Here is a 487,587-nt window from a genome sequence, read left to right as displayed (position 1 = left end):
AACCTTGTTTCGTATGTTGTGATACGACCACTAGAGATTTTAAGGGTTCCGCGATGGCAAGATAGCATAGGAACTGAAATGCCTTTTGCTAATTTACCTTTTTGTGAAAAGGGACATACCATTTTAATAATTGAAAAATATAATATATCCCTAGTCGAATCGAATCACTACAATATATACTCCAATCAGACTTGAATACCCGTATTATTCTGCCTTGTGCCAGTTACGACACGTTAAAACAGTCGATACTTGTAGGCCTATAGATAACAATGGAGCGCGAAGTCAATCTTCATAAGTATTATGAGTTTGAGAGCCTTCTCGAGAATGCGTATCGTCAGTAATGAGGGAGATTTCCCATGGATGTAGAAGGCAGTGGCGGCTCGTCCTATTAGGCAACAGGGGCATTGCCCCACCTAAAATTCTGTTCAATAACAATTATTTACCATTTATAGACGCACAGTAGGGTTGTTCAGAATTGACCGACTTTCAAAAAGTCGTGGTTTTCAGTCCGATTCCCATGCCTTATACCATAAAAACATATTCTAGCTACTTTTTTTCGTAATTCATCCCTTGCATCCGTGTGCATTTTGAGCTGGAAAATTATCGGCTAAAAATAGGGGATTCCCCTAAAATTTGAGTGTCGCCATTCGGACTAGGCTAGTAAACGTCATATATAAGCTGGGTTTATGCAGCTATTGCGGTTTGGAGTGCTACATAACCTTATTAGAGAAAGTATTGCCGGTTCAGGACACCATTTTCATGTCCTACACTCCCTTAGAACTCCTCAAAACTGCCTAAGACTGATAGTCATGTTGTTGGATCACATATCCTACACTCCTCAACCCTACCTGAGATTGTCCATCAATTTCCGGGAACACCATGTGCAACAATACAACTGTGAATGTATCATTCACTCACAGCCACATTTTAAACATCACATTGTTCAAAGGAAACGAAACAATAAGGAAAAGAAATGGATCAACTTGGCAAACACTACTTGAATCAGGTGGATGAAATGGTTGCTTTAGAGAAATCGGCATATCTGTTCCCGTGATCTTCCACGGCTTGTAAGAGGCTCGTCCGCTGTTCTTAGTCATCTGTTTTTAAAGCATCAAAGTCGGTATTCAATTTTACCAAACGCTTTGCTGCGTCTTTAACTACTTCAACACTACTCACAAATTCTTGAGCAGTAACAAAATGCGGATCTGTATGCCATTCCGAAACTGGAAAACTCAACTGATCATGTTCGGCATGCATAGCATCGAATAGAAACCATGATTCCGGTCCAATTAAAGCAACCATACTCATTGACTCAGAGACAGAGTCAGAGATTAGACTCAGAGGTATACCTCTGCGAAATTGTTCAAGAATTGGCATTTGCAGCAATTTAGCAGCCATCGTTTGCTTCACTTTGTCAGGAATCTTTGGTTTAGCCGAAAACATTGTAGATACCACCGTTTCCTCGGTGAGATGCCAATGATGTTTTCACATCTTTTTATATGCCACATCAGCAACTGTGAAATCGCATGATGTAAAGTCTGTCATGTGATGAAGAAATTTGAGATCATTACTCTGTGCGTCACATGCAATATTAGTTTTAAGCTGGGACAGAAAACTGGGCAATATTTATTCGTACCAACTTTCTAATGAACTCTTCAGAATAGCCCATTTGCTCACTCCACATGAACATTTTTTGACAGTACAGCACTTGACTCGTCCATCCAGTGCTATAGTAGCACCAGGCTTGCGAAAACGATTATCAACATATTGGTCATCTAAAATCACCAAGGCGCCTGTTGCACAGTCTCTGTAGTCATCTCTTATCAATACTTCTTTCTGCTTTCCATTATATGGCTTAATCAGTGGAATTATTCTTGCTTTGCTTCATCAGCTTTCATCGCCAACCCGCTGCCTTCATCAAACTGAAGTGTTTTAGAGCTTCTTAATTGATCAATATCTTTCCACTTCTTGGAAGGTATTAAAATCTGTGTTTTCAGGGCCTGTGGTCGCCGATCCAAATAGACACTTCACTTCCAAATCTCCCGGATGACTAGTTCATCAATATGATGGCGACAAGACTGTAGAAAACTTTCCTGTTTATCAATTCTTCAAGTAACAGAACAATTTTTCCATTGTTTGAGGATGTTGTGTCAAACACAAGAGCTCTGACATTTTTTGTTAAATTATATAGTTCCAGCAGTTCAAATGACGGATCAGCCTGTGCTTTTCCGGTAGCACTCTCCAGAGTTCGAATGCCAAGAAGATTGCCCTTCTCAAATGCGTTACAACACGTAGACGATGCCAGCACTGCCAAGGCCTCAAATTGCTCTCCTAAACGACTCCCAGTGAGCTTTCCATTCCAGTGCAATGTGATGTGCTTTGGTGGATCGTTTGCTATTTTTTCAACAATAGACTCAGAAATTTTAAAACGATTTGCAATGCGTCGTCGATAGGTTCCAGATCTTGAAAGATGAAAGTCATTAGGGTCACCATCGCAAGCTTCAATCAGTGCTGCAGTTATCATGGTAGCAGCATTATTGCTGACTTTCAAGCGATCGGAAACCTGGCATATGTCTTTGTCGTTGAACAGGTTTACAGGCGCTTTTAGAGTCACAAATTTAAAGCAATGAAGCAATGTCGACTGCGCCACTTCAAAATCACTGCTGTGGGAAGTGTCATCTACCTGCGAAGATATAGATGAGCTCTCTGTAAATTCACCTTCGCTACTTGAAGCTGGTGCACTCTCTCGCACTCATGGTCCGTCTCTTTTGTTGCATGGTTTTCACTTTCAACACTGTATCTTTGCCACCAATCGTTGCTAATCACGGACCCCTTTGATCCTGATAAAATGTTTTGTATTCATGTTTCTTATCGCCGGAGAGAAGTGTACTTGCTTCAATTGTCGTCATCGCGTCAGGAGCTCCTCCATGCCCATAGCTTACTCAACTTGGCTTCAAAGTCACTTTGTTTTCTTGATACATATTGCTGGCCTTTAGTCCAGTGACAGCCATTTGGTTTCTGTTTTCACACTGTCTCTAATCTTTCAATGGCATTGACTTGTGTGATGGTCTTTGTGGCAGCCAGGAACCAAAAACGTATTACCGTACTTCATCTCCTACGTCCTGGATGTGTAACTTTACTGGTTCATTTTTCGCATATGAATGCTCTCTTAGGTGTAACACATACTGCATAACTTTCCCAAGAGTAAGCAGCTTCGATCTCGTAATGTTTCCTCAGAGGGCCCAGCTAGGAAATGATGTGTCTGCGACCGTGATCTTCTAGTTTTCTTTGATACTATATCACTAGATGGCAATTTTCTTTTTTTTTAAAGATATTTCGCACTAGAGCTAATCCTGGAAAAATAAATATACATCATCTCAGTCAAGCAACAAAGAATAGTTGGAAACATTTCAGTTCTCTAAGGTCAAACACATACTGCACAACTTGAGCAAGAATAGTCGGATTAGATCCAGTTATTGATTCTAGAAGATAATGATTCCTAAATTGGAAATACTCCGACCAGTATATTGCTATCTTAGGAAATAACATAAAATTCAGAGCAACCGATTGGCTGTTTTCCACAGTCACTGGAACAGACATTTACAAGCTTTGTTTTCTATCTCAGTAGACAAGAAAGAGTATCAGGTCCATTAGATCGAATAATTCAATACTGCTACAATACTATAATCACTAATCCTGCGCTAGACTCGCTAACAGCATGAGTTAAAAAGCTACCTGGTAAGTCCTGCACCTCAATCGTAAACACAGTTCTTCAACAACAAAGCAGCAAAACACCTGAGTAATCAATGATCCCCATTTCACTGCCGTGCCTAGCGCGTCATCAACGCTAGAACATCCGCTTCACGTCAATGAGAACACATGCGGTTGCTGTCGAATCACTCACAACGGGGGAATCCCCAAATTCCGAAGAATTTTTTTGGTGCATGAAAAAACGGCAAAATGCACACGGATGCAGGGGATGAAGTACAAAAAAAAGAAGCCAGAATTTGTTTTTAAGGTATAAGGCATGGGAAACGGACTGAAAACCTAGACTTTTTGAAAGTCGGTCAATTCTGAACAACCCTAACGCACAGCAATCAATATATACCGAAATCACAGCGAAACCCGCATTATTCTTATGCGTTCGCTTGTAAATGCTCATACCTAGCGAAGTCTTTGCGAAAATCGAATTCTCTTCTGTGTTTCGCTTTGAGAATGCCTAGCTGGGGCTTGCCCCGGGAGCGCTCATAACCAGTTTTCACTGTCTGTTCTCTCAAAGCCGCGCACAATAAAGAAACGGTGATTTACTCTCTCCTTTCCATGAAATTACCGAGCAAGTGGGGCAATCTACCTGGTTGCCCTTAAGGTGTGATGTAACAATCGTATCTATATCTGAACTCGGTTACCGTATTATGCGTTGAGTCGACCTTTGCTGGTATAGGTCGATTTTGACGATGTTTCGCTCCATGACAATTCTTGTAACTTGGTATGTTATATCGTGAAAGTTTCAGGGTTGCTACTTAAAGTGTACGGTAGTAATTTCGTTTCTAAAGTTGACTGTGTGCTTGCTGATCCGTCATGTATCGCAAAGATATTTTACTCAAAAGCGGGTATTGGTCTCCATTGATTTTGACGATGTTCCATACCGAGATCGGTCATGACTAGGGCAAATTTTTTTGACCTAAAAAACGGAAGATTTTGACCTAAAAAATCTAAATTTTGACCTTTTTTGACCTAAAAAAACTGAAATTTGACCAAATTTTGACCTCACGTATGCAAATTAGGAGTTTTCGCATATAATGTTAAAATTGTACTACTTATCTTCATTTCTGGTTGGAACTGTCTGTCCTTACAAAGTAGATTGGCCTGAAAAAACGTTTTTGGCTCAAAAACTGACAAATTTTTACATGAAAAACTAGTATTTTAACGAAATCTGGCCCTATGAAGAATTCCAGTAGTTACATTACGTATTCTAGAAAGTGTCTGTCCTTACTACGTAGCTTGCCAAGAACGGAGAAAGAACGTTTAACAGCAGCATTTGTTGGCTGACAAAACTCAAGTTGTGTGCACACTGCTGGTGACAAACCGTGTTGCTTCATTCTGACAATGTTGTCTATATCACAATTTTTCAGCCTGCGCTTCTTGATATAAGAACCATGCAATGTCCAAGCAGACTTGCTCCAGCTAGGATATTGCGGTACGTTGACCATAAAACCATGTCACTATTTGTTTCATTTGACCATTTATGATTCACAATGAGCAGACGATGGTCCGTTTACAACGGTAGGCCTATAAAGTAGGCTACAAGTTGTATAATATCAAATGATAAGTTCACCGACAGCGCAAAATCTACGATACAAACGAAATGCAGAGGTCAAAAAATGTTGGACTTTGTAAACAATTTTGACAAATTTTGACCTAATTTTGACTCTTTTTGACAAGTCAAAAAAAATTGCCCTAGTCATGACATTTGGCATAGTTGGTCTTAGTGTTAGTATCGATCGCCGTACCAAGTTTAAAGTTTATCACTGAACTATGTGGGTGGTAATTTCGTTTTCTAAGTCGAGTGAGAGCTGACCATTTATCACTAACAGATTTTACGCAATACCGGTATTGGTCTCTTTCGATTTTAACGATGCTCCATACCTATATCCGTCTTGAGCTTTTGGACGGTATATCTTGATTTCAGTATCGAACGCTGTGCCAAGTCCCGAGGTCGACACTCACTGATTAGGGCGATAATTTCATTATCGAGGTCGAGTATGGTGGGCCTAACGCTGACTACCGCATTGCGGATTTCACGCAAAAGCCGGCGTTGGTCGTTGCTAATTTTAACTGTGTTTCATACTGAGATAGGTGATGAGATGATGATTTCATGAAACAGTTTACTAAGATTCTCGGTTTGCATTCAAATATTTACTTTATTTTATATTCTCCAATGTCAATTTCACCGTGAAATTGTGGCCTTTAGGCCATTTGCCGACAACCCGATGTCAAGCGCGATAGCTAATAGTTCGTTTTCGATGACGGCTAACAGCTGATCAATTGATCAGCCTATTCCTCAATATATTTTACGCAAAATTCAGTGTTTTTAGGCAAGACTCGGCCCTTATCAGCCTGGAAATTGTCCATTCATCTAATAGTACACGGGAGGAAAGCGCACTCTTACCTTTTCCCAACGTATTGCGATAAAAAATGAAAGGCTGACGTATAAGCGAGGATAAGGACGCCTTGGTATACACTTTTACACTGCTGGTGCCAGGGGACAGTGTCTCTAGTTCGACCGAAATTGGGTATCGTGATCTGAAGCATGTGGTCTACTGCAAAGGGTGTCTCGATATTACCTGATAGTCGACATTACTCGGCTCGAGTTGACTTGTTTATATCCTAATACATCTTTTTCCGAAGTTAACCACTAGTGAACTTTTAAAATTCCTATAATTGATAAAATCGTTTTCTATCAACTTTGCTGCAGTAATTAGGCTCGATTGGTTATATGTGCTCCCGATTCTCAACGCTCTCATTCTGGGTATTCCATATTTCAATGAACTCGTCATTGAACAATGAACAATGAACATTTTACAACTATGAAATCACGCCGCGCGCAATAGGCCTGCTGATACAAACGTTAAAATATGCAGGTATGAACAACTGTACTTGATATTTTTTTTCGAATAATTTCAAATACGTAAGTCTTGTTCACCAAGCTTAATGTATATACCCCATACAAACTGTGTGTGACCACCACGAAGTCACATTTTCACGTCGGAATACACTATTGTGACGTCATTTAGACAATTAAAATCGCGTACACACCTTGCCCCACCACCCGATATTATCACGAGCCGCCACTGGTAGAATGAGATGCAGAACAAAGTAGTGATGCACTCAAAACACAGACAAGATCGACTTACTTGGTTTTGCCGAATGGTCGGGATTCGTAATGTCACATCGCTTTCGTTACAACGAGCGCGAACCCGAACTACCAGGTATCTCGGACTGTAGTAGTCTGGTTGCCATATGTTGAAACTAGAAATCAATTCTGAATACCCGAAAAAAGTCCTGAAAAACAAGCGCAAAGGTACGTTTGTAATGCGGTTTTATCTGTAACTGAAGAGAGATGGCTATATTTGTAGATGTTGGTGAGTAAGTTTGTAATCCACATATATTGTCACCGATATTCTGTTCTGTCACGAGTGGTCGGACAGATTGTTGACGCAGTTCCCCGAAGCGCGACCGCACCTTTCATACCCGGACAGCGTATGCCACCACGAAGTGAACGCTTCATAGTAGGGCTGATAAAGCCTAGCTATATCACTCAGACACTCGCATAAGTTTATTCATGTCTTCATCAGACCGAGTATATGGTAACGTATGCCATTTTCAAAGATATCACAAGATCGAATAAGCAGCCAACATAAAAACAGAGTGACAAGAAATGCACATTGCACAGGTTTTAGAATTAAATAGAACGAAACTGATAGTTTACGATTTATTTCTATATTTAGCAAAGGTGGATTTCACAAAGTTGTCCCATGTCCATTTCCGAAATTAAGTCGCATCAATTTGACGCAAACCCGTTTCAATGCCGTGACTTGTGGGAGTTCTCACTTGAAAAATTTGCAGTTCCACCCATGGAGCAGGTTGCTGTCGTCCACCATAGTTGCTTTGTAGTATGTACTGGTCAGAGCAGGGGCTCGCAACCGACGCTCCGCGAAATATTTTCAGGGGTTCCGCGAATTAGTAAAATGAACCTAATTTGTATTTTGTTTAATTAAGGAAAGCATGAGGCAGTTTCGCTTCATAATTGGTAAAACTTAGGACTCACGTCATTAAAATGGTCGTCAGAGATGAAATATCCGACTGTAAAAACTAATTTTTGCCAAATGTCTGCCGATGAAAACATATTGCTGTTTAGAGATGTTTTGTGGGGGATTGTGGAAAAATGAAATGTTTGAGATAGCAAGGTCAAACAGGGTGACTTCGAAATGATTTCAAAACATTTTGGATAGGAGTTGTCAGTTTCAGCAAATTAGTGAACAGTCATGAATTTTTTCCTAATCTGTTCTTATGGAGGAATTGAAACCTCGCCTTGAAATCCATTTTATCCTCTGATATGACCACTAAATAACTTCACGATGATATGCGTGATAGAAATGACTTGGCTGGATGTGATATGATCCTTGAAAACTCACACAAAAAGCTTTTGTCGGAAGCGTTGCGCCTTAATATTTTATTCGCCACTATCTATATTAGAATCGTCGTCAGAGATGAAATATCCGACTGTAGAAACTCATTTTAATTGCCAAATTGCCAATAGCCAGCCGATGTTTAGAGATGTTTTGTTGGGGTTTGTGGAAAAATTTTGAATGTTGAGGTAGCGAGGTGGAACAGGGTGACTTCGAAATGTTTGCAAAATATTTGTCTGTTTCAGCAAATTAGTCACTCGAGTCAGACTCCAGTCACCTTTTTCTCATGACTTGACTTGACTCGAGTCACTTTGCTAAAATGACTTGACATGACTCGGCGTATCAGAAATGTGGACTGACTCGTGACTCGGAGCAAAATTCACCAGTTCAATTTCAAGTCATCAATTAATCGGTGTCGATAAAAATCACTGTGTCTTGCATATGTTCGGATTGATCGCGAAACGCTCGTGTAACCCGTGACAGTGACCAATTATTCAATGATCGTGCGTTTTACTGAGCCTCCATTGTTCTCTCACATACAAATTGACCACAAACGAAGTGATCGAAGCTCACAGGTTACGTTGTCGTAAACTAGTTGTAAAGTAATATAATAGAAAATTATCTATCTTGTTTGTTTTGAAGCAAAATATTGCCTATTTATTGTAATAGCTAGTCAGTAGTCATTGATACATTGTAATGCAGGTGCACCCCATTCGAGTGGTTTGTTTGTTTGTTTTTGGGTATTCATAGTGTTTGTCGACTACTATGGTCATTTACACCAGGCCGAGATTCCTCATTATTTTGCGTAACTGCCGACTTATAGCACGGCCAACCTCTAGGCTTTTTGTAAGACACCGCTTACGCGAATGAAGGAGCCAGGAGGAGCCTCGGTAAACCTCCAACACTTGGATATCGGAATTCTGAAGTCGACCTCGGTCGGACTCGAACCCGCACCCATAGGTGTCGCAGCCGCGTATTAGACCACTGCGCTATCTCGCCTCAAATATCTACCTTAACTAAACCTCTTGTTTTATTGATTTTGATTTCGAATATAGTTTATATACTCCTCAACCATTGGAGTAGGCTCGAATTGTATGGTATCAATATGTAAATGGGTAAAGGGTAATGTATGGCATCTTTTCAATTCGTTTCCCTATTCTCTATTTTGGTTGGTAACTAAAACTGAGGCTACGTATATGTGAGCGACACAGCGCCTTCTTGGGTATATTTTCAACTCTATATTCGTTTATCGGTTCAAAATCAATAAACACTCAATCTGTATTTTTGATAGATAGCAAAATGTAATGACGTAATTATGCCTCATACTTCGAAAGGGCAACTTGACTTGAATTGTGACTTGACTCGTGACTTGACTTGACTGGCTCGACTTGACTCGAGTCACCTCCCAAAATCAAGTGACTTGGTTTGACTCGAGTCACCCTAAAAAATCGATTGACTTGACTTGACTCGAGTCAAAATGTGCAATGACTCGAAATGACTCATGACTCGAAGGAAGTGACTTGATCCCAACACTGCAATGATGAGCAGCAATAATTTTGTTGTTATCTATCGATTTTAGTATTGCTATTTTGATATTTCTACCCTGGATAGATTTCCTGTACTAACTGAAAATTGTAATTTGTGTCTCAAATAAGTTAAAACTTGGGCTATCAAAAGGTACGTATGGAACGCAGATATTCATTTGACAGTGAGATATAGCCTACCTCCCCTTGAGTTCGATGAGTTCCCGCTTTGCCTTTGCGATACGCGAGGCTCTCCTTATCAGCTAAATTCATACAAGGCTCTTATAAAAAAATATTCCATAACCTCGTTAACGTCATGGTTCCCTACTACATTTATCGGGGAATCAACAGCGTAAGTTTAAAGAATCGTTCTGCAATAAATCGGGAAAAATTGACGCCGTCCAACACCATACCATTCTGGGTAACGGACTTTCTCTTAATACCAACTCGGTCAACAACGTCATCATCAGAAAAACTATTCCATGCCTTGCCTTGTCTTTATAACAAGCCCTAGTCTACAATCAGTGCCCTTGATGAACCGTACGTGTACTGCGCGGCCATCAGATAAATGCGTACTAATTTCAATTCAACTCACATGATGACAAATCATGATCCATACTAGGCATGGGCGAACCTCTGATGGGTTATGTATGAACGCGAACGTGAACCTCGTGACGTCGTGTGACGTCATATTGCTAATTCCAACCCTACCTTTCAGGGAAGTGATATATTATAGTAGGCTACAGTACACGATACTTAGCGACGACTCAGGTCGCATTATGACACAATGCTGAACTTCAAAGTGAGTTTTTAAACGTCGTTAAATGTATCAACTGAGGCAATCAAATGATATACGAATCACGTAAAATCAATGTCTCCCGTCGCTTTGTCAACAATTTCGACGATCTAGGACAGGCCAGACAATGTATTCGGCGTCTGAGAATTGTTACGTTCATATTGAGCAGAGAGTAAAACAGGTTTTTATACTTGTTTCCACACCGATTTTGCACCATTAACAAGTTATACAGCCAGCAGCCTGCTAGATTTGTTTACATTAGACAACAATGTCAATTTCATTGATTGGTTGAATATGCATCTTTCCCTGACTACCTACACGCTGCGTATTCCAGTCTTGATGTTGTGTGATTGCGGGTCAAGCTCACAGCAGAGAATCACTAAATAATCACAAAGTGAAAGCTGGAAATTTTGAGCCAACTTTTGTAACAAAGCAAGTAAGATTTTTGAGATTGTCAAGTTGCATGCTCGTTTGTGTTGACTTTTTTATCCTGCTAGGGCACTGCATTGAGTGGCCCGCAGTTGAAATGCAATAAATTTTAAACAAAGATATCAAAATGACGTGAAAAATTGTAATATCTGAAAATGATCCCGGTGCAGAACATACCAAGGCTCGTTAGTGAACGTGAACTTCTAAATTGATCGTGAACGTGAAGCTCATGTTCCCAATGTCCTAATGAAATAACAACCTTCTTTATAAAAGATGCGACATTTTTTTGTTACGTCATAAAGTACCCATTGCCCATTTTATGTTGGACGATATATCGCACCCAACGATTTGCATTCTTGCAAGGTCCACAACTGTCGCACCCAAATTTCCTAATAGGGTGGGGAGCGAACTCGAAGGAGACTCAAAAGTATTTCGTAAACCAACACAAATTATACACTATTTTCGAGAGATTTCATGACCTTGAAAATTGTCTACGAGTATCGCGATTTAAATGTCTCTAGATAGCTTGATTTTGAAATTCATAGCCTACGTCTCCTCCCAAGAGAAAAAGCATTCATTGTATAATTTATAGTAACAGGCATTTAGATGCCAGTCAATACCGCGCCACGACACACGATGCAGTTTCGGCCAACATGCGAATCAACGAAGTGTGCTACTAATGAAAGACATTGACCCAAACTTGGGGTATGTGTGCATTGTCAATAGCCGCGTTGGTTGGGCGTGACTAATAGCCCGGTCCTTCCAATCTGAACCCACAATGTAAATGCCACCCGCGGGCACCCACAGAGCATTAAAGACGTGGCAATTTGTGAGTGCGTCTCACGCAAGTATTTATTTTAGTGCTACGTTTTGGTCACAACGATATCTTTTGACTATATAACAGACCGGAATTCACAAATTAAGGACATACTCCAAAGTAATTATGACAAGATGCCAGATGTTATAATTATGAATTACGTGCTTCAAGCTCTTCAGGTAAATCTGACTATCGGGGGCTGAGAGAGAGAGAGAGAGAGAGAGAGAGAGAGAGAGAGAGAGAGAGAGAGAGAGAGAGAGAGAGAGAGAGAGAGAGAGAGAGAGAGAGAGAGAGAGAGAGAGAGAGAGAGAGAGAGAGAGAGAGAGAGAGAGAGAGAGAGAGAGAGAGAGAGAGAGAGAGAGAGATGATGATATTCTTTTTCGGCTGCACCATCGAGAGGCTTTGACGAAGTTTCGATACGGCCGTGAGGTCATTTAGTCTGCGCCCCCGTTTTTTCTCCTCCATGCTATCCGTGATTGCTGAGTGCCTCGCAGGATAGCTGCCGACCCCAATTTTCGAGTCTTTGGTATGACCCGGCCGGGGATCGAACCCAACACCTACCGATCGAGAAGCCGGTCGCATAACCATTACACTATCTATTACACTGTCACTATAAATGAACAGTAATATAATGCAATTACCAATATTATTGACGAAATTAAATGTTCAAGTTGAAAATTGACCACCCTGTGGGGGCCCAAGACCAACGTTTGGAGTGGGGGACGATTTGCTGTTTTTGTCCTGATTCTAGCTACAAGTCACACTAACATTGTATTTTAGCTGAAGGCTATGGCGGCAGGTCCAAGTGTTGAGTAAAGAATTGTAAAATAGCGATTGGCGCCCGTTTTAAGTAGAATCATATGAGGATAAGAGAAAGTGAACATAAAATTCTGCCTTCAACTTAATACAGATAATGTAATGCAAGCGGCCATTACGAGAAACGGCTCGGTTATGATATATATCAGCAGCTCTTGATTTTTAATGCTTCGTCGTGGAAACCGTAATGTTTTATTTGACCAGTAGGCTACAAAATTTCAAACCTTTGTCCGGTGCACGTTCGTACTACATAGGCCTACTGCTCCCCAAGCAGGAACAGTCAAACTGCGTTTAACTAAGCATAACCAAACATCAATACTAAAGTCACTATTTTAAACTAGGCAGAGTGGTGATTAATTATCCTGTTTCGAGGTAGTGACGTCTGGAATGTATTGATAACCTGATATACAGCAGGTGAGTGTTCTTACAATTACACTAATGTACGTCGAATATCTATTCACTATGTGTGAATAGCTGGATACTTCTTACGCAATGACGATAAATGCTAATAGGCGACTTCTGACGCAATAATGAGCAGATGCATTTGAAAATCTGACGTTTGTGCTATCACTAACTGGTTTAATACCAATACCTCTTCATCGCTCACGAATGTTTAGTTTATGCCATATTCCTGTACAAATAAAAAGTAATCGTTCTTTCACAAAGAAATCGATTAAATATTGAAAGTATCCGATTACGATAACGATTACTTCGTAATTTTCTCGAATGTAATCGATTGCGATTACGATTACTTGAAAATGCTGTAATCGTCGTAATCGATTACGATTACTAATCGCGATTACCCCATGTCTACTCCATACATCTATGAAATAAGTCATATCATGTCAAAACCAAACTACATTCGATCCACGGGCCTCCAGGCGAGCTTGAGAACAAAAATAATTGTATGCCGCTCTAGCCATTTATAAATATCGCATGAACGTTAGGAATGGTGGCGTAATGATAGGCATCTCATCTGATGACTTACCCTAAAATAAGATATATATGCTTGGAGCGTTGGACTAATTGCGAACTTAGAGGCCCGCGTTTACTGGCAGCGGCGGTTCAGGTACATATAAGCACTCCGTTCAGATTACCAGTAACTACATTGCGACACACACTGGGAAAGTGGGCATGCAACTCGGAAAAACTCATAACTACGGACGTTGACGGTAGGCGAGAAAAACGTGTAGCCCTATACCAGTGGTGGGCAAACTTTGTCCCGCGGGCCGCATGCGGCCGCGACACCTCTTTGTGCAGCCCGCTAAAGGCTCAAGAATCGTATTTAAAACATTGAAAAAATGCTCAGTAGAAATCTAATTCCTGCGGGGACTCGATCGAGCATCTCTCATTATATTTCACCATTGTAATTATAAGTTATATTCCGACTAGTATTTGTTATTTCATTGCTGGTGCGATTGCCTGACCTCAAGGCCCTCGCATTTTAAAAGGTTTCAATTGCTAAACATTACAGAAAGTCAAAACGGTAATGACTTTCGGATCACGAGTGTAATTTAACGTTAGACATCTCCAATTAGTTTATTACTTTTAGTGCTGTACTTGGAAAAGCCGATTCGAGATTGTGGCAGGTAGATTCGTTCTCTGTATGTGCAGAAGTATTTATATTTATAAAATCTATATATAGCATATTTGAAGCTAACATGGTTATGACGCTGTTAGCATTGTGTGTCCTAGAGTTGAACCAAAATCAGAATCAGCAATCTACAAACAGATCACTGCCCACAGATTCAAGTCTCCATCCTGTTCTAAGAATCAACAACCGACTTTAATCCCTAGTTTAGAAAATTGGGTATATAGAGATTGACCAGCAGCTTATGAAATCTCGCCAATGTTGCTGACGCGTGTACCATATCCTCAAATGAATCGTTGGTTTGTTTTAAATAGAAATAGATATAATTTCCACATCTTCACTATATAATCAAATATCAATATTGCGTTTTGGTATGTAATGCCAATTTCATTTAGATGTGGATTTAGATATTGCATGCTCGGTCCACGAGTGTTTTTCCTTACATACTGGTTACTGATGACGACGATCCACTTATATATTATCTCCATATTTCTTCGGTCACTGTATAAACAGTGGTTCTCAAACTAGGGGGCGTGGAGGCATCTGAAAGGTGTCGCGAAGCCGCAGTAAACTGAAAAAAATTTCGCGCTCCGGGCGATTTGCCTCCAGTTCATGGTCATTGCTCTGGATATTGTCCATATTTCATATTTTATAATTCTCTCGTCAACAGCCATAATCTGCAAGGCCATCAAACTATCCATTAAGATTGCTAACATTTTGATTCCTCTCTTGGATGTTTAGTGATATCACGATAAAGGGGGCGTGTCTAATAAAGTTTAAAAACCACTGCTATACATACGATGGAATAACCATATTGTCTTTAGGCTAATACCCTCTATTTAATAGAGTGCGGCCCGCGAATGTATTTAGATGTTGAATGCGGCCCGCGAGCTCAAAAGTTTGCCCACCCCTGCTTTATAGTGTAGGGGCGTACAACGAGCGGGTGCGGGTTAGGGACTATGAATCAAAGTTATTTCAAGGGCAACTCCTTTCCGCGTCGGGAAATATGAAAACATAAAGTTTCGGCCAACATACGGCTGGGTAAAGTGCTTAGTCAAAAAGATATGCGACGATAAACCTCAGCTAGCGAGAACCTTCGACAATGTGATGTCCCAGCGTGGAAATTGTCAGAACCGAATAGTCCGTTCCTTGGAATATGAGTAAACTAGATAGAAGTCCGAATGCACTATAAATGCTACCCCTGAGGATAATAATGAATTTCGCGAGTCAGATACGTTTCATGGAGCTGTATTATGTACAATTGTTGTCTTCACGTTTTCCATGTCCTATATTCCCGTAAAAACGTATCGTACTAATATTACAATGATGTTTTTGAGGTTTGAGTCCCCAGATGCCATTTTAACTCAGACTTGGGTCGCGGTATAAAAAAGTTTAGGAACCACTGAGCTATAGACTGAGACATTAAAACCCAGATTTTTTGAGATTTTCCAAATGTTGGAAAAGTTATAAATATATGCCCCTGTGGCGGATGGGAAACATGCATTGAAGAATCACATGGTACATGTCACCTCCCTGAATCGTTAGGTTTGGATATGCAATTTTACATTTTGAAGAAAACCCTTACACATTGAAAAAATCTTGAATGCGGTCAACGTGTTCTCGCCACATCATGGGAGACCCACAATTGACTTGGCCGCTTGAAAGCTGTATGTGTACACTATATGACGTTGATTGTGGTAGCCTACCCACTTCTTGTCTTCATCTCGAATTGAATGTCAAACTAAAACTTGTTCCAAGAACACACATACACACCATCTCAGGCAGAATCTACATTTGAAATTCTCTGCTCAATATACCACTCATTCGGAGAAAATGTAGTAAAACAAAAATTAATTTCAAACAAACATGTTTAAAACGAGGCCCTTGTTTAAAACATGTATTTAATTGTAATCCATGACGTCACGAATATTCAATTGTGACGTCATAGTAGATTGGTATTGACAATTTAAAATATAGGATAAATATAGCTGGTTTAACGAAATATATACGTATTATAGCTGTTGCACCGACTATTTTGAAGGTCCCAACCATCCCACGTCGGCTATATCGGATGGTAATTGTCCGTGGGTTCGTACAACATGTACTCTGGAAAGTATTTACAGAATTATGGCATGATTTTACTATACAACTTAATAAAACACAATTTTGTTATTTTTAAAAAGGCTTTTGTTTGAAACGCGATGACTTCTACGCTAATTGACCGCATCATTAAAAGCTGTTACTGTAGCTTATTTAGATCTGCCCCAATACCTACATCGTTTTATATTACGAAGGCGTGCTGTAAGCGAGAGACCACACTTGTTCAATAATGTGATCGTGTTGGAAATAGTAGCAGAGCAAATGAGGATGTTGAATTGATATATTTTCTACTACCAGAACACCACGTACTAGCGATTGCTTGATTTTAGAGAAATCAGCGCTTGGGAGAATCATGTCAAAACCATATGGATCCATTCAACATGCATGTCAGAGGCGTGTTGGATTTTCTGCATTTTCGCACCGGCGATTAGGGACGATAGCAATTCGTACTCCGCCACGAGAAGGAAACCAGGGACATTGTAGATCATCCCATTCATGATCCGCCATACGGAGCTTTTGAAAACTCCCTGACTGGTCCCTATCAGCTTTCTTTCCCACTACATAAATATCTCCATTCAGAGGAAAGGCGTCATACGACAATAGAGGTGGCATAGTGACTACGGGATCCGACCAGTCTTCGTCAGCAATTGAATTGTTGCAAATCACGGTATGCTCTGCATCTCCTCCTACGGCATACATCCTGTCATTCACATGTACTAGAGCAAACGATTTCCGGCAAAATGTATGCATGTCTCGTGCGAATGTCCAACTAGAGCTCATAGTACTGAAAATCTCTACACACCGTACATAGGATTGGTCGATTCGACCTAACACGCCTCCTGCGACAATTATTTGATCCCCAACGACACAGGTTGCAAAATCGTATCTACGAAAAAACATTTTTGGACTATGGCGCCATCGTCCTCTAGCGTATACTTCGACACTCGTTTTACCTGAAAAAATAAACCCAAGGTAATAAGCGATTGCAGCGCGGGAGGAGACGGGAGGGTCATATCGATGTCGTGGGGTGATTGATACATGACCCGAAACACGGGTGAAAAATGACTTGGGCTATTACAATTACGGAAACATCAGGTGACGCTTTACGGTATATAATTGTATGGCAGTGGTCGGCAACCTGTATATGAAACGAGCCAAATCTGACAGCAAATTAATGTTATATCGATATGTCACTCCTGCATGGCTCTGTCAGCATGAAAAGAACTTCAGCACTAAAAGAGCATGCACTTGGCCAATATCAAAATCTATTTGGTCGAAAGTTTGCTCGGAATATTCTGTTCTCCGTTTGTAAATCTTTAGTGACTCTCTCCGGTGAGCTTTGCCCGCAATCACGCAATAACAATAATGAGATACCCTACGTGTAATAAGTCAGTGAAAGTCAGCGAATTGCGCTAAGTCAACTAATCCATATTTACATCAACGATATTGATATGAAAAATGGATCGATGTCTAATGTAAAAATTATGTAAAACATACGGGATCTATATTGATTTGATGTTTTACTGTACTTACGATAAAAACCAAAAATCCGTCCGTTTGGGATGTTTAACTGCTGTATAACTTGTTTTTGATATAATATCTGGCGCAAGTACAGAGACCGGAGTTTCAAAGGCTACATCTGTCCGGTCTCAGCCTTGTCCTCATCGAAATTGTGGGCAAAGCGACGGACAATATTGATTTAAGGAATTATTATAGCATTGGAATCTTCCAGCTGATACATTCGGTGATGCAAAGTCCGCATGTACTTCAGTATTGTGGTATAATGTGTCCCGAGTCGTCACTATAATCACCCTACATTAATATATTACTTTCGGAATCAGCACTATGACGTGGCGAGACGTCATAGGTCCACGTTCGCCTTCACACAGAACCTTTCAAAATGGTTCACGTTCACACCAAGCAGAACCTTACAGGAGATCGCACCATCGCACCGTTTATCTGCAAGCTTTCGCAGAATTTCGATCAGTTACGAATATAAAAGCGATTTCAATATCATTATTCAAAATGCATATGAAAGATGGGTAAATTCTTTGCTGCGTAACGATGAATATCAATCTAAGATTATATTATCGACACTGCGAATCGCCTGCCCGTCACGCATCGCATGATTATGACGCCAATAGCGCAATGACTTTGATTGGGTTAGGGATAGGCGAATACTTCCTCGAGGTTACCGTTCCAAGTCAATGTAATTCATTAGCCAAACTATATGAAATGTTGCTGTAACACAGAGTCTATCCGGGCAGGTCATATTGAAAAAAAGGATGCAGATCCACCAAACACTACATTCTACTCGATTAATGTCATTATTAAATAGCAGTATTAGTAGTGATTCTATATCTGTTGAAATGTAAGTGGAAATGGTGTGAAAAGATTCCCGCTTTAGTTTTGCAAGAACAAGATCCTGATTGACTTTACCCAAATGTCGCAAACAAAGTGTTCCCAACTACCTGAAGGGTGTCGGATATTTCTTCCACCAATTGCGTACAGTCTGCCACGGACAAAGGTAGCACAGAACTCCTGTTTTGGATATTTCATGCGTTTTTTTATGCTCCATTTATCGGTCTCGGTGTACATATGGACGTCTGTCAAGACCCGCTCATCATAATCGTCCATGCGACCACCTAATACCCAGATTTCTTGTCCACGAGTTGCAACGGCGAATCCCATTCTGAAAGAAGGAAGTGTGCTTGACGTTGCTGATGCTGACATATACCATATTCCAGTGATTTTGATAGGGTGCGCGAACGCGCTCGGTGATTTTAATTGTATTTCATAGTAGACCCGCTTATGGATTGACGTAGTCTGCCATTTTCTGTCCTCTGCAGTAGCTAAAGCCAGAGAACATAGCTTAAACGGTATATAAACATTTTGAATCACTCCAAATCGGGGCTCTGAAATCAGACTAGCTTATGTCCATTTTACCATCTCGAGAATATCAAGTTTCTTTTAGCCATATCTGCGCCATGGTTATGTTTGTTACATTGCGTCTGACGTCCCTTACGTTTGTCTCAAATCAGTCATATTTATTTATTGTTTGAAGGGTCAAATAACTTTACTTGTGGAGCTGGAAACGCACTGATCAGACAATAGCTTGAGACATGTATCAACATCCCATATCGAGTAACTACGAAGAAAATGATCAAGGAGGCCTGCTGCTGCTGCTGCAAGCCGATGTACCTAACAGAAAATATATTCAAATTGGCATTATTTGTATGCGAATGTCGTTTTTATCCCGGAGACGTAAACATCGTTCTCGCGGGGCATGCAAAATCACACTGTATCACGTAAATTGTCATGTTTCCAGATAATCTCAGTGCATCACAACGCGCCTTCTATTGTGTCACATGGATTCGTCCAGTTTTTGTTTTTGTGTAACCTGGGCTGTTCAGTTGCAGTCGTGGAGTCGGAGTTTCGCTAATTTTTATCCCTAACGGAGTCGGAGTCTCAAAAAAAAATTAGCACGCCTTAGAGTCGGAGTCGGAGTCTCAAAAAAATCACTGGCTACTGTCAGGGTGGTAGTTTGTGAAAATACTCCTGACTCCGATTCCGACTTCCTTACCATGAAAACAGGTGCTTTCAAAGGTTTCTCTTAAAATTACTAAAAATAAATAAAATAGGATTTGTAATGATGACTACCATCAATCACTGTTATTAGTTACAATATCGATGACATTCTACATTATTTGCAAAACGCGATTCAATTGCATGGAGGAAGGATATTGCAGGATCTTCGCGACCAGCACAAAATTACTGATGCAGTTGGAAATTGGTGCAAATGAGTGGCATGATATCATGATACTGTGAAAGAGTAAACGGGTCGTCTGGTTTTGTAAGTGACAAGATCACTTGTGAAATTGATGCAAATATAACCAAACGCTGCTTCCGACGAGACAAGATCAATATTATATCTAGTAAGTAGCTCAGCCGCTTAGGTCGAACAAATGTTTAGGAAATAGTGCAAATGTAGTTCTTGTCCTAGTCCATGAATAATAATCGACTAAGTATATGTATAGCCTACATACGCTATTTGAATCCCAAAATTTCGTTTCTGACCACCGTTTATTAGTACTGAGAGAGTGTCTACTTGATATCAGTAGGGACGATGTTGACCTAATAATCAAAACTTCTACATTTTTTGTATATTAAAAAACCTAATTTCCAGTATTTAAATCAGGTGTTTTCGCACGTAACCTTGGTGAACAAATTTCGAAAACAAATTTGCGCCAAAAATTGTAGCGATTGATTCAGGCTAATGATGGCTGAATCCGATTCCGTGCTCAGAATTTTTCTATCACGTCAGATATTATCCGAATGAATTTTCCTCATTTTCATTTTGATGGAGAATGCTTACTCACAGCTCAACACGAAACCAGAAGTAGGCTACATGTTACTTCACAATAGAAATAGGACAGTCGATCCGTCTCGCCATACGACAATCTGTGGCCAACACCAGATACCATGTTTCTATGCTGGAACAGAGCAAGAGATGAGCATTGGTCAATTTCTAGTATTGGTTTTATATGATTTCGAGACTTTTTGTTAGTGTCTTGCAAGATTGAACGCCAGTTCAAATACAAACACGCTTTACATTTTTGTCGGTTTCTGATTTACCGTAATATTTTGCCAAGAGCTCGAGTTGGTCGAAGTTATCGGCGTTGCTACTCAATTACAAGTAGAAGTAGTAATTTCTAAGGGATGTCAAAACTACTTCCAGGGGTATAAGAAATGAAAGGTATGAGAATTACTTAAAATTAATCAAATATCTAAGTATATTTGGATAGGTGTAAGGTGGTCGCATACTTTCAACATCTAGTCGGAGGTGGCTACATATCAAATCGCAAGATGTATCGTGTCGGCTAACGCAAAAATTCTATAATGACACTATCCATTGGTAGAATCTAGAAAATTCTATTGAGCTACCGTGCTTTAGGGGCTGTGTCACGCACTTATAATGATCATGTAACTCATTAAAGGTGTGCTGTCTTTTCCTTGAATTACTTTCTACCTATCCAACTTTCAAAAGTAAATGATTTATCCAAAATACCGTTTAGGTAGAAGCGGAAGTAGTCTGAAACATTAACTTCAGTAAGTACTGCAGGTACAATAAATATACTTGACTACCTCGAAAAAGTAGTAAAATCGACATATATAATATTTTCCAAACGTTACGTGATAGAACAAAAATAACGCCAGATTCATAATCGGCGCCCCTAAATTAGGTAAGAATGAAATAAAAGAATCCTGGCGCAAAAAAAACGTGTAGACAAGTGGTTCTCAATCTTTCTCACCTCGCGGACCGGCAAAATTTCAGATATTTGGCGAAACGCTGGACTTGAAAAAATTGAAATCAACCCAAAATGTAATGTATGCAGCCGTTTTCCGGCAAGTATGGTACTAGAGCATGGGTGGCAAACCTTTTTTCTATTCACGGCGCTCCATTCTGATTACGTTTTATCACCTACGGCCGCATTCGAGGACATAGTCTTAATGAACTAACTGGACGCGAAATACCAATGTTCATTAGGGGCGAACTCCGGACTAAACTACTTTTTGATATCGTCTTACTATACCCAGAAAAATCGCTCATGTTATGAATAGTTAGGCCAGTGGTTCTCAACCTTTTTGGCTTCGCGGACCCCTTTTGACCGTCACGGACCCGCGCGGACCCCCTAAAGTTTTAGCTCAATTTTAGCTCCATTATGGTGCAACCTTCATCTGTCTTGTGCAAATATGAACTGTAGGCTTGTGATAAACAGCAAAATAGTGATTTTTCTTGAAGATAACATCATACTATTTATGTAGAAATTAGTGGACTTTTATTATTTCAAAGCTAATTTTGCTGCTGTACTTCTTGAAGTACGTGGTCGTGTCTTGAAAATCCGCGTCTTCGTTTTGATATGAACGAGGAGTGCCGAAAACCATTTCCGCAAAGATAGATGGAAGCTAATGCAATATTTACGTATAACGCTTCCGACGATACTTTTGGTGTGATCGCAACATTTATGGCACCAAAATGAAGAAACACATATTTAATGAACATATCACGTCCAGCATCTAGGGCAGGGACGGGCAACATACGGACCGCGGGCCGGAATCGGCCCGTGACGGCATTTTGATCGACCCGCAGAGAGATTCTACCGTCAAAGTGAAATCCTAATCTAAAAGTATAGACAAATATTATGCTCCAGAGCATGGATCCAAGTTTTCCAACCAGAGACTGTCATGAAACGACTTGTTCTGTTCAGGTTAAATATATATTTACGAGCAAACATTTTCGACCATGAACAATTGAACATTAACAAGACAAGGCTGCATACCAATATAACTCGTGATATGAATTTCAGGGTTGGAGCGTAATGCTTTGATAGCAACGAAACACTCCTTGTACATCAAAAAATCAGCCTTGTCGATAGGGCATCCGCAATAAGAATGCGCCACATGTGATAGCCGAGCTTTAAGAGCAGGTATATCATTGTCCGATTAATGACGAGTGTCAGCCGAAAATATTCGGGTTCATTTCAATAGGAATATACTATTCAATTTTATATTAAAGCTCTGTACCTCCAAGAAGCTGTTCCCTGCATTGAGACAAATTATGGAAATACTTCTGATTTTTTTTATTTCAAACGACTGTTCACTAACTTGATGAGACTGACAACTTCAAATCGAGAAGGATTCGTAGACATTACGAAGTCACCCTGATTGACGCTACTATCTCCATATTTTTTTTTTTTTCCACAAACCCCTACAAAACGTCTCTAAAGAGCAATATGTTTGTATGAGCAGGTTATTGGAAAATTGGCAATGAAAATGAGTTTCCACACTACCATAGTCCATGTCAGACGATTAATACGATGATATGAGTCATGAGGTTTTAGCAGTTGTGGTGTGAAACTGCCTCATGCTTTTTCAAATTGAAAAATAAAATAAAAATCAGGTTATCAACCATTTTAAAAATTTAGAGGTCTCACCGACCCCCTGAAATTGCTTCGCGGACCCCTAGGGGTCCGCGGACCCCCGGTTGAGAACCACTGAGTTAGGCTATGGTCACACCAAGCGGGAAAATTTTTTTCAGATTCATGAACGAGTTTCGTCATTAATATTCTTGGTTTCACATATTGCTATCAATCATTTATCCTTTCTTAGCCAATGTGATCAGATTTATCAGTAGAGTTGTTGGACGGAGTGTTTTCGAAAATTTTGGGCAAGTTACAAATGATGATGTATTTTCGGGTGGGTCAATTGTTATTGTAGTCACTTTGTTGCGTGTTGTTAGTTCTTGACCTCCCATCAGGATTGTCGGTATAATGGGTAGATATTGGAATCTCCCAAACCTACCAGAAACAAATTTCTTCCGCGAGGAGCGTACGATTCCATGTTGGTATTTCAATATGGATCTCATAATTGTTCTCCTCTGTTCGCATCTGTACTATGGAAATCAGATTACAAAGGGCGCTACGACCACATTAAAATCGAAAAAGGAAGTCGCATTGAATCTCGTCTAGAGCGAAGGAAATTTCAAGAATGATTTAAATATCTTTCAAATTCGGGAGGCAATTCGTAAATTCAATTTTCCTGCTGACTGCCGCCAACATATACTAATTGAATTACGTGTCTACGGCCGCACAAATGCCCTTCTACGGCCGCAGCTTGGTCACCCGTGTACTGGAGAGCGAAATTCTGAGGATTTTGTAATTAAATATATTTATGATAGTACTCATGTGATTTTACGGTAGTGTTTGCTGAGTGCTGAGTAGAGGTAAAATTGACATGCCCAGATAAACATAGGCTAATTTCGTTCCGAATGTCATGAAATAACCGACCGCGCCAACTCGAATATTATTATTCTCTTCGACGTTATCCAGAGTTGATGCGTTTTCCAGAGTTGATGCGTTTTGAAGTAGGACCAAGCACCTGACAAAAGCGATGCCTGTCCAGTGTCCATCCACAGAATTAAAGAATCGAAAACGAATGATAATACGAATTGGGTGGTTTAGCTCGTCAGCTCGTCAACGGAAACAGCTTGGACTTCAAGTCGAATCGAACATGTTTCCGGGACTAATCTAATCTCACGAAGTTCCGCATCAGTTTAGAATCTACCGTTTTATTTATTTTTCCAATGGACAAGCCTTCAAATACTTGCATCTTGAAATTTAGGGATGAAATCATGTACCTCGCGGACCGGCAGGAAAGTCGTCGCGGACCGGCGTTTGAGAACCGCTGGTGTAGATCAGTGTAATCTTAGAAATATACTACTTGTCTTCATTTCTGGTTGGAACTGTCTGTCCTTACGAAGTAGTATGGCCTGGAAGAACTTTTCGACCTATAAACTGACAATTTTTTACATGAAAAAACTTTATTTGAACGAAATCTGGACCAATGAAGAATTTCAGTAGTTACATCACGCATTTTGGACGCAATAATTTAAATTTGTTGTAGTACAACGAAAGATACTTTCCTACATCCTCGGATAGACAGTCTCTGTACTTACTAAGAAGGTTGTCAAGAATGGAGAAAGAACGTTCAACAGTAGCAGTTGTTGGCTGGCAACACTGAAGATGTGCGTACACTGCTGATTAAACACCGTGTCGCTTCATTATGACAATGTTGTCTACAGCGCAATTTTTGATCAGGCGCTTCTTGATATAAGAACCAATGCCCACGAAGTCTTGCTTCAGTTAGGATATTGCGGTACGTTGAGCATAACATCACGTAAACCTATTTGTTTCATTTAACCGTGTTTGACACATTTAATAACGAGGAGACAATGGACCGTCTACAACGGTAGGCCTATAAAGTAGACTACAAGCTGTAAAATGTGAAACGATAAGTTCACCGACAGTGCAGGCATCTACGATACAAACGAAATGCAGGTGCGTTTAAGGACTCGGGAGTCGGAGTTGGAGTTGGAGACGATGGTAAAATATACCGACTCCACGGCCCTGATTGTAACGCAAATGCGTCGCTAATTGCCTTTACCGCAACGAATGAATAGTTAAGAGGTTTTAAATGCGTAAATATGCCTTAATATATCTTGCACACTTCTAAGGTTGCATTATACATGTTTGCCATATGCCCTGTAACCTTAACGGTAGTAGTAGAGAAATGGTGGATATAGCCGCATGCAAGCTTTTAACTTAAAGAAACTAACTTCTCCAATAAAATAAAGAAACAAAGGATAACGGACTTACGCATTTTGCAGAAATGCAGAGGGTAGTTCCCCTCGTGACGGATTGCTGCAAGCGATCTGATCGATATGTGGCTGTCTGATTCCCGATTTAAATGAGTTTGGTGTAGTGATATTTCTGGTGTTATTTTCGAGGCTGTAAAATTGCGTGACTCGCTATTTATGAGTGGATTGGTAACTTGTTCTGTCTGTTGATTTCAAAACTCGGCTGACCTATCGTGTCGCGATTTCCGGTTCAATTGAGTACGGTTGCTATCTGCGTGTCAAAACTCGTTTGTGGTGAATATGGTTTTATTATCAGGCGAGTAATATCAAGGTTATTGTATTCTTTGCTGTAATTTTCCACGTATGATCATCGAATCTTTCTGGATCTCTATGTTGTGTACCCCGACGGAACGGAAAAATTCGCCTGGCGTGACTCGTGGTGTAATAGCGGGTTGGTTGATTGATGTGTATATTCTGACAACGTATGATATGTTTCAAGCCTACGGTTAAGGTCACACGAATCGATGTAAAGCCCAGCTTGGTTGAATTGTCATACTTCGATGAGGGAGGGGGACGGGGGCTGCTACTTACGTAACCCGCTGTCAGTCAGACGCAGAGTCGAGTGGATGTAAAATTGGTATTCTGAAACCATGCTCTGGTTGAAATTTAAAAACTCAACTGGCGCATGATTTCTCTTGTATCTCTCAATCAATGATTTCCGGTTCAATCGAGTGTGACTGCAAACTATCTGTGTGGTGTACGCGTTACCAAATCAAACTCGTTTGTGTCATTACGTCCATGGTATATCACATTGATATGACTGTAAGCAGACAGTTTTGAATAACCATATGGGGTTCGATTGTTGCTACTTGCTAGCCGCCATTTTCAAGCGGTTGTTGACGACATCCAAAGCTACTTGCCGCAGCTCAGGACAGTAGATGACGTTTGTGCCAGCAGCGAGCCTCGGTACAAACGAGCGTGAATTTGGATGGAAAAGCAACGCATTGGAGGATCTTTACTGGATTACTTTTGGATTTACGTTTATCCGGACCCGGATTTGTAGATTTTACATGCTACTCGCCTAATAATTTCGCTGGCAAATGATGTCCATTGTCCATGAATCAGCAGTGGTCGATCAAGCGTGATGCGATGATGTCAGTCGGAGTTCAAAATACTCGTTTGTATTAATTGCATAAAAGTAGTCATTTTTCTTCTGACTCGTGACTCTTGCATCGATGTGGTTCCTATATCGAGAACTACGATACTCGATTCCATTGTACGCCGACGAATCGGGGCTCGTATACTGTGCATATAAGCGTGAATTTGGATGGGAGTATAGCGCATTGGATGATTTTTACTGGATTACATTTGGATTTACGCTCATCCGGACCCGGATTTTTTAGATTTTACATGCTACTCGCGGAATAATTGCGCTGGCAAGTGATGGCCATAAATCAGCCGTGATCGAGCGAGCGTGATATGATGATGTCAGTCGGGGTTTGAAATACACGTGTGGATTAATTACATCAATGTAGTCATTTTCTTCTGACTCGTGATCTTACATCGATGTGGTTCCTGTACTGAGAACTACGATACTCGATTCCATTGTACGCTGACGTATCGGGAAAGTTCGCCCCGTTTCGTAGGATACTGGTGGACTAATTTCGCTGAAACACCAGTTTAAGAATATTTGGCGTTATAATTGAGTAGTAGAAGACTTATCTATATGCAAGTAGACGTACTTGCTGAGTGATTCTAGCTTCCGACCCAAATTCCCAATATCTCTGTCCATAACCGATTGTGAAGTGGTGTAATGAATCGGTGATCCGAATCCAGTCTGGAGTTGCTCCTGCTTCTGGACCCGATCGTAATCACCTCCGCTCAGATGTGATCAACCTGTTGGCTGATATACAAACCTGCCATCGTTGCATGTTAAGTTGACGGAATAAGACTTGAGCAATCTGTAAGATCGATAGTAGCAACGTGTTTTCTGTTTCATGGGTATACAAATTGGGGTCCAGTTAAGATTAGCAAGAAATCGAGCAGTTTCATTCTCCTGGTACTGAGCCGAAACGCGATAACCACTGGTCAGGCGTAATCATCTGTCATCTACAAAGGATGTTTCATTTTGGTATGGCTGCATATCAATTGTGCATATAAACTTGTATTTCGGCAGTCGATGAAGAAAATACGTGACCCGTTCGGTAAATATATATGTTGTTTGTTTTAGGAACTCAAGAAGTGAAGTATACCAACAGTTTGATGTTGAAGAAAATATTGTCCATGACGCAGCGTGAATAATGAATTTACCCGCTGTGTGCCGAAATAGCGTAGTGGTCGATTCCGCAGCTACAACACCAATGGGTTGCTGGTTCGACTTCGACTTCAGAATTCCTACTCAAGTGTTGGAGGTTTATCTAGGCTACTATTTGTCATATAATCCGTGTAAGCGACGCCTTCTAGAAGCTCAGAAGTGGGTCGTGCTGCAAGTCGGCAGCGACGGAATACAAATGACGAAAATTGGTCTGGTGTAAATGACCGTAGTAGTCTACAAACACCATTAATACCACAAACAAAGAAACAAACTTATTTACCCGCTACAATATCAACTCCAGCAGGACATATATTCAATATATTTAGATATGTAAATTTCATTCCTAATATTTTCAATCTTAACCTCACGCAGTAAGTTTTTACAAGTGAACCATCTTTTAGGGGGGCGGTAATAATACAAGATTTTTCGTTATCAGCTAACGTTCTCAAGGGCGATTTGGTGTATGGAAATGTGAATATTGATTACGACGGTGCGATCTTAGACGGTTCGCTGTGGTAAGCAATCCTTCATATCAGTAAATAAATATGCGCAGTTTGAAAATAAAGTCGAACATTCGTACCCTGCTGCAATACCAAGCACAAAGCGTTATTGAAAAGGACATTGCGATGAAGCGGTAATCGATATGCACCGTACAAAGACGTTACAATGGTCACGCGCACACACACACATACACTAAAATACTAGTCAGATTACCGGACCACGACCTAACATATCGAGCTAGCCATCCGTCCCATGCCACCTCATTTTGTCGCTTGCCTTTGATATTCTCTGCTTTAGTTTTTCATTCAGTGTACATTCGTCTTCTCTACTTTACCTATGCCAAGATGGCTGTCCGATTTCAAAGACTACCCCAACTCGTTTCGACATCTTCCTGTCTTTCATTGCATCGCAGTTTTGTAGTGTTTTGAAATTATGAAAATATTAATAAACTGACACTGATACACTAAATTGTCCCAAGAACAGCTGCATTACAGTAACGTATGAGGTCTATATATTTGCGATTTCTTATTGCGTGCGAAGATTTTGAAAAAGGGACTAGTAGAATAGGTAGGAAAAGACTGGAAGAGCAAGCTCAGCACCTAATCGATATTTCGTCCATCAGTATTGGTGTTTGTAAGATAGGACTAGAATCTGTGTAAAATGAAGAAAAGTACTATATTATGAATGCGAGGTATTAAATACCACCCAAACAGAGTTCTGAAAAACGTGAGTTGAACTGATTGGACTCGAAAATGAACAATGAGCAGTGAGAACAATGACTCAGATCCGAGTCTCAACACTGTGATTCGGAGTTGAACATTCAAAACCTAAGTTGGACTCGGTGGTGAATGGAAAATGATTCGACTTGACTCGAGTCCTATCCAGTGTTGGGATCAAGTCACCACCTTCGAGTGACGAGTTGGGCTAGGCACTATCATTCGTGCACCCGAATCTGAGACGAGAAATAAATGTAAACGATTCTAGTCGAGTAGTAAAAGACGATTTTTTCGAGTAGGCCTACTGAAAATGCACGCTTCTCGCCACTAAAAGGTAATTCATCAACGAAAGTCATAGGTTCGATACTAGTTTCCAGTGTGGAATCTGTAAAACTTTGATTGGTCGTATCGTAGCATACGAAACCTACAGGACAATGCTACTAACGTTACTGAAAATAACAAATCGCTGGTTTGCCAGCTAGTTTTATGGCTCTGCAGCATCACCAGATTTTTATGACTTCATATAGCGGGTGATTTCAATCCGGATCCAAACATCTGGATAATAAGTAGCCTGTACACAATTAAGTAACTCCGTCGGTCGGAAGAAGCAGTAGTATCACGCAATATACTTTTCTCGTATCATTGATAATGATATCATGCAAATTCTGCACGCGATGTCTCTTGGAAGTGGCACGTGAAACGTTGTTGTTCCAGCACCAATATATCTTCTGTTGATGAGATGTCTTATTCGTTTTGATATCTGTCGCGTTTGTGGAAATCTTCAGCAACTATTACTGTTCTGGGGATCATTTTCGTTGAGCATTAAAATATGGTCTCTTGCAGAGAGTGACGGTCAAAAAATGTGTGTCTCAAATATTCAGCGGAAACCGCGGTAAATTATTATACGAGACTCCTATATATGACTTGGAATACAGCACCGATGCCTTGTAATTCAAAGGCTGCTGTATCGACAGCGTCCATGACAGTTGATCTAATAACCATGTGAGAAGATGGTCAAATTTGATTGTTTACCTCTCTATTATAAATATTCTATTTCGGAGTGTTTCCTTGTATATCCCCGAAAGCGACGACATAGAGTCGATTATTACTGATCTCCCGATGTGAGAATGAAACTCGTGAAAAGAAGCTAGTGATCTATAATGGATTACAGAATATTCCGATGTCAACGCTGACGTTCGTGAAAATGGTGCGATTCGTTATAGTTCTGATCTTGTGTGAATATCCCAAACAGTAGATTATCGACTATAAAACGTTTGTGTAGCTATAATTCGTATCCAAGTTGTTGAAGTAATACATATGACGGTAGAATCGAATGCCATACATAAAAACTTATTCAAATACCTACTAAGAGTGTACATTATAACGTCGAGTCACTTGAAAAGTTGTCGTGGTAGTAGAATATTGTTTGTGAATCGATATGGTTAGTAACAGTTGCATTGTTCGCACATTTAATGCTATTTATCGATATCGGATCGGCTTATGAAATATCAGTGTGGGAACCAAGTGCGTGCCAACTGCCCTTTGTCGACGGAAATAAACACCTGTCTCCCGTATTGCTGTCAGAAAACAATCTGTTTTCATGAAATACGCATATTTGCACCCCAAGTCTTGCTAATTTTGTTGCCCGTTCGTTTTTGTATTGACATTAAGTGTCCTGTATCGCTCCTTTGGCGATGGTAATTTGGCGGAAAAAGTCAGCACCTAAGATTAAAAATCAACCAGAGAACGAGCTGTTTCTCCGTGACCTTTCAATATTCACCTATGGTTTTGAATTCACAGCAAATGACATTATTGTTGACAATATGTGAATTGCTAGCGAAGATTCGTAGTAATGGTTTTGTCTGTTTTTAGGATGATATATTTCTCAAATAGTTTCCCAAAATGAGAGACTGTTATGGAAAGACACTTCGATCCGGATCCGCCAGTACAGGAATGTGTATATATCGCTTCGGGTTCTCACCGCTCCGAATTATATAGACTCGCAACGTTCGCCAGGTTTTCGAGACTGTCGTACGCAAAGCGTGCAGATTTAGCATCTGACGGATATTACTGGCTAGGGTTCGAAGACAAAATTAAATGTTTCGGATGCAGTATTTCACTCGAAAAATGGGTTGAAAAGGATTCGAATGTAAGTTGTCATGAAGCGAGTTGTGTTCGAGACGTATTCAACATTCCCGTTGAAAGATCGAATTTCAGGAGTCTATTACGGGAGTTTAAGGTCCAAATCGATACACCGCAAGTCAATAACAGCGACATAAAACTTGCGAATATCATTGACCGAGAACACGCGTGTTTGATTAAGAACCTCGACTTGAAAAGGGAATCGAAGCGACGCGAAACCTTCAAGAAATGGCCTAGCTATCCAATACCCCACGCAGTAGGCGAGTTGGCGAAACAAGGGTTTTTCTATCTTGGCAACTTAGACAGAACGCAGTGCTTTAGCTGCTTCGGTGTTCTTCGCAATTGGAAACCCATAGACGACGTATCGGAAATACACCTTACACATTTTCCAAAATGTACTTTCGCACGTGGTAGCTTTTCAGGAAATATCGCACTAGCTGAGCAAGACCGCAGTAATTTGGATGACTTACTTCACGAGAAAATACGACGGCTCACTATTATCAATGTGAAAGAACCAGATGAGCCCTCCGAGGATGAAAAACACTATCTTGCTGAACTATTCCCTTGCCTAAACCCCGTGAATCCTGTAATGTCGTCCTTGTCACGAAGAATAGCAACCTTCGACGAAGGTTGGGATCCCGCTAAAATCAATGCTAGCGTTGAGCAACTAGCAAATGCGGGGTTTTATTACATCGATTCGGACAAGACGAAATGTTTTTACTGCAATGGTGGACTTCGGTGGGACCGGACAGACCAGGTTTGGACGGAACATGCTAAATGGTTTCCGCAATGCGAGTACGTACTTCGTATGAAAGGTATCGAATTCGGGCGACGCATCGAAAGCACATATCCAAATCTCAATCGTCCGATTATTAGAAACCCCATCACGAAGTTGGAGTTGACTAAACGCCAAAATGTTCTGCGGAATCGTCAATCAAACGATGGATCATCGTTGAATTGCATCGAAAATGGGAGAGGCCGTGGCGTGTAAACGATGTGAAATAAACATAAATGAATATGACTATAGCATGTGGACATCTTTGCGTTGTTTCTAGACTTGTGGGACTGACGTAGAACGCAGTGGTGGTAGTCATGAAGTACTTCTATTTTTTTTTCTCAGAATTATGGTAGTTTTTATCTAATTACACTACATACTCAAGTACCTTGTATTGGACTACTTCTATTTCTATCAGTTGGATTAGACGGGTCATTCTAACTGGTTGTAAAACTGATAGAAGTAGTCCAACACAAGGCACTTGAGTATGTAGTGTAATTAGGTAAAACCTACCACAATTCTGAGGAAAAAAAATAGAAGTACTTCATATTTCTATCAGTTTTACAACCAGTTAGAATGACCCGTCTAATCCAACTGATAGAAATAGAAGTAGTCCAACACAAGGCACTTGAGTATGTAGTGTAATTAGGTAAAACCTACCACAATTCTGAGGAAAAAAAATAGAAGTACTTCATATTTCTATCAGTTTTACAACCAGTTAGAATGACCCGTCTAATCCAACTGATAGAAATAGAAGTAGTCCAATACAAGGTACTTGAGTATGTAGTGTAATTAGATAAAAACTACCATAATTCTGAGAAAAAAAAATAGAAGTACTTCATGACTACCACCACTGCGTTCTACGTCAGTCCCACAAGTCTAGAAACAACGCAAAGATGTCCACATGCTATAGTCATATTCATTTATGTTTATTTCACATCGTTTACACGCCACGGCCTCTCCCATTTTCGATGCAATTCAACGATGATCCATCGTTTGATTGACGATTCCGCAGAACATTTTGGCGTTTAGTCAACTCCAACTTCGTGATGGGGTTTCTAATAATCGGACGATTGAGATTTGGATATGTGCTTTCGATGCGTCGCCCGAATTCGATACCTTTCATACGAAGTACGTACTCGCATTGCGGAAACCATTTAGCATGTTCCGTCCAAACCTGGTCTGTCCGGTCCCACCGAAGTCCACCATTGCAGTAAAAACATTTCGTCTTGTCCGAATCGATGTAATAAAACCCCGCATTTGCTAGTTGCTCAACGCTAGCATTGATTTTAGCGGGATCCCAACCTTCGTCGAAGGTTGCTATTCTTCGTGACAAGGACGACATTACAGGATTCACGGGGTTTAGGCAAGGGAATAGTTCAGCAAGATAGTGTTTTTCATCCTCGGAGGGCTCATCTGGTTCTTTCACATTGATAATAGTGAGCCGTCGTATTTTCTCGTGAAGTAAGTCATCCAAATTACTGCGGTCTTGCTCAGCTAGTGCGATATTTCCTGAAAAGCTACCACGTGCGAAAGTACATTTTGGAAAATGTGTAAGGTGTATTTCCGATACGTCGTCTATGGGTTTCCAATTGCGAAGAACACCGAAGCAGCTAAAGCACTGCGTTCTGTCTAAGTTGCCAAGATAGAAAAACCCTTGTTTCGCCAACTCGCCTACTGCGTGGGGTATTGGATAGCTAGGCCATTTCTTGAAGGTTTCGCGTCGCTTCGATTCCCTTTTCAAGTCGAGGTTCTTAATCAAACACGCGTGTTCTCGGTCAATGATATTCGCAAGTTTTATGTCGCTGTTATTGACTTGCGGTGTATCGATTTGGACCTTAAACTCCCGTAATAGACTCCTGAAATTCGATCTTTCAACGGGAATGTTGAATACGTCTCGAACACAACTCGCTTCATGACAACTTACATTCGAATCCTTTTCAACCCATTTTTCGAGTGAAATACTGCATCCGAAACATTTAATTTTGTCTTCGAACCCTAGCCAGTAATATCCGTCAGATGCTAAATCTGCACGCTTTGCGTACGACAGTCTCGAAAACCTGGCGAACGTTGCGAGTCTATATAATTCGGAGCGGTGAGAACCCGAAGCGATATATACACATTCCTGTACTGGCGGATCCGGATCGAAGTGTCTTTCCATAACAGTCTCTCATTTTGGGAAACTATTTGAGAAATATATCATCCTAAAAACAGACAAAACCATTACTACGAATCTTCGCTAGCAATTCACATATTGTCAACAATAATGTCATTTGCTGTGAATTCAAAACCATAGGTGAATATTGAAAGGTCACGGAGAAACAGCTCGTTCTCTGGTTGATTTTTAATCTTAGGTGCTGACTTTTTCCGCCAAATTACCATCGCCAAAGGAGCGATACAGGACACTTAATGTCAATACAAAAACGAACGGGCAACAAAATTAGCAAGACTTGGGGTGCAAATATGCGTATTTCATGAAAACAGATTGTTTTCTGACAGCAATACGGGAGACAGGTGTTTATTTCCGTCGACAAAGGGCAGTTGGCACGCACTTGGTTCCCACACTGATATTTCATAAGCCGATCCGATATCGATAAATAGCATTAAATGTGCGAACAATGCAACTGTTACTAACCATATCGATTCACAAACAATATTCTACTACCACGACAACTTTTCAAGTGACTCGACGTTATAATGTACACTCTTAGTAGGTATTTGAATAAGTTTTTATGTATGGCATTCGATTCTACCGTCATATGTATTACTTCAACAACTTGGATACGAATTATAGCTACACAAACGTTTTATAGTCGATAATCTACTGTTTGGGATATTCACACAAGATCAGAACTATAACGAATCGCACCATTTTCACGAACGTCAGCGTTGACATCGGAATATTCTGTAATCCATTATAGATCACTAGCTTCTTTTCACGAGTTTCATTCTCACATCGGGAGATCAGTAATAATCGACTCTATGTCGTCGCTTTCGGGGATATACAAGGAAACACTCCGAAATAGAATATTTATAATAGAGAGGTAAACAATCAAATTTGACCATCTTCTCACATGGTTATTAGATCAACTGTCATGGACGCTCTCGATACAGCAGCCTTTGAATTACAAGGCATCGGTGCTGTATTCCAAGTCATATATAGGAGTCTCGTATAATAATTTACCGCGGTTTCCGCTGAATATTTGAGACACACATTTTTTGACCGTCACTCTCTGCAAGAGACCATATTTTAATGCTCAACGAAAATGATCCCCAGAACAGTAATAGTTGCTGAAGATTTCCACAAACGCGACAGATATCAAAACGAATAAGACATCTCATCAACAGAAGATATATTGGTGCTGGAACAACAACGTTTCACGTGCCACTTCCAAGAGACATCGCGTGCAGAATTTGCATGATATCATTATCAATGATACGAGAAAAGTATATTGCGTGATACTACTGCTTCTTCCGACCGACGGAGTTACTTAATTGTGTACAGGCTACTTATTATCCAGATGTTTGGATCCGGATTGAAATCACCCGCTATATGAAGTCATAAAAATCTGGTGATGCTGCAGAGCCATAAAACTAGCTGGCAAACCAGCGATTTGTTATTTTCAGTAACGTTAGTAGCATTGTCCTGTAGGTTTCGTATGCTACGATACGACCAATCAAAGTTTTACAGATTCCACACTGGAAACTAGTATCGAACCTATGACTTTCGTTGATGAATTACCTTTTAGTGGCGAGAAGCGTGCATTTTCAGTAGGCCTACTCGAAAAAATCGTCTTTTACTACTCGACTAGAATCGTTTACATTTATTTCTCGTCTCAGATTCGGGTGCACGAATGATAGTGCCTAGCCCAACTCGTCACTCGAAGGTGGTGACTTGATCCCAACACTGGATAGGACTCGAGTCAAGTCGAATCATTTTCCATTCACCACCGAGTCCAACTTAGGTTTTGAATGTTCAACTCCGAATCACAGTGTTGAGACTCGGATCTGAGTCATTGTTCTCACTGCTCATTGTTCATTTTCGAGTCCAATCAGTTCAACTCACGTTTTTCAGAACTCTGTTTGGGTGGTATTTAATACCTCGCATTCATAATATAGTACTTTTCTTCATTTTACACAGATTCTAGTCCTATCTTACAAACACCAATACTGATGGACGAAATATCGATTAGGTGCTGAGCTTGCTCTTCCAGTCTTTTCCTACCTATTCTACTAGTCCCTTTTTCAAAATCTTCGCACGCAATAAGAAATCGCAAATATATAGACCTCATACGTTACTGTAATGCAGCTGTTCTTGGGACAATTTAGTGTATCAGTGTCAGTTTATTAATATTTTCATAATTTCAAAACACTACAAAACTGCGATGCAATGAAAGACAGGAAGATGTCGAAACGAGTTGGGGTAGTCTTTGAAATCGGACAGCCATCTTGGCATAGGTAAAGTAGAGAAGACGAATGTACACTGAATGAAAAACTAAAGCAGAGAATATCAAAGGCAAGCGACAAAATGAGGTGGCATGGGACGGATGGCTAGCTCGATATGTTAGGTCGTGGTCCGGTAATCTGACTAGTATTTTAGTGTATGTGTGTGTGTGCGCGTGACCATTGTAACGTCTTTGTACGGTGCATATCGATTACCGCTTCATCGCAATGTCCTTTTCAATAACGCTTTGTGCTTGGTATTGCAGCAGGGTACGAATGTTCGACTTTATTTTCAAACTGCGCATATTTATTTACTGATATGAAGGATTGCTTACCACAGCGAACCGTCTAAGATCGCACCGTCGTAATCAATATTCACATTTCCATACACCAAATCGCCCTTGAGAACGTTAGCTGATAACGAAAAATCTTGTATTATTACCGCCCCCCTAAAAGATGGTTCACTTGTAAAAACTTACTGCGTGAGGTTAAGATTGAAAATATTAGGAATGAAATTTACATATCTAAATATATTGAATATATGTCCTGCTGGAGTTGATATTGTAGCGGGTAAATAAGTTTGTTTCTTTGTTTGTGGTATTAATGGTGTTTGTAGACTACTACGGTCATTTACACCAGACCAATTTTCGTCATTTGTATTCCGTCGCTGCCGACTTGCAGCACGACCCACTTCTGAGCTTCTAGAAGGCGTCGCTTACACGGATTATATGACAAATAGGAGCCTAGATAAACCTCCAACACTTGAGTAGGAATTCTGAAGTCGAAGTCGAACCAGCAACCCATTGGTGTTGTAGCTGCGGAATCGACCACTACGCTATTTCGGCACACAGCGGGTAAATTCATTATTCACGCTGCGTCATGGACAATATTTTCTTCAACATCAAACTGTTGGTATACTTCACTTCTTGTGTTCCTAAAACAAACAACATATATATTTACCGAACGGGTCACGTATTTTCTTCATCGACTGCCGAAATACAAGTTTATATGCACAATTGATATGCAGCCATACCAAAATGAAACATCCTTTGTAGATGACAGATGATTACGCCTGACCAGTGGTTATCGCGTTTCGGCTCAGTACCAGGAGAATGAAACTGCTCGATTTCTTGCTAATCTTAACTGGACCCCAATTTGTATACCCATGAAACAGAAAACACGTTGCTACTATCGATCTTACAGATTGCTCAAGTCTTATTCCGTCAACTTAACATGCAACGATGGCAGGTTTGTATATCAGCCAACAGGTTGATCACATCTGAGCGGAGGTGATTACGATCGGGTCCAGAAGCAGGAGCAACTCCAGACTGGATTCGGATCACCGATTCATTACACCACTTCACAATCGGTTATGGACAGAGATATTGGGAATTTGGGTCGGAAGCTAGAATCACTCAGCAAGTACGTCTACTTGCATATAGATAAGTCTTCTACTACTCAATTATAACGCCAAATATTCTTAAACTGGTGTTTCAGCGAAATTAGTCCACCAGTATCCTACGAAACGGGGCGAACTTTCCCGATACGTCAGCGTACAATGGAATCGAGTATCGTAGTTCTCAGTACAGGAACCACATCGATGTAAGATCACGAGTCAGAAGAAAATGACTACATTGATGTAATTAATCCACACGTGTATTTCAAACCCCGACTGACATCATCATATCACGCTCGCTCGATCACGGCTGATTTATGGCCATCACTTGCCAGCGCAATTATTCCGCGAGTAGCATGTAAAATCTAAAAAATCCGGGTCCGGATGAGCGTAAATCCAAATGTAATCCAGTAAAAATCATCCAATGCGCTATACTCCCATCCGAATTCACGCTTATATGCACAGTATACGAGCCCCGATTCGTCGGCGTACAATGGAATCGAGTATCGTAGTTCTCGATATAGGAACCACATCGGTGCAAGAGTCACGAGTCAGAAGAAAAATGACTACTTTTATGCAATTAATACAAACGAGTATTTTGAACTCCGACTGACATCATCGCATCACGCTTGATCGACCACTGCTGATTCATGGACAATGGACATCATTTGCCAGCGAAATTATTAGGCGAGTAGCATGTAAAATCTACAAATCCGGGTCCGGATAAACGTAAATCCAAAAGTAATCCAGTAAAGATCCTCCAATGCGTTGCTTTTCCATCCAAATTCACGCTCGTTTGTACCGAGGCTCGCTGCTGGCACAAACGTCATCTACTGTCCTGAGCTGCGGCAAGTAGCTTTGGATGTCGTCAACAACCGCTTGAAAATGGCGGCTAGCAAGTAGCAACAATCGAACCCCATATGGTTATTCAAAACTGTCTGCTTACAGTCATATCAATGTGATATACCATGGACGTAATGACACAAACGAGTTTGATTTGGTAACGCGTACACCACACAGATAGTTTGCAGTCACACTCGATTGAACCGGAAATCATTGATTGAGAGATACAAGAGAAATCATGCGCCAGTTGAGTTTTTAAATTTCAACCAGAGCATGGTTTCAGAATACCAATTTTACATCCACTCGACTCTGCGTCTGACTGACAGCGGGTTACGTAAGTAGCAGCCCCCGTCCCCCTCCCTCATCGAAGTATGACAATTCAACCAAGCTGGGCTTTACATCGATTCGTGTGACCTTAACCGTAGGCTTGAAACATATCATACGTTGTCAGAATATACACATCAATCAACCAACCCGCTATTACACCACGAGTCACGCCAGGCGAATTTTTCCGTTCCGTCGGGGTACACAACATAGAGATCCAGAAAGATTCGATGATCATACGTGGAAAATTACAGCAAAGAATACAATAACCTTGATATTACTCGCCTGATAATAAAACCATATTCACCACAAACGAGTTTTGACACGCAGATAGCAACCGTACTCAATTGAACCGGAAATCGCGACACGATAGGTCAGCCGAGTTTTGAAATCAACAGACAGAACAAGTTACCAATCCACTCATAAATAGCGAGTCACGCAATTTTACAGCCTCGAAAATAACACCAGAAATATCACTACACCAAACTCATTTAAATCGGGAATCAGACAGCCACATATCGATCAGATCGCTTGCAGCAATCCGTCACGAGGGGAACTACCCTCTGCATTTCTGCAAAATGCGTAAGTCCGTTATCCTTTGTTTCTTTATTTTATTGGAGAAGTTAGTTTCTTTAAGTTAAAAGCTTGCATGCGGCTATATCCACCATTTCTCTACTACTAACGGTAATCACCTTCTATATCCCTTAGTTGAGTTGACAAGTCGTGTCCAAGTATCCTGGACGAAATCATAGCGTTGAAATTCATTCGTGGGTGCTGAGCTCGGCAGCTCCGAGTATCCGATGGCTCCCAGCATGTATACGTCATAAGACTCGTCGCATTTGCATTCTGTATCGATAAGAGAGAAATCAGAAAGGTATTCTTCGCATCGCTCATACAGCATTGGACGCTGGGCAAGGAGTAGACTACATGTTCATTCTAATATCGATTCGATATATTATAATTCGGCTAGAAACAAATGAGTGTCCAACCGATTATTATATTTTCAATCAAATATTAGCAAATTGATAAACATATACCATCACAAACCTGTTTAAAACAAGTCCCTTGTTTAAAACATGTTTTTTGAGCCATGACGTCACGAATATTCAATTGTGACGTCATAATGGATCGACATTGACAATTGAAAATATAAGGTAAATATAGCTCCTTTGACGAAATATCTGTACTATTGCTGTTGAGCCGACTATTTTGAGGGTTCCAACCATCCCATACCTTTTTAAAGGCATTTGTATAAAACAAATCAATCGAGGATATTCCGAGAATTATCAATGAGAAATTCAAGTAACTCCGCTTGTACTAGTTGTAATTGAGTCAAATTTGTTTTGCATCTTCTTTAAAGACAACTCAACAATTTATGGGGTTGACAGAAAAATTTGAAACTTATATTGGATCTGCGGAAGCTTATACTTGTTAGAATTGAACCAAATTTGGTGTGCTGCGTTTTTTTTTATGGTAACCTGACAATTTATTCAGTGAATGGCTGCAATCGGAAGAAAAGTTATTTTTGAATAACCCTACTATTCAGTGTGGGGCTAGATGAGTGTACCTGAGTGATTAGATTTGGAATCGGATCTTATAAACGTGAAAAGAGTATGAATGATGTGGAAATTTCAATCGGCACCGCTGATTATAATGCCCGTGCTGCATCATATTACCGATCACTATATTGTTTTTCGATCACACCTATTTCATGGCAGATTGTGATAATGCTTAAGGTTGATCACGAACTCACACAAATGCCAATTCCCGTAACGTGTGTCGCTTATATCATGTTTCGCATGTTTTCTTAATACCAGTACAGATTTAAAGGCTTCCCCGAATGCAAGATAGTAGGGGGAATGTCATTCTATCTGATAATTCACCTCTTTGCATAAATGAACGTATCGTTCTAGTTCCAGAAAAATCATATCTTGCTTCACGCCTACAATATCTACTCGAATCGGATTCAAGTATTCGAATCAATCTGCTCAACCAGTTACGTTGTGAAACTTCCTCCTCAAAACCTCAAACTAGGGGAGATTGGATCTTCACCACTATTTCGAGTTTGGGATCCTTTTCGAAGACGCTTATTTTTTCATCCATTCAATATCGTTCGTAATGAACGACATTTCACAGGGATATAAAACGAATTACTTAATCCACAAAAGAGCGATGCACTCGACACACAGACAGGATCGACTTACTTGGTTTGGCCGAATCTCGCCCACGCGTCAACGAGCGGGAATCCGGACTGCTATTAGGTATCTTGGACTTTAGTAATCTGTTCGCCATGAGCTATAACTATAAATTAACTGTGTGTACCCGAAAAAAATCTGGAAAATAAGCACAAATGTACAGATGAAAAGCGGTTATATCTGTAACTGTAGAGTGATAGCTACATAGATGACGGAGATTAAGTTTTCAATCAATATCTTCATTTTACCGATATTCTGTTCTTTTACAAGTAGTCGGACAGATCGTTGCATCAGATCGTTTGCAGCGCGATCGCACCTTTTGCAGTAGAACAGGGTCTGCCGCAACCAATTGAACTCTTCGAGGTTGGGCTTTTTCATATCTCTATCATATCGAGCATATCGTAAGTTATGATATTTGCAAAGATATCGCAAGAAAGGTCGAACATTCATCCGACATCAAATAACACATTAAAAAGAATGGTATATAGAATTAACAAGTGCGAAACTGATACTTGACCATTCATTTCAAGATTTCGCGAAGATGGATTTCTAAAAGTTGACATATGTTCATTGTTCATTTTCGAGATTAGGTCGTTTTAATCTCGAACGTAACTCTCGAACGTAACTCTAGAACGTGGAACCTACGAACAACTTATGTTTTCAGTCGTGGTGTCAAAGTGGTTTGTAGTGCAGTCGATCATTTGAACAGGTTGTGAAAACTGTCTGCGGGACGCTCAAAATCCCTTCATGGACCGTATGATGCGCGCCTCTGGTAACATATTGTATAACGTATTGTATATACAATACGTATTATATAACGTATTGTATATGAACAAAGGTTCGGATTTACCAAGTTATCAATTCATTAGGGTTGAGTTCATGTTGTTGACGAACTTACGCGTAAGATCCACTCTCGCACACTATACACACTCGCACGCTAAAGTATAACCTACAGTCAGTCAAATTTGGCGTAAAGCAAGTAGTGAGGGATTGCAGCAGACTGGGGTTGAGGGTTACATTATTACGTACGACTGGAAACTGTCTGTGGGCCGCTCAAAATCACGTCGCGGGCCGTATGTTGCCTGTCCCTGCCATACTGGGTAACGGACTCACTCTGAATCTGAACTCGGCCAACAAAGTCATGATCAAATAAATTATGCTATTCCTGACCTAATCTACAATCAGTGTCACTGTACTGTACGTTCATCTGGCAAGTGCATACTAATTTCAATTCAATAAACATGACAACAAATCCTGCTCCATACATGTATACTAAACAGGTCGCATCTCGTCAGAATCTACCTATCTGAATTGAACGAAACTACGTTTCATCCACGGGCCTGCGGGCGAACAAAAGAAGGAAAAGAAATGCATGCCAACAGTGATTAGTCCCTTTTGTATACCGCTGTAGCCGCCATTTTTATGTATTGGAATAAAGGTACGGAACGGTCGGATTAAATAAGGAATAAAAGCTGAGAGTGTTTGACGAATTGCGAACTTCGAGGCCCGCGTATACTGGCAGAGACGGTTCAGGTCTATATCAGCACTCCGCTCACTTTACAAGTATCTAAATTACGAGACACGCTTGGAAAGTGGCATGAAACTCGGAACAACTAATAACTACGGATGTTAACGGTATGCGGGCAAAAGGTATTGCCCTGCTCATGTCCAATTTCTAGGTTTTGACATCGCAAGTTCATTTCCAATGCCGCAACTAATAGCCGCAGCGTCGTTACTTCGTACGTATCACGTTACTTCTTTCTCTCAGTAGGATTTCGCGTGCATTTAGGGATTTCGTCACTACCTCTATATTTGAGCGGTTCGTGCTTATCGTCATATACCACATAAAACACGACGGCGTGCACATTCATTGACCTGAACTTTTTCTACCCAATGAAAAGGTATTTGTTAAGAAAAACGTTTGCGAAGCATTCTTTTGCAGCAAGTACCTTCAGGTGATATTTTGTCACTGTTGTGAGGTGGCTGACCAACCTGCGGTTTTGAAATTACTGACTCAGCGATTCTCCGTGATACTCGGCCCGACTCGAAACTTAATATTGGCCTCCAAGACGATTCAGTCAGCCAGACTACTCGATATTGCCCAGCTCTCTCTATTAGTTCCTGGAGTCGAACACTCTGACTCTTGACTAAAATAAGGGTTATCAAAATATTTGAAAATATTTGCGACTTGGCTACGACAGTAAAGCCACCGGTACATTTTGTAGCAAGTCAGAAAAGTGAATCTTCATGCAGCTAAAAACACTATGCAAATAACATCCACTCTGACCTCAGGTTAAGATATCTGTAAAGGCTCCTAATTTCATTCCGCCAGCGCATAGTCGCATTGACAGTCCGGGTATTCTTAACACTAATGGTGCTTCTGCGCGCAGCGATGACGCTAATGATTGTTCGTAGCCGTTCATGTATATTGCCAATTACCGCTCCTACAGGAACACTGGAACAGTGAAAATTAAACCAGGCGGCATTTACATATGTCTGATTACTGATCAGATGTGGTAACAGCACTGAATATCACCGTTTCCATTCACCTCTCAAGGTTGTTTTGTCCGTTGCAAAACATTTGGGCGACTTTAAAGTCGAGGTGTTACGCATATACAGGAAATATGAAATATGGTTCCGATGTGACTGGCTTATTGATCGAACCATCGATAAGATTCCAAAGCAGTACAGCAATTGTTTTCTAGACGGGTTTAAGGGGTAACTCATAATATTGATTACCATAACAATATAGACATGAAAGTAACCACGAAGTTGCAAACGGATGCTAATGCTAATGCCCGTTTATCTCTTCTGTTGGGTAATCTGGCGCTATTTAGGGCTACGTCCGTCCCGATTATATCGATGACATCTGAATCATTTAACTTTATGTCCCCTTTTAATTTTCATTTTGACTGCATCCGGAAGTGATTGCGTACTGGATACGTAACTTCGTCGCAGAAATTTCAAATATCCACAAGGTTGCATGACGTAGGCCAGTGGTTCTCAAGCTTTTTGTCTTCGCGGACTCCTTTCGGACCGTCACGGATCCCCACGGACCCCACGAAGTTTTGTTCAAATTTAGCTCAATCGTGCAATCGTCAACTGTCTTTTGCAAATGATACCTGTAGGCTTAGTGGTAAACAGCAACAAAATGATTTTTCTTGAAAATATGATCATATACCATTCATGTGAAAATTGGGTTGAATATTATTTCAACGCGAATTCTGCAACTGCATTTCTTTAAATACGTGGTCGTGTCTTGGAAATCCGCCCCTCCGTTTTGATATGAACTAGTGCAGTGGTTCTCAACCTTTTTGTCTTCGCGGATCCCTTTCGCAACGTCACGGACCCCCGCGGACCCCCACGAAGTTTTAGCTCAAATTTAGTTCAATTATCGTGCAATCGTCATCTGTCTTGTGCAAATGATAACTGTAGGCTTAGTGATAAACAGCAACAAATATACTTTTTTTGAATATAATATCATACTATTCACGTAAAAATTAGGTTGACCTCTGTTATTTCGAAGCGAATTCTGCAACTGCATTTCATGAAATACGTGGCCGTGTCTTGAAAATTGACGCCTTCATTTTGATATAAACGAGTGCCGAAAATCTATTTCCTCAAATATAGGTGATGGCGAATAACGGATATGATCGGAACAAATAGCGCACCAAAATTGACAAAGAATTATCTTTAATGAACATATAACGTCAATCCTGTTCATTTCTAACTAGCTCGAGCAGATTGTCATGAAGCTATCATGGAAAATGGTTGTGCATATCACAGGAGAGAATGGATTTTTGTAAACATTTCAAAGTCACCGTGATTGACTTTGCTCATTCAAACATTTTTTCAACAATCCCAACAAAACATCTCTAAACAGCAAAATGTTTGTATCAGTAGGCTACATTGGAAATTTCACAATGAATATGAGTCTGCACAGTAGGATATTCCATCTCAGATGGCCATTCTGTTGATGTGAGCTCTGGAGTTTTACTAGTAATGAAGCGAACCAGCCTCGTGATTTTTCGAATTCAATGTAATACAAATTAGGTTATCAACTATCTTGAGACTTCGCGGACCCCTGAAAATGCTTCGCGGACCAACGGTTGAGAAGCACTGACGTAGGCTATACATCAATGTATTGCAGAATAGGCCCCGTATATTTTGTAAAATGTTCACTGTTGATTTAACATTAAATAAACAATAACCAATTTCGTGGCAAACTTTTAGCCAACTACACAATGTGCTGATTTTTGTCATATTCCTGAGAAACATCGGGCATACGAGTGCATACAGGTACGGTTGCCATTTAATTCCTCCTTACGGAGGATTTATCCTCCTTTCTCAGGAAATTGAGAATGTCCTCCGAAGACGCCCAATTGCCCTTTTTTTTGGCAATGCTCACTCATTTTACCGCTTTTACAGCTAGTGTAATGGACAGGGTCAACTGAAAATCAGCTTGAATTACAGGAAACAGGTAATGTGGACGTTTAAGCGGGTCATTCGGGAGTCGAACGACAGTGATGACCTTTTCTTGTTTTTAGTCAATACAACAAGATTTCCAGTAGATATTTCAAAATCAGCTGTTTCCATTCGGTCAAGTAACTTTTATGATTTGATAAAAGTGTGCTTCTTTCCCGATTCCAAAATATGTTAACCCTAATACATGTGTGTTTCGTATAGTGAGCGATATTTTGATTTATATTATAATTCCACCGCCACAGCAGTTGGTCGTATAATCTCGATGTAACACACGAAATGGCGTAAGTCAATCTACTTGACTACACAGGATCAAATGCAAAAATACCGCTATGGCAGTGTTTCCCAACAAGTTGGTCACGAATATTTTCTAAATGTTGCAGTTATCTATTCAATTCACGAGTATGTCAAACACCTTATCTTCTCACGATTAGGCGAGCAATTACCCGTTCTCCTCTAGTTTACATTGTTTTTGCGACCATGAGTACCGTAGCCACGTTCCCGTCTGAGTGTTCTTTTGATTGGAACGCGGAATTCGGCAGTTTTTGTGTATGTTTTAAATTTCCTTCTCTCAGAGGCCTTCCGAACGTTGATTGGCAATCGTAATTAAGTCAACACCTATTTTAGGCTGACAAAGTAAGAGTGGTTTTGAGGGTTGTGAAGGGCACTGATTCCGAATATGACCATAGTTTTTTGAAATTGGCTCTTGTTGCGGAGATAACCCATGGGACTATTTTGACCAAAATCCCCTATTTTCGCGCTAATGAATAGATATAAAATCGGCTCAGTCGTATTATAAAGTTTAGAAATTCAATATGTATGTTATTTTTACACACAGAAGACTCTTTTAAATCAAAATACAGCAAAAGCAGCATATTTAGGTGTAGTAGATTTATGAAAGTTACAGATTTTCCCGGATATCATGTACATAAAAAAAAACAGTCATGTACATAAGTATTGACCTAGATAATCAAATAACGTGGCATTAATTCAATAAGTTTTACGCCAACGACCCATTGTAAATTTGAAATAATCAGTTGGAATATAATACTATTGAAGTATTTTGAATCACAATTGTTTTTGTACGATTTTCGCCTGTAAGCTATTCAGTGCAGTTTTTCGAAAGGTTCCGGCAATGGTCTGACATAATATGTTGAATTGTTCATTTCATCTGCCCTGACATATATATTTCTTTTGTTGTTCTCATGTTTTGGTAAAGCCTCTACCCTTGCTAATCAACAAGGAAATCGGGAAATATATCAAGATGACTGTACACAGTGTACAGGAAGTGAACTTTATGCTCATGTTTGTGCTCAAGTTTTCGATATGAAGATGCGGATTTTAGGACCAACTGTTTGTAGTTGGGTGCTTTGTGATCGTCTAAAAAGTTTTATTTACTACATCTTTGGACAAATTACATGCAGTGAACTCCTTGCTAATGTGAAATTGGAATCTTTCATCGGTGTTCGAATAGGGTTACTACAGGGGCGGGCAACATACGGCCCGCGGACCGGATCCGGCCCGCGAAGGGATTTTGTCCGGCCCGTGGACAGTTTTCCGTCCTACATGATAATGTGACCCGCGACCCCAGTCTGCCTAGACTCCCCACTACTTGCTTACATACGTCGAATGTTAGTGACTGTATGTTATTATATACGGGTATTCGCATGCGCGCGTGTACCTTGTCCAAAATTTGGAAAATGTTACAAATCCGCCGTTGTAATGTCTTATTCTATAGATTATTGATAAAAAAAACGACACTGGGCCTAAAAGAAAGTCACAGGAAGGCCGTTAACATTTCGTGCAAAGCGTTTGAAAGTAGCTGCCGAAGAATGGGCGTGCCACCGACCATAGAACGGCGAGAAGACTAGTAATCACGAAACCACGGCTCTTGATTGGCTAATTGGCTATGCTTCAATGACCACGACTGCAGCAGCTTGATGATGAGGTGATCAAGGAGTCTGCTACCGGCGGCGATTCTGAAAGCGCATTGTATGTAGGTTGGCAGATATTGATTTAGGATTGATTCAGGGTATGTTGAGGTACGAAATACATGATGTACAAACAACAGCTGCTTCACAAAAACGTCCAAAGCATGACTGCTTTATTGTGAAGGAAACCGCCGTAGCCCATATGCCTTGTTTTCAACGAGGGAAAGCATAGACGCTTATGCGAGTGGCGACAGATTCCTAGTTTCAGAAAGGATCTATCATTATTGAATACAAATATAAAGCTTAACAATGACACTACTTTGCCTGTCTGAGCTTATTGGGCTCCGGTTGTAGTACATAGTTGAAGTTTTGAAAGCTCTAAGGATCGGCTGAATCAGCGGGTTAGCTTGGCCCTTATCAGATGCTTTTACATCAAATTGTATTCACTTGCAAGTGTTTTCAAAGTCCTTAATGCTGGCGCAGAAAAGAGGTGTAAAAGTAAGCACATACTATGCTGGATATGATATGCCAAAGTCCTTGATAATCGTGCAGAAAAGGGGTGTAAGGCAACGCACAGACAATGCTGCACAGTGCATATTGTTTATATCATATCAAGCATAGTCCGTGCTTACATTTACACCTCGTCTCTGCGGCATCATTAGGGACTCTGAAAACACTTACAAGTGAATTCAATTTGCTGTAAACATCTGATAAGTGCCAAGCCTAACCGATCCCTAGATCATTCAAAACTTCAACTATGTACTACAACCTGAGCCCAATAAGATGACACAAATTAAAGTGTCATTGTTAGGCTTTATATTTGTATTCAATAATGATATAGCCTTTCTGAAACTAGGAATCTGTCGCCACTAGCATGAGCGCCTATGCTTTCCCTGGTTGAAAACAAGGCATATAGGCTACGGCGGTTTCCTACACAATAAAGCAGTCATGCTTTAGACGTTTTTGTGAAGCAGCTGTTGTTTGTACATCATGTATTTCGTACCTCAACATACCCTGAATCAATCCTAAATCAGTATCTGTCAACCTACATACAATGCGCTTTCAGAATCGCCGCCGGTAGCAGACTCCTTGATCACCTCATCATCAAGCTGCTGCAGTCGTGGTCATTGAAGCATAGCCAATTAGCCAATCAAGAGCCGTGGTTTCGTGATTACAAGTCTTCTCGCCGTTCTATGGTCGGTGGCACGCCCATTCTTCGGCAGCTACTTTCAAACGCTTTGCACGAAATGTTAACGGCCTTCCTGTGAGTTTCTTTTAGGCCCAGTGTAGTTTTTTATCAATAATCTATAGAATAAGACATTACAACGGAGGATTTGTACGATTTTCCAAATTTTGGACAACCCTAGGTACACGCTGGTATAATCCACTACTACAACAGCAATGGGTTGTGGCTTCGATTTCGACCGAGGTCAACTCCAGAATCCCTACCTAAGTATTGGAAGTTTATCTAGGCTCCTCCTCGCCATATCATCCGCGTAAGCGGTGTCTTACAAAGAGCCTAGAAGTGGGCCGTGCTACAAGTCGGCAGTTATGGAATCAAAAACAAAGAATATCAGCCTGGTGTAAATGACCATAGTAATCGACAAACACCATGAATACCACAAACAACAACAACTTGCATTATCGGTATTTACGATATAATCAACCCTAATGTCGTTTGTGGTAATCGTGGTGTTTGTCGACTACAAAGAGCATTTAAACCAAGCTGATATTTCTTATCTTTGAATCAGTAACCGCCGACTTGTAGCACAGCACATTTCTATATGCTTTTATAAGACACCGCTTATGCCAGGGGTCGCCAACTCAAAACGGGTCGCGGGCCACTTTTCAAATTTCGTAGAGGACGCGGGCATGCATTCAATAGCGAGATTAATTAGGCCATACAGTTGAACAAGGACGCTATCTCGTCACCTACTCAACCTCATTTTCCTATATCCGGCTCGCTGACTGGAGAAGTTACCCGCCCCTGGGTTACTAGGTATACCCACTTTGTTGACTCAGCGGGAAATTATCCATTTACTAGTCAAAAGAAATGAGACACATATGAGTATTGTAGTTAAGCCTTTCAAGGCAAATTTTACAGCTTTATACTCCTCTTTAATCTTGGTAGGATGACCAATAGATACAGGAAAATTTGTATTTCCGTTGTGCAAAAGTACTATTTTTAGGCTTGACAAACTGCTTTCTTGACAAACAAATATTTCACATCATCTGTTAATATTGATAGAGTGACTGAGAATGACATGAGGGTTCTTCATAGTCAATTAGCTATTTATGCGCAGTATAAAATTAGAAAAACTACGATTTTCTTCCAACCAAGTATCAAGTGAAATATTTAAGGGTAAATACAGTAATTCGGGGCTGTTTAGGGGTATAAATATCTTCTTACAAAGAATATGACAACACTAATGTGATATTCGTAGTCAGCAACCTCGGAAACCGCTCTCAGATGGTCTGCCTAAATCTTTTTTCATTTTGTTGGCCAGTGTTATTACTGACGCGAAATATATTCGAGATGAGGCCTCAGCACAATGATTCGAGTGCTCGAATCTGAATGGAGTAATAATTCTAATGATTTAGGAGGAGTGGTGAAAGAGGAACTTTTCGAGTACTGAATCTTACGCGTTGTGCTGGTAAGAGTTTTTTATCAACGGAAATTTTAGCTTTGATACTATTTTCCACTAGGAAAGCCTTGAAACCTCGATTGGTCGTATTGCGGCATTGGAAACATGTAGTACAAAGCTCCTCATGTATCTGTGAAGCCGTGATCAGTCCATAGCATTGTCAGGTGCAGTAATGAAGTATGTATACTTGAAAGTACCAAATTATCGGTTATGTGATGTAGAACTGGCAGTTTGTTATTTGTTGCAGCTTGAAACGTAGGCCTACACATTTCATATTTCCACATCTTCTATACCAGTGGTTCTCAAACTAATAGCGTGGAGGCATCCGAGGAGGCGCAGAGCAGCTTGACAGAAATGACGTTTCTTAAAATCGGAATGTATTTTGTGCTGAAAATCCCAAGTTTCAAAATCGCCAATAATCTTAATTAGAAAACGATTTGATATGTTATAATGGCGTTGTACTAGGCACATACCATTGATAGGTAGACTGATGCTGGACCTTGCACCAATCTAAATATTTTTGATTTAGGATTAACTGGTGAATGCGTGTACGAAGTAGTGCGGAGCGGATCGACAAATTCTCTGGTCCGACTCCGATCCGGTTTTTCAATTCTCTAGTCCGGCTCCGATCCGTCTCCGGCCTTATCAGGAAAAAGTGCTGATCCGGCCCCGGCCAAAAGGGAAAAGTCCGGCCCTACACGGTACGGTGTTTCTGTGAATTTATAAATGTTGATTGTTTATTTTCGCATCTACTAGGCGGTTACTTGCATGTGGTTGGTTGGTTGGTAGTTATTTAGTTACAAAAGTCATGCTCATCCATAAAGATTCTGGCCTTATCAAAAATGTACTGATCCGGCTTCGGCCGTATCAGAAAAAGTACTGATCTGACTCCGATCCGAGCCGGCCTAAATTGAAAAAAAAAATCCGGCGGGATATCCGATCTGGATCCGGTACATGTTCCGCACTAGTACGCAGTGGTGTTAACTGATGATTTTATGGTCTGTCTGTCACGCATCTGTGCCGAGTGCTTAGAAAGACGAAATTACGGAGGAAATAGATATTTGCTGAAAAGGTCATGTCGTAAGCCGCAGGGCTGTGGAGTAGGGCTGTTCAAAAATAACTTTTTGTTCTGGATTCCAGCCATTCAGCCAATAAATTGTCAGGTTACCATTAAAAACGCTTCACACCAAATTTGGTTCAATTCTAACGAGTATAGGGCTCCGCAGATCCAATTAATTTTTTAAATTTAAACAGGAAAATTAAAAAAAATTCAAATGTTTCTGTCAACCCCGTGAAATTGTTGAGCTGTCTTCAGACACGATGCAAAACAAATTTGACTCAATTCCAACTAGTAGAAGCTGAGTTATTGGACTTTTTCGTTGATAATCCTCGGATTATCCACCAATCAAGGATAATACGAGAATTATCATCGAAAAACTCCAATCATCCAAAACTCCTTCGCAAGAACTGATACAACTCGACGGCGAGTTGGACTGAAGCATATGATGCGAGTATGACTTACTTCGGAGTATTAGTAACTGGCTGCTAAGTCCAGACACAGTAAATACCGTTGAGTGTATTACAGACTGATTATCAATCAATCGATAGTATAACATATCGTAAAAAATACGCTGGCAGATACTCTAATAATGAGAATACAATAATGACATTTAGAACCAGGACGCTGTTTACAATGCGGCGACTACGGGAAGACTGAGCATGTGCATTGTGCAACGACCAGCACCGTAACTGCCGCACCCCAAAACCCCCAATTGGGGGGTGGGGCCGAGCTCGATGAAGGGCCCAAAATTATTTCGTAAATTAGCATAAATCATAGAGTATTTTTTGAAAATTTATGCAATTTTTTCAAAATTCAAGTAGCCATTTATCTTTATTATTGGGTATTGGGCCATTACCGCGCCACGACCCACCAAGACATACAATCACGTTTTAGGCCATATAACATGCGACTCCAAGAAGTGTGCCGGAACGATTGGCAGTGAGAAAAGCTTGGCCGAAAAGGTCTATGCCCTTATGCAGATCAAAGACTACGCTATATATACAAAATACATATAGGTTTAATTGTCCATAGGCGCCTACATGACTGGCGCCGAATGTTCCTGTCTTTGCAATCTGAACCTCACAAGACAAATACTATCCCGATAGGAAAAATTTTATGCCAGGGAAGAATTACCAATTTGAAATCGTGTGCTTCTCTTAGTTTAGAAGCCTACGTTTGGGCGGTTCTATATTTTTTGTTATAGCAGACTGGAAGTCACTAAATAACATCATGTTACGAAATCGTATCAACGGTTCCGCCCGACCGAAGATGTTTAATCATTATTTACGGGCCCTCCCGTTTTCAAGACACTTCACTCAGCTCTACCGGTAAATCTAATTACGTGAGTAGAGAGGACAATAAATTGATAGCATATTATATATGCAGTCGCCGATCTGATTGATTTTATCATAAATTTTCGAAAATTTTCGCGCTTCGCGCTAGGTCACAATACAGTACGGGTAATTTCGTGATAAACGCGAACAACGTGATGGGGAGGTCGTTTTATCACCCTATGGGAGCCCAAGACCCACGTTTTTTGGGGCCTGACGAGGTGCTGTTTTGTTCCTGCCAACGGGTATACGCCCGAAGATGTTTAATTATTATTGAGTGGTCCTACCTTTTCAAACACACCTCACTCAGCTCTACCGGCAAATCTGATTACGTGAGCAGAGAGAAGATAAAACTTGATAAAAATGTATGCTATTCCCGATCATACTGACCGATGAAATCATGAATTCTAGAAATTTTGCGCGCTTTGCGCGCTTAGGCGACGAAAGCTGAGTCACTAAAGAAACTCCCAACGAACATGATGAATAGTGGTAAACAGCTAGTGTATCGCCGGAGGGGGGTCCGGGACGTTCGGTCAGACGTTCGATCTATAACCCTATGGGGGGCCCAAGACCAAAGTTTTTTGGGGGGGGCTGACGAAGTGCTGTTACGGCCCTGGCAACGACACTTGCCATGCCACACTGCCATGACGATGAAATGTCACTTACTGAACCTAATTGCAGAGGTGGTCAAAGTAGTCACCGTCGCTACTCAAGTAGAAGTAGAAGTAAAGCCGGAATTTCTACTCAAGTAGAAGTAGGAGTGGTGGTTCACAAGTAAGTAAGTAAGTAAGTAAGTAAGTAGGCCAGCGGTTCTCAACCGGGGGTCCGCGACGCATTTTCAGGGGGTCCGCGAAGCCTCAAAATAGTTGATAACCTAATTTGTATTTTTTTTAATTAGGAAAATCACGAGGCAGTTTCGATTCATTACTAGTACAACTCCAGAGCTAACATCAACAGATCGGACATCTGAGATGAAATATCCTACTGTGCATACTCTTTATGACTGCTAAATTGCCAATAGCCTACTGATACAAACATTTTGGTGTTTAGAGATGTTTTGTTGGGGATTGTGGAACAAATTGGGATGAATATTTACATGGTGACTTCGAAATGTTCACAAAAATTCATTTCTCCTGTGATATACATAACCATTTCCCATAATAACTTCAAGATAAGCTGCTAAATAGAAATGACCAGGCTTGACGTTATATGTTCATTAAAAAAATTATTAGTCAATTTTGGTGGCATATTTGTTGCGATCATACCCAGATGTGTCGTCGGAAGCGTTACGCGTGATTATTGCATTCGCCACCATCTGTATTTGTGGAAATGGATTTTCGGCACTCGTTCATATCAATCGCAGGATCGGATTTTCAAGACACGACCACGTATTTCAAGTAATGTAGTTGCAGAATTCGCTTTGAAATAATAGCAGTCAACTCAATTTTTACATGAATAGTATGATCTTATTTTCAAGAAAAGTCATTTTGTTGCTAGTTATCACTAAGCCTATAGTTATCATATGCACGAGACAGACGACGATTGTACGATAATTGAGCTAAATTTGACCTAAAACTTCCTGGGGGTCCGCGGAATCCGTGACGACCCGAAAGGGGTCCGCGAAGACAGAAAGGTTGTGAACCACTGAAGTAGGCATTCTACGCCTAATTTTGCCTACAAAACTGAAAACTGTTAAGTAGAAGTAGAAGGAGTCTAAAATCACAACTTCTTAAAAAGTAGTGTGAGTAGGCAAAGTCTACTTCCAGTACCTCAAACAGTAGAAGTACTTCGTTACTGACCACCTCTGCCTAATTGTGACTGCGCATCGGAATATGTGGGTAAATTCTCAATCGGAAAGCCTTCGTCCCATGGGTATTTCCTTGCCATAACTCAAAGATTCGATATTAAACTAAAAGAGACATTCGATCACAGAGATTTGCAGGCAGCGAGTTAATACCGAAAACACCGACCGCCACTGGCGAATATTTACCAGCGACGGAAATAATTCATATATTTGTAGAGTAAACCGGCCACACACCAATTATCACGTTTGAGCTGAGTGATCGCAGTTTGTCATGCTAATATTCGATGATCCTTATACAAGAAACTATGGCATTAGTGAACGTTTACACAAAATACTTATAGCTGGAAAGTCGCGTGGGCCTATTTATAATGTTTCCACCATGGCGTAGGGTCCAATTCCGGAAAACGGCGCTTGTTGGCACAAAAGCTTGCTTCCGAACCCATTCCAGTCGATGAAAACGAGTAAAATACACCACTTTTTATGAATATAGCTATCTCGAAGATGTAGTATTCTGCTTAAGTGTAATACCTTTTGGCGTCTTCTTGGAGTGGTACACGGAAACGGAACCTACTTCATACCTGGGATGTAACTCCATGAGAATTATTGCATCTGGCACATTCTCACCTGTTGGACTAAACACGAAAGCAATATTTTGTACTTGAAGGTGCTGCTTACCAGATTCGCATCCTGTTAAAATGAATGAAATCAACGATTCCCGTCGACAGTGCACCAGGGTGTTTCAATGGAGTATTATTAATCACCTTATATTTTTACCTGTCTTTCTCAAGTAAGTTTAGATAACGGAATAGAGCTGAACTCGGTACACATCTCAAGGTCTCTCCACCTGGCACCAGGCCGCGAGTGCAGATATGTGCCTGGAACCGTTAATTCTGCCCTCGCTTTATCCCTGCTACGTCGCTGTACGTGACAAGTTCCTGCAACTTTTCATCATGTCAAGGTAAATCGTCAGCATAGTCGAGACGGTATAGTGGAGCGCTGCAGCAAAGGCATTATCCCACGTTGTCTTATTGTATCTTAGACCAGTGCTCTTCAATCGGGGTTGTCGTACACCCTAGGACAGGGGTGGGCAAACTTTTGAGCTCGCGGGCCGCATTCAACATCTGGATCCATTCGCGGGCCGCACTATATAAAATTGGGATTATAAACCGAACGCAATATTGATATTTGATTATATAGTGAGGACATGGAGATAATATATGTGCTTATTTAAAACACGCCAAACATTGCTCTGATGATATCGTACGCACGTCAGAAACATATAGTGGCGAGATTTCATAGGCTGCCGTACCTCGATAACCAATTTGTAAAAACTATAGAGATGAAAGTCGGTTGGCCCGATTGTTATAACAGGATTGAAATTGAAATCTGTGAGCAGCGATCCACTTCTGGTTCAGTTCCCGGACACACAATGCTGGCAGCATCATAACCATGTTAGCTTCAAACACGCTTCTACTATGTGTAGATAAAATATAAATATCCCAATTCTACGCATACAGACAATGAATCTACCTAAGACACGCCCGAATCGTTTTTTTACAAGTACAACACTGAAATAATTAAAAATGGAGTGGCCAATCTGAAATCCCACTCGCGATCCAAATTATGTCAATTTCGTTGCAACTATCCCGCTGTGATATTAAGTATTTACCTTAGATCAGAGGTTCTCAAACTTATGATGGTGAAAGATTTTGCGCCCCCTTATCGTCATATGACAAAACGCAACCAGGATGCTAGCTAACTCAACGGGTTGTTTGATGGCATGGAAGGTTACGACGGTGGATGAGAGACTAAATACAGAGCAATAACTCTCAATCGAAAGTAAATCGCGCGAAGCGCGAAAAAATTTTTTAGTTGAGCTCAGCTTTGCGCCCCTTCAGATGCTTTCACGCCCCCCAGGGGGGCGCACCAACCAGTTTGAGAACCACTGCCGTAGAATTATCATGGTGAAGTATACTAAGAACAGTTAATCAAGTCCCTGCATTAATTCGATTTTTAGTACGCATTTTATCAATATTTTTTTAAAGTCTCTTCAGACTCTCGCGGGCCGCACAGAACGGTGTTGCGGGCCGCATGCGGCCCGCGGGCCGTAGTTTGCCCACCCCTGCCCTAGGATGTACCAGAATTTGCAAAGGGTGTACCACTCGGATGGGGTATACAGGGGTGTACCAGATCCGAATTACAATGAGCCGATGGCTAGCTATCGATAAGGCAGGTTTATGGGTCAGTACAGGTTGACGCACAGGTTAATGAGCAATATGGCACGATGTTATCTCAAGTGTAATACTGTACACCGATTGATTGTGATGTCATAAGCAAATATTCCTTCCATTCATTTAGCCGTCGGCAATAGACCAATGGTTCCGTTTGGTGTTGGAAAGTATGCAGTTAACAAACATGTGTTCAGCTAGTCCAGTGGTTCTTAACCTTGCCTCCAGCGCCCCCCAGGGGGCGCTGGCGATTTTGAAGGGGGGCGGAAACGCTCAGGGGGCGATATGGGGGGCTCTTGGCTCAGGGGGGGCGGTATGGGGGGCGCTGGAGAAAAATGACTTCGCAGTAGATGATGTGGTAGTAGGACATATCCTTAATGAGTATATTCAGAGCGAATTAACACCGAAAACTTCGTTATTAATAGCCTACAAAAGACATATAGGTTTAATTGTCCATAGGCGCCTATATGACTGGCACCGAATGTTCCTGTCTTGGCAATCTGAACCTCAGAAGACGAATTCCATCTGGCAGGGAAAAATAATATGCCAGTGAAGAAATACCAATTTGAAATCGTATGCGTCTTTTAGTTTAGTACGATTGGACGACAGGGATATAAAGAACTAGATATCCCCGTTGGGCGATATCCCTGTTGGGCGATTCTATATTTTTTGATATAGCAGACAGGAGGTCACGAAATAACATCATGCTACGAAGTCATATCAACGGGTCCGCCCGCCCGGCTATGTTTAATTATTACTTACGGGCCCTACAGTTTCCAAGACACCTCACAATGTTCCCTCTACGTTTTGACGAGTCTGCGCACACTCACAAACTCACTGCGCAGACCCTTGGACAACAGTGCGTAACGACTAAAATAAGGTCATAACTTCGGATTTGTTGTGCGCAACGTATATTTTTTGTGCGCAGAGACCGTGTCAGCACTGCGCACGTGCGCAGCTTAGAGGGAACATTGCACCTCACTCAGCTCTACCGGTAAATCTGGCAACGTGAGCGGAGAGGACAAGAAATTGATAGCAATATATATGCAATTCCCGATCTTATTGACCGATTTTATCGTGAATTATCGAAAATTTTCGCGCTTAGCACTGTCTCGCTAAACAGTACAGCTGATTTCGTGGCAAAAGCGAACAACGTGATGGGGGGCGGTCGGTTTATCACCCTATGGAAGCCCAAGACCCAAGTTTTTTCAGCGGGCCTGACGAAGTGTAAGATGTATAATTATTATTGAGGGGTCCTACCCTTTCAATCACACATCACTCAGCTCTACCGGTAAATCAGTTTACGTGAGCAGAGAAAGGATAAAAATTGATATTAATGTATATGCACTTCCCGATCATATTGACCAATTCAATCAATAATTATTGAAATTTTTCGCGCTTCGCGCGTCTAGGCGAGAATAGCTGGCTCAGTAAATGCACACCCAATGTAGATGACCAGTATCAATAAATAGCGGACAGCCGAAGGGGGCTCTGGGGGCGGAGCCCCCCGGAAGTTTGGTTTATCTCCCTTCGGAGAACTCAAGACCAACGTTTTTTTGGGGGCTGACGAAGTGCTGTTACGGCCCTGGTAACGAATTAATTGTACCTACGGGCACGCCCGAATATGATTATTATTAATTACGTGCCGTTTATTTTCCAATACAACAGCTCAGCGCTACTGGTAAATCTGATTACGTGGGCTGAGAGGATGAAAAGTTTATAGCGACATATATAGGCCTATGTCATTACCAACTATTCATTTATGCATTATAGAATATTTTGGCACCTAAAGCGACCAGGCCTAGGCCACACAAACTTTGCTGACCATCGAAATCACGCTACGGGGTTCTTGGGGCGATGCCTTCAGAAGTTTGGTTTATCACGCTATGGGTGCGCAAGGCAATCGTTTTTTAGGGGAGTTGACGAAGTTCTGTTACGGCCCTCCCTCTTACTCATTGTCTTTGGTACATTCCTTACAATATGAGGTTGGGGGGCGCTGGAGCCCGATAATCTTTGAAAGGGGGCGCTGGAGGAAAAAGGGTTAAGAACCACTGAGCTAGTCATTTGTCTTTTAGTGATTTTTGAGGAAACTGCCGCGATAGCTCAGACTTTTTGAATCTGCACTTCCTACCCGACGTTAATAAATACCGCAATGCACATAAATGAAGTGACGTAGCCAGCCAGGGTCAAAACAGCTTCCCTGTTGAAATCGGAACCCTTTTGTTTAAATGCTGATTGTATGTCCAATATTTCGCCATACATTTGCAATTTAGTATTTTGTTATTACTGATGTAAATTAGCGACAATAGACTGCGTATAGCGGCATACGATCTGAGGTTACTGACATCTCTTGCAGCCCATGTGCTACTATCGACTGTGTGTGGTGTGGAGCAGGCCTGATACGCAGTAGGCTGGTGCGCCTGCTATCATCGCTGATCTGAATTACCGCTTCTGCAGCAGTAGCTTTACCTACTCTCTCCCAAATCCTGTTACATTTAGGTTGATTATCGTTCGTAATGTCATGCTGTTTTTGCTCTGACACGAAATAAATTCCAATTTGCGTGGCGGGGGGCCTAACTGGCAGCGAATAGACTCTGTGACCAAATACTTTTTTTTTCAAATCCAATTTTTTTGACGGCAATAACTCCGCTTCTACCGGTCGAAATTGAACCAAATTTGAAAAACATCGTTTATATAGACAACCTAATACTTTCATGGGGTGAACAGAAAAATTTCAAATTTTTCGTTATTTATTTTTATATAATAAAGTAGTAAGGCGGCTACTGGTTGGAATTGAACCAAATTTGGTGTGTAGGCTTGTTAGGTAACCTAACAATTTTATCAAGTAGCCAGTACGATTTGAGAAAAAAATTCATTTTTGAAGACCGCTAATGAGCAGGGGTGTACGAGTTTTGAGCAAACGTTAAAAGGGTGTACCACGTCGAAAAAGGTTGAAGAGCACTGATCTAGATGAAGATTAACGAATCGGGACCTACTTGATATGTCGTGACTTATAATTGTAACATTGTGGGCGAATATCATATTTGTTTTTGCGGCAATTCCCTAAGTATATGCGGTAGTATATTTTTATGTATATAGCGGACTGCGCTCAGATGCAGAACATCCTTATCTTTGTCCAGAAAGAGTCGATGGCCTAAATAAAAACCTTCGCTATGGGGGAATTCGGGTGTACCCAGCTATATTTCCATCTTTGCTGTATTTACATTGGACGTGTAAAGTAGGCTAAGTTAAATTTTTCGCGATTCAATATGGAATGAAATGGCTAGCTGATGCTCTCATGTAGCATTAGCATTATGAACGATGCTGAAATAAAAATGATCGTCTGTCCCAGGGTTGTAACGACTCGACTCATGAGTCTACTCAGGCGTTGTTGTAAGTCGGTAAATGCGAAATAAAAATGAAGTGACCGATGTAGTCGAACCCCCATGAATATCAAACAAACCCCAAGATCCGCTGACTACTGCCCTGAAATTATGTAGATTGCGCTATCTATAAGCATGGCGCAGCAAGTAGGCTACCAATTCAAGATGTCTGAGCTATCTCACCGTATTTTTTCAGAATCATTATAGTCAGATATCATAAGCTTAACACAAGCAAACTGCACCCTGATCTACTACAAAACCAATAAGTTCATTACCAAGGGTTATTCGATGAGGAGAAACATTTGTTTATGACGTCGCAAAAGGAATGTAATTTACAAGCAGCGTACAGTTGATTGGAACATTGTGCGATATTGCAAATCTGGTCAAACTGTTTTGAAGCAAAATATTGCCTATTTATTGTAATAGCTAGTCAGTAGTCATTGATACATTGTAATGCAGGTGCACCCCATTCGAGTGGTTTGTTTGTTTGTTTTTGGGTATTCATGGTGTTTGTCGACTACTATGGTCATTTACACCAGGCCGATATTCTTCTTATTTCTCCGTAACTGCCGACTTACAGCACGGCCCACCTCTAGGCTTTTTGTAAGACACCGCTGACGCGGAAAAGGTGGCGAGGAGGAGGTAAACCTCCAACACTTAGGTATCGGAATTCGGAAGTCGACCTCGGTCGGACTCGAACCCGCACCCATTGGTGTTGCAGCCGCGGATTATACCACTGCGGTATCTCGCCACTCGCCATTCGAGTGGTGCAGCCTTCAAAAGTTTTGGTACACGATACGCCCGGTTGAAGAGCTCTGCAATAGCCTGCGCCATGTAACCGGTCCTATTGGACGGCTATACCCATGCAAACTAACACTGTAAAGATGTGTACTGTATAGCTATTGATTTCATGCTGTCGAAGAGCCAGGATTTTAAATACAATGAGGTTGTTAGTATGACGAATCGAATCAACCACTGTTGCGCGTATAATTACAACCTTGATCCAGATCTATAGACGACGGATGCTTTACCAATGGCCCTTCTTATTGGTAGCACATACAGCGCTTAGCTATAATTAAGATGCAATTCCAGTATGGATGCCCAAACTCACACTGATAAGATGTATAGCAATTGGTTTTATGGAAACGAAGAGAGAAGATTCTAAAGGCAGAAAGGGTGTTATTCCGACGAATTGAATCACCAGTCTTGCGTGTGTAAGAACTCAAACCCGGCCGTATAATTGTTGTAACTACCCAGAAAACACTCGATGTCCATTTGACTTCCGGTGGAATAGCTGGCAGGACATCCCGTTACTTCCGGCCGTTACCTCCCTGGAGTGGGTTTGTCGACAACTAGAGACGTCCTGTCCACTCGCTGAGTACGTCCGCAATGACGTGCTGTGGACATGGAGAGACTCGTCATGGACGCGTCTGACCTAGCCTGGACGTCGCGTGGTTCCCTATGGACGCGCCTGACGTACTATGGACATGACGCCACTCCCTATGGACACGCCTGACGTACTTTGGACCTGACGTCACTCCCTACGGACACGCCTGACGTACTGTGGACATGACGCCACTCCCTATGGACACGCCTGACGTACTGTGGACACGACGCCACTCCCTATGGAAGTGTCATTCGCCCCCTTTATCATCTCCACTCCATACCTGGTTCAACGCCTCACGACTAACAACATGGGATACAACATCATATCAGCTCACACACAGCGTATATTGGGTGAGTGGGGAATGAAACGGGCAAAATACAAATACAATATTGGTTATTATCAACGAAACTACAACTATCTAATTTACGAAACACAAAATGTGACATAAGGCTAGAACTACTACCACTTAACACAGTCAAGGCTGAAGTGAAAAATCATATTGCGACAAGCAATCACAGAAAATGTGTCACTGGAGTTTACCAAACAGCAACTGCTAATACCACTCAAACTAATGACTAACAGTGAAAGTAAAAAAGCATTAATTACATAAAAAAAGGTGTCACAGGTACATAAGACACTGCAACTGTTGGGACAACTCGAAGCTAATGGAACAGTCCATGTGCAAAAAATTGATTAAATTAAAGAATGGTATCACAGGAATAAAGAAACCGCAACAATTTAAAACGAGCATTACAAATAGCGTTCAGTAAAAATTCACTCTGCAAGAATTAAATCAATGCACCGTTTGCTGATGTTGAGTGCCTAATCTTTTTCTTCGTCAATCACAAGTGGTTGCACCAACACGTTTTTTCTCGGCGCTTGCGGCTGAAATATATACGGCAATGTCAGTGAATTCTGTATGTTGCCTATTTCCGCTCGAAGTAGTTCTACAACGCCTTGGAAAGTGCTACATATACTTCACTACAGATTTACGTTACTTACCAGTACATGTCTGCTTGAGAACTAACTCCTGTTTGACGGAGACCACTTCCACTTGAAATAATTTTGACATAACTTGAAAATTGCTACTTCTACTTCAGTTGAAATTTATGATGTTACTTCTACTTCAGCTCAAGTACCAAAAACGACTACTTTTACTTCGGCTAACCATGTTCGGACCATTACATGGTAAAATAATGAAACATTACAACCAAATCTACACTTTTCAAACTACTCTAGTATCTTTCAACTTCAATTTCAACTTGGGAGTAGTTTTAATATACTTCGTAAATCATTACATAATCCAGTATAAATTCCTGTTACTTCTACTTCCACTAGAGTCCCAACCAATGTTCCCTCTAAGCTGAGCACATGCGCAAATACGCAGTGCTTTCACGGTATCTGTGCACAGAAAATCCAAGTTGCGCGCACAAAAAATTCGAAGTGATGACCCTTTTTTTAGTCGTTACGCACTGTTTTTCAAGGGTCTGCGCAGTAAGTTGGTGAGTGTGCGCAGACCCGTCAAAAATTAGAGGGAACATTGGTCCCAACGTTGAATACTTCAATTTGTTAAATGCCACTTACGGTTATATGCTAAAATCAAGCGACACCTAGACCAAATTTACGACATCACACTAACTGCTTCCTTGAGGTAGGTTTAACATGTCTTGTAAACCACTACATATACTTCACTAGAAATTATGTATTACTTGAGCAGTACTGACTACTTTTACTTTGACTACCCATGTTGGCAAGAAGCCACATTCCATTACATCAGGGCTGTCAAACATACAGACCGCCCAGCAATTCTGCGTAGATTGAACAATGCTTGTTTGATGCAATGCAACGTTTGAAATTTCCGTAAGAAATACTTCCATTAAATAATCCCTCAACACTGCCAATATCGAGTGCGGAAAAAATGCATATTGCGTTCCGAGTTCTATGAAAAAATTACCAATAACAGAAGCACAAACGCCAAAACGGAACTGAAACATGCAAGTTACATGGTGAAGATAATAGTTTCACAAAAATATAATTACAATGTCTGTGGTCGCACTAGTGCATCACAAAAGACTCAAATGATCCCTGGCCTTGGGGGAAACTTGAATCGCTATCCAAGACGATGAAGAAAACTTCAACGTCCGCGTTTACAGTTACATACTTTGTCTACCTCAACGCATACCCAGGTTTGCCGCAGTGTTGAGTAAATTATAGGTGGCATAGAAAAATACCGACTTACATCATTGTTGGAAGAGCTACTGTTTCATTGATTTTAACTGTATTTTGCCGCCAAATCAATGCGTCGGAACTGATATTTTCGTCATCAACACCCCAAAGTTTGCGGTGAGGCTAATCAAATTTTCGGTGTGCCTTGCAAGCTCACAATAAATTACCTGCCTAATTTATTTTTTGATATTACAATTTAAATCGATAATCAACTCGCGGGCCATTGAAAACCTTCTTGCGAGCCACGGGTTGGCTACTCCTGACCGAGACCAAATCTACTTCATGAAACAAATTACAAGATTTCTTTCGAACTCAATTTTCTGCTTGTACTGGAAGCAGCTTTTACATGCCTTATAGATCTCTACACACACTTGATTAGAAATTTGATGCTTTGCTTGGGTTTCAATGCTGATCATCTTCAACATAAAGATACGCGCTAGTCAACATGGATATACGTTGACTGCCTATATTCAGAAATAGTCACGATTTCGTGGCAAGATGATGGTGAAACCTTGACCAAATTTACTTCTCAAAATTTCTTGAAGACTTATCAACGCAATTTTTTAATTCCGCTTGTAGTTTCAACAGAAATTCAGGATATCACTTCTACTGCTACTGGAGTACCAAGCAGGGCTTTGGAGCAGCCGTAAATTTAAACTGCTCCAGCTCCGGCGCTTTCTTCTATCATACATTAGCTCCAGCTCCAGCTCCAGAGCCGCATTATTACCACTGCTCCGGCTCCCGCTCTGAAATTATTGAATGGGCCTGTCTATGTCAGGGGTGGCCAACCCGCGGGCCAAATGTGGCCCGCGAGAGGGTTTTACGTGGCCCGCGAGGTTAATTTCCTATTATATTATTAAAAATGAATTGCTCAGATTGTGAACTTGCAACGCCGACCAAAAATTACAAGTCTGGCTGCGACACTTGGGATGTTGATGACTAAAATATCAGTTCCGACGCATTGTCAGATCCAGGGCCCAGTCACATTTTCAGTAAATCGTCGTACATTACAATAAACTAAAATAGAAGTGAAATTTTTCTTCACGCTTCGCGTGTTCAATTGTCACACGATTTCATGCTTGATAGCCTACCCCCTACTGAAAATGAAAAAGACGCCTAATTTACCCGATTGGGTCTAACTGTATTCGCAATTACGAGAGAAAGTCTTTTCGCGTTTGCGCTCGAATAAAGATCGTCTACGATGCAATTTAGGCACAAAATTATTGTCGCATATTATCGAAGACCTTCGATATCGATGTGGCCAGACGTCGAATAGTCGTATCCTTGCAAACTGAGCCTAGCGGGCGGTATACAGTAGACCCGCAATATACCCAAGTAATAATATTATTGACCTAGTTTATTTATAAACTTTGAAAATTTTACCCGCTTGGCGCGGCTAGTGGACCGCGCACTCGTTCGTTAATTGCATGTGCCCCTTTAGCCGAAAAGGTTGGCCATTCCTGGTCTATATAGATTAATAATCTACCCATGCTCGTGCAATTTTCTCAATATTCTACTTCCACTTGAGCACTCGCTCACTACTGCTACTTGAACTTGAGCAGAAATGTATGATATGATGCTACGACTGACTGAGTAGTGAGTACCAACCCTAAATTCTTTAACCACCTTCGGTTTTCGCAAATTGTATCGAAGCTATTTATTTTACCTTCGTTTGCTATCCAACTTTCATGCCGGGGCCTGACGCCACACTTCGCATTGTTGATGAATGGATTTCGCATCCGGTGCCTGAGAATAGATTCTGATTTTGAACATTGATTTTCGCTTATGATAGGTAGGCCTACCATTCAACTTACAGAAAATGAAATTATACAGGCACCACTTGTTCCGTGCTCTTTTTTGTCGAGTTGAAGCCCATGCTGTATTCTAGTACTTCCTTATGTTGACGGTACACTACACACTCTATAATGCATTCTTCGTGCAGTCTGCTTGACGTGGTCATCACCAATGGCGGACATTGCTGATATCTAGGTAAAAAATCAGAATGGTTGTATCAAAGTCATCTGACAGTATGCGAAACAAAAACAAACCGATGCGGGTGCAAGCATGCTGCCTATACTGCATTTACACACTAATCAGTTATCAGGTTATTGTTGGCGAGAATATCGGCTACTGTGAATCAGACATGGGGTGATTACATCACGAATGTAATCGATTGCGATTACGATTACTTGTGAATCCCGCGATTACGATTACGATTACGATTACAGTGAAATCAGGAAGTAGTCGATTACGATTACGATTACTTGTCAAAAGTAATCACGATTACTCACGATTACATTTGTTTTGCTTCTTAGAACTAATTTCAGAAGAGATATTTGAAGACAATATAAATAAGGCTTGCGATGAAAAGGTCTAATGAGATAACAACTTTCTTTATAAATCATACGTCATTTGCTTGTTACGTCATAATGCACCCATTGCCCACCTTTATGCAGGACTATTCGTCGCACCCAACGATTTGCATTCTTGCCAGGTCCGTAACTGCCACACCCCAAACTCCTCAATAGGACAGGGAGCGAGCTCTAAGGGGACTCAGAAGTATTTCGTAAATCAACGTATTTTGAAGAGGGGTAATTAACTTGAAAATTTTCTTCGAGCTTCGGGATTTAATGTCTCTAAATAGCTTGATTTTGAAATGCATACCTTTCCCCCTCAAGAAAAAAAACATACATAATTTATAGGAATAGGCATTTCGGTGGTGGTCATTACCCCGCCACGACACACCAAACGACGTATGCAATTTCGGCCAACATGCAACTCCACAAAGTGTGCTACCAAAGAATGACCTTGGCCAAAACGTTGGGTATGTGTCCATTGTTAGTAGCCGTGCTCTGTGGGCGTGACGAATAGTCCGGTCCTTCCAATCTGAGCCCCAACAATGCAAATGCCACCCGGGGCACTCACAGAGGAATGCAGACATGACAATTTGTGTGTGCGTCTCACGACAGTTTTTCCTTTAGTCTGCTACGTTTGGGCGACTACAGTATCTTTTGATTATATAAAAGACGGGAGGTCACGAATTAACAACATACAATAATGAAATTACAACAACATACCAGATGCTATAATTATGAATTACTTGCCACCAGCTCTACCGGTCAATCTGAATGAATAGCAAGATAATGCAATTACTATTGACGAAATTCAGTCATCAACTTGAAAACTGACCCCCCTATGAGGCCCCAATACCCAGGGTTGTAATGACTCGAGTCATGACTCGACTCTAGTCGCGATTTTTTGGTGACTAGACTTGACTCGAGTCATTTTTTGTATTGACTCGACTTGAACTCGAGTCATTTTGCATGACTCGAACCAAGTCATATGACTCGAGACTAGAACGGCCAAGACAGACATTCCATGTAACTTCGAAGAATAGTAAAGTTACCACATTATTTGTATTTCGTCTATCAGTCCTCATACTTGGAAATAGGGCTGTAAACTGTGAAAACTGATGAAATTTACTATATTATGAATACGAGCCATTCTATATCACTAGAGCAGAGTTGAAAAAAGTGGGTTGAACCGGATTGATCAGAAAACTGAACTGTGAACATAACGACTTGGACTCGTACTCGAGTAAAAAAATATGATTCGGACTCGACCCTATACCAGCTGACTTGGACTCGGACTTGACTCGGGGGTGAATTGAAAATGACTCGACTTGACTCGAGTCAAAACTATAAAAGTGAGATTGACTTGTGACTCGGAACATTGTAACTTGGTTATACAACCTTACCAATGCCAACGTTTGGAGTGGAGGATGAATTTCTGTTTTGGTCCTGATTGTACCTACAACCCACGCTAACATGGTGTATAAGCGGATGGCTATGGCGACAGGTATAAATGTCGAGTGAAGAATTGTGAAATAACGATTGGCGCCCGTTTCAAGTAGTGATATGAGAATAAGATAAAGTGAACTTAAAATTCTACCTTCCACTTAATACAGATACTGCAAGCTGCCGTTATGCCGTTACGAGAAGCGGCAAACACGGCTCGGTTATGATATATAAACGCAGATGTTGATTTTAACCATGGTAATGTTTTATTTGACGAGTACAAAACTTCAAATCTTTGTCCGGTGTACGTACAATAGATACGTATACTACATAGATGGGCCTACTGCTCGCCAAGCAGCGACGGTCAAGCTGCGTTTAACTATAAGCATAACCAAATATCAATATATAAGTTACTATTTGAAACTAGGCAGAGTGGTGATTATTATATTGCTGCGAGGTAGTGGCGTTTGGAGTTTATTGATAACCTGATACACAGCGTGGCTTACACTGTTCTAACAATCACACAACAATGTACATCGAATATATATTTACTACGTGTTGATACTTCTTACGCAAGGACGAGCAAAGCTAATACTTCTGACGTAATAATGAGTAGTGGCGTTCGAAAATCAACCGCTTGCGCCATCAATATCCTGGTATATTATCTCTTCCTTGTTCACGAATGTTCGGTTATGTCATATTCATTGTACAAATAAAAAGTAATCGTTCTTTCACAAAGAAATCGATTAGATATGTGAAGTAGTCGATTACGATTACGATTACTTTGGATTTTTTTCGAATGTAATCGATTGCGATTACGATTACTTGGAAATGCTGTAATCGTCGTAATCGATTACGATTACTAATCGCGATTACCCCATGTCTGCTGTGAATCACCCACAATATGATTACGTCATCAATGGTAATTCGATAATTCATTTTGATAGCCGAGATTCGCTGGGCGATATAGGCCAAACCGCTGCTCTGAGTTGAGGGTTTGATTGCGGCACATGCATCATAATCCTAAATAATGCCTTCTATCACGTTTAGACAATTTGCTTGTATATTAACATCAGTTGCCTTATCGTTATCGGTACTGGAAAATTTACACGGGTGCGGCTATATACAGGGTGAATTTGGCCACGGCAAGAGCGTATCATGTACTACAAAGGTGCATAGTCATTAACAATGAACTAGATCATGATCAATCATGTTATCCTACCAAAGTATGACTTGCACTTGTCCATAATAAATTACTCATATTGGTTGTATATGGGACGTACTATTCAGTAAATGTACTCATTTTATCAGGTTTTCGAAGGAAAAGTCAGCAGAATACTTTCAACAAGAGTTGGTAATTGGGAATAATCCACAATGGCGGCAATCAATCTCAGGCGCAACCAAACTAGTACAATCCATATAGAGTTAGCCAGTGATCAAGCAATATATAAATGCCTTATTACATAAATTATAAATTACTACGGTATGACCTCGCGAATACATAAGATATTTTTATCACTAACTTGAGGAACATTTAGTCTACCGACCAGCAAAACATTGCTATTGGAATGAATCAGCAAATAGGTGTTATGACGTTTCAATCATATTGCGGCGTGTTCACACTTCACAGTATGGCGTATCTGCATTCCAAGAAATAAGGAAGCGTAACAAACTATGAATGTTCTACCATATATCGATATTGAACACAAACTATCAACGAAAAAGGAGAATCTAAATTTCGATCACAAGAAGTGTATACGAAAGTTAAGTCTATTTACGCACCATTCTATATCAATATTAATTAGAACTCTTACCATTTAAATCTGTTTCACTGTTGGAGCGGTTCGAGCAGAGTTTCTGAATCAACAACACTAACAACAGACAGCAAGTCTTCAGCTTTCGCTTCGTACAGCTTCTCAATCTAATCAATGACTAATAACTGTTTTGTCAGCGTCCATTATCTTTAAGAAACTCGTCGCATCAGTCACACAGACATCAACTCAGATTCAAATGCCAGAAGCACGCGCCGTCGCGCTGCACTGAGCAGGTATCACGTGACGGAGAAGGAAGAAGGCTGTCTGGTTTTCACAATAGGGCCGCGATTGTAGAGATACCAGACTTGACGTGTTGAGTGCTACGAATGGTCATGGCGTATCATGCTTACTGAATCACGTTGTGATGCCGCCACATGCACCACAATTTCACTTTGATGCTCACATTTGTTCTTGTATTTCACTATATTGGGATACATATTCAGAACACGTATTTCGCCATGATGTGCATTGTGCAGTTGTAAAGGTGCAGGTGCACGCTTGGGTCCTGCTATATGCCTCTTCATAGTTCAGCTTATTAAAAATTTCATTAAATTAATACAACGCACGAATGCGATATATTTTTAAAAACCCAGTACACTAATAAATGGCTATATAGCCTATAAGTCTTACGATTTCGTCCACGATATGTGCATGTGCATCCCACGTGGGGATGAATAATAATAATATGCCATTTTGAACACACAGAGAGAGAGAGAGAGTCTTTATTTTGAACAAGCCAGCTTGACTCCATGAAAACGATATCCAAGTAGGGGCATCCTGATGAACTCCCATGTACGTGGCATCCAGGTGACTTACTACCATGACATCCTTTGGAATATTCATTGGTGACGGGAATAGGAATATTCTAAAAATTTCTTCCACTGGAAGTCACCGGGAGTTACATAACTGGACGTCCAATTTGTGACAAACTGAGCAAGTCCTCAGTAACTAACCTTGGGAGGTGGGACGAGTTGGAACAATTGTGGACATACCAGTAAATCCATGGGACATCGGGTGTTTGCTGGGTAATCAGTGACATGGATATTTATCTACTGTGCATACCTGCACTGATAATCAACTATATTGTCTCACTCTAAAAACTCCCGATTCCGGATTAAATCAATTTCAGCCGATTCCACTCAATTTGCAAACTTTGGTTCCACTCACTATTGATCAGAGTCCATGCTTTGTATGGATCTAGCGGAAAATCACTTCTTCGCTTTCTTCGTCATCGTCGTCATGGATAAAGGCAGTCAACGCATCACGAATATAAACTAATAATGCTGTTTATCGTATCACAATCTAACAGTAAGAATTGCGAGAATGTGTCCGTAGTTAACGGATAATAATTGTCTGAATTATCGGGAGTTTTTACCAGCAAATCTACTTTTTATGTTCCGTTATGAGGATGTCCAAATGTAGCGAGTTAGCATCAATTTACGCGTGTAAATGTCAAATAACGGTTGTGTCAGATAAACTTCCTGCTGTTGACGAAGTTATGAGTATGGTAGATCTTAGCCGCCACAAGCTACACTTTCCACGCCTCTGTAACTAGAAATAAATATGTCATTTCATCCGTAACGAGTTCGACTATGCTGTAAATTAGTGATTCCTCGACCTCCCGTGGACACGTATTCATATACATATGAACTCTTCCAAATCAGGTCGCTTTCCAGTCAATTCTGGCTAATTGGAGGCACTGGCACTGATAATACGAATAGCTGGATTCCAAATGAGCTAATATTCCCAACAAGAAACCCCTAAATTCGCCATCGGTCATAATGCTCAATTGTGGTATGCTAAGGTGACACAAGCTGAAGTGTCGTAATGCGCAATTGTTGTCAAATGTTCCCATGTGGATGTGTCCCCATGTTCATGTGTCTCCATGCTCATATGTCCCAATGTCGATGTGTCACCATGCCGATATATCCCCACGCTAATGTGTCTCCATGCTCAGGTGTCCCCATGCTGATATGGCACCATGCCGATATATATCCACGCTAATGTATCGTCATGCTATGTGTCCCCACGCTCATGTGTCCGCACGCTCATTTGTCCGCACGTTCATGTGTCCCCATGTTGTTGTGACGTGTGCTGAGCAGTCGTTTTTCATTTTCTCGCATGCTCAAATGTCGGGCAACCGGGCTCATCACAGAAAATGAGCTACACTTGTCCCATTGGCACCATAAATCAAACCTGTTTTTTTGTATTGAAATTGTGAGGGACCGTGAGTCAATTTTAAAAAATGACTAAGGACCGTTTCCTGAATTTCTTCGAAAAGTTTGAGGACCACTGATCTAGCTGAAAATGCTACTTGCGCAAAACACTATAGGGACGATAATTTTTTTATATTGAGGAGAGGTCGCACAATGTTCCACCTGTCTGCACTCGAATCGACTTATATTAAAATCCACCAACAGTGCTTGAACAAAAATTCCTTCTGCTGGCACAAGCTGAAAATTGGCTACTATACTTGCGCTCACTGTAGCCTGTATTTCATGTCGTGTTTGTTCGTGTGACGTCATACTTCGTGACATGCAATGTAGCTAGATGCAGGTCTTTGAAATTCCGTATTCGCTGACGATTGCCCATGATGTCAGCTGGAAAGGCTTCGGATTTAATATATTACGCAATGAATATATCATTAAAATCTAAATCAAAGCTCTGTACCCTAAAAGTATCTTAAAATGCACGGTACATGCAACGGTTACGGGCTTGTAAAATGCACTATTGTCATGATACATAATGTTTCCGAAAATATGATCTATAGCTGTTGTCTATCTGCTAAAGATGTACGGATCACGGTTTTCCGGGATTCGGATCCTGTTTTCGTCACAAATGTAAAAATTCGGATCCAAAAATATCCTCCACAAGACTGATGATCATTTTGCCCCTTACATCGAAATCTTTCTAATCACACTTCGGCGATGTATTGAAGTTTGATATTAAGGAATTTTCGAAATAATGGTGCAATGCAGGAGCCAGTTGCGTCCAAGTTTACACAAAATTTCGAAGTAAACAACAGAAAGTCACTTTTATGCTCTAGCAATTTAGAATCCTGTCCTGATCCGGATCCGGCTGCGAGCCAAAAATATGAATTCGGTTCCGTTCCCGGATTCCTGTCCGGTTATAATCCAAAATCCTGATCCTGTACACCTATCTAGTACCGTACCAGCCCAATTCCATCACATTTTGGTAAAATTACAAGTTCAAAGTATGCTTAGGGTTCATTTGTATGTTACTAGTCCTTATCATTAAAGCTACCCAAATAATTGCATTAGGAAGAATTACTACCACACTTGATGGTAAATGTGATGTTTGAAATGGCAGCAGCAGCAAACGTGGATCTTGAGTTGATGTCTATTCAAATACTACAGTCATCCACAGATTAGCGATTGCTTGCCTGCGTGTGCAGAAAACATGTCGCCACGTCGTCAAGGTACCAACGAAAGATATTAGGAATAATGTCAAAAACATATCCTTGGTAATATGAATCAATTCAACTTGCAAGCCGTAAACGCTTCGCATTTCCTGCATTGTCGCACTGCCGATTAGGGACGATAACCATTCGTACTCCCCCACGCCAAGGACTCGAGGGAAGTCGTAGGCCATGCCATTGATGATCCGCCAGACAGAGCTTGCGAAAACTTGTTATCCTGTTATCCTCAGTCTTTCCAGCTACATAAATCGCCCCATTCAGCGCCAAGCTGTCATACGACGAAAATTGCGGTATATCGGCTACGGAATCCGACCAGTTTTGGTCTATACTTGAATTGTTCCAAATCACGGTACGCTCTTCAACTCCACCCACAGCATATACCTTGTTATTTGCATGTACGAGTGCAAAAGCTCTCCGAGACAATGTCACCCCGCTTACCACTGTCCAACCATCGCTCAGAGCATTGTAAATCTCAATTTCGCGGACATAGGAATCGCCGGCTGCATCTGAAACGCCGCCCGCGACTAATATTTGACTTCCAATCACACAGGATGCAAAATCGTATCTACGAAATCTCATTGCTGGACTAGTGAGCCATCGATTTTCAGCGTATACCTCGACACCCGCATCACCTGACATATAAACGTGAATTAATAGGAGATTGCAACTTGGGATGCCACGGGATGGCAACATTTATTTCGTGGACTGCTTGATTCAGAATCCGTGTTACGGGTACAAAACGACACCACAAACATGCCACGTAAATCTCTTGCTACGGTATGGGTTGCAATAATCCTAAACCTGTAGAGTTGATTGATAATTTGTGTAGTCGCACAGCCATGATTCAGTGTTGGGATCAAGTCACTACCTTCGAGTCACAAGTCAAGTCAACTCAAGTTGAATTTTCAAAGTATGAGTCGTGATTTTAAAAGTCACTGTTTTTTGATATTACAGAGTTTCTGATACATCCAAAAAGACGCTGTATCGTTCACGCATACGTAACGTTGCTAAACTACACAAGTATAGAGGTATAGCCGCAGTCTAATAATTCATCAGCTAAATTACAGGATAACATATCCGAAACCCGAGAAGCTAAAAAAATCATATGGTGCAACACCCTACCCTCCTGAATAGTGCATATCTATAATATACAATTATAGACGTATGAGCAATGGTCTTTCGATTCAAATCATACAAGAGGATTGGTTAAGGCAGTGTTTCTTAACCTGGGGGTAATTACCCCCAAAGGGGCGATGTACCAATTTTCGGGGGGGGGGGGGGTAATTCAAATTGTCATTTCTTAATAACTTATAACGCTGCTCTGAAATATTTTCAAACGTAAATATGAATGTAGGCAAACATGTATTTTTGCGAGCTTGTAGGCTATATATTCAGTTTCCCTTAACACACCATGCCTGCTGTGATATCATAGTAACCATAACCAATAGTGATTATGAATAACAGGGTCGAATGTAGTTTAGTATATTGCTAGGTGAGTCCAATTTATTATGCAGTAGTGCAGGTCGTGTATTGTTACGCATGATGGCAAATTGAAAAACTACAAGGGGCGTCTAAGTTCAGCTTTACACCTATAATGCAGTAACAACATCGTAGAAATATAGTTGTTAGTATTGAAAAGTGTAGTGGTCTAGTCTAGTCCGAAAAATTAAGTCTGCCATCATCAAAATGCCTTCAAAGAAACGATGGGAAGACATTGGAACCTATTGGGTTCGCCTTCAATATGAATAACCAATCTTCGTCATAATAGCACTGAACTTTCTGATTAAATTTCCTTCAACTCTTGCTGTGAAATAGGATTTTCTGCAATGGTATTTATCAAAACGAAATATCGAAATAAGTTTGCGATTGACAATTGCATGAGATGCTGTCTATTATGCTCCCCTTTGCCTAGATGTGACCACTTGATAACACAAAACCAGCATCAGCCTTCCCACTGACTTCTTATTTTAACAGTCATTTCAGTGTAAATTATGACGTCACTTTGTGTTGTTTTACAATTAATTGAGTGTAGGCGGTTATTTTTTGAAAAGGGGTAGTTCCATCTAGGGTTAGTTCGGATATCAATAATTTTCACTATCCGGATAACGGATATATCCGGATATTTGGGAATTTATCTATCCGGTTAACCGGATAACAACTGCTAAGTGAGACAATCGATTTCATTAGGTCTGCATGTAAAACGGATCGCAAAATCATTACACAGTGTTATTGTAGAGTACCTATACCTACGCGCGCAGTATGAGCGAATACGAGTAAAACCACGCAAATTTAATGTTCACTGCTTCTGCAATGCCCTCTTTATAAAGCACAGATGCATCAATTGTGAGATCCTGTAGCCAGGACCGGAATTTTGTAACAAAGAGTCCACGTTCATTGAATGCCTTTTCAGCTTCCACAGAAGGGGGCTGAATAGAAAGCAGCGCTTCGTAGAGAGTCAAAAGGTTGGCCGGTCGTACGCCGGAAACTTCAACGGCTTTACATCCTTTTGACCATCCTTATGTTTAGGTTAGGCAGGAGTACTAGAAGGACGACTAGCTGATACTGGAATTGATGCCGACCAGACATGGGGTAATCGCGATTAGTAATCGTAATCGATTACGACGATTACAGCATTTTGTAGTATTCGTAATCGCAATCGATTACATTCGAAAAAAATCCAAAGTAATCGTAATCGTAATCGACTACTTGACATATCTAATCGATTTCTTTGTTAAATAGCGATTACTTTTGATTAGCACGAGGATTATGACATAAACTGAACATTCGTGAACAAGAAGGAGATATTATACCAGGTTTATTGATAACATCAACATCTGATCTTCAAATGCCACTGCTCATTATTACGTCAGAAGTATTAGCTTTGCCCGTCATTGCGTAAGAAGTATCCACTCTACACTTAGTAAGTCGATACTCGATGTACATTGTAGTGTATTTGCAATTTGTAGGAACACTCAGCCATACTGTATATCAGGTTGTCAATACACTCCAGAAGCCACTACCTCGCTGCAGGATAATAATCACCACTCTGCCTAGTTGCAAATAGTAACTCATGTACTGATGTTTGGTTATGCTTAGTTAAAAACGCAGTTGGACCGTTGTTGCTTGGCGAGCGGTAGGCCGTAATTACACCGGACAAAGATTTGAAATTTTGTACTCGTCAAATGAAACATTATGATTTCCACAAAGAAGGATTAACCAACAGCTGCTGATATATTTATCATGACCGAGCCATTCTTTGACGTTTCTCGTGCCGTCGGCTTCCTGTGTCTGTATTAAGTGGAAGGCAGAATTTTATGTTCACTTTATCTTTTACTCATACGACTGTACTTAAAACGGGCGCCAATCGCTATTTCGCAACTGTTTACTTAACATTGGAAACTGCCGCCATTGCCATCCCCTTATACAACTAGTTAGCGTGGGTTGTAGATAGAATCAAGACCATAACAGCAATTCTTCCCCAACACAAACTTTGGTCTTGGGCCCGATAGGGTGGTTAATTTTCAGGTTGATGACTGAATCTCTTCAGTAATATTGGTAATTGCATTATATTTCTATTCATTTATAATCCTCTCTCAGTCCCCGATGGTCACATTTACCGATAGAGCTGGAAGCACGTAATTCATACTTATAACATTTTATATGTTGTTATAATTACTTTATTGTATGTAGTTTCGTTACCTCCCGTCTGTTATATAATCAAAAGATATTGTATAGTCGCTTAAACGTATCAGACTAAAAATTTCGTGAGACGCACACACAAATTGCCATGTCTTCATTCCTCCGTGGAGGTCTCGGGTGGCATTTGTATTGTGGGGCTCCGATTGGAAGGACAGGACTATTGGTCACTCTCATCCAGCGTGGGCATTGACAATGGACACCTACCTAAAGTTTCGGCCTAGGTCTTTCGTTGGTAGCACACTTCGTGAAGTCGCATGCTGGTCGAAACTGCATATGTCTTTTGGAGTGTCGTGGCGCGGTAATGACAAGCACCGAAATGTCTATTCAAATGGACCACGCGTGCTTTTTCTTGTGGGGAGACCTATGCATTTCAAAATGTAGCTAACTATAGAGACATTAAATCGAGAACCTCGAAGAAAATTTTCAAGGTAATTAAATAATATCTCCAAAATACTTTATAGTTTATGTTGATCTACGAAATACTTTTTAGTAGGGATGATGTGAACGTGTGGTTCACGTTCGCGTATTGTGTGTGAACCTCAGAAATCTAGAGGTTCACGTTCACAAACGAACCCTCATAGGTTCTGCACCGTGATCCCTTTTCATGCAGCACAATTTTCCACGTCATTATTACATCTTTGGTTATAATTCTTTGCATTTCAACTTCAGGCCATGCACTCTATGCAAGACGCTGGCAGTATAAAAAAAATCAACACTAAACGATCATACAACTTGCCAATCTCTAAAATTTTCCCTGCTTTGTTACAATGGTTTTTTCGAAAAATAAGCTTTCCTATTGTGAATATTTATTAAATTTATGCCGTGAGCTTGTCCCACAATCACACAACATCACGAACGAAATACAGTACATGTTGGTAGTCAGCAAATTATGCTTATTCAACCAATATTGAAATCGATATAAAGAATACGTCGTTGTCTAATGTAAAAAATCCAGCAGGCGTACGGTCTCCATCTTGATTTAGTATGTTTATTGTATCACAAAAAACAAATCTGTGCGATTAGGGTGTTGGCTACTGTATAACTTGTTTATTTGGTGATATCGGTAGCAAGTAATAGAAACCAGTTTTTAGACTTTGCTCACTATCAATGTCGCAATAGTCAGACACCGAATACATTTTCCGGTCTGACCTCGTCCGTTAAGACGTACAGCTTATATTCCCTTGCAAGTCCCCATAAAAATTCTCGGCAAAGCGACGGAAGATATAATTTTTATGGGATTATTATAGCATTTGATAGCTTCAGTCCATACATTTTGTGACGTTTAAAAAGTCAGCATGTACTTATCAGTATTGTGGCATAATGTGGCCTGAGTCGTCGCTAGGTACAGTGGCGTAGCAGCCACCTGGCTGTTCTGGCTCTGCGCCAGGGGCGGCAGGCTCCAAGGGGGCGGCAAAATGAGGCTGTACAGTGCACAGTGCACACCAATTCTTTAATTATGTATTATAGTGGTCCCCACCGTCAATACTATTTTATTCAAATCCAAATTTTTCGACGGCAATAACTCCGCTTCCACTGTCTGGAATTTAACAAAATTTGGTGAACATCGTTTCTATAGACAACCTAACACTTTCATGGGGTGAACAGAAAATTTTCAAATTTTTTGTTATTTATTTTTATATAATGAATAGAAACTTTCTTCTCCTGTAGCAATGCGGCTACTGGTTGGAATTGTACCAAATTTGGTGTGTAGGCTTAAATTAAGCAACCTAACAATTTTATCAAGTAGCCAGTGCGATTGGAGAAAAAAAGTCATTTTTGAAGAGCCCTAGTGCACAGTGTACACTACACAGCCGGCTAAAAGCAGCGTAATTGGTAGTCCTATATAGCTGGCGTCCCGGGAGCTTAATCAGACTGGTCTCAATCGAAAGCTAGTGTCGAGCTGATTTGGAATATGTTAACATGACAATGGAACCACTCCTAACAATCGGAACACAATGACCAATCGACCATGATAATGGAAATTATATCGAGCGATTATTCGGAAAATTGCCGATTTTCAAACCAGGATTTAAATTGTATTTCCGGAATCAGGGCAACGATAGCTTTCGATTACGATCAGTATTGTTAAATTTGACCGCACGGAGGGCCTGGTCAACTATAGGATGACCATGACCAATTATGCTGCTTTTAACTGTCTCATCAGTAGTGTCTGGGTAGTGGGTATTCAAGTGTGACAACTAAGTTGCCCACCTATCCGTAGGTTAGTGATCTATACTTTGGGTTACGATTGGGGTTTGGCAAAATCGAGTACCTGAGTGATTCGATTCTGAATCACTTATTAATAATAATATGCTTCGAGTCGAGTCGAGTCGAGTCGAGTATTCCAATATCCCTCTATATGAGGTCAAAACAGAATGCCATATGTCACAGTTAAAATATGTACCTTTTATCCCACCACAAAGAATATAATGCCTGTTATACATCACATTAAAGATACTTTGGTATTTTTTCGACCATACTGATTTCGTTGCATTTTGTGACAATGTTGAGGGGTGATCATGACTTCTGAAATGTGGTATTTCCACTGAACTTAATAACTTTTGCACTACATGTTATGTATGCGGCGATACGGCCAATTAATGTTTCAAGGCTTCCACAGTGGAAAATAGTATCGAAACTATAATTATCGTTGATAAATTAACATCAATGGCGAGGAGCGTATAATTTCAGTACTCGAAAAAAATCGTCTTTTACTACTCGACTTGAATCATCAGATTGGAGTAGGCTAATCGAATCATTGTGCCCAGCCCTAGTTACGATTTGGTACAGCAGACCGAGATAGCTGTGAAGGTAAACCGGTCCTAGGAACTGTATAAGTTGGTTATAATTGTCAGATTGACAGATTGGGCTTAAATTTATACAAGTGTTAATTAAGACTCGAAAATGAAATACATTCGTTCGCTATTTCTTGTCTTTATTATTTTTGGCGTTATTAACATTGAGACGGTGAGGCTGAGACGCGGCATATTATTTGTAATATATTTTTTGAAAAGATTGCTTGAACATGAATCTATGAATAAATTTGCTGCGGTCTACTGAGGGGGCGGCATTTTAAGCGAGAGCCAGGGGCGGCAGCACATGCTGCTACGCCAGTGGCTAGGTATCGTTTACGTACAGTACATTTATATATCGCTTCACTGATATGTAGAGTTGGAATTACCAATATAACGACACCTGACGTCGTAAGGTTCACGGACGCGTTTACACAGAACCTTTCAAAAAGGTTCGCGTTCACACGAATCTGAACCTTTCAGGGGCTCGCACCATCCCTGCTTTCTAGTCCCCGTTGAGCTCGTTCCCCACCCGATTGGGGAGTTTGGGGTGCGGCAGTAACGGACGTGACAAGAATGCGAATCGGTGGATGCGATAAATCATCCTCTAAATTGGACAATGGACCCATTATGACGTAACAAGAAAATGACATACCATCTATAAAAAAGCTGTTATCAAATTTTAGGCCTTCTGTCACAATCCTCATATTGCCTTACAAATATCTTCTAAGATTGGTTCTAAGAAGCAAAATAAATGTAATCGTGAGTAATCGTGATTACTTTTTCAATGTAATCGTAATCGTAATCGATTACTTCCTGATTTTGCTGTAATCGTAATCGTAATCGTAATCGCGTGATTCAGAAGTAATCGTAATCGCAATCGATTACATTCATGAAGTAATCACCCCATGTCTGATGCCGACATGATACCTCGCTCTAATTCACGTGATCAGGCACGCAGCCTGCCGAAAATGTAGGGGGATTGAAATAAAATCAGGGGGTTTCGATTTATTTTTTTCGAATTAATCATCAGCGGAAATCAATTACGCTTGCACGCACGCACATTTTAGCGAACATTCGATGTCATTCAGTTTCGCGGTGTCACTCTCAGAATCACTAATTAGAATACACTTAACGGCATATCGTCAACAAGCCATCGAGAAATAGGAGCCAATGCATGCTGGGTCCGAGATGGTTAGGCCAGCGATTATATCGTTCGTAGGCCTATTGCAGATGCGATAGTGTAGGTCAACGATAATATCGTGAGCACCAAGCCAATGGAGAAGCGATTGTGCAGGCCAGCGATGGAATAGTGTGTACACTGCACATGGCCTATTGCAGATGCGATTCTTCAATCCAGTGGAACTATCGGCTTGTTGAAGACGCGATAAATCAGGCCAGAGACGATAGCCGAGCGCGCGGCAATCAATGACCTAATTTAACGATCTTCTCAGCAGGAGATCGCGTCACATTACATTGTGCAATGTGTACGGATGCATCTCGCTAATTGGCAACACGCTTCTCGTTAATCGGCCGCGCCAACACTGAATACGACTTATTGAAGCTTACTAAAACGTGTAAAATGCATTAGCAACGATTCTTTTTTATCCGGATAACCGGCAGAAAAATATCCGGCTATCAGATAGTGAAAATACCTGCGGTTAACCGGTTAACCGGTTAACCGTTATCCGGATAATTCAACCCTAGTTCCATCCTGTCATTTTCTTCTTAGCGGTAACGGTATGAAAAAGGTTAAGAAACACTGGGTTAAGGGGAACAAGTTTAAGACAACGTAAGCTGTAAGCTCCGATCAATGCGTTTGTGATCAATTTATTTGTGATATAACAATGGAGGCTCGGTAAAACGCACAATTAGGTGATTAGATAGCAATCCGAACTTACACAAAATACAGCGATATAGTCGAAATCGATTACTTGACGACTTGAAATTGACTCGTAGATATTTTCCGACTCACGAGTCAATCTGCATTTTGAAGCGTCGAGTCCACTCAAGTAATTTCTGCGAAGTGACTCGTGTTAAGTCATACGAAGAAGGTGACTCGAGTCATCCCAACACCGCCATGATTACAATGTTTCGCGGCTGAATAAATACCTTCAGCTGAATGTGTCCGTACCAATAGTCGGTAGGGGTCGGAAACCTATATATCGCAAATCATCTAAGGCTCTTTTGAAGAGACGTTACGTATATTTTATAACTTAGCAATTTGCCAAACTATTCGTATCTTATTCATCAATATTTCTGTCATTTTTTATAACTTTTCACGGCGACCACCAGAATGAATGTTCTTATGGTAGCTGAAAAACGTCTATGCGAGGTCAAGACAATGGTGCATCCAGGGGGTTTTATGGCTCGGAAACCCCTTTTCGAAAATTCTGTAATTTTTATGAAATATTGGCTGCTAGTGATTGCTTATTCCTCAATCCAATATAGCCAAACCGTCCATTTCTATAATAGAGCAAATATGGCAACTATTCTTGATCGGTGGATAATCCGAGAATTATCAACGAAAAACTCACATAACTCCGCTTCTACTGGTCGGAATTGAGTCAAATTTGTTTTGCATCGTCTTTGAAGACAGTTCAATAATTTGATCGGGTTGGCAATTTTTTTTTTTCAATTTTCCCTAATAAATTAAAATTTTTAATTGGATCTGCGGAGTCCTATACTTGTTAGAGTTGAACCAAATTTGGTGTGCAGCGTTTTTTAGGGTAACCTGACGATTTAATAAGTGGATGGCAGGAATCCAGAAGAAAAAGTAATTTTTGAACAGCCCTACCCTACATTTATATGTATATTTCAAGATGGTGGTCGGCAACCTTCTTATGAAAAGATTCTAATTTGCATTGCGCATGACTCGACCAAGTCCGACGACTCGAGAATCGGCGTTTCGTTGTAACTTCGGAGATATACGAAGCTACTTCATAATCGGTATTTCGTACTGGTGTTTTTGATATATCGTCAAAAAGAGCGTGACGTGAGGGAAGTTATTATGCGATGAGGGTGAAGCATTCAATAACACCGGAACAAGTAGTAAAAACGTCCATTGAACATGAATGAACTCGAAAACCAACAGTGAGCACCATTACTTGGCCTCAGACTCGAGTTTCAACATTGTGTCTCGGACTGGTACCGTTGAACCCTGGCTCGACAAGGTGGTGAATTGAAAATGACTTGATTTGACAAGAGCCAAAATTATAAAGGTAAGATTGACTGGAGACTCGGAAACTTGTGACTTGCTTACAACCCTACTAATTTGATAGAATATGAATCTCTTGTCCAGTTTCGTTCTCTGGATTGCGCAAGGATGTTTCTATAGTACTGCTCATACTTTTTACTCGGCCGTGGAAGGTGTCCAAATAGGATAGGCCTACATCTCTGTCGACCATTCATTGCAGTGGTAGCAAACTGGAATCATTTTAAACTCATTCGTTTTCCATGACTTCGCCACGAGACAAGTATTTGTCGTAAACACGGCAATTTTCGGGCATGGATTAAATTTATTCAGTTCGGATAATCGACTTTTGGGCCCATGAGAGCCACGGTTGCAGTGAACGCTACCTGACCAAACTGTTCAGTCAAAGTTAGAGCATATATTTGTTTAGAAAAAACAAATTCTTCACGCATGTCATAAACTCGATTTAAAGAGCTTCTTGGAGGTACAGAACTTCAATATACAATTGAGTAGTGTGTTCATATTGAAATAAACCCGAATATTTTCGGCTGACACTCGTCAGGGGTAATCGTCAGCAACTAGTAAAGAATTGGAGTTAACATTGTATATCCACAATCGTATCACAAAATTTCATGCTGGTGACGTCATATTTTTTGATGATTGATTTAGGCCAGTGGTTCTAAACCTTTTTGGCTTCGCGGACCCCTTTTGACCGTCATGGACCCACGCGGACCCCCTCAAGTTTTAGTTCAATTTTAGCTCTATTATGGGGCAACCTTCATCTGTCTTGTGCAAATGTGAACTGTAGGCTTGTGATAAACAGCAAAATAGTGAATTTTCTTGAAGATAACATCATACTATTTATGTAGAAATTGGTGGACTTTTATTATTTAAAAGCTAATTTTGCTGCTGTATTTCTTGAAGTACGTGGTCGTGTCTTGAAAATCCACGTCTTCGTTTTGATATGAACGAGGAGTGCCGAAAACCATTTCAGCAAAGATAGGTGGAAGCTAATGCAATATTAACACATAACGCTTCCGACGATACTTTTGGTGTGATCGCAACATTTATGGCACCAAAATGAAGAAACATATCACGTCCAGCATCTAGCGCAGGGGCGGGCAACATACGAACCGCTGGCCGGATTCGGCCCGCGACGGCATTTTGATCGGTCCGAAGAGAGTTTCTACCGTCAAAGTGAAATCCTAAGCTAAAAGTATGGACAAATTTTATGCTCCAAAGAACGGATCCAAGTTTTCCAACCAGAGAAAGACTGTCATGAAACGACTTGTTCTGTTCTGGTTTACATATATATTTACGAGCAAACATTTTCGACCACGAACAATTGAACATTAACAAGACAAGGCTTTATACCAATATAACTGGTGATATGAATTTCAGGGTTGGAGCGTAATGCCTTGATAGCAACGAAACACTCCTTGTTCATCAAAAAATCAGCCTCGTCGATACAGCATCCGCAATAAGAATGCGCAAAATCTGATAGCCGAGCTTTAAGAGCAGGTATATCATTGTACGATTTATGACGATTGTCAGCCGAAAATATTCGGGTTCATTTCAATATGAATATACTATTCAATTGCATAATAAAGTTCTGCACTTCCAAGAAGCTGTTTCCTGCATTGGGACAAATTATTGAAATGCTTCGGAAATTTTTATTTCAAACGACTGTTCACTAATTTAATGAGACTGTCAACTTCAAATCGAGAAGGTTTCGCAGACATTACGAAGTCACCCTGATCGACGTTACTATCCCAATATCTTAATTTTTTCCTCGAACCCCAATAAAACGTCTATAAACAGCAATATGTTTGTATCAGCGGGTTATTGGAAAACTGGCAATGGAAATTAGTTTCAACACTACTATAGTCCATGTCAGACGATTATTATGATGAAATGAGTCACGAGGTTTTAGCAGCTGCGGTGCGAAAAAATATAATAAAAATAAGGTTTTTAAAAATTTAGAGGTCTCGCGGACCCCCGGTTGAGAACCGCTGATTTAGGCTAATTCAAGGTTGCTGGATCCGAATCTGTGCTCCGAATTTCTCCGCCATACCAGCATACCACACCATAAGATCAAATATTTTTATTGAAATCATCTATAATGAAACCTGGGTTGTTGTAGTACAGAATGAGTGAGTTTTCGGTGAACTTGAATCCAGTAATTCTCTATCTTCGTTCAATCAGAAGATCTTTTGGACCCATTAAATTACACTGGTCTACAAATTTGAAAAAAAGAATTGCCCCAAAAATTTTAATGTTGACCTAGACTAACAGTAGGTTGTTGAATCCAATTCTTTCGTCAGAATTTCTCCATCACGTCAGATTGTTTCTGTATCTATTTTCTCATTTTTATAAATTAATAAAATTTCAGCTTTCGTTAGAGACATTACAGTCAGCGTAAAACAGCAACATATAATATATCGTTATTGAGATCATCCATAATGATGAAACCTGGGTTGTAGAAAAAAATAAACTTAGTTTTCGGGGAACTTGAATCCAGTGGTTCTCTATCTTCTTTCAATCAGGACCTCTGTTCGACTCATAAATTTATACGTGGATGCAAGTATTTTTTGTCGGTAGCAGGTATCATCTTTATATACCACTCTTCGTTCACAGATTGTGATTTTTAGCTCCGTACCTAATTTAGTTTCATACGTTATCTTTATACATTCGTCCGGCAGGCTTAATCGGTCAATGCATTTTGTGACAGCACACTGCTCTTTCGTAAAACGTAAAAGTGTGCAAACAATAAACATTGTATTGTTGGTATATTATGTAGAAGAGAATTGTTCACTCTGGTTGATGACCAGAATATGTGGCCCTTTAAGCTTGTTTTGAAACATTAAAAGAAACATGATGTCTGCTTTTCCAAAAAAACGTGCTTATCATGATAATTTGAAAGAATTTATCATCATTAATATCCGCATGTACATATGCTAATTCTTCTTCTCCAGTTTCCGTACTTCGTCATATTTTATCGGAATCGATGAAAGCTTGTTTCTGAACTGTTTTTGTTTGGTTTATTGCCAGGATATAAAAGGCTTCTCTTGCATGTCTATTATAGACAACCAGATCAATGAAAACTGCTTACTAACATCTAAGCATAAAACCTGAAGTACGTGTTACTTCACAATAGAAATAAATATGCATCGGTTCTAAGACGGTCGATCACCCTCGACATAGGACATTCTGTGGCCTACACCAAATACCACGGTTTCTATGCTGGAACAGAGCCAGAGATTAGCATTGGTTATTTCAAGACTATATTGTGAGTGTTTTGCATGATTAAACGCCAGTTCTAAATACAAAAACCTTCACATTTTTGGTGGATTCTGATTTGCCTCAATATTTTGGCACTTCTTCGATGGCAGGTAGAGATCGAAACGTGTTCACCATGATCACCAATGAATGTTTCCCATGAACACGAACAAAAATTTATAAACGTCAAAGTAATTGTTTTTTTGTGGCATTTGGAGAGGCGGGTATTAGGGTTGGGGGGGGCTAGGCTTTGGTTATGGGAGAGGGGGTATTAGAGTTGGGGGAAGGGGGATATTAGGGTTGGGGGAAAGGGGGATACTAGGGTTTGGGGAAAGGGAGATTGAATATGGGTCAGGGTCAAAGTTGGGGTTAGGGCATCCCAAGATTAGGGGTGGGGGATATTAGGGTTAGAGAAGGGGTATATTAGGGTTGGTGGAATGGGGGATATTAGGGTGGTGGGGCCAAATTAGGGTTGTGGAGGGGATATTAGTGTTAGGGTTGGTGGATGGGGATATTAGGGTTGGGGGAAGGGTGGCGTAGTGGTAACGATAAGCGCCCACCAATCTGGCAGACACGGTTCGATTTCCGTCGGTGGTTTATGTGGGCTCCTCTTCCCCCGCCGTTGCCGCTCTTAAGGTGACAAAAAACGCCCAGAAAAGGCCCGACGAAAAAAAGCACTGACAAGGAATGGAAGGAACTAGTAGAAAGGGCCACGGCTTCAACAAGATCAACATCGAAAAGAACTGCGACAGCGGGCACGCTAGACCGAGGTGGATATTGGATTAAAAGGATCGCAACTGCATGCCATGCTGCATTCATTGGTGATCATGGTTAACACTTTTCGATCTCAACCTGCCATCGAAGAAGTGCCACTATTTTGCTATAAACTAGAGTCGGTCGAAGTGATCAGCGTTGCTACTCAAGTAGCGCTAATAACGCCTTACATTTCTGCTCAATTACAAGTAAAAGTAGTCATTTTTAAGACATGTCAAAACTACTTCAATTGGGAGACGAAATGGAAGGTCTGAGAACTACTAAAAGTCAAAAAATATCCACGTATATTTGGTCGCATACTTTAAACAGTTAGTCGAAGGTGTCTACATATGAAATCGCAATATGTCTCGCCGCATATAACGCAAAATGTTTATAATGACACCACTCATGGGTGGAATCTTCGAAAAAATATACTCAGTTATCGCAGCTATTTTACTGTTTTTTAATGACAATTTACCTCATTGTAGTAGTGCAATATTATTCCTGAATTACTTTCTACGTTACAAAAGTAATTAGTTAGTCCGGAATGCTGTTCAGGCAGATGTTAAAGTAGTTGTAAAACATTACCTCTTCAGTAGGTAGAGATATAGAAATATTCAAAATATATATTATCTCAAAAACGTGACGTGATGGAGCAAAAATAACGCCAGATTCGTATTCAGCGCCACCAAATTAGGTATAGTTGACCCAATGATCCTGGCGCAAAAAAAGTGTAGACCAATGTTATTATCATTGTAACTGCGTGATATATTCCCTAAAGCAGTGGTTCCCAACCTTTTAGTCTTCATTCCCCACTTGAGATACTCTTCATTCCCCACTATACACAAAACTATTATTCATACGGAGCAGCTATTCGCTTGTTTGAGTACACAAGACACACAACCACACCAGTACTCAAGACAATCGCCGATAACTGTAACATAAAACGTGGTTTAAACCGATAGCGGTAACCTTCAAAATTTAACAAAAGCTTAATTTCACGTCATACGGATCGTGCTGGATGCGTTTGGGACGTCATAATTGGTTATCCAGAGTTAAAAATGGGTTTTGTGAAATACACGCAACATAATTTTCGGTACATACATTCCAGAGCAGTTAACTGGTAACGGTAATCGCGCATGTGTCTCCGTGAATATGTAGAGTAGACTGTCCTGTATATAATGTTTAACAAATACGTCAATTCCCCACCAGAAACCATTGAATGATGTATAACCATGACCTCTACCGACTAAAATGGTTGCGCCCACATATACTTTATGGGTCGAGAACAAGTCCTGATTAAAAGAGGATTGATAAGCACTGGATTAAGGTTCACCGAAAACTCTATCATTCTGTTCTGAAATAACCCAGGTTTCATTATAGATGATTTCAATAACAAAATGTGATCTGTTGCTGTTATAGGCTCGCCGTATTGTCACTTACAATAGCCGAAAAAAGATTTATTTATGAAAATGAGCAAGATTCATACCGAAAAAAATCTGACGTGATAGAGAAATACTGAGACATAATCGGATTCTGCAACCTAAAATTTGCCCCGATCAAACAGTAAAATTTTTGGTGATAAATTTATTTTGAAATTTGTTGACCAGTGCAATTTATATCCTTCAACTTCAACTCGGTGTGACATTATTCGAAAATCATTCCACGGCATTATCGCACATCTGCTAGTAGTTGAGTATCATCATTAAATACTCTGGATAACAATTAAACTCGCGAGAGTGATGCAATGTTTTCCTTAAACTACTTCTTTTCAAAATAGAAATTGCAAAAGTAAATGCTTGAACAAAAACACTATTCATGAAAAAGTGGAAATGGTCTGAAAACATATCAACTTCAGTACGTACTGCAAGTAGTTTATATCTACTTGGGTAACACAAAAAAGTAGTAAAAATCGACATGTATACAACGTTAGGTGATAGAACAAAATAACGGCCGATTCGGATTCAGAGCACCCAAATTAGGCGCAAATCCTGGAGCAAAATCCATGTAGATAAGTTTTATTTCTGAATACAATGTCATTTCTTAAACTAGATTGGAACGAGCCGTAGCCTACTAGACTCATGTTGTTTAATCACCAGCTGACACATTTGTCAACGTTGCAAGATGCATCATTCAAGTACCGAAGGATGGCCAAAGCCGGCATAAATAGTTGTGTTTTCGAAGCTATGAACTGTTACCGTAACATAAAGTCCACCCAGGTGGGACTTATTGACAAAAGGGATGCAGATCAACGCGAACATTTTATTCTGTTTTATTATTCTCATGATGTAAATAAAATTAGCAGCGTTCCGGAGCTTGATCAAATTTGAGTGGAAATGATGTTATCATATAACATTCCTAGTGGTGCAAGCAAAACACTCTGATCGAGTATATCGAGAAGTAGCACTGTGTTTGTGACTATACCTGTATGTCGTTGGCTACTTCTGCCACCAATTGCGAACAATCTTCCACTGACAAAAGCAGCGCAAAACCCCTCCCTCTCTCTATTCATGCGTCTTCTTATGCGCCATCGATTCCTATCGGTGTTGTACATAAGGACGTCTTTCACGGCCAGCTCAGAACCATCATCCTTGCGACCACCTAAAACCCAGATTTCTTGTTCCCGAGTTGCGACGGCGAATCCCGTCCTGAAAACAGGAAGTGGCTTTGACGTTGCTGAAGCTGACATACAGAATTGGTCAATAACGAAGTAGCCTATCTCTCATTTTTCGAAGCAAACGGAGTTTCCTTTACTTGTACTTACTCAATTAGGGTTACCACGCGTGCTCGTTAAAGATGAATTGTCCTTTTTATCAATAAATGGAAAGTGTCCTCGGAGGACGCCTAAATGTCCTGTTCATTGGGAATTTGTCCTCTTTACTTTCGAAAAAGCATTCAAGTATGATGAAAAATCGACCCCAACAGAACGAACGTGAGAGAACGGGTGAAACGATGGTCGTGACTTTTTTGCTAATTCAACACCACACATGATCGTGAAAAAGCGGATTTTCGGAGTCAAGCCGAAGGGGTGCCTTTTTATAGTCAACACGGTGCTACCAGTGAAAGTTTCAAAATCATCAGTTTTCTTCTCCGGTACTGGAGCTTTCAGAAATTTTGAGAAGTGTCCTCTTTTTCGAATCTCAACATATCGTAACTCTAACTCCAGTAAACCCAATTTTACGTAACTTCTACCACGCAATATTTTGAGATTTACTCTCTTCTCTCCATGTGCAGGTTATCAAGTACAAGTATTAATTTTTTCGATGAGAGAGGGAGATAGATAGATAGACAGAGTGAGACGGATAAACCTTAAGGATTTCTTTGCATGGTAGCAACAGGTCTGTTCTTTTAATAAGAGTGAAATAATGTCCAAAATATTCTTCGAATATTGCACGAAATATAAGTTCGTGACTTCTTAACGTTACACCTCGTTTTAGCAGACCCCAGTTGAAGTTTCTTCACAGAAAACGTGAATTATATGTGTAGCTTTTTAAAAAACGAATTTGTATTTCTTTTTACTCACGGTATCACTACTTTGAGAACTCCAGTTAATTTGAGTGCTTTTGCCTGGATCACGTCCATGTATAAATTGAAAACACACCGCGGAATTGCGTCTATTGCGGAAGTGAATTTCACCACCGCTGTTCCATGTAAAAACTATCATTTGCATCTAAAGGTGCGGTTGAATTCTTATGATGCGAGAAATCTATAACTCGTGGGATGTAGCAGCACGAATCGATCTATTTGTACAATCCGTATAGCTCAGTTGCTAGCTTCTAACAGTCCATGTAAGCGCATTTATGACTTCATGTTTCCATATAATCGCAGTGCGACCTTTTGAACCTCGCGGCATCGTTTCAGAAAGAAAATAGTTTGATCCACGCTAGCACAGTCGTTCTCGATTTTTTGGGCTTACGACACCTGCGCACTACACGAATACGTAGCAGCACCCACAGTCGCCCCAATGTGGTCTCTGACGAAGTACTTCCACCTCCGCGCAGCAACCAAGTAAACTTCGTTTAGATTAAATAAAATTACGGTATCTTCTATATCTGCGAACGTGTCACAAATACATCTACGAATGGCAATATTTGACATGGCAATCGTTTTAAATTCTTCCGCGGTTCTGATCCCATACTTTTTGTTACAATTCTAGTGCAAGCCAGAATAATAACTTTCTCCACTTCCATAGAAGTTTTCGCATTTGTAGCTGGTACTTGTGCTACCACGCAACTTGCCTGCTACGATCTCGTTGAAACTTCTGGCTGCGTTTAGATAGGCTACTATTTCATGAGATTGGTTTGACAATAAACTGTGCACACTACGGTATTGTCGATTCAAGTAACCATCGCATCGAACAGGCCAAGCACGATCGACACTAACGAATACAGAGGCGTAGAGAAGGGTTACCATACGTCCTCTTTTAAAAACACTTGCCCTCTCTCGTGAATTTTTTGAGAGTGTCCTATGAGGACGCTCAAATGTCCTCTTTTTTAAGATTTTGTTCTCGTTTTTTTGAGAATTTTGGTTAAATATAGGGCATGATTCCACCAAGATACAGTAAATGAGCTCTGAAGTAACGCTCCGACGGATATTCCGGGAGCTGAGCCGTAATGCTGACCTTTATTTCATAGTCAACCGACCACGAAGTGGGAAAATTTACCATTTTTCAGGATTTTCCTCCGGTTTGCAAGTCTGAAAATTTTAAAAAACATTTCCAACATATAGTAACCCTAGCGAAGGGGCGTTTACATATTAGGGCGGAGGATGGACCGGCTCCGGATTATATACCTGGCCGGATTTTCTGATTTTTGGCCAGAACCGGATCAGTACTTTTTCAGATACGGCTGGAGTCGGATCGGAGCAGGAGAAGTGCGTTTTACTAAGAATCAGTGTTGGGATGACTCGAGTCATGACTTGACTCGAGTCAGACTCGAGTCACCTTTTGTGCATGACTTGACTTGACTCGAGTCACTTGGCTAAAATGACTTGACTTGACTTGACTCGGCGTATTAGAAATGTGGATTGACTCGTGACTCGGACCAAAATTCACGAGTCAATTTCAAGTCATCAAGTAATCGGTGTGGATAAAAATCACTGTATCTTGCATATATTCGGATTGTTCTCGAAACGCTGGTGTAACCCGTGAGAGCGCATAATCATTAAAATATTGTGCATTTCACTGAATCTCGATTGTTGTCTCACAAATAAATTGACCGCAAACGAAGTGATCGAAGCTTACAGCTTACGTTGCCGTAACTCGAGTACTAAAGTAATAAAATAGCGAAATGTCTATTTCTGTTCTCTGTTCTTACCTTAACCAAACCTCTTGTCTTATTGAAATCGAATACAGTTTATATAGTTCTCAACCATTGGCGCAGGCTCGAATTGTATCATCAATTTGTAAATGGGTAATGTGTTGCATCTAATCAATTCGTTTGTCTATTCTCTATTTTGGCTGGCAACTATAAACTGAGGCTATGCAAATACGTAGTTTAACAGTTCTACGTATATGTGAGCGATGCAGCGTCTTCTTGCCAGTACATTTAACTCGTTTATCGGTGCGGGATTAATGAACACTCAATCAGTATTTCAGACAGCTAGCAAATTGCAATGACGTAATCATGCCTCATACTTCGAAAAGGCAACTTGACTTGACTTGAATCGAGTCAAAATGTGCAATGACTCGAAATGACTCGTGACTCGAAGACAGTGACTTGATCCCAACACTGCTAAGAATATGACAGCTTTACCTCTTCCACCCTCGAATCAATAGTTGAAGTCAAACTTTCTTGGAAACAAACCACGTGCTTAGTCGAAGTAGGCATAATTACTGCAGATATAGGTTTGGGTTTGGTTTGATCATTGAGTTTTTAATGTCCTGTTTGGATTGTTTCCTTCAATATTCAATACCATCCTGTGAGTAGATAATTATTATCGGAGTATTTCGGACCGGATCACGGTCATTTCGAAAATACGACCTAGGAGTCGGACCAGAGCGTTAAAACAGAATCAGAGTAATACCGGAGAATTTGTCGATCCGCTCCGCACTAATACATATTGATGTCAAATGCATTTCCACGCAGATCGTGTGAAGCACATGCCAGGATAGTAATACCTCAATAGCTTTACTGGCAGCCGCCCGCAGTTCAATTATTGCTCCAAAAAACATGCGTTCGGTAATTTTTTTAACTGATATCATTTAATCAACTTTACTTCTCAATCCACAAATTCGTTGCCTGTAATAGGCTATAACGTTGGGATCCGAGCCTAGATTGTACCGGCGGTGCCGGCACGCTACAATCGCAGTGTGGACGGCTATTGTTTGTAATTCGAATTTGTAAATACTGTAGTGTAAAACATGAGCATTACTTTCAAAGTAGTTCATTTCTAGCTGGTGATTAAGGAAGACCATGAGGGTTTGAAAAGTGCATTGTCATTGTCACACAGGAACCGCCATGTCTTCTCTTCTCTGCGATCAATCAACGCATTGTACAAAACTTAATCGACGGCACGCGATACATGTCGCGTAAAGCAAATTCGCGGGTGATATTGATTGCGGGCATGACAGCAATTTTGATTCGTTAACTGGACAAACTTCATATCTAGCCCGATTTAGATTATTGAACGTTTGCTATAGACTAGAGTTATTCTGCTCATACCTTCAAAATTTCGAAGAAATCTAACGCGGCATCCTATGCGAGACGTAAATGGCACACTAGTGTGCCGAAGTTCACCGGTGGAGAACCACTCTCGTAGTGTATCGCAATACGCCGACCATTGCGTCACAAAAACTTATCCAATTTTTTTTCGTAACCCAAAGAAGCCAATAAATAGCCTGTGCCACCACAAATGAAACGTACCTAAGGTTTTAAATACGTATTTACGCTTTCATACATACCTTATCCGCTTCTAGGGTGGTACAGAATATCTCGGTACGTACCTGAGACCGTGATGGCATTCTTTATATCCCACGACAATGTTGACCAGTGGTGTCCAATTATTCTGGACGAAATCATAGCGTTGAAAGTCATTCGTGGGTTCATATCCCGGCCACACCGAGTATTCGATGGCTCCAAGCATGTATAAGTCACAAGACTCGTAGCATTTGCATTCTGTATACATAAGAGAGAAATCGGAAATGTCTTCCTCGCATCGCTTATTCAATAATGAAAGACTGGGTAAAGTTGATTAGACTACCTGTCCAATTTAATATCGAAACGATATGCGCTCCGAGATGAGAAACAGTTAGAACGGGCCCGGGAAACATACGGCCCGATGGCCGGGCTCGGCCCGTGACGGTATTGGGAGAGGCGCGCGGACACTTTCCTGTCTTGCATGTTAACGGGGCACTGCACTCTAAAAATGATGATTTCTGTCTTAAAGAAATAGTGCTAGGCCCGATTTCAACATAAATCTCGTGACTGAAGATCTTCCGTCGAACGCGGTATCTAAACCACCTTGGCGTGTACGACATATTTCCATCACAACATTGGCTGACAACTATATACAGTTCGATCTCTGCATGACTACTGGAGCATGAAACACTTGGTGGAAATTTCAATAAATTGTAGTTCCATTACGGTGGCGTTCTGAAGAAAATGGCTGCGGCCAAAATTTTTAGTTCGTTCTGCCCTTCAAATTGAGACCACATCATTTTTAGAGTATACTGCCCCTTTAACGCGGCCCGCGACCCAAGTCTACCTAAACATATATTTGCAAGCAAACATTTTCAGTTAGGAACAAGACAAAGCTGGGTTCCGATTTAATTACGTCCACGTGCAAACTTTGCTATGGGTTTGTACATCCGTCATGCATCCAGAGTTGAAAGAACTTGTTGACAAATTTGATCGACATGAGATGTCTTGTAGGCTTCAACAGCTATTGAAATACATATCGTAAATATATTTATTAAATACTGTCAAAGCTTTAAACTTCAAGTTTATATCGAATACTATTTATGTTAGTGGGAAAATGCGCGCATCATGAATCCGACCCGCCCAACACTGCGTTTTTCCATATCTCGCCCGCCAACTGGAGAAGTTGCCCGCCTCTGACTTATTTCGTTGAAAAAGTACGAATGAAGAGGGAATTTTAAATGGGCACCGCATATTATTATGCCATGCTACACTATATTACAGATACTCATATTGTTTTTCGACTATACCTATTTAATTGCAAACTGTAAAAAAGCTGCGGGTTGATCTCGACCTCACAAAAATGTCACTTTCAGAAACGCGCGTGGCTCGAACCTATAGGTTCGTATGTTGTGATACGACCACTACGAGATTTTAAGGATTCCGCGACGGCAAGATAGTATGGGAAATGAAATGCCTGTTGCTAATTTACCTTTTTGTGAAAAGGTACGTACCATGTTAGTAATTGAAAAAGATGATATCTGCCTAGTCGAATCGAATCACTACAATATAGGCCTATACTCCAATCAGATTTGGATACCCGCATTATTCTGCCTAGTGCTAGCTACGTTTATTTAAAGCAGCCGATAATTTTGGGCATATACCAATGGGGCGCAAAGTCAATCTTGTCAAGTATTATGAGTTTGAGAGCCTTCTCGACAATGGGTATCGTCGACATTGAGCGAGATTTCACAGGGACGTAGAAGGAGATGCTGAACAAAGTAGTGATGCACTCGAAAAGTAGAAAGATCGACTTACTTGGTTTTGCCGAACGGTCTGGATTCGCAACGTCATCTCGCTTACGTTTCAACGAGTGCGAACCCGAACCACCAGGTGTCTCTGACTGTGGTAAACTGGTTGCCATAAGTTGAAACTAGAAATCAATTCTGAATACCCGAAAAAAAGTCCTGAAAAACAAGCGCAAAGCTACGGCTGTAAAGTGGTTCTATCTGTAGCTGAAGAGATATGGCTATATTTGTAGATGTTGGTAAGTAAGTTTTTAATCCGTATCCATTGTTACCAGAAGTGGTCAGTAACAAAGTACTTCTACTTTTTCGAAATACTTGAGTAGTTTTCCTCTACTTATGGTACTTACTCAAGTAGATATAGTTTTCACTACTTCTACTTCGTAATATTTTTGTTATCTACTTACCTACTTTTCCCTATTTTCAGTTCGTCAAGTAGTAGTGTAACCCATTAATTAGAAAGAAAAACTGGGGAATTCTCGGGCTGATTTCACGGAGTCTCAGTTATAGGAAAATTTAAGTCAAGCCCAGATTTTCCGTCGCGGTTCACACAAAGTAGATATGGAGCTACAAATATGTTTTCACGAAATTAAATTTGTTTTCACGAAACTGAATATTATTTAGGTAGCAAAAAAGGTTGCGTGGTTCGCTTCGCACCGCATTGTCGCCCATATGACATATTTCATCACAGTAAATATGACCCTTCATAGCGTTTGAAACTACTCTTTCGCAATCTAGCATTTACCCATCATATCTTAATCTAGCAGTCCATGACGTGTTCAAATTTGGAAAAGTGCCATCTGACTTTTTTGAGCGTTAGACCTGTTTTAGCAGACCACCGTAAAATTGTCCCGACAAAAGACATGAAATACATTTATTTCGACGCGACACTCCGATGTTAATGAGAGCCGATTCTTCAAGCGTCATGTCCTGTCTGCTCAACTGAATCTGCTTTTCGACTCTGCAAACCTTGCGTCTTGTATTCATTCATAATCAAACAACCCAAATCGAATAATAAATAATGTTTACTTAGGTTTTTATTTGAGAATACCAAGATGCAAGCGAGATTCGCAACAGTGTTTGCTCGTCCGTTGCTTGATGGAATGAAGAGCAAAACGATAGTGACGCGGGCAATTTATAGCACGAGCGAAATGACAATTTAACAGTAATCAAACAATCAAATCGACTATAAGCGTACAATTACAATGATTTGAAAAAGCGAATACAAAAATTACTAACTGATTCCTCTAAAAACGTCATCAAATAAAGGATAGAAAAAACATGCGGAATCGCAAACAGAATTTTTCCGCGTTTTTAAGTAGTATTGGTATTTCTCGTTCAATTCTCAGTATCATTACTGAGAGTTCTAATTAGTTTCAGTTTTTTTTTGTCTGGAGAGCATACATGTTGAAGTATAAAATCAAGTGTGGTAATAACTTTAATTTCCGGAAATAAAGATACACAATATGGCATTTTTACGATTCACCATATTTTTTAATAACTAATCGCGCAAAGTGTTACACCGCATATGATACAACTTCTTCGTATTGCTCTTCGACCAAACTACAGACCTTACCTCATGAAGTTCTGCATCAGTTTAAAAGTTGACGTTTTATATATTTTACCAATGGACAAGCCTTCAACATCTTGCATCTTGAAATTAAGATATAAAATCCTAAAATACTTCGCGGACCGGCAGAAAAGTAGTCGTGGACCGGCACCGGTCCACAAGCCGGCGGTTGAGAACCACTGCTCTAATACACATTACCCAGCTCTCTTGACTAAAAACACCGAGTGTCACTGACAATACCCAATGATGAGCAGCAATAATATTTGCTATAATCTATCGATTTTAGTATTGCTATTTTGATATTTCTACACTGGATAGATTTCCTTTACTTGCTGAAAATTGTAATTTGTGTCTCAAATAAGTTGATACTTGGGCTACCATAAGGTACGTATGGAACGCAGATAATCATTTGACAGTGAGATATAGCCTACACTCCTTTGAGTACGTTGGTGTTCCCCCTTTGCCTTTGCGAGACGCGAGGCTCTCCTTATCAGACAAATTCATACAAGGCTCTTATAAAAAGAAAAATATTCCATAACCTCGTTAACGTCATGCTTTCCTACAATATTTATCGGGGAATCAGCAGCGTAAGTTTGAAAATCGTTCTGTAATAAATCTAGCTCGTATCGGGAAAAATCGACGCAGTCCAACACTATACCATTCTAGGTAACGGACTCTCTCTTAATACGAACTCGGCCAACAACGTAATCATCAGACAAATTTTTCCAGCTTTGCCTTGTCTTTATAACAAGCCCTAGTCTACAGTCGGTGCCATTGGTAAACCGTACGCGTACTAATTTCAATTCGATTCAAATGATGACAAATCATGATCCATAATAGGGATGGTGTGAACCTCTGAAAGGTTCAGGTTCTTGTGAATGCGGATCTTTTTGAAAGGTTCTGTGTTAACGTGAACGTGAACCTCGTGACGCCACGTGACGTCATATTGCTAATTCCAACCCTACATTTCACTGAAGTGCTATATTATAGTACAGTACACGATACGCGATACATTATGCCACAATGCTGAAGTACATAGTGACTTTTTAAACGTCGTCTAATGTATCAACTGGGGTAATCAAATGATATAAAAATCCCGTAAAATCAACATCTTCCGCCGCTTTGTCAACAATTTTGACGGTATATAGGCCAGACCAGACATTGTATTCGGCGTCTAAGCATTGTTACGCTGATGTTGAGCAGAGTGTAAAACGGGTTTCTATACTTGTTATCGATATTACTCCATCAACAAGTTGTACATCCAGTACCCAGATAGATTTTTTATATTAGACAACGATGTCAATTTCATTGATTGGTTGAATAAGCATCATTCCCTGACTACCTACGTGTCGCGTATTTCGATCTTGATGATGTGTGACTGCGGGTCAAGTTCACAGCAGAGAATCACTAAATATTTACAAACGGAGAGCTGGATATTTCGAGCCCACTTTTGTAACAAAGCAAGCTCGTTTGTGTTGATTTTTTTGTGCCGCCAGGGCCATGCATTGACCATGCAGGGCCCGCAGTTGAAATGCAATAGATTTCAACCAAAATATTATAATGTCGTGTAAAATTGTAACATCTGAAAAAGGTTCACAGTGCAGAAACTACGAGGGTTCGTTTGTGAACGTGAACCTCTGAATTTTTGGGGTTCACACATGGAACGAGAACGTGAACCTCACGTTCATACTATCCCTACTCGATGCAGCTACGAAATAGATCATATCATGTCAAAACTACCATTTTTTAAATTTAACCAAACTACAGTCGATCCGTGGGCCTGCGGGCGAGCTAAAGAATAGAAATATTTTTAAGCCGCCAAAGCCATTTATAAGTATCGCGTGAACGTTAGGAATGGTTGAGTATGAGTATAGAGAGGCATCTCATCTAAGGACATATACCAATGCCTCAATTTTAGTTTCCACGATCGCCACTCTTAACGCCGAAAAAAAGTCGCGGATTCGGCATTCCTTACATTTTTCTGTTATTCTTTTCACACCCTAGTATGGAGTTTGTTGCGAAAAACGTCGGGGAAGCGATCTTTTCCAGCAACTATATGGATATGATATTTTCCCACTGCTGTGAAGTGGTTGACTAACCTGCAGTTTTGAAATTACTGATTAAGCGATTCTCCGTCATACTCGCCACGACTCTAAACTTAATATAGGACTTCCGACCGAGTCAGACAGCCTACCTAATATATCCGAGCTCTATTTAATAGTTCCTAGAAGTGGATCACTCTGGCTCTTGACTAAAACAGGGGTTATAAAAATCTTCAAATTTTCCCACGACTTGAATACGACACTAAGACAGCCGGTACGTTGTCAAAGAAAAGGGATATGTGATATTCCTGCAGTTAAGACACTACACAAATAAAACCTATCCTTGCCCCAGGTTAGGATATTTAGAATTGAAAACAAAACCTAATGTATCTCGATCAATGTAACGATCTCATTCTAAGAACAACTAATTCCATTCCTTCAGCTCAGCATCGCATGGTGACTACAAGGTTTCTTAACACGAATCGTGCTTGGCGCGCCGTGATGCCGCTAATTATTGTTCGTAGCCGTTTTTGTATATTGCAGATTTGCGACAGGAAATCAGAAATCGCGGACTATTGGAGCACTAATCAGACCGCCTCTACATATTCCTAATTTGCAGGGCAAATTTTTGTTGCATTCGAATCCGTAGAATGTTGCACTTATTTTTCACAAAGTGGCACTAAAAGTTGTATTTATGAAACTTGAAACTATTAGGGTATGAAATACACGAATCAATCCATATCCAAGGCACCGTAGCAAAACTCAGTGTTGGCGACAGTAGTATATACGATCGCTGGCACATTGGTGATTTTTGCATGGGGTAGTATAGGGCCCGCTCGACCGGTGCCGCGAAACTCGTCTTGAACCGGTGACCCTTTTGACCCCCCCTTCCGCTCGCATGCGGCTATTGCGTTTTATGGCATCTCTCGACCGGTGACCCTTTTCGGTATAGGCATCTCTCGACCGGTAACCCTTTTCGGTATAGGGATCGCTCAACCGGTGTCTCGAAACTCGTGTTGGCATGCGGCTCTTATTTCTTATGGGTGCGGTGACATGCGGCTCTTATTTCTTATGGGTGCGGTGACATGCGGCTATTGTGTCTTATGGCATCTCTCGACCGGTGACCCTTTTCGGTATAGGCATCTCTCGACCGGTGACCCTTTTCGGTATATGCATCACTCAACCGGTGCTAGTATAGCCATCTCTCGACCAGTAACCCTTTTCGGTATATGAACCGCTCAACCGGTGTCGCGGTGGTAATTCGTACTTTCGGGTATATGCATCTCTCGACCAGTGTTGAATATGTATTGTATCAAGTAAATAGTCATGTGAATGAATCTTTGTTAATGTGTATATCGTGAAAACTCGTGGTCGTGACTCGCCTTTTTTGCTATAGGTGGTGGCGGTGATTCGCCTGTCGTGTATTCTTACGGGATCTGTGGTGATTCGCCATGTGTTCTTATGGGTGCGGTCGTGATTCGCACTTTCAGGTATCTCTCGCGTGGTGTTGAATATGTACGAGTCACCAACAATAACCGCACAGACGGAAACGTGGCTTGTTGTGCAAGAGGATTACGCAGCGCGTGCGACCTATATTTCGAATGGCCTGCGCGCTGAATTGTTTCCCATGCAGCTGCGTGCTACTATATCGATTATTACACTAATCCAGTCAGTGCGAAATAGTTTGCTAAATCTAGGAATCAGTCGCATGGTATTACTTTAGTAATTAGTTTACCACAGAGCCGTCGCAGACGGTGATTCGAAAACCAACAATTTGGCACTTGCACGCGATCGCTATATGTTTTGACACTTCGGAACAGTGGCTGACTTTAGTTGTATGATAAGAATCATGAAAATATTCAAGCAATGTGTCAATTTGTCAACTTGAAATGAAACTTACTACACAACTCAAGTTGATTCGTATCTGAATGTGTTAAATCGGTACAACTCTGATTCTTTGACAAATCCCTTTAACGCGTTTTTGTTGAATCGAACGTAACCTGAATATTACTGACGCCAACATTCAGTCGCATCGGATTATTCGCACATTCCGCGCCGCTGTTTCACACCTATAGAATGAACTATAGCTCAATGAGAATCAAGAATCACAAGTATGCACATACAATAATTATATTCAATACTGAGAAATCAAACACTTAACAAAAACACGCAACTTAGCATTTACCAACTCTGGCATTACCAAAAAAATTCAGGCATTGTTGATTGAAAATCCTTGAATCCTTATTATCAAAAAATGTTATAGTGCGGTGTCGGAGTCCATTCGTGGGATGTACTAAAGGTAAATCCAAATAATCCAGAATGAAATATTTGGACTTTGACATTGTGTGAATTGAAATAGGTTTGACAATCATGACTACCAACTTTCACCCAGTCACATTTCGAGATTATACGCACATTGATTTGAAACAAGTAATGAAACATTACAACTCTATTCGCGACCTGTCTTTACGTTTGTCAAAGAGAGTTTCAGTAATTACTATAGCGATATTTTAATGTGTTACTACACACAATAGAATCAATCAATGAAATATCGCCCATTGTTGTAAACATTTCCAACTTGACAACCGCTTGCACATAACACGATCGAGTTGCAAGGCGATGAGTTGAGTCGGAATATTTCAACCTACTTTGTCATATCACGATTTGAAGTAGGATTGCCAGACAGGCTGGGTAAACTTTCATTTCACTGCGTTTCAGATTAATTTATTCACACGATCACCATGTCGCTGTCTTCACACTTACACAATCGCGTACTGTTCCCACTCGCAACTTCGGTACGATATTTCAACTTGTCACAATAACTGATTATTCACATGTTGATTTGGAACAAAAGAAGCCTTGAACAAGTTATCTGGGTATTTTTTTGTCACAATTGAGTTAATGGAAATAGTATTACACCTCGAAATTTTAACATCTTACCATACTCAAAAGAGTCAATCATGAAAACCTTGTCAAGTAAATCCGTTTGTAACTTACCAGACCAACTAGACAGTATCCGCACAGAAAGAAGACAAGATTACGCGAGTACATACAATCGCTACAATCTAAAATCCATAGCAAGTTCGGTTGTAGTCATATACCGCCAAATCGTCTTTTTTGTTCAACTGTAAAAGTCGTTACTATTCTGTAAGATAAAGTAATTACTACTCGGTATATTTTATAAACCAAAGTAAATACTACTCGGTGTGCGGTTTGAGATTAACATATTACATTTGAGTATACGAGATTTGAAAGTATGACCATCGTAGTTGAGAATTCATTTCTTACAATCGAACGCAGGTGTTATATCGAAAATTATCGTGATGTAAACATAAGGATTGTCTCATCGATTTAACATATGAGATTTTGTAATGGTCTATCATGACTTGATCATTAAATTATTCGCGTTAATTAGACCCGGCGTTGTGGTAAAGGTTATTATGACAGCAACAAACTTTTCAGTACCGTTGTTATTAACATATTGAGTTGTAAAACTATGCGTGTCTGAAATGTTCATGATTGAAAAATTATTCCACCTTGGTACATATCACTCTGCGCATCGCGGATATCAGAAAATATTTTACAAATGTAATTGTTTCCAGTAACCAAGACTAAAGATGAAACAACAATTTCGTTTGCTGATTAACAACCGGTGCAATACTTTATTGTCGGAATCTGCGACATCGAATTGAAACATACGCACATTACGCAGTACGAAAATATCACTTTGGGCTCCGGGGTCGTGTCATTTAATCTGTGTTAAACTCTGTTCACACTCTCTGTCGAAAATGCGAGAAATGTAAAAACATTACGAGGTCACACTCTAAGACTTTGATCATCAAAAAAGTAAATAGAGGTATCTTTACTAGATGGATTCTATTCAACAGACTTGATTGATACAAAACCCATAACAATAATATCGAAGTATGTGCTACACTGAAATCTACAAAAAGGTGTTTGTATTGCTGTTCATAGTAGCGATATCGATTTAAACCTCCAGAATAATTGTCATCATGTAACCAAACTAAGGAAAGTTGTTGTCAATTTGTATGATGTTCACTGAATGCATACTAGAACTAATTGTGTAACGCACACGATCAGAGAAATTGGAAATTTTCCCATTGTCATTCGTCACAATACTCGGCCACTAAAATACGTTACTTGGATGTGATTGAATCGCTGGTAGTTAACTGGATAAATCAAACCCCTAAGAAATTTCAGTCACCCATTGGATATTAAACAGTGTCGCCTAATCGGTGTGGGTCGCTTTTTCTAAATACAAATCATACCTGGCCATCGCTGATAATTAACTCGGTAAATCAAAACCTTAAGAAATTTCACTCACTCGTTGGATATTAAACAGTGTCACCTAATCGGTGTAGATCGTTTTTCTAAATGTAAAACATATAGGTTCAGCAGAAAAAATTTTCACCCACTCGGAAATGAAACCAATGTGTTGGTCTCCATTCGATATCTTGTTTGTGTCAAATACTTTGCAATGGACACATTTGAGTGGTTGAGCTTTACATCATCAAGCTGTCATTAGTAAATCAAGATTTCGGTAAACTTGTAAATGTATCATTTAACTAACCGACATTTAGTGATTCGTGAACATACCAAACGATACACATCCACCTACGATCTTAATTTCCATCATCGTGATAATCGAAGCACATTTCTTTCGAATTCGTAACATCCGGCTTTTCTGTGACATGATAAATTTTTGACAAGTTATGCTTGGAAGATTGGCTGCATATCTCGAAAAATAATATACCGCTCATATTGATACTCATATTTCTTGAGTTTCTCCGCTTAATGTAAATGTAAACTCAGCCGTCTTTTAACATCACAAAGACATTGATAAAAAGTAGGCAATCAAACGCTACAAGTTTAACTTTTGTAGGTAGTGTATGATTACCCCACGCAACTCCTTTCTTACCGAAGGCATATGAAATATATTCATGTTACACAAAAATACTCGATATTCCCATGCTACAAACCTGTACAATGATTGGAGGTGCTTTCAACTGTTTCGATACCTCCAAAACATTATTGTCTGAAGGGTTGTTCATGTATCTTAATAATCAAATAGTTCAACACGGAACTAGTATTAACAGAAACATCAGAGTTGTCTACACAAAAGTTCGTATGTGTACAGTATGCGAATACCATGTGTAAGTCCAGCACAACTGTGGTATCCATCCGGGTTTAGTTAACACAATTTACGACACCGAGGTCGCCTCATCTTTCGTAAGACAACAAACCAACCAAGGCTCAGGATATGTCCATGTCATAGCAATAAATCAGCTACTCCAACAACAGAGTACATATGTTTTCTAGTTACGGTGCTTACATCTTACACACAAATCAATCTACTTTGCGAACAAAAAGTGCTGAGTCATCAAGTGATTACCCTAGCAACAAACCTCCTAAACGTACTATCATACAAAATGGCCGTTATAGTCACCAACGGTACATCGTACAAGTAACAAGTCTCGAGAATCCAGTTATTCAAAAAACGTGAAAGTGTTTCTACGCCAAGTCGTTATGTTGACGAAAGCGTATATTGTAATATCATGATCGATTTGCATTCGTTGGTCACAAAATGTCACTACTCTAAATAATTATTTTTCACTCAAACACAAACGCATACTTGTCACCATTCGTTTTCATCAAGCACGAGTTCAAGAAACCTACTTACTACGACATGAATTGTTATTTTTATGTTGTGTAAATAGGTAATAATTCATTTTAGTAACACTATATCAACATCATCGAGTTGGGCGAATAGATTTACATGTGGTCTTGTGGTTTTAATCGAAGTACACAGCACGGTCTAATGTAGAGTCATCTCTATTGTACAGCAACTCGGTAATCGAAATGCATGCATTAAAATTTAAACAGCGATCTTGTTTCATCACGCGAAAAATATGTTCACTATCGCGATACTCTGCACAGGACGTGTAAATCCTTTTCACACTCGTAATAGTATCCCAACGGCTACCGGCGACAACGTTTAACAACACCAACGACACTAAACATACGATACCTACCCAAGTAAAATTTCCATTTTCACCTGGAGGTCAGCCGTTACCTGAGTAAAAATACCATTATTCTTTGGAGATTTATCGTTTAATCAGAGTGACAAAACATTTTCACTTGGGGGTCTATCGTTTCCAAAAGTAACAAACCCCCTTTCCTTTGGAAATCTATTTTTTCCCTGGGTAACAAACAATTTTCACTTGGAAATATATTTTTTCCCCGGGTAACAAACCTTTTTCGCTTGGAAATATATTTTTTCCTTGAGCAACAAACCTTTTTCACTTGGAAATATATTTTTTACCGGGTAACAAACCTTTTTCGCTTCGAAATATATTTTTTTCCTGAGCAACAAACCATTTTCACTTGGAAATATATTTTTTCCTTGAGCAACAAACCATTTTCACTTGGTGGTCCGTCGTTTACCTGAGTAAAAATATCATTTTTCTTTGGAGATCCGGCGTTTACCCATTGTAACAATACATTTTCACTTGGAAATCTGTCGTTTACCTGAGTACCAATACCGTTTTCACTTGGAAATCTATCTTTTCCCTGGGTAACAATACCATTTTCGTTTTGAAAACTGACCACCACACCGGCCAATTTGATATTTTTGTATATTGTTACAACGGACAGTGAAAAAATATACACCAACAACGACTCCGATACATTTGTGTAATCGCATACTCACTTGTTCTGGTGCATCCCATCAAAATCGACGGTTAGCCACACACACACATACAATAACAATGCGCTATTTCGATATGACTGCGATGTCCGGGTTCGTGCTTTAGATTTCCCAGAATCAATCCGTCTAAAGTTGTAATCCCCCGACTTTGTTAACTGGCTGATACACGGATAACAATCTCCGGAAAATGTAGGAACGCATGCTACCCATCGTGCTAACGATTCCAGGTTACTTGTGATTAATTTCCTTGCTCACCCTATACAGATTATACGTACAGGGATATGTAGCGGTAATCGGTTTGGTCAATACATATCGCCCCATTCAGTATGGAATTACAAACCCAATACAGGTCGGTTCATAACCGGATCCGGATATTCAATGCAAAGCGATAAAGCAGAACCAATGACCAAATGTAATTAAACATGTAGATTCACAACCCTTGATTTTTTTCGTGAAAAATGAAAATACATATCGAATATAAATTACGATTGTTCAACCCTACCAAGTATTCACGTAAATGTGGTTTATGACATTACATACAATGTGTCGGTGTACAAATGTTGGGTGTTTATGCACACATCGGTATGACCCATAGACAACATCATCATACCCTCCAGGATTTCGTTATTGCATCGCGAGGTCAATAAAATCAATTTTGTATATTCAATCGGTGGTATAGACGACGGAAGGCTTGGAGATCCAATGTAAAATTCAGACAAACAAACGGGTATATTTGTCCATCTTGGGTATTCACTCAACTACCAAATTTGATAGTGTGCATAAACATATATTTGACTATGAAGAACCCTCATGTCGTTCTCAGTCATGCTCTCAGTCACTCCATCAATATATACATGACCTGATACAAAATATTTGTTTGTCAAAAAGGTAGTTTTTGTTAAGCCTAAAAATTGTACTTTTGCACAAATTAAATGCATGTTCTCCCGTGTCAATTGGTAATTCTACCAACATTAAAGACAAGTATAAAGCTATAAAAGTTGTCATTGAATAGCTTAACTGCGAAACTCATATGCGTGCCATTTCTTTTGACTTGTAAATGGATAATTTCACGTTGAGTCAACAAAGTGGGTATACCTAGTAACCATGTCAAACGAGAAGCATAAATCTGGTATATTTGATTGATTTCAGATTCAAATGCCGATGAATGATTCCAATTTCATATTAGAAAGGAGTTCACTGCGTGGAAGTTCACCTTCGATGTAGTAATTAGAACTTTATAGTTGATCACAAAGCACCCAACTACAAACAGTTGATTCAAAAATTCGTATCTGCATCTGGAAAACTTGAAACAAACATGAGCATAAAAGTTCACTTCCTCTTCAGTCATCTTGATATATTTGCTGATCATCACGTTGATTAGCAAGGGCAGAGGTTCCACCAAGACATCAAAAAAACACAAGAAAGATATCACGGCAGATGAGATGAACATATTATGGCAGACCATTGCTGGTACATTTCAAAAGACTGCACAAAATTCCTCACAGGCGAAAATCGTATAAAAACAACTGTGTTTTAAAATAAATTGATAATATTATGTTGTAACTGATCATTTCAAATTTACAATAGGTGGTTGACGTAAAACTGATTGAATTAATGTCACGTTATTTCAGTATCAAGGTAGCCTAAATACTTAGATACACGAGTGGAGCTTATTTATGAACAGGATATCCGTGAAAGTCTATAACCATGATAAATCTTATACCCCGCAACATAGTTCTGTTGATGTATTTCGATTCAAAAGAGTCCAATGCGTGTAAAATAACAATTGGATTGAATTCCAGAACTTTATAGTACGACAGAGCCGATTTTGTATCTAGCCATTACAGCGAAAGTGGGAGATTTTGGTCGAAATAGCCCCATGGGTTATTTCCAAAACAAGAACCAATTTGAAAAAATAGGTCATATTCGGTATCAGTGCCTCCAGAACCCCCAAAACCACTCTTACTTGGTCTGCCTAAAAATATGTGTTGACCAGTGTAATATATTATTTTATTGGATTATAAATCGAAGCGCCCTTATATGCAGGAAATGTGTTGAGATGCATAAATTTTCTACATCATCAGAATCTCCAGGAAAAATAATTAACGTCTGATCTCTTTTGATCATAACTTGTTAGATGCTCAATCTTGAATGTTGTCACCACTCACCATATTTGTTTAGTAGAACATAATATACCGTCATTTTAGGGCGGCTCAAGTATTTAGTAGATCATATTGAAGGATTATATTATATAGAATTTCCATATATATCTATACTGAAGCAGATCCGTACTAGGCAGGTAGCAAATCACACAACTTACCTGGCAAAGACATTTCGCATTCAAACCATGCTTCGATCTCATTTTCCTATCTGTCAGAGCCTTCTGCAGTTCCAGCAGGATATTAATTTCATCGTCTTCATTTCTCTGCAAATAATTAGAATCATAAATAGATGGGCGAGGGACTAATTAGAATAATAATAGCTAGGTGAAGCACATTCCAGCAATTCGAAATCCTGCATTCTAGCCATCACATCCCGCTTCGGATGAAGGCAAGGTTTGCGCATTAGCAATGACTAGGCATTATGAAAACTTAACACAATACAAACTTGATCTGTCTACATTCCAAAAACTTTATCAGGAGTAAGATGCATTTCTCGCGCACATCTGCAACACTTTTATCAGCAAGCAGTTGAAACTCTTTTCTGATCTATTTAGAATAAAAGCGCCTCACTCAAAACGATTAGTCATGAAAATGCACATCACTTATTCAGGTTGGTCAGAGTTCGTAGATTCCATCCATATTATCCATTTTTAAATGCATAGTTATTCACAAACTTATCTTGATATCAACACAATTAGATTTGCTTCATCTAATTAGAAAATGATCAATTTTAGCCTATGGTATCACTATACAGTGCAAACTTGGACACATGAACAATTCTAGTAGTAAACTTCCACTCGCGTAGTGCGAAATATCAATCTAATACTATTTTTCAAGCGTTTCTATACTGTATTCTCAATTAAAATCTTGTTTATTGTTCTTCTGAATCAGAAAATGGCTCATCGTCCGCGGCATCTTGCAGTTAGGTAACAATAGTTTGTTGTACTTCTTTGTCATTCGGAATTTCTGTCAATTTCAAAGTTTTTGCAAATTGAGTAATTCTAATTCTAATATAATTTGGAGAAAAGCTGTGTTCTAATTCTAATCCAATTTGGGACAGCTGAAAATTTGCTAGTTGTCCAAGTTTGTTTGTTTGTGGTATTGACGGTGTTTGTCGACTACTATGGTCATTTACATCAGGCCAATAATTTTCATAAGTTCCGTAACTGCCGACTTATAGCACGGCCCCCCTCTAGGCTTTTTATAAGACACCGCTTACGTGGATGAGGTGGCGAGGAGGAGCCTAGGTACACCTTCAACACTTATGTATCAGAATTCCGACCTCGGTCGGACTCGAACCCGCAGCCACTGGTATTGCAGCCGCGAATTATACCACTGCGCTATCTCGCCAGTGTTGTCCAAGTCTGGCACAGTGTACATGCCATGTAATAGGAAAATAGATAGGAAACATATTCGCTCAATTTGCCGAGGTGCAGAAACAATTGCATTTTACTGATTTTCGAAGTTACGACTGCGAATCGAAGTCATCTGTAAGGAATATAAGAACTGACCAGTCTAATGTCGTGCACCATTGGAAAGCTCTTTAAAATTTCAGCAACGCCAGCAAATTCTAGCAACTTCAACTGATTACGAGAGCGATGACATGCGGCCAATTGGCGCCAGGTCTATTGAATTCTACTTTCAGCTGCACCTTGGCGTCTTCAATCGTTATATTAGGGTGACCTTTTGAATACCATGAAACTTATCAATGACGAATATAAATATAAATCATCCAAATCACTTGACGAGTCTACAAACAACGTTGGCGCTCTCCATGAAGACGTACCAGATGTCTATTCCTTTAGCGACAGATCTTTTGAGAAGTAATACTGAAAAGCTTTTGATCATAAATGCATTTGGAGGGCACAACCAACACTTTACATTGAACATTCTACCAAAATCAAAATATAAAGAATTGAAACAGAAACAGGGCAACTACAAAACGAGATGTAGCCTACATAACTTTATCTGCAAGAGAGGTTTCATTGCTAGGTCTATAAATCTATGATATCTCCGGATGAAAATACCATGTAGAATCGGCTCATATTCTGGTCTGCTCTTATACGGCACATCAAGTTGCTAGATCGTAAATAGGTAATCTATATCTACTCAGAAACTGGTCCAGTGGGAAACTTTACAACATAAACATTAGGGTGGTCCTTAAAAACGAATTTTGGAAAGTTGTTGGTCTGACCCTGCCAAAATGTTCTTTTTGGTTAAAAAAAAAAACACCATGTGTAAAATTTTATCGATATTCAATAATGTTTAGAGATGACTCAATTGATCCGAAATTCCACCCATATTGGGTATAGAACACATATAGTCACTTCATGTTTGTTATTGGGCCAACGCTTGAAAGCATGGGTAACCTCATCTGGGTATTAGCTGATCATTGACAGGGGTGCTATGAAGACCAATGTTATTTTATTTTGCCAAGTAAGCTCAGGTTGAGGATGTTAAGGCACATTTTTGCGGTCAGCAACAACTCCAAATGCAAACTATACACTTGCTGCGAGTTTTTTGTGAGATGGGCAGAAACATCCTCAATCATTCCTTGAAACGTTTTTTGTGGTTGTTTGAGACACATAATGTGGAAATGAAGCTTCTTGCATCAATAACACTATAGATTGCCCATTCCACTGAGCTGCCGGATATTCAAGAAGACCATCGGAAAGATGCAAGTTTTTTAAAATAAGTGTTGTATTTTTTGTCGATTGAATTGTCTTCTTGGGAATGTGTTTCAAGGTAATGTTTAAACACTGTAATGGTCACTCTTTCATGTCCTTCTCTTTTGTATCTATTGTAACTATCTTGTACTTTGTGCCCTTGTCGAGATCATCATCAAATAACACTAAGCCAATCACCCCTGCAGACGGCAACCACTGTTGCTCTACCTTCGTCCTCACTGTAGCTTTGGATGCGTTGACATTATTCGCATGATACTTCTGCAGCTGCATTAGAAGCTGAAATCCGTCACATTAATGTTGGCTGTTGCCCATGCTTCAACGTGGATACGAAATAGAATAGCCTATGTAGAGGTACCGCAATTCTCGATGCTAGCTCGATAACTATTTAAGCGGAACGAAACACCCAGACCGTGAAAGTCTATATCACTTTCGACATCCATAGCAGACATGAGGTGATTACTTCATGAATGTAATCGATTGCGATTGCGATTACTTCGGAATCACGCGATTACGATTACAGCAAAATCAGTGAGTAGTCGATTACGATTACGATTACATTGGAAAAGTAATCACGATTACTCGCGATTACATTTATTTTGCTTCTCAGAACTAATCTTGGCCGATATATTGGAAGACAATGTAAGGAATTACGGATTGCGATGAACAGGCCTAATGAGATAACAACTTTGTTTATAAATGATAGTCATTTGCTTGTTACATCGTAATGTACCCATTGCCCAACTTTATAGGGGACGATTTATCGCACGCATAGATGTTCATTCTTGCCAGGTTCGTAACTGTCGCACCCTAAACTCCCCAATAGGGTGGAAAGCGAGTTAGAAGGGGTCTCAAAAGTATTTAATACATCAACATAAATTAGAGTATTTTCAAGGGATTTAATCAACTTGGAAATTTTCTTCGAGTTTGGCGATTTAATGTAATTAGATCAGCAGTTCTCAACCTTTTTGGACATGCGCCCCCTATGGTAAAAAAATTGCGCCCCCTGACCCTACTGCACGTATCGTCATGTCAAAAAGAGCACATCACCTAAAACAGAGGTAGGCAACCTTTTTGCTAATCACGGCCGCATTTCGACTACTTGTGCACCAAAATCGCGAGTAGCAATGTTTTGAAGAGTTGCTGGGGCTGAATATTGTCGCGAAATTTTTCAGATTCACGAATGAATTCCGTAATTAATAGTAGCCTATAGCAGTATCACATATTACTATCAAATAGCCCATATTTATCCTTTCTCAGCCCATGTGATCAGATTCACCGGTAGAGTTTATGGAGGTAGTGCTTTCGAAAATTTAGGGCAAGGTATAAATGATAATGCATCTTCGGGTGGGTCGATTGGGATTAGTCACTTCGTTGCATGCTGTTATTTCGTGAGCCCCCATCAGGATTGTCGATTGTATCGGTAGTGGAAATGGTGGAAATATATTGAAATCGCCCAAATGTACCGTAAACAAATTTATTTAGTAAGGAGCACACGATTCCGATTCCGGCTCAGATTGAGAAGGGTGCTACTATATTAAAATCGATAAATAAAGTAATGTTGAGTTGCGCGGAGTGAGAAGAAAAATTCGAGATCAATTAAAATCTCTCTAAAATTCGGAAGAGAATTCGTAATTTCAATTTGCATGTCGACAGCCGCCAACACATACTAATTGAATTAATCGTCGACGGCCGTGCAATTTCCTTCTACAGTCGTAGGTTGCCAATCCCTGATCTAATAGTATAGATATGGTATGTCTTACGCCAAGTTTGAATCCGCATTCCAGTTGTTGAGTCTCTAACATTTCTGACTAATTCCCCTAAACTTATTTGAAAATAGCAAAAAACATTGAACAGGACATCAATTAATTTCAAGGTAGGTTGCACTGAGACTAATCCTAATGCTGGCAGTGACTACAGAGAGCACGGCGTCGTTCTGTACTGCCATGCTATAAGATTGATCAGTTTTGGAATTGAATTAAATTGTGCTGATTTAGGGTAGCCAAATTAAGGGTGAAACCGAGCAACCTATATGGCATCTAAGTCTGTCTTAGGCAGTGCAGTTCGCCAACCATTAACAACAGCTACCCAGCGCACCGAGCTTTAGGCTACTGCCAAAGCTATGAAGTAATAATTGACTTACACGTGGGGATTTCTCTAAATCTTCAAAGAATATCAAAAATTTGCTCAAACGAAGTTGAAATCATCCTATACTCCGTTGATCGCGACTGCTGGAGTTTGAATTTTGCGAGCTTTCTTAAATACGAAATAAGTTTCATCTTCAACAATCGTTTTCTCAGAATTGTTGTGAAACACATGTTTAGTCAGAATTCATACATACTTTGTCAATTTCCCGCGCCCCCCCCCCTGAGAGCCTCCCGCGTCCGCAGATTGAGAACCAATGTTCTAGATAGCCTGATTTTGTAATGCATACCTCTCCGCCTCAATAAAAAAGCATGCATGATTTATAGGAATAGACATTTCGGTGCCGGTCATTACCGCGCCACGACACACCAAAATACATATGCAGTTTTAGGGCCTTTTCATACTGGATTTACGAAACTCTTTCGGGAACACGTTCCGAAACAGGCGATGTTCACATAGAGAAAAAAATACCGAAACAGTTCCGGGAAAAGAGCGCGTTCATACCTATTTAGAGTTACTGCGAACTTATGTTCATACAAGTCGTTTTTTCGGTAAATTCGCGGGAAAATATGGCCAGTATGAACGCGATTCTCCGTAAGTGTTGATAGTTACGAAACCATGTCTGTGGGGTGTTCCAGTTGTAATATGCTTGTGGAAAACGATGAGGGATAGGCATATTCGTGAGATGGGGAGAAGTTGGCTCCAACGTTTAGCTATTGGATGTTGCGGATATGCCTTCTCGATGTGCATGGGGCTCTATATACTCAATATACCAGTATCAGTAATAGAGCCCGAGCATGTTTCTGGCTTGTATCTTATCAACCGAAGCTGAGAGCAGAAACTGAAATCCAGCAAAGAGGATAGAGTCCTGGAATGAAAGGAACCACCGATCACACCTGCGTATACAACAAAGTCAGTTTATCTTGGTGATTGCTGTATAATGGTTTGGGTAAATCTAATCGTATGTACACTGTACAGAGAAACCAGGGAATTCGAGAAATCCGTGAGAGAAACATTTGGTATACTCTGCGACGAGCTTTGAGACCATAACGAAAAGCAGCCAGCAAATTATACGAGCTCAATTTCTCTTGCTTGCTGAGTAGCTGTCGCTCTTTGGAGGCTAGCCAATGAAGCCAATCGTTTATAGATCCAGGTAAACATCAGATGTATTTTAAGAAGGCAACTGTCACAAGTTGATTTTAATAAAAATAATTCTGGTGCCTAGTAGGGCTAGACACAATGATTCGACTAGACTCGAATCTGAATCGCGGATTAACTTTATTGATTCGAGTCGAGTAGTAAAATACTACTTTTCGAGTACTGAAATTATACTGAAAGTTGGTTTACTAACGAGAATTATACTGTAGTTTTGATACTATTTTCAACTGAGTAAGCCTTGAAACCTTGATTGGCCGTGTCGCAACATACGAGATAGTACAAAGCTACGAACGTTGCTGGAAATAACACATTTCCGAAGTCATGATCATCACATAACCCTGTCATCTGTCAAGCAGTGCAATGAAAACGGTATGGTCGAAAAAACATTAAAGTATCTTTAATGTGACGGACAATAGGCGTTATGTTCTTGATGGTGGCATAAAATGTAGCCTACACATTTGAATTTTGGCATGGTACATTGTGTTGTGATGTCATCATTATGATACTCGACTCGAAGCGTAATAAGTGATTCAGAATCGAATCACTCAGGTACTCAATTTTGCCCAGCCCTAGTGCATAGTAATATTTCTATATTTGTCATGGCGGAATGTCAGCCAGTTTTTGTGTAGCATACCACTACAAAAAGGTCAGACAAATTTGGTCTTGAATCATGATGTTAGAAAAAGAAGTCTGAAAGACCAATTGTTCTTGCCAAGTAGGCTACTTTCTGTCTCAAAAGCAAGACCCAAATAGATGGAAAATATACTTAAACTGGAAACTGAGCAGTCAACACAATGACTTGGACTCGAGTCATAAAACCATGACTCGAACTGGACGCTCTGCTCGATGAGTTGGTAAATTGAAAATGACTCGACTTGAATCTAGTCAAAACTATTGAAGTGGGATGGACTTGTGACTTGGTTACAACCCTGCTCACTTATTAAGACTGAAATTGCTGAAAATGAGACAAAATTTGTATATTTTTCTAGTGTAGTCAGACATGCACATCAATCTACTCATTTAGTTACTAAAACTAAGTAGTTCTAGTTGTGGATTTGAAGAAGTGAATAGTTTCTGGTTCTAGTTGCGGATCTTTGAAAGTGAGTAGTTCTAGTTCTAATTGCAGATTTTGAAAAGTTGATGGTTCTAGTTCAGGGCCGGCCAACCCGTGACCCGCGAGTTAATTTCCGAAATTAGTAGTATTATCAAAAATGGATTGCACAGATTGTGAACTTGCAAAGCCAATCAAAAATTTGATTAGTCTGGCAGCAACACTTGAGATGTGATGACTGAAATATCAGTTTCGACGCATTGGCAGATCCATGAGCCAGTCACGCAAAAAGACCGTCGACTATGAAACCTAGGCACAAAATGATTGCCGCATGTTGGATGAAGCTTTCGATATCGATATGTCCGGGTGCCGAATAGTCCAGTCCTTGCAAACTGAGCCCAGCGATATACAGCAGGCTTGCAATATAGTCAAGTGACAATATTATTAATCTATCAACTTGAAAAAATTTGCGCGGCTAGTGGCCCGCAGAATAGTTCGTCAATCGAATGTGGCGATTTGGCTGAAAAGGTTGGCCACCCCTGTTCTAGTTGCTAGTTTGAAAATTTTTGTAGTTCTAGTTAAAGTTGCGCATTTTGAAATTCCAGTACTTTGTACAAGTATTGTGGGTGGTTAAAAAATTACCACAGCAACATTTGTACCAAACATGCATTTGCCGCATTCAAGTTTTTCAGGATGACTTCATGATTGGGAGCCTGATGGTTCCGTACTAGCATACATAACTGATGACGCAGCCTATCCCTTTCAGCCCTGGCTCATGAACCCTTTTTACCTGAAACACAGAGTATAAGCTAAAGCTAATTTCAAATATGTAATATAAATTTCCTTTCTGCTGCCCTTAAAATTCACAATTGCTTTTTCAGAAACTTAGCAAAGCACACATGAGGTTGAAAGATTTTTGTCGACTGAAGGTGCGGTGTTCGGCTTTTCTCAGAAACTGCAATCCGCTAAGGCCAGAATGATACAGAGGATGGTATACGCAATGAAGACAAAACCTGGTGGTGATCCAAGTATCGCTGGCCCAGACGTCGGAAATGCCCTGTGTGACTTTCTCAATAAACAATGCTCTTGCTTAACCAGATGTGTTTGTGCTGTTTCATTTTATTCATGACATTTTATTCATGAGAGAAACTATAGCTTGATGCACACTTGCACAGTTCCACCTTTTTCATCAGTATCCTCCATCTAGACCTGCGAAAAGATCAGATTAAGTTACACGTTGCCTAACATTGCATAACAAAGGAATGACTTGGTTGTAACAAGAAAATGAAGGCATAGGTGAAAACCAAATTATGGCTTGGATGATGTACGATGGCTCACCAGCCCGTTGGAACAATTTGAATTTTGGTTAGTGAGTCAGAGCTAAGGACATCATTCCCTGCTGTGCTGCCACTATCAAAGCAGATGTTACTAAATCCCCCTTTCAGTAGGTGTATGTATGACGGTGACTGACCTACGCACAGCATATCCGTGGTTAGAAACTTGCCTTTGATATAACAAATTTGGTAAGGGTAGAGATCACCTACCAAATTAGTGTTGAAGTCAGAAAGTTTTCAGGCAACTCACCCAATGCTGCATCATTTGGAGATGGTGTTGTACCTTTTTAGCTGTGCTCTGTTTACAAAACCACAGAAAAAAGAAGCTGACTAGTAGTCAGTGACTACGTATTGTGAGCATAGAGAGAGAGAGAAATATTTATTGATTCGTCCAACCGAAACGAAAATAACATTGGCGCATGAAATTATAACAAGATACTTAACGGTGTAGGACAGGGTGTAATCGATATGACTCTGGGTAGGGTCAACTAGTCTGATCACACCCTGCATTAACAGTGACAGATATTCTTTATAAATTTGGTTGCAGTTGGTTGGGATTATCTAATTCATCATAGCATAACATAAATACAGAATATATATCCAAGAATAATGCATTCCCAACACCATTACACAACAAGATCAAAATGCCGCAGATAGCTGACCTCGAAATACAAGCAGCCTGAATGAACAGCGCGTTACCGTAACTAAAAGTTTGATTGAAAGCGTTCCGGGAACCCAGCTGCGCCATTCGCGTTCATACTCAGTCGGTCCCGTAAAAATCTCCGAAAATAAGCGCGTTCATACCGCCCCGAAACACCAGTGTTATGTTCACATAGAGGGGTTCCGGTAAACATTTTCGAGAAATGTTATTCCCGGAACCCCGGTATGAAAAGGGCCTTAGACAACGTGCGACTCCACGAAGTGTGCTACCAAAGACCTTGGTCATGTCCAATGTAAATCGTCGCGCTGGGTGGGTGTGACGAATAGTCCTCTTCTTCCAATCTCAGCCCCACAGGACAAATGCCACCCGCGGTACCCACGGAAGAATGAAGATATGAAAATTTGTGTGTGCGTCTCACGAAGTTTTTTTAGTCTGCTGCGTTTGGGCGACTACAATATATTTTGATTATATAACAGACGAGAGGTAACGAATTAACAACGTACAATTAAATAATTATACCAACATACCGAATGTTATTATTATGAAGCACGTGCCCCCAGTTCAACCAGTAAAGCTGACCATTGGGGGCTGTGAGAGTAGTAATACAATGCAGTTACCAATATTATTCACAAAATTCAGTCATTACCTTGATAATTGACCAGGACCACCCTATGGTGGCCCACGACCAACGATAAGAGCGGGGGTCCTCTTTTGTCACTACAACCCACGCTTCAACATGGTGTATAAGCAAATGGCTATCGCGGTAGGATAGGAATGTTGAGTAAAGATTTGCGCAGGAACGATTGGCCCCGTTTCAAATACAGTCATATAAAGAATAAGATAATGTGAACATAAAATTCTGCCTTTCACTTAATACAGATGCTATACTAGCTGCCGTTACGAGTAATAGCTCGGTTATGATATATATCAGCAGCTGTTGATTTGATGCTTCGTTATGGAAATCGTAATGTTTCATTTGACGAGTACAAAATTTCAAATATTTGTCGGGTGTTCTTACGTACGTACATAGCCTACATATAAAATACACCAGCAGGTTGCACATCTGGTGATATCCAACCTTTCATGGTCACGACCTCATTTCTCACTTGAAAATGTTCCGTGGCAAAGCTCAAAACTTCATAAGCTGATTACTAAAAAAACTTACTCACGGCCTAGGAAGCTGATTACGTCCAACATCATCGCGATCACCAGATAAAGGCGAACTACGTCAAGATTTGGAACCACTGTCTGTGACTGAAGCATCCAATCTACCGTAACCATCTCTAGGAATATACCTTTAGCTTATAATGGTGATGACAATCAGACTTATTCAGTAAATAATGGGTATTTATATTTATTTTGATTGGATTTTGGCGAGGGTGGTGCCTGGTGCCCATACTAATATCATTATACGTTACAATAACTCGCGCGCGGCGCGAAGAACAATTTTGAATAGCATAAATCTGCTTGAAAATAATATTGTTTATGTTTATTTACGAAAAACATTTGAGCCTGCTTCAAGCCTTCAAAATTCCGGACATTTAGGCATATTTTAGAAATTCCTCCCGGACGCAGATTTTTCAGTGAAATTCCGGACATGTCCGTGAAATTCCGGACATATGGCAACCAGAGTTGGATCAATTGTAATTTGTAATTGATCTGATTGTAATTAATTACATTTTTTCATGTAATTGTAATTGTAATTGTAATTGGAGCATTTTTATTTTGTGTAATTTTAATTGTAATTGTAATTTGATCAAAATTTTGCTCAATTACAATCTAAATTACATTTTCATGGAAACCTGACAATCATAAAATAAAATAATAATTTAATCAATCATTTATTCGTCGCACTAGTGAAAATCCGGTACGAACCAGGATGATGACGAGGGACCTTAAGGCCTTAGTAAACAGTCACCTGATGTAATAATTAGCCTATTTACATCGGTGTTCTATGCGTGCTGCGTTGTTATAACTAGATAATTCAGTCACGCTAAACTGTTTCCCATACTTCAGTAACAACAGAAAACGTTGTGAAGTACAATATAGTGGTTCTCAAACTGGGGGCGTGCCCCCTTGGGCGGCATGAAAGCATCTGACCGAGGTGCGACGCTCCAGTGAACTGAAATCTTTTCCGCGCTTGGCCCGATTCAGCTATGTTTTATGGTTATTGCTCGGTTTATAGTCTGAATTTCGTATTGGAGAATTCTCTCATCAACAGTCATACCCTTCCATACCATCATACTATCTGTAAGTATCGCTAACTTTATGGTTTCATTGTGTGCTATGACGATAAGGGGGACACGAAATATTCACTGTCATAAAGGGGGGGGGGGGCGTGTCTATAAAAGTTTGAGAACCAATGGGCTAAACTAGATCTTAGTACCGGTATTCCAAAAATGGATGAGCAGCAAATACACTCTTCTATGCTGAACCATTTCCTACACCATACGGTCAAAGTTTTTTTTAAATCTCTGACCACCCAGCAAACACAAAACCGTAAAAGGATCATCCGGGATCATCTCGATTAGGTTCTGATTTTCTAAGTGTCGAGGGAATGTCTAAAATACGTAGTAGGATGGTCTTGTGGTAATATTCAATCAGAATAAATTCATACTCGGCGTTGTTCCATCTCATGCATTAGGCTTCGTTACATCCGGTAGTTAACCTAATAATGCAAATTTTCTATCTCTCGCTGGTATGACTAAAATACGTAGAAAGGATGACTTTGTCGGTACATTCAATCACGATGAATTCCCATCCGGTTTTGTTCGATCTCATGCAGTAGCTTCGTTCTATCCATTAGAAAACAATGTTCTCCCTTCGTTTTATTGCGTGAGGATGTCACCGGTGTTGTATATTCGTGTTGTTGCTCTAAGGTCGAACAGTTTTGTTTTCTTCTGATATATATGATCTTCATTATATATATATTCGCTCTTTCGGTAATCTCGCATGTTCAACGAGTATGGCTAATAGTTTTATTCAGAAAATAACTAAATAAAGTGAGATGTTGTACGTTTAGGAATATGATTATCGATGCGTGACTTCTAGAATATTTCGGCGATTCAAATTTTACGTCATCGCGCCGGACAAAGATTTGACGCGCAACAGGTCGCAGCCAGGCATAGTTCGCTCTTTCTGTATGGTAAATGCCGTAAATATATAGGAATTGTGACTGACTGAGGTAGCGGGTTAACGGTATATACGCAGTAGCATATAGCTTATGGGGTATTTCGAATTGCCTGTAGTATATGACGCCTAGAGCTGTTTGACTTTCTGCAAAACAGGTGTAGACAACTATAGAAAAGTTTCAGCTTTTCCAGGCTAGAATTAGAGCTAAACCGTTTTTTCCGAATTAGATTACAATTATATTGCTGGCATTTCGCTCTAATTTAGTGAAATTAGACCACTATAATTATCTAGTTGTCCAAGTCGCTTCAAACATCTGAATTACCGGTACCTATATACCTACGGTATATCATAATATTTATGCTTGAATTTTCTAGGTATATAAGTCATATAGATATATACCTGTAGAACACTGATTCGTCATTTTATAAAAGTTGGTGCAAGAATGGACATTTTCAACTTGATGTTGATTAATGGAGCAAAATTTGATATTTGAGTGCAATTATACCTCGAATCCAGTGACAAGATTATTAATCGTTGAAACCAAACGCAGCTTGTTTATGTTGGCCCAGAGAATTTGGCTAGCTATTGATAGAATATGGTCACAGTAAGATAATATTTTGGGCTAATTTACATGAACTTTCCAACATTTGATTTGATATGTCCGCTAAAACAGTTGTTTTTCTGCTTTCGAATAAGACCTAAATTGCTGATTTCAATGGTAACTGTGTTTGTCAAAGGCTGTAAAGGTAATTTCTTTTCCATGTTAGATGTTTGTTTGTGGTGTTCATGGTGGTGGTTCGGCTACACTGGTCATTTTACACCAGGCCGGTTCTTATTATTATCATTCCGTATCTGCCCGATTACCAGTGAACTCGGCACTTAGTGAATTCGGCCGCACAAACTCGGCACTTGGTGAATTCGGCCGTGGTAGATCTCGTAGCGGTACCGGTCGCCATGATTGGTTACTGGAATGTTTGCCGGTGAACTTGGCACTTTGAGTGGTTGTCAATGTTGTACGGGGGTCAGGGCATGCGTAGATCACACAGTCACGGCATGATTAGATCACAGATTGCGTAATCGCGGGAAATAACGCGACGCTCTTCACTTGGTGAACTCGGCCCTTGTAGGAATTGGCACTAGAACACCTTCGCATTAGAAATGCATTTAATATGAATGAACAGTATCAAAAAGGAAATTTAAACGTGTCGTGGCTCGCGGTAGATCTCGTAATCTTGGGATCCTTAAACCCTGTTATCGAGACACCCTAACCCCAGAGTGGAATCGTCTCTCCAAAGGCAAAAAATAATTTATTTTGACGTGATCATGCGAAACATTTGTTGATGAGGAACACTGGCTTGTCGTGATCGATAAACGAAGAAGCGCCGCTTGATCTTCCACATTTTCGATCTCACATACAACATCAAGATCCATCTTCTCAAAACTTACACGACACAGGCCCGTCACTCACGCCATCGATTCCAAGCAGACCGCGCGTGGTCGGTATATGAGCGCTGCGTTATTTCCCGCGGCTACGCAATCCGTGATCTAATCACGCCGTGACTGCGTGATCTACGGATGCCCTGACCTCCTTACAAGATTGACGAATCACTTGATAATACTATTATTAGTTTAATAATTCATAATAATAGCTGTTAATACACTTCATTACAAAATTTCCCGAGGGCCGAATTCACCAAGTGCCGAGTTCATCGGCAACCATCTGCCCCCTTATAGCACGGCCCACTCAAGGCTTTTTAAGACATGGCTATGCGGATCAGATGGCGAGGAGGAGCCAAGATAAACGGCCAACACTTCGGTAGGAATTATGGAGTCGACGTGTCAGGCTCGAACCCGCAATTCATTGGTGTTTAGCTATAATGGAGGGTACCAATACGTTACCTCGCCATACCTTGTAAAATGGGACCGTAGCATTTGGCATTTCGTGTGGCAATTGACTTTTGTGTGGAAAATTGTGTTCGTTTTAGAACTTATCCGAAACTTTTATTCCGCCATAGATTGTATATGATAAAACGAAGCGACTCACCACAAAGGAGGATTTAAAGAAGTTTGATGACATATTGAATGAAAGCAAAAGCCTTTGCAAGAGATGTGGTATGTTGAATCTGTTTTGTTATTTTCAAATGCTTGCCGATAGCAGACGGTATATATAAACGTAAGATGTGGAAGCTATCAAGGTGTTATGTTTATTATTTTAGAAATTCAGTCAGTCAAAGTGGACGATCGTATTGCTTGGATTATATTTAGGCTTATTTTAGCATCTTTGAGATGCAACTCTGAACCTGGACGGTCATGAACAGTCAACTAATTCTGTTCCTATATTGACATATCAGACATTTGCACTCGTACCGTTGGCGGCGACAATATTGGTCAGTCAGCAAAAAGCATCATGAAAAAGGTTGCCAGTCTGGTGAAATTAAAGCAGAGTCGGAAAGAATGGAAAATATGCTTTCATCAACCTCCATTTGAACAAGATCACATATAGTAAGAGACATTCATGATATGCTGCAAATGTCACTGTGTTCTTTGTCTAGTCACCCCACTCATGTAACTATTGAGGCTTCATGCCAGGGTTGTAACCAAGTCACAAGGCTCCGAGTCGCAAGTCAATCTCACTTTTATAGTTTTGACTCGAGTCATTTTCAATTCACCACCGAGTCAAGTCCGAGTCCGAGTTATGGTATTATGACTCGAGCCAGAGTCATTGTGTTAGCTGCTCAGTTTCCAATTTAAGTCTTGTTAAACGAACTTTTTATATATTTTTTGTGATATCGAGTGGGTCGCATTTATAATATACGAATTTTCCTTACTTTTAGCAGTTTCTGGTCGCATTTTCAAATAAGAGTATCAATAGACGAAATCCCAATAGCGATTTGCTGTACTATTCTTTGAAATAATCATGAAATGTCGGTCTTGGCCGTCTGAGTCTCAAGTCATGCGCAATGAGTCGAGTCATTTCAGTACTTTAAGATGACCTGAGTCAAGTCGAGTCAACAGAAAATCCTGACTCGAGTCTTACAACCCTGCTTCATGCAATGAGCATTTACTTTGAAGATAAATAGTAATTAAATAACTGGTTGGTGGTACAAAATTTTAATACTGCTTTCAAAAGTACCTTCATGATAAACGTTATTGAAACCCGAAAAACTTTTCGCGTGCCTATTAAAGAGCTACCGGCACCATAAAGGAAGCAAAACAGAGTTGAATTCAAAACCAGATGGAGAATTATGACGCATTAATGTCGAATTTAGAAATAACATCAATGGAGCCAGAACACAGCAACAATGCAGTGCATAACAACGGTTGCGTAAAACAGTATGACAGCGTGACACAGTTCTTAAATTATTTATTATAGTGGTGCCCACCGTAAATACTATTTTAATAAAATCCGAATTTTTCGATGTCAATAACTCCGCTTCCACTTGTTTGAATCGAACCAAATTTGATGAACATCGTTTCTATACATAACCTAACACTTTCATGGGGTGAACAGAAAATTTTAAAATTTTTTCTATTTATTTTTATATAATAAGTAGAAACTTTCTTTTCCTGTAGCAATGCGGCTACTGGTTGGAATTGAACCAAATTTGGTGTGTAGGCTTGAATTATGTAACCTAACAATTTTATCAAGTAGCAAGAACGATTTGAGAAAAAAAAAGTCATTTTTTAAGAGCCCTAATGTCCATGTCAGAGAAACGTTTTAGGGTAGGCCTACTGACATGTCTCGCAGCGTTCTCTACATAATTGTCAATTGCGATACAAACTGTTCGCTTGTATTGGTTAAGCCATCCAACTTCGAATTGTAAAATGTTGGGAGTCTTGATATCAAATTTTTGAAAGGTGCACTTTGAGAAGATTTCGGAATCTGTCAAATTATACAAAAAAATTTAGCAAATTCTTTGACATATTTCATCCATTTGGGACTCGATCAACGTAAAAGAATTAGTAATTATTTTATACAATATATTGTATTTGTAGTTGAAGTATAGTAATAATTCTTATGGTTACCGCACTTGTAACGATTCACGGCCATAACTGGAATAATTAGAATGATGTAACTTTCAAATTGTCATGCATTTTGCAACAACATTGTTCTCAATTTTCAAGGTGCTGACCATTGGAGGAAGAATCACCCTTAAGCCGGGAATTCACGATCCGTAAACGCGGCCGACTGTTTCCTCAAGAGGAAGGAAGAGAAAAAGGGAGCAGAAATAGCAAGAGTGTGACAAGTCGCGTCCATTCGCTTTAATGCGTATTTCCATCCGCGAAGCGCGAAGTAGTAGGTGGGAAAACTAATGGGCGTTTGGTTAGCGCTTTATAAGGTTGACTCCAGCGCTGTATTTGCTAAATGTTGCGGTGAAATAGGGGTGGTGTCATTTGGTATCAATATTGACTATTAAAAGACCATTTGTTAGTGGTCATGGATTTGTTCGGCCAGTATGCAGTAATTTCTGATGGTCACTTCCCGGGCTTCTGTTCTCTAACCCCTCATGATTGTTATTCTGCTTCTAGTAAGACTGTCGATTCTAATGTTTTATCGTATCATTTGTCGGAGGTTTCGCTCGCTTTTTTTACAACGTTTTGCTCTCTGCTAGGTCAATTACTGGCTGAGTATCACTACAGCCTAAGAAACTGCATAAATTCTCATTTTAATGTCTTGCTGGTTTATCTTGCTGTCAATTCTAATAATTTGTTAATGTCTATACCAGTGCCGCCACTCAAATGTTTTGTTCTCTGTACACAATATTATTAGGTCTTCAGCTTTCCAGGCAGAGTATCATTCCACTTTCTAGACTTGAGTATATATCTCTCCAACTAGCTGCCAAATAACTTATTCATTTGGATTGTTGAATTGATCATTTTTGACAGAATGTGAAGAAATTTTAGTCAAGAATTCTTTTTGTGTTGGTGGCTGTTTTCGAAGATTGCTGAAGTAGTCATCGTTGATCTTGATAATCAAGTAGAAGTGGCGATTGAAGTCAGTTCTCTAGTCATATAATAATAAAAAATATAATAATAAAAACTTGAAAACTTGAGTGGAAATAGTCCAGAATCAAATCCATTTTAGTAAGTATGGGTGAAAAAAATGTAGGAGTCATTCGTTACTCGCTACCTCTGCCATTTTCGCAGTACGAATGTCTTAGCTAATAATCGTCATTTTCATTTTATTTCTACAGGGTGTTGAAAAGAAAACGCCAGAGGGATTATCATCATCAGACGATGAAACCTGATTACTGACTGTTCTCATAGTTTCATTCATTGCTACTTGGCCCTACAAGTAATTTCGTTCGTTTCATTTTTTACACCGGCATTATTTACTTGCCAATTCTTTTTGAATTAAATTACCGCAAATGTGATTAATATGTAGTAGATAATGTGGTGTGTGTGTGTGAACGCAGCCGTGATCAGGTTATGCCCAGTGGTAGAAAACAGGTTATTGTATCAGGATATTCTTTTAATGTAGGATCTACATTCTACTCGCCATGTTTAAAGGCTGTAGCATCTGCATAATATTTACATTATTGAAGGACATGGAAAAGACATTGAATTGAGTCGACACAAAATCCCCCTTTCTACGACCTGCCGAGATCTAATATCTACTATATCGGGCTCGGCTTTCTACATCTTTGGTCTGTACGGCGTTTACTGGGCAGTACCGAGGCTTGTTGCATCAATAGCAAAAAACATCAAGTTTCCAACCAAGGCTTCATCAAACTTGATCACGCATTGGCAGAGATGTTATCCCAATCTTACCTCCAATCTTGGCCAAATTTACTTGGGCCAGAAACTTTTCGCACCCTAATGTTCATCAAATGCAATCTAACAGTTTCCGAGCAAGTGAAAATGTAAATACGAACCAAAATATTGTAACTCTTCGTTATCAGGAGGTTCTTTCCTTTTGCATTTATTTTAATTCTACGCACCTTATTGGTATCATACTTATCGCTGACGCTTTACCAATTACATTTCATTACGCTGACTCAGCTCTGAGTAGCCTAATCGTTTGATTGCATTCATTGACCTATTCCCTGTTAGTCGCTCAAACCTTTGGTTCTTAACAGTCGCTTGAAACATTTTTCTGTGCTTGTAGTTTTTAGTAGTCATGATTAGGAATAGTTCGAATACGTTCGAGTTTTTTAATTAAAGTGTATTCTACATATCAGGAATGAAACATGAATATCTTAGGGTTGCCATACGTCCGGAATTTTTCAGACATGTCCGGAATTTCACTGAAAAATTTGCGTCCGGGAGGAATTTATAAAATATGCCTAAATGTCCGGAATTGTGAAGGTCTGAAGTAGGCTCAAAAGTTTTTCGAAAATCAACAGAAACAATTATTTTCAAGCAGATTTATGCTATTCGAAATTCTTCTTCGCACTGCGCGAGTTAATGCAACGTATATTGGCATTAGTATGGACACCAGGCACCACCCTCGCCAAAAAATGCAATCAAAAATAAATATATATAAAATCATCAATTTACTGAAATAAGCCCAATTGTAATCGCAATTATAAGCTCACGGTATTCCTAGACTGGATGCCTCAGTCACTAACAGTGGTTTCGAATCTCGGGGTCGTTTGCCTTTATCTGGGGATCACGATGATGTTGGTTGTCATCAGCTTCCTATAGGCCGTGAGTAAGTTTGGACAAGCTGAATTTTTTTAGTAATCTGCTTATATTCAAGTTTGAGCTGGGCCACGGAACATTTTCAAGTTGGAAATGAGGTCGCGATCTTAAAAGGTTGGAAATCACCGGATGTGCAACCCGCTGGTGCATTTTATAGTAGCCAAATATATTGAAGAATTAATATTATAGTCAGAATTCATCCATAAAATTTAACAGCCATAAATGCATATAGTAATTGTCCAAAAGTTACTGCGATTACCCTATGGTTGGGTGGAAGGGGGTAGAAAAATGTTGTTTCGGATCTGATAAAAACACACAATCAGATAGCCGAACCGACCTAACAGTATCGGAGGGCTGTCAAACACAATCCCGACAGACCAGACACGGCCCGCCAGATGATTTCATCCGGCCCGTGGAGAAATCTACTTCAGGTACCCTAGCAAGTAGCAATCACCAGAGCTCACATTATAGATGATCCAATTCGTGACATATGTTCCACTCCATTCCTGTATAGCAGGGGCGGGCAACATACGGCCCGCGGGCGGGATCCGGCCCGCGACGGGATTTTGTCCGGCCAGCGGACAGTTTCCCGTCTTACATGATAATATGACCCGCGGCCCCAGTCTGCCGAGATTCCCCACTTCTTGCTTAAACGGGAAATTTTAGTGATTGTATGCAAGACCGTAACTGCCGTACCCCAAACCCTCTAATTTGGGGGAGCCGAGCTCGAAGGGGGCCATAAATATTTCGCGAATTTAAACGAATTATGAAGTATTTCTTTACAAAATTATGCAACTTTTTTAAACAAATTTTTCGCGCTGCGCAAGATTTAATAGTGACAAATTACCTTCATTTGTCATTACCTGCATTTGACATTACCGTCATTCATATTGGGTACCCGTCCCCAACAAAAATAGGCATGATTTATAGAAATGGAGACTTTGGCGTTGGCCGTTACCGCGCCACGACGCACCAAGACATTTGAAGTTATAGGCCATGCTGCAACATGCGACTCCGAGAAGTGTGCCGGACCGATCAGCAGCGGGAAGACCGTGGCCGAAAAGGACTGCCCTCGTGCTGACCGAAAACTTCGATATATATATATGCACCTATAAATTATATGTTTAAATGTTGGCGCCGAATGTTTCTGTCCTGGCGCTCTGACCCCCACAAGACAAATGCCATACCCCAGCTAGCACGCCCACTTGGTATCCAGGTGGAATTTAAGTGGTTAGGTGGGATGGATAAACGGAATGGGTTATAGTAACATGCTACCCACATCGAAACCAAGCGGGATTTCCATCCATAAAGATGCATGATTAAACCATACCAATCCCAGGTAGATTGCAATAAGTCTCTTCTCATTGTACCTATCAATTTGAACTCGGGGGAGTTTTACTTGTAGAGTATTTGTAATCAAATCATCTTGAAACATGAGAAATCTACTTATATAGGAGCTTAGATTTCCTATATATCACCCACACAGGAACCAACCTTATTTTCTATCAATGTTATTAGGTTTATTTCATCGAATAATAAAGGTGGTTCCGTATGTAGTAAAGTTTTCTAGCTATTATGCGATCCCTGTTGGTTGCTCGAACATTGAACATTAAAACCCCTGCCATGCTTGACGTCGTTAACGTGATTTGAACTATTTAAAATTTACCGTTAGTCACACTGAAGTGAACTTAAATTGCCGTTGGTAGAGTACTCAATTCCTCACAGCGTGCGTTATAATTTTCTAGCGTAGATCCCATTACCTTTATCCCTTATCTGTATCTACTATTTTTAACTCAGGATTAATTTTACACGTAAAATTTCTGTGATCAAATAATTGGAAGTTGTGATTTTCGAAAATGAAGACGGATCGATTTCCATACGACTCCCAAATGTGACCGAGTAGTTTTCCAAAATAGATGCTTCTTTTATATTTACCTACAGCAAGGTATGTTCTTCTATATAGTAAAGTCATATTATAATCGGTTTCCGATTTATTCATTTGCGATGATGGTCGCTAAGACATTTCCTAATTGAATTCCATCTCCATATGAATTGAATTCGGGTACCGGTGACGATAAGCGCCTAATAATCGGGCGGCCTCGGTTCGACTCCCGTCGGAGGTGTGTCCGGGCTCCTCTTCGCAATTATGGAAATCGCTAGCAAGGGCCGTGGCCTCGAAAATGATCAACATCGAGAGTAACTGTGACGGCGGGCACTCTAAGCCAAGGTAGATGTAAGTCTAAAAGACGGCAACTGGCGTCGGTCGGCATCCTCCTATCTGTTCATTACATCGCTTTGTGTCTTATCGCATTGAACATTGTGTGTGTCTTGTTCAGTTGAAAATATTACTCAACGATGACGGCCTCACTCACCCACCGTAAAGATTATTATATACCCAGATTGCCGTATATATTGGTTTGAGTGAGTAGTGGTAGCAGGTCGGGGTCGTAATATTGTCTTCGCTACCAGCTTAGTGGGTTACCCGCATGGTTCCCCATAAAATACCTCTGTAATATGGGGCCAAAATGGTACGGGTCCTGATTGGTTTCCCCACCCGGTTACCACAATTCATCTCACCTTGATACCTTGTGGTACCCAAGTAGGCGTAGGGAAATATTACATTAGCATTAGCCAGTAAAGAAATATCAATTTGAAATCGTGTGCGTCTTTTAGTTTAGTAAGTTTGAGCGATTTCAGTGTTTTTTGACATAGCAGATAGGGGGTCACGAAATAGCATCATTAAACGAAGTCATTATACCTACGGGTCCACCCGAGGACGTTCAATTATCATTTAGGGGCCCTACATTTTACAAGACACCTCACTCAGCTCTATATTAACGGTAAATATGAATACGTGAACAGAGAGAGGATAAAAAATGATAGCAATAAATATGCAATTCCCGATCATATTGACCGATTCAATCATGATTTATAGAGATATTTGCGCGCTTCGCTCGTTTAGCTTTTAGGGGGGTGGGGGTGGCAATATCAACGTTTTGAGGGGAAGGGCTGACGAAGTGCTGTTATGTATGTTATTATATACGTGTGTGCGCAGCGTACGAGAATAGAGCTCACGCGTAAGTTCGGCGAAGCGAGAAGACTTGCATACATTATCGGCATTTGCGCTGTACTCAACCCTAATGAATTCATTTCTTGGTAAATTTGGGGTGCCGGGCTTATCGAACGCATTGAAATCTTAATCAAGGATTGCACCGTGTGTTAATTGATCAGAGAGAAGCAGACATGGAGGCGGCTGTAGGACAATGCTGTTTTCAAATCCACATTGCCTTCGTCATTATCGGCGAGAAATGGCTTTGAAGTGACATTGCTGTCGTTTAAATACATTCATTACATACGATTTATTCCTTGTATATGTGGATAATGTATCGATTCAGCAATCCGGCCCGCCAAAGTACCTAATTTTCCCATATCCGGCCCGCCAACTGGAGAAGTTGCCCGCCCCTGCTGTATAGTGTATACAGTCGATTGACAATGCTTTGCTATTGTGACGTCATATTGACAAACAATGTGTTATTCCTCATTTTAATATCCGCTAGTGGGCGCAAAGAGTGTCCGGAATTTGCTTCGCAGAAATATGGTAACCCTAGAATATAGCTTGAGATTGTTGCTAATTACGTCGCTACGGTTGTCAAAGAACACCTCTTTACTGAATAAATTACCTGTTTAAAAGTAATTGTAATTGTAATTATAATTGTAATAATTACATATTTAACAGTAATTGTAATTGTAATTGTAATTTGATATTTTTAGAATTCAGTAATTGTAATGTAATTGAAACAAGCAAGGAAGTAATTGTAATTGTAATTGAATTAAAATATTGTAATTGATCCAACTTGGATGGCAACCCAGGTTTATAGGTTGACATGGTTTTATGGTCAACGCACTGCAATATCCTAACTGAAGCAAGACTGCTTCGGCATTGTATGGTTCTTATATCAAGAAGAACAAGCTGAAAAATTGTGATATAGACCAGTGGTTCTCAACCTTTTTCACCTCGCGGCCGGTAAAATTTCAAAACAATATCTGGCGGACCGGTGGACTTTCAAAAATTGATATGAAGCCAAAATGTAAAGTATGCAACCGTTTCTTGCAATTGTCTGGTGCTGGAGTGTGACATTTAGAGGGTTTTTATCGTAATTATATTATCTTCATGTTGGAATCAATGTGATTTTATGGTAGTGAGTCTGCTGAGTCGAGGTAAAATTGCCTTGTCCAGATAAACGTGCTACCGCCGAGAGTCGTTCACAGTCTTTCGCGCCGAAGGCCGTGGGTTAAAACGATCACGCCAACTCGAATAATATTCTTCTATTTGACAATATCGAACGAAGTATAGCGTTTCGGAGTCGAACCAAGCACCTTGTCGTGCTAGCCTGCTCATTGCGCACTACCACCAGACGCAGGCTACTCTGGCAAATGCGAATACAATGCGCCGCCCGAAAACACCTTACAGCAGCTATACTGGCCATCCGCAAATCCTGGCCGAAAAAGCACTTCGTCAGCCCACCCCTAAAAACGTTGGTCTTGCGCCCCCATAAGGTGATAAGCCAAACTTCCAGGGGCTTCGCTCCCAGAACCTACAGTTCGGTGGGTGTTTTCACCTATACTTGTGAGAAAATTCATTTTACTCCGTGTAAGCAGAGAGTTCATGTAGCTTAATCGTGCCAATAGCGTAGATTTTTCGCGTGCATCATTCATTACTGAATCGGTTTTCTCGCTACACAACTTTCGGAGTCCCATGTTAGCCTGAACTTCATTATATGTAGGTACATCTTGGCGCGGTAATGGCTGACGCCGAAATGCCTATTTCTAGAAATTATGCGTATTTCTTGGAGAAGGGCATCTAATAAGCAAGACATTTAGTGACACTAAATCGCGCAAAACTCGAAATAAAATTGAAAATGTCCCAGCAAACACTCGACGTCCAGTTGACTTCCGGTGGAATAGCAGGCCGGACATCCGGTAACTTCCTGCCGTTACTTCTCTGGATTGGATTTGTCGACAACTAGAGACGTTCTGTCTGCTCTCTGAGTACGTCCGCAATGACGTGCTGTGGACATAAAGCGACTCCTCACGGACGCGTCTGACCTAGCCTGGACGTCACGTGGTTCCATATGGACGCGCCTGACGTACTGTGGACGTGACGCCACTGCCTAATGGACGCGCCTGACGTACTGGGGACGTGACGCCACTCCCTAATGGATGCGCCTGACGTACTGTGGACATGACGCCACTCCCTATGGAAGTGTCATTCGCACTCTTTCTCATCTCCACTCCATACCTGGTTCAACGCCTCACGGCTAAAAACATGGGATACAACATCATATCAGCTCACACACAGCGTATATTGGGTGAGTGGGTAACGAAACTGGCAAAATACAAATACGATATTGGTTATTATACTACTATACTACTATTAACGAAACACAAAATGTGAAAGACGAGAACTACTACCACTTAACACAGTCAAGGCGGAAGTGAAAAATCATATTGCAACAAGTAATCACAGAAAATGTGTCACAGGGGTTTGATAAACAGCAGCTGCTAAAACCACTCAATGCTTTTTTACTTTGACTGTTTGTCATTAGTTCAAGTACATAAAAAGGTGACGCAGGAATATAAGACACAGCAACTGCTAGGACAGCTCGAAGCTAATGGAACAGTCCATGTAAAAAAAAACATTGATTAAATGAAAGAATGGCATCACAGGAATAAAGAAACAGCAGCAATTTAAAACGAGCATGACAAAACGGGTTCAGTAAAAATTCACAATGCAAGAATTAAATCAAAGCACCGTTCGCTGATGTTGAGTGCCTATTTTTTTCTTCGGCAATCACAAGTTGTTGCACCAAAACGTTTCTTCTCGGCGCTTGTGGCTGAAATATATACAGCAATGTCAGTGAATTCTTTACGTTGCCTACTTCCCCTCGAAGTAGTTGAACAACGCCTTATACGTCACTTGAGTAGTTTGAAAAAGTAGTCTTCGTCGAACAGGAGTAGTTATTTCTCAAGTAGACATTTAAGTAACGTGAATCTGTACTCCTGTTCGACGAAGACTACTTTTTCAAACTACTCGAGTACTTATCAACTTATATTTCTACTTCCACTTGAAATAATTGACATACCTTGAAAATCGCTACTTCTACTTCAATAGAAATTCATGATGTTACTTCTTACTTCAGCTTGAGTACCAAAAACGACCACTTCTACTTCGGCTACACATGTTCAAACCATTACATGGTAAAAGAATGAAACATTACAACCAAATCTATTATTTTCAAACTACTCGAGTACCTTTCAACTTCAATTTATACTGGAGTATACTGTGATTTACGAAGTATGTTAAAACTACTCCTACTAAGTTACTTCTACTTCCACTATAGTCCCAACGTTGAATACTTCAATTTGTTAATCGCCACTTACAGTTATATGCTAAAATCAACCGACACCTCGTCCAAGTTTACGACATCACCCTAACTGCTTCCTTGAGGTAGGTTTAACATGTCCTGTAAACCACTGCATATACTTCAATAGAAATGATGTAATACTTGAGCAGTACTGACTACTTTTACTTCGACTACCCAACCCATGTTCGGAAGAAGCCACATTCCATTACATCAGGGGTGTCAAACATACAGACCGCCCAGCAATTCTGCGTAGATTGAACAATGCGTGTATTATGCAGCACTTTTCTAATGTTTGAAATTTTCGTAAGAAATAATTCCATTAAATAATCCCTCAACACTGCAAATGTCGAGTACGGAAAAAATTGCATATTGTGCTCCAAGTTCTATGGAAAAATTCCCTAAAACAGAAGCAAAAACGCAAATACGGAACTGATACATGCAAGTTACATGGTGAATATAATAGTTTCACAAAATATAATTACAATATCTGTGGTCGCACTAGTGCAGGGGTCACCAACACGCGGCCCGCGAGGTCATATTTTGCGGCCCGCGACTTGATTTGAGATTTCGGAAGAAAGCTAAGAAAACATTTTGAAATGCTGAATTTGACTTGCGATGGCCGAAATACTGCCAAGACCGAGACGCTTAAAAAACGGCTTAGGGCAGTGGTTCTGAAACTGCGGGGTGCGCGTCCCCTTGTGGGGACGTGAAACCATCTGAAGGAGGCAAGGAGCTGCGGTCAACTGAAAAAATTTTCGCGCTCCGCGCGATTTACCTACTATTCAGAGGTGTAGTTATTGCTCTGTGTATAGTCCCGAACTCATATTATAGAATTCTCTCAATTTCAGTATCCTAAAGGGGGACATGTCTAAAAAGGTTTGAGAACCACTGGCTTAGGACTTCCTCACAAGATCAAGCTTTACGTGGAGATGGTCTCTCAGCTAGTAACGTATCTCGCTATTCCCAAAAAGCGTTTCCAGGTATCGTGCACAGCTCAGAGTTCAAAATAAAATGAAATTGATGACAGTGATCTTCTGTTGTACTTTTATTCCTTTAATAAAATATTACTTTTTGTATGATCACTAAACCCATCGGCTATGTTAGGTAGCACAGTGTTGTACTGACGTAGAGTTTTAAAGCGTGGTTGCCTACTTGAAATCGATATTGAATTCATGCGGGCCGCGGCCGCTACGAAATTTGAAAAGTGGCCCGCGACCCGTTTTGAGTTGGCGACCCCTGCACTAGTGCATCACGAAAGACTCAAATGGTCTCCGACCTTGAGGGGAGCCTGAATCGCTTTCTAAGACAATGAAGAAATTTCCAACGTCCGCATTTACAATTAAATACTTTGTTTACCTCAACGCATACCCAGGTTTGCCGCCATGTTCGAGTAAAACATCGGTAGCATAGAAAAAATACCGACTTGCATCATATTAGAAGAGCTACTGTTTCATTGATTTTCAACTGTATTCTGCCGCTTAATCAACATATTATTGACAATTTCGTTGTTTGCTAATATAGGTGCAACTATAATAGAACCCATATGATCCGAAATATAATTCATCTAGTACACTACTGTGTTGAAAGGCCTGATGATAAAGTTTCAAATGAAAAACCATTGCACGGATTTTCTGGTAATAGTTTGGAATCACTCCAGTGGTGGGGCCCGCGAGCGATCTGAAGCTTTTGAGTCCGGCCTGGCGAGTTTGTCGCCACTGCGTTTCATATTTAATGAATGCGATATTACGCCCAAATCGACTTTCATCAAACTACAGAGTACTTGTTAACTTCCACTTGAAATAGGTATGACATACCCTGTAAATCGCTATTCATACTTTCAGTACAGTTTTGATGTACAGTCGACTCTACTTTATTCACAGTGTTGTTCCGCCCACTTTGGCCGAATTAACCACAGAATCGGCGATGTCCGCATTAACCGGCCGGAGTATTTTAAATGCAATTTTACTTCTCTCCTGTACAAGCATTTTTCGCCGAATAAAGCGGTTACACGGTCTTTGAATTCAGCGGAGTCGACTTTACCTTGTAAATTGCTACTTATGCTTGTGAGGGAATCTATGACATTACTTCTACTTGGGTACCAACACCGACTACTTGGACCCCTCCCCGATTTCATATGAGCTCAACTGATAAATACCTTCAATTGCTGTTTTTTGACTTTTTCCGGGGCATAACGTAACAAAGAATTCACTGCTTCCTCGTAGTCCACTTGTGTTGCAGATGAATGGACTTTGCAGTAGGCAGCGGAGAAGTGATTACCTTTTCATTGATTTGCGGATTAGTTTGGTATATGGCGTACATGGATTACAAGAAATAATACATCATAGCATCGTAATGCCAGAATATACAGTACAGATGGCATCCTGGTTGGGAACAATTATGTATCCTCAAAGAAAGCGACACCAAGACCAGATCTACTTCTTTGAACGACTTACTTGACTAATTTTCAAGTTCATTTTCTATTTCCACTTGGAGTAGTCTTATCATGTCTTGTAAATCGATACATATACATAATATATTTATGATGTCACCTCTACTTCTACTTGGGTAACAACACTACTTTGATAACATGTAGCCTACTTGAAAACAGTTATTTACAATTACATGCTATGATAATGCAACACCTAGATCAGGGGTGGCCAAACTTTTCGGCCAAAGGGCCACGTGAGATTTGCGAACCACTGCACGGGCCACTTTAATGTTGATGTCCTTTTCTTTTAATCGTCCGGCAGGAGCGAACAGGATTAGGTAATGGTAAAAATAGGACATACATTAATATTACTATGCATCAAATTCGATAACAAACATGTCATGAAAACACTGTGTACAAGTCCTAGCCGGGCCAAGAGCGATTTTTTTTTAAAGTTAATGAATGAATTCGGGCAATATTAATGTTGCATGTATTGTGGGTCGCCTCTGTATACAGCTGGGCTCAATTGACCAGGACATGAATAGTCGGGGCTTGTATATATATATCAATATCAAAGATTTCAGTGAACATCTGTCTATCATTTTGCGCAAAGGTTTCACCAACGACTATCTTTCTGCGAGTACAGGCGCGAAGTCGCATGTAGGACAATACGTTCTCACATAATTGCGAATATAGTTGGGCTCAATTCTGTAGAATGGGCGCATATTTAATTTTCATGAGAGGGGAACAATACTATAAAAGCTAAAAATTGAGTGACAATGAATCACGCGAAGTGTCAAGAAAAATATCAAGTCAAATAAATCTGCGACGAAATATTCTACTTCATGTTCATATATATATACGAAAATGTGGATGGCCCTTGCCTCCGCCAATGAGTCGGAACATATATTTTCGTCATCAACATCATAAAGTTCGCGGTCAGGCTAATCATATTTTCGGTTGATCTTGCAAGCTCACAATAAGTTACCTGCCTATTTTATTTATTGACATTACAACCAATTTCGAAAATTAACTCGCGGGACACTGAAAACCTTCTCGCGAGCCACGGGTTGGCCACTTCTGACATAGACCAAAATCTACTCCATCAAATAAAAATTACTTGAGTTCTTCTAACTCCATTTCTGCTTGTACTAAAACACTCGGTCACTATTGCTACTTGAACTTGAGCAGGAATGTATGACGCTATGACTGATTGAGAACCAACCAAAAATTCTTCAGCCACTTTCGGTTTTTGCAAATTGTATCCAAGTTATTTATGTTACCTTTGTTTGCTCTCCAACTTTGATACCGGGGCTTGGCGCAACACTTGACATTGTTGATGAATGGATATCGCATCCAGTGCCTGAGAATATATTCTGATCTTGAACATTGATTTTCGGATAAGATAAGTAGGATTACCATGCAACTCAGAGAAAATGATATTATACAGGCACCGCTTGCTCCGTGCTCTTTTTATCGAGTGGAAGTACTTCATTATGTTGACGGTACACTGAGCAGTGAGCACTCTATAATGCATTCTTCGTACAGTCTGCTTGACTTGGTCATCACCAATGGCAGACATTGCTGATATCTAGGAAATCGAAATAATCAGAATGGTTGTATTAAAGTCATCTGACAGTACGCGAAACAGATACAAACCGATGCGGGTGCAAGCATGCTCCCAATAGTACATTTACACACTAATCAGTTATCAGGTTATTGTTGGCGAGAATATTGGCTACTGTGAAACACCCGGAATATGATTACATCATCAATGGTAATTCGATAATTCATTCCGATAGCTGCGATTTGCTGGGCATATAGGCCAAACCGTGGTTCTGAGTTGAGGGTTTGATTACGACACATGCATTTCCTTACCTTGCAGAGGGGTTCAACCCAATTTTAAAACAATACCTTCTATCACGTTCAAACAATATGCTTGTATTTCACATCAGTTACCTTGCCGTTGACGTTACTGGACAATTTACACCGGTGCGGCTATATATATACAGGGTGAATTTGGCCACGGCAAGAGCGTTTCATGTACGACAAAGGTGCATAGTCATCAACAATGAACTTGATAATAATCAATCATGGTATCCTATTAAAGTATATAACTTGCACTTGTTCATACTCAATTACTCATAGAGGTTGTATATGAGACATACCATTCAGTAAATGTACTCATTTTATAAGGTTTCCGAAGGAAAAGTCCGCAGAATATTTCCAAGTTCAACAAGAGTTGTAAATTGGTAATAATCCACAATGGCGGCAACCAGTCTCAGGCGCAACCAAATTAGTATAATTCATAGAGTTATAGCCAGTGATCAAGCAATATATAAATGCCTCATTACATAAATTACTATATGGCATTGCAAATACACATGATATTTTTATCACTATCTCGAGGAACATTCAGTCAACCGACCAGTAAAGTATTTCTATTGGAATGAATCAGCAAATCGGTGTTTATGGCGATTCAAACATATTACAGCGTATTCACACTTCAGAGTATGGCGTATCTGCATTCGAAGAAATAATGAGGCGTAGCAAACAATTATTGTTCTACCATATATCGATATTGAGCACAAACTATTAACGAAAAGGAGAAGCTAAATTACGCTCACAAGAAATGTATACGGTATAGTTAGGTCTATTTACGCATCATTCTAAAAATGAGAACTCTTACCGTTTCAAATTGTTTCTCTGTTGGAGCGGTTCAGGTAGAGTTTCTGAATCAACAACACTAACAACAGAAAGCAAGTCTTCTGTTTTTGCTTCGTACAGCTTCTCAATCTAATCAATGAACAATGACTGTTTTGTCTGCGTCCATTATCTCGTCGCCTCAGTCGCACAGACATCAACTCAGATTCAAATGTCAGATGCACGCGCCGTCGCGCTGGACTGCGCAGGTAACACGTAACGGAGAAGGAAGAAGGCTGTCTGGTTTGAAGATGTCTGTCTGGTTTTCACGATAGGGCCGCGATTGTGGAGACGTGCTGTGTGCTACGAATAGTCATGGCGTATCATCCTCAGTGAATCACGTTGTGATGCCGCCACATGCATCACAATTTCACATTGATGCACACATTTGTTCCAGTATTTCGCTATATCGGGATACATATTCAGAACACGTATTTCGCCATGATGTGCACAATTGTGCACGCTTATGGGTCCAGCTATATGCCTCTTTATAGTTCAGCTTATTATCAATTTCATCAAATCAATACAACGCAAGATTGCGATATATTTTCATAAAACCAGTACACTGATAAATGGCTATAAGCCTATACGTCTTACGATCTCGTCCGCGATATGTGCATCCAACATGGGGAAGAATAATGATAATATGCCATTTTCAACAAGGCTGCTGTTTCCAATGAAAGCGATATCCAAGTAGGGGCATCCTGATGAACTCCTATGTACGTGGCATCCAGGTGACATACTACTATGACATCCTCTGGAATATTCATTGGTGACGGGAATAGGAATATTGTAAAAATTTCTTCCACTGGAAGTCACCTAGAGTTACATAGTTGGACGTCCAGTTTGTGACAAACTGAGCAAGTCCTCAGTAACTAACCGTGGGAGGTGGGACGAGTTGGAACAATTGTGGACATACCAGTAAATGCATGGGATATCGGGTGTTTGCTGGGGTTGTATTGGCGAATATAGTTGAGCAAGCTTAGCTATAAAGGGAAAATTGATTATAATTTATTACAATAATCGATTATTAATCCAAGCGTTCAAGGAGCACTGCGCTACAAAAATGATGTCGTCTCAAATTGAAGAACAAAACGAAAAAAAAAATCGGCCGTAGCCGTTTTTATCAGAACCACACCAAATTATTGCGGCAATCAAATGGATTTTTCACAACACTCATTACGCTCCAGTTATCGCATTTCTCAACCCGTTGCGAAATTTCTGGCGCAACGTCTTCACAGACGCACTTACTCGACGCGACCTCCATATCTTAGCTTCATTTGTTTATGTAGTACGTGGAGCCGTGGACAACATATGCGTCACTCACTTTGTTTCCACAGTCCATATGATACCAGAGCACGGCAAATATCTACTGCGACACTGTGTTTGCTTCCAAATGATGCATCAGCACGGACTCGCAATACCACTTGAAACATATGAATGTATTTATTTGTATAATTACCATACTGACTTGGTTGTACGCCAGGGGCGGGCAACTTCTCCAGTCGGCGGGCCGGATATAGGAAAATTAAGTACTTGGCGGGCCGGATTGCTGAATCGATACATTGTTCGCCCATTTATCCACATATACAAGTAATAAATCGTATTTAAGGAATGTATTTTAACGACAGCAATGTCGCATCACAGTCATTTCTCGCCGATAATGACGAAGACAATTAGAATAGAGTTGTCATGCAGGCGCCACCTTGTCTGGTTCTCTCTGATCAATGAACAATTAATTAAGATTTCAAGGTGTTCGATAAGTCCAGTAACCCAAATTTACAAAGATATCAATTCATTAAGGTTGAGTAGGTGACGAGATAGCGTGGTTGTTCAACTGTATGGCCTATTTAATCTCGATATTGAATTCATGCGGCCTGCGTCCGCTACGAAATTTAAATAGTGGCCCGCGACCCGTTTTGAGTTGGCAACCACTGGCATAAGCGGTGTCTTACAAAAGCCCAGAAGTGTGCCGTGCTACATGTCAGCAGTTACGGAATCAAAAATAAGAAATGTCAGCCTGGTGTAAATGACCATTGTAGTCGTCAAACACCATGGTTACCACAAACGTCATTAAGGTTGAGTACATCGTAAATGCCAATAATGCAATAAGTCTTCTCGCTTCGACGACCTTACGCGTAAGCTCCACTCTCGCACGCTGCGGATAAACGTATATAATAACATACAGTCATCAAAATTGGACCTAGTAAGCAAGTAGTGGGAATCTCGTCAGACTGGGGCCGAGGGCCACATTATCATGCAAGACGGAAAACAGTTCGCGGGCCGGATCCGGCCCGCGGGCCGTATGTTGCCCTCCCCTGTTGTACGCTATAGGTACTGTGATGTGCTATGCCAGTGTCTTATGATCTGACACTCGTCAAGATTGAACAATGAACATTCCCAAGGACAGATTCAAATTCACTATAAATATTAGAACCAGCTGGCCTCTTACAGGGAATTATCCAAATGAAGTCACAGCCACCGAATACGTTCTTGGCCAATGGATATTGTCGCAGTACTTCACAACAAAAATGCTATCATTCCACATCAACAATAATGAAGCATAATCGGCATCACCTTCGTTATATCATTTTTGTGAATTGTGCGTTCATTAATATACAAATTATACGTCTATATTAATTCCCTATTCAATCAGACGGAATTTTCACAGCGGGATATCGGTAGTGTACAACGGAGCCTCCACGGTATGGTGAATATGCATATGTTGCAAGTGGGATTGAAAGCCCATGCTGATGTATCATTTGGAATCAAACACAGTGTCGTAGCAGATATTTGCCATATACTACATCAAAAATTGAGCTACGATATGGAGGTCGCGTCATGTAAGTGCGACGGTTAAGATATCGTGCCAGAAATGTCGCAACGGGTCAAGTTCAAGTATCAATGACGCGCAGTCACGTTAGTTGGTCTTACACAAAATTCATTTATTTGAAGCTCCAGTACATTGAGTTTCTGAAGAAAATGGCTGCGGTCAAAAATTAATTTTCGATATGCGCTTTAATCACAGACAACATCATTTTTAGAGCGCAATACTCTTTTAAATGATGTCGCCACTCACCATATTTGCTTAGTATAGCTTAATATACCTTCGTTTTCGGACGCCTCAAGTATTTTTGATCATGGGCCTATTGAATGATTCTATTACACAGAATTTCTCTATATATTTATACTGAAGCAGATCCATGCAAGGCATCAGTGTGCTGTAGCACTGTTACAGGGGCACTGCGCTCTAAAAATAATGTGGTCTCAAATTGAGGGGGAAAAACGAAAAAAAAATTTGGCCGCTGCCATTTCCTTCAGAACGCCACCGTAATGGAGCTGCAATTTATTGAAGTTTCCACAGGACCTTCACGCTCCAGCTGCCGCGGCTGCTTAACCCGTTACGTGGCACGATGTCTTCAACGTCGCACTTGCTCGACGTGATAGGCAGTACCTAAGTGGTGCTAAAACTGGGTGAGGCAAGCCCATCCCTTTGGGGGCCTGAAAGCATTTCAAGGAGGACGTGAAGCTGTGGGCAACTGAAATTTTTTCATGCTCCGAGTTACTAGCCTCTAATTCATGGTTATCGCTCTGTGCATAGTCCAAATTTCGTGTTCATGACTGCATATCAAAGTCATCCGTGAGAAATAAAAGAACTGACCAGTCCAATGTCGTGCAGCTCTTTAAAATTTCAGCAACGCCACCGAATTCCAGTAACTTTAACTGGTTACGTCTGTCATGATGAGTGGAGGCCTCCTTCATGACAGTGATGATATTCGGCCAATTGGCGCCACGTCTATTGAATTCTTCTCGCAACTGCACCTTGGCGTCTTCAATTGTTCTATTAGGGTGACCTTTTGAATAACATGAAACTTATAAACGATGAAAAAAGTAGTAATAATCATCCAAATCACCTGATGAGCCTTAACACGAAGTTGGTGTTCTCCTGAACAAACCAGATGCCTTTACCGTTGGCCAGAGATTTGACTTTTACGCAGCTTTTTCGAGAATACTAAAATTGAAAAGCATTTGATCCTATCTGCGCTCCATAAAAGAGCACAGCCAACAGTTTACATTAAACATTCTACCAAAATCAAATTTCCAAGTAATTGAAACCTAGGTCAAGTGCGAAACAAGACGTACACATTGCACAACTTTATCTGCAAGTGAGGTTTCATCACTAGATCTACAAATACATGATATCTTCAGATGAAATTGCCATAAAGAATTAGATCACATCCTCATGGTCTGATCCTACGGCACATCCAGTTGCTAGATCGACACTAGGTAATCTATATCTACTCACACCGCTGGTACTGTGGGAAACTTGACAGCATGAACATGACACAATTTAGAGATATGTTGAAAATATACATAAAAGAATTACCTTGCCGTAAATCAATGCGCTCCCTCTTAATTCCATTTTGCACCAGAAACATTTCCATGTCTCTTGCAATATGCTATTCAGATTCAAGTTACACAGACCGGCAGATTCACTGTAAATCTAACACTTCCTCAGACTGCGAGGCATCTCGACTCGGTCGATTGTCTAATGTCTGTATACGGCCCAGTTTACCGTAAGTCATGCGTAAATAGTAGGGATGGTGTGAACCTCTGAAAGGTTCAGGTTCGTGTGAACGCGAACCTTTTTGAAAGGTTCTGTGTGAACACGAACGTGAACCTCGTGACGTCACGTGACGTCATATTGCTAATTCCAACCCTATCTTCCAATGAAGTGATAGCCTATATTAATGTACACGATACCAAGCGAAGACTCAGTCCACATAATGCCACAATGCTGAAGTACATATCGGCGTTTTAAACGTCGCTAAATATATCAACAGCGGTAATCAAAGTATATATTAATTGCGTAAAATCAATACATTCCGTCGCTTTGCCAACAATTTCGACGAGGACTTACCAAGGAATATAAGCTTACGCCTTAACGGTCTTAGCCAGACCGGACAATGTGTTCGGAGTCTGAGTATTGCTACATTGATATTGAGCAGAGTGTACAACGGGTTTCAATATTCGCTACCGATACCACAAACAACAACAAGTTATGTAGCAGTAGCAAGCACCTTAATCGCACGGATTTGGTTTTAATGATACAGTAAAGATATGAAGTCAAGATGGACCCCCTACGCCCGTTCGATTTTTTACATCAGAAAACGATATCAATGTCATTGATTGGTTGAATAAGCATCATTCGCTGACTACGTATATCGCTCGTGATGTTGTGTGATTGCGGGTCAAGCTCACAGCAGATAGTCACTAAATATTCACAAGCGGAAAGCTGGTTATTCCGTGAAAATTTTTGCAACACAGCAACTAAAACTTTTAAGGTTGTCGAGGTGCATGGTGCATCCTCGTTAAGCGTTGATTTTTTATGCTGCCAGCACCATGCATGGAGTGGCCCGCAGTTGAAATGCAATAAATTTGAGCCAAAGATCTTATAATGGAGTGAAAATTACAATTTACCAAAAGGTTCACAGTGCAGAACCTACCAAGGTTCTGTTGTGAACACGAACCTCTAAATTTCCGAGGTTCACACACAGAACGCGAACGTGAACCTCACGTTCACACCATCCCTAGTAAATACATAAATGCATAAAATACAAAGGGCACTGAGCTAATTTCTGCATCAACAGTAACTTTCGAATCAGATCGAATTTATGTACTTTGCTGATCATCATTAAACTGTTCAGGGACATGCAAGCATATTGCGACTAGAGTTGTATACTACGTTGTAGCGGGACTTCTGGTCCTCCTAATGCCCCAGGGAACGTCAGGTATCTATTAGGAAGGAAATATACTGTGTCCGTAGCAATAAGATTACCAGCACGTGACCCGCATACAATTGTACCATATCGTGGCAACAATACTCAACGTCGGAATCTCTTTTCGCATATTGCGCAAGCTTCGCAATCCTTTGTCTTGTATTGCACGATTAGCATTGTAACGCTTTTATGCATTGCGCAAGATTAACTAGCCCTTGCACATTGCTCAACCTTCGCAATCCAATCCTTTAGCGTATTGGTCAAGCCCCCTTTTGGTATTACGCAAACCACACATTTTTAGTAAGGCCTATCATCTGTATCGCTCGAGTAAAAGCACGAATCTCTTTTGCTTGAGTAGACAAATTTTCATCACGCAACCTGACGCACTTTCTGCAATACATCCGTATTAAGGATTAGGAATTCGGCAACATCAAAACAGCGAGTCTCCAGTTATAAGTGTTGCTACTGCGCAATAACCAAAATATCTGGTCAGTGGTCAGCTGCCTATTGGTTTCAATCACGACACCGCCGACAGCTACAACGTAGGTTTAGTTATCTCTAATAAGGATAATTATTCAAACACTGCCGCCCGATGAAAAACCCATACCCCATACCGGTGAAGTCACAATTTGCGGGGCCTTTCGGCGTGTATCAATATTAAAGCTCTTGAAGTTGCCATAAGGTTTCAAAGGGAAGCTTGGCCGGCTACCTCTAAAACTCCATATCACCTGTTAGCCGGTATGAATGTTTGACACCGCATAAATTCGTCCGGAATGATTATATTGAGCTACTGATATGAATGTGAGCAAATATACACTTGTATATTGACTGAAACAGGTCGCTGATAATTTCAGATGAGCTCGAACCCACATCCTATTACCTTCTCTGATGATGTGTGGATTTGCACGCAATATGGCGGCTTCTCGATGCTACATTCAGCCAATGATATGTGTCAGCCAAATATTGTATATACCTATGCACAATATTGTGTCTCATTCTTCGCTTGAATTTAGAGTGTCACTGTATATACAGAAGTATACTTAATTTGACACATTTTGTATGCCACTCAACTACTGGGCGATTTCAAAAAATATTACTGCAATTTTCAAATTGATAAATTTCCTTAAGAACGGGCCGTGGCAGACCTTACAACTCTATTGTACATTACTGACGTCAATTGTTCCACGCGCTTTAATCTGATAAATCTCGTTAAAACGACTCACAAAAGAGACCCCTTCGACCTCACTCCAGATTTTGGGGTTTATGGTGCAATAATCTAATCCCCGCAGCCTCGAACTGAGTTCTCCTGATTAGGGTTTTAATTCTACTTTGGTAGGGAATGAATGAAAATGAGAGGCCGAAAAGTTTGTTTGGCCAGCTTCAAACTATTCCTAACGTGATTCGGCTGAATGGAATGCTATGGAGTGGAGAAACAATTATTTATGCAAGTTGTTCGAATGTCTTGTAAGTACTAAAGTTACGATGCCAGAACATTAAATTCTATGATGCAATCAATTCATGCGACTCTAACATTATGTACATTGTACACTGTACAATGATTGTTGGGCCTAGTATTTTTCGACAGACTTGTGCTGATCTGGATCATCAATTCATAACGATTCGTCGCGTTGCTGCCGAATACTTCCACAGGAATTGGATAATGGATAGCAAATTGCAATTACGACAATTTTTATGTCATAATAATGCGACTTTCCGAATCTACATCAAATACACTAAAGTCCGAGTTTAATGCACACCATTCTGATATGCTTACGACATATGACCCTGCCGGAATATTTGGTCACTTCAGCAGTAACTCCAGTCATTATAGCATCGATACTATTTTTGCTGCTGTTAGCTGTAGGTTGTCGCAGCCGTGGGACAAAAAGGGCCACTTCCTCTTTCCATCTTCGACTTGTATATTGTGGCTCCATACATGTCACTACGTCTCATCACAGCCGGTTGAAAAACCTAATGCATCTTATGTATATAATTAGGGAATATATTTTTCCAGCAAATAAAATACCGAATATAACTAAATTTACTCTAGATCGATAATTTTTTCTGCGTCTCATCTTTAAATGCTCCTGTGACTCACCAATCGGCCATGGCCCACTTGATATAAGGCTCTAGCCAGGCAAAAACCTGAGTACTTAGGAAAAGTAGTACTTCATTACCGAGCCCCTCCACATACAAGCTAGTTAGCTATAGAAACTTCGTAATTTTGAAGAATGATTTATCGATTAATGAAGCATCAGACGTTCTGTACAGAAGCAAATATTGTGTATTGGAAACAGTTGCAGCCAAAAATATTGGTGATTTTTATCTATTCCAGGAATACGATCAATGAACATGCTATGAATATCAACACGTAAACCGATACAATTTCGAGTCATAATTATGTGATCTATATACACAGAGGCTGCAGGAAACATGGTTTTGAGTAAGATTGAGATACTAATCCCGTCCATGACGAGGATTATCTATAAAACTTACAGAACGGGAGACCCTCGCATTTTGATCGTTTTCGCAAGGCCGATTTTTCAACAGAGAAACTCGAAATTCGCCATCGCAAGAAATCTTGGGTGCTCGCTTTACTATGTCCCAATCCGGCCTAGGATCTGTGGGTCGGATCTTGTAAAATCTTCCTTCGCCAGTTTCCGTCTTTCCAAGCACATAAATCGCCCCTCCCAGAGAAAAGACGTCATATGAACTCAATTCTTTCGGTAGATATATGATAGGACCCGAACACTGGTCTCCATCTTTGTCAATGCGTATCACGGAACCATTGCGATCTCCGCCAACGGCATACAACTGATCATTCACATATACCAATCCGAATGATTTACGCATATTTGGCAGGTCAATTTTCAGGCATGTCCATTCGTTACATCTAGTAGAGTAATACTCCACTGTGCTCTCATCTGGTTTCCACGTCACACCTCCGGCAACGTATATTTTTTCCCCGACCACGCAACTCGCAAATGATGATCTACTCATATTCATTGAGTTGACGGGGAACTGGCGATCTTTTGTAAACATCTCGACACTTGCATGTCCTGGAATACATATCGAAATGGTCAAGTTACTTTTTACAGTCGTTTCCTTTCGATTGGAGAATCTTGAAGAGAGGAGGAAGACGAACATGTCATTGGGGTTCGGGTCAGCTTCTAGCCTGGTTGAGTCTGGACTTTGAATACAAAATATTTCCATTGTAAATCACCACTAATCGGCCATGTAAATGTTGTACTTTATTTCGGTAACAATTCAATCTGTGGATTAAAGTTAGGCTCGCAGTCGGACCCATCATGATGCAACCTATGATTCGAAATGGTCAGCCACGTAAACCGAACATTTATCAGTCAATTATGACCGAATTGGGATTTGGACGTGGATTAGCCTATTGGAGTCTGAAATTCGGATCATGATTCGAATTTTAAAACGTCCGATCATCTGCAACTCTTCGACAGTATGGATTGACAAGCATCAATGATCGGTTGAAAACATCTCCTAGTCAAAGGAAACCCCCGCGTGGATCAATTGTCATTAGGGCAGCAATAATTAGGCCTACATTCTCGTGTCTCACTTGCGGTCTTCTTCTCCCTTCTATACCTTCCACCAATTGCGTACAAACTATCACCGACGACAGCAGCACAGAAATCCGCCCGTGGATATTTCATTCTTTCTTTCAAGGTCCATTTCTCGGACTTGATGCCGTACACGTACACATCCGATTTGAAAATTTCTTTTTTGTCTTCAAGCGTCACGCAACCGCCTAAAACCCAGATTTCGTCTTGAAGAGTGGCGACTGCGAATCCCGTTCTGAATTATAGGTGTTTTTAACATACCTACGCAACTTGAACATTGTCATAAGCGATAGCGGAGCTCACCTTCTTTGCTCATTTACGTCGTTGATGAGCACAGACCATGAATTCTTGTCGAAATCATAGCGTAGAAAGTCAGTCGTCGGCCCAGCTTGTGCACGAGGTAGGATTCCGACGGCTCCAATCACATACAAGTCATACGGACTCGCATCTGCATTCTGTATTTACTTGAAAAAAAAACACGCAGAATCGGCTTCAAGGCTCAATTTTAAGGTGGCAAAATAGATGTGTCGGTGAGTAATTGTGATTGCTTTCGAATGTATTCGAAATTGTAACCGATCGCTTCGATATTGTGTTGTAATCGAAGTCATAATCAGAATCGCACGATTCAAAATAGTTCTAATTGCAATCGATTACATTGATGTAGTGGTCGCCACATGTCTGATGTGAATTGAATCTCTAGTGCTAGTTTAACGTTAGTCCGCCTAAAAAGGTCGGCATGACCCGATGCGTGAAATGGTGAAAGTTTATGCGGATGGTATTTGATCGTACGGCGTACGCACCAATCTCTATAAGATCCGGTCGGTTTTCATTTTGGAAATGATGGAATATGTAAGTATGCAATGTTTCGCGCATTGCTCACCAGGACCGACTCCGAGTCCTTGTTCGACTGTATCAACAGAGCGTTCGGGCGACGGAACGTATCCAGGTCGATGTAAACCGACTGATTGCGTCGGTGCGCCGAACGTATTGACTGGACGTTGAACCGGAAGGACACCTCCCTGCTCGGAAAATCGATGATCATTGCCCGTAAATGATTAGTAATGTACCACAACTTACGGACGGTGACGGAAGCGAAAGCCCACTTCCCTGATAAGACGATGAAATGCCACGTTCTCTGTCTAATTGCGAACGCGTATGGGAATAAAAGGGGTAATCCCGACGGAGGAAGTGGTTGCTCCAGCGTGGCCAAGGGTTTGTCCAGGTCATAACTCAAATATTCAATTTTAAACTAAACAAAAAAAAACATTCGATCAAAGAGATTTGCAGGCATCGATTGAATGCCAATAATATCGACCGTCACTAGTGAATCATCACAATGCGCGAATATTTAACACCGAAGAATGTAATTCATATTTGTGGAGCGGACAGGCCGTCAACTATCAAGTTCAAATAGAGTAATGGCAGCTTGTCATGCATTGCCATAACACAGGAAACGATGGCATCAGTGAACGACATACACAAAAAGTCGGGTATCTACCATGTTTCTACCATAGCGTAGGGTCCAATTCCGGAACACGGGATAAATCTCCATGAGAATTATAATAACATGTGGCACACTCTCATCCGTTGAGAGAACGCGAAAGCAATATTCTGTAGTATACGTTGTCGTTTACCAGATTTGCAACCAGTCAATTCGGCGAAATCCACGATTCACGTCCAAAGTTCACAGCGGAGTCCCAATAGAGTAATATTTATCACCAATCCCTTTCTACATGTATGACTCAAATAAATACAATATGAAATAGTACCGCACTCTGTACACCTCTCAAGGTCGATCCGCCTGGCACCAAACCGAGAGCGCGGATATATGCCTGCAACCGCTATGTCTGCCCTCGCCAAGTTCCAGTAGCTTTTCCTCATTTTAATGTAAATCGTCAGTATAGTTGAGGCGTTAGGGGATAGCTGAAGCAAAGGCATTCGACAATTAGTTTCCACTGTGTCCTGCAAGGACTTCGGTGTACTGCGTATGCAACTAATCACGTGCGCAGACATCTCTGTATATTGCCTGAAAGGTGTAATTGAAATTCCAAGGGAACAATCCCACGCATTTATTGTGACAACTAGTAGTGCTGTCTTGGTGAAGACTGTGTAAATGTAACACAGTGGGGTGATATATCATTTGTTTGCTGCGGGAACTCCCTGAGTCTATATAGCGATATCCTTTATTTATAGCGGACTGCGGTGAGATACAGAACGTCCTTGCTTAGAAAGAGTAGATGGCTTGATTGACAACCTTCTCTTTCGGATTAATCGTGTGTACCCAGCTATTTCCACCCTTGCATTTACTGTGGAAGTATAAAGTAAGTGGCTTTTTCCGAGATTCAATATGTAATAAAATTGCTCCCCTCTTCAAGCACGGCTACAATAATACCTCTGAATGTTGCTGTATACCAGTGATTCCCAACAGCGGCCCGCAGAAGCCTTCTTGCGGCCCCCACAAAATATTAGGAAATCGAGTATTGACAAAAAATAAAATGTTACATTGATGAAATGCACGTACTTGACTTGGAGTCAGGAGATTTTAATTAGAATTGCAGGATAGTCGTAAGTAGACTGCTAACGTTACGTCGCTGCTGTTTCACTGCAATGTGCCCTAACTTTCCAGTTGAACGAGCATTAGCTATTGATGTAGGTATCAGTGTTGGGATGACTCGAGTCACCTTTTTTGCATGACTTGACTTGACTCGAGTCACTTCGCTAAAATGACTTGACTTGACTTGACTCGGCGTATCAGAAATGAGGATTGACTCGTGACTCGAAACAAAATTCACGAGTCAATTTCAAGTCATCAAGTAATCGGTGTCGATAAGAATCACTGTATCTTGGATATCTTCGGATTGTCCGCGAAACGCTTGTGTAACCCGTGCACTGTAAAAAATCTGGTAGATTTACTGGGAAATCTCTGTAAATTTTACCACGAATTACCGGTCGCAGCCAATTACTGCGCGTAGCTTGTCATTTTACATTTTGATATGTAATATTACCTTAATATAGCTGTAAAGTAAGTTACCAGAATTTCTTCGCAAAATTACTGACAGTTACTCGTTACTGCAGTTTACCGGGCTATTGGCAAAATTGATTAGCATCAAAATCGCTGCAGCCAGTGTATACGTAGAACTGAATGTTACTGATATATCATTCTAGAGGTGATTTGACCTGATTGAACCTCGTTTGCGACACTGGGGTCTGTCACACCGAAATTGTTGGCTCTAGTATCAATTTAAGCTTAGTAGGGTACAAGAAATAACTGACAATCGTAGCTAATGTGGTATACCGTAGCCATATTATATTATAAGGCGATGGCTGTACGGCTACTACGGCCAGTCTCGCTGGTTACATTCGTTGTCACGGATAAGGCCGATAAGTTAGAAAATTAGTTCAAAATGTATAATATTGCTCGGGGAAACTAGAAATATCAGCACCGCATGCTCAGCTGACCATTTGTTAATGGCGGACAAGGCGACCTGTAATAGGTTACATTAGGTGACTGCTTTTTCTGAGATTCGTAGTAAACAACCAACGCACAACTGTGACATCACAAGTAGCGTCTGGTTAGGTAAGTACAGTAAGTAGTGAACAACACATAGAATATATATATCAATTTATACGAAATTAGATGAAAAAGGGGACTATGTGCAATGCTAAATGTTTCTGTATGGAAAAAACGACCCAGATCAAACATTATAACGTGCCCAGTAAATATTATTGGTGTCATGTTTCAGCGGATGAATACCATTTATTTCGAAATCGTTCGAGTGTCGTCTGGCCAGTGGCCATTAGTGAGATTTGAGCAAAGGGTGGAGCGAAGCTTGTTGTGCTTGAAGAAAGTTGACGCGATCGTTGAAGATTCCTAGGAATGCTGAATGGAATACGCATCTTAAAAGGTAATACAGTACTACATAGTATTTGTTACCGTGAATATCTGACTCTGCACACCAGCCCTCGATGACTTAGATTTCATGATTGATATATTTCATTCGCCGCATTCTCTGTTCTGTTTTGGGATATTTGTCGACTTATATAGTGACCACATACTCCGCTGCGGAGGAGTTGAAACTGTTGGCTTGGTAATGTCATTTTCGGGCCATAGCATAGATATGTTTTCATCCACTGCTGGATTTGTTTGCCACACAAGCCACCTTAAATTAGGAACCTTTTGCTTCAATACAGAGATAAAGTCATGAATCTCTGCTATGTCATGTAAAAGGCGGAGCCGTCATCACACAATGTGCCAGTGCCGGTACTTCAAAACATGTTATATTTTTGTTAGCTCATTTGTCTTAGTCTTTATAATGTCATGTCCACTGTCCAGGTTAGGAACTTTGCTTTATATAGCGACTTACGCATGAATTCTTTTTAGTGGAACTGCAAGATACTACTTACACAGAAGGAATGAGAACGAGAAAAAGAAACAATTGGAAGTTTGGCCGGTGGTGGAATTAATTCACGTTTTCTTGAGACCACTCGTGTTACTGCATGTCTTCTAAAGAAGAATTAGACCTCCAACAGCAATATTTTTCCATCGATAACCACTTCATCGTGATATCATGAATGAATATACAGTTTGTTCCAATGTCGTTTTGGGGATGTGAAGAAAATGTTGCGATATTTTTGCATCGGGTTGCTTTGCGATAGGTATGGATGTACGTGAATTTACAAGCTGGTATGTAATCCTGATTTACAGGGACAGCATGTAGGTAGGTAGGCGGTAAAATGACAGTCTCGATCGCAAATGTACAGGAGAACATGTAGATTAGATATACCGGAGGTGACTGTAACATTACAGTCTGGCGTGTAAAGTGAGATTACCGGGCGAGTGTAAGTTAAATTTACATTGACTAACGGTAATGTTAGATTACCACGAAATGTCTGGCTACCGTGCTTCCAAACATTTCGCGGTAAATCGAGGTTTTTATTTTTTACAGTGTGAGAGCGACCAATCATTCAATGACCGTGCGTTTCACAGAGCCTGGATTGTTCTCTCACAAATAAATTGACCGCCAACGAGGTTATCGAAGCTTACAGCTTAAGTTGTCGTAACTAGTAGTAAAGTAATAGAATATCAAAATGTCTATTTCTGTTCTCTGTTAACCAAACCTCTTGTTTTATTGAAATTGAAGTCGAATATGGTTTATATAGTCTATTGGCGCAGGCTCGAATGGTAGCCTGTCATATCTATTTGTAAATGGGTAATGTATTGCATGTTATCAATTCGTTTCTATATTCTATATTTTGGCTGGTAACTATAAACTGAGGCTATTACGCAATTACGTATATGTGAGCGATACAGCGCATGCTTGTGTGTATATTTAACTTTATATTCGTTCATCGGTTCGGAATCAATGACCACTAAAACTGTATTTCAGACAGCTAGCAAATTGCAATGACGTAGGCTAACCATGCCTCATACATACTTCGAAAAGGCAACTTGACTTGAAATGTGACTTGACTCGTGACTTGACTTGACTTGACTCGACTTGACTCGAGTCACCTCCAAAAATCGAGTGACTTGACTTGACTCGAGTCACCTTTGAAAATTGATTGACTTGACTTGACTCGAGTCAAAATGTGCAATGACTCGAAATGACTCGTGACTCGAAGGTAGTGACTTGATCCCAACACTGGTAGGTATAGACAGGACCATAACTGCGGCACGACACACCCTCCAATTGGGGTGGGGGTTGCTCGATTGGGGCTCAAAATTATTTCGTGAATAAGTATAAATTATAGAGTATTTTTTGAAAACTTGTGCATCTTTTCACTGTAGGCGTGATTTCATGCTGCCAAATATCTTGACTTTTGGTACCCCCCCCCCCCCCCCCAAAAAAAAAATATACATATTTATCGAAATGGTCGTATCGGCGTAAGTCATTACCGCGCCACGACGCACCAAGACATATTAAGTTTTACGCCATGTAACATGCGACTCCAAGATGTGTGTCAGAACGATTGGCAGCGAGAAATCCTTGGCCGAAAAGGACTGCCCTCATGCTGACCGAAGCTTCGCTATATGTACAAAATACTGTCTTGGCAATCTGAGCCACACAAGACACATATCATGCCGCAGGGACAAATTATATTCCAGTGAAGAAATACCAATTTGAAATAGTGTGCGCCTCTTAGTTTAGTAGCATACGTTCGGGCTATTCTATATTTTTTGATATAGCAGACAGCAGGTTACGAAATAACATCATGTTACGTCATACCAACGGGTTCTGCAGTGTCCAAAACACCTCACTTAGCGGTACCGGTAAATATGATTACGTGAGCAGCGAGGACAAGAAATTAATCGCAATACATATGCAATTCCCAATAATATTGACCGATTTTATCATAAATCATTGAAAATTTCACGCCTGGCGCTGGGTCACTTAACGGTACAACTAATTTCGTGGTAAAAGCGAACAAGGTGGGAGCCCAAGACCAAAGTTTTTGGGAGAAGGGGGGCTCACAAAGTGCTCTTTCGTTCCTGCCAACGGATATACGCCCGGAGATGTTTAATTATTATTGGGGGGTCTTTTCAAACACACCTCCCTCGGCTCTACCTGTAAAACTGATTACGTGAGCAGAGAGAGGATAAACGTTGATAGCAATATACATGCGATTCCCGATCATGTTGACCGATTCAATTATGAATTACAGAAAATTTCCGCGCTTGGCGCGTTTAGGCAATAAAGGCTGACTCACTAAACGGCCCCGAAAGTAGCATAATTGGTAGTCCTACAGCTCCCGACCGAAGCGTCCGAATAATTTGAAAGCTACCTTCGTACTGATTCTACAAATACGAATTGAAATCTCGCCAGGGCAATAAAACTGCTCCGAAATGGCCACTAAAGGTCGATTGTTCTGAACAATGGGAGCGCAGCAACACAAAGACCATAACAATGGCAAATGGTTCGAGCGATTGATCGGAACAATGCCAATTTTCATATTTTGATGACTATTTTTGGTCCGTTTTATTGCCCTGCTATTCGTGCGGCCCCGACCGTACTCTGAAATTCTAAATTTGGCCCCGACACCCGAAAAGGTTGGGAACCACTGCTGTATACGCTTGGTGCAGAAAAATAAGGCCTAGTTGGCACTACTGGCAATGGTTGTAGGAAGCTTCAAGCTTTCCCAGGCCACGAAAGAAAATCAGCAGCCCCATGAAGCCACAATTTGTAAAATTACCACTATTTTTATGCTGCCAGCGCCATGCCTAGAGTGGCCCGCAGATGAAATACAATAACGTTCAACCAAAGATGTTATAATGACGTGGAAAATTGTATTATAATAAAATGATTCACAGTGCAGAACCTACCAAGGTTCGTTTGTAAACGTGAACCACTAAATTTCTGAGGTTCACACACAGAACGCGAACTTGAACCTCTCGTTCACACCATTCCTAATTATTACCACAACATAAACAATAATTTGTTGAAGAAATATAAATACAACGAACGATATCGAGACCATCACTTTCATTCTATTTTTAACTATGATCTGCACGCGATACCTGACAACACTCGTCAACAACTAAAGCAGGTGTTGCTTACCTTTTTGCTATTCACGACCGCATTTAGATTTCTTATGTAGCCTATCGCCGCATTCCGGTGCATAGTCGTAATGAACTAACTGGAGGCCACATACCCACGTTAAACCGTCTATGTCCAGTTGTCCATCGCCGATTAACTCCGGACTAATATCTGTACTCATTACGACTTACTATGCCCAGCGAAATCGTGAGCAGTCATATTATAAATAGCGACAAGGATTCGATTTCTGATCGCGTGAAGCTTCGCGTGAAGCGTCGCGCGTCACGTGAAGCTTCACGAGGCTTCGTATTCAATCCTCTATTGTTTTATTAGCAGTTCTACCTGTACGTGATCTATACAGCGCCATTATGCATGTATATTTAAGTCGATATTTGATTCAACATAATTGGCCAATCAATCTGTCTTTCACACTGCTAGCAAAATGTAATGACTTTGATTCGTCACTCATACTTCGAAAATTCAATTTGACTTGAATAATCTTGTCCCTGCTAAATTAGCCAAGTGGTATACAGAGACGACGCCTAATATATGCAAGTAACGTTTTTATTCATTGATTGAATTCATTCATTACCCTCAAAAAAATTTCGTGCTTGGCGCGACCAGGACATGAATGCACAGTGCACACTGCACAGTTGCACACACACTCACACAGGTTTCATGACATAATTGTTATCAATTTTAAAGCGTAATATTATAAGTCTTGTTATCAATGTTACCTAATTTAGTTCGCTCCTGTCGGACGACTAAAAATGGTCATGAACATTAAAGTGGCCCGGGCAATGGTTCGTAAATTTCATGCGACACTTTGGCCGAAAAGGTTGGCCACCCCTGCATTATACCGACAATCTTGATGGAAGGCCGCGGAGTAGTTGAAACTGTTGTCTTGTTAATGATATTTATCTAGCCATAGCTTAGATATGTTTTCATCCACTGCCCGATATGTTTGACACCTTTTGCTTCAATACATTAGATCAGTGCTCTTCAACCTTTTTCGACGTGGTGCACCCTTTTAACGTTTGCTCAAAACTCGTACACCCCTGTTCATCAGGGGTCTTCAAAAATGACTTTTTTTCTCAAATCGTACTGGCTACTTGATAAAATTGTTAGGTTACCTAACTTAAGCCTACACACCAAATTTGGTTCAATTCCAACTAGTAACCGCAAAGCTACGGGAGAAGAACGGTTCTATTCATTAAATAAAAATAAATCACGAAAAATTTGAAAATTTTCTGTTCACCCCATGAAAGTATTATGTTGTCTATAAAAACGATGTTCTTCAAATTTGGTTCAATTCCAACCTGTAGAAGAGGAGTTATTGCCGTCAAAAAATTTGGATTTGAATAAAATCGTATTCGGTCACAGAGTCTATTCGCTGCCAGTTAGGCCGCCCGCCACGCAAATTGGAATTTATTTCGTGTCAGCCCAAAAACCGCATGACATTACGAACGATAATCAACCTAAATGTAACAGTATTGGGGAGAGAGTAGGTAAAGCTACTGCTGCAGAAGCGGTAATTCAGATCAGCGGTGATAGCAGGCGCACCAGCCTATACTGCGTTTCAGGCCTGCCCCACACCACACACAGTCGATAGTAGCACATGGGCTGCAAGAGATGTCAGTAACCTCAGATCGCATGCCGCTATACACAGTCTATTGTCGCTAATTTGCATCACTAATAACAAAATACTAAATTGCAAATGTATCGCGAAATATTGGACATAAAATGGGCACATTAAAACAAAAGGGTTTCGATTTCAACATGGAAGCTGTTTTGACCCTGGCTGGCTACGTCACTTCATTTATGTGCATTGCAGTTTATTAACGTCGGGTAGGAAGTGCCGATTCAAGAAGTCTGAGCTATCGCGGCGGTTTCCTCAAAAATCACTAAAAGACAAATGACTTTAGCTGAACACATGTTTGTTAACTGCATACTTTCCAACACCAAACGGAACCATTAGTCTATTGCCGACGGCTAAATGAATAGGAGAAATATTTGCTTATGACATCACAATCAAGCGGTGTACAATATTACACTTGAGATAACATCGTACCATATTGCTCATTAACCCGTGCGTCAACCTGTGTACTGACCCATAAACCTGCCTTTGTAATAGCTAGCCATCGGCTCATTGTAATTCGGATCTGGTACACCCCTGTACACCCCAACCGAGTGGTACACCCTTTGCAAATTCTGGTACACCCTAGGGTCTACGAAAACCCCGGTTGAAGAGCACTGCATTAGATCAGTGGTTCCCAAATGTCGGGGAATTCCCCACTGGTGGGGGAATACAATGGTTTCTGGTGGGGAATAGACGCAATTGTTCAAAATTATATACAGGACAGTCTACATATTCACGGAGGCACATGCGCAATTACCAGTTAACAGCACTCTGGAATGTATGCATAGTAAATTATGTTGCGTGTTGTTCACAAAACCTCATTTTTAACTCTGCATTGGCAATGATGGCGTCACAAACGCATCCAGCACGACTAGTTTGACGTGAAATAACGCTTTCACGAAATTTTGAGCGTTCATTTTGCAGTTAAGTGTTGGATAGTGGGGAACAGGACCGTAACTGCCGCACCCCGAACCCCCCAATTCGTGGTGGGGCGAGCTCTAAGGGGCCCAAAATTATTTCGTGAATGAAGATAAATTATGGAGCATTTTTTGAAAATTCATGCCACTATTTCAAAAAATGTTTGCGCTGGGGGCGAAATTTTATATTGCCGAATATCTTGATTATTGGGTACCCTTTCCCACGAAGATACGTAGAATTTATAGAAATGGAGACTTCGTCATCGGCCATTACTGCGCCACGACGCATCAAGACATATGAAGTTATAGGCCATGTAACATGCGACTCCGTGAAGTGCGTCAGAACGATCAGCAGCGACAAGACTTTGGCCGAGAAGGAATGCCCTTGTGGTGACCGAAAATCTCGATATATCTACAATATACATATATGTTTAATTATCCTTAGGCGGATAAATCACTGGTGCCGAATGTTCCTGTCCTGGCGATTTGAACCCACAGGGAAAAATTATTTGCCAGTAAAGCAATACCAATTTGAAATTGCGTGTGCCTTTTAGTTTTGGCGACTTCCATATCTTTTGACAGAGCAGATATAGTAGGGTTACCATACGTCCTCTTTTAAGAGGATTTTTCGTCCTCCTTTTTGACTTTTTTGAAAGTGTCCTCGAAGGACGCCCTGTTGTCCTCTTTTATGAAAATTTAGGTCATATTTAGAGCAAAATGCGGGTGTTATGTCGTAAATAAGCACCGAAGTGACGCTTCGGCTGGGCGAAAAGTTGACCTTTTTTTATTTTATTTTCGTCAACCACCTAGCAATGTGGAGAGAAAAACGGTATTTTGAGCTCTGAGCGGAAAGTTGACCTTTTTTAGTCAACCGAAACCGATCACAAATTGGAAAAATTCACCGATTTTTGAGAATTCTTCTCCGGTTTTGCAAGTCTCAAATTTTTGAAAAAGTGTCCTCTTTTAGATTTCCAAAATATGGTAAGCCTAAGATATAGGAGGTCACGAAATAGCATAATGTAACGAAATCAATATACCAACGGGTTAGCCCGAAGATGTTTAATTCTCATTTAGGGGTCCCACCTTTTCCAACACACCTCACTCAGCTCTACCGGTAAATCTGATTTCGTGAGCAGAGAGCAGATAAAAATAATTGATAGCAAAATAGATGCAATTCCTGATCATATTGACCGATTTAGACATGAATTATATAAATTTGTCGCGCTTCGTGCGTTTAGTCGAAAATAGGCGGCGCACTAAACAGTAGACCCAATGTAGCTGATAAGTAGCGGGGAAAAGCGTACAGGCTCAGAGGGGCTGAGGTTGTTTATCACCCTGTGGGGTGCTCAAGACCAACGTTTTTTTTTTGAGGGCCTGACGAAGTGCTGTTACGGTCCTGGTGGTGAATGATGGTTCGGAATGAATCTGAAGTGGGGAATGAAGACAAAAAGGTTGGGAACCACTGCATTAGATAAATTCAGTCATGAATCTCTGCTATATCATGTAAAATGAGGAGCCGTCATCACACAATGTACCAGATGAACCGGTACTTCAAAACTTATTATATTTTTGTTAGCCTATTTGTCTTAGTCTTTATAATGTCATGTCAAGGTTAGGAACAACTTAGCCTAATATAGCGACTTACGTATGATTTCTTGTTAGTGTAACTGCAGGATACCAGATGGGGATGAGAAAAAGAAACATTTGGAAGATTACACGGCGGTGGAATTAATTCATCTTTTTTTGAGACCAATCGTGCTAATGCTTCCTAAAGAAGAATTAGATCTCCAGCAGCAATACTTTCCCATCGATAACTATTTCATCGTGAATCATGAATGAATATGCAGTTTGTTTCAATGTCGTTTTGAGATTGTGAAGAAACTTTTGCGATATATTAGAATAGCTTTGTTTTTGGATAGGTATGGATGGACTTTAACTTACAAGCTGGCATGTAATCCTGATTTACACGAACCCCAGTCAAGAAAATTGGAAGCCATCGCCGGCGGATCATACACTTTCGATGCCAAAACGATGCTTCAAAAGATATAGGCTACTTTTCGCAATTCAGCTGCACACTTGTTAACCCTTTCATTGCCGCGCATTAACCCTCTCGCTACTACAACTTACAACCGCTAATACCCCTATCGCTACCTGAATCGTTGTTGCTTTCTGACAGAGATATTGACTCTTGTCTTGCAAAACATCACAATTTGACAATAGGCTATGTTTTCTTGCCTGCCGTGTTAGTTATAATAAAATCCACCACGAACATGCATACAAATACCAGACAGACAGTCATATAAAATGCATGGAACGACACATTGATTTCAGTCGAACAGAGAGATCTTTCCGAGGCCAGTTTGACACAACTAATCCAGTTCTTGGGATGAGCATATCTTCTCTCTTGAATTGGAATAGGGGCGAAATATGGTTTATCAAACAAGTCCGTACCTTGTCGGGAAGAATAGGATCAAGACAACGCAGAGCTACCATCAGCAGCCTACATAATCTGTGGCAGTCTACTGTGGCACGCTAACGTTATTCAGAGCCCACTCGTGGATGATTTCGGCCAAGTTTAGACACGGTGTGGTCTCTGATATCTGGGTAATTCTGCTGGCCCCATATTCGTGTGATGAACTGTACTGTCAACCGGACAGCATTAGTAGTGATAGTCGGCTGATCAGTGATCAGCAGGCCGTGTTATTTTTGGCATATGCCAAAACTGCCAAAAATAACTTATTTTTGGCATTTTTCGATTTTTATTTTTGGCAGCGAATCTGGGAAATATCGGCTTCAACAGTAGCCGTTGAGGGAAAGAATGTTGCCAGTCATCCACAATAGGTTTTCAGAGCTTCAAAATCTTTGGAGGGCCGAACCGGCTTCCATGCATCATGAAAAGAGATCACTTCGCCAGTGCCATCGATCTCATCGCGGAAAGAATTTTCTTCCCGATCCTTTTCCAGGAGTTTCATGTGTTGTCTCTCAACACATTCTATTTAGTAGCCCGACTATCATTTCTCCTTCAGTCTACTGATATATTTTCGGAGGACTTTTGTCACTTCTGGTGGCTTTAATATTACCAACTCGCATGGAAGAGTCCTGGGAAGGTTAGCTTGTTTAAGAACATTGACGCAACAAGACTGTCTGGCAAAACGAGACTATGCAGCTCAGAAATAGCCAGACAGTTTGTTGCGTCACAATGTTCAACTCGATCACGATGCAAAAATTGTGGTTGATTTTGGGGCTTCCAGTTCCATGAGCAGAATATAATTTAGATTTTAATAATCAGTACTGCGGCAGCTTCTCATTGATACCCATTTTATTAAATTTAGTGCTCGACAAGCCGGTCAAAAATGGTTGTAAAATTGCCTTTGGACAAATGGAAAGTATGACGTAAACCAAATGCAGTCAGCCGTTCAATCTCGCTGTGCCCACACCATTTAGGACACCATGCTTTCACCCCTAATGGGTGGGCTGAACCCAGATTAAGAAACCTGCCTTTCACAAACGCTCTTCTCGCTTGTAATGAGGTCCTGCTAACCCAACACCATGAACAAAATACACTATTTGACAGGCCGTGTTATTTTTGGCATATGCCAAAAATTGCTTATTTTTGGCATTTTCAAATTTTTATTTTTGGCAGTTTTGGCATCTGGCTCCTGAAATGCCAAAAATAACACGGCCTGGTGATCAGTGATCATGGACATTGTCGCAGCAGGGTGAACCAATTCACGGGAGGACGATATTTTATAAACTGCTGCCTTAATTCGCCATCGCTGAATTCTTTTCAATTCACCATCAGATTTATACGGATATGTGGGCATAACGCAATCACTTCAGTGCTTCAGTCTCTGTCGTAAAGTACGGGCTAAATTTATCAACAAAATAACTCGTATATCAACTGATATGAGTACAACAAATATTAATCAGAATGATTACAAGATATAGTAATTGGCTGAACAGATAAAATGGGAACCGTTGTGTAACGACCATCAATGATTGTAAATTCAGTCGCAGACATTGTAGACACAGGCAATAATTGGTTTGAAAATAGCCCATGTTTCGTTACCAATGCATACATTAATGATTGTACTAACAGAAGATGTCAAAGCCATAACCACAACACGCCAAGATTTGGTAAGGAGTAACGACACACTTCTGCGGTTTAGCGTTACAAATATCAACGGACAGGTAGTAGGCTACGCATTACGTTCGGAGCTCAAATATCTTGGCGAGTATCACACTGTTCACTGCCGCCAATCTGACATTTAAGGCCACGGAAAAAGTAAAGTAAACATTAATATCAACTCCAATTTACAAGCCCACCACAAACTGATGAAATTCAGGATCTACTCCGTTCTACCTACGGCTTGAGATTCTTATTCCTTACACTGGACAAACACCAGTCCAACACACACAGCAGAGTATATTACAGCGGACCTGTTCACACAGCGAGCGACGTATCGTACTACTACGAGGTATGCCAGAATCAAACCAATTATACCCGAGTATCAAAACATTAACTCGAACGTACACGAGAAACCAGAACACTTTCAATATGAGTCATTCACACTCCTGCAGGGAGACTAGCGGTTAGCTAACAAAGTTCCAAAATATTTCAAACACTAGTACAGTATATACAACGAATATACAATATGTACAATATATGCAACAGTTTAACAATGTCTCATGTAACATGAAAATCATCATTTTCAACACTCCTTCTCTTGAGACATTTTTAAACGTTCAACACAACAGCAATGGTCTACACCAGTATTAACTCTCAAGTAACAGCAGGTTGTCGGCGTAACGGCTTTGTCAAAATGTCGGCAAATTCACCATAAGTTGACGCGTAACTAACTTCAATTCCATCTGCATCGACATGAGATTTAACCAACTCGCACACTTTCAAGTCACACATTGATTTCATTTCTTTTGATGCAGCTTTTCTCAATAAATCAGAATGGTCGGAGATCAATACATCTTTCTGACATTTTGGCTCTGCCACGTGCACATCAGTAGCAGGTACTGCATACGACAATAATGAGACTGAAGGTTCCGCTTCAACTCCAACTTCAACTTGTTCTACGGTCTGTCGCAAAATTTCATTGCATGTAAGTCTCGGAGGCGGCTGACCATCATTAAAATGTGTAGACCTCCGCAATTCTGCAATATCTTCTTCGTTTCCACTTCTCTCATCATCACTTAATTCCTGATCGTCATCCATTATAACAGGATAGATGAAACTCGACGCAGGCAATTCAGGCTGAGATTCAGCCACTTCTCCTTCTTGACCAAGTCGTGTTTCATCGACACAAACATCACGTTGTACAATCACTTCTCGTCTGACGTGGCCAATACGACGAGGCCACAACTCAGTTGAAGCGTCTCCAGCCAGACAATTTTCAGCAACATCCACAAATTCCCCAACAGTATCAAGCGGCAAAACATCCGCTTTATCGCCATTATTACACTTCGTGTCGACCATTGACAATTTGGAAGACACTCCTTCTGAACCACGCGGGATCGGGATCGGCTGACCCTGCATCACCGACTTCACTTTTCAATGTCATAACTCATGGTTTATCAACTTCGTTCGCATTATTATCAACTTCAAGAGAACGACGCTCCCTCTCGACGGGACGTAACAAAGGCTCCGACATATCTTCTTCGGTACAAGGACGAAAATCCAGCACATACACATTGTTCACGATCCTGCCAGTAGCCACATTGTGCCCAGCAACTCTATCAAAAATCCGAATACCATCCGAATTAAAAGCGACTGCATATTTCGGATTGGCAACAGCAGCTGTTACGGAAAACAGTGTTGTCGACAAGTCGGGAACATAAATTTCGTTTTGTAAATCGGCAATACCAGTTCTCTTTCCATTTTCACACATGACCATACGAAGGGTCCCAATGCCCTCAGCATAGATGACTTTACCATCACCCAATTCGATTTCCGCACGAAAAGGTCTCATTTCAATAAACATATCAGGATTGCAACTCATATGACTGGTTGCACCACTATCACAGATAACAGACAGTCTGTGTCGAGACAGGAAAACAGACGTAAGCATCAGATATTGCTTACTCACACGAAAACGATCGCCATTACCACGATGCGGAATACCCAGATTTCTACTTTCCACGGGTTATTATTATTATTATTATTATTAATGATGAGTTTTAAGTGGCGCGTGTCGCCGTTTCCGGCCTTGTGCACCACGGACAAAATATGTTATCAAGGATCGAGTTTTGGTGCTCTGGGACATGGGCTTATAATAAGTTTCAAACTATATAAACTTTCAAACTATACAAACTTTCAAACTATATATACAAGTTACATGCAATAATAAACTCGCCGACCGGCGTAAATAATTGCGGCATAGTAAGTAGATTGGTTAACGTAAGCGGTACATTGAGCGTGGTACAAGCGTAGGCAAGAAATGTTCGGTGAAAGTCATATTTTTCGCAATGCAAGAGTATGTGGTCAACCGTGTCGGGGACGTAACACACATTACAAAGGGGGGAGTCGGCGCAACCTATTTTGAATAGGTGAGCCGCCAGGCGACAGTGACCGGTTTGGAGACGAAACAGGATTCTTTCAAATAGGCGATTTCGGCAGGAATCTGGCGCCTCAGTTGCTATAGATGGTCGCAACATCCGGTAGTGGTGCCCTCTCTCCTCTGCAGTGAACTCGGCCTGCCATTGGTCTCTGCAGAGCTTTCGGGTGACCACTTTCGCCTCTGATAATGTTACGGTTGGGATATCGATACCGGGTTCCCGCGATTGACTTGATGCAGCCCGAGCTAGTTGGTCAGCCTTCTCGTTGCCCTCTATTCCGGCGTGACCTGGTATCCAGGCAAATGTTACCATGCCACCCGTGGTCTTTATCTGTGAAAGAATATCAAATGAGAGATATATTTCCTTATGCGGCTTACGGGTATGCGGGTATGACAACGCCCTCAGGGCCGCCAGGCAGTCGGAAAAGATTACATAGCGTCGATTCGTGGAGCTGCTGTGTTGTAGTATCCACATCAATGCGAAGACTATAGCTTTCAATTCGGCTGAGAATGAGGAAGATAGAGTCGGGCAAGCCCGATTATAGCAATACGAATATTCTGGGACGTATACCCCAAGTCCAGCACCATATTCAGTCTTTGAACCATCAGTAAATATATGGACGTGTTCGCCAAATCTTTCAAAGATAAAGTCGAGACATCTACATTGGATGTACTGGGGTACGTCCTGTTTCGAGACTAACCTAGATAGGTCGATATCAACGCATGGAATCGATAACTCCCACGGAGGGGAAGGGGAATCGAATCGCTCGATCACCATGTTTTCAAAACAAGCTGCCTTCGTTAGCGTGTTAAAAGTATTGAATCTCGGATTTATAACACGATATATTTCATGCCACGAGTCTTCGATAATGTGCCGAGATGAGTGGCTGCTCGCTGGATGACTAAGCAGAAGACATCGGTAGTTTAGGCTTAGGTATCTATGGCGAATGTGCGGAGGCATTTCGCAACAGGATGCTTGCAATGCGCAAATCGGTGTACTATGCATAGCTCCGCAGATAATTCGAAGTGCCTTGTTTTGGATTTTCTCCACCTTCACCAGGAGGGATTTCGGGGCGAAGAAGTATGCTGGCATTCCATAATCGGTAAGTGATCGTATCATTGTCCTATAGATTATCAGTAGCGAACTCTTGCCAGCGCCCCACGAGGTTCCAGTCAGACGACGCAAAGCGTTCAATCTGTTGCTACATTTCTTCTCGAGATACTCTATATGGCATTTATATGACAACAATTTATCAAAAACAACCCCAAGATATTTAAAATTGTCTACAAAGCTGAGTTGCGTGCCGCCGATACGTAGAGACACGGATGGCAGTGATCGCTTTCTTGTGAATAGCATCGCCACCGATTTCGTGTGCGATATTTTGAAACCCCACTGTTTACACCACAGTTGAATCGATGTTAGGGCTAACTGGACCGCAGAGATGTTGGATTCCACGGATAATCCACTTTCCCATATAGCACAATCGTCCGCGAATAATGCATGCTCACACTGAATAACTGTAGGAAGGTCATTAATCATCACGGAGAAGAGTAATGGCGAAATAACGCAACCTTGGGGTAAACCATTTTCTAGAATGTGATATCGCGACAACGAGCTACCCACGCGGACTTGGAAGGTTCTGTTTTTTAGAAATTCTGAGATCCACCTAAGCATGTTTCCTTTAACCCCCATTTGTGACAGCTTGTGGATGAGGCCAGTTCGCCAAACCATGTCGTATGCTCGTTCTATATCAAGAAAAACTGCCGCCACCGATCGTTTATTATGTAACGCTTTATAAACAGTGTCATGGACTCTCAGAATATGGTCGAGCGTGCTGCGACCATGGCGAAAACCCGATTGACATCTATTTAGCAGATTCTTGGATTCCAAGTACCATCGTAATCTGTTCGTGACCATAGTTTCCATAATTTTACAGATGTGACTTGTGAGTGAGATGGGGCGATAGGACTCCGGCCTAGTTGACTCCTTGCCTGTTTTCAAGATTGGGATGACGATGGAGTGTTTCCAGGCCCCCGGAACGCATCCTGTTCCCCAAGACCTATTTATAAGGGCAAGAAGCTTGACAACAGCAGCGGATGATAGACGTTTGATCATTGCATAGCAGATGGAGTCATCTCCGGGTGCCGTGCTTTTGCGTGATCGTAATGCAACATTAAATTCTTGTAGCGTGAATGGTCTATCGAGAGGACTATTTAGATTATTTTCATTAACCATGTCGCTGATGGGGTGTGATTTTTCGAAATCGGTTTTCGTGAGCAGGAAGTCAGGGTCGTAGTTTTCGGAGCTGCTGACGGAAACGAAAGTCGATGCCAGCATATTTGCCTTGCTCAAGTCGCCGATGGCGTTACTGTTATTCGAGATAAGAGATGGTATAGACATGGAGCTGTATTTACCCGAAATCGAACCAATCGTTTTCCAGACCTTCGCCATTCCCGAATGACTGTTGAGGGTATCGCAGAAACGTTCCCAACTTAAGCGTTTTGATCGCAATATAGTTCGGCGACATTCGGAGCGGCGTTTTTAATATTCTATGACGTCACGAGTGGTAAAACTACGTTTCATCATTTTGAAAGCTGCTCTTTTGCGGCGGATGGCGCGAGCGCATTCCGGTGTCCACCACGGTACTGGGATCTTGTCTGTGGATCTAGAGCGCGGAATGGTTTCGGTGGCTGCGCGATTTAAAGCGTCGACAAAAGTGGAATTTAATGTTTCCACATCATCCTCGAGTACACCCGCCAGCGAATCGTCGACACATATTGAGAACCTCTCCCAATCAGCTTTCCCAAGCAACCACTTCTGGGGTCTAGGCGAGGAGCGAGTTATTCTGTCATTGATTGTTGTAAAGATAACAAAATGATCGCTTCCTATGAGGGTGTCGGAAACGGAAGTGTTGCATCGCGCGGCAATATCACCAGAGGCTACGGTCAAGTCCAAAAGAGACCACCTGTTTACTGCCGTTGTGGAGATGTTCAGACGAGTGGGCTGGGATGAGTTCAGCAAAACCAGGTTGTGTTGGTCGAGGGAATCGTAGATCGCTTTGCCTCTGGCGTTCGAGCAGTGGCTCCACTGTAGGTGGTGGGCATTGAAATCGCCGCAAATGAGTGACCGAGAGGAAAAGTGACGTAGGCATGCAAGATCGTTGCTGCCGATAACAACGTCGGGCGCCATATAAACGTTACAAATGTTTATTCCGCTAACGTTGACGCATAACATTTCAAAACACGCCGATTGAAAACCATAGCCAATCGAGGATGACAATGACTCGTGCACAAATGTGGCGAGGCCACCGGAGTGTAATGTCTTATCTCGTCGATACAGATGGTAGCCCCGTAGCTTCGGGGAGTATTTCGCAACGAGGTGCGTCTCTTGAATGAGTATAACATCCGGTTTAATGGTTAGGGTGGATACAAATTGTTTGAACTCGTTCAATTTTCTATATATGCCGCGACAGTTCCATTGGAGAATAGATAGTGTTCTATTGAACTTTGCTGCCTTGCGAGACCGGAGAAGATTTATCGACGGAGGGATCTGATGTGTTTGATGCTTGCTGCAATAGATCGGATTCGACAGAGTAGCCGAAGTATTTACTCGATGCCTTAGCCACGATGTCGAAGATGTTGCTGTTTCCAGTTTTGTATGCTGATACCGTTAGCTGTACAACCTCCGCAACAAGCGCCAATAGCTGTATTGGGTTGATATTCAAGCTGGACATGGATGTGGTTTGTTTCTGTCGATCTTCACTAATTTGGCTGGGTACGACAGTTGAGTTTGACAGATATCTAAGGTCGCCGTCGTTTGGGGCGGGTGAAGTATAACAACTTGGTTTCTTATTGTTTGTTGAAGACCGGGCTGTAGTTTTACGACGATGATGCACTTCGGAATACAGTGTCTTAGCAGAGGTGGTCTGAGAGGTTTCAGAGGTTCGAGATCGTACGATTTCCTTCGCCTCTGTGAAAGACACGTTTGTGCGTTCTTTAACAATTTGAATTTTAGCTTCCTCTTTGTAGATGGGGCATCCTCCATACCCTGCGCTATGCGGTTGGTTACAATTAACGCATTTTTTCAAGTTAGGGCAATCCTTGTATTCGTGATCACGACTGCTGCATTTCGCGCAAGTAAGTTTACCGCGGCACGAATTCGCGGTGTGACCGAAGCGGTTACATTTAAAGCACCTAGTTGGGGGTGGATTATAATGTTTTGTCCTAAAGCGAAGATATCCGAATGAAATGAATTCTGGCACTTCCCTGGTACTAAAACAAAGTAACACCGAGAGACTGTCGGAGACTCCGTATTCTGGCCTTCTCTTCTTGAGTCGCTTGGCGTAAGTTACATGATAGGTGGCGAAGCTGTCCAATAACTCGGCGTCCGTTACGTCTAGTGGAACACCCGTAATTACAGCTCTGCTGGCGAACGGCCTCGGTGTAAATTTCGACGTTTCGATTGGGATATCGGTATGCGTCACTGGGTCGCTTAGACTACCGCATGACAACAACTGCGTAACCTGCTTGTGATTGTGACAGGTGATGAGCAAAGAACCGGATTTGTGAAGAGGTTTGATGTCTTGATAATTGGTGATCAACGCGGACAACGCCCTGTTCACCACTGTTGGGTGATAGCGCAGAATAGACCTTTGTTGTCCTGAAATCACCACTTTCCTATCTATGTTATTTTCGTTGTTATCGGGAACAATGCTGGTTTGTGCCGCTGGCGGAGAAACTGTGTTTGCAGGAGGTCGGGAGACACTCTCGGACGTGGGAGAACAAACAATATTTGCATTAACATTAGTAGTGCTAGTTTGTGATACAGAATTCTCATCCGCTACTGCATACTTTCGAGCGGGGATTTTGCTCCCACTCGGTTGAAGCCGGTCACTAACGCCATCACTAGGCTCGTCACTATCCGATGATATAGGATCGGTCGGTTTACGCTTTGCCCTCGTATGTTGTATGCCCTCCATTTACCACGCTGTGGTAGAGAGGGAGCTACCTCTTGAACCCTCTATGTATATTGACCTATCTATCTATTTGTTATACGTAACACCTGAATGAATAGCACTTTTCTACACTACACTGCGTACTAGGCTATAGTACCATGAAACGATCTCACCGCTGATTCTTCAAGTCGAGCGCCAACCCCGTGCATTAATCAGAGCTACCTCGAGACGTCCTCACTCGACGAAGGTCGGATCGGAATGACTTTCCACGGGTAAAACAGCAGACGAATAAAACAGCGAATGTCTCTCTCCTACACGAGTCGATTTATTTTCTCGAGAATTATCACTTCCACAATCAGCATAATGAGCAGTCCGACGCTCAAAACGTCCTCGGCCTTCACCAGAAACACTTCCACGCCCGTTACCACGAGGCTCAAATTCCCGATCACGTGGATTAACATCACTTTTCAAATCCCATGCAACACATGGACCTTTTATGACCAACTCTACCACAATGATCACACGTACCAGTAAATTTCGGCTTACCGTACACCCCCTTTGCCTGGTAGGCTTGAACACTTTGCGGTGGAGAATCATGTTTGCACTCTCAACAGCAAATCTTCCAACGAATAATCCGGTTTACTTTGCATTTCGTTCACAAGATACGAACGCGTCACTTCAAAACTGTACGGCAAATGCTTTATCACTTCGAAAACCTGATCACAACCACTGACGGCATGACCCATACAAGCCATTCTTTGAAACAGCAATTGACATTCTTGAATCTTCTCAATAATATTCGTATCCGTTAAAGTCGGCATCATTACAATCTGCCGTTTCAGTGATAGAAACATCATCGAATTCTTCGGCGCAAACTTATTCTCCAGATCCTCCCATATTTTCTTCGGATCACTATAGGCTTACCATATTTTGGAAATCAAAAAAGAGGACACTTTTACAGAAATTTGCAACTGGCAAATCAGGAATCAAATTCTCAAAAACCGGTTAATTTTTCCCACCTCGTGATCAGTTGACTAAAAAAAAAAAAGGTCATCTTTTCGCTCAGAGCTAAAATCACCGTTTTTAACTCCGAAATACCCGCCGGAGCTTCATTTCTGTGCTAATTTGCGGCATATCACTCACAATTTGCTCTAAATCTGCCTAAATTTTCAAAAAAGAGGACAAAATCTCAAAAAAGAGGACAAAAGGGCGTCCTCCGAGGACACTTTCAAAAAAGTCAAAAAAGAGGACGTATGGTAAGCCTAGATCACTATGATGGTCTTCCGGCACAGCCGGCAACACGGAACCATCAAGGCTACGCAATAACATACCAGCGGCCTCAGTCTTCTTAGACCTGGATGCATTCTGTACGTCTCCTTCTGCAACATATTCCCATAAATCGTTGGCCATTAATTCACCTTTAACTTGTATCTTCCACGTAGGCCAATTACAAATCCTACCGCACTTCAACTTTTCCATATTCCAGCAGATGACATCGTTGCTGTTGAGCAGATTAGCAAGGGCGCATAACCTTTGATGAAATTCAGGATCTAGTCCGTTCTACCTACGGCTTGAGATTCTTATTCCTTACACTGGACAAACACCAGTCCAACACACACAGCAGAGTATATTACAGCGGACCTATTCACGCAGCGAGCGACGTATCGTACTACTACGAGATAAGCCAGAATCAAACCAATTATACCCGAGTATCAAAACATTAACTCGAACGTACACGAGAAACCAGAACACTTTCAATATGAGTCATTCACCTTCCTGCAGGGAGACCAGCGGTTAGCTAACAAAGTTCCAGAATATTTCAAACACTAGTACAGTATACAACGAATATACAATATGTACAATATATGCAACAGTTTAACAATGTCTCATGTAACATGAAAATCATCATTTTCAACACAAACAAGCAGACTATATCAGTAGACATCTAAGCAAGCACGTATAAAATTTCATCATAGCCCGAACTATCTATTACTCAACTTATCTCAACGAAGGACCTCATTCATATTCGATTCCATCGCTATATATAATCTCGTAAATACACTTCGCCGGTACGGGGGAAATATAATTCAAACTCAAGTGTGCAGCCGTAAACAACATGAATATGACATTACTAGGGCAATTTTTTTTTGACATGTCAAAAAAAGTCCAAATTAGGTCAAAATTGTAGCGTTAGGTCAAAATTTGTCAAAATTGTTTACAAAGTCAAACATTTTTTGACCTCTGAATTTTGTTTGTATCGTAGATTTTGCGCTGTCGGTGAATTTATCACTTGATATTTTACAGCTTGTAGCCTACTTTATAGGCCTACTGTTGTAAATGACCCATCGTCTGCTCATTGTGAATCATAAACGATCAAATGAAACAAATAGTGACATGGTTTAATGGTCAACGTACCGCAATATCCTAACTGAAGCAAGACTGCTTGGACATTGCATGATTCTTATATCAAGAAGCGCAAGCTGAAAAATTGTGATATAGACAACATTGTCAGAATGAAGCAACACGGTGTGTCACCAGCAGTGTGCACACAACTTCAGTGTTCTCAGCCAACAACCGCTGCTGTTTAACGTTCTTTCTCCATTCTTGGAAAGCTACTTAGTAAGGACAAACACTTTCTACCCGAGAATGTAGGAAAGTAAGCTATCTTTCGTTCGTTGTACTACAACAAATTTAAATTATTTCCACCATAATACGTAATGTAGCTACTGGAATTCTTCATAGGGCCAGATTTCGTTAAAATACTACTTTTTTCATGGGCTTCTTGGAGGTACAGAACTTCAATATACAATTGAATAGTATATTCATATTGAAATGAACCCGTATATTTTCGGCTGACACTCGTCAGGGGTGTGGAGCCCTGGCTCCTTCTCTCTCATATATCTGTTATGGTATAATACTACATCACGTGACTTATCGCATAGTTATAACCCAGTGCATATCCAAGTTGACTCAGAGACTCATGTACGCTAACCTACTGTTTGTACCCGAATTGATATACCGTCCGTACAATATATCTGGAAAAGGCAATTGTTGGTGTCTATTGAACTACAGTCAAGAACTACACAGGACGTTCGTGTCAGCTACTGCCAGTTAAGTATATACTATTAGCTGCTATCCGTAGACCACGGACTTCCCGTATACAATCGCAGACTGACAGACCGCTCTTCATCCCCGCATGGCGCCCCGACGTTCGTGACTTAGTTCAAACGAAAAGACTCTTTGCCGCTCCATCATCGGACTATTAGCATTCGCTTGCAACGATACGAATATTCACGAAAACGCCAGGACTGCAAGACACATCCGGTATTTACCCGTTTTATACGATTTCTGGATTTGTTTGTCGGCTGGCAGTTCGTATATACATTTGACCGTAATTTTCCGTGTTATAAAATTTCGCTTTTTAATATTTCAATTATATTCGTAAATTTATTGCGGTTTTTGTGATTATGGCAACCAACAGCGAATCAGATACGGGTGTAGCTTATAAAATAGCGCATAACTTCGATCTTAGATACCGCGGTGATGAACCTTCTATTGGCTTCGGCATATCCAATGATAATCTTCAAACCGATATAGGCTTACATCATGAAAATCAAATTGTTGATCAGTCCGCTCATCTGGCAGACGCCGGAGATAACGATGTCGTTTCCCGCGGAGTGAATGGTGAATTTCCCCAGAATGCACAGCGTATATCCGTGATCCCATTCGTAACCTACTAATTTGAATGTTTGACTCGTTTTTAGTTATTTTAAAGACGCAACTTTTGATCGAAAATCGTCCACTTTATGCTTCATTAATTTGAATAGGTTGTTCGAAAATTTCAATATTACATCATAGTACGCACGCTAGATTACAATAATCTACTGCATTTTACTTGATAATTATTTTTGACTATGGTACTAAAGGAGTATTCCTAATTCATTCGGTAATTGAAACGAGCTTCATAATGGCTCTGAATGATTCGTTTGTTAATTACAACGTTGCGATCTGCTGCCAAAATTATACAATACTTCTCGGTAACGGTAAATCGGAATTGACGATGCAATTTATTAGTTCTTCGCTTGTATATAAATTCATTTTTGAGATCGCATCGCTACCCTATTGAATAATTGCCTCCGACTCCCTTTGTCGTTTTAAACGTTCGCGAGCGCACGATTAGAGATGAATACAATCAGATAACGATCTCAGCTCTTTCAGATGCCCATAATTCGATTTGCTATCTAACGTAACTTCAGATTGTATTAATTACCGTGCCGCGGCGTGCTATATCAAGCTACCAATAAGCGCTTTTTGACTCCGAACTGAGCATACCGCATTTGTATGTCTTCATTCATTTTTGCATAAAACTAGCTTATTTTTCATCTCATTTTTGCTTCGTTAACCCCGCGATGATCGTCTTGATTACGTCGCGTGGCCTTGGTTTCTTTCATTTCGTTGTTCCGACTCATTAGTCATTATTTGTTTGTTTATTTTGAGGTTTTCATGATGTTTGTCGGCTACTATAGTCATTTACACCAGGCCGATATTCTTCGTTTTTATCCCATGGCTGCCAGCTTCGAGCGCGGCCCACTTCTGAGCTTTTTGTAATACACCGCTTACGCAGATGACGTAGCGAGGAATATCCTAGTTATTCATTACTTATATTACTTACTTACTTACTTTCTTACTTACGTATTTACTTACTTACTTACCTATTACTGACATCTGGTCACCTAGATCCGTGAATCGTTTGTATAGTCACGAATCTGTTAATATTAAATACCACGTTGCCCATTTTAGAGCTACTTGGGGAACTCGTTAATTAGGTACACGGTTGGAGTACGGGGTCTGTATAGGTCTTCGCTTTCTGCCCGCGGGTCGTGTGTAATGCTGTGAGCAGGGAAATTACGTGTCCAAGTAATTGTTCTTGTGTTGGTTTTGACATCTCGCCAAACCGTTTTTAGATATGGGGACTGTTGGTGCGCAATTCGGCAATTCTAATGCGCATGGGATTTATGATTTGCAACTCTCCAGTTTAAAACTCATTCTATTTACTTTCACTCTATTGCATAACGAAGCAGAAGTAGAGTTCCGCTTACCCTGTCTCGCCCGTACGCCTTTTTATCGAAATGATCCACGACCGGACACTATATATAGTGTATATAATATTTAATACGGTTTTTGGATAAAGTATTATCCAGTGTTGGAGGAATTTGATCTAACACTTACTGTGTACGATGTATCTACCGGTCGATACGTCATTTTTATGTAAGTCTTCGAAGCAAATTATTGAAGTAGCGGGCGCACGTTTTTACACTTGCGATGTGTTAAGTGGCGTGCAGTGATGTTTAATTGCTATTGTCCCTTTCTTTCGATCCGTTAATAGACCAAATTATTGATTAAATCACGTCAATATTGCTAATCCCGTTGATTTTATATCGACACTAGATTTGACTTGCTACCACAATACACGTGTTTCAATGTACTTAACTGACCAGTTTGATATCTGCCATTCTTTTTCATTATTTTTACGAGTGGTTACCTACGTCACATAGATGACGTCACCCCCACCACTTGAGTTGATTGCCGCGGATATAATTACTTATTTCCTACCCAAAGGAAGGAGCCAATCATCATCTGTTTCGCTGCCTGCCACACGTTTCTTAATTGTTGCCTTATTATTGTTTCCATGCTTTTGTTATTATTATGTTCTTATTGTTACTCGTGTTTACTGCGCGAGCATGTATTGGTTTCATTGATACTGCTGCCGACTTTCTTTCTAGAAATCGTATTCACGCCCCGTAACCGCACCAAATTGCCGATCACCGAATGCTCACGAGAGACATTACCTGCCCGCGATGCCCAAAAAGCCGCGCTGAATCGCTTATCTCGAGAGGGACCTGCCTGAATGAATCGCATTCACGATTACAACGTCCGGTTCTAAGGATGCTGTTTCAACCGGAATCTTACCGCACCATTTACGCTTCGCGCTCGTGTCTCTCGCATCGAAATCTACAAACCTGGTTGGTCTTTAATGCCATATCGCGATTATATATGGTCATTACATTGGCAGGGTTATCAATACATGAAATGAGCATAGACTTCTGTAAATATTTCGGCAATTTGGCGGTTTTTTGCCACACGGCTAATTGTTAAATAACTTCGTTCTTTCGCTTAACATGACGGACTGACTTTCCCGTTCGCGCCATTAGCGGCACATGTGATCGTCACATCCCCTAATGGATGCCGGATGGCTGGACATTGATTTATCCCTCAGAGGACCAATTTTAATGTGTTTTATTATTCCTTTTTATGCTTGCATGTATTTTGCTTGGCGACCATAACCACCGCTCTTTTGTCGGCAACCCCGCGTCATTAATTGGATTTGGTTTCGGTTTTTTTTTAGTTATGACTAGACTCTGACACGGCTTTGTTCACGCCGCGTTCTCAAGCCCCCGGATTTTACCGTTAACGAGTTCTCACAACTCTGGCATAAAATTCGCATAATATGACTTCACCATGTATCATTCCACACTCAGATCTCCGAAAATTATTCCCCAGTAATCGTCGATTAACGACTTGAGTAATTCGGCTTTTCTAACTTCAAATCGTCCCAGACTCGCCGATACGGGATTTCCGATGACTCCTTAAAACCGTCTTTCCAATCTGCCACGCCGTACCCATTAACATTACGCACGCATGGCGCGGTGGTTATGACGCTACTCGCCCTTTACTTTATTGCTCTTTGTTTCTTATAATAATACAAAAAACCTTTTGCCTTTTCCAACCCATGCCGCTATCTAATGGTTTCTTGGACACGGGATTCGACCTCTCATGATGAACACGTGCTGCCTTTAAGCCGCTCATTGTACAGTTACTGTTTTGTAGTTATTGCACTTAACATTCGTGCCTCTGTCCTATTCAGTTTCCTGTATGTTTGGAATATCGTTATCACTCCATCTTTGATGGGACAGTGTGGAGCCCTGGCTCCTTCTCTCTCATATATCTGTTATGGTATAATACTACATCACGTGACTTATCGCATAGTTATAACCCAGTGCATATCCAAGTTGACTCAGAGACTCATGTACGCTAACCTACTGCTTGTACCCGAATTGATATACCGTCCGTACAATATATCTGGAAAAGGCAATTGTTGGTGTCTATTGAACTACAGTCAAGAACTACACAGGACGTTCGTGTCAGCTACTGCCAGTTAAGTATATACTATAAGCTGCTATCCGTAGACCACGGACTTCCCGTATACAATCGCAGACTGACAGACCGCTCTTCATCCCCGCAGGGGTAATCGTCAGCAACTAGTAGAGAATTGGAAAGAACATGGTATATCAACAATCGTATCACAAAATATGACGTCACCAACATGAAAGAGAGAGCGTTCAATGTGCTATTTTTAGGTGGTACACGAACTCCTTTTGTTGACAGAGTTTTGGTTGGTGTATTTTGATAAAAGTCGACTTCAAGTCACACAAATGACGTCATAGTTTGAGATACGATTGTTGATATACCATGTTCTTTCCAATTCTCTACTAGTTGCTGACGATTACCCCTGACGAGTGTCAGCCGAAAATATTCCGGTTCATTTCAATATGAATATACTATTCGATAGTTTTTTCATGTAAAAATTTGCTAGTTTTTGTGCCCAAAACGTTTTTTCAGGCCGATCTACTTTCCAAGGACAGACAGTTCCAACCAGAAATGAAGATAAGTAGTACAATTTTGACATTATGTGCGGAAACACCTAATTTGCATACGTAAGGTCAAAATTTGGTCAAATTTCAATTTTTTTTAGGTCAAAAAAAGTCAAAATTTAGATTTTTTAGGTCAAAATCTTCCGTTTTTTTAGGTCAAAAAAAAATTGCCCTAGACATTACAATTACTCCACGCTCAAGTGGTCACAAACCTGGCGAAGCTATGCAGAAGGAACGTCACGATGATGCCGCGTGATAATCATCGCAATTTGATTGGTTAATAACGTTGACACCAATCTACCCGGCCGTCGATGGAAAGAAGAATAATCGATCTTTTGAGTTCGAGAGCGATCCGTTTTAGTAAATCATAGTATAGTAAGGAAACGGCTGTGATCCCTTCCCTCCTTCACCAACTTCGCCTGGTTCGGCATTGAATATCCACGCTTTTGTTGACTGGGGCGGCATGTAGATGGGCGGTAAAATTACTGTCTCGGTCGTAAATACACACTGTACAGTAGAACATGTAGATTGGATATTCCGGAGTCGACTGTGACATTACAGTCTGGCGTGTACAGTTAGAATACCGGACGGGTGTAAGTTAAATTTGCATTGAGTGACGGTAATGTTATATTACTGACAAGTGGCTGGCCACCCTGCTTCCAGACATCTCGAGGTAAATCGAGGTTATTTTTTTACATTGTAGTGTTAGTGCACGAACGATCGTGGGGATCACCAACTGGCAGGTTCTGACCGCTAGCGTTCTCCAGCGGGGCCATCTGATGCAGTGTTCATTCACCAGCGGGCTGCTTCATAACTAATGGCATTAAACAACATGTTCCGCGTGGTATTAGATCGCAATCATTAAATTCAGAGGGAAATGCAAGTGTGACTAGTATACGCCGATTTCTTGCAGGCCGTGGCTATGAACTCTTACATTCACAAGCATTTCGCTCAGTGGTCCGCAAACTATAGGTCCTTTATGTGTTCGCGAAACAATTTTTGGGAACCGCGAGGCACATTGTAATAGCATTCAAACGATCCCGGAAAAAACAAATTTCGGGCACATTGAGCATTCCACACAACTTAATTTCTGAACCAAACTCGATGGTGGCCCGAAATTATATTGATAATGAACATAAAGTATATAGTATTTCGTTGCGGAGCTATTTCAAATCTGAGTCGCGCTCTTTAGTGTCACTATGCATATTTAAAATTTTGTTGTGCATAGTCTACCGCAGGGGTCTCAAACCCGCGCCCCACGGGCCGCATACGGCCATTGGTTTGTCCAATGCGACTTCATGAGAAGTGCGCTGCCAAATAGATCACTGGCGATAAAGCCGTGACCCAAAACCATCGGAAGCTTCGATATTGATTCAATCACTGAAGTTCTAATAAAAGCGCCGTGAGGCACGAATGAGAGCCGTAGACCAAATGCGAATAGAAATGGGAATGTTTTCTCTAGTTTCATTTGGTATGGGTGAGCGATTTCAATATCATCCGAGGACCGACAATCATTGCCCGAGATCACGTAATGACAACATGCTTCAACAAATTAATTTTGTCAATATTAATAGTTGATGGATAATAATATTGATTTCTTAACTCAAAAAAACTGCGTGCAAGTAAATAACTTCACTTTGATTTTTATAACACTGGTTGGAGCTTACTAAGTCGATAGAAACAAATTATCAAATCTTGGCTTTTCTGTTAGCTTATTCATGTTAGTCCAACATTTTTTAAGCTGTTTGGATGATACCTTTCGAGCATCAGGGACGGAGTTGTATTGAACAGCAAGATCTTCCCATGCACCATTTTTCCTTAGGATAGAAATAGAAATATTCCTGTTGATATCCAACAAGTCTTCTTCAACCTGAACATTATCATGTGACAGACACATCGTGTAACTTTTTCCCTTTATTTATCAATACATACATTACCTGTCTATTATTATACAAACGAAAATATTTCAAGGAAACCTCAGCTGGAGTCAATATTGAAACCAATTGATAACCTGAATAATAAGAGTGGATATCATGACTTTTTCTGCTCCTTAAATATACTCCTGATATTAATGCTTTGATAGCCGCGCCAGTGGCTAGATGTACTGTATCACTAAATAACTTGTTCTGATTGCCCTATATCAGGGGTTCTTAGCACGTTCTTGGCCGTGGGCCAGTTTCCGGTTTAAAAATGTGCTGTGGCCCACCTCTCATCTTAGAGTCCTAATCCTGTTCAATGCGTGGCTGTCGACTCGACGGCCCGATATGCCTATTTATCCTGAATATGCGCATTTTCTCTAAATACTGACGATAGTTCAATCTAGACCTCTAGGTCTAGGGACATGAAATCGCGCGAAGCGCGACGAAAATTTTCGAGTTTAATAAATATCCTCCAACAAACAACCAACTTAATTATCTTGGGCCCCTTCGAGCTCTCGAATTAGGGGTTTGGGTGCGGCAGTTACGGCCCAGATAGATCATCGGCTAAAACTCTTGTGTATATTATGATCGTCTGCTGCTCCATCCGCGTCGCGAAACGTAATGATCAGATTCCCACATCCACTCCACAGTGTTATTAGGGTTTTTGTTCCACTATTGTAGGGAATAATATAATCATTCTGGGCCAGTTTCGAACAATTCATTAATGAATTGGGTGCTAGTACTACAGAGAAGTGAAGAAAGAGTTTTTTTAATATGCATGCTGTACAATGTATACTGTATGTCTTGTACCAAACTAAGTGAAGTTGCGATGTCAGAATCTTCAATCCAATGATTCAATACTCAATTCATGTGACTCTTACATTATGTTCAATGATTTCCAAGCGGGACATTTTAAACCGTCTCCAAAGATTATTGCGCTTCGCTAAATCCTCAATCCATTACGTTTCGTTACGGTGGTGTAGTATACCTTCACCAGAAGTTGCGAATAATTTGTAATTATGGCTGTTTTTGTCTTACAATAATACGACCTGCCGAAGTACAGTAAATCTATACATCAATTACACTTAATTCCGACTTTATTGCACCCCCTTTCAACGGCATACGATATATGACCCTGCCGGAATACTTGGTTACTTTAGCATTACCTGACAAGTATCATATACTCGAAATTACTTTAGTTGCTGTTAGCCGTAGGTTGTCGATAGTCAGTGGAAAAGGCCGTCGTTTGTCCCTCCCGTTTTCGACTTGTACATGCTGACTCCATACGCGTCACTACGTCTCATCAGAGTCGGATGAAAAGTTTATGAATATATATTCCTAACATTTAACATAACAAATATAACTAAACTTACATCAATTCTAAAATTTTCTAAATAGCTTTGTGGCCCACCTCGAAATGCTCTGTGGCCCACCCTTTGAGAACCCCTGCCCTATATCCTATCCACACCAAGCATACCTGCAGATTTAACAGTCAATCTGGCCAAAAACCAGCCTTTTCATGCTATGAAACGACAACAAATCTGCCGACCATCGAATCTCTGGTCCGAGAATCACGTGTTGCCCATCTATCCATAAGTTAGATATCTGTAGTTTGTTCATATGACGTCATAACACTGGTCGACATTTTTCAACTTTTTTTTCTTTTTTTAGGACGAATAATTGTGTTTAGTTTGACGATGCTGATTTCGAATTTGCCATCAGAATTCACTCATCGCATCACAATTTTTCGCAAAAATCGATTGAAAATTTTACTAAAAAACGTATTGTTTGCTGCAATATTGAAGGTATGTACTTCGAAAAACCTAAACATTTTACAAAGTTCTCGAATTACTTTATTGGATTTGGGGTTTTACGTTCTTAAACTAAATCCTCCAAATAAAAAAGGATCCTTAGTATTTTCAAGAAATTTAGATGCAACTTCAATGAGGGAGAGTCGTGTATTTTTTCCAAATCCTACTTCCCAATAAGAAATAGGGTGGTTTGGTGAGTATTCTGATTTGAGATCCAACAAATATACACCCTCTTTAACGGTAACGACACTCGAGTGAGGAAACGTTTCGTGAATGTATTTAGAACGTGCATTCTTTTTGATCAGAACTTTTAAAAAACTTTTTCATGAGATACAGTTTAATGTATAATGGTGGAAATACAACATTCGATCTGTGGATAAGTGCAGGCTCTAAAACATTTTAAAGCCTGGTGTAAGGTAATCTTTTATCGGCGACTTACTTTTGATTCAATAATTTTTACTGTCCCATTCACACATTCATTGTGGTTCTAGACCGTTGAACCAGTATCATATTTATGAGTTCAAAATCAACGGAAACTTTACACGTTTGAGTACTATATTCAAAATTCGAAATCAGAAGTTTTATATTCTCGTAAGACCCCTTGATGCCAGTTGTACCAGTTACAGGGATAAAGGCACATTGATTTGTATTGTGCGACAAAACAGCTTTTAGACCTGATGCATAAATAAAGAGGCGCAATTCACGCCTCCCAATGTCTCTTGAACATCGGCACAATATAGATTAAAGAGGGTTCGCCGGCAAAGAAGAGTGTGTATTCACTATCACGATCCATATACAAAGCAAAAGTGGTATCAGTGCCAAGTAGGCTATATGTTTGTCTTCTAATCTGGAACCTACAATAAGAGCAGATTCATTTGGTAAATTAAAATCTATGACACAGTTATTTAGTTCAGCTTGATTCAACTTTATATAGCTGCTGATCAACATCACACCCATGCTGAGAACATTCTTCAGACAATGACTCTTCACCAAGAGAATCTTCAACTACTGGTCGTATTGCGCAAGTCAAATTGGATATTGAATTTAATGCTGATTTTTGACATTAAATTTAAAAATAAAACACGAGAAAAAGTAACAATCGTTTCCATGTCCACGTGGCTCTCTCCAAACCCTATCGGCACACCAAATGGTAAGTATTTTTGTTTTCAAATGCTTCACAGCCTCATTGTCGCTTTGTTTTTCATTCATTGTGATGTGCATACCTGTTCTTTACATCGCCTATAGGCCCAGGTCTGATTTCAGATGTCTGATTTCAAAGACTACTCCAAGTCGTTTCGACGCCTTACTATCTTTTCATTGTATCGCAGTCTTGTGGTGTTTTGAAAGGAAGAAAATATTAATAAATTGATACTGATATAAAAAATAGGCCTAGATAATGACTTTTTTACATACATATAAAAAGTTACTTTTACTTCTACTTGAGTACACATTGACGCCGTTACTTCTACTTTTACTTGAGTAGAAAATGACGCCGTTACTTCTAACTCTACTTGAGTACCTATGGTGAGTAATTTGACCACCTCTGATGACGTCACAGTGGTGATAGCTATGACCAAACAGCAAGGAATACGTCACAAAACAGGCTGTTTTAGCACTGAAATGCAAAATTTTAAATTACAGATTATAAAAAATCTTGACGTGAGAGAGAAAAAGCGACTTCATATTCGTAATCAGCGTATGAAAATTGATTTGACTGTCATGATTTTGGCCAGAAAGAAACATCATGTCGACCAGTGATAAATCGTTATATGCAATGTAGGTCGACGCAGATTTCTGAAATTCAGTATTGGCTGACGATTTTCCGTGATGAGTGTCAGCTCGAAATTCTTCGGGTTTTAATATATTACGCGAAGAATATATTATGAAAATGTAAATTAAAGCTCTGTACCCTTGAAAGTATCGTTAAATGCATGGTACCAACCAAGTGGCACTTGAGTATGCAACACGGATTATAGCGATTAATGCTGGTTGAAAACGACTTCCACCAGAACTGCGATACGGGCTTGTAAAATACAATATTGTAATGGTATTTAAAATCTCCGGTAATATATGCTATAGCTGTTGTCTATCTGCTAACCCTAGGCCACTAAGGTTTGGGTCGAATTGACCCCAGGCGAACAAATATGTGAGCCATATTTTCCTGTGCGGTCGGATTGTTCTTGCCAGCCATGTAATCCTAAATGGTTATATACACTATCAATGGGAATAAAGCATTAGCTGATTATCGCTGATACCTCGCCGCTCTGAGCTATTGATTGAGCATGGGTCAGATTTTGAAAGTATATTGGTCGGACAAACTGTTTTTCTCGTCATTGTAATCGGATCGATTCCGACTGTTTATCAGTAGGGCAAGTTTTTGCAACTTTTGCAACTTTATTTTACAGCTTCCGGCAGCTTCCTAAATACTCGTAAGATATGTAGCATGCTGCTTTAAGCTGTTTGAAGGAATCTTATAGTCAGGGTTGCCATACCGTCCTTATTTCTAAGATTTGTCCTTATTTTGAAGGGCCACGTCTTAGAAAGCTCAACTGTCCTTATTTCTAAGAAATGTCCTTATTTTCGACTTGCGTCCTTATTTTGTCTTATTTTCAACCGCTACAGAACTTCGATCATTTTCCTCTGATATCTGTGTTGCATTATATTCTACAATTATGCTTTTTCGCCGAGATTTTATGACATCATAAATGAAAGAAACTCTTGTGACGTACACACCACAAGATTTGACTTCCAAGTGGTGAGATAGCTAGGAGAATGAGTGGTGGTATCGCAGTTTCGTTTGCACCAAGCTACCGCAGCTGACGTCATTTTAGCACTAAACAGCAGTACCAGGTTCCTGCTATTTCGTCTACAGCAGAATAAGCTCAAGCTGCAGCATTTATTGTGTGGTGAAAAAAGGCACAGTGCAGTCGACACATTGGTTAAAAAGTGGTAACGCTATAAATCATTGATAAATTTTTTAAATCATATTGCACTATAGTTTTTGCTACTAGGCTAAATCTGATTAGTTTAAATCAGTGGTTCTTGACCTTTTTCCTCCAGCGCCCCCTTTCAAAAATTATCGTGCTCCAGCGCCCCCCAACCCCATATTGTAAGGAATGTAATAAAGACAATGATAAACCAAACTTCTGAGGGCTTCGCCCCCAAGAACGCCGTAGCGTGATTTCGATGGTAGGTAAAGTTTGTGCGGCCTGGTCGCCATAAGGTACCAAAATTTTCTATAATGCCTGAATGAATAGGTGGTAATTACATGTACAAGTCGCTATAAACTTTTTATCCTCTCAGCCCACGTAATCAGATTTACCAGTAGCGCTGAGTGAGCTGTTGTATGGGTAAATAAAGGGCACGTAATTATTAATTAAACATATTCGGGCGTGCCCGTAGGTACAATTAATTCGTTACCAGGGCCGTAACAGCACTTCGTCAGCCCCCACCCCCAAAAAACGTTGGTCTTGCCCCCCCCCATTGGGTGATAAGCCAGACTTCCGGGGGGCTTCGCCCCCAGACCCTCCTTCGGCTATCCGCTATTTGCTGATACTAGTCATCTACACTGGGTGTCCGTTTACTGAGCCAGCTATTCTCGCCTGGACGCACGATGCGCGAAAAATTTCAATAAATAATGATTGAATTGGTCAATATGATCGGGAATTGCATGTATATTGATATCAACTTTTGTCCTCTCTCTGCTCACGTAAACAGATTTACCGGTAGAGCTGAGTGATGTGTGATTGAAAAGGTAGGACCCCTCAATAATAATTATACATCTTCGGGCGTATACCCGTTGGCAGGAACGAAACGGCACTTCGTCAGCCCCCCCCCCCCGAAAACACTTGGGTCTTGGGGCTCCCATAGGGTGATAAACCGACCGCCCCCATCACGTTGTTCGCTTTAGCCACGAAATCAGCTGTACTGTTTAGCGAGCCAGTGCGAAGCGCGAAAACTTTCGATAATTCATGATAAAATCGGTCAGTAAGATCGGGAATTGCATATATATTGCAATCCATTTCTTGTCCTCTCTGCTCACGTTACCAGATTTACCGTTAGAGCTGAGTGAGGTGCAATGTTCCCTCTAAGCTGTGCACGTGCGCAGTGCTGACACGGTCTCTGCGCACAGAAAATCTACGTTGCGCACAACAAATCCGAAGTTATGACCTTTTTTTAGTCGTTACGCACTGTTATCCAAGGGTCTGCGCAGTGAGTTGTTGAGTGTGCGCAGACTCGTCAAAACGTAGAGCGAACATTGTGAGGTGTCTTGGAAACTGTAGTGCCCGTAACTAATAATTAAACATATTCGGCGGGCGAACCCATTGGTATGACTTCGTTGCATGATGTTATTTCGTGACCTCCTGTCTGCTATATCTAAAATATAGGATCGCACTATTCGCACAACAGGGATATCGCCCAACAGGAATATCTAGCTTTAGATATCCCTTTCGCCCAATCGTACTAACCTAAAAGACGCACACGATTTCAAATTGGGATTTCTTCACTGGCATGTAATTATTCCCTTGAGGTGTCTTGGAAACTGTAGGGCCCGTAACTAATAATTAAACATATTCGGCGGGCGAACCCATTGGTATGACTTCGTTGCATGATGTTATTTCGTGACCTCCTGTCTGCTATATCTAAAATATAGAATCGCACAACAGGGATATCGCCCAACAGGAATATCTAGCTTTAGATATCCGTTTCGCCCAATCGTACTAACCTAAAAGACGCACACGATTTCAAATTGGTATTTCTTCACTGGCATGTAATTTTTCCCTGCCAGAGGGAATTCGTCTTCTGGGGTTCAGATTGCGAAGACAGGAACATTCGGTGCCAGTCATTTAGGCGCCCATGGACAATTAAACCAATATGACGAAGTTTTCGGTGGTAATTTGCTCTGAATACTCATTAGGGATATGTCCCACCAGCACATCATCTACTGCGAAGCCATTTTTCTCCAGCGCCCCCCATACCGCCCCCCTGAGCCCAGCGCCCCCCATATCGCCCCCTGAGCGTTTCCGCCCCCTTCAAAATCGCCAGCACCGCTTGGGGGGCGCTGGAGACAAGGTTAAGAACCACTGGTTTAAATGAACAGGCGTAAAAACGTTTTTCGTGACGATTATGAGAGAGAATCCAGGGGTTTCTAACGAAACTTGAAGGGCGAGTGTTTTGCACTTAACATTATCTGCAATTGTGACATTAACCTGGATGGAGGCAATAGGAAAGACTGCTATTTCAACTCACATTGATACACCGAAACACAAGAAGTGTGTCATGATGGTTAATTTGAGCCAGTCGATGAATAATTTTGTCCACAAGTCGATCAGCACCAACGACCACAGACTACAAGGCAGCTGCTGCTGAGGGTACGTCACGTACCTGGGCATTCCATACTGTCAAACACCAGCAATCATTCATCACCATCGATTGCATATCGTAATTGTTCAAAGCAATATTCCCCGATGTCAACATTGCAAATAAGTTTTCTTCGGTCAGGACCAAGACTATACAAGCATTGTTACTGGAATTTTTGCTCCATCCGCTCAAATACGATTTCGTCTAAAACCCGGTGTACGGTTTTTTTCCATCTTGGTTGACGCCTCTAACGAGGTGGAGAAATTTGGTTTATCACCGTAGGGGGAGGGGAGGCAAGCCCAACGTTTTTTTTGGGGGGGGGGCTGACGAAGTACTGTTTCGGATCTGAATAAAGGTAGACCTACACCTGAGCTGTCGCGAGAGCCATGACGCACTTTCTAATAAAAAGGAGTTGCTAAAGCAGAATATTTCTGGTGAAAAGTATGGAATGTCATATGCCATGGCTCGTATAGATACAAAGTATGTACAAAAACACTTTTTCGTGCTAATCTAATTTTTTGACTGTCCTTATTTTTGGGCCAATGTCGATGGTAACCCTGCTTATAGTGCAACTTTTTGCAACTTTTGTCGATTTATTTTCATGCAACTTTGTGCAACATTTTGCAACTTTTTCGATTTTTCATGAAAGTATTACTGATCTTGGTAAAATACACGACCACATTCGACTGAATTACCGTAAATCAGCACTGAAGTAACGCTCTTACGGGTATTTCGGGAGCTGAGTCGGAAAGTTCCCCTTTTTTAGTCAATCAATAGAGAATGCGGATGGAAAACTGTATTTCAGGAGTGGATTTGTGAAGTTGAACTTTTTTGTTTTTAGTCAACCGAGCAAAATGTGGTCTCTTAGTGCAACTTTTGTCAAAAATAAATGCAACTTTCCACGGATTAATCACTTTTTCGCATTGTTTATGTCACGCGGAGTCAACTAAGCATAACGACAAGCTTTCAGATCTCTGTGCTGGTCAGAGAAAGTTAGTTTTAGGTGGATTGAATGCGTGAATAATATTCAGGCTTATTGCGGAAGATGCATCACATGTCAAACATGCATTGGACCCGATATAGATTCTGATTCAATTTACTTTCTTGTAATAATTAACTGTTGTACTGTTGTATTATTGTATCGTATTGTATTGTTGTATTGTATTGTTACATTGTAATACCTGTTGTAATAATAATCGATGAGGTCACTTTGACGTTGACCCCACCTCGACATTCGTGTTATGATGTTACGCCTTATACGGGGGGTATCTTGAAAAGGGTAGACAGTAGGGTTCAATAGAGGAAGATTCCTCCTTATAACGTCCTGCAGGAGGTTATTAGACAGCTGTATAGCGAAATTGATAAGACAAAAATCATATTAACTGATGGGGTCAATTTGATTCCACCTTGCCATTCGTGTATCGGTTTCCCACCTTAGGGGCCTAGGGATGTACGGATCATGGTTTTCCGGGATCTGGACTCAATATTGTTCGATAAAGTGGAATCCTGATCCAATCCGTATCCTGTTTCAGTCTTAAATGTAAAAATTCGTATCCAAAAACAACCTCCACGATGCTGATCATCAATCTTTCCAATTGCACTACGGCAATGCATTGAAGTTTGATATTAGGGATTTTTCGAAATAGTTGTGCAATGCCGAAGCCAGCTGAGTCCAATTTTATATAAGATATCGAAGTAAGCAGCAGAAAGTCACTTTCACCGAGCGAGATAGCGCAATGGTGATGCGTCCAGCTTCTTGATCGGTAGGTCGTGGGTTTGCTCCCCGGCGGCGTCAGACCAAAGACTCCCAAACTGGTATCCGCGGCTATCCTGCTAGGCGCTCAGCAATCACGGATAGCATGGAGGAGAAAAAATAGGGGTGCAGACTAGATGACCTTGCTCAAAAGGCAGTATCGCATCTCCGTCATCGAAGCACCTCGATGATGAAGGCGAAAAAATTCCGTATCTCTCTCTCTCTCTCTCTCACTGATGCTCTAGCCAGGGGCGGGAAATATACGGCCCACGAAGGGATTTTGTCCGGCTCGCGGACTGCTTTCCGTCTTACATGATAATTTTGCCGAGATTCCCCACTACTTGCTTACTACGTTAAATTTTAGTGACTGTATGTTATTATATACGTGTGCGCGCACTATGCGCAGCGTGCGAGAGTGGAGCTTACGCGTAAGTACGTCGAAGAGAGAAGACTTGCACTATCGGCATATCAGACATGGGGTGATTACTTTATGAATGTAATCGATTGCGATTACGATTACTTCGGAATCACGCGATTACGATTACGATTACGATTACAGCAAAATCAGGAAGTAGTCGATTACGATTACGATTACATTGAAAAAGTAATCACGATTACTCACGATTACATTTGTTTTGCTTGGGACTATAATCTTAAATGATATATGGGAAGACAATACAAGGATTGCGATGAAAAGGCTTAATGAGATATCAACTTTCTTCATCATGCGTCATTTGCTTATTACGTCATAATATATCAATTGCCCAACTTAATAGTGGATAATTTATCTCATCCAACGATTTGCATTATTGCCAGGTCTTTACCTGCCGCGCCCCAAATTCCTTCATAGAGTGGGGAGCGTGCTCGAAGGGGACTCAAAAGTATTTCGTAAACCAACATATATTATAGAGCATTTTCGAGAATTTAATTAATTCTTGTAAATGTTTTTCGAGCTTTGCGATTCAAATATCTCTAGTACAGGGGTCACCAACGCGGACCAAATGAGTCGACCGCGGTCGCTGTAGTAGTGGGGGCTTTTGGGGTGGGCGAGGTGGGCGGTCGCCAGGGGGGCTGGCCGAAGGGCTCCCTTATTGGGATTATGTGCTTTTTTCAAGGATAATGACCAATAAACATGGAAATCCGTGTAAGGCAAGAATAGGATTCCGTACAGATGTGTCAATCATCATCAAATCTCTGCATTTGTTAGAGAAGTACCATATCCCGATAATCATCACGTCTCTGCATGCGGTAAAATTACTTAGTTTTAATGTCGTGTATCTTTGCACACATGAAAAAATAGACATGGCCGAATCCAGCACCTGGCCAAACCTTGATAGATAGATAATAATAACAGATGCAAAAGAGGGGTCTAGGGGCGAAGCCCCCCATAAGATACGGATAGATACTTATAGGGGGGGCGGTAAGTCTCGCCAAGGCTTCCCCCGTTCGTATGGCCACCACTGCGCTGTAGCAAATATCCAAATGAGAGATTTGATAGTTGGAGCTCGTTTCATATGAGCAGCAGTTGAACATGGGTCGGCCGACGCCAAGGAACATACGAACGCAGTCGCTGGGGGCATTGCTTGTCTTCGCCCACGCGGCGGCTCAACGGGAATCTATATAGTTAATATTCCCGAGTCTAGACGCGGAGATCGGCGCTTCTGCGCGCACTGCAGCAACGCAACTGAGCTTGGAGGAGCTGGTGTGAGTCCCTGCGAGTGAGCGTTTTTTTTCTTGGTAAGGGGCGGAAACCCGGCCCAGTGCTTTGATTGTCTTACTCTAAGTGAAGAAATCCAACTGAACATGGATAAACGACGGGAGTACGAGGTAACCCGTCAGTCGTCGCAATAATCAGCACACACTACACAAGAAGTAGCTTTTTGTTTCAAAACAGTTGGTGACCCCTGCTCCAGTAGATAGCTGGGTTAGAAATGCATACATCTTCCCCTCAAGAAAAAACATACATATAGGCTATATTTTATGGGAACAGGCATTTCGTAGCCGGTCATTACCGCATCACGATCCCACAACACACCAAAACACATATGCAGTTTCGGCCAACACGCAACTCCCAGGGATGTGATACCAAAGAAACACCTTGGCCGAAACTTAGGGTAGGCTATTCGTCCATTGTCAATAGCCGCGCTGAGTCGGCGGGACTAATAACTCCTGTCCTTCCAATCTGGGCCCACAATGCAAATGTCACCCGGCGCATCCACAAAAGAATAAAGCCATGACAATTTGTGTGGGCGTCTCACAAAAGATATTCTTTTAGTCTGCTACGTTAGGGCGAGTACAATATCTTGTGATTATACAACGGACTGGAGGTCGCGAATTAACAACATACAGTAAATATAACAACATACCAGATGCTATCAATATGAATTACGTGCCCCAGCTTTACAGGTAAATCTGACACTCGGGGCTCATAGAGGTTATAAATGAATAGTAATATATATGCAATTACCAATATTATTGACGAAATTCACTTTTGAAAATTGACCAACGGTTGGACAGGGGAATTGCTGTTTTGGCTGAATTGCTGATTCTAGCTACAACCCACGCTAACATGTCAGGCTATATAAGCGGATGGTTATGGCGATAGGTCTAAACTAAATGCTAAGTAACGAACTGTGAAATAACGATTGACGCCCGTTTCAAGTAGTTATATGAGAATAAGATATGGTTAACATAAAAATTCTGCCTTCAACTTAATACATATACAGCGAGCTGCTGTTACGAGAAACGGCTAAGCACGGCTCGGTTATGATATATACTAGCAGCTGTTTATTTGTAATGCTTCGTTGTGGAAACTGCAATGTCTTATTCGACGAGTACAAAATTACGAATCTTCTTCAGGTGCACGTGCGTACGTAGGCTTCATGTTCGCCAAGCAGCAATGGTAAACGGCGTTTAACTAAGCACAACCAAACATTATTACATAAGTTACTATTTGAAACTATAGGCAGAGTGGTGATCAATATTCTGCTGCGAGGTAGCGGCTTCTGTAGTGTATTGTTAACCTGATATACACCACGGGAGGTGTTCTTACAATCATACTACAATGTCCATCGAATGTCTGTTTACTATGTGTGGATACTTGTTACGCAATTACGAGCGGAGCTAATACTTCTGACGTAATAATGAGTCAGTGGCGTTTGAAAATAGACGTTTGTGCTAACGCTAACGTGATATATTATCTCATTCTTGTTCACGAATATTCAGTTTATGTCATAGTCCTTGTACAAACAAAAAGTAATCGTTCTTTCACAAACAAATCGATTAGATATGGGAAGTAGTCGATTACGATTACGATTACTTCGGATTTTTTTCGAATGTAATCGATTACGATTACGATTACTTCAAAATGCTGTAATCGTCGTAATCGATTACGATTACTAATCGCGATTACCCCATGTCTGCGGCATATACGATGTACTCAACCCTAATGTCGTTTGTGGTAATCATGGTGTTTGTCGACCACATTGGTTATTCACACCAGGGTGATATTTCTTATTTTTTGATCCGTAACCGCCGACTTGTAGCTTGGCACACTTCTAGGCTTTTGTAAGACACCGCTTATGCCAGGGGGCGCCAACTCAAAACGGGTCGCGGGCCACTTTTAAAATTTCGTATAAGACGCGGGTCGCATGAATTCAATATCGAGATTAATTAGGCCATACAGTTGAACAACGACGCTATCTATTCACCTGTTCAACCCTAATGAATTGTATCTTGGTAAATTAGGGGTACCGGGGTTATCGACCGCCTTAAAATCTTAATTAAGGATTGCACCGCTGATTGATCAGAGAGAATCAGATATGGCGGCGCCTGTGTGACAATGCTATTCTCAAATCCACATTGTCTTTCTCATTATCGACGAGAAATGACTTTGAAGCGACATTGTCGTTAAAATACATAGCCTACCTTTACTACGATTTATTCCTTACCTAAGTGGATAAATGGACGAATAATGTATCGATTCAACAATCCGGCCCGCTAAGTACTTAATTCTTACTTAATTTTCCTATATCCGGCCGCCGATTGGAGAAGTTGCCCGCCCCTGCTCTAGACCAATGTCTCCCATGTTTTTCCAGCTACCGCCCCCCTGGACAACGAATAAAGTGCCAGCGCATATTGTTCTGCACTACAATGTAATCAGCTCCTCATGCTCCAGAACTTCACAGAATGGATTGATTATCCGGGAATGAATCTCTAATTGAAATATGTCCTGGAATCTAATTATGCTATCCTCGTGCAATTTTCTGTTTCTCCATCAAAATCGGGCATGCGCTGTACTGGTAGCTCATGCAAGCTTGAAAATAGAAGCAGTTTACGTGTCGCGAAATTCCGGTGAAATATATATATGAATCCGGACAGCGCCATTTACACCTTCATCTTGTATCAATGATACTAAGAACGGGTATACTCTACTAATAAATTTTCAAGATATGCCGGTCAAGTAAACGCGATATCGCTCCCGCACCCAGAACGCCATGTCGAAGATAACGGTCGCAGCACTGTGGAAAATCCACGATCGTTTGAAACGTAACAACTTGCATTGTGCAATAACTGCTCAAATACTTCGTAGTTCTCACAGTAAACAATGAACCACGCTTCTCAGGGATACTGCCAACAGCTAAATTAGTCCATTGTTGGGTCGGTTCAACATTGGAAAGTAACATTGGAATTTTCCCGTACAGCTGAATAAATAGACAGACGACCCTAAATTACCCTGACTGAATCGATTCTGCATTTTACTGCGAATTTAGTTGCTTTATTTATCAATCGTTTCAACACTACGGAACAGTGCCTTCTGAACCTACTACGACCCCATTTGTTCTCAGCGCCCCCTACCGCCCAATTTTAAAACCATCGCCCCCCAATCGCCCATTTCATGGTTAGCGCCCCCTTTACGCTCGCGAACGCGCCCAGGGGGCGCTTGCGCTGCCCTAGACATTTGGAATCCTGTCCTGATCCGGATCCGGCTGTCACGTAAAATGTGAATCCGTATTCGATCCTGTTTGAGAAAACATTGTCGGATTCCTGTCGGTTATAATCCAAAATTCTGATCCTACAAATCTCTACTACCTGCCCCATTTCGTTACATTTTGGTTATATTTCAAATCAAAAGTATGCTCATGCCTAAGGATCACTTGTCCGCTACTAGACCTTGACAATAAAGCTATAGCGTATCTATACCTGCCTTATTACCTGAATCAGGAAATATTACTTCCACGCTTGATGTTAAATGATTTGATGATGTTTGCAATGACAGCAGTAGCAAATGAGGATGTTGAATTGGATGTCGATTCCCATACTAAGTAACCCACAGATTAGCGATTGCTTGATTGCGTGAACAGAAAACATGTCGCAACGTCGCCAAGTTATCAACGAAAGAAGTCAGCTCTTATAGGAATAGTGTCAAAAACATATCCTGGGTAATATCAATCAATTCAACTTGCAGATCGGAGACGCTTCGCATTTTCTGCATTTTCGCGCTGCCGATTAGGGACGATAGCCATTCGTACTCCGCCACGCCAAGGAATGGAGGGAAGTTGTAGGTCACGCCATTGATTATCCGCCAGACAGTGCTTTTGAAAACTTCTGATATCCTCCGTCTTTCCAACGACATAAATCGCTTCATTCAGAGCCACGCTGTCATACGACGACAATCTCGGCGTATTGGCTACGGAATCGGACCAGTTTTGGCCTGCACTTGAATTGTTCCAAACCACGGTACGCTCGTCATCTCCCCCTACTGCATATATCCTGTCATTCACATGAACCAGTACAAACGCTCTCCGAGACAATGTCATCCCGCTTGCCATTGTCCAATTACTGCTCAGAGTGTCGTAAATCTCTATTTCGCGGACATAGGAATCGCCAGCTGCATCTAAAACACCGCCCGCGACTAATATTTTACTTCCGACCACACAGGTTGCAAAATCATATCTGGGAAATCTCATTCCTGAACTGAAGCGCCATCGATTTCCAGCGCATACCTCGACAGTCTCGTCACCTGACAAATAAACGTGAATTAATAAACGATTACAACTTGGGAGGCAACGAGATCGTGACAAGTACTTCGTGGGAGTGCCTGATTGCTAACTCGTGATACCGGTCCAAAACGACATAATAAAATTGCCAAGTATAACTCTTGTCAACGGTATGAGTTTGACTAATCAGAAACCTGTATTTTCTCTTGATCATTAGTGTAGTCGCGCAGCCATGATTCAGTGTTAGTTAGGATCAAGTCAACTCTAGTCATTGCTCATTTTAATTCGAGTCAAGTCAAGTCACTGGATTTTTGGAGGTTACTCGAGTCAAATCGAGTAATGTCAATTCAAGTCACAAGTCAAGTCACTAGTCAAGTCAAGTTGAAGTTTCAAAGTTTGAGTCATGATTCAAAGTCATTGTATTTTGCTAACTGTTTTAAATTCAGATGGACTCCGCATTTGTTCTGAATCGAGAAACGCATAAGAAGTTGATTATACACGCAAAAAGGCACTGTATCGTTCGCGCATACGTAGAAGAGCTAAACTGTACACATGTATAGCGGTATAGCCTGAGTCTGTAATTATCAGCCTAAATCAGGATAACATGCGAAACCTCAGAAATTCTAAAAATTGATATGGTGCAATACCCTGCCCACCTATATATCCACGATAAACAATTATAAACGTATAAACTATATTCTTTAGATTCAAATGATACTAGAGCAGGGGTTCTCAACCTGATGGGCGCGCCCCCCTTGGGGGCGCGGGAAGCTCTCATGGGGGGCGCGAAAAATGGACGAAGTCAGTATAGGGGGGGGGGGGGGGTGCGAGAAATTGACAAAGTCGGTATAAATTGTCCGTGTCTGAACATGTGTTTCACATCCATTATGAGAAGACGATTAATGAAGATGAAATTTATTCCATATTCAAGAAAGTTTGCAAATACAAACTCTAGCAACCGCGCTCAACGGAGTATAGTCTGATTTCAACTTCATTTGAGCAAATTTTTGAAATTCTTTGAAGATTTAGAGCAATTCCCACGTGTAAGTCATTCATTGCTTCATAGCTTTGACAGTAGCCTAAAGCTTGTCGCGCCGGGCAGCTCTTGTTAGTAGCTTGCGAACTGCACTGCCTAAGACAGACTTAGATGCAACATAGGTTGCCCGGTTTCGCCCTCAATTAGGCTATAAATCAACACAATTTCATTAATTTCCAAAACTGATCAAATTTAGCCTGGCAGGACAGAACGACGCCTTGCTCTCTGTACTCACTACCAGCATCAGGATTAGTCTCAGGGTGACCTACCTTGATATTAATTAATGGATGTCTTGTTCAATGTTTTTTTGTAATTTTCAAACAAGTTTGGAGAAATTTGCCAGCAATGTAAAAGACTCAACAACTGGAATGCAGATTCAAAATTGGCGTAAGATAGACCTTATGTATACTATTAGATCAGGGGTGGGCAGCCTGCGGCCGTAGAAGGGAATTGGAGCGGCCGTCGACGCCTCATTCAATTAGTATGTGTTGGCGGCCGTAGACATGCAAATTGCAATTACGAATTCACTCTCGCATTTTCGAGAGATTTTAATTAATCTTAAAATTTTCTTCGCCCTCTGCGCAATTCAACAAGACTTCATTTTTCGATTTTAATGCAGTAGCGCCCTTCTTAATCTGAGCCGAAATGGAAATTGGCAAGAAATAACAATTCGTTTGCGGCCCTGAAAAATTTTCGCGCTCCGCGCGACAATATGCACCTCCCGGCAACTATTCATAACATTGCCACTCGCGATTTCGGTGCGTACAATAGGCCATTGTGAAAAGTAGAAGTCCGGAGTTCACCGGGAATGGATATGGACAGTTTACCATAGGTATTTTGCGTCCAGATCGTTCATTGCGGCTATGCCCTGGAATGCGGCCTTACGCTACATAAGCAATCGAAATGCGGCCATGATTATCAAAAACGTTGCCCACCTCTGTATTAGATGATGTGCTCTTTTTGACATGACGATAAATGCAAAGGGCGTCACGGGGGCGCGATTTTTTTGACCATCTTCAAGGGGGGCGCGTGTCAAAAAAGGTTGAGAACCACTGTACTAGAGGGTTGATTACGGGAAGCAAGTTTACGACAACGTAAGCTGCAAGCCCCCATCACTGCGTTTGCGATCCCTTCATTGTGATATAACAATGGAGGCTCGGTAAAACTTATAATTCAATGATTGGTTACCAATCCGAACTTATACAAGATACAACGATATAGTCGGCATCGAATACTTGAAAATTTGAAATTCTCCCGTATATTTATCTGCGAGTTACGAGTCAATCTGCATTTCTGAAGCGTCGAGTCAAAGTCAAGTCAAGGCAAGTCATCTTGCAAATTGACTCGAGTCAAGTCAAGTCACACGAATACCGTGACCCGTCTCATCCTAACACTGCCATGGTTAAGATGTGTCGCGGCTGAGTAAATGACTTCAGCAATTATGATTACGTGACTATCTGACTGTGTTCGTGACCATTTTCGGTAGGCGTCGAGGACCTATTGTCCACAAACCATACATGGCTCTTTTGAAGATAAGTTACGGATGATTTATAACTTAGCAATCTGCCGAACTTAATTCACATCTTATTAGCGTTATTTCTGTCACTTTTTATAACTTTTCATAGTGACCAGAATAAATATTCTTATGGTAACTGAGACACGTCAATGCGAGGTCAAGACAACGGTGTATTCAGGGGGTTTTGTGGGTCGGAAACCCCCTTTAAAAATTTTAAATTTTTGTCACATATTGCTTGCTTGTAATTGTTTATTCGACAATCTAATAGGGCAAATATGGTACCTTCACACTCTTTTGTAGTATACACCGGAAAATCTAATATATCAAGTCGATAAGAATTTCGCATGCAAAAACAATGATGCGGTCGCGCTCGTTAGCCAACATCACTTGCTAATTCGCAGTACCAGACGTCACATGCCTGTTAGTCTTGAATTGAAACATGTCAATGCAAGGTCAAGACAATGGTGCATCCATGGGATTTTATGGCTCGGAAACCCCGTTTTAAAAATTGTGAATTATTATCAAATATGATCCGCTAGTAATTGCTTAATCGTCAGTCCAATATAACCGTTTTTCTCTATAATAGGTCAAATATGGTACCTTCACCCTGTTTAGTAATATTGACCGGAAAAATCTAATTTATCGAGTCGATAAGAAGTTCGTAGGCAAAAATAATGATGCGGTCGCGCCCGTCAGCCAACATCACTTGCTAATTCGCAGTACCAGACGTCACATGCCTGTTGGTCTTGAATTGAACGATGCGTTGATTGATCACAGAAAAACACACATGGCTACGTGAGTATAAAATGCAGTTTTCAAATCCACGTTACCTCCTTTGATAGGGAAATACCTTAATAGAAATTCAAATCACTTGTCACGGTGGTTTTACGCCTGTATCTATGATACTGTCACACATGACTGCCTCGCAGCACGAGGGCAAGTGTCCTAGTACATGCTCAGTCTTTCCGTAGTCTTCGCAGTGTAAACAGGGATGTGTAGCGCTGTTAGTTTTAACTGGTATTAATGTAATTTCTCATTTAGAGTATATGCCAGCGTATTTTTCAACTTATGTCCTTGTTATTGACACATTCAGTCCTTCACAGAACTGTTACAACTCGGGTACGCCAGCCACATTAGCTTTCTGGCACTGTCTTTATAATGTAGGCTTGTAGCCTAACGTTTTGATATCGCCGAATATGTTGAGAATTGATTAGTGCAGTGGTTTTCAACCTTTTTGACTGCTGTGAAAAATCAGTATACCTAAATTTACTAGTTGCCTAAATGGTTATTTACGTTTACGTATGAATTTGGTCGATAATATTGGAACTTCCATAATCTATATATAGCATAAACGTGATCGGATTTTATGCAGGACCTGATGGATATGGCGTCTTCGCAAATTTAGGTTTTCAAGGTTGCTGATTACGAATATCACATTGGTTTTGCCACATTTGCTCCAGAAAAGAAGATATTTATACTCCTAAAGAAGCTTAAAATCACCGTATCTACCCTTGAATATTTTACTTGGTGGGAAGTAAATCTAAGATTTTTCTACTATTATACTGCGCACAAATATATAATTGACAATGGTGAACACTCATGGCGTTCCCAGTTGTTCCATCAATATTAACATGACCTGATGCGAGAACTTGTTTTGTTAAAAAAGGAGATTGTCAAGCCTAAAAATTGTAATTTTGCACAATGGAAATATATTTTCTCCTGTGCCAATTGGTCATTCTACCAATATGAAAGAGGAGTATAAAGTTATCAATTTTGTCCCTGGAAAGCCTAACTAAAATACTCATATGCGTCTAATCTCTGTTCACTTGTAAATGGAAAATTTTCTGCAAAGCCAACAAAGTTGGTATACCTTGTATAGCCTACATATCAAACGAGAAGGTTGAATCACGAATTTTTGATGAATCTCAGATTCGAATACGGACTAAGGATTGCAATTTCTTAACCCTAGACTGCTCAGGCGGGATATCGTCACACGCTTGGTCAGGTGGGGTCAAATTGACCCCATCTGTTAATATGCCTATTTTCTCACCAATTTCGCTATAGATCTGTCTAATAACCTCCTGCGGGACGTTACAACAATGCATCTACCTTTTCGGTACATGGTACCCTACTCCCTACCCATCCGAGACCACTGAGGTGGGATATCGTTACACGATGGGTCAGGTGGGGTCAATTTGACGCCATCAGTTAATATGCTTTTTTGCTTAACAATTTCGCTATACAGCTGTCTAATAACCTCCGCGGGACGTTACAACGATGCATCTACCTTTTTGGAACATTGCACCCTACTCTCTACCCATTTCGAAGTTCCCGCTGAGGCCTAATACCATTACACGAATGGCGAGCTGTGGTCAAACACCCCCCATAAGTTATTTATTACAAAAATTATTACAATACAACAATCGGGAAGCTATCCGTCATGTCTCGTTGACTCCACGTGACCTAAACAATGCGAAAGAATCATATAAACAGCCGGAATCGGTCCGATTACAAAGAGGAGAACAATACTTAGTCTGGCCACTATACATTCAGAATCTGACCCATGCTAAATCAATAGCTCATAGCGGTGAGGAAATAGAGATAACCAGCTAATGCTTTATTCCAATTGATAGTGCATATGACCATTTAGGATTACATGGCTGTCAATAACAATCTGACCGCACATGAAAATATGACTCATATATTTGCTCGCCTGGGGTCAAATTGACCCCAACCTGAGCTGTCTAGGGTTAATAATAAAGGTGCTCATGCTCAGTGCGTAGAATCCCTTCTAGGATGTAGTAAATAAAACTTTTTGGAAGATCACCAAGCATCCAACTACAAACCGTTGGTCCGAGAAATGATATCTGTATATGGAAACCTTGGAGCAAACATGAGAATTAAATCTCACTTACTGTTCAGTCATCGCGATATGTTTTCTGATAATACTGTTGATTAGAGGGAACAGAAAGGGGAAGGGTTCCACCTATACATCAAAACAACAAGCAAGATATCAGTGCAGATACGGCGAACATATTATGGCAGACTATTGCTGGAACCTTTCGAAAAACTGCACTAAATTGTTTACTACCGAAAATAGTACAACAACCAATTTTGCTTCCAGATACGTTAATAATATTATATTCTAACTGATTATTTTGAATTTAACATAGGTGGTTGAAATGAAACTGATTCAATTAATGCAACGCTATTTAAGTATTTAGGTAAATACTTATATACATGATTTAAGTTTATTTATGGTAGGGTTGCCATACGTTCGTAATTTCCCGGACATGTCCGGAATTTCATTGTAAAAATTGCTTGAGGGAGGAAATTCTAAAATATGCCTAAATGTCTGGAATTTTGGAGGCTTGAAGTAGGCTCAAATTTTTTTCGCAAATCAAAATAAACAATAATATTAAGGCCGTTTGGATGCTTTAGTCCACCGCTTCTCAAGCGGAGGGTCGCGAAGCCATTTCAGGTGGGCCGCGAAGCATATTTAACTGTTACAGTTTCGAAATTAGTTCCCTAATATTCCAAACAGCTCATCTTAACAGGATTTTACGAGCTAATATACGTTCTCCTTTAAATTATTTTTGCGTCCATGACCGCCACAAGCAAATTTCCCAGGAGCCAGGTTTTCGTGACAGACATTTTGATTAGAGTGTGAAAGTGGACGGTACGATATTCGGTACGAATGGGAATTGGAATTCATTCTTTCCTCCAATGGCTTTGCGAACGTTGATCGGCAATTGCTGCAATCCAGCCTGGTTTGCCGTTTTAATCAGGAAACAATTGCCTCAACTCAAGCTACTCACAACTCCTTTGTGTTCGACGTAAAAGACGAATTATTCATTGGACATGCGTTTTCTCCTTTGCTGTTATATGAATTATACCCATGATGTTTTTCGACTACAATGGTAAGTTACACCAGGTTGGTAATATTTATTATGATTCCCCATCTGCAGACTTGAAGCACGACCCACTTCCAGGCATCCAGACATCACTTTCGCAGATCGGGTGGCAAGGAGAAGTCTAGATAATCCTTTTACGTTTGTAATCATCTGTTACATGCAGGACCATAACTGCCGTACCCAAACCCCTCGATAGGGCGGGGGTGCTCGTCGGGGCCAGGCAAAAATAGCTCATGAATCAACGTGATCCATCATCAATTACGGAGTATTTGTTTGGTAATGCATTCAACTTTTTTTCCAATTTTCTTCGCGCCTTGCGCGATTTAACATCTTTAGATGTCTAGATTTCAATATACGTACCTCTACCCTACCAGAAGTACGCATAATGTATAGAAATTGGCGTTTCGGTGTCGGCCATAACAGCGCCACAACACACGTGAAGTCTCGGCAAAGACACTATTGCGCAAGAGCAAACTGCCAAAGAGATAGACATCGGGAATACCTTGGCTGAAAAGAACCGAAACCTTCGATATATATATGTAGATATCGAGTTGTATATTGACCACATAGGCGCCTAATTGGATGTTGCCAAATATTGCTGTCCTGACAATCTGACACTCACTGAACAAATGTTACCCCCTGAGAAAAATCATTCGCCTCGTGTTAAAATGCAAATTTCGAATCTGTGTCGCATGGAAGAATTCCATCTTTGATTTTAGTCATGAAACGTTTCTGTGATTCCAATATATTTGGACTATACAGACACGAGATCACGAAATAAAAACATGAAAGAAAGTGATAACCTGCTAACAAAGCAACGGGGCCGTCCGAAGATATAATTAGTATTAATTAATAATTAATTGGACACCACCTTCGTAAGCGCTCTCTCTATATATAGGCTTACTGGTAAATCTGATCCGACAAGAGGACAAAACAACATGGAATCGCCCATATCATTGACCGAATTCCAGGAAATGTTCTCGCTAGGCGCGGCCAAATAATTATATTACGCTGGCAACATGAAAACTGGCGTACATGAGCAGTGGTTAAAACGTTAGTCGCGGAATGGTGTCTGGTGGGTCGCGCAATGAAATTTGGATGAAAAGCTGGTCACGAACTGAAAAAGGTTCAGAAGCACTGCTTTAGTCAGAGACAGTTGTTCTAAAGCCATAAACACATCTCTGTCGACAATTTATTCTAGTAGTAGCCAAATGAAAACATTTTAAACTCATTCCTTTTCCGTGACTTCGCCACGAGACAAGTAGTTGTGGCAAACGCGGTAATTTTCGTGCATGGATTGATTTTATTCAGTTCGGAGAATCAACTTTTTGGGCCCATGTGAGCCTCATTTGCAGTGAACGCTACCTGACCAAACTGTTCAGTCAATGTTAGAGGCCACATTTGTTCAGAAAAAATAAAATTTATTCACGCATGTAATAAACACGATTAAGTACTATGCCACAGGAAAACCACGCTTCTGTGATTTGCAAGCACATAGTCAAGTTATTGACCGATTATGCGTCATAAACTGGTTTACTATGCCTGCAAATGGTTGAATACGACAAGAGCAAGTGCCCCACGTTGTTTCATGCCATTAACTAGGCGGTAGGGGTTCGATGCGATATTGATCTTGAACTTGACCATTATGACCACTCACTGAGCACGCCCATATGTAAATTTTTCATGTATTTTTGATTTTTCGATATCTGGCGAGCCTCGCGGTTTACGGCCTTGGGTGACGGCTTGTTCGAAACCAGGCAACGGTGGCTACTCACTGATGCATCATTATTGACTCTCTGACGCTATCCTGGAGGGCCAGTCTTGAAAGAGAGAGAGAGAGAGAGAACGTTGTTTATTTTGTCTTATAAAAAACCTAGACATGTCTTGGGGTGTCGATGGGAGGTGGAAACGGTAGGGAGATATAGTCCGCCCACTTTTAAACTGAAACAGCCCAGCTTTAAGTCTTGCTGTGGTCACGGTATGAATTTAAAAAGTGATGGTCAGTTTCGCGAAAACTGATCCGATTTTAAAAGGGTTAACCAGCCACATTTCAATGAAATGTACTCTCAACTCTATAACAGAATACAGAATTCAAAGTATGGTCACAACTATTAGGTCGATTGGGGTTTTGAATGTTACACGAAAATGGTTTAATTTTGAGACGATACAACATGACGCCAATTGTGTATGTATTTTGATGAGATTTCTTAATTGTTTCGCGGATAATATAGGATTTGCTCAATCTGTATTCGGTCGTTTTCCCTAAAGCCAGGAAACTGAATATTCGTCTTCCAATTTCGTGATTAGCCACCTCTGAGTAACTGTTGAAAGTATGCGACCAAACAAACTTGTATACTTACTGACTTATAGTACTTATGGGTCCATTCATGTCGTTCGGACATGTCTTGGAGATTAGTACTTCTACCTATAATTGAGTAGAAATGTAAGGCGTTACCTGTTCTACTTGAGTAGCAACGCTCATCATTTCGACCAACTCAGGTTCATGATAAGATATTACGCCAAATCAGAAACATCCAAAAATGTGAAGCTTATTCTAAAATATCGGTAGAAATTGTCCAATACTCATCTCTGACTCTGTTCCAGCATAAAAATTGCATTGAACGACTAAGTCTGCACGGCCGATGTATAAATATAACGTTGGGAAATAAATTGAATCTGGAGCTACTTAAAACAATCCTTACACGTAGAGTGATGTATAACGATGATAAACGTTACCGACTAAAATGGTTGCGTCCACATATACTTTATGGGTCGAGAATAGGTCCTTATTAAAAGAAGATTGAGAACTACTGGATTGAAGTTCACCAAAAACTGACTCATTTCAACAACCCGGGATTCATCATAGATGATTTCAATAACAATATGTGATCTGTTGCTGTTATACGTTCGCCGTCATTTCACTTACAATAGCCTAAATTTGATTAATTTATGAAAATGAGAATAATTCATACCGACAAAATCTGACGTGATAGAGAAATTCTGAGCTCAGAAGAATCGGATTCAGCAACCTAAAATAAGCCTATATCAATCATTAAAATTTTAGGTGCAAAATTTCTTTTTAAATTTGTAGGGCAGTGAAATTTATCCTTCTACTTCAACTCGGTGTGACATTACTGGGAAATGGTTCCGCGGTATTATTACGCATCTACTAGTAGTTGGGTATCAAAATTAAAGTCTTTGGTGATAATGAAACTCACGAGAGTGATGCAATTTCTACTTCCCAAAATAGAAATTGCAAAAGTAGATAGCTGATCCAAAATACTGTTCAGGTAGAAGTGGAAGTTATCCAAAAACGTATCAACTTCAGTATGTACTGCAAGTAGATTATATCTAGTTGAGTAAGCGGCAAAAGTAGTAAAAATCGGCATATACAAAACGTGACTTTATAGAACAAAAATAACGCCAGATTCGTTTTTAGCGCTCACAAATTAGGTGCAAATCCTGGCGCAAAATTCGTGTAGACAAGTGTTATTCATGAATACTCCGTAATTCGACGATCTAGATTGGAACGAGCCGTAGCCTAGCAGACTCATGTGGTTTAATCACCAGCTGACACAGCTTTCAACCCTGCAAGCTTCATCTTTTCAAATAACGAAGGATTACCAAAATCGGCATAAATAGTTATGATTTAGTAGCTATGAACGGTTACCGTAACACAAAGTCCACACTGACAGGTCTTATTGGCAAAAGCGATGCAGATTCACCCAAAGATTTCATTCTGCTTCAATATTCTCATTATGTAAATAGAATTATTAGCGGTTCGAAGCCTGTTCAAGTTTATGTGGAAATGTTGTTATCATATACACTGTAAAAATTATTGTTGTAAATTTACAGCAAAAAGCCTGGTGACTTCCAATACAACCTTACAACCATAAGCTTGTAAACTCGTTACAGCCTTACAACCATAAGCTTGCAAACTCATTACAACAATAAGCTTGCAATCTCATTACAACCTTACAACCATAAGCCTGTAAGCTCACTACAGGCACAAGCTTGTAACTCTCTCTCTTTCTCATACCTAATCTTGTACCTGTACTGGCATTACTCATCAGTACAAATAGCCTAATGCATATATGGTGGACATGATTGTTCACAAATCAGAAGCGCGCATTTATTTATACAGCAACACGTCAGCGCAATATATCCACCAGGCATATTCCATAACTATGCAAGCAGTTTCTTTCATCAGCTCTTTTTTGGCAGGGTAAGATGAAATTGATTTCGGTGATAAGGATGTTACAGTTTATAGATCACGTCAAGCTTTTTCCATTCTTCATAGATTCTCCGATCTGAAATTTCAAATTGGTCATATAAATAGAGATTCTTTTAGAAAAGTGTTTTTAAAGTGGGCTGCAGTCCCACCTGGGGCCTTTACAACTCTGAAGGGGGCGCTAGCTTTCAATTTGGTGATTGGGGGGGGGGGGTGGCTGAGAGCAGGGAGCGACATAAACTATGGATCACTGTTTGGGAAAATACGTAAATTAATACGAACCAAAGTATGATTTATAAATATATGGTCACCTCATCCGTAGTCGTAAAAGGCGCATTCAATCGGACAACGTCGCCACCACCAATGTTCCCTCTCATTTTTGACGAGTCTTCGCACACTTGCCAAGTCGCTGCGCAGACCCTTGGACAACAGTGCATAACGAGTAAATAAGGTCATCAGTTCGGATTTTTTGTGCGCAGAGACTGTGTCAGCACTGCACATTTGCGCACATGCGCAGCTTAGAGGTAACATTGGCCACCACCCCATTGATGTGAAACATTGAGTTTTCTTACAACCCAACAACAAATAGAATTATTATTCAGTGAGTTATTGACCGCTAGTTAGGAGCACACATTCAAACAAGCTAGTTAGGAGCACACATTCAAACATATGCACGATGATGAAGTTTTGAGCGTTTATCGGACTCTGGTGTGTACAAAAGTTTGGGAAATACTGTTTTAGATGGACAAGAAAATAGCTATTTCTTACTTAGTCAGCGAAGCAGGGTTTCCTGCTTCATGCAATGTCTGTGGACGATTCCGCTGCTTGTATAGGCTGTCTTTGTACATCATGACTTCTAAACATATTTCTTTGCAATGGAAACTGGATCGACTGGTTCTTCTGATTCGTGATGTAAAGCGTGCAAATGTTGTACCGAGTTTCACATTCCAAGAGTTCTAAAATATGCAGGCTTTGAAATAGTGCAATACATCCATACTTCAACACTTGAATCTTACGTAGGTTTATGGTTGTCACAAGTCACAATGAGCCGAATGTGCTTCGGGAAATAGTACCCAATAACACTGATGGGTAGTGAGTAATGAAATACTTCTAATCTTTCAAATAAGTTGAGGTAGCATTGGTAGGCTAGATATAACTTTGCGTCACTTTACGCGCGAAAATGTCATAAGAACCGCATGAAATAACCATCACAGTCACAATAAATTTTCAAGGATTTCAACTTATTTGTAGCGTCATTATGGGTCATTTTCCATTAGTCGTGAAGATGCATCTTGCAATTTCGAAAGCAGTCATTATCAATTGACTGCTAAAATCTTTTGCAACCTTGACTAAATTTATATCTTACAAAATAACTTACTCGACTACAACCGATTATTTTCTTCCGGAGTATAGAGGCTACGAGATAAGTCATGATCGATGGAATATTGTTGCGTTGATCTGACTTTTGCAGACCACAGGGTACATCTCCTGCACTTTGAAATATCACCTGCAATGCAAGACAAAATTGTGCTGAATACTACACCATCAAGTATATCCGATGGCCCGGAGTGGAATTGGTGGCAACGTCACGCAGGATTTTCTGTTTAATTCCTTAATTATTCTATATAGAAAAGCTCTCATCACGCAGGATTTATTTCAAAAAATGGACAGAGATTCCATATAGGCCGATGGCAGAGTATCTTACCAATCTTGTGTCATTAATAGATACACAATGCTGGCACTTCAATTGGAATTACACAGACCATATACCAAGCAAATCTGACACTTTTGAAGCACCTGTAACACAAATATGTCAAGTAATTAATAAACTAGAACTGTGAGGCCGAAATTTACCTGAATTTATTTTCAAATTCAAACTTAACTGGCAGTCAGTGGAATCAGCCATCCCAAACAACATCTCAGTAACAGTCATCAACGCTGACATCGTTTACTCGATGGAATACGTCCGTTAGCAAACAGGACTAATTCTATATTCTGCAAAGTCACCAAATCACATATAATTTTCTACGTACCAATCTCATGGATGTAGTAGTCAATTGAGCACGACTACACAAGAATATATAGCTATCGCAGCGGTGGAATCCCTTTCAATAAGACAATACTGACTGAAAAACTAGCAAACTTTCTCGGCTCCGCTCCACTCTCACAACATATTCGCGCCATATACTACACAAAATGAATTAAGCCGGATATGACGTCAAATGGTACTAACTAAAGGTGAATGATGCACAACTTCACAATCTGCACATAGATACTACGTCTCTAACACTTCCTATCTAAAAATGACGCCACACATAGCAGCCCTCAATGTGATTCGACAAGAATATGATTTCGACTCAAGCTACAACAAACGCTACAGCTGACGCCAAAGCTTCTGCTGCCCAGTGAAGCAGAAATGAAAGACTCGGCAGCCAACATTTTGGCGGACTTTTACCGAACCGTTCAACCGCGGCCGTGCCTTTATTTTGTACAATATGCATTGACGATTTGTGATTGAAGTAATAATGATGAAAAATAATGACCATAATACTTCTGTTGTCTTGAGTATGCCTGCGGTATGTATGGAGTGTTATGGACGACATCAAATCTGGGGCGTATCTAGGGTGTGCTCGGATTATGTTTTCACTCGGAAACCATGTCTGCGGTACATCTGGGGTGCGTTTGGACTGTGTTATTTCCACTCGAACATCAAGACTAGAGTGTGGCCTACGTATCCACTTAATCATCTTCATGTCTGCGGTATGGCTGATGTATGTTGGGACTGCGTTGGCCCCCGGAGATCAGATTTGGGTCATGTCTGGGGTGTGTTTGGACTGCTTCGACACTCAGACATCATGTATGGGGCATGTCTGGGGTGAGTTTGCAATGCGCTAACACTCTGACATCGTGTCTGGGGCATGTCTGTGGTGTCTTATAACTGTGTTGTCACTCGGACATCATGTCTGGGACGTGTTCGTTCTCTGTTGACACCCAGAGATCATGTCTGGGCCATGTCGGGGGGGGGGGGAATGTGTTCGGACTGCGTTGACACTCTGACGTTATGTCTGAGGCATGTCTGGAGTAGGCTCCGACTTCGTTGCCAATCGAACAAATTATCAGGGGTGTTTTAGGACTGCTCTGACACTCAGACATCATGTCTGGGACATGTCTGGGGAATGTCTGGGACTTTTCTGGGGTGAGTTTGAACTGCGTTGACACTCTGACATCATGTCTGAGGCATGTCTGGAGTATACGTTCAAACTGCGTTGTTCATTATTGGACATCATTTCTGAAGCCTGTTAATTTACAAGCACGACAGCTTGTTATGTGCCTGCATTTGGCGTTTACAACCTCAACAAGCTTGCAGTCCGCCATTACAAGCTGGTTACAGGGTACTTTACAACAATAATTTTTACAGTGTACCCACTTTAGCTGTGCAAGCACAAGACCCTGATCGAGAATACTTAAAAGTAGTAATCTGTTGGTATCTGTACCTGTACCTGTATGTCGAAGAAATCATTTCTGGCGAATAGTAGCTTGAAGTTCTCAACTGTCATTGCTGCTCGTTCTTTAGAGCATATAGGAATAGTCAGAGTCTTGAATTGCTGTTTTCTGTCAAGACTCCTCCAGCTCTTCTTAAGGTGGGCAAACCATGTGTTCTCTGGTCCGGTCGTTGCTTTTCCAAATAAACATTTCCAGACGTCTTTGACTACTAGCTCATACACATGGTGCCGACACGCATGGTAAAAAACCTTCTTTCCTAGAAGGTCCTCAAGGATCTTCGCTGCACCCTTCTTCCAGCCGCTGTTGCTTGCTGTGGTGTCAAAAACCAAAGCTGTTACAGCATCTTGTATATCCCAATTTTCAATTATGTCGAAAGTAGTTTCAGCTTGTCTGACCTGCCGCATTTTGTATCTTCTGAATTCCAAGGGTTTTTAAGTGATCGCACTGCATTGTCGCAATTCTCGCCATTTTCCCCACTGTCATTACATCATCCACCACCACAGTACATAGTTCGTGAGTAGGGGTTGGCTGAGGACAATGCTCTTTCAGATGCAGCAAGTAACTCATTACTTCTCGTATAGTAGGTAATCTCGAGCCACAGATGTAATCGCAAGTATATCCGACCAAGTACTGCTCAGATTTGGATCTTGTTCTTCGCTGCGGCATGTGTGCAATCTTTCGCCGTTTTGCCTCTGCCATGAGTGCACTATTGTTGCTCCAAATCATAAACTACTGCTATCGACTCTGAAGCATTCAAAGAACACGTGTTACAGTACTACTAATGACTCATCAACCCACAACGCGCTTGTACAGAACCACAACCGCTACTAACAGACTCTACCTCAGCAAAACAGACTTTCAATTTAGTAAAGCGAAGCTCCCGAATCCGAGTCAGCTGTTGCAGTAATCAGTGAAGCTTAGCCGATTACCCAATCAAGAACCGTGGTTTCGTGATTGCCCGCCTCTGCTGTCGGTTGCCCGCCCACTCTTCAACAGCGACTTTCAAACGCATTTAGACAAACGTTAGCGGCTTTCCTGGGAGCTTCTTTCAACCCCGTTATTGTTTTTTAACAATAATCTACAGAATAAGCGATGGACACGCATAATTCCAAACATTTTCCAAATTTTGAACAACCCTAATGGGCATTTACAAGCGAAAGGACAAGAAGTATACGATTTTCGCTAGGATTTCGGTACATTTAGATTGCTGTGCGTCTATAAATGGTAAAGAATTGTTATTGACAGAATTTTAGGTGGGGCAATGCCCCAGTTGCCCTATAGGACGAGCCGCTACTGCCGTAATGGCATCTTCTATATCCCTCGACAGTGTTGGCCAGTTGTCTCCAAGCATTCTAGACGAAATCATAGCGTTGAAAGTCATTGCTTGGTTCATATCTCGGCCACACCGTGTATTGGATGGCTCCAAGCATGTATAAGTCGTAAGACTCGTAGCATTTGCATTCTGTATCCATATGAGAGAAATTAGAGCGGTCTTCCTCGCATCAGCCATACACTAATAAAAGGCCGGGCAAAGTTAATTGGACTACCTGTTTAGTTTGATGTTGAAACGATATGCGCTCCAAGCCGCGAATCACTTTTAACAGGGGCGGGCAACATACGGCCCGATGCAGGACCTGGCCCGTGACGGTATTGGAAGCGGCGGGCAAACACCTTCAGGTCTTATATGTTAATGTGGCACACGGCCTGGGTCTACCTACATATATTCGCCACCAAACATTTTCTGCAATGAACAATAACAAGACAAAGCTGCGTTTCTATCTAATAATGTTCATGTGCAATCTTTACGAAGGGTTTGGAAATCCGTCATGCACACACAGTTCAAAGATCTTGTCGACTACTTTGATGGATAAAAGATGTCCCATTACGTTAATAAATTTATTTATCACTGTTTTGAACTAAATGGTTTAGACTTCAAGTTTACATCGAATACGATTTATTATAGTATGCAGGAGGATAAATACGCGATTAATGGATCGATCCAGGAAATACGACCCAGCAAGTATTTCATTTTGCAATATCCGGCCCGCCAACTAGAGAAGTTGCACGCATCTGACTTATAACGCCATAAGAGTATGAATGAAGAGAGAATTTTGAAGGGGCACCTCCTATTATAATGCCCTTGCTGCACTATATTAAAGATAAATATATTGTTTTTGACCGTACCTATTTTATTGCACATTGTGAAAATATTGTGGTTTAATCCACTCGAACGTTGTTTCGTATGTTGTAATACGACTAGAGTTGCATTTAAAACAAATGGTGGTTTAAAACACTTTGTTTAAAACATGTTCTAAACAGTGTTTTAAACAAAGGCCTTTTAAAAAATGTATTTTTTCAATTGTCAAATCATGCCATAATTGTGTAAATAATTACCAAAAAACATGTTGTATGAGCCTACGGACAATCACCACCCGATATAGTCAAGTCGGTTCAACAGTTCTGGTACAGATATTTCAAACAAAAAGCAATAAAACATGTTTTAAACGAAGGCCTTGTTTTAAACACTTTCGTTTTAAATTGATTTTTGTTTTAAATGTAAGTCATTAAACATATTAAGACTTCTGCGGTGGCAAGAGAGCTTGGGAAATGCAATTCCCGCTGCTAATTTACCTCTTTGTGGAAATGAACGTATCTAATCAGTAATTGAAAAAAGAAATATATCTCTATTCGACTCGAATCAGTACAATATATATTGGAATCGGATTAGAACACCAACTCATTCTGCCTTAGCGATTATTACGTCACGTTGAAATAGTCGTGAGAGGTATACCAATCGGGGACAAATTCAATCTTTGCCACTATTATTAGTATGAAAACGTTTTTGAGAATGGGTATCGTCAGTAATGAGCGACATTTCACAGGGATGTAGAAGGAAATGCAGAACGTAATAGTGATGCACTCGAAACACATACAATATCGACTTACTTGTTTTCGCCGAATGGACGGGCTTCGCGACGTCATCTCGCTTACGCTTCAACGATTGCGAACCCGAACTACTAGGCATCTTTGACTGTAATCTGGTTGCCATTAAGTTAAAACTAGAAATCAATTGCAAATACCCGAAAAAAGATCTGAAACACAAGCGCAGAGGTAGGGTTGTATAGCGGTATTTCCTGTAACTGAAGAGAGATCGTTATATTTGTGGATGTTGGGGAGTAAGTTTTTAATCCATATCTATTTTTACCGATATTCTGCTCTACCACGAGTATTCGGACATATCGTTGAATCAGTTTGCTCGCAGCCCGATCGCACCTTTTACACCCAGACAGCGTGTGCCGCCTCGAAGTGAACGCTTCAGAGTAGGACTGATAATATTGCCTTGCCATATCACTCACCATAGGCGCTGAACTATGCTTTCCCGTAGGTATGTGATGTCATAATACGTCAGAAGAGACGTAAAAGCCGCCTCACCGGAGTTCAATATCACCTGTCGCTTTTAAATGGTGACAAAATTACTATACTATGAACCAGGCGCGGAACCAGCTGGCCGCCTGCTGAATTGATTGAATTGATTTCAAATTTACCAAGGTAGCATCAATTTAATAGGGTTAAGCACATGCATCAATGCCAATAATACATTGATCGGATCAGCTTCCTCGCGTTTACTAACTCGCAAGTATGATGATATATACTGGACAACTCACGCTACTATAAGATTACTACCGAGTCCGACTGAGCAGTCAATTAGTGAGCTCGCAATCTTCCGTCAATATGCAGCATACTCGCCAATACGCGCGCCGACAGTCACGAGATTTCTATCACTCTCTCAATAACAACTGGACACGCGAGGCTCCAGTTTGTCGAATGGATGAAAAACCCACATGTTTGTGTTGAGGCTTCTGCCTTATGTATTTGGAACATAAGGTGCAAAACGATCAAGGAGAGTAGGCACATTAGAGCTCGCTATCTGCTGATACGTTGTTCCAACTTCTGTCTCGCAAGTTTGTGAAAAGAGCAAATAACTCACGGTACTGTGTGTTCTACTCTTTAGCTCAATCTAACTTGAGAATGCAGGACAGTATAATAACGGCAAAGCTGCTTTTTGAGTATAACACCAAAATCTGAGTTTTTGTGGTATCCATCGCGACCCGAGCCTCACCCATGAAACGGAATATATTTTTATTATTACAGTTGTATGCTACGATTTTACGGGCATGAATGACATACAGAACCCGAACACCACAATTTTACCCAACACAGCTCTACAAAACATCTCTGACGCACGCGATTTCAAATTAGGGTGAATTAAATTCCTCTGCGTATCGCAGTTGTACTACTGTCTACTCAGATTGCAAGAACGGGACTATTCCGTGCCGACAACGGAGCATATCCAATCCATCTCGAAAGGTTTGGCCATCCAGCATCAGTCATTTTTAGAGCAAGGTTTTGTCGATGCTTTTGTTTTTTGCACCGCATTTCATCAGCGGTTTGTTCGCCAAAACTTTACGTATTTATGTGCCCCGACGCAGAAGGGGTTGGCCTCGAAATGAATGAGTCTCATAGGCCTGAACTCGCTCGTCGCACACCCCTAAACTCGTTCATCCCAACGGTCTTCGACCATGTTTTCCAGAAATAAAAACAGTGTCGGACAAATCTTATCATGAATTCTCATGATAAAGCCACATTTAATGCGTGTCTCGCTTATTGGCGACAGTACCCTACAGTGACCTTGGATATGTGAAAACGATCACAGGATTTTTTGCAATAATTTCAATAAATATTACATAAATATTAACATATAGCTCTGGCAGGGTGCCGACCCAAAATTATACCATTTGCGGTCCACACTTTAATAACCCTTGAAGGGGTAAAAATTTGCGCTACAGTAACTTGCAAATGTGAGTTTGTCGCGATGGTATATACTACTATACTCGTGTCTCGTGCCAATCGAACAGTTATTACGAAAATATGATGATTGTTTAGCGAAAGACAGGAGAAAGTCAATTTGACGTCATTTTTACAGCCTGTCGCAGGCTCAGGTTGGCCGACATACTGTATGTCTGCCATCACTATAGAGCAGGGGTTCTCAACCTGGGGGGCGTGAAACATCTAAAGGGGGCGCGAAAAAGCGGTCACTTGAAATAATTTTTGGCGCTCCGCGCGATTTACCTCCAATGCACGCGTGTTTCTCTCTATACGGCTTGAAACCGGAAGTTCGTGAGCTTGCTTCTGATTGGTCAGAATTTGTTGTTCTTGGTGATGACTGACAGCGTCGTCGTCAAGGGCATGCTGACTGCGCTAGTCCAAAGGGAGTGTAGACAAAAACACTGGAACAGTGTTTTGCAACCGTTTCAAAGTTCTAGGCCTTGTCAGGATGAGTCTGTTTGGTTATAACCTGAGATATAACATTCTATCGGTTGCAGTAACGTCACCCCAGCACTAGAAATACCATAATTTTCAGGAATTTCCATAGTTATGAATGTTACCTTTATCGTAAATAGTGATATTATTGATAAGACACTTATAATTTGTTGTTATCCACTATGTAGCTCTTGGAGGTACAGAACTTCAATTCACAATTTAATGGTATATTCTTATTGAAATATACCTGAATATTTTAGTTATTCACTCTTCAGGGGTAATTGTCAGCAAAAAGAAGAGTACTGTAGAACCGTGAGAAAACTCCAGGCATTGTAAGGATGAATTTGTTAGGTTATTCGTCGTGATATTACCTAATATACAGTATAATATTATTTCGATTGCAGTAATATTGGAAGCTATTCGTAATTCATGGATTCAGAGGTAGTCACCCTAGCAGGAGCGTTATCATTCTTTTCTGAAGACCTGGCTGTAATTGGAAAAGCAGAGTTGAAAATCAAATCCAATCATGTTATCTCTTTGAAAATAGAAGACTTTCAGATTATTGCAAAGATCAGAGCATCTTGGAAAGACTGTGTTTACAAAGTCACCATCAATTTAGACGGAACTGGGGGCATCAGAAGTGCAACGTGTGAATGCCCGCGGGGCAAATGGATTTGCAGCCACATGGCCACAGTTGCGATCTATGTTAACAAAAATGGAATGTCTAAAACCGATCTGCCGAATTCGTGGATTACACACCCAAGAAGGGCATGTAAAGAAAACGTACAGCCGATGAAAGAGTTATTTCCTTCATCCAAAAAATGTTACAGTGCCTTGCCAAGAAAGTTTGACGTTGAAGATAGAAAATCCTTCCAAACACATATAATGAAAGCTGACACTACGTGCCCAATAAAATGGATTACAGGTCCGGAGCCACCATCACGTGTATCTTCATTTATCAGCATAACAGAAAATGTATCTGATCTCTTCGCACTATTCAAAACTGACAAGAATGAATTTTTGAATAAGTGCCGTGTAGACCCGGATCAAATTACCGTCGTTGCTGAAAAGACAAAGCTACAATCTCGATCACAATTATGGGGTCGAATGCGCAGTTACAGACTGACTGGAAGCAACTTTGGACGGGTGATAAAAGCTTTCGACAGACATGGTTGCTCTGGTGTCTACCCCGAGTCCATATTCAAAACGCTTTGTGGTGAATATAATTTATCTTGCAAAAGTGCAATAATGTGGGGTCAGATGCATGAGGATGTTGCGATAAAAGCATATGAAAACTACACCGGCAACTCTATTATGAAGGTTGGATTGCTTCTATTCCCTTGTGGTTATCTTGGGTGCAGCCCAGATGGAGGTATAAGCACTTCTAGTGGCGAAAGACGGCTATTAGAAATCAAGTGTCCATGGATTCACCGCAATAAAACTTTTAATGATATAATGTTTGAGAAACGTGGAAGAGATACTTCTCCATATTTGGATCAATGTGGTTCATTGAAAATCAACCATGAATATTGGCATCAAATCCAGGCCGGAATGGAAGCAGCCAAGACGTCATGGGGTCATTTTGTATTATGGACCACAAAAGATATCCACATCATAAAGGTGGCAAAGGACAATTGTTGGGGCGAAACCAACTTCCCTAAGTTGACTGATTTTTATTTGAATTCGTTTCTGCCTCATGTTACTGCAAAATAAGTTTTATATAAACATCCATTGCAGGAATACGTATAATATATTTTGGGTGCTTCTTATCAAGAGTAATCGGCACATTGAAGGGATTCAAACATATTCAAAAAGTAAAGTATGTAACAACAAAATTACACATCATGAAGTTCACACTGTAACAATGGTAACAACAAACTTCGAAGTAGCATATAGGCCTACGGTAGAATAATGACAACGCATTCAAGAAAGAAAAACTGCAGTGTCTCAATCCTTTCCAAATCCAAGCACTATGATTATTTTGAATTAAAAAAATCTATACCTGCGCTGGCTCATTCGATTTTAGGTATCGATCAAATACGCCATCAATAGTTGGAGACTGAAAATTTACTAAAGCTCCACATAATTGTACTAGCTGATCGACAAATGGTCTCTTCTTACTAGTGATTGTAGCTAAAATTTTGTAATTACGGATTCTTTCTATTGCTCTCTCCACGTGTATTCGACAACTTGCTATCTTTTTGCAGAACCTCGCCTCAGTCTCAGTAAATTGCTTTTTTCCAGCTAGAAATGGTGGAAGATTCAAGGACACTCCACTTGGCATCAATTCATGAATAAGAAATCCTTTGTCTGCCAGAACTAAATCCCCAGCCTGTTATAAAGAAGTATAATATAATCCAGGGTTGTAAGTATCAAAGTCACAAGAAGTGCTATCACACCATGGGACTTCGATCGGGTCATGTCTAATTTCTTGATCTATAATACTTGGTCCAAGTCGAGTCAATGAAAACAATGACGAAAGTCTATTCACTAGAAAAATTGTTACTCATGTCATTACAAGCATGATACGACTGATTCTAATGCTGATACAGACCTGAAAATGCTGTAAAACCCCTGACAGCTTGGTAATCATTTTATCACTGGTACTGCCAGGGTATCCATCACTGATGTATGTTATTGCTCCATTCGGAGCTACTCCAATAAGGTATTTAGCTGTCAGTCGCTTTTTGTAGTTGCTAAAACTTGAACAAGCTGCTTCAAGATCTTGTCTTGGAGTCTCTATAAAGAATTCTGTGCAATCTATGATCATGCGGCAATTTGGAATATCTTGGAACTTTTGTGGAGTAGAGCACAAATGCTTCGCAACCGATGGAACTTGGTTCAAAAATTGCTTGAAGAATATTTCATGCATGGCGTGCAAGTAGGTTAAAAATATATTGTTGATTGACGTATGACTTAGATTGAACTGCTTGGCTAAAAACACATTCGGTAGGTCGAATTTCAATTTCATGAGGAGTATCAGCAGCTGTTCAGAAGTGTTCACAGAATGTGCACTTTTGCCAGTCCAATAATTCAATGGCTGAAATCGGTCAATCTCCAGCACAATAATATCAAATATCTCTCTATTCAGTCCGGTGAAATTGTGAAGTTCAGCATCAGTCATATTTGCCGCTATGAATATCTGTGAAGATTGTCCAAGCATAGAAAGAAGTTTAGCTTCATTGTCACTCTCGAGCTGAGCAATTTGTTGCTCTTGGTTTCTGGTCTTATCAACAAGAGCAGCAATTACACTACGAGCAACAGCTACTTCACCTCTCAGCTTTTCAAGCTCTCCTCCTTGGGGGTGAGTATCTGAGCTACTGCAACATTGTTCTGAAGACGATGACATGGCTTTTGTGCTGCCATTTACAGAGCAATCAGAAGAGTTGGTGGATACTGAGCTAGATGAATTATGACAATTTTTATCTGCATCCAAAGTGGTGTCACTAGCACGCTGAGCTGTACACGTTTTACGTTTGTTATTCCGTGTATCCTCTTTCTCGCCTCGAAGATTGCAGCTCGGCACGGCATCCATTCTTAACCTTTTTTTCTGGAACCCAACTGGCACATCTGACACCCTCTTACGGCTGTAATCTTCTGTTCTGAAGTGATAAGAGCACACTCCGGAGCCAGTACTGGGCGACCAATCTTTCCTGCTAATTCTGTTTATCCACGTCTTTTTAAGCTTTTCATCACTTGGAAATTGGTGGAAAGATCGATCAGGATTTGTTTTTTGTGTAGCTGCACATCCAAACACCGCACAATGGACCATAGTGGATAACAACAAACTATAAATGTCTTACCAATAATATACCCATTTACGACAAAGAGAACATTTAGAATTAAAAATGACTATGGAAATTCTTGAAAATTATGGCATTTCTCCTGCTGGGGTGATGTTACTGCAGCCGATAGAATGTTACATCTTAGGTTATAACCAAACAGACTCATCCTGACAAGGCCTGCAACTTTGAAACGGTTGCAAAATACTGTTCCAATATGTTTGTTTACATTCCTTATGGACTGGCGCAGTCGGCAGACACTTCACGACGACGCTGTCAGTCATCAACAAGGACAACAAATTCTGACCAATCAGAAGCAAGATCACGAACTTCCGGTTTCAAGCCGTATATAGACCCAATTTCATATTTTTTTTATTCTCTATCAATATTTATAACCGGCCATACCACCGAACAATCTGTTGCGGTTGCTAGCATCCCAGTTGGATTTTGTGATATGACGATTAGGGGGGCGCGCAATTTTTCACTATCAAAAAGGGGGGCGTGTATAAAAAAAGGTTGAGAACCACTGCTATAGAGATTGTAGAGATCTCGATACTGCCACTATACTAGGCTCACCATATTTTGGAAATCTAAAAAGAGGACACTTTTTCAGAAATTTGAGACTTGCGAGGAGAAGAGTTCTCAAAAACCGGTGAATTTTTCCCACTTTGTGATCGGTTGACTAAAAAAAAAGGTCATCTTTTCGCTCAGAGCTCAAAATACCGTTTTTCTCCCCACATTGCTAGGTGGATGATTAAAAAAAATATATAAAGGTCATCCTATCCTATCCAGAAATACCCGCCGAAGCGTCACTGACTAAAAACACCGCGTGTCACCGACAATACTCAATTACGATCAGCCATAACTGTTGCTATAAACCAGTGCTTCCCCACCTTTTTTGTGCTACCGCGCCCTGGACAGCTAATAAAGGGCCAGTGCTTCTCGACACCCTGTCTCCACGTCTAAATAATATAACGATACTTGTTCAGCAATTAATATAGCTATTATGGAAACGGATGACGTTGGTGTATTATTATCGTAATCTTGGTCATATTAGGTTTAAGCTTGGATAAAAAAAATGTCATTTTGAAATCTCCAGTTTCCACGTTCCGTACTGTCGACTCTATTTCTGCTGTGATTCAGAAACTTTGTCACCGCATCGAAAACACGTTCCATCAAATATGAGGGGGAAGGCAATGATTTAAAAGTCTACCCGTCTCCATTGAGAGTATTTCTATTTGATTAAATTGTGTATCCAGAACGATTCGTTAGAGATAATAAAGTGTCGTTTGAACTCAAAATTCTTCTATAATGTAACCAGCACCTCATTTCATACTCGAAAACTTTACATAATGGATTGATTATCCGGTAAGGAATTTCCAATTGTAATATATCCTTGAATCAAATCACCATATACTTGTGCAGTTTTCCGAAATGATTGATTTATGCTTCTCCATCAAATTCGTCTTTCGGTCCAATTTCATAGCTATCGCCCCCAATCGCCCATTGCAGGGACCGCGCCCTCTTTGCACTCGCGAACGCCCCCAGGAGGGTGCTGGTGCGTATTTTGAAAACCACTGCTGTAATCTATCAATTTCAGTATTGCTATTTTGATATTTATACCCTGGAAAGATTTCGTTTACTAGCTGAAAATGTACTTTGTGTCTCAAGTACGTTTAAACTTGGGCTATCATAAGGCCTGTCCACACGATTTTTGAGCCAGGTTTTCGTTTGGTAACTTTTAACTAATGTGGGGGGGGGGGGGGGGGGGCGGTAAATCCGAATCTGGCGTTATTTTCGTTCTATCGCGTCAAGTTTGTGAGGGAATACATATATGTCGATCATGACTACCTTTTCGGCATACTCTCTAGTAGATTATACATATTTGTAGTACTTACTGATGTGAACATGTTTTCTGACTACTTCCACTTCTACCTGAACAGTATTTTTAATAAACTGTTTAATTTTGCAATTTTAATTTTGAGAAGTAGAAAGTAGTTTAACGAGAAGATTGCACCACTCACGTGAGTTAAATTATCATTAGAACTGTATGACGTAGCAGAGTAACAGATAATATATCCAGATATTCTACCAATAGGTAGTGTCAGTATAGATATTTTGCATAGCCGAGGAGATACATCTGCGATTTCGTATGGAGCCACCTCTGCGTAACTGCTCAAAGTATTCGACCTTCTCCGATTCCGAACCTAGATGCTCACACGCATACCTTTCATTTCGTGTTCAACTGGAATTAGCTTTGACATGTCTTAAAAATTACAGCTACTATTTGTAATTGAATAGAAATGTAAGGCTTTATTTCTTCTGCTTCAGTAGCAATGCTGATCACTTTAACCAGTGGTTCCCAACCTTTTTCGTCTCCTCGCCGTCTTTTGCAGCTCCACACCGATCATCGCTCCCAAAATATTAGGAACCAAGAATGGGGATACAAACTGGGATCATCAGCGAGTTGACAAATAAAAAAAAGGTCAACTTTTCGGCTCGACCACTTTTACAGCTAAATTTTCGTGAGTTGACTGAAGGAAGATCATTTTTCCGACTTGACCCTAATCAGGACCATAACAGCACTTCGTCAGGCCCTCTCAGAATAACGTTGGTCTTGCCCCCCCCCATAGGGTGATAAACCAAACCCCAGACCCCCCCTCAGCCAGAGGGATTTTTTGTCGCTACGTATCAGCTATACCTATTTCATGTACTGACTGGTGATTCACCGTATTTCGACTAAACGCGCGAAGCGAGACAAATTTATATAATTCATGATTAAATCGGTAAATGTGGCCGGGAATTGCATGTATATTAGTATCAATTTTTATCCTCTCTCTGCTCACGTAATCAGATTTACCGGTAGAGCTGAGTGTTGTGTGTTGAAAAAGGTCGGATCCCTAAATAATAATTAAACATCTTCGGGCGGACCCGTTGTTATATCGACTTCGTTACATGATGCTATTTCGTGACCTCCTATATCTGCCATGTCAGAAGATATGGAAATCGCCAAAACATACCAAACTAAAAGACGCACATGATTTCAAATTGGTATATCTTTACTCGCAAATAAGTTTTCTCGGCGGGATGGCATTTGTCCTGTAGGGTTCGGAACGTCAGGACAGGAACATTCAACGCCAGCCATTGAGGCGCCTATGGACAATTAAACATATATGTATAATTGTATATATTTCGAAGTTTTCGGTCAGCACAAGGACATTCCTTTTCGGCCAAGGTCTTCTCGCTGCTGATCGTTCTGGCACACTTCTCGGAGTCACGTGTTACATGGCCTATAACTTCATATATCGTGGTGCGTCGTGGCGCGGTAATGGCCGACGCCGAAGTCTCTCATTTCCATAAATCATGCGTGTTGGGTGACGGGTACCCCAAAATTAAGATACATGACAATATTAAATCGCGCGCAGCGCGACAAATTTATGAAAAAGTGCGTGAATTTCTAAAAAATTACTCTATAATTCTTGTTATTTCACGAAAAACTTTTGGGCTCCCTTCGAGTTCGCCCCCCTGGGGTGCGGCTGTTACGGTCCTGACTCCAATATAGCCGTTTTAGTGCGCCATCGCCCCCTATCGCCCCTCGTTGTTTTCGCCCTCTATCGCCCCTCGTTGTTTTCGCCCCCTATCCCCCTTCGTCCGTTTTCGATACCCTCTCCCCTTTGTTATTTTCTTCCTCCTAGACCGTCTATTCCCCCCTCCCCCCAGGGGACGATATCGCCCACATTGGGAACCACTGACTTAAACCAACCATGGTTCATAGTAAAATATTACAACAAATCAGAAACCGCCATGAAAATGCGAGGGTGATTATATAATAGGAGCTGCTGTAACTGGCGTATAATCATACATAACACAAACACAAATCCTCGAAACCATTTTAAATATCGATATACATTAACCGACTCTGATCTTTGGTCCTGTTCTAGCAAATAAAACGAGGTATTTGATGCGCGCCTAACCACATTGCTGTCCCAACAGAGAGTTCGTTATTTGTAAGTCCGCACGTTAGAATCCGACATTTAAAGCAAATTCAAAATCGGGATTCAGTCCGGCTACATTGATAATCAATGAAATCTTTCTCCTACTATGGTCCTGAACCGGATCCTGACCACCTTCGTTCACCCCACATCAATCAGTCCATCTTTGTGGAAACGGATTTAAGGCACTCGTACATTTCAAATCGAAGGCACGAATTCCAAGTCACGACCACGTATTTGAAGAAATCTTAATGTCGAATTATTGGAAGTCTGCCCAATTTCTACATTAATAGTATGATATAATTTTCAGGAAAAGTCATTTTGTTGCTGTTCATGACTAGCCTACACTTAAAAAAATTGCACAGGACAGATGACGATTGCACAATGTTTGAGCTATATTTGAACTAAACAGTGAGGGGTCCGCGTTGGTCGGTGACGGTCCAAAATGGTTCCGCGACGACAAAATGTTTGAGAATCAATGCCGTAATGTCTACAGATAAAGCCAAAATTTGGGCAATTGATGAATCTGAGCAAAATTCATAGCTAATACCTTTGACGTGATACAGCATCTTCAAGCTCCGAATCGAATTCAGCAACCTAAAATTAGCCCGAATCAATCGTCAAATAATTTTGGTGCAGATATCTATTTTTTCATTTGTAGACCAGTGCAATTTGACAGTGAAATAGACCTCCGTTTTTGTATGTTGGGGATTTCCCCTTTCCCTTTGTGATACGCGAGGCTCTCCTTATCAGCCAGATCAGTACATGGCTCTTATAAAAGAAATATTCCATAACCTCGTTACGGTCTTGGTTCCCTGCTATATTCATCGGGGAATCAACAGAGTAAGTTAAAACAATTCTTCTGGAACAAATCGAGTTCGTATTTGGAAAAATTGACGCTGTCCATCACCATACCATACTGTGTAACGGACATACTCTTAATCCGAACTCAGACAACCACGTCAACATTAAATGAATTTTTCCATTCTTGCCGTCGTCTTTCCAACAACACATTTACAATTATTGCCGGGTATGGGACGTGTACCGTGCGGTCGTCATGCAAACGGGTACTAATTTTAATTTGAAAACATGATAACAAATCCTGCTAAACACATCTACGGCATCGGTCGCATCTCGTTAAAAACTACGCTTCTACGATCAACCAAAGTACGTTCCATCCATAGGCCCGCGGGCGAACTATACATGAAAAAGAATTCTGCGCCAACACTACAGTGATTAGTCCGGTTTGTATATCGCTGTAGCCATGCATTTATATATTTTGAAAAACGGTACGGAATGGCGGAGTTGGCACTTTTAGAAGCCGGTAATCTGAGGACTTATCCTAAAATAGGGAATAAATGCATAGAATTGCGAACTTCGAGGCCGGCGTATACTGGTCCGGTCCATATCTGAACTCCATATATGTCGAAACACATTGGGGAAATGGATCTGCCAATCGGAACAACTAATAATCATGGACGTCGTCAACAGGGCTGGTTACGAGTATCGAGTATCAATTGTAACGATTCGAGTGCAGTAGTATAATAGGATACTATTATTTTTTCCGGTCTGAAATTATACGCTGCTCGCTACTGAAAGTTGCAAGTAGAATTTTAGTTTCAATATTTTTATCGACTGTGGATGCCTTGAAACCTCCATTAGCCGTATCGCTTCACACGAAATAGTGTACAAAGTTACTAGTATTACGGGAAATAACATATTCATGAAGTCAAGATTAACCCACAGCATTCTCACAAAGTGCAATGAAATCGGTATATGGTCGAATAAAATAATAGAGCGTATTCAATGTGATGGAGAACAGGCATTTTATTCTTTGTGAAGGCATCTAAGGTACAAATTTAAACTTTGACATTTTACATACTGGTACTATACGTCATAATGAGTGGTACTCGAATACTCGACTCGACTGGAAGCTAAATACCAGATTCAGACTCGAATCAATCAGGTACTCGAGTTTGCCGAAATCTAGTTATCAGTAGGCGAGCAAATGGAAAAAGCCTACTCATGCACTTTATCTATGTCCTATCGCAAGTTAATTTCCAACGCCGCCACAAGCCGCAGAGTCGTTACTCCTTACATCTTCCGTGATACTCGGCCCGACTCGAAACTTAAATATAGGACTCCGAATCGATACTGTTAGTTGGCCTACTCGATATAGCCCAGCTCTATTTATTAGTTCTCGCAAATGGATCACTAAAACTCTGACTAAAACAGGTGCTATCAAAATCTTCGAAATTCCTCGCGACTTGACTATGACTAAAAACTGCCGGTGCATTTTTAGCAAGAAGGGAGAGTGGATCTTCATTCAGTTAAAAACACTGCAAATAAATTTTATCCTGAATTCAGGTTGATACCTCGAATTCAAAACATTACTGAATGTATATCGATCAATGCAATGATCGGTGTCTGACATGACGGCTACTAACTCCCTTTCTGCAACGCAGTCTTCCATTCAGATTACAAGTACTCTCAACATGAACAGTTCTTGGGTTGCAGCAATGCCTCTACTGATTGTTCGTAGCCGCTCATGTATATTGCCAATTTGCGAGAGGAATACTGAAGTCGCGGACTAGTGAAGCAGTAACCAGGCGGCCTACACGTATTTCTAATTAGTGATCAGTAGGGCGGTTTTTTTTTTACCTAAAAAAAGTAAATTTTGACCTAAAAAATCTAAATTTTGACTTTTTTTGACCTAAAAAAACTTAACCCTAGACCACTCAGGTTGGGGTCAATTTGACAACAGGCGAGCAAATATATGAGTCATATTTTCATGTGCGGTCAGATTGTTCTTGCCAGCCATGTAATCCTAAATGGTCATATGCACTATCAATTGGAATAAAGCATTAGCTGGTTATCTCTCATTCCTCGCCGCTATGAGCCATTGATTTAGCATGGGACAGATTTTGAAGGTATAGTGGCCAGACTAAGTATTTTTCTCCTCTTTGTAATCGGACCGATTCCCGCTGTTTATATGATTCTTTCGCATTGTTTATGTCACGTGGAATTAACGAGACATGACGAATAGCTTTCCGATGGTTGTATTGTAATAATTGTTGTAATAAATAACTGATGGGGGGTGTTTGACCACAGCTCGCCATTCGTGTAATGGTGTTAGGCCTCAGCGGGAACTTTGAAATGGGTAGAGAGTAGGGTTCAATGTTCCAAAAAGGTAGATGCATCGTTATAACGTCCCGCATGAGGTTATTAGACAACTGTATAGCGAAATTGGTAAGAAAAAAAGCATATTAACTGATAGGGTCAATTTGACCCCACATGAGCCATCGGGTAACGATATCCCGCCTGAGCAGTCTAGGGTTAATTTTGACCAAATTTTGACTTAAGATATGCCAATTAGGTGTTTTCCCACATAATGTTAAAATTGTACCACTTATCTGCATTTCTGGTTGGAACTGACTGTCCTAACGAAGTAGTTTGGCCTAAAAAAACGTTTTTGGCTTAGAAACAGGCAACTTTTTACATGAAAAAAAAACAATATTTTAACGAAATCTGGCCCTATGAAGAATTCCAGTGGTTACAATATGTATTATGGTAGAAATAATTAAAAGATTTTGTAGTACAACGAGAGATACTTTCCTACATTCTTGGGTAGAAAGTGCACGGACTGCACGTCCTTACTAAGAAGCTTGCCAAGAACGTTCAACAGCAGCAGTTGTTCGCTGACAACACTCAAGTTGTGCGTACACTGCTGGTGCTGGTGACACACCGTGTTGCTTCATTCTAACAATGTTGTCTACATCACAATTTTTCATCATGCGCTTCTTGATATGAGAATGATGCAACGCACAAGAAAACTTTCTTCAGTTAGGATATTGCGGTACATTGACCATAACACCATGTCTACCTACTATTTGTTTTATTTGACCGTTTATGATTCACAATGAGCAGACGATTAGCCGTTTACAACGGTAGGCCTATAAAATAGGTTAAAAGAGGTAAAATATCACATTATATGTTCACCGATAGTGCAAAATCTACGATACAAACAAAATGCAGACGTCAAAAATTTTTTGACTTTATGAAAAAATTTGACAAATTTTGACCTAACGCTACAATTTTGACAAAATTTAGACAAATTTTGACATGTAAAAAAACGCCCTAGTGATCAGATATGGTTACACCACGGAATATGACTGTTTCCAATTTTCTACAATGGTTGTTTGCGTCCGTTGCAACACTTTAAGGCGATTGTAATGTCGGGATGATACACACAAACAACAAAATATGAAGAAGTGTTGTGATATGAATGACTTGAGTCCTATTGATCAAACCATATTTATATTATATAATTATCCTCCTCAAAGAAAAGAAAATACGAATAATTTATATAAATAGGCATTTTGGTGCCGGCCATTATCGCGCCACGATACACCAAGACATATGCAGTTTCGTTCGACATGGGAGTTCACGCTACCACAGAAAGACCTTGGCCGAAACTTCGAGTATGTATCCATTGTCCATATAACCGTACTGGATGGGCGCAACGAATAATCCTGTCCTCCCAATCTGAGCCCCACAATACCAATGTCACCAGCGGCACCCACAGAGGAAAATGTGCCCGTGAAGAAATAATTTGTGTGTACGTCTCACGAAAGATTTTCTTTGGTTTTGTTATAGTCTGCTACGTTTTGGGTGACTCATTATGTAGGCACTTCTTCGATGGCAGTCAGAGATCGAAAAGTGTTCACCATTATCACCAATGAATGTTTTCCATGAACACGAATGAAAATTTATAAACGTCAAAATATATTGTTTTTGCGTTTGGAGAGGCTTAGGGTCAAAGTTGGGTTTTGGGTATCCCAAGATTAGGGTTGGAGTATTAGGGTGAGGTAGGGATAAATCAGAGTTGTGGGATACCCTACCCCAACTTTGACCCTAGCCCACCTCAAATCCCCCTAACCACCATCCTAATATCCTGCTAACTCCCAACCCTGATACCCTGCCTCTCCCAGCCCTAATCTTGGGAAACCCTAACACCAACTTTGACCGTAACCCACCTTCAATCCCCCTTTCCCCCAACCCTAATGTCCCCCTTCCCTAACATACCCAACCCTAATCTTGGGATACCTAACCCCAACTTTGACCCTAACCTATTTCCTATCTCCCTTTCACCCACCCTAATATCCGTCTCTCCAAAGGCACAAAAAAAAACAATTTATTTTGACGTTTGTAAATTTTTATTCGTGTTCATGGAAAACATTCATTGGTGATCATGGTGAACACTTTTCGATCTCTGACTGCCATCGAAGAAGTGCCAATATCTTTTGACTAATGCAGAGGGGAAGTCACGACTTGGGTTCGCCCGAAGATGTTATAATTATGAATTGCGTGCCCTAAATTTTCAAAGACGTCTACCCCGGCTCGTCCGGTATATCAGACCACGGTGCTGAGAGAGGATCAAAAATGAATAGTGATATATGCAATTACCAATAATATAGAAGAAATTAAGTCATGAACTTGTAATATTTTTCGCACTTGGTGCGAATTGAAAGCAAATGCACAGCGTATCCACATCTCATCAAAGCGTGTTGTCTAGTTGCGGCTAAAAGCCTGGTCGCTAAAGGGGGTCGGGGGGACTTCGCCTGCCAGAAGTTTGAATAATCATCCTGTGGCGGCTCGAAATCGACGTTTTGAATACGAATTGCTTTTTTGGTCCTGATTCTAGCAGCAACCCACGCTAGCATGATGTATAAGCGGATGGCTATGATGGCAGATCCAAAAGCTGAGTAACGAATTGCGAAATAACGATTGGTGCCCGTTTCAAGTAGTGCCATATGAGAATAAGATAAAGCGATCATAAAATTCGTCCTGCAATACAGATAACGACTCGCCAAATAACGACTTTGTTATGATTTTAATCAGCAGTCGTTGATATTTAATTCTTCGATGTGGAAATCGTCATGTTCAATTTGACGAGTGCTAAATTTCAAATCTTTGTACGGTTAACGGAACTAGGGTTACCATATCTTCGTTGCCCGATTTCTGGACACTGTTTAGCGCCCCATAGTGGGGTTTTGAATGCGGCATGAACACATATGACGTCACACTGGTAATGTTTTGCATATCGATTGCCTCAAAATTTGGTAAGCTAATCACTAAAATAATAGTCTGCACCTTTGCTAAGACTTACTCGCGGCCTATTTTTGACACTGATCAAGTTCAACATTTTCGCGATGCCCAGAAAAGGGCAACGACTCCAAGCCTGAGAACCACTATAATTAGTAGAGCAGGGGTCAGCAATCTTTCATATGCGGCGGGTCAAAATGTCGAAAAGTATCAAAATGTCACTAACTGGCGTGCCAAACATTTTAAATTTTATAATATTTTGCGTTTCAAGCAAGGAATCCCATGCACCAACAAATCTGGAGCTGACAATGGCATAAGTTACGCAAGTGATTCTTAGAGTATTAGTCGCGAAGGATATAAATTCCGGACGCTATACCGCACTTGACTACAGCTCCACTGTGTTCGGTGGAATATAGCCAATAAGTGACTGGCCCATCAATGTTGTTACGATGATATGACCTGATGATGAAAAATGTGTCGATCCTTGTTGTTGCGATGTCTCATTAAGGTTGTTCTGACACTAGATTTGTCTGCAAAGCTCCAAAGGTCGCGATAAAGCGGCAAAGGTTGTCGTTGGTCCACCTGATATATTGGAATCGCTTATACGTACCAGACGTAACTAAGAGAATAACTCTTTTCGTGAGACAAAAGCACACAAGTACAGCACATGCGCGCCAACGAAGAACAACTACCATATGATAAGGACTGAATACAAGAAAACGCATTGCTCTATCAAGTATGCCGGACCCCAATTGTGGAACAGCATATCGCCGGCTATCCGACAGTCGACGAGCATGTCCGCATTCTAGTCGAAATACAAGCAATTTCTTCTAAATCAATACTAGCCAGTCTTCAAGATTACCGGACCACGACTTAACATCGACCTCGCCCTCCGTCACATGCCACCTCATTTTGTCGCTTGCGTCTTATATTCTCTGCATTACTTCTCATTCAGTGTGCATGCCTCTTATTTACTTCGCCTAGGCTAAGGTGGTTGTCTGATCTTAATGGCTACTCCAAGTTGTTTCGACACCTTCCTATCTTTTCATTGTATCGCAGTCTTGTGATGCTTTGAAACGATGAAAATATTAATAAACCTGATTGATTGATTGATACGAATATGATTCCAAATTCTCATATCGACACCGGCTCTTTATTTTCCTCTACGCGTCTCATTCGTTACGTGCGTATAAATGACTAGCGCCGAAATGCCGGTTCATATAATAGTCGCGCTCCCGAAGGCTACATAGCGCACACTCCTAGACAAAAGCATCCAAACGATATTCATACGATATTAGGTTGCCGTTCTTTGATAGCACTAATGGGCAACAATTTCGAACGAAAAATTTGTTGACTTTGATTTTGCACCTGATATAGGTGAATTTTGGTGTGCTGATTCCGAAAATGCCGGTGGTTTTCTTCCATCACGTCTAGTTTTTGCGCTACGGCATATGAGCGAAATTTGGAAACGATATGTTCAGATGTTCGGCTCATGGCGGAAATTGATAAAATCAAATCCATCTTGATCGGCAATGGATATCCTGATTACGTAATTGAATCTGCCATGAAAAAGACAATGTGGCAATTCAAACAGCCGCTGATTCATCGACCAGACAAATAGCATGTATACATACATCTCCCTTGGCTTGGGTCAGTGTCAGACCGCTTTTCTAATCATATTCGGTCATCAGTGCAATCTTGCTATTTTATGTTGAATACCCCAGTGGTGTTCATGACTAGACTGCTCAGTGCTCATGCCTCAAACCCACAAGGATGTACATGAGCACCCTGCTTTACAAACAAGTAATATTGTATATAAATTCCAATGCCACTGTGATAGTCGGTATGAGGGTCGCACATATTTGCGGTTGGCTGAACTAGTGAACCAACATGTGCCTAAATCGGTTAGGTCAGTAAACAAACAGATCGATCGTTCTGCCCTTGTTCGTCGGTGTATGGACGCAGTTGACTCTACTTCCTATAACCCGGTCTCTGCGTTAAACTCAGCAATCGGTCAACATCTAATGAATTATCCGGTGTGTGCCAGTCATCACAATGACAGTATCTGTTTACTGTGATTGCTAAATGTTGTTCTGCCTTCCATCTTTCTGTCTTGGAGTCAACTATAATAAAATTGACCAATCCGGATTTATATCGGCAGAAAGAGTTTCTATACAATCTTAAAATTTTCCCCTCATATATACCGCTATTTGTCTGTGTCAGTTCAAGACTTCAAGACTTTTACGGATATCATATACATATATAAACTCCATTCATGTATATAAGTATTTTCCTAGATACTGGAATAACGTTGAACGGATTTACGCAGAGATGGTCAAAGTAGTCAAGAATGCTACTCAAGTAGAAGTAAAAGTAGCGACGAAAAAATCTACTCAAGTACGAGTAGAAGTACTTCTTCAATAAGTCAACTAAAACTACTTGAAGTAAAAGTAGAATTGACCGACTTTAAATCTACTCAAGTAAGTAAGTAGTTTTGAAAACGCAGTCTTAATTCGTGCGCATGGATTGTCAAACGCTGCGAATTGAGCTATGCGGCAGGTTCAGAGAGCTTGATTCGTATTGATGCATCCCTCGCGGTATCAATTTTCGACAGAATAAGCATTGTTTCGCATCATGGGATAAAATTATAATATTGATATACGAATGCGATACTAACCCTTTGTTTACTAGGAAACCCCGTTTTTAGAGAATATCATGACATGGCGCCCTACCCCATATTATAAGGCCCCAAGTTTAGACGAAGAGCAATACGTAGAAGTTGTATCGGATACGGTTTCATCACTTTGCGCGATTAGTAAACGTTAATAACAAATATTTTGGATCGTAAAAGTTATATTTAGTGTAGCTTGGTTTCCGGAAATTAGAGGCATAATTACTCCACTTGCTTTTACGCTTCAACGCGTATGTTCTGCAGACAAAAGAACTGAAAGTAATTAGAACTCAAGGTATGATACTCGCACTCGAAAGTGAAATACAAATATCATTTCAAAAATGCCGAAATATATTTCATGTCTTTTGTCCATAAAGCTTCAATGGTGAACTGCTAAAACAGATGTCACGTTCAAGAAAGAGGGATTTTCAAAATTAGCAAGACACGCATGGGCTGCAAGATCACGATATGATAGGTAATTGCTAGATTGCGAAACGGTAATGCTAGATTGCGAAACGGTAATTTCAAATCTTATGGTTGGCCATATTTACTGTGATGAAATATTTGATATGGGCGACAATGCGTTGTGAGAGGAACCAAGCAATCCGGTATCCAAATTATATTCACTGATACTTTTATGAAAACCTATTAGTCACTCCATCACTAGGGTACTATACGCGAAGCGAAACAAAATTTCTGGGCTTTACTGGACTTTTTCGAATATTAAATGTTGGTACTCCGTGAAAACGGCTCCGAAATTCATCAGGCTATCTTTCGTATTGGGGGATTAAACTACTACTTGACATACTGAAAATAGCAAAGAGTAAGTAAGTAGATCACAAAATATTACGAAGTAGAAGTAGAGAAAATCAGATATACTTGAGTAAGTACCTGAAGTAGATTGAAACTACTTGAGTACTTTCAAATAGTGGAAGTACTTAGTTACTGACCACCTCTGGATTCACGTCAACCACCTATTATAAATTCAAAATAATCAGTAGAAATATATTAATAATAACTTATCCTAAAGCCAACCGTACGATTTTCTCTTGATAGCAATTTTTACCGCACAGTCTCTCGAAAGGACCAAGCAAATATTCTGCCATAATATATGTTGATCTCATCTGCACTGATATTTTCCATTTGTTGTATCGATTTCTCGGTTCAACCTTTCTTGTTTTCATCCACTCTCGAATCAACAAGACTAACAGGAAATATCAAGATGACAGAACAGGGAGTGATGTTTCCTTCAAGGTTTCCATATGAAGATACCAATTTTCGGACCAACTGTTTGTAGTTTTATTTACTTCATCATAGAAAGAACTCCATGTATTGAGTTCGCGCCCCATCACAGTCGGACGAAAAGGTTATCGCAGCCTACCTTGAGCCTACCTAAATTGAGAATATGAATAGGGCTGTGGAGTCGGGGTCGGTGGAGTCAGAATCGGAGTCTGGGTAATTTTCGCTTGATGGAGTCGGAGTCGGAGTCGGAGTCGGAGTAATTTTCGCCTGATGGAGTCGGAGTCGTGAAAACTATAACAGCTAGAGTCGGAGTCGGGGGAAAATACTGAGTGGAGTCGGAGTCGTGAAAACTATAACAGCTAGAGTACGTGGTACGCAGGCCAAATTTGGCACACGAGAAGGTTAGGTGTGGCCTGCGAGGTAATTCTCGAAATTATTTATGACATCAGGTACAATTGCAAGGCCAACCAAAATTTGATTAGCATGACCGCGAAATTTGATGATGACTAAAACAACAGTTCTGACGCATTGACGTTTCCAGGGGCCAGCCACATTTATCCCAAATATTCGTATACTATCATAAAGTAGAATATTTCATAGCAGATTTATTTGAGTTGAAATTTTTCTCGCTACTTCGCATGATTCATCGTCACTAGATTTCCTAGTATTTGAGCCCCCTTCTGAAAATTATAAATACATATTATTCACAGAATTGAGAGATAACGTGTCGTCCAACATGCGGCTTCGCTTGTGCACTCGCAGCGAGATCGTCGACAAAACATTTGCACAAAATGATTGAGGCATGTCCACTGATACCGTCGATTTGCTATGTCTAAACGTCGAATAATCCTGTCCTTGCCAAATGAGCCCAGTGGTACACAGATGCGACCCCAATGTATGTTAGCAACATATTTATTGATATAATTCAGTTATTAACTTGCAAATAAATTTCGCGCTTCGCGCGACCAGGGCCTGATTGCGCACTGCATAGTTGCATGACACATTGTTATCAATTTTAGAACGTAATATTATAAGTCTTGTTTGCAATTTTACCTAATTCAGTTCGCTCATATCCGAAGATTAAAAAAGGTTATCAACATTCCAGTTGCCCGCGCAATGGTTCGTAAATCTCATGTGTCCCTTTGACCGAAAAAGTTGCGTACCCCTGGTATAGATCAAATTAAACATTACTTGCAAATTACAACTCAGTTGCACAGGGGAAGAAAATCGCAATATGCGTTTTCGAGATGCAGTCAAAATGGATGCAATTTTTGGAATTATACCATGGTACCGTGACAGAGCAAATGCATCGGCTGATTTTGTAAAATTGTAAAAATGATGTAAATATGACCAAACTAAGCTTCCCACTTGACAAGATTAAAAATATTTGTTATGTAGCTTAGCTGTTTGGGTAGAACAAATGATGAAGAAAGACTGCAAGTCACAATCCTTGAATACTTGATTAAGTACATGTAGACTAGACATAGGCTATGGTCTTTGACTACTTAACTAAATTCCATTTATGACCAATGAATATTAGTAGTAAGAGTGTGTGTGCTTGTAATCAGTATAATGTGCAATGACAAAATTAGTACGTTCAATCTCTTTATTAGTTGCTGACCCATAAACAAGAGCTACACTTGGATTTTTATCTACATTTTTATTATACGGGATTGCATATCTGCCATATTTGATTGATTCATACATTTCAGGATATTAGAGAGTCCATGTTATAAAAACTTGAAAAAGGAAGGATATTTTGCAAATCTTTCTTTCGTGTTAATTGCAGAGTGGATAATTCGAGCTGTGCCACAATGAAACGATTTAGCATGCCACCGTTAATCATATGTTTGCATATGTTTAATGGTTGTATGATAGTCATTCAACCGACAATGTGGCATATAATTTTCGAAGTAAAATGGTGATACTGCTGGAGTCGGAGTCGGGAGTCGGAGTCGGTACGTTTATGGACTCAGGAGTCGGGGTTGGAGTCGGAATATTGAAAATGTGTGGAGTCGGAGTCGGAGCCGGAGCGGTAGTAAAATTTACCGACTCCACAGCCCTGAATATGAATATATTTAGTCGAAGTAAATAACAAATATAATTAAATTTTCATTAAATCTACAAAATTTCGAAATACCTCTGTGCTAAATGCTCCTGTAGCACACCAGTTGACCATGGCCGATTGGTTGAAAATCCCTGAAGTATCCGAAAAATTATTCACGTGCTTTGAAAAATTAGCATCAGCAGACGGTCTGCACAGCAACAAGTATCGCGTATTGGACACAGTCTCAGCAATTAATTGATGGTGATTTTGATACATATTTTAAGAATACGGACAATGAACATGGTACAAAATGTTACATAAACAAACATTATTTCAACGGAATTTGGCCCTGTGAAGGATTCCAGTAGTTACATCACGTACTATGGTAGAAGTGATTAAAATTTGTCGTAGTACAACAACGAAAGATTTTTACATACATTCTCGGATAGAAAGTGTCTATCCGTACTAAGTAGCTTGCCAAGAATGGATGAAGAACGTTCAACAATAGCAGTTGTTGGTTGGCAACACTAAAGAAGCGCATACACTGCTTGTCACTCACCGTGTTGCTCCATTCTGACAATGGTGTCTACATCACAATTTTTCTTCATGCGCTTCCTGTTACAAGGACTATGCGATGACCACGAAGTCAAGCTATTTGTTTCATTTGAATGTTTATGATTCACAATGAACAGACAGTGACCTAACACTACAATTTTGACAAAATGTTTACTTTGTTTATACATTTCAAAAAACTCGCCCTACTTATGAGATATATACACGGAGGCAACAGGAAACTTAATATAGCATCAGACTTCGATACGAATCCTGCCCTTGACGAGGATCATCTTTCAACTTGCGAAACGGAGAACCTCGCATTTTGATTGATTTCGCTGGACCGATTTTTGAACAGAGTGACTCGAGTTCCACCATCCCGAGGATTCCACGGTACTTGATGTAGCACGACCCACACGGGTCTAGAACCTGTGGGTCGGAACTTCCAAAATCTTTCTTGGCCCGTTTCCGTCTTTCCAAGAACATAAATATCCCCTCCCAGAGAAAATACGTCATACGAGTGCAATCTTTCCGGTAGATATGTGATAGTATCCGACCACTGTCCTCCATATTTATCTCTGCGTATGACTGAACCGTCGCTATCCCCGCCAACAGCATACAATTGGTCATTCACGTACACCAGTCCAAATGATTTACGCGTATTTGGCAAGTTAATTACCAATTTTGTCCATTGGTTACAGCTTGTAGTGTAAAACTCCACCGTGCTTTTATCTGGATGCCTCGTCACACCACCCGCAACATATATTTTCTCCCCGACCACGCAACTCGCAAATAATGATCTGGCCAAGTACATTGATTGAACTGGAACTTGCCTTTCTTTTTAAAGCCCTCGACAGTTGTATATCCTGGAATGTGTAGAGAAATGGTTAAGTTACTATTTACAATCGTTCATATGCATAACATGTAACAAAACAAGTAGGCTACACCATAAACATCAAAACAAAATTCTGAATGGAGTATCGCAAACATATTACAAAGAGGTACAGTGCATTAGGGTTTCGGTCGGGTTTGGGCCGGGTTTCCACCCGGTTTCGTCTAGACTTCGAATAAAAAATATTAAGGGTGTAAATCGTTACTACTCAGCGATGTAAATTTTGTACTGTCGGTAGCAAATCAGTCTGTGGGTTCCAGTTGGGCTCGACTCGAGCACATGATTCAACCTCTGATTCAAAACGGCCAGCGACAAAAAAAACACGAACATTCATCAGTCCAGTTTGATCGGAGCTGTATCGCATTTGGATTTATAAATATGCAAGTAGAATTTTGATCTGGATTTGGACGCGGAATTTCATATTTTTCAATTTTCAAGCGACTCCCTAAAATAATAATTCGAGCCATTATATGATTGCGACGGGACACGAAATCGTCGCCTCATTAGGGTTTGGACTTTGATTAGACCAAAGGTCTCAAACTCAAATGTGCTAGCGGGCCAATTTCGTAGTTTTTGATGATGCCGCGGGCCGCAGCATCGATAGTATGGATATGCAATGTATTATTTCCAAGTAGGCATTATTTGATGGGAGCTTGCAGACAGGCATTCCACGAACATCGTGAAAATGCTATTTGCCATTGTACTTAGGGTTACATTTATAACAAAAATCAATCTAAATCAAACATGTTCACAGCATGGACTTAATTTAAAACAGTATGTTTTAAATTAAGTCACGACGTCAGGAATATTCAATCGTGACGTCATAGTGGATTGACATTGACAATTGCAAATGTCACAGTGCCGAAACTACGAAGGTTAGCTTTCGAAGGTGAACCTCTAAATTTCTGAGGTTCGCACACAGAACGCGAACGTGAACCTCACGTTCACACACCACCTCTAGTTCCACCCATCCCATATCGATATACGTCGGCTAAATCTGGTGGTAATTGTCCGTAGGCTCATAAAACATGGTTTTTGTCAAATATTTACACAATTATGGCATGATTTTACAACTTGAAAAAATCAATTTTGTTTTTTCTTAAAAAAACTTTTTTTTAAATACTGTTTAAAACATAAAACATGTTTTAAACAAAGTGTTTTAAAACGCCGTTTGTTTTAAATAAAACCATTTGTACTATTCACGTTTGATACGGAAAAATCACTTTTTCAAATATTTGAATAAAATTGTTTTTGTGCCGGACATAATATGTTAAAATAACGAGTTATAAACATCATGCGAGAAGATGCATCATGCCATCGTCAAACAGTCGGGTTATAATATTGCAGCGAGTGACGTGCAACAATTTTGTGGAGAATATTTCAAAATCTAATGAAGATTGATCAGATAATCAAAGCATTTGAGCGGTGTACCCTAATCCGGGTTTTGGTATAGTCGTGAAAGGTACGCTATTGTTACTATCATTGCCAAAGTCAAATTAAATCAGCGTTAAATTTGTCTTCGATTGGGAACATATCAATAACAGCTTAAATATAATCATTATTTAGCCATAGTAATGGCATTGTTCCTTAAATATACCGATCGTGCACCTCGTGCTTCCAATAAGATTTCTCGTAGCCCCTGTTCATTTTCAACACAATTTCTGAAGGTAGCTATATCAAAATGAGACAGCCCATTTTCATAAAATCGCTCGTAGCGCGAACACCATTTCTAAGTTGAATCAATTGGCCAAGACAATTTTACTCAACATATAGGCCCAATTCCACAATGCATCTCGTACCCCTAATGTGGTGCTTTTTACCCCGAATGGGTCTACGGAACCTGGGTAAGAACCCTGGAATAGAAATATCCAATCATTGATGAATTCATTGGTGTTGAGGGTGTGGAGCGCACTAGAATACCTTACTCGCCATTCACCACTAGGGATGGGCATAATGATTCGACTACTCGAATCTGATTCGAGTAATAATTTTAATGATTCGAGTCGAGTAGTAAAAGAAGGTTTTTCGAGTTCTGAAATGATACGCTTCTCGCAACTGAAAGGTAATTTACCAACGAGAATTATGGTTTTGATACTATTTTCCATTGAGGAGGCCTTGAAACTTTGATTGGCCGTGTCGCAGAAAACGAGACACAGTACAAAGTAACACATTTCCGAAGTCATGATCATCCCACAACATTGTCAAGAAGTACAATGAAGTCGGTATGGTCAAAAAAATATTAAAGTATCTTTAATATGACGGAAAACAGGAATTATGTTCTTCGTCGTGGCATAAAATGTTCATATTAGAACTATGACGACGTATATTCTGCTGTGACGTCATAATGAGTGATATTCGAATGCTCGACTCGACTCGAAGCGTAATACGTAATTCAGAATCGAATCACTCAGGTACTCGATTTTGCCCAGCCCACACTCCACCGATAGTAACATGTATAAAGAGAACAAACAACCCCCAGCATGTAGCCATCTATACTTTACGGGGGATACATGATGCCGAAGGTTGCTATACTGACTTGATTAGAAAACTATATACCCTACGCAACGCAGGCTACGACCTTTTTATATATGACTATTCCCCATGACAGTTTCATAGATTGATGCGTCCTTACGATTACCAAGTCAACGTTCCGAGTCGCAAGTCCTTCTCTGATTTTAACGTTTGACCCGGCACAACTGAGAGTCATCTCTATCTAATCCAGAGGTCTCAGACTCAAATGTGCTCGCGGGCCAATTTCCTACTTTTGATGGCGCCGCGGGCCGCAGCATCAATAATAGGGGAATTCAATGTATTTCCAAGTAGGCCTTATTTGACGGGACCTTGCAGACTGACATTCCACACGCATCGTAAAAATGTGATTTACTATTGTTAATCACGCCTGTCACAAAATAAATAACATTTTTAGATATCTGAATGAAATTGTTGCTGTATTTGGCATAGTTTGTCAACATAATTAGTTGTAGACATCATGCGAGAGTACAAATGCGTCAGGACATTGTAACAGCTGTAGCGTTATAATTTTGCAGCTAGCGGAAATTTGACGTGCCGCAATTATAGGTAGAATTTTAGAATTTTACAAAGATTGATCTGATCAGAGCATTGGAGTAGTACAGACTATAATCCGGGTCTCGGGTACACATAACTAGGCTATTGATCATGTCATTGCCAAAGTCAAATTAAATCAACGTTAGGTTTACCTTCGAATATTAGAAGAGATCAATAATAAGTTGAAGATAATGATTACTGTGCAATATCAATAGAAATGTCCGATCGCCGAAGAATCCATTTGTGTTACAGCTGAGAAGCGTAGGCTCCGACTACTTTATACTCCCCACATTTAATTGGCGATGATAACATGGATACCCAAGATGACACAGGATGTAAGCAACCAGTGGCGTAGCAGGCACCTGGCGGTTCTGGCTCTGCGCCAGGGACGGCAGGCTCCATGGGGGCGGTAAATGAGGCTGCGCAGTGCACAGTGTACACAGCCGGCTAAAATCAGCGTCATTAGTAGTCCTATAACTGGCATCCCGTGAGGTAAAATTTAATCAAACTGGTCTCCATCAAAAGCTAGTGTCGCGCTGATTCCGAAAACACGAATTAATATGTTTACATGGCAATGGAACCACTCAAAAATAGCCATCAAGGCCGATTGTTCCTTACAATCGGAGCGCCGCAACACACTGACTAATTGACCATGATAATGGAAATTATATCGAGCGATCATTTGGAGCAATGCCGATTTTCAGACCAGTATTTAAATTGTATTTCCGGAATCAGGTCAACAATAGCTTTCGATTAAGATCAGTATTGTTAAATTTGAGCGCTCGGGGGGCCTGGCCAACTATAGGATGACCATGACCAATTATGCTGCTTTTAGCTAGCTCAGCAGTAGGCCTGTCTGGGTATTCAAGTGTGACAAGTAAACTTGAAGCTCAAACCAGGTTTACCGGCATAGCCTAAGCCACTTGAAGATATGTTTGGATTTTTTAATCCCCACGCGCTGCTGCAAAGTGAAAGTCACAATTTATTCACCAGCGCTTTTAAAAGCACCTATGACGACGAGGTTGACTTTTTGGAGTTAACTGTGTAAATTGACAGATTTAAGAGGCTGGTATGAAGCAGTGGCTAGTTAATGCAAAACTACTTGATTCGGCACCATATTTATGCTCGTGGCTGAAACTTCATCTGACCATTGGTGTTTCAATTGCAAGCTGTGAGAGGAGCTTCTCAAAGCTCAAACTGATTAAGTCTTATTTACGTTCTACCATGAATGATGATCGGCTATCAGCTCTATCCATTCTGTCTATAGAAAGACTGAAAGAGACTATACGTTCAAAAACTTGAATTTTAAGTTATTATCGCTGATTTTGCTTCAGTCACAGCCCGACAAGTTAAGTTTTGAGGCGGCTATTGATTTCTATTTGCACAATACGTTCGTTCCCTATTTCTTGTCTGTATTATTTTTAGCCTTATTAACGCTGAGACGGTGAGGCTGACATGCGGCATATTATTTGTAATTATTTGCATTGACACGTTTGCTTGAAAATCAATTTATGTCGAAATTTGCTGCTGTCTTCTTAGGGGGCGGCATTTTAAGCGAGAGCGAGGGGCGGCAGCACATGCTGCTACGCCAGTGTAAGCAACTATAGGCCTACACATCAATAGGGCAAAATAATTATAATGGTTGCCATACCGACCTGCATCTAAATGAGCTACGAAGCGCAAGCTAGGACCTTTTGAACCGCATATTGCTCATACCATAACACAGCTTTCTAGATGTGTAGGTGTAATGACAAAACTCAAGCACATAGTTCCTAGATCTGTGCTTAGGACAATTTACTTTTCGCTTTTTTACTCGTATGTACAGTATGGCATAATTGTATGGGGGAATGCTTGTACTTCACATTGTTCTAAAATTCGTACCCTGCAAAACCGAGCCATGCGTTTGATGGCTGGCTTGCCCCATCGAACAAGATTATCCCAGTACTACCGCAAATACAATATTCTGAAATTTGACGATATTTTTACATTTGAAGTAGCTAAATTTATGCATCAATATTTTTCAAATGATTTCTTCGTCCTTGCTCAAACTGTTCACTCACACAATCCCAGATTTTCTTCCCAGGGCAACATCTATTTTCATCGACCCACCAGTAGCCTCACAAAGAAATCGATCGACTATGCCGGTCCTGTCATATGGAATGCTATACCCTCCTCAATACGGGACCTCCGATACCACTCCTTCAAAAAGGAATTATTCAGTCACCTCATCTCCCATTACCAATGATCCGCTTGTCTCCCACCAAATTTGTAGTTTCTTTAGTATTTTATTTTTATGCTGAGCTGAATTGATTGATCCCAACCAATGCATCCAAATTTATAACACAATATCTGTATTTGTTAATGCAGGGTGTGATCAGACTAGTTGACCCTACCCAGAGTCATATCGGTCACACCCTGCCCTATACCGTAAGTTCATTTATTGTTGTTACATGTGTCAATGATGTTTTCTTTACGGTTGGACAAATCAATAAATATCTCTCTCTCTCTCTCTTTTACTATTTTCAATAACAGTTGGATAGTTTGTTGCATCCGTGGTTGTACCAAATCACGGCGTTCCGCGTCACAAAAGTCCTTCTCTGATTGTACTTTTGATGCGACTCAACTCGAGTAATTTTTATTTAATCACCCATTGAGTCCGAATTCGATTAATACTACAAAACGTCGCGCCCAAGTCCAAATAACTATTTTTAGTACGAATCATCAACGGGTCATGTTTATGTTTAACACTATAAACAAGTAATGTCACGTAATAGGTAATCTTACACTACGTCGAAACTTTTTAAAGTGATGTAATAGTGAAGTTTGATGAGTATAGTTCTGGCTTCTGGAGTAGTTTTAGAGCGAGTTTTGAGTTCTCAAATTAAAAAAAAAATTGGTAGTAAAATATTGTCCAATACTTCGAAATCCAACATGCCGTCGCGGGCCGCACGAAATGGTCTCGCGGGCCGCATGCGGCCCGCGGGCCGCGTGTTTGAGACCTCTGATCTAATCACTAGGTCATTTAAAGTCATTAAAGTCATATTATTTTCTATGCATCAGTAGGGCGCTAAATCAATTTTAACGCAAAAACCGCACCCTTATAAGGTAGGCTTACCATATTTTGGAAATCTAAAAAGAGGACACATTTTCAGAAATATGCCAAAAAAAGAGAGAATTCTCAAAAACCGGTGAATTTTTCCCACTTTGTGATCGGTTGACTAAAAAAAAGGTCATCTTTTCCGCTCAGAGCTCAAAATACCGTTTTTCTCTCCACATTGCCAGGTGGTTGACTAAAAAAAAAGGTCATCTTTTCCGCTCAGAGCTCAAAATACCTTTTTTCTCTCCACATTGCCAGGTGGATGACTAAAAAAAAGGTCATATTTTCCGCTCAGAGCTCAAAATACCGTATTTCTCTCCACATTGCCAGGTGGATGACTAAAAAAAAAGGTCATCTTTTCGCTTAAATCACCGTTTTCCACTCCGAAATACCCGCCGGAGCTTCACTTCTGTGCTAATGTGCGGCATATCACTCGCAATTTGCTCTAAATCTGACCTAAATTTTCAAAAAAGAGGACAAAATCTCAAAAAAGAGGACAAAAGGCCGTCCTCCGAGGACACTTTCAAAAAAGTCAAAAAAGAGGACAAATCCTCTTAAAAGAGGACGTATGGTAAGCCTATTATAAAGTATATTAAGACAGTTATAAAGTCATAGAAAGTCATATATTCCTGGTTTAATCATAAATCAGCTTTTTAAGTTATATAGTCGTATTTTCTAGTTAGAAAGTCATAACGTTGTACACTTTGAATATCAAATAACAATTTAAGCGGTGGAGCAACTAAGCACTAAGAAAGTACGGCAGTTACTCGTTGGGGTAGCTGGTTGAATGCTGCTCAATATGATGCCGAGACACGTCCACAAGTTGAAGAAATAGTCAATGCATAGCAAGATAAAGGAGTTATTGTAAAGAGCTTCAAAAATTCAGTCAAAGATCCGACGTTGACTAGTCAGATAACAGAAATAGGCCTCCACCATAACAATATTTCAAACTTAATACTCAAAATGTAAAGTTGCAAGTACACCATCAAATAGGCGCATGCTGATCTAAATGCCCTTGATTTCGGAAAAGATTCGCTTGAGCTCAGAAATTACATTAAGAAGCGATTGAAAAAAAACGATGTGAAACAAATTATGAAGCTACAGAGACAAGTGATTTCACCACTGCTTCGTGCAAAACTGCAGAAGTGTCAACCCACATCAGCTTCTGTGGAGCGCTCATTTTCCTTACTCAAGTCATTTTACGTTCAAATCGTAACTTGAAAGACTCTAACATTCCACACTACATGAAACTGTACTACAACAGTGGTTGAAAATAAAAATAGATGTGTATTACTGTTGTGTTGAGTATGTTTTACTATTGTATTACTGTTGTGTTGAGTATGTTTTACTATTAAGTTCCGTGAGTGACGTTGTTCGCAAGTAAAAATACAAAATTTTCACATCAAGTCATATAAAGTCATATTTCCCAAAACATAAAGTCATATTATTGATTTTTTAAGGTCAAATAAAAATGGCCCGCTAATCACCCAGTCAGTCCGACAACGAGTAACTTTACAAAAGGTCGCACCAAATAAAATCACAATTTTTAGTCATGACTCATCAACAGGTCATGTTTCATCATCATGTACGAGAAATGTGACGAAATAGCTGATCTTGTACTGCATGGTAGCATTTAAAAGTGACGTGATAGTGTAGTTGGTTGAGATTTCACTGAATTTTAGAGTATGTTTATGTTGAATTTTAAGTTCTTATCTCAAAAAGATATGTGGCTCTCGAATATTTTGTCGAATACTTGAAATTCCAAAATGGCTTCGCGGACCGCACAAAATGTTCTCGCGGGCCGCGTGTTTGACACCTCTGGATTAGACCATATTAGTCTGAAATTGGGATCGCGATTCGAATTAGAAAATAATGTCCGATCATCTCTAACTCTGTGACAATGTGGATCGACTCGCATCCCTGATCGGCTGAAAACAATCACATGTTGAAGGACCCCCCTCCCCGACGAACTATATCGTTCATGGGCTGCAATATTTACATACTCTTATCTCACTTGCGGTGCCGTCCGTTTCTGACCGTGTATGTCTTCCATCAATTGCGTACAGATTATCACCGACGACAGCAGCACAGAAATCCGCCCTCGGTTGATCCATTTTTTCTCCTGCGGCCCATTCCCCGGACCTGATGCAGTACACGAACACATCTCTCTTGAAAATTTCCTTGTCTTCAAGCGTAACGCAACCGCCTAAAACCCAGATTTCGTTTTGCAGAGTGGCCACTGCAAAGCCAGTTCTGAAACATGGGTGTTTTCTAACATACTTACGCAACTTGAACATTCACATTGGCGATAGCCGCGCTCACCTTCTTTGTTCGACTACGTCGTTGTTGAGCATACACCATTCTGTCGTATCGAAATCATAGCGTTGAAAGTCAGTCGTGAGCCCATCTTGCGGGCGGGAATGGTTTCCGATGGCTCCAATCATATATAAGTCATACGCCTCGCATCTGCATTCTGTATTTAGGATAAAAAACGGACAATCGGCTTCAAGGTGCAATTTTAGGAGAGCAAAATGAATCTGACAGTTAGTAATTGTGATTACTTTTTAATGAATTCGTTATTGTATTCGTTCGATATTGTGCTGTGATCGTAATCATAATCATCATCACACGATTCCGAACTAGCTCTAAGCAGAAGTCATCGCGATTCATTGCGTATTTTGACTCGAGTCAAGTCAAGTCAATTGATTTTCGAACTTGACTTGAGACAAGTCATGTCACTCGATATTTTGATGTGACTCGAGTCAAGTCGATTCATTTCAAGTCAAGTCAGGTGTCAAGTTGAATTTTCGAAGTTCGATGCATGACTAAAAGTCATTTTATATTGCTAGCAGTTTCAAACACAGATTGAACCCCCATTTAATCTGAATCGAGAACTAATATAGAGTTGAATATACACGCAAAATGCTTCGTATCGCTCACGTATACGTATCACTGCTAAGCTACACATGAAACGGTTTATCACCGGTCTGTTAATATCGGCCAGTGGTGGGCAACCTTTCTGCTATTCACGGCCGCATTTCGATTACTTATGTGTCCTACGGCCGCATTCCAATGCATAAGCCGTAATGAAGTAACTCGGCGCCAAATACCTATGTTAAACCGTCCATGCCCATTTCTGGTGATCTCCGGACTAATTTGCTTTCTCATATCAGATTACTATATGCACCGAAATCGCGAGTGACCATGTCCTGAATAATGACGATGGACGCCAAGCGCGAAATTTTTTTCAGATTTACAGATTGAATTTCGTCATTATGATCAAGTATATTCACATATTACCATCTAATATTTATCCTTTAGCCCATGTGATCAGATTCAGGGCAAGTTACACATGATGATGCATCTTCGGGTGGGCCAATGGTTATTAGTCACTTTGTCGCATGTTGTTATTTGTTGACCTACCATCAGGATTATCGTTAGGCTGTAGTACAGTGGTTCTGAAGCGGGGGTCCTCGGACACCTAGGGCTCCGCGAAGCAATTTCAGTGGGCTCGCGATACCTCCAGATTAGGAAAAATGTCCGGTAAACTAATTTTCGTTTTTTCTAAATTAGAGAAATCGCAAAGCAGATTTCGATTCATAATTGGTAAAACTCAAAGGACTCACATAAACGGATCGAATGGCAGTCTGAGACAGCGTTGGGATCAAGTCACTACACTGTAAATCCGCAAGGTCGTATTGAACACTTCATAACACTTTTTTCTGCGTACGGACACACTTTTTGGGCATATAAACGCATTGGGCCATTATCGTCGCAACGCTTCTGCGTATTTCTCCGTTTATATGTAACACTTCGCCACTGCGGCTTATTTTCAGAAAATTTATACTTGGTAATTTATCATCAATTTCGCATTCATAAACTATCGGTAGGATTGGAGATCACATAAAATCATGTTATATGTAAAACAATGTTATTCAACTGACCAAACCACTAATATAACAATAAAATATACATATTTCCCGGTGACACAGAGGGGTCACCACCTTCGTTACGGTAGAGCGCGCTCGATTTCAGTTTCGAATTTGAATTGGTGGTTCGTCAGGCTTCAAGCAGAGAGTAGGGTACACGAAAAGACTTGGCAGAATGGATATATTGAAGCAGTTTCTGCTACCTGATGACGTAAAGGATCATAACGTCCATGTACTGTAAGGTATGGAAATGCGGTAAATGTTATTGAATATATGTAACGTGAGAATAGTCGTAAATTGAGCTCGTTTTGACATTGCAGTAAGGTCGTTTGTTTTAGATGTTTTAGTAGGCTACTGATATCCCTTATTCATTTGAATGTTCTTTAGATGTTTTGTAGTATATGATTCGTCTGATCTTATTGCTGTAGGGTCGAGCTTCGAATCTGATTACATACCAGGCTGCGACCAGGTACAAGGTACTGATGGGAAGCTGCTATCGAACTAACTTTTTTGATATATAGATAAAGGGATGTTCTCTCCATCCACACTGAAATAACCCTATGTAGGCGATATTGTGGTCCATTGTGGACAAGTACTGCAATGTCAGCAATTGAATGCCGGTATGACAGTCATGCAACGGTATTGATTGTTTTTCAACTGCAACACATTTTACACTGTACCGGTACTGCTTACTGAAGCGATTTTTTTGACATGTCAAAATAGGTCAAAATTTTGTCAAAATTGTACCGTCAGGTCAAAAATTGCCAAAATTGTTTACAAAATCAAAATGTTTTTGGCAAACTTGCATTTCGTTTGTATCATAGATGATTGCACTGTCGGTGAACTTATCATTTTACAATTTACATCTTGTAGCCTACTTTTTAGTCCTACCGTTGTAGACGGACCATCGCCTGATCATTGTGAATCATAGACTGTCAAATTAAGCAAATGCTCAACGTAGCCTACTGCACTATCCTAACTGAAGCAACACTGCGTGGGCATTGGTTTTTCCATTAGAAACCGAATGATGAAAAATTGCGATGTAGACAACTTTCTCATAATGAGAGAGAGGGCAGTGAACCCACAACTTCAGTGTAGCCGGCCAACAGCTGCCGCTGGTGAACTTTCTTTTTTCATTCTTGCCAAGCTACTTAGTTAGGACAGGCACTTTCTACCCGAAAATGTAGGAAAGTATCTTTCGTTGTACTACAAAGTTTTAATTATTTCTACCATAATACGAAATGTAATCAATACTAGAATTCTCCAAGGGTCCAGATTTCGATAAAATAAGTTTTTTTCATGTAAAAATTTGTCAGTTTTCATGCTAAAAGATTTTTTCAGGTCAAACTACTTCGGAAGAACAGACAGCCCCATCCAGAAATAAAGAGAAGTACCGGTAATACAATTCTAACATTATGTGAGAAACACCGAATTTAAGTACATGGGGTCAAAATTAAGTTTTTCATCATCAAAATATGTGTGAACTTGAATTTTTCAGTCAAATTTCCCTTTTTAGGTCCAAAAAATCGCCCTAATAATAGCACAACAAAACAAACAATCTTTTCAACAAACCATGGGATCACAAGGGGTAGTATTTGCTTCGCCCAATCCCCAAATTTGACTTTTCTGAGTTTATATTATGATACGGTAACTGAACTAAACTCTATGCCGCAGGTACTATGTATTGAAATTGGCACCTTTTTGAAATGCATCAGCTGTATGGAATCATGGTAAGCATCACGGTGATTTGTAAGTGAACTGGAATATCCGTAAAAAATGAATTTGATTCTGTTGCATTCGGTTATATTCGTAATAAAGATTTTTATGAGTGTCTGCTGATAACATTTCACTAAAATTGTTAACAATCCAGGAAGTATACTACCTGTGCCAGAGTAAAATTGGTGGTAACGTCGTGTGCAACTTTCCATTCCATTACCTAATTATTCTATGAAAGACACCCTTCTGTCATGCACAACTTATCGCAGAAAATAACAACTGTATCCAGTATGATATCTGCGTGATTACTGAGCAGTTCATTTGTATTGCGAATTTTCGCAAAATATATTTTCTTTTCAATAGTCTTGGATTGATCCTCAAATTCATCCAACTGATGTCGACTCTTTAAAAAGAGCCCCCTGGGTCTACCGTGCCTGCGCTATCGAACAATGTTGACAGTGACGTGAGGAGTCGTTCGTAACGGGTTTTGTGCCAGCACAGTCATCTTATGCGATGCAGACCTTTGTCTCAAGAACCCATGGATACATGTGATTATGTAAGCCTATTTATTCATTTTATGTATCACCATTGATTATGTAATTTGCTGGTTTTTGCAGCCCTACTTTTCTCACAAACTATCTCGCAGAGTAGCTTACGGACTATTCGATATGCGCTGGAAAAGGTTTCATCTGTGTACACAGTACAGTGTACACTGAACTGTATACACTGAACACTGAACAGAGATGTAGTTGAACGTAATGAGCTCGTGTAACTTGTACTTTAACTATTGCTTACTGAGCTATAATGGATTAGGTCAGTGGTTCTCAACCTGGGGGGCTGAGCACCTATCCTGCGCTTCTGTAACCTACCTGTGTGAAATATTTATATTTACTTCTGCATGAAATTTACAATTTTCCTTTGGTATTTATTGTATTTTCTAGGAGCAGCATTTGGATTTGACCAGTAAAAAAGAGCCGCCATGGCATGCCACGAATCAGGGACTCATCAAGCCTGGGTTGCAGCTGATGGAAAGAATATGAAAAATGCCCTAATGTGCAGGTAGTATGTATTGCAATTGCCACCTTTTTGAAATGCATTTGTTGTTTAAGATACTGGTAAGCATCGCCATGTTTCGTAAGTAAACTCGTATATCCTTAGATAATGAATTTGATTCTGCTGCATTCGGTTATTTTTATGAATGTTTGCTGGTAAAATTTCACTAAAATGATTAACAATCCAGGAAAGTATGGTACCTGGGCTGGAGTAAAATTGGTGGTAAGGTCACATGCAACTTTCCATTACAATAATTAATTGTTCTATGAAAGACACCCTTTTGTCACATACAATACATCCAGTCTGATATCTGCGTTAATACTGAACGCTGGTGACGTCATATTTTGTGATACGATTGTTGATGTACAACGTTCTTTCGAGTTCTCCACTAGTTGCTGACGATTCCCCCTGACGAGTCTCAGCTGAAAATATTCGGGCTCATTTCAACATGCATATACTATTCAATTTTATATTGAAGTTTTGTACCTCGAAGAAGCTGTTCGAATATTGAATAGTTACCCTGCATTGCACATTTTTAAAACAAGTATTTTCTTTTTAACAGTCTTAGATTGATCCTCAAATTCATCCAACTGATGTCGACTCTTCGAAAAGAGCCCCTGATTCCGCCGTGCCTCTGCTAGCAGAAAATGTTGATAGTGCCGTTAGCAGTCATCTGATTGGATTTTGTACCGGTGCAGTCATCTTTTGCGATACATACTTTCGCCTCAAGAACCCATGGAAACATGTGATTATGTAAGTATATTTATTCATTTCATATATCACCATTGATTATGTAATGTGCTGGTTTTTGCAGTCCCAATTTTCTCAAAAACTATCTATATATGCTATATGAGCTGAAGAGAGGCTTGATCTGTGTAAATTGAACAGGGGTGTTGTTGAATGTAAAGAGCTGGTGTAACTTGTATTTAAACTACTGCTTACTGAACTATACTTGGAACATCAAATGGAGATCATTTCCCATGTCGTGCTAATTCCAATTAATTTCGTTAGTTAAATTTAATCAGGAATGAAGGATTTCGAAAGATTGAGAACAGTTACAATTACTGCAATGAAGGAAAAGTATTCAACACCTTCGATAAGATGTCACAAAGTTTTTATACTTAAGACAATCAATGTGTCCTTTGTCTGGTATATTTTCTCGTCTCAATTCAAAGCGGCTATAAAATCTTGGAATCAAAGTTATATGTAAAGCCTACCGTATTTCAATTATTATAATGGAACTCCGAACCCATAGGGATAACAATTCTACTATATTTATTGTCGGATCTTGTTTGCAATCAATTACATTTTCAGCAAAACGAGGTCGATGAAGTCAACTGTCTTCTTCTCAAAGCCAAATTGAGAGATAAACAAATATAATCCAAGACCCAAGCGCATGTCTTATTGAAACAGGTACCGTATTCTTTCTTTTTTGTGGACCATACAAATTTACATAGACCTGCGAAGTTCTGCTATAACTGTCATTCTGAGTTACAGCTCTGCATTCTCACTGTTGCCTGTGCGTCTGAATGTCAATGTAAATGTCAAAATGGCCGAATTGAAAAAAAAAAACGCAGACCTGATTCAAGATATTTTTATTAGTCGTTACGCTAATTTTAGTCCTTCTCAGTGATAGGATTTTACATGTATCCGAGCGCCTTTCCTAAGCTTGAGTAACATGCATGTGTGAAACATTTATATTTATTTCTGCATAAATTTAGAATTTTCATTGACATATTCAAAACTTTGGAATTTAATCACATTTTCAAGGAGCACAACATGGAGTCGACCAGTAGAAAAGAACAAATACCATGGAACACCACGAATCAGAGATTGACCGAGCCTGGATTGCAGCTGATGGCAAGAATATAAAACTGCTTCAGTGAAAATGGAGTATTCAGAAACATTCTTGACGATTTGTGCTGCTATGCATTGGATTGTGATACCCTAAAGGAGTGGTTCTCAAACAGGAGAACGCATTTGAAGCGGCGTGAAGCCGCTGTCAACTAAAATCTTTTTCGCACATGCTTTTTTAAATTCTATTATACGACAATAAGGAGTGTGTGAAATTTTGTGCTATCACATGGGAGCGTGTCCAAAAATGTTTAAGAACCACTGCCCAGATGTCATATTTTGCAGCAGACTGGTAAATAACAACAAAATCTTTTCTGTAAATCTGCAAAATTCGTATGGACTCAAAGTAACGATTTCTTTGTTATTTAAACAAAAGTGATTGGCATTAAGCTGATATAAATACTTCTAATGCAAGCCCTAGGATATTTTTAGCAGGCCAAATTTAAGAGTAAAAAAAATACTTATGGTTGTTTATCGTGGTAGTGGTAGTGATACTGATACATTCATTGTTTGTTTGTTTACAATAAAATTAGAAATTTACAAGCCGTAATTTGATCAGTTTTAAATAAGTTGTAATGATTTGTGTTGATCATGTTTTCCGCTAACCGACGTAACCAACGAATTTGATTCCATGCCCCTGTCACGAAAGTTTAGGATTCTAAATCATATTTTGTTATCACTATCCCTAATTCCCTATGCAATCATTTTCATGATTGAGCGAGTTGCATGATATTTGTAGTGAGTTTGCTCTTAATCATTTGTGACGTTCGTGATTTCATCGACTCTTCCGGGAACGGTTTCAACTGCTGATCTATATTTATGAAACCCTGTCACAGCAGCTATTGGAAATTTCAATGTTTGCATGTATTTAATCACCCAGGTTGGGTATTATAAGCGTCATTTATTCATGAATCAATAAAATCTGATTTAATTTTGAGCCCTGCGTTCCGGTGACTAGTCAACCAGCCACTTTGAGACTGAACACTTTTTAGGTAAACACCTTTAATTTGAACACTTCGAAACACTTTTAGGCGTTCAATTTTTGGATCACGTTTCGTGTTCAATTTTCCGGGTTGAGCAACACTTCAAAATTTACAGTGTACCTTCGAGTCACGAGTCATCTCGAGTCATTACACATTTTGACTCGAGTCAAGTCAAGTCAATCGATTTTCGAAGGTGACTCGAGTCAAGTCAAGTCACTCGTTTTTTGGAGGTGACTCGAGTCAAGTCGAGTCAAGTCAAGTCAAGTCACGAGTCAAGTCACAATTCAAGTCAAATTGAATTTTCGAAGTATGAGGATGATTCAAAGTCATTACATTTTGCTAGCTGTGTGAATGACAGATTGATTGGTGATATATCTTGAATCAATTACCGAGTATTAGGTTAATTATACGTGCAAAAAGGCGTTGTATCGCTCACGCACGCTTAGAGCTGCTAATAAAATACGTGAGCCAAAATAGAGAATCGAATACGAAGCGCCGAGAAGTTTGAACAAATTGATACGGTACAATACACTACCCATCCAGGGCCGTCCACACATCCGTGAGATTATAAACGCATAAACTATATTCGTTCGATTCAAATCATACAAGAGGGTCGGCTTAGGTGGGCACTTCGCGATGTAAGCACTGAGCCGTTTAACAAACAGAGATACGTTGCTATTAGATGATTCTACAGCTAGTACATAAAGGTAAGCTGTGATCATTTCGTTTTCGGTCAATTTATTTGTGATGTAACAATGGAGGATCAGTGAAAAGTACAATCAGTGAAAGACTGATTGCTCTCACAAGTCACACCGGCGTATCGCGAACAATCCGAATATATAAAAGATGCAGCGATTTAATCGACATCGTTTACTAGATGACTTGAAATTGACTCGTAAATTTTGCTCCGAGTCACGAGTCAATCCACATTTCTGAAGCGACGAGTCAAGTCAAGTCAAGTCATTTTTGCAAAGTGACTCGAGTCAAGTCAAGTCATGCCAAAAAGGTGACTCGAGTCATCCCAACACTGGTCTGAGATGAAATTGTCTGCAGTGTAAACTCATTTTAATTGCTAAATTGCCAATAGCCTACTGATACAAACATATTGCTGTTTAGAGATGTTTTGCTTTAGGAATAAATTCGCTTGCAAAAAATCCATTTTCTCCTGTGATATACATAACCGCTATTCCTGAATACCTCCAATATGAGCTGCTATAAAAAAATGACTAGCCTGGACATTGTATTGGTTCCATTTATGTGGCGATCAGACCCAAAGGTGTCGTCGGAAACGTTAGGCGTTATTATTACATTCCCCACCACCTATATTTGCGCAAGTTAATGGATTTATTGCACTCGTTCATTTCAAATCGACGGCGTTCATTTTCGAGACACGGCAGTGTATTTCAAGAAATGCAGCCCCAGAATTTGCTTGGAAATAATAAACGACTTCCTAATTTTTACATAAATAGTATGATGTTAATTTCAAGAAATGTTCATCACTAGCCCACAGCTAACATTTCCATAGGATATTTGAACTAAAACTTGGGGGTCCCGGCGGTCAAAAGGGGGTTCGCGCAGCCAAGAATATCGAGAACTACTGCTATACCGGAAATATATTGGAATCGCCTAAACGCACCAGAAGCAAATTCATTTCGTGAGAAGCACACGATTCCAAGTTGGTATTGCTACATGCGGCGCATTTTCCTCTGCTGTTCGTATCTGTACTGTGGGACTCAGATTGCAAAGAGCGCTACTATATTGAAATGAAGTATAGCTTTGAATCGCGCATAGCGCGAATAAAATTTCCAGATAAAGTAAAATATCTGAAAAATTCAGGAGTCGATTCGTAAATTCAATTTGCTTGTCGACAGGCGCCAACGCATACTAATTAAATGACGACTCACTGCCGCACAAATTCCCTTCTACGGCCGCATGCGGCTGTACGGTAACATCGGCAAAGCACAGGCTAGAATACGAAACCTCACTATGTTGAGATAAATGAATAACAATGATGATATGCAATACACTACCCTACTACACATTCATGATATGCAATTTGTGCCTGTTCCAACTGTTTATGAGCAATATAAACGTATAAACGATATTCGTTCGATTTAAATCAGTGTTTGAGCTTTTTTCAGCTACCGCTCCCTGAACAAGTACCATGATAATTTCAATGCAGTGGTTCTCAATATGGGGGCTCACCCCTCTTGGGGGGCGTGAAAGCATCTGAAGGAGGCTTGGAGCTGTTCTCAACTGATTCGCGCTCGGCGCGATTTACATCTCGTTCATAATTATTGCTCTGTGGTTTGTCTGCATTTCTTATTTAAAAAGCTCTCATCCACAGTTGTAACCTTCTATGGCTATGCCATAAAACTATCCGTTAGGTTTGCTAGCATCATGATTGCGTTTTGTGAGGTTTGTTAGCATCATGATTGCGTTTTGTGATATGACGATAAGGGGGGCGCGAAATCTTTTACCACCATAAGAGGGGCGTGTCTTGAAAAGTTTGAAGACCTCTGTTCTAAGGTAAATACTTTCTATATTATTATTTTTGGTTTAATTTCTGGTGCGACAGCCCGATCTCAAGGCCCATGCAGTTTGAAAGGTTTCAACTGCTAAACATCACAGAAATTCTGAACGAGATTGGCATAATTCGGATCACGAGTGTGATTTCAGATAGGCCACACCGGTTTTGATTGTTTCAGTGCGTGTCTTAGGTAGATTCGTTCTCTGTATATTCGTAGAATTGGGGTAACTATATTTCATCTACACACAGTAGGAGCGTGTCTGAAGCTAACATGGTTATGATGCTGTCAGCATTGTGTGTCCTGGAACTGAACCAAAAGTGGAATTAGTAAATATATGAACAGATCGCTGCTCACCCCTTACAGATTTAAATTTCTCTCCTGTTCTAAGTATCGGGACAACCGACTTTCATCTCTAGTTTTGACGAATTGGTTATTGAGGTCGACCAGCCTATGAAATCTCGCCACTGTTTCTGACGCGTGTACGATATCACCAAAGCAATCTCTGGATTGTTTTAATCAAGCATATATATTATCTCCATGTCCTCACTATATAATCAAATACCAATTTTGCGTCTTGGTTTATAATCCCAATTTTATATAGTGCGGCCCGCGAATGGATTCAGATGTGGAATGCGGCCCGCGAGCTTAAAAGCTTGCCCACCCCGGGTCTAGCTGAAGCATGAACATTTCTCATCTTGTCGAAAGCCACTGTCGCAGCACTGTGGGAATTCCACGATTGCTTGAAACGGACATTCAAATCACGCAAGGCAGTTTCTCTTAAAAAATCATCGCACCACGCAGCAGAACAATAACTGCAACTACTTCGTAATTTTCACAGTCACACAATCAACCAAGCTTTCTGAGGATTCTGCAGACTGCTAAATTAGTCCATTGATAGGGTGAATCAACATTGTATAGCAACAATAGACTTTGTCGGTACAGCTGATCAAATAGACCTGGGGTGGTGAGATTTTTCGGCTAGAGGGCCATACGAGATTTACGAATCATTGCGGGGGCCACTTGAATGTTGAATGTCCTTTTTCAGTCGTCAGATAGGGGCGAATACAATTCGATAACGGAAAAAATAGGACTGATATCACTACGCATCACAAATGATAACAGTTATGCCATGGAATCTATGTGTAGGCTACACTGTAGAAGTGTAGCCTACATGTCCTTGCCGCGCCAAGCGCGAATTTTTTTCCAAATGAACGAATGAAGACGGTCAATAGTATTGTTAGTGGCAGATATTGTAGATCGCCTGTGTATATGGCTTGAACCGAAGTTCGTGACCTTGCTTCCGATCAGAAATTGTTGTTCTTGGCGACGAATGACTGCGTCGTCGTGAAGGGTATGGTGATTGCGTTAGTCCACAGAGAATGTTAAGAAAAACATTGGGTGGAGTCGCTCTTGAAGGTTTAAAACTTCAATGCAAAATTGAATGATATATTCATATTGAAAGACACCGAACCTTCAGTCAGACACTCGTCTGGGGTAATCGTCAGCTAAAAATAATGTTTTAGAACCGTGAGAAAGTTCAGTGATACATTGCTAAAATTACATTACTAGGCCTACTAGTTTACGACAACTTAAGGTGTAAGCTATGGTCGCTGCGCTTGCGGTCAATTAAATTGAGGATAACAATGGAGGCTCGGTAAAACACTCAATAACTGAGTAATTGGTTGCTCCCAGCGGAGTGTCGTTACAATCCGAATGTATACAAAAGGAAGCGGTTTAGTCAACACCAATAAAGCGACGACTTGAAATTGACTCGTAAATTTTGCTCCGAGTGGCGAGTCAATCCGCATTTCAGAAACGTCGACTCAAGTCAAGCCATTTTTGAAAAGTGGATCGAGTCAAGTCATACGGAAAAATGGGACTCGAGTGTGACTCGATTCAAGTCATAACTCGAGTAATTCCAACACTATTTCCGGATGCAATCGACGATATTGATTGACTAATCGCCATATGTCCGATGTTGAATCGCCAGCGCTATAGATTAGCGTTAGTCCGCCTGAAGAAGTTAGCCTTACCAAATGCGTTTACGCCGTGAATTGGTGAAATATTATGCGAATGTGAATCGATCATCCGCACCAATCTTTATAAGATCAGAACGGTTTAATTTTGAAAATCATATACAATGTTTTACGCTTTGGTCCACATTCCGACGCGGAAATTCATAAACTCGTAATAATTTCCCCGCCTTACCAGGACCGGCTCCGAGTTCTTCTTCGGGCGACATAAAGTATCCCTGCTGGTTAGATCCAAACCCACTGCGAGTGACTGATTGTGATGGTCCACCGAACCGATTGAACAATTGTTGAAGCGGACAATAGGCATCTCCCTGCTCGGAGATTTGAGATTCCACGGCCGGAAATGAATGTGGTGATAAACCGAGACTGTTGAATTGTTCATTCGAGAGGAAGCCCGCTCGCCGTGGGTCTTGAAATACCCGTGCAGTAGATGATGGCAACGGCGTATCACAGCTTCCGTGAGGCTGTTCACTCGAAAATTCACTTCCCTGTCCAGACAATAAAATTATACTTGTAATACCTGATTGGGACTGCCTATTGGACCATTCCAACAAATATTAGAAACACAATGGTCATTTCCGTGTCATGAAGCAGACATTTGAATTCAAGCCACAAACTGATGTTCGATCAGGTAAGAATATTCACGCGCCGACCTTAACTCACTTGGCAACCATCACAATTCTGGAATATTTAACGACGCACAGACCACAAATAAATGATCGCGTTCAAACTACAAGCAGTCACAACGTGATATGCTAGTATAGGATTATTACAGTGTTATACATAAAAAGTGGCATTAATGAACGGGTGTAAGGTAGCAATGACTCCGGTCCGACTTGATTCGCAAATTTTCGGTGACTCGACTCGTCTTAGAGTCTTAAAGTCTTAGACGTTAATATTGAAAATTACTCGACTCGACTTGGAGGTACTACAGGTATTGATTCGACACGTATTCGAGTCATTTTGCAAAGCTGGACCAAGCCATGACTCAAGATTATGTACGACTCGATCCAAGTGATATATTTTGATAGCCTTTATAGCAGTGATTCCCAGCCGCGGCCCCGAGGGCAGCATGCGGCCCCCAGCTAGGCTTTCTGCGGCCCCCACAGAAATATTGAGAAATCGATTTGTGAAAAGAAATAATATTTATAAAATATTCTTGCTTGGCTTGGATTCCGGAGTTTTCAATTAGGATTGCAGGAACGTTGTGAGTAGACTGCTAAGATTATGTCACTGCTGTCTCAATGCAATGTGCCCTAACTTTCCAGTTGAACGAGCAGTACCTATAGATATAGGTATTGACAGGACCGTAACTGTCGCACCCCAAGTCCCCAAATTGGGGGGAACGAGCTCGAAGGGGGTCAAAAATTATTTGGTGAATTAGCATGAACTATAGATTATTTTATGCAACGTTTTCAAATTTTTTTCGCGCCGTGCGCGATTTCAAGTTTCCAAGTAGACACCTTCATTATTGGATACTATTCCACCAAGATAAAACACGCAAGATTTATAGAAGTGGGCATATCGGCGTTGGCCATTACCGCGTCACGACGCACGAAGACATATAAAGTTTTAGGCCATATAACATGCGACTCCAAGCAGTGTGCCAGAACGATCGACAGCGAGAAAACCTTGGCCGAAAATGACTGCCCTTACGGCTTACGCTGACCGGAAACTTCGTTATGTATATACAAAATACATATAGGTATAATCGACCATAGGCGCCTAAATGACTGGTGCCGAATATTCCTGTCTTGGCAATCTGAACCTCACGAGACAAATAGGCTACCATCCCGCAGGGAAGAATTATATGCCAGTGAAGAACTACCAATTTGAAATCGTGTGCATCTTTAAGTTTAGTACGTTTGGGCGATTCTATATTTTTTGATATAGCAGACTGGAGGTCACGAAATAACATCATGTAACGAAGTCGTACCACCGGGTCCGCCCGTCCAAATATGTTTAATTAATTTTTACGGGCCCTACAGTTTCCAAGACACCTCACTCAGCTCTACCGGTAAATCTAATTACGTGAGCAGAGAGGACAAGTAATTGATAGCAATATACATGCAATTCCCGTTTTTATTGACCTATTTTATTTTGAATTATCGAAAATTCTCGCTCTCCACGCTGGCTCACTAAACGGTGATCCTGATTTCGTGGCAGAAGCGAACAACGGGACGGGGGGTCGGTTTATCACCCTATGGGAGCTCCAGACCTAAGTATTTCGAGGGGCCTGACGAAGTGCTGTTTCGTTCCTGCCAACGGGTATACGCCCGAAGATGTTTAATTATTATTGAGTGGTCCTACCTTTTCAAACACAACTCACTCGGCTTAACCGGTCAATCTGATTACGCGAGGAGAGAGAGGATAAAAATTGAGTACCAATATATTTTCAATTCCCGATTATATTGACCGATGCAATCATGAATTATATCGAATTAATCGAGAGATGCTGCCAAAAATGGACACCCAATTTAGATGATAAATAGCGTTAAACAGCCATCTAGCCTGAGGGAGCCAAGAGAAAAGTTGGGGGGGGGGGGCTGACGAAGTGCTGTTACGGCCCTGGGTATTGATAACTAATTTACGGACGTATGTGCAACAAGTGACTCACGATTAAATACGCCGAGATGCGTACTGCTTAGCCGGCAAAAAATAGCATAATTGGTAGTCCTATAGCTCGAGACCCTAGCGTCCGAATAATTTGATATGACGGTAGTAGTAAGGGTACCTGAAATTGTTACGCACCAATCACAGAAGGCCACGTCGCCTTAATTGCCACGCCTACATTGCCACATCATCCGCCCATTGCCACGTCAAAACTTACCTTAGCTAGAATCGAACCTGGTTTGGTTGGGTATAATGTCACGTCGTGCTGTTTTGAGAATTTAACCGCCGATTCTCTCTTAAATTCCGAGACAACACCTTTTTCGAGTTATTACACATAAATGTAAAACTATGTTCGTGTGTCATCTGTGTCATCATTAATTAGTCAATGATTTTGTGGAATTCTTCAAATGCAAATTGATAATACAGATATCGCAACCATAAAGGCCTACGATCACGCAAAGCTCATGCGCCGCGCATATTGCCGAATACTATTCCAAGAAATTGACGCGTGTAAATGTGCCACGAATACAGTTGCTTACGATTCCAAGAAGTCGCGCCACATCGACATAGTGAATTAGAACATTCTAATTAAAGTTGCGTTTCCAAGAAAATGCCGCGTTGGCGATACGAATTAGAATGTTTAGTTCCAACGTAAAGCAATTCGCATTCTGAAAACTTCACAGTTCTGTTACAAGTATTGTCATGTGCGCAGCGAGGCAGGCAAGGTAAGATCAATGTATTTTTCTGTCAATTTAAACTAAATTTAGCTATAATTTCTCGATGCAGCATTAGCTTACGCGGATTGTGCAGGCAGATTGAATTACGTTGAGATTTCTCCAATAGCTAACGTAATAATGAGTTCTGTGCGCGCCTATAATGTTAGCTGACAATATAGCCGAAGTCGCACAAATTCGAATGCATATGCGAGTTCTCTGTTAAGGGTAGACTATCTAGCCTCGCTTATTACTCGAATCTCGCTGTGGTTACAATTTAGGCATGCTAATGCGTCGAGTTTGAAGCTAAAACATCCTATTTCATGCAGCCAAGAAGACTAGCGCCGCAAGCTCGGAACAAGCATATAATGACAAACCAGATTACGCAACACTAAAGGTGGGCTATTTCTTGTCTATATTGAAAAATCGACAGTGTACCGCGTATAGCTATAATTTTTCGATGCAGCAATGCACTTCGGATTAAGATATATATATATATATATATATATAGCAACGTAGATGTTTTATAGAATATATTAGATCCAATACCTATACTAAAGCCGCAAAACGCATTGGAGCATACATGGATAATACGCACAGATTGAATTACACCGAGATTTCGCCTATATCGCATCATTTTAAATAGCTAATAACGTAATAATGAGTTCTGTGCACGGCTATAATGTTAAGCGAGGATATGACCGAATTCGGATAAATTCGTATGTACATGCAAGTTCCCTAGTCCCACTTATTACTCGTTTCGGGCAGTGTGCTTACAATATTATGAATTAATTAATTAGCTAGAGCAACAGTATATATATTATTTATCGCCTATATTTAAATTCGCTCATTTCATTTCAGATCAAAACGCCGACATTGCATACGCAATTTACGCTCGGAAAATTTCACATTTCTGTCACAACTATCGCGCTATGCACTTCACCTGATGATGCAGGTGAGTTAGGTTACATTTCCGTATAGATTTGCATTATGCCGATTTTACAAGTCCATAAGCTGCTTTTAGATATGTGATTTTAATAGCTAGTGCACTGATGCTTTTCCGATAGTGAATTAAATCTATAGCTAAACCTATGTCTATGCTATAATTTATCTCCCATTTTAAAACGCTATGCCACTGCGGGTTGAAGCTATAACATTTCAGATCACTGACATCACATCTGTTCCAGACGCTAGCGTTCAAGGCTACATCTTTGCGCAGCTATATCTATATCGAAGAAGTGTACCGAGGTCGTATCATTTCAACTCGCTCAACTATAGCATAGATTGTGCCCACAAAATACAAATTCGTATTAAGTGTAGCCTGGCTAGCACCGCTTATTACTCGATGTTCAGTAACGCCGTATTAATGTAAGCTGCGTTTGCCGGGGCTATAGGAACGAAGTCACTCAATACAAATGACTAAATTTGGTTATAATTACTCCGCGTGGGTATGCACTTGGATTTGAGATGGATGTTAGTCTATGAATTCTAGCTTTACTCACGACCTAAGGTCGGTAAATTGCAAGCTGTAGCAAGCATTTAACTACTGAGATTATTCTGATTTTACAACCCCATAAGCCGCTGCTTTTAGATACGTAATGGAGCTGATTTAATAGCTATTGCAGTGATGCTTTATCTTACCATTTCTGATAGTGAATAAAATATATATATATATAGCCAATATAAACCTATGCTTATAGCGGCACGAATAGCATAGCTATATAATTTATCGACTATTCTAAGATGCGCTACGCCGCCGCGGATGGAAGCTAAATTTTTTCATTTCAGATCAAAACACCGACATCGCACAAGCAAAGTTTGTGGTATTTGCGCAACATCGAAATTTGTACACTTCACGCGGGGCCTACGATACTTACGGCCTAATATGGCACATTACACTTGCTGGATATAAGAGGCCGACACTCCCAACCAGACATCACGACTGACTCAATGATTGCTTGCGATCTCACTTCTCGATACCAGACGCCTCGCCATACACGTCTAATAAAGTATTATAACAGAAAAAATTAGCTCTTTCAGATGAAACAACCCAATTAAGAGCCAAGTGACATCGTCGCAATGTATTTAATCGTTCAGGTAGACTTGAATCGTGATCCGGATCTCGTAACATAGTAAAATCGAGGTATGTAGTTTAATTACTCACTCACTACTCTATATGTTGGTGGTGGTCATACCCTGCAAACTTTTTTGCTGCGAACGTAGTGTTTCACCTTACATCAGTTGGTTCAATGTATGTACCGGGTTGTGAAAACTGTCGCTGTTTCGACTATGTGTCACAATCAATACTAAATACGAGAATTCGTTACTCGTCGAAACGCCGCAGTCAGACATCGTTAACAGCGATTCCGTGTATGGCAATCTTGAGTTCAATTGCGGTTTTGTGATGTTAACCAAGCGGCTGTGTTTCTGCGGTGTGAAGACTGAATTCGTGTTGTTTCCCCGCAAGAGTGCGATGTCTATTTCACACCTAGAGCAATTATAAAACGCATCTTCGAAACTTTTGGTCTAGTTCATCCGCTTGCATTTCGAAACGGACCATCACGACAAGACTCTAACCCACCACATCCGAGGTTTCAGTTGATCATATCGAAGAATATCATGTCCATCCGTGTTACCACCCACAGATTTCGCCATCCTCACACGGTAGTGCTAAGACACAGACAAGATGCGGTGGTGGAAATATTGAAAATGAGAAAGCAGACCTTGGTGTCATTTGATTTGGATTTTACACCCGATGAACCCACCATTCGTACTGCGCATTGGGATGAGGATTCTATCATTGATGTCGAGGGAAAGGAGATGTACAGATTTGTTGGTGTCGTGAATATTCAACGAAAGTCGGGGTATATGCTTGTGCATGGTTCGCGTATTTGACTGTGAAGATATCTCTATACATAACGTGCTGTTCACCGTATCGATAGCACCAACGAATATCCGTGAAAGGGTTGTAATCTCGGTGAAATAGTGTGCGACACATTTTTCCACAATTCGAATGCATGTCGGTTCATACTAAGACCATGATACGGTCAAATATGTGTGTTTTTCTGTCTCCAAGTCAGCTACCCCCACATTGAATGTACAGAGTCGGTGCATGTATGAGACTTCAGAACATGAATTTGTAATCCATGATGCTTGTAATGCCGGCCATGATGTTATCCATGATGTATGTAATGTCACACACCTCGTTTACGCGAATACTTGGTATCTATGAACAATCGTGAAGTATACTGGATGTGTAATGTCTTGTTATTTTCATGGAAACACGGGGATGTAACATGTTTGAATATTGTTCATTGGTTTGTCGATTCAGAGTTGATATCCGGATCCGGTTATTTGTAAAGTGGATAGAAAACTACACTATTCCGATGCAGTAAAGACTCTTACACTCTGGATTTTGTGCAGTATATACTAATTTTACATTGCGGAGTATTCCATAAACGTTAATCCAGTGATCCTCCTTCTATTTTCAATCACGATCCGCTTATTATTCTAGGCTTCGAACCCCACACCCAGTACGTTTTATGAGGATTAATATTTTTAGATTAAATATAGCGTATCGAGACTCCGTGAAACTTACTTGGAAATAGTTATTTCTACCCTAATTTAATAGATTTCTCAGATATCGTAGCAACGGAACTGGCTTGAGCGAGCGGTTAAGGCGTTGGACTTAAGTTTCAATGAACAAGTGTTCTAAGTTACTCATGTTTTCAACACAACCTAAACGCAAAGTGCACTAATTTCCATATTGATCAAATACCACAAAGTTTGCTGGCTTTCAGAGTTAGTAACTAAGCTCGTAATAACAGAATTTACCTAAAAAAGTCAGTACTCCGAAAATTTTGTAAAGTATAGCTTTTTGGCGTTGGACTTAAGTTCCAATGAACAAGTGTTCACATAGGTTCGAATCCCACACCCACTACGTTTTACGAGAATTAATATTTTTAGATTCAAATTTAGCGTATTGAGTACTTTTTCTGCCTTTTTCAGCGCATTAGAGACGTTTACACTATGGATTTCGTGAGCTTTACTTGAGTTTTATAAATTAACGTAAAAGTAGTCATTTCCGAGTAAGTAAAACGTTCGTATTGTAGGTTCATTTTTGCCTAATACTATAATTATCATGGAGTTGGAGCAGTCCAATATCAAAAACACCCGAAAGTATTTGTTGCATATAGCTAAAAACCTAATTGAGTACCCTGAAGAAGTGCAAGTAGCACAGGCTGTGGTATTTCTATGACATCGAAATTTAGCTAACCAGAACTTATACTTGAGTACTCCGAAATGTACAAGTACTTTACCTTTACACGACGTTTCTGTAAAATGAATACTGATTTTATTAAAAAATAAAAAAGCACGAAAAATTACATTTTATCCCAAACCATCAGAATACTAAAGTAGCTTATTGCGTATATGGACCTAATACTAAAGTGTTTATGATTTCAGTTCGCTTCAACTTCATGACATTTTCAGTATTAAACAGAAGTATAGGCCTAGAATGCTAACTTTCTTCGTAAATTGCTACTTCTGCCTTAATTTAACGGATTTATCTGAGATCATTGCTTTACTTAATCTCTCCGAAATGTGCATTATACTAGTACGTCACCATTGATACGCAGATGTAGGGCATTATGGCAATGCACCATGCTAAATTTCATCACACATCTAATGATGGAACACCTTTAAAACTAACGCAGTCGAATACCGACTTTTACGCATATCTGTTTTGCGTTTAACATAGCATATACCTATACATAGTCAATTTTAATAGCAGAATTACCGTGTTAAACATTGAATTCCCACCTTGAAAGTTGGTACGCGGTTATAGGACATTACAAAAATGCACGATACCAAATCCCATCACACATTTCATGATGAAACAACTTTAAAACTAACGCGGCTCTACATCGACTTTTTGCGTACATCTGTTTTGCGGGAGCGTATAGCACGTACCCATACATAGCCAACTTTAATAACGGAATTACCATGCTTAACATTGAATCCCAACTCTAAACTTGATACGTAGTTGTAGGGCATTATGGCAATGCACCATGCTAAATTTCATCACACATCTAATGATGGAACACCTTTGAAACTATCGCAGTCGAATACCGACTTTTACGCATATCTGCTTTTCGTGAACATAGCATATAGGCCTAACCATACATAGTCAATTTTAATAACAGAAGTAGCATGCTAAACATTAAATTCTCACCTTGAACGTTGGTACGCAGTTGTAGGACATAATAACAATGCACCATACCAAATTTCGTCACACATTTCCTGATGTAACACCTTTAAAACCAATACAGTTCTATACAGACTTTTGGCTAAATCTGTTTTTCCGTAGCGTAGCACGTACCTATACATAGTAAACTTTAATAACGGAATTACCATGCTAATATTCGACTCGCCACCTTGAAACTCGGTACGCAGTTGTAAGACATTATGACAATGCACCATGTCAAATTTTGTTACGCATTTCATGATTGAACAAATTATAAACTAACGCAGTTCTATACCGACTTTTGCGGGAGCGTAGCACGTACCTATGCATACTTAACTTTAATAACGGAATTACCAAGCTAAACATTGAATGCGCAACTTGAAGATTGGTTCACAGGTGTAGGACATTATGACAATGGAACATATCAAATTTCATCACACATTTCATGATGGAACACCTTTAAAACTAACGCAGTTCTATACCAACTTAGCGTGAATCTGTTCGCAGGAGCGTAGCACGTAGGCTACCTATGCCCGATCAACTTTAGTGATGGAATTACATATGTAGGCCTAATTAAGTTGCAACACTTTTACAATGATTCGTCTTGCTTCCTATAACATCCCACTCGATTCCCGCGCGTTATTAGGCTGTAATCTCTGCCTGAGCTATGTCTTGACGCCTACGGGACTCTGCAAATTGTTTCGATTTATTCTGTCCGTTTCAATTTAAGATAAGGAAGCCCATTTCACTTAATGAATCGATGCCTACGGTACTCTACAAAATTTTCTGATTAATTCTCCCTAAGCTTATCAATCATAAGAAAGATGATTTGACACCTAAAGTACGAAATACTTGTTCGCTTGAGCTAAGCCACAGCGCTTGGAGCGGAATTTTACGGGGTATGTGGACTCATTTCGTAGGGCTCTATGCCACAGGAGCATACTTTACGCTCCAATTCGATTCCCACACATTCCATATAATTACTAACAGAACCATTGAGTACCAGCCTTGACCCCACAGTACGACGGAGACTATCAAAATATCGAGAGAAGCCCTCTATTCTTTTCTGAAATAATCAAGGTTTTATCAGGACTTCCCTTCATATAAACTCCAGCAGAATCACCAATAACCTCTCAAGTTTACTCAATTTACTTTAATCTGATACTCGTGTACCAAATCTTTATTTTCCGCAAGTATGATAGAGGCTATCGCTCGGCACTCAACGATTCGTAATTTTGCTGGAATACAAGTACAATTAGGGATTGAAAAGTAATTGACATAGGTGGTTATGTTCGTAGGTTATTTACACTTCTACTTACTGGTTTTTCAGGAGAAACTACCCACTTTTAGGACTTTATATTTCAAAGTAGTTTGAGGTTACGTTTGTATCACCTTGATATGTGCTATTATCAAAAACTGCTTAGCTTACGTTTTTATTACCTTGACATGGCATTATCAGACATGAAAATAATATTATCACCTAATACCAGAAGTTAACACACGTCAATGTGGTTCAGAATTCACGAGAAATTGGTTACTAAGAGAAGTATATTCTTGTATACACAATTGCGGAGATAATCTCTAAAATGTAGTAAGCAGGCCGATGGGTATTCGTTGAGTTGTACAAGCATAAAGAACATTCCCGCACGCGTCTTAGGATTAGGTGGTAGGGTTAGGAAAAATGCTGCCGTCCGACACTGCGATCCGAGTTCTTGCGTTCGATCTGACCGTTTTGTTTGATGTAGCGATCACTGGCTTGTAGTATATACGATACGAGCGGAAGGTCGGGATTAGGAACAACTACGCTGGGCGAATAGATGACGAATTCATCAGCTCGCAGTATAACCGCTACCTGTATAATGTTTGCATGTCGAGTATAAGGGTATTTAACTCAGCACTAAAATGCCAACGGCTAGCCGCAGGGGTCCGGTTCTCGTTGCTATAATTAAACGAACACCTTCGCCGCAGGTACGCGATCACCGACGTTATAATGATAAGGACAAATTAGCCGCATGAAAGCGAGTCTAATGAATATAACGACAAACAAGTTAGTTGAAAAGTAAAACTAATCGTGACCGATGCAAGACGGCGTGAAACAGCGCTTTCGCTCGATTCTTGTAGTGACCACATTTCATACGATTCAGTCCTTTTCATGTCACTAGAATAAGGGTGATTAAACCGACAGTGAAACGCCGCCGGCGTCTTATAACGTAATAATGTAAGCTGCGTCGGGTGCTGCTATAATGTTCGGAGCGAATATAGTAGAAAGTCCACGTCTGGACACCTGTATGCAGATGCGCATACTACCGTAGTAAAACGCACAACAGAATGCAGGCAAAATTCGATATTGCTTTGTGATGATTTTGATGTTCTTCCATAGCGATTGGGAAGATAGGACTCCTAATTTCCTAACTAACTACAAAATCCCTAGTAACATAGTCGGACGCATAACGGAATTTACGCAAAATCGGTATTGCTCTGCGATAATTTTGACCACTATGTTTTGATAATAACTTGCTTCCGAGAAATAAATAACATTCATTATACGTTAGATGATACTTTTCCTTGATATTCTATTATGTGTATTTAGGGCTTATGCGACATCACTATGTTGGCGACAGGCCTGATTTGAACACACTAATTTTGCGAATTAAACTTATCGCTCAACACGGACACTCAATGAAGAGCACCCTGGAGACCCACATAAATGCTCCACAATTCTTGACATATAATATACTGAGCATATAATAAGATGACAAAACCTATACTTGAGTACTCCGAAATGTACAAGTACTTTACCTTTTCACGACGTTTTTGTAAGATGAATACTAATTTTATTGAAAAATGAAATTTATGTTCCCAAGTAGGTTTTTGTCTACACGCACCAACAACTCAAGTATTTATGACACAGGAGTGATTCATTAAGTATAGCGCAAGCAGGCCAAACCTATAATTGAGTGCTCCAAAATGTACTAATACTTCGCTATGTACTCCCTCCACGTAAAAAGTGACAGATTTAGGCAAAAATTGCTATAGAACTGCGTTAGTTTTAAAGTTGTTCCATCATGCAATGTGGGATGAAATTTGGCATGCTGCATAATCAGAATGCACTGGAGCTCATTTAGATACGTTTTTTAATGTAGTTACACATTCTAGTTGTTTTGATGTAAGGAAAAAATCATTCGATAACTCGATAGTTAACACGCGTTGATGTAACTTTCCTCATTTGTATGCATAGCCTACGCGAAATTATTATTATGTCATGAATAAGTAGTTTACAAATTCATACGATTTTTCTTGTTGCGCTCCGGGATGAAATGTAATTTTTCGCTCTTTTTTATTTTTTCAATAAAATTAGTATTCATTTTACAAAAAACGTCGTGTAAAGATAAAGTACTTGTACATTTCGTAGTGCTCAAGTATAAGTTTTCAAACCATTACCGTGACAAAATTTTCAGAATAGCAACTTTTGCGTAAAGTCTCTGTCTTGCATTTAGTTGCCGGCTCTGAAAGCAAGCAAAGTTTGTGGTATTTGCGCAACATCGAAATTTGTACACTTCACGCGGGGCCTACGATACTTACGGCCTAATATGGCACATTACACTTGCTGGATATAAGAGGCCGACACTCCCAACCAGACATCACGACTGACTCAATGATTGCTTGCGATCTCACTTCTCGATACCAGACGCCTCGCCATACACGTCTAATAAAGTATTATAACAGAAAAAATTAGCTCTTTCAGATGAAACAACCCAATTAAGAGCCAAGTGACATCGTCGCAATGTATTTAATCGTTCAGGTAGACTTGAATCGTGATCCGGATCTCGTAACATAGTAAAATCGAGGTATGTAGTTTAATTACTCACTCACTACTCTATATGTTGGTGGTGGTCATACCCTGCAAACTTTTTTGCTGCGAACGTAGTGTTTCACCTTACATCAGTTGGTTCAATGTATGTACCGGGTTGTGAAAACTGTCGCTGTTTTGATTATGTGTCACAATCAATACTAAATACGAGAATTCGTTACTCGTCGAAACGCCGCAGTCAGACATCGTTAACAGCGATTCCGTGTATGGCAATCTTGAGTTCAATTGCAGTTTTGTGATGTTAACCAAGCGGCTGTGTTTCTGCGGTGTGAAGACTGAATTCGTGTTGTTTCCCCGCAAGAGTGCGATGTCTATTTCACACCTAGAGCAATTATAAAACGCATCTTCGAAACTTTTGGTCTAGTTCATCCGCTTGCATTTCGAAACGGACCATCACGACAAGACTCTAACCCACCACATCCGAGGTTTCAGTTGATCATATCGAAGAATATCATGTCCATCCGTGTTACCACCCACAGATTTCGCCATCCTCACACGGTAGTGCTAAGACACAGACAAGATGCGGTGGTGGAAATATTGAAAATGAGAAAGCAGACCTTGGTGTCATTTGATTTGGATTTTACACCCGATGAACCCACCATTCGTACTGCGCATTGGGATGAGGATTCTATCATTGATGTCGAGGGAAAGGAGATGTACAGATTTGTTGGTGTCGTGAATATTCAACGAAAGTCGGGGTATATGCTTGTGCATGGTTCGCGTATTTGACTGTGAAGATATCTCTATACATAACGTGCTGTTCACCGTATCGATAGCACCAACGAATATCCGTGAAAGGGTTCTAATCTCGGTGAAATAGTGTGCGACACATTTTTCCACAATTCGAATGCATGTCGGTTCATACTAAGACCATGATACGGTCAAATATGTGTGTTTTTCTGTCTCCAAGTCAGCTACCCCCACATTGAATGTACAGAGTCGGTGCATGTATGAGACTTCAGAACATGAATTTGTAATCCATGATGCTTGTAATGCCGGCCATGATGTTATCCATGATGTAATGCAGACTGTGGATTGTTCTATTTGGGCTATAAGGATCATTTAAAGTGTTTCTCATGCGGAGGGTTGTTTCAAAATTGGTTGCCGTGCGATGATCCATGGCTCGAGCATGCAAAGTTTTATCCTACGTGTCCTTTTCTCATAAAGCGCAAGGGGTTGCAATATATTCGTAATGTCTGTTATGCAACACCTAATATAAGAAGAGGGTCGACTAAATTTGATGGCGAGGTGGAATTGCGCGATGACTGTTGTACTTATGTTTGATATTTCTTTTCAAAGAATGAGTCTAGCAATCCGTGGAGATACTATTCTGCCCCAAGGGCCCTATAGAAAAGACTTGTATCTTTTTAATGACATCACAAAATTACGTATCGAAGCTTCGAATGGAGCAGAATTGACCTCGGATCAACTCTTTGTACATTCCACAAACGGGACCATTCAGAAATATCGAGCCACTCTGAAGCATGAAGGAGGTCTGGTCGTTACGTATACTCGCGACGGGATCGAGCATTATCAACCTCTGAATCCGGCTGACGAATTCGTCATCTATTCGCCCAGCGTAGTTGTTCCTAATCCCGACCTTCCGCTCGTATCGTATATACTACAAGCCAGTGATCGCTACATCAAACAAAACGGTCAGATCGAACGCAAGAACTCGGATCGCAGCGTCGGATGGCAGCAAAGCGGTGTACCTCGAAACATCAACCGATCTGGAGGATTTCAGCACGCGAATCGACGCAATAACGATCAACGATATCATTGATATGCTGTTTTTTCGAAATAAAATCGTACACTATACAATGCTATTTCAATGAGACTGAGTAAAGTGTTAGAAGATATGAAAAGCGTCGTATGAAATGCGGTGACTACAAGGATCGAGCCTACAACCTAGAGCTAGATAGTTGACTGATTCCTCTGTGATGACGTTATCAAATCTAGTTCAACGTTTAGTGTAGCGAGAATTCATATTCTCAAAAAACAGCTCAGTACGCATAATCATGATGATGTAGCAATGGACGTTATATAGGCGAATCATGTGGCAATGGGTGTGGCTGATGACGTAGCAGATGATGTGACACAGATGAATGTGACAGGTGATGTGGCAATGGACGGATGATGTGGCAATGGGTGTGCTATAGGTGCGGCAATGGGCGGATGATGTGGCAATGTAGGCGTGGCAATTAAGGCGACGTGGCCTTCTGTGATTGGACGGTACCAAACGATTCAACCTTCACTACTGACGGTGTTTATCGAAAGAAGGTGTCGCACTGATTCCAAAAATACGAATTGAAATCTCGCCAGGGCAATCAAACTACTCCGAAATACCCAGCAAATGTCGATTGTTCTGAACAACGGGAGCGCGGCAACACAATGGCCAATGGCGTCAAGCGAATGATCGGAACAATGCGAATTTTCATATGTTGGTGACTATTTTGGGTTCCTTTCATTGCCCTGGTATTCGTGCGGCCCCGACCGTACTGTGAAATTCTAAATTTGGCCCTGCCACCGAAAAAGGTTTGGAACCACTGCTTAGAGTATTATAACCATTTGAATATACATATTGAGAGTTGAGAAAAATGAATATCATATAAATACGAGTACTTGGATATCACACAAGATTAGGAAAAAAGTGAGGTTAACACGAGTTGAGCGCGAGACTGAACACTGAACCATATATGACGCGGACTCAACCGCAACACTAGCAATAACATGGACCTAGGATGCGACTCGAGATGAAATTTTATAATTGGTTATTGACTTGTAGACTCATAACCTTACAACTTCGTACAACCCTGAAATTATTACACAAAACATATATTACAGAAATGGGTGTATTCACTAGGTTTCTACCGTAGCGATCGGTCGGAATCCGATCAACATCATTGCACAAAATCTCGCGTGTAAAAGACTTAACCACGCCAATCGTTTCAGGTGTCCTTGGGATACACTATATTCTGCTTATGTGAACCACCCTTTCGCGCATTTGGGCGATAGCCAACATGAACACAGAACTAACTTGCACGTGGCATCCATTAAAGTAGCCTAATGTATTTAACATATTCTTATCCATTGAAAAGGAATGCCAAAGCAAGATTCTTCTTAAAGAATAAAGCGAGTTCACCTGATTTGTATCCGATGGAAATGATCATATCCCATCTAGTCGACTCGTCTTTCCCAAATAAATTGTGTTTATAATTTGATTTACGAAAATTTGTATACATTCATACCGGTTTTCATTTTACAAATGCTGACATAGAACCTAATGCTTCCCTCAAGATTAGGACGCTGCAATAGAATATTCTCGCCTTACCAGGAACGGCTCCGACTGCATGCCGAACTGCATTACCGGATCATTCTGGGGAACGAAAGTATTGTCACCAGGCTGATTAAAACCGACTGGTTGCGCCGGTTCATCGAACGTATTGATCGGACGTTGAAGAGGAAGGACGCCTACCTGCTATATTGAAAATCATTGGCAGTAAATTATTGTGCAGATGTACCATAACTTACCAACGGTGCTGACACCGGAAGACCACTTTCCTGCCATGACGATGAAACGCCACTTGCTGAACCTAATTGTGACTGCGTATCAGAATATGCGGGGAAATCTCGAAGCGGAAAGCCTTCGTCCCATGGGAATTCCCTTTCCATAACTCAAAGATTAGATATCAAACTAAAAAACACATTCGATCACAATATTTGAAGGCACCGTCAGGTACCGACAACACCGACCGCTACATGCGAATCTTCTCCACCGACCAAAGTAATTCATATATTTGTGGAGCGGACAGGCCAGACATCAACTATCACGTTTAAACTAAGTAATCGCTGTTTGTCATGCTAATATTCGATTATCATAACCCAAGAAACATTGACATTAGTGGACGTTTACACAAAATACTTGTAGCTGGAAAGTTGTGGAGGCCTATTTGTAATGTTTTCGCCATAGCGTAGGGTCAAATTCCGGAAAACAGCCCTTGCTGGCACAAAAGCTTACTTCCGCACCCATTCCAGTCGATGGAAACGAGTCAAATACACCATTTTTATGAATATAGATATATCGGGGATGTAGTATTCTGGTTACGTGTGAAACCTTTTTTGCGTCTTCTTGGAGTGGCACACGAAAACGAAACCTACTCCATAACCGGGATGTGACTCCATGAGAATGATTGCATCTGGCACGTTCTCACATGTTGGAGGGGACCCGAAAGCAATACTCTGTACAAGAAGGTGCCGTTCACCAGATTAGCACCCGGTTCAAATGGGTGGAATCCACGATTCCCGTCGACAATGCAACAGGGTTTGTCAAATAGAGTAATATTTATCACCTTATCTTTTCACCTGTCTTTCTTAAGTAAGTTCAGATATCGGAATAGAGGCGAACTCTGTATACTTCTCAAGGTCTCACCGCCTGTCACCAGATATGTGCCTGCAACCGCTAAGACTACCCTTGCTTTATCTCTGTTACGTCGCTATAGGCCTACGTGACAAGTTCCTGTTACTTTTCCTCACATCAGGGTAAATCATCAGCATAGTCGAGGCGTTATTGCAGAGCTGCAGCAAAGGCATTCTCCCATGTTTTCATATTGTATCTACGACAACTGGTTTGCGCTGTGTCCTACAAGGGCCTTAGTATATCACGTGCGCAGACATCTCTGTGTATTAAGCAAAGGTATAATTGAAATTCGAAGGGAGCAATCCCACACATTCATGGTGACGATTAGCAATGTGTGATGAGGAATCGGGACCAGAGTTGGATCAATTGTAATTTGTAATTGTAATTGAATGTAATCAATTACATTTTTCAATGTAATTGTAATGTAATTGTAATTGAAGCATTTTTATTTTGTGTAATTGTAATTGTAATTGTAATTTGACCAAAATTTTGCTCAATTACAATTTCAATTACATTAAATTGCTATTGAGACCTGACAAGCACAACATAAAATAATTGACTTATAATGCATTCTCTTTAAATGTCGACAAGGAATTTGATAGATCCATTCGCGGAAGCCCTTGACTGCGCCCTTGCAGGTGAAGTTTTTTATTCTTACCGCTATGCTGGCCTCGGCTGCCATTGTATACAATTATTAGATTACTAACCAACGGATGGATTCGCAACACGTGTCTCACGATTGAATACGCCGAGAAGCGAGCTGCTGAGCCGGCTAAAAGCAGCAGAATTGATAGTCCAATTGCTGGCGATCCAAGCGTCAAAATTTGATATGTATGGTCCTAATCGCACTGATCCCGCAATAAAGGTATATTTCCAGGCAATGGTACCATCCCAAAATAGTCGTGAAAGTCTGGGAATCGGCAATGTTCTGAACAATCGCTGGGCGTAATTGGTCATTGTTGTGGTCATGCTGCTGCGGCGCTCTCACTTTTCAGAACAGTCGGCCATAAACGGCTATTTTGGAGCAGTTACATTGCCCTGACGAGATTTTAATTTGTATTTTCGGAATTAGTGCATCAATAGCTTACGACAAAGACCAGATGCATCAAATTTGGACGCTTGGATCGCCAGCTCTAGGACTACAAAGTTTGCTGCTTTCAGCCGGCTCTGCAGTACGTTTGTCGGTGCATTCATCCGTGACTCACATCTTTCGCATCTATCCGTGGATTTGCAATCTACAATACGATTTCAGATCACGATGCTGCATCGTTACTTCGTCTGGCTAACTAACCAGACCACTGGATATTATATAACGTCTTATCTGACAAAGCACGGTTTTGTTTTTACTCCTCATCCTAATTCCTACGTCCCTCGATAAAAATAATAATATTTCTTTAATTATATACTATATACGCAAATCCAACACGTGCATATATTATAATACTATTTTCAACGACATACTGCATACTGGAATAGTTCGAAAACGTTTTTTCTTTTTATTAATTACCGGGTATATGCGCATCATGAATGAAACATGAATACTTGAATTGTTGTTAATTACGACGAGCATGTCCACATTCAAGTCGAAATACAAGCAATTACTACTAAATAAATACAGTCCATCCTCAAGATTACCGGACCACGACTGACCTATCGATCTCGCTTCCCATGACATGCCGCCCTATTTCTTGTCGCATTCTTTTTCTATACTATCTTCTTTACTTCCATTCAGTGTGCATGCCTCCTCTTTACATCGCCTAGGCCAAGGTGGGTGTCAGATTCCATAGACTACTCCTTGTCGCTTCGACATCTTCCTGTCTTTTCATTGTATCGCATTTTTGTGGTGTAGTGAACTGATAAAATTGCTAATAAACCAATGATGAACGACGCTACGGTTGTCAAGGAGAACGGTTGAATTTATGATTATTCAATTACATGTTCAACAGCAGCAATTGTAATTGTAATTGTAATGTAATTGAAGCATGCAAGGAGTAATTGTAATTGTAATTTGATATTTTTAGCATGGAGTAATTGTAATTGTAATGTAATTGAAACATGCATGAAAGTAATTGTAATTGTAATTGTAATTGAACTGAAATAATGTAATTGATCCCACTCTGATCGGGACACACTTGAAACGGCGGGCCTCATAAATCTAACATTGTGGACGGATCTCATATTTGTTTGCTGCGGCAATTCCCTGACTATATACAGCGGTATATTTTTATGTATAGCGGACTGCGTTGCGATACAGAACGCTCCTGCCCTTTTCCAGGACGAGTCAATGGCGTGGTTACCAATCTTTGCTACGCAGTAAATCTGGTGTACACAGGCTATTATTATTATTATTGAGGGGAGTGGGAGGGGAGGGGAGTGACGCTGCTCCTTCCTGTATGGCCAGGTGCGTCACAAACTAGAATGTACGGGCGGTATACCAAATTAGGGATAATTACTTTTATAAAAGTAGTTTCGAGAACTTATCAGCCGGGCTGCGGAAATATTGAGACGCTATGTAGCCAGCTACAGATTTTAAAATATGTACCACGCGGCAGAACGAACTCGGCAACATGGGATAACATTTCGGGGATGATCAGTAAATTTTCTAGTGTTGCGAAGATTTTGAGCTCACACACCCTGTCGAATAAAGAGATTCAATGTAAATCATATCGATCCCAGTGCTGCAATAATTACTTTACTGTTTCAGGTACTGTGCAATGTTAGCATAAATCAGTATCGCTACAACCACTTGGGTGTACGCAGTAGGGCTCTTCAAAAATGACTTTTTTTCTCAAATCGTACCGGCTACTTGATATAATTGTTAGGTTACCAAATTTAAGCCTACACACAAAATTTGGTTCTATTCTAGCCAGTAACAGCTTTGCTACAGGAGAAGAAAATTTCTATTTATTATATGAAAATAAATAATAAAAAAATTGAAAATTTTCTGCTCACCCCATGAAAGGGTTAGGCTGTCTATAAAAACGATACTCACCAAATTTGGTTCAATTCCAACCAGTGGAAGCGGAGTTATTGCCGTCGAAAAATTTGGATTTGAATAAAATAGTATTTACGGTGACCGATTCTTTGTTTATTTATTAAAGTTGTGCTCACCGTAAATACTATTTTATTCAAATCCAAATTTTCCGACGACAATAACTCCGCTTCCACTGGTTGTAATTGAACCAATACTTGAATCTTAAAGGCAGTATTGATTTTAATGAGTCATTAAGTAGTGAAAGAGGGTTTCTTGGATTTCCGAAATGATGTGTTCATTATTAATAATAGTTAACTTATCAACGAGAATTAGAGTCTCGATACTATTTTCAACGGTGGAAAGCTGTTAACTAAGTTTGGCATGAAGTAGGCGACGTATACCTAGTACCGAAATTCATAATCAACCCAGTGCGTTGTTACAAAGTACAAACAATGAAATAGGCAGGTTCGGAAAAAAAAACAGATGATCTATTTTTATGTGTTGCAGAACTGCCATTATATATTTTATGTGCATTGTGTATATATGAAATCTCCACGTCCTTTTTAATGTTGTGATGTCATAATGTGTAATACTCGAATACTAGACTCGATACAAATTTCAATCACTCAGGAACTCAATTTTGCTTGGCCATAGATTTTTTTCGAATTGTCGAAAACGAAGGAAGAATAATTAGTTACAATAAAAGTTACAAAGCTGTACTCGACACGACTCAAAGCGTATACTAGGTCTGAGGCAGAGCGTAGTATACAAAATTCAGAATCGAGTCACTCGGGTATGTGATTTCGCCCAGTCTTAATACGAAGTCAAAGGAGAATCATCCATAACACTTGCATCCTCATTTGATGTAGGCTATCACGCGTACCGTTGGTCACCTCTGGATGTTATTATTATTATTATTATTATTAATTCAAAGCATTTCAGTGGCGCTTATAGCCTTTTTAGGCCTTGTGCACCACGGTATGGATATTGTACAGTTCAGTGACATTGTCTTTTCAGTATCTTCGACTTTTTTCATTTTGCATCGTTCTTCAATTGCTTCGTAATCGTTTACTTTTCATTTCACTCTTCACACTTCATCGCATCCTCCCATGCATTCAACCTCGGATCTCGGATGCCGACTTTTTGCAGCGTGGCATACTGTGTTTCTGGGCTTTTCAAGACGGTGTTAGTACAGCGGGATTTGGATATGAAAACGATGTGCAGTTCTTGAGCAGTGTGCCTGCGTAGTTGTCCAGTACGCTGGTAAGTGGTAACTTCCGTAGTCACGGTGTACTATAACAGCCGTTCCGCATTCTTCCAATTGACGGCAGGGCTCAAGGTTGTTGGGTCCGGAAATTTGTTGGTGGAGAAAAATAAAATAGAGTTTATTCGGGTACATCTCTTCATTTTGAATTTCCACCTCATCGACCTCTAGCTAGGATTAACGTTTTTCGCCATTTTATCGCCCCGAGAAAAACACGCACGATAGCAGATGACGAGTAAAATAATTAGGCCACAATATATCCATTACACTGGTCGACATGATTTTTGTTTTTTGGCTAAAATGATATCTATTATGTAAATTTTCTTACGCTGATTACGAACATGAAGTCACTTTTATCCATCACGTCAAGATTCTTTATAGACTGTGATTTAATATTTTGCATTTCAGTGCTAAAAATAGCCTGTTATGTGACGTATTCCTTGCTGTTGGGTCATAGCTATAACCACTGTGACGTGATGAGAAAATTATGACGATAAATTCGGAATCAGCATCGTCAAATTAGGTAAACTCAATAAATCGTTCTATAAAAACAAAAAAAAGTTGAAAAATGTCGACCAGTATCCATCCGATAGCGGTGCTGTGGTTTCCAGTGTTGGGATGCCTCGAGCCATTACCTGACTCGAGTCATATTTGAGTCACCTTTTTCGCATGACTTGATTTGACTCGACTCACTTTGGAAAAATGACTTGACGTGACTTGACTCAGCGTATCAGAAATGTGGATTGACTCGTGACTCGGAGCAAAATTTTTCGAGTCAATTTCAAGTCATCATGTGATCGGTGTCGAAGAAAATCGGTGTTGTATATGTTCGGATTGTTCGCGAAACGCTGGTGTATCCTGTGAAAGCAACCAATCATTCCATGATCGTGCGTGTTGTTGCGCCTCCGTTCTTCTATCACAAATAAATCGACCAACCGGAGTTTCCAGCTTAAGCTTAAGCTGATTCTGGATTATTTACCGGACATCTTGTTGTGTTAAATAAATAAAAAGGTCATCACTTTGACGCGACTCCCGAATGACCCGTTCGAACGTACGCATTACCTATTTTGCGTTATTTAAGCCGATTTCGAGTTTGCTGTGTCCCTTAGCCTAGCCGTAAAAGCTGTAAAGGAGTACGAATTGCCTAAAAATGACATTTTCAATTTCCTGAAGACGGAGGACTAATCGTCCTAAAGGAGGACGTATGGTAACCCCAATTTCAATATATTACTAGTCAACTATTGACACTGGTGACTTGAATTCTATCTCATGGATCTGTAAGTGGGTAGTGTATTGCATCATATCAATTCGTTTATACTTTCGGAGGTCTCCTATTCTATTTTATATTTTGGCTGATAATTATATAGACTGACGCTGTACAGTTATTTATGTAGTTTAGCAGTTTTACGTATGTGTGAGCTATACAACGCCTTTTTGCATATATAAAAAACTCTATGATCGTTCCCCGATTCAAAATTTATATCAAACAGCTAGCAAAATGCAATGGCTTAATCATGCTCCGTACTTCGAAAAGGCACCATCACTTGAATAGTGATTTGACTCGTGACTTGACTCGAATCGACTCGACTTAGCTTGACTGCTTTTGGTGTCCACGACACAATTTTTCAGGAACGCCAAGCGTGTTGCAAAAGAATTCAAACAATCCAGAAAAACAAATTTTTGGAATATTGGGAATTTCATGCAACTAAATTTTAAACCAAACTCGATGGTGGCCCGACATGATATTGTTAACCACCATAAAGTATAGTATCTCATTGCGGGGCTATGTAATTTTAAATTTGAGTCGCCAGCTTTAGTAGGACTTGACTCGACTTTAATTGACTCGAGTCACCTCCAAAATTGATTGACTACACCTGACTCGAGTCACCTTTGAAAATCGATCGACTTGACTTGACTGGTGTCAAAATGTGCAATGACTCGAGATGACTTGTGACTTGAAGGCAGTGACTTGATCGCAACACCTGAGGTTGCACTCGAGTTCCCCGATGAGACAAGTGCACACAGCCGATAAGAAACCGTTATATGCATATGTACGTTACATTAGGGCTGTTTAAAAATAACCTTTTTTCCTGAATCTTGCTGGTTACGTGATTAAATCGTTAGGTTGCCTTAAAAAACGAGGCACACCAAATTTGAATTCGTTCCAACCAATATTCGCGCATTTCGTATAGCTTGAAAATTTTGAATTTGCCTAAAACTGCAAAAAATGTTTTTTTCAAATTTGTCTGCCAACCCCATGAAATTGTTGCGCTGTCTTCAAAAACGATACAAAACAAATTTGACTCAATTCGAAGCCGTAGAAGTGGAGTTATTTCAGTTTTTATTTGATAATTCTGGGATTATCCTTGATTGGAGGATCTACCCAGAATTATCATCAAAAACTTGAATGACCCCGCTTCTACAGCTTGAGTCAAATTTGTTTTCCATCGTTTTTGAAGAGAGCGCAGCAATTTCATGAGGTAGGAAGGAAAATTTGAAAAAAATTTTTTTTTGCATTTTTAGGCAAATTCAAAATTTACAAACTGTTCGAAATCCGCGAATATTGGTTGGAACGAATTCAAATTTGGTGTGAGTCGTTTTTTTAAAGCAACCTAACGATTTAATCACGTAACCAGCAAGATTCAGGAATAAAGGTTATTTTTGAACAGCCCTAACATTACATAGATAACTTAGGGTTGACTTCAAACCAAGCGGTGTTTTAAAACACTTCGTTTATAACACATGCTAAACATATTTTATCCAATTTATTTAAAAAAAAATTGTATAATATGTCATAGTTTTCTAAATGTTGAAAAAAATTGCATGAAACTTTTGACGACTTGCATTGCATATTTTCATATATAGAATAGTCAAGACTGAAATCTTCGACATCTTCGTGGTGTGACGAACGCCAAAATATTTGATCGGTTCAAATAACCGAATTACAGCTGTTTTCTTGACGTCAAAGATCTGCGAGCGTAAATTAATTTTTGGCTACTGGCGATTGTAACTACATTCGGAACGATAACTGGGATTGCAACAATCATATTGCCCAATCTGAAGCTTTTCGACTGACTCTCAGTAGGAGCGAACTTCAGAAAATGCAGTAACCAGATTCGAAATATAGTTGTGACTTAATACTGACAAGTTCCCGAACGGCAGATAACAACGCACGGTTACGGTACAACAGCCATAAGTTCAGCTATAGAATACCCGAAACACAACACAATTCAAATGAAATATTCTCGGGCCGTCTACAATAGTATACCTATAAAGTAGGCTACAAGATGTAAAATGTAAGATGATAAGTTCATCGACAGTGCAATCATCTATACCAGTGGTTCTTAACCTTTTTTCCTCCAGCGCCCGTAACCTCATATTGTAAGGAATGTAATAAAGACAATGAGTAAGAGGAAGGGCCGTAACAGCACTTCGTCAACCCCCCTAAAAACGATTGCCTTGATTACCCATAGCGTGATAAACCAAAATTCTGAGGGCTTCGCCCCCAAGAACCCCGTAGCGTGATTTCGATGGTCACCAAAGTTTGTGTGGCCACTGGCCTGGTCGCCCTAGGTGCCATAACTTTCTATAATGCATGACTGAATAGGTGGTAATTACATATATATGTCGCTATAAACTTGTTGTCCTCTCAGCCCACGTAATTAGATTTACCAGTAGCGCTGAGCGAGCCGTTGTATTGGAAAACAAAGGGCACGAAATTCCTAATTGAACATATTCGGGCGTGCCCGTAGGTACAATTAATTCGTTACCAGGGCCGTAACAGCACTTCGTCAAACCCCCCAAAAAACGTTGGTCTTGGGCCCCCCATAGGGTGATAAACCAAACTTCCTGGTGGCTTCGCCTCAAGACCCCCCTTCGGCTATCCGCTATTTGCTGATACTGGTCATCTACATTGGGTGTCTATTTACTGAGCCAGCTATTCTCGCCTAGATTTCACTAATTATTGATTGAATTGGTCAATATGATCGGGAATTGCATATATGTTGATATCAATTTTTATCCTCTCTCTGCTCACGTAAACAGATTTACCGGTAGAGCTGAGTGAGGTGCAATGTCCCCTCTAAGCTGCGCACGTGCACAGTGCTGACACGGTCTCTGTGCACAGAAAATCTACGTTGCGCACAACAAATCCGAAGTTATGACCTTTTTTTAGTCGTTACGCACTGTTGTCCAAGGGTCTGCGCAGTGAGTTGGTGAGTGTGCGCAGACTCGTCAAAACGTAGAGGGAACATTGTGATGTGTCGTGGAAACTGCAGGGCCCGTAACTAATAATTAAACATATTCGGGCGGGCGGGCCCGTTGATATGACTTCGTTGCATGATGTTATTTCGTGACCTCCTGTTTGCTATATCAAAAAATATAGAATCGCCCAACAGGGATATCTAGTTCTATATATCCCTGTCGCCCAATCGTACTAACTAAACTAAAAGACGCACACGATTTGAAATTGGTATTTCTTCACTGGCATATAATTTTTCCCAGCCAGATGGAATTCGTCTTCTGAGGTTCAGATTGCCAAGACAGGAACATTCGTTGCCAGTCATTTAGGCGCCTATGGACAATTAAACCTATATGTCTTCTGCAGGCTATATATAACGAAGTTTTCGGTGTTAATTCGCTCTGAATACGCATTAAGGATATGTCCTACTACCACATCATCTACTGCGAAGCCATTTTTCTCCAACGCCCCCCATATCGCCCCCCCTGAGCCCAGCGCCCCCCATATCGCCCCCTGAGCCTTCCCGCTCCCTTCAAAATCGCCAGCGCCCCCTGGGGGGCGCTGGAGGCAAGGTTAAGAACCACTGCCCTACAGCATACACTCTGTCATTCGCATGTACGAGTGCAAACGATCTCCGACTCAATGACACCCCGCTTGCGATTGTCCAAGCATCGCTCAGAGTATTGTAAATCTCTATTTCGCGGACAAAGGAATCGCCAGCTGCATCTGATACGCCACCCGCAACTAATATTTGACTTCCAACGACACAGGTTGCAAAATCGTATCTACGAAATTTCATTGCTGGACCATAGCGCCACCGATCATCAGCGTATACCTGGACACCCGCATCACCTGACAAATAAACGTGAATTAATAGGCGATTGCAACTTGGGAGTTAACGGGATGGTAACATCTATTTCGTGGATTGCTTGATCGACATACTATCCATGATACGGGTCCAAAACTACACCATAAACTTGCCAGGTAAATCTCTTTCTAACGGTACGAGTTGGACTAATCCCTAACCTGTATCGTCGCTCGATTATTGGTGTAGTCGCACAGCTATGATTCAAGTGTTGGGATCAAGTCACCAAACTTCGAGTCACAAGTTATCTCGAGTCATTGCACATTTTGTCTCGAGTCAAGTCAGGTCACTCGATTTTTGAAGGTGAATCTAGTCTTCAAAAGAGCCATATATGGTAGGTGGGCAATAGGTCTCCGGCCCCTACAGAGAATGGTTACGGACACGTTCAGCTGAAGTTGACAATGGTGTATCTAGGGCAGTGGTTCTCAACCTTTTCGTAGACACGCCACCCTTTTTGATGGTGAAAAATTTCGCGCCCCCCCTTATCGTCATATCACAAAATCCCACTGGGATGCTAGCAACCTCAACAGATTGTTTGGTGGTATGGAAAGTTATGAATGTTTATGAGAGAATAAAAAATATGAAATTGGGTCTATATAGATAGAAACATGCGTGCATTGGAGGTAAATCGCGCGAAGCGCGAAATATTTTTTCAGGTGACTGATTCTTCGCGCCCCCTTTCACATGTTTCACGCCCCCCTAAGTGGGGCGCGCCCCCCAGGTTGAGAACCCCTGATCTAGGGGGTTTAATGGCTCGGAAACACCCATTTTGAAAATTCAAAATTTTTAGTCAAATAATGCCTGGTAATAATTGTTTATATTCATCAGTCCAATATAAACTAACAGTTCGTTTCTACAGTAGCGCAAATATGGTACCTCCACACTGTTTAGTACTAGACACCGGACAAATCTAATCTATCGAGTCGATAAGAAGCTCGTATGCATAAACAAAGTTGCTGTCGCGCCCGGCAGTTAAACATCACTTGCTTATTAACGGTTCCAGATGTCGCAATTGTCACATGCCTGTTAATCTTGGATTGAACGATGCTTTAATTGATCGCAGAAAACCAGACATGGCTACGGGTGTATGATAGGGTTACCATATTTCTGCAACCTTAATTCCGGACACTCATTAGCGCCCACTAGTGGATTTCAAAATGAGTTATGACGTCACACTAGCAAAGCTTTGCTCATAGACCAAAGGTGGTCACGATCCGGTTCAGGAGTATGTGGATGTGCGTTGTGTAACCGGGACCGAAGGCCCATGTTTTCAGCCCCTTCCCGCCCAAATAAACAATGATTTTGAGCCCACACTATAGGGCAATCGATTCAACTTCTGGGTGGGAGGTGCTTGCTATATGAATCCGGTTTCTATATACAATATGCATCTGGTCTTTAACTTATTTGAATTAATTCTGTCAGTAATATTGGTTGTTCCACATATTACTATTTAGATACTACTCTCCGACCTCATGATCAGAGTTAGCGGTAGAGCTGGTGGATGATGATGAGTTGGAAAATACGGGGAGCGTAATTGCACAATGCACATCGTTAAGTCATGTTCATGTCCTACCGATAAGATTGTTCATCAGCCATATGCCGGTGCTCACCACGGAGCTTTATAAACACCCCACATCCAGTGGTATCCAACCTTTTATGATCGCGACTCAATCTCCAATTTGAAAATGTTCCGTGGCCCAGATCAAAATTTGACGAGCTGATTACTAAAAGAAGTCAGCACCTTTGCCCAGACTTCCTCACGGGCTATTTTGGAAGCTGATTACGTTCAACATATTCGCAAACCCCAGAATAAAGGCAAACGACCCCCCATTTGCAACCACTATCTTTGAATAAAGCATTTAAATGGCCTTGACGATCTCTAGGAATATACCATTCTCCTATAATTGCGATTACAATTAGGCTTATTCCAGTAAACGAAGGTTGTTTTTATTTATATTTTATTGCAGTTTTTGCGAGGGTGGTAGTCTCCATATTAAAATCAATAAATGTGATGGTAAATCGCGCGCAGCGCGAAGAAAAATATCATGCATCAGCATAAATATTCCCAAAAAATATTGTTTTTATGCTGATTAACGAAAAGTCTTCAAAATCCCGGACATTTGGCATATTTTTTAAATTCCTCCCGCACGCTAGTTTGAACAGTGAAATTCCGGACATGTCCGGGAAATTCCGGACGTATGGCAACCCTAGGTATGACAAAGCAGATTGGAAATACATATCGTCTACTTCAGGGGTCGGCAACCTTTTGGTAGTCACGGGCCAAATTTCGAGTGTACAACTTTCTCGCGGGCCGGAATTTTTCATAATACTATATTTTATACTCATTTCGGTATATTATCCTACATTGCTGCAATCTCAATCATACCATTAGTAAAACACATTTATTTACACTTGAACAACGCAGAATAAATGTGACAATTGACGCAGCTTGCTTTGTGAAAGGTTTTCAACTTCTGGTAACAAGTCAGATGAAGCAAGAATCTGACCATATTTTAAATGGGCGTCCGAAATAGTGATCTTAGCTTGCTCTTCGTGAATTTCATTGTTGAAAACTATTGTTTACATTCGTACGTGCTACCAAATATCGATGCAATTTCTTTTGCATTGTTGATCAAGCTGGATAAAGACTAATTTCAAGAAGGTCCTCTTTGTAAAGTCATGCAGCGATATGCCCTTTGTATCAAATTTGTCACTCAATTCAACTGCATGGCATTTCAAAACGGCCCCATTTGAAATTTTCAGGAAATGGTATTGGCGTCCACATTAAACGGAGTGCTGTATAGTGGGAATTTATTTTGTAGATAAGGAATTTAGGAAAAGCGGCTGAATATTCAGTAATTAAATTTCGTATCTCAGTTACAAATGTAGTGTTGGTACTAGGTTTTCTCTCCTCAAGTATAAGAACGTGAGCATAATTTCTTTGTATTGTTGACATTCCCAGGGTCGTATATTTGTTTCGAATGCGCCTCAACATCTCATGTATTCAGCTGTTTTCCCCCGAAGTTGCAAATTCAATTTGTTCAGATGTGGCGTTAAATTTATATTTATATTTTCGAGGAGAGTTGCTTTTTCATTTCTCGGTTCGTAGACTCGTGCAAGCATAGCTGCTCGACTTAATGCGCCAACATAGCAGATATACAGGGCATCGCCATATTAATTCTCTGCTTCTAATATTATCTGGCGTAAATGTTGGTGATTCAGTTTGTGAGACCAAATCATATAAACAGTTTCCATCATTGTGGCCAAAACACTATTCGCCTTCTGGTGAATTTAACTATAAATAACTAACCTACGGAGGCTAGTTATCTATAATTAAACAGTGTAAGTTTTGAGATTTTGTCATTGCGTCTGAGATATTCCAAGCGTTTTTGGCGGGGGGCATATCGTATAGTGGTGACGATAAGCGCCTACCAATCTGGCGGCCCGGCCCGGTTTATCTGGGCTCCTCTTCCCCCACCGTCGTCGTTCTTACGACAACAAAAAAAGCCCAGTAAAAGACCCGAGAGAAAAAAGAAAGCACTCACTAGGTATGGAAAGAACTAGTAGAAAGGGCCGCGGCTTCAACAAGATCAACATCGAAAAGAAATGTGACATCGGGCACTCTAGGCCGAGGTGGATGTTAGAATGATAGGATCGCAACTCCGTGTCGTTCGACATCCTCCTATCTGTTCATGACATCGCATTGTGTCTTATCGCGTTGCACATTGTGTATGACTTGTCCAGATGAAAAATATAACTCAACGATTGATTGATTCCAGCAAGCAGAGGAAGGACACCTTTATTGTCACACCCCATCAGAGTGGTAAACCCTTTAAAAAGTATGGTAGCCTACACCTTCGGTTGCGAGATACACCCGATTGATAAGTAGCCTACTGATGTAGTCTACTCTATAGACAATCTCCATCTCCTACTTCAACCACCTTCGTTTTATGGCGTAGCAATAGACTAATACCATGTAGGCTACTTATATCGTAGCAATGCCGCATTCTTTCCAAGCAGTGCTGCACTGCAGATTGAAACTCATTATGAAACGGCGGGCCGTATTCTTGTGATAACTAATTATGATGTCGCGGGCCGGACGATTTCGCTTGGCGGGCCGGATCCGGCCCGCGGGCCGTAGGTTGCCGACCCTTGGTCTACTTGATCACCGACGATAAATGACCTACTTTGATAGTGACATCACATAACCCAATACAAATTCAAATTACTAACATAATCGGGCAGTCGGACACATTAGCTTTCTGGAGCTGCCGTTAAAATGTGGGCTTCTAGCCTAGCCGTTTTGCCATCGTCGGAGACGTTGATAAGTGATCATTGAATTTAACTAAATTATACCAGTTAACAATATTACTATCCAGGTTTGTGAGAACTGACTGAACTGCTGCCTGTAGAACAATTGAGGTATTCCTCCCCTCTCGCATGCGGCACAGTGCATATATTTCGTGAAAATCCGAAAAACTGTGAACACGTCAGCTCTCAATGAAATACAGGAATATTATCCGTCTTGTAACAGTTGCCAACCCATACAGCTGTACCAAAGTGTTCGCATGGTCAGATGTTGGACAATCAGCATGACTAGCGCTGGTGTTTGGTGTTATAATAACACCTGACGAATCCGATATAGTAAAGCTCGATTACGAGCCAACATGGCGTCACCAATTATTAATTGAGACGTAACAGTCGATTGACATCGTAACGCCCTTTGGGTATTACACTTAAATATATAGGGCCAATATGGTTGTTTTACCGATAAAGGTTCCCGGTCCCTGCATTTAGGTGTATATTTTAAGATGGTATTAGGCAACCTTTTTATGAAACGATTCTAATTTGCATTGCGCATGATTCGACTTGATAAATCGGCGAGGCGAAACAGGCGTTTCGTTGTAACTTCAGAGATTAGTAAGCTACTACATAATTGGTATTCCGCACTGGTGTTTGTAAAACATCGCCAAAAAGTGCGTAAAGTGAGGGAAAGTACTATATTATGAGTGTGAGGCATTCAATATCACCGGAACAAGTGGTCAAAAAGGGTCTTGAACCGGAATGAACTCGATAACTAACAGTGAACACCATTCCTTGACATCAGACTCGAGTTTCAACATTGTGACTCGGACTGGTACCGTTTGGTCTTGAACTCGACCCTGCGGTGAATTGAAATTGACTTCACTTGACTAGAGTCGAGCTACAACCCTGCTGATCTGACAAAAAATATATCTTTTATCCAGTCTTGTTCCCTGGCTTACGCTAGGCTGCTCCTATAGAAGGCCCTACTGCTCATTTTTTTAATACGTTGCTGAAGGTGCCCAAGTATGATATTTTACATAGACACATCTTTGTCTACAATTTACTGTTGTAGTGGCCAACTGCAAACATTTTAGATTCAATCCTTTTTCGTAAAGGCGAGTTCAGAGAATAGACTTTTTAGGCCCATGTAAGCCACATTTGCAGTGAACGCTACCCGACCAAACTGTTAGACGTCATATTTGAGAAATGCAATGAAATAGGTAGGGTCGAGAAATATCTAAGTAACTTTATTGTGACGGATAACAGGCAGTAAGGTAATTGTGGTGGCATAAAAAGTATATATTAGAACTTCGACACAGTGCATTCATTTGTGACGTCATAATGGGTGATACTCGAATACTCGACTTGAAGCGTAATACGTGATTCGGAATCGAATCACTTCGGTATTCGATTTTGCCCAGCCCTATTCATACTCCCATGAACGGAATGGCCGTCGGAGACGAAATATTCTACTGTGCAGACTCATTGTAATTGATAAATTGTCAATAGCCTACTGATACAAACGTATGGCTCTTCAGATATGTTTTGTTGGGGATTTGGAAAATAATTATTTGCAAAAATGCATTTTCTCCTGTGATATTCGTAACCGAAATTCCACAGGAACTTCGAGATTAGCTGGTCGATAGAAATGCATATGCTGGACGTTATATGTTCAATTGCATAGTATATTCAATTATTCATTTAAATTTTAAATGAAGCTTGATATTTTCGGCTGACAATCGTCAGGATTGACCGTCAGCAACTAGTAGAAAATTGGGAAGAACATTGTATATCAACAATAGTATCACAAAATATTACGTCACCAGCATGAAATTTCGATTAAGAGAGCGTTCAATATACTATTTTTAGATGCTACACTAACTCCTTTTAATGACATAGCCGTGGCTGGTGTATTATGGTCAAAGTCGACTGCAAAACACACAAATAAAAGTGTGAACTGCCCCTCCCGACGACACGAAATATGTCGTTGCGGTAATTTTTTGAACCAACAGATGCAGACAGCTTGGCAATGTTATATGTTCACCAAAATCTGTTTCTCACTTTTGATGTCGCATCATACCCAAAGGTAGCGTCGAAAGCGTTACGTGTTATTATTACATTCGTCATCACCTATCTTTGTGGAATTGGATTTTCGGCAATAGCTGATATCGAATAGACGGTGTGGATTTTCAAGAATTTTAGCTACATAATTCGCGTTAAAATAATAAAATTATTCCTAACTTCTACATACAGAGGATGCGATGATGTTATTTTCAAAAAATGGTCATTTTGTTACGGTTAATCACTAGCCTGCGGTTGATATTTGTTCAGGACAGATGGCGGTTGCACGATATTAGAGCATCTGGTTATTACGATATTATGCATCTGGTCGTTAAATTTTTTGAATTAATTCTCTGTATAATATTGGTTCTTTCATATTACTATACAGTTTGATCCTCTCTCCGCCCACATGATCAGAGTTAGCGGTAGAGCTGGTGGAGGAGAATGACTTCGAAAATACAGGGAGCGTAATGGTACATCGTTAAGTCATGTTGATGTCACACCGATACGATTGTTTATCAGCCGTATGCCGGTGCGCACCACGGAGCTTTATAAACACCCCATAAGTAGTGTTTTCCAACCGTTTATGGTCGCAAATCAATCTCCAATTTGAAAATGTTCCTTGGCCCAGATCAAAATTTGACGAGCTGATTACTAAAAGAAGTCAGCAACTTTGCCCAGATTTACTCACTTTTGGAAGCTGATTAGGATCAACGTCTTCGCGAGCCCCAGAATAAAGGCAAACGACCCCCACTATCTTTGAATAAAGAATTTATACGACCATAACCATCTCTAGGAATAACCTTTCTTCTGTACTTGCGATTACAATTAATCTTATTTCAGTAAATGAAGGTTATTTTTCATTATATTTTACTGCAGTTTTTGCGAGGGTGTTGGCCCATATAAAAATCAAAAAATGTGATAGTAAATCGCGCGCAGCGCGAAGAAAAATATCATGTAGCATAAATATTCCGAAAAATTATGTTATTATGTTGATTTACGAAAAAATTATGAGCCTACGTCAAGCCTCCAAAATTCCGGACATTTAGGCCTATTTTAGAATTTCCTCCCGGACGCAAGTTTGGACAGTGAAATTCCGGACATGTCCGGGAAATTCCGGACGTATGGCAACCCTATATTACGCCAAATCAGAAGCCTATAAAAATGTGAAGCTTATTCTAAAGTATCGCGAAATTAACCAATTCTCATCTCAGGCTCTGTTCCAGCATAAAAATTGCATTGACCGATTAAGTTTGAAGGACCGATTTATAATTATAATGTTCGGAACTAAATTGAATATGAAGCTACTAAGCACAATCTTTAAACTTAGAGTGATGTATAACGATGATAACCGCTACCGACTAAAATGGCTGCGTCCACATATATTTTATGGGTTGATAATTATCATTATTATTATAATAGGTCTTGAATAAAAGAAGATTGAGAACCACTGGATTAAATTTCACCGAAAACCCAGGATTCATCAGAGATTATTTCAATACCAAAATGTGACCCGTTGCTGTTATAGGCTCTCCGTATTGTAACTTAAAATAGCATACATTTGATTAATGTATGACAATGAGCAAAATTCATACTGAAAAAATCTGACGTGATACAGAAAAGCTGAATACAGAATTGGATTCAGCAACCTAAAATCAGCCTAAATCAATAGTTAAAATTTTCAGCGCAAAATTTATTTTGAAATTTGTAGACCAGTGTAATTTATCTTTCTACATCGAGTAGGCGTGACATTGCTGGAAAATCGTTCCACGGTATTGTTCACGAGAGTGATGTAATATTTCTCTTAAACTACTTTTTAATTTTCAAAATGGAAATAGCAAAAGTGAATAGCTGATCAAAAATACTTTTCAGGTAGAAGTACAAGTAGTCCGAAAAGATGTCAATTTCAGTAAGTACTGCAAGTAGATTACATCTAGTTGTGTAACCCGAAAAAATAAAGAAAAAAGACGTAGATAGAACGTGACGTGATAGAAGAAAAATACCGCCAGATTCGGATACAGCGCCTTCAAATTGGGCGCATATTCTGGCGCAAAAGTCGTGTGAGGAAGTGTTATTTATGAATATTCCATAATTTGACGAATTAGGTTGGGACGCATGTTGTTTAATCACCAGCTGACACAGCTTTCAACCTTGCAAGCAATGTTCCCTCTAAGCTGCGCACGTGCGCAAATGCACAGTGCTGAAACGGTCTCTGCGCACAGAAAATCTAAGCTGCGCACAAAAAATCAGAAGTGATGTTGTTTAGTCGTTGCGCACTGTTGTCGAATGAACCACGCAGGCACGCAGACTCGTGAAAAATTAGATGGAACATTGCCAGGGCCATATAGTTTTATCACTGAAGTCTGAAATCGAGGTACAAGTGCGGCCCGCAAAGGTAAATATTGTGCTCCGCGAAAAAATGAGAATTTACTATCACCTGCGCCTTACGGAAGATATTTTATTTAGTATTGTCTCGTACGCGTGAGCGTGAGCGATACTGATATCATATCAATAGCGTATTATTTTCTGGGAATAGCGAATTAACCGGGTTTAAAAAAGTTATAAATAAAAACGGGCTAGCTCGAAGTTAATCTGCGAGAAGCTAACGAATAGTCTTCTCCGCGTGGCATGAACATTGCGTAAGATTTACTCAGGTCCGTAACAGTCGCAGCCCAAACCCCCCAATTGGAGGGGCCAAGCTCGACGGGGGCCCAAAATTATTTCGTGAATTACTTTAAATCGTGGTGCATTTTTTTGGATTTTTCAAGAATTTATTTTTAGCGCGACGCGCGATTTAATATTGTCGGATATCTTGATTATTGGGTACTTTTCCCCGACAAAAAATACGCATGATTTATAGAAATCGGCATTTGGGCGTCGGTCATTACTGCACCATGACGCGCCAAGACATATGAAGTTGAAGGCTGTGTAACATGCGACTCCGAGAAGTGTGTCAGAACGATCAGCAGCGAGAAAACCGTGGCCGAAAACGACTACCCTTGTGCTGACCGAAAACTTTGATATATATTGGCTATACATATATGCTTAATTGTCTATGTCCATAGGCGCCTAATGGCTGGCGCCGAATATTCCTGTCCCGGCGATCTGATTCCCACAAAAAGACAAATGCCATATAGAGGGAACATTATTTTCCGGTAAAGAAATGCCAATTTGAAATGGTGTACGTCTTTGAGTTTAGAACGTTTGGGCGATTTCAATATCTTTTGACATAGCAGATAGGTCACGAACTAGCATCATGTAACGAAGTCATTATACCAACGGGTACGTCTGAAGATGTTTTATTATTATTTAGAGGGCCTATCTATTCCAACACACCTCACTCGATCAGCTCTACCGGTAAATCTGATTATGTGAGCTGGGAGAGGATAAAAATTGATAGCAATATATATGCAGTTCCCGATCATATTGACCAATGCAATCATAAATTATATAAATTTTTCGCGCTTCGCGTGTTTAGGCGACACAACCACTAAACGGGCACCCAATGGAAATGATAAGCACCGAAAAAAAGCCTATAGCCCTGGGGGTCTGGGGGTGAAGCCCCCAGAAGTTATTTTTATCACCCTATGGGGGTTGCGCACTGTTTTCCTAGGGCCTGCGCAGTGAGTTAGCGTGTTTGCGCAGACTCGTGGAAAATTAGAGGGAACATTGCTTGCAAGATTCATCTTTTCGGGTAACGAAGAATGACCAAAGCTGGTCTAAATAGTTATGATTTCGTAACTATGACCTGTTACCGTAACACAAAGTCCCCCCGGGCGGGACTTATTGACGAAAGGGATGCAGATCCATCCAAACATTGTATTCTGCCTCAATATTATCATTATTTAAATACAATTAATAGTGTTTCAAGGCTGATCAGATTTAAGTGGAAATGTTGTTTTCATGTACAACACTCCGATCGAGTATACCAAAAAATAGAAGTAGTACTATGTTTGTAACTATACCTGAATGTCGTTGGCTGTATCTTCCACCAATTGCGAACAATTTTCTACTGACAAAAGCAGCGCAAAACCCCTCTCTTTCGTTAGGCATGCTTTTTTTATGCGCCATTGATTCGTCTCGGTGTTATACATAAAAACGTCTCTCAGGGCCAGCCCGGGACCATCATCCTTGCGACCACCTAATACCCAGATTTCTCGTTCCCGAGTTGCGACGGCGAATCCCGTTCTGAAAACAGGAAGTGCGTTTAACGTTGCTGAAGATGACATACAGAAGTGGTTAGTAACGAAGTACCTCTACTTTGCCGTAGCACACGGTTAGTTTCCTCTACTTCTAGTAGCCTACTTAAGTAGGGTTACCACGCGTCCTCGTTCAAGATGAGTTGTCCTCTTTTTTAATAAATAAAAAGTGTCCTCGGAGATCGCCTAAATGTCCTGTTTATAGGAAATTTGTCCTCTTTTTCTCGAAAAAGCATTCAAATGCGTTCAGAAACTCGACCCACCCCAATGCAGCGAACGTGAGAGTTTTGTAAAAAAAAAAAAAAACGGGTAAAACGATAGTCGTGACCTTTTCCCAGTCAACACCGCACATTATCGTGAAAAAGCGGGATTCGGGAGTGAAGACATTTTTAGTCAACACAGTACTATTAGTAAAAAGTTTTCAAAATCACCAGTTTTTTTTCTCCAGTGGTGGAGCTTTCATAATTTTTGAAAAGTGTCCTCCTTTTTTCCTTTGCCTGGAGCACGTACATGAAGAAATTGAAAACACACCGTGGAATTGCATTTATATTCCGGAATTAAATTTCGGCAACGCTGTTCCATAGAAAAAAAATCATTTGCATCTCATGCCGAGGTCGAATTCTTATGACGCGAGAAACCTATAGATCGTGGGATGTAGCAGCACGAATCAATCTCTCCGTCAAATCGTTATAGCTCAGTTTCCTGCTTCTAACAGTCCATTAGAGCGCATTTAAGACCCTTTAATCGTAGTGCATCACAGTGTGTCACAATGATTTATCCAATTTGTGTTTTGTCGTAATCCGAAGAAGTCGATAATAGCATGTACCCCCACGAATGCAAGGTACCAAGGTTTTAAATACGTAGTTACGCTTTGCTTCTATGCATATCTTACCCGCTTCTAAGGTTGTACAGAACATCCTCAACAATACCTGAAACCGGAATGGCGCCTTTTAGATCCCACGACAGTGCTGACCAGTGGTGTCCAATTATTATGGACGAAATCATAGCGTTGAAAATCATTCATGGGATCATATCTCGGCCACGCAGAGTATCTGATGGCTCCAAGCATGTATAAGTCATGTGAATCGTAGCATTTGCATTCTGTATCCATAAGAGAGAAATCAGAAAGGCCTTCCTCGCACCGCTTATACACTAATGAAAGGCCGGGCAAAGTTGATTGGACTACCTGTTAATTTAAATACCGAAACTACATGCGCTCCGAGCAGAGAATCACTTATAACAGAAGCGGGTAGCGTACGGCTTTATGACCGCCCCCGGCGTGGGACGGTATTGGGATCGGCCAGCAGACAGTTTCCGGTCTTACATGTTAATGTGGCCCGCTGCCCGGGTGAACCCACATATATTTGCGAGCAACGGTTTGTACAGCCGTCATACAGTTACTGTACACATAACTTACAGACAACTTTATTCGACAAAAGATGTCTCATTGAGTTCAAGGGCTATTGAAGCACATTACGTAATAAATTTATAAAACACTGTTTTGGACTCTACTTAATTTAACTTAAAGGTTACATCGAATATGAGTTATTTTAGTGGATAGGTGGATAAATACGCGATTAATGTATACGACCAGCCAAGTACTTCATTTTGCTATATCCGGCCCGACAACTGGAGAAGTTGCCCCACTCTTACTATAACGTCATAAGATTATGAACGAAGAGGGAATTTTAAAGGGGCACCGCCTATTATCGTACACTATATTACAGGTATTTATATTGTTTTTCGACTATGCCTATTTCATTGCACATTGTGAAAATGTTGTGAGTTGACCTCGACCTCGCAGAAATGTTACTTCTATGAACGTGCGTCGCTTGAACCTAGTTTCTTATGATGTGATGCAACTACACTTTGTGGATATGAATGTATCATTTTAGTACTTGAAAAAATAATCTCCACTCGACACGAATCACTACAATATATACTCGATTCGGATCAGAATACCCGAATACTTTTGCCTTGCGCTAGTTACAACTCGTTAAAACAGTCGGGAATCGTACAACAATGGGAGACATGAATCTTTGCCACTATTGTTAGTTGAAAAACCTTTTCGAGAATGGGTATCGTTAATAATGAGTGACATTTCAAAGGGATGTATAATGAAATTGCTTGATCGACAAAGGAGTGATGCACTCGAAACACAGATAAGATCGACATACTTGGTTTCGCTGAATGGTCAGGATTCGTAACGTCATCTCGCTTGCGTTTCAACGAGCGCGAACCCGAAGTACTAGGTATATCAGACTGTAGTACTCTGGTTGCCATAAGTTAGGACTAGAAATCAATTGTGAACATTCGAAAAGAAATCTGAAAAACAAGCGCAAAGGTACGGCTATAAAAAGGTTTCCCCTGTAACCGTAGAGAAATCGCTATATTTGTAGATTTTGGAAAGTATGTATATAATCCATATATCCATACCGATATTCTGTTCTATCACGAGTGGTTAAAGAGATCGTTGAATCAGTTCGCCCGCAGCCCAATCGCACCTTTTATACCAGGACAGCGTGTGCCGCCATGAAGTGAATGCTTCAGATCATGGCTGATAAAGCCTATCTATATCCAGTGACGGCTCGTGATAATATCGGGTGGTGGGGCAAGAGGTGCAAGCGATTTTAATAGTCTAAATGACATCACGATAGTGTATTCCGACGTGAAATGTGACTTCGTGGTGGTCACACACAGTTTGTATGGGCTATATACATTAGGCATGTTTAACTAGGCTTACGCATTTCAAATTATTTGAAATACAATATGAAGCACAGTATTCATACCTGCATATTATAACGTTTGTATCGGTAGGCCTATTGCGCGTGGCGTGATTTCATAGTTACAAAATGTCCAATGAAGAGTTCATTGAAATCTGGAATAACCAGAATGACGGCGTTGAGAATCGTGAGCACATCGAGCCGATCTTTACACATCCCGATTCTTAAAAAGTCTCGATGCGTTTTAATGTGCTGAAACCTCGCTCGGATTCTACGTATGAAATGGGGGTGGTCAATATAATTTTAAAAAAGCTAGTTACTGCAGCACAGTTCAGAGAAAGCGATTTTGCAACTATAGGTAACTAGTGGTTACTACCTCGGAAAAAGATGTATTGTAATATAAAGTAGTCAATTCGAGCCGGGCGATGTCGACCATCGGCTAATATCGAATCACCGATTGCAGTAGATCACATGCTTCAGATCACGATACCCAATTACGTTTCAACTAGAGACACTGCCTGTGGCACCAGCGGTGAAGTAACAGTGTATAACAGCAGTGTAAAACAAGGCGTTCTTATCCTCGCTTGTACGTCAGCTATTCATTTTTATCGCAATACGTTGGGGGGAAAGGCAAGAGTGAGCTTTCCTCCTGCGTACGATTAGATATACATCGACAAGTTCTAGGCTGATAAAGACCGATTCTCTTTACCTCTAATCATTCCTCTAAACAAAATTGCATAATTGGCGTACGGAGCAAAAATTCAACTCGATTCATGTTCGCACATGACCAAACTAACAATCAGCAGATGTGACTATAACTCGAGATATTGTGTAGCATTTAGCCCAGGGGTCGCAAACTCAAGAGGGGTCGCGGGCCACTTCAAATTTCCTACAGCCCGCCGGCCGCAAGCATGCTATATGGAGACAAAATAGGCCATTCACTTTAGCAGCCATGTTTTCAAAGCTTACGTCAGTACAACGCTGTGCTCTGTAACTTCGGCGACGGGCATAGTTACCACAAAAGAAGTAATATTTAGTAAAGAAATACAAATACAGCATAAAGTATCATGATCTTCAATGCTTTTCAGCGACTGAGGAATCGATATTGGCGCTAGCGGGAGACGGTACTATAGCTGAAAGGCTATCCCCCGTAAAATTTGATATTGCGGGGAAGGAATAAGCCTTTTTCTGAGAGTCTTGGGTGTTGGGATTGTCTTTGCCATTGCACGTCAATGCAATATGCCCATTGATATCATCTGATTCTCCCTCGATGGAACGCTGTTGACATCGCCGAAGCCGTTTCATCTAGGGAGGAATAGTGATGTTGGGCTCTGGAGAATAGCTTGTTTTGAAACAACAATAACACCAAACGCTTTAGTTTTCGCTCTTCCGAAATCTCAAATCCTATCGCAGATCGCAAAGTATGACCTTGAGGGCTGCTTGTGGCCCGCGGGCCATGTGTTAGTGAGCCCTGCTTTAGTCTAACTCCTAACAGGAAATGACAACGAGTTCAGACATATACGCCATTGTTATCTCATATATTGGGCCTGTCATATTGGATCCAACATAGCATTTTGAATGATCTTTGAAGAACTAAGACGGAAGCAGCCTGGGAATTTCGGATTCGAAACAACATGGGAGATTTTGGCCTTGAAACTGGAGACTGTGCCATAACACAAACAGCTTACTGTCTAGAAGTCTGCCGCGAAATCGAGATCGGAAAATATATTACCGAATAAATACGTGAATGAAAGCCGTAAACACTGTTGCATGACATCATCGAGAAGTAGGTACACTGTCAAAATCAATACGGTCAGACCAACATCGAATTTTGCGTACAATATGATGAGGAATAGGCTGATCAAGTGATCAGCTGTTAGATGTCATCGAAAACGAACTAGCTATCGTGTTTGACAGGGGGTTGTACGCAAATGGCCTGAAGGCCACAATTTCACATTGAAATTGACATTGGAGAATACAAAATAAAATATTTGAATGCAAATGAAGAATCTTATTAAACTGTTTCATGATATCATCATCACATCACCTATCTCAGCATGGAACACAGTTAACATTAGCACATACCAACACCGGCTTTTGCGTGAAATCCGCAATGCGGTGTAGGTAAGTGTCAGATCAGCGTACACCTCTACCATACTCGACCTCAACCTCTCTGGATTCCAAAGCAACCCTACGGGACCGCAAATTTCGGTCATGTGCCAGAGTGCACAATTCTCTTCTACATATATATATACGAGCAATGTAATGTTTATTGTTTACAACATTTTACTTTTTAACGAGGAAGAAAGGTCCTGTCACAATATGCACTGACCGATTAAGTCTGCAGGGTAGATTTACAGAGATAACGGTTGTAGGTGCGCCAAGTTTGTAGCTACTAAACACAATCTTTGAACAAGAGCGATGTATAAACGTGATAACAGCTACCGACAAAATGGTGGAGTCCGCATATATTCTAAAGAGTCGAAAAGAGGTTTTGATTGAAAGGACCACTTGATCAAAGTACAGACGTTTTGTTCCACAACAGTCCAGGTTTCAAAATAGATAAGTTCAATAACAATGTTTGAACTGTTACTGCTACATGATCGCTGTAATATCTCCAGCGAAATTCGAAATGTGGTCAATCTATGATATTGAGCAAAACTTAAAGCGAAAACTTCTAAAGAGGTAGAGCAAATCTGAGTTGAGCTTAGAATTCAGCAACCTAAAATTGACATAAATCAATCATCAAAGTTTTTGGCCAAGCATTATTTTTTAAATTTGTAGACTAGTGTATTTTGACAATGAGATATAGCTTACCTCCCTCTGAGTATGTTTGGGTTTCCTTATTTCCCTTTGCTATATGCGATCCTCCCCTTAATCAGCCAAATTCATACAATAAGGCTCTTATAAAAGAAATATTCCATAACCTCGTTAACGTCATGGCTCCCTACTTTCTTTTTCGGGGAATCAACAGTGCAAGTATATAAAATCCTTCTGGAATAAATCTAGCTCGTATCGGGAAAAATCGACGTCGTCCACCACCATACCATTCTGGGTAACGGACTTACTCTTAATACGAACTCGATCAACAACGTCATCATAAGAAAAATTATTCCATGCCTTGCCTTGTCTTTATAACAAGCCCTAGTCAGCAATCACTGACATTGCCATTGGTAAACCGAACGTGTATTGCGCGGTCATCAGCCAAATGCCGTACCAATTTCAATTAGACTCGCATGATGACAAATCATGCTGCATACATCAATAAAATAGGTCATATCGTGTCAAAAACGAACCAAACTACATTCCATCCATGAGACTGCAGGCGAGCTAAAGAATAAAAAGAATTGTAAGCCGCCCCAGCCATTTATAAGTATCGCGTGAACGTTAGGGAAGGGCGGAGTTTTCAGAGGCATCTCATCTGAGGACTTACCCTAAAATAAGAGATAAATGCTGGGATCGTTGGGTGAATTGCGAACTTCTAGGCTCGCGTATACTGGTAGCGGCGGTTTAGGTTTTTATCGTAAGTCCGTTCAGATTACCAGTAACTACATTGCGACACAGACCGGAAAGTGGTTATGCAACTAGGAACAACTCTATAACCACGGATTTTGACAATAGGCGAGCGAAGCGTGTAGCCCTATGCCTCTCTTCTAGTTTTCAACATCGAAACTCTAACGCCGCAAAAAGCCGCGGATTCGCCGCTCTTTACATTTTTGTGTTATTCTTTTCACTCCTCAGTGTGATCAGGGGTATATTTCGGAATCCCGTCCCTTCCTCTATATTTTTAACGGTATTCTCGTGCTTCTTATCATATACGATATATAACTCGAAGGTAAATTCATTGAACGGAAACTTTTCTAACGAATCAAAGGGCGTTTGTTACGGAAAACGTCTGCGAGCGATCTTTTCCAGCAAGTAATGTAATATTTTCTCACTGCTGTGATGTGGTTGACTAACCTGCAGTTTTGAAATTACTGATTCAGCGATTCTAGGACAAACTCGACACGACTCTAAACCTAATATTGGGCTCCAAATCGAATCAGTCAGCCTGCTCAATTCAGCCCAGCATTATTTATAATATCCTAGAAGTGGATCACCGTGGCTCTCGACTAAGACAGCGATTATCAAAATCTTCAAATTTCCCCACAACTACGACACTAAATCAGCCGTTAGATTTTGTAGGAAAAGGTAAATGTGATCTTCATGCCAGTTTAAAATACTATACAAATAAAATCTATCCTGACCTCAGGTTAAGATAGTTAGAATTGAAAACATAACCGAATGTATCTCGATGAATGCAATGATCTGCTTCTCATGACTACTAATTCCATTCCTTCCGCTCAGCATCGCATGGAGAGTACATGGATTCTTAACACGAATAGTACTTAGCGCGCACTGATGCCGCTAATGATTGCCTGTAGCCGTTTTTGTATATTGCCAATTTGTGAGAGGAATGCTGACTTCGCGGACCATTGAAGCAATAATCAGTCAGCCTATAAATATTTTTAATTAGTAGGATATGTTTCAGTTGCAGTCAGTAGGATATGTTTCAGTTGCACTAATTTTCACAAAAGTTGCATTTATTTTTCACAAAAGTTGTATTTTCGGACACGTTTTTTAAAATTATCAGGGTATGAGATACTTGAATCGATCCGTATCCACGGCTCTGTAGCAAAACACAGTGTTGCCGACTTCAAGAAAATCAATAGCCTGGAAAAATTGACCCAGTGAAAATATAATTTTCGCCGGTCCGCCTGAATGTACGTCACATCAGAAAGGAACTTCAATTTAAACGACAATGAAATAATCAAGCGATCTATTTACATATACTGCCAAATATTTTTATTCCAAGTTAGTTGCATGGAAAATCGAAAAAACTAGCAGAGTGGCATGGAAAATCGATAAAGTTGCAAAAAGTTTCATGAAAAAAATGGAGAAAAGTCGCAATATAAGATTCCTTCAAACTGCTCAAAACACCATACTACATAACTTCCGATTATTTAGGAAGCGACCGGAAGCTGTAAAAAAGTTGCAAAAGATGCAAAAACTTGTCCTACTGCTTATTGGTCGGATATGTTTACACCATGGAATAAGACAGTTTTTAATTTCCTTACAAGGTTGTGATGTGTGTTGCAGCACTTTTGAGCGACTATAATTTCTAGGTGTTACAAATAAACAATGAAGAAATGTGGCGATGTGAATGGCGTATTTCTTATTATTCGAACCATCGATAAGATTCCAAAGTAATATAGATATTGTTTTCTATGGCTTGAGGTGTAACTAAGGCTGCGGAGTCGGTTCCTTTTACCACTCACTCCAACTCCGACTTCAGACGGATTGAATACCCCGACTTCGACTCCGGAATTTTAAATTCACCGACTTCGACTCCAGTTCCGACTCCGATATTCCTGTAAATCTACACGAAAATTATACCTCTGATACATTCTTATGCATGTATCGTTCACAGAAACTATGAAAGCTGTACTAACAGAAATAAATTAAGTTTGTGATCGTTCGAAAACGAAAAACTGGATGACTCCTGTAACTGCAACGGGACTTTTTGGTAACATTTCGTTCGATTTCAAAGTATACATGGAGTCGGAGTAGGAGTCAGCGCATTTCAACAAACTCTTACACCGACTTCAGCCAGTATGTGCTTCCCCAACTTCAACTCCAAGAAGTGCTACATATTTTCTATAGCTCCGACAGGAACAAAAGTAAATTTAACGAAGCTCCGACTTCACGACTTCGACTCCGCGGCCCTGGGTGTCACTTATAATATTGGTTACCTTAACAATTTGGATATGGAAGTAACCAGGAACGTGTAGACGGGTGCTATTGCCACTTCATATATTATGATGAGCAAGACTGGCGCTATTTCGGGCTATGTTCGCCCAGGTCAATGACGTAATATAATGTCTCCTTTTAAATTCTATTCTGGCTACGACCGCAAGGGATTGCATAATGTCTACGCAACTTCGTCGCTGAAAATAAACCGCTTACAGTATCGTCAATTCCAAATATCTCCATACTTGCATGACGGAGGTTATTATACACTAATGTCTTGAGGAATAGGCCCTGTATATTTTGTTCAGCGTACTGTACACCAGAACTGGGCATTTTTCGGTCCGCGAAGATTTGCTCGCAGTTTTGACCATAAAATCTAATTAATAATGTTAATGCGTGGACAAAAATTACAGCCTGTATAAAGTGAACCGGAAATGCGTTTACTTTGAAGTCCAGCTTATTTATGTTACTACGTAACCTACGTATGTCGTATGAAAATTCCAGAATTAAAATCAAGCGTATACAGCAAAGTATGCCGCAGCAATTGCAGTTACCAGACAATGCTTCCCTAGTCAAGTTCGACTCTTCTTTGTTGCCATTGATAATTACGAGTGCTGTACTTTAAACTGTTGCGTCAAACGTTTTCAAATCCTAATTCGTAAAATAATTCAATTAGTGCACCCGTACACTTGCTTAGCAGTGATCCTCAGTCACAAACGTAGTTATGTCAAACAGTACAATGAGTATGATGAATGCCGACATTTCAGCAAGTTATGGAGCACTACATATTTATTTACTGACGTCAGCTATGAACCCGTATTTTTAGTTCATGATGAGCACCGAGCATTTATATGTGTATAAATAATATAATTTAAGTCGACATGATGAGAAAAATCATTCATACTCGGCCGAGTGGGAGAACCTGCTAGCGAAGCTAGCAAAACAGCATGGCTACTTCACCAAGTCACGTGAGCATCTTTTAGTCAAGTAGGCCTACGTTTGGGCGATTTCAATATCTTTTGACCTAAAGCAGACAGGAGGTCACGAAATAACATCACGTACCGAAGTCATTATACCAAAGGGTCTGCCAGAATATTTTTAATTGTTATTTACGAGCCCCACATATTCCCAAACAGGTCACTTAGCTCTACCGGTAAATCTGATTACGTGTGCAGGGATAGGATAAAAATATATAGCAATATATATGCAATTCCCGATAATATTGACCGATTCAATCATGAATTATGGAAAATTTTAGTTAGGTGATGCAGGCAGTCTCAGTAAACATTACAACAGATCTTGCTGATAAGTAGCGGTAAAACATATCGGCCGAAGGGAAATTGATCACCCTGTGGGGGTCAAGACCAACGTTCTTTTTTTGGGAGGGGGGTGCTGACGAAGTGCTGTTTCGGTCCTGTAGTCCACACGTGCTTGTTTATCAGATATGGAGTGGTTAGAGTGCCTTTTCAGCATGCGCTTGCCTGCGTGTCGAAGTAAACTTACAGCAAATTTATGACAAAAATTGGGATTTATTTGAATTTTTAAATTTCGAAATGAAATTTCTCCAAGATGGGTATTACATAGTCCTTAAAATTTTAGCATAGCACAGCACTGTTCTCGCTCTTCCTAAAGAAGGCGTTAGATTGAAAAAAGAGCTTAAAATTTTTGAGATTTTGTGTTCCCCGTGTCGGTGCATTTTTCTCCTTAAAATCCAAAAAATCCACAATCTGCAGGGTAGAACGAAAATGTTTGCTTTTTCGCTTATAGCATAGCGACATCTAACAACTGTGAAAATTTCATGTTGATGGGGGTCCCATCCGAAAATTAGGTTTTTGGGTTGCTAGTCCCCTTTAATAAATTACAAATATATCCGCGCCACACCTGAGAATCTGTGGCGGCATACGGTTCGGGAATCACTGTAATAGATGCTCGGAAAACCGGATTCCCGTCTTCACGTTCATTTTTTGACCATGGTAATTAAATATATCCCACTGGACGTTCTAACATTTTCGCCCCCAGTCGCTTCCCTTGTTTCTTAAAATCGCATCCTAGGGGCGATATCGCCCATGTTGGGATCCCCTGGTCTACACAATACAATCAATTCCACAACCGCATTTCGCGTCACCAGGAGAGACCGTTCACAATTTTATTTGTGTGCCTTTGAGTCGACTTTTATCAAAATACGCCAACCAAGTTTGTGCCAACAGAAGGAGTTCATGTACCATCTAACCTATTACATCGAGCTTAAGCGTTCTCTTCCTCCCAATATTCGAAATTGCATGCCGGTGACGCCAAATTTGGTGATATGATTGTTGATATTATTTCCAATTCTTTACTCTTGCTTACGATTACCTTTGGCGAGTTTCAATTCAATGTGAATATACTCTTCAATTGTATAGAAGTTCTGTACCTTCAAGAGTCTCATCGAATCTGTGATTTACGTCGACTCAGAATACTGTGAAATGCATGGATTCGTCTTACCTTTCAGGATTTGGGACATCAAATTCCGACTTCAGTAAACAAATATCTGGTGCTCCAAATCTTCTCGACGTTTCAGCGTTCAGCTCTCACCTTTCTAGTTTGACATGCCCATTCATCGTTTATAGGTGAGTATTACCTTTAACAAGTGCACTGATTGACTTGTATTAAGAATGAATAATTTGTAAACGTATTTCAAGCAAAGACCGCGTAATGTGTTGTAAAAAAATGGTACCAAACGAGGTTGGAACTATACTACATGGAAATAGTACCTTGCGGTTTTAATTGTTGTGGAATAGTTTGCTATATTGACTTGCAATATGACTATGGATTGACAGTTTTGTGACAATTTGACTCAGTGATGGAAAGTTATATACTTACCAGAGGTGGTCAGTAACGAAGTACTTCTACTTTTTCGAAGTACTCAAGTAGTTTTCCTCTACTTCTGGTACGTACTCAAGTAGATATAATCTTCGCTACTTCTACTTCTACTTCGTCATATTTTGTGATCTACTTACTTACTTTTCGCAATTTTCAGTTTGTCAAGTAGAAGTAGTGTAACCCTCCAATTAGAAAGAGAAACCAGGGAATTCTCACGCTGTTTTCACGGAGTTTTACCTTTCAATTTCAAGAAAATTCAAGTCAAAATTTCCGTCGCGCTTCACATCAAGTACATAGAGTTACAAATATGTTTTCACGAAAGTAAATATTATTTAGGTTGCAGGTTGCATTGCACCGCATTGTCGCCCATATGACATATTTCATCACAGTAAATATGACCAATCATAACTTTTGAAACTACCGTTTGGCAATCTAGCATTTACCCATCATATTTTAATCTAGAAGCCCATGGCGTGTCCTAATCTGGAAAAGTGGGCTCTGACTTTTTGAGCGTCAGGTATGTTTTAGCGGCCGTAATTAGCGTGAGGGAACGTGCCATGACATTTTATAAAACGGGATGATCCAGTAAACAAAAGATTATAGTATCTCATTTCCATAGCAAAACTATCATTTGCATCTCATGATGCGGTCGAATGCTCATGCTGTCGGAAATTTATACTTTCTGGGATGCATCAATATGCATTGTACATGAAGCTCTCTGCACCATCCGCATAGCTCAATTTGCGGCTTTTGGAAGTCCATGCGAACGTATTATGATCGTTTTCAAAACTACTTACTTACTTGAGTAGATTTAAAGCCAGCAAATTCTTCTTCAAGTAGTTTTATGTTGCCTATGGAAAAAGTACTTCTACTCGTACTTGAGTAGATTTTTACTTCGCTACTTCTACTCCTACTTGAGTATCTTTCTTGACTACTTTGACCGCCTCTGATACTTACTACTTTTCAAAGTATAAATTGAAAAAGAAAGTAGTATCAGAAGTAGAAATGATAGTAATTTAAAAAAGAAACGATTGATCAAATTGTGCAAGTGCGCAATACCCAGACAAAAGGTCCTTGAATACTTCGAAAACACTTTATTGCTCACCACCTCTTAGCTCAGATATATGTGCTATAGATACATATTAGTGGCTTCTAAAAAACGCGAGGACTTGTCTGTTTCTCGTAGAGTTGAACATTTCTTCAATACCAATGACGATCCTAATCTAGTGCTACCATATTTTTTGGAATCTTAAAAATGACACTTTCTCAAAATTTTCAGACTTACAATGCCGGAGAAAAATCCGGAAAAAGTGGTAAATTTACTCCGAGTTTGTAGTTGGTTGACTAAAAAAAGGTCATCTCTCCGGCTCATCTGCCGAAAGACCCGCCGGACCGTTACTTGAGCGCGGTTTCCTATATCTCAGTCCGATTTTCACATACATTTAAACAAAATTTTCAAAATAGAGGACAAATTCTCAAAAACGATGACGTTTGGGGGGCCTCCGAGCAATCTTCCGTCTAAGTTGCGCACGTGCGCAATTGCGCAGTGCTGACACGGTTTCTGCGCACAGAAAATCTAAGCTGCACACAAACAATCCGAAGTGATGGCCGGCTATTTTTATTCGTTAAGCACTGTTGTGAGTAAGTTGGTAAGTGTACGCAGAATCGTCAAAAATGGAAGGGAAGATTGCCTCCGAGGACACTTTCAAAAATGTCAGAGAAGAGGACAAATCCTCTTAAAAGAGCCAATGCCGGCTCGTGACAATATCGGGTGGTGGGGCAAGGGATGTACGCTACTTTATTTGTCTAAATGACGTCACAATCGTGAATTCCGACGTGAAAATGTGACTTCATGTAGTCACACACAGCTTGTATGGGGTATGGCATTATTCATGGCTTACGTATTTCAAAATATTTGAAAGAAAATTTGAAGTACAGTAGTTCATACCTGCATATTTTAACGTTTATATTAGTAGGCTATTGCGCGAGGCGTGATTTCATAGTTGCAATATGTTCAATGACGAGTTCAATAAAATCTGAAATACTCAGAATGAGAGCGTTTAGAATCGTGAGCGATTTTTCAACTATAGGAATTTTGAAAGTTCACCAGTGGTTACTATACTTCGGAAAAAGATGTATTGGAATATAAACAAGTCAACTCGAGTCGAGCAACGACGACCATAGGGCAATTTCGAGACACCGTTTGCAGTACACCACATGCTTCAGATCACGATACCCAATTTCGGTCGTACTAGAGACACAGCCTCTGGTACCAGCGGTGGTAAAGTGTATAACAAGGCGTACTTATCCTCGCTTATACGTCAACTTTTCATTTTTATCGAAATACGCTGGGAAAAAGGTTAGGTTGCGCTTTCGTCCCTACGACTAGATCAATGGACAATTTTCAGGCCGATAAGGGCAGAGTCTTGTGTAAAACACCGAATTTTTCGTAAAATATATTGAGGAATAAGCTGATCAAGTGATAAGCTGTTAGTCGTCGTCGAAAACGAACTATAGCTATCGCGTTTGACATGGTGTTGTAAACAAATGACTTGGAGGCCTAATTTCACGGTGAAATTGACATTGGAGAACATCAAATAAAGTAAATATTTGAATGCAAACCGAGAATCTTAGTAAACTGTTTCAAGAGATTATCATCTCAACACCTATCTCAGTATGAAACACAATTAAAATTAGCACAGACCAACACCGGCTTTGTGTGAAATCCGCGATGCGGTAGTAAGGCCTATGTGTCAGATCAGCGTAGGCCTACATCTCTACCGTACTCGACCTCGATAACGAAATTACTGCCCTAATCATTCAGTATCAACCTCGGGACTTGTCACAGCGTTCGATACTAAAATCAAGAAGATACCTTCCAAAAGTTCATGACCAATCTAGGTATGGATCATCGTTAAAATCAATAGAAACCAATACCAGTTTTACGTAAAATACGTTGGCGATAAATGGCGAGTCAGCTGTCACTCGACTTAGGAAACGAAATTCGCACCCATACAGTTCAGTGATAAACTTAAAACTTGGCACAACGTTCGATACTGACATTAAGACTTACTATGCCAAATGCCAGCACCGATCCCGGTATGGAACATCTTAAAAATCAATGGAGACCAATACCCGCTTTTGAGTAATATCTGTTGGCGATACACGACGGGTCAACACACATTCAACTTTGGAAACGAAATTACTACCCTAAACTGTAAGTAGCAACCCTGAACTTGGACCAGTGTTGAATACCACCATTACGACATAACATACCAAGTTTCAAGAATCATAATGTTGCGAAACACCGTCCAAATCGACTTACACCAACAAAGGTCGACTCAACGCATTGGACGGTAACAAAGTTCAGGTATATATACCCTTGTTACATCACACTGGCAGAGCGACTCGCCAATTCCCCGGTTGCTCGGTAATTTGATGAATAGGAGAGACCAGTTCACCGTTTCTTTACTGTGAGCGACGTTGAGAGAACACACAGTGAAAGCTTGTTATGAGCGCTACCGGGGCAAGCCCCGGCTAGGCATTTACAAAGTGAAAATGCAGACGATAATTCGATTTTCGGAGAGACTTCGCTATATATGAACATTTACAAGCGAAAGCACAAAAAGAATGCGATTTTCGCCGGGATTTCGGTACATATTGATTGCTGAGCGTCTATAAATTATAAATCATTGTTATTGATCATAATGTTAGGTGGGGCAATGCCCCAGTTGCCCTATAGGACGAGACGCCACTGGAACGTATGGTAACCCTATCCTAAACCTCAACGTTTATAAGTAGTCAAGAAAAACCGAATATCGTACTGATCTTCTTTAGACGTTACGTTTCATGAGATCACGATGTGGAAATCGAGAATTGGCTTCATGCTTACCTTCTGTAGGCTATTCCAATCGTCAATGACCATGACCATAATGGTTAGCCTATGTCGGCATAGTGGTAACATACACCAGACAGACTATATTCTACTGATAGGACGGTAATTCACCAATATATACTATTATTTGACACTTTGCTGCGCATATAATCTTCATTATATCCGGTCGCATCAAAGCCTATCAAATAAAGTTCCCAGTTAAGCTGCGGTTCCCATTTCCCACTTCGTCATTCCGTAATTTTCTACCAATACATATAAATGGCTACGGCGGAGTGCAAATTAGGTGAGTTGATTTGACTTAACAATTATTCAGCGGTAGTCTGCCGGATGGCCTACGGCTACTATATGGTTGACTAAAAGTGGCAGTGATGTTCGACGAGGGGGCTATTTGTTAGATGTCTATGGTAACGGGCAACTATAAAATAGAATGTGATGTTCACGGAATTTAAATAAGTAGCCAAGACGCTTTATCTGTAGGCAGTAGTCCTGTACGATTTACGAATTACAAGCGACTGACAACTCACCAGCCTTAAATGTTAGATGTGCCGATGCATCCTATTACTATTGCTATTTTCGAAATACCGGATTAGTGTTCAATAGCTGTCCAGTGTCCAGTGTTCATTGAAGTAGAGAGGATAGCTATCAAATCATAATCTATCACGAGGCTTACAATTAAGACTACCAATGTAATATTTTCAAGATGTAAGAGGGAATGTTGAAGTTTGATATAAACACTTTTGACTCCTGAACTATAGCAAGTGGAGGACAGATGGCTCCAATAAGGCGGCACCTTAATATATCAAAGGATAAGGATTATTCTACTGGACGGAAGTGGCGAGCCCAGTCAGCACACGGTAGGTAATAGGGATGATGTGAAGCTGAGGTTCACGTTCGCGCTCTGTGTGTGAACCTCATAAATTTGGGGGTACACATTAATGAACTAACTTTGGTAGGTACTGCACTGTGAGCCTTTTTCATGTAATTAATTTTTCACAACGTTTCCATGCTTTTCAACTTCGGACCACTATCCGCCAGGCGCTGGCAGCATGAAAAGAAACTCAGCACTAGAATGCACCTACCAATTTCAAAAGTTTTTTGCTTGAGAGTTCGTTCGGAATATTCAGCTTTCCATTTGTGTCTTTAGTAATTCGCTGCTGTGAGCTTTGCGAGCAATCACACAATAGCAATAACGAAGCACACTATGTAAGAAGTCAGCGTATTGTGCCTAATCAACCAAACAATTATATTTACACCAACGAGATGGATATAAAGAATGCATTGATGTCTAATACAACAATCTGTCAGGAGATATATCTTTATTTTAAATCCTTATAGGAAACCCGATTAGGGTGTTGGCTATACTCTATAACTTGTTCTTGAGATTATATTCGGCGCAAGAATAGAAACCTAAGTTTCACTGGAAAACATGTATGTGTTGTCTATCCGAGTCATCGTTGACATGGTTGGCAAAGTGACGGTAAATGTTGATTTTGTAGAATTAATTTCGCATTTCATTTTTCCAGTGGATATATTAGGCGACGCAAAGTGAGAATGTAATTCCGCATTGTGGCATAATGTGGCCAGAGTCGTCGCTAGTTATACATATATATAGTAATATACACCTTTCAGGGGTTCGCACCATACCTGATGTATGTGAATTGCCGATCATCCACCGCATTCGGCACGTTACCGACATGTATATTAGACGTCGTGAGCATTGGTGCTAGTATAGGCATTACGAGGTTTCAGAAATTGAACGTATAAAAACTCGGATTTTTTCGGGATGTTCAATATGCGAGTCTTGTTATTTCTACGGATCGTGTTAGCATAACAGGCTCAATTGATTCGCCTCTGTAAAGTGTAAGTCTTTTTGAAATAGGTTGGCTCCTTGCTAATGATTGATGTAACCTAAATTTTGTTGGCAACACTGTCTCATATTCATATATCCATACTTTACCGTACCGTTATCGTTCGATAATCTTTATGATGAAATGATAACTGTAGGGCTAGTGATAAACAGCAACCAAATGACTTTTCTTCAAAATGACATACTATTCATGTAGAAATTGGGTTGACTTTTATTATTTCAAAGCGAATTCTACTACTGAATTTCTTGAAATACGTAGTCGTGCCTTCAAAATCCGCGCCTTCGATTTGATATGAACGAATGCTGAAAATTCATTTAGACCATGTGGTTTTCATACTTTTTGTAAACATATCCAAATAACAGTGATTGACCTCACTAATGCATCCATTTATTTTTACACAATCCCCAACAAAACAGCAAAATATTTGTATCAGTAGGATATTGGCAATTATAGCAGCTAAAATGAGTCTGCGCAGCACGATATTTCGTCTTTGACGGACATTCTGTTGATGTGAGTTCTACAGCTAATGAAGAAAAATTGCCTCGCGATGTTCCTAATTTAAAAAATACACAAAATTATTTAAGAACGATCTTGCAAATTCAGCGGCTTCGCGGACCCCTGGTTGGGAACCGCTGTTTTAGAATTTATTATAACTGATATTTAATACAATGTAATTGTCACACTGATTGCGATTCAACTTCTCAATTCTCAAAGTAACATAACGTTGGGCCACACGCCTGCATTGTGACAGCGACTATGCAAAGCTACGTTATAAATCAAGAACGTGGATAGCTCTGACGTTGTTTGTAATTTGCATTTACGATTTTGAATGTCACTTCCACGGCAGTTCATTTCTCGTCGTAGATCAGAAAGACAATGTGTATTTGAAACTGCATTGTGATACAGGCGCCGCCATGTCTCCAAGACTCTTTGGTCAATCAACGTATCGTGCAATCCAAGATTTCTTGGCAGACAACTACCACAAGGATAATTATACTGGTCGTTTTGAAGGTTTAGTAACAAGTTACTGCAATAATGATAAATTGGGCACAAAAATAAAAATAAATCGCAAAAAGTCATATGTTATGCCCAAAAGAGCCATATGTTCTTGACCACTGCTATAGGTTGACTATCTTGAAATGTTCCTGTCGAAGTTATTTCCAGCAATTAGTCGAGTAGCTAGACTGCTTACACTATATCGATCTCGGACGAAAAATTCCTTTCATTTTGTCCGTGAGAATAAATGTATTCTTTCCAGGATGCAATTGCGACTCCTATGGCATATATATGATAGGTAGCAGCTTTCACCCGCACGAGGAGGTTGTTAACGGCCCCATGCATTGTTATGATGTCGGTGATGGAAAATGGAAAGTGGTTAATAATCCGATACCAGGGGAAAAAAGGTAAATATATACCAGAACTTCGTATATTCCCCCAATTAATGTTCATGTTTCCAGATTCAACTTTGCAGTTACGACAGTGGCGAATACCATCTGGATTTTGGGCGGCAGAAGTGCTTCCGATGAGCGTATCTTGAATAGCGTTGTCGTGTATGACCCCCTGTATGGTCATTGGACTGCGGAAACTTCCATGCAGCACCATAGGGTCCAATTGGACGCCGCTGTTATCGGAAATCGGGTGTACGCCATTGGAGGGGAATCTCATACGACGGGTGTGTTCGAGTTTATTACAGCGATCATGTAAACGTCAGAAATCAATTCTTCAATCCCGACCGACGGAAAAGTGTATTAGAGTAATAACGTTTCGTGATTCATCATCATTCTGCCGGTAGGGAGACCTTATATGAGTATAATATATATTAATATATATGATATATATCAATATATTATACTCCTATAACAATGCAATCACACCCTAATTCGCTACAATCCAACTGACTGCATAAAATGGTTATTGGCTACATTCAATATCATAGGCCCCGGCTTACATCATGATATGTAGTCAACTTATTTTGTAGCCTACTGATGTGACAAGCAAATGCATAACCGAAATCCCCATAGCGTAAAAGATTGAGATCAGATGCAAGTCTGTTTCGGAACAACATATCATACAATACTTTGTTTTTAAAGCAGTTTTACGAGATTATAATTCGGCAACCAGACGTTTAGTTTGGAAAATAGAAACTAAATGACGATGACGCGAAATCTGTCGCCTCGATAATATTATGAAAAAACTGTGTTATCCAACAGATGATTGCCAATAACAGAGTTTGAGCGGATGAGTCAAGGGCGGGCTTTTCACCGAGCGTGATGCAAGTGCAAAAAATTATCGAGACGACATATTTCGCGTCATCGGAAGGGGCCGCTAACACTTTCATCTGTGTGCCTTGGAGTCGACCTTTATTAAAATACATCAGCCCAAGCTTTGTCTATAGAATGAATTCGTGTACCATCTTCAAATAGTACATTGAACGCTCTCTTATTTGAGATTTCATTCCATTCTCGTGACGTCATATTTTGTGATACGATTGTTGATATACAATGTTCTTTCCAATTCTCTACAAGTTGCTGACGATTACCCCTGACGAGTGTCAGCCGAAAATATTCGGGTTCATTTCAATATGAAAATACTGTACAGTCTACCTAAAACGAAAATTGCAAAACGAAATATGCCAATGGAGATATTTATAGCAATTCTATAAATTTTGATCTGTGACTATGATACAGAGAAGAGAATGCTTCGCCTAGATGCCCTGATATTTTGGCTCACGCAATCGATGTGAATTATATATCTGTATACTTGGAGTTCAAAATATAAAATATATAAAAAGAAAGTGGTCTGGCTAAAAAATGTGTACGAGTAGACGAAGAACAAGACCTTGATTAAGTTTTGAAAACTTGTAATACTTCGAAAAAGCAGATTACATATTTTACTACTATCCATCGCCGGTTGTTTATCGTTATTGTGTCTCCTTTGAAAATATAGCTGGAAATACTGTGGAGTTCTACATCAACGGGACATGGCTACCGCGCAGTTCAATGAGAAACAGCAGGCACTCTTTCGCTACTTGCGTGGTCGCAGATCGGATATATGCTGCTGGGGGAATCTGTGGTAGTCAAAAGTTGTCATCGGTGGAGTATTACAGTGAAGGGTCTGGTGACTGGACAGAGGTGATGGACATGCCAGCTCCCCGCTCCCATTTTCAACTAGCTGTTGTCGGCGACAGGATGTATGCAGTTGCCGGTGATGAAGATTCAACCGTAAAGTCGATCGATATCTTGTATAGCGATAATCAATGGTCGGATGATTTGCTACATCTTCCGCCTTATTTGCGGTACACGGCCTGCGTAGCGTCGCAGGAAAACATGTACGTGGTTGGATGGTGCTTCGGTCACCACGATGAAGGACGATTCGGGCGATTGAGACCTGAAAATAGTGCATGTGCGTTTGCGAGCTTACCGCAAGGTGCCCGTTTTAGCAGGGCGCGTCTTGCTGTCTTGAAAATGTGACCATATGTCAAGCGATGTGTTCGCGCAATATCTTATAGCTTAACATCGGTATCCATGTCGTTAAAGATCGGAATGTCAACTCGCAATGTTCATCGACTTTTCTCTTTCACGTACAAGTTTGAATACAGCGTCATATCGCCACAAGATCACACTGCGATACTAGATAGTTTGTTTTTTTGTATCTGTAAATACGCCGTCTTCTGCACCAAATTAGTCATGAACTCTTCTATTAATGATAGATTACATGCGTATAAGATACTTACAATACGTTGTATAGAGAGGCCCTATGGGGATTTTTGTTTTCCTGTTACACTCGCCATTTACACTTTTGTCAAGTTCGTAAAATGACTCGTCTCGACTCGAATCATTGTTCATGACTCGAACCAAGTCATATGAATCAATACGAGGACGGCGAAGGCAGACATTGGACTGTAAGACACGCAGGCGGTGACTTACGAAAAGCCTAAAAGTTGGCCTAGCTATAAGTCGGCAGTTACGAAATAAAAATGAAGAATATCGGCCCACATGTGTAAAGGGCCATAGTAATCGACAGACACCATGAATACTATGAAAAAACATTTCATAACTTCGAAGAATTGTTAAAGTCACCACATTGTGTCTCGTAACCTTGTGCAATGGTTACAACCCTGCTACAGAATATTTGTTAATTTACGCTATGAACAGGTGTGAGGTGCACTAGCTGATGTACGGGCACAGTGGATTGTGGTCGACGGGTCAACTTACTGGAGAATGACGCTGCGGGCAAGATGTTTTTAAGGATGTTGAATCTCATCGAAAATAGTTTTGTGTAAATGTTACCGTATATATTCATTATTCAGAAGGAACATTTACCCAGTGGTGGTCAAAAGTATTCACCGTCGCTACTCAAGTAGAAGTAGAAATAACGCCGGAACTTCTACTCAAGTAGAAGTAGGAGCGGTGGTTCACAAGTAAGCAAGTGGGTATTCTACGCTTATTTTTGCCTGAAAAACTGAAAACTGTCAAGTAGAAGTAGTCTAAAATCATAACTACCTAAAACGTAGTGTGAGTAGGCGAAATCTACTTCAAGTAGAAGTACTTCGTTACTGACCACCTCTGCATTTTCCCCACATCAGTCTTCATTTCTAGCACTGCGTTCAGGTTGTCAGCGTCTGAATATTGAGATAGGTGGATTATATTGAATTCGATAATAATCAATGAGTTTTCGGGAGAAATGTAACACAAAGAAAGTAAAAATACAACCTATTAGTCGAAAAAATTTCTAAGAGTCTTCAGGTGATTCAAATTTATAAATGTTGTTATCAACACAGCTTTGCTAAGGAACACCTCAGACGGACAATAAGAAATTTGGCATATTAAGAATATCTGCGGCCATATTACCACATGGGCTGATACCGCATGGAACAGACCTTGGCAAAGTGCGACCCGCGAAAGGTAGCTTGTAATTCAAAATATAAAACTTGCTTTTTAAATGACTAAAACCATCGGCTGTATCAAATAAACAGGAAATTCGTTTACTTCGAAGCCTGTTCGTTAATATGCCACCATTACGCTGCCCACGTAATCATCATGTGTAATCCAGATACCTTATAAAGTAAATGTGGCAAAGTAGGAGTAGCAATTGAAGTCACAAGAAATCACTCTTTCCATATAGTTTAGTTCAAACCTTCCTTGTTGACATTGTCACATTACGCATTATACGGTATGTGTTTCAATATGTGACGTGATGTTTCCAAATCCCTAATCGTAAAACAAGTCAATCAATGCTCGCGATTGCTATATGACTCACCATATTTATCACCCATAAAGGATTACCGGGCATGCCAAAAAAAAGAAAGCCGAAAACTGAAATTCAATGAAGGTTTAGGTTTACAATTTAGAGCACTACATATTCGCATATTGGAGTCAGGGGTAAACCCATCTTTTCAATTTTTGCCGATCATGTCGCCGACATTAATGATTTTAATTAAAGTCGGTCTTATGACAAAAACACGAAACACTCGGTCAAGGGAGGGCGAAGTTCAGAAAAACTGCAAGCTTCGCTCTACATCAGGGGCGGGCAACTTCTCCAGTCGGCGGGCTGGATATAGGAAAATTAGGTACTTGGCGGGCCGGATTGCTGGATCGATACATTATTCGCCCATTTATCCACATCTGCAAGGAATAAATTGTATTTAATGAATGCATTTTAACGACAGCACTGTCGCTTCAAATCCATTTCTCGTCGATAATGACGAAGACAATGTGGATTTGAGAATAGCATTGTCATACAGGCTCCGCCATGTCTGCTTCTATCTTATCAATCAACACACGGAGCAATCCTTAATTAAGATTTCAATTCGTTAGATAACCCCGGTACACCTAATTTACCAAGATATCAATTCATTAGGGTTGAGTAGGTGACGAGTTAGCGTCGTTGTTCACCAATCTCGATATTGAATTAAAGCGGTCCGCGTCCTCTACGAAATTTTAAAAGTGGCCCGCGACCCGTTTTGAGTTGGCGACCGCTGGTATAAGCGGTGTCTTACTATAGGGTCACCGTACGTCCTCTTTTAAGGTGATTTGTCCTCTTTTTTGACTTTTCTTAAAGTGTCCTCGGAGGACGCCCAAATGTCCTCTTTTTGGGATTTTGTCCTCTTTTTTGAGAATATTAGTTAAATCTATGGCAAAATCGATTGAGATACAATAATTTAGCACCGAAGTAACGCACCAGCGGCTATTTCGGGAGATGGGCCGGAAAGTTGACCCTTTTTTAGTCAACCTACTGATACTGTGAAAGGGAAAACTGTATTTTGGGTGCTGAGCGACAAAGTAGACCTCTCTTTATTTTAGTCAATCGACCACGAAGTGGGAAAAAATTTACCATTTTTCAGGATTTTCCTCTGGTTTTGCAAGTCTGAAAATTTTGAAAAAATGTCCTCTTTTCAGGTTTTCAAAATATGGTAACCCTACGTCTTACAAAAGCCTAGAAGTGTGCCGTGCTACATGTCGGCGGTCACGGAATTAAAAATAAGAAATATCAGTCTGGTGTAAATGACCGTTGTAGTCGGCAAACATCATGATCACCACAAACGACATTAGGGCTGACTACTTCGTAAATGCCCTAAATGTCTTCTCGCTTCGACGTACTTATGCGTAAGCTCCACTCTCGCACGCTGCGCATGCACGTATTTCATAACATATACAGTAGGGCTCTTCAAAAATGACTTTTTTTCTCAAATCGTACTGGCTACTTGATAAAATTGTTAGGTTACCTAATTTAAGCCTACACACAAAATTTGGTTCAATTCCAGCCAGTAACCGCTTTGCTACAGGAGAAGAAACTTTCTATTTATTATGTAAAAATTAATGATAAAAATTTGAAAATTTTCTGTTTACCCCCATGAAAGTGTTAGGTAGTCTAGAGAAACGAAGCTCACCAAATTTGGTTCAATCTCAACCAGTGGAAGCGGAGTTATTGCCGTCGAAAAATTTGGATTTGAATAAAATAGTATTTACGGTGAGCACAACTATAATAAATAAACAAAGAATCGGTCACCGTAAATACTATTTTATTCAAATCCAAATTTTTCGACGGCAATAACTCCGCTTCTACTGGTTGGAATTGAACCAAATTTGGTGAGCATCGTTTCTATAGACAGCCTAACACTTTCATGAGGTAAACAGAAAAATTTCAAATTTTTTATTATTTATTTTTGTAAAATAAATAGAAACTTTCTTATCATGTAGCAAAGCGGTTACAGGCTGGAATTGAACCAAATTTTGTGTGTAGGCTTGAATGAGGTAACTTAACAATTTTATCAAGTAGCCAGTACGATTTGAGAAAAAAAGTCATTTTTGAAGAGCCCTAATATACAGTCACTAAAATTGGACGTAGTAAGCATGTAGCGAGAAATCTCGGCAGACTGGGGCCACGGGCCACACTATCATGTAAGACGGAAAACTCTCCGCGGGCTGGACAAAATCCCTTCGCGGGCCGGATCAGGTCCGCGGGCCGTATGTTGCCCGCCCCTGTTCTACATAAAGGTTATTTAACCTGCATACTGCTCGGAAGGCGGCGACCAAGAAAATAGGCTTTGTACTATTGCATATGGGCCTATATTTCAGTGCAGTGGTTCTCGAACCGGGAGACATGAAAGCATCAGAAGGAAGTTTATTCAAAAAGAATTTCGCGTTCTGCGCGATATACCCTCAGATTAGAGTTGTCGCTCTGTGTATTGTCTGACTTTGATATTTCACAATTCTCTCATCAACAGCCATTCTTCCATGCCATCAAACTATCCGTTGGGATTGCCAGCATTCTGGTTGCACCTGTTATTATTTTGCGATAAGTGGGCGCAAAATTGTTTACTATCATAAAGAAAGGCGTTCCTAGAAAAGTTTCAGAACCATTGTTAGAGAGTCTTGATAAAAGAACGTGGATAGGGGTTTAAAAAGAGATAAAATGTATCATGTCTAACATTGTTTCGAATCATGGACAGCAAATGGATATTTTTCAAAATAAATGTCACTTTCTAGTTACCTAATATCAGCACATTCACTGAGCAGCATTTATTAACCGTGCAATTTAGAAATAAATTAAAAATACGCTGGAGAAAATAGCTCAAATTTTTTACTCGGCCCGCCAACTGATTTATATTTCTTATTTAGCCCGCGGCAGAAAATAATTGCCTATTCCTGGCATAGAAAGTCAGAATCTGGCGCACAAAAATGTTTTGAAGCGAGAAGTAAAATCATATCCATCAATACTTGCATTTGAATTAAAAAGCAAGTATGCTGAGTTCTTCCACAACGTTAAAGACAATTCGTAATCCATGTGGAGTTACCCGCATATCGGTAAAAATATGTGCCTTGCTTGACACCCCAATATCTCTGGTTACAGTAATCACAGAATCTCCCTTATCTAACGAAGTCGAGTCATGATGTTTTACCGTTTGTACTTTCTTTCGAACCATTCTAGTTTTTGATTGAATTTTGAAAACTGTCATAATTTTGTGAAAATTACCTATATTGTTCGATTTAATAGACCTTACTATTTAGGAATCTGTAAAGCAGCAGAAGGCAGGCAAAGCAATGGCCTTGCAGTAAAGTGTAGCCACACGGTAGCTTTTAACGTATAAGTGTTGTGCTGTCAGAACCGTAACTGCCGCACCCGTCCCCACCCAATTTGGGGGGGGGCGAGATCGAAGAGAGCCCTAAATTATTTCGTTATTTATTGGGTATTTTTTGTAAATTTATGTAAAAATACGCAAAAGTACGTATTATTTATGGAAATGGGCATTTCGGCGTCGGCCATCACTGCGCCACGATGCACCAAGACATATGAAGTTATAAGCCATGTAACACACGAAAAGTGTGCTGGAACGATCAGCATCGAGATGACCTTGTCCTTGTGCTGATCGAAAACGTCGATATATATTATATATACATATACGTTTAATTCTGCATATGTGCCTTAATGACATTCACCGAATGCTCCTGTCCTGGCGATCTGAACCCCACAGGCAAAATTGATTTGCCAGTAAAGAAATACTAATTTCAAATCGCGTGCGTCTTTTGGGTTAGCACGTTTTGGCAAGTTCAATATCGTTTGACATAGCAGATATAGGAGTTCACAAAATAGCATCATGTAACGAAGTCATCATACCACCGGGCCCACCCGAAGATGTTCAATTATTATTATTTAAGGGTCCTACCCTTTCCAACACACCCCACTCCTCTCTACCGCTAAATTGAATTACATGAGCAGAGAAAATAGAAAAATTGATAGCAATATATTTGCAATTTCCGATCATATTGACCGATTCAATCACGAATTATTTAAAATTTAATTTAACTGATGGAACTGCTTTCCCTATATACGCAAGCTCGTCCATCTCGTGCTAAATGTATGTCATATTACTCGGAGCACATCTGAGATTATGATCTGGCTCAATTACATGATTCCGGCTATGGAGCAGAACGGCCAGGAATACTGAGAGCCCGTGATCACACTTCAATGTTGTTCTTTTATGCATGGTTCGAATGATGGTACCGTTTTGACAGAGTGGGCTTCATGAATTTCGTACAAACTACTTTTAGTGACAATCATTCTTTACGAATTCGATTTGGAATAATCCATACTGTATGTATTCTGGACGATACTCTCATTTCGTCAAGGTTATAATTTATGCTATTCGCCATACTGATGAATTTGGCATAGTAGCATAGTTACCCATTATAACCAGTTGCGTATTGGTCTTCGTTGATATAAATCTGTTGTGACACAACAATAAAAATGTGAAATTGCTGCATAAATTAAATAATTGTTACATCGTTTATTTATGACATTTTTTGCTACTACAATGCAAACCGTAGACTAATACAGTTGAAGACAACTGCGTACCACTGGCAAAGGTATTGAGTCCACGCTTTAGTGGTATAAGTAGCCTATATGCGACGGCGCGACGCATCGATCAAGTCTACTTTTAGAAACTACTCCACTATTTTCGTTCTTCAACTCCTATTTATACTTCTACTTCTACTTGCAAATGGAAAGAACTTGACGATGTTACTTCTTTACTTTTATGCTGTTACGTACCAAGATGGGTGGGAAGATTTCGAAAATGTATCTCAATGATGTCATTTAACAAAAGTTTTAAGGTTACCACTCACTGATCGTTCCAGATACCAGAGTCCAATACCGGGTTTTGCGTGAAATCACTGCTGCAGACGATTTACAAAAGCAAATCGACCAAAATCAATCAAATGTGAGCGATGTCTTTTATCCCCACCATTGAGTATACGCTCATTTCACGGCCTCGATAACGGTGATAACCTCTTTATTTATCAGTTTCCCGAATGCTACTCAAAATTTGGATGTGCCTAATATTTATTACATGTCAACGGAACCCTGTTTACTTCATTGTCTCGCCTTTGTCTACTAGAAGCTGAGCAATATCGCAATAAAATTCCAGTGCCTGTGCATCCCCTGCGCAAGGATGTCACGCAAAATCGATGGAACGTCCAATGAAATTACAATGAAATAAATGCCTCCTGAACTTAATACCTCGTTGGATGATATCAGAAATTTAATGAACTACGCGATACCATATTCTCATGGAATCTCGCGGGTCCAAGACAGACAAGAAAGCAGAAAATGAAACACGTTTATTATACTATATTAGGGTTACCACACGTCAGTAGTTATATAGATCGGTCGCACGCGGCTATGGGGTTCTTATGGGCGGGGTGGCATGCTAACGAGAAACCGGGGGTGGCATGCTAACGTTTTCGTCTTATGGCGGGGGTGGCATGCTAACGTTTTCGTCTTATGGTGGGGGTGGCATGCTAACGTTTTCGTCTTATGGCGGGGGTGACATGCTAACGTTTTCGTCTTATGGGTGCAGTCGCATGATAACGCGAAACTCGTGGTGACATGCTAATGTTTTTGGTATACGTGCGGCGACATGCTAACGACGATAAATGTGTCTGTCGTGTATTCTTACGGTATCTGTGGTGATTCACCATGTGTTCTTATGGGTGCGGTCGTGATTCGCACTTTCAGACATCTCTCGCGTGGTGTTGAATATGTACGAGTCACCAACAATAACCGCACAAACGGAAACGCGGTTTGTTGTGAGGATTAAGCAGTGCGACCTATATTTCGAATGACCTGCGTGCGGAATTGTTTCTCGTCCAGCCGCTACTATCGATGATTACACTATAGACCGGTCAGTGTGAAATAATTTGATCGTAAATTATAATATATGATGTAGTTTAGTCGTGTCAAATGACCGATCGTGTTCTCTTTCCTCGCTATTGATTGCCACCTGAATAATACTTTCGACTTATTCGCTGTTTCGCGCCTATAGAATAGTCTGCTGTTCACAGTCGCAACAAGAATCACAAGTATACACATTTACACATTCGTTTATTACTCTGAAATCAAACTCTTCACAAAAGCACGTACAATCGTATCATTCACTTTTTTATCATCACCAAAATTATCCAAGTATTCCTCGGTTGAAAACCCTTGAGCTCTTTTTATCAAGAATGCGATAGCATGATCTCCACACACATCCGAAGTTTTACTCTGTAGCTGTTTCCCAGTCACAGAAAATTCATCCGACTCCAGGAATTGGAATATCCGAGGTTTTAGTGGTCCGAAACCTAGCGAATCATGAAAATGAGTATCGTCATCTCGGTATATAGACACCCAGTGAGACCCAGGCAAACTCGACTCATCGTAATTAATGACGATAGCGAATTTTCCGCTAATTGGTTTCTTCGGTAACTGGTCTACTGGATAAGTTCCTAGATATAGACTTCGTGTGTCAGGATGGTTATAGAGAATATCATTGATCTCAGACGTATTCATATTTCGACGACTTGTCTTTTTTGATTCAGTTGTAGAAGATGTTGAAACTCCTTCAAACATAACAAGGTTACGGAGGTTGGTAACGGCTTCGATGTAGTCAAAACCAGATGCACAGTTCCTGTCTTATGAAGTTGATAACATCCCAAACTATTATCGGGCGTCAAATCAAACACAAAAAGAGTGTATCCATTGACATAATCTTTGCGTGAAATATTTAAAGGTGCCTCGGATTCCCAGCGACCTGTCTGAGAGAATAGTGCCATATATCCTTCGAGTCCGCCATGTTTATCAAAATCGAAATGAAATTCGCGTCCGTTAATTTGACGCCCATCCACACTTAACGAAAGATTTTGAACATCAAAGTGTTTAAAGTTGAATGGGTTTTTGGTCCGAACACCGTTAAATGTCGTGGTCTCAACTAAACCAATTACGATCTTCTTTGGCATGGTGCCGCTAACTAACTCTCTATCAATTTTCGACAAGCCCGCCGCGAATGTATGAGTCGACATTTGTAAGCGTATCCAGGGATACTTTGCAGTATTCTTCTGTAATACAGACTTGTGTGCCAAGCTTACACTTTCAGCGATCTTCATCTGTTTGACATACACCTCCATTTCGAGTAAAACAATTTGTACATCTTCCGCATCACCGAGCAGACAGAAATTATCTTCGTTACGTGTAAATTTTAATTTCATGTCGACATTATCCAACATACATCTAGACTGTTCAAAAAGACCCATTCGAATTTTTCCGATCAACTCTAACGGAGTGCTGTTTTTTGTAAGGTCTTTTCGTTTAACATATCCAGTATTCGCTGCACCAAGAACATCCATAGATCCAGCGACATCTTTATAAAAACCTTGTCCTTGCACAAAACTCTCCGAGGCCTCGTGAGTATCATTCAACAACCGAGAGATATAAGCTTTGTACGCATGACAATTATCCGAATTTGTGATAACCTCATTTGAAATAGTTACATCGATTTGTTTGAAAAGAGAATCCAACATGTTATTGACCAGGCCCACTTGTGTATCGTTTGCTAAATCAGTTCCATCGCGTTTAGTGAGCTTCAAACGTAATCTCAAGAACGTGTTTTGTAGATCCATATATCGATCCGTCCTTGGTAATTGTACTTCCATGACATTACCTAAACTATGGGGTTTGACGACGACATATTGCGATTCCTCAATACTGGTTTGTGTGTGGGGTATACTAAATATGTTTAATCCCGAGTTATGACATTCTCTGGAACCCGCGTGCATCAACATAGTTCTTAGTCGAATATATCCTGTTGTTTACGACGACGTTTGGATGAAGTGTTCTTTGACTTTGTTTTTTTCCTTTTTATAGCTTTTGGGGTTAAAATTTTATCAATCACTCGACCGCCAGCTTGTTTACTTCTCTTGACAACACTAGACTTGATCGAGTTACCCCGTAATAGATCTCTCGCTATTTCACCTCCAGTCCGTAACAATTGACCGCCGGCGTATTTCGCAATAGGTGTCACTAAACGACCGAGTGATTTAAACAAACTCCCAATACCGGAACCGGCTTGAACTCCACCACTAAAATATCCATAACCATCACCTGTCTGGTTATAATGACGATGGACAGAATGATGATCACACGTGAAAACAACTTTCATATTCGCTTCCTAATGTTAAATGTAGCTTGCAATGAACGACTTATTATATTTATAGGTTCCCCAAACTCATCCCTGAGGTAAAGACATACAGAATCTACAACATCTTTTGAAACAGGGAAATAATACGGATTTGTCGCTACCCAATTATGCGTGACATCACCAGGTGTCAGCGGTATAACTCGTAATAAACGCGCTAACACATCTCCAAGTAAGTGAGGGTGAATAATATCACAATACACAAACAAATATTGACCAATCGCCGGTTCGGTTAAAGTGAAATCGATCTCCATGAGGGCTAATTCGCAATATCTCGTCGGGATGTTGTTGATGGTGAGTAGTCTGTGTTCAAAATCAACACCAAGCATAGAGGTGGTTAACGTCACTATTTTCATCGTGCGTGGAGTGTCAATGTGGTCTCTATATCATGTACTAACTGACCGTATTGATCCCGGATGGTGATTTTTATATCGCGGATGTGGTTAATCGATACTGGGAAATAAAACGGTTTTTCATATACAACTTCTTGTCTCATACACGTCTCGTTATTTACTTGGATCACACGAAGCAATTGACTCATGTAATCACCCACCGGATGATGTCGTAGTACATTGATATACACAAAAAGATATCTGAGGTGGGGTTGAGTTGGTTTAGGTTTGATCGACGTGACATTACATACTGGTGTCGACACTTGATCAACTACACTGAAATAATTCGTGAATATATCCGTGGGGTGGAGTGTGATACGTTTCGAGTAACGAATTCGGAAAAGTTCATCGTTGATTCTTTCGGTGAAACAGTGTTTGAAACTGTCAGATAATATTCTTCGCGTCAACTCGAGGTTGTTTGCATAATTCCCAAGTGGTGTTAGGTACGCTTCTACTATTCGATCTTTCTCATTATGTAGCTCCCAGAGTGCTTGATCACGATTGATTATAATTCGATCAAGAGATTCACTGACAAAACTCATATCCATCAACGCGAGTTCATTACAAATAATTTCATTCGGTAACACCACTGAGAATTCACCTTGGGTGCCAGACAACGTGATGTAACTCATATCGAATCAACAGCTCTACGACGGAAGCGTAGGGTTACTGTCACTGGTGCTTTTCGAAATTTAATAGGGTTGCCAGCTGCATCACGTAGATAAATTCGTATCGTTCTAAAATTGTTTCTCGCTAAAGCAAAGAAGTATGGTTTTGGGAATATGTTGATTTGGTTTTCATTCGGTTTAGCGGTTACAGTAACCACCCGTAAAAGTTGTTGCAGCTTGTCACCGTGTGGTCTTGGTTGTATCAGATCGCAATACACATAAACCTTATCAATCCGTTCCAACTTTATCGCGGGTGTAAAGATAAATTCTACCACTCCACGGCGACGAGATACAACGCGTCTAAATGTTATTGTGTCCAACACAGAACCAAGCGGTATCAGTCCGTAAGGCTCGGGTGAATCATGCGTGGTACGGGGTATGTGTTTGACGCTAGAGTCTGCGGTATCGGTATTTATGGGTACACCCCGCTTGTGTCTTTTTTTACTCGTGACTAATCTTCTGAATGTGATTCTAAAGTCACCGAATCCTTGTAAAATGAAAATGTCCCCCATGTAATATTTCTCGTACGATTCTAACATTTCACCGATGCTGTAATACGAACCTTCGGGAATATAATACCGATCGGTGTATCCATTCGCATCGACAAACCCAAAACCGATACTTTTCGCTGTCACTTCAATTCGCGGTTGGAAATCATGGGGGAAGGTCAGCTCACATAATCCTAGCTCATGGCGATTCATTTCTAATTCTTTGTAAAGTTCCGTTTGAAAATCTGTGCTAGTATTCGGAAATTTATCCAAACTCGCATTCGAAGGTAGAGTCAACAACATTTTATTGTTTCTTTCAACATATACGGCGAGGTGATGGATTCGGTAATAAATACCCAAGTGAAGAAGACAGTAGCGTTAAATATATCTCACGATCCACCCCGACAGAAATTTGATATAATGAAAACACGATTACACACACTAACATACAAATCTGTACAATAAACACAATCTGGTTTTTCAGACTGTTCGAGACTTGACCCATGCGAGATGAGACGGGATCAGAATCCATAGTTTGGTTGAACAACATTTTCAGCGTCTATTTATACAAATCCGATACCCAGGAATTAAATTTAGACGGGTAACCCAACCATTTTACAAAATATTGCGTTTTCTGTCCTTTCTTGCGAGTAGACAGGATTTTCTCGATATTGTAAATATTATTATTTTTAGTTATTGGTTGTAATTCTTCACGTTGGAATCTACCGTCTATAACTTCGCCGTGGTAGTCTTTCAACTGATAAGTAGGAGGGTCACCTTTACGACATTGAGATACGAAAAAGATTTCTTCCAACTCGCCAAGGCACATTTTACAAAATTACCACGTGATTTCGAAATCCTGACGGGTGTGCCGATAGTTAGTTTGGGTTTTTTAGGGGTCATGTCGCCGTATAACCTATGGAAAATTTGTTCTTGATTTGAATAATCAACATCCGCTGGAGGACACCCTATAGCCACGTGAAAAGTAGTGTTATACCCTCGACATATCTCGGACAGGACATCGACATAATTCAAAGTCTTATTATGCGTGAAATAACGGTATAACACTTGCTTAACAGTACGAATAACACGCTCACATATCGATGCTTTCAGTTCACTATTTGTATGAAAATGTCGCACATTGTTATCTTTCAAGAAAGTCTGAAACGCACGGTTAGTAAACTCAGAACCCTGATCACTTTGAATAACATGAGGTATACGATCCTTAAATATTTCCTTGAATCCACGAATAATACCTTGCGCGGTTTTGTTCTTGAGCGGATACAGATATAAAAATCGGCTGAAACAATCGATCGTCACCAACACATATTTAAAATTATCGTTTTCTTTTGAAAGGTTTTGCATATGCATGAGATCGGTTTGATACTGAACACCAAGACCGGACGTAATCACTCTAGGTCTCTTAAATTTCTTTCGATATGGAAAATGTTTTGTGTACGCGTCCTTGCTCGAAAGAAACTCCTTGACTTTGGCTCTATTCCGCCCTCTAGAGAATACGTATGCACCGCGGTAACTACCAGGGAGCCCTGGTGTGAAATACTTAGTATGGCTCCCATCCGTATCGTCTCGGGGTCTTGGGTGTACGACCGCTTTTCGTCGGGGCATGCTGAGTCTTTACTTTGCTTCGTTGGCGACTCGGCGATGGTATAGGAATCCTTGATAGTTCACCCTTGATCAGGCGTCGCAGTGCATCCAACTCACTAGCCGAAAATAGATTCCTTTGTTCTGATATATCGATTTTCATCGGTTGATTCAGTGTGTCGTGTTTTGTTTGATAACGATTTAGTGCGTCGTTATATAAGGCTAATTTTCGTTCTTGGGGTATGTTCATCTGTAATATGTCGCTCATACATTTGTCGATATCCAAATTCAATTTCTGAACGTCAGCTCCGTTGATCGGACTCGGATTTATGAAGATTTTTTTAAAAGAAGTCATTTTTTGAAAAGATTACCGAGTAAACCAGTGACGACGGGTAGGATGCTTGATAATAGAGTCATAAACATACCCCCATTCTGGTTGACCATACGTTTTTTATGTCGAATAGGGATGTCTTTCCTGACAAGTCGACGTAAACTACATTTATGAGCTGATAGTCGCTTTCTTTTATACTTTGAAAGAGGGATGTTGCCGTTTAAAATGTTCTTTGTACAATCGCATATACACTCGATCAATTCTTTGCTGGCCCCCGATATAATTTGCTTGCGTATCTCGGGTTTACTTTTATGTAGGAACTCTAGTGTGGGAATATGCCGCCGTGTCCGAGCTGGTACCTTGGTCATTTTGAGTTTAAAGTCGGCTCTGCGTCTGGCTATTTATACCATCGGGCTATAAACCACCATGGTTTCACCAGGGAATATATTGGTCATAACGCGTCGATTTTCAGGTGCTTCTTGCGTGAGATCGAGGAATAAATAACTATGAGGTTGTCTAGCAGCGTCACGATAAGCCTCTGTTAAAAATCTAGAGTTTGGATACATTTGTCGACCAAGAAAACTGATCTGCTGTTGGTCGCGCGGATTCTTGAAAATCACCATATACGAGCTCGAGAGACTCAAGTCACGTGCTCCTTTACCCTTGTGATACAGGTTCTGTGTGATATAGCAAATTGACTTGGCTGAATGATGAGAAAATCTTGTAAAGTAGTCTGCAATTTTCGCTGTCTCAGTCATGAAATCATCCACTATAATCAAGGTGTCTTCAGAGCAAACCTTCAACTCTTCTAAAATATCTAGACCAGCGTGGAATTCTACGTTATGCATCGTCTTGAAAACCTCCTGATAATTATTGTAACAATATACGACCCTGGACACACTAGGTTTAATCATTGATGTCGCATGTCTAATCAGCTTGGCAACGAAAGTAGTCTTCCCACTTCTTGAAGGACCACTCACAATACACGCGAATGGGTGGATCAATTCCATCGTTTGTTGTTTATTGAAACTCGATAAAGTGCATGTGTTTATATATCAACAAGGTTGGGAATATCCACTGTTGTAGTCATCTTGTTCTAGCGGAATATATAAACCCAGTAAAGTTCGATTTAGCAATTTTCGCCGGGTTATGAAATCTTCATCTGTTTCTCATCGTCAGTGGAAGTTGTAGCGTTACGAATGCTTCAGGTCGTCAAGCAGCTGATCCCAATCTGTAAAATAATAAATCACATAAGAGGATTCATAATACGTTCATAGCGCTTTAAAATCTAACAGTGTTACTATACCAAACTATAGACCTTACCACGATCACAAGTTTTGGTGGTCTGCTTTTCATCAATCGGGTATCATCGACATTGGGGGTTGTTTGGTAGAACCAAGAATCGTGAACTGTGGTAATTCCCGCTCCAAGGTAATCATCTCTACATGTAAACCATTAAAATCTAACGACATGACAGACTTTAGATAGGTAATAGTGTTATCCATCTGGAAAACAAATGATACATGAACACACAATACAAATAAATCACATCAAACATACAGTATATACAAATAAATTAAAGTCACACAAAATATATACAAGTACACCACAATAACATTCAACGCCGTGATTTATTTTATCTTGGGTCACTGTGAAAGCGATTGAGAGCGTGGAAAGATGCATCGGCGTCGTATCTCACTTCCATCAAACCAGGTTGATGAAGATAATGAGCATACGCATCTTTACAGCATTGTCTCGAGCGGTCAAAAGAAATCGGATCAGTCAAGAATTCGTTTCGATGCTCATCACAAAAATAACGCGGAAACCAATTCTCGTAATCACAGTAAAATTCGTTCCTTTTCTCGGAAATGAGAATATCATCGAGCGGTGCTGAATGCGCGATGAAAAACGAGTTGATATCCATCGAAAGTAGCATGAAGCAGTCGGCTCGAAAATATTTGCATAAACAATCATAAAAAAACGACAACATCCGTAATTTGACATTATTATACAACCAGAACGATACTTGAATGCAGTTATCTTGCTCGATCTTTTGAGGATGCTTCGTTATTTCAAATAGATCTGTGTTTAATTGTTCACACTTGATGAAAAAGCGATCCTCCACATTTGCGTCCAATTCACTTTTATCACAGAACGTGGTTTGTTTGAGTTTACGCGGATTCATTAACTCGCAATCATAACAAGAATTCGCAGCGAGTTTTTGCGTTAGCTCAATTATATCCATGTTAGGCTCGCGATCCCCAGCGCGTCGACAGTCTGAGACATTTTTCGCAAAGTTGTCAAAACATGTCTTTTTTGTGAATTCGACAGCCTCATGAATTTTTGATACCACCAACCCGTGATCTACATACCATTTGATCAAGTCGGAGGTTAGCAAGATTTTCTTACCGCAGTACGACGCAACCAACATGTCAGTGGGTTTACTGGGTGATTTCCGATCTACAGCAAGCTGATTCATGTCACTTTTCACGGTATCGCGAGACACCGTGGTATTTTTGAATATCGGGCGGAGTTGAGCGAATCGCTTTTTCGACCGTGGTCGAGTACAAATATCAACCAACAAACAACCAAAGAAAGTACCATTCATCACCATCTCCATCAATTTCTGTGGGGTGACAGACTTGGCACGAGTCAGTTGCGGTTGAATGCCATCGAGATATCGCACAATATGAGGATTTCTCTTCTCGATATTCCACTCGCATTCCCATTTACATACAACTCGATAATTTAGACTTTCGTAATAATCATGAATGCGTTTAGCTCGCTCTCGACGTACTGGGTCGTCACATCCGAATCTGCAATCGTGGGCGTGAAAATCGCATCTAAGGAACAATAAGATTATCCCTTGTCCGCCCGAATTACGATAAAACCCATCAGGTCGATAATTGCGTATCCCCACGTGAATTTCAGACCCGTTAAAAGCGTGGTGAACATGCACCTTATGAATATGAGAATACCAATTCATCCACTGGGTTACAGTCTCTGAGCATTTCGGCGCGGTCTTGACAGGTTTGAATTTAGTACACTCGGCGTCGGTTGGTTGCCAACGTACCGCAAATCCGGTTGGACTTGGTCGACTTAAAGCATACAGATAGAGTGAGTCGCTGGTCAAACTTGTTATATGTCGCGCAATCTGTGCATTTCCCTTATAGAAATGTTCTTTTATTCGAGTTACACCTGGTTTTGGGTATCGATGGAAAATGATCGATGGTCCACCCACTAAATTGTCTCTGAATAGCGAAAACAGATCCCGGTGTTTATCATTGAACAAGGTGAAATCACGTGGGATGCTATTAAAAAGATGTCTCGATACAACCCCGAGCAGACAGACCGCATCCTTGAATATATCAACATTGAATTGACTTTTGAAAGATTGGAATTGTTTTTCTAAAGCCTCTATGAGGTAGCGAGTATCGTTCGCGTTGCACCATCCGAGATAATCACGCAGAGAGGTCATTTTGTTGTCGTTCCAAACCTTCAAACAGTTTTCATATTCCGATGTTGATATATTGTAACCTTTTAGTGGGTTATAAAACTCGTCGTGGTTAGGAAGCCTCGAGTTATCCAACTTTTCCAAACTAGTCAGAAACTGGTGCGGGAAGTGAGCTTTAGTGGTGCTACATTTGAAGGCTTCCAAATATGAATCATACGAGAACCCGGGTGCCAAGTAATTCACAATATCCAAGAATTTGAGTCTGTTGGTCGTCATTGAGAGAAATTTGTTACCGCGTTTCCATACACTGAGATTGTCGTCAACGAGAAAACCAAACAAATACGCTTTGAGCCAGTTCAAGTCATACCGATCACCATTGAACGACAAAACAGGAATTTGACGTAAATAACACATAAACTCCTCCTGTAAACGCTCAAGGGGTATTGGGTGTTTTGAAGGATCAAGCGCTTTCATTTCGGTAATTTTTGATTTGAGCATCTCCAAGTAGGGTTGATATTCTGTGAGTGACAGTCTGAATGATTCGCTTTGAATATCATGAAAATGATCAATCATTTGTGCGCACAAATCGTTTGTGTCACCGCTCGAGGCAATCACATGCGACTCCGAGTAACCTTCCACATTAGACGATATGCTAACAGAGATGGGGATGTTCTGGTGCTCTCGCAAAGTTTTTGAGGTATCGTACAAGCTCTCTATACTGAACGCGATACGGTATTTGAAATAACGAAGTTCGTGAGGAACGAACACCCCTTCTAGATCAAGTTTTTCAAAGATGTTCAGAGGAGGGCTATAAACCCAGCCGGGGAACACTTCAACAGGACCCGTTACACATTTGTGTCTGGTCAAATCATATTGTTCATCAAATAATCGTTGGCAAACATCACATTTATAGGTCTGTATATATCGCCTCATATCAGTAATGAGACAGAAGTGTGCATGTTCTAAATGTAAATACACAGGTTTCGCTTCAAAGGTACTACGACGTAGTGCGACAGCTTTACCCTCGGTCTTGGTGTACACGAATATGGCCACATTAAACAAGACCTCGATATCATGTAACATGTCAAGTGTCACACCAGATTCTACACTGACGCCATATACCGAAGTAAATTGTTGAGCCAAATCTTTGGTATCTTTTCCTAGTGAGTGCGCGATACAGCGAAAAGCACAGAGATTATCGTTGTACTTCGTGTTATTTTTTCGACGCGTAAATGTCGAGATACATCTTGATTGTGCGAGTCCTGGGGGTATTTTAATACCGACACAACCAATCAACACACCGTCGGTAGGATATACATAAAACTGCGGGTTGATCAGACATATCGATTGGGTATCTTGGAAAACATCCGATCGCTTACGATCGATGACTCGAATATTATACACACGGCTACTGTTCACTACATACGATTTCACCGCTTGCCAGTTCTGAGATGTAATTTGTTGGTGTTGGTTGTCAATCTCTGGTGGCTCATTCTCGTCCTCGTGATTTCCCCGTCGTCGACTCATCTGTAGAAGCGATAACACACAGTCAAATTCAGAACTTGGGGAACATTAAACTAGTCTTACTTACAATCTATTTTCTTTGTCGGTGTCTTCCTTGACTCTTTATGCTTAATAAAATCAGCGACGTATTAAACTACGCTCGCTAACGTTGTGTTATAGCGGATAACTTACCGGTAGACTTGCGTGTTGTTATTAATCCTTGAGTTTACTCTGCCTGTTCAACAACAAAAATCGTTACATCACACTCACTAGTTCTGAATAGTAATAACTCACCAATCCAATTCTTTGCTCAAATTTCGATGATTGTTTTGTCTGTAGTATAAACAAATATTAAATTATGTTCATAAATCAAAGTACTCGTACCGAATAACTTACTCATTAAACCCTTGATCCCTGCGTCGATGTAATCTCTATATGTAAACTATTTAAATCTAATTACATAACCGACTTGAGATATGAAATAATGCTATCCACCTGAAACAAATGATACATTAACAAACAATACAAAAAAATTCATATTGAACAAAGATAATGTACAAATAAACCCCAATAACACCACACACATTATATACAAGTAAATCTCAATAAAATTCAATGACAGGATTATTTTCTTTGATCGCTATGAAAATGATTGAGATCATGAAAAGACACATCGGCGTCGTAGTTTTTTTTTTTTAACCGTATAAATGGTGTGGCACATCTTGATTGTGCAAGTCCTGGCGGTATTTCGATATCAGCTCAACCAATCAACATACCATCGGTAGGATATACATAAAACTGTACATTAGTCAGACAGACCGGCAGTGACTTTGTATCTGCTCGAGAGTTTTGTAACAAATCAAGTGCGGTTTCCAAGCGAATAGATTCAACAAATTCATCGAATTCAGGTAATGTTGAAATTAGCGCTGGTGTTTCTAATACACTATCGACATTCGCCGACGCATGAAAATAACGAAATCTCAGAGTCTCAGTGTGATATAAAATGAAGGCCAGTGCGTAGTTCACTTTAAAGGTGTGTGACTCGGAGAAAAATATCGCTTGGATATCGCGGTAAACATCTGTTAGCTCACGATCGATAACTCGAATATTATACACATGACTGGTCTTTTTCACTACATACGATTTTATCGCTTGCCAGTTCTGATTTACAACTTCTTGGCGTTCGTCGCCTGTCTCTGGTGGTGTGTCTTCTTCCTCGCGAACACGATTCCGTCTGCGTCGACTCACCGACTTCAGCGACGCCTGGCGCGCTATATCTGCGTGGTTTGGCCGCATTTCGATCGTTGTCGTAAGGTCGCGTTCTGCGGATTCAACTCTTAAATCAGGCGTCGTCAGATCACCAGGATTAATCACGTCAAAGATATCCGCATTCTCTTCAAATTGCGATTCGAATGCATTTGGTTCATAACCAAATGTATCAATATTGTCTATCTGAACCTCGGCCATTGTACAATCTAACTGCTCCAACCAACGTTTATGTCTGCGACAGCAAAGTATAACAATCGGATCGTGGTGTTGGCTATTTATAGATTTATTTCGATAGTAGCATGCGGCTGGCCGGGAAATAATTCAGCGTGCAGGTCATTCGAAATATAGGTCGCGCACGCACTGCGTAATCCTCAGAACGGACCGTGTTTCCTAATTTCAGAACCGGACGTGTTTAGCGTGTCACACAGATCAAAACGCCACCACGGACATCTGTTTTTTCAAAATCGCACAGCCCACTGCGCTTTAGTGAATTTCCTGTTTAGCGAAACGGGCGATTTTATTGTGTCGCACATGTCAAACGCACCCACCGACATCTGTTTTTTCGAAATCTGAGTGGTGTATTTCACCATTTTAACACATTGTGGTGTCATTCTCATGGTTTACTTTTTCAGGTGATAGTTACATATACTCGTTATGGCAACTAGCGCGATTATTGAGAATTACCTTCTCTATTATCATAACTTGACAACCCCCACATTGAGCGAGACGGAAAAATTCATCCACGGAGTACTAGATTTCTATGTACATGGACAAAACGTGAGCCGTGTTCGAAAGTGTGATTTTACCGCATTGGTTAACTCGATTCGATCATACGGCATCGACTGGAATGGGGTTTTTAGTGTCATAAGCATTGCGGCGATGAAAAGTGACATACGTACCCTAGCGGCGTACAGAGATTTAGCAACAGACGTCTTGAATACTCACTACAGTACATTGATAAGTGACTGGGTAAGAAGAAAATTCATTCGTGCCGTTTGTCACTTGTGAACGACATCCTTTCTTACAGAACTCCTGTAAATTTTATTTCAATCCAAGTCTATTCACGCGGGTCATCAGGATTATACAAAGACTGTTAACTCACTCAATATCACGCACGTAATTCTATAAATGTCGGCGGGTTTGCTGATGACTCTCACTTTACCAAACGATATGGCATCGAACAGCATCATTAACACTATGCGAGTCGGAGCAACTTCAAATTTTCACGTCGGCGTCAAATTCGTCTCATCACCCAAAAGAGGTGGCGTTAGCCAATATCTCAAAGGTATATTCATCGACGGCAATAACGAAGAGATATCTTTCACGTGTTTCAATCGTGATTTGTTCGGGGTCATTGAGAAAGCATTCGCCAAACGAAAAAAACTCATGGTCAAATCCGGTTGGGTCCAAATTGACAAATTTACTGGAAAACCTGCTGTATTACTGGGACGGGCTTCGTCAGTAACTCTGCATGGAAAATCGAGACATACGACCGAAGAATACCCATTATTGACCTGTGAATCGGTATACGGAAATAAAGATGAATACGTCTCGATCGCTGCTACTTGTGTTTCTCGAGAGGAGAAGACGGTCAATTCTGGTGCCGGAAAGGAGTTGAAATTATACAGTTTTACATTGAAGGATGATACTGGCGAGGTGGTTTTGGATCAATGGAACAAAGCCTCGCTCGTACCTGGGAAGAGATATCAACTCACTCGTGTTAAAAACTGTGACGGTAGCTTGAAAATCGATTCGTTAACTAGACTTGTTGAATTGAAAGAATAGTTTGCATATTTGTATACCGCAATACAATATTTCATTTCGCGTAAAATGTATGACCTATGTGATTCGACAACTGGGTTAGTGCGGTGTTGTTCTACTGATCGAGGTGTGAAAATTGTGCTATCGCGATGAAGTTGCGACGGTGAACAGCAGACTATTCTATAGGTGCGAAACAGCGAATAAGTCGAAAGTATTATTCAGGTGGCAATCAATAGCGAGGAAAGAGAACACGATCGGTCATTTGACACGACTAAACTACATCATATATTATAATTTACGATCAAATTATTTCACACTGACCGGTCTATAGTGTAATCATCGATAGTAGCGGCTGGACGAGAAACAATTCCGCACGCAGGTCATTCGAAATATAGGTCGCACTGCTTAATCCTCACAACAAACCGCGTTTCCGTTTGTGCGGTTATTGTTGGTGACTCGTACATATTCAACACCACGCGAGAGATGTCTGAAAGTGCGAATCACGACCGCACCCATAAGAACACATGGTGAATCACCACAGATACCGTAAGAATACACGACAGACACATTTATCGTCGTTAGCATGTCGCCGCACGTATACCAAAAACATTAGCATGTCACCACGAGTTTCGCGTTATCATGCGACTGCACCCATAAGACGAAAACGTTAGCATGTCACCACGAGTTTCGCGTTATCATGCGACCGCACCCATAAGACGAAAACGTTAGCATGACACCCCCGCCATAAGACGAAAACGTTAGCATGCCACCCCCACCATAAGACGAAAACGTTAGCATGCCACCCCCACCATAAGACGAAAACGTTAGCATGCCACCCCCGCCATAAGACGAAAACGTTAGCATGCCACCCCCGGTTTCTCGTTAGCATGCCACCCCGCCCATAAGAACCCCATAGCCGCGTGCGACCGATCTATATAACTACTCACGTCCTCCTCTAGGAGGATTTGTCTTCCTTTTTCAGGTTTTTGAAAATGTCCTCCGAGGACGCCTAAATGTCCTCCATTTTAGATTCTGTCCTCTTTTTTGAGAATTTTGGTTAAATATAGGGCACAATTCGACTGGGATACAGAAAATCATCACTGAAGTAACGCTGCGGCGGCTATTTCGGGAGCTGAGCCGGAAAATTGATCTTTTCGTTTTAGTCAATCAACTGTTAATGTGAATGAAAAACTGTATTTTGGGCGCTGAGCGAGAAAGTTGATCTTTTCTTAGTCAGCTGACCACGAAGTAGGAAAATATTACCATTTTTTCAACATTTTACTCCGGTATTCTAATTTGGAAATTTTGAAAAAGTGTCCTTTCCTTTCCCGATTTCAAAATATGGTATATGGATATTTCATGAATATAAGAATAATATGTATGCTATATGAATATAAGACACAATGCATGAATATCTGTAGAACGCGTAACATCGCAAACAATTAGCCACTCATAGTAATTATGTGAGTTAAGATCAACTTTCCGGTCAACTGCCCGTGTCGCTCCACAGAAATGGCGCCGATTCAGACGAAAATCTGCGATCGGTTGCGCGCTACCGTGAGGTTGGTCTCTTGCAATTACTAATACACCGGGCATGAATTTGACTTCATCTTAAATATAGTTGATCGGCGAGCTGATAGTAACGATAATGATAACATTGGAAATTATTTGCAAATTGCAACTCAGTTACAAAGAGTAAAAAATCGTAATATGCATCTTCGCCCTTCGAATTATACCATGTACTGTGACAAAGTAAACACATCGTCAGGTTTTGTAAAATTGTATAATTTATACAAAGGTAACCAAACGCTGCTTCCCACTGCTGGGAAAAATTGAAAATATTTGTAGAGTAACTCAGCGGCTGGGGTCGAAAAAGTGAGTGCATGTAGACTAGACATGTGCTATTTGACTACTTCCTAAATTCCTTTTCTGACTAATGTTTATTGGTATTGAGACTGTTATCACTTTTAAGGCAAAAGCAGTCTTAGAATATTCATTTTTGGAATTTGTCACTTCGCATTCTACTTGGGTACCACCGATACTGCTGAACACGAAATTAAGCGTATTGAAAATATGCTCTTGTAACACGCTTAGCAGCTCACCCGCGACAATTCCATTCAAGTCGACTAATGAGTTATTCACAAATCAAGCGGCGTGAAAGTCAGGTATTGTAGAGCACGAGTCAAATTATCGATTTTGTAACGAATTCCAGTCACAGAGCTTAACTCTCGCTTTTATCTCAGTCAGTCTGATTTTAATGCGATTTTCGTGAAAATAAAAACCACAAGATTGCTATATAATGAAAGGATAAGCAAATGTAGAAGTGATTTCAACAATAATATTCTATGGCAGTGCTCTTCAACCTTTTTCGACGTGGTACACCCTTTTAACGTTCGCTCAAAACTCGTACACCCCTGTTCATTAGGGGTCTTCAAAAATGACTTTTTTTCTCAAATCGTACTGGCTACTTGATAAAATTGTTAGGATATCTAACTTAAGCCTACATACCAAATTTGGTTCAATTCCAACCAGTAGCCGCGTTGCTACGGGGGAAGAAAGTTTCTATTTATCTATTAAAATAAATAACGAAAAATTTGAAATTTTTCTGTTCACCCCATGAAAGTATCAGGTTGTCTATAAAAACGATTTTCTTCAAATTTGATTCAATTCCAACCAGCAGAAGCGGAGTTATTGCCGTCAAAAAATTTGGATTTGAATAAAATAGTATCTGGTCACAGAGTCTATTCGCAGCCAGTTAGGCCGCCCGCCACGCAAATTGGAATTTATTTAGTGTCAGCCCAAAAACAGCATGGCATTACGAACGATAATCAACCTAAATGTAACAGTATTGGGGAGAGAGTAGGTAAAGCTACTGCTGCAGAAGCGGTAATTGAGATCAGCGATGATAGCAGGCGCACCAGCCTACTGCGTATCAGGCCTGCCCCACACCAGACACATTCGATAGTAGCACGTCTGCTGCTAGGTGGCGAGATAGCGCAGTGGTATAATCCGCGGCTGCAACACCAATGGGTGCGGGTTCGAGTCCGACGGAGGTCGACTTCCGAATTCCGATACCTAAGGTTTACCTAGGGTCCTCCTCGCCACTTCATCCGCGTCAGCGGTGTCTTACAAAAGCCTAGAGGTGGGCCGTGCTATAAGTCGGCAGTTACGGAAAATAAGAAGAATATCGGCCTGGTGTAGATGACCATAGTAGTCGACAATCACCCCACAACAAACAACAAACATGGGCTGCAAGAGATGTCAGCAACCTCAGATCGTATGCCGATATGTGCAGTCTATTGTCACTAATTTGCATCACTAATAACAAAATACTAAATTACAAATGTAGGCCTATGGCGAAATATTGGACATAAAATCGGCATTTTAAAACAGAAGGGTTTCGATTTCAACGTGGAAGCTGTTTCGACCCTGGTTGGTTACGTCACTTCATTTATGTGCATTGTGGTATTTATTAACGTCGGGTAGGAAGTACCGTTCAAGAAGTCTGAGCTATCACGGCGGTTTTCTCAAAAATCAACAAAAGACAAATGACTAGCTGAACTTTCCAACACCACACGGAACCATTGGTTTATTGCCGACGGCTAAATGAATAGGAGAAATATTTTCTTATGACATCACAATCAAGCGGCGTACAGTATTACACTTGAGATAACATCGCACTATATTGCTCATTAACATGTGCGTCAACCTGTACTGACCCATAAACCTGCCTTTGTGATAGCTAGCCATCGGCTCATTTTGATTCGGATCTGGTACACCCCTGTACACCCCATCCGAGTGGTACACCCTTTGCAAATTCTGGTACACCCTAGGGTGTACGACCACCCCGGTTGAAGAGCACTGTTCTATGGTATATGATCTATTATACACATATACATATATATATTTACATATTGTATGCAATGCATTTTGAAGTCCGTCCTTCCTTCCATAATCGTCGGCGAAACTTCATATGCGAGAAGCGCAGAACGCTGGAGGGTGAAAAGCACCAAATTTGCATGTAGTTTGTTTTGTTGAAGTCTCCAGTCAGATTTGGGTGACAGCAATTTAGATAATAGCTGCCTCATTCTCATCCTGAGGCACAATTATATATCCAATAATCTTGATCTGCGTCTTTCGTTAATAATTGCCGATTGTGGTGACACGCGATACCGTTGTTATTGAACCGATTACAAGTTCGTATGTGCGCAACATTCTGGCTGGCATACCGCATGTACATTGCTTATATAACATATTTTATCATTGAATTTGTAGCGTATTTTGAGGTCTATCCTTCATTTCACAAACGTCTGCGAAATTTCATCTCTGTGAAGCGCATCAGTCTGTAGGCGGGCGGATAATCTTCATACCACCAAATTCCCTTTGGATATATTTCATTGAAGTTTCCGTTCAGATTGGTGTAGCCGCAACTTTCATGCCACCAGCCCGATTCGTAGTAAGAATCACAATGATCTTTCCAACCATCGTGATCTGCTCCTTTCGTTGAGAATTGTCGATTGTTGTTGAGGCTGAGATAATCGCTGGTTCCATTCCCGGAGAATCCTGATACGTGCAAAGTGTAGTTGTCGGATCCAGGTCCGATGCTGAAATTGCTGGAAAATGCAATTTGTTATGATCTCATTTTTATTGAGATAAAGGCATTTAGCGTAACGAAAACGACACGGCTCATACATTCTACGTCGTATTCTTCCGTCATATATTCGCGTGAATAATGTTAAATTGGGATTCAATTAGGAAATATTATTAGTAAGGCGTACTATTCGTCTTATGGTGTGGGTACTTGTATTCGTTTTATTACTCGTTTCACTCCACAAATCGCTTTTTCAAATTTCCTAAATTGTCTGGTAACTGAAGCATCGAAATCAAGCTCACCTGTATTTAGCCACACGAAGAGCTCCTGTATCTTTCGTGATCATGTTGATTTCTAATTCCATGCTTCCTTCCGTTGTCCTTTCATGCAATTTCTCGAGTCCTGCAGAAAATGTTACGAGAAGGGGTAGGTTTCGAAACGATCGAATTACTTTCCTTGTGGAAATACCATAAATCTAAAATCTCAATTCGTGACATATAAAATTGCATTCCTTGCAGAATGAGCTTTATTGCCCATAATGAAAACAATTTGTGATCGACAGATTCCTTGAAGGGCTTAGATGAAATTCAAAACTATCCTACCCAGCCAGAAATCTCCATCACAATTACCAAATCCTTTCTCGTAATCGGTACAATTGCGGTAAAAATCCACGTCTCCGTTCACTCTTCTCTGAAAAACCTGCAACGGAATTCAGCAAACGATCAATGTTTCCCATATCTCATGAACTCTATTCTGACCGCGTTCAAGGCTATGATTCAGAATTTGATGCCCCGTTCTCATCTAGAAATTTTGCTTATCTTAAAAGGACATTGCATGAGCTATGTATTTGAAAGATAATAATTTTCACTCACAGTCCATTCCTTGTCTGGAACGCGTTTCTTCTCATTTTCTGCTTTCAGTTGAAGGCCATTCTGCATCACCGACATTTTCCTCGGACCCTTCATGAAACGTACACAGGATAGAAATTTCAGTAGGAACATAACACTACTTGCATACCAACCCCGCAATCTCCCTTTGAGATCCATTCACCGTTGACATATCGTCTCACACAAAATTTTGCTGGAAAAGAGACATTTACAGCGTATTCAAGATATAACATGAATTTTTCATACCAGACGAACGGAGGTAGATCACGAATCCGCACATCAAAAGAATCTAATTCTTGAGCGACATTTCAAGAAGCAATTTAACGATGTCCTATCAAACTTAATAACATAGTTACTGTTGGTTGGATGAATGTGTGGGTGCAAGATAATAATGTGACCAACCTTAACCAAGCCAAAAACGCAAATGCCTTTCTTAGTTGTGTGTTCACTAACTTATCGCGATTAGCTTTGTTTGCTACACAAGCATCATCTGCAATACGTTTGCACCGACGATAGACCGCAATACTGCGATAATACTGTTTAGAGGAAGTCATCTCATTGGTATCGTTTATGAAATACTCGGAACCGTGTTTGACAAGAGAGCCCATTCGATTAAGCATTAGTTCCAATATTTGAAGCAAACAAGGAAACGATGACAATAAAACAGACTATGGAGTATATCATAAAGCACAAATGACTGTGTTGGGATCAAGTCACTGCCTTCGAGTCACAAGTCATCTTGAGTCAATGCACATCTTGACTCAAGTCAAGTCAAGTCACTCGTTTTTTTAAGGTGACTCGATTCAAGTCAAGTCGCGAGTTAAGTCACAATTAAAGTTCATTTGTCTTTTCGAAGTACGAGGCAGGATTAAGTCATTGCATTTGCTACCTGTTTGAAATGGAGATTTAGTCGCCATTTATTTTAAATCGAAGAACGAATAAAGAGTTGACATCATGCAAAAGGGCATTTTATAGCTGACGCATGCGTAGAACTATATACACGCTCCGTATATAATCATACGCCACAAATTGAGAATAGAATAAACGAATTGTTGCGATGCATTATCCAACAATATATCCATGGGATACAATTTAAACTGCGCCAATTCCATTTAAATCATACAAGAAGTTTGGTCAAGGTGAGCACCAAGCACAAATCACCAGTCAATATAGAACTGAGATGGATATTTTGCTAAATGTTATAATATCACAAGTTAGTAGCAATGTACGCCGTATGCTCCGATCACTTCGTTTGCGGTCAATTTTTTTGCGACAGAACATTGAAGGTTCCGTAGAATGCAAAATCATTGAATGAATGAAATTGGACGCTCTCACAGGTCACGCCAGCGTATCGAAAACAATCCGAGCAAATGCAAGATACAGCGATTTTTATCGACACCGATCAGTTGTTGACTTGCAATTGACTCGTCAATTTTGGTTCGAGTCTCGACTTGATCCACATTTTTGAAACGCGGAGTCAAGTCATTTTTGCAAAGTGACTCGAGTCACGTCAAGTCATGCGAAAAAAGTGACTCGAGTCATCCCAACATTGCAAATGAAATGCATTGATTAAGACCAATAAGTTTACGAGAAGACTATATAGGCAAATGACAAAAATTCATGCATTCTACAATATTTTCACAGCATCATACAATATCGCTCACAATTTCATTTGTCCACAACGTCAGCATAGAATTGAATGAGTCGACCGAACGCCACAATCTCACATAACAGCCATCAATGCAGTGCCGATATACTGTAGTACCGCGTCCGCGGTAACTTCCAGGAAATCAGCTGATCGATATCGTTTATGAAATACGAAGAATCACGTTTGCCAGGAAGTTGACTCGATCCTGTATCAAATCTCATACTTTGACATATACAAGTAAACGTCGACCTTCTACCAAAATAGGAATTAAGCGAGATGGCATTTTCACGACTATCAACAAAACACTGACAACAATCAATTCTATCATTATTCTAGGGCAGTGCTTTTCCACCTTTTTAAAAGCCATCCGCACTTCTGCAAAATAAATTTCATTCTCTCAAACCAACCGAAAATTGTTATTCAAAATTTAGATGAAGATACTTAACATTCTGTTCCGATATGCAACAAGTAAGCTACTATGGCTTACGCCAGTGCTTTTCAACCCGTGGATGGTACAAAAATTTGGATGAAAATCCTAAGTAATTGTTACGCTTTTTGGTGGGGAATATTCCAAATAAACCTAATAAGAAATTCAAGTGCAGTGGCTCCCTAACTTCTGTATTTGCGACGCAATTGCAAAAAATTGTTTGTTTTATGACGCACCACTAATCTAGGGTTGCCATATGTCCGGAATTTCCCGGACATGTCCTGAATATCACTGTAAAAACTGCGTCCGGGAGGAAATTATAATATAAGCTTAGATGTCCGGAATTTTGAAGTCTTAAAGTAGGCTCAAAATATTTTCGTAAATCAATCCAAACAATCTTATTATCAAGCAGATTTATGTTACTTGAAATTTTGTCTACGCGCTGCGTGCGATATAGTGTATCATATATGGATTTTAATATGGGGACCCCCACCCTAGCGAAAATGCCATCATTTCCTAAAATAAGTTATTATATTGTAATAATGATTGTACTCGCCATTCTGGGATAACGGTATGTTCCTAAAGTTGATTGAGGTCGTTTAGATGCTATAGTCCAGGGCTCTTCAACCGGGTGCATCGTACACCCTGGGGTGTACCACTCATATAGGGTGTACTGACGTGTTCCTGATTCGCATTAAAATATGCCAATGACTATTGACTACAGACATCACAATAAACACTCAAGTTCATGCATCTGAACATTGGCTGGGTGTGCGATGTTGTGCAATCTTCATATACACTGTACGTAGCTTGTAAGTAACATTCCTTTTGTGATGTCAAAAACAATAGTGCTTTTCCACATGATTAATTTTTTTAGAGGTTAGTAATGAACTTATTGGTTCCTTTTGGAGTAGAACAGGGTTGAGTTGACATCTGTTCATTGATCAGCTTGCGATATCTGTCTATAATGATTCTCCAGGAAACCGTCGCGACAGCTCAGAAACTTTGAATTAGTAGTTTCAGAGAGATGCTTATAAATGACACAGTGTACATAATTGCAGGGGCGTAGGCAGGGTGTCTCAGCGGCGTCGAGTTTGTAAACCACTGAGCTAGATGGTGGTCAGTGGTGGCTTTTGGAGTAGGCGAGGTATAGGCGGCCGCCTAGGGCCCTCCTTTGTTGATATACGCACTTTCGGTCCCCCCTCCTCGGTTTAAGCGCTTTTTACATCTATTTGTCCGGTTTATACGCGCTTTTTTTCAAGTAATACCATTTTCTAAATAACCGCAGAAATCCTTGTATCCACAAAGAATATGGAATTGTACCGTAAAGAGGGGTCAATCACTAATTCTCATATTTTAGGTATCATTTTACAAATAACCGTTGAAATCCATGCACCAATGTACAATATGGTACCGTGAGCAGTAGTCGATCATTAAATTTTTGCACCAATTACAATGGCTTACTTTGATTTTATGAGTCCCCGCTGCTAAATGTATGCGAATTCTAGTAATCATTTTGTGAATAATCGTAACAATAGATGTAGCCATTTAGAATATGGTACCGTAGACAGTGGTCGATCATCAAATTTCTGGTATCGCGAACTCTCTCCCCAGAATTCTCTCGATCTTCTCAGTGGAGCTCATTGCAATCAAAAGTGCGCTACTATGGGTGCGGCAGAGTCAGGTAAAGAAATTTTCAATATTCAGCGATTCCTTGAGTACATTGGACGCGATCAAACATTCTGTACTATACCACACGGGCACTGGTGAATGAAATTATTGAGCTTAATCATAAGAAATCATAAGGCATAAGAAATCACTATATCGTTTGTATGGGTACTCAGTAGAGGTCTCAGCTTTCCCGTGGCCACTTACTGGCCACAGATTTTTCTGTGGCCGGCCGCGAGATATTAATTTCATGGCGGGCCATACGAATTCATCGTGGCCGGCCACGAGTTCATGGCCAGTTCGTCATTTTGTCACATCTAGTTCGATCGAAATTCGCGCTTTGTATCCACGTTGACTATACTTCAATAGATCCTCTTCTTTTGCACTACGAACTTGCTGGCAGTTAGGTTTGTAGACGACTTTCACTAATATTGCATGTACTTAAGTTACATTACCGCTTTATTGAGTAGTTCGGGGATGGGTTGAAAATTACCACGGCTTGACACATGTTTGTCGTATGTGTTCGCTGTAGAAATGAATTTAATTCCCTCTGACTATTGAACAGTTGATCTGAGGCAGTCCGATGTAAAGTAACACCGAAACATATGTGTTTCTTAAACTTCCTATTAGATAGTTAATAGATTAATATTGGAGCGTACATCTTAGACAAACGAGTTTACATTAAAACTGGTGTACACAGCTTCCACACCAGGCGCTCAACGCACTGGGATTGTGTGGAGAGATTAAGGCCCTTTTCATACCGGATTTACGAAACTCTTTCGGGAACAAGTTCCGAAACAGGCGATGTTTACATAGAGAAAAAATTACCGAAACAGTTCCGGGAAAAGAGCACGTTCATACCTATTTAGAGTTACCGCGAACTTATGTTCATACAGGTAGTTTTTTCGGTAAATTTGCGGGAAATTATGGCCAGTATGAACGCGATTCTCCGTAAGTGTTGATAGTTACGAAACCATGTCTGTGCAGAAGTGTTGAAAGGGACATGAACAACCATTTTACAGACTTGGAAACGGTCCTATTCTGTAGTGCAGCGACCTCTTTTCAAATCAGAAATAAATATTGGCCGCCTGATTGGTTCTTTACTAGTCCGCGTTTTCAGTATTCCTCTCGCGAATTGGCAATATACATAAACGGATATACGAACAATCATAAGAGGCATCGCTACGTGCCCAAGATCTATTCATGTAGGCATGAAGGTTTGCGTTCACACGAACCTGAAGCCTTCAGGGGTGCACACCATCCCTACTATATGTGTTTCATATGCTGCGATACGGCCAATGGTGTTTTCAAGGTTTCCACAGTCGGTAAAAAGATCGAAGCGATCATTCTAATTGATAAATTATTTTTCGGTGGCGAGCAGCGTATAATTTTAATACCGGCTAAAATATTATTTTGCTACTCCACTTAAATCCATACAATTGATACTCGATGCTCGTAATCATCCCTACCGACAACATCCATGATTACGAGTTGTTCCGAGTGGCAGGTCCATTTCCCCAGTGTGTCTCGACATCACCCAGCAAACACTCGATTTATAATGTATAAATTTATAACATTACATCTACTTCAGTACAAAAGATGATTATTTCCACCGCCTCTGGTTTTCATGCAGTGTATTCAATGTTTTATACCTTGAATAGCTTTCTGACTTTTTCCTGAGCATGACGCAGCACCGATTTTGCAACAACGCTTGTTCCATGTGGCAGTAGTTCTTCTGAACGTTTTCAGTTCCAGTCAACAAGGCACTCTTCGTACAGTGTTCTTGACGTTGTTGAGCACTATCAATTAAAGACATTGCCGATCTAAATAATTGAAATTATTCGAATGTTTGTAGTGAAGCCATTTGTCAAGAAGTCAAGCCAGGAATCTATGACATCCTGTAAAAAAGGCATTGGAGTTCAAGCTGGACTATTCCCACATTCTACTCACTAATGACTAATCCAGTGGTTCTCAACCGATGTGCCGCGGCAAACTACTGTGCAATTTATGTCTCGCAAGGGTGCCGCGAGAGATTCCTACGAAATTTTGAAATTATGCGCAAAATTATTCTAGTCTATAGCAAACGATTAATAACCGAAATCGGGCTCGACGTGAAAGTTTGTACATTTGACAACTCAAAATGGTTGTCGTGACCGCCATCAATACCCCATGCAAATTCGCTCTATCCGACATATCGCGTGCCCGGAAGGCTGGATTCAGTTTTGCACAATATGTTTTTTGATGGCAGAGAAGAGTAGACATGGTGGCGCCTGTGTGACAATACACTTTTCAAATCCTCATCGTCTTCTTAATCATCAGCGAGAAATTAACTCATTTGGAAGTGATGTTTACGTTTGCAAATTTGAATTACCAACATAGCCATCTACACTACGATTGTTAGGTAGCGTGCCGGCACTGCCGTTAATATGTAGGCTCGGAGCACAACGTTATGTTACAGGCGACGAATGGGAGAATTGAGAAGTAAAGTTGATCAAATTATGTCAGTTAACAAATCTAACCGCCGCTGACGTTATTAATCCAGCGTTGTGGAACAAAAATTGAACTGCGGGTGGCTGCTAGTAGAACTATTGTGTTTGCTGTTGTTTATAGTAATCATAGTGTTTGTCGACTACTACGGTCATTTACACCAGGTCAATTTTATTCATTTCTTTCATTTCGTAGCAGCCAACTTGTAGCACGGCCAACTTCTAGGCTTTTATAAGACACCGCTTACACGGATGAGATGGCGAGGAGGAGCCTAGATAAACCTCCAACACTTGGGTAGAAACTATTGAGGTATTACTATTCTCACGCGTGCTACACGATCTGCGTGTAAATGCGTTTGGCATCATTGTACAATGCATATGTACAGTACACACGTCTCTACTCCTCGGTATTCGTGAGTGGTGGTCATACTTGGCCTCTTCGATGCGATGGTTAATTACATCGACAATGCGGCAGGGGGCAGAGTGTATTGTCAAACAAATCCTATGAAATAGTATCCAAGCGCAGCCTGAAGTTGCAACGAAATCGCAGCAGGCCGATTATGTGGTAGTAGTGGTAGCTAAAAATTCAAAACCTCACACGGAATTGCAAAGAAAATTGTTTGCGACCAAAGCTGCTGAAGAATTGAAAACGGTTACCATGTCAAATGATACCATTCGTACATGTATTTGTGACATGTCCGCTGATATAGAAGATACCGTAATTCTTCTTGGAATCAGATCAATGCCTATACTTGAGTGCTCCGAAAAGGTAGCGTACTGCGTCAGAGACCACCTCTGTACGACTGTGGGTGCTGCCGAGTATTCTGGTAGTTTGCAGGTTCCGTAAGCCAAAGAAGTTGGGAACCACTGTGCTAGTGTGCCGCGAACTATTTGTCATTTTCAAAGGGTGTCGCGAGTTCAAAAAGGTTGAGAACCACTGGACTAATCAGTAGGGCTGAGCACATTGGTTTGGATACTCGCACCTGAATCGAGTATTAATTCTTATGATTCGAGCCAAGTATATGACCGTTTTCAAGTAGGCCTACTGAAATTACACGATCTTTGCCACTATAAGAATGCAGATAATAATAAAAGTATAGTTTCAGAAAGCACTTTTGAGCTGCCCGATTGCGAACCACCGACAATAGTCTATTTCCGCATCATTGATGACACTTTTTTCAAGGTAATAAATTGCTAATTAATAAACAATCATAAATCATCATACATAGTTCGTTACTCCAACTTACATGATTCAACATATTGATCCATGAACAATGAACCATTGCGACGCCTTCCTCTGCAGTTAAGAACTACATAACATTGCCTGTTCAATATCTATATAGACTCCTGGTAGAAATGAAATAACTTTGTCTACACAAACACATATATGTCCCATCCATATAGTAAGAATCCATTGATAATAACGGTGTACTTTCTTGTCCACGACAAGATGACCATCAGCAATCAGCCTTCCTACGGCTCATCGATATAGCCTACTTTGTTAATACTGCCGTAATGTAGGCAATGTTTCCGTGTAATATACTAATATTGAAAGTTATAATTAAACATTAAAAGTATGTACGGCGACCATGCCAACATGGCGGTAACATTGCCGACGACCCGTCTGCCCCAGGCCATGAACATGTTAAGTTTACGGAGTTCATAACTAGTTTAGTGTTGGGGTATCCTTTGAATGAAACGAGGTTAAAGATTGGCCAACTATATTGTTGTTCCTACAATACCATAACTGAAGAGCTTCTTGGAGATACCGAACTTCAATATACAATTGGTTGGTATATATTCATATTGAAATGAACCCGAATATTTTCGGCTGACACTCGTCAGAGGTCAAGCGCTTGCAGGAACGAATAAATCAGCATGTCCCAAGATTCATTAGAACACGCTCGGCGAAAAGCTCACCCTTAACTCATCCGCTCAAGATTGATGCAGATCAATCAAAGGCCATAAATTCTGCATTTGGCAAACACTTGTTGGATAATCCCGCATGTGCAAAAAATTATCGAGACGACAGATTTCGCATACTCGGAAAGGGTCGCTCACACTTTCATTTGTGTGCCTTGGAATCGACTCTTATCAAAATACTGTAGCCAAGGCTATGTCAACAAAAAGAGTTCGTGTATCATCTAAAAATAGTACATTGAACGCTCTCGTATTCGACATTTCGTGTTAGTGACGTCATATTTTGCGTTACGACTGTTGATATACGCTGTTTTTTTTAATTCTCTACTAGTTGCTGACGATTACCCTTGACGAGTGTCAGCCGACAATATTCGGGTTCATTTCAATATGAATATACTATTCTATTGAATACCATAACTATAAACCAATAATAAAGGCCATAAATTTTGACATGTTCACTGAAATCCTCGATTATTTTATTATCGGTTATCGCTATCGATGGTTATACTGTTGTGGACACAAAAATACGAAAATGAATATGTTAATGTGATGCGAATATTCATAAGAAAATAGCTGCAGCCTATCTTCAGCTCCAAAGTCAGCAATCTCACATTCCATAAAGGAACATTCCGAATTTCTAATAGCCTACATTTCAAAAGTCAGTAGATACCGATATGCTATAGTACCTGTACATTACTTTATGCTGCATCTGGTTTGCTGCATGGATCTTGCAGTCGTAGGAAATCCTTGTCAAACTGTTCACAGGATGCACACTAACTGTTAAGTTATTGCTTGTGGGACATTATGAACATGAAACCCACAGCACAATAAATTTGACTTCAATGATCAATACTTTATCATCATTTCTATAGTATTAAATGTACTACAAGAATTATCGGCTTACATGAGTTCACGATTAGCAGCGGGTCGATCAATTTCGTCTGTAGGTGATATTACAGACGTGCCACTAGAATCATATACTCAAATTCATTATATATTGCAGGGCCGGCAAACCCAAGGCCCGCGGGCCACATGTGGCCCGCGAGAAGGTTTTGAGTGGCCCACGACCTAATTTCCGAATTTTTGAAATGTTCCCAAAATTGGATTGCACAAATTGTGAACTTGCAAGGCCAACCAAAAATCTGATTAGTTTGACCGCAACAATTGAAATGTGATGATTAGAATATAAGTTCTGACGCTTTTGCAGATCCATGAGTCAGTCACATTTTGGTAGATCTTCGAACATTACAATAAAGCAAAATAATTTGCGATAGATTTATACAAAATAAAAGTTTTCTTCACGCTTCGCGTTCCATATGTCGTCACTCGATTTCTTGCTTTTAATATTGTTACCCCTTATGTACCAGACTGGGTCTAACTATATTCGCAAGTACGAGACAAAAGTGCCGTTTGCGCTCGCAGAAAAACCGTCGACGATAGGCACAAAATGATTGACGCATGTTGACCGAAGCTTTCGATATCGATATGTCCAGGCGCCGAAGAATTCGGTCCTTGTAAACTGAGAGCCTAGCGATATACAGCAGACCCGCAATATACTCAAGTAATAATATTATTGACCGGTTAACTTCGACAATTTTTCGCGCTTCGCGCGGCTAGTGGCCCGCGAAATGGTTCGTCCAGTGCATGTGACCCTTTGGCCGAAAAGGTTGGCCACCCTTCGTATAAGGCATGGGAATCGGACTGAAAACCTGAATAACCCTACTGTATATATATGCGGCATAATTGTAGCTGAAATATGCGCATTGCGCAATCTAACCTAGGGGTCAACAACCCGCCGGTCACATGCGGTCCATGAGCTGATATTTTGCGGCCCGGAACATGATTTTAAATCTTTAAAAACTGATGCTGAAGTAGATTTCGGTATAAAAATATTGATGAAGTTGTTCAAAAAAGGTATGTCATTTGCTGATCATTACTATTCCTCGCTAGCTGATACGGCATCGGCGATGGTAATAGCATTCGGTAGAGGAAGGAGTAGCGAATATGGATGGGCAAATTGCCTTGACGTGCAATGTCCCAGACAATGCCAAGACACAGACGCTAAGAAAACGAATTGGTGTTTCCCACAAAATCAAGCTTTACGAGGACATTGTTTTCCAGCAAGTACCGTGGAGACACGAGCTATAATCTCAATATCGATTCTTTAGTCGCTGAAAAGTGTGTCAGATATCGTGCGCAGCTTACACTTCAAACCGTGTTTGTTTGTTTGTTTTGGGGTATTCATGGTGTTTGTCGACTGCTATGGTCATTTACACCAGGCCGATATTCTTCATATTTTCCGTAACTGCCGACTTATAGCACGGCCCACCTCTAGGCTTTTGTAAGACACCGCTGACGCGTGTTATTGCTTATTGTATTTGTATTTAATAAAATATCATTTATTTTGTAGTAACTATGCCCGTCTCCCATGTTGGAGAACACGGCATTGTACTGCTGTAAAACTTTAAAAATGTGATTGTTAAACTGTGTTGCCTATTTTGTATCGATATTGAATTCATGCGGCCCGCGGCTTCTACGAAAGTTGGAAAGTGACCCGTGACCCGTTTTGAGTTGGCGACCCATGATATATCGCATCAGCAGTTCATGATGATCGAGGCTGTTGCTGTTTAATAAATATAGCACTCAAATACCTTTCCAGTACTCATGATAGTGGCATCTCACAATCCACGCTGTTAATGTTTCCAATTCTAAACTAAACCATTACTGTGATAAATTCGTCACTCCTCCATTACTACATACGCTGAGTCGCTGATCAAATTGAATCACGCGCGCATGCACGATACTCGCCAAATAGAAGAAGGCAGGTTTCTGGTTTTATGGTTCACTGAATTTTATTCAACAGGCGTGTTCGACTATAGATAACTAACCTACGTTAGTTATCTATTGTTCGGCTCGACACGCGACAGGTATTGGAATGCATCATACATCCTGGTCTCCTGCGCGGTGCGGTATCCATTATCGATAATAGCCGGGAGGATTGCGTAGTTCCGTGATTGGAATAGTCATCACAATCCCATCATGACGATTATCAAGTTCTGGTGTCGGAAATTTCACATGCATTACGAGTATATATAGAAACATATTTGCCCTGATGTGGACATTTTCGACCCAGTAATGTCTCGATAAAATAGCTGAATTTTCTTTATATCGCACTTTATATCCGGCCTCTTTAACACTATGCGACCGCAATGATCGATAGCCGGGCTTGAAAAAGGACTATTTTCAATTAAATTACAATATTTATAGGGTGTGGGACCTATGGTACCATAGCCAAATCAAGCAAAATAGTTGGACCAACTAAGCACTTAATAACAGAAATACGCCCACATATATAGAGGCTGTAAATTATTGTTACCTGTGCTGTTTTATCGCTATTACGAGGTATTTGAAAGTCAAAATGTCGATTTGCGGATAATATCTATGTGGCATTAATTTTGAAAGTTTCGACGGAAATCAAAACGTGATTTTAACCCAACGTTTGAGTTGATATAATCTATTTTATTAGTGAAGGTGGCGACGGAACATTCTTCATTGACTTGCTGTAGCCTAGATTATAGTAATCAACAAAACAAGTTAAAAATTTTGAGTTTTGAGCGTATGTCTCATAGGTCCCACGGTCATGTGCCGTTGGACCCACCGATGATATAGGTTCGAGCAACAAATTTTAAAAGTTTATAAATGTTTTTTTGAGAAGAAGGATATCCATGTAAATGTCCGCGATAGGCAGAGCTCGTATCAAAATGTTGAGACAACAGAAGATCTGCTATTCTCGGCTGAATATTTGAGGGCCAGAGATCATTTTGCAATTTATGATCCATCGGTACCACATATCCCCTTTATGAAAAAAGGTTCGCATCATATCTCGGTCATACCATCTCTAATATAGAGGATAACGGTATCTTGCAGGCAAGAATCTGCTGTCTAGACATAGACAAGTGACTATGCAGGTAAGGACATTAGCATAAGATTTTAGCAGTTATTGAACCTGATAAGGCTAGCATCCATTTTTCTTGAAATATTTCGTACGATCGGGAAATTAAATGCAAACTAAAATTAATAAATTCCTTTTCGTGTTTATTCAAATTCAATATATATATGTATATTATATTTGAGTTTTTATTCTATGATATTTTGTATCGCAATTTCCTAACAAAATTTCACTGCAAGCACACCCCCTGCGCACATCCAGTAAACTAACGACGGTCTTGGACGCCACAGCTTAGAGGTCATCTTTATACTAACAATTCACCCTCAGACAATACTTTCTTATAATAATATTAGTAAGAAATCAGTAAGCGAAAGTTTTACAAAGTAAGAGAATGAATTTGTTCAATACTATTGTTGCTTGCATAAGGAATATACGTTATCCGATTTACCGGTAGAATGGATAGATGTAGTGTTTCCAAAGATTGTGATCACTTAATTATTCGTATGTATTTGTATGCGTATGTTCATTCCACACGGTAAGGTTAATCATGAGTTTCTCAAGAGATACTGGAATGGCTCACACGAACCACAACAAACTAAAAGAAAAACTGGATTGGCGAGAACCATGTGATTCACAATTCGAATTATTCACGGGTCGCGATATTTTCCTCTTTTAATCGTACGGTGGGACTAGGATTACAAGAACAGGACTACCCGCCGCTGGATAAATATCGAAGGTTCAGGCCAACATCCATCCATGATCATCGACCAAGGATTTTTTTGGATGCGCATTTATTGCTGACTGTAGCTTTGCATGCTTTTGGTGTCTTTACGCCAAAATGCATGTGCCTAATAGTCCCGTTACCGAAGGCCGCACATACGAATTCAGACAGATTTAATTATGTATATTATGCGGAATTTAATTTTGGCGTAATTTCTCATTTTTATTTATGGAGAAGACGAACTAAATAGTAAGATGAGCGAAGAAAATTTTCAAGTTGAAATTACCTCCAAAATACCCTACATCAGGGGGGTAACATACGGCCTGCGACGGGATTTTAAGCGGCCCGTAGAGAGTTTCCGGCAGGATATGATAATGTGACCCGCGGCCAACGTGTGACGCAATCCCGCACTACTTGATTATTACGCCAAATGATAGTGACTGTAGGTTTATTCTTTGGCGCAGTGGTTCTCAACCTTTTTGTCTTCGCGGACCCGTTTTGAACCGTCACGGACTCCGCGGAACCCCTTAAGTTTTCGTTCAACATTAGCCCAATTATTGTGCAGCCGTCATCTGTCTTGTGCAAATATCAATTGTAGGCTACTGATAAACAGCCTCGAAGACGTTTCTTGAAAATAACACCACACTATATGAAGAAATAGGGTAGATTTTTATTATTTACAAGCGAATTTTGCAGCTGTATTTATTGCCTTGGAAATACGCATCTTCGATTTGATATGAACGAGTCCCGGAAATCCATTACACAAAGATAGGTGGTGGCGAATGTAATATTGACGCGTAACGCTTCCGACGACACATTTTGGTGTGTTTCTAATGAACATATTACGTCCAACCTAGTCAATTATATCTAGAATCTTATCCTGAAGTTATTTAGTGGTTATACCACAGGAGAAAGTGGATTTCGTAGTGAGTTTTTAATTCCTTCATTGGGACAGATTAGGTAAAAAAAATCAGGAATTTCTATTTCAAACGAGTGTTTACTAATTTGGTGAGACTGACAACTCCAAATCCAAAATGTTTTGCAATCATTTCGAAGTCACCCTGTTTGACCTTGCTTTCTATCCAACATTTCATTTTTCCCCAAACCCAAACAAAACAGGTCTAAACAGCAATATGTTTGCATTGACATCAGGCAATTGGCAGTTTGACAATTAAAATGAGTTTGCACAGTCGGATATTTCATCTCAGACGACCATTTTAAGGATGTGAGTCCTAAAGTTTTCGCAATTATGAAGCGGAACTGTCTCATATGCTCTCCCTGAATAATAAATACAAATTAGGTTATCAATCATTTTACAACTTTAGAGGTTTCGCGGAGCCCCTGAAAATGCTCCGTGGACCCCCGGTTGAGAACCATCACTGCTTTAGAGTGTGTGTGTGTGTGTGTGTGATTGGAGTGCGAGAGTGGAGCTCACGCGTAAGTTGGTCGACACGAAAATGATTGCATTGCTGGCATTTACGCATGTACTCAACCGTTCTGAGTTGATATCTTGGTAATTTTGTAAAAATCCTGAGCCTTCATTCGTATATACATTATACCAGGGGCGCGCAACATACGGCCTCGAGGTCACAATCTGTCGCATAATTCTCCACTACTGGCTCAATACGTCAAATTATAGTGACTGTTCCTTAGTTCTTTGTTTTCTTTGTGTGCGACATGCAGCCGGAGTTCAAAGAACCTGTTCTCAACTTTGATGGACCACATGTATCTCATTGATTTCAGTGGCTATTGAAATACATTACATCAGGATTCACCAACCTGGTGCCCGCGGGCCCCAGGTAGCCCGCGAGGTGCAGATGAGTAGCCCTCGAGCCTGTTCTAAAAATAGCTCAAATAGCAGCATTTGCCAATATTCGTCAGATCATTACCAGTGAACTTTTAAATAGTACCATTTTTTTCAACTTTTTGTAATCGATGCTGCGGTCAGGTATATTGAAATATGTCATGTCTGGATGCTGCACAGTTAGAGATTGAAATTGTACCACTGCAAAGTCACCTACACCAGAAAGCCCACAAGTCTGCAGCAAACTTTTGGTGCCTTGTTGACACGGAAAAGTACAGTATTGAATGCGCAGCAGCTATGAAGGTTGCAAGCGTGTTTAGTTCAACCAATCGTTGTGAATCAGCCTTTGCGGACACGACAGTCATCAAAAACCAAACTCAGAACACGCCTCACTAATGCACATCTGAAACACTCACTCAGAGTTGCAGTGTCAAGTTACATAAAAGAATACAGCGCACTAGCTGAAAGCATGCAATGCCAGGCCTCCCACTGACCGGCATAGAAACAGATAACACGATTTCCAGTCTAACGTAGGACATGATTTATTTTAAAATTTGAGCAGACATTTCACAGTTGTTGTATAATTTATATAAACATGGTGCGAAGTAATTCGTGATTTCTTAAAAAGTGTTAGTGGCTAGCTAGTTGAAATGAGATGTTTTGATTTAAAAGACTCTCTTAGAAGTCTTACCGCTATGCCATTCCTGCACACAGTGCACAGTGCTATGAATATCGAAGCAGAAATTCCGTCTGGTGCGGGTAAACGATTGCAGTAAATGGTAGCCCGTCGCTTCAATCGGTACCCAAAAGTAGCCATTGGTTGCAAAAAGGTTGGTGACCCCTGCATTACATCAATAAATTCATTGAATTCTGTTTTGGTTTTTAAGCTGCAAACGTAAAATTTACATTAAATACGATTAATCCTTGTATATAGGTGGATAAATACGCATTTAATGTATCGATTCAGGAATCCGGTCCGCCAAGTACTTCAATTCCCCATACCCGGCCCGACGACTGGAGAAGTTTCCCGCCCCTGCCCTACATTATGTTTAGTTACGAAATTTTCAAAATGTTGGGTGCGCAAGGGGTCATGGACTCATGGGTACGCCTATCTAGACGCCTATGGCGCCAGCATGACACGCAAAGTCGTGAACGTAATGTAAAATTCCAGTGAACTAAATATCGTTTGAACTGAATATTCCTCGTTAGATGCACTCTTAAATTTAATAAAATGAGCAGTGCGCTATTCTTATAGAAAACTGAACCATCCAAGGCAGGCAAGTCGAATCGATACACCAAACATCAATCAGAAAAGAAAACATGTTTAATAGACAATATGCATATTAAAGAAAGGAAATGGACATTTTTCGAAAGCGGTTCGCGCCAAAAATAATTAGCTGCTTTTGTGCATTCAATGATTTGAGGTCCAATCCCCAGTTATAGGCGTGTCGCTCCGCAGAAATGGCGCCGATACTTACAAGAAAATCGGCCATTGGTGGCGTGCTGACGCGAGGTTGATCACTTGCCATTGATCTCATTGAACGGGCATGGATCTGTGTTCACCTTCAGTAAGGTTAACTGGGGAGTTGTTAGCTCTGCGAGAACGATTGTTGCTCAAGTCGAATTCATATAGCAGGCATCGACGCACTCTTTTCACTGGCAGTCTTTTGGACATTACATTCTGGGTCATTTTGCTTCGATCTTCTCGCATGTTGTTGCGAAAGCACAGCGAAGTATTCTTAAAACTGTCCATTGAATCAACTATAGATATCCCGTCGCTGAACTTAGTAACAATAATGGCAACTGCCGTGTGAAACAATGATCTCTGATATATGTGTTCGTTATCACTTAGCGAGACATTGAGAGCTTTCTGTGTAGATTGTAGACTTCTTCATGGTTGGAGTCGATATCACATACTCCGGAAATGAGTCTATGTATTATCGCAACCAACGATTATTATTATTATTATTATTATTACAAATGTGAGTGGTGCTTTTCACCATTTATGGCCTTGTGCGCCACGGTCGTCAGGAAATTCAAATCAAGCAGAATTTAAATGAACGTATTGCAACTTATCACACACTCAGCTAACGCAACCAACGATCATAAATAACAAAGAATGAAATGATAACCACAGACTGATTGCAACAATATCCTGTCTCTCTGCTGATAAAGTATGAAGGGTTGATACTATGCTAACGAATGTTCATTATCCTGAATAACTGCATATTGTTCCACACTTTCTATAAAACTCTTAACTCAATGTGCACTTTTTACCTTCTCGAATTGGTTGTCAATGTGACCTACTTGTTCTTAGTGATGAACAGAACTAGATTGAAACCACAACGCCACAGTCGGGTGGTTATAATGTGGCTTATGAACATTTGCTTTCTTGAGAGATTATTTATTGGAAGGGTTTCTTTCAGAACATCTCAACATTTGTAACGAAGGTGCTGGCTAATTTAAGCAATTTTCAATCTACTCAGAATTGTTCGCGGGCCGGATGAAATCGTCTGGCTAGCCGGATTCGGCCCGCGGGCTGTATGTTTGACTCCCCTGAATTAGACAATATAGGCATAGCAGCCCTAGTCAAACCAACAACATTCCGGAAGAGATTCTGGAGTGGACCTTGGTCGGACTCGAATCCGCAACCTATTGCATGCCATTAGTAGCTTCTAGATCAGGGGTCGTCTACTCAAAATGGGTCGCGTGTAACTTTTGAGAATTCGTCGAGGCCGCCGGCCGCATGACATCAATATTGAGATGAAAATAGGCAACGCAGTTTAACAACCCCTTTTTGGTAGTTCAGTTCAACGCTTTGCTCTCTAACATTATGACGGGCATAGTTAGCACAAAAGAATTATTATTTTATTGAAGAAATAATACAAATACAACAGAAAATATCGTGGTCGTGAAATGCATTCTATTTTGAAATATGAGCCGCGCACGATACCTGACAACACTCTTCAGCAACTACAACACAGGTGACCAAACATTTGGTATTCACGGCCGCATGTTCATTACTAATATATCCTACGGCCACGTTCCACTGCATGCAAAGTAGTAATAAACCAACTGGAGGCCAAATACCCACGTTAAACTGTCAATGTCCATTGCCGGTCGATTCCAGACTAATCTATTCACTTGAATGGGCTTACTATGCGCCCCGAAATCGTTAGTAGTCGTGTTACGAACAGGAACAGGGATTCGTTCCGTAGTCGCGCGAAAACTTGTTCCTATTTTTGAGTGAATTCGTCATTAGTATTAGTATATTTTCACATATTACAATAGAATATTTGTCATTTCTCTACCCATGTAATCAGATTCACCGGTAGCGTCGATGCATGGGATTCCTGCGAAAATACAGGGAACTTATTGATACTGCGCTGCCTTTCAAAATGTTGGGTGCGGAAGGGGTCATGGACTCATGGGTACGCCTGGCTAGAAGCCTATGGCGACGGGATGACACACAAAATCGCGGAGCGTAATGTAAAGTTCCACTGAACTAAATATCGTTTGAACTAAATATACCTCGTTAGAAGGACTCTTAAATTTAATAAACCGAGCAGTGCACAATTCTCATAGAAAACTGAACCATTCCAGGCAGGCAAGTCGAATCGAAACACCAAACACCAATCAGAAACGAAAACAGGTTTATTAAACAATATGCATGTTAAACAAAAGAAATGGACATATTTCGTAAGCGTATAATGTCCAAAATAATTAGCTGCTTTTGTGCATTCAATGAGTTAATGTCTAATCCTCAATTAACTATGGACGTATCGCTCCGCGGAAATGGCGCCGATACTTAGAAGAAAATCGGCCATTGGTGGCGCGGTGACGCGAGGTTGGTCACTTGCCATTGATCTTACACCGGGCATTGATCTGTCTCCAACTTCAGTAAGGTTAACTGACGATCTGTTAGCTCTGTGATAACGATTGTTGCTCGAGTCGAATTCATATAGCAGGCATCGACGCACTCTTTTCACCGGCAGTCTTTGGGACATTACATCCTGAGTCATTTTGCTCCGATCTTCCCGCATGTTGTCGCGACAGCAAAGCGAAGTATTCTTAAAACTGTCCATTGAATCAACTATAGATATCCCGTCGCTGTACTTACTAACAATAATGGCAACTGTCGTGTGAAACAATGATCTCTGATATATGTGTTCGTTATCACATCGCGATACATTGAGCGCTTTCTGTGTAGATTGTAGACTTCTTCGTGGTTGGAATCGATATCACATACCCTTGAAATGAGTCTATGTATTGTCACAACCAACGATCATAAATAACAAAGAATGTAATGATAACCACAGACGAATTGTAACAATATCCTGTCTATCTGCTGATAAAGTAGGTAGCATTGACACTATATGCTGACGAATGTTCATTATTCTGGCTGCAGATAAGAGAAAATCTTTATTTGTATTATTGTCGAAAACAAAAGAAGAAAATATAGTGAAACAATGCTTTATCTGTAAAATTTATCCCATCTCGGCGCAAGAAACGTCCACGATGCTGAAGTACATGCTGACTTTTAAAACGTCACTAATCAACTGGAACAACAAATGCTATAATAATTCCACAAAATCAACATCTCCCGTCGCGTTGCCAGCAATGTCGACGAGGACTCCGATAGGCAAAACATATGCATTCTTAAGAGTGAAATACCGGTTTCTATACTTGCGTCAGATACTATCTCAAAAACAAGTTTACCGTTCCCAAAACCCCAATCAGGCGGATTTGATTTATATGGTACAATAAGGTTATCAAATCAACATAGATCTCGCACGCCCTAGATCATGCGTCGGGAACCTTTTTCGTCCGAAGAGCCATATTGGCCCTATTTTTTCCATTTTAATTCTCGAAGAGCCATACATGTCAATCACCTGTTACGTCACAATTGAAATTTCGTGACGTCATGGCAGCACCATTCCGAACTCACTATATAGGATTCGTCGTGTTCGCCACATTTTATCTGTAAAATCTCGTACTAATCATGCGAGCTGCCTTATTCAAGCCAGCAAAACTTGCGTTACGAGAACGCAGGTTCGTCGTAATCCTCCTTTTAAATACGAGAACCCATGATCACATGCGTAGGTGGACACTGGCGTAGCAGCATGTTCTGCCGCCTCTGGCTCTCGCTTAAAATGCCCCCCCCTCCCTAAGTAGACCGCAGCAAATTTCGAGATAGCTTCACGTTCAAGCAATCTTGCCAATAAAAATAATTGCAAGTAATATGCTGCGTCTCAGCCTCACTGTCCCAAGGTTAAGAGGCCAAAAATAATAAAGACAAGAATAGCGAACCAATGTATTGTGCAAATAGAAAATCAATAGCCGCCTCAAAGCAAAATCAGCGATAATATACTCAAATTCAAGTGTTTTAACGTAGTCTCTTTCTATAGACACAATAGGTAGAGCTGATAGCCGATTATCATTCATGGTAGAACGTAAATAAGACTTAATCAGTATGAGCTTTGAGAAGCTCCTCAAACAGCTCGCAATTGAAACACCAATGGTCAGATAAAGTTTCAGACACGAGCATAAATGGTGTCGAGTTAAGTAACTTTGCATTAACTAACCACTGTAAACCATCAAACGCTGTTGCACTATACCAGTGGTTCTTAACCTTTTTTCCTCCACCACCCCAGTAGTTAGTATGATCGGTCTGGGGGTGCCTGGGGTTCTTATGGGTGCGGTCGCATGCTAACGCGAAACTCGTGGTGGCATGCTAACCTTTTTGACCCCCCCCTCTCGGTCGCATGCTAACGTTTTCAGGTATAGGCTCCGGTCGCATGCTAACGTTTTCGGCTATAGGCGGCGGCGGCATGCTAACGTGAAAACTCGTGGTGGCATGCTAATGTTTTTTGGTATACGTGCGGCGACATGCTAACGACGATGTGTCCGTCATGTATTCTTACGGGATCTCTGGTGACCTGCCATTGTGTCTTATGGCGGAGGTCGCATGCTAACGTTTCAGGTATAGGCGGCGGCGGCATGCTAACGTGAAAACTCGTGGCGGCGTGGTTGGTCCTTAGTTAATGTGTATATCGTAAATTATTATATATGATGTAGTTTAGTCGTGACAAATGACCGATCGTGTTCTAAGTCTTTCCTCGCTATTGATCGCTAGCTGAATAGTACTTTCAGATCGGATTATTCGCACCTTGTATACCGCTGTTTCGCACCTACAGAATAGTCTGCTGTTCACAGTCGTGACTTCACCGCGATAGCGCAATTTTCGAATCAGTCGCATGGTAATGTTTTGCTATTTAGTTTACCACAGAGCCGGTGTAGACGACGATTCGAATACCAACAATAGCCGCGTTCACATACTAACACTCCAAAAAGGTGTGAAATATTTCCTACGACCACTCACAAGATAGCACATCAGAATAGTCATCTCTCGTGGTTTGATGTTACAAAGATAGGGATCACGCACAAGTAATATTTTGGTAATAAGTTTGTCACATAACCGGCGCTTCCAATACCAACAATAGCCGCGTTCACATATTAACACTCCAAATAGGTGTGAAATAGTTTGCAAACCCGGCGATCGCTGACAAGATAATGTCTCAGACATACGCGACTCGATGTTACAGGCATATCGATCGCTCACGCGGTGAAATTTTCGTAAGCAGTTTGTCACAGAACTCGTAAAGATTTAATAAGTAACGAATAACAGACCGCCAGTGTCGGTAACTTGAATAGCGACAAATTGTCACTTATTTCTACTCTAACCCTAATCCTTTGTGAAGTGTACGCTTATTCAAAAAAGTGCGAAATAATTCTAAAATCCTACGATCGCTCACAAGATAACACCTATAAGACATAACCATCTCTCGTGACTTGTGGTTACATACATTGCAATCGCTACAATGTAATATGTTGGTAGTTTGGTGCAGAACTGGATTTCACGAGTCTGATATAATATGAATATTACCTATTAAGTAATAAGCACCGAATAACAGAACCGTCGCAGACGGTGACTTGAATATCCAAGATTTGATACTTTCCGCGATCGCTATATGTTTCACGTTCACTTTAGTTGTATGACAAGAATCATGCGAATATTCAAGCAATGTATCAATTTGACAACTTGAAATGAAACTTACTACACAGCTCAAGTTGATTCGTATCTGAATGTGTTAATCCGGTACAATTCTAATTAATTTGAGAAATCTTTTTAACGTGATCTTTTGATTCGATCGTAACCTGAATATTACTGACGCCGACTTTCAGTCACATTGAATTATTCACACATTCGCGCCGCTGTTTTCACGCCTATAGAATCAATACCAACTATAACTCTACAAGAATCAAGAATCACAAGTATGTGCATTATACAGTTATTGTCGTTGTCAACTTCAAATCAAACTCTTAATACAAACACGCATCTTATCACTTGTCAACTCTATCATGAAAATCCTCGAACCTGTATTATTAAGAATGTTATAGTACGGCGTCGGAATCCACTCGCGAGATGTACTAAAGGTAAATTGAGATCACCCAAAATGAAATATTTGGACTTTGACATAGTCTGAATTGCAATAGATTGACAAACATGACTACCAACTTTCAACCCATACATATTTAGAGATTATGCGCATGTTGATTTGAAACAAGTAATGACCATACAACTTTATTCACGACTGAGTTTTCCGTTTGTCAAATAGAGTTTCAGTAAATAATTTCACTATACTATCATGATATTCAAATGTGTTACTACACACAATATAATAAATCAATGAAATAGCACCTGTTGTAAATATTTCTTACTTGACAACCACTTGTACATACCGCGATCGAGTTGCGACACGATGAGTTAAATCGGAATATTACCATCTATTTGTCGAAACCTTGTACAAGCTATCTGGTTATTTTTTCGTTGCAATTGAGGTAACGGAAATAGTATTACGTCTCGACATCTTACCATCTTACCATACTCCAAAAAGCCAACAAGGAAAAACCTAGTCAAGTAAATCGTTTGTAACTCACCCAATCAACTCAAACAGTATCAGTATGAAAACAGTCAAGCATACACGAGTCCATACAATCGCCACAATCTAAAATCCATAGCAAGTTCAGTTTTAGGCATATACCGTCAACTCGTCTTTTTTGTTCAACTGTAAAAGTCGTTACTATTCTGCGAGACAAAGAAATTACTATGCGGTATATTTTGTAAGATAAAAGTAATTACTTCTCGGTGCCGGCGACTTGAGATTAACATAATATGTTTGAGTATGCGAGATTTGAAAGTCTGCCCAACATGTTGAGAATTCATTTCTTACAATCGAACGCAGGTGTTATATTGAAAATTATCATGATGTAAAGATAAGGATTGACACATTGATTTGACGTATGTAATAGTTGATCACGACTTGATTATTAAATTATTCGCGTTAATTAGACCCGCGTTGTGTTGAAAGTTATGACAGCAACAAACTTTTCGGAAACATTGTTATTAACATATTGATTTGTAAAACTATACTTGTCTGAAATGTTCTTGATTTGGAAGATATTCCGTGTTGGTACAAATCACTCTGCGTATTGCGGATATCAGCAAATATTTTACAAATGTAATTGTTTCCACTACCCAAGACTAAAGATGAAACAACAATTTAGTTTGCTGATAAACAACCGGTACAATACTTTATCATCATAATCCGCGGTGAGAATTGAAACACTTTCGCGCATTACACGGTGTCAAGATATCACACTAGGTGAATTGGCATACCGCCGCTTGAATAATACCTAATCCGTTCGCACCATTTCACATATTTTGATCATTACAAAAGTAAATTGTGATATGTTTGTTAGATGCATCCAATTCAGTTAGAAATGTCTGGTGCACAACAATCGTAATATCAAAAAAGTACTTGCTACACTGTTATTTGCTAAACGTGTTTTGCATTGTTGTTCATTTGTAGTATTGATTGAAATTGTTCTTGAACCCTCAAATAATAATTCCTGACATGAAACCAAGCCGCTGAAAGTCGTTACCATCACGAAGATACAATGTGTACGATGTTTGTCAAATGAGTCCTACCTGGCCAACAGAAAACAATTTTCACTCACTCGAAATGAAACCAATGTGATGGTCTCCAAACGATATTTTGTTTGTGTCAAATACTTTGCAATGAACACATTTGCGTGGTTGAGCTTTACATCATCAAGCTGTTATTTGTAAATCAAGATTTCGGTAAACTTGTAAATGTATCGTTTAACTAACCGACATTTAGTGATTGGGGAACATACCAGACGATACACACCCATCTCCGAAATACTGCATTGATCTTAATTTCCATCATCGTGATAATCGAAGTACATTTCTTTCGAATTCGTAACAACCGACTATGACATGATAAATTTTTGACAAGTTATGCTTGGAAGATTGGTTGCATATCGCGAAAAAAATAATATACCACTCATATTGATACTGTTACTCCATTGATCGATATTTTCAAACGAGTAAAATTTATTACTTGAGTGTCCCCGCTTAATGTAAATGAAAACTCAGCCGTCTTTTAACATCACAAAGACATTGATAAAAAGTAGGCAATCAAACACAACACTTTGTACGACACTAATTATTGTTCCACACATCTCATTTCATACTAAATGTATACGAAAGATATTCATGACACATGAAAATATTCCCATGCTACAAACCTGTACAATGATCGGTGGTGCTTTCAAACTGTTTCGATATCACAAGAACTTTATTGTCTGAATGGGTGTTCATGTATCTTAATAATCAAATAGTTCAACACAGAACTAGTATTAACAGAAACATCAGAGTTGTCTACACAAAAGTTTGTATGTGTACAGTATGCGAATACCATGTGTAAGTCCAGCACAATTGTGGTATACATCCGAGTTTAGTCTCGAGAACCAGTTATTCAAAAAACGTGAAAGTGTTTCTACGCCAAGTCGTTATGTTGACGAAAGCGTATATTGTAATATCATGATCGATTTGCATTCGTTGGTCACAAAATGTCACTACTCTAAATAATTATTTTTTCACCCAAACACAAACGCATACTTGTCACCATTCTTTTTCATCAGCACGAGTTCAAGAAACCTACTTACTACGACATGAATTGTTATTTTTATGTTGTGTAAATGGGTAATAATTCATTTTAGTAACACTATATCAACATCATCGAGTTGCGCGAATAGATTTACATGTGGTCTTGTGGTTTTAATCGAAGTACACAGCACGGTCTAATGTAGAGTCATCTCTGTTGTACAGCAACTCGGTAATCGAAATGCATGCATTAAAATTTAAACAGCGATCTTCTTTCGTCACGCGAAAAATATGTTCACTATCGCGATACTCTGCACAGGGCGTGTAAATCCTTTTCACACTCGTAATAGTATACCAACGGCTACCGGCGACAACGTTTAACAACACCAACGACACTAAACATACGATACCTACCCAAGTAAAATTTCCATTTTCACCTGGAGGTCAGCCGTTACCTGAGTAAAAATACCATTATTCTTTGGAGATTTATCGTTTAATCAGAGCAACAATACATTTTCACTTGAGGGTCTATCGTTTCCAAGAGTAACGAACCCCTTTTCCTTTGGAAATATATTTTTCCCCATGGTAACAAACCTTTTTCACTTGGAAATATATTTTTCCCCGGGTAACAAACCTTTTTCGCTTGGCGTTCCGTCGTTTACCTGAGTAAAAATATCATTTTCCTTTGGAGATCGGGTGTTGACCCATTGTAACAATACATTTTCACTTGGAAATCTGTCGTTTACCTGAGTACCAATACCGTTTTCACTTGGAAATCCATCTTTTCCTTGGGTAACAATACCATTTTCGTTTTGAAAACTGACCACCACACCGGCCAATTTGATATTTTTGTATATTGTTACAACGAACAGTGACAAAATACACACCAACAACGACTCCGATACATTTGTGTAATCGCATACTCACTCGTTCTGGTGCATCCCATCAAAATCGGCGGTTAGCCACACACACACACACACACACACACACACACAATAACAATGCGCTATTTCGATATGACTGCGATGTCCGGGTTCGTGCTTTAGATTCTCCAGAATCAATCCGTCTAAAGTTGTAATCCCCCGACTTTGTTAACTGGTTGATACACGATTAACAATCTTCGGAAAATGTAGGAACGCATGCTACCCGTCGTGCTAACGATTCCGGGTTACTTGTGATTAATTTCCTTGCTCACCCTATACAGATTATACGGACAGGGATATGTAGCGGTAATCGGTTTGGTCAATACATATCGCCCCAATCAGTATGGAATTACAAACCCAATACAGGTCAATTCATAACCGGATCCGGATATTCAATGCAAAGCGATAAAGCAGAACCAATGACCAAATGTAATTAAACATGTAGATTCACAACCCTTGATTTTTTTTCGTGAAAAATGACAATACATATCGAATATATTTTACGATTGTTCAACCCTACCAAGTATTCACGTAAATGTGGTTTATGACATTACATACAATGTGTCGGTGTACAAATGTTGGGTGTTTATGCACACATCAGTATGACCCATAGACAACATCATCATACCCTCCAGGACTTCGGCATTGCATCGCGAGGTCAATAAAATCAATTTTGTATATTCAATCGGTGGCATAGACGACGGAAGGCTTGGAGATCCAATGTAAAATTCAGACAAACAAACGGGTATATTTGTCCATCTTGGTTATTCACTCAACTACCATTGATGCTCTCGATACAGCGAACGGTACAGTATGCAACGCATATCATTAGAGTGATATAACCACAGGTAAATATGGGACCTGGCCACAATAATTGTATGGAGATTTAACCGAGATTACTATCCGTTCACTGATTCACTCGATCGTTTTAGCAACTTGTAACATCACAAGATAGACACGACTCGAATTACTAATATTCATAATGTTTACGATAAGTGTCGTTGCCGATTGTTCACTAAGTCGATATGAATATTCGAAAAATCGGATATCACTACTCTCAACACCAGTGATTCGGTTTAAGTTTGAAATCGATTTGGTAATGTAATCCAAGGTGTGTTTCTGCGGGCTCTGCTGACCTTTACGAGAGAGTGATGTCTCTTTGACACATGAAACAATTATTATCGACCACATCTTGTGTGCATCGATTTGTCGGCGTCGTACAATTATTGTGGCCAGGCCCCATATTTACCTGTGGTTATATCACTCTAATGATATGCGTTGCATACTGTACCGTTCGCTGTATCGAGAGCATCAATGGTAGTTGATTGAATAACCAAGATGGACAAATATACCCGTTTGTTTGTCTGAATTTTACATTGGATCTCCAAGCCTTCCGTCGTCTATGCCACCGATTGAATATACAAATTGATTTTATTGACCTCGCGATGCAATGCCGAAGTCCTGGAGGGTATGATGATGTTGTCTATGGGTCATACTGATGTGTGCATAAACACCCAACATTTGTACACCGACACATTGTATGTAATGTCATAAACCACATTTACGTGAATACTTGGTAGGGTTGAACAATCGTAAAATATATTCGATATGTATTGTCATTTTTCACGAAAAAAAATCAAGGGTTGTGAATCTACATGTTTAATTACATTTGGTCATTGGTTCTGCTTTATCGCTTTGCATTGAATATCCGGATCCGGTTATGAATTGACCTGTATTGGGTTTGTAATTCCATACTGATTGGGGCGATATGTATTGACCAAACCGATTACCGCTACATATCCCTGTCCGTATAATCTGTATAGGGTGAGCAAGGAAATTAATCACAAGTAACCCGGAATCGTTAGCACGACGGGTAGCATGCGTTCCTACATTTTCCGAAGATTGTTAATCGTGTATCAACCAGTTAACAAAGTCGGGGGATTACAACTTTAGACGGATTGATTCTGGAGAATCTAAAGCACGAACCCGGACATCGCAGTCATATCGAAATAGCGCATTGTTATTGTGTGTGTGTGTGTGTGTGTGTGTGTGTGTGTGGCTAACCGCCGATTTTGATGGGATGCACCAGAACGAGTGAGTATGCGATTACACAAATGTATCGGAGTCGTTGTTGGTGTGTATTTTGTCACTGTTCGTTGTAACAATATACAAAAATATCAAATTGGCCGGTGTGGTGGTCAGTTTTCAAAACGAAAATGGTATTGTTACCCAAGGAAAAGATGGATTTCCAAGTGAAAACGGTATTGGTACTCAGGTAAACGACAGATTTCCAAGTGAAAATGTATTGTTACAATGGGTCAACACCCGATCTCCAAAGGAAAATGATATTTTTACTCAGGTAAACGACGGAACGCCAAGCGAAAAAGGTTTGTTACCCGGGGAAAAATATATTTCCAAGTGAAAAAGGTTTGTTACCATGGGGAAAAATATATTTCCAAAGGAAAAGGGGTTCGTTACTCTTGGAAACGATAGACCCTCAAGTGAAAATGTATTGTTACTCTGATTAAACGATAAATCTCCAAAGAATAATGGTATTTTTACTCAGGTAACGGCTGACCTCCAGGTGAAAATGGAAATTTTACTTGGGTAGGTATCGTATGTTTAGTGTCGTTGGTGTTGTTAAACGTTGTCGCCGGTAGCCGTTGGTATACTATTACGAGTGTGAAAAGGATTTACACGCCCTGTGCAGAGTATCGCGATAGTGAACATATTTTTCGCGTGACGAAAGAAGATCGCTGTTTAAATTTTAATGCATGCATTTCGATTACCGAGTTGCTGTACAACAGAGATGACTCTACATTAGACCGTGCTGAGTACTTCGATTAAAACCACAAGACCACATGTAAATCTATTCGCGCAACTCGATGATGTTGATATAGTGTTACTAAAATGAATTATTACCCATTTACACAACATAAAAATAACAATTCATGTCGTAGTAAGTAGGTTTCTTGAACTCGTGCTGATGAAAAAGAATGGTGACAAGTATGCGTTTGTGTTTGGGTGAAAAAATAATTATTTAGAGTAGTGACATTTTGTGACCAACGAATGCAAATCGATCATGATATTACAATATACGCTTTCGTCAACATAACGACTTGGCGTAGAAACACTTTCACGTTTTTTGAATAACTGGTTCTCGAGACTAAACTCGGATGTATACCACAATTGTGCTGGACTTACACATGGTATTCGCATACTGTACACATACAAACTTTTGTGTAGACAACTCTGATGTTTCTGTTAATACTAGTTCTGTGTTGAACTATTTGATTATTAAGATACATGAACACCCATTCAGACAATAAAGTTCTTGTGATATCGAAACAGTTTGAAAGCACCACCGATCATTGTACAGGTTTGTAGCATGGGAATATTTTCATGTGTCATGAATATCTTTCGTATACATTTAGTATGAAATGAGATGTGTGGAGCAATAATTAGTGTCGTACAAAGTGTTGTGTTTGATTGCCTACTTTTTATCAATGTCTTTGTGATGTTAAAAGACGGCTGAGTTTTCATTTACATTAAGCGGGGACACTCAAGTAATAAATTTTACTCGTTTGAAAATATCGATCAATGGAGTAACAGTATCAATATGAGTGGTATATTATTTTTTTCGCGATATGCAACCAATCTTCCAAGCATAACTTGTCAAAAATTTATCATGTCATAGTCGGTTGTTACGAATTCGAAAGAAATGTACTTCGATTATCACGATGATGGAAATTAAGATCAATGCAGTATTTCGGAGATGGGTGTGTATCGTCTGGTATGTTCCCCAATCACTAAATGTCGGTTAGTTAAACGATACATTTACAAGTTTACCGAAATCTTGATTTACAAATAACAGCTTGATGATGTAAAGCTCAACCACGCAAATGTGTTCATTGCAAAGTATTTGACACAAACAAAATATCGTTTGGAGACCATCACATTGGTTTCATTTCGAGTGAGTGAAAATTGTTTTCTGTTGGCCAGGTAGGACTCATTTGACAAACATCGTACACATTGTATCTTCGTGATGGTAACGACTTTCAGCGGCTTGGTTTCATGTCAGGAATTATTATTTGAGGGTTCAAGAACAATTTCAATCAATACTACAAATGAACAACAATGCAAAACACGTTTAGCAAATAACAGTGTAGCAAGTACTTTTTTGATATTACGATTGTTGTGCACCAGACATTTCTAACTGAATTGGATGCATCTAACAAACATATCACAATTTACTTTTGTAATGATCAAAATATGTGAAATGGTGCGAACGGATTAGGTATTATTCAAGCGGCGGTATGCCAATTCACCTAGTGTGATATCTTGACACCGTGTAATGCGCGAAAGTGTTTCAATTCTCACCGCGGATTATGATGATAAAGTATTGTACCGGTTGTTTATCAGCAAACTAAATTGTTGTTTCATCTTTAGTCTTGGGTAGTGGAAACAATTACATTTGTAAAATATTTGCTGATATCCGCAATACGCAGAGTGATTTGTACCAACACGGAATATCTTCCAAATCAAGAACATTTCAGACAAGTATAGTTTTACAAATCAATATGTTAATAACAATGTTTCCGAAAAGTTTGTTGCTGTCATAACTTTCAACACAACGCGGGTCTAATTAACGCGAATAATTTAATAATCAAGTCGTGATCAACTATTACATACGTCAAATCAATGTGTCAATCCTTATGTTTACATCATGATAATTTTCAATATAACACCTGCGTTCGATTGTAAGAAATGAATTCTCAACATGTTGGGCAGACTTTCAAATCTCGCATACTCAAACATATTATGTTAATCTCAAGTCGCCGGCACCGAGAAGTAATTACTTTTATCTTACAAAATATACCGCATAGTAATTTCTTTGTCTCGCAGAATAGTAACGACTTTTACAGTTGAACAAAAAAGACGAGTTGACGGTATATGCCTAAAACTGAACTTGCTATGGATTTTAGATTGTGGCGATTGTATGGACTCGTGTATGCTTGACTGTTTTCATACTGATACTGTTTGAGTTGATTGGGTGAGTTACAAACGATTTACTTGACTAGGTTTTTCCTTGTTGGCTTTTTGGAGTATGGTAAGATGGTAAGATGTCGAGACGTAATACTATTTCCGTTACCTCAATTGCAACGAAAAAATAACCAGATAGCTTGTACAAGGTTTCGACAAATAGATGGTAATATTCCGATTTAACTCATCGTGTCGCAACTCGATCGCGGTATGTACAAGTGGTTGTCAAGTAAGAAATATTTACAACAGGTGCTATTTCATTGATTTATTATATTGTGTGTAGTAACACATTTGAATATCATGATAGTATAGTGAAATTATTTACTGAAACTCTATTTGACAAACGGAAAACTCAGTCGTGAATAGAGTTGTATGGTCATTACTTGTTTCAAATCAACATGCGCATAATCTCTAAATATGTATGGGTTGAAAGTTGGTAGTCATGTTTGTCAATCTATTGCAATTCAGACTATGTCAAAGTCCAAATATTTCATTTTGGGTGATCTCAATTTACCTTTAGTACATCTCGCGAGTGGATTCCGACGCCGTACTATAACATTCTTAATAATACAGGTTCGAGGATTTTCATGATAGAGTTGACAAGTGATAAGATGCGTGTTTGTATTAAGAGTTTGATTTGAAGTTGACAACGACAATAACTGTATATTGCTCATACTTGTGATTCTTGATTCTTGTAGAGTTATAGTTGGTATTGATTCTATAGGCGTGAAAACAGCGGCGCGAATGTGTGAATAATTCAATGTGACTGAAAGTCGGCGTCAGTAATATTCAGGTTACGATCGAATCAAAAGATCACGTTAAAAAGATTTCTCAAATTAATTAGAATTGTACCGGATTAACACATTCAGATACGAATCAACTTGAGCTGTGTAGTAAGTTTCATTTCAAGTTGTCAAATTGATACATTGCTTGAATATTCGCATGATTCTTGTCATACAACTAAAGTGAACGTGAAACATATAGCGATCGCGGAAAGTATCAAATCTTGGATATTCAAGTCACCGTCTGCGACGGTTCTGTTATTCGGTGCTTATTACTTAATAGGTAATATTCATATTATATCAGACTCGTGAAATCCAGTTCTGCACCAAACTACCAACATATTACATTGTAGCGATTGCAATGTATGTAACCACACGTCACGAGAGATGGTTATGTCTTATAGGTGTTATCTTGTGAGCGATCGTAGGATTTTAGAATTATTTCGCACCTTTTTGAATAAGCGTACACTTCACAAAGGATTAGGGTTAGAGTAGAAATAAGTGACAATTTGTCGCTATTCAAGTTACCGACACTGGCGGTCTGTTATTCGTTACTTATTAAATCTTTACGAGTTCTGTGACAAACTGCTTACGAAAATTTCACCGCGTGAGCGATCGATATGCCTGTAACATCAAGTCGCGTATGTCTGAGACATTATCTTGTCAGCGATCGCCGGGTTTGCAAACTATTTCACACCTATTTGGAGTGTTAATATGTGAACGCGGCTATTGTTGGTATTGGAAGCGCCGGTTATGTGACAAACTTATTACCAAAATATTACTTGTGCGTGATCCCTATCTTTGTAACATCAAACCACGAGAGATGACTATTCTGATGTGCTATCTTGTGAGTGGTCGTAGGAAATATTTCACACCTTTTTGGAGTGTTAGTATGTGAACGCGGCTATTGTTGGTATTCGAATCGTCGTCTACACCGGCTCTGTGGTAAACTAAATAGCAAAACATTACCATGCGACTGATTCGAAAATTGCGCTATCGCGGTGAAGTCACGACTGTGAACAGCAGACTATTCTGTAGGTGCGAAACAGCGGTATACAAGGTGCGAATAATCCGATCTGAAAGTACTATTCAGCTAGCGATCAATAGCGAGGAAAGACTTAGAACACGATCGGTCATTTGTCACGACTAAACTACATCATATATAATAATTTACGATATACACATTAACTAAGGACCAACCACGCCGCCACGAGTTTTCACGTTAGCATGCCGCCGCCGCCTATACCTGAAACGTTAGCATGCGACCTCCGCCATAAGACACAACGGCAGGTCACCAGAGATCCCGTAAGAATACATGACAGACACATCGTCGTTAGCATGTCGCCGCACGTATACCAAAAAACATTAGCATGCCACCACGAGTTTTCACGTTAGCATGCCGCCGCCGCCTATAGCCGAAAACGTTAGCATGCGACCGGAGCCTATACCTGAAAACGTTAGCATGCGACCGAGAGGGGGGGTCAAAAAGGTTAGCATGCCACCACGAGTTTCGCGTTAGCATGCGACCGCACCCATAAGAACCCCAGGCACCCCCAGACCGATCATACTAACTACTCACCCCCACCTCATATTGTAAGAACTGTAATAAAGACAATGGGCAAGAGGGCACCAGCATTCCGTCAGCCTCCTAAAATCGATTGTTTTGCACATCCATAGCGTGATAAACCAAACTTCTGAGGGCTTCGCCCCCAAGAACCCCGTCGCGGGATTTCGATGATCAGCAAAGTTTGTTTGGCCTAGGCGCCGAATTTTTCTACAATGCATGAATTAATAGGTGGTAATTACATAAATATGTCGCTAAAAACTTTGTCTTTTAAGCCCACGTAATCAGATTTAATAGTAGCGCTGAGTGATCTGTTGTATTGGAAAATGAAGGACACGTATTCGGGCTTGCCGGTTGGTACAATTAATTCGTTACAAGTGGGTATTTTGTTACCTGTCCGTTATATAGTCAAAAGATATTTAACAGCATAAACGTATTAAACTAAAGTGAGCGCACTATTGAAAAAATTGGCATTTCTTCACTAACAAATAATTTTCTCTGACGGATGTTATTTGTCCTGTGGGGTGCAGATTACGACGACATGATAATGCGGCACGAGCGATGTAAGCACCTATGGACAATTAGACTTATATAGATCGAAGTTTACGGTCAACATAAGGGCAATCCTTTTCGGCTAAAGTTTTCTCGCTGATGATCTTTTTGACACACTTCTCGGAGTCTCATATTGACCGGAACTTCATATGTCGTCGTGCATCGTGGCGTGGTAATGGCCGACGCCGAAATGCCTATTTCTATTTTCTATAATTATGCGTATTCTTCCGTGGGGAAGTCGTCAAAACATGATGTGTAATTTATGTTCATTCACCAAAATAATTTAGGGCACCCTTCGAGCTCACCGATGGAGGGTTTGGGTTGCAGCAGTTTCGGTCCTACCAAGAGGTCAAAGACCAGTCGGTCTCTTTGGGACTTTGGTATTGAAAATATATTTCGCGCTTTAGTCGCGCTCGAGGACTATTTGAGTATAATAAACCATATAATAATTGTATGTGGTATATTCAGGGTCAAATCAAGGTTGTTATAACAACAATCAGGCACGGTCTCATACCCTGTGGTTCGAACTAGCCCGAATTCAAATCTGCAATTGGCAATACGTGGAAATTAACGGTATCGGATTTATCTTAGTGATTTGTGTAACAATAAGTAAGTCAGCTAAGAATGGGATGCATATATCTGCTCACATTGAATTTAGTACCGTACCCAGTTACTAATTTTAACATGAATGTATTCCAAACAAAGCAACTCATATTATATATTAAAACGTTCATGTTAGGTTGTGAACCACAGCACTAGATAGTATCATCCTTCATGATATGATAAAGTAATTAAAGAAATATTCTGACGATGTAATTTTGTAGCTACCAAATACATGTATATTTAGGTATTAATTTCGTGCACAATGCTTCAAAACTTGTTTTATGTACAAGGGGGCTCTAAAAGTATCCGCAATACGTTTTACATGAATTATAATAACCCACTACATTTCTGAAAACATATGTAGCAAACATCGTCGCGTAGCGTGACCAAAAAGTTCGGGATTTGACATGTTCTGTGGAATGTTAATTGGCTCTGAATATAGGCTACTCATTAAGGATATGTCTTACCACCACATCATATACTACGAAGCCATTTTTCTTCAGCGCCCCTCATATCGCTCGCATGAGCCCACCGCCCCCAATATCGCCCTCTGAGCGTTACCGCCCCATTCAAAATCGCCAGCGCCCCTTGGGTGGCGCTGGGGGCAAGGTTAAGAACCACTGCACTATACGATCAAACGTGGTTTCACTTCTCCGCACCAGCCTCTTAACCCTTTTAAAATCTCAAGTTGAACAACTTCATATGATCATATCTTAATTTGTGTTCGTCGCAGAGGCCTCGTATTGAGTTGTACGAAACGCTAGCAACCTTGTGATTTATTTGATACCAAATTCGAAGGTATATGGCATGCCAATTTTCGCAGCTAACTTCAAAAAGTCCACCTCGACGTCATAAGTGCTTCTAACCGCTGGTGAATAAATTGTGACTTTCGCTTTGGAGTAGAGCGTGGGAATTCAAAAATCCAAACATATCATTTAAGTGGTGTATGCCGGTAAACCTGGTTTCAGCTTCAAGTTTAAATCTGTCCAAAGCTTGAAACATGCATGGTCTAACTTCTTCAACAACACTGAGGCCAGCATCTTCTGATTGTTTGCCAGGCATTCTCTTTTTTCTGCGAACTCTCCGAACAATCTGCCTTGACGGCTATTTCTGAGTGGTTCCATCGCCCTGTCAACATATTAATTCGTGGGTCGTGGGTTCGATCCCCGTCTGGGTCAGATCAAAGTCTCTAAAACTGGTATCCGTGGTTATCCCGCTAGGCGCTCAGCTAGCACGGAGAAGAAAAAAAACGGGGGTGCAGGCTAGATGACCTTACTATAAAATCCGTATCGCATCTCCGTCGACAAAGCATCTCGATGGTGCAGGCGAAAAAGATTACCATATTGTGGTATTATGATATGCTTGAGGGTTCAAGATCAGGGGCAGAATAATCCCCTAACCTGTTGTACACCTTGGGAGTAGTCTACCTCCCTGGTGACTCTGTCTGTTAAGTTTAAATGCCCTGCTCTTGCTAACCTTGCAGGGGTAGTGTCACCTTGTATATATTTTTATCGCTGCTGTATTGTCAATTGTATATAATGTAAGTAGTGTCGATGTCTCTTCCACTAAAAAAGGGAGATGTGGTATTATGATATGCTTGATTGAGCATAGCGATGGGTTCCGTATTGTTTTGATGACAGACAAGCATGTGGTCTGCTGGTAATACACTTGGAGTTCAGCTTGTAAAGGTATCAGTCTAAGTAGTCAGTCTTACAACTAGAAGCTCGGTGATAATACTACACATATCTCTCCCTGTGCAGCCTCATTTTGCTACCCCTTGGAGCCTGCCGCCCCTGGCGCAGAGCCAGATCCGCCAAGTGGCTGCTACGCTACTGTAGGTGGAGCCAAATAAGGTCACTACAGCCGTAAATATGCCTACCCACTCTAAGCTGTGACATATCAATGATGTCGAGTCAGGGAAGGCAACTGCCTGACCTGTCGTCAGGATGAGTCAACGAAGATTGTGAAACCTTCAATTGCAATTGGTATTTTCTATTGATGTTCATGAATGACAAGAATTTGAATGTTTTACTCCCAGAATCACACAATTTGCGTATTTATTGCTCGGAAATATGGCGTGAAACGAGAGGTACGGTGCAGACGTAAATAGCTTAGAATTTATTAAGACTGATAATAATCGAATCCAACTGTCGCACTGATTCCGAAAATCTAAATACTGGTCTAATTCTCCATCCTCAAAGTATTCGGCGGTAGCACATAACGTTGCGGTAGACGCCTACGCTTTACCGCCGGTACTACAAAGCTACTAACCCAGTGGTTCCCAACGTGGGCGATATCGCCCCCCAGGGGGCGATTTGGCGGCCTAGGGGGGCGAAAATGACGAAGGGGGCGATAGGGGGGCGAAAATGGACAAAGGGGGCGACAGGGGGCGAAAATAGCGAAGGGGGCGATAGGGGGGCGATGACGCGTTAAAACGGCTATTTTGGAGTCAATTCGGAGAAATGACCTTTTTTTTTTTTTTTTTTTTTGGTCAACCCACGGAAATTTGGTTGCAAAAGTGTAAAATTCGACAACGTTCCGCAAAGTTGACCTTTTTTTTTTTTTTTTTTTAGTCAACCCGCTGATGACTGCAGATTGTATACCGATTTTTTGGTTCACAAAATCTGGGGGGCGATGATCGGCCTTGAGCTTGAAAAGGGGGCGATGAGTCGAAAAAGGTTGGGAACCACTGTACTAACCAATCAAGAACGTGGATACCGGATAGCTATGACAGTGTTTATAATTCTAGTTTGTAATTGTGAATGTAACGTCCACAGCAGGTAATTTCACGGGGTAGATCAGGAAGATAGAGTGTATTTGAAAACTGTGTAGTCATATGGACGTCGCCATGACTGCTATTCTCTTCTATCAATCAACTTATCGTTCAATCCAAGATTTCGAGTCGGGTACATCGAATTCGCCGGCGCGACATTAACTTGAATTTGAGGATATTTAAAAGAGGGCTATCGAGCCGCTAAAAGACGGCATTATCTTTACCTCTCAAAGACATGTTTATACTGCCACGAGAGTAAGTATTCCGGCCGTGATGAAAATTTACTAATAAGTTGCTGCAATATCGATTGATTCAGTACAAAATTAGGTATTTGGCAAAGAGCCATGTCTTATACCCAAAAGAGCGATATATGAATCTCGAGCCATTGGTTTCTGACCAATGCCCTAAATATTTCTCATATTGGACATCGATGGACTCTTATGTCAATTTTGTTTTTGTAAATAATTGATTGGTTGAAGTATTGAGCGCTATTCACCGACTTCCCACATGTGCTGTGATTCGTTCTTGCTATTGTGCGATTGCGGGCAAAGCTCACAGCAGAGAGTCACTAAAGATTCACAAACGAAAAGCTAGATATCCCGATCAAACTTTCGAACACATAATTTCTGAAAATGACAGGTGCGTGCTCGTTTAGTGCTGAATATATTTTAATGCTGGGAGTGCCATGCTGGTAGTGGTCCGAAGTTGTAATGTAAAAAATGCAACCAAAGACGTTATAATGACTTGAAAATTTGTAATACATGAAAAAGTTCGCACCATCTCACGGTCACACCATCTCTAATATAGAGGATACCGGTATCTTTACGCCCGAAGAGACAATGACTGCCAGTGCGGTGACCTTTTCTAAATTCATGCAATGTGCTACATACAATATATTAAATACCCAATGCTATTGTATGACTTCTCAGTTAAGCTTTGTTCCTATATTGCAAGCTATTGATCATTCTCGCATTGTTGATGCCAAGTGCCACTACCCGAAGAAGACTGAGCATCAGCTCCAAGTGATATGGTGTAACAAAATGTCCCAAAACCTGGATTACGTGATTGATTGCCTGGATAGGATTACTTTACTGTTTCGCACATGGCAAACATCTTGGGTTTCAAGACATGGCTTTACCACATATACATAGGAATTATTGATACGATGGAATATACGAAGGGAGCAGAACTTAGGAAACATATGAGAAAATAGCGATTCCCTAGTCATGAAAATTCAGCCTGGAGCCAATTATGATCACCGCATAAAATGACTGCTCCTGAACTTCTTTCCCAATACTGATGCCTACTTCGAAAACGGTATTTCATTTTTTCTACAAGATATGCGCACTTTCTTGCAGGCAATGAATCTGCTGTATAGACATAGACACGTGACTATGCAGGAAAGGACATGGGCATAAGATGTCAGCAGTTATTGAACCTGATAAGGCTGCGATCCATTTTTCTTGAAATATTTTCAACGATCTGGAAATTGAATGCAAAATAAAATTATTAAACTCCTTTTCATGTTTATTTGTAAATTCAATACATATATATATTCATTTGGGTTTCTATTCTGTGATATTTCATATCGCAATTTTCTAATAAAATTCCAGAGCCAGAACTCTTCCGGCGCACAGTAAACTAACGACGGTCTTCGACGCCACAGCTTCTAGGTCAGTGGTTCCCAACCTGTGGTACGCGCAGGTCTTCCAGGTGGTACGCGAGTAGATGCTGTTTTGTTTCGGCCGAAGGGTGGTGTTAGTTAAGGTGGGGTTGACTTTAAGTTTTTTGAAGCCGTCGTCGTCGTGGGTAGGGACAATCCCACCAATGATGGCCTACGGCATGGGTGGCCACTCTGCGGCCGCATGCGGCCATAGAAGGTAATTTGTGCGGCTTTGGACTCGTAATTTAATTCGCATGTGTGAGCGGCCGTCGACATGCAATTTGAATTTACGAATTGACTCCCGATTTATTGATAGATTTCAATTAATCTTGAAATTCTCTTCACGCTGCGCGCGATTCAATGTGTCTTTATTTTTCGATTTTGATGTAGTAGGACTCTTCGGAATAAGAGCCCTACATTTCAGATTCGAAGAGTAGAGGAAAATGATGTGCTTCATATTACTATGCCGCAATTATTTACGCCGGTCGCCGACTTTATTATTTCATGTAACTTGTATATATAGTTTAAAAGTTTATATAGTTTGAAAGTTATTATAAGCCTCAAGTTATTATCGTTGCGAAGCTTTAATTACTTATGACCTGTGAACTCTCATTTAGTATTTCTGTTTCTCTCATTTGATTAGGTCAATGATTGTTTGATTGATTGTTTGGTTAAGACGTGGTGTATAAATGCGTTTGTGTGTTCGCTAGTACCTGCTGTTAATTTGCCTGTGTTGTCTACGCTGGATGCTACTAGCTGCTGTAAGAACAGATTATCTGCTTCTGTAAAATAAATTTAATTCGATTGAAGATATATCTCAAGCCTCGACGGATCAGGTCAAGATAGATCGTTCATCAAAGGTTATGCGCCCTTGTTAATCTCGTGTCTACAGCTACAATGTCAGCAATTTCAAGCCTAGATAAACTGAAATGCGGTAAAAACAGTAATTGGACGTCATGGAGAGTCCAAGTGAAAGGCCTCCTCATGGCGAATGAGTTGTGGAATAATGTTATGGGCAATGACACCGCAGAAGGAGCTGCCTCTAGAAAAATGAAAGCCGCAGGAATTCTGCTCTGTAACTTGAGTGGATCCGTGTTACCAACTATACCTGAAGATCACCACGATGATCCCAAAGAAATTTGGAATGACTTGAAAGCGAAGTTTGAACCACAGAATGCTACGCTTTATCTCACATTGAAAATGGAGATCGATATGCTGCCGACATTCACGGAAAAGAACGTCCTTGAGAAAATTGAGGAATGTCAAATGCTATTTCAAAGGATGGCGAGCTTGGGTCGCGCCGTTGCCGAGACCGACCAAGTTTTCGAAGTGATCAAGCACTTGCCTCCTAGTCTTGATGTAACTCGAAGCTATATTCTGAATGAGATACAGAACAAGCCGAGATTCTCGTTGAATGATTTGTTACTACGCGTACAAACTGATCTATCGATTCGACCGAAAGAATCTGTACAGGCGTACCACGCAAGAAACAATGCAAGACGAAAGAGTGGAAAACCGAAATTTAATGGAAATTGTGATCATTGCGGAAAGTATGGTCATAAAATGTCGGATTGTTGGAACCGTCCTGAAAATAATGAAGAACGTGAAGAAAAACGCGTGTCTTGTGAACGTGGAAAAGAAAGCGATTTCAGGAAACACCGAGAAAATCGACAACGTCAAAGTGCTAACTATGTCGACGACGAAAACGGCAATAGTCGCGCACAAGCATCTCGTACTAAGAAATCATCGAAGCATGCGATGTTTTATTCATCTGACGTCGTGCGTTCCAAGAATCTTAGATCGAAGAATTACATGCCACGTGTTGAATCAATCTCTGGAGTCAAAAGACATTACTTGCTTCACACGTCAGCATTTTTGTCTCGAAATCGACAATTTGTAATATGTGATAGTGGTGCAACTAGTCACATGAGTTGCAAGAAAGAATTGTTCATCGACCTGAAACATTGCCACGAAGAAATTGAATTAGGCGATGGAAACCTGATTTACTCTGAAGGGATCGGAACTCTTCGAATAATTATCTTCCGAGATGGCGAAGAATATGGCATTGCAGATTTGCAGAATGCGCTTTATGTGCCAGACCTATCGACAACATTATTCTCGATCCGAGCTGCTGTTGCCAGGCATCAGTATGAAGTTACTTTCAACTCGAAGAAGCTTCGAATTCTGGATCGATACGAGGGTCATATTGTTGCAACTGGATCGCTGAGAAATGGTCTCTACATGTTAGATTATCGACCTTGTAACAAAGAAGAAATGAAGATACCGTTGAAAACCAATGAGAACAGCGGAATTCAGGATCTTTCTGATGATGATCATGACGAATTGAATCGTGATATCAATTGTTTTCGTACTGGTGCAACTGGTACAGACACTGAAGAATCTGACACCGATGATGCAGAGCTAGATCGGAAAGCCTCTCAAATCATGCGCTGTGCAGAAGGAGTTTTATCCGGACGTGGAAGCTTCAAGAAAAAATTTGAAGACACCAGTAATCCTGTTGATGATTATGAACAAAACGAAAAGTGCTTTGGTGGTACCGCATCAGCTGATGTATGGCATCAACGTTTTGGTCACATTGGCGAGGACAATCTTCGTAAAATGGTTGCGAAGAATATGGTTAACGACTTGAAGTTGAACGAGTCGAAGAACATGAAGTTCTGTGAACCGTGTGCTTTGGGGAAATCAACGAAGTTACCGTTCTCGAAACGATCTGAACGCCGTGCAACAAGGACGTTGGAATTGATTCACTCAGATGTTTGTGGACCCATTTCACCAGAGTCACAAGGTGGTTCAAGATACTTTCTAACGTTTACTGACGATTACAGTCGAATGTCGTGGGTGATACCTCTGAAACGGAAGTCCGATGTGTTCTTTGAACTGAAATTCTTCGTTTTAAACCAAGAAAAAGTTCGACGTCAGTCAGTTGGATGTATACGCACGGACAATGGCGGAGAATACGTGAGCAATGAATGCGAATCATGGTTGAAAGAAAAAGGCATCAGACATGAGAAGTCTGTACGGTCATGTCCTTCGCAAAATGGAGTTGCGGAACGCTTGAACCGAGTTCTCTGTTAGAGAGCTTCTGCGATGCTTCATGGAGCAAAATTACCTGATTTCTTGTGGGCAGAAGCAATATTGACAGCCGCTTATCTGAAGAACAGAAGTCCAACCGTTGCTCTCAACAACAAAACTCCATTTGAAGCTTATCATGGGACTAAGCCGAATGTAAGACACTTGAGAATATTTGGATGTAAAGCCTATGCCTTCATAGAGAAAAGTGAAAGGAAGAAAAAGCTTGATCCGAAAGCTGAAGTGTGCAATTTAATCGGTTAGGATTTATTATCCAAAGGTTACCGTCTGTGGTCCGAAGACAGGAAAGAAGTTCTGATTCGGCGACACGTGAAATTTGATGAATCCCGATTTGGCTAGGAAGGAGAATCGACTGAAGTTCAGCCTGAGTGTCCTACATCGTCATTCATCTATCCTTCATTAAACAGTGACGAACAGCAATCAGCGGATAACCGATTGGTAGAAACGCCGACGAATGAACAAGTGCAAGGAGTGCGTCGATCATCGCGACGGAATGCAGGAAATCCTCTACCAAGACTTGCTTACAATGAGAATTTCGAGCAAACCGAAGACACAGAAGTGCTGACTTATGCGATACCCGCAGCAGTTCATCAGTTGAATGAACCGAAAAACTTGAAAGAAGCCTTCCAGTCAGACCACTCTGATATGTGGAAAGAGGCTGCAAATGAAGAAATCACATCGATGAAAGATTTAAAAGTGTGGGATCTTGTTAATCCTCCAACCGATGCGAAGGTTTTAGGGAATAAATGGGTTCTCAAGTATAAATACGACGGAAATGGAAACGCGACGCGTGCCAAAGCAAGACTTGTAGCACTTGGAAATACCCAGAGATACGGAAAAGACTACGAACAAACCTTTTCGCCTGTGGTTTATGCAAGTTCATTTCGAGCGTATATTGCATTAGCAGTCGAAGAAAATATGGAAATACATCAGATGGACGTCAAAACCGCTTTCCTACATGGTAGATTGGACGAGATCATCTATATGAAACAGCCCGAAGGCTTTGTACAGAAAGGACAAGCGGATAAGGTGTGTCTCTTGAGAAAGTCCATATACGGTTTGAAGCAATCACCGCGATGCTGGAATCAAGCTCTGCACGAGGAGTTGATTAAGGTGGGCTTTAAACAAACGAAATCTGATCCTTGTATTTACAGTGGCGTTTACGACGATGGAGTCGTACAATTGGCAGTTGACGATATACTCTTAGCGGGAAAAACGAATAAAGTAATTGCGAAGACGAAGTCTACTTTGCAAAAGATGTTCAATGTCAAAGATATGGGTATGTTACACCACTTTCTTGGTATGCGTGTCAAGCAGACAGATGATTGTATTTGGATCGGACAAGATTGTTATGCAAAAAGTGTGCTGGAACGCTTCGGAATGTCCGAGTGTAAGCCTGTGTCCACTCCAATGGATTCGGGAGCGGTGCTGGAGAAAGCAAAACCGACAGACAGAAGGTTCGATTCGTCTACATATCAAGCTGCTGTTGGGAGTCTACTTTATCTGGCGATGTATACTCGACCGTACATTGCGTTCGCAGTTGCGAAATTAGCACAGTACAACAGTGATCCGACCGTATATCATTGGCAAATGATTAAACATTTATTGCGTTACATTCGAGGAACTGTTGATTACGGTATAACTTATAAGAGTGGTTTTAACACTGTTACAGCGTTTGCAGATGCTGATTTCGGTGGTGACCGTGACGACAGGAAATCGACGTCGGGGTACATTATTTTGATGGGAAGTGCTCCAATTTGTTGGTGATCGAAGAAACAATCAGTAACGGCGCAGTCCACAGCTGAAGCAGAGTTTATCGCACTCAATCTCGCCGCTCGTGAGACCGCATGGCTTCGTCAGTTATTTGAAGAGATGGGAAAAAGCGTCAAATTGCCGATCACCATCTTTGAAGACAACCAAAGCGCGATCGCGATGTGCCGAAACCCGGTTAATCACCAAGCAACGAAACATATATCCGTGAAATTTGGATATATCCGAGACGAGCTCGATGCGAACAAGATTGACATCGAATACGTTCCGACTGAAAAGCAGCTTGCCGACATATTTACAAAGCCGCTACGTCGACAGTCTTTCTGCAATTTGAGGGAGCAAATCGGAATTTCTCGTATTCCTGAATGAGAGATAACGCATGTCATAAGAGAAGGAGTGTTGCGAAGCTTTAATTACATATGACCTGTGAACTCTCATTTAGTATTTCTGTTTCTCTCATTTGATTAGGTCAATGATTGTTTGATTGATTGTTTGGTTAAGACGTGGTGTATAAATGCGTTTGTGTGTTCGCTAGTACCTGCTGTTAATTTGCCTGTGTTGTCTACGCTGGATGCTACTAGCTGCTGTAAGAACAGATTATCTGCTTCTGTAAAATAAATTTAATTCGATTGAAGATATATCTCAAGCCTCGACGGATCAGGTCAAGATAGATCGTTCATCAATTATAAGCCTATGTCCCAGAGCATGAAAACTCGATCCTTGATAACATATTTTGTCCGTGGTGCACAAGGCCGGAAACGGCGACACGCGCCACTTGAAACTCCTCATTGTTAGTAATAATAATGTGCTCCATATAGAAATACCAACTCGGAATCGTGTACACCTCACTATACCAACAATCCTGATGGAAGGTCAAGAAATAACAGCATGCAGCAAAGTGCTAATAACAATTGGCCCACCCGAAGATGTATCATCATTTATAACTTGCCCTACATTTTCGAAAACACCCCTCCATCAACTCTGCCGGTGAATGTGACCACCTCCATGGGTGAGAAGGTAAAATGTTTGATAGTAATATGTAAGACTTCTAATATTAATCACGAAATTCAATAGTATATCTGAAAAAAATTTCGCGCGTGGCGCGGCGACGCCTGCCGTCCCATAACACCACCAGTGATCACTAGGGCTGTTCAAAAATAACTTTTTTTTTCTATATTTCAGCCATTCAGTCATTAAATTGTTAGGTTGCCCTAAATAACGCTGCACACCAAATTTGGTTCAATTCTAACAAGCATAGGACTCCGCAGATCCAATTAAAATTTTTATTTCAAACAGGAAAATTAAAAATAAAATTCAAATTTTTCTGTCAACCCCATGAAATTGTTGAGCTGTCTTCAGAGACGATGCAGAACAAATTTGATTCAATTCCAACTAGTAGAAGCGGACTTCTTTGAGTTTTTTGTTGATAATCCTCGGATCCACCAATCAAGGATAATCCGAGAAATATCAACAAAAAACTCCAATCGCTGTATCGCTGACATTTTTTTTATGTCTGAATACAAAAAGAGCGACCTCATCCAGAAAGACAACCTACTCGGAAAACTTGGCTCGGCGAATGTCGAAGTAACTAATGTCACATCTTGCTGAAATTCATTTATAGGAGCAGAGCGAAGTTCAGTGTTCAGGTACGATATTGAATGTACCATAAATTTATTTGCCGATCACCAATCACAGCGAGATTTGCGTGAATTAGTGAAACAAATTTCGACAAACGAAGCCAAAAATATGATACTCCACAAGGAGAAAAAAATAACGCAATTGGTACTGGAAAGTAAGGAATACGAAATTTCACTGCCATCGGACGCAACAGCTAGAAGCAATGAATCAGATATAGCCGTTGCTAACCTGTCTAGCAAAACTCTCACGCAATCACAAATCGATGTTCTTAGTCTTAATTTGAAATTCCGCTTTACCCAAAAACTCGATCCTTACGTGCTAGCCGAAGATGCCGATGAATTTGACAGGAGAATGAGAAACGAGTTCCATTTTTATGACATCAATTCCAAAAATGAAGTATCCAGAATGGGGACGAGACAATTGAGCAAATTAGCAAAAAAAAAGCAAAACATGAAATAAAGGGCACCTCACGGTGAAAACTATAATTTGGACAGATATCTAGAAAGTTTCCACAATCAAATTAACTCTACATTCATCAGTAAGTCAAAACACCTGAACAGCAACTACAACGACAATCTTACGAAGGAGCAGATAAGGGGAATCACAGAACTCAAACACGATGAGAACATCGTAATCAAGCCAGCCAATAAAGAAGAGAAGGTGGTCATTTGTTACTTAAAAGACTATATAACAGACGGTTACAGACAGCTGAACGACTCCAATTGATATCAGAAATTATGTAACGACCCGACGAAGGAACATACAAAACAGTTGAAGGAAATTATATAATCCTTGGATATGAAGGAAGATGAGAAATCAAACATTAATATCGCTTCAGTTCCTTCTCTCGGCCCTTCTATCTCCTACCGGAGTCACACAAACCAAATGTTCCTGGACGTCCCATCGTATCGTGCAACAAAACCCTAACGGAAAACATATCCGGATACGTGGAAAAACATCTTAAACCGATGGTGAAAGCCACCAAGTTTTTGTCGGGATACCACGGACTTCTTAAACAAGCTCAAGAACATCAATCACCTGAAACCAGGAACGATGATAGTCACCATGGACGTATCATCCTTGTATACGAGTATTCCGCATAAAGATGGCATGGAAGCTGACGAAGGATCTCTTGCAGAAAATGGACATCCATTGAAGAAAAGCATCATGGAACTAATCAGCTTCAGGCTGACGCACAACACGTTCAAATTTAACCAAGACATCTTTCTACAGCTGCAAGGCACGGCAATGGGCACAAAATTTGCTCCGCAATACGCGAGCGTTTTCACGCACCATTTTGAAAAGGATTTCATGGAGTCTCAAACTTAAGCCTATGTTTTACACGTGGTATATTTACGACATATTCATGATATGGATCCATGGCGAACGGTCTCCACAAAAGTTTCACAAGTCCATAAACCAATTTCACCCTAATATTCGCCTAACCATGGAAAACTCAATGACTGCAGTTCCTTTCCTCGGCACGCTCGTCAACATTGAAGAAGGCTGTGTTTCACGTCACTCTATCGCAAACTCTGATAAGATTTTAAACTACCATAGTTTCCATCCGTTACACTGCAAAAAAGGAATAGTCTATAGCAAAGCCCTTCAAATTCAGAAAATCTGCTCGAAGTAAGAGGATAAAGATGATAATTTGGACGTTTTGAGACACGAACTAACCAAATCTGGCTATGACCAACATCTAATAAAGACTCAAATAAAAAAGGCCTTCAATGTGCCACGCGACGAACTCCTTGATTGCAGTCGGAATAACAATGAGGAAACACGAGATCGCAGAGTGCCCTTGGTCACGACTTATTTTCCGGGAGCAGAAAATATCCGTAAGATTTTGCGAAAACATCAGCGAATACTTAATAATGATCCAAAATGCAATGAAGTATACCCGAGAAGGCCTATTCAGCCATTCGGCAACCACGCAACTTGCGTAATATTTTGGTAAATAGCAAACTACCTCGGTCAAGCCAAAACAACAGCGTGGAAAATTGCGGACAATCGTCATGCAAGACGTGTGATATTCTAGATAATAATCCAGTGATCACAAGAGGACATACCAAGGACAACATCAAATGCCATTTCACTTGCAAATCAAGTCATTTGATATACTTGATTCGCTGCCGAAAAGAATGTATCAATGCATGGTACGTCGGAGAGACCAGCCAACCTCTCCACAAGAGAGAAGGAGAAAGAGAATGGACATCGACATGATATATCGAAAGTCAACAAATCGAAGCCTATCGTTGAACATTTTCCTTCGGCTTAACACTCGGAGAAGGACATAATAATCAACGTATTGGTCGGGAACATTGAAGACTCTACCCTACGCAAGGCTACTGAACAAAAATATATTGACAAAATTGATACATTCCGACAAGGGCTGAATATAGATAGTGGGTGCATGTCTCACTACACAATGTAACACTTCACTTTACACCTTTCTGCATGTGTATTATACTGCAAACACTTTTTATCGTATCCAATTTTTAGGAGCACAACTCACTTTATGCGCTTCTAATATATACCATACTCTAAATCAAACCCACCTGAAATAATAACTGCCTTCGGTCGAAAAAAACAGAATCTACTCGCGTACCACCTGGAAGACCTTCGCGTACCACAAGTTGGGACCACTAGTCTAGGCAAGACGCAGAGTGTAAAACGGATATTACCCCATTAACAAGATATACAGCAGTAGCCAACACCTCATTCGCACGGATTTGGTTTTTCTGATACAACAAACATATGAAATCGAGATGGAACACGCACGCTTGTTAGATTTTTTTTTACATCAGACAACGCGATATCAATTTCATTGGTTGATAGAATAAGCATCATTCGCTGACTACCTACATGTAACGTATTTCGCTCTTGATGTTTTGTGATTGCGGGTCAATCTTACAGCAGAGAGTCTCTAAATATCCACAAACAGAAAGTTGGGTATTTCGAGCAAACTTTTGTAACAAAGTAGGGAAAATTTTTGTGATTGTCAAGTTGCATGCTCGTTTAGTGTTGAGTTTTATGCTGCCAGCGCCATATGCATAGAGTGACCCCGCAGTTGAATGCAGTGAATTTCAACCTAAGACGATAGAATGACGTGAAAATTGCAAAATATGAAAAAGGTTCACAGTGCAGAACCTAACAAGGTTCGTTTGTGAACTTGAACCTCTAAATTTCCGAGGCTCACACACAGAACGTGAACGCGAACCTCACATTCACACCATCCCTACTAGGAGACCGATCAGATCATTGAAGAAACAGGACCGAGGTCGGGCCAGAGAGTTTGTGGTTTCGCGTCCCACTGACGTCTACATTCAATTCATAATGCAACCAGACTCTATTGAAGAAATACCATATAGTCAGAGTTCGTGACTACCGGACCACTATCTGATATATCCACGTCGCCATCTGTCACACGCCACCTCCCACCAGATTTTTCACTTCTCCTCTCATGTTATCTTCTATTACTTAACATTCAGTGTGCGTGCATCCTCTTTAGATCGCCCAGACCCAGGCGATTGTTTGATTTCAACGACTACTCCAAGTGCTTTCAATACTTTCCGATTTTTTCACTATATCGCAATCTTGTGATGTAGGGACCTGATAAATGGTGATAATATACTGAACTGAATACACATTTCTGTGAAACCATGATTGATATCTAATTTGAGTCTGGTTTGTATCATAACTTGACTATTTATTATGATAGTTCCAGTGATCGGTCCATTGTAATGCGGATCTGATGCACCCCCATACACCCCATCCGGGCGTTACACCCTACAATAATTATGGCACACCCTATGGCAGGGCTTCTCAACTTCCCATGTATAACGGGCCGCATTGTAACATGAAAGAGTGCTACGGGTGGTTGCATTTAAAACAAACATGTTTAACACAAGGCCCTTGTTTAAAACAAGTTTATTTGTTTTTTGGAAGTCATGACGTCACGTATTCAATTTTCACGTCATAGTGGATTGACATTGACAATTGAAAATATAAGGGTAATATAGCTCCTATGAAGAAATATTTACGTACTATAGCTGTTGAACCAAATATTTTGAGGGTTCAAACCATCCCATATCGGAGACATCGGCTAGATAAGGTGGTAATTGTCCGCAGGCTCATACAACATGTTTTTTGGAAAGTATTGACACAATTATGGCATAATTTGCCAACTTGAAAAAAACACAATTTTGTTATTTTTAAAAGGGGCTTTGTTCAAAACATTGTTTAAAACATGTTTACAAAGTGTTTTACAAACATTTCATTCAATGCAATTTGATTCTGGTTTGTATCATAACATGGCACACAGAATCAATCAATCAAGTCTAGTTCAGTAGGTTAATTTGCAGGGATTCAATCCAGAAACTGCTGCTCATTTTCTAAATAAGGCTATCAAAAATATTATAGGATATCACCCCAAGTAGGCCTACATACTGCCCCGTATGCGTATAAAAGACACCAGCTTTTTTCAGATATCCATTCTAGATCTCTAGTATGACCTCGAGATTAAATTGACCTTTATTCGTTCAGAGCTCTGCTGGTGGTAGACACCGTCTACTAGACGGTCTGTATGGCTACCTGTACTTGAAGACGGGGTCAAAGTGCTGAGCGTCTGTACAGCTTAGCAGAATTAATATGGTAAATGTACACTCGAGTGCAAGTAGAAATGGTGTTTTCTGAGTGAGTAAAAGTGAGGATTTTATAGACCAGTAGTAGAAACGGAAGTAGACTCAAATCACACCCACTTGGGTAGGTTGCACCAGTAAGCAAAACCAACTTCAGTACCATGAAAATGTAGGACTAAGTTGCCTAGGTATTATGTACTGCGCATCATTTATGTAGTCACATCCTGGCAGAGGTGTTCAGAGTAGTCCATAGAGCTACTCAAGTAGAAGTCAAGTAACGACGAAATAATCTACTCAACCAGGAGTAGTCGTCGTCGTTTTAAAGAGAGCCTAAAATTACTTGGAGTCGAAGTAAAATGGACTGGATTTAAATCTACTGAAGTCAGTAAGTATTTTAAAAATCATACACAACTACGCTTTCATGTTCTGTCAAAAGCTGTAAACCGAGCTGCCATGAATGTGTTGAGAGCTGGATTCCTGCTGAAGAATCGTAAGAGGTATACATTTTTAACGGCATAAGAATTCGTCCGCACCATGGGATGGGAATGATAGATTTGCGATCGAACTGTGGTTCTTATTCTTACCTTTGTTCAACTGTGGACCCCGTTTCAGAAAATGGGCCCGTTGTTACGAGGAATAGCACCACGGAGAAGTTGTATTGCATACCGCATTAACCATTTCCACGACTAGCCCGTTAACTAAAAATATTGTAGATCGTGAAAATGCCTGCAAAATAGAGGCAATACTGCATCTAATTAAAAACTACAACGTGCATGTGCTTCTTACAAAAGAAATCGCATTAATTAAAAGATCTCAAAAGTATAATAATGCCGTTTATAAAAAGAATCTAAAATACAATTTTGGAAAAGCGAGAAATCAATTTTATGTCTTTTTAGCCCAAGCTTCCACGGTGATCTGCTAGAACAGGGTAAGGAGATCTAGAGTTAAGTATTGCTTTATCCATGGTAGGACAAGCCAAGTGCTGTTAATATAGATAGATAGATAGATAGTCTTTTATTCGTCACATCAATAAATATAGAAGTATACGAAACAAATATTGCGGAATAGACTGGGAGACGACGAGTGGCCGTTAGGCCTTCAGAGTCAGTCGCCACCCGTTTGGAGTGTTTGATGCATATATAAATAATTACGTGAAACATATATATATTAAATCACACACATATACGTAGAGTCAACATCCAGTAAATATATGACTAACGACACGATATTAAGCTTTAATAAAGGTGTAATAAAGGATAACATTAGAACAAGCATTGCATAAAAGAAAAGAAAAAATCAACAGTACGTTTGGAGTAGACAATTTTTATATTTTTTTTAAACTGCCATGGCGGTAGTGGTATCAGCTCTGCAGGGATATCATTCCAAGTTTTCGCACCGACAAAATGTAAACTATTGCGGGATGAAGATCGGGACAGGAGAGGCAGCGAAATAGAATTTCTCGATACCTGTCTAGTTTCATAACCATGAGTTTTCCCAAAAGTTGTGAAATGCGAATTAAAGTATGACCTGTTCGTGTGGAAGATGGTGTGCATCATCTCTGCCGTCTCGTACTGAATTAGGTCGGCAACTCTGAGTATACCATGACTTCGATATTCCGGGAGAATTCGTTGCCTGGGAGGTAATTTACTAATGACACGAAGAGCCTGGTTCTGGAGAGTTTTGATTTTTGTAAGGTTTGTTACATTTGTATGTCCCCATATATTTATTGCATATTGAAGCTGAGATTGAAAAATAGCAAAATACACTGCGCACAGTACTTTTTGTGGCATTAGATATTTCAATCGTTGTAGCATGCCCGTTGCCCTTGACAATTTCGAGGTGACTGAGTCGATCTGAGGTTTCCATGACAATTTCGAATCGACAAGAATTCCAAGATAGCGAACGTGATCAGCTGGGTTAATGATAGTTTGATTGATTCTTACAGAAAATGGATTGTTTTTTTGTGAATTGGAATTGTTAAATAAGAGAAGTTGGGTTTTACTGGGGTTGATGGGAAGTTGATTACTTCTCATCCAATTACAGATCTTTGTCATTTCATTAGATGTCAATTCTTGCAAGGTCTGCAAGGATGTTGAGGATGCCGAGAAACAGGCATCATCAGCGAATAGTACGGTTTTCAGAGAGGAGACCTTGCTAACATCATTGATATATATAAGAAATAATAAAGGCCCCAATACAGACCTCTGAGGGACGCCACAAGTTATAGTTTGTGGAGCGGAGATAGTACTATTGACATACACACATTGTCGTCGGTTTTTCAAGTAGTCAGATATAAGTTTCGAGGCAATACCACGTATGCCAAACTGAACAAGTTTTCTAATCAGTATCTGGTGGTTAACAGAATCAAATGCTTTGCTGATGTTCAAAAAAACACAGCATGATGGTTTTTTGTTATCAAGTGACTTGAAGTGTCTGGATGTCATGTCAGCTAGGGCCTGCGTAGTGCTTCTATTGGCTAAAAAACCGAATTGCTCATCGGATAATTGTGAATTTTTCATAACAAAGTCAATGATTCTACGGTAGAGTAGTCTTTCAAATGTAATGGCAATTGAGTTCAAAACTGAAATTGGTCTGTAGTTTCCAATTTCTAGCCTGTCATTCTTTTTGTAAACTGGTACAACCTTGGCTTGTTTGAGATGGTCTGGAAATATTCCATGATTGATTGAAAAGTTGAAAAATGTGCATAGATGTCTGGCAATAGCAGGTGCAATGAATTTGAGCAGTTTTGCCGGGTTCGTATCAACGCCAGAGGATTTGCCGTTTTTAAGCGAGTGTATACTACACATCATTTCTGACTCATTGCAATCTTCTAAAAAGATAGAGTTGGGACAGGAGAAGGTATAGGAACTTTGTGTCGTTGGATTGAAAATAGGAGATGGGAGTTGTGCAGCTAGTACGGAACCAATTGAGGTGAAGTAATTATTAAAGCAGTTGGATATCTTGGTGGGGTCAGAGGTCAAACTACCGTCACCGAGACGAATCTGAGTTGGATAGGTTGCTGAAGTATCGCCCCTATTTATCATACCATTTATTGCCTTCCAGGCGGATTTTGGGTCACCCTTCAACCGAGTGAAGATGGACATGTAGTATGTTTGCTTAGCTTTAGTGATAGTTCGCGAAAGGTTGTTTGCATATGATTTATAGACTATTTTGTCATCAGGGCTCCCCTTTAGGAATAATGTACGATACATCTTATTCTTTATACGAATGGATCGGAGGATAGATGGAATTATCCATGGCTTACGTTTCAATTTACACTGTTTGCGAGATAAACCTGTCAATGGTGAGTATACATTAACTATTTCTAATATTGAATTGACAAACATATTGAATCGCTGATTAAAATTCAATTCAGTCAGAGGTATTGGTTCATACTTTTCAAAATAGTCCCAGACGTGATTGTAGATATCAGTCATGCTTTCTGGAGTCAGATTCCTGGAGAGTGTCGTATAAGCCAATGGTCTATGCATACGGCGCTTGAATTGAACTATTATTGGGTAATGATCAGTAGTGTCATCAATCAGGACATATGGTTTAATTGAACCTTGTGCTATATTAGTGTAGCAATGGTCAATAATAGTTGCAGTGGTGTCACAGTATCTGGTAGGATTAGTAATGATTTGTGTTGCACCAGTAGCCCTGATGTTTTCAAGATGACTTGATGTATTTTTGCTTTTCTTGGATGCCATGTCAATATTGATGTCTCCGACAACGAAAAATGGTAACTTCGAGTTAGATATTTCAACAATGGCGTGGGATAGCTCAGAGCTGAAGTCAGAGGTGTTTGGCACGGGGTGTCTGTAGATAACACCGACAATAATGGAAGGTACACTGGCTATGCCAACTTGAACCTCTACCCATTTTTCTTCAATTGTATCCAGATTCAGGCAATACTTATCAACAAGGGAATAGGGAATGTCGTCTCTGATATACATACCAACTCCGCCACATTTGGTATCTGTGGTGGTGTGGATGAAAGTATAACCATGTAAATTGATATTCAATAAGGGGTCGTCACGCAGGGCAGTTTCAGACAAAGCAATTATACTAGGAGCAATATTCATGTCTCTAATAATTTGATGAAGGGATAAATAGTGTTTTTGCAAAGATCTAATATTGAAGTGGCGGATAACAAAGTCTTGAAAAGCGGTAGATAAGTTGTAGGATAAATCATCCAAAGTAACACTTTCGCATATCTCAATATTGTTGTAAAGCAACTCAGAATTTTTCACATATGCATTTGTATGGTCTTCGCAGGAAGCCATTTTGAGCAATGACAAAGTGACTTACATACTCGAGATGATCACCATGTCTTTCACAGCTGGTTCAGCTTTTCTGGAGAATCAATGAGGATTGTGCGTGTATTATTGTCTCGCTTCATGAATACCTTCCCATTTGCAGTCCAGCAGAAATCGTACTTCAACGTTTTAGCAGTTTGTCGTGCTTTTGCATATAGGATCCTGTGGAATTTTGTCAGGTTTTTATTGATGTATATATTTTTGTATTCAGGATGTTCCGTGACTTTCCGAAGATCTCCTCGCTTCTGGAGAAAAAGTCCCCTGATCTTTAAGCGGTGGAATTTTGCAATTATCAAAGGTGGACGATCACTCATAGCTGCATTTTGAGATCGAATCCTGAAGACAGAGTTCAAGTCATCTGATGTTAGTGAGATACCAAGAGCTGTACCAATTTTAGTGACTTCTTCGTCTAATCTTTCATTTTCTTTAACAGGTACGCCATGGAGTTCCAGGGTATCGCTCCGTTGGATTTGGTCGAGGTCGTCAATTTGTCTTTCTTTATTTGAGATAGCTTGTTGCAATTTCTTATTTTCCATCTGGAGGATGCAATACTGTGCTTCGAGGTCCTTGAATTGTTGTTTTTGGGCTTCGAAGGCGGAACTGATGAAGTCTTGAGATGCCTTGATTTCTTAAAGTTCTTTGTCTCTTTTCTTGTTTTGATCAATAATATAATCAATTTTTGTATCCATCTGTGTGGATTTGGCAATTAGGTCTTTAAAATCACTTTCTTTCAATAGCTGTGCCATTACTTGGCTGACTGCTACATTGACAACGCTTTTTAGTTCATCTCTCATTTTTTTCATGACACGAGACTCGCTCGCCTCAATCTTGGAGGTAAGCTTCCTTGTGGCATCTTTCAATTCAGCTTCAGTAGCTGTCATCGTGATATAGAGTCGCAGTTCAGTGTGTAAATTAGATATAAGTATCGATATATCTTAACATCTTAACACAATCATTTTATATATATAGTTATATGCTAGAATACCATTACGATGCGATATGTCCAACCGTTTTTGTGAGCCATATTCACTGTGATGAAGCATAAAACACGGGTGACCATACGGTACCGGCAAAAGAATCTTTACATTCAGTCGGCAAAAACCTTCACATCCAAATTATGAATAATTTTTAGTTCAGCGGTTCTCAACCGGGAGTCCGCGTACCACTAGGGGTCAGCGAAACATCTAAATTTGCAAAATAATTGATAAACTGGGTAATATATTCTGAAATAGGAAAATCACGAGACTTCATAACTGCTAAAACTTCAGCACTCACATCAACAGCATGACCGTTGAGATGAGACATTCTACTGTGCAAAATCATTTTAAATGCCAAATTCCTAATCGCCTACTGATACAAACATAATGTTTTGTTGTAGTTAGTGGAAGAAATATTAAAAGTAGTGGTAGTAAGGTCAACCAGAGTGACTTCGAAATATTTGCAAAAAATTTTAGAGTTGAAGTTGTCAGTCTCGTCAGCAAATTAGTGAACAGTCGTTTTAAATAAAAATTCATTTAGTTTATTTCCTAATCCGTCTTAATAACGGTATTGAAACTTCGCCACGGAATCCATTTTCTCCTGTGACATATATAAACACTATTTCTGAATACGTTCAAGGTGAGCTGCTACATCGAAATGACTATAGGCTGGACGTTCATTGGAAAATCGGATCCTTAATTTTGGTGCCATATATGCTGCGATCATACACAAAGACGTCGTCGGAAGCATTACCCGCTAATATTACATTCGCTACCTATCTGGATAGATTTTCGGAACTGGTTTATATCAGTTAAATTGAAGGTGCGTATATTCGAGTCAGCACCGTGTATATTCGTACCCAATTTAATTTCTTCTGTACGGTGTTACTTACCGATGGCTTTTCCGGTAATTTGCATACTTTTCTCTTACTGGACAAATATAATACTTCTACTTGACAAACCGCAAATAGCGAACGGGAAGTAAGTAAATCACAATATATTACGAAGTATAAGTAGAGGAATGTTCGAATTACTTTAGTGAGTATTCCAGGTTGAAGAAAACTACTCGAGTATACATCGAAAAAGTACAAGTACTTCGATACCGACCAAATCTCCGTCTGAGCTAAATAGTTCAGTGCACCAGCGCTGTGACATTGTGCTAATAACCACCCGGCCTATATCCGCATCAATTCTTACTCCTGGTATAGCGTTTCGTGAGTGTTTTGTGCGAGTTTCAGAATGAATAATTGCTACACTCCATAGTTACGTGACCATATACTAAAAATATCTCCGGGAAATAACGATGTCGACTTTAATGCCCATTTCACAAACGCATATCCATTGAATAGCAAGCGATTGCAAGATATGCAATGTTTATGTAGATCAAGAACATATTCGCATTGCAAGGATAATCCTTTCAGCTTGTAGAACGTAAACGACTTTCATTTTCGCACGGTCGATTCTTGATCAGAGCAACTCGCACCACGGTGCTAAGCCAAGGAAACCCGGGCGCCGGCTCTACATCCTCCCATACAAAATCTTGAACCCGAAGCTTTTGAAATACTGCATCAAGGTCTCCTTGGCCCACCACATAAATCTCTCCACCCATAACAAAGACGTCATACGATGACAATTCAGTTGTCAATTGAGTTGGTAGAGTTGCCACGGATCTCGACCAGGAATTGCGGGTACACATTGAATCTATCCATACCACGGAACCAGCGTCATCTCCACCAACGGCGTACATCCTGTCATTTACGAGTGCCAATCCAAACGATTTACGGCCAACCGTCATGCCCGTCACAATTGTCCACAAATTTTGCAATGTACTGTAATACTCAACTGCACCCGTACAATAGTCATCATCGTCTGGATATATCAAGCCGCCCGCGATATATATTCGATCTCCCATCACACAACTCGCGAAGCAAGCTGTGGAACGACTCAATGGTGCGCACGGTCGCCATTCATCTCCTTGTAACTGCTCGACTGCTTTTCTCACTGAAATTCGAAGAAGAATTATGAACAAAACTACGAATGCGCCGCGAACTGGAGATAATCTAGCTTTTGAAAAATGCCCTTTTTCAATCCGGACAAAGATTTCGTGTTGCGGCTGCCGTCAAAAAACCTCGACATTGCTACCGGCACAAGGACTGTATTCTTTGTAATGGGTGGGAGATTTCAACTATTTACCGGTCAAGTCGAAAGGCATCCGAACAGTTGGTCCCATTTATACATTATTGTTGTAAACTGGGTTTAAACGATCCGTTGAGCCAGTCTCAGACGTTAACCAGAGGTAAAGACACACACCCGACTACCATGATTCGTGATCATCATTGACTGCAAGGAATTATCGCGATCAGTTGTCGAATTATTGTGATTGTTTTTGCGGTAGGCCTTCAGCTATAGGGTTGCGTTTAAAACAAATGGCTTGAACAGTGTTTACAAAAAATACTCTTAAAATATTTCAAACGTTGTATAATTTTCCCATTGTTGTGTAAATACTTTTGAAATAAATGTAGCATGAGCTCACGGATGATTTGCACCCGATATAATCGACGTACACGACGTGGGGTTGCAAGAACCCTAGAAATCGTAGTAGGTTCAACAGTAAGTTCAGCATGTAGATATAGACGATCAAATGCAACATTACGGTTTCGTCGCGGCAAAATATATTATTTTTAGTCTGTTCATGACAGTGGTCGGGAACCTTTTTCGTTGCAGGAGCCATGTTTACTCTATATTAACAATGGTCAATGCCAATCCAGTGTGATGCCACCATTAGGTATTGGTGACCTCATGACTAAATAAAGAAAAAAACCAATCTTATACAATACCCATGTTTTAAACATTTTTGCTACAAATAGAAATTAAACTACGCATTTTAAGGCGCAGTATATGATTTCTGTAGTGGATCCATTTGGAATTCTTGTGGTCAAATATAGTAAAACCGAATTTGGTTAGGTAAGAATCCTAATGCTTTACGACTAGATCTCTTCCCCGTAGGCCGTCATTGGCGGGGATTGACCCCTCCCACGGAAGTAAATGGATTGTGTGGTTTCGGTTGTTATTATGTAACAAGAAATTTAGTAGTCGAAACGATAGGTATACTTCTAATAAATATATATATGTAACAAAGCAGAGGATAGTAATAATGTATCAAGAATATGACTCAGTCCAAAGCAACTCTACCATAGCATCTCACGTCGTCAGGGGTGGTAAAGATGTAGGTAGGGCGTATTAGCCTCTCCTTTTCTGTAGTAAATACCGGTAATGCTTACGACCCGAAGGAGTAGTTGCGATTTTTTTTTGTTTTGGAGTCATTTCTTAATACTATATTACGAAGATGAGAATAAAATCATAAGATAGTACAGGAGTAAAGAGCGCAAATTAAAGTATAGGTAATTACACAAAAAAAACGAAAGTAATGAAAGTGTGAACCATCAAGGAGTATAGCTGATACGAACCTTATCCATTCGATGGTGTTACAGCGGAAGAAACAACGAAATAACTGACAATTCGTGGCCTGAATACATTCCTATGCAAGTAAAGGTAGTTCGAAATATCAAAGTGTTTTGTTTATAGCAGTCGCTAGCGACAAGTCCAGTTCATATTGTGACGTAATATATGCGTTGTTTGGTAGATGCTATAATTTATGGCTCATGTAATTTTAAAATACGAAATGTCAGGTATCTATGGGATAGGGTTACGGTCTGGGTGCAGTATATAGTAAAAGAAAGCATGGGGGGGGGGGGGGGGATACAGAAATAATAACATGAATCATTGGACTAGTGTTTGAATATAGTAATAGTAAAAGAAGAAGTAATAAAGTAACTTAATAGGTTAAGGTTAGGGTATAGTGAATAGGTTTATTTAAAAAAGAAAAAAAAGGAATGGTGTTCTATTATCTATGGGATGGTGTTAGGGTTTGGGTGTATTAAATAGTTTAAAGAAACGTAGACTGATAATCAATTATATCAATGGGTTAGGGTTACGATTTGGGTTAGGGTATAGTATGTATATAGTTTAAGCAACAAAATAATAACATTATATCTAAGTATCAAAGTGAAAGTGGAGATTTGCGAAGTTAAATTTAATGTTATATAATAACAGGATCTCAATCCGAATCATACAATCCGAAAACTGTACAGACAAGGTTGTGACTTGACTCCTATATAGCAGTTTTAACGCGTCATCGCCCCCCTATCGCCCCCTTCGCTATTTTCGCCCTCTGTCGCCCCCTTCGTCATTTTCGTCCCCCTAGACCGCCAAATCGCCTCCTGGGGGGCGATATCGCCCACGTTGGGAACCACTGTTCTAGATCTAGATCCGACTTTTGAAAATTGACTAGTTCAGGAACTTGTTGTGCATTTAAAAAACGGTTGCATAACAACTTGCAGAAACGCCTGTCATCGTTTTCAGTAAGTCATGATACCGATGTTCTTTCTGTTGTGATGTTCTCAGGGTTGTAATGACTCGAGTCACGATTTTCTGATGACTCGACTTGACTTGAGTCATTTTCTCAAAATACGGAAATGACTCGACTCGACTCGAGTCAATCTGTGTATTGACTCGACTTGGACTCGAGTTATTGCACATGACTCGAGCCAAGTCATATGACTCGAGACGCAGACGGCCAAGACCAACATTTCATTGTAATTTCGAAGAATAGTAAAGTAAACACACTATTGGGATTTCGCCCATTGGTCGTCTATTGGTACTGGTACTTGAAAATGCGACCACAAACTGCTAAAAGTGATGAAAATTAGTATATTATAAATGCGAGCCATTCGATATCACCAAACAGAGTTGTAAAAGGTGGGTTTAACAATACTACGTGACTACGTGATCTACGCATGCCCCAACCTCCGCACAAAATTGGTAAATCACTTGATAATAATATTATTAGTTCAATAGTTCGTATTAATAGTTGTTAATACGCTTCAATACGAAATTTCCCGGGGACCGAATTTACCGAGGGCCGAAGTCCTCGAGGGCCGAATTCACCAATGGCCGAGTTTGTGAGGCCGAATTCATCGAGGGCCGAGTTCACCGGTAACCACTCTCACATCATTAGTAGTGTGAGAGTGTGTGTGCTTGTAGTCAGTACAGTGTGTAATGAGAAAATTAGTATGATGCATCTCTGTAATAGCTGCCGACTCTGTATAAGAGCAACACTTCGATTGTTTTATCTACATTTTGATTATACAGAATGGGCTATCGCTATAAGTCGTGTTTGAATGATACATACATATTATGTTATTAGAGAGTCCATGATATAGAAACTGATAAAATATGAAAAAGGAAGGATAGCCGATTTAGAAAGGCAATCTTTCATACATAGTGAATAATTCGAGCTGTGCCACAATGAAACAATTTTGCATGCCGTCGTTGATCACATGTTTGTAAAAGTTTAATGGTTATATGATAGTCATTTAACCGTCACTGTGGCATTTAATTTGCAAAGTAAATAGGAAATATTGTTGGAGTCGAAGTCGGTAGGTTTGAAGACTCACGAGTCGGAGCCGGAGTCGGATTCGGTATATTTAAAGCCTCAGGAGTCGGAGTCGGTCCATTGAAAATGTGTGGAGTTAGAGTAGGTAGTAAAATTGACCGACTCAACAGCCCTGGTCATTGCCGTCTACAGAAAACAAACGCAAGCGTTTACAGCGGTGAGAACTCACTTCCTTTCACAGCAGTTCCGTCTGCACGTGTCCGCATGCATTTACCGCCAATCGCGTACAAACTGCCTTCAACGACAACAGCGCAGAAATCTGCCCGGCTGTTACTCATGGACTTTTCCTTGGTCCATAACCGCGAGTCTTTATTGAACGAATGCACTCCCACGTGGTATATCCGCGCATCACCGTTCGGCCTGCAGCCGCCCAAAAGCCAGAGTCGTCCTCTGAACTCGGCGACCGCAAAGCCTGATCTGTAAACAGGGATTTTGGACTTTCACGTGGCTACGTATACTCGAAACGATAATGACCTACCTTCGATCGCAGTCAAAGAAGTCGTCTACCTGGGACCAGTGTGGCTCGCGGAAGTCATAGCTTTGGAAATCATCCGTTCTACTTATGCAAGGCCGTCCGAGCAATCCAAGCACGTATAAGTCATAAGACTCACAGCTGCATTCTGTTTAGATGGAAGATAACAATACTGAATCGGCATTATTTCAGACATGAATAAATTCACACCCGATTAAAATCGAAGCCATTGAAAGTCAGGAAAAATTGTAGACAATCACGTTCCGTCTAAAAGAGTTTTGCATATTTTGCACGATTATAGCTACTAATTGCTCATTTAACCGCTACTGATGAATATTACCAGTATAGCCTACCCATATTTCTATCCGTCGGGTCAAGGGCAAGAGAGTTTTGGGGCCAGCAGCATGACCTGAGTATTAAAACGTGACCCCTTCACGCAATAATTGATAATATGTAACTCATATGCTGATCGCTGAACGACCTGTATCAGAGTCTTCACCCTTTTTGGTCGTGGTACACCCTTTTCACGTTTATCCAAAACTCATAAACCTCTGACCACATAATACACCGAATCCGTCGTAAGCCTAATCTAGGGCTGCTCAAAATGATTCGTGGCCACATTTCGGTTACTAGTACATAATATAGCGTAAGGCAACATTCCAATGGAGAGTCGTCACGGTCGATCTCGACCACAAATACTCATGTTAAGTTAGGTAGGCCTACTGTGAACTTTGCACCGCCGAGAGCCAGTGTGGTGTTCTGTGTCATATCACTGTTTTCTTGATATATCCCATACGTATGAAAATATACAAATTGTAGACGCGGAATACCTCCGTCAAGTCACTATAGATCAGACCTATAGGCAAAGTGCGGCCCGCGGAGCTATTCTGTGCGGCCCGCGAGAGGATGCTTGGTATTCAAAACATAAAACCTCATTTTTGAATGGGGAAGTTGATGCGTGGACTAAAACTGCATGCTGTATCAACTGGACAGAAAATTCGCCCAATTTGAAGCCTGTTCATCAGTGCGCAACAATTACGCTGCCTGCGTACCTAGCATGCGTAATCCAGATTCAACATAAAGTCAATGTAGCAAATTATGAGTAGCAAGTCACCCTGAATCTCATCAAGGGCGGAGATCATAAAATTAGCTGCTCCGGGACAATGCTAACCATGCGATTAAAGAGAAGTTATCGTGGTCATATTATGCGGATATCATAAAGTTAACTGATCCGGAAGAATGCTTATCATGTGATTAAAAACTGCTAATCCGGACTCATAAAGTTGGATAAGATTACGCGAGACGATTATCCTGACGTGGTACTGGTAATCAAGTGGTGTCTCTTGCATTACAATTTGAAAACGCATTATTGGCTGTCAAGTGACATAACGAAACGGCAGTCTGCTCATAAAATATACTGCGAGTATACTGTAATAGGGAGATCATCATCGCGACACCAGAGCCGCGTGTAATCAGTACGGTACAGCGAAGAAACGAATTATGGAATAGTCATATATATTACATCGCTCTGCAATGATGCGTACATTAAAGCCATTGCCTAGGAGAAAACCATAACGGTCAATATCGGAAATATTTTTGTCCAAAATTTTACGCCGTGTATTGTAAAGTTTGTTCTGCTTTACCAAAGTATGAGATTAAAAACTCAACTTAACTAGCTGCGATTATCCGGTTTCCCTCATCCTGGATTTTCAAATCCTGATGAACGCGATAACCTACTTTTTAATCAATCCAACTTAAGCCCTGAGCGTGAAATTTATTTTCAATTTGAATTGAAATCTGTCAAAGATTAGGGTACCAATTCCATAACTAAAATTGAACACGAACGGCCTTCAAGACACTTCGATTTAATTATTTTTAGACTCACACATAGTTATTGCTTTACGGCTACATGTGACCATACGTCCGCAGGTTGGCCACCCCTCGCCTATTCAAAGGATGAGCGAGGCTGCAACGGATAGGAAATGCTAAATATCAATCAGGTCTCGAGGTTACCGGACCTCCATCTAACACACGCAGTGGTTCTCAAACTGAAACTCAACCCCACAGGCTACGCCCGTGCAATTATGTACTACGCGCTATTTATAAGCAGTGGCCGGTTTTTAAAATGTCTGAGCTATTCGGGCGGTTTTCTTTAAAATTATGATACACAGATATCGCAAGCTGAGAGCAAGCTTACTCCATACTGTTCTACTCCAGAAGAAACCTATAAATATATTACGCACTGTTAAATATTGGAGAAACATTTGCTCATGACATCACTAAGGAATGTATATCAATTTAATAATTTGCGTACAGTTGATATATGAACATTGCACCATATTGCAGATCCGGTCAACCTGTTCTGAAGCATAAACTTGACTATTTATTATGATAGTTCCAGTGATCGGTCCATTGTAATGCGGATCTGATGCACCCCCATACACCCCATCCGGGCGTTACACCCTACAATAATTATGGCACACCCTATGGCAGGGCTTCTCAACTTCCCATGTATAACGGGCCGCATTGTAACATGAAAGAGTGCTACGGGTGGTTGCATTTAAAACAAACATGTTTAACACAAGGCCCTTGTTTAAAACAAGTTTATTTGTTTTTTGGAAGTCATGACGTCACGTATTCAATTTTCACGTCATAGTGGATTGACATTGACAATTGAAAATATAAGGTTAATATAGCTCCTATGACGAAATATTTACGTACTATAGCTGTTGAACCAAATATTTTGAGGGTTCAAACCATCCCATATCGGAGACATCGGCTAGATAAGGTGGTAATTGTCCGCAGGCTCATACAACATGTTTTTTGGAATGTATTGACACAATTATGGCATAATTTTCCAACTTGAAAAAAACACAATTTTGTTATTTTTAAAAGGGGCTTTGTTCAAAACATTGTTTAAAACATGTTTACAAAGTGTTTTACAAACATTTCATTCAAATGCAACTCTAGCTGCGGTACGCAGAACATTGCTATGATGTAATCGTGGGCTACTATTAAATTCACTGTCTTTACCAGTCGTATATACGGACGTTTAATACATGTTTATGCATTCAAAAGCCCTAATGGACAGCGTTCGCAAGTTTGCAGTGGCTTTTATTGTGTGAATAATGTTCTTTTCCAGTTGCGTAAGTAAATGACGCCGATTTTCCTCTTAAAAATATATTTACTATCGGTAGCAACAAGTAGGTATATGCACCTTCCAACCCACCACCACGGAGCTCTGTTTCAATGCGTGAGCGAGGAAGTATCCAATTTCGGAAACTATGTTTTCGTCACAGAGGCCATTGTCACTCTGAGCTCTCCGCCTCTCATGCAAAATACAGTGATATGACAAGAAGTCTTGGGTTTCGGGATCTCATTTGAGTAAACCAGTCAACCCTTTTTCTTTCTTACGATGTCTGGAGCTTCATAATTAATTACAGAAGTCAGTTTTGTCAAGTTTTGGGGTCATTGACAGGCCGATTTAATATATTGCAATTGGCTCAATATATCGCAATGAGATATATAAAGCCTCGAAAAGTGCGATATAATAATCTGCCATACGGCAGACCGTGGGGCGCTTCCTAGGCCTTGAGCAGCTCCTAGCACTTGTCTTTCCTTATTTACCAGGTTCAACATGCCTCCTATAAGCGCAAGTATCCATTTCAGAAGGCCTACATTGAGAGATTCGGCATAGGCGTTGCATTCCAAATGTTACCCTGCGATCACCGAATTATATACCGCCGCAAAATTGAATTATATTAGAGTACCTGCTTCTCTACGTGAAATTAAAGACAACATCCAGTCTAAAACAATGAAGAATGGCCACGAATAAAGTTATTTCGTATAAGTCCTAGGAGCAGAAAAATCAACCTCATAGACACTATCGTGCATAGAGCATTGATGATCTGTTCGGGCAACAAACTGAAGTTACAGCTTGACAACATCCGCAAAATCTTAGTTGATAACGGTTACCCTGAATACGTCATCAACAATTGCATATATAGCAAATTAAAGCAATTCAACGCAAAAAGATCAACAGCCGAACGAACGAACAACAAACCAAACATGTATATATCCATCTGCCATGGATTGGTCCTATTTCCACCCGCTTTGAAAAACGATTGGTTTCTGCGGTCGGTAAGTGTTATGACTTATGACACTATAAAGAACAAAGCAATGCAATCTATGAATATTAGTGCCACTGTGATTGTGACTACGTGGAAAGAACGACACCACGTCTGCAGGTTCGCATATAACAACATGCCTCCTAAACGCAATTTAAGTATCCATTTCAGAATGCCTAAGGTAAGCGATTCGGCATACGCGTTACAAGCCGTGATGTCAGAGGCGTCGTTGATTCCGCTGTGTGTTCTTTCTGCCAAGTGGTTGGTCGTGGAACCCATCCAACTGATGCAGCGATTCGGAAACCCGAAAAGACCAATGCGTTCCAAACGTTCACGAAGGACAAGTTCAATCCAGGAAACATTCTCAAGCATATGCAACAACAGCATCCGAATAAGCGGAAGGAGTAGCCTACATTCAAGCAAGAGATAATCAGGAAGCAGCGCTGGACGCTTTCAAAGAGTTCTTCTCTCAGGCTCAGTTGCCAGCGTTCTTTTTCAAGAAGGAAGACTAGAACGGCAAGCTGTCCTACTCCATTGACAAGAAGATTGTCGAGGTCATCGTCAAAGAAATGTTGTTTGTTGAGTTCGTGCATCTCGTGAGAAAGCACAAGCCTCGCATCAAGCATAGTTTTGATGGCAACTTTCTTAAGAGGATCACAGATGAGCATCTTCTGATGCAAGAGGCCGTTGCCAAAGAGCCCAGATTCAAGGCTTCGTTGCTGAAGGTTGGCACAGTGCGTCCTTCGAGAAGGTCTGGGCTACCGCTGGACAACGTTTTGCATCGTTACGTCAGTTTGCTGCCGGTTTAGCAACGGTCATGCCTAACACATCTCGTGTGGAAGCAGACTTCTCCTTCATCAACTACCTCAAAGACGAGTTCAACTCTGCACTCTCTGATTTTTCTCTTGAAGGAGTGTTGTTTGCTCGACAAAGAAAAAGCCTCGGTTCGTTGTTGGCGTGTTTACACTAGTATAGTGCATCTTACGATATTTTTCCTTATAAAACCAGTGCTTTCAATGCTTTTGAATGGGTTTATATGAGGTGCGATATTTGCGATATATTAAGGGCTCCAATCTGCGATATTTTAAGTAATATATCGCAATATTGCATTGCGATATATTAAATCGGCCTGGATTGATAAAGGTTCGTCATTGCAGGACAACTGGCGTCTCCCCACGTTTGCCCTGCCAGCATTCACGCTGTAAATGTGTCCATTGAAAGAATATCCATCCAGATAGCCACGCAAGGTCCGTGGAGTCAGTGGATTCGTCCGTTGCTAGACTAAGGTAGTCTTCGCGGCAACATGTTTCAAAAACTGCGACAAAAGATCAACTGAGAGTGCTGTTACTCACAGGGCCGTAACAGCACATCATCAGCTCCCCCCCCCCAAAAAAAACGTTGGTCTTGGGCCCCACATAGGGTGATAAACCGGACTTCTGGTGGGATTCGCCCCCAAGCCCCCTCTCAGCTTCTACGTTGTTTACCGCTACTTATCATCTATATTGGGTCTCCGTTTATTTAGTAAGCTTTTCTCGACTAACCGCGCGAAGCGCGAATTTTTTTGTTGAATCGGTCAATATGATCGATAATTGCATATATATTGCAATCAATTTTTATCCTTTCTCTGCTCACGTAATCAGATTTACCGGTAGACCGTAATGAGGTGTGTTTGAAAAGTCAGGACCACTCAATAATAATTAACTATCTTTGGGCGTATATCTCTTGGCAGGAACAAAACAACACTTCGTCAGGCCCCGCAAAAAATAGGTTCTTGGGCTCCTATAGGGTGATAAACCGACCCTCCCCGTTCACGTTGTTCACTTTTACCACTAATTTAGTTGTACTACGTAGTGAGCTCGCGCCAAGCGCGAAAATTTTCAATAATTCATAATAAAATCGGACAATAAGATCGGGAATTGCAAATATATTGCTTTCAATTTCTAGTCCTCTCTGCTCGCGTTATCAGATTTACCGGTAGAGCTGAGTGAGGTGTCTTGAAAACTGTAGTGCCCATAAATAATAGGCTAATTAAACATCTTCAGGCGGACGGACCCGTTGGTATGACTTTGTTGCATGATGTTATTTCGTGACCTCCACTATATCAAAAATATATAATCGCATAAATGTACTAAACTAAAAGACGCACACGATTTCAAATTGGTATTTCTTCACTGGCATATAATATCTCCCTGCGGGATGGTATTTGTCTTGTGAGGTTCAGATTGCTAAGACAGGAACATCCGGCGTCAGTCATTTAGGCGCCTATGGACAATTAAACCTATAGGCTACGTATCAGCATAAGCGCAGTTCTTTTCGGTCAAGGTTTTCTCGCTGCCGATCATTCTGGCACATGTCTTGGAGTCGAATGTTACATGGCCTAAAACTTTATATCTTGGTGCGTCGTGGCGCGGTAATGGCCAATGCCGATATGCCCATTTCTATAAATCTTGCGTATTTTTTCTTGGGTGAAGAGTACCCAAAAATCAAGAAATTTGACAACCCGATATCACGCGGAGCGTACAAAATTTTTGAACAAGCTGCATGAATATTCAAAAAATACTTCATAATTCGTCGTGGTTGGATCTCTAGCTTCAAGATTTTCCAGGTGATGTGGCCGGTGTTGCTAAATTCCGGAAACAGGGAATTCGTACGGTCTGCTAAAGTTCTCTCTAACCCATCTCGCCAAGCTGACTTCTTGGCTTTAGTAATATTCCAACAAATTTTTAAATATACCTCTGACATTGTTGGCAATTTTAACAATGCCTCACAATATGGATGGCTGGACTTGACACTCGACTTGGCACATAATTTTATCCTGAGAAGAGGTAGATATGTGTATGTAAACTCCTAATGAAAATGTCAATGATGTCGTTTTAAACTTCCTCGCTTCGTAACGACAACTATTCTTCGCCAAATAAGACACATCGGGTTTCCATTTATCCCTGCGAAAGCTTTTTATAGTTCCACGTTGAGTTGAAAACTCAGTTTGGGTGGTTTAATTACTCTTTCCTTGTCGTTATGTTCATGTCAGTGGTGGCGAGTGTAACATTCCATAAAAGTGTAGGGGAGATGTGGTACCGAGGGATCATTGGGACCGAAAATACTTTAAAAATTCTCCATGATAATTCTATGATTACACTCCGTGAATTTGTCTACAAAATCTTTCCTCACATGCAAAAAAAATCGACCTGCATGAGTTATGGGGTCTGTGACGAAGGATTTACGTTTTAGGGGGTGTTAAGTAAATTTGGATCGACATTTGCATTTTTCTATATCACCTTTCAGACTAACAAACCCGCCATAATTTTGGATGTGAAGTATAGGGCTTGTATCAGGGTATATAATGGCACATATTTTTTGAATCAATACCATCCTCGAGTGGTATATTTTCAAGTCAATTACAATATTTATGGGGTGGGGGACCTATGGTACCATAGCCAAATCAAGCAAAATAGATAGACCAACTAATCACTCAACAACAGAAACTCGCCTACATATATATAGGCTGTAAATCATAGTTACATGCGGTGTTTTATCGCTATTACGAGGTATTTGAAAGTCAAAATGTCGATTTGCGGGTAATATGTATGTGGCATTAATTTTGTAAGTTTAGGCAAAAATCAAAACATGATTTTTTGCTGTCATTTGAGTTGATATAATATATTTGATTCTTGAAAGTCGCGACGGAGCATTTTTCATTGGCTTGCTGTAGCTTAGTTTGCAGTACACAACAAAACAAGTCAACGAATTTGAGTTTTTGAGCGTATGTCTCATAGGTCCCAAGGTCGTGTGCCTTTGGACCCACCGGGTGGGGAACGATGACACGTTCGAGCAACAAATTTTAAACGTTTATAAATATTTCATGAAAAGGCGGATATTCATGTAAATGTCCGCGATAGGTAGAGCTTGTATCGAAGTGTTGAGACAGCAAAAGATCTGCTATTCTCGGCTGAAGATTTAAGGGCCAGAGATCATTTTGTAATTTTTGATCCATCGGTACCACATCTCCCCTACTACCCAGTGGAATTCTCTAAACCAGAGTCCAGACGAATACCGATTTTTAAGACATTACCAATTTAAATTCGACCATATCAAGAAACTATAATCAGTCACCAATAAATAAAATAGAGATGGTGCGATGAGAGTGCAAAGTAGCTAAATTAATATGCAGCAATACTATATCATTAGTAATTGCTTTCATAATCGAATATGATGTGGGCGGCAAAATAAGCGTCTGCGGGCCGCCAGTTGATAACCCTGGGGTGTACGATACAACCGGTGGGAAAGCTCTGACCTATATGTCGCTATATTCCTAGTCATTTTCACATACCCTCTCAGAGATCTCGCTTGGAAGTGCCAAATTAATAGGACTTACATTTTGTACATAGGAAAGTAGTAGGTTATATCGAACAAGATCGTTGAAGACTACTCAACATCGGTGGATACAGTGGGGAAGGTCCTATGGGTCTATGACTACTGATAAACTGACAGAGAGCGAGAGAGAGAGAGTGAGAGAAAGCAATGTAGAAAGTTGATTTTAGACCTGGTGAACGTTAACCGAATATATTCTCACGATTGCCAATAAACTTGAAGCTGTTTTCACGAGATTAATTTGCAAACATAACGCGGTATATAAGCCCCTATGCTTAGAAAGTAATGTCGGTGGTGTTATCCGTCAGAGTGGGTAAGACAAAAAATATCACATGTATAGAAATTACATTAATCTCCGCTTCAAATCTACAAGGTTTAATAAGGAGACTTTAGGTACCAACCAGTCGCAGGCTTAGTTGACTTCTCCCTTTTTGCGGAAGATTCCCCTTCATCAGATGTCGGTAGGTGGCCCCTCTTGCGAAGTAGCAATGGAATTGACATAATCCAAGCATGGGCATACGGTTTTTGAATACTATCGACTTGAATTTAGTTTTCGAATAGAAGATGGCTGTTCAATGAGAAATAATGATTACAAAACCATCCTCTAATCAGCAATTCATAGCTACCAATTTTCAAGTGATCATGTTACGCCATAAATATAACGATGTAATACATCGAAAGATTCCAAAGGTATTCGATAACAGTTTCAAATAACCCCCGTAATCTCAAACGAAGTCGAATCCGCTCCCTTCGGACACCGGATAACCCGGACAACCACTTATCACTTTAAATGCCAGGAACGGAACAAAATCAAAATTACACGTTAAAGACTTTCGTTAAATCCGCTTCATTCGCAAATGGGTTCAATACCCCCAAATCTTCAGGTTGTGCCACAGTAAACAACATACGTTCGTTTTGATAAACAGATAAGTGATAGCGGCGAAACAAAGACGATTCATACAGTAACAATCGACAGTGGATTCATAAAAGACTTGTCGGGTTTAGACCCTTCTACTTCGGTACAATCGCAATGGCATAAAAATATATCGTTCACGCCGTGCAGCATGCGGGGCTTGGTGCTGAATTTGAAGAATTACTGCAAGATGTTAGCCCTGTGTGTGTCACACAGTAATACAACATTGCGACAGTAATATACCCAGTATTTGTTGAATGGTTTCCTATCGAAGTACGTTACAATACAACTATTCTGACCGTATAGGCTAACTCTAGTGCGACCTTGGTATCGTACTTTCAAACCGTTCGTAACTTTATTCATACGCATGAAACGAAGAATTGAGTGCTTTCTTACTTCGGACTAGAGTGAACGGAACCAAAGTGTCACGATAAGGCGGAGTGGACTGTAGCCTACAACGCAAAACACTAAACATTTGAGCAATGCACACACTGCACAGTGTAGCGGATTATAAAAAGTCGCAGGAAGCAGGCCGTGTAAAATAATCTTGCCTGAAATGTCGCACATGATAGACATGATAGACACGATTAGGTAAATATGTTCGGACCATCCGTTATTATACGTTACCTCGCGATAGCGGCATGATTCGAAAAGAATACAAGAAAACAATGATAAACGTTACACAGATTCTATCATATAAAGATCATATTGCACGTACGGTTTATGATCAATGTTCGACTAAATTTCCAACATCCCTCTGATTTACTCTGACTGTCAACATCATTTGGATCGTGAGCCATACTACGACTATTTCGTAACTCCACAATTACGACAAAGTATTAGCAAAATACCATCTCCTTCACGTCTTCGTTGTTACATAGCATCAGCTACACCTCGTCAGTATTCCAATTAGGCAAGTCTTTGGTGCTCTCAGACACAAAAGAGAATAATAATCATCACGCGACCCCTCAATAATCATGATTTTACTTCGCCGTAGAAATTTGTGTGTATTGGGAGAAATCTAGGAAATCGAGAAATCGCAGTAACACCACTAAATGCTTCATTAATTCATTTTCGATTGCAGGCTGTAAAATACGTTATCATCCAGTTACGCTCGCTGATAAATTCAATGTTCGCAGGTTCAGGGCTTTAACATTTGTGCTTGAAACCGCTCGATTTGGTTGTCAACACTCCACAGGGCCCTTCAGTAGACTGACATAATATAGAATATTTTAGAGTAGATATCTATTAAGCATTTTCTTCGGGTAGATTAGTAATCTTGTATTAATCGGTCACGAGTTCGGGTTTCTGAGCTGATGATTATTCAAATGATCGTTATGCAGTTGGCGTAAGAAACGAGAGAATTTCGCTAAAGCAATCTTTTAAAATTTTGTCAGCCCACGCATCCTTGAGTGTGGCGGAATTATCTCGCAACCCATTTCTACAATGACAGAAGGAAGTCAATATAATAATAGTAATGTCAGTTCCACTTGATGTACAGTGCCGACAATATTATCTTTACATTCATTCCGTATAAGCTCGTAGTTGATTATTTTCGACTAGCATTCACTGTAAGTTTTTTCATGTCATTGAAATCAGAAAAGACAACACTTTTTTCGTCAAAAAAGATCCCACGAAAAATGTCCTAGATGATGTCGATTGTGCTTTATATTTAAGTGTTTCCATATATAGGTGTTTCCGTATTTAGGTGTTTCCGATCTAGGTGATACCTCAATGCGGCCTGATATAGAATACTAAATAATCTGGCGTACATGTCAAGTCGACCTGTCCTCGAAATAACACTAAAACCACCTGGTGTACTCGACGACATCTAAAACTGTTCGAATCCCGCATGGAACATTTTATTATAAACGGAAAAATGAACGTGCAAAGAAATCAACAAGTAAACGCAATGAAATTGTAGGCAAGAAATAGGACTTGCATCACCATAAATCAGAGCCGAATTTTTTAATTTAGAATTATAAAAAAACTAATTACAGAATTTGGATCATGTAACATACCAGCATAAATCAGAGCCGAATTTTTCAATTTAGAATCACAAAAAAACTAATTACAGAATTTGGATCATGTAACATACCAGCATAAATCAGAGCCGAATTTTTCAATCAAGAATTACAAAAAATAACTAATTACAGAATTTGGATTATGTAACATAATTAGTACAAGTACTAAAACGTACTCCAAAGTACTATACTCAATAAACGAATGCGGAGAGGAACTTAACCTCACAGGATTTGTACGATCTAACGTACTTGTGAAGTACTACTCAAAGAACGATAGTGAGAAACCCGGAAAAAGTCTTATTCTGGAGCAGATTGTTGAAATCTTAAAAAGAAATCAGCCAATCTGGTAGACACATATTGAGCACTTTTGTCACCTATTATCACATGTTGAACGAAAGCCAGAAGCTGAAAATCTTTCGGATATGATAGGTCCCAGGCATAATAGCATGCCATAATATTAATTAACATGTCAAAGACCGTATCGTATTCTTGGCAAGAAATTTTGTGGCCATCAGCCAGAATCCAGCCCTGGATCTTGCCATTTTCGTGCTTGGCAACAACCAAATGTGGAGCGTGTGATCGTTTGCAGTGGATTTCAGTATCTTGAGCCTGAAATGGAAGTATTTAAAAAAAATTCAAACTATGCATACGGCTGTCAACAACAGGGGTAACATCTCTACACCAGTAATTCACCAAGTTATTTAGACACGCCACACAATAAATTTTCCAGTCTTTGGTATGAACCGGCCGGGGATCAAACCCACGACCTACCGATCGAGAACCCGGACGCATAACCATCACACTATCTCGCTCACCACTGCCGCACAGTCAGCTGCATGTATCAGTGATTGGCATCATTATATAAACTTAGTTATAATCAAGTACCTGTTCCACTGACAATGCAGATACTGTGGACTTCTTTTTAGAGTTCAGGCTGGCGTCGGTCTTCTTCCACTTTACTCTGCCATCGGCGAGTTGCGATTGTACTTTCAGCAGATTTTTAAGTTGATCATTCACACTGTACTGAAAAACAAAAAATCGAGAAGATATTATCAATCATTCTAAATCATCATAGCTTTGCGAGTCCCAATTTACCCCAAATATCTTATCCAATGTATGCATCATTTTTGTGTAATTAGTTCTCATCTCATCAATTGTAGTTGGTGCAATCAACTTCCAGAAATCTTCCCTGACCTGTAAAAATTTTTTTCAGTATTATATTATCACTATCACTATATTCTTTGTGGCCGTATAAAAGGCACATAATTCCTACCCCAAATCATTCATGTTGTGACATCAGAATGAGTGATACAGGAATACAAGTCTCGACCGTAATACTCAATTCAGAGTCAATACACTGACGCGCACTCGATATCGCAGAGGCCTAATGATAAATCATACATGCGCTCACCAGTCTGATATCACCCAAGGTTGGGAAAGTTTGCAGAATTTCATTGAGAGGGATCCCTTTCTTCGTTAGCTGAGCACGCCGGTGCCCGTACAATTGTTTGAAAAGAGTCACGATTTTCTGCCAGTTGCAGTCCTCGTTGTCAAATTCCTTTTGCAGCTGACGAGTCGCTTCTTTAACAGTCAACTTGAATCCACCTGAATGTGTAAATATTAGTTTAACTACGCTGTAATTTACACCGGCGCACATCACCGGACTACTTCTATTTACTCGCAGTACAAACTATGCTGTAATTTAAACCGGCACACATCACCGGACTACTTCTATTTACTCGCAGTACAAACTATGCTGTAATTTACACCGGCGCACATCACCGGACTACTTCTATTTACTCGCAGTACAAACTATGCTGTAATTTACACCGGCGCACATCACCGGACTACTTCTATTTACTCGCAGTACAAACTATGCGGTAATTTACACCGGCACACATCACCGGACTACTTCTATTTACTCGCAGTACAAACTATGCTGTAATTTACACCGGCGCACATCACCGGACTACTTCTATTTACTCGCAGTACAAACTATGCTGTAATTTACACCGGCGCACATCACCGGACTACTTCTATTTACTCGCAGTACAAACTATGCTGTAATTTACACCGGCGCACATCACCGGACTACTTCTATTTACTCGCAGTACAAACTATGCGGTAATTTACACCGGCACACATCACCGGACTACTTCTATGTACTCGCAGTACAAACTATGCTGTAATTTACACCGGCGCACATCACCGGACTACTTCTATTTACTCGCAGTACAAACTATGCTGTAATTTACACCGGCGCACATCACCGGACTACTTCTATTTACTCGCAGTACAAACTATGCGGTAATTTACACCGGCGCACATCACCGGACTACTTCTATTTACTAGCAGTACAAACTATGCTGTAATTTACACCGGCACACATCACCGGACTACTTCTATCTACTCGCAGTACAAACTATGCTGTAATTTAAACCGGCGCACATCACTGAACTACTTCTATTTACTCGCAGTACAAACTATGCTGTAATTTACACCGGCACACATCACCGGACTACTTCTATTTACTAGCGGTACAAACTATGTACTTCTATACCCACATTACATACTATTTAGTAATTTACCTGACACTGCTGACACGGAAGCGTTTTTAAAGGAAGCAGGACGTTGTCGGAGAAGTCTGAGCGCTCTCAATTTCTGAGACAGTTTCGTGTTGATATTTTTCTAGAAAAATAATGAGATGATCAGTGCAAATGAATTCAGACCAATGAGACCAGTTTACTTTACCAAGGGGGGGTTTTGTAAGGTAGATCCTAAGTACGGATACTTCTCCACCAGTGCCTTCCCAAACTTTCGATACGATGACTTATTGGTCATGTCACCATTGTTCAGGATGTGATTTGCACACTGCTCCACTACCAGGTTGATGACTTCATAAGCTGTACGTTGCTTCAGCGCTAGTCCAACTTTCACACTGAATTCCGGCAAGGGCATCGGAGGATCGAGGTGCTTGATACTGCATGGTGGCTGATGAAAAATCGATGAAAATATGAGTTGGTGTCCTACTAGAATAATGTGGATATTTACCATATCATCCACAAGGAGATCTGTCGAGTTGTCGTCTTCTTGAGGAAGTGTGGACTGCTGAGGCATTCAGGTTAGCTAAATTCATTGCAAAATTTTATCACATACTTACTGGCATATCTGCTTCTGAAGAAGCTAAATCACAACGGACTGACGGCTCTACGGGCACGGTGGTGTCGTCTTCTTGAGGAAGTGTGGACTGCTGAGGCATACAGGTTAGCTAAATTCATTGCAAAATTTTATCAAATACTTACTGGCATAGCTGCTTCTGAAGAAGCTAAATCACAACAGACTGACGGCTCTACGGGCACGGTGGTGTCGTCTTCTTGAGGAAGTGTGGACTGCTGAGGCATACAGGTTAGCAAAATTCATTGCAAAATTTTATCAAATACTTACTGGCATAGCTGCTTCTGAAGAAGCTAAATCACAACGGACTGACGGCTCTACGGGCACGGTGGTATCTAAATCGTCATTGACTGACGGCTCTACCGGCATGGTGGTATCTAAATCCTCATTAACTGACGATTCTCCCGGCAAAGTGGTATCTGATTCAGCGATCGAGGCTGATTTATCGGATTTATTGTTTTGACATTGATTTGTTGACGACTTTTTCCATAACTGAAACAACAAGACTTAGTTGCATGAACACATTTCAGTTGATTAGCTTCTTACTTCTTGCAGATTCAACAGATGGCGCGTCACACCAATGGTGAATATTTGCCAGAAGTCTTTATCACAAAGTCCGCAAAAATTATACGAATTGACATCATTCTCTTACAAAAAAACAGTTTTGAACGTAACATCAATATGACGGATAATCCTTATCGTTACAAGTAGTACACAAGTCCAACATGCCTCGTCATTACAAACTGCTGGTCATCAATAATATGACTGATTTGAGGCCACCGAAATTCATGACCAGAAATGCAGTGCAACCCACAGATATTGCTATGCGTAATAACAAATGAATTCATTGTGAAATTGAAAGCACAAACATCCAGTTTATGATAGTTGCAAAATAATTGATCATTTACATACAACAGCTCATCAATACAAATAAATTATGGTAAGCCATCATCTTTGAGCCGTTCAACAAGGATATCTCCAACTTTGTAAGTGATATTTTTGTGTGAAACTCTTGCAGCAGTAACACAGAATGCATCTGATTGGCAGTCAACAAACCCCAATAGAGCGGGAATATCTGCAACTGGTACATTGGTTTTCTCATCAAGAACAGTTTGATCTTTTAAAAAATCGATTTTTCTCACGCCTTTGTCATCAATCATTTTTATGCACATCCAGTTTTGATGATGAAAACTTAGACTCAAGGGCAAATTTTTGAAATTGAACCATCTCTTTTGTTTGAAAAAACCGTTTTTCGCCTCAAATCCTCAAACCAAATTACTTCTAGACAGAATGCATAAGAAAAACATTTTAGATCACAATCCACTTCCGTAAAATTATCATGCTCAAGTATACCGGTACTTTAAAGTTTATTCAAGTCCCAGCATTAATTCGGTTCCTAGTACGTAGTTTATCAATATTTCATCAATTTCTTCCGACTCTCGCGGGCCGCACAGAACAGTGTTGCGGGCCGTAGTTTGCCCACCCCTGCCCTACAAGATACATCAATCACAACTGTTCACTTAATTGTATAGATTAACATCGCTAATAGGGCTGGGCAAAATCAAGTGCCATAGTGCTTCGATTCTAGATCACGACTCCTGCTTCAAGTTGAGTATTTTAATTCCACTCATAATGACACCACAACAGAATGTAAATTGACAAGATTCAAAGCTCTTTACTATGTTTGGTACCGGTACGCTGCAATACGGCCGATCAATGCTAACACAGTAGAATAAAGTATAGCAACTTCAATTATTATTGAAAATCTGATACTCATGGCGAAGAGCGTCTCTTAGCTGTTATAACAGGTCATATTGGTTAAGCTAAGCGTGAGCTATATACAGATTAGGATCGTACTTTATATCAGATAGCTAGATAACAGGGTACATGAATGCTAAAGCTATTTATCTACCTTCCAATTTCTTGATATGGCGCGATGCAACACCGTTACTCGCCAAGAAAGTTCTGAAATCTGCAGCACGATCAGTTCCTGTCATGTTCCCAGCACGTTGAATCGCAAAAGAGCGAGACGGGGAACGCAGAACTGACGCAAAGCGGGAAAAAAGGGAATTTTTCCCTATAGCGCCTAGCTTCGTTGGCGACCATGCGCTGAAAGCTCTCTTTTGTGCTGCTCCTAGCGGATAATTTCGCGTTGGCGGGATCTCAAATTTACCGTGTTGCGTCACCACAACACTTATACGACATTAAAACTACGGTCTGGCTATACTATAAGGCCCGTGCTCTGCGTACCTTCTGCTGCATTACAGCTTCTTTAATAGTAAGATCTCTGAAATCGCACAATATAGCTCATTTTCATAAAAGTTTGACGGCTCTCAAGTTCCGTTGAAAATTGAGGGTGCAAATTGAAGAAATACATCATGGCTCGACTTCGTTAGAGAAGGGGGGTTCTGTGATTACTGTGGTCATAGATATTGGGGTATCAAGCAGTGTTGGGATCAAGTTACTACCTTCAAGTCACGATACATCTCGAGTCATTGCACATTTGACTCAAGCCAACTCGAATAAATTGATTTTCGAAAGTGACTCGAGTCCAGCCAGGTAGCTCGTTTTATAGAGGTGACTTGAGCCGAGTCGTGCCAGGTCAAGTCAAGTAAAAAATCAAGTCAACTCTAATATTCGCAGTATGAGTGATGATTCGAAGTCCTTACATTTTGCTAGCTGTGTGAAAGACCGATTAATTGGCCATTTATCTGCAATCAACTAACGCATATAACGTTATACCTGCAAAATGGCGATGTATCGCTCACACACACGTGGAACTGTCAATAAAATACGTGAGTAACTGTTGTGCTGCATGCTAGAGTCTATTATTATTATCAACCAAAATAAGTGATCGAATACGAAGTCTCAAGTGTTGAAACATGTTGATATGGTACAATACACTACCCATCTACACATGTGTAAAAATATAAACGCACAAACTATATTCGTTCGATTTAAATTATACAACATGGGTGGTAAAGGTGTGACCTGCGCAAGTTCAGCACTGAGCCGTATAAGTAACAGAGATGTGTTGCTATTAGATTAATCTACTACTACAATTACAACTTAAGCAGTTATCGTTTCATTTGTGGTCAATTCATTTGTGATTTAACAATGGCGGGTCACTCGGGTCTGTAAAACGTACAATCACTGAATGACTGGTTGCTCTTACATGTGATATCGGCGTATCGCGAAAAGTACGAACATACACAAGATACAGTGATTTAATCGTCACCGTTTACTTGATGACTTGAAATTGACTCGTAGATATTGCTCCGAGTCACGAGTCAATCCACATTTCTGAATCGCCGAGTCAAGTCAAGTCAAGTCATTTTTTCAAAGTGACTCGAGTAAAGTCAAGTCATACGAAAAGTTGACTCGAATCTGACTCGAGTCATCCCAACACTGGTATCTAGGTAGGCACAGTTGTACACGTTCAGCAATATGGTAGCTCATCATCTTGAAGTCGCCTACGAATTGTCTTGTTTTTTAACGTTGTGGTGAAACTCAGCGTACTTGATTTTTTAATTCAAATGCAGGTATAGATGGATATGACTATATTTCACGCTTCAAAAGCATTTTTGTTCTTGCCGAAGTCTTCTTAGGTGCGCCAGAGTCTGACTTCCTATGCGGAATCATCCCTGTGAAAATATGGCCGCAGATATTTTTAATAGGCTTACTGTCTTATTGTCTGTCTGCCGTGTTCATTAGAAAAAGTATTTAAAGTTCACGCTGAGTTAGGGTTGCATTTAAAACAAAAATCAATTTAAAGCAAACATGTTTAAAACAAGGCCTTTAGTGAATTGACAATTGAAAATATAGGGTAAATATAGCTAATTTGACGAAATATCTGTACTAATAATGTTGAACCGACTATTTTGAGGGTTCCAACCATCCCATATCTATATACGTCGTCAATATCGGGTGGTAATTGTCCGTATGCTCATACAACATGTTATTTGGAAGTATTTACACAATTATGGCATAATGATTGTGTAAATACTTCCAAATAACATGTTGTATGAGCCTACGGACACGTTTTTTTAAGCCGTTTAAAAATATTGTTTAAAACATGTTTTAAACAAAGTGTTTTAAAATACTATTTGTTTTAAATGCAACCCTACGCTGAAAAGTGAATACGGTAACTTCACACAAGGCTATTTTCGATGAGATTCAACATCTTTAAAAAGATCTAGCAGCTTCATTTTCAGCAAGTTTGCCCGTACACCGTGATCCACTGTGCCCGTACATCAACTGTCGCACCTCACACCTGTTGATAGCGTGCTTTAACATCAGTCTGTAACGTGTAACAGGAAAACAAAAATTCGTACATGACCTTTATACAAAACGCATTATAAGTAGCCTACCTTATGCGCGTGTATTTTATCATTAACAGAAGAGTTCGTGAATAATTCGCTACAGAAGTCGGTGTATTTTTGGAATACGTACAGACACATACAAAAAAAGCTTATATTGTAGCGCAATACGATCTTGTGGCTGTACGGTGCCGTATTCAGACTTGTACGTGATGGAGAAAAACAAGTTGACATTCCAATCTTCTTTAACAGCATGGATGACAATGTAAAGCTATACAGGCCGCTGCGCGAGCTTACCGCAGTTTGATCGACAAGGTCGAATTCTCAAGACAGCAAGGCGCGCCCTGCTAAAACGAACACCCTGCGGTAAGCTCGCAAACACACAGGCAGCATCTTCAGTCGTCAATCGTCCGTAATCGTGGTGTCCGAAGCACCATACGACGACGTAAATGTGTCCCTGCAACGCTACGCAGGCCGTGTACTGCAAATAAGGCAGAAGATATAGCAAATCATCGGACCATTTAATATGGCTATACTCGGAATCGATCGACTTAACAGTTGAATCATCATCACCGGCGACGGCATACATCGTGTCGCCCACAACAGCGAGTTGAAAATAGGAGCGGGGAGCTAGCATGTTCATCAACTCAGTTCAAACACCAGCAGACGCTTCACTTTAATACTGAATCGATGAAAACTTTTGACTACCTTTGACGAACACCTTTGCCTGCCAGGCGAGATAGCGTAGTGGTACGATCCACAGCTACAACACCAATGGGTTGCGTGTTCGAGTCAGACCGAGGTCGACTCCAGAATTGGAGGTTTATCTCAGCTCCTCCTCGTCATCGCATCCGTATAAGCAGCGTCTCATAAAAGCCTATAAGTGGGCCGTGCTACAAGTCGGCAGCTACTAAATAAAAAAGAAGAAAATCGACCGGGTGTAAATCACATTAGTAGTCGACAAACAACAATACCAACAACACCAACAAGACCAACAACTTGACTAATTTGCATTCCGCCGTGGCCATTTATAGGTATTGGTAGAAAATTGTCGAATTACGGAGCAGAAACGCTAACAGCTCCCCTATTAACCTAACAGAAGGCGAAGACAGATCCATGTCCTGTGTAAGAGTAATTGCAAGTTACCAACCTCGCGTCAGCGTGCCACCAATGGCCGATTTTATTCTGAATATCGGCGCCATTGCCGCGGAGCGACACGCCCAATTAACTGAGGATTGGACCTTAACTCATTGAATGCAAAAAAGCAGCTAATTATTTTTGACGATATACGCTTTCGAAAAATGTCCATGTCCTTTCTTTTATATGCATATTGTTTAATAAACATGTTTTCTTTTCTGATTGATGTTTGGTGTTTCGATTCGACATGCCTGCCTGGGCTGGTTCGGTCTTCTATGAGAATCGCGCACGGCTCAGTTTATTAAATTTAAGAGTATATCTAAAGAGGTATATTCAGTTCAGTGGAATTTTACATTACGCTCCACGATTAGCCAGGTGTACTTATGAGTCCATGACCGCTTCCGCACCCAACATTTTTAACATTTCGTAACTAAAAAAAAAGTAGGGTAATTTTGAGGTATTTTCAGCTGGAAATTTTTCTTCGCTCTTCCAACTATTTAGTTCGTTTTCTCCATACATAAAAATGAGAAAATTGCGCCAAAATTAAATTGCGCATAATATACATAATTAAAGCAATCTCAATTAGTATGGGCGGCCTGCGGTAACGGGGCTATCAGGCACATGCATTTTGGCGACAAGAGAACAAAAGCATTCAAAGCTCCAGTCAACAGTAAATGCACTCCTAAAAAAATCTTTGGCCGATGATCATGGACGGATGTTGGCGTGAACCTTTGATATTCATCCAGCGGCTGATAGTCCTATTCTTGTAATCCTATACCCACCGTACGATTAAAATAGTAAATATCCTTCCCGTGAAAAATTCGAATTGTGAATCACATGGTTCTCACCAAAGAAGTTCTGGTTTTAGTTTATTGTGGTTCGTGTGAGCCATTGCAGTATCTCTTGAGTGGCGCTAACCCGGGAGAAACTCATGAATAGCATTACCGTGTGGAACGAACATATTTATACATACGTGTAATGAAGTAAGCAAAGTATTTGGAAACACTCCATCTATCAACTCTACCGGTAAATGGGATAACGTATATTCCATATACAAGCAACAATATTATTGAACACATTCATTCATTACTTTGAAAAACTTTCGTGATGGATTTCTTACTAATATTATTATAAGAAAATATTGTCTGAGGGTGAATTGTATGTATAAAGATCACCTAGAAGCTGTGGCGTCCACGACCGTCGTTAGGTTACTGTATGTGCGCAGGGGGTGGGCTGGCACAGGAATTTTATTAGGAAATTGCAATATAAAAGATCATGGAATAGAATCCAAAATGATATATATATAAATATATTGAATTAACAAATATACATGAAAGTGAGTTTATTAATTTTAATTTACATTCAATTTCCAGATCGTAAGAAATATTTTAGGAAAAATGAATGTTAGCCTTATCAGGTTCAATATCTGCTGAGATCTTATGATCATGTCTTTTCCTGCATAATCAAGCAAGCCAGCAAGGAAGTGCGCATATCCTGCTGTAGACAAAATGAAATATCGTTTTCGAAGCGGACATCAGTATTGGGAAAGAAGTTCAGGACTAGTTATTTTAGGCGGTGATCATAATTAGCTTCAGACTGAATTTTCATGACTAGGGAATCGTCAATTTCTTATGCTCCCTTTGTTCCGCTCCCTTGGTATATTCCATCGGGCCATTAATTCGTCTATATGTGGTAACACCATGTCTTGAAATCCAAGATGTTTGCCATGTGCGAAACAGTAAAGTAATCCAATCCAGGCATCAATCGAGTAATCCAGGCCTCGAGACAGTTTGTTGAACCATATCACTTGGAGCTGATGCTCGTTCTTGTTTGGGTAGTGACCCGTGGCATCAACAAAGACCGAATGATAAATAGCTTGTAGTATAGGAACAAAGGTCAACTTAGAAGCCATACAATAGCGTTGGACATTTAAGATATTGTATGTAGTACATTGCGTGAATTTCGAAAAGGTAACCGCTCAGGCAGTCATTGTCTCTTCATGCGTAAAGATACCGGTAAGCTCTATATTAGAAATGGTGTGACCGTGAGATGTTGAATCCTTTTCATGGGTTACAAATTTTCAAACCTTTATAACGTCATCGGTTGCATTTAATTACATTACAACTTCGGGCCACTACCAGCATGCCACTGGGAAGCATTAAAATACATTCAGCACTAAACGAGCACGCACCTGTCATATTCGGAAATTATGTGTTCGAAAGTTTGATCGGGATATCCAGCTTTTCGTTTGTGAATCTTCAAAGATTCTGTGCTGTGAGCTTTGCCCGCAATAACACAATAACAAAAACGAATCACAGTGCATATAGGAAGTCGGCGAATAGCGTTTAGTACGTCAAACCAATCAATTATTTACTAAAACAAAATTGATATAAGAGTCCATCCATGTCCATAATAAGAATTATTCAGGGCAGTGGTCGGGAACCTATGGCTCGCGATCCATATATGACTCTTTTGGGTATAAGATATGGTTCTTTGCCAAATTTTGTACAAATTTTGATCAGTATTGCAGCAACTAGATAGTAAATTTTCATCACGGCCAGAATAGTTATTCTCGTGGCAGTATAAGCATGTTTTTGAGAAGTAAAGACAATTCCGTCTTCAGGTTTAGGGGCTCGAACCATCTCTTTTCAAAATCCTCAAATTCAAGTTAATGTCGCGCCGGCGACCAATATCACTCGCGAATTCAATGTACCAGACTCCAAATCTTGGATTGAACGATAGGTTTATTGATCAAAGAGAATAGCAGTCATGGCGACGTCCATACGACCACACAGTTTTCAAATACCCATTATCTTCCTGATCCACCCGGCGAAATGAACTGCGGTGGATGTTACATTCACAATTACAAACTCGAATTACAAACCCTGTCATAGATATTGATTTTGTCGAGTTATTATAGCATTTGATTGTTCCAGTTGATAAGTGAAGTTTGGAATGTCAGCTTATACTACAGCTTTGTGGCATAGTATGGTCCGAGTCATCGCTAGTTATCATATGCACATTAATATATTACTTTACAGAAATATAGGGAAAGGAATGGAGGTAGTCTACTTTTGTCCTGGACGTTTCTTGCGGCGAGACGGAATAAATTTTACAGATAAAGCATTGTTACACTATAATTTGTTCTTTTGTTTTCGACAATAATACAAATAAAGATTTCCTAATCTGCAGCCAGAATAATGAACATTCGTTAGCACAGTGTCAATGCTACGTACTTTATCAGCAGATAGACAGTACATTGTTGCAATTCGCCTGTGGTTATCATTTCATTCTTTGTTATTTATTATCGTCGGTTGCGACAATACATAGACTCATTTCCAGCGTATGTGATATCGATTCCAACCATTAAGAAGTCTACAATCTACACAAAAATCGCTCAATGTCTCACTAAGTGATAACGAACACATATATCAGAGATCATTGTTTCCCATGACTGTGGCTTTTATTGGTACTAAGTACAGCGACGGAATATATATATATAGTTGAGTCAATGGACAGTTTTCAGAATACTTCGCTTTGCTGTCGCGACAACATGCGAGAAGATCAGAGCAAAATGACTAAGGATGTAATGTCCCAAAGAGTACACTCTAAATCGAAAGCATCGATTTAGACACAAAATTGTGCATTCAAAGATGCAATATGGGACAAACACATAAAGTCGACCCAAATCTTTCGCCGCAGTGGTGTCATAATATGTGCAAGTCCACACTTCATCAGATAAAGTTACGAAATATGTGCTTCTGCTCACATCTTATCATCTGTCGCCGGCTTTGATCACTATGAAAGAGTTTAAGTATACATTTTAATAGTCCGGTAAGTCGCCGCACGAGTTGTGGGATCAGTAAGATTGAGAGGGATTGTGAGGTCGACGCTGGAAACGCTGCTGGAACTTATCGTAATGTCACTGGTAAATGACCAGATCATCCAAGGTAAGGTACGGTACACTCGTGTGCCGATCATGACGTCATCGGTAAACCCAATGACTCTGGGGTCCGTTTGCTCCCGCTGGGTTATTTGCAAGGGAGGAATTAAGCGGAAAGATATAGATTCTCATATGATGCAGCATGTCTATAATAAATGTTGAACGGTATTAACGACTCTAGTGTGAGTAATGCGTGCTTTTAGCCCCGTTTACATATAGCTCAGAAGCAATGTTCCCTCTAATTTTGATGAGTCTGCAGCAAGCGCTCACCTACTCACTGCGCGGTCCCTTGGACAACAGTGCGTAACCGCTAAAAAAAGGTCATCTCTTCGGATTTTTTTTGTGCGCAACTTATATTTTATGTGAGCAGAGACCGTGTCAGCTCAAAGCAATTGCACACGTGCGTACCTAAGAGGGCACATTGCTCAGGAGCCATGAAGTGGACTGCTGTTTCATCAATGTCGCTCCATTATTTTTGTGTGTCGCTTTCTTGCATTAACTAGGTTTTGTGAACGTTTCTCTTCTCATTTTATTTACCTACCAAACTGGCAGAAGAAATTGATCATTTCAACCCAATTATATATATCATTGTTTCAACCACATGATTGTCTGACTTGACTATGACTTCCATTATATTGCTTTACCCCATTATTGATCATTAACATATCAGCAGAATAGCAATCAAGAAATCAATCAATCAATCAATCATTGTCATCACCATGTAATTTTGAAGTACGTTGTTTAGTAATCTTTAGTGTTACCTGGCTATTATCAGTGCATTCTGCTTTTGACTGTTGACTGAGTAAACATCTCTATATTTCTCTATTGCTATCCCTCTCTCTCTCTCTCTATCTCTCTCTCATTCACGCTTCACATCTCTCGGTAACGGCGGGAACACTCAGTCAGGGTCAAAGTTCAATACAGAAGCATGAGTAAATGGAGCGATAAATCGCAGTACAGTGACTTTGTGGATGTGGATGAACGTGTCGCTAATCTCATCATAGCCGAAGGAAGGGAGAAGATATTGATTGCCTACGGCATTACGAGAGAACACATTGCTTTAATTGAAGGTAATTGGTTCAAGAATATCAACATTTTATGCGATATGTTATGATTACCGGTATGTTGTCAAGAGGGTTCTTACAGCAAGCAGCAGTGTGAGAAATATTAGTAGATTGCCTTTTAGATCAACTTGCAGTAGCATCGAAACTGAGTTTCAGAATGTCAGTTGATCCTCTAACTTGATGCAATGTGGGTTTACAACTAGAATTCTTGACCAAGTTATATACAACTTGCTTTGCAGCTGACTCACTTATTTTTCAATTACATGACATTTTCATTGATTGAAAACATGACATTTCATTCATGAACCTATTATAATAATTATTGTTAATATTATCCAGTGAAATAAATCTTATTATATTCATATCAAGTTCGCTCTATATAACACATAGAAGTGTGTGTGCATGCTTAGCTCACTACATAGCTGCTTTTATAGTAACACTTTGCTTTTGTAATAGATGAGAGCGGGGTTTCAAATGGTCGTTCCGAGGAGTGTCGAAGCGAAATACTTACTACTCATGACGAAATATTTGGAGTAGAATTAGAGACAGATGAAGAGGTTAGCATTATTTAACTATTCTAGAATGAATTTATTAGTTGGGATAATCATATTAAATATTGTTGTGGCAGAACCGGAATGCAATAAGTGGAATGTCCTTCAACCAAATCTTCTACATTATTTATATTTATTATTATATTTATTTGTAGGGAAAAGAAGCCGCTGCGGTTATGCTCCTGATAGAGTTACGAAATGCAGTAACTAAAAAGAGAATCACAACAGGATTTGAGGGTGATGATAACGCTTTATCAGGTGAGTTGTAGGATTTGCTGCTTGCTTAACCTGGAACTGTGTGAACAATGAACATAGATGTACCATAACGTCCTGATTTGTCAGATTTGTACTGATTTCGACTCTTGTCCTGATTTTTCGGCAAACAGTGTTCGGCGTTTTCCGTAACACCTTGGACGTTTTGCATGCCACTATCTGGCGCAAGTTCGAACTTAACAGACCGTCACAAAAGTACAGCTAGTTGTTTGAAAATTTTATGGCTTAACATGCGCGCATGTTGAGTTGGTTCTAATTCGGGGGTCTGTTAGTTTCCAAGTTGCGCCACAAACATATGTTCTAATTCGGGGTCTGTTGAACTCAGACGTGTGCCGCAAAAATGTGGCACAATTGTTTTTGGGTGCTGAAAATATGGTAGGCCTATGTTTTGATTGACGCTGTTTACGTTATGACGGTGCAATAAACACTCGGAACTGAAAAAAGGCCTCCAAAAATAAATGTTTATTAAATGCTTTTCAATTACATCATTTTTTTGATAAGTCTAAATCTAAGTTAGAATGAGCTGGTGTAAATTCGTTTTCGTCCCACACCACGGAAAATCATTTCTGCTGCTAATGTAATTTTTGGTTTTCCTGACTTCGAGTCCATGAGGATGGCTACCATGGATATAGTGCATAGAATCAGTGAATGTGAACATAATACTTGTGCCGTTCCAAAAGGAACCTGTATGATGGTATACTGATCAAATCTGAATGGATCATTAAAGGTTAGTAAACTTATGATTATGTGGAAAAACCCATACATGTCAACGACTAGACAGCATATCGTGACGACAGAATTTGCTATCACTTGTTTCCATGAGTTAAGCTTGTTAAACCATATTGACAAAAACCTCTATTGACCTATTCAGCTCTATTTTTATTCAATATTCATTATGCAGAAGTCCCATAAAGCCATTTCTACATAATCTAAATCTTGTGCTTTCAATTCACACATGGATTATTGGCAATATAATTTTACTTAACATATTTCTTTCAATTCCAGGCCCATTTAGTCCAATTAACGGCCACAAAGCTGAGTCCTCGACATTTCGTACTAGCGCACCATGAAAAGGCTGACCTGCAGTCATGGATCGTGGCGAATGGCTTCCGCATAAAGGGATCGTCTCATAATAAAGCGAAACCATTTGAGATGGTGCTGGATCTTCTCGCGTGTTATTATGTTTGTGACCGCGCATATCCAAAAGTTTTCCAGATACTGTCAATTTTACAGTATGCCCTGATTGGAGACAAAAATTTGGGAGACAAAAATTTGGGTTTCAATCAAACAAGCTTCTCTGTTTTATGAGCAGATTTCAGAAATCCCAGTAATGATTTTGATTTCGTTTGCTGACTTGAACAACTATACAATTCAAGTACTAGTCTAGCTGTCTAATTAGAATGAAAAAAAATGTATGGCTAAAATTCTGATTATATATACTCTAATTTTGAAAAAAAAAAACTAGCTATAATTATAATTCTACTTTAATTCGTGAAGTGCTTCGTCTCTCTCATTCAAATCTAATTTGTGAAAACCACTGAACCTATAATTCTAATTGTACTCTAATTTGGAAAAACAGTGTAGCTATGGTTCTAATTCTACTCTATAATTTGAGAAAAACTGTTGCTATAATTCTGATCCCACTCTAATTTCGAAAAAAAAACGAGCTACAAATCTATTTCTACTCTAATTTGGAAAAAGCTGTGTAGCTATAAATTCTGATGCTACTCTAATTTGTGAAGTGTTTCTTTGCTCTCAATCGAATCTAATTTAGAAAACAACTACCGTATAGCTATATTTCTAATTCTACTCTAATTTGAAATAAAAACTACCTCTAATTGGATTCTTGTCTAATTCAGAAAATATACTGCAGTAATTACTCTGATTCTACTCCAATTTTTCAAATGTTACTTTGCTCTGATTCGAATCTAATTTGTGATAACAACTGTGTCGCTATAATTCTAATTTCTACTCCAATTTGGGAAATGTTTTTTTGATCTAATTAGAATCTAATTTGTGAAAACAACTGTGTTACCATAATTCTAATTCTACTTCAATTTTTGAAATGTTTTTTTGCTCTAATTAGAATATAATTTGTGATAACAACTGTGTCGCTATGATTCTAATTCTACTCCAATTTGGGAAATATTTTTGCGGTAATTAGAATCTAATTTGTGAAAACAACTATGTTGCTATGATTGTAATTCTACTCCAATTTGGGAAATGTTTTTTGCACTAATTAAAATATAATTTGTGAAAACAACTATGTTGCTATGATTGTAATTCTACTCCAATTTGGGAAATGTTTTTTGCACTAATTAAAATATAATTTGTGAAAACAACTATGTTGCTATGATTGTAATTCTACCCCAATTTGTGAAATGTTTTTTTGCTCTAATTTGAATCTAATTTGTGAAAACAACTGTGTTACCATAATTCTAATTCTACTCTAATTTTTGAAATGTTTTTTGCTCTAATTAGGATATAATTTGTGATAACAGCTGTGTCGCTATGATTGTAATTCTACTCCAATTTAGGAAATGGGTTTTGCACTAATTAAAATCTAATTTGTGAAAACAACTATGTTGCTATGACTGTAATTCTACTCCAATTTGGGAAATGTTTTTTGCACTAATTAAAATCTAGTTTGTGAAAACAACTATGTTGCTATGATTGTAATTCTACTCCAATTTGGAAATGGTTTTTAGACTAATTAAAATCTAGTTTGTGAAAACAACTATATCGCTATGATTGTAATTCTACTCCAATTTGGGAAATGGTTTTTGCACTAATTAGAATCTAATTTGTGATAACAACTGTGTCGCTATGATTCTAATTCTATCCCAATTTGTGAAATGTTTCTTTGCTCTAATTAGAATCAAATTTGTGAAAACAACCGTGTCGCTAGGTTTGTAATTCTATCCCAATTTGTGAAATGTTTCTTTGCTCTGATTCAAATGTAATTTGTGGTTGCAACTGTGTCGCTATAATTCTATTTCTACACCAATTTGTGAAATGCTTCTTTTCTCTAATTAGAATCTAATTTATGATAACTTTGTAGCTGTAGTTCTTATTTCTATTTGGAAAAGCTTAAATTTTTCAATTGTGCAAGCTAGAAATTCACACATGTTCGTCTGCAAATGAATGTTCTGTATTCATCTTTCGTTGCAATAAAATCTTTTTTGAGCCTAAGCTGAGTAAAAATTCATGGATGGCTGGTATTAATTTCGAGCTCTGCACCAGTCAGTATCAACACACCACCACTAAACACAGGATAGCCAGGCACACATCGGCTCCAGCACGTTCTGTGGTAGTTAAAAAAAACCGGATTTGGCGTGTAATTTTGCGTTCCTCTGCACGCATTCGAATTTAGAGTGTACCGCTGAAAAAAGTGCGTCGATGCCTGCTATTTGAATTCGACTCGAGCAACAATCGATCTTGCAGTGGTAACAGCTCGCCAATCAACCTTACTGAAGATGAAGTCAGATCCATGCCCGATGTAAGAGTAATTGCAAGACATCGACCTCGCGTCAGAGCGCCACCAATGGCCGATTTTCTTCGGAATATCGGCGCCATTTCCGCGGAGCGACACGCCCAGTTAACTGAAGATTATACCGTAACTGATTGAAAGCACAAAAGCAGCTAAATATTTTTGACGTTATACTCTTTCGAAAAATGTCCATGTCCTTTCTTTTATATGCATATTGTTTAATAAACATGATTTCTTTACTGATTGATGTTTGGTGTTTCGATTCGACTTGCCTGCCTTGGATGGTTTGGTTTTCTATGAGAATTGCGCACTGCTCTGTTTATTAAATTTAAGAGTCCATCTAACGAGTTATGTTTAGTTCAAAGGATATTTAGTTCAGTCGAATTTTACATTACGCTCCACGATTAGCCGGACGTACCCACGAGTCCATGACCGCTTCCGCAACCAACGTTAACATTTCGTAACTAACTAACTAAAGTAGGGTATTTTCGAGTTATTTTCAACTTGAAATTTTATTTCGCTCTTCCAACTATTTAGTTCGTCTCCTCCATAAACAAGAATGAGAAAAGTGCGCATATTATACCTAATTAAATCGATCTCAATTAGTATGTGTTGCCTGCGGTAACGGGGCTATTAGGCACATGCATTTTGGCGTCGCGACACCAAAAGCATTCCAGGCTCCAGCCAACAGGAAATGCAGTTCCAAAAAAATCTTTCTCCGATGATCATGGACGGATGTTGGACTAAACCTTTGATATTGATCCAATGGCAGATAGTCCCGTTCTTGTAATCTTAGTCCCACCGTATGATTAAAAGAGGAAAATATCGCGACCCGTGAATAATTCGATTTGTGAATCACATGGTTCTCACCAAACAAGTTTTGCTTTTAATTTGTTGTTGTTCATGTGAGCCATTCCAGTATCTGTTCAGTGGCGCTAACCCGGGAGAAACTCATGAATAGCCTTACCGCGTGGAACGAACATATTTATACATACGTGTAATTAAGTGAGCAAAATCTTTGGAAACACTGCATCTATCAATTCTACCAATAAATCGGATAACGTATATTCCGTATGCGAGCAACAGTATTATTGAACACATTTATACATTTACTTCGAAAAACCTTCGCTTACGGATGTCTTACTAATAATATTATAAGAAACTATAGTCTGAGGGTGAATTGTATGTATAATAATCTCATAGAAGCTGTGGGATCCAACACCGTCCATAGTTTACTGTATGTGCGCAGGTGGTGTGCTGACACTGGAATTTTATCAAGAAATTTCGACACAAAATATCACAGAATAGAAATCCAAATGAATATATATATATATATATATATATATATATATAGGGTATATATATTGAATTTACAAAGAAATATGAAAAGACATTTAATAATTTTAGTTTGCATTCAATTTCCACTAGTTAGTGCGCAAGGTCAACCAGAGTGACAATCGTGCGTAGTGTCGAGTGACAATTAACAGTCGTTTGAAATATAAATTCCATTACTTTCTTTCCTAATCCGTCCCAATAACGGTATTGAAACTTCGCCACGCCATTTTCTCCTGTTACATACATGAACACTATTCCTGAATACCTCCAAGGAGAGCTGCTTCATCAAAATGACTATAGGCTGGACGTTCATTAAAAAATCGGTTCCTTAATTTAGGTCCCATATATGCTGCTATCGTACACAAAGGCGTCGTCGGAAGCATTAGGCGATAATATTACATTCGCTACCTATCTTGATCGATTTTCGGAACTTGTTTGTATCACTTAAATCGAAGGCGGATATATTCGAGTCAGGACCGCGTATATTCGTACCCAATTTAATTTCTACAGCACGTTGTTACTTAGGGGTGGCTACTCCGGTAACTTATATACCTTTCTTTCATTGGACGAATATAATACTTCTACTTGACAAACTGTAAACAGCCAAAGGGCAGCAGGTAGGCTAAATCACAATATATTTTGAAGTAGGCCTACAAGTAGAGGAATGTTCGAATTACTTGAGCGAGAACTCCAGGTTGATGAAAACCACTGAGCATACATCGGAAAAGTAGAAGTACTTCGATACCGACCAAATCTTCGTCTGAGCTAAATAGGTCAGTGCACCAGCGCAGTGACCTTTTGCTAATAACCACCCGACCCATATCCGCATCAATTCTTACCTCTGGTATTGCGTTTTGTGAGTGTTTTGTGCGAGCTACAGAATGGATAATTGCTACATTTCATAATTACGTGACCATATAATAAAAATAACTCCTCGAAATAACGATGTCGACTTTAATGCCCATTTATCAAATGCATATCCATTGGATAGCGAGCGATTGAAAGATGTGCATGTAGATCAAGAACATGTTCGTATTGCAAGGATAATGCTTTCAGCTTGAAGAGTGGAAGCGTAAACGACTTTCATTTTCACACGGTCGATTTTTTATGAGAGCAACTCGCACCACGGTGCTAAGCCAGGGATACCAGGGCGCCGGATCGACATTCTCCCATACGAAATCTTGAACCCGAAGCTTTCGAAATATAGCACCAGTATATCCTTGGCCCACCACATAAATCTCTCCACCCGTAACAAAGACGTCATATGATGACAATGGTGTTGTCAATTGAGTTGGTAGAGTTGTCACGGATCTCGACAAGGAATTGCGCGTACACATTGAATCTATCCATATCACGGAACCAGTATCATCTCCACCAACGGCGTACATCCTTTCATTTACGAATGCCAATCCAAACGACTTACGGCCAACCGACATGGCCGTCACAGATGTCCACACATTTTGCGATGTACTATAATACTCAACTTCCCCCGTACAAAAGTCATCATCGTTTGGATCTATCAAGCCGCCCGCGATATATATTCGATCCCCCACCACACAACTCGCGAAGCAAGCTGTGGAACGACTCAATGGTGCGCACGGTCGCCATTCATCTCCTTCTAACTGCTCGACTGCATTTGTCACTGAAATTCGAAGCAGAATTATGAACAAAACTACGAATGCGCCGCGAACTGGAGATATTCTAGCTGTTAAAAAATGCTTCTTTTCAATTCGGACTATAATTTCGTGTTTCAGCTACCATAAAAAAAAAACGTCGACATTGCTATAGGCAACAAGGACTGTATTCTTTGTGATGGTGGGAGATTTCTACTCTTTAACGGCTAAGTCGAAAGGTATCCGAACATTTGGTCCCATTTGTACATTAATGGTCTCTGTGTGAAAAACATACGATTGTTGTAAACCGGGTTTGAACGATCCGGTGAGCCAGTCTCAGACGTTAACCAGATGTAAAGACACTCACCCGACTATTATGATTCGTGATGACATGTTCGTCTTGGCCATCATTGGCTGCAAGGAATTGATCGCGATCAGTTGTCGAATTATTATGACTGTTTTTGTGGTAGGTCATCTATGGCAGTGGCCGGGAACCTTTTTTTGTCTGAAGAGCCATATTGTCCCTATTTTTTCCATCTCCACTCCCAAGAGCCATACATGCCAGTCACCTGTTACGTCACAATTGCACATTCGTGACGGCATGGTAGCACTAATTCGAACTCACTACATGGGATTCCTCGTGTGTGCCATATTTTCTCCGTAAAAACTGGTATTTGTTTTTCGAAAGTAAAGCTCGAAACGAGAGGTAAGGCACAGACGGGACAAGCCTCACCATTGATAACGCAATTCATCGTAATTATAGTTTATTATAACTGATACTTATCGAATGTGACTGTCACACTGATTCCGAAAATTTAAATAGCCTACTTATCAACCTCTCAATTCTCAAAGTATTCGGCGGTAACATAACGTTGCGCTACCGCATACATTTTATTGCCGGTACTACACAGAGCTATACTTACTAATCTAGAACGCGGATAGCTACGGTGTTGTTTGTAATTCGAGTTTGTGATTGTGAATGTCCTATCCACAACAGTTCGTTTCGCGCCGTAGATCAGGAAGACAATGTGTATTAGAAAACTGCGTTTTGAGATGTTCTAGAACTAGTACCGACTTATGAGAATTGACTAGCTCTACTACTAGTTGCGCATTTAAAAAATAGCTGCATAACAACTTGCAGAAACGGCTGTCGTCGTTTAGAGCGGATCATGATACCGATTTTATTTCTGTTGTGATGTTCTTGCAGCCACTGTCGCTACTTCAGACTCAACACCACCTAGGATGACGTCAGGGGGGGTTTTGTGGGTAGAAGTATCTCCCATTTTAAGCATAACCATTTTGAAATGCTGATTCCGTCTCCCATATATCATCATTTCCAATACTGTAATGTGTACGAGATCCTTCGAACTTGAATGTCATAGCCATAGTGGTTTGGTCAAATAGTTGCTGATTTATGAAGGTCTTTTTATAATTCTAATGGCGAGATTTTAAAGGTAATTAGTTCGAGTTCGAACTGTACAAACTCATGGATTTTCATAATGCGCAAATCTGCATTTACCTATTCTTTGAAATAAACCAGCAAACATCCATTCTCATCTTTTCGTTTATGCGAAAATATCGTTTAATGATTTCGTATTTTAACATTTTTGTTGATGTACGGTTTATTCTGTGCGACAGTAATCTTTACTAATAGATTGGAGGTGAAAAAAATCTTTGCTTTTGCAAATTGCCGAAAATTTTTGGGTCACAGATAGCTTGTAGATTGGCGTGGGCTATATCGGTGAGGAAAGGCGAAGAACCGCCGATCTAGACATCATTAATAATCGAAATTATTTAAGAAAGTAGGCTACATTAGATAAATGGAGATCCCAATGAACGCTTTTGCCAATTTCCAACCAATGGACACTGTCCTTTACTCAGAGGTACGAGTATTTTTGGCTCATTGCTAGTTTTAACTCACGAAATCGAACCATTGCTGCTCTCGGCTAATCATTGTAAAGCAGTGACGTGCGATGAGGTTCATGGCTGGTGAGGGTTCTAGGTATTGCAGTCGAACACAGCATAAAGGATACAAACAACGACAATGCAGCCTATGCAAGTAGCTATCACATACCACAATTTAACGTAGCTATGGATGGAAAATACATAATAGCTACAGAAGTAAGGGAATGTATTGGCTCCGCATTAAGTATTGGCCGTCGCTACTATATAATTCCAACAATGCTGTTGGATTCCGAAATCGATTGCGCGTTTCACTGCGCTTCGATTGTCCAATTCTTAGCGAATAGTGCATGCGGCAGATTCGTTTGTGCCTCACCTGGCTATTGTTTCTCTGCGATGGCGTAGTCTGTAATAAAGCCGATTGTCACCTTCATTGGCGGTTTTTAGGGGGTTCTGGTGCTCTGACACTGGTAATATTTGGATTTTCGTAATCAGTGTGACGATAGCAATTGACTGATGCCAGCTATTATGAATTCCGAGCTATTTATTATGAATTGCATTGTCGCAGGTGAGGCACGGCGCGCCCGTGCCTCACCTCTCCTTTTGCGCTGTATTTTTGAATATTAATTATGTAAATTGATGATGTTGGGTGAAAAAAGGTTCAAATTTAGTTATTTATGAACATTGATGTAAAACATCAATAATCGTCGACTCATCGAGGGTTTTCACGATTTTTACTTACTCACCCAGACGACAGGTGAGGCACAGTCTCACCTGCCTCATTGGACCGCACGCCACTGCTGTAAAGTGAGGATGGCTGGAGTACTCAAGGAATTAGTGACAATAAATTGTGCCGTATATCACGTGCAAAATACGAGCAACTCGGAAGTCCGTGTGCAAGAGATTATATTATATAAAGACGTGGGCAATTCATTGCTGACTGTGATCTAGTTGAACGTCAACCCAATATAGTTGATAAAATTGTGACTCAATGCTTGACTCATTCTAATACGGGAAAGATGAAAAGAAATTTTGGGAACCACTGGTCCAGCTGATAATAAACTATAAACGAGTGAGAATAGTGACAGTGATTCTTAACCGGGGTCCCCTAGGGGTCCATGAAGCAATGTCAGGGGGACCGCGAAACCTCCGCATTTTGCAAATTTTTGCTAACCTAAATTTTATATATTACTCTGGTGAAATAATTGAGCTTTCTCGCTTCATAACTGCTAAAACTTCAGGAGTCACATAATGAGAATGGCGTCGCAGATGAAATATTCAACTGTGCAAACTCATTGCCAATATTGCCAATATCCTACCGATACAAACATATTGCGGTTAAAAGATGTTTTGTTGGGGTTGTGGAATAAACTCGTTTGCCAAAAAATCGATCTTCTCCCGTGATATACATAACCGCTATTTCAGAATAACTTCAAAATGATATGCTTGATGCAAATGACTAGGCTGGACGTTATATTGGTGTCATAAATAATGCGATCATAGCCAAAGGTCTCGTTGGAAGCGTCACGCGTTATTACATTCGCTTCCACCTATCTTTGGGAGGGTACTGGATTTTCGGCACTCGTTCATGTTGCGGATTTTCAAGACACGGCCGTGTATTTCAGGAAATGCAGCTACAAATAATGATTTATTAAAAGACTTCCCAATTTCTATTTAAATAGTATGTTATTTTCAAGAATGGTCATTTTGTTGAAGTTTATCACTGGCCTACCATTGATATTTGCGAAATGCATATGTCACACGACAGTTGCACTACACCTTACGGGGCCGCCGGGGTCCGTGACGGTCGAATGGGGGTCCGCGAAGACAAGACGGTGGAGAAACACTCGAATAGTCATTAGGAGACTTAATTCATGAATACGGAAATAACATATTCGAGTTCGCTTGCCAGTGAAATCCATCATACTAGTACGTTAAATTCAGAGGGGGTCAGTAACGAAGTACTTCTACCTTTTCGAAGTACTCAAGTATTTTTCCTCTACTTCTGGTACCTACTCAAGTAGATATATTTTACTACTTCCACTTCTACTTTGAAATATTTTGTGAACTACTTACTTACTTTTCGCTATTGTCAGTTTGTCAAGTAGAAGTAGTTTAATCCGCCAATAAGAAAAATAGCCTAAGCAATTTCGGGGCTGTTTTCACGTATAGTACCAAAATTTAATATTCATAAAAGTCATGTAATAACCAGGATTTTCATTGCGGTTCGCGCGCAGCAGATATGGAGTGACAAATATCTTTCAACGAAAGTATCGCTGAATATAATTTAGATGCCGGGTTGCGTGGTTCCGTTCACACCGCATTGTCGCCTATATCAAATATTTCATCATAGTATGGCCCCCCATCACGTTTGAAACTACCATTTCGCAATGTAGCAATTATCTAATATACCTAGCAGCCCATGACGTGTCCTAATCCGCCAAAGTGAAGTTTGACTTTTTAGACGTTTGACCTGTTTTAGCAGAATACCGTTGAAACTTTCTGGACAAAAGACATGAAATATATTTTCCGCTTTTTAAAAGTAGTATTTGTATTTTTCTTTATTACGAGTAATATACGGTGAGTTCTAATTATAGTTACAGTTCTTTTGTCTTGAAAACATACATGTTGGAGTATAAAAGCAAGTATGTAGTAATGCCTTAGGTTTTCCGAAAATAAAGCTATAGGCCTACACTATAGGGCATTTGTACGATCTACCATATATTTAATTACCGTATACTAATCGCGCAAAATGTTAACACCGTATCCGACACAACTTTTCCGTATTGCTCTTCGAATGAACTAGGAGCCTTATAATATGGGGACGGCGCCATGTAATGATATTCTTTAAAACGGTGTGTTCGAGTATACAAATGATTAATATTCCTATCAATACTATCATTTACATCCCATGATGTGGACCATTGATTCCCAACCGCGGTCCCCGAGGGCCGCATTCGGCTCCCAGCTAGCCTTCTTGCGGCCCCCACAAAATATTAGGAAATCGATTTATGACATAAAATAAAATTTATTTTTATAAAATACTCTTGTTTGGCTTGGAGTCTGGAGTTTTCAATTAGGATTGCAGGAGTAGGAGTAGGCTGGAGTAGACTGACAAAGTTACGGCACTGCTGTTTCAATGCAATGCAATGTGCCCTAACCTTCCAGTTAAAGAGCTGTAGCTATAGAAATTGGAATATATATATAGGTATTGATAACTAGCCTAATCTACGGATAGATGTACAACACGTGACTCACGGTTGAATACGCCGAGATGCGTACTGCTGACCCGGCTAAAAGCAGCATAATTGGTAGTCCCATAGCTCGCGACCGAAATGTCCGAATAATTTGATATGTCCGGTCTTTATCGAATGCTAGTGCCGCACTGATTCCAAAAATACGAATTGAAATATCGCCAGGGCAATAAAACTATTCCGAAATAGCCGTCGAAGGTCGATCATTCTGAACAATGGGAGCGCGACAACACAATGACCATAACAATGTCCATGGGCGTCGATCGATTGTTCGGAACAATCCCAATTTTCAAATTTTGATGACTATTTTGGGTTCACTTCATTGCCTTGGCCATATTTAAATTTGTATTTTCTGAATCAGTGCGACACTTGCTTACGATTAAGACCGGACATATTAGACATATTAAATTTGGACGCTCGGATCGTCAGTTATACGACAATTAATTATGCTGCTTTTACCGGGCTCAGCAGTAGGCCTCTCTGCGTTTAAACCGTGTGACATGTGCTCCGCATCAATCCGTGAGTTACAAAAATATGGTTAAGGCAAAACCCGGCAGCAGCTGTCCAGTTCTTGATTTTACTCTATTTTGTGAACTTTTTATTGATCTAAAGCAGTCACAAATTCTATAAAGCTGCAATAGGTTAATCAGTCATTTGGTCAAGTTTTGGGTATATTTAAGTTTTGAATGATGCCAGAACAGACATCAAAGAAAGCAGGAAATTCGTGTTTTTCAAAGTGATTGGGAAGAAAAGTATTTTCATTTTGAGGTAGACAACAAAGCCCATTGCCTTCTATGTCCTGTGGCGAAAAGTAGTGTAAAATCTTATAACATTGAGAAGCACTACAAAACTCATTCTTCAAAATATGATTGGTACCAAGGAGAATCAAGGAACAGGAAATTGGAATCCCTCAAGTCGGCACGGAATAAGAAAACAAATATGTTCAAGGCTAGTAATGAATCTGAAGATATTACCTAAACATCATACAAGGTGAGCCATGCAATTGCTCGCAATATTCATTGAGTCATGCCGTAATCATGACATCCCATTCACGACTTATAACCTCTTGGTCCAGCCCGAGCTATTAACCCCTGTGGCTGAATTCGTGATATCATGTCGTAGAATCCTTTAATTTTCGATTCGTATGTAGCCGACGTTGAATTACATTGCAAGGGTACTTATACCAGGAGGTAATTTCAGACCGTGGTGCGCCAGACCTTTAAGGGAGATAAGCGTTGAAGTTCCATAAAACAAAAGGCAAGAAAGTTTCAGCTGAGCAATACTGCATTAATTCGGCGCATGGAATGTATAGCAAACGACGAATATGATCAGCTTCTTGAGAAATCGAAAACTGTCGCTCTTGACAGCACAAAATATCTCAACGACACGGAGCAATTAGCTGTGTTTATTAGGAGGGTCATGCTTCGTAAATTTCATGTTTCTCTTGAAGAAGCACATTTGGATTCATCAAAGTTGGTTGGGAGTAGAAATGGATGGCTGTCCAGTGTCCATGTCCATCCATGCTTGGAGCAAATCAAGGGCTTGACAGGCTCATCAATGAATGGCGAGAAGAGCATAATCTTGCTCCAGTGACATGGCAACATTGCATTTTGCAGTAAGAAAATCTGGTTGCTAAGTCACTCAACATGTGTAATGTGATGATCATCAAATCAATACATCATTTGGATGCGAATTCAACACGCATATCAGCAACATGATTACTGAGTTCATCCGGCGCATAGACAGATTGAATGCTTTTTTGCCCACGATGAAAATGTTTTCAAATCTATTGCAGTTAATGTGGCCACTGCTCCTGATAATTTTCAATTGGAGTTGCTTGATATGCAATCAGATATCGAGCTCAAGCGATTATTTAGAAGTGAAGACTTGCTTGAATTTTGGAGTCAAGTTCCTGACGGAAAGTATCCCAACTTGATAACCAATGCCCAGAAAAACGCTTCTCAGTTTGGATCAACTTATGTATGTGAAGCACTTTTCAGCAAAATGGCCAGAATCAAAAATCAATATCGCAATCGATTGACCGATGACCACCTCAAGCAGCTACTGCGTACTGAATCATCTGCAATTACTCCTGGCCTTGGCACACTTATTGAAGCTCAAAGTCAATGCCAAGTTGGACATTACATTGATTTTTGTATTTCCTTCTCGTTAGTGTTTCTATTCGTTCTTTGTTGGTACGTGCTTTGATGCTTTATAATTTTTGCTTTACTTGATGAATGCATTCGTGCGGCCCCAACCGTACTCTAAAATTCTAAATTTGGCCCTGACACCGAAAAAGGTTGGGAACCGCTAATGTGGACGACTGCTTATTCTGTCAGAATTGACACATACTGGGATGCATCAATATGAATCAAGCTCTCTACACCTTCCGCATATAGCTCTGTTTGCAGCTTTTTACAGTCCATGCGAACGAATTACGATCGTTTTCATATCTACTTACTTACTTACTTGAGTACATTTAAAGTCAGTCTATTCTACTTCTACTTCAAGTAGTTTTAGGTTGCTTATGGAAGAAGTACTTCTACTCGTACTTGGGTATATTTCCCCGTCGCTACTTCTACTTCTACTTGAGTAGCTTTCTTGACTACTTTGACCACCTCTGGGTAAATTACGGGGGAGAGGTGGGTTGTTGCTGTCAGAACCTGTAAAAGCTGATCTCATGATAAACACTTTATTGATTAAACTCTCTCTTGAGTATCGAATGCATCTTTGACGATAAAGGTCTCAGCATGCAGACAAATTCTAGATCAGAACTCGAAGCATTCAAGGAAGCTAGACAGGGCGTCCTGACGAGAACATACTCCGCGTGGAAGCAGCCCCTGAATTTTTAAGTGGAAGAACATATTTTTTCAACGAGACTCGTGATTCTTAAACTAGGGACGTTAAAGCGTCGGCATAGGGGCGTAAAACTGCGGTCAATTAGAAAAAATATTCTCGCTCCGCGCGATGTGCCTCCAACTCATAGTTACTGCTTTGTGAATAGTCCGAATTTTATATTTGAGAATACTCCCGTCAACAGTCTTAACTAAGGCAAGTTTTTGCAACTTTTTTTACAGCTTCCGGCAGCTTCCTAAATTCACGAAAGTTATGTAGAATTTTGTTTTAAGCTGTTTGAGGGACTCTTATAGTGCAACTTTTTGCAACTTCTCTCCCATATTTTTCATGCAAGTTTTTCGATTTTTCATGAAACTTTTTAAAACTTTTTTCGATTTTTCATGAAACTTTTTGCAAGTCTATTCGACTTTTCATGCAACTAACTTTCTACTGGAGATATTTGGCACTACATGTAAATAGGTCGCTTAAGTATGTCTCTGTCGTTTAAATTTGACGTACATTCGGGCTATACCGACGAAAATCATATTTTCACTGGGTCTATTTTTTTCAGGCTATTGATTTTGTTGAAGTCGCTAACACTTGAGTTGTGCTGCAGTGCCTTGGATACGGATCGATTCGAGCATCTCATAACCTAATAGTTTCAAGGATATTGTCCATTTGTGTTGTTCAGATTTGAAAAATGTTCCGGAAACTTCGTTTGCCGTATTCCAAATGATAGTTGTGTATATGAAAACACTTTTATACGCGATTTTAGTCATCTTCATCCTGAACTTCTTTCCTAAACTTCTTCCAAAAGTGTTACTATATACCAAACTATCAATTGGAATACGGCGAACGAGGTTTCCGGAATTTTTTTCACATCTAAACAACCCTATTGTCCATAAATGCAACTTTTTAGTGCTACTTTTGTGAAAAATAAACGCAACTTTTTACTGCAACTTCGAGAAAAATAAATGCAACTTTTCACGGATTTGAATGCAACAATAACTAGCCCAAGTCATAACCTACCATGCCATACATACTACGCTCTCCGTTAGGATTGCAAGCATTCTGGTAGCATTTTGTAATAAGGCGATAAGGTGGCGCGAAATTTTGGACCATCATAAAGGGGGCGTGTCTAAAAAGGTTGACAACCACTGAGCTAGATTCAATGGATTTATCGAAAAGTACAACACCAAAGTTGGCGAGCAGAAGTAGAAGTAGCGACAAAAATTAATTTACTGGAGTATGTGCTGCAAGTACAGAAGGACTTGCTGAGAGAGTAAACTCATCAAACATAACCTAATTACTGGTTAGTGATCGGATCAAGTCATTACCTTCGAGTCACAAGTCATCTCGAGTCATTGCACATTTTGACTCAAGTCAAGTCACGTCAACCGATTTTTGGAGGTGACTCGAGTAAAGTCAAGTCACGAAGCAAGTCACAATTTAATTCAAGATGTATTTTTGAAGTACGAGGCATGATTCAGTCATTGCATCTTGATAGGTGTTCGAAATTCAGATTGAGCCGAGTCAAATAGACATGCAAAAAGGCGTTGTGTAGCTCACGAATGCGTAGTAGGCTACTGCTAAACTACGCAACTGTTGTATACCCTCAGTCTTTATTTATCCTCCAAAATAGAGAATAGAATACGAAACCTCAGGTGAAACGAATTGATATGATACATTCAGAGGCGGTCAATAACGAAGTACTTTTACTTTTTGGAAGTACCCAAGTAGTTTTACTCGACTTCTGGTACTTTCTCAAGTAGATCTGATTTACTCTACTTCTACTTCGTAATATTTTGTGATCTACCTAATCACTGTTCGCTATTTTTAGTTTGTCAAGTAGAAGTAGTTTAATCCCCGATACGAAAGCTACCCTGGGGAATGTCGGGGCTGTTTTCACGTAGCACCAACGCTTAATATTCATAAAAGTCAAATAAAGCCCAGACATTTTGTTGCGCTTAGTGCACAGTGTTTTCACACCGCATCGTCGCCCATATCAAATATTTCATCACAGTAAATATGGCACACAATAACGTTTAAAACTACCGTTTCGCAATCTAGCAATTACCTATCATATTTGTTATTAACGTATACTAATCGCGCAAAGTGTTATAACCGTATCCGATACAACTTCCCTGCATTGCTCTTCACCTAAACTTGTGGTCTCATAATATGGGGTCGTGCGCCATGCCATGATATTCTCTAAAACGGGATCTTCTGGTAAACAAAGGGTTAGTATCGCATATTCATATCAATACTATAGTTTGCATCCCATGATGGGAAAGAATTCTTATTCTGTCGAAAATCGATACCTCCTGGGATGCATCAATACGAAAACATCTCTCTGCACTTTTCGCACAGTTCATTTTGCAGCTTTTGACAGTCTATGCGAACGAATTAAGACTGTTTTCAAAACTACATGTCACGTCATTTTGCTAAGTGACTCGAGTCAAGTCAAGTTATACGAAAAAGGTAAGTCGAGTCTCACTCGAGTCATCCCAACAATGTTACTGGTCACCTCTGTCACGTCGCTACTCGTCAAGATAGTGACCGAGTCATTACCGTCTACAAAAACAAATGCATGCGTGGACAGCGGCAAGAACTCACTTCCTTTGACAGGTGTTCCGTCTCTACTTCTCCACATGCATTTACCGCCAACCACGTACAAACTGTTGCCGACGACAGCAGCGCAGAAATATACCCTGGTGTTATTCATGAACTTTTCATTGGTCCATAACCGGGAGTCTCTATTAAACGAATACACTCCCACGTGGTATATCCGCGCGTCGCCATTCCGCTCGCAGCCGCCCAAAATCCACAGTCGTCCTCGAAACTCGGCGACGGCAAAGCCAGATCTGTAAACAGGAATTTTTGACTTTCACGTTGCTACGTATACTTGAAACGATAATGACCGACCTTTGATTGCAGTCGAAGAAGTCGTCTACCTTGGACCATTGGGGCTCGTCGTAGCGTTGGAAATCACTCGTTCTTCTTAGGCGATTCGGATGCCATCCGAGCGATCCAAGCACGTATAAGTCATAAGACTCACAGCTGCATTCTGTTTATATGGAAGACAGCAAGGCCGAATCCGCTTCATTTCAGACATGAACAGATTCACACCCGTTCGAAATCGAAGCCATTAAACCACAGGGAAAATTGTAGACAGTCACGTTCCGTCTAAAAGAGCTTTGCATATTTTGCACGATTATATATACCATCTAAATCAGTGGTTCTTAATATTATTTCATCCAGCGCCCCCTTTTTAAAATTTTCGTGCTCTAGCGTCCCTCCCCCTCACCTCATGTTTCACCGACTGTAATAAAAACAATGGGTAGAGGAAGAGGAATAAAAGAGGGAGGACCGTAACAGCACTTCATCATCCCCCTAAACTAGGCTTACCATATTTTGGAAATCAAAAAAGAGGACACTTTTTCAGAAATTTTCAACTTGCAAAACCGGAGTAAAATTCTCAAAAACCGGTTAATTTTTCCCACTTTGTGATCGGTTGACTAAAAAAAAAAGGTCATCACTTCTGCTCAGAGCTCAAAATAACGTTTTTTACACCACATTGCCAGGTGGATGACCAGAAAAAAAAAGGTCATCTTTTCGCTCAGAGCTAAAATCACCGTTTTTCACTCCGAAACACCCGCCGGAGCTTCACTTCTGTGCTAATATGCGGCATATCACTCGCAATTTGCTCTAAATCTGCCTAAATTTTCAAAAAAGAGGACAAAATCTCAAAAAAGAGGACAAAAGGGCGTCCTCCGAGGACACTTTCAAAAAAGTCAAAAAAGAGGACAAATCCTCTTAAAAGAGGACGTATGGTAAGCCTACCTAAACGAACGTTGGTCTTGGGAACCGATTGGGTGATAAACAATGCTTCTGTGGTTTCGATAGTGAGTAAAGTTTATGTGGCCTGGTCGCCCTAGGCAAAAAAGTGTTCTATAATGGATGAATGAATCGGTCAAAAATATTGGTAATTGTGCATATATATATAACGCTATAATTTTTTATCCTCTCCGCCCACATTATCAGATTTGCCGGTAGCGCCGAGTGAGCTGTAGTCTTGGAAAATGTGGGGCACGTAATTCCTAATCACACATATTCGAGAGGGTCCGTTAGTACACTTACTTCGTTGCATGTTGTTATTTTGTGACCTCCTATCCGCTATATTATCAATAGATATTGAAATCGCATAAACGTACTAAGCTTGAGCACACGATTCAAAATTGGTATTTCTGCAATGGCAAATAATTTTTCCTGCGGGGTTCGGATTGTCACGACATGATAATTCGGCACGAGCCATTCAGGCACCTTTGGACAATTTGGACATATTTATATCGAAATTTACCGTCAACATACGGGCAATCCTTTTCAGATAAGGTTTTCATGCTGACGATGTTTTTAGCACACTTCTCTTTGAGGGTCCCATATTGGCCGAAACTTCATATTTTCTTTGTGCATCGTGGCGTGGAAATGTCGACGCCGAAATGTCTATCTCTATCTTCTATGAATAATGCGTATTCTGTCGTGGGGGAAGGGTGCCTAATGATCAAATTTTTGGCAACGGTACTCGCGAAAAAATAAAAAGCTTGAATAAATCGTCGTCGAAAAATTTCGAGATTTGACATGTTTTGTCGCATGTTAATATGCTCTGAAAACTAGTAATTGATATGTTGTACTATGCTACACCATCTAGCGTGAAGCCATTTTTTCCAGCGCCCCCACACCACCCCCTGAATCCAGCGCGCCCCATATCGTCCCCTGAACGTCAGTACCCCCTTCAAAATCAAAATCACCCCTTGGGGGGCGCCGGAGGCAAGGTTAAGAACCACTGATGTAAATAAAATTGCTCATTTCGCCGCTACTGATGAATATTAACCAGTGTACCAATATTTCTATCCGCCTGATCCCGGGCAGGAGAGTTTTAGGGTCAGCATGACATGCGTATTAAAATGTTTTCCTTCCCCCATTGATAATATTTAACTCATATGCTGATCGCTGAACTATCTATATCAGTGCTCTTCACATTTTTTCGTCTTGGTACACCCTTTCACGTTTACCCAAAACTCGTACACCCTTGGCAACATAATTCACCGCTTCTGTACGAAGCCTAATTCTGGGGTGTTCAAAATGTTTCGCGGCCACATTTACATTGCTAATAGATATAAAGCATACGGCAACATTCTCATGGAGAGTCGTCAGGGTCGATCTCGACGACAAATACTCATGTTAGGTAAGCTAATGTGAACTTTGCACCGCGGAGAGCCCGCGTGGTGTTCTGTGCCATATTACTGTTTTACTACTGTAAAATAATGATCCTTTCGCAGCTCACGTGATCAGATAACCGGTAGAGATGATGGAGGAGTATCTTTAAAAATTTTGGGCACAAAATTAATGATGACGCATCCTCCGGTTTTTATTAATCACTTTGTTGTACGTTATTTTTCTTGTCCTCCCATCGGGATTGTCGATATGGTGAAAAATAATCGTACCCGCTCAAACGTACAAGAAAAACCTTCATTCGTGAGACCCACACGACTCCCACTTGGTATTTCTTTATGGGATTCATCATTTTCCTCTGCGGTTCGCATTGATGCGGTGGGGCTCATATTGCAGGGACGCTAGTAAATCAAAAACGAAAAATCCAAGTCACCCTGAATCGCATTAAGGGCGGAGATCATAAAATTAGCTGATCCGGGAGAATGCTAGTCACGCGATAAAAAACCGCTAATCGCGGCTTATTTTAAGCGGATATCATAAAGTTAGCCGACACCGAAGAATGCTAATCATGTGTTTAAAAACGGATAACCTTGACGCATAAAGTTGGACAAGTTTACCCGCGAAGATCATCCTGAGGTGGTACTGGTAATCAAGTGGTGTCTGTTTCATCACACTTCGAAAACGCGTTACTGGTTGTCAATCGACATAATGAAATGGAAGGCTGCTCATAAAAGATGTTGCAACTATACTGTGATAAGGAGATCATCATCGCGACACCAAAGCCGCGTGTAATCAGTACGGTACGGCGAAGAAACGGATAATGAAATATTGATGTGTAATATATCGCTCTGCAATGATGCGTACATTGATTGATTGTCTGATTGTTTAGTGAAGCCATTGGCTAGGAGACAACCGTCACGGTCATGATCGGAAATATTTCTGCGTAGGAATTTTGCGCAGTGTATTGTAAAGTTTGTTCCGGTTTACCAAAGCATGAGATTAAAAACTCAACTTAAGGCGCTGGGTTTTTTAATCCTGGTGAACGCGATAATCTACTTTTTGATCAATCCAACTTGATGACCTCCGCCCTAAGCGTGAAATTCATTTTCAAGTTCAATTAAAATCTGTCAAAAGTTCAGGTGACCAATTCGTTAATTCAAATTGCATATCGACGGCGTCCAACACTCTCCGATTTAATCATTTCTAGACTTTCACATAATTATTGCTTTATGGCATCATGCGACCATACAGAATTAATCAGGTCTTAAAACATATCCACACAGAATATTAGCTATGTTCGAGGAGTCGGTGGATTCGTCAAATGCTAGACCAGTGCTTTTCAACCTGTGTGACGGTTCGCACTTGTGCGAATGAAAAAAATTACAGTGCGAATGACGAAGGTGGTGCGAATGGTGCGAATGAAAATCCGGATCAAGTGCGAATGAAAACCGTGAATAAATGTTAATTTTTCTGACGTGGAATAATTCAAATGAACCTTATGAGAAATTTAAGTTCAGTGTAACTTACGTAGTGGCGACGTAATTGTAAAAACTTGTTTAACTTACGAGTCACCGCTAATCGTAGCTCTCACAGCCGTAGTGAACTAGTATTTTCGTAATAACTGTTCGATTAGCGCGAGGCACGAGGATAGTCGTAAATACCATTATTACAGAATCACATTTGTAAGTTACTGTTACTGTAACGCAAATTTTTACTCCTTCAAGTTCAAGGGGTGTGCAACGAGCGATTTCAGGCCGATGACACTCATTTAATTCGAGGTCAACCCATTCGGCGTTGGGGCACATGAAGACGTAAAGTTTTGGCCAACAAACCACTGATAAAATGCGGTGCGAAAAACATAAGACGCGACAAAAACTTGGTATAAAGATGACCGATACTTGAGGGCCAAACCTTTCGATATGGTTATGCTCCGTTCTCGACACGGAATAATCCCGTTTTTGCAATCCGAGTAGACAGTAGTACAACTGCGACACGCAGAGGAATTTAATTTGCCCTAATTTAAAATCGCGTGCGTCAGACATGTTTTGTAGAGCTGTGTTGGGTAGAATTGTGGTGAGCGCGTTACGTATGTCATACATGTCCGTAAAATCGTAGCATACAACTGTAATATTAAAAATGAATTCCTTTTCATGCGTGAGGCTAGGGTCGCAAGATGCCACAAAAACCCATATTTTGGTGGTAATCTAAAAGCTGCTTTACCGTTAATAAACTTTTATAAATTTTCAAAATAGATTGGGCTAAAGAGCAGAGCACACAGTATCGTGAGTTTATTTGCTCTTCTCATATAGGCCTACTCGCGAGACAGAAGTTGAAGAAACGTATCGTAAGACAGCGAGCTCTAATGTGCCTCCTCTTGATCATTTTACACCTTATGTCCCAAGACATAAGGTAAAAGTCTCACACAAACCTGTGGGTTTTAATCCTTTGGAAAAACTGGAGCCCCTGGACCTTTGTTTCAGCTCTCAAAAACGATTTTCGCCAGCAAGCATTTTTCATCCGCGAAAAATACGCTGTACTTTGGATAGGAGGGCAGAACATATTTTAAGACCTGGCCATCCAAGCACTATTAGACGTTCTTGTGCAGAACCCACCGACAACTTGTTTGGCCGAGAAGGGTTTTAGTGAAATAGTTGAAATCAAAACGATCGATAAAAGTAGCCTTTTTAATGAGATACTTGATAGCTTAAGCCACATAGTAGCCAATTTGTTGCACATCTGGAAAAATTGTTGTTAAGTACCTTCATATTCTTTTTGTATAAGAATTTTCGATTAGTTTGTGCGAATGAAATATATTATTCAAAAAAAGTGCGAACGGAACTCGAAAAGGTTGAAAAGCACTGTGCTAGACTAAGGTAGCCTTCGCGGCAACATGTTTCAAAAGACGAGACAAAGATCGACTGACAGACAGCTGTAGCTTCAAGATTTGCCAGGTGATGTTGTCGTTCTTGCTAAATTCCGGAAACAGGGAATTCTCACGGTCTCCTAAAGTTCTCTCAAAACCCATCTCCTCAAGCTGACTTCTTGGCTTTAGCATTATTCCAAGAAATCTTCAACTATGCCTCTGTAACATTGTTGGCAATTGTAACAATGCCTCAGAATATGCTGGATTGTTGGATTTGACACTTGACTTGACACAGAAGTTTATCCTAAACAGAGATGTAGGCCTATATGTATTTTTGAACTCGTAATGAAATTGTCAATGAGGTCGTTTTAAACTTTCTCTCCTCGTTACGACAACTATTCCTCGCCAAATAAGATACTTCGGGTTTATATTTCTCTGCGAAAGCTTATTTATTGTTGAGTTGAAAACTCAGTTTGGGTGGTTTAATTACTCTTTCCTTGTCACGATATGTTCATGTCAGTGGAATTGTCTTGAACCAGAGTCCCGACGGCTATTGATTATCAAAATAGTACCAATTCCAACTGGAGCATATCAAAAAACTAAAATGAGTCATCAAGAAACAAAATAGAGATGGTGCGATGAGAGAGCAAAGTAGCTAAATTAACATGCAACAATACCATATCATTAGTAATTAGATTCATAATCGCAGATGCTCTGGGACGCAAAATAAGCGTCTGCGTGCCACCTGTTATTAACCCTTGCCCTAGGGCAGTGGTCGGGAACCTTTTTCAACCGAAGGACCATATTGGTCAAATATTCTCAATTGTAACTCCCAAAGAGCCATACATGTCCATTAGCTGTTACATCACAATTGAAAATCCGTTACGTTGTTGGTAGCACTACTATATGGGATTCGGTGTGTGAGTTATATTTTTCTGCCCGCATGCGTAGGTGGTGCCAAACATTGTCAGTGCAGCAGTACTGCAGTGACGTGGGGTTAGGGGCGGCAAGTGAGTGGTTCCTCAGATGTCGTCCGGAATGAGTGAAGGGAAATTGTGAAACCTTCAATGATTTTTGGTATTTTCTATCGATGTTTACGAATGAGTATATTTTGAACCTTTATATCCCCATAATCACGGATTTTTCATATTTATTGTTCGGAAATAAAGCGCTAGAGGCGGCCCGTAGGCCCCGGGAGAGATACGGCACAGATGAGGCACAGGCTGGCCAAGCGACACCAGCGATTGCGCAACTCATCGTAAATAGCTTAGAATTGATATTCACTGATATTAATCAAATGTAATTGTCGCGCTGATTCCGGAAATCTAAGTATTGATCGACTTCTAAAGCATTAGGCGTAACGTAACGCTGCGCTAGACACCTAACAGTTATACGGCGGTGCTAGTAAGCTACTTACCAATCAAGAACATGGATAGCTATTGCTTTGTTTTGAATTTTAATTTTAATTGTTAATGTCACTTCCAAGGCAATTCATTCCTCGGCGTAGATCAGGAAGAAAATGTGTATTTGAAAACTGCATTGTCCTACAAGCGCAGCCACTGGCCATGTCTGCTATTCTCGTTGATCAATCAAGGTATCCTGCAATCCAAGATTTCGAGGCGCGCGATGGCGGGTAGATCGAATTCACGAGTGGTGTTTGTCGCCGGCGCGACAGCAACCTAAATTTGGGAAGGTTCGTGCCCCTAACCCTGGATAGTGGATATCCAACTGTCCTGAACTCTCAAAGACGTGATTATGCTGTCAAGAGAATGATTATTCAGACCGTCACAATTAGCTGCAATGTTGAAAAATGAAGCACAATATTCAAAATTTCTCATAGAGGCATCTATGACTCGCGAGCCATAGGTTCCAGACCACTGCCCTATGGTGTATGCTACGATACAACCGGTTGAAGAGCCCTGACCTATATGACGCTATATTCCTAGTCATTTTAAACTAAACTCTCCGAGCTCTCGCTTGGAAGTACCAGATTGACAGAGATTCCCTTTTGTACATAGGACAGTAGTATGCTACATCGAACAAGATCGTTGAAGACTCACCAACATCGGTGAATACAGTGGGTAAGGTCACACGGATCTATGAGTACTGATAAATAGAACACCAAATCACAGCTATATCCAGAATAAGGCCTTATAAATGACCGAGAACATGGTAAACCGACATAGAGAGAGAGCGAGAGAGAGAGAGAGAGAGAGAGCGATAGAAGAGAAGAGAGAGAAGAGAAAAAGAGGGGATAGAGAGCAATGAAGAGAGTTGATTTTAGACCTGGTGAACGTTAACATAGGATGTTTTCACGGTTGCTACTTACCTTGAAGACGTATTCTCGAGGTTTATTTGCAAACATAACCCGGTATATTATGGAAGCCCCTATGCTGAGCAAGTAATATCAGTGGGGTAAGACAGAAATTATCACAAGCGTAGGAAACAGGCTACTCTCCGCTCCAAATTTACAAGGTATAATATTGATATTTTCAGTACCAACCAGTCGCAGGCTTAGCCCAGCAAACACAAAACCGTAAAAGGATCATCCGGGATCATCTCGATTAGGTTCTGATTTTCTAAGTGTCGAGGGAATGTCTAAAATACGTAGTAGGATGGTCTTGTGGTTATATTCAATCAGAATAAATTCATACTCGGTGTTGTTCCATCTCATGCATTAAGCTTCGTTATATCCGGTAGTTAACCTAATAATGCAAATTTTCTATCTCTCGCGGGTACGACTAAAATACGTAGAAAGGATGACTTTGTCGGTACATTCAATCACGATGAATTCTATCCGGTTTTGTTCGATCTCATGCGGTAGCTTCGTTCTATCCATTAGAAAACAATGTTCTCCCTTCGTTTTATTGCGTGAGGATGTCACCGGTGTATATTCGTGTTGTTGCCCAAACGCAGCTTGATTATGTTGGCCCAGAGAATTTGGCTAGCCAGACCATATTGATGGAATATGGTCACAGTAAGATAATATTTTGGGCTATTTTACATGAACTTTCCAACATTTGATTTGATATGTCCACTAAAACAGTTGTTATTCTGCTTTCGAACAAGACCTTAATTGCTGGTTTCAATGGTAACTGTGTTTGTCAAAGGCTGCAAAGGTAATTTCTTTTCCATGTTAGATGTTTATTTGTTTGTTTGTGGTGTTCATGGTGGTGGTTCGACTACACTGGTCATTTTACACCAGGCCGGTTCTTATTATTATTATTCCGTATCTGCCCGATTACCAGTGAACTCGGCACTTGGTGAATTCGGCCGCACAAACTCGGCACTTGGTGAATTCGGCCGTGGTAGATCTCGTAGCGGTACCGGTCACCATGATTGGTTACTGGAATGTTTGCCGGTGAACTTGGCACTTTGAGTGGTTGTCAATGTTGTACGGGGGTCAGTGCATGCGTAGATCACACAGTCACGGCGTGATTAGATCACAGATTGCGTAATTGCGGGAAATAACGCGACGCTCTTCACTTGGTGAACTCGGCCCTTGGAGGAATTGGCACTAGAACACCTTCGCATTAGAAATGCATTTAGTATGAATGAACAGTATCAAAAAGGAAATTTAAACGTGTCGTGGCTCGTGGTAGATCTCGTAATCTTGGGATCCTTCAACCGTGTTATCGAGACACCCTAATCCCAGAGTGGAATCGTCTCTCCAAAGGCAAAAAATAATTTATTTTGACGTGATCATGCGAAACATTTGTTGATGAGGAACACTGGCTTGTCGTGATCGATAAACGAAGAAGCGCCGCTTGATGTTCCACAGTTTTGATCTCACATACAACGCCAAGATCCATCTTCTCAAAACTTACACGACACAGGCCCGTGACTCACGCCATCGATTCCAAGCAGACCGCGCGTGGTCGGTTTATGAGCGCTGTGTTATTTCCCGTGGCTACGCAATCCGTGATCCAATCACGCCGTGACTGCGCGATCTACGGATGCCCTGACCTCCTTACAAGATTGACGAATCACTTGATAATACTATTATTAGTTTGATAATTCATATTAATAGCTGTAAATACACTTCATTTCAAAATTTCCCGAGGGCCGAATTCACCAAGTGCCGAGTTTGTGCGGCCGAATTCACCAAGTGCCGGGTGCATCGGCAACCATCTGCCCACTTACAGCACGGCCCACTCCTAGGCTTTTTAAGACATGGCTATGCGAATCAGATGGCGAGGAGGAGCCTAGATAAACGGCCAACACTTCGGTAGGAATTATGGAGTCGACGTGTCACGCTCGAACCCGCAATTCATTGGTGTTTAGCTATAATGGAACGTACCACTACGTTTCCTCGCCATACCTTGTAAAATGAGACCGTAGCATTTGGCATTTCGTGTGGCAATTGACTTTTGTGTGGAAAATTGTGTTCGTTTTAGAACTTATCCGAAACTTTTATTCCGCCATAGATTGTATATGATAAAACGATATCGGAATTGATCGAGAATTCCAAAGCAACTCACCACAAAGGAGGATTTAAAGAAGTTTGATGGAAAATTGAATGAAAGCAAAAGCAAGAGATGTGGTATGTTGAATCTGTTTTGGTATTTTTAAATAGGCCTACTTTGTTGTGCCGATAGCAGACGGTATATATAAACGTAAGATGTGGAAGCTATCAAGGTGTTTTTTGAAATTCAGTCAGTCAAAGTGGACGATCGTATTGCTTGGATTATATTTAGGCTTATTTTAGCATCTTTGAGATGCAACTCTAAACGTGGACGGTCATGAACAGTAGGGCTCTTCAAAAATGACTTTTTTTCTCAAATCGTACTGGCTACTTGATAAAATTGTTAGGTTACCTAATTTAAGCCTACAAACAAAATATGGTTCAAATCCAGCCAGTATCCGCTTTGCTACAAGAGAAGAAAGTTCCTATTTATTATATAAAAATGAATAATAAAAAATTTGAAGATTTTCTGTTCACCCCATGAAAGTGTTAGGCTGTCTATAGAAACGATGCTCTCCAAATTTGGTTCAATTCCAACCAGTGGAAGCGGAGTTATTGCTGTCGAAAAATTTGGATTTTAATAAAATAGTACTTACGGTGAGCACAACTTTAATAAGTAAACAAAGAATCGGTCACCGTAAATACTATTTTATTCAAATCCAAATTTTTCGACGGCAATATCTCCGCTTCCACTGGTTGGAATTGAACCAAATTTGGTGAGCATCGTTTCTATGGACAGCCTAACACTTTCATGGGGTGAACAGAAAATTTTCAAATTTTTATCACCTATTTATTTTTATATAATAAATAGAAACTTTCTTCTCCTGTAGCAAAGCGGTTACTGGCTGGAATTGAACCAAATTTTGTGTTTAGGCTTAAATTAGGTAACCTAACAATTTTATCAAGTAGCCAGAACGATTTGAGAAAAAAAGTCATATTTTAAGAGCCCTAATGTCCATGTCAGAGAAACGTTTTAGGGTAGGCCTACTCATATGTCTCGCAGCGTTCTCTACATAATTGTCAATTGCGATACAAACTGTTTGCTTGTATTGGTAAAGCCATCCAACTTCGAATTGTAAAATGTTGGGAGTCTTGATATCAAATTTTTGAAAGGTGCACTTTGAGAAGATTTCGGAATCTGTCAAATTATACAAAAATTTAGCAAATTCTTTGACATATTTCATCCATTTGGGACTCGATCAACGTAAAAGAATTGGTAATCATTTTATACAATATATTGTATTTGTAGTTGAAGTATAGTAATAATTCTTATGGTTACCGCACTTGTAACGATTCACGGCCATAACTGGAATAATTAGAATGATGTAACTTTCAAATTGTCATGCATTTTGCAACAACATTGTTCTCAATTTTCAAGGTGCTGACCATTCGAGGAAGAATCACCCACCGGGAATTCACGATCCGTAAACGCGGCCGACTGTTTCTCTCCTCAAGCGGAAGCGACAGAGAAGAGGAACGAAGAGAAAAAAGGAGCAGAAATAGCAAGAGTGTGACAAGTCGCGTCCGTTCGCTTTAATGCGTATTTCCATCCGCGAAGTAGTAGGTGGGAAAACTAATGGGCGTTTGGTTAGCGCTTATATAAGGTTGACTCCAGCGCTGTATTTGCTAAATGTTGCTATGAAATAGGGGTGGTGTCATTTGGTATCAATATTGACTATTGAAAGACCATTTGTTAGTGGTCATGGATTTGTTCGGCCAGTATGCAGTAATTTCTGATGGTCACTTCCCGGGCTTCTGTTCTCTAACCCCTCATGATTGTTATTCTGCTTCTAGTAAGACTGTCGATTCTAATGTTTTATCATAGCAATTTACAACGTAGCTGGCATGGAGACTCCGCTTTGAGAACTAGCGATGTTGTGACGGACAGCACTACTAGCGGATAGGTAACATACTCATTACTCAACTCACTGGTCAGTACTCACTCGGGTAGGATATCACTAGGTTTTAGCGAATAATTTAACGATATGAAGTTATTGTTTCGCGTTATTCTGAAGTTATGTGCCCCAAATGGCATGTTCAAATACTCGGATAACCAGCGGCCTCTTCACCTCTATTATTATAATGCCATATATGTGTTGGTCGTCATAAGGTGGTAGCTGGTAAAGGGGTTGATAGACCATTTCTGAATTGAAAAATCTTATTGAAACACAAAAAAAGATTGTAGTTTTATGTAAGGCGACCCGAGCAAAAAATGTTTTGAACTGATCTTGAACAAAAGTGTATTTTATAATCTGTTTGAAGCACTGCCACTCCACAAAATCGAACTGTAAGTCTGAATTCAGCATTGTTCAGAACAATCAGAGCGCCGCATACTGATTGTGACATCATTGAGCGTCTCGTCTTGCATTCGAGTACAAGTAGAAGTAGTAATTTCCTAGCAAGGAAAAAAGGGAGCATTTTACTTTTGGGTAAAGAACTTGTGACTGGAAGTAGAAGTAGAATCGGTCTAAAATCATAACTAATTGAGTAAGTAATGGAATTTTTAATAGTATATTGATATTGAAATGAACCCAAATATATTCGGCTGACACTTGTCAGGGGTAATTGTCAGCAACCTGTAGAGAATTGGAAGAACATTGTGAAATTTTGCATAACCTACTGGGAGTCATGATTTTAGACTTAAGTTTTTTAGCTAAAACTAGGTTTAGAGTACTTTGATAGAATACGTATTTTGAAATTTTTATGCGTACTTGAGTGTGAATTTATGGATCGAATCGCGTCACTGAAAAATTGTGCATTCCAGTTGGTGAACAAGCATCATCGTGCCACTTTCGATCGGTTGCGTTCTCTCCTCTCGGAAGACAGCAATCGTCGTAACCTCAGGAAACACATCGAAGGAATCAAACTGCCCTGCATCCCCTATTTGGGTATGAAATCTATCAGTTAGGCGTGGTCACAATGATTCGAGTCGAGTAGTGAGAGATGATTTCTAGTATGGAATTGAGGGACTCCTTGTCATTAAGAGTTAATTTAGCAACGAGAATTATAGTTACGGTACTATTTCCACTGCGAAAGCCTTGACACCCGGATTGGTTGCATCGCAGCATACAAAACATCTTCGCTCGCTTTATTTACAACGTTTTGCTCTCTGCTAGGTCAATTACTGGCTGAGTATCACTACAGCCTAAGAAACTGCACTAATTCTCATTTTAATGTCTTGCTGGTTATCTTGCTGTCAATTCTAATAATTTATTAATGTCTATACCAGTGCCGCCACTCAAATGTTTTGTTCTCTGTACACAATATTATTAGGTCTTCAGCTTTCCATGCAGAGTATCATTACACTTTCTAGACTTGAGTATATATCTCTCCAACTAGCTGCCAAATAACTGATTGATTTGGATTGTTGAATTGATCATTTTGGACAGAATGTGAAGAAATTTTAGTCAAGAATTCTTTTTGTGTTAGTGGCTGTTTTCAAAGAGTGCTGAAGTAGTCATCGTTGATCTTGATAATCAAGTAGAAGTGACGATTGAAGTCAGTTCTCTAGTCATATAATATTAAAAAATATAATAATAAAACTTGAAAACTTGAGTGGAAATAGTTCAGCATCGAATCCATTTTAGTAAGTATGGGCGAAAAAAATGTAGGAGTCATTCGTTAGTCGCTACCTCTGCCATTTTCGCAGTACGAATGTCTTAGCTATCAATCATCATTTTCATTTTATTTCTGCAGGGTGTTGAAAAGAAAAGGCCGCATGCTGGTTATTTAACTGGCTCATCAGAAGATGAAACCTGATGATGAGGACTGTTTTCACTTTCTTTCTGAAGACATTCGTTCGTTCGTTCGTTTTATTTTTTACAACGGCATTATTGCCAATTCGTTTGAAATTAAATTATCACAAATGTGATTAATATGTAGTAAATAATGTGGTGTGTGTACGCAGCCGTGATCAGGTTAAGCCCATAGTGGTAGAAAACAGGTTATTATATCAGGATCTTCTTCTTCTAACGTAGGATCTACATTCTACTCACCATGTTTAAAGGCTGTAGCATCTGCATAATATTTACATTATTGAAGGACATGGAAAAGACGTTGAATTGAGTCGACACAAAATCCCCCTTTCTACGACCTGCCAAGATCTAATATCTACTATATCGGCTCGGCTTATCTACATCTTTGGTCTGTACTGTGTTTGCTGGGAGTTGACTTCTCCCTTTTTGCGGAAGATTCCCCATCATCAGAAGTCGATACGTGGCCCCTCTTGCGAACTAGCAATGGAAATGACATAATCCAAGCATGGAAGAACGGATTTTGAATACTAATAACCTGAATTTAGTTTGCGAATAAAATATGGTTGTTCGATGAGAGATAATGATTTGAACATCATCTTCGACTCGGCAATTCCTAGCTACCAATTTTCAAGTGATCATGTTCTTATTGTTACGCCATAAATATAACGATGAAATGCACTCAAAGAAACAGTGTCAGTCAAAGTCGTTGATTGGATGATTCGATAACTGTTTCAAATAACGCCCTTAATCTCAAGTACAATCCAATCCGCTTAATTCTGACACCGGATAACCCGGACAGCCACTTTTTATTTAAAATGCCAGGAACGGAGCAAAATCGAAATTATACATTAAAAACTTTCTATAAATCGGATAATTCTCCGCTTTATTCAGGCATGTGTTCGATATCCCGAATCTTTAGGTTGTGCATTAATAAACAGTGTACGTTCGTTTTAATAAACATAAAACTCATAACGGTGACACAAAGACGATCCATACAGCTGCTATTGACAGTGGATTCATAAAGGACTTGACAGGTTTAGTCGCTTCTACTTCGTTACAACCACCTCCATCTTGAATAACAGGATCGTATAGAAAATATAGTTCAGTTGCCTTGCAGCCTTGCAGCATGCGGGGCTTGGTGAGTAATTTGTAGGATTACTGCACTATCTGAGCCCTGTGTGTATCACACAGTAATACAACATACAGTATTTGTTGAATCGTTTCCTATCGGAGTACTGTGGAATACAACTATCCTGACCGTATAACTCCAGTGCGTTTTATTCGGTTAGATTCATTTGCTGTGGTACTGCGGAGCTGTACTTCATTTTTAACGCCTCGCTATCGTACTTTCAATCCGTTCATTAACATTGCCAATATGCATGAAACGAAGAATTGAGTACTCCCTTACTTCGGACTAAAGTGAACGGAATCAAAGTGTAAAGATTAGGCAGAGTGGACTATACCACACGAAACACTAAGCATCTGAGCGATGCACACACCGCACAGTGTAACGAATTTTTAGAAGTCACAGATTTCAGGCCATGTCAAAATAATCTTGCCTGATTTCTCGCACATGATAGACATGATAAACAATATTGCATGAATTGTTTGGACCATCAGTTGTCTTACGGTACTTCGCGATAGCGGCATGATGTTAGAAAATACAAGATAACAATGATAAGCGTTACACAAATTCTATCCTCGACTCGCATGATATAAAGATCATGTCACACGTACGTTTTATGAAAAAAGTCCGACTCAACGGCCAACATCCCTCTAATCTACTCTTGACTGCCCTCATCATTGGGATCGTGAGCCATACTTAGACTATTTTGTAACTCCACAGTTACGAAAAAGTATTAGCAAAATACCATCTCCTTCACGTCTTCGTTGTTACATTGCATCAGCTACACCACGTCACTATTACAATGCGACAAGTCTTTGGTGCGCTCAGGCACAAAAGAGAATGATAATCATCGGGCGAGCCCTCAATCATCATGATTTTACCTCGCCTTAGACATTTGTCTGTATTGGAAGAAATGTAGGAAATCGAGAAATCGCAGTAACACCACCTAATAGCTCATTAATTCATTTTCGACGACAGGTTGGAAAATACATTATCATCCAGTTACACACGGTGATAAATTATATGTTCGCAGGTTCAGGGCCGTAGCATATGTGCTTGAAACCGCTCCACACTCCACACTGCACAGGGCCTATCAGTAGACTGACATGATATAGAATATTTTAGAGTAGATATTTAGTGAGTATTTTCTTCGGGTAGAATAGTAATCTTGTATTAATCGGTCACGAGTTTGGGTTTCGGAGCTGATGATTATTCAAACGATCGTTATGCGGTTGGCGTAAAAAATGTGAGAAATGTACTATAGCAATCTTTTAAAATTTTGTCAGCGCACGCATCCCTGGAGTGTGATGGAATTCTCCCGCAACCCATGTCTACAATAACAGAAGGAAGTAACTAAAATAATAGTAATGCCAGTTCTACTTGATGTACAGTGCCGACAGTAAAATCTTTACGTTCATTCTGCAAAAGCTCGTACTTTAATGTTTTCGACTGAAGCGTCGGGTCACCACAACACTTTTACTACATTATAAACTACGGTCTGGCGACACTTTACTATAAGGTCCTGGATCTGTGCACCTTATGCTGCATTACAGCTTCTTTAATAGTAAGATCTCTGGAATCGCACAATCTAGCTCAAGTTTGACGGCTTTCAAGATCCGTTGAATGTTGATGGTGCCGATTGAAGAAACACATCATGTCTCGAATTCGTTAGAGAATGGGCTGTGGTTCTGTGATTACTGCCCAGCAAACACAAAACCGTAAAAGGATCATCCGGGATCATCTCGATTAGGTTCTGATTTTCTAAGTGTCGAGGGAATGTCTAAAATACGTAATAGGATGGTCTTGTGGTTATATTCAATCAGAATAAATTCATACTCGGTGTTGTTCCATCTCATGCATTAGGCTTCGTTATATCCGGTAGTTAACCTAATAATGCAAATTTTCTATCTCTCGCGGGTACGACTAAAATACGTAGAAAGGATGACTTTGTCGGTACATTCAATCACGATGAATTCTATTCGGTTTTGTTCGATCTCATGCGGTAGCTTCGTTCTATCCATTAGAAAACAATGTTCTCCCTTCGTTTTATTGCGTGAGGATGTCACCGGTGTTGTATATTCGTGTTGTTGCTCTAAGGTCGAATAGTTTTGTTTTCCTCTGATATATATGATCTTCATTATATATATATTCGCTCTTTCGGTAATCTCGCATGTTCAACGAGAATGGTTAATAGTTTTATTCAGAGAATAACTAAATAAAAGTGATATGTTGTACGTTTAGGAATATGATTATCGATGCGTGACTTCTAGAATATTTCGGCGATTCAAATTTTACGTCATGGCGCCATACAAAGATTTGACGCGCAACAGGTCGCAGCCAGGCATAGTTCGCTCTTTCTGTATGGTAAATGCCGTAAATATATAGGAATTGTGACTGACTGAGGTAGCGGGTTAAAGGTATATATGCAGTAGCATATAGCTTATGGGGTATTTCGAATTGCCTGTAGTATATGACGCCTAGAGCTGTTTGACTTTCTGCAAAACAGGTGTAGACAACTATAGAAAAGTTTCAGCTTTTCCAGGTTAGAATTAGAGCTAAACCGTTTTTCCGAATTAGATTACAATTATATTGCTGGCATTTCGCTCTAATTTAGTGAAATTAGACCACTATAATTCGCTTCAAACATCTGAATTACCGGTAACTATACCTACGGTATATCATAATATTTATGCTTGAATTTTCTAGGTATATAAGTCATATAGATACATTCCTGTAGAACACTGATTCATGATTTTATAAAAGTTGGTGCAAGAATGGACATTTTCAACTTGATGTTGATTAATGGAGCAAAATTTGATATTTGAGTGCAATTATACCTCGAATCCAGTGACAAGATTATTAATCGTTGAAACCAAACGCAGCTTGATTATGTTGGCCCAGAGAATTTGGCTAGCCAGACCATATTGATGGAATATGGTCACAGTAAGATAATATTTTGGGCTATTTTACATGAACTTTCCAACATTTGATTTGATATGTCCACTAAAACAGTTGTTATTCTGCTTTCGAACAAGACCTTAATTGCTGGTTTCAATGGTAACTGTGTTTGTCAAAGGCTGCAAAGGTAATTTCTTTTCCATGTTAGATGTTTATTTGTTTGTTTGTGGTGTTCATGGTGGTGGTTCGACTACACTGGTCATTTTACACCAGGCCGGTTCTTATTATTATTATTCCGTATCTGCCCGATTACCAGTGAACTCGGCACTTGGTGAATTCGGCCGCATAAACTCGGCACTTGGTGAATTCGGCCGTGGTAGATCTCGTAGCGGTACCGGTCACCATGATTGGTTACTGGAATGTTTGCCGGTGAACTTGGCACTTTGAGTGGTTGTCAATGTTGTACGGGGGTCAGGGCATGCGTAGATCACACAGTCACGGCGTGATTAGATCACAGATTGCGTAATTGCGGGAAATAACGCGACGCTCTTCACTTGGTGAACTCGGCCCTTGGAGGAATTGGCACTAGAACACCTTCACATTAGAAATGCATTTAGTATGAATGAACAGTATCAAAAAGGAAATTTAAACGTGTCGTGGCACGTGGTAGATCTCGTAATCTTGGGATCCTTCAACCGTGTTATCGAGACACCCTAATCCCAGAGTGGAATCGTCTCTCCAAAGGCAAAAAATAATTTATTTTGACGTGATCATGCGAAACATTCGTTGATGAGGAACACTGGCTTGTCGTGATCGATAAACGAAGAAGCGCCGCTTGATGTTCCACAGTGTTGATCTCACATACAACGCCAAGATCCATCTTCTCAAAACTTACACGACACAGGCCCGTGACTCACGCCATCGATTCCAAGCAGACCGCGCGTGGTCGGTATATGAGCGCTGTGTTATTTCCCGTGGCTACGCAATCCGTGATCTAATCACGCCGTGACTGCGCGATCTACGGATGCCCTGACCTCCTTACAAGATTGACGAATCACTTGATAATACTATTATTAGTTTGATAATTCATATTAATAGCTGTAAATACACTTCATTTCAAAATTTCCCGAGGGCCGAATTCACCAAGTGCCGAGTTTGTGCGGCCGAATTCACCAAGTGCCGGGTGCATCGGCAACCATCTGCCCACTTACAGCACGGCCCACTCCTAGGCTTTTTAAGACATGGCTATGCGAATCAGATGGCGAGGAGGAGCCTAGATAAACAGCCAACACTTCGGTAGGAATTATGGAGTCGACGTGTCACGCTCGAACCCGCAATTCATTGGTGTTTAGCTATAATGGAACGTACCACTACGTTTCCTCGCCATACCTTGTAAAATGAGACGGTAGCATTTGGCATTTCGTGTGGCAATTGACTTTTGTGTGGAAAATTGTGTTCGTTTTAGAACTTATCCGAAACTTTTATTCCGCCATAGATTGTATATGATAAAACGATATCGGAATTGATCCTAGGAGAATTCCAAAGCAACTCACCACAAAGGAGGATTTAAAGAACTTTGATGGAAAATTGAATGAAAGCAAAAGCAAGAGATGTGGTATGTTGAATCTGTTTTGGTATTTTTAAATAGGCCTACTTTGTTGTGCCGATAGCAGACGGTATATATAAACGTAAGATGTGGAAGCTATCAAGGTGTTTTTAGAAATTCAGTCAGTCAAAGTGGACGATCGTATTGCTTGGATTATATTTAGGCTTATTTTAGCATCTTTGAGATGCAACTCTAAACGTGGACGGTCATGAACAGTAGGGCTCTTCAAAAATGACTTTTTTTCTCAAATCGTACTGGCTACTTGATAAAATTGTTAGGTTACCTAATTTAAGCCTACAAACAAAATATGGTTCAAATCCAGCCAGTATCCGCTTTGCTACAAGAGAAGAAAGTTCCTATTTATTATATAAAAATGAATAATAAAAAATTTGAAGATTTTCTGTTCACCCCATGAAAGTGTTAGGCTGTCTATAGAAACGATGCTCACCAAATTTGGTTCAATTCCAACCAGTGGAAGCGGAGTTATTGCTGTCGAAAAATTTGGATTTTAATAAAATAGTACTTACGGTGAGCACAACTTTAATAAGTAAACAAAGAATCGGTCACCGTAAATACTATTTTATTCAAATCCAAATTTTTCGACGGCAATATCTCCGCTTCCACTGGTTGGAATTGAACCAAATTTGGTGAGCATCGTTTCTATAGACAGCCTAACACTTTCATGGGGTGAACAGAAAATTTTCAAATTTTTATTACCTATTTATTTTTATATAATAAATAGAAACTTTCTTCTCCTGTAGCAAAGCGGTTACTGGCTGGAATTGAACCAAATTTTGTGTTTAGGCTTAAATTAGGTAACCTAACAATTTTATCAAGTAGCCAGAACGATTTGAGAAAAAAAGTCATATTTTAAGAGCCCTAATGTCCATGTCAGAGAAACGTTTTAGGGTTGGCCTACTCATATGTCTCGCAGCGTTCTCTACATAATTGTCAATTGCGATACAAACTGTTTGCTTGTATTGGTAAAGCCATCCAACTTCGAATTGTAAAATGTTGGGAGTCTTGATATCAAATTTTTGAAAGGTGCACTTTGAGAAGATTTCGGAATCTGTCAAATTATACAAAAATTTAGCAAATTCTTTGACATATTTCATCTATTTGGGACTCGATCAACGTAAAAGAATTGGTAATCATTTTATACAATATATTGTATTTGTAGTTGAAGTATAGTAATAATTCTTATGGTTACCGCACTTGTAACGATTCACGGCCATAACTGGAATAATTAGAATGATGTAACTTTCAAATTGTCATGCATTTTGCAACAACATTGTTCTTAATTTTCAAGGTGCTGACCATTCGAGGAAGAATCACCCACCGGGAATTCACGATCCGTAAATGCGGCCGACTGTTTCTCTCCTCAAGCGGAAGCGACAGAGAAGAGGAACGAAGAGAAAAAAGGAGCAGAAATAGCAAGAGTGTGACAAGTCGCGTCCGTTCGCTTTAATGCGTATTTCCATCCGCGAAGTAGTAGGTGGGAAAACTAATGGGCGTTTGGTTAGCGCTTATATAAGGTTGACTCCAGCGCTGTATTTGCTAAATGTTGCTATGAAATAGGGGTGGTGTCATTTGGTATCAATATTGACTATTGAAAGACCATTTATTAGTGGTCATGGATTTGTTCGGCCAGTATGCAGTAATTTCTGATGGTCACTTCCCGGGCTTCTGTTCTCTAACCCCTCATGATTGTTATTCTGCTTCTAGTAAGACTGTCGATTCTAATGTTTTATCGTATCATTTGTCGGAGGTTTCGCTCGCTTTATTTACAACGTTTTGCTCTCTGCTAGGTCAATTACTGGCTGAGTATCACTACAGCCTAAGAAACTGCACTAATTCTCCCTTGCTGGTTATCTTGCTGTCAATTCTAATAATTTATTAATGTCTATAACAGTGCCGCCACTCAAATGTTTTGTTCTCTGTACACAATATTATTAGGTCTTCAGCTTTCCATGCAGAGTATCATGACACTTTCTAGACTTGAGTATATATCTCTCCAACTAGCTGCCAAATAACTGATTCATTTGGATTGTTGAATTGATCATTTTGGACAGAATGTGAAGAAATTTTAGTCAAGAATTCTTTTTGTGTTAGTGGCTGTTTTCAAAGAGTGCTGAAGTAGTCATCGTTGATCTTGATAATCAAGTAGAAGTGACGATTGAAGTCAGTTCTCTAGTCATATAATATTAAAAAATATAATAATAAAACTTGAAAACTTGAGTGGAAATAGTTCAGAATCGAATCCATTTTAGTAAGTATGGGCGAAAAAAATGTAGGAGTCATTCGTTAGTCGCTACCTCTGCCATTTTCGCAGTACGAATGTCTTAGCTATTAATCATCATTTTCATTTTATTTCTGCAGGGTGTTGAAAAGAAAAGGCCGCATGCTGGTTATTTAACTGGCTCATCAGAAGATGAAACCTGATGATAAGGACTGTTTTCACTTTCTTTCTAAAGACACTCGTTCGTTTGTTCGTTTTATTTTTTACAACGGCATTATTGCCAATTCGTTTGAAATTAAATTATCACAAATGTGATTAATATGTAGTAAATAATGTGGTGTGTGTACGCAGCCGTGATCAGGTTAAGCCCATAGTGGTAGAAAACAGGTTATTATATCAGGATCTTCTTCTTCTAACGTAGAATCTACATTCTACTCACCATGTTTAAAGGCTGTAGCATCTGCATAATATTTACATTATTGAAGGACATGGAAAAGACGTTGAATTGAGTCGACACAAAATCCCCCTTTCTACGACCTGCCAAGATCTAATATCTACTATATCGGCTCGGCTTTTCTACATCTTTGGTCTGTACTGTGTTTGCTGGGTGTAGCCAGAAATATTGGGCTATCAAGCAGTGTTGGGTGGGTTCAAGTCGCCACCTTTGAGTCACGAGTTATCTCGAATCATTGCACATTTTGACTCGAGTCAAGTCAAGTCAATTGATTTTCGAAGGTGACTCGAGTCCAACTAAGTCACAATTCAAGTCAAATTTGGTTCAATTCCAACCGGTAGCCGCATTGCTACTGGAGAAGAAAGTTGCTATTTACTATATAAAAAAATTCAAAATCTTCTGTTCACCCCATGAAAGTGTTAGGTTGTCTATAGAAACGATGTTCACCAAATTTGGTTCAATTCTATACGGTGCAAGTGGAGTTATTGTCATCGAAAATTTTGGATTATGGATAAAATAGTATTTACGGTGACCAATTCTTGAATTATTTATTATGGTGGTGCCCACCGTAAATACTATTTTACTCAAATCCAAATTTATATTTTTACCACAATGCGTAATATAACTGCTGGAATTCCGCAGGGCCAGATCTCGTTAAAATAATTTGTCAGGCTTTGAGGCAAAAATGTTGTTTTAAGCCAAACTATTGCCTAATGACAGACAGTTCCAACTAGAAATGAAGATAATTAGTACAATTATAACATTATGCGGCAAAACACCTAATTTGCATACGTTAGGTCAAATGTGGTCAAAATTAAGTTTTTTAAGGTTAGAAAATGTAAGAATTTTGATTTTTAATGTGGTCAAAATCTTCTGTTTTTAGGTCAAAATAATCGCCCTAATTATGACATAGACATTAAATGACATCATGCAGTCATATAAAAAAAGTTTTCTCAGAGACCTTTTCATCGCAATCGTTGCATAGCCCCTACAACAGTGGTTCTCAACCTTTTTGCCTTCGCGGACCCCCAAGAAGTTTTAATTCAGATTTAGATCAATTATCGCGCTATCGTCATCTGTCTTGTGCAAATGATAACTGTAGGCTTAGTGATAAACAGCAACAAGATGACTTTTCTTGAAATAAGATCATACTATTCATTTAGAAATTGGGTTGAATTGTATTATTTCAAAGCGAATTCTGCAACTGCATTTCTTGAAAACCGTGGCCGTGTCTTGAAAATCCGCGCTTTTGATTTTATATGATCGAGTGCCGAATATCCATTTCCACAAATAATGGTGGTGGCGAATGTAATAATAACGCGTAACGCATCCGACGGCACATTTGGGCATGATCGCAACAAATATGGCACCGAAATTGATAAACATTTAATAAATGTCTAGCTTATGGCCATTTTTATCTAGCAGCTTATCTTGAAGTTTTCACGGTTACGTAGCCTATATCACACAAGAAAATGGATTTTCTGGAAAATGGTCATTTTGATATAACCATGATTGATCTTGAACTTTTTTCCCCACAATCCCCAACAAAACAGTTCTAAATAGCCAAAAAGCAAAATGTATGTATCAGTAGGCTATATTGGCAATTTAGCAATTAAATTGAGTCTACACAATACGATATTGCATCTCAGACGGCCATTCTGTTGACGTGAGCTCTGGAGTTTTACTAGTAATGAAGCGAAACTGCGTCGTTATTTTTCGAATTAAAATACTAAATAAAATACAAATTAGGTTATCAAGTAACTTTGAGGCTTCGCGGACCCCCGGTTGAGAATCACTGCCCTACAATATGTCTTCGAAGATAAGTTCGAAGACGCAATTAAATGTAATCGTGAGTAATTGTGATTACTTTTTCAATGTATTCGTATAATCGTAATCCCGTGATTCAGAAGTAATCGTAATTGCAATCGATTACATTCATGAAGTAATCATCCATGTCTGTCTACAGCAGGGGTGTCAAACTCAAGTTGCGTCGCGGGCCGGATTCAAGCCTTCAAATCGCTCGCGGGCCGGACCATGCAAATTGTTCCAAACTGTTAACCCAGAATCTATCCGTGTTGTCCACTTGAATACTCAATTATCCAGCCGACCGATCATAGGGTCCTATTCTATAAACATCTTTATTCGCTAACAAAGGAATTCGTGTAATGCCGATGATTGGTAGGCTGAAGACAGCTATATAAACCGCTAAAACAGGGACTTTAACGACAATATACTTTGGCATTTTGCTATTATTGCTGTTTCAGTCATAATCTGGTAATATTCTGGTGTATGCGTTGTGAGGAATACCAGAGAGTTACATGTAAACGCCGACGTTGAAGTTTTGTTCATTGTTATTGTATCGCGAGTCGGGTTTTTCTAGAAGTCGAAGAGCTGTTAAGTCATAAGCGAAAGTGAAGTGCGACCACATATATATTTAATATATTTTTGTGTGAAAATTAAGTCCTCCAAGTGGCCTGCATATACCGGTTTCCAACTGGCGTTTTCACTTCTGTAAATAACTACTTTTTGATCCAATTCTCCACAAAACTATGAGCTCAATATGACTTTTTCCTCCTAGGACTTGGGAATTGTTGCTGATGGTGATCACAGTGAAACTACAACGCCAATCGGAATTGGATTTCAATAGCAGTGACTTGTTGCTGATGGTGATTACGGTGAGGCCACAACATGTGGTCTAATGAGGGGCCGGATAAAATCGTCTGGCGGGCCAGATGCGGCGCTCGGACCATATGTTTGACACCCCTGGTCTACAGTCACCATAATTTGACGTAGTAAATCATTCATTATCATTGGGTTATTAGCAATTTTTATCAGTTCAATACACCACAAAATACGATACAATGAAAAGACAGGAAGATGTCGAAGCGACTTGGAGTAGTCTATGGAATCAGACACCCACCTTGGCCTAGGCCAGGGGCGGGCAACATACGGCCCGCGGGCGGGATCCGGCCCGCCAAGTGATTTTGTCCGGCCCGCGGACAGTTTTCCGTCTTATATGATAATGTGGCCCACGGCTACAGTCTGCCGAGATTCCCCGCTACTTGCTCACTACGTCAAATTTTAGTGACTGCATGTTATTATGCGCACTGCGCAGCTTGCGAGAGTGGAGCTTACGCGCAAGTTCGTCGAAGCGGGAAGACTTGCATTATCGGCATTTACGATGTACTCAACCCTAATATCGTTTGTGGTAGTCATGGTGTTTGTCGACTAATATGGTCATTTACACCAGGCCGATACTTCCTATTTTTGATTCCGTAGCCGCCGACTTGTAGCACAGCACATTTCTAGGCTTTTAGAAGACACCGCTTATGCCAGGGGTCGCCAACTCAAAACGGGTCGCGGGCAACTTTTCAAGTGTCGTAGAAATCGCGGTCCGCATGAATTCAATATCGAGATAAAATAGGCCACACACACTCTAAAAAATCTGGTAGATTTACTGGGAAATCTCTGTAAATTTTGCAACGAATTACCGGTAGCTGCCGATAACTGTGCATAGCTTGTAATTTAACATTTTGATATGTAATATTACCTCAATGTAGCTCTAAAGTCAAGTTACCAGAATCCCCGCCGGTAGCAGACTTCTTGAACACCTGATCAGCAAGCTGCTGCTGCCGTGATCATTGAAGCATAGCCGATTAGCCAATCAAGAGCCGTGGTTATTTGATTACTAGTCTTCTCGCCGTTCTATGGTCACTGGCACGCCCATTCTTGAGCAGTTACTTTCAAACGCTTTGACCGGAATCTTAACGGCTTTCCTGTAAGCTTCTTTCAGGCTAATTGTTGTTTTTTCATCAATAATCTATAGAACAGTGGTTCTCAACCTTTTTTGGCTTCGCGGACCCCTTTTGACCGTCACGGACCCGCGCGGACCCCCTAAAGTTTTAGCTCAATTTTAGCTCCATTATGGTGCAACCTTCATCTGTCTTGTGCAAATATGAACTGTAGGCTTGTGATAAACAGCAAAATAGTGATTTTTCTTGAAGATAACATCATACTATTTATGTAGAAATTAGTGGACTTTTATTATTTCAAAGCTAATTTTGCTGCTGTACTTCTTGAAGTACGTGGTCGTGTCTTGAAAATCCGCGTCTTCGTTTTGATATGAACGAGGAGTGCCGAAAACCATTTCCGCAAAGATAGATGGAAGCTAATGCAATATTTACGTATAACGCTTCCGACGATACTTTTGGTGTGATCGCAACATTTATGGCACCAAAATGAAGAAACACATATTTAATGAACATATCACGTCCAGCATCTAGCGCAGGGACGGGCAACATACGGACCGCGGGCCGGAATCGGCCCGTGACGGCATTTTGATCGACCCGCAGAGAGATTCTACCGTCAAAGTGAAATCCTAATCTAAAAGTATAGACAAATATTATGCTCCAGAGCATGGATCCAAGTTTTCCAACCAGAGACTGTCATGAAACGACTTGTTCTGTTCAGGTTAAATATATATTTACGAGCAAACATTTTCGACCATGAACAATTGAACATTAACAAGACAAGGCTGCATACCAATATAACTCGTGATATGAATTTCAGGTTTGGAGCGTAATGCTTTGATAGCAACGAAACACTCCTTGTACATCAAAAAATCAGCCTTGTCGATAGGGCATCCGCAATAAGAATGCGCCACATGTGATAGCCGAGCTTTAAGAGCAGGTATATCATTGTCCGATTAATGACGAGTGTCAGCCGAAAATATTCGGGTTCATTTCAATAGGAATATACTATTCAATTTTATATTAAAGCTCTGTACCTCCAAGAAGCTGTTCCCTGCATTGAGACAAATTATGGAAATACTTCTGATTTTTTTTATTTCAAACGACTGTTCACTAACTTGATGAGACTGACAACTTCAAATCGAGAAGGATTCGTAGACATTACGAAGTCACCCTGATTGACGCTACTATCTCCATATTTTTTTTTTCCACAAACCCCTACAAAACGTCTCTAAAGAGCAATATGTTTGTATGAGCAGGTTATTGGAAAATTGGCAATGAAAATGAGTTTCCACACTACCATAGTCCATGTCAGACGATTAATACGATGATATGAGTCATGAGGTTTTAGCAGTTGTGGTGTGAAACTGCCTCATGCTTTTTCAAATTGAAAAATAAAATAAAAATCAGGTTATCAACCATTTTAAAAATTTAGAGGTCTCGCGGACCCCCTGAAATTGCTTCGCGGACCCCTAGGGGTCCGCGGACCCCCGGTTGAGAACCACTGCTATAGAATGAGACACAATCACGGAGACTTTTTGAGATTTTCCAAATTTTGGACAACCCTACTGGACATGCTCGTCGACTGTCGGATGGCCGGCGGGATACTGTTCCATACATCAGGTCCGGCATATTTGATAGAGCGATGATCTTTTCGGTCGATCATATAATATTTGGACGACGTGGACGCGCGTGTGTTATAGTTTTGCGCTTTTGATTCCGACGTAAAGAAGTCATTGAAATATTCGGGGCAACGGCCGCACTGGAACTGATACATAGACTTGGCGATTTCTAGTTTCCGCATATCTTCTATGTATATATATATATATATATCTTCTATCTTCTATAAATAAGCAAGTAGTGAGGGGTTGAGGCTGACTGTGGCCGCGGGCTACATTATCATGTTGTTGTTGATGTTGTTTGTGGTGTTCATGCGATTTGCGGACTACTAGGGTCATTTACTTCAGACATTTTTTCTTCATATTTATTCCTTAGCACGGCTATGATTAATATGTTTCCGTTGCTCAAATTCCGAACACTCTGTATAGCGCAGGGGTGTGCAATTGTTTTTCTCCGCGGGCCAAATGAGAAGTAGAAAATATGTTGATGGGTCGAGTGAAAATATTCAGCTATATTCTGCAGCGCCTTTCAATTTTATTTCTAAATTACATTGTTACTAAATGATGCTCAGTAAATGTGAAACTGAAGGGCAACGAGAAACTGACGGTTAATTAAATATTATATGTTTGCCGTTATGATTCGAAACAATGTTAAACATGATACATTCCCATCTCCCTTTAAACCCGTATCCACGTTCTACTATTAGGACACTAAAACAGTGGTTCTCAAACTTTATTAGGCACGCCCCCTATTATGGTAGTGAAACGTTTCGCGCCCCCTTATTATGATATCACAAAATATTGAAAGGAGCAACCAGAATGCTAGCGATCACAACGGATAGTTTGATGGCATGGAAGGTGATGATATTTTCAATTCTTGCTCGTGGACGTAGTCTGTTCCATTTAAAGGTTCTCGAATCGACAATAATAAAACTCAAGCAACCGATTCTTTGTCGACAAAATGACCGACTCTATTCTCTCCGTGTATTTCATTAGTGTTGCGTCTCTGGCTATATATCAGGGGTGGGCAAACTACGGCCCGCAACAACGTTCTGTGCGGCCCGCGAGAGTCTAAAAAACTTAATAAAAATATTGATAAAATGCGTACTATAATCGAATTAATGCAGGGATTTGATCAAACTATTTCTTGGTATATTTCACCATGATAATTCTAAGGCAGTGGTTCTCAAACTGGAGGGGTGCGCCCTCCTTGTGGGCGTAAAAGCATCTGAAAGGGGGTTCGAAGTTGTGCTGATTTTTTTTCGCGCTCCGCTCGACTTACATCCAATTCATAATTTTATTGCTCTGTTTCTAGTCTGGATTTCATATTTAAAAATCTTCCATCCACAGTCGTAGCCTTCCTATCCGTTAGGTTTGCTAGCATCCTGGTAGCGTTTTGTGATAGGATATGCCACGAAATTCTTCACCGTCATAAAGGGGGAGGGGTGTGTTATAAACAGTTTGAGAACCACTGTTCTAATGTAAATACTTCCTATGTTGATTTTAGGTTTAATTACCGGCGTGGAAGGTCGATCTCATGGCCCACGCAGTTTGAAAGGTTTCAACTGCTAAACATCACAGAAATCCTAAATGAGATTGCATGACATAATTCGGATCACGAGTGTGAATTCAGATTGGCCACTCCTATTTTAATTATTTCAGTCATGTGCTTATAAAAAACGATTCGTCTTTGTCTTGGATAGATTCGTTCTATGTATGCGTAGAATTAGGGTATTTATATTTTATGTACACATATAGTAAAAGCGTGTTTGGAAGTAACATGATTATGATGCTGCAGCATTGTGTGTCTTGGAATTGAACCAAAAGTGGATTTAGTAAACAGATCGTTGCTCACAGATTTAAATTTCAATGATTTTCTAAGAATTGGGACACCCGACTTTCATCTCTATAGTTTTGACAAATTGGTTATTGAGGTCAACCAGCCTATAAAATCTCGCCCCGGATTCTGACGCGTGTACGATATCATCAAAGTTATGTTTGTTTTGTTTTACATATGCATATATATTATCTCCATGTCCTCACTATATAATCAAATACCAATATTGCGTTTTGGTTTATAATCTCAATTTTATATTGTGCGGCCCGCGAATGGATTCAGATGTTGAATGCGGCCCGCGAGCTCAAAAGTTTGCCCACCCCTGCTATATATTATAGCTTACTTGTATTGCACTAATTGCATTTTTGCTTAACGCTCTTGTTTTGTGAAATCTCTCGTTGTTGTTCTTATACCATTCTTACATCACACTACCTATTTCATCTTTACATTTCGAATTGCAATCTCCGTATTAGGGATGGTGTGAACCTCTAAAAGGTTCAGGTTCGTGTGAACGCGAACCTTTTTGAAAGGTTCTGTGTGAACGCGAACGTGATCCTCATGACGTCACGGGACGTCATATTGCTAATTCCAACCTATCCTTCAATGAAATGATAGCCTATATTAATGTACACGATACCTATACGACGATTCAGGCAGCATTACGTCACAATGCTGAAATACATATTGACGTTTTAAACGTCGCCAAATGTATCAACTGGGGCAATCAAATGATATAATAATCTCATAAAATCAATATCTTCCGTCGCTTTGCCAACAATTTTGACGAGGACTTACCAGGGAATATAAGGGAAGGAAGGGACGTAGTTTATTTTTGTCTTTGATGTTCTTGTGGCATATACACCGACTCATGATATACATACACACGATTTGCGTATATGCATACCATGATGTGCATATGCCGTCGGGCAAGGAAGATGCAGATTATAGCCTTGTAGCAGTGTTGGGATTACTCGAGTCATGACTTGACTCAAGTCAGACTCAAGTCACCTTTTTCGTATGACAGATCGGAAAATGTATTCGGCGTCTGAGTATTGCTACATTGATATTGAGCAGAGTGTGAAACGGGTTTCTAAACTTGCTCTCGATAATACCCCGTTAACAAGTTATCCAGCAGTAGCCAACGCCTCAATCGCACCGATTTGGTTTTAATGATCCAGCAAACATATGAAGTAAAGATTGACCCCATACGCCTGCTAGATTGATTAGTGGAATCATGGCCATGGTGGAATACGCATCATTCGCTGACTAGGCCTACGTAGCTTATTTCGATCGTGATGTTTTGTGATTGTGGGTCAAGCTCGCAGCAGAGAGTCAATAAAGTTGGATATTTCGAGCAAACTTTTGCAACAAAGCAAGTAAAACTTTTGAGATTGTCAAGGTACATGCTCGTTTATTGTTGATTTTTTATGCCTATAGCGCCATGCATATAGAGCGGCCTGCAGTTGAAATGCAATAAATTTGAACCAACGATGTTGTAATGAAGTGAAAATTGTAGTATATGAAAAAGGTTCACAGTGCAGAACCTACCAAGGTTCTGTTGTGAACGCGAACCTCTAAATTTCCGAGGTTCACACACAGAGCGTGAACGTGAACGTTCACACCATCACTACTCCGTATTATACTGACGGCCACTACCGATGAGGGTCAGTTGAAAAGCTTATTTGCTAATATGAATGTGTTGGTCGTTGTGAAAGCAATAACTATGAGCTGGGGGGTGGGTAAATCGCGACTTGCGCGAAGAAAAAAATAATAATTTAACTAGGTTTCGTGCCCCCTGCAGATGCTTTCACACTCCCCGGTTCGAGAACCACTGAACTGAAATATATTTGGATAGTAGGCCTACAAAGCTTATTGTCTTGGTCGCTGCATTTCGAGAAGTGTGCACTTTGCAGCCTAAATAGCCATGATGTTGAGCGAAGCTTGCAGTTTTTCGGAAATTCGCCTTCCCTGGGCCGAGTGTCTGCTTTCGTGTTTTTGTCATAAAACCTATTTTAATTAAAATCCTTAATCTCGGCAACATGCTCGGCACAAGCTAAAAGGTTTACCTCTAACTCCAGTATACAAATATTTAGTGCTCTAAACCTTCTTCGAATTTCAGCCTGCGGCTTCCTTTTTTGACATGCCCGTTCAGCCTTTCAAGGTCAGGGATTTGGGATTTGGAACTGTATCACGTAACCATTTGAAACACATACCGTATTATGCCTAATGTGACAATGGCAACAAAGAAGGTTTGAACTAAACTATATCGAAAGAGTGATTTCTTGTGACAATAACTGCTACACATACTTTTCTACATTGACTTTATTTTGAATCTGGATAACGCATGCGAAGTACCTAGGCAGCGTAATCGTGGCGTAATAATTACCAGGCTTCTAAGTAAACGAATTTCCCGTCCAGTTGACACAGCCTATGGTTTTGGTCCATGCATCCACATTCAAAAAGCAGGTTTTATGTTTTTAATTCCATGCATCCTCTCGGGGGCCGCACAGAAAAGCTCCGCATGCCGCATTTGACCCGCGGGCCGCACTTTGTCCAGGTGTAACCGCTCAGCTCCGGAGCCATAATGACTCCGGACTATCTGGTTGCAAGACCAGTCATGCATAAGGTAGCATGCGGGATTGGGAAAAGAGGAAGTGATTAGAGTTAGTCTTTGGTATGTAGTTGGATTAGGGTTTCGTATGGAGTTGGTCTTGGAGTATCTTTGTGTGGAGTTGTTACTGTGTTAAGTCTTGGATTGGATTGGAAGTATTGGTGTGTTAATTGTGTCTGCCTTCGTTGTAATATATCCGTCGAATCTGCAATGTGTCTCTGGATCCAGTCGAACCTGAAGTAATATAGCCGCATTCAGTTAGATAGCGAGGACTACGACCGAACGGCTACAAATGGCGAGCACGCACCCTGATGCTGGATCCGGTATAGAGATGCCGCTTGCTGTAGGAGACGGATGCGGTGGACTTGGAACAATACATTTATTGAAGAGGAAAGAAGAAGTTGCACTTGCACGTTTTTTTTTAACAAGTTAGCAAAAGGAACACTTGGGAAGGAAGCGCGACAAATTGTGAAGTTATTGGACACTCGTGCTGTTGGGAAAATGGATAATGTGGCACGTGGTGGCTTGGAACATGGGTCGGTATGCTCGTCTGCATGTGAGAGTAAAGTGGATTTGGTTTCTGAAGAGATTTTTACTGCACCTGTTGATGATGATAATGGCTCTGAGATGGTAGTCATGGTACCATTGAAGTCGTGTGACAAGATGAATGATGATGTTCATGGGGAAGAAAGAATCGTGATGGATGACTCTTTGATGGAAGGACATTTGGCTGCGGATTGTGGAGATGATAGTGCTCCGGTGGTTTCATCTATTGAAAACAAGAACTCGCTATGGGACTTGGTTGGTAGAGAAGTAAATGTATCGGATATACTTGGAACTTTGAAGCCGTTGGTGAACTGTAAGCTGGTCATTGAGTGTATCACTGAGAATATAAAAGAGCCGTCGCACCGTAAAGCTTTTACTTCGAGAGATATTTGAGCGATATGATGGGTCATTGGGATTCGACACCGGACTTGGACTACGCCCCTGATGTTGACATATTAGAACTGTGGCTTGATTTGATTATGAACTGCTATTGTTGATGGGTATTGACACCTCGTGTTTTTGTTTGTTGTTGGCTCGGTTTTTGGCGCACGGTGTTATGTTGTGGAGAACTGTCTGTGGCAAATGGTTGCTTTTTCGTAATTTTTGTGTCTGTTATTTTGTATTGTTGACAGTCTAGAGAGCTTTTGGAGATATTGTGGTGGCCTTCTTTGTGTTGTTGGTGGATCTCACTAATGTCTTGTATTTACTATTGACGATTGTACGACGTTGTAACTGGTTTTGCATGATCATATTTCTTCTTTGTACATATTCTTGCCATTTATACTTATTTTTTATTTCTTTTTGTGCTCCCTCTTGTCACTTGTGAGTGATCTTTGCTACTAGATCACTCAACTTGGGAACGGGGATGTGTAACCGCTCGGCTCCGGAGCCATAATGACTCCAGACTATCTGGTTGCAAGACCAGTCATGCATAAGGTAGCAAGCGGGATTGGGAAAAGAGGAAGTGATTAGAGTTAGTCTTTGGTATGTAGTTGGATTAGGATTTCGTATGGAGTTGGTCTTGGAGTATCTTTGTGTGGAGTTGTTACTGTGTTAAGTCTTGGGTTGGATTGGAAGTATTGATGTGTTAATTGTGTCTGCCTTCGTTGTAATATATCCGTCGAATCTGCAATGTGTGTCTGGATCCAGTCGAACCTGAAGTAATATAGCCGCATTCAGTTAGATAGCGAGGACTACGACCGAACGGCTACACAGGTCTGCTTTAGCGGTACCATAATCCTATAGTATACGAATGAGGAAAATGCAATAATAGTTGCTTCATTCGAAAAGTTATCAAAATCCACGCCTTTGGACACATCTGGCTGATGCCTACTTGCCATCATTCGTGTTTATTCCAGTGTTGGGATCAAGTCACTACCTTCGAGTCACGAGTCAATTCGAGTCATTGCACATTTTGACTCGAGTCAAGTCAAGTCAATCGATTTTCAAAGGTGACTCGAGTCAAGTCAAGTCACTCGATTTTTGGAGGTGACTCGAGTCAAGTCGAGTCAAGTCAAGTCAAGTCACGAGTCAAGTCACAATTCAAGTCAAGTTGCCTTTTCGGAGTATGAGGCATGATTACATCATTGAATTTTGCTAGATGTCTGAAATACATATTGAGTGGTCATTGATTCTGAACCGATGAACGGATATAGACTTGAATATACACGCAAAAAGGGGCTGCATCGCTCACATATTCGTAGAACTGTTAAACTACGTAAGTAATTGCATAGCCTCAGTTTATAGTTACCACCAAAAATAGAGAATAGAGAAACGAATGGATAAGATGCAATACAAAATGATATGATACAATTCGAGCCTACGCCAATGGTTGAGGACTATATAAACTATATTCGGATTCGATTTAAATAAAACAAGAAGGTTTCGTTAAGGTTAGAACAGAGAACAGAAATAGACATTTTGCTATTAAATTTCTTCACTACTAGTTTACGACAACGTAAGCTATAAGCTTCGATCACTTCGTTTGCGGTCAATTTATTTGTGCGAGAACAATGGAGGCGTTTCGCGAACAATCCGAACATATGGAAGATACAGTGATATGTATCGTCACCGATTACTTGATGACTTGAAATTGACTCGTGAATTTTGCTCCGAGTCACGAGTCAATTCACATTTCTGATACGTCGAGTCAAGTCAAGTCAAGTCATTTTACCAAAGTGACTCGAGTCAAGTCAAGTCATACAAAAAAGGGGACTCGAGTCTGACTCGAGTCAAGTCATGACTCGAGTCATCCCAACACTGGTTTATTCCAGCTTGGAACACTGCAAATACATACCAGCTCTACGTTATTACCATTCGTCAAAGCCATCTATCCCAATTAAATGTGATTTTGCTAAAAAAAACTTTATTGTTAAACCATTCAACCCCTTGTTGTTTTTTGACATCATGCTGTTCATGTCAAAGGTCATGTAAGTGTCTATTATCCTTTTATCAACATTGTTGCATATGATGTCAGATGTCGACTCATTGCTTTCAACACCAGCCTTATGGGACGACAGTAGTACAAGTTGGCTAATCGATCAGATATTCCGCGTGTCGCGATTGGTAATAGATCACGGCAACACTCTATCATTCGAACGAATCAAATGCTCATGTAATTGTTTGTATTAGCTTACTCACCGTAAACACTATTAAATAGGATCTCGTACACATTGTATTTAGAACTTCAATTCCTCCTACCTTTACGTTTACACGTATATCAATGCAGAATGGGCTGTGGTGCGCATGTGAAGTTGCGCAACGCAATCATTCCAGCGAAGATCGAACCCCAAGCTCGTAGTTAATCGAGGGATATCAGATCAAACTTGCTGATCCCTTTTCATGTGTCGAGCACAATTGAGAACAATGTGAAAACTGGCTATGATTTCGCCGCATAAGGTGCTCGCTTGTACTGTAACCAATCTTATGTGGAAATTGTATATTGAATTTCTTGCTGATCATACAGTCATTACAATGTATATCTACCTCATGGATTTTCAGTGCAAGTCTGGGAATTAGTCGCCGTGATACGTCCCAAAATATCATCAATGTACAATACAGCAGTGTCACATTTGTGCTATATCTGAATTACCTATACCTTGAAGAATCTTTGAACCGAAGAGTTACTTCCCAGCCATGCATTTATTGGTGACTGCCAATACTGACGCTAACACTGGTAAACATATTTTTTGTTGATTTTGATAAGACAATTGATTTCGACTAACTTTTGGGAGCTGAATTCGAAAATGGCTTCCGGTTTTCTCTATCACGTAAAGTTTTTGGGGTAGGCACCCACCCCATTGTCTCATAATCCCCATATTAGTACTACTTTTAATATTTTGTGTTTATTGTATAAAACGTTTCAAAAACCACAAGCAGTTGAAAGTAAATCAATGGACTACAAATAAACATTTGCACAGCTTTATTTGGTTGATTTAAACTGATATTGCTTCTGCTGGACAAATAAAGTGCCAGCTTCGGGGTCCAAATTCACGGTAATATCTCATAATCTTTTCTCAATTCGCATGGATGCTAAAAGTTCCGAATATTTCTCTTCCGAAAGTCCAAAAGCCTATGTCAGATCATTTAACTATTGTGTCGATAGACTATATACTCTATGCCAGTGGTTCTCAACCTTTTTGTCTTCGCGGACTCCTTTCGGGCCGTCACGGACCCCGCGGACCCCCACAAAGTTTTAGTTCAAATTTAACTCAATTATCGTGCAAACGTCATCTGTCTTGGGCAAATGATAACTATAGTCAACTCAATTTCTATATGAATAGTATGGTCTTGTTATCAAGAATAGTCATTTTGTTGCTGTTTATCACTCAGATCATACTATCTATGTAGAAATTGAGTTGACTTCTATAATTTCAAAGCAAATTCTGCAATTGCATTTCTTGAAATACGTGGTCGTGTCTTGAAATTCCGGGCCTTTGATAGGATATTAACGAGTGCCGAAAATCCATTTAAACCAGTACAGGTGTTGGCGAATGTAATAATAAAGCGTAACGTTTCCGACGACACATTTGGGTATGATCGCAACAAATATGGCACCAAAATTGACGATTTTTTTAATGAACACATAACGCAGAACCGGGCAACATACGTCCCGCGATTTTGAGTGGCCCGCAGACAGTCTCCGGTCTTCCATGATAATGTGACCCGCGGGTCTACATACATTTGCGAGCTAACATTTTTGACCATAAACATTAACAATCTAGCTGTGACGTTCACTTGCATTCTTTCCCAAGGGTTTCTACGGCTGACATGCAGACAGAGTTTAAGAAACTTGTTGACAACTTTGATTACCACATATGTCTCATTGACTTTAACAGCTATATTGAATTACAGTACGAGTAATCCAATGTTGCAAATACTGTTTTTAATCTCTACTTTAAACTTAAGGGTTACAATAGATTCGATTTATTCGTTGTATAGGTGGATAAATACGCGATTTTCATGAATCTGGCCCGCCAAGTAGGCCTACCTAATTTTCCCATATCCGGCCAGCCGACTGGAGAAGTTGCTCGCCCTTGATATTACGTCAATCCTGGTCATTTCTATCTAGCAGCTTATCTTGAAGTTATAATAGAAAATGGTTGTATATATGACACGGGAAAATGGATTTCGAAGTCACCGTGCTTGACCTTACTCATCCAACTTTTTTCCTGCAGTCCCTAACAAGACACCTCCGAACAGAAAAATGTTTGTATCCGTAAGCTATCGGCGATTTAGCAATAAAAATGAGTCTGCTGAGAAGGATATTTCACCTCGGATTGCCATTCTGTTGATCTGAGCTCTGGAGTTTTACTAGTAATGAAGCGAAACTGCCTCGTGATTTCCCGAATTAAAAAAAAAACACAAATTAGCTTATCAGCTATTTTGAGGCTTCGCGGACCCCCAGGGGTCCGCGGACCCCAGGTTGAGAACCGCTGCTCTATACCTTGTGAATCATGGTCGATTTCAAAATCTTCATCATTAGGCCTGCCATCCCTAAGATCTTCATCTTGATCCAGATTATCGAGCTTATAGGAGTTTCAACAAACAGTGGATAAGCTTAACGGGGCATCGGACCTATATAGCTGATAGTGAATATAATGTTTATTTTTACTGCCATATCCTGCAGTTTGCATCAAATATGTGTCTAGAATATCCTCCGATGGTTGCACCCTCTAACCAAAATTGGGTGAAAGCATTGGCCTAGATCGATACCAGTACCCTTTTTCATAATAATTCACTTGACCACTTGGCTATATAACTTATTATATGATAAAAGTCTGGATTTCTATATGGTATGAAAAAGTAATTTGGCTAAATTCGTGAAAATTTGCATATTTTTGGCATATGTCGTAGAGCAAAAACTTGACGTGATAGAAAAAAGCATTTTCAGAATCAGCGCACCCAAGTTGGCCTAAATCAATTGCAAAATCAAAGTCAACAAATTTTCGTTCAAAATTGTTGCCCAGTGTTATTTTTACTGGCCCTAAACTCACTAATCAATACAACGTATCTCGGTGAAAACTAGCAGCCAAAAGTCTGGCCTGATGGGGGGGTCTGTGTGGCGAAGCCCCCAGAAGTTAGGTTTATCACCTGGTGGGGGCCAAGACCAACGTTTGCGGGGAGGCTGACGAAGTGCTGTTTCGGTCCTGGGTACCTAGATACCCACTAACATTTACTGTGATAAGACTAATTGCAAGAGCAATTTTAAGCGAACTGTATATTCCTCGTGTCGGTAAGGCCATTTAGATGCTTTAGTCAAATATAGTGGTTCTCACGTTTTCCCTTTGTCTTCTAACATAGGCCATGAGTGAGTCTGGGCAAATATGCTGACCATTTGTAAGTAATCAGATCACGAAATTTTTAGCGGAACATTTGCAAATTTGAAATTGAGTCGCGACCATAAAAATTTGGAAACCGACGGATGTGCAAGATGCTCGTGCATACCGGAATTTCGGCCCATAAATAGTCTTATCAGTGTGACATGAACATGACTCATCGATATACAGCAATTAAGTTCCCTGAATTTTCGAAGTTGTTGTCATCTCCACCAACTCTACCGCTAGCTTTGACCATCGCGGGCTGAGAGAGGACAAAATATTTAAAGTGATATATGGAAGAACCAATATTCTTCGATCCAATATCCTTTGACAGAATTCGTTCACAAAAATTTTACAACCATATGCACATAGAAACCAGATACAGATAGTAAGCCCACCAGAAGGTGCATCGTCACCCGCGGGTGGACCCCAAACCAGTGTTTTTGCGGCGGGACCCAGGCAATCACAGGAGCTCAAATTCGAGATGGCTCGATGGTCTAACCTAGTAAATTTACGACCTATGTTTGACAAATCCACTCCTGTATACATCGATAGGCAAGGCATTGCCACTGTGACGTCATATGTGTTCATACCCGCTAGGAGGCGTTAGAAAGTGTCCGGGATTTTGGCCACGAAAATAAGAAAACCTTACCACAGGGTGAGAACTCCCGATCTAAATCCTCGTCGCCATTGGTTATGCGTAAGCGGGTTTGATGCACTGCTCATCACCAAAGTATGTAGAAGAAATTTGCATTGCCATTCAGGCACGGCATGGTATTCTATGGTATGGTAAGGAAGTATGGTTTGGTATGGAACGAAATTTCGGTATGGAATATGAAAAAGTGCAAGTATGGTATGGTATGGAAATTTCCCAAGTATGGTATGAAACGTTTTTCTCCATACTACCATACTTTTTCCATACTTCGACAGTTTTGCCAGAAACATGACAATAATCCTATACTTTCGATTTCGATAAAATTGTGCAAAACTGAACATCGTTTGAACTACATATACCTCGTTGGATGACCTCTGAAATTTAGTAAACTGCTCAGAGAAACGAGATTGATATAATGAATTCGGATCACAAGTGTGATTTCGGGTTGGCGACTCTCGTTTTAATTATTTCAGTGATGTGCTTATTAAACGCGATTTGCGCGTGTCTTAGGTAAATTTGATCTCTGTATGCTTAGTATTGGGGCATTTGTATTTTATCTACACATAGTGGAAGCGTGTTTGAAGCTAACATGGTCATTAAGCTGTCAGCATTGTGTGTCCTGGTACTGAGCCAAAAGTGGAAAGAGGAAATTGGAATCTATGAACAGATCGCTGCTTACAGATTTAAATTACAATCCTGTTCTAAGATTCGGGACAACCGACTTTCATCTCTATAGTTTTGACAAATTGGTTATTGAGGTCGACCAGCCTATGAAATCTCGCTACTGTTTCTGACTCGTGTACGATATCATCAAAGAAATGTTTAGTTTGATTTAAATAATCATATATATTATCTCCATGTCCTCACTATATAATAAAATACCAATATTTCATTTTGGGTTTATAATCCCAATTTTATATAGTGCGGCACGCTAGCTCAAATGTTTGCCCAACTCCGCAATACAGCATTGTGACATATGCGCTATATAGCCTATCTGAACTACGTAGGTTACGGAATCTTTGAACCGAAGAGGTAGGCCTACTTCCCAACCAGTTATTGGTGACTGTCAATAGTGGAGTGCTAATCAATAAATATGTTATTAATCAAAGATAGTCGAATTGTATTCAATGAGAAAAACATTGTATGACAAAACCACACAAAAAGAGCTTCAAACATATATTTTGTAAAATGGAAATAATCAAAACAAACAATTCTTTGTTGTAGGCCTACTTGCATGTTGTTGCCTTAACCCATCTGTACAACATGAATTGACTGCCAAGTACCACTGACAGGCCACTGTCTCAATAGGCTGTTTGCAGGACTTCAATTACGTGACCCGCAGCGCATAGCTAACAGAAATTGGTTAGCACGCTACCGAGCGAGATAGTGTAATGGTTATGCGTCCGGCTTCTCGAGCGGTAGGTCGTGGGTTCGATCCCCGGCCGGGTCATACCAAAGACTCGAAAAATGGTATCCGCAGCTATCCTGCTAGGCGCTAAGCAATCACGGATAGCATGGAGGAGAAAAAAAAACGGGGGCGCAGACTAGATGACCTCATGGGGCCGTATCGCAACTCCGTCGCCAAAGCATCTCGATGGTGCAGGCGAGAAAGAATATCATATCTCTCTCTCGCTACTTTCTCGAGCATTTGTTGCGATGATAATTAACGCATAGTGTAGCATTGATTTCTGGTTGTAAATATTTCGGAAATTTGTCGTAGAGGTAATCAGAGATTTATCTGTACACTCCTCCAAAGAGGATTTGGAATGACTTCCTTAGAATAACGCATGGATTCTGGGGAAAGTAGCCGTATGTCGGATATAGTAGAGCGGTATTATCGTTTTGGGTTTGTAGAACCTTTCATAATAGTGCCGTGAGAATGAGCAAGGATTCAAGTGCTTTGGATGTCTTTGCTTCAAGAACTATGCAAACTCCTTGCGTCAAAATGATCAATATTGTTGTCGCTATTTGGCACTCAACTATATGAATATATGACACAAAATTCGGTGCTCCTTTGCTTTACGATTCACAACAAAAGTGTTTCTTATTGCAGCATAAAGTTAGGTGTGAATAGTAGTTCTATTGTAGTGTCAGTAGGTAATCGTTGCGTAATTTTGATAATTGATATAGATTGCAAGATATAGAGTAGGGATGTTCCGAACCTCCGAAAGGTTCTGGTTCGTGTGAAAGCGAACATTTTTGAGAACTCCTGTGTAAACGCGAGCAGTAGCCTATCACGTCGTATTGCTAATTCCAACCCTATATTTCCGGAAACTGGTATAATAATGTACTAGTACATGTCTAACTCATCAGTTACTGAACCAGATAAGGTTGACATGCATTTTTCTTCAACTATTTCTTACGATCTGGGTATTAAATGCAAACAAAATAATAAATTTATTTCCATGTTTATTTGTAAATTCAATATATATATATTTATATATTCATTAGGGTTTATATTCCATGATATTTTGTATTGCAATTTCCTAATATAATAAATTTCCACTGCCAGCACATCTCCTGCGTACATACAGTAAACTAACGACGGGCTTGGACCCCTATTGAGTGATTATCACAACTTTTGAATGATCTTTATACATACAATTCACCATCAGACGATACTTTAATTTGTTATAACATAGGCTTACCATATTTTGGAAATCTGAAAAGAGGACACTTTTTCAGAAATTTGAGACTTGCAAAACTGCAGAAGAAATCTCAAAAACCGGTGAATATTTCCTACTTTGTGATCGGTTGACTACAAAAAAAAAAAGTCATTTTTCAGTCCAGGGCTAAAATCACCGTTTTTCACTCAGAAATAACCGCCGGAGCGTCACTTCTGTGCTAATTTTAGCCATATCACTCGCAATTTGCTCTAAATCTGACCTAGATTTTCAAAAAAGAGGACAAAATCTCAAAAAAGAGGACAAAAGGGCGTCCTCCGAGGACACTTTCAAAAAAGTCAAAAAAGAGGACAAATCATCTTAAAAGAGGACGTATGGTAACCCTATTATAACAATAATGGTATGAGAAACCAGAACGCGAACGTTTTTCAATGTAACTGTATTAATTTGTTGAATAACGTTGTTGCTAGCATGTGGCTTACACGTTTTTCGATGTACCGGTAGAATTGATGGATGTTTTGTCTTCCAAGATTTCGGTCACCTAATCATACTTCTTAAGCCATATGTTCATTCCACACGGTAAGACTAGTCATAAGTTTCTCGCAGGTTAGCGTTGGACGGGTAAATTGCTATTAATTACTTCGCTGACGCATGCGTTACTTCGGGACCTTCATCGCCACTCGAGAGAGATTGGAATGGCTTACAATTCATCGCACCCGTAATTAAAATACATTGGCTCCTACCCCCACAACGCATTCGCTCGCAAAGCGCTTATAAGTTAGATGAATCTGGCGTAAATCAGGAATCGAATTTATGCGCATAGTGAACATGAATTATGGAAAGTCAAGTTCATTTAGTATTCTCCCGGGTATAGGAGGGATTGATATCTTGATATCGCAATAATTGGCGCATACCATACGCTTTCCCGCGAACAAAAGACGAGGTATAGCATAATGATAACGTCAAAGATATGTCTAACGCTATGATCTATACTACATACCGCCAGCCTTATAAATATTTCTGTAAGATATCACGTTGGCGATACAACGCAAAGCAGAAAAGTTGGTTGATGTTGCAACGAGCCCTCATGCCGCACGCTGTAAGCAGCTACTACGATGGCACTACACAATGATACACATTAACACCGATGTGTATATAACAGGCAAGAGTTGTCTGTAATCAATTATGATATCTTATTCATTTGACCCGGTGTGTTTCACACATGTGAATTTATACATTCGAGATATCTACTGATGATACGCGAGGGGCACAGCTGTAAATCACAATCATAAACATGTAGCAATTGCATACATCATTCAATTGTATATTGAAGTTCTGTACCTCCAAGAAGCTCTTCAAACGTAGCAATCAAACATACTAACCAGAGATCGGCAATCTTTTCAACTCTGAGGACTGGTTTCAAAATGGACCATGCTGCGCAATTGTCCCATGATGCTGCTCGTCATTTCAACGTGTCGAGAACGTATACTGAACGTACAAGACTTGGTCGAGACCGCTTACTTGATTGCTTGAAATTGACTTGAAAATTTGTTATCGAGTTACGAGTGAATCCCCATTTTTGAAATGCCGAATCAAGTCAAGTCACCTTGAAGGCTGACTCGAGTCAACCCATGAATCGAGCCGTTCCAGTAGTGGAAATGAGTGAATTGAGTGGGAGCTGATGACTAAGAACAAGGCTTCAGCGACATCTTAATCATTAAAAAGGTAATCACTCATCACACAACCTCATATAATAAGTTGCAAGTTGCAGTGAGTCCTGGTCTTTGTACACCACATGGAAGAGGTACACCTTTGAAATATTCTGGCACACCCAGTTGAGAAGTATTGGGAAAGAATAGCATGATATACCACGACGTAAATGAGATTCACTGGTTTCAACAGACAGCAATGTAATAAACGGGCTATTAAAATCGTCAACACTTTCGCATTACGATTTAACACAGGCTGCCCGACTGTCTCTGAAATTCACTGACCTTCTTCAAAACAGTAACGCAGCGGCCTCCGCGGTTTAAGCCAGGATTTATCCGGATTGACGCACGAGCTATTAATAAATTGAATAAACGTTTCAACATGCAGTCTAAATACCAGCCGGTAGGAACTTAAACCAATTAACCAACCAACCAAACAAACAAACATACCTTCTGCCACAGTTTTATTTAGCATCGAACTCTTACTACTTTCCGACTTATTAATCGGATTTGCACATGTCGAGTCTCTGTGAACATGCAACGCTAACAGTTTGCGATCCTAAACAATCGCATCAGGTCGTAATGGGGTTTTGAAGTTGCAGGCAGACAAAGTACAAAAGCTCGTAATCCGGTAATCAGTATTACAAAATCGAAAATAAGAAACAGGTACTCAGCTGGAGTCCATCCGCAGGTAGTTTACTGCAGCGTCTCCAAAGCAAGGGCGGGACGAAGGGCTTTCAATTTGCAAGTCTACAATACTCAATACTCACGCCGAGGCAATTGCTTCATGTTTTATATTTCTAGTACATTTTTCATAAAAATCTGGACTCAGTGTGCACTTTTTGCGTTTTCGGAATTGGATGTCATTGTCACCGACTTGTTCGTGATGACGACAATAGAGCGAAACCACAACACCACTGTCGGATGGTTATAGTGTGGCCTATGATCTTGGTATTTGTTGCCTTGTGGGAAGCATTTTTAACTATAGTATCAGAAGATGCGTTAAAAACGTGCTTGAAAATGCAAGCCTTTTTCAATTTAATCAGATTTAATTCGCGGGCCGTGTTTGTTAGTGCGGAGCGGATCGACAAATTCCCTGGTTCGACTCCGAAGCCGGATTCTTGAAATGGCCAATATCCGATCCAAAAAAATCCGATAATATTCACCTGCGAGTACCTATTTCTATTCAGCTATACATTAGTAGTGGATTATGCGATACGGGTCCAGGTTATAATGCAAAAAACATGGCATTAGGAACTCGTAGGCCGTTAGTGCGAATTAAAACAATCAACATGACAATAAGTTTTAAGTTCACAGGTTGGTGTTGAATAGTGATTGAAACAAAAGAAAGAAGAAATTGAAAACTCAAAGACCAAGCCCAACCATTATCTGAAGGAATTATATCAACTTGGACTTCGCAAGCGGTTCATTTCTATGGACGGTTCAATGTGACGATTAATTCCAGGGTGAAAGAGGACAAGGATGCCCTTTTCTCTGTAACGGCATTGCCACATGTACTAAATATAGGCACTCACCGACAGCATTAGATTGTGCTATTGAAGGAAAACTTAATGCCGATCGGTGTAAGAAGCGAAATAATCTTTTGACGTACT

At 40.3% G+C, this 487,587-nt stretch overlaps 11 protein-coding genes and 11 long non-coding RNA genes across 44 annotated transcripts; 10 read left to right on the top strand and 12 right to left on the bottom strand.

The window, feature by feature from the left end:
- Positions 1-882: 882 nt before the first annotated feature.
- Positions 883-375,663, bottom strand: LOC145449027 (uncharacterized). The gene is made up of 2 exons (XR_013918109.1): positions 375,229-375,663; positions 883-3,341 (listed from the first exon to the last, which is right to left on the bottom strand). It is a non-coding gene; the product is annotated as an uncharacterized LOC145449027 (long non-coding RNA).
- Positions 16,481-41,246, bottom strand: LOC145448646 (uncharacterized). Its single transcript, XM_080327090.1, has 4 exons — positions 41,116-41,246; positions 39,604-39,757; positions 18,733-18,953; positions 16,481-17,214 (listed from the first exon to the last, which is right to left on the bottom strand). The coding sequence occupies exons 1-4, from the start codon at positions 41,201-41,203 to the stop codon at positions 16,649-16,651; spliced, it is 1,029 nt and encodes a 342-aa protein (XP_080183216.1). The 5' UTR covers positions 41,204-41,246; the 3' UTR covers positions 16,481-16,648.
- Positions 61,683-137,552, bottom strand: LOC145448778 (uncharacterized). Of its 2 annotated transcripts, none has more exons than XR_013918021.1 (4): positions 136,701-137,552; positions 65,398-65,568; positions 65,250-65,329; positions 61,683-62,242 (listed from the first exon to the last, which is right to left on the bottom strand). It is a non-coding gene; the product is annotated as an uncharacterized LOC145448778 (long non-coding RNA). The 2 variants fall into 2 exon arrangements; XR_013918022.1 differs by lacking the exon at positions 136,701-137,552 and adding an exon at positions 69,195-69,588.
- On the top strand, positions 112,858-115,647 carry LOC145448986 (uncharacterized). Of its 2 annotated transcripts, XR_013918091.1 has the most exons (3): positions 112,880-113,253; positions 113,320-113,494; positions 115,432-115,647. It is a non-coding gene; the product is annotated as an uncharacterized LOC145448986 (long non-coding RNA). The 2 variants fall into 2 exon arrangements; XR_013918090.1 differs by having other exon boundaries at positions 112,858-113,494.
- LOC145448985 (uncharacterized) lies at positions 115,680-116,244 on the bottom strand. Its single transcript, XR_013918089.1, has 2 exons — positions 116,135-116,244; positions 115,680-115,759 (listed from the first exon to the last, which is right to left on the bottom strand). It is a non-coding gene; the product is annotated as an uncharacterized LOC145448985 (long non-coding RNA).
- Positions 121,457-124,050, top strand: LOC145448964 (uncharacterized). Its single transcript, XR_013918080.1, has 3 exons — positions 121,457-121,789; positions 122,029-122,179; positions 123,803-124,050. It is a non-coding gene; the product is annotated as an uncharacterized LOC145448964 (long non-coding RNA).
- On the bottom strand, positions 141,335-142,404 carry LOC145447910 (uncharacterized). The gene is made up of 3 exons (XM_080326182.1): positions 142,266-142,404; positions 141,793-141,890; positions 141,335-141,719 (listed from the first exon to the last, which is right to left on the bottom strand). Exons 1-3 carry the CDS (start codon positions 142,299-142,301, stop codon positions 141,494-141,496), a joined length of 360 nt encoding a protein of 119 aa, XP_080182308.1. The 5' UTR covers positions 142,302-142,404; the 3' UTR covers positions 141,335-141,493.
- Positions 147,607-148,493, bottom strand: LOC145448820 (uncharacterized). Its single transcript, XR_013918032.1, has 3 exons — positions 148,323-148,493; positions 148,126-148,264; positions 147,607-147,700 (listed from the first exon to the last, which is right to left on the bottom strand). It is a non-coding gene; the product is annotated as an uncharacterized LOC145448820 (long non-coding RNA).
- Positions 150,126-151,874, top strand: LOC145448936 (uncharacterized). Its single transcript, XR_013918072.1, has 2 exons — positions 150,126-151,150; positions 151,627-151,874. It is a non-coding gene; the product is annotated as an uncharacterized LOC145448936 (long non-coding RNA).
- Positions 192,763-291,288, bottom strand: LOC145448385 (kelch-like protein 25). Its single transcript, XM_080326769.1, has 2 exons — positions 291,014-291,288; positions 192,763-193,435 (listed from the first exon to the last, which is right to left on the bottom strand). Exons 1-2 carry the CDS (start codon positions 291,117-291,119, stop codon positions 192,870-192,872), a joined length of 672 nt encoding a protein of 223 aa, XP_080182895.1. The 5' UTR covers positions 291,120-291,288; the 3' UTR covers positions 192,763-192,869.
- Positions 203,986-206,605, bottom strand: LOC145448972 (uncharacterized). The gene is made up of 6 exons (XM_080327429.1): positions 205,964-206,605; positions 205,815-205,906; positions 205,488-205,616; positions 204,878-205,065; positions 204,421-204,529; positions 203,986-204,188 (listed from the first exon to the last, which is right to left on the bottom strand). The coding sequence occupies exons 3-6, from the start codon at positions 205,539-205,541 to the stop codon at positions 204,150-204,152; spliced, it is 390 nt and encodes a 129-aa protein (XP_080183555.1). The 5' UTR covers positions 205,542-205,616; positions 205,815-205,906; positions 205,964-206,605; the 3' UTR covers positions 203,986-204,149.
- LOC145449175 (kelch-like protein 22) lies at positions 233,497-255,199 on the bottom strand. The gene is made up of 4 exons (XM_080327645.1): positions 254,656-255,199; positions 242,704-242,854; positions 242,396-242,634; positions 233,497-234,192 (listed from the first exon to the last, which is right to left on the bottom strand). The coding sequence occupies exons 1-4, from the start codon at positions 254,687-254,689 to the stop codon at positions 234,071-234,073; spliced, it is 546 nt and encodes a 181-aa protein (XP_080183771.1). The 5' UTR covers positions 254,690-255,199; the 3' UTR covers positions 233,497-234,070.
- LOC145449056 (uncharacterized) lies at positions 246,223-248,814 on the top strand. Its single transcript, XR_013918120.1, has 4 exons — positions 246,223-246,582; positions 246,968-247,085; positions 247,642-247,832; positions 248,394-248,814. It is a non-coding gene; the product is annotated as an uncharacterized LOC145449056 (long non-coding RNA).
- On the top strand, positions 257,364-332,039 carry LOC145448387 (uncharacterized). Of its 3 annotated transcripts, XR_013917893.1 has the most exons (4): positions 257,364-257,818; positions 258,136-258,203; positions 258,668-258,761; positions 259,595-259,621. It is a non-coding gene; the product is annotated as an uncharacterized LOC145448387 (long non-coding RNA). The 3 variants fall into 3 exon arrangements; XR_013917892.1 differs by lacking the exon at positions 259,595-259,621 and adding an exon at positions 332,028-332,039 and having other exon boundaries at positions 257,364-258,203; XR_013917891.1 differs by having other exon boundaries at positions 257,364-258,203.
- On the top strand, positions 307,218-312,217 carry LOC145448296 (uncharacterized). Its single transcript, XM_080326661.1, has 4 exons — positions 307,218-307,368; positions 309,641-309,785; positions 309,840-310,054; positions 311,329-312,217. The coding sequence occupies exons 1-4, from the start codon at positions 307,284-307,286 to the stop codon at positions 311,850-311,852; spliced, it is 969 nt and encodes a 322-aa protein (XP_080182787.1). The 5' UTR covers positions 307,218-307,283; the 3' UTR covers positions 311,853-312,217.
- Positions 326,366-331,797, bottom strand: LOC145448709 (uncharacterized). Its single transcript, XM_080327174.1, has 4 exons — positions 331,579-331,797; positions 330,254-330,354; positions 326,697-329,686; positions 326,366-326,604 (listed from the first exon to the last, which is right to left on the bottom strand). Exons 1-3 carry the CDS (start codon positions 331,795-331,797, stop codon positions 327,010-327,012), a joined length of 2,997 nt encoding a protein of 998 aa, XP_080183300.1. The 3' UTR covers positions 326,366-326,604; positions 326,697-327,009.
- Positions 332,037-333,496, top strand: LOC145448386 (uncharacterized). The gene is made up of 2 exons (XM_080326770.1): positions 332,037-332,568; positions 332,627-333,496. Exon 2 carries the CDS (start codon positions 332,728-332,730, stop codon positions 333,382-333,384), a length of 657 nt encoding a protein of 218 aa, XP_080182896.1. The 5' UTR covers positions 332,037-332,568; positions 332,627-332,727; the 3' UTR covers positions 333,385-333,496.
- Positions 375,664-391,730: 16,067 nt separating the features above from the next.
- On the top strand, positions 391,731-393,564 carry LOC145448906 (uncharacterized). Its single transcript, XR_013918065.1, has 3 exons — positions 391,731-391,863; positions 393,090-393,241; positions 393,312-393,564. It is a non-coding gene; the product is annotated as an uncharacterized LOC145448906 (long non-coding RNA).
- Positions 393,565-395,153: 1,589 nt separating this feature from the next.
- LOC145448432 (kelch-like protein 36) lies at positions 395,154-408,902 on the bottom strand. The gene is made up of 4 exons (XM_080326821.1): positions 408,742-408,902; positions 399,849-399,990; positions 399,540-399,787; positions 395,154-395,856 (listed from the first exon to the last, which is right to left on the bottom strand). The coding sequence occupies exons 1-4, from the start codon at positions 408,839-408,841 to the stop codon at positions 395,273-395,275; spliced, it is 1,074 nt and encodes a 357-aa protein (XP_080182947.1). The 5' UTR covers positions 408,842-408,902; the 3' UTR covers positions 395,154-395,272.
- A 2,191-nt stretch (positions 408,903-411,093) lies between these two features.
- Positions 411,094-416,633, bottom strand: LOC145448664 (uncharacterized). 16 transcript variants are annotated; one of them, XM_080327115.1, is made up of 12 exons: positions 416,364-416,633; positions 414,998-415,098; positions 414,722-414,943; positions 414,580-414,669; positions 414,438-414,527; positions 414,329-414,385; positions 414,029-414,268; positions 413,866-413,965; positions 412,689-412,882; positions 412,373-412,471; positions 412,163-412,300; positions 411,094-411,886 (listed from the first exon to the last, which is right to left on the bottom strand). In XM_080327115.1, the coding sequence occupies exons 1-12, from the start codon at positions 416,446-416,448 to the stop codon at positions 411,575-411,577; spliced, it is 1,728 nt and encodes a 575-aa protein (XP_080183241.1). In that variant the 5' UTR covers positions 416,449-416,633; the 3' UTR covers positions 411,094-411,574. The 16 variants fall into 16 exon arrangements, with proteins under 16 accessions (XP_080183241.1, XP_080183242.1, XP_080183244.1 ...); XM_080327116.1 differs by having other exon boundaries at positions 414,329-414,382; XM_080327118.1 differs by having other exon boundaries at positions 414,438-414,524.
- Positions 416,634-423,506: 6,873 nt separating this feature from the next.
- Positions 423,507-426,211, top strand: LOC145448562 (uncharacterized). The gene is made up of 3 exons (XM_080326975.1): positions 423,507-424,920; positions 425,371-425,471; positions 425,621-426,211. The coding sequence occupies exons 1-3, from the start codon at positions 424,779-424,781 to the stop codon at positions 425,732-425,734; spliced, it is 357 nt and encodes a 118-aa protein (XP_080183101.1). The 5' UTR covers positions 423,507-424,778; the 3' UTR covers positions 425,735-426,211.
- A 33,177-nt stretch (positions 426,212-459,388) lies between these two features.
- LOC145448663 (uncharacterized) lies at positions 459,389-464,960 on the top strand. Of its 4 annotated transcripts, none has more exons than XR_013917993.1 (4): positions 459,389-460,693; positions 462,039-462,121; positions 463,422-463,607; positions 464,492-464,960. It is a non-coding gene; the product is annotated as an uncharacterized LOC145448663 (long non-coding RNA). The 4 variants fall into 4 exon arrangements; XR_013917994.1 differs by having other exon boundaries at positions 463,422-463,647; XR_013917992.1 differs by having other exon boundaries at positions 463,422-464,960.
- The last annotated feature ends 22,627 nt before the right edge of the window (positions 464,961-487,587 follow it).

The sequence above is a fragment of the Botryllus schlosseri genome, chromosome 10 (genome assembly GCF_051294905.1).
Source record: "Botryllus schlosseri isolate E-star chromosome 10, Bs_hap1, whole genome shotgun sequence".
In the NCBI taxonomy this organism is placed as follows: Eukaryota; Metazoa; Chordata; class Ascidiacea; order Stolidobranchia; family Styelidae; genus Botryllus; species Botryllus schlosseri.
The sequence above is the reverse complement of the archived record's forward strand: the minus strand, read 5'-3'. Positions and strand labels throughout refer to the sequence as shown.

What these genes read in the sequence shown, in the direction of transcription:
- LOC145448646 (XM_080327090.1), bottom strand. Translation starts at nt 41,203, where the DNA reads ATGGCGAACAGATTACTAAAGTCCAAGATACCTAATAGCAGTCCGGAT. An exon ending in TCAACTAAGGGATATAGAAG is followed by an intron (nt 18,954 to 39,603) that starts GTGATTACCGTT and finishes TCCTTCTTTCAG; the next exon opens with AATGGGATTCGCCGTTGCAA. An exon ending in AAATATCCGACACCCTTCAG is followed by an intron (nt 17,215 to 18,732) that starts GTAGTTGGGAAC and finishes TTATTTTTTCAG; the next exon opens with GTAAAACGAGTGTCGAAGTA.
- LOC145447910 (XM_080326182.1), bottom strand. Translation starts at nt 142,301, where the DNA reads ATGGAATTAAGAGGGAGCGCATTGATTTACGGCAAG. An exon ending in GCGCATTGATTTACGGCAAG is followed by an intron (nt 141,891 to 142,265) that starts GTAATTCTTTTA and finishes TTTCAATTTTAG; the next exon opens with TATTCTCGAAAAAGCTGCGT. An exon ending in TTCGTGTTAAGGCTCATCAG is followed by an intron (nt 141,720 to 141,792) that starts GTGATTTGGATG and finishes TCACCCTAATAG; the next exon opens with AACAATTGAAGACGCCAAGG.
- LOC145448972 (XM_080327429.1), bottom strand. Translation starts at nt 205,541, where the DNA reads ATGACTTATCTCGTAGCCTCTATACTCCGGAAGAAAATAATCGGTTGT. An exon ending in AACCCTGCTTCGCTGACTAA is followed by an intron (nt 204,530 to 204,877) that starts GTAAGAAATAGC and finishes CTGTTGTCCAAG; the next exon opens with GGTCTGCGCAGCGACTTGGC. An exon ending in CTTTTACGACTACGGATGAG is followed by an intron (nt 204,189 to 204,420) that starts GTGACCATATAT and finishes TTGAAATTTCAG; the next exon opens with ATCGGAGAATCTATGAAGAA.
- LOC145449175 (XM_080327645.1), bottom strand. Translation starts at nt 254,689, where the DNA reads ATGTCGCCCGAAGAAGAACTCGGAGCCGGTCCTG. An exon ending in AGAACTCGGAGCCGGTCCTG is followed by an intron (nt 242,855 to 254,655) that starts GTAAGGCGGGGA and finishes TCCTAAATACAG; the next exon opens with AATGCAGATGCGAGGCGTAT. An exon ending in AGAAACGGACGGCACCGCAA is followed by an intron (nt 234,193 to 242,395) that starts GTGAGATAAGAG and finishes TACACATTCCAG; the next exon opens with GATATACAACTGTCGAGGGC.
- LOC145448385 (XM_080326769.1), bottom strand. Translation starts at nt 291,119, where the DNA reads ATGGCGCATAAAAAAAGCATGCCTAACGAAAGAGAGGGGTTTTGCGCT. An exon ending in ATACAGCCAACGACATTCAG is followed by an intron (nt 193,436 to 291,013) that starts GTATAGTTACAA and finishes TTTATTTGTCAG; the next exon opens with GTGACGAGACTGTCGAGGTA.
- LOC145448296 (XM_080326661.1), top strand. Translation starts at nt 307,284, where the DNA reads ATGGCTCCAATAAGGCGGCACCTTAATATATCAAAGGATAAGGATTAT. An exon ending in CCGATACCAGGGGAAAAAAG is followed by an intron (nt 309,786 to 309,839) that starts GTAAATATATAC and finishes TCATGTTTCCAG; the next exon opens with ATTCAACTTTGCAGTTACGA. An exon ending in AGGGGAATCTCATACGACGG is followed by an intron (nt 310,055 to 311,328) that starts GTGTGTTCGAGT and finishes TTGAAAATATAG; the next exon opens with CTGGAAATACTGTGGAGTTC.
- LOC145448709 (XM_080327174.1), bottom strand. Translation starts at nt 331,797, where the DNA reads ATGGCCGAGGTTCAGATAGACAATATTGATACATTTGGTTATGAACCA. An exon ending in GCCAGGCGTCGCTGAAGTCG is followed by an intron (nt 330,355 to 331,578) that starts GTGAGTCGACGC and finishes TCGCTTCTACAG; the next exon opens with ATGAGTCGACGACGGGGAAA. An exon ending in AACTGGCAAGCGGTGAAATC is followed by an intron (nt 329,687 to 330,253) that starts GTATGTAGTGAA and finishes TGATTTGACCAG; the next exon opens with ACACAAATGTGTAACGGGTC.
- LOC145448386 (XM_080326770.1), top strand. Translation starts at nt 332,728, where the DNA reads ATGTCGGCGGGTTTGCTGATGACTCTCACTTTACCAAACGATATGGCA.
- LOC145448432 (XM_080326821.1), bottom strand. Translation starts at nt 408,841, where the DNA reads ATGTCAATTCCATTGCTACTTCGCAAGAGGGGCCACCTACCGACATCT. An exon ending in TTCTTTGACTGCGATCGAAG is followed by an intron (nt 399,788 to 399,848) that starts GTAGGTCATTAT and finishes CCCTGTTTACAG; the next exon opens with ATCAGGCTTTGCGGTCGCCG. An exon ending in CGGAACTGCTGTGAAAGGAA is followed by an intron (nt 395,857 to 399,539) that starts GTGAGTTCTCAC and finishes TTCGAATTTCAG; the next exon opens with TGAGAAAAGCAGTCGAGCAG.
- LOC145448664 (XM_080327115.1), bottom strand. Translation starts at nt 416,448, where the DNA reads ATGACAGGAACTGATCGTGCTGCAGATTTCAGAACTTTCTTGGCGAGT. An exon ending in CCATATCAAGAAATTGGAAG is followed by an intron (nt 415,099 to 416,363) that starts GTAGATAAATAG and finishes TTTTTTTGTAAG; the next exon opens with AGAATGATGTCAATTCGTAT. An exon ending in ATCTGTTGAATCTGCAAGAA is followed by an intron (nt 414,944 to 414,997) that starts GTAAGAAGCTAA and finishes TTGTTGTTTCAG; the next exon opens with TTATGGAAAAAGTCGTCAAC.
- LOC145448562 (XM_080326975.1), top strand. Translation starts at nt 424,779, where the DNA reads ATGAGTAAATGGAGCGATAAATCGCAGTACAGTGACTTTGTGGATGTG. An exon ending in ACACATTGCTTTAATTGAAG is followed by an intron (nt 424,921 to 425,370) that starts GTAATTGGTTCA and finishes CTTTTGTAATAG; the next exon opens with ATGAGAGCGGGGTTTCAAAT. An exon ending in AATTAGAGACAGATGAAGAG is followed by an intron (nt 425,472 to 425,620) that starts GTTAGCATTATT and finishes ATTTATTTGTAG; the next exon opens with GGAAAAGAAGCCGCTGCGGT.